The 404671-nt window shown below is 39.9% G+C and overlaps 4 protein-coding genes and 1 long non-coding RNA gene across 23 annotated transcripts; 4 read left to right on the top strand and 1 right to left on the bottom strand.

The window, feature by feature from the left end:
- Window positions 1–12504: 12504 nt before the first annotated feature.
- Window positions 12505–18445, top strand: HHEX (hematopoietically expressed homeobox). The gene is made up of 4 exons (XM_070609624.1): window positions 12505–13015; window positions 15071–15249; window positions 15466–15516; window positions 17345–18445. The coding sequence occupies exons 1-4, from the start codon at window positions 12658–12660 to the stop codon at window positions 17561–17563; spliced, it is 807 nt and encodes a 268-aa protein (XP_070465725.1). The 5' UTR covers window positions 12505–12657; the 3' UTR covers window positions 17564–18445.
- A 3127-nt stretch (window positions 18446–21572) lies between these two features.
- On the bottom strand, window positions 21573–68185 carry LOC139081890 (uncharacterized). Of its 2 annotated transcripts, XR_011537357.1 has the most exons (3): window positions 67975–68147; window positions 67707–67870; window positions 21573–22257 (listed from the first exon to the last, which is right to left on the bottom strand). It is a non-coding gene; the product is annotated as an uncharacterized lncRNA (long non-coding RNA). The 2 variants fall into 2 exon arrangements; XR_011537354.1 differs by lacking the exon at window positions 21573–22257 and having other exon boundaries at window positions 65041–67870; window positions 67975–68185.
- Window positions 68186–130458: 62273 nt separating this feature from the next.
- On the top strand, window positions 130459–337120 carry EXOC6 (exocyst complex component 6). Of its 18 annotated transcripts, none has more exons than XM_070609826.1 (23): window positions 130474–130778; window positions 183207–183378; window positions 184661–184708; window positions 184797–184887; window positions 188625–188670; window positions 201627–201831; window positions 211439–211594; window positions 214319–214387; window positions 216466–216549; window positions 221086–221132; window positions 221254–221374; window positions 222875–222946; window positions 227469–227566; window positions 232182–232287; window positions 236654–236763; window positions 242577–242688; window positions 243228–243362; window positions 271406–271585; window positions 293863–294004; window positions 306660–306733; window positions 334614–334726; window positions 335845–335957; window positions 336763–337120. In XM_070609826.1, exons 1-23 carry the CDS (start codon window positions 130657–130659, stop codon window positions 336885–336887), a joined length of 2541 nt encoding a protein of 846 aa, XP_070465927.1. In that variant the 5' UTR covers window positions 130474–130656; the 3' UTR covers window positions 336888–337120. The 18 variants fall into 18 exon arrangements, with proteins under 18 accessions (XP_070465964.1, XP_070465927.1, XP_070465910.1 ...); XM_070609809.1 differs by having other exon boundaries at window positions 130494–130778; window positions 236657–236763; XM_070609814.1 differs by lacking the exon at window positions 130474–130778 and adding an exon at window positions 142591–143147.
- Window positions 337121–338711: 1591 nt separating this feature from the next.
- Window positions 338712–346770, top strand: CYP26C1 (cytochrome P450 family 26 subfamily C member 1). Its single transcript, XM_070609954.1, has 6 exons — window positions 338712–339026; window positions 339533–339757; window positions 340242–340517; window positions 341928–342083; window positions 343974–344303; window positions 346281–346770. The coding sequence occupies exons 1-6, from the start codon at window positions 338823–338825 to the stop codon at window positions 346656–346658; spliced, it is 1569 nt and encodes a 522-aa protein (XP_070466055.1). The 5' UTR covers window positions 338712–338822; the 3' UTR covers window positions 346659–346770.
- Window positions 346771–350850: 4080 nt separating this feature from the next.
- Window positions 350851–355236, top strand: CYP26A1 (cytochrome P450 family 26 subfamily A member 1). The gene is made up of 7 exons (XM_008520667.2): window positions 350851–351576; window positions 351774–351998; window positions 352242–352532; window positions 352620–352778; window positions 353292–353426; window positions 353992–354144; window positions 354425–355236. Exons 1-7 carry the CDS (start codon window positions 351388–351390, stop codon window positions 354764–354766), a joined length of 1494 nt encoding a protein of 497 aa, XP_008518889.1. The 5' UTR covers window positions 350851–351387; the 3' UTR covers window positions 354767–355236.
- The last annotated feature ends 49435 nt before the right edge of the window (window positions 355237–404671 follow it).

Raw genomic sequence — 404671 nt, 5'->3', positions numbered from 1 at the left:
ATCTGACAATCTGTCTTTTAATTAGTTTATTTAGACCACTTACATTTAACGTGAATATTGGGCTTAAATATATAATCTTGCTAGTTGTTTTTTATTTGTTCCCTCTGTTCTTTCCCCTCTTTTTCTGCCTCCTTTAGAATTAACTGAATATTTTTATGAATCCATTTTATCTCCATTAAAAATTTTGTTTAGTTGTTGCACAAAGGCTTACAATATACATCTTGAATTAACCATAATCTACCTTCAAAAAAAATTATACTATAAAACTCCTAAAAGAAAATATAGGCAATACACTCCTTGACATCAGTCTTAGAAGGATCTTTTCGAATACAATGTCTACTCAGACAAGGGAAACAAAAGAAAAAATAAACAAGTGGGACTTCATCAGACAAAGGGCTTCTGCAAAGCAAAGGAAACCAGGAATAAAACGAAAAGACAATCCACCAACTGGGAGAAAATATTTGCAAATCATATATCCAACAAGGGGTTAATCTCCAAAATATATAAAGAACTCACACAACTCAACAACAAAAAAACAAACAACCCAATCAAATAATTGGCAGAGGATATGAAGAGACATGTTTCCAAAGAAGATATACAGATGGCCAATAGGCATATGAAAAGATGTTCAACATCACTAATCATCAGGGAAATGCAAATCAAAACTACACTAAGATATCACCTTACACCTGTTAGAATGGCTATAATCACCAAGACAAAAAATAACAAATGTTGGAGAGGATGTAGAGAAAAAGGAACCCTCATACACTTCTGGTGGGAATGCAAACTGGTGCAGCCACTATGGAAAACAGTATGCAGATTTGTCAAAAAATTAAAAATAGAACTACCATATGACCCAGCTATCCCACTACTGGGAATTTATCCAAAGAACTTGAAATCAACAATACAAAGAGGTTCACTGCAGCATTGTTCACAATAGCCAAGACGTGGAAGCAACCCAAGTGTCCATCAACTGATGATTGGATAAAGCAGATGTGGTGTATATATATACGATGGAATACTACTCAGCTATAAAAAAAGACAAAGTCGTCCCATTTGCAACAACATGGGTGGACCTTGAAGATATTATGTTAAGTGAAATAAGCCAGACAGAGAAAGACAGTGTGTAATTTCTCTCATATGTGGAAGATGAACTAACATACGGACAAAAAGAACAGTTTAGTGTTTTACCAGAGGGGAGAGGGGTTGGAGGGTGGGCACAATGAGGTGAAGGGGCACATTTATATGCTGACTGACAAAAAATAATGTACACCTGAAATTTCACAATGTTATAAACTATTATGACCTCAATAAAAAAAATTATATAGATTCACATACAGTTTCAGCACCTAACAACAGCACCCTTCTAATTCTTCTCTCTCATCTTTTCTGTGATTCTTTTCATATTACTTTTATATTTGAAATAAAACCATAATTCATCGCTACTATATTTATTTTTGAAAGTCAATTATCCTGTAGAGAGGCGAAAAATGAGAGAAAGAATGTTATTCTATTTATTTTCATTTTAACCATTTCCAAGATCTTCATTTATTTAATTTATTTTTTCCTTTTTATTTTATTTTATTATTATTATTATTTTTTTTTTGAGGAAGATTAGCCCTGAGCTAACATTTGCTGCCAATCCTCCTGTTTTTGCTGAGGAAGACTGGCCCTGAGCTAACATCTGTGCCCACCTTCCTCCACTTTATATGTGGGACGTCTGCCACAGCATGGCTTGCCAAGCGGTGCCACGTCCATACCCAGGATCCAAACCAGCAAACCCCGGGCTGCCCAAGTGGAACATGCAAACTTAACCACTGTGCCACCGGGCCGGCCCCTTCATTTATTTTGTATTCTCTGATATCATATTCCTCTTGCTTGGAGAACTTCAACATTTCTTATAGTACAGGACTGCTGGTACTGAATTCTGTCAGCTTTTGTTTTTTAAAAAATTATTTATTTTGTCTTCATTTTTGAAGGATATTTCTTTGGGTGCAGAGTTCTGGGATTAGAGTTTTCTTTCAGCACTTTAAAAGTGTCACTCCATTGTCTTCTGGTTTGCACAGTTTCCAACAAGAAGCCAGGTGTGTAATTCTTGTCTTTGTTCCTGTGCATTTAATGTCTTCTTTCTTTTGCTGCCTTTCAACATTTTCTGTGTAATTTTGGTTTTCAGTACTTGGATTAGTGTGGAGGCTAGGTTGGTGGAAGGCTTTTCTTAATGTTTCTGCTCCACTCCCAGCTTGCAGCCTTCCCTGCGTGCCTGAGCCCGAGGAAGGGTCTCTAAGCACAGTTTTGCCCTTCCGCCAGGTGAAACCTGCTGTTCCTGGATTCTTGGGGCTTGCTGGCCTACGAGTGGGGGCTGGTGAGGGTTTTCTGCTGTCTAGGTCCAGCCTTTGTCCTAAGCAGGCCCTGTGTCCTGGGTCACGGAGGAGCTGGGCTTTCTCAGTGATCCTGTCTCTCACTGAGTAGCCAAGCTCTGCCCGTATCTCTGGCAGGTTCTTTGCAGGAGAGAATTTCCTGCCTCTCCTCTAGGAGGAGAGTTTTGCTTTGGCTTTTTTACCTTTATCTCAGTCACGGTGGTCTTCACCTGTTCCCTGGGAGCCACAAGCTTTGCTGCCCTTCTCCGCACGGCTTTTGTCTATAAGGAAGAAAGGTGTGGGCAGAGCTTCATGCCTTCTGGCAGTGGTGGCCACTCCCTTTTCCAGGCCTGCCTCATGGATAGAGGTTTTGGTTTCCTGCCTGGCCTCCTGCCTTTCTCCAGCACCTGGGAAAGTCTGTGGAGAAGACCCTGCTAGTGGGTGCAAATTCCCATTGAGCCTGCAGCTCCTAGGGATCCTGTACTTTATGCTAGCTCATGTGAAGCCTTTGACAACTTGTTAAGAATTTTAGCTGAATTCATCGCACCCCCTTGCATGGCATCTGATGTCTCCCCTTCCAGCTCTGCCACAGGTCAGCTACTGCTCATCCCTGTCTCTGTTTGGGAAGGAAGGCCTGTCTTTCTTCCGAGGGCTTGGCTGCCCTGAGACCTTGGCTCTCTGAGAGGTTCAAGGAAAGTTAGGATTGTGTAGTTTATCCAGTTTTTTCTTGTTAGAGTGGAAACAATGTTCTTTGCAATTTGTTTATGTCCTAGGCGGACATGGAATCAGTATAGCCTCCCATTAACATTTTCTAACTTGTTAGAAAAACAGTGGGAATGATTTCAAGAGAGATTTTCTTTTCAACTGTGTGCCTATTTTGTTCCTATTTTACTCTTCTTCAACAGAATTGTTAATATGTTTACTTACCATTTCTTCTAGCCCCTTGCCAGTCAAAAGTCTTTCCCAGTCTTTATGGTCACCTTCCATGCCTTCAAAGACACTTCCCCAATGTGTATCTCAAAAGACCAAGAAAATAAGAATTCGATCTGACATCTTGTTGCGTTTAACTCAGCATCTTTATTCAAGAGCTTTCATCTTGAAGGACGCTTCAAACCTGGCTGCTCTGCCTTGGCTTGGCGAACGCTCTGACAAAGGGGGTGGCTTTCGTTCAGCAGGAGCATCAGTAGCAGATCTCACTGGGGACATTTTCCCCCAAAGAAGAAGAGAAAGAAGAGAAACTGGTAAAATCATTTCATAGATATCCGATTAAAAATATTATTTTAAATGGCTGTTGTTACTTTCTCACTGAATTACAGAACACTTTGTTGGTTGGATAATTCAAAATTAGGATAGTAAAAACAAAATCAAGCTACCCTCTTAGAATCACTCTGATTTTTTCTTTTTATCGATGAGAATAGACCGTGAACTGCTAAACTTAACAAGCTTTTCTTGAATGTTTTATAAAGGCAAATAATGGGCCTGTTTCTTATACTTTTGTATGAAAAGGTATCTATGACATTTAAAATAAAATATTGGATAATTAAAATACAATTGAAATATTTTTAATATATGGAGTTTGAAATAACAAGGCAATTATAAGAATTTTTCAAGTAAAAGGTGGTAGAAATCAAATTTATTTTAAACATGGTGCTAACTGGTTAGTAATTTTGCATACACTGTATCTACTTCTGTATGCACTTAATTGCCTGATCATAATAGACAATATATACTTGCGTATACATTGGATTTAATAAAATAACTTTGCTCTCTTATTTTTTTTTCTTCTGTGGAGACTTCCTGTTTTTCACTGTAATACCCCAGATCACCCAGGAATGGGTGCATTCCCAGGGATAAAGCAATAGGTTTGGGCTTCTTGATTAAAAATAGTACTTGCACACGTTACCATTGCTTAGCCAATAGCAAGGCTTTATGGAACCACAGAAAGTTCTTGCTTAAGAATCATATCTAAGATTAAATCCTCGCTTTGCTATTTATTAGCTCTGTGCCTTTGGACAAGTTGTTTAAATTCTCTGGGTCTATTGCTTTATCTATAAAATGAATTATTATCTATCTGCTGGACTATCAAAATATAGCAAAAATTTCTTAGGCTTCCACCCTTGGAGGCATAATAAGGTGGAAAATAATGAGCCTATAGTCATTTTGTGGCTGGTCTTGCATCAACTCTAAGGTTGGAACCCATGTGTGACATCCTTCGGCTCTACACCCACAGTCAGTGCTCCTCAAGACCACGAGAGAGAAGGGTCTCATAAACTCTAGCTCAGAGCCATGAGCCACCAGGTTTAGGAGATGCTGCTTTTCATCCTGACCCGTGTCATTTTCACAGCTGCTGCCGCCACAGCAACGCCACAGCAATCGCCACTATGATTGTTGCTCTTGTCTATATTCCTTGTCCTTGTTTCCTCTGAGAACTCTTAAATATTCTGATCCACACAGATGTTCACCTTATGACTCAGAAGAACAGAATGGGCTCTTTCTCCCTAGAAACCCAGAAAGCCCCTTGTACTCAGGGTTTTGCTTTTTAGCCTATATAATCCTGCTCTTTCTCCAGGCGGTGCTGGGGTGATACTCCGTGACCCATATTTGATGATGCTCACTTGCTGCCATGTATAGTGCTGGGTACTAGTGGGGAACAGGGACGACTAAGAGACAGCTCCTGCTCTTCAGAAACCACTAGCCCAGTGGTGTCCCCTCCAGTCTTGCGGACCATACCCTATTTCATTAAGTTCATTCCCCCAAATCAACCTGGGCACTCATCTTCTTCTCTTTTCCTCTTTTATGCTACTCCCACTTCAACCCTTCAATCCCTTTTCCCTCTGCTTCTCCCTTCCCCATCTCAAACATGGCTTTTCTCTTTTTAGCGACGGAGTGGCTGGAGGTACCAATAATCAAGATGGGGAACCCAGAAAGAGGAACAAATCAGAACCATCCTTCCTAAACCAGCAGAGATTTAGGAAATGTCCAGCCCTGCTCCTGTTATCCATTTTTTGTTTTCCTTCAACATAAGCCACTTGCAACAGTATTTTATATAATTTATGAAGTTAAAAAAAATCAGTCAATCAAGATTGTTTGCCCTTCAACTTGGGAGCCGGAAAGATGGGCTAAACTAAGTTCTTCATAGCTCATTGTTTGCCGCTGGGCAAAATTTATTCTCCTCTCAGTTAGAAGGAAGTTGAGAACCTGTTGGGTCAGGCATGCTCCTAAAAATTTTGAAGGCAGTGGCACATTTAATCCTCACAGCTGTATGATACAGGCATGATTATTAACCTGTTTTTTTTAGGCTAAAGTGAAAAACACAGGCTGAGAAAGAGTAAATGCTTTGCCAAGGTCCTAGGGTTAGGAAGCGTCAGAGAAAGTTCCATGCTTTTAACCAGTGGTTAACATGCTGCACATATTCATGAATGTATGCAAACAGCGTACAAAAAGCCCAGACGCTAAGCACAGAAAAGGCAAGATTTGAGTGATGTCCATGTGATAGCTGGCTCGTCACTACACCAATAACTGTCATAAGTGCAGAATCTTGAGTATTAGCTTCATTGAATTTTCCAGCTCTTGAATCTTCATGCTCTATGTGCATCTTAACTAAATTCCCTACAATAACAACAGCAGAAATCAGACAGTCTAGAGTTCATTCATTCACCAGTACGATTACAACAAAGCTCCTTGAGGCCAGGGACCTTGCCCTCTTCATCTTTATATTCCCTACAGTACAACAGACTTCAGGTAAGCTTCTAATTGAAAAACCTCCCTGTAATGAAAGATTCCCCAAATCCAGATGACGCGCATTTACTTCAAGCAATATTTACTAGAGCAATGCTCCATTATCGTAAAAAAATTAGGAGAGCACCTTGGTCTAATTCTCTTCCACCACTATTGTTGCAGTTGTATCATCATCATCGTCATATTACCATCATCATCATCATCACAGCAACTACCATTTATCAAGTGCTTACTGTATGCCAGTGATTTACATGCAACAACTCATTTAATCTTCACAGCAATACAATGAGAGAGGTTGGCCTGGTGGCGTAGTGGTTAAATTTGTATGCTCCTCTTTGGCAGCCAGGGGTTTGCTGGTTTGGATCCCAGGCATAGACCTACACACCGCTCATCAAGCCATGCTGTGGTGCATCCCACATACAAAATAGAGGAAGATAGGCAATAGATGTTAGCTGAGGGCCAATCTTCCTCACCAGAAAAAAAAGTAAAAGAAAAAAGACATTATTACAATCCCTACGCTACTTTTGAGGAAACTGGAGCTCAAAATGGTTAAGAAACTTATCAAAGCTCGCAATAAAAATGGTGGAGCTGGAATTCAAAATCACATTTGACTCCATTCATTCACCCTTTCAAAAGTATCTATTGAGCACCTATACATTCCAGACACTGTTTCAGGAACTGGGTTCAAAATTCAAAAAGTATGAAAGGGTATGCAGCATAAAGCCACTTCTCATCTCATTCTTCCCCCAGCCCACGATTGTACCACCATCCATTTCTCCTCTAAGCAATCAATGTTACCAGTTTCTTGGGACCCATAACTTCAGGTGGGAATTTCCCTTTTAGGTCAAACCTTGGCATGATCAATTTTTCCCACGCCTCCAATTATCCCAGGCTTCTTTGATGAGCTGATTTTAAATAATTCAGTATTTCAGACCCATTTCACAGCTCGGGAAAAAAAGTGCCCCTGGGAAGCCGGATTATGTTTATCCGAGATGAGGTCATTGCCAAGCAGGAGAGTGAGTTCTTCCTAGGTTGCTGCCTAAGAGTTTGGCTGCAAATCCACAAATTTGGATTATATGTCAAAATATCACTTCTGATATTATAACCCCTGTTAAAATTATTATAGGGTACATTACTGGCTTTCATCCTTTCGTCATTAAAGAAATTTACATAACAGCTTTATTGAGATATAATTCACACCACGTAATTCACCCATTTAAAGTTCTGAGTTTTTTTTTAGCATATTCATAAAGTTGGGTAACCATCACCACAATAACTTTTAGAACATTTTCATTACCTCAAAAAGAGACTCTGTACCCATCAGTGTCACCCTCCATTTACCCCCAACTTCCTTAGCCCTAGGCAACCACTAATCTACCTTCCGTCTCTACAGATTTGCCTATTCTGGACATTTTATATAAACAGCATCGTTTAATAGGCGGTCTTTTGTGTCTGGCTTCTTTCACTTAGCAAAATTTTTTCAAAGTTCATCCATCTTCTAGCATGTGTCAGTACTTTCCCTTTTATTCCTTTAAATTCCTTTTTATTACCAAATAATGTTCCATTGCTTGGATGTGCCACATTTGATTTATCCATTTATCAGTTGACGGACATTTGGGTTGTTTCCACTTTTTGGTTGTTACGAATAATTCTGCTAAGGACACTTGTGTACAAGTTTTTGTGTGGACAATGTTTTCATTTCTTGGGTATATACCCACGAGTGGAATTACTGGCTCATATGGTAACTTTATGTTTAACCTTTTCAGGAACTGCCAGGTTTTCCAAAGCAGCTGCTTCATTTTTCACTGCCACCAGCAATGTATGAGGGTTCTAAATTTCCATATCCTTACCAACATTTGTCTTCTTCTGTTTTGCTTTTTTTTTTTTTAAATTATTATAGCTATCTTAGTGGGTGTGATGTGGTATCTTATTGTGGTTTTGATTTGCATTTCCCTGATGACTAATGATGTTGAACATCTCTTCATGTACTTATTGGTCATTTGTACATCTTCTTTGGAGAAATGTCTATTCAGAGCTTTTGTCCATTTAAAAAATTGGGTTCTCTTGTGTTACTATTATTGAGTTCTCGTGACTTTTTTAATTGAGAAAATAGATATCATAAGTGAAACCTAAAGCTGCACGGTCAGTAAAAGTCACCCACATTACGGCGCTATGTAAAGTACACGGTAGCACGCAAAACGTGGACATCGCTGCAGCGACGTCACGGTGATGACTGCCCCTGTGTTCCAGAGCTCTGATCCCATTCATGACACGGACGAGACAATTCTATTTGATTGTATCAGCATTTTCCAAGTTAGTAAAGCCCTAAAACACTAATTAATTAGATTTTGTCAAATTTTAAAGAAAATTTTATTTGATATGTGATTTAATAACTGATATAGTCATTCCAGCAGTTGAAGAGAATAAAACTTTTAGTGTAAGTAAAAACAGAACCAAATCGTTATAATAAAATCCATTGATGCTTTCAAGCTATAGCTAACTTGAAGTTTTACCTCTATGTATATTTAGTTATTGAAAACAAGTTGCAAAAATTTTACCTAAGTTCCTACTAGATAAATTAGAGGTGAGAACCACCTTCTCTTCTTACAAAGTTTGGTCTCACGCACAATAGCAGTGACTAAAATAAATGGTGCCAAATTTTTGCAGACAGTCTTGTTTAATTCAGAATATAATTAAAATCTCATGTAGCTTTATTGGTTTTAGTATCCAGCAGAGAAAAAATATTGAAACTCCAAGAGATTTTGAATTAAATAGCTACAACAGTTTTGTTTTATTAGCTCTGACTGTGTGAAAAAAAATTATAAGGACAACTTTGGAAAAATCTAGTTCTTTTAGAGCCCCAAATGACTTTTAAAACAATAAAACAAACTATAAAACCTACACAAGTGATATTAAAAATTATGTAGTTCAATAAATGTGACATTCACAAATGTGGTTGTAATTTTTTTTTTAACTATAGCAAAATGAACACGGATCTGACGTTTGGATTTAGAAGAGGTAAGTGTTACACAGCTTAACAGAATTAAGTGCTTCAGTTTGCTGGGGAGGATTATGTAGCTGAGTTGAAATGTTACACATTGCAATGCTTTTAAGATCTCCATCCACCTCACAGGGTCTGTGGCTGAATCAAAGAGAAGGATGATGCTTCTTTTTCCTGTAGTAATGATTTTTTCTCTAGCATTCTAATATCTACTTTTGGAAAGTTGTACATTTAGATCTTTTTGGCTGGTGGCTGAGCCCTGCACAGCATAAACTATAAACCTACTCTTTTTGAAGATGGAGAATGAAGGCTGGCTAGTGATTTACTGTAAAGGCACTAAATGAATTGGAGTAAGCATCTCAATTTCTCATTAGGTGGAAGGGGTCGTAAAAAGTACAAAAACACAGATGAGAAGAAACATTTTGTGCAAAAATAATCATCACAGTTATCTGCTTAGTTCCCTGAGGTCCCAATCTTTGAAGACCCAAACATAACTTTTGAAGGCACGTTTGAGCTTCAGATAATAACTCTTTCTTTGTCCCCAAATCCTGCCCCTGTCCTTGGTATACAGAAGAGCACACTTTACTTTCATAGTCTCCCGGCCCCTGCCTGAATTCTCCGTCAGGCCACGTGATGAGGATTATGATCAGTGCAGAGGGCACAACATCGGACCAGACCACAGAGGGACCATCAATTTGCAACAGCCCTGCACGGATGGTGTCCAGGGGCAAGGCACTACCTGAACTCGTATGCAGACTTAATAATTAAAATAATTTTTACCTTAAAAAAATGAGACGGAGCTTTTATTTTCTAACATATAAAATCACACTTATTTTTTTAAGTTTTTACATTGAAAAACTTCAAACCTGTAGAGAAGGTGAAAGTAGTATGATGAATATCTGTATACTCTTCCCTTAAATTCACCAATGAATAAAATTCTAATTTGGTTCATCTCCCTCTTTATACAAACATGCGTGTGTGCCCATGTATATATATGTATGTATGTGTGTGTACTGAACTATTTAAAAGTAAGTTGCAGATATCATGACCCTTCACCCTTAAATACTTTAGCTTGCACCTCCCAAGAATAAGGATGTTTTACCCACAATATCAATATCACACCTAACACAATGAACATTAATTTAATAATGCCATCTAACATACAATTCATATTCAGTTTTTGCCCTATTCTCTCATAAAATGTCTTTTATAGTTTTATAGTTTGTTTTTTTTTTTAAAAATCCAGAATCCAATCAATTGGGGTGATACAATGGAACCTGCGAAAATCCACATCCCCAACCAAACTCAACAGTTTTGGTGTCCACTGATGGTTTTTTCTTGAATGAATTAGTACATTTTCTGATTCTATCAATCTTTCTACATTTGTTAGCTGGCATTCTTCCAGCTGTACCACCCACCATCCCTTTCTCTCTCTAAGTACCACTATGGACAGTAATACTACGCACTGTTATAATGCATAATGTGTTTTTGACGCTTAAATCACCCCAAATTTGGCTAGGGGAAGACCCTCCAAGGCAGTTCCTGTTTTCTTTCTGTGCTTTCTGGCACAAGATGCCTCCAGCTACTTTGTACTTTTCCCACCCCAGACCTAGAATCAGCCACTTCTTGAAGGATCTACTTATACTATGAATAGGTCACGCATCCAGAAGGTCCAGTTCTCCAAATACTCACAAAGTATACGGCACATTCTCCCTCCAGCTCCACCTCTCTCTTCACAGACGGCCAATGCTATTAATTTTTTCATGGATCCTTCCAGAGATAGCTTATATAACAGAGAAAGGCACAGCTAAATATTCCTACCCTCTCCCAATATTTTAAGTCAAAGGATAGCATATTACACTCGCTGTTTGTCTGTGCTTGTAGCTGCTGTCTGTCAGCAGATTCTGAAAGATGCCTATGACTCCAGCCCAAAAAGATTAGGAACCTTTAGGTTAAGTTCCAAATGTTTCAGATGAGAAAAGCTCAAGGAAGGTGATCTGACCAAAGCTGCACTGACAAAACTCACATGCCATTCGCTGGACTTGGCTATTTGCCCCTCTCTAGGCTTTTCGACAACTACTCATTTTTCAAACATCGCTTCTGTGTGGAGTCCTTTCCCTTCCTGAAAACCTCCCCTCCCCCAAGTAGGTGTTGTCCCCTCGTTATAAGGTTTCAGATCATGATGCACTTCTCCTTCCTAGCACATACATAAGTCACTGTATTAAAATTTGTTTCCTGTCTCCGTGAGGACAGGAACTACATCTGTCTCGTTCACTGCTGGTACACAGTAGTTGCTCAACAAAAATGTGCGGAGTGAAACTCGAACTCAGGCCGTCTGGCTTCCAGTCCACTCTTCTTCCTACTACGGTCTCACCGCGGTCGGAGAAATAGTTCCAAGACGTAAATAAAAAAATCTCCTCTGTAGAAAAAGCCGGGAAGTCTTTTCATTTCCACGATTAATGGAGGACCTTAGCAGAAACCGCTCACCGCGAGGTGTGACAACCGCAGGAGGGCGTCAATCAAGAAAGTGCCCCCTTGCCCCGCAGGCGAGTGGAGCTGCACAGAACCGAGGCCACACTGGGTAGCGTCAGGGCTTCAATAGAAAACACGTGCAAAACGGGAAAGCGGGGCTGCGCGCAGCTGCAACTCCCAGGACCCGGGACAGGGGACCTGGAGGAGTCCCCATCGGGTCTGAGATTACATGGCTTCTGCCTAGCGCCGTAGGATCCAGGTCTTCCCTTGATTCTTGCCCGAAGCGGCTTCTGCCAGCGTCCCCAGGGAAGTGGCCGAGTCTGGGGGCCCACAAATGAAATGGGCTGGAGCGGCCGGGAGTCTGGAGCACCTGAAGTCTAGTCGTCCTTACCCCACTGGGACGCAGCCCAGAGCCGTGGATCTCTCCCCTTGGAGCTGCCCCGGGAACCCAGGGCACCCTCTCTCGCTAGGAGCTCGGGGACGACCCGGGCAACAGCCAGTGCCACCGTTACTCCAGGGAGCTCGCCGGCCACGGAGGGTACTCTCAGGCCTGCGAAGGCGCGGCCCTGCAAGTGGCCTCCACGCCTGCCAGGTCCGATCCAGCTGCCCCTTGCCTGGGGCCGGCCGCCGCCCCCGGGCCCGGGCCTTGGACCAGCGCCCCGAGTGTCGGCAGAGACGCCTCCCCGCTGGGGCGAGGGCCGCTGGAGTCCGCCTCCCTGGCCGCTGCTTTCCTCGCGCCTCTTCCGACGGACGCGGCCCTGGGCTTCCTTCGAGGGCGTCCCGAGCCAGGGTGCCTGGAGCCCCGCGCGACGGCGGCGGCCCGGCCCCGGGGCGCGGGGTCCTCCGAGGCCTGGAGAGAACGCGTCCCAGGGGCGGGGAGCTCGGCCGGCGGGGGCGGGCCAAGGGTGGGGGCGGAGGCGGCTCCCGGGGCTCCGCGCCATTGGCCGCAGGGCCCGGCGGCAGGAAGGGGCCAGCGAGCGCGGCCCCACCCCGCGGCCGGCAGAGCCTATCGCCGGGAGCGCGGAGCGCGGATAAATGTAGCGCCGCGGCGCGGCCGGCAGCTCTCCGAGGGCCGGAGCGCGCGGAGCCATGCAGTACCCGCACCCCGGGCCGGCGGGCGCCGTGGGGGTGCCGCTGTACGCGCCCACGCCGCTGCTGCAGCCCGCGCACCCGACGCCCTTCTACATCGAGGACATCCTGGGCCGCGGGCCCGCCGCCCCCAGCCCCGCGCCCACGCTGCCGTCCCCCAACTCCTCCTTCACCAGCCTCGTGTCCTCCTACCGGACCCCGGTGTACGAGCCCACGCCGATCCACCCAGCCTTCTCGCACCACTCGGCCGCCGCGCTGGCCGCCGCCTACGGACCCGGCGGCTTCGGGGGCCCTCTCTACCCCTTCCCGCGGACGGTGAACGACTACACGCACGCCCTGCTCCGCCACGACCCCCTGGGTAAGGCGGCCGGGGTCATGGCGGGGCCGAGCCGGGGCGGCGGCGAGGAAGGCGCCACCCGGCAGGTGGCAGCGCCCAGGCGGCGGCGGGGGCGGAGGGGAGGCAATAGAAAGTTGCGGCAAAAGCGCTTGAAAAGCGGCTCTCGGGCGCGCGCGGGGCCAGGAGGCGCGGGCCCCGGCGGCGCGCGGCCGGCGCTGACCGCACGGTGACTCAGATTGGTTTCCCTACACCTTGCAGGCGTCGGGGCGCGCGGGCCCGGGCGAGACCTCGGGGCTGGCGGCCGAAGGCGGTCCTGGGGCGCGCGTGTCGCCCAGGGTGGGGCCTCCTTCGCTGGAGGGACGGGGAAGGGAGTGCCAAGGCGCCCGGGCCGGGCCCTGCGGGGCAGGGAGAGCTGCCGGCCCGGCGGGTTAAGGGGCTGGACCTGGTTCAACAAGCTTGTGCAGTGAAAGAGCCTGACCCTTTCCGTTCATACAGGAAATCTTGAGTTCTCGATAGGAGTAAATCTGGTTTCAGAAGCTGTTAAGTGTTTTCCTGGCTGCATGAAGCAGACCCTTCCCCCGGAGTAGTGCACGCTGCTGATTATTTTATCGACATCCTCAATACAGACAAATTCAGGAAACACTCGACTTCTGATAGCCGGGATCCGTTTTTCTGATATTGTTCATTTCCTCTGTGTGGGATGTGACTTTATGGCAGCTAAAATAACCGGTTGCTTCCTTTTTTTTTTTTTTTTTCTTTTGAGGCTGTTTTGCACCAGTCTGAAGCCTGACGTAAGCAAAATCTCGAAAAAAAAAAAACAATGCCAGCTTTCAAAGCGTTTAGGGGCAGGCCTGCAGACCCACTGAAGGACAGACGGACCGACGAGTCTTTGGAGTAGGAAGCGCAGCGCGGACTCGTTGGGCATATAGAATTTGCAGGACTTGTCCCCCTCAGTGTTGTCCCACTCAGTGCTTGGCCTAAGAAATAAGCCACCCATGATTGGCGCTCGGGGTGACCCTTGGCGCCCCCCCGCATCTGAAGCCCCCGGGTAAATAAGGAAATGGGGCTCCTGGCCTTGGACGACCAGGGTTTTAAATCGACTCCGTTATTTGTCTCTTCTGTAGGGACTCTGGAGACAAGTAACATTTTAATTAACATTTTAATGCCATCATTATTATGGTGCGGCCTCTAGGTCAGTCCTCCGCCCTCTTTCTCATCGTTAGAGAGACTTGGAGCGGATTATATTTTTGTTCTTTTTAAAACAGTTGTTGGATTGTAGTTTTGCTTCCAGCCTTCAGGGTTTGGTGGGCGGCCCGGCGTGGCACTGTCCTCCCGCTGCGGCCGGCGCGGGACCCTCCGCCGGGCCGGGCGCGGGGTGAGCGTTTTCACAGAGCGCGCCCTGGGTTTCCTTGGGTTACTGCTGGGACTGCGCAGGAGGAAGCAAAGGGTTTTTCGAGATAGACCAACAGGAAACACATTGACGGAAATGTTGCCATAGCCCACGGAGTGGCTTTAACTGGCGGCCCTCGCGGGCCGGGTGTGAAATCAGAGGAGGCCGCGGCGCCCTCGAGCCAGGATTGGAAGCTCCCCGCGCCGCCTAAGGCCGGCGCCCGGGCCCCGGGGCTCCGCGCGCAGCCAGGCTCCGCCGCCGGCCTGGATAGCGGAAAGTGCGGGTCACCAAGGGAGAGGTGGAAAAAGTTGTGTATAAATTCGAGAGCGATTTAGGTTAAAGAGGGCCCTGGTATTTTAAGCTCAGCCTATAGTGGATGTTCCTTTGGAGATCAAAAGATTTGTATGTTTGTGTCTAGCTATGGATATGATGGTTGGGGTGTGCGTGTGTGTACGCGAGTGTACAAGGGTAGTCTATGCGTATGCAGTGTAGGTGTGTGACGTCGGGTATTTCTGTGTCTCTGGGCCTGTGTGTGTATTGGTGGGAGCGTGTTGGGGTCATGTGTCGGTGGGTGTATGTGAACATGTCTGGTTGGATGTCCTCCTGCGTCCTCTCCCCCTCTTTGTTCACCCCCTGGGCCAGGGCGCTCCAGGACCTTCACTAATCCCTGCTCTTGCTGCCCGCAGGCAAACCCCTGCTCTGGAGCCCCTTCTTGCAGAGGCCTCTGCATAAAAGGAAAGGCGGCCAGGTGAGGTTCTCCAACGACCAGACCATCGAGCTGGAGAAGAAGTTCGAGACCCAGAAATACCTCTCCCCACCCGAGAGGAAGCGTCTGGCCAAGATGCTGCAGCTTAGCGAGAGACAGGTAAGCGCACCCGCGGGCCCGGAACAGGCTCCTGGGGAGGGGGTCGCGGGGCGGAAGAAAGTCGTGGAGCCACAGTGCGCCTTGGGCGCGTCGCGCCGCGCTGTCCAACACCTGGAGTGCTGGGCTGTGTGGCAGCCCGGGATCCGCTTCCCCCCTCCTCCCCAGGTCCCTGGGATTCTGGGCTTGTGGCAAGTTTTCTTTCTCTCTTTCCTGTAGGTCAAAACCTGGTTCCAGAATCGACGCGCTAAGTGGAGAAGACTAAAACAGGTATGGACATGGTTTTGTTTCTATGGAAATAAATATTTTTATCATGTTATCTCAATGCGAGGCCTGTTATAGGTTGTATGCAAAAGTCATTTGAGAGTCTATTTAACCTCTTCACCTTGATTAAAAAGGCAAATAGTCCTGCTGAAATTCAGGATGAGTTGCTCAGGCGGCAGTAATGCTAAAAGCACCTAATGCAGTTCCTATATCAATTATGCTTGGGTTTTCACACACTGGCTAGTAAAACTCCCGGCTAATTGTTTTATAAACCCCATATGTTGTTTATCTAATTAACGCAGGAAAGATAAAGTAATTGACAGTAAATGACTTAAGCAGTTATCTTTGGGAGAAAATTGTTTCTTTTATTTACACAGCCATAATAAAACCAGGCAGAGCTCAAGGGTAAATATAAGGAAATAAACACCTTTAGGTCTTGTTTGCACTGTTTTTAAAGAAGAATTAAATATCAAAGAGTTTAAAAATTATTTTTCCTCTAATGCCAGCTCATAAAATGAATATAAAAACATGTAAGAGAATATCCAAGCCTGTTTGGAAAGTAGCTTCAATTTTCTAACAGTCTTTCTTCCAATGACCTTGTTACGCAATAAGCGATAAAAAGTAAAGGGTAATTCAGTTTTTAAAGAAGCTGTATTGACTTAAAGCTAAAGATTTGTTTTTGATGTCCTAGTCTGGATATCTTCTCCAGAGTTATCTGACAATTGCTGAATTGTTCATTTGCCATTGTATATACAGTTTATAATAAATAAAATATTTTTGAAATAATAATACGAGTAGGGAAATTGGAAGCAGTGTGCGTTTCAAATTTAGTGATCATAACTTTTTCATTAAAAACAAGATGGTGTCACAGAGAACCTTTTGAAACAGAAAATAAAATTCCCATAATTTCATTATTCTAATATAATTTAAAAATTTTCAGATTCCCTTTCAGTCTGTGATCTTGCACATCTATTTGCTAAATACTTGCAAGCCTGGTGAATTTATTACTCTACTCTTACTTAAAAAAAAAACTTTAGCAGTATACCATAATATTTCTATATAGTGTTTATGTCCATTTTAGTCAGACATAGGATTAAAAGTTCACTAATGTACTTCATTCTCGGGCAAAGGCTTGACTGCAGTTTTCAAAGGACTTTTAAAATAGTGGTTCCTATGTAAGATGGGAATATTTTCTAGAGATTTCCCCCAGATTTTAAGTAAATTGTTGGTAATTTTCTCCCTTTTCAGTTGGCAACATTCTTCCAGTTCTGCATTTTTTTTCTTTTGCCGTGATTTTGTAACTTGGTACTCATATTTATGTGTATATGTTTATAAACTTACTCCAGAAAATCAATGAAAAAGCATTCGATCTAATCATTTTGAAACTTTATCCTTAATTCACTATTTAGCATTAATATTTTTTAAGTGTCTAGAAGACCCTGTTAATTGGCAAGGTTTAAATACTGAAGAATGAAGACTATATCTGTAGTGATCTGCTTTCTTTTTCCCCCTAAACTTTTAAGACTCTGGAGACCATGGGTCTGGGCTGGAGCTAAGTGTCCATTTGACATAATACATTTACAGTTATATTTGTGATTAGTTTTTCTTATCTGGCAAGAGTATAATTTTTCTCTGATAAGACAGGAACTTTACTTCTGCCAGAGTGAGAAAGAAGCACAAGTGTATATTTTCTGAATAAAAACATGATGGTTGAAAGCAACTAATAAACAAAAAGTTACAAAGATAGTAGAGGATGCAAAGACGTTTTAATTTGTCTCTCCCCTCTCCATATTTCCTGATCCTGCCAATCTCCATTTTCATCCTCTTCATCCAGGAGAACCCTCAAAGCAATAAAAAAGAAGAACTGGAAAGTTTGGACAATGCCTGCGACCAGAGGCAAGACTTGCCCAGTGAACAGAATGAAGGTGCTTTGGATAGCTCTCAATGCCCGCCCTCCCCTCGCTCCCAGGAAGACCTTGAATCAGAGATTTCAGAGGATTCCGATCAGGAAGTGGACATCGAGGGTGATAAAGGCTATTTTAATGCTGGATGATGACGGCCAACGTTGGCACGTTCAGAAAACTGGACTTGGGAATAACATTTGCTACAGAAAATCTCCATAGATGAACTGGAAAACCATATGAGAAAGGGAATCAATTTTCTGCTATTCTGGAAACCGAAAATATTTGGTGCACTGGCTAAATAACAAACTCACATTGAAAGCTGAATTTTGACTTAAAAAATAGTTTATGTACTGATTTTAGGTTGTATGATAAAGGGACGCCACTGATTAAATTCACCCCCCTTTTTAAAAAAGCAAATTGTTTTTCTATTTATAAAAAGTAATTGTGAACTTTCTTGTTAAAATTTTAAGTTATAACTTTAAAGATTTTAATAGAATCTTTTTGAATGACTTTTCTATAATCTGTATCTACATCCCACTTAGGGGAAAAGCAAAGGGGCACCCCAAATCCAGAGCTATGCCTTGGAACGGGGACCCACATTTCATGCAGCCTTGGAAAATTTTAAAAGGCAACATTCTTTTATATTACATTCTTATACTGCTGCCTTAAATCCAAACCCTTCTCGGAGCTCTTGTCTTGGGATGTGCGGGTTCTTTTTGTCCTGGAGATCAAGTTGATAATCTTACATGCTTGTTGTGCACTGTCACTTAGTACCTATTTGACCAAGGTGTTAAGTACAGTCCAATTCAAGCAGGGAAACTGACTCATCGGTGACTAAAATTAAGCACAGATGAACTAGAAGTAGCGGGTTAATTAAATGTAAGTAGATTGTAGATATTGTGTTTATCAAACAGTGTTTATAATGTGTATATATATATAATTGTTCACTGTAAAAAACATGGCCAAAATGTTTTTTTTTTTTTGAATGAGTAACTTGTCTATAAAATAAATCCGTCGGTGGGACGAACGACCTCGTCGGAACTCTCATTCTTTGATTAAAACAAACCCACAGCTTTGCTTCCAGCGCCTCGGGGCGCCTGGCGGGGTGTCTCGCTGGGGCTCCTGCAGCGGAGGCCCCGGGAGCGCGGTTCCGAGCGGCTGCCGGCGGGCTCGCACGTGGCTGGGGGATTCGGGCCTTTCCGGGCGTTTGCCGCGGGCCGGGCGTGTGCGCGTCGGGGCGGCGGGGATGGCTCCCGCCCGCGGACCCCGCGCCCGGTAGGTTCCAGCCCCGGGCGCGCCGGGCGGCGGGAAGAGCACCGTGGAGCGCGCGGCCGCCCGAGCGCCATCGATCCACCTCGGCTGGCCCGGGCCGCCGGCCTTGACCGGCGTGAGTCAACACTGCGTCAGCCCTGGGCGGCCGAGCCCGGGGCGGGGGGGCGGGGGGGTGGGGAGAGGGGGCTCGGTTTAGGGGGATGGGGGACCTGGCGGGGGGGGGGGTTGGGGGGGTTGGGGGGGTGGGTCTCACGCTTCAGCTAGTTTCAGACTAACCTGCAGAGCTTGTTGAAGCTCAATGCCGGGCCCATCCCCAGAATTTCTGATTTGGTCGGTTTGCGGTGGGAGAAGGAATCTGTACTCTAACAAGAGCTCAGGTGATGTCACAGCTGCTGGTGGGGTACCACGCTTTGAGAACCACTGTTCTAAGGTGCTCCTTGTGTGGAAGAAGCAGGTGGGGCCGGCATTCCTCTCTCACCTGCTTCCCTCCTCCTGGTGCCCAGGAGGCAGGGAGCACTGAGAGGGAGGAAGGGGGAAGAAGAGGGAAGCTGGGCCTATGAAGTGGAGGGAGCAAGACTTTGATGGTTGAGGGGAGGGAGCAGGGTCGAGGAAGAAGTATTGAGGGATGGAGGAGAATGAAGGTGCTGAGGTGTGGGTGAGTGTGGGGCTGAGGAAGGGTGGGCTGAGGTTTCTGACTGGCCCAGGTATTGCTGGCCTCATCCAGCTGCTTGCCTGGCTGAGCCATCAGCTCCCTGACATTCCAGGAAAATGATGAGAGAGACCTGTGAGGGGAGAGGTCCAGAAATCTCTCCCTCCAGCCTAGGCCTCCATGGAGGCCTCTCATTGTGGAGCTCACTGCCTCCTGGCTGAGGTCCCATGAAGGAATGTCTCTGCCTCTGTCCTGGCTGACCAGGGCTGTGGCTCCTGGAACACGGGCACTCACGCGAGGAGAGAGTGAAAAAGTCATTGCTCTTCGGGGGTTGTCACATCTTACCTGTTAGATTCCCAGAAGGCCCCTGGAATTGCCTGTGACTTTAGAGTTCTGGGAACATCAGTCCTGGGTCCTTAAGCAGAGAGGTGTGCACAGGCCTGCAAGTTTAGAGGTTTGAGGTGGAGTTTTAGTTCTCTTTAGTGGCCTCAGTTCTCTCCTCTGTAGAATGAAGGTGGTCTGGTTGATCTACATGACCCTCCCCAGCCCCCATATTCCCACCTCAGTTCAAACACTTTGTTTCCCGTATTCTCTGTGTCCCCAAGCTTGGGTCCCAAAGTAGACATCCAGTGGGAGGGTCTCCTTTCCCATCAACTTCGGGCTCCGAGCTCCCTGACCCTGCCAGACAGGTTCCATCAAGGTTTCAAAGGTCATAATCAGTCTCGTTTGGAAATGGGACTGTCTGCATAGAGCCTGGGAGAACAGAAGGCTTGTGGGCCTAATATTGAATTAGAGCAATCTTGAAATCGGTGCATGCATGTTTCATTCCTGGAGATAACCTCTGGTTAATGTTTATTCTTGAGAATAATTGTATCGTGACTATCAAGCAGAGAAACACAGGCTTTTGTATTGATTGACACTAGAAGAGTTGAGGGGTGAAATCTCGTTTTAAAGTAGACAATTCTTGAAACCAGGCTGTTTTCCAATTTAAAGCTATTCCTAACTGTCTTCAAGGGGCTTGGATTCTGAATCTAGACATGTCCTTCTGAATGGAGAGGGCGTTACATGGAGAAAGCACAGCATGCTCAGGACACAGGCTGGCAGTAACTGTTTTCTAAAGTGCCCCATTGCAGATTGCCAATGAATATTTACAAATTCTTCCTACAATCCAGGCATTTTTCATTTGTTTGCCTTTTGGCTATTTCATGTTGAAGCAGCATGTATGACCTTTACAGCACAACTCCTGTCTTGTTTTTAACTCTTTTTATCAGGAGATTCAACTCGAAAACGGTTATCATTTAGCAGAAAGACAAACAGAAAAGCACATTTTTGTAAGCAAAACGTTAATGATTGGAAGAATTGCCCTAATTTCACCATGACAGTGTGTGATTAATCCCTTGGGTCGTGTACTTATACTTTCAGTTATTCAGTTGGTTGGTCTTTGATATTCAGAACCCTTTCTAACTTAATAGGATATTGATTTTGCTGGATGATGTACTTTGACTCTTTAAACAATGTCACTTTTAGAGATGACTGGGCTGCTGTGTAGTATTTTATTTAGAGAACTATTGCATAAGGTTTCTTTTTCTTACTTTTTATAGTTTTCTCAGGGTGAAAGCTGATAAGACATCTTGTGGGAAAAGAGGAAACCATCTCCGATAGTGAAAGTACCTACTCTCTTTCAACATTTCTGACAAACTTTTTTTTTTGTGGTTTCATTGCTGTGAATATTCATTTTAGTTAACGGGGGCAGGGCAGGGATTCAAGAAAATATATTTGGGGGGGCCGGCCCCCGTGGCCGAGTGGTTAAGTTTGGGCACTCTGCTTCAGCGGCCCAGGGTTTCGCCGGTTCGAATCCTGGGCGTGGACACGGCACTGCTCATCAAGCTATGCTGAGGCAGCGTCCCACATGCCACAACTAGAAGGACCCACAACTAAAAATACACAACTATGTACCGGGGGGCTTTGGGAGAAAAAGGAAAAATAAAATCTTTAAAAAAATATATATATATATTCGGACTTGAAGGAAATGCACGTTGCTGGAGACAGGCGGCACCTACTAAAATTCCCGTTTCAGTTATACTGCCTCGTGGAACATGACAAACGCAGAAGCTCACCCTTCTGATTTTTCTTCAAAATCTAATCATCAATGATGCTTTAAATCTGTGTTTGGCAGTGATATTTATGTGACTACTGACGACAAGAGAAGGTGGAAAACTAAACAGTCACTCAGGATGCTTCTAAATGGTTAGAGTTTATCTTGCAGTAAAAATAATCAGATGTTGTACTGACATTTACTTTTCATCCCGTTTGGGTTTCATGAAATTCCAGCTGGACTCTGTATTTGTGTAATCTCATTTTGCCCCTGGATACATTTTTGGCTATTGTTGTTGAATGGAAATGAGAAGCACTTTGGGGATTTCTTCCACTCACCAAAGTATCTGAGATCCAAGGTCTGCAGAACAGCAGCTACCCCTTCAGATGTGGCTGAACCCTTTCTCAGGAATGACACCCTTGTGGATAAAAGCGGGGCTGGAAGTCAGGCAGGTGACTCCCCTACACCTCCCTTGCCGGTTGGGGGCCTTGGGAAACATGAATTCTCAGCCTCAGTTCCTAAAGAGGTGGGTGGTTCACCTGAGAGGAGGCATCAATACCTGGCACACAACAGGCGCCAAGGGTTAGCTAGAAAAGCTGGAAAGCCCCCACGGATTCCCTCCTTTTGAGGCAGCTCTTTGATTCGCAGTTGCAGGCGGGAAACCTCTTCAGTCGGATGTACACAAACCTCCCCAGACAATAGAGACGGCTGCGGGGAGGAGACCTTGGAGCTGGCGAAGGCATTTCCTGTCTGCGGAGGATCTTGACTTTGGAGCATCCGGCGGTCGCCGCGAGGTTTTCGAGGCCGCAGAAGACTTTCTCGTGTAGCTGCTTAAAAAAAAAAAAAAAAAAAAAAAAGTCGTTGCTAGTTTCAAGCGATTTTTAGATGCAAGCCAATGAGACAATTTCTCACTTAAATAAAGAAAAACTTTTAAAGCATATTTTCTAACCATTAGAATTTTTTCTAATTTGGATGGGGAGTTTGATATTATTCAAAATCTTAAATATTCGAAAATCTCGTCACTCTCCAAAGACTACCACAGGAAAGGATTAACTGTCACCCCATCTCCCCCCCCCCCGCCCCCCCCCCCCCTAGATACTTGCAGGAAGGGAAGTGCCTAATGAGTTAGTGTCTATTACACTTGTGTATGTTTTTCTTTTAGAATTTAATTATGCCCTTCATCCTTCCTTGCCTCTCCACTTCTTTTTATTCATTCCCTTTCTCCTTTCCCCCCTCCTTCTCAGGGTTCCTCTTCCTCGTTCAGTTTATTTCCCCTTTAAGAGTAGAAAATGACCAATCCTTATTCTTTAGATGTCACAATGCGGGCCAAGATTTTCTTCAAATATAGAGAAATTTTCAGCTTTCAGGTGGAAATCCTGTTTGAGGGAGATGTTGCTCCAGTCCTAATACACTGCGCCCATCCCTCCAAGGACGCTTCTTTAGTTCTGCTTTTTTTTTTTTGGACCAGGCTAAGCAATAATCGTGATAATGATAATAGAGGAGTAATAATACTTGTTTCCCCAGGGGGCACGCACTTGTTGCACTGGGGTGTAGTGGGGCTGACCAAGAGATGCTGCAAAGAGGATGCCATGGCAGAACTTTCCAGCGGCTCCCAATGCAGAGAAAAGGAAATGAAATGCTGTTCCAGGGAGAGAGATGATGGTGTTCACAGACCTGGGAGTGAAAGCGGGCAGGGACTACGGATGACTAGACTCTTCAGAGGTTTTTGGGTTCCAGCATTTTGGAGAAGGGATTATGGGCGATCCTCTCTCCCTCCAGTCATGCAGAGCTCTCTGCGTTGGTGTCTGCTGTTTCCTCTACCTGGCACTCTCGTCCCGTCCCCTTGGCTGGCTCCCTCACCTCCCGCAGGCTTGGCCTTCCCTAGCCATCCCACTTAAAATCCCAACCCTCTCTTCCCTATTCCCCTCCCACAATTTACTTTCTCTATTTCCCTTATAACCATGGGATGTAATATTTTTTGCTTATTTATTTATTATTTATCTCTCATTGAAATGTTAATGCCACGAGGGCAGGGATTTTTGTCTGTCTTGTGTATTGCTAAATATCTCCAGCCTGACACAATAATAGGGGCTCGATAAGTAGGTGTCGAATGAACATATACTGAGCACTTATGATGTACTAAACGTTATGTAAGTCCTTCACTACTTTCTATCATTTAATTCTCACAAAAATCCTGTAACGTGGATACTGTTATGGACCTCGTTTTCCAGATAAGGAAACATGGAGAAGGTTAGCCCAAGGCCTCAGGTACTATACCGGTCAATGTTGCAATGTGAACTTTCTCATTTACTGTTGTACCCTTCAGAAAGTGTCAAGCCAGGTCTCGCTCTAGCTGTCAGAAGAGAGCTGAGGGTTTTTGTTCATTTTATGTAATCTTTTTTGCCTTAATTCAAGTCTAGTAGTAAATCTGGAAGGGATTACAATACAATACGTATAGGGGATATGCAATTTCTGTATATGTAGCACATTATTCTATTACACAAAGAAACTAATAAACTGACTGGAGCACCATTTCCAGTTTTCTGAGGAAATGAGCATATAAAATACACTTTATATCTCTCAAAGTGTTAAAAAAAAAAAAGTCTGCTTCTGGTCCATGTGATTTGGTGTTCCCATTATATAATCTGTTTAGTATCGTTATATTTCTTCTTCATCTGACCCCTTGACGCATGTTCCACAAGGGCCTCTGAACATATAGCAGCGCAGTGGCTTACCCTGGAGTCCCCGGCATCTAGCACTGTGTTTGGCATGCAGCCAGCTTTTAATAAATACTGTACTGCAGAATGAAAGTGAAAACCATATGCCCTCCCCAGCAGAGAGGAGAGACATTTCCCTCCCTCTCCAGCCTTGCACTCTCATTAAAGTTCCTACTTCTTGGCCCCCAGAAACACAGCTTCCCTGGATGGCCTCAGGAGCCCAGCAGAAAGCACAGGAAGGGCAGCACATGCAGGAGAGAGAGAGTCTTGGCTGGGCTTGGGCATGGGTGGGGGGAGGACATGGTTAGGTCTGTTGAAGCCTGAGCAACCACTGAAAGAAGATGTTCTCCCCGCTCTCTTTACCCACATGAATTTTAAGAGGAAGTGCTTCTGTGGGTTTATATTGGCCATCTTTCCCTTCAGATTTGGTTGTTTCATTCAATTTCCAATTCACACTTCTCAATTTCGACTAAGAGTTTTGTTTAAAGTATACCTAGTTTACTGAAAAATGACGCTGTTGAGAGTAGCCTGTTATTACTGCTATTTGTATCAGCATCATCCGTTTAGCAAATGGAAGCAGGAAACCCAAATGTTTTTAAATGATTTCTTTAAGTATTTCACGAATTGCAAAGAAGTAAATGTAGAAGGAACATAAAATGTGTTTGTTTCACACCCTGGTTCAAAGTTTTAGCTCTCCTTAGCTGCTTATGGAATTTGCATTACTACAGACTTTCCATTAATTGTAAATTAGACCAGACTAATTTAATAAATGTTTAAAAAATGGCCCCTGAGTGCAGGTTCGGACGTCCAGAGGAAGTGGTTTCTTAGACACCTGCCTCCCATCTATTGACTCGATGGTATGTAGGGGGAAGGGAGCGAGATACTTATGATGATGTATGATGCTGTTGGTTAGCTAATTGAAGGTAAAGTTTTTAGCTTCACAATGCAATTACCTGATCTCATTAAGGTCTTTAAAATCACCCAAATACCATTTTGCCTGAAGCACCTGCCCTTGTTTAGGTGTTATTTCAGGCATTGAGAAAAACACAATGCTAATGGTAACCAGGGAATTTAAGCCTGCAATTTTTGGAATATATTGTTCTGAATCTTAGCCATTATTCTGTATTATCCGTCCTGTCTGAACATGGGATACTAAAATATATTTTCATTTGTATGGTGTTTTACTTTTCCAAAAGTTTTTTAAAGAATCATGTTTACAAAATGTGTTTTTTCACAGATGGCTTTTTTAAATAGATGTTGTTGATTTTACTTTTGTTTTGATTTTTAAGCAAACTTCTTATTGAACTTACCTACAAAAATGTTCACAAAATGAATGCAGTGTGTAACTGGAATCTGTATGCTGACACAGAGGTACTGGGTCCCAAGAAGCCCCCTTAATGCCCCCTCTGGGTCACTGTCCCCACTGCCGCCCCAAGGGATGCCGCTATCCTGATTCCAAACAGCATTGATTCCTATCCTGATTTTTGAACTTTATATAAATAGAATCATGCATATGTCCTGTTTTGTCGCTGACTTCTTTAGTTTACTTTTTTGTTGGTAAAATTCATCCATGTTGTTGTGTGACATGTGTTCATTCCAATTGCTGTGTAGTAGTTGATTGTATGAATTTTCCTGCTACTTTAAATAATCCACCTGAACGTAAAAACTCGGGCAGAAAGACCTGGGACATCGTTAAGAAACAAATGTGGCAACCCTTTGCCCATCAGGAGGGCTGGGAATATTAGTAACTATGCTACTATCTATTTTTTCCATTCAGGGGCGTTAAATTTTTTTAAAAAATTCTTCTAAAGGCAACTTTCAAAGATTAATTTGTGTTGTTACACATAGTTGTTCATGATAAGAAAGTTAAGTAAGGAGTCAAAGAGAGCAAAAAAGAACCTCAAATTTATTTTAATTCTGGACATAAGATCTCTCTGTAGTTATAGTAGTTTTATGCAATAATTTTAGGAATTTAGTTTGCATCCTCCTCCACTTTTACGTTCCTGATACTTTGCAGTTTATAATATGAAGGTGCTATGAAAAGATGGCCTGGTTTTGACCCCTGGATTTGCTAAGTAGCGGTGTGACTTTGAACATGTCACGTAACCTCTCTGAGTCTGTTTCTTCATCGTACAGTGAGGGCCTTGGCCCAGTGGTGTAGTGGGTAAGTTGGAGTGCTCTTCTTCAGTGGCCTGGGGTTCGCAGGTTCGGATCCCTGTCACAGGTTTGGATCCCTAGCACAGACCTACACACCGCTTGACAAGCCACGCTGTGGCAGGTGTCTCACATATAAAATAGAGGAAGGTGGGCACAGATGCTAGCTCAGGGCCAGTCTTCTTCTTCTTCAGAACAACGAGAGCCTTGGACTGGGTCATCTTTGGTGTTGCATTTAACACTAAGATGCTACATTTTTCTGATCTATATCTTTCTAAAGAACACATTAATGTCCTAAATTAGGGAAAGTGCCCAGAAATGCCTTGGAATCTTCATAGACCTTTTCTACCATCATCTAAGAGTAGTTTTTATTCAACTTCGTTTCCTGTTTTTATTGCTAGAGTTATGACAGTTTGTTTGCTACTATCTACCTTGTAGATAAGGGCTATTTCAGTTGCATAAGGATTAAATAGGCTTGAGTGGACTGCACCAGGACCTGATCTTTTTTATCTACCTAACTATCTATCTATCTATCATCTATCTATCATCTACCTATCTATCATCTATCTAAAATCATGTTAATTTTTCTTTGTTGTGAAAGCCATACATTCTCAATGTGAAATATTTGAAAAATAAAGAAAGTGTGTAGAAGAAAACAACAATCACCACTAATCCCACCATTTAAGGATTAAAGTCTATGGAAACTTTAGGACATTTTCTTCAGTTGTTTTCCCCACGTTTCTATGTATAATAATTTTAAATTTTGACATTTTTTATCTTAAAATTATTTTTGAATAGTTGAAAATGGTTAAAAATGTAAGTAGTACATGGTGTCGGTCCGGTGGCTCAGTGGTTAACTGCACATGTTCTGCTTCGGTGGCCCGGGGTTCGCTGGTTTGGATCCAGGGTGCTGACATAGCACGGCTTGTCAAGCCATGCTGTGGTAGGTGTCCCACGTATAAAGTAGAGGAAGATGGGCAAGGATGTTAGCTCAGGGCCAGTCTTCCTCAGCCAAAAGAGGAGGATTGGTGGCAGATGTTAGCTCAGGGCTAATCTTCGTCAAAAAAAAAAAACCCAAAACAATGTAAATAGTACAAAAGGTAATATAGTAAAAAGTAAGCGTCCCTCGTCTCCCTCTCTGCCTGCCCCTGGCCCTCTGGTTCACCATCAGAGGCAATCTCTTAGTGATGTCCTTGGTAGTCTTCCAGCTATGGTCTATAGACATACAGTAGTGTCCCTCTCTCATACGTGATTTCGCTTTTTGCCGTTTCAGTTACCTGCGGTCAATGGCAGTCTGAAAATATTAAGTGGAAAATTCCAGAAATAAACAATTCATGTCTTAAATTGTGCAGCATTGTGAGTAACATGATGAAATCTCGAGCTGTCCTGCTGCAACTCAGGGATGCCACGTCACAGTGCCGATGTCACTCACCTCACTTCCTCTCATCACGTAGGCGCTGTATCATCTCACATCGTCACAAGAAGAAGGGTGAGTAGCCTACAATAAGATATTTTGAGAGAGGCTACATTCACCTAACTTTTGTTACAATATATTGTTATAATTGTTCTACTTTGCTATTAGTTATTGTTGTTATTCTCTTACTGTGCCTAATTTATAAATTAAACCTTATCATAGGAATATATGTATAGGAAAAAAACATAGTATCTGTAGGGTTCGGTACTTCTTCAGTTCAGGCACCACTGGCGTTCTTGGACTGTGCCCCCTTGGAATGGAGACGATGGGCACTACTGTACTAGCACCTTTGCAAGTATCTCCTTCTCCTCTGCTCAGTACAAGTCATAATGTACTGTACATTCTTTTCTATATCTTGCTTTTTTCTCTTAGCAATAGACCTTAAAGATTGTCCCATATCAGTATAGATAGAGCTTTTCTTTCCCTTTTTCTTTTTGGCTGGCTGGATTGTATGCCATTTTATGCCTGAATTCTAACTGATTTGATGTACATTTAGGTTTTTTTCAGCCTTTTGCTATTGCAAGCAATGCTGCAATAAATATCTTGTATACATGTCATTTCTGCTCTCATGTATCTAGGACAAATTCCTAGAAGTGGAATTGCTAGGTCAAGTAGTATGTGCATTTTTTATCTAGGTAGGTATTGCCAGTTCACTTCCTATGTTTTATCGTAATTGAGGTTACATGGAATGTAAAATTTTATTTCCTATGTTTAAAATATTTTTAAAATATTTAAACATATTTTAAAAATTTTATATAGATATTTTGTTTTATAAATATCGTTTTGATGGTTGCATAATGTATTCTTATGTAATGATACCATAATTTTTTAATTCTCTTAGCGTTAGGTTGTATAACATTGTTTTGTTGTTATAAAATTTTCTAAAAGGAGCACAGTTTACCTCCATTTCAGTTTAATTCCTTCCAGAGTACATTTATGGAAAATGATTCATTGAGCCAAAGGGATGACTATTTGATAAATATTGTGAATTGTTTCCTGGGAAAGTTCTATTAATTTACATCAGGGGAGAACAAGGCTCATTTTACCATACCTTTACTGACAAGGAATGCTTTTTTTCTAATCTTTCTTAATTGTACAAGAGGAGAAGGATATATTATAATTTTGTGTTTAATTTTTCTTTTTGGGGGGTGGGAGAAGATTGGTCCTGAGCTAATATCTGTTGCCAATCTCCCTCTTTTTGCTTGAGGAAGATTGTCACTGAGCTAACATCTGTGCCAGCTTCCCTCTATATTGTTTGCATGTGGGACGCTGACACAGCATGGCTTGGTGAGTGGTGTGTAGGTCTGTGCCCAGGATGCGAACCCTGGGCTGCCAAAGTGGAGCATGTGAACTTAACCACTACACCACAGGGCTGGCTCCTATGTTTAATTTTTTTATTATTAAAAATCGAGTTATTTTATATGCTCTTTATTTCTTTTTCTTCTTTATCATATTGTCTTTCATGCCTTAATCCATTTCTTATTGATTTATTTGAAGTCTTTATGTTGGAGGATATGACTTTTTGTCTTATTTATACAGAAATATTTCTCGGTTTCTAAAAAATGTGCTCGTAATTTTGATGCAAAGAATTTTGTGTAGTTAAATGTAGCAATAGCTTCTTGATGATTTCTTTTCTTTCTCTTAAGCTTAGAAAGTCTTTCCTCAGGTCAGTCCTGTGGCCAAGTGGTTAAGATCTCGCACTCTGCTTCAGCGGAGGGTTTTGCTGGTTCGGATCCCGGGTGTGGCCCTGGCACTGCTCATCAAGCCATGCTGAGGCAGCATCCCACATGCCACAGACAGAAGGACCCACAACTGAAATATACAACTAAGTACTGGGGGGACTTGGGGAGAAGAAGGAAAAATAAAAAAAAATAAAATAAAATCTTAAAAAAAAGTCTTTCCTCACTCAGAGAGCAAATGTGCATCCACCTGCATTAAAAGATTTCTCTCTGGACTCTTCCTTTTCCCTCCCTCCCTCCCTCCTTGCCCCCTTTCTCTCTACATTTAACTCTTAATCCGCCTGGAGTTTATTTTGCCCCACGGTATGAAGTAAGGAACCAAATAAAAATTTCCCTCTGATATCTAACCAAGTGTCCCATTTATTCAATAATTTTTTGGGCTCTTTTCCAATATTAAGTGTCTAGAAACATGTTGGTTTCTGGACTAATTATAGTGTTCTTACAACGTGGTTTCTGGATTCCATATATCTGTGGCTGGGCTTAATGACAAGAGCTTGCTTTCTGCAGCAGCAGGATGAGAGCTCCTGCACATCCTTACATACATTTGGCTTTCTCCTTCTTCCATGGCACGGGCTGGCTTTTTGAAGAGATAACAGCTAGCATCAGATTCTACCCTATCCGGGTCTTCCTGTTCATTACTCTTGCACCACACGTGAAAGGACTGTCAGAATGTACAAAGCACCAAACTTAAAAAGCACAGAACTTAGGAAGTTTTATGTGACTCACTGTTGAATCATCTGACATGGAGGAGCAGGTGCCCTGCCTTCCAGTCCGTTCATATTTTAAATTATACTATTTCAGCATTGCATTAGGCAAAACCTTAGATTAAAAAAATAGCTAACACTTACTGGAGGCTTATATTTTCTCCATTTTTTCAAATCTTCATTAATGTTCTCAGTAAAATATTTTCTAGATCTAATTCATACTCAACAAATTTTTAATTTGAGGAAAAATTCACATAACATGAAGTTAACCATTTTAAAGTGAATAATTCAGTGGCATTTAGTACTTTCACAATGTTGTGCAATCATCACGTTTATTCTCTTCCAAAAACATTTCCATTACTCCAAAATAAGACCCTGTACCCATTAAGCAGTCACTTCCCATTTTCTCTTCCCCCCCAGCCCCTAGTAACTACCAATCTACGTTCTGTCTCTATGGGTTTGCCTATTCTGGATATTTCACATAAATAGAATAATACAATATGTGGTCTTTTTTGTCTAGCTTCTAAAACATTACAATAATGTTTTCCAGGTTTATCCGTGTTGTAGCATGTATCAATACTTCATTCCTTTTTGTGCCTGAATAATATTCTATTGTATGTATATACCACAATTTGTTTATCCATTTGTCAGTTGTTAGATATTTGAGTTGTTTCCACCCATTGGCTATTGTGAATGGTGCTGCTATGAACATGTGTGTACATGTATTTATTTGAGTACCTGTTTTCAATTCTTTTGGGTATATCCCTAGGAGTGGAATTGCTGGGTCGTGTGGTAATTCTATATTTAACTATTGGAGGGACTGCCAAACTGTTTTCTTTAGTGGCTGTACCATTTTACGTTCTCACTGGCAATGCATGAGGATTCCAATTGCTCCATCCTCCCCAACACTTGTTGTTTTCTTTTTTTTTTTTTTGATTATAGCCATCCTTGTGGGTGTGAAGTGGTTATCTCATTGTGGTTTTGATTTGCATTTCTCTAATGACTAATGATGTTGAGCATCTTTTAATGTGCTTATTTGCAACTTGAATATCTTCTTTGGACAAATGTCTATTCAAGTCCTTTGCCCATTCTTTTTTTTTTTTTCTCTTAAAGGTTTCATTTTTCCTTTTTCTCCCCAAAGCCCCCTGGTACACAGTTGTATATTTTTAGTTGTGGGTCCTTCTAGTTGTGGCATGTGGGATGCCGCCTCAGCATGGCTTGACAAGAGGTGCCATGTCCGTGCCCAGGATCCGAACTGGCAAAACCCTGGACCACTGAAGCGGGGCGAACGAACTTAACCACTCGACCATGGGGCCAGCCCCCCCCCCCTTTTTTTTTAAAAAAAGATTTTACCTTGGCCCATTCTTAAGTTTGCTTGTTTGTCTTTTTGTTGTTGAGTTGTAAGAGTTCTTTACATATTCTGGAAAACTAATTATACAATTCACTAGATCTTTATCAGATATATGAATTGCAGGTACTTTCTCCCATTCTGTAGGTTGTCTTTTTCACTTTCTTGATAACGTACTTGGACACACAAATTGGATGAAGTTCAACCTATCCATTTTTCTTTTGTTGCCTATGCTTTTGGTGTCATATCTGAAAATCTGTTGCCAAATCCAAGGTCATATAGATTTAGCCCTAAGTTTTCTTCTAAGAATTTTATGATTCGGGCTCTTACATCTGGGTCATTGCTACATTTTGAGTTCATTCTTGTAAATGGGGTGAGCTAGGAGTCAATTCATTCATTTGCAGGCAGATATCCGGTTGTCCCAGCACCACTTGTTGAGGAAATTATTCTTTCCCCATTGAATGGTCTTGGCACCCCTGTTGAAGATCAATTGGCCATAGATGCGTGGGTTTGTTTCTGGACTCTCAATTCTATTCCATTGGTCTATATGTCTATCTTTGTGCTAGTACCACACTGTTTTGATTACTGTAGCTTCGTGGTTAAGTTTTGAAATGGGAAATTGTGAGTCTTCCAACTTTGTTCTTCTTTTTCAGTATTGTTTTGGCTGAGGGTTTATTATATGCCGGATACTACTGTAAACCTTAGCACACACATTATGTTCTATAATTCATGTGACAACTCTGTAATGTAGATATTAATATCCACATTTTACAGATTAAGTGATTTGGCCAAGGTTACAGATGGGTTAGTAGATCTAGGATTAAAACTAAGATTATCTAACTCTAGAGCTTACTTTCTTAAGAATTACGTATACTAACTCCGTCAAAGATGATGGACCACTGGAGCTTCATAACATCGTTTTCTTTAGGTAAAAGGTTAGAAATCTATTTGTACTGGTGAACATTTCTCAATTGGTAACCTACAGTCTGGCTGACCTGGTAATAGATATACTGAAACCCGTTTTTCCTTTCACATTTAGTACTTAATTTTTCTAAGGTTTGTGACTGCTCAGACAGTTTTGCATCCTCCTCTGCCTTCCTCTTTTTGTGATCTTATTTTTTCAGATGGATGTTTTGAGGTTATTTTCTATTTTGAGAAAATTACACAAATCTGATTTATTAACACGACAGCTCCAAAGTGGTTCCTGTTGAAGCACTCCACCTTGTCAATCCTGGAGGCTCCAGCCAGTCTCCTTCAGTGGACAAGAAACTACTGAGTCTGGTTGATGCTCCATAATGGGTTTTGAACTAAACTGTTGTTGAATGAAACCTCAACCTTCTTAGATGTATCAAAGCAAATATACAAATGAAGATTTTACCATCATAAGCATGCATGACATTAAAAGCAAATACATGATATATATTATCTTGGCAAGCTGTTTCTATATCTTTGATGTAGTATTTATTGTTTATTTAATTTTTACGTGCAGTAAAATTCACTCTTTGCTGTTTGCTTCTGTGAGTTCTGATGAGTGCATAGAGCTGCATACCCACTCCCACACCCAGGATAGAGAGTAGTTCCTTCACCCCAAGAAATCTCTTCTCTTCTTGCTACCCCTTTGTAGTGAGCCCCTCTTCTTACCCCCAGTCCCTGGTAACCACTAATTTGCTCTCTGTTCCTATAGTTTTGCCTTTTCTAGAATGTCATGTAAATAGAATCATACAGTGTGTAGCCTTTTGAGTGTGGTTTTTTCCACTTAGCATCGTGCATTTGCGATTCATTCGTGTTCTTACATTTAGCAATCGTTAGTTCCTCTTACTGCTGAGTCGTCTTCCATAGTGTGGATGTGCCACAGTTTGTTTATCCGTGCACCACTTGAAGGGCATTTGGATGGTTTCCAGTTTTTGGTGATTACAAATAAAGCTGCTATCAACAGTTCACGTAAAGGTTTTTGTGTAAACGTAAGTTTTTATTTCTCTTGGGTAGATATCTAGGAATGAAATTCCTGAGTTACTTCATAAATGCAGGTTTAACTTAATGAGAAACTGCCAAACTGTTTTTCAGTTCCTTAGAGCTGCTGTAACAAATTACACAAACTTGACGGCTCAAAACAACAGACATCTATTTTGTCGCACTTCTGGAAGCTAGAAGTCCGAAATCAAGGTGATGGCAGGGCCCTGCTCCCTTTGAAAATTCTAAGGGAGAATCCTTCTTTGCCTCTTGCTAGCTTTGATGGCTCCTGGCAATCCTTGGGGTTCCTTGGCTCGCAGCTGCATCACTTCAATCTCTGTCTCAGCCTTCGCATGTTCTCTCATGTGTTTCTCTGTGTCCTCTCCTCTTCTTTTAATGATGCAAGTCACTGGATTTAGGGTCTACCCTAATCAGTGATGATTTCGTCTTAACTCAACTAATTATATTTGCAAAGATCCTACTTCCAAATAAGGTCACATTCTGAGGTTCGGAGTGGACATGAATTTTGGGAGGAAACTTACTCGATCCGTCACAGTAGCTGTACCATGGTTGCATTCCCACCTGCATTATACGACAGTCCCAGTTGCTCCCCAAGCCTCACCAGCACTTATTATTGTCAGGTTTTTTTTTTAAAAAAGAAAACCATTCTAATGGGTGTCTAGTAGTGTCTCATTGTGATTTGAATATGCATTGCTGTAATGATTAACAATGTTGAGCGTCTTTTCATGTACCCATTTGCTATTTGTATATCTTCTTTGGGGAAGTGTCAGTTCAGATCTTTTCCCATTTTTAAAATTTATTTCATTTTTATTGAGTTTTGAAGGTTCTTTATATATTCTTGGTATAAATCCTTTGTTAGAAATGTAATTTGCAAATATTTTTTCCTAATCTGTGGCTTGTCTTTTCATTCTCTTGACAGTGTTTTTCATAGAACAGAATTAAAAAATTTTGAGCAAGTCCAATTTGTCAATTTTTTCTTTTATGGCTCATGCTTTGGATGTTGTATTTAAGAACTCTATCTAATCCAAGGTCACAAGGATTTTCTCTTGATGTAGTTTTGAAACAATAAGGATTGAGTTTTGTCAAATAGCAAGTTGATTTGAGAGAAAATGCTTGGGTTCATTCAATATTATAAAGAAATTAATTCAGCTTAATTATTTGATAGTCCAGCATTCAAACAATGTCTCCAGGACTCCATCATGATCTCTCAGCTCTTCCTTTGAATACAGAGACTTCCATCTCAGGTAGGGTCTCTCTTCGTAGTTAGCAACTCCAGGTTTAGCAACTTCAGGAGATGGAAGAGTTTCTCTTCCCCAGTTGTTACATCAAAAGTCCCAAGACTTTCTCTCATAGGACTGCCTTGGTGAATATGCCTTTATCTCTGAACTGATCACTATGGCCTGGAGACGGAATATGATTGTCGGCCAGGCCTTGGTTATGTCCCCACGCCTACAAGTAGGGATGGAGAGGGGTCAGCCTCACCTGAATCACATGGTTGAGAGTGGGTAAGTGGATTCCTAGAAGAAAACCAGGCAGATGTTAAGGGAAGAAGGAGAACCAAATGATTGTCAGGTAAAAACAACTAATAGCTGCTACAACTGGGAAAGTGTCCTTTTAGCTATCGACTAAATTGTGTCCCCTCCTCTAATTCATATGTTGAAGCCCTAATCCCTAGTGTGATGGTGTCTGGGAGATGGGGCCTTTGGGAGACAATTAGGTTCAGATGAGGTCTGAGAGTAGGGCCCTCATGATGGGATTACTGTTCTTATAAGAAGAGACATCAAAGAGATTGCTCTCGCTCTCTCTGCCGTGTGAGGACAGAGTGTGAAGACAGCCGTCTGCAATCAGGAAGAGAGCTCTCACCAGAACCCAACTTTGCTGGCACCCTGATGTCAGACTTCCAGCCTCCAGAATTGTGAGAAAATAAATTTCTGGTGCTTAAGCCACCCAGTCTATGGTATTTTGTTATGGAAGCCCTAGCAGACTAATATTCAGCTGCTCTGTGTCAGTTTCCAACAACTGCTGTAATCAAACCAACAGCTATCCTTTATTGATTGCTTTGTGTGCGCCAGACACTGTGGCAAGTGTTTTACATGACTCCAGTTTTCCCAACAGTGCAACAACTCTCTTCCTTATTTTACATAAGGAAACTAAGGCTCAGTGATTTTGGATAACATGCCTAAGGTCACATAGCTATTGGGTGGTGGACCCTGGATTCCAAGGCAGGTCTGTCTGACTTCAGTGCCCATGCCAGGAACCACTATGGTATCCTGTTCTCTCTCCCCAAGTCTCCCAATCAGCCAGTCTACCCTCTTCTGTCTTGACTTGACCCCTTCAATGACATGGATAAATTCATGGAGGTGAATTTCAGCCCTTCCCCCAGTGACAGACAACCTCTGCCTCCTACTAAGTTCTGGATCCAGAGCACAGGCAGGTTTCCTGCTCTTTCTCCCGTAGCAACTGAAGTCTGCTTTGAGTTGGTGGAGGACCTTGGGCCCAACAGAGTTTCCTGTCCCTCACCCAGCAGCAGACCTCTGCTTTGTATCTGAGCTGAATTCTGGGCACAAGTGTGCCTCTTGCCCTACTCCCAGGTGCAGACAACTGTCACCTTGTCCTCATACAGGGCTTGGAGTATGAATGGGCTTCTCCAGGTACTCTTGCTCTACTGTCAAATCTTGGCAGGTGCTGCGGGACCGTCCCACCAAGAGAAAGGGTCTCTCAGGTCTGCTCTCCTGCTTCCAATCTTCCTCATGGGCACCAAGTGGAGCCCAATGGAAAGAGATGGCAAGCAGTTGGGAATCCTCTTGTGTCTGAAGTGCTTAAGGATTCTAAACTCTCATGCCAGCTCACATGTGCTAGCCTTAAAGAATTTTCCTTCTTTCCCAATTTTATGGTGATTACCTATTCTTTCCATTCTTTACCACAAGGGAAACAGTTGATGTGTCTTGTTTCTCCTCCAAAGGGCTTGTCATCCTTTAGAATTCAGTTCCCCTCGTTGCTTTGCAGCTCAGTTCTCTGATGGGCTCAAAAAAATGATAGTTTTGTAGATTTATCCATCTTTTTCTTGTTGTTAGTGTGGGAGCAACATTCCCTTGGGGCTTTTTACATCCTAGGTGGAAGTAGAACTTCCCAGTTCCAAGCTTAGAAAAATGGTTTCCAAAGAAATTGTTAGAAAAATACCAGCCTCACAGAGTGTGGGATATGGGGAAGAAAAGATTCTGGGGTCAAATAATCTTAGGAAATTGGCAGATCTTATTCTCTTTTGGATATTTACGTGGCACATTAACATCTTAAAGGCTCTGAGAAGTCCTCCAGAATATAGAAATAAACTTAACTTTGTTTAACAAAGTGTCCTTAAAATTTGTTTGCTTGTAGAACCCTTTGCTTGTGTAGCACCCATATTTCCCTTAGAATTGCTATTCTGTGAACAACAGCTTGGAAAATAGAGGCCTGGATATTGATGCTTTATTCTCTGGGAACCTGGAACCAAAAGAAAAGGAGGGATCAGAGATCCCTCAAGATAGTACCGGAATCTCTAAAACCATCCTGAAGATTATTGGGTAGGGGGGCTGGGTGGTACTGAGGCACTCAGCAATGGCCTCAGTCAGTAGTTAGTATCTAATCTTGTGTGCTATGACTTCAAAGAGGATATCTGAATGAATGAAACACAAAATCAAAATAAAATTTCTGGAAGTCTATAGATCATTCCACTGGCTCTCCTCTCTGACACACCCCACCTCACTCTCTAAAACCAATCATAAATCTCTTTCTGGATGCTGTATTTATACAACTTGCTCTGATGGCTGGTGGTCCCCATTCCTGCCGTGCTTGGGGCACACCCTGACTATGAGGCTACTATTGTATAGTAGGGCTGGATATGAACCTGTTCTATGGATCCTCATGCTAGTTTGAAATGAATCTTCAGTCTCAGCTTTAAACTCTTTAGCATCTGGGCCCTGCTCTCTCTGTCCCATGGGTTCAAGAGTGGGCCTTTGGTCCCTGCCCTCCACCCCTCAGTTACATGACAAGTCTTTGAAGTAGCCTAGACATCAGTTATTTCCATCTCCTTATATCCCTTTTGTTTCTCCTCTTGGGACATTGCCTCCTTCCCTTTGAAGAACTAACCCTCCTCCATCCCATATTCACAATGGTCTGCCAATCAGTAATTGCTGGCAAGGGCCGAGCTAGGATTTGAACCCAAGAAGTCTGATTCCAAAACCCACTTCCATAAAAATTACACTAGCCTCCTTTCTCGTTCTAAATTTCATCACTTTTCTTTTATAGCATTTACTTTTTCTTGCTCTAAGTAGTGAAATATCTTATGTTACAGAGTTTCTCCCTAGCCATTTGGATAACCACAGAGAAGACATACCTGAGTCAAGGTTTAAGATTATAAAAATAATAAATAAAAGTTCTCATCTCATAATGGGGAAAATTTTTATCTTGTTAGTTTTGGTGGTGGCACAAATTAGGTTCTGTTTGAAATACAGGTCTTTAGTTCTTTGTATTCCTTAGCTACTTCAGCTCCACTGTGCCCATGAATGATGATTAAGGAAGCTAACAGGTTTTACAGAAGGATACTAGCCTAATTACCCTGCAAATAGCAACTCTGAATCAAGAAGTATATCATGACTTAATTGTTCATTACACAAAAATTATATGATCCCCTATTCTTCATGTCCTCTCTCTCTCAGTCTGAAAAGGTATTTGACTAAGCAATCAGGGATATTAACTAGTCACAGCCTAGGCAGGTGAGAGCAAATAGCCCCGCAGGAACACGTGGGCAGCCTCAGAGATGGCTGCGTGTGAATAGGCACCCAGCCCTCAGTCTGCCCCTTCTTATGTGTTTGCTGATACATTTGCAATTTCATGCACAGTTTTAAATGTTAAGCATTAATCTGAAATGGGCACTGAAGCATCAATAAAGTCTACATTTTGCCCCTTTTAATGAAAATGCTAGATATAGATTTAATGCAAAACTAAACATTTGGCTCAATATGTTCTGCTCCAGTAAATTAGCCAGTGTTTGTCATCTTTTTAAAAAACCGAGAGTTGAATGCCTCATTTCACATGGTTTTGTTAGGGGCAGATAGAGAGCTGATAAACAATCCATTTGTTCTATGACAGTCGTGCCTAGCTGCCCCGCTGAAGTTCAGCGCTGTAAAGCTCAGTTTCCTTTACAGGCCCTGTTGTGAGTTGAAGTGGCCGGCTTTTGAATATTTGATTGAAGCCGAGCCTTGACGAGAATGTTTTCTCCGAGGAACGCAGGCCAGGCATTGTTCGACAGTGGCCCCGGAGCAAGGGGTTCCCAAATGACTCAGTGAACCCAAAAGGGAATAGTGAGCCCCTCCTGTGTGCTGTTCTAGATTTTCACATGCATTATCCCCACAACAATCACCACAGCCCTGAGTGGTCCACGTGACTACCTCCACTGGGCCAGATGAGGAAACCAGAACTCAGAGATGAAGCTGCACAGCTAGTGAATGATGGCACCTGGTTTTGAGCCCACTCACTATACCACCCTGCCTGGCAGTTAGGGACTGCCCTCTCCCATCTCTACCAGTAATGCATTATTCGTCATTCAAGGAGGTTACATATGCCACCTCCTCCGGGAAGTCATTGCTGATTGCCTGCTTGCTGACTATTCTTGTGTTTTTATTGCATTTTATCTGTGCCTCTAATGTAGCCTTTAGGACATTCTGCCTCTTATTATGTTAATTCAATATCCGACTCCCCAAGAAAGAAAGGGCTATCTCTTGGATCACCTTTGTAAACCATGTAAGACCTTCCCTATCGAAGGCACTCAACAAACATTCATTGAAATCTTGATAAAGTAGATTGTTCTCAATATCTCAAATTCTATTTCCAAATTATGAGGAACACTGTGGTGAAGGGAACAGGTCCTGCAGTAAGTCTGTCAAGATTTGAATCCCAGCTGTGTGACCTTAGGCAAGTCACAGAGCTTCTCTGAGCTTCAGATGCCTTACTGTATAAAGTAGGCATAGTAACAGTATCAGCCTCGAAAGGCTGTTGCAAAAGCTCCATAAGATGAGGCACATAGAGTGCTCCAAACAGTGCCTGGTGCACAGAGAATGCTCAATGACTGTTATTTTCCTGAAAACTGGAGAGGTGACAGCATAGGCGAGAAACTACGTGGCACTTGATTTGTCTATAATTTTAAAATCTATAAAAAAGGGGGATTGGATCGAGTATGAGTGGAACTGACAAAGCTGAAGAACCATTGAATAATGACCGATTGGGTAAGATTATGGAAAGAGCAATGATTAAGAAGGCTCAGGCTTTGGTAAGCCCTGGATTCGTCATGGGCTTGAACCCACCAGTGTACTCGTCTGTTCCAGTCCTGGACATGGGAATGAAATTTGTGCAAGGAAGAAGAGTTGGCAATGTGTGTAATGCTTTCTGAGAATGGCTTTCCAAATCATTGTGTAGCCACTGACACGGGTGTCATGTTTTCCAAACCTACCTAATCAATATGTACCAGAGAGACAGACAAAGAGAGAGATGTCCACATAGTTCGGAAAGCCGATTTGGTAAACCCAGGGGGGTATTTTGTCCCTTATTCTGATAGCTAAGTAATGAAGTAACTAACCTACTTGCCTATTTAACATTATTTGACTCAGGGTAAGCCTGTCCACGTCTCTTTGAGCCTGAATCTTCTCATAGATAAATATGGGCCAAAATACAGACCCCTCCCCTCTGTTTCCCTCTCTGGGCATCAGTTTCCCTGCTGTCAAATGACCTGGTGGCCTCTCAGTCCCTCCTCTGGCTAACTTTCCATGGCTCTACCTTCTCTGGGATGCTGTGAAGTCAGTTCAATAATCTTGACCAAGCCGCAGGGGCCTTCCTGAGCTGGGCTCTGCGGGAACCAGCTGACTAGAAGATTTGATGGACACACAGGGAAGAGCCACCTCTTTCCCGGCAGGAGGACAGCTGCCCGACAGGGGTTTCTCCTGAGTGACTCCTCACAAAGGAGAGGGTGGGGCAGCTGGCGATGGCTATGTGTTCCCGCCTCTTCTGGCCACCTGGCCTCTGCTTGCATGTAACAACTCTCCTTCTGGGTAGCAGACAAGTGGCAGGAGGGCCCAGATGTCTGGATTTTCTTGAACAGCAGGCACCTTACAGGACCCTTGCCCTGATACAGTACCCTCTCTCTCGTGAAACTACACGAGCAGCCCACCGTGGAGGGAAGAGGAGGGCAGGAGGTCTTGCAGCTTAGGCTCTTTGACTCAGCCAACTGGAAAAGTCAACAGCCTTGCACAGAGGTTCCCAAGCCGGGAGTGGACCAGCAGCACCTGGAGAGGTTGTTTTAAGGCAGATTCATGGGCTGTAGACTAGAACACTCTGATTCAGCAGGTGGATGGTGGGCCTGAGCGTCTTATTTTTAACAAACTCCCCAGGGGGTTCTCGTGCACAGCCAGGCTTGAGAATCCCATTGGTTTAGGTCAAGGCGGGGCAGATAGAATAGATTAGAGGAGACTAGTCGGCGAAAAGCACATCAGCTCCACCCATGCTGCAGTGGGGTCAGCAGTAAGAGGCGTCCCAGCTCTTTCTAGCTGGCCCATGAGTGAGTCCTAACATTGCAAAGCCTCAGTTATCTCATCATTAAAATGGGAATCACGGCAATGGCCCCAGAGTATAAATGTGAGAGTTAAATAGACGATGCCCACAGGGCACTTGACAGAGGGCTTGGCACAGAATGAGAAGTGAATAAATGTTAGTCGTTGTCATTCTTATTGTTATTGTTGTTAGGACTTCTAAAGAAGCGTGAAGGCCCTTTGACTAGTGTGTCAGGAAGTAGCCCTGTTCCAAAAAGTCTTTCTGAGAGGAAGCCAGTAAATCTTGCTCCGGCTAAAAAAAAAAAGAAACATAAATAATAATAAAAAAGAAAGAGTATCTAGGTTTGGGGTGGGGCCTGGGGATTCTGAAAAGGAGGAGGGAGGTGCAGGCAAAGAGCTGGAGAACTTGGGCGGCTGGTGGAGTGGAAGAGCCCTGAGCGGAAGACCGGAGACCTGAGGCCGGGCTTGGCTCCGGGCGTGTGCCAGGCCTTCGGTAAGTCACTTGACCACTCCCGGCCTTCTTTTTTCCAGTCATTTGTAGAGTGGGTTGCCCTGGATGCCATCTAAGGTCTTGTGCACTGGATGGTTTACCTCAGAGCCCCCAGAGGAATCACACTTCCAACACTTTTCACAAAAATGGCTCATGAAATTAGGCTAGAAGATGTTAATGTTTACTCAGTCTGGGTGATGAATACATAAATGGCTGTTAGAATGTTCTTTCAATTTCCTGTGCTTTTGAAATATTTAACAACAACAAACCAAGCTGTCATTTACAGATGCCAGCTGACTTGTTCCCATTAATCCCAGCTGGCATGACCCTGATCAAAATGGGGAAGCAGGCAAAATGGCCTTCGGTGGCACTCCAGCCGTGTGACGGCACCTCCTCTTCCCTTTGAGATCCCCCACACTCCCTCTCAAGTTCTTCAGCCATCTAAGGCCTCCCTTCCTCAAGGACCTGTTTTTCCAGGGCTTCCAATCTCATCGTGGGACTGGTTTGACCTGAGGTATGAACAGCTGATAGTGGCTTCATTTCAATTCCTGCTTCTCCTCATAAACCAATTAGCATGCGTGTCAGAGCCGTGCCTGTGAGTGGGGAGGCTGGAGAGGACATTTTGGTGGAGGGTCAAGTTCGCATGCTGCCCCTTGAGCTCCACCAGGTACAAAGCTGCTTCCTTGTTGCAGGGGAAACAGTCAGTCCTGTCTCTGCATTATGATGTTCTGTTCTGCACAAGGCAATTCAGACTGAGGCCCAAACAACTGTTCAGGTCAGGCATCTGGATGTGTGTGTGTGTTTTGCCTGCTAATTAGTTGGATAAAAAAAAAAAGTGATGAGTTGCCTTGATGTAAACGAAATAGTCAGCTAGTTGACAGGCATTTTTACTTTTCAACAAGTCCTTGTTGCATTGTATAGCCTTAGACAAAGAACACCTTTGCTAAATTGCTTTTCACAACATCACTCAGTCTAACAAATACAAATACAGGTCGGATTCTACCTTTGTTATCCTCCTCCCGTATGAATATCTAATCTGATCTCCAGTCTTTCTCTTCCTTCTTGGCGGTCCTCCTGATGGCTCCCTTGGTTTCCTCAGGGTCTTCGTTCTTTCCTAAGGAAGCACTTCTCTCTCTCTCTCAGATACCTGCAGTGTTCCCCAAACCTCAGTCAGTCCCAGACCACTCTCCCAGTTTTTGCCATATCCATGTATCACGCTTCCTATCATTTCACCAGTTTTCCTTACGCCCAATCACTTAGAAAATAAAAATCAGCTTTAAAGAGAACTTTAAATTGTTACCATAAGTGGGAAACCAGTATTACTTGCCATAAATAGAAGGTAACCCTAAAAATAAATACAATGGAAAACAAAACAACGTTCCTAAATTCTAGCTGAATTCCCTCTTAAGAATCTCAGTCTAAGACCTGTTTTCTCTTTGTTAAAAAAAAAAAAGGAAGTAACAACTTTAACAAACATGTTAGCACCAAACTCAGATTTTTCCCCCTTGATTTAAGTCCAAACAACTGATCTTGAGCTGAAAAGCTAATATCCTTTCCTTTAGGTGATTTACTGTGAATGCCGACAATAATCCCTTATACCACAAGTAGTTGCATCCCACATTTTGGAGTTCTGGAACCTTGCAGGTGATCTTCTAATCAGACTACCCAATTCTATCCTGACCTTAACTCAAATGCCCAACCTACCATCTCCTTTCCTTAGCTTTGTGTGCCTTACATTCTCCCTCAGGGCTCTTTTAAGAGTCTCTTGGGTGCTTGTACCTTGCCTCACCTGCCACTCATCCAAGTCTGCAAGGAGGCAAATTTTGCCCAGGGAGCAGTCTTCCTAACCCCTGCCTCCGAATACTTCTAAGGAAGGCTGACACTGTAGCCTCTCGGAGCCTCCATTCCTCATCTGCGAATCAAGGAAATATAATAATAATGGCCTCACAAACTGTTGCAAGGATGAAATGATCCAATCAAGAGAAAGCGCTTTGCACATGGCCAATAAATGCTCAATAAGCAGTAGCAACTGTTGTTAGCCATTAAGACATTGTCTGACCCTAGTGCCAGCTACTTTCAAACTCTGAGCTCTTCAGCCACCCCCTTACCTGTGGTTGCACGTATTCACTGGCTCTTACAAATGCCAACAAGTGATCGGTTTACTTAAATTCCTGGTCAGTGATGGTTGGTTGTCTGGAATGCCATTTGTGTTTGCATGGTACACCTCAGATCTGAATTAGCCACCGAAGTCAAGTAGCTCAGGAAAGGAGTGTGATTGCAGGGCATGTCCTGGTTTCCCAACTGAGAGGCTCACGGCTTCTTGGAGAGACCTTTGTTTTTCTCCCTTAGTGGACATGAGTAGGCAGCAGCTTCTAAGAAGGGATATGGCCTTTAGCCCTCAAGGGGCTTTGGAGTGGCTGTGTCCTCCTGAGTGTTGGGCAGTCTATTCATGGGAAGTTCAGTTTCTTTGTGGGAGCCTTTCTTTGCCTTACACACTTGAGTCTTGGAAGCCAGGCTCATCCTCTTATAAAAGGACGCCAAGCAGAGAGTCATACAGTAAAGGGAGGTAAACATTCTTTTAAACTAATTTATCAATTTAACACAGCGCAGTGGTGTTGGGTTACTGGGGTCAACAGCCAGCAGTCACATTCCTCAGTTGTTTGATTGGTGAAATGCATTAACAAACAGCCAGTAAAACTCTTTCTGATTAATCACGTTGATAAGTTTTTTTTGTGGTGTTCTCCAAGCTCTTCTAATTTAATCTGCTTGGACAGCAGCCCATTCTGGTGAAGTGTCTTGACTTATCTAAGGAAGCATTGATGAGCTGGCTACTGGGCCCGGAATTTTATTGTGATATCAAGTAATCATTAACGCATGTGGCTACTGCTTTCCTGCATTTTAATTCCTTTCTTGAAATGAAGGGAGTGTTTGTAGGGTGAGGGCATAAGGTAAGCTAGCATGATCCCCAGAAGCACGAAAGGAAAGGAAGGAGTTGTTATTAGTGGAACCTGAAAATGCTGTCTCATTGTTAGGTATAAAACTATTTGAAAATACTAATAGCAACTTCAGCGAACACTCATTTTTTAAAGGCAAAGGAAGGCAAGTATGCTTTTCTCACAAAAAGTGCAAATCTAAATCAGGGCTTCTCAGCCTTGGCACTATCGGCACATTGGATGGGAAATTCTTTGTTGTGGGGAGCTGTCCTGGATCTTGTGGGATGTTTAGCTTCTACTCAGTAGATGCCAGGAGCTGTTCTCCGCCCCTTTGTGGCAACCAAAAAGATCTTCAGACGTTGCCTAATGTCCCCTGGGGGAGAGAATTGCACTCAGATGAGAACCACTGGTCTGGAGGTACAGTTCTAAAACCTCAGATAACCTATTATGACTCTGCCGATCCCATTCCATCATAGTATTTAAGACAAAACTCAACATTCGATTCCTCCAGGGGCTCTTTCTCCCCTGGACTGCGCCTTCATCTGCTTTCTCTGCACTGAGACCCGCAGTCTGTAGTCTCTTCCTGCTCCTCCTCCTTCCTCCATGCACAGAACACTGTACAGAGCTTGCTAATTGACCAGGGAATTCTGTCTCCCTCAGGTTTGTGATGCCTCGGAGGCAGTCCAGACAAAATTCCCCCAATTATCCAGAGGTAAAATGAATATTCTTTAATTTAAAGTAGACACCTAAATGATAGCAACTTAAATGGGGTGAGAGGCAGCAGGAAGAAGTGGCAGAATTACTGAACTCAAAAATAGCTCACATCTATTAAACGCTTACTAGGCATCACACGCATTATCTCATCTAATTCAGATGTGATCTCCATTTTACAGATGAGGAAACAGAGGTTTAGTGAAGTGAATTTGTTCAAGTCCCCAGAGGTGAGCTGGCAGCATGCAGACTTGAACCCCGGCAGCCTGACGCTGGGGTGGGCGCTCAGCCCCTATTCACACAGCTGCGGTCCTCAAGAGGTGGAGGATCACTGAGTGAAGCTGGGGACCAAGAGATGGGGTGACTTTTCAGGACTTGTAAGAAAAACTTGGCTGAGTTCTAGAGGCCTCAGCTTTCAGTGTCGGGGCCTATGCAAATCTTTAAGTGAATGTGGTCCCATTTCTTTGTTTCCATCTGTCTTAGTGAAACTGCCTCTGCTTAGCGGTGTGGAGTATTGCTTTCCCAGTTTAGAAAGTTAATTTATAAAGGCAGCTGAAGTGAAGAATATGGTTCAAGAGGGTGCCCCAGCTAGCAGGTGTTAGAGGAATAGGGTGGGGGCGGGGAACATAGGGCTGGAGAATCGAGAAATAAGTTGAACCTTTGACGTTTGAAGAATGTGGGAGGAAAAAAGAAAGTATGGACACAGGCCCAAAGCTTTAGCAGTACCCATCCCTGGACCTGTCCTAAAAGCCCTATTTTTGCTCATTTTGTATTTCTGATACAAAAACACGAAGAGGTAGTTGTAGTTTCCAGTTTCTTGGTGGCAAAATTGTATGCAAACATTGAAAAAGATTTCCCCATGCCCTTCTTTACTGCAACAGTAAACATGTTTACTGGAGAAAAATCAGAAGCAAGCAAGAAAGAATAAAAATAGAACTGACAATCCCAGCACACAGCAAAATCCACTGTTTACATACTGTGAACTGTACTCTGGCAGGTCACAAAGAAAGTCTTCAGGCGAATTGTAATCAAATGATGGGTTGAAGGAGATGGGAAAGAGGGAGGAAAGGAGAGGCCATGGTGAAGGCTAGAATTAACGAAATCAACCTCCTTGTATCAGCTGCCATCTGACAAGCCCCATACATGTTGCATGGAGCAGAATGTCATTTCCTAAAGACAGGGCACCCATGAGGCCCCTCCTTCACCACTGACCATAAGCATCATCTCTGTCTCGCTCTAAATCCCCTCCCCAAGCCTAGAGAAGGCCTCTCAAGGGCCTTCAAAAACCCTGCATCCCCCCAGAGAACCCTCCTGGAGCCAGGCCTCCACGCATGCGTGCCCGCACATGTGCCCCTGGCACTCTCTCCTGGGGAGTGCTCCAAGAGCCAAGGCCTTAAAAGGCTCTCAAAACTCCAGGGTCTCTCTGGAAACCACCCACTCTGGGCTCGCTGGAAGGTGTAAGGAAGGATGAAGTCAAACAATTATTGGGAAAGCTTTGGTTTGGGCTGAAATCTGTTGTCAGCCTGTCTTCTCCTCTGTTCCTATGTAACTCAGTGTTGTGTGCATGCACACACACGTGCATGTGCCCATGATGTGTGATTTCAATGTTTTTTCCTTTTGGGGGGGATGTTTTTCTCTTAAATGATTGTTTGATTTGTTTTTGATAGAAAAATCCATTGCCAGTACAAAAGAGCATATACAGTGGAAATTGTCTCCCTTCAACCTCGCTGATCTAATTAGTCTCCCAGTTCCCTTCCCCAGAGGCAGCCCCTACTATTGATTTCTTGCGTATCTGTCTAGAGAGATTCCATGCAGAAACAAACATGGCCCCTTCAATCTGTTCCAAATGGCCAGAGTGAGTTCTTCTAAGGGACTGCTGAGTTGGTCATTCCCTTTCGAGTCTTCCCGAAACACAGAGGACCAAGTCCCAAAGCTCTAACAGGGCCTCCAGAGCCTGCCCAGCTCTCCAATCTCCTCTTGAGCCACCTTTTTCCTTGCATTGAACTCCAGCCACACTGGCCTTCCCACCCATTCCTACCTCGAGACCTCTGCCCCTGGTGGCCAGTCCAGCTGGGTGCTGTCTGTCCTTCCTCTGCCCAGCTAAGCTCCTTCAGGTCTTCATTTACATACCACTTCCTCAGAGGGGACTTCCTGACTTCCTTCTTAAACCTGGGTCCTTCATTATCCTCTCAGCACAGCCAGATCATTTCCTTTGGAGCATTTTCTTAACTCGTGGTTATATATTTATTTGTGTGACTATGTGTTTAATGTCTGTCTCCAAGTAGACTACATGCTCCCTGAGGGCAGGGACTCCAGCATCCCACACAGCGATGGCACACAGTGCTTAATTTATTGAGGGAATAAATAAAGTGTTGACTGAGTGTTTGATTGATTCGGAGGCAATTGTGTTTTTGTGCATTTTCTGCTTTTTCACTTAAAATTTTTTATGTAAAATTTCAAACATACATAAAAGTGGGAAGAACAACACATTGAACCCCTGTATAAATATCACCCACATTCACCAGTTGTCAAGATCTTGCCATATTTGCATACTTTTTTCCTCTTCTACTTTGTTTTCCCCTAGCCTTCTGAAGGCACAGAAAAATTACTGACTGCTGCCATTTATTGTTTACTCTGTGCCAGTAACTCTGTTAAATGTTTCTGACATAAATCATTATTTAATCCCCTCAACAACCCTTCTGGGTAGGCATTATTATCCACATTTTAGAGATGGGGAGACCGAGACAGTTTAAGTCAACCTGTGCAGTGTCCCAAGTTCAGTAGATGGAAAAGTTGGGATTGAAACCCAGGTCTCTCTGACTCCAAGGTCCAGGTCCTCAACTGCCAGACTACTTGATGCAGACTTCATCAGCGCGCCTCATCACCTGCCTTTCTTCTTCATACCCACAGACTTTGAAAATGTTTGAAGCATTTTTATAGTGTTTAAGCTGTGGAGGGAAATGCTTGCTTCCCTGTGAAAGGAGTGCAGCAATTGACTTTATTATTCCCCTATAAAAAAAACCCCACCAATTCAGCCAATAAATATTTATTGAACCCTTTTTTATTTACCAAGCACCATGTTAAAAGCTGGGGAAACAATAGTGAGAAAAAATAAATACTGTCCCTGCTCTCCTGGAGCAGAGTCGAGTCAGGTTCTCCAACATTAGATAATTTGCGGCTGAACCCATTCTATGTAAATACTCTCTTGGTTTTTCAGCTGAGGCTGTGGGTTCAGAATGAGAGAAGTAAGATGGAGCCGCTGACACTGGAGGTTCTAAAGACTCCACTCTACTATTTGGAGGCGTCTTCTCTGAGACCCTCTTCTACTTCTTTTCTTTCCCTCTGCTTCGTGAGCACCTGAAGCAATACTGCTTTCATCTCTGACTGGACAGAGGACGGGAAATGATCTATGGTTCAAAATTTCTCTGATGGCTCAACAGGGCTGCTCTGTAGTGTTGTGCAGTTAGTGTACTTGCAAAGACACCTGGTTAAGGAGGCCAGTTGGAGCTGAATCAAGCCTAAGGCTCACTTCCCAGGCCATGGCCTTGTCCTGGGTCGGCACAGCCCTGAGGAAGGGGTACCTTCTTCTTCCCTTAAGCTTCCCAGGGCAGACCCACAAAGGCAACACATAAGCTCCAGGTGGCCCTCTTGGCAGAGCTGGAAAAATAATGGAAAGGGCGATGGTTGAATTGCTGTGTCAGATTGAAGTTTTGTGAAATTTACCGTTTGTGTTTTCCATGTCTCCCACTGATGCAGTTGATGTAATTCAAAGTGCCTTCGTATTTCTTTCTTAATAGACTTTATTTTTTAGAGCAATTTTACATTCACAGCAACATTGAGCTGAAGGTACAGAGATTTCCTATAAACCCTCTGCCCCCCACACATGCATACCTTCCCGCATTATCAACATCCCCCACCAGAGTGGGGTATTTGTTACAATTGATGAACCCACAGTGACACATCGTTATCACCCAAAGTCCTTAGGTTTTGGTGTCAGTGAGAATGCAAGCGTTGGTTCAACAGAGGAAAAATGCACGCTGGTTAAAAGCATCAGCTTTATAGGGTACATACTGTGACTTGAGAATGTCCCTGCCAGTGTGTAACTGGAAATAATGGGAAGAACTGGTAATACTTTTCAGGTGGTTCATTTCTTAGACTTAACTTCTAGAGTTGAGCTCATCATCTCATCATAATGGTGAAGAAAATAATAACAATTGCATAGCCCTTTATGAATAAACCCAGGGGTTTTCCATTTGGAATACATTCACTGTGTTTTTCTTTCTTTTTTTTAATTGAGGTATAATTGAGGTGTAACATTGTGTAAGCTTAAGGTATACAACATGTTGATTTGGTACATTTATATATTGCAATATGATTACCATTGTAGCATTAGCTCACACCTCTCTCACATCACATAATTATCATTTCTTTTTTGTGGTGGGAGTAATTAAGATCTAGTCTCTTAGCAAGTTTGATGTTGATAATACAATAGTGTTGTGTCTAATCACTCTACCATGCATTAGATATCCAGGACTTATTTATGTACTAGTTGCAAATTTGTACCCTTAAACAACCTCTCTCCTATTCTTCTACCCCTCCCCCACCCACAGCCCCTGGTAACCACCATTCTACTCTCTGTTTTTATGAGTTTGGCTTGTTTAGATTCCACATGTAAGTGATATATAGTATTTGTCTTTCTCTGTCTGACTTAATCTCACTTAGCATAATGTCCTCAAGGTCCATCCATATTGTCACAAATGGCAGAATTTCCTTCTTTCTCATAACTGAATAATATTCATGTATATAATATATATATATATATATATATATATCTCACATCTTCTTTATCCATTCATCCACTGATGGACACATGGGGTGTTTACATATCCTGTCTATTAGGAATAATGCTGCAATAAATATAGGAGTGCAGATATCTCTCTGATATCCTGTTTTCATTTCCTTTGGCTACATACCCAGAAGCGGAATTGCTGGATCATATGGTAGTTCTATTTTTAATTTTTTGAAGAAATGCCATTCTGATTTCCGTAGTGGCTGGACCAGTTTACATTCTCACGAACAGTGCACAAGGGTTCCCTTTTCTCCACATCCTTGCCAGCATTTGTTATCTCTTGTCTTCTTGATGATAGCCATTCTAACAGGTCAGGTGAGGCGACATCTCATTGTAGTTTTGATTTGCATTTCTGTGATAATTAGTGATGTTGAGCATTTTTCATGTACCTATTGGCCATTTGGATGTCTTCTTTGGAGAAAGATCTATTTAATTCCTCTGCCCATTTTTTAATCAGATTTTTGTTGTTGTTATTGAGTTCAATGAGTTCTTTATATATTTTGGATATTAGCCCCTTATCTGTATTTATTATCGTGTATAATAGTATTAATAACTTTAATTTAGTGAGTACTGATATGTGCAGGGCATTATACCCAGACTTTGAAATACATTGCTTTATTTAATTCTCTTCATAGCTTTATAAGGTAGGTATTATTACCTTAGTTTTATACATGGGGACACTGACATTTGAGTTACCCGAGATCATATAACAAGGAGGCAGTAAGTACAAGTAGGACTTAAACCCTGTTCTATTTGACTCCAAAACCTGCACATATGACACCATCTCACGCTCCTCTGTTTTGAGAGAAGAGATCTGTTCAGTCAGCTTTGAGGTCTCTATCCTGACCTGAGCACCCGCTGCATAAATTCCAGACTTTCAGAAAATATTCCCAGTCTCCTCCAACTTTGAATCTTTCTCAGCTTTCCCTTCTTGAATATTTACCGCCCTCGTAATGCAAACTGACCACCAGGAACTCTTCTTGGTGCAGCCACCAGACGGCTCCCTCTTAGTTAACATAACCACAGTTCACACTTGCACCACCAGCCCCAAACCAGCCCGGCCCCTTATCTCTGCCAACCTCATTGCTCAGTGCAACCGGTGACATACAAATATACAAAATCTCATGAGGATTTTTCTCTTTGACAATCTCCTCGCAGCTGTCCATACGAGGGGACAATAATTTAAAAGGACTAAGACAAGAAAGTTGTGTGTAATGGGGTTTGGGGGGATCAAAGAGACTTGAGTTTCACAGGATGAAGAATGTAATTCTGTGGGAAGTTGGGGCAGGAGGTGGTGGCACTGGGCGATGGTTTTCATGGTCCTAAGATCACAACTATGATCAGGAGTTGACTGTAATTATTTTTTGCTTTGGGTCAAGTGAGATAATTGCTTTGCAATTCTTGGCCAGCTTGGTATTTTATTTCCCGTTTAATTTAAGGAGCCCGTGGCTTTTATAAGACAAACTCACCGGTAATAACTTACATTTGTTTTGCTCTTACCCTTGAGTGTTTTTGGCTCGTTATAGACTTTCTTTCATTCAATCCTCACAACCACCCCGTGAGGAAGGTACTACAAGTAACTGCATTTTACAGATGACAAGACAGAGGCCCAGGAAGGGTAAATAACTTGCTCAAGGTCACAGAGTTAGTAAGTGGCAGAGCATGGATTCAAAACCAGGCAGCTTGCTCCCAGGCTGAGCTCTTAACCACTATTCAGTGTACCCTCTAAATTCTTGTGGTGGTGGTGGGCGATTAAAGATACTCATGATAACCTTTGCATACAGAGCTCGTTAGGCAGCAAATGCTTAGAATGCTTCTTGCCTACTTTTTGTTTAGAAACCTAGGGGTTTTCCCAAAACACTCTTGGCCTCTGTCCCACCTTCATGTCTCCCCTGGGGAGATGGAGTCACTTACCTGAGTGGGAGAGTGAAAGGGGCTGCGTGGCCCATCTTCTTTATCGCGTTCCCTCCTTGGGGTGCAATCTGCCTCTCGAGACCACACCTTTTCATCTGCCCCTCCAGGGGCAGGTCTCCTCTGTGGAGTGGGCGTGGGGAGGACTTCGGGGATCCAGCGCTCCAGAGGAAGTCTGCCTGACTTTGGGGCTCGGTATGAGAAGGCCCCTTGCTTCATAGACGCCACAGTCTCCACATCAGCTTAATAAAGGGGATATTTGAACCCTATTTGATGATTCTTTGTCTTCTTTCTCAGGGGATCTAGAACTCAGATGGAGAAGAGAGGTGTTGTGTGTCCTTATCACATCTTCCCCCAGCAACTATTGAGGAAAATAAATAAAGAAGTATAGATGAGTAATAAGACATCACATCCACTAGAGACTCTTGATCCGACATCCGATGAATCCATCCGCTTCCAAGGTGACTAGTTCATCAGTTAAGCTCAAGAAGAGGAATGCAGCAGGTACTTTGCTTACGTGGTCTCATTTAACTCCTATAAGGAGACGGTATCTCATTCGGTCAATAAATATTGGGAGTGGCCCACAGGCCTGGCTTTGTTCCGGGAGGCTCAGAGAGGTAATGGGAATTGCTCAAGGTAGCTGGTCAGTGGAAGAGCTAGGATTTTTTGAACCCAGGTCTGACCAATGACACCGTTTAGGCATTCCTTGGAGAGAAAAGAGAGTGGGAACAAATAAAAAAGTACTAATAAACATGTTATTGAGCCCTGACTTGATATCATTGTGTAACTTTGTACCACTCAGTGCTTTGTGGTGCATTATCTCATTAAATCCTTGCATCACCCTTAGAAAGTAGGTATTGTTTTCCTCATTATACACACCAACAGCCTGAGCTTCAATGACGTTAAATAATTTTCTGAAGGCCACACAGTAAATGGCAGAGCTCCAGCTGTAATCCAGGATCTTCTCACTCCAGACCTTTGACTCCTGTGCAGCGCTGCCTTTGTTTTTCTGGAGCTTATAAAGGTAGTTGGGAGACTCAATCTCTGATATGATATCAGAGCATCTTGAAACCATTAATTAACAAGTGCAGATCAGCCTGGTGGGTATGCGTGGAGGTGCTGAAGGGAAGGGAGAGAAGCCAGAGGCAGAGGTCGGGGGAGGAAAGGCGGGCAGAGTAGAGTGATCAGCCCTGGGTAGGTTCACCCAGGCTTCGTGGAGAGGAATTTTCAGCTAGGTTTTGGCTGACATATTCTTGATGACAGTGAAGAAAAATAACGAGGCAAGTTTGAGAATCAGGGATAATTTTTGAATGACATCTTTTGTACCTGTAAGTCAGTTGTAAAAAAGAAACAACAGCAACAGCAAAACCCATCCCCTCTGAAAATGAGGAACCGCCCTGCAAGGACATGGCCTCCAGCCAGGTCTTGAGGATTTTGTTTGGGTGAGACTCTGAAGACCCTGGATCTTGCCATGGCTTTCTGTCAACTACATGGTCACAACGGGGGGGTCATTTAATTTTTCTGGGCCTTAATATCCTTATCTCTAAAATGGGGAAGTAGAATATGTGGCCTCCGGAGGTCTATCCAGCAATAATATTCTTCCTCCTCCTCTGCAGGGCAGGGAAGAGTACCAGCATTTCCCAGAATTTCTGACACGTAGATGATGGTCAGTAAATGTTGAATTGAACTAATTGAGGACAACGACACTAATTGAAAAAGAGATTCCCCTTCACAGTAGCCATGTCCTGCCATAGTCTTGTTGCCTGTGTTCCATACTTCATCTATCTTTGCCTCTGAGTTATCAAACTTGTCGTTTCCTTATGGAGGAAACCTCTCCCCACAAATCACTCAGCTTCCCTCATTCTATCCTCTGTCTAGAAAGGGCTCAACCACTCTATGAATCCCTTACGTTCTTAATTCTTCTTACGTAGTCTTCTGACTTCCAAGTTCTTAACTACAGCTGGCTTGGCTACACACTTATTCTACATTTTTCATTTAATTGGTGCGTGGAGAGTCTCATTTACTCCCTCCATAGCTGAGCAAACATCGGCATGCAGGGTGTGAATGAAGCCACGTGACTGAAGGAGCAACACCTAGTGGCAGCAGGCTTTAATTGCAGGCTCAAATTTGGCAGTGAATTAACTTCTTGAAAGTTGACTTTTAAAATTAAGTAGGGCCTGGCCCCACGGTCAAGTGGTTAAGTTCATGCACTCTGCTTCGGTGGCCCAGGGTTTCACAGCTTCAGATCCTGGGCGTGGACATGGCACTGCTCGTCAAGCCATGCTGAAGTGCTGTCCCACATGCCACAACTAGAAGGACCCGCAACTGAAAATATACAACTATGTACCGAGGGGGCTTTGGAGAGAAAAAGGAAAAATAAAATCTTTAAAATTAAGTATATACAGTGATAAGAATAGCATTTCAAGGAGGAAAGTTTCTTCCATATCATTTTTTGGTTTAAGCAGATATATTTGGTGTTATATAGATAAAATGACCATGTATTTGATGCCATTTTTCACTTGTCGTCCACATCACTTAGCACCATAGATGCAAAATCTGAATCACTCTGCTCAAATTTCCAGCCTGAAAAAGATCACTTCCATCTAGGCTTCTGAGACTGGAATCTGGTTGATCTGGTTGTTTGTGGCAGTAGTATGGCAGACACTCCAGGGTGGCCTCCCAATCCCCAAGCTCCCCTATTTTTCACTAACAGCCCTCCAGTTGTGTTTAGGGCAGCAGTGTGCCCATTTAAGAACATGCACCTTCCCAGACTCCTTTGATACTAGAGGGGCCACAACTTAGGTCTTGCCAAAGAGGTATAAGTAGAAGTTCCCTGCGTGGGGTTTCCAAGAAAGCCGTTGTTTTCCTGATAAAAAGAGATGAGTCCAATTGTCACATGCACTTTGCCCTTTACTCTTCTCCTTCTTTCTGCCTGGAGTATGGATACCATGTTGTAGGGGCAGCATCCCAGCTTTCAATTCTGAGGAAGAAAGTCAGGCACTAAGAGTAGCAGCAAAAGAAGCTATAAAGAGCTTGGGACCTTGTTGACTTCCTTAAACAGGTGTATCAGCCCTACTTCAAAACTTCTATTATTGAGAGAGAAATAAAGCCTCTATTTAGTAAAGCACTATGGTTAGTTCCTTTCAGCCACGTGAAATCCTGACTGATGGAAATATAGAAGAGAGGAAAATATGAAAATTTTAGGTTTCAAGAAAAACTTACATATCTTGAAGATATTGGCAATCAAATGCACCAGGCCATAAATATATTGTGCTGAGCTTTGGTTTATCCAGATTTTGTCAGTGATTGCCTGAATCTTTTCCTTCGTTTCTTCCTCCCATCCTTCCTTCCCTTTTGAAACAAAGTTTGTAGAGCAGCTCCTATACTATCTATGTGCTAGAGGTAAACTAGTGAGCAAAACAGGCATGATTTCTGCCCTCGAATAATTATGTAAATATATAATGAGAAAACAATCTAAATATAATGAAAGGTGCTAGAGGGAACAATGAGAACACGTAAATGAGGGGCCACATCTAGTCTGGGAAGGTTTCTCTGAGGAGCTGAGGTCTGAGCTGAGACCAGAAGGATGAACAGGAGTTTATTAGGCAAAGGTGGTAGATGAAATGAGAAGAGAAACATCATCATGTGTAAAGGCCCCAACGCTGCAGAGGGAGCAAAGCACTTTTGAGGAACTGAAAGTAGTGCCCTGTGACTGATATATTGAGAGTAAAGAAGAAACAGCACAAAATTAGGGTGGAGAAGTAAATGAGCCAGACGACTCAGGGCGCTCTGGTCAGTTCATATGAAGGATTTGCATCTTTGTCCTAAGACCAATGGAAAGTCATTGAAGATCATAAACCTCTAGGGATGACCTGGCCATATTTGAGTTTAAAAGCCCAAATGCTGGGGCCAGACTGGTGGTGCAGCTGTTAAGTTCGTGCACTCCACTTAGGCGGCCCAGGGTTCGCCGGTGGAATCCCAGGCGTAGACCTACGCACCACTTATCAAGCCATGCTGTGGCAGGCGTCCCTCCTATAAAATAGAGGAAGATGGGCACGGATGTTAGCTCAAGGCCAGTCTTCCTCAGCAAAAAGAGGAGGATTGGCAGCAGATGTTAGTTCTGGGCTAATCTTCCTCAAAAAAAAAAAAAAGAAAACCCAACCCAAATGCCATTCTATCCACATGGCCTAGACTGGATTGGAGATGTGAGGCTAGAGTTTATATGGGGAGCCTGGTTAGGATACCAGATGGGAGATGGTGGGCAAGGTGAGGATGATGACAGCTAGGATTCAGGAAGTGACAGTGGAGAAGGAGGAATGTTGTAGGATTTGAATACTATTTAGAAGGCAAAATCAGTAAGTCCTGCTGATGGATTAGACACAGAGGTTGACAGACAGGAGAGTTCAAGGACGACTCCTAGATTCTGGCTTGCAGAATTGGATGGCTGGTTGTTGGGGGGGTGGCCTTTACTAAGAAAGGAAACTTGGAGGAGGTCTGGGTCGGGTGGGAGGCATTATGATGAGTTTCCACTGAACATGATGAGTGTGAGGAACCTTAAGACACCTGTGTGGGTCTGTCACTTGGGCCTGTGAGAGCAGAGGTCTGGCATTCAGAGGAGAGGTCTGGGCTGCAGGCATCAGTGTGTAAATGGTGGACGAAGTTACAGATCATGAGATCACTTAAGGAGAGAGGATAGAGTGAATAGAGAAGGGCACTTAGGACCAAGTTGATGTAAAGATGAATAATCTTGTTCTCATCCTCAGGAAGCTTATAACTTGTGAGAGATGATGAGCTACATACATACGTGATTACAATATAGACAGAAAAGGACTTTTATCCTACCAATGCCATAACTGAGGCATTCAGAGGAGAGAAACCCTACACCATCTGAGAGGATCAGAGACCATTTCATGGAGAAGCATTTAAGAACATCTTTGGGGCCAGCCCCGTGGCCAAGTGGTTAAGTTCTCGCACTCCTCTTCGGCAGCCTGGAATTCACTGCTTCAGGTCCTGGGCATGGACCTACACACCACTCATCAAGCCATGCTGTGGCAGCATCCCACATAGAAGAACTAGAATGATTTACAACTAGGATATACAGCTATGTACTGGGGCTTTGGGGAGGAAAAAAAAAAAAAAGAGGAAGGTTGGCAACAGATGTTAACTCAGGGCCAATCTTCCTCACCAAAAAAAGCATTAAAAAAAAGAGAGCACATTTATTAAAAAAAAAAAAAAGAACATCTTTGTTGGATAGCTAGAATGAAGTGAGGTAGATGAGGAGAGGAATGGGCTTCCAGGTGGAGAGAGTGACTCAAAAAAAAGTTTGAAGTCTGAAAAGCAAGACACATTGGAGGTACTTCAGGGTTTTCCATTTATCTAGCAATGGGGTATAAGCAGGGGAGTCAGGAAAACGTGAGCTGGAGCGAGACTGAAGAGGGCGGTAAATGCCAGGCTGAGATACTTCACCTGTAGGAGTGCGAACTACCAAAGGTTTGTGTGTATGTGGAGGAGAAGGTGAGGTGATGAAGCAGTGATTACTTCATAAGAAGACCCCTCTGGTGTCCCACGTGGGGTGCACTGGAGAGGATGAATACTGGAGGTGGGGAGACCAGGTAGGAGGCTGGAGTGGAATATCTCAGAGATCGTCTGAAAGCAAAGACTGAACCCACTCAGCTAGTTAGCTTAAGTAAAAGGTAGATTTAGTGAAAAAAAAATTTTTACATATATGAATACCTCATGGAATGCAATCCTGGAAGTCCAGTTGGCTCACAGGAGACGGACAGCTGAGAGGCCCTCTCTGGGCCTCGGTCTCCCTGGAGACACACGGTCTCTTGCCTTTGCTTCTCTCTGCACTCCTGTAGTCTTTGAAGACCAGCTTCCTCTGTGAAGCTGTTGGCTTCTGCTCTTCCTTCCCCATGGTTTGTGCGGGGTTTGGGCTGCCATGACACTCACTCTGACCTGAATCCACTAGGTCTTACAGCTCCAGAGCCCACTATCATTTGCCACAGTCTCTTCGATGATCATGGCCTGACAAAAAGCTGTACCTCTGAGTGACAAAGTAGACTCCAAATCGATATCCCAGTCACGATCCACACAATAATATAACGCATCTCCTTCCCGCATTCCACGTTGGTGGGACAGCCTAGCATTCGTACAGGTTTGCTGGGCGGGATTCAACTCACAGTGCTGCCACATTTGTGCAATAATAGGTTATTATCCATCCCCAGAAGGAGGACAGGGACCATGTTTGTCTTGTCTACTGCTAGGTAACAAATGACCCCAGTACTTGATGGCTCCAAGCAACAACAGGTATTCATCCTCTCACAGTTTCTGGAGGTCAGGAATATGGGAGTAGCTTGACTGGGTGGTTGTGGCTTGGGGTCTTCATGGAAGTTGCAATCAAATGTCACTGGGGTCGCAGTCATCTGAAGGCTTGACCGAAGTTGGAGAATCCACTTCTAAGATGGCCCCCTCTCATGGCTGTTGGCAGGAGGCCTTGTTTCCTTACCACCTGGGCCTTTCCACAGGGCCCTTAAGTGTTCTCACCACATGGCAGCTGGTTTTCTCCAGAGTGAGTGATCCAAGAGAGACCAAGGAGGAAGCCGCATTTATGACCTAGTCTCAGAAGTCATATCGTCACTTTTGCCCCATTCTATTTACTAGAAGCAAGTCACTACTCAAGGGAAAGGGAGTTAAGCTCCATCATTTGAAGGGAGAATTGTAAAAGAATTTGGAGACATATTTCAAAACCACCACAACCACTATAATTCCAGCACTAAGGCACTAAGGCAGGGAGTTATTCTAAGGAACGGCCGTTTGCGCCTTCATTCAGCTTTAATGTCTTCTGCTACGGTGTCCCAACAGCAAGTGGTTGGGCCATTTTGAGAAGTTGCCTGGCCATTCACGCAACATATGAGCTGCTGGGATTCCTTATTGGGGAAAAACTGGAAGAAGAGCTATGAAGTCTCAGAGGTACCTGAGAGCTAAGTTTTTCTAATGAACTAGAATTATAAATGAATATTTATAATAGGGACCTCTATTATTATTATTATTGTTGTTGTTATTATTCTTGTTATTTGAGGAGCAGCTATTTTAAATCTCTTTGAAGACTTGGGATCACTGATGTGTGTAAGATCAAGTGGATTGAGATCAGAGTGGGTGCCCTGGGAACTCAAACCCCACACAAACCATGGTGGAGGAGAGCCGAACGGGGTTCTTTCGTTCAGTTTTTTAATCCCTGGTATTCCAAGAGAAAAGAAGGGAGTGGTAGGTGTGGCAGCAATGGATGAGTGCCACTAAGCTCTCCCTTCAAGAAAGAGCCTGACTCAGCTGGGAGGAGCGCGATTAGTGGCAGCACCTCTGGGAGCCACCACAGCTTGGAGCTGAGGCGGTGCTCTTCCCGGGCAGCCCCCAGCCAATGACAGAGCATGCTGAGGGCAGGTCTAGTTATTTCTGTCTGATGTGAGACTTCGCAGATGAGCAATCTTCGTGCTCCAAAACTCCGCATTGAGTGGCCGAGCCCTTGTCAGATGTGTATTGTGATCTGAGGCTCTCCCTGCCCAATCCTGCAGCCTCCTCCTTTCTCTCTCACACTGTCTCCCTCTCCCTAGTAAGCTCTTGCACTCCTAACTCCATCTTGGCATCCCGGAGGACATGAATGGGCTTGGTAGGGATGTATAGAGGGCGTGTGGTCATGGGAACCGTGGGGCTTGCTTAGGTGAAGGACAGTGGAATGCAGTGGTTAAGTGCTTTGGAGGCAAATAGCCTGGGTTTGAGCCTGGCTATGCTACCTACTAGCTTTGTGACATTGAGCAAGTTCCTTAAGCTCTTTGTCTCTCGGTTTCCACATTGGCAAGATGGAGATGATAATATAAACCTAGATTTTTCAGATTTTTGGGGAGGATCAAATGGTTCATTCTTATAAAGTGCTCAGCATCATTGAATCAGGCAAAGTTCTTAGTTGTGAACAACAGAAGCTGACTCAGGTTGATCGAAACAGAAAAAGAAGTGATCAGAAAGACAGCGGGCAGCTCCCAGAATCCCCAGAGAGGCTAGAGAAGCAGCTAAGAAAACAGAAACAAGGGCTGCAGTCAGGGCCATGGTCAAAATCATGCTACAAAATCAGCCTGGCGAGGACACTGCTGCTGCCACGCTGGAAGGTGGGATGCCTCCGTGTGTCCCATTGCCTCTGCCACTGCCATTCCCAGTTGTGGACCTCAGACCCTGCCCTTGGCCTTGCTGCCACTGCTGTCTGGAAATGTGATATGTCTGTCCCTAATCACACCAGCCCAGTCATCAGAATGGCTTCTCTGGGGTCCCCCAGATCTTTTCTCCTTCTCCCTTCCTCCCTTCTTCTTCTTCTTCTACTTCTCTTCCCCTCCCCCTTCTTCTCTGTCTCTCTCTCATCTCTATTTCCATGTCCATCATCTCTATCTCTATCTTTCCTTCCTCCCCCTTCTTCCTCCCCCTTTTCCTTCTCTATCCTCTTCATCTTCGTCTCCATCTTCTCTATCTCTACAGTAGTCCCCTCTTATCTACAAGGAATACGTTCCAAGACCCCCAGTGGATGCCTGAAACTGTGCATAGTGCTGAATCCTATATATACTACATTTTTTCCTATATATACATACCTATGATAAAATTTAGTTTATAAATTAGGCACAATGAGAGAATATCTGAATTGCCAGCCTCACAACTCTTGTGCTTTGGGGCCATTATTAAATAAAATAAGGATTACTTGAACACAAGCACTGTGATACTGCAACAGTCAATCTGATAACCGAGACGGCTACTAAGGGACTAATGGGCGAGTAGAGTATACGGTGTGGATACACTAGACGAAGGGAAGCTTCACGTCCCAGGCAGGATGGAGTGGGACTCCTCAAGATTTTATCACACTACTCAGAATGGCGTGCAATTTGAAACTTATGAGTTGTTTGTTTCTGGAATTTTCCATTTAATATTTTCAGACCACAGATGACTATGGGTAACTGAAACCACAGAAAGCAAAACCATGGATAAGGGGTGCCTAGTGTGTTTCTCCTTCAACCTTTCCCTCTCCACTGGCTCATTGTCCTTGTCAACTAGCTATACCAAATCTTTCCCATTGAAAAAATATGTGACCCAATGATCTCTCTTTAACTTCCTTTATCCTCTTCTTTCCTTCCTCAAACTTCTGAGAAGTCTATTTTTCTTCCTCGCTTCTTATTCACTCAACTACAATCTGGCTTCCCTCTCTTTTACTCCTCTGAAACTGCTCTTCCCAAGTTGCTAATGACCTCTCTGTTGCCTTGCCAGGAGTCACCTTTTCTGTCCCCCTGCTTGACCTCTTGGGAACATTTGATTTTGTTGACCATGACTTCCCTTTGAAATTCTTTCCTGTTCTTGGCTTGATGTTGCCATCCTTTTCTGGCTTTCCTCCTTTCTTGAACCTCACCATCTCGGTGTTCTTAGATTTTCATTCTTTGTTTACCTTCCTTATTTATTCTCTAGGGGTGTCATAACAAAGTACTATGAACTGGGTGGCTTAAATAACAGAAATTTATTGTCTCATGGTTCTGGGGGTTTGAAGTTGGAGATCAAGGTGTCAGCAAGGTTGGTTCCTCGGCTTGTAAAAGCATCACCCTGATCTCTTCCTTCATTGTCTTGCGGTGTTCTCCCTGTGTGCATGCCTCTGGGTCCAAATTCCCCCTTGATATAAGGATGCCAATCATATTGGATTAACCTTCCTTCCCCAATGCCTGCATCTTAACTGACTATGTCTATAATGTCCCTAGTTCCAAATAAGGTCACATTCTGAGTTGCTGGGGGTTAGGACTTCAGCATATGAATTTGGGGGGCAGGACACAGTTCAACCCATAACATCTCCTAAGCATTGTGTTCCCTGGGTCTTGTCCTTAGCTCTCCCTGAGAAACTTCATCCAAACCCATAGCTTTAACTCCCGCACCACCTCTACAGTGAGGATGGATGCCCAAAGGCATTTCTCTAGCCTTGTCCTCTCTCACTGAGTTCTGCAGGGATAGATCCAATTCCTCAGGGGACACGTTTGGAGATTCACAGGTCTCTTTAAATTTATAATGTCCCAAATTGAATTTACCTTTTTCTCACAGCTCCTCCTTCTCCTGAGTTTCCTGTCACAGACATCTGGCTCCTCCAGCCCACCCTGGAAATTACCCTGGAGGCTTGCTCTAGCTTACTGTCTCCTTTCGGTCACCAAGTCCTGTCAGTTCCACTTCTTCCATAGTTATTTCATGGCTCTCTCTCTCTCTTTTGTTTTTCTTGCTGTCACTTCCTTGGTTTAGTCTGCATCTCTTTTAACTTGAATTATTATGATTAATAATGACAATAACAAGCATTTATTGAGTGCTTACTGTGTGCCAGGCCCTTACATAACACGTCTTCTAGTCTTACCCCCTCTTCAATTCATCCTGATTCCAGAAAGACCTCTATAAACACAAATGGAGTAGGTATAAATGTTTAGTCCCCTAAATTCAGAGGATCAAAAAGAATAATTTTTTTTCTTATAATTCAACTTAATGATTGTTTTAAACTTTCATTCCATCTGTGGGCAGAAAACATAATCTCAGATAATTCTGAGCAAATAACTGATTCCTGCACTGTGCTTTTTCATCTACTATTTCTTAATATTATAGTTCTTAATACTACTAATAATATTGAGACTGCCATCATTTTTCTTAGCAGCATAGTATTCCAATATATGAACGTACCAAAACTTTTAGGCAGTTCCCTATTTATGAACCACTAGATCATTTACAGTCTTTTGCTATTACAAAGTCTTTGTGACACATCTTTGCATAAATGTTCCTGAAATGAGAATCCTGGATCACAGGGTATGTACATTTTAAATTTTGATTGCTCTTGCTAAATTGCCCTCCTAAGAACTTGTACCCATTTATACTGCTACAAATAGCATATGAAAATGCCTGTTTCCCCTCATTAGCATCAACAGTAGTTATTATGAAACTTTTAAATATTTGCCATACTTTGTCTTAATTGTATTTCTTTAATTATGAGTGAGGGTGAACATTTTTTCATTATACGTTGTCTTTTAACCTTTTTTCCCCCACTGAATTTAACGTGAACATCTTTTCATTTAAATATTTATCATTCCAGATGTACTTTTAGGAGTTTAGTTTCTAGTTACAAACCTATAAGACCACACTAGACAGAATCTTTTTTGAAATAAGAATAAGACGTTTGTGACTAAGAATTCTTAGGTGGCTTCTAAACCTTAGAATAAACAATCAACCAAGAGTTTAAGCCAGCAGTGCCCCAAAGAAATATAACATGAACCACAAATCCGAGTTATGTCTGTAATTTTAGATTTTCTTATAGCCACATTAAACAAGTGAAAAGAAACAGATGAATTTAATTCAATAATATGTTTTTAACCCAATATATTTAAAATAGTCTTGTTTCAATATATAATCAATCTAAAATTATTAAGGAGACATTTTGCATTCTTTTTTTTTGTTCTAAGTCTTCTAAATCCAGTGTGTATTTTACCCTTACAGAACATCTCAGTTTGACTGGCCACATTTAAAGTGCTTAGTAGCCACATGTGGCTAGTGGCTCCTGAATTGGATACCACAGAAAAGTAGTTGTAAAGAAACTTCCCAGGGCATAGAAACTACAACTAACACCCAAATAGCTTAAAATTGCGCATGACAACTTGCCTAGTTTTTTTGAGGCCAAGTTCTGTGCCTTTTAGAGAGGAGGTACTCAAAGTTTGTTTTTCTACTTGGGTTATTTTTACTTTTTCAATTGAATGTTCATACTTGTTTTATGTAGATATGGTCAAAATACCTCACTGTAGCCATGAATCATTTTGTTAGTCATGAAATAAAAAACAATTCATACATTTTACTTTGTTTCTCAGAAATGAGAGATGTTTTAAGAATGTGTTTTCATAAGATTTGCCAAAATTTTTCATGGAACAATAGCTTTTTTTTTTTTTCCCTCTTCCTTTTGGACAATTGTTGAGTCGATGAAGCTTTTAAGATAGGTAAGAACAGATGTGTTGACTCAGTTTGGGAAGGCAAAAACAATTTTACTTGAAGAGAAGCCCTCAGGGAAATGACAGCCTTCCAGAGGTGTTTGAAATCCAGTTTTAGGAAGTACTGAGGCCTCAGCGGATGTAGTAATTGGGTCAAGAGCCAGCGGAGTTTGGGCAAACTCTGACCGTCCTCCAAATAGCGCAGTAGCAGGACTGGACTCCCTCACTTGACATTTCTCAAGACGATTTACATTTTAATTATTTGCTCAAAATTTGCCCCCCAACTGGTCCTTTACGCAGATGTTAATCCCATTTACTTCCCTTTAATTTTATTGCTTCGAAATCTACCAATTTAGGGAAAGAAAGAGAAGTATTCTGTGAAGTTATATAAGTGCTTTATAATATGATGTGAGAAAGAAATTCTTTTCCTGAAAATGATATTAATGTTCAATTCAAACATGGAGGCACTAACACGTTAGAAATGGACTTGGAGAATACCAGCTGGAAAAGCCCCATGTGCACCTAACTCAATTCCATCCACTTGGCTTACAAACTAGACAACAGACTCAGAGGGCGGAGACACTTGCTTAAACCGCGTGGCTATACAGACGTCTGGATTTCAGGTTCTTTGATGCCTGGACCAGTAGTTCTTTTTAGTATGAATTACAGCATTTTATAACATTTTCTGAGCACTTGCTAAGTGCTGGGCCTTGGGCTAAGTGGTTTTCATAAATGTCAACCATTCACAAAATCCTTGCAATATAAAGTATTTCAAATTTAGAAGAAAAAAATGATCACTCTTCTCTAACAATTTTTTTCTTGAAACTTCATTTGCTATTTTAAACAGAGATTGTTGACGCACAAGCCATTCTCCACTTCCAGAGTCAAGGTCTGCAAAGGAGGCCTGGGTATACTGCCCTGGGCTGTGTTTTGATAGCTACATAAGCGAAAGCTTATTCACCGCTCAAGCCCACTGCAGAGAGGTTTGGAAAGCACATCTTTTTCCATCTTTTCCTTTCTTAGTTTGTTCACTAATGATTTCTTCCCTCTCTTACTTCCTTTTTTCCCTTCCCTCTTTCTCTCCCCTCCTCCCCCACTTTTCTCCTGCCCTCCTTCCTGCTTCCTTCCACCTCATTATAGAAAGTGAGGTGTTAAGGGCATTTTCTGTCAAGATTCCAAACTCTTCGGTTTATCTTGGACGTGTAGAATGCTGGAACTGCAGGGGCCTTGGGCATCATCTGAAGGGAAGTGGAGGCCTGGAGGAGTAAAGGACTTTATCTGAGGTCAACTAAATGAAATTCTGCGCGGGTCAGAAAGCTATCGCATAGCAGGAGTCCAATCAACCCCAAGTTGGAAAGCTGTCGGAATAGCAAAGACAGTGTCTGATTGGCTCTGAGGTGTCGTCCTTTTTTAGTAACTTAATTCAATCTCAAACCAGCAAGTTCTTCAGCTTCACTTGAAGGAGGCCAGGATCCTTTGCCAGGAGCCTTAGAGCCAAAAGCAGATGGCTAATCACACCCAGCGCTTCAAAATCCCTAGAGTTGAGGGCTAGGCAGCCAGTGGGGCTCACAGAGAGCAGGTTCTCAGAGACACAAGGGCTCAGGACTTGTAAATACACGAGAGAAGGAAACAAGGCTTTGATTAACCCGTGCCTTCAAGCTCTTTAAGTCACTCGATTGTGGAATAGAGCCAACATATTAAGAAGACTTGAAGACGGAAAACTTGAAACTGGTTTTGCACTTTGGAAGCCCAGGTTTCCAGACCCACCGTCCTCAGCGAGGTTCTCAACACTGGGGCACTGACTTTCCCTTCCCCATGACTGCAGCAAAGGGAGCTTCAGAGTCAGTTCCTGGGCCTTAATTTCTTCCCTTGTAAAACAAGAGAACTGGTCCGCCTGACTGCTAAGGTCCTATCTAGATGTAAGAGCTGTGTGACTCCATAATCACAGTAAAATAATAAAATGACATGTGACTCAATTGCTCCTTGACTTTTTATCATCCTGATTTTCTCCCATCCCAGTTTGTGGCTTGGCCGAACTGGCTGAACTTAGGGGAATACCTTTGAGGCTCCAACTTACTGGTAGGTATTTTCTCTCACAAATTTTCCCCAAGGATGTTAGGGCTGCTGCGTTCTCTTTGAGATCCTCGCCTAGAAAACATTCTAGATGCAGAACACTGGTAGAGGTCAGCGGTATTAGTGGAATGTTCCCCAGTGTGCTCAGGATACAGCCAAACTCCAGGTGGCCTACCAGGCCTCACCTGATCTGGCTTCTCTTCACTTCCCAGCCTCGTATCGCACCTTTGCTCTCCTGACTTAAATTATTCTGGACACGGAGGTCTTTCCTTAGTTCCTCAAAGGGACCGAGCTCTCTCCCATCTCAGAACCTTGAGATAGGCTGATTTCTCTGCTGGAGCTCTCTTCCCCGGCTCTTGGTCTGCTTGGATGACTTGGGCCTAAATATCACGTCCTCAGGGAGGTCTCCACTGACCAGCCCGTCTAAACCGAAATCAGGCCACCCTGTCCTTTTCTCTTCAGAGCACTCAATATAATCTGTGATTTACTTATATTTGTATATTTGCTTCACTATCTGCCTCCGTACCTAGACTGGGAAGTCCTTGAGGGCAGGGGCTGTCTCTTTTTTGTTCACTATTGTATTTCCTAGCACCTTGTAGGCACTCAGCAACTATTTGCAAAATTAGTGAATGAAGGAATGCATTCACAGAAAATTCCCAGCACAGTCAGCTCTTGCTGGTTGTTTACATACGACACAACCTATGAGAACGCTTAGGGAGATTGTCCCTTTGACCCTGTTCTGGCATTGCGGAAATAGCTTTTGGTCCTTCGGTAAACTGGCAACTATTCCAATGTGTGTTTATTCAGAGTGAATCGATCTCTTGAATGACTCGGTGGGAACACCATTGAGCCAGTTAATGCAACCTCAACTCTCTCAATCTGAGTTCTCAGTGAACTTCAGGGAAGATCTCCTGACCAAGAGGATACCGAGATTTCGAGCTTGAACTAAAGTATACTGAAGAGGGAAAAATCAAATGAATCTCCAGTGACTGATTTTATCCATGAATAAAAGTCAGAGTTAAGTCATAGGTGGAATTACTACATAGTCACCTGACTGCCATCAGATTTGCTTTGCTGTGGCTGGGACCACATGAAAAAGGGGTTATGTGTTAAGAACGGAATAGTTCCTTTTCAATTCTGTAGCAATCATGTCTCTTTTTTTTCCTTCCAGTCCATGGAAAGTGTTATCTCAGGCAGCGTTGTGCAGGAAGTTGGGTTTATCACTTCCTCACAGTTGCCGTTTGTCCAGGACTTAACTACATGCTATCAGATTATATCAAAATGTAGGCCTTTGTGTGCTTAACTCATCAAAGGAGTGGACCCTCAGGACTTGATATCACTTCACTGCATATGCAGCCATGTAGCAAAACAAAGCCTATCTCCACAGGACAGAACTATTTCTGTTGTGGGGCAGCTCCGCTAGCTCGAGCTTGCAGAAATGGTCGAGTTTCAGGTGTCTGCAGTGTTTCACTTCTTGTTTTTATATTTATCTCTTTTTAGAATTGCAGTCATTTGGTTGTGTGTAAGGAAGCAAGACCCAAAATTTTACCTCCAAGGGAGGAGACGAGATTGCTCCAATCCACAGTGGCCGTCAGAGGCAGCACTCACCTTTACCTCATCATCTTGATCTCCACTTGAGAACTCAGGTTGCTGCTGTGGTGATCTGGGCTCCGCAGCTGACCACGCAGGGGGTTCAAATCCCAGCTCCTCTGTTTCCTGGCTGTGAGTCCTCGGGCAAGTTATTTTACCTCTCTGAGCTTCAGTTTCTCCGTCTGAAAAATGGACAAAATAACAGCACCTGCTTCATAGCCTTATGATCTGAGATAAACGATATGGATTAAACAATACCTGAAAAGTGCTTATGGAACATGCTTACCATAGGACGCATATCAAGTATTGTAAAGCCCAAGGGGTGCCATACGCCATGCTCTGCAGAGTGGCAATGCGAGCTGGCAGAGCAGTCCCAGCCAGCTGAAGTTTCTCAGGCTGCACTTCCACCTTTGGGGCCTCGTTGCTATTTTCTTCTCCGTGGAGTTCCCTCTTCTCTGCGGTAGGCTGGCCGCCAGATGCTGCCTCTATTGGCAGCCACAGGAAGCCGATGCAACTGTGAAGTAATACTTCTGCTCCAGGGCTGGCTCCGCCCTGTTGACCAAGGTATTTTAGATCTGCTCAGCCAACTCCTTTTAATGCCTTGCCTAAAAAGGACTTCTCACCCAGCCTCGCTGCACTAGGAAATGGCTGACTGCCCCAGCGACTTCGGACAATGAGCTTTCGGGGGATAGAAATGGTGAAGGGAGCATCTTCCTCCCGGCTCAATGCTTCAGGGGTTTGGGGGTACCATCTGACAGCAACTCTCCAATATGAGGGTCATTTACCAAAATCAGATGTCAAAGGACCAGAGACGGGGCTTGATTCTATAAAATCTCTCTGAGCCGATGAAATATAATGAGACACTCAAAAAAAATTATTTGCATCAGAGCAGTATGCAAATTTTCACAGGCCTATGACCGGAAAGAAATTGTTACACCTAAAAAACTGTATACTTTAAGACGGTAAATGTTTTTTCTTTTTTAAAATCTGAAACCATTTTAATGGGAAATTGAAATAAGCCTGATTCTTTATTGCCTCTTTATACTCTGGTTATTCACTGATAGCTCCCTGTCTTCATAGCTTCCTCCCTTCAGGCCTCTGAGGTGGCAGATGCTCTGTGAGCCATACTTTGCCTCAGCTCTTCAGAACCACTAACCACCCTCCCTTCGGTGCCAGCTGGCTTTAGGTAGGTGTCAGAAGTTCCTATCCAGTGGATTTTACTTCTCTCTGGCCCCTTGGGGCAAGCCCTTTGGCCATCTCTTTAGCTTTTGCCCCTGGATGCTGTCTTTCAGAACTCCCCTTACTGACCATAGGGCCAGTCTCGCCTTACTTTCAGGTTCCCTGGCTGGATCCCAGGAGACAGGTTCCCAGGCTGGATCCAGAAGGTTGGGCTCCATAATATCTGGGGACAGAGTTGGGACATTGGCTACAACCCTCTTAGGATAGTTGTGAATGCTGAGGGAAGACCAGCCCTTTCTGTAAATTAATGAGATTGAAAAGCAATTTTTTTCTAATTGCAAAAGCAGTAAATGCACACATACACACACACACTCCTGAACACAGAAATGTATAAAGTTTAAAATTGAAGGCCCTCATATCATCCTCCTAGTGCTAATTCTTTGTTATATACTGCTCCAGATTTATTTCAGTGCATATAAAAGGATTTGACTTAAAGAAAAAAAGAGAATGGAATGCATACCTACCCTTCTGAAACTTGCACGTTTTTCTTAACAGTATATCTTGGATAGATTCAAATGTCAGGATACACAGATTTAGCCCATTATTTTGTACGATTGTGGCTATTCCACAGTAGAGCGGACTATAATTTATTTACTCATTTCTGTACTGATGGACTTTGAACTATTTTAGATTTTTTTTGGCTTAACAAACAGTGTAGTACTGAACATCCTTGTGCAAACTTCTTTGTGCTCATGCGTGAGTATTTCTGTAGAATTGTTGTGTTAAAGTGTGTGTACTTTAAAATTTTAATAAGTATTGCTAAATTGTACCAGCGTACCAATTTGCAATCTACCCAAAAATCTGGGAAGTCCTCTTTTCTCAAATGCTTATCAATTCTAGAATTACCAATTTTTATAAAGCTGGTGGGCAAAAAAATCTTGTTTGGTTGTGTTTCTTTTGTTAGTAGTGAAGTTGAACATGTGTTTCTTTTATTAGTAGTAAAGTTGAACATCTTTTAAGTTATTTCTTGGCTATCTCTATTCCTTTCACGTGAGTTTTCTATTTGTATCCTTTATTCAATTTTCTATTGAACTGTCTTTTTCTTATTGACCTGTGCATTAGTTAGGATGTTTTTCACTGTGATAAGTTAGAATGCTTACTAACAGGTGGCTTACATTTATTGTTGCTGTGTTCTATAACGTGGTGTCTGGAGGCAGGTTATTCCAGGGTTGGACAGTGGCTTAGCAATCTTGGGCACAGACTGTTTTTCTGCTATGTTATACTCCACTTGTCCTCCTGTGGTTTCAAGATGGCTGCCATAGTTCCAGTCATTATATTCTAGACAATTATCTCCAAAACCCCCAAAAAACTCCCCTACTCCAAACCCTCCAGCTTCTCTTTTGATCATGGAGGAAAACTCTTCCTAGCAGCTTGCCTGTAGACATCTCCCCCAACCCAGGTCCCATTGGCCAGGATAGGGTCACGTGTCCCTTTCCAGGCTGAGACACCCACACATCTATCATCTTAAATGAGATTTTTCCCTGTTAGTCTCCATGTTGTCTCCTGAATTAGTTGAAGAAGGCAAACTCAACTTATTATAATGCAACAATTTGAATTTAGAGGCCAACGCTATACCTGAAATATAAAATTGTCCTTGGTTTTGAATGATGTATCTTCAAAGGCTCAATGTATGACTTGAGCATGGGCAGTCCAGTCCCTTAGTCTCTGGCCACTGTCAGTAAGTCATAATGTCCTGCTTAGTCCTCTCAAAGCAGGATAACCCCATGGCTTTCTCTTCTGGGCAGCCAGAGGTAGTAGGACTGCACCTGGTCTGTAGAGCCACTATTAGGCCAGTTGGGATCTACTGGCAGAATTTCTGGACCTCCCCAGATGAGATGAGGGAGATTGGTTTCTTAGGGGCCCATAGATGTCTACAACAATACCTACTCTATTAAGTGGATGCTGAGGCCCGACTGGAACGATGAGAAGCTGTAAGTTTCCTTCCCCGTTTTGGGGTAGGGGTCTCCCCTTTTTCTCCCTACTGGACATAGAGAGAATGGGAGGTAGCAAGTACAGCTTATTTTTGTTTTACTTATTTCTCGTGAATCAGTGGTCTCAGTTAGAGGGAAGAGAAATCTGATCTTAGTTAGACCTTTGTAACTAGAAAATTATCTTTTAATCAGACTAAGTGCCCTCCTCAGGCTCACCTTCTCTACTCCCAGAGCGTCAGTGGCATCTTCTGGGGACCAAGGCTCTGAACTTTTATAAAACTAAAGTTATGGACATAGAAGGCTGAGTTTCAGAGTCATTTAGCTGGTGTTTATCCTTCTCCCTTGATCTATTCTAACTCTCTCTAACTCGAGAACCCAAAAATGAAAGCTCAAACAAATGTCAGCCTCCTTCTCCCCTTCTCCTGTTCTCTACCTCATCACTCACACAGTAGTTATAGTGATATCTATGCTGAGGGTTTATTAGGCTAACGGAAGTATTCACTTTCATTTTCAACCATAGGGAATCCTAGGCAACTATTATTTAAATTTATCCCTAATTGTTTTATGCTTTTAGATGCTAGTGTACATGGACTTAAAATTTTTATTTCCAATTTTTTGTTGCCAGTATGTGGAAGTACAGTTGATTTTTGTATGTCAACTTTGTATCCTGTGACCGTGCTGTTGGTTTTACAGGGTTTTTTGGTAGACTCTTTAGGCTTTTCTACATATATGGTCATGCTGTCAGTGAATAAAGATAGTTTTACTTCTTCCTTTCCAATCTGGATGGAAAGGCTCCGGGAGGATGTAACCCCACAGGCAGCCAGCTTGGTGAGCAGCTGCATGGCCTAGATTTCAGATCTGCTCACCCCCTGGCTGGGCTGTCTCAGCCAATGAAACACCTGTCCGATCACACGCGGTGGTCCTTCTGGCTCTTTGGTTCCGTACATGCTGTTTGCTCTTTCTATTCCCCCTATTCGAGGCTTTCCTTCCTTACTTGATGATTTTGATTTGAAAATTTGTTCACTTAGAGTTGTTAGGGCTACGCTATTTCTAAAGCATTTTTCTTCAGGCTGATTAACAAATCTTCCATTCTGGGGCGTTGACTGCCTTCCCTTTTCCATTTTTTTCTTTGGTTCCATATGAAGCTGCTGCCATTGTTCCCTCCAGATTCACTAGCCCGTTGGTCCACTGGCTGTTCCCTGACTTCAGCCAAGTGACTATTCACCAGCAAGTGGTCTGGTGTTCTTTCCAAATGAAGGTCTGGGACTTGCTTTTCTCCCACTTCTCAAAACTTTAAATTTCCTTTATCAGGCAACTTCTCATGTTGGGAACACCACAGCTGGTCTCTAGTGCTCCCTCGCAGTTTCAGCTTCTTCAGATTACTGGATTGTCACTTTGATTCTTTATCTAAACACCTGTAGATTTGCTTGTTTTAAATATTTTATCCTCCAAATAGCACTCATTCTTTCAACTGATTCTAATTATTTTTCTCTATCTCTCCTTTATCTATTTTGGAAGTTACTCATTTTTCTGTTGAGCTCCTTTCTTTGTTAAAATGAAAGAACAAAATAATATCCAATGCAATGGTTTTTAGACTTCCTTCATGGACGTATAGGTAGAAGATTCTTTCAACTCGGTGAAACTTTGTTTCTAGGGGGTTATGGTGAAAGAACACAGTTTGTCACACATAGCTGTACAGCAGGCATACCAGAGCATCAGAATGGAAACTGGCGCAGGGAGGCTCCACTGTCAAGCACAGGGGTCATCCTGGATTCTTATCGATCATTCCCTTTTCACTTTACTTTCCAGTTTGCTTTGCATTTCCCTGCCTCCAGCACCAGGGCATCTTCTTTGAGTCTTTCTTCTTTTTGGAAAAAAGCATGAGTAAGTGGAAGGAACATGGACTTTGGAGTATAAATAGACCTGCATTTCAACACCACTTCTGCTCGTCACTAGTTGTGGGTCCTTGGGCAAGTTACTTACCCTTTCTGTGCTTCACATTTTTCTTCTAAGGATTGCCTTTGAAAACATAAATAATATTCATAAGGCATCTAGCATAGTGTCTAACCCATGGCAGATACTCAAACATGTTACCTATGATTATTACCTTTATGCTTCTGACTTGCTTTCTCTTACGCTCTTTCTGTAATCACTTGCTGTTCGTTGTTGGGCTTGAATAAATCTATACCTTTGTGATCTTTGAAGGAGTGGCTTACCTCTTCTTTCCTCTTAGCATTAGGTCTACGGTGTGATGTATCTACCAAAAAAATAACTTGTGCAGTCTTAGCCTGAATTACAGAGGAATGAATACAAGTTGAGTATGTCCAGAATCACAGTGTTAGAGCCGGAATGGATTTTAAAGACCAGCTGCTCTGACTCTTTTTATTTGGCAGCTGAACTAACTGAGGTACCAAAGAGAAGCAATTTGTCCAAAGCTCACCGTAGAGTATATATGGAGACTGAGATTTCCTCACTTCAGGAAAAGATTTTTTTAAAAAATTGAGGCAAAAATGGTATAACATAAATTAACCACTTAAAAATGTACAATTCCCTGGCAGGTAGTACATTCACAATGTGCAACCATAACCTTTATCTAGTTCCAAAACATTTTCATCCCATATCCATTAAGCAGTCAGTCCCCACCTTCCCTCATACCAGCCCCTGGAAAACATTAATCTGCTTTCTGTCCCTGTGGATTTGTCTATTCTGGATATTTCATACAAATGGGACAATACACTATGTGACCTTTTGCGTTGATTTCTTTCACTTAGCGTACTGTTTTCAGTTTATGCCCATTGTTTAAAGATTAAAACATTATAGGAAAGTATAACGAAGAGCATAAAAAATATTCTGTCATTCCATCGCCATTGATGCAAACTGCTAACAGTATGGTGATAGTTGCTGTTCCTGCTCTCTCTTGCACAAACGGGTTTACATTATTTGCAGCTTTTACTTGAATTTGGTTTTTCACTTAACACTGTATATGAAAGAGCTTCCTGTGTCAATACATACAGATCTCTTCATTCTCTTTTATGGATTGTACGTTTTTTTATTATATAGTTTTAGTCTAGGTTGTTTACAAATCTGCTGATGGACATCCTTCTCTCCCACCCTCACCCCACCCAATTCTTTGCTAAGTAAAATAGTTTGCATCCTAACCTGCTGATTGTGAATTATTTTGAAATCCAATATTGGAGAAAATTAAACAGGAATAGCTTTTGCTTCTCTGGGGTCAGCTGAGATACACTGGGAAAGTCACTCATCAGTAAGAGCTAGATAAACTTTGAGACTGTTTCTAATTTCTAATTCTTTGATTCTTGGGATTAATACCAAAATCATGGTTGTCCTAGGGATACAGAGGCAAATGTCTAGGACTGGAGTTGGCAGGCCTGGGTGTAGCCTTCATTTGGCTCAAAACTAGCTCTGGACCTTTGGAAAGTTACTTACCTCTTCGGACTTCAGTTTCCTAATCTGTGAAATGAGGTGAATGGGCTACTTAGTCACTAATGTTGTAGACTTCAACCGAGACACTGCCGGTTTACAATGATTCCCTTTCTGCAGGAACAGCTCTACTTCATTAGGGTAGGTTCCCAGTAGCTGTGTTGCTTTATGAGACTGTCCTCTCAGCTATATCTGATTGTTCTAGTGGAAGCCATTTGTCACAAATCAATCCAATCAAAATCCTTCTTTAGGATTTTTGAATGTGAACCACAGAAATTATGGGCAGTTCCTCTCTTGTGGTGGGGGAATATGAGAAGTGAAACTTGGTAGCCATTGGTAACCGTATTATCAGTGTATGGAGGTTCTAATGTGGAGAGGGAAGGGGTGGGAGTCCTGTGCTATGTTAGTGGGGGAATAATTGTAGAAAAAGTGATTTACCTCTAAATGCAAGTGGTATCCTGGAATAGAAAAAGGACAGTATAAAAGCTGGTAATCCAAGTAAAGTCTGTAGTTTAGTTAATAGCATTGTAACAATGTTAAAGTTTTAGTTTTAATGAAGATGTCATGATTACGTAAGATGTTAACATGAGGGGAAGCTGGGTGAGAACCCTTTAAACTATCTTTGCAATATCAATGTCATATGCTTCCTGATATTAAGCAATGAGAAGGGCATAACATCACTTCTGTGGTGTTCTTTTAAAAAATGTGTACTTGAATTTAGCCATGAAGAAATAGCATTGAGAGACATTCTATAGATGACTAGATGATGTCCTTCAAAAATGTCGAAGTTATGAAAGACAAAGAAAGACAGAAACTCTCCTAGACTGAGGAAACTTAGGAGACATGAAAACTAAATGAAAAGTGTGATCCTGGATTCTATGTTGGACCTGAAAAAGATCATTAGTGAGGTAATTGGAAACATTTGAATAAGGTCTGTAGATTTCCTAACAGTATTGTATCAACACTAATTACCTCGTTTTGATAATTGTTCTGTAATCATAAAAAATGTTAACATTTGGGGAAGCTGTGGAAACCGTATATGGGAATTCTTTGTACTATTTTGCAACTCTTTTTGAAGTCTGAAATTATTTCAAAATTAAAAAGCTTACTAAAAAGTGATATTATCTCTCATTTGCAACAGCATGGATAGACCTTGAGGGTATTATGTTCAGCAAAATAAGTCAGACAGAGAAAGGCAATCACTGTGTGATTTCATTCATATGGGAAGACACACAAACACATGGAGAAAGAGCACTATTTGATGGTTACCAGGGGGAAGTGGCATTGGGGGAGGGCACAAAGGGTGAAGGGGCACACCTGCATGGTGACTGACAAATAATAATGTACAACTGAAATTTCACAATGTTGTAAACTATCAAAACCTCAATTAAAAAAAGAGTGATGTTATCAAAATGGTATAGGCAGTTCCAAACACCCATTCCTCCACAGAAACATAAAAAAAATTCAGAAACTGTCAAAACTAACTTTGTCAGAACTCTGGAAAATAGTAAAAAATTTAGAGTAACCAAGAAAATGCTGAATCAAGAAAAAGGTAACTTAAAAATGGTAGGAAATCTTTGTAGCATTTTTACATCTCTAGTGGGGTGACAGTCTTGAAGATAGCAGCTTTAGCTTCCAGTGTGGGACCTTGGCCCTGGTTCCAGAGGGAGCAGAGCAGACTGTATTCACAAATCATTGTGTTCATCTGTTCTAACCTTCTGGAGGCTACTGAAGCACTGACACAAAGCGTGTCTCTGTTTCACCTAACTCACAACTTACTCAGGGCAGAAAAGTGGTGGACATTGCTCAAAACATTGTAAGGTTAACAAAATCCTGCAGCTGCCTGGGGAAAAAGATTATGGTTGAGATATACAATAGACTGCCTGAAGCCTAGGAGGAAAAGCTAGGGAGAGACTATTTTTTTTTTATTGAAATTAGGACATTCAAAAAAGCCTATGTATACTGGGGAATTTAGAAAGCCACACACATGCCCAAGACAAGACACATCCTCAAAAAAGACCTGAGAAGCTCCTAAGCTTTCACTGTTGGATGATCTCCAGGCTCAATGCAAGCAGCAAGTGAGAAGCCTGGCTAAGTGTTAAAAGAGTGCTCCAACATAGTCAATCTACAAAGAATGGGAAAAGTGTTTATTTTTTATTCATTTGTTTGTTTAGCTCCTGGCATCAAGGACATCTCAGTCAAAACACTAGCTGAACAAAGCTAAAGGAACAGACTTCAGTGACCATACACAACAAGGAATACAGTCCCTACAAAAAAAGTTTAGAAGACTCACTAACAAATGGATAACTCTTGCCTTCAACAATCAAGAATAGCAATCTCTCAAGAAGGAGAATCTGATTTCTAGAGTTACCATATTACAGTATTCAACTGTACAATTTTCAACAAAAAAATCATAAATCATACAAAGATACAAGAAAATATGGCCTTTTTGAGGGGCAAAAATAAATTGGTAGAAACCATCCATGAAAAAGACCATTCGAGTTACAAGACAAAGACTTTCAATTGACAATCTTAAATATAGTCAAAGAGCTAAAGGAAATTCTGCAGCAAGAACTAAAAGAAATCGGGAAAATCATGTATGAACGTCATTTTAAAGAGACAGAACATCATTATAAAGAGATAGAAATCATAAGAAGGAGCCAAATAGAAATTCTGGAGCTGCAAAGTACAATAACTGAAATGAAAAATTCACTAGAGGAGTTCAACAACAGATTTGAACAGAGAAAAGAAAAAATCAGTAAACTTGAAGACGGGACAATTGAAATTATTCATACTGAGGAGCAGAAAGAAAAAAGGACAAGTGAGCAGAGCCTAAGGTACTTGTGGGTACCATCAACCTGATCAACATATGCATTTTGGAAGTCCTAGGAGGAGAAGAGAGAGAGAAAAGGGCAGAGAGATTACTTAAGGAAATAACAACCAAAAAGTTCCCAAATATGATGACTGTACATGTCCAAGAAGCTCAACAAACTCCAAGTATGATAAACTCAAAGAAATCCACACTGAGACACATTATAATCAAACTGTCAAAAGACGTAGACAGAGACTCTTGAAAGCAGTAGGAGAGAAGTGAATTATGTTAAGGGATTGTCAATAAGATTAACAGCCAATTTCTCAGGCAGAAGCAATGGGAGGACATATTTAAAGTGCTGGAAAAAAGAAACCCTGGTCACTCAAGAAGTCTACAAATGCTGCAAGAGTTCCAGCAAAACTATCCTTCAAGAATGAAAGAGAAATTAAGATATTCCAGATAAACAAAAGCTGAGGGAGTTTGTTCATCATAGACTTGCCCTACAAGAAAAGTTAAAGGGAGTCCTCAGGTCCAACTTGAAGCCATACAAAGAAATAAAGATCTCTGATAAAGATAACTACACAGGTAAATGTGAAAGGTAGTATTACTGTATTTTTTTATTTCTAACTCTACTTTTAATTTCCTATGTGATTTAAAAGACAAATAGAAAAACCATAAATTTATGTTGCTGGCACATGAAGTGAAAAATTCAAGGTATATAATGGTGTGATAAAAAACTATCACTTTTGTAAAAAAAAAAGTGTGTGTACATGTGTGTGTATACACACAGATCACACACATACTTATACACATACATGCCTATATGGGCAAAGAACATTTCTGAAAGAGTATGCAAGGAAACTGGTAAGTTATTTCCTTTATCATTTTGAGAGCTGGGGAACATGCTCTCAGCAGCTAATTCTTGTTCTTTGTCTCAAATATGCCACTTTTTTCATTTCTCCATTTCTGGGAAGGTACTACCACTTATCCAGTTGATCGTGTCAGAAAAGTGGGAATCAGGTTTGTTTCTTCTCTTTTCCTCACCCACCCCCCCAATTAAATCAGTCATTAAATCCTGCTAATTTTACCTCTAAAACTTATCTCAACTTTGTCTACTTCTATTGCAGAAGATGTTGACTGTCCCCTGATGTTTGTTGTTCCTTTCATCCTTGATCATAGAACTCTTGATTTTCAGCTGGACCTGTAGTCCCTAGAATAACCATTTTATTTCCCAAGATTCCTTGCAACCAGATGAGGCCATGTGACTAAGTTCTATCTAATATTTCCTTTTTTCCTCCCTTTCTCATTTATGTTGGCTGGAATAAAAACAATATGGCTGGAATTAGAGCAGCCATCTTGGACCAGGAGGTGGAAGTCACATGTTGAGAAACAAGATACAAGGAATCTGGTCCTTGGTAATTGTGGAGCCACCAATCTAATTTTAGGCTGACTATACACAGACTTCAATTACGTGTGATAGAAATAAACATCCCTCTGTCCAAGCCACTCTAATTTGGAGTTTTCTGTCACAGCTACTCCTAATCCCAAATGATAGATTGTCTCTCCATTTCAACCATCAACTCCTTGGTCCAAGCCCAACCCATCTCACCTGAACTACTCTTAATAGCATCCTGACTATTCCTGCCACATCCAATCTTGACCTCTCTCTCCATTCAATTCTACACACTCCAACCAGAGTATTCATGTAACTATACATATTAGACCAAATCACCCTCTTGTTGATAATCCTCTAATGAATTTCTATTAGTTTTAGAATAAGTTGAAAATTCTCAACACAACCTGTTCAATCTTTTATTATCTGGCCCCTGAAACTTCAGCCCTTCTCTTACTACTTTCCTCCCCTTACTATTTGCCCTTCAATCACATTGAAGCTTCAAATATCCCATGTCCTCTACCATTCCCATTCATCTTAAATCTTCTTTCTCCAATTCTTGTTTTTTTCTTTTTTTGAGGAAGATTAGCCCTGAGCTAACATCTGCTGCCAATCCTCCTCCTTTTTGTTGATGAAGACTGGCCTTGAGCTAACATCTGTGCCCATCTTCCTTCACTTTATGTGAAGGACGCCTACCACAGTATGGCCTGACAAGCAGTGTGTAGGTCCACACCCAGGATCCGAACCGGCAAACCCCAGGCCACCAAGGTGGAAGATGCAAACGTAACCACTGTGCCACCAGGCTGGCCCCTTCTTTCTCCAATTCTTACTGCCTAACTAACTCCTACTAATCTTTCAGGTCTCTGAGAAAATTCCTCAGGAATTGTAGTCAGGGGCCATTGCTAAACTTCCTCATGGCATTGTAGACTTTTTAAACAGTTTTTACTTCCACTGACATAATTATTTGTGCAATTATTCATTTAATGTTTCAAATGGTGTGTAACCCTAATGTGCCACACATATGACTGCCCTTGTCATAATTATTAATAGTCTTTTTCTTCCTTTGGTTTTATTTTCAATATAAGATACTATATGGAGATAAGAGTGGGGAAGTACCCACTTGTTGAATGTTTCAAAACAAATTTTGAACAAACAGCACAAGGTTCTGAACGTCAAAGCTAACTTTCACTCTCTTTTTTCGCTAATGGACTAAATAGAAAGTAAAATCATATGTTTATACTTTTGTAAGTTTCAGGAAGATTACAGAAAGATTTCGTCTCGGCCATTATATAATGGGATGGGAACTCTTTCTCTTTGCAATTTTTCTTATATCTAAAATTATCCCAAAATAAAAAGTTTATTTTAAAAAACTGGGGAGGGATGGGGTGCCTCCTTCTCTTGGATTTCCAAGCTCAGCTGTGGATGGTTTCAGCTCTATTTTGAACCAACTGACTCTTGCTTTCCTATTGTCTTTTCATCACACTCCTAACGCCATTACATCAACATTTAGCTAAAGCTTATCACAAGGCACCAGTTTTGGAGACTAGGTTCATATGAGGCCATTGTATATGGCTATGCAATTTGGGCACTGCACACAGGCACTGAGATGGGGGCCAGTGAGGGCTGAAACCCAGCCTGTGTTCTCTCCTAAGCTGCTGCACACCCTGGTGCAGGGCTCCCTCAGCCCAGAAGAAGGAGGTACCATATGTGCCAGCAGCAGACCTGTGCTCTTGGGGAGCAAGTGCTTTTCTTTGCCGCCCCTAGCCTTGATCCTTGCCACAGAGGAGAAAGTGTAAGAGAGAATGAAGCTAACAGCCAGAGAAAGCCAACACTAGTGATGGAGAGAGAGGGATTCTGATGGCATCCAGTCTTATGTTTCTTCCTGTCTTAATCAGGAGACTACACCCTTGGCTTCCCTAAGGTTTGGTAGTTCAACCCCTTTTTTTCTTTGTCTTTTTTTTTGAGGAAGATTGACCTTGAGATAACATTCGTGCCCATCTTCCTTTACTTTATATGTGGGATGCCTGCCACAGCATGGCTTGACAAGCAGTGCCTAGGTCGGTACCTGGGATCCAAACTGGCGAGCCCCTGGCCACTGAAGTGGAGTGCACAAACTTAACTGCTACGCCACCAGGCCAGCCCCAGTTCAACCCCTTTTTCAGTTAAATACCCCCCTTTTAGCCTTAGCTAGTTTGAATGAGTTTTCATTTCTTGCAGAATAGCTTAGATCTCTTCCAGTTCTGATATACAGTACCAAAACGTAGGATCAGCTGGGACGGATAGCTGCAGTGGCATTCTAGTAAATGTTTGACACCAGCTATGACGGGAAGCAAGGGGCTGACCTGTAGCATTTTCTGATTTCCACAGTGTAACTACGGCAACCGTGGCTGATTTCAAGCTACCAACATGATGTCATTGAATATGGAGTTGGGAAGAATGCACACAATTGGCTCTGGTAAGTGTGTATGAGCTGGTTCCAGAAAACTACTAGAAAGCTTCCATTAGGTCCAACTTTGTCCACTGATGAGGTTTGTGAACAGTGTTGGTCACCAAATGGTAAGCCCACAAGCTACATATGGCTTCAGATGTGCTCCTATAATCGTTTAAAGTATTTTGGGTTAGTTGCCAGTGTTTACATATTATACTATTTTACCTAAAAATACATATTCCCACCTTTTCATAAGAATCAGAATATATTGCAATATTGGGCCTGGTGCTCAGAAAGGTTCAACGAATTATTCAAGGTGACATGAAGCATAATTGTCTAAACCAGAACAAGAACTCAGGTCTTGTTATACCCAAACCAAAGCTTGTGCCACTTCTTCAAGTGGCCCTCTCGTTTCCTTGTCCATTAGCATCTTCACTACTATTTGCTTGCTTGGCATTTTCTCTGCAACTAGTCTTTTCCATTTACAAAGCACTGACCAAGGGTTGTTAAGGTCCTATCTATGGGCTCACAGTGGGGTGAGTCATGGCAAAATTCTGTGCATTGACTGATTCTCTTTCCTGTTCACTTTTACTTTTTTGTATACAGATTGCTGTTTTAGTAAAGATAATGCAGACTCACTTAAAGAAAAAGGAAGAATATAGCAGATTACAGGGGAAAAGTAAAAAAATCACCCTCAAACCTACCATTAACACTTGTTAGAAGACAACACTGCTTCAGACATCCTGTATACATACAGAGAAAAAGATTGCTAGTCAGAAATGGGATCATTCCAGATGAGCTATTTTTAAATAACAATGTTAAATTTAATGCTATTTGAATTTGACAGAAGAAAAAGAAACTAAAGGGAAGCTGTAACAAAAATGAAACTGAAGGAATTGCTGAATTTTAAATCATTTGTTTATCACAAGGAATATTACTTCTTTAAAGATATCCTTAGATTAAGAAAAAAAATTATAAGCATTAAGAGTTTTGAGCCATTATGGTTTTTTTTCCCACTTTCATGTTGCACTTTTAGAGAGCATCTCTGACGCACTCCTGGGAGAGCTGAGGACATTCATATACTAAAACCTCCGCTGTCTCCTCTTTCCGCGGCTGAGTTTAGTTGGGTCATTTCATTTTTATGTGGTTACAGTTTTTAATATTTACATTGTGTTTTGTAACCATAATTTCCACAGTTGGTTAATCTTTGTTCAATGTTTAAGTGAATTCAGTGCTCTGCACCAGTCTTTTATCATAACTTCTTCATTCTTGAGTTCTTTCCGTTAATCCCGCTTTGGTTTGTATGGATTTCATCATCAAGTATCCCCTTTTTGGCTACCCCATCCCCCACATCGAGAAGAGCTTAGGGTAGCTGTATTCCTTGAATACTTATAGTCTTGAGAATGTCTTTCGGTTATCTTGAAAAATAGCCTGCCTGGATATAAAATTCTTTTTTTTTTTAAGGATTTTATTTTTCCTTTTTCTCCCAAAGCCCCCCAGTACACAGTTGTGTATTTTTAGTTGTGAGTCCTTCTAGTTGTGGCATGTGGGACGCCGCCTCAGCATGGCTTGATGAGTGGTGCCATATCCGTGCCCAGGATTCGAACCAGCAAAACCCTGGGCCGCTGAAGTAGAGCATGCAAACTTAACCACACGGCCGTGGGGCCGGCCCCTGGATATAAAATTCTTGTCACACTTTTTCTCAGAACTTGGTGGCTGTTGTTCCTTTGTCTTTTGACACAAGATGCTGAACTTGGTCTTTTACCATGGCTTCTGTGTTTATCTCCTTTTTGTTTCAGTCATCATTGAATTTTTTTTTCCAAGAAGGGTTCACATGTATTATTATTTTCCCTCAGTTTGTTCGTTTGTTTTCCTATTTGAGATGTTTGCTGGTTACCTTTATAGATGAATGACAACTTATCTTTACAGGCATGTTGCAGTACTTCTGGCATGGAATAAGACCAGGGAGGGTTTGAAGACTGCTTGACTTACAAAAACAAAACAAAAACAAAAAATGAACAAACAAAAACCTTGTAAATGTCTTGTTTATCTTGCTTCTTTTCCTGAAGAATTGTTTATCCTTAAAGCTCAGTTACAACCAGGGTATATCTGAATGTTGCTTGTGCTGTATCATTTTTTCCTTTGCAACTTACGTGCTCCTTTAATATACAGATTCAATTCTTTCTTCGTGTCAGGAAAATGTTCTTCTTTTAGAACTTCAAACAGCATTTCTGCATGATTTATTAGGTTTGCTGCTTAGGGGACATCCGTTCCATCTTCATATTGAGCTGCTTTTTGTCTATCTTCCATTTCTGTTATCTTCTCTCTGCTTACCTTAATATCTTTGAACTTTTCCTTGCATTTGTTAAAAAGCGAAACTGAAGCCTATTTATTACATTAATAATTCAATTTTCAGAAAACGTCTATTATTGCCCCCTACGGTTTATATTTACTCCATAGTTCTTCAATAGTCTGACTTCAGCCCTTGATTTGGTTCCTTAACCTCTGTCTCCCTTTTCATCTCATTCTGTTGTTTTATCATCTTGTCATTGAGCTCTTTCCCTCTTTTCTTTGTTGTAGCATATTAGCATAGCTGCCACACTGCTTTTGAAAATCTTGCTCATGCTTAATATACAGAGCCATTTCCAGACCTTCCATTCAATTGGATATAGTTTGGTGAATTCTTCTTTCTGCTTTACCTATTTTTCTTTTCTTAAAATATCAACGTGAGGGGTAGGTTTTGTGTTCTATCTACTTTTAACTAGCTGAAGGGTGTGAGGGGACTGGAACGGACTGCTCGGCTGAGTTGTGCTCAGGGAAGAGCCATCTCTGGGAGAAAGTTCTAGATTTAGAGTCAGACAATCTCATCAGCAGTACCAGGCAAGGGTAACCACCGCAGCAAGTCCATCAGATGTCACAGGAGTCCCTCACAGGAATGGAGTAACTGTGTGGTAAACAACACTATTGAGCATTTTCTCTGTGCCAGGCATTGAAATTGAAAAAAAAAAAAGCTACCTTTCCTATGTATTTATGATGCCAGGCCTACACTAAGTGCATTTATATTATTTTATTTGCTCAATACAACAATATGGAATACCTTTATCAGCCCCCAATTTTTGAGGGGCCTGAGGCTTACAGAAGCTACATAATTTGCCAAAAGTCATGTAACTAATAATCACAGAATTGAGCTTTGAAACCACGTCTAAATCATAAATGCTTAGCTTGGAAAGATTCTTTTACTGGGAAATTTGATGCACTGTTGAGGAACAGTGTGGAACTTTACTCCACTGTGGTTTGCGTGTAATCTATTAAAAACTTAGCAATTTTTCTTTTCCAAAAATAATTCTGATTTATAGATAAAATATGATCTAGACTTGCTTCAAAATAACCTGAGGGGAAGGGGAAACTGGGTGAGGAATAGCTGGAACAAGATTGGCCATGGGTTGATAGTCGAAGCTGGGTGATATGAAGCACGGAGGCTCATTGTTCAGGCTTATAACAACTGCTCAATTTACGACTTTTCGCCACAGTGGCTCTTGAAAAGTTATACCGCTTTTTGGACAATGACTCCCTTTCTGTTGGTATAATGGCTTTTCATTCCAACAAACCCTAAATAAATACACCATAAAAAGTGCTATTTTAACATTATGGCTTTAGGCAAAGACACACTCACGGATTCACTCAATAATACTTTTTAGTCAGAGAGTATCACATGGAACAAATTTGAATTGCCTGCCATATTTGGATGAACCAAAACTGTTTCACTTTGCAAGCATACGTCTAGAGAGATGAAGAGATAGTGTCACTGATAACTCTTCAGTCTATTTCATGCATGTGCTTTTTCCACATTTAAATGTTTTTCTCAAAAGGTGGTTTTCTATGCCATAACTTTATTTATTTATTTATTTTTTTAAGATTTCCTTTTTCTCCCCAAAGCCCCCCGGTACATAGTTGTGTATTCTTCGTTGTGGGTTCTTCTAGTTGTGGCATGTGGGACACTGCCTCAGCGTGGTCTGATGAGCAGTGCCATGTCCGCGCCCAGGATTCGAACCAACGAAATACTGGGCCGCCTGCAGCGGAGCACGCGAACTTAACCACTCGGCCACGGGGCCAGCCCCCATAACTTTATTTTTAAGTGCAGCTTGAGTGTAAGATGATCCTAAAGATTGAAAATCAGTGAAGAAAATGGTGCAGAAAGAAGATCGTACCTCCTAAAGAAGACTGTGCCCCACCACCTCGCTCCTTCCCCCCTTTACCCCCATCAAATCTTTTCTTCTTTGGGTGAGTACAATATACTTTCATTATGTTACATTTTATGTGTGAATTGTGTTATTTACTTTCCAATTGTTTATTACTTATTGTTACAGGCTGAATTGTGTCACCTCAAAATTCATCTGCTGAAATCCTAACCCTCAGTACTTTGGAATGTGACTGTACTTGGAGATAGGGTCTATCAGAGGCAATGAAGTTAAAATGAGGTCATGGGGGTGGGGAGTGTCTTAATCCAATAAGACTGGTGTCCTTCTCAGAAGAGGAAAGTCTGGACACAGACACACACAAAGGGAAGACCAAGTGAGGACACAGCAAGAAGGTGGCCATCTGCAAACCAAGGAGAGAGGCCTCAGTAGAAAGCAACCCTGCTGACATCTTGATCTCAGAGCTCTAACCTTTAGAACTGTGAGAGGATAAATTTCCATTGTTTCAGCCACCCAGTCTGTGATACTTTGTTATGACAGTCTTAGCAAACTGATACACTTACCTAAACTTGTTGTTTTCCTTGTTCATTTAGAGGAAGCATTTTCAGGACTGGATTAAACTCATTAAGTGAAGGATAGGTGTACGTTTCTCTCTCCTTTTGAATATGCTTGAAATTTGCTATGATAAAAACTTTTAAAAAATCTTAAAAATATTTCTGGGCAGCATGTTTTCAAGTAGAATATTATTGATCTCCAAAGATCTGCTATGATATTATGTGAATAAAAGCTATTCACAGGAATGATATTTAAAAACAGCTGGTCAAAGGGCTGGCCCCATGGCCGAGTGGTTAAGTTTGCGCACTCCGCTGCAGGTGGCCTGGTGTTTCGTTGGTTCGAATGCTGGGCACGGACATGGCACTGCTCATCAAACCACGCTGAGGCAGTGTCCCATGTGCCACAACTAGAAGGACCCACAACAAAGAATATACAATTGTGTGCCGGGGGGCTTTGAGGAGAAAAAGGAAAAAAATAAAATCTAAAAAAACCCAAAAAACCAAAAACAGCTGGTCAAGGCTGGACCGGTGGCACAGCAGTTAAGGTCACACGTTCTGCTTCTTGGCAGCCCAGAGTTCGCCAGTTCGGATCCCAGGTGTGGACACGGCACCGCTTGGCAAAAGCCATGCTGTGGTAGGCATCCCACATATAAAGTAGAGGAAGATAGGCACGGATGTTAGCTCAGGGCCAGTCTTCCTCAGCAAAAAGAGGAGGATTGGCAGTAGTTAGCTCAGGGCTAATCTTCCTCAAAAACAAAAACAAAAACAGCTGGTCAGTGAGGAAAGTCTGTGCCTTTCCTGGGTGGGGGCCTGATACCAATGGTGTTGGATGCCTGTGAATGATAATCTGAGCTTTGGGCCTTGGGCATCTCTTGCACATGGATCTAGATTACCCCAAGATTAGATTTGGTTGATTCTGTACCTCATGACCCATCTGTACAGGTCTACTTCCTAGTCGGGTGCTTTGGCTTTTCAAGGCAACGTGGAAAAGTGGTTCAGAGCATTTTTCTAGGAGTCAGACAGACCTGAGTTTGAATTCTGGCTCAGCTACTTGCCATCTGGGTGATTAATCTTAGACAAATTGTCTTCTCTAAATCTCAGTTTCTTCATCTGTAAAATAGGAGTAATGACACCTGTCTTTTAGGATTGTTGGAAGGAGTAAATGAGGTCATGTATATAATATGCTTGGCACAGTGTCTGGTCATTATTATTACGTTGTCTTAAAGAGATGTGGCAATTCAGAATGACTAAATCTTTGGCTTATGTCCATTTGACATGACCTAGGCTGAACTGTCATTTGTGTCATTCTCGGTGTGTTTCCACTTCTTTGTAGGTGACTAAAGTCAGCAGGCATCCTTCCCTTTATTTCACAATTTTAAACCTCATGTGAACCTCAGGAAATGAACAGATTTCAACATGTGTAGGGAGATAGGAAGGCCCAAATAGGAAGAAAGTCTACCTATTATAGAAACCCAACAGAGGTAGAAGATTCATTCATTCATTCATTCAACAAACATTTATTGATTGCCCAAAATATACCAAGCACTGTTCTAGGTGCTGGGCGTATAGTGGTAGACAAAACTTACAAAAATCCAACCTGGGATTGAAAATTACACTCATGTGGAGGGTTGACACTTCCGTCTGGGAGGTGTTATCTATTGAGTGTACATTGTGATTAGGAAATGCATGGTAAGTTTCCTGCTGTTGATTCAGTGATCAAATTGCTCATGAGGATATAAAATAATACATGCTAGATGTACATGTGCTTTGCCCGTATGAAGTGTCCAATTAATGAGTCATGAGTAAATGAATATGAACAATTGAAAGGACAGTGAAACTCAGAAGACTGTAGTTTCTAGGTGTAAAGGTTCAGGTTACACTGGCTCATGAGCACACACTTTATACCATCTCTTTAACCATTGATATATATTATGCTTTAATAGAACTTTTTTGAAAAATCAATTATGGGAGGGGAAAAAAGCTCCAACCTTACAAGGTAGAAGTCATTATCCCGCATCTTTCACAGGAGGAAACTGAGACTCAGTTAACCATAATTTGCTCTAGGTCTCGTAGCTAATAAGTGACACAGATAGAATTTGAATACAGGCCCAAAGGTCATTCTCTTTTGATTGTTTTGGATCTAAGCCTCCCTGGAAGCCTGGTGTTAACATTTGGAAAGAAGAACTCGTTCACTCACATTCATCTTTAATTGGTAGAATGGGTATTTATCACCCTACCTGTTCTCAGTGAAGAAGGTCCAGTGTAAGGTGGATGTGGATTTTGTTACCAAGAGTCTTAACAAATAGTGTATTCAGAGAGTCACTTCTCTCAGGAGGCCCGCACTCTTCAGATATTGTCAACTTCTCTCCGAAGAATCAACCAGGCACTCTGAGGGAGCCAGTGACAGTCCATTGTATGGCCAATGTGATAAATGACCTAGCAGACTGGGTGAGGGTACAGAAACAACATGTCATTTCCCCAAGTTGCAATTGATGGGCACTAGTTTTTGATAAATTTGTAAATTTCACTGTAATATTTTATGCATTCTAAATCTTATTCATAATTGTGAAGCTTCAGTTACAATAGGCTCAAATTGCATAGTTTTTTTCTTTTCTTTTTTTTAAGGAGTTTATCACTCATATAAGTTGGATTTCAGCTGTACTCACATATGATAAATAAGAGAAAATTCCACTGAAAAAATGGAAATTAGGCTATGTAGGTAAGAAAGAGTATGACAAAGCAGACTTTTAAGCCTGGAATCAGAAGGTCAAACCAGGGGCCGGCCTGTGGCCGAGTGGTTAAGTTCACGTGCTCCGCTTCGGCGGCCCAGGGTTTCACCAGTTCGGAGCCTGGGTGTGGACATGTTATCGCTGGTCAGGCCACGCTGAGGCAGCGTCCCACATGCCACAACTAGAAGGACCTACAACTAAAATATATACAACTATGTACTGGGGTTATTTGGGGAGAAAAAAAAAGAAAAGATTGGCAACAGTTTTTAGCTCAGGTACCAATCTTTAAAAAAATAAAATAAAATGAATAATAAAAAAAAGAAGGTCAAACCTAGGAGAAAATGCGTCTTTTAAGATATATCAGAGTGAATAAAAACTCACTTTCTAGCTCTAGCTAGTGAAAAGGAGAATGAAAGAGAATGTTATCACCAATAAACAATTAAACTAATAAGGCAGTAAAGAGAAAGAGAGACCTTGAAGTATTTTTGTCCATTTTTAAAACTTCAGTTGTTCTGAAAAAATACTCTGTGCTCAGAAAATGAGAATAACCTGAAATGGAAAAGCAAGCCAACAACAAAGACAGGGAGACGGTGGTTTGGAAAGTAGCTTTAAACGGCTGGGGTCACGGTCTACTTTGAGAATGTAATGAAAGCTGGGTACCCTCTTCTCAGAAAAACGCACTTATACCCCCCAAATTTTGCACACAGTTTAAGGGATTCACAGACACCTTAAAGACCAATCCGTGGACACTCTCATCCCCAACAGAGGGATCCATGGATCCTAGATTAAGATCCCTCTTCTCTTTAAAGCATGTCAACCCTTGTTCTAAAATTCTTTTGGGCAAGAAAATGAAATGAGCCAGTTCGTAATATTCTGGTCAATAATAATAGCTATCATTTTTAAAACTTTTATAGTATGACAAGGCACTGGGCTTAATAGTCTTATATATATCATCTCATTGAATTCTTATAATTTTAGTAATAACTGCATAAAGTTGATGCCTTAGTTGGTCCTTGTTTTACAGACGGGGAAACTGAAGCTGACTTAAAGAGGTTAAGTAACTTCATAAAAGTCACATAGCAGGATGGGGATTCAAACCCGTGTTTGTCTGATGCCAAAACTCTCCATCCTCTCCTGTTTGTCATTTCCTGTCTCCCTACCTCAACTTTTTGTTTTCAGGTGGGTACCACAGTTTCACTTCTTCAGCGCAGTAATATTTAAGGATACCTACACTACCACAAGAAACATTTCATCACATTCCTGTTGGTGGCATTACTGAATCTATTTCCTTAAAAACCCTTTCAGTCAGGTCTCCGCCCAAACTTCAGCCCCTCAGAGAAGCCTTCCCTCGTCTAAAATAGCACCCCAGTACTTCATCGCTCTCTATTCCCTTACCTGTCTTACTTTTCTTCATAGCGCCTCTCATATCCTGACATGTTATTACATGTCTATTTGTTATATTATTGTCTGCCTCTCGCTCCATGAAAGCAAGGAATTTGTTTTATTTACTACTGCATCTCCAACACCTAGCACATGGGAGGCACTCTAAAATGTATATTGATGAGAGAAAGAGAGAATTAAATGAATATTCAGGGAAGCAAGAGGAGAAACACATATCCGGTCTTTGTTTCCATTCTACATGGTTCTTACTTCAACAAAGTCGAACACTCCAGCCAATGTTTCTGCAGCTGGGAAAGGGTCTCCCAAGAGAGGTTCTCAGGGAGCATGACAAGACCTTCCAAGGTGGGGTGCCTGTTAGGACAACCTTTTCCCTCTGACCTCTCCACAGCCTTGGCAGTGCCCTTCTTTCTTCCTGTAGTAAAGACTCCTCTCTCGCAGACCCTTTAAACACCACTGAACCAGGACTGACCTCTCAAGCTGGCCTCAGTTCCTTAACCTAGTGAGAATCTTTGCCTTTCCAACCAAGAACAATGTCACCAAACTCCTGCTTCCTGACCTTTTAGAAAACCCAAGGATGGGGAACAAGTCTCACTATAATTAGCCAGGTCGATTCTGCCCTGCTGCTGCTCTGAATAATCTGTCTTCTTAACCTGACCAGAGTTTTCTTAATAGAATCAGTACCGTGTTCTCTGTTCTCTTGTGGGGTTTGAAAATTGGTTGTACTAAGTTTTTGCCCCAGTATTTCCTTGGGCACTAAAGTTAAGATTAGCGGTCATTTTTGTTTCCCTTTTATGACGTGGTCACCAATGTGGATGTTTAAAAATCTTCAGTATGAATTTGAAAGCATTTTTGAAGACCAGGTGCTCTATAATAATTGACATTGGGGCCGGCCCCATGGGCGAGTAGTTAAGTTCATGCACTTCGCTTTGGCAGTCCAGGGTTTCTCTGGTTTGGATCCTGGGCACGGACATGGCACTGCTGGTCAGGCCACGTTGAGGTGGCATCCCACATGCCACAACTAGAAGGACCCACAAATAAAATATACAACTACGTACTGGGGGGATTTGGGGAGGAAAAGCAGAAAAAATAAAAAAGAAGATTGGCAATGGTTGCTAGCTCAGGTGCCAATCTTTAAAAAAAAATAAATAATTGACATTTTATTTACCTAATGTTATGATTTTTTGAAAAGTAGACTTTACAGCCAGTCCTGGTGGTCTAGCGGTTAAAGTTTGACACTCTCACTGCTTCAGTGGCCAGGATTCGTTTCCCTGTTACGGAACCACACCACCCGTCTGTCAGTTGCTGTGCTGTGGCAGCGGCTCACGTAGAAGACCTAGAAGGACTTACAACTAGGATGTACAAAGATGCACTGGGGCTTTGGGGAGAGGAAAAAAAAAGCCCAGGAAGATTGGCAACAGATGTTAGCTCAGGGAGAATCCTTCCCTGCAAAAAAAAAAAAAAAAGAGTAGATTTTATTTTTTAGAGCAATTTTAGGTTCACAGTAAAAGTGCATGGAAGGTATAGAGATTTCTCACAGACCCCCTTCCCCCACACAGACATGGCTTCCCCAATTGCTCATTTCTTTTTAGTGCTGAACATTATTTCATTATCTGCATGTATCACAGTTTACCCATTCGCCTAGTGAAGGAAATCTTGGTTGCTTCCAAGTTTTGGCAATTATAAACAAAGCTGCTATAAACATTTATGTGCAGGTTTTTGTGTGGACATGTTTTCAAATCATTTGGGTAAATACCAAGGAGCACAACTGCTGGATTATTTGGTAAGAATAGGTTTAGTTTTTTAAAAGAAACTGCCAAACTGTCCTGCAAAGTGGATGTACCACTTTGCACTCCCACAAGCAATGAATAAGAGTTCCGATTGGTCCACATCCTCTCCAGAATTTGATGGTGTTAGTGCTTTGGATTTTGACCATTTGAATAGGTGTGTAGTGATATCTCATCATTGTTTTAATTTGCAATTCCCTAGTAACATATAATATTGAGTATCTTTTCATATGCTTATTTGCCATCTTCTTTTTTTTTTTTAAAGATTTTATTTTTCCTTTTTCTCCCCAAAGCCCCCCCGTACATAGTTGTATATTTTTAGTTGTGGGTCCTTTTAGTTGTGGCATGTGGGAAGCCACCTCAGCATGGCTTGATGAGTGGTGCCGTGTCAATGCCTAGGATCCGAACTGGCGGAACCCTGGGCCACCGAAGCAGAGTGCACGAACCCAATGACTCGGCCACAGGGCCAGCCCCCTGCCATCTTCTTTAGTGAGGCATCCAGATCTTTTGCCCATTTTTTAACCAGAGTGTTCATTTTTTTATTGTTGAGTTTTAGGAATTCTTTGTATATTTTGGACAACAGTTCTTTATCACATATATATTTTGCAAATATTTTCTCCCAGTTTGTGGCTTGTCTTCTCATTCTCTTGATACTGTCTGTCACAGAGCAGAAGTTTTTAATTTTAATAAAGGCCAGATTATCAATTCTTTCTTTCATGGATTATGTCTTTGGTGTTCTATCTATAAAGTCATCACTATACCCAAGGTCGTCTAAGTTTTCTCATGTTATTTTCTAGGACTTTTACAGTTTTGTGTTTTACATTTATGTCTATGATCTATTTTGAGTTAATTTGAAGTGTGTCAAGTCTGTGTTTAGATTCATTATTTGCATGTGGATGTCTACTTGTTCCTGCACCATTCATTGCTCCATTGTATTGTCTTGGCTCCTATATTTATGTGGGTCTATTTCTGGGCTCTCTAGGCTGTTCCATTGATCCATTCTTTTGCCAATACCACACTGTCTTGATTACTGTAGATTTACAGCAAGACTTGGAGTCCTCCAACTTTGTTCTTCTCTTTCAATATTGTGTTGGCTATTCTGGATCTGTTGCCTCTCCATATAAACTTTAGTATTGGTTTGTCAAAATCCACAACATAACTAGCTGGGATTTTGATGAGAAATGCCTTGAATCTATAGATCGAGTTGAGAATAACTGACATCTTGACAATGTTGAGTCTTCCTATCCATGAATAAACATGGAGTATCTCTTCATTTATTTGGTTCTTTGGTTTCTTTCATCACAGTTTTGTAGTTTTCCTCGTATGGATCTTGTACATATTTTGTTACGTTTATATCTAAGTATTTCATTTTGGGAGTGATAATGTAAATGGCATTATGTTTTTAATTTCAAATCCCACTTGTTCATTGGTAGTATATAGGAAAGTGATTGACTTTTGTATATTAAACTTGAATCCTGAAAACTTGCTATAATCACTTATTCATTCTAGGAGTTTTTTCGTCAGTCCTTTCACGATTTCTACATAGACAATCATGTCATCTGTGAACAAAGACAGTTTTATTTCCTCCTTCCCAATCAGTATATCTTCCATTTCCTTTTCTTGTCTTGTTGCGTTATCTAGGACTTCCAGTATGATGTTGAAAAAAAGCTGTGTGAGGGGACATCCTTGCCTTGTTCCTGATTGGTGGGAGAGCTTCAAGTTTCTCACCATTAAGGATGATGTTGGTTGTAGGTTTTTTACAGATATGCTTTATCATGTTGAGGAAGTTCTCCTCCTCTTAGTTTGCTGAGAGTTTTTATCATGAATGGGTGTTGAATTTTGTCAAATGCTATTTTTTGCATCTATTGATATGGTCATATGATTCTTTCCTCTTTAGCCTGTTGATCTGATAGATTACATTAAATGATTTTTGAATGGTGAACTAGCTTGTATACCTGGAATAAATCCCACTTGGTCATGGTGTATAATTCCTTTTATACATTGTTGGATTCAATTTGCTAATATTTTTTTTTTGAAGATTTTTGTATCTATGTTCATGAGAGATATTTGTCTGTAGTTTTCTCTTCTTGTTTTATCTGGTTTTAGTATTAGGGTAATGCTGGCCTCATAGAATGAGTTTGGAAGTATTCTCTCTGCTTCTATCCTCTGAAAGAGGATAGAGAATTGGTATAATTTCTGCTTTAAATGTTTGGTAGGCAGCAAGCCCAGTGGTGCAGTGGTTAGGTTCGCACATTCTGCCTTGGCAGCCTGGGATTCACCAGATCAGATCCCAGGTGTGGACCTATGCACCACTTGTCAAGCCATGCTGTGGCAGGCATCCCACATATAAAGTAGAGGAAGATGGGCATGGATGTTAGCTCAGGGCCAGTCTTCCTCAGAAAAAAGAGGAGGATTGGCAGCAGATGTTAGCTCATGGCTAATCTTCCTCAAAAAAAAAAAGAAGAAAAAAGAAAAAAATGTTTGGTAGAATTCACCAGTGGACCCATCTGAGCCTGGTGCTTTCTGTTTTGGAAGATTATTAATTATTGATTCAATTTCTCTGATAGAAATAGGCCTATTCAGATGTCTATTTCTTCTTGTGTGAGTTTTGGCAGATTGTGTCTTTCAGGGAATTGATTCATTTCATCTAGGTTATCAACTTTATGGGCAGAGAGTTGTTCATAATATCCCTTTATTATCCTTTTAATGCCCATGGGATCTGTAGTGATGTCCTTTCTTACATTTCTGGTATTAGTAATTTTGTTCTTTTTTTCTTTGTTAGCATGGCTAAAGACTTATGGATTTTATCAGTCTTTTCAAAGAACCAGCTTTTGGGTTCATTGATTTTATCAATTGATTTCCTGTTTTCAGTTTCATTGATTTCTGCTCTAATTCTTATTATTTATTTTCTTCTGATTAATGTGGATTTAATTTGCTCTACTTTTTCTAGTTTCCTAAGGTGGTATCTTAGATTATTGATTTTAGATTCTTTTTTTGTTTTCTAATATGTGCATTCAATGCTGTAAATTTCCCACCGAGCATTGCTTTCACTGGATTCCGTGAATTTTGATGTTACATTTTCATTTTCATTCAGTTCAAAAAATTATTTTAATTTCTCTTGAGATGTCTTTGACCATGTGCTATTTAGAATTATGCTTTTTAATCTGCAAGTATTTTCCACCTATTTTTCTGTCATTGATTTCTAGTTTAATTCCCTTGAGGTCTGAGAGCAGGCATTGTATGATTTCTATTCTTTTAAATTTGTTAAAGTATGTTTTACAGCTCAGAATGTGGCGTATCTTGGTGAATGTTCCATGTGAGCTTGAGAAGAATGTGTATTCTGCTGTTGTTGGATGAAGTAGTGTATAGATGTCACTTACATCCAGTTGATTGATGGTGTTTTGGGTCCACAATGTTCTTATTGATTTTCTGCCTACTGGATCTATCCATTTCTAATAGAGGGGTGTTCAACTCTCCAACTATAATATAGTGGACTCATCTATTTCTCCTTGCAGTTCTACTAGTTTCTATTAGTTCTATTAGTTCTGCCTCATGTACATGGATGCTCTCTTGTTAGGTGCATATACAGTAAGGATTGCTACATCTTCTTGGAGAATTGTTCCCTTTATCATTATGTAATACCCTTCTTTGTCTCTGATAACATTCTTTGCTTTGAAGTCCACTCAGTCTGAAATTAATATAGCTACTTCTGCTTTCTCATGATTAGTGTCAGCATGGTATATGTTTCCTCTATCCATTTACTTAAATTGGACTCTATTTGTGCTTTTATATTTAAAGTGGGTTTCTGTAGACAACATATAGTTGAGTCCTGTTTTGTGCTCTACTCTGACAATGTCTTTTCATTGGTGTAGTTACACCATTGACATTTAAAGTGATTATTGATATAGTTAGATTATTTGTTACTGTTTTCTATTCATTGCCCTTGTTCTTGGTTTCTATTTTCATCTTCTACTATCTAATTCTAATGCTATTTTAAAATTTATAATAGCGTTTATAATTACAACTTATTGAGCACTTACTATGTGTAGGTGATGTACCAAGAGTTTTACATTCATTATCTCACTTAGTCTGCTTAACAACCTATGATATGAGCTGTAATAACTAGCACTTACTATATGCCTGTTAATTGTTAACCTTGTCACATATATTATTGTGTACATTATCTCATTTAATTCTCTCAACAACTCTGTGTTGAAGGTATTGTTATTATCCCCATGTTACAGATGAGAGATCTGACGCTTAGTGAGGGCATTTATGTATCAACCATGGTCCTGTCTTCCTATTAAATCTCCAAAATAATCCCCATTGTCTCCACCCTGCCTTTGACAAACATCTACCTTTAGCACCTAAGGCTGAGCCTTGTCATCACTTAGTTGTCTCAACAAATGATAACACATGTATCCTTTCTTTAAGTTTGCTATTTTTTTCCTAGACGGTGGAAGCTTCTGTTGCTCCTGCTAAAAAAAAAATTTTTTTTTAAATGTTTTGTGTGTCTCTGTGAGTAGCAGTTAGAATGAAAGCTGAGGTATAAAATATATAAAAAGCCTCTTCCTCAGTGTTGCTCTCTCTTGCCCACTTCCCTTCCCCACTACAGCAGAACCTTTTTGGTTGGTCCACAGTCTTGGCTTTGTAGCAGATGCACAGGTAGCCAAGTCCTCCCTCTGACCTCACCACACCTGCAGCTCCGCAGAGCTGGAGCCCTCTCTGGGAAAGGTCTGGACGTTTGCTCCTCGCACTTTCACATTCCTTATGATACAGCCTTAGGATAACTGTCTTTTCCTGTTTCAGCTCACGTGAAGCCTTCCTCCTGCTCACCTGCTCTCATTCCATGCCAGAGCAAGCCGAGCTGCCTTTTGCTGCGGGAAGCCACACACCTGCAGACCTGCCCCTGCAACCTGGCCTTTGCTTCTCCAAGTGTGGTCAGAATCCCTGGGAAGCTTGTTTAAATTCAAACTCCCTGGTCTCATTTTCAGGGATTTTGATTCATAGGAATAGGTGGAGCAAGGAATCTGTGTTTTAATAAGCTCCCCTCTCCCCTAGAGATGTTACTTTAAAGGTCAAGAACCATTCATTGGTCCAGGACCATCTGGTATAGGAGAGTGTGCGGGTAAAGCACTGAAAGCACGCCTTCACTCATGGTTGCCCTTAACTCCACCTTTGGGATTCTCACTTCTCTCTACCCCTGTTCCATGTGTCTTTGCATAGCAGGCTGCTACTACCATGCCTGGCCTTGGGGCTTCTCCAGCCCCTTGGCTTGCCTGTGGACAAATACGTACTCGCTTTATCCCAGCGCAGTTGTGATGCTTGCTGACTTTTTTCTAGCTCTTGCTCTGCTGCTAATAACTAGCTCACACCAAGTTCTGATCTCACTGATTGGGAAAGAGCTTAATAGAGCATGGTGGTTATGCTCTTGGCCACACAAGCTGGAGTTTAAATCTCAGCTCCACTTAGTAACGTGGCTATGTGCTTTAGGTCAGACACTGCATCTCTTTAGGCTTCCACTTTCTTTTCTGTGAAATAGAATGAGGATGTTTGCTATACCTGTGTCAGAGTTGACGAGTGGGAAGAATGGGCTAATGACGTGCAAATGCATCCTAAAGGTAAGGTTGTGACATCACTGTTGTGCTATAAAGGAAGATATTCAAAGTAGTTGGAATGGCTTTTAGAACACTCTTTTATGTTGAGAGAAACCCCTTAGGGGTCTATAAGTAGTGGGGAGCATGGAGAAGTTTGCCTTTATAGGAAACTTTTATAAAGTGTTGAAACTACAGCCCTCCAATGAAAGATACCCGCCTACCATGAAACCCAGATCAAAGCTGTTCTCTTTTAAATGGAAAAGGAAAAGTTAGCTTGCTATGTTTGTCTTTGCATGTGGGGTGCCTTCTCAGGCCTTGCTACTTCGAGAGTGTGAGTCTAGACAAATGCCTGAAGGTAAACCCATCTCCTCCCTTGTGAAATTGTAGGGTGCATCCCCCAAGTTATTTGTTAGTTCACACATGCTCATTGTCAGGGAGAAAACTGCTCTTGAGGGGCTGGAGGCCTTCACACCTGCCAGCTGAGGCACTTGAGGCTGCGCTGGCTGCTTCTCAGAAGGCCCTGTTTCTCATGCTTGAGCAACTTAGCATCTGGGCAGCTGGGAACCAGAGAGCCATGCCCAGCAGGGCAATGTCAGGCCCTGAATCCCCTCCTCCCAGATCGAACTGCTGAGGGTGCCCTCTGGAGGGTTACTCACTTTTGGTGTTGAAGTTTCTGGCCCTCTGCTTTTAACAGAGTAATAACTGTACACAGTCGGAGTCTATTGCACGTGGAGGGGTGCAAACCTGAGCCTGTAATTCCACGCTGTCATGGTACCACAGGATCGTGAAGCAGGCCTTTCCCAAACTGGTGGTGCGCATGGGAAATGCCTTGTAGATATCACACACAACAGGGAAACCCTCTCCTGTAGACTGAGATTGGGACAGAAAGCCTCAACAAAGGGCCAGGCTTTGAGGTATTTTAAAAGAGAGATTAACACTTATTGTAGAGGTGCTAATCACTGATTGAATTAATCAAGGGCCAAACTACAAGGTGTTAACAAGAAAGATTAGTGACTTTGGGTGTGAATATTCAAAACCAGGCATTGTGAAACCTGGGACCAGAGGTTTTCCTGGGTACACAACAGAAGAAAAGAACAAATAGAAAACAAGGCACTGAGCTACTACTTTTACCCAGCAATTTCCTCTTGAGCAGGCTGGCGAACCATTGTTAAAAATATTACATGTCAAGCACATGGAACAGTGCTTGGCTTATAATAAGGACTCAATAAATGCTAGCTATGGTTATTTCTTTTGTCTGTTAAGGTCCCCTGTTAGGAATGCCAACTGAGGACAAGAGAGAAACTTCTGTTTTCTTCAGAGAAAAGAAAAACATCTGGGTCAGTTATTTTTTTTAAAAAAGTTGAAGCTTAACTTGCCTGCAGGGAATTGAACAGATCTTGAATGCGCAGTTTAAGCTCAACTACTCTTATAATAAAGGCCTGGGGAAAATACTTCAATGCTACAATACATGCTAAAACTATTGTTACCTCTTTTCTGGAAAAAGTGATCTGTAATCTGAGAAGCAAGAAACCAAGGAAATAGAACTTGAAAGTGAAATTAGAATATATAAGGAAATGGTTGATTCAAATAAACAGCTATGTCCAAATCACTAAGCCTGGATAAAATGGTTTTCTAGGAAGTCTGTATTGGTAGTGAACACAATGGGAGGGCAAAGGGGAGGAGGTGGGCACGGGGGGAGGGTGCTTGGAGGATGAGGAGCTTGGAGAATGAGGCGTTAATTTTAGAATATGATGGAAAAGCTTGAACAAATCCAGAGGGGGAAAAAACCTGAAATAAATAATATAGTAAGTGGAATTAACTTGAAAAAAATAATTTAAAAAATCTGTGTGGAGCAATGGAAAGTTGAATGAGCGTCTTTTTAGTACTGAATTGAGGAAGGAGGAGGGCAATCACAATTATGGGGCCTTACAAGGGTCACTGAATGGCCAGGAGGAGTAAAAGGATAATTTGGTTTAGGCCTCCAGCCCAAACATGAATTCACGTTTAGACAGTTCCAGACTAAGGGCCTTAAATAGGTGATCCCTTTTAATCCCCACTGGATTCCTACAAGGCGGGTGACATTACAGGTGGAGAAACCTGAAACTCAGTATGAAGTCCCGGAGATATCGATTCAGTGTACTTTTTAAATGTAAACCAGCCAAAATGGATCTAAGTTTGTTGAAGCGTGCATCTAAACTTTCTTAGATAGAAAAAACTTCTTTCCTTTATAAACTGAGTATGACGATTCAGGTAATTGGCATGGTTAAACTTTTCATCACCTGGAGCAGCACTGTCCAATGGAAATGTAACATAAACCACATAATGGGATTTAAAATCTTCTAGGAGTCACATTTTAAAAAGGTAAAGAAACAAATGAAACTAATTTAAATAACATATTTTTTAATATATAATTTCAACATGTAATCAATATACAAAATTATTAATGAGCTCTTTTACTTTTTTTTCTTTTTCTGTACTAAGTCCTGGAATTCTGGTGTATATTTTTAGACTTACAGTCTATTTCAATTTGGTCTAGCCACATTTCAAACGCTCAGTAGCCACATAGAGTGACTGTATTGGACAACGCGACATAGACTATGTAAAGTACAAATACGTTGCTTCTGGCCTTCGGAGATGATGACCCGGTAGGCCAAGGCATGAGAGGCCCACCAGAATGTGAACGAGCAAACGATGAACGTCTTCCCTTCTGTTTTTCCAAAGGAAAGGCTATAATTTGATTTTTTTCTTTTGTCCCTAGCACTGATACAGATAAAGCAACTGTCACCTTTGATCTATTTCCCTCTGACTGGTCCTAATGTCCTGCCCAGGAGCAGGCTGCAGTGTGGTGCTTCTAGATCTATCGGTATGATCCTACATATAGGCAGACATGCAGAAATATATTGTTGACATGTGTGTTTTTTAAAAATTGGTGAAATAGCATACATATATTTTTTCCCAACTTGCTTTCTCATTTAACAATATGGCTTTGAGAACTCTTCATGTTGGTAGACTTATCAACCTCGTTCTTTTAACCTGTTGTGCCATAGTCTATCAGTCATTTAACCATTTCCCCATCAGTGGACAGGTTCTTTCTGATTTACTGCTGTTATTATTAGAACAACAATGAATGCAATGGCCTCTTTTTGATGGTGAAAATAGCATCATCTTCAGAGAAGAGGATGGCAAATCTGTCAGAGATTGAAAAATTAAATAAATTGTTCAAATTGCACGGCTGAGGGCCCCTGCCAATGCCTCTCTGACTTTCTTGAGCCCTCTCTTGGAGCTCCGCCATTTCCTGGCTGAGATGATCAAAATAAGTCATTGCAAGTGTTTCTTTGCTGGAGGAAACCTTAGCTTTTCAGGGGCTTGAAACTGGGGTGGAGGATGAATAGAAAGACAATAGTTTTCTTAAACACTAGAGAGAGAAAGCCACCAGCTGGAGCAATGGTGTGATCCCAGTCTGGAAAATTCACGGGGATTCTTCACACCCTCACCCTCATCCTCCAGGTTCTCGTAGCCTTCATGTTTCTGCTGGCTGCTCACTGATGTCTTGACCCAGGCTTTCCTTAGTAAACACTCTCTTCTCTGCTAGTGCCCCAAGCTCCAAAATTCTTCGTCACTTTAATTCCTCCCAAGGAATTAATTATTTTGATCCATATACATTGATGTCAATAACCAACATTTCTCTAGCCTTCGTAAGGAGATCTGTACTTTAAATGATGTGTTAAATTGATGATTCTCTCTTCTCTCCATCCTGCTATCCATTCGTTCAATAAACATTTAATGAATGTCTACCATGTGCCAGGCACTAGGTTAGGCCCTGGAGATGCAAAGATGAAATAAAGACTTTCAGGTGCTGTGCAGGGGGTGGGGACAATAATCTTTGGGGTGGTATGGGAGGAGTGTGTTATAAAAGGGAGCCATTTCAGATTTCCACCCAACACAATATTTCAAGACAGCCATGAGTAAAAACTTAGCAGAAAGGTAAAAGTCCATTTAAAGAAGTTCTGAAATGGACCATATACTCTCTTACTCCACATCCTTTCCCTAGGATTTTTTCCTCTCTCCTCCTCTTTGTCCCCATGTCCTGTCCTGGCTGTGGACATTGTTCCTTTGCGTCTTCTCTCTCCATAGCACGGCTGCCTCTCATTTCAGGCAAAGAGCAAATCTGGCACATCAGAGACAGACAGTCCAGGGCCCATGGTGTAAAGCATCATGTGAGGAAATATTAAACCTCATTTATGAGACAGATTTCCATGCAAAGAAGATATTAAGGATATGATTAGCAACTTCCCCACTGAAGCACTTAATAAAATCATTTACATAATGTGTTTAGTAATAAATTAAGCATTGTAGAATTATACTAACTTAACATATTTTTGCAATAGTTTTCTGCTTCTTCCCCTCCCCCATGTTGACCAGACAAGCCTGGCGTCTATCCAAAAAGGATTTTAAATTAGTGAGTCATTAGGCTGTGTAAAAAGAGCTAACCTTGTGTAAAGGTACTCTGTTCCACAAAACAAAAAGGCTTCGATGACCACAGCTCATTTAAAGTAAAGATAAAACATTTTAACCAGAACAGCACCCTAATTCAGCAAAATTTATTTATGTCCAAATGCAGTGCTATTGGCAATGAAGAGCAATTTGAGAAGTCATAACCCAAGACAATTATTGAGAGGGCCTTTAGAGTTCCCTATAAATTTCCCCTGGTGGCCTCAAAGCCAATGCTTGCCCACATAGTTAAATATTTGTATTAGGTGTTCCTGTGTTTAACACACTAATTAAAAAGATAGAATTCTTTGATTCTATCTCAAATCATTTTCCTTCTAATCTCTTTCTGGAAAAACCTGCTGGATAAATGGAACTAAGAGTATGTTTTCTAAAAAGAGGCTTTACCGTGTTGCAATAAATCCAAGGACTGGGGACATTAATGTACCTGAAGTGCTCTTAATGAGTCTATGGTGGGAATCACCCTTGGAGTCCTGTTTCAGGGACCTTTACCTTGAAGGTTATAAATCCTTTGAGAAATGACTATAATGGGGGAAAGCTTTACCAAAGAAAACGTAGCTAGTTCAAACATAGCTAAATGCACTGGCCAGAAAGGCAGGTTTAAGGACAGGTGAGGAAGCCATGACACTTTGAGGCATCAACTCAAAAAACTTGTCTTTGGTGAGGTCACATGACTGGCCCTGAAAGCTACTCAGAGGAAAGCAGAATACCATTGGGAAGTCTCTCCATTGACCCTGTAATAAGGTATTTCTTTTCCCTTCTTTCCCATTTACAATAAAGAGTAGAGCATGGGGGAGGCTATAGAGAGCTGCCATCCAAAGTGTGGTTTAAGGAGCACCTGCCTCAGAATCACCTGGAGGAACTGTGAAGGATGAGCACTCTTAGGCCCAACCTGGTTCCTACTGAACCAGAAACCTTCCCGGTGGTTGTGGGGTGAGTTGGGGAGGCTTGGATTCTGAATTTTTTTTTGTTTTAAAAATTTAAAAGTTTATTTAGTAATCTGTTTAAAAATAACAGTAATAAAGCCATTACACATTAACATATGTATCTTACGAAAAATAATTATATGTTCTAAAACAACAAATAATTTATTGGGGAAAGTGGCATCATATTATATTTTTGCAAGTCTCTTTAATATATGGCGTTAATTAGAGACAGACGGATTTTTTTTTCTGCTTCTGCACTGAATCTGTGGTGATATGTTGTGTTCGTTGAAGTCTGGTCTCATATAGATATGGAGTTGGAAAAAAGAAGGGTATTTTAATAGCATTCTCAGATAATTTTGAATTTGTTTTTTGCTATTTCGCCAAAACTGGACAAGTAAAGTGTCTTAAAGGGTAATTACAATGTGGAATCTGAAATCATATTGTTGAAGTTTTTATACTGTTACATTAAAATTTATTCATCTATCTGGAATCTGCCTTTTTTAACCAGCTGCTTAAAAACCATAGTTTTAGAACCATCAAGTCCAATTCAACACCTTTGTTACACAGAGGTAAACTGAAGCCCCATAATGCATCTTCTTGTCACAGGGCCCGAAGATCTTTCCTTTTGTGGTTCTTCTCAGTGACTAATAGAGTGCAGGAAACATAATGGGAGGCCTGTACAGTCCTCTAAATTCCTCTGTAAATTTCTGTGGGTCTAATAGGCCTGTTCCAAGGGGGGAAAATAGGGGAAATGGGGAGAAAGGCTGTTTATCTAGGTAGGCAACTTATTTAGGGCGGGATATTCAGGGAACTAAATAGAAAGCAGAAACCAAACCAGGAACCAGAAAGCCAATGCCTCCCCTTGTATAAAGAGGCAACCCTGGGTCTTCACAAGTGGGTAGTCACTTTAGTTTTCAGATTCTTGATATATTAGACCAGAGTGAGACATTTGCCTCTTGTCATCATATCATAACCCCCTCATGATGTGTGGAAACATTCATATTTATGCTAGTGTCTGTTCATGTAGTTTTCCTCTAGCAAAAACTTTTGAAATTGGCTCTCACCTGAAGTAAATGTCCATTAATCAGGAAGGGAAGGGAGAAGATTGCTGACGTTGCATCCCTCTGGGATGGAGACGGCTAGTTGACCCTCAGTATCCATTCTCACTTTCCACCATAACAGAATTTGCAGCTACGCACATGGCCACTAGAATTAAAACTACATTTTCCAGCATCCCTTAAAGCTAAGTGTTACTTAGTTCTGGCCAAGAAGATGTGAGGGGAAGTGCTGTAAGGCAGTTCTGGAAACCTTCCTTAGGAGCTAACTGGTTTGTGGCCTTTGCTCTTTCTTATTTCCCTCTTCCTGGAGAGAGATGGCTGGAGCTCTGTCGTGGGCCGTGAGGACAAGGCCTAAGTGTAGGGTCCTAGGAATGGTGCGTGGAAAGCTGGAAGGAGCCTGAGACCCTGAGGGCTTCATGGAGCAGAATCATCATCTCAGTCTGGGCTTACTTCTGGACTGTTATATGAGAAAGAAATACAATTCCAGCTCGTTCAAGACTCTGTTATTCTGGGTCTCTACTACTTGCAGCTGACCCTAATCTAACTGATACCTCCTTTTGTATGTGAGGGGGGAGAACCAGCTGACTGCCTGTAGGCTCTTCACTTGACTGCCAGTTGTCCTATGACATCACTGCTTACAAGAGCTTTCACAATGTGGAGCAGCAGTGAGACAGTGGTGCCTTCTTAGAGTCCCTGGGGCCTGATGTCCCCTAGCTGTGTTGGCACCCAGGGCACGGCATTGTGTTCACATCGAGGTGGAGGAAAGAAGCCCTCCTCTGCTCTTCTTCCCTTAACTCTGGCTTCACCCCCCCCAGGAAGCGGGGTGGGTGTGGCTTCATTCAACCAAAACATCATGTTAGGAACACACACTACTCGCCAATTTTCCCTTGTTGATGTGTGTTTAAATCTCACTGGAGATTTATTTTTAACACCTTATCTTTAAAAATATTTGTACTTTTGTGTTACAATGGGTTTTTCTCGTTCCGATTTCTATTTCTCTTAATTTTCACTAACTTTACCTATTTTAGCTTTGACATCATTTTATTCTCCTATGTCTGAGTTTTTGGTTTTTAACTTGATTTCTTCTTTGCTATTTTAATTTACTTGCACTCATTATTTTCAATTTTTATTCTCTTACCTTATCATCTTGTCTCCTTTTTTATTCCTTTAATCTTTTAATTATATTTTTAAAAATCTACTTCTGCTTTCTTTCTTTTTATTGTCTTAATGTTACAAACATTTTCTTATCATCCAATTTTAAGAGGTCTTTTGTTACTTTAGTTTGTCAATATTTAATCTTTTTTGTGTGTGTATGAGGAAGAGTGTCACTGAGCTAACATCTGTGCCAATCTTCCTCTATTTTTTATGTGGGATGCCACCACAGCATGGCTTGATGAGTGCTAGGTCTGTGCCCAGTATTTGAACCTGTGAACCCCAGGTCACCAAAGTGGAGCACGTGAACTTAACTACTATACCACCGGGCCAGCCCCAATATTGAATCTTTTTGATTCTTGTAGTTTTAGTTCATTTCATTTTTTAAAATTTAAGTTCATTTTTAAACTTTTTTATTTAACTTTTTCAATATTAACTTTTACCCTTTATATTAAATGTATCACAATTTTCTCCTTTGATTATTGGGCTTCTGGTTTTATTTCTTAACTTTAGTATTTCCATTTCTCTTGTGTCTATTTCTTGTGTCCTATCCATAACTTCTGAATTGATTTTTATTCGCTGTTCTTTATCTATTTGTTTTAATAGTAAATAGGAAGTATGGTTACAGAGGTGAGGTATCCTGGCCCGCATTCCCTAACTTGCTTCCCTGACTAGGGGTACCTTGACTGGAGGCTGGGAGGTGGGGAGAGGGGAGGAATCTCTAGTTTCTGTAGGAGTCAAAAGGTACTGGAACTAAAGGATAAACATAGTGCTTTTTTTTTGAAGGATCCATTTTTACTCACAGTTCTGGGAAGAAAAAAATTCTGGATCCTTGTAGCTCTTAAGAGAGAAACTATCAATACATGCACTTGAAATACTCTGTCAACTTAAAAAAATTCACCTTAAGTTTCAAACACTTGATAGACTCAATGTAGCAACATGTCAACTGTAAACCAGTGAGAAGCCTCCAGATGACATTTATACCAAATATGTAAAGCCAAAGTCTTCTGCCTTCTCTTTCCCCCTCTTTAATCTCCTGTTAAAATTAAAAAGCCCCTCCCTCATTCAGCCTGCCTTCAATATGCCCTTCCGTTTCTTCCTGATTCACTAATTCTCTATCTTCCATCACAATTGTCCCATGAAGCCCCAGTTTCTCCTGCTGAGCCCAACTCATAGACAAAAGGGGTCGCAGAGCAGTAAACTTTCCTTCCATTTTATGTCATGCTCAGTGCAGCAAGGAGTTGTGCTCCATCCATGAGTTTCTGAGAGGCGGAGCACAGAGCCTGGTGCACTATAGGTGTTCAATGAACGCTGAATGAGCAAATGAATGAATGAATGGATGGATGGATGGTTGGATGGATAGATGCTCAGTATTTAAGGTCACCATTGACTTCTTGACTGCCAAATGTAATGGACTATTCTCAATTCTCATTATTGTAAACCTTTCTGCCACATAACCTCAACTTTCTCCCCTCTACCTCTTAGCCTTTGCTCAAACGTATTTTCTCCATTGGCTTTCAAAATTAAATGGTATTCAGGTATAACCACAACCCCTCCAAATAGTTATTTCTATATCCTATACAACTTATTCTTCCTCCTGGCCGTAATTGTGGCCATCCCAAGCCTCAGGCACAGGACTCATTTCTTTATTTTCTTCCTGGTTCTCCCTGAGTAGTTGTCAAAGCTTCAACACTCACCGCCATGCTGATAACCCCAAAATCTATATCTGTAGCCCTGACCTCTCACCTGAGCTCCTGCCCCTTATCTCTGTCTGCCTACCACTGGAGACTCCTGCCTGGATTTCCCACTACTAAATATCCCAAACCGACCTCCTCAGATTTCTCTCTATGGGAGAAGTGTGTGTGTGTGTGTGTGTGTGTGGTGTGTGTGTGTATATTTTACTTGCTTTTGTTACCACTGCAAATAGTGGTGATAATAATAATAGCTACCACATTTTGATTACCTACTATACGTCAGGCACTTTATATTTATCATCTCATTTAATCCTCACAACAACCCTGCAAGCTAGGGATTATCTGCATTTTTACAGATGAGGAAACTGAGGCTCACAGACGTTAAACAATCTGCCCCGAATCACAAAGCTAGTATGTGGGATTCAAATTCAAGACTGTCTAGCTCCAAGCTCATAGACTTTCTGCTATGTCACACAACTGTCACATTTTAAAATTTATAGCTAAATTCCCTGAAAGATGGGGAACATCAATGATTTTTATGAGTCCTTGGAATTTGGCATGGTCTACACCCCGCCCCCCCCCACCATTGACAATGTTTGCCAAATAGTAGGTGGTAATTAAACAGTGGGGCTTTGGACTCAGGCAAACCTGGGTTCAATCTCAGTGCCATTATTTATGTGAAGGGGCAGGGTAGTTAACCTTTTTGAGGCTCAGTTTACTCATCTGTGAAATGAGGACACTAACATCTACCTCCCAGGAGTACTGAGAAGAATAAATGAAAGAATGTATGTCAAGAATCAGCCAAAACGCCCATCAACTGATGAGCGGATAAATAAAATGTCATATTGCCACACAATGGACTACTGTTTGGCAATAAAAAGCAATGAAGTTCTGATACACTCTACCACGAGTGAACCTTGAAATCATCATGCTAAGTGAAAGAAGTCAGTCATGAAAGACCACGTATGTATGATTCCATGTAGATGAAATGTCTAGAATAGGCAAATCTGTAGAACCAGAAAGTAGAGTAGTGGTTGCCAAGGGCTGGAGGTGGGGTGAACGGGTGATGCTGTGAAGGAAACAGGGAGTGACCGCCAATGGGTATAGCACTTCTTTTCAGGGTGATGAGAATATTCTAAAATGGATTGTGCTGTTGGTTGCACAACTCTGTAGATACACTAAAACCCACTGAATTGTACACTCTAAATGGGTAAATGATATAGTATGTAAATTATATCTCAATAGAGATGTATAAAAAAAGAGTGTATGTCAAATGCTTAGCACATAATTGATACTCAATAAATTCTCACTGTTCTGACTTTCTCTTCCTTGCCTGGTTTGTCTCTCTGGCAAGTGATTGTGAATATTTGCACCTACTTGCAATGCCCTAGCTTTTCATTAGCTTAATTCAGGCCTTTTTTTTGTTTGTTCCTTGTTAAATACTTGGCGCACTTACTTTGTCTCCTTTTGAGGTGCTTGAGGATTCAAAGGCAGTCTGCCTGCTGCTTCTTATTGCTGGACTTCTGTCTTGGCCTGGGCTGTTCTAAATGTGCCCTCCTTCACTGAGCCTGTCAAATCACCTTCCTGGTGTACCTTTCAGGCCTTCCTCCTTTCCACCATAATCAACAAACACTTGGTAGGTAACAACCCTAGGCAGAGGACCACTAGGCATTGTGGGTGATGCAAAGAGCTCTTTGATTGTGGTTGGGGAAATAGCACATGGATAGAAAAACACAACTAAGATGAGGACACAAGTGTGTTAAGTGTCAATTGTGTAATTCTCACTGAGGTGCTATCAGAGATTAAAGAAGTGGGAGATCATTGGTGAATGAAGTCTTCAAAAAGCAGTTGGTTTTTGACTGATGGGTAAGCTTCATATTGGAAGAGAGAATGGGGCAGGCATGTAAGCAAAGGCATAGATACATGTCTTCCTTCTTCCCTTCTTTCTCTCTGTCCTATACATTTATTAAGCACATACTATATGCTAGACCCTGGGGTTATAAGAAAAAAAGAGTAAGATTGAATCCTGCCCTCTAAGAGCTCGCAGATGTGGGGCAGCTGGGCACACAAAGAAATGACAAGAAATCCAGGAATATAGTGGAGCAAGTGAGATACTTGTCTGAGGGAGTTTGTAAAGACATCACAGAAGAGCCGACATTTGGACATTCAGAGTGAAGAGGGGAGGAAGCAGGTGACGTTTCAAGTCAGGAGGCGAGGTGCCAGGGTACAGCAAAAACAAAGGCCAGGGGCATGAAGGCTGGGATCAAAGGCTGGGAGCTGAGGCTGTTGAGGTGTGTTGGGGCTTCGTTGTGAAGTCTTTGTGTTTTGTGTTAAGCAATTTATATTTTATATTGAGGCAATCAAAGGTGGTGGTGGGACACCCTTCCTCCTCCTCTCAGGCAAAACTATCTAACCCCAGTCGTCTTTCTGCTTTCTTTTGAAAATTAGCCCCCTTCCAATGCTTCCTGTAGCAAGGCTCCTTCTTGCTTTCCTTAAACTCCGAATGCTGTCAATCAGCTTCTCTTGAAGTCTCGCCATATAGGTCCCCAGGGAAGGCGAGCTTCCCCTCTCCCATCTTTCACACATCTTACTGGAGGGTTGGGAGGGAAGCTTGAATAGCAACCCGCTAGCAGAGATCACCAAATTCAGAATCAGAATAATGTTGATCCCATGGATTTTTATCTGTGGTCTAATGCAACACGTCTATTACATGCCTTTCCAAATTTTATTTTGATTAAAACATCTTAAAATGCGGGCCCAAACCACCCAACAAATAAGTCTTTATGATGTTCCCAAACTAGATTAGTATAGTATCCATGGAATTTTTCTCTCTATGCTCTGAAAGATTTAAGACATCTTTCTAAAAGAATATAAATTCCCTTGTAAATCATTGAAGAATTAGCAGAAAGGTATATAACACATTCAACTGTACTTAGGAGGTATTTTTAAACAGAGCACTGTGCAGAAAATTATTTCTACAATCTATAAGCAAAATGAGATTATAGTTTCCAAACAAAATAAAAGGGCAAGTTTGTTGACTGAATTCATACTCATTTATCATACTCTCCTGTACTGTATTAATACCTTTAACTGGCCAGTCAATCATAAAAAAATTTAATCCTGAGTAAATCTTATCAGTACCACAAAAATAATGGGATTTCTGTTTACAAGGTGTCGATTGTGTTCAGAGTCTTTGATAATGACTGCAGACAGTCAATAAACACTGAGACATTTACATGGTCAGTAGGAGCCTAACTAAACTATCTAATCTTTCAAAAGACAGTCAACACAATGAACTCTAAACCTAATCCCCTCAAATACTGAAGAGACAGTTTAGTGCTTTAAATACTACTCAACCCAAAACCCCACACTAAAAAGAACCATTAAGGTTTTTTCTTAAACTCACAGAAGCGGGACATTCTGATTTCAGGTCCATTCTCTGATGGCAAATCTTTACTTATAATCTAAGTTCAACCCTTTCTAGGACCTGGGATTTGTGAAGGGTACAAATGTTGTTAAGTATTGTAGGACCTGACTAAAAAGTGAAAGAAGAGTAGTATTTGACATTTATTTTAAACTTTTTAAATGACCTTTTTTTTTTTAAATTTCAAGAAAGTGAAACTCATTACTTGCTGATTTTGTTTGTTATAATCAAGTGAACTCACATTTACTCAGAAATCCTGTTGGTGCTATATTTATTGCTGGGAAATTTTTAAAAAGAAGCTGAAAGAAAAAAAAAGACTATTAATTGACCATTTCCTCTCTTCCAGGCCTGTGTTACTCAGTGAAGATAAAGGTTTAAAAATTCTAAAATCCTTAGAAGAGACTTGTATAAAGGAAACTGAAAATGCCTGACTATGGAGTCACCAATTTAGAGACTAAAAGAAACTTTGGGTTTTCAGTGGCAAAGGGAGAAAGAGAAAGAAGGATTTCAGCACGCCTGGTATAAATCCCTTTTGATTCTATGATGTTTTCGTGATGTTAGTCACTAATGTGAAGATGCATAGCTGTGCATTTGTTAGATACTGGCTGGGAAAAGTGGGTCCTGGCACCCTACTCGGAAAGAATGGTTTCCTGAGATGTTGGATTTGGGCTATTTTTTTCTTTTTTTGTACATGTCCAAGGTGTTGAGTTCTTCACTGTTCTCATTTAAAGAGCCTGGCCAGAGAGCTTCAGATGGATCACTCCATTCCACAGCCCAGGCAAGAGTGGGACTCAAGAAAGAGCAGCCTTGCTGCTTGTGGAATAGCTTTAAGGAGCTCCTTTCCAAACAGATGTGGCCTTGCCTTGGAAACTGGTTAACACAATAGACTGCCTGGGGTCTGATGTTCAATTCTCTTCAGGCTATAGAAATGAGAGACTCTTTGGTTGACCTGGCATTCTGCCATGTCAAAGAGCCCACTGGAATCTCTACTTTGCCATTTGCAGGAAATGGCAGGAAGTGTAAGAAAATCTGGAATCCAGGAACATTTAATCACGCCACATTATGAGGTCACTCTCTCTGGATCAGGTCAGTGGTTGAGAGGGAAGAAGGCTGATTTATTCATTTTGGGGTGGGTAAATGGGGGAGCTCCTCCTGGCAAACCCCTAATTTCTGTCTTTGGACATCATTAAGGCTTAGATACGAGAATTTCAGGCTTTTTTGGTTAGTGGACACACAAACACTCTGTGAACGCCAACAATCCTTCAACTCCATTAGAACCTCAATACATCGATCACATGATATTTTTACTGCCCCTAACTCCTTTCATGGCCTCACTTCCCTCCTTACTCAGCTTAAATCTGTGGTCATTTTAATCACTTCCTTGAATATGCTTTCAACTCCCTTGTCCCTCTCTCACTTTGTTGAACTAACTTGGTTAAACTACAACCTTTGTTAAATTCAACTTTCCCCTACTCACACAGTTGAATGAAGCTGCAGAAAAACACACATCCAAGCAGACTGGTTTCATTTTAAATTCCTGATCACTCTTCTCTAGTGGACTCTTCAAGCTGCCCAGCAATCATACTATATTTTCCTAGGCCATTCATTCATTCACTCTACCAGAGGGTGTTATTTTATACCTTTTCTTCTCAAAACTTCAATCACTTATTCCCCATCCTCACTGTCATGATGACCTTGCTTCCTATACATTGAGAAAATGGAAGCTATCAGAAGAAAACTTCCACAAGCTCCCACAACCCTGTCTATCCGCCTACCAGTATCTGGGCTCATAAACTCTGCCTTCCTTCCTGTTCTTCTCAATGAAGTTTCCACACTCTTTACAAAGGCCAACATCTCTGCTTTCATACTAGGTCCCACGTCCCTTGCCTACTCAGTCAGGGACAGTGTTACAGGTAATCCTCCACTCTCTCCTGTATCATCAATTTCCCCCTCTTTTTCTCAGTACATATGAGCACTCTTTCATGATCAAAAAAACCCCTCTCTCTTTATCCCCCTTCTCCTTCCAGTTTACCCTTGTTCCATTTCTCTCCTTCCTGTTACAGCAAAATTCCTCAAAAAAGTTCTACCTAGTTGCTGTCTCCAATTCTTCTCTGGTTTCTTCTCCTCTTACCCCTGCTATCCACTGAAACTACTCCTATAAGGCAACCACGACAAAGGCAGTGGTGGATTTTCAGTCCTCATCTTACTTGACCATCAGCAGTAGGTGAAACAGTCTCTCCCTTTTCATATAAAATAATTCCTTCACATGGTTTCCACTACACTACCGGTTTTCCACCTACCTCATTGCTTCTCATTCTTCTTATCTTGTTCTTTTAGTTTCGTTGACCTCTCTATGTTAGAGTGCCCCAGGATTCAGTCCTAGGATCTCTTCTGTTTTCCATCTACACTCACTACCTTCGGGATCTCATCCCATCTCAGGGCTTTAAACACTATATATACTGATTACTTCTAAATTTATATCTCCAGTCCATACCACTTCCCTGCGCTCCAGACCATTTGTCCAACTTCCAACTTAACATCTCCACTTTGATGTCTACTAAATATTTAAGCATCTGATCTCCTTCCACCCTCATTCAGACCCTGCTCCTCCCGTAGTGTTTCGCTTCTCAGTAAGTGGCAACTCCATTCTTCCAGTTACTTAAACAAACAAAAAAATCTTGGCATCACCCTTGACTCCTCTTTCTCTAATACTTTACATTCTAATCCATTGACAAATTCTGTTGGCTCTACCTTTAAAATATATTCAGAATCTGACCGCTTCTCACTATCTCCATTACTAAACCCCTGGCCCAGATCACCTTCTAGCTGGTCCTGCTGTTTCTGCTCCATCTGGTAAGTAGCAGAGCTGCGATTCAAACTCAATTATTCTTCATTTTGAAAACTTTGATCTCTTGTCTGGGCTCTACTGTCCCTCTGCCTCTTCACCTTTGGTGGCTGCAACTGTAGGCACCTCCCTTATATCCATTTCCCTATTCATTCCATTCTTCCTTAGTAATAGAATCCTAACTACATTCAAAATGGCGTTGTGACCAAGGATCTTTCCATCTATCTTTCTCAGCTTCATGTGCAGATAGGTGTGACCATGTGACTAAGTCCTGACTAATGAGATAAAAGCTGAAGTTGCTGGGTGGAACTTCCAGGACAACTCCTAAGCAAGGGGGACACACAGCTAGTCGACATCCTTTTTGACCTTGCCCTATCCTCCTTCCTGCTGCCTGGATTAATGACTTGATGGCTGAAGCTCCAGCAGCGTTTTTGAACCCTGAGATGACCTTGAGTATGGAAGCCACTTGCTAAAGATAGGAAGCAGAAAGATAAAAGCAGTCTAGGTATCTAATGACTTTGCGGAGTTGCCACACCAGCCAAGACTATCCTAGTCTGTACTGGACTCTTTTACATGATAGAACAGAGGCCACCGTAGTCTTTTCTCTATGACTAGAAGCCTAATATAAGTCCTATCAATTCATATTGTCATGTATTTCTTCTGGATCTTTTACAGAACCTGGCATAGTGCTGAGGACAAAACTGGTCCTCAGTAAATGACAGTGATTGGTTGCTTGTGATAAAGCAAGTTTCCTCAATGTTTTGTCTGACACATTTGTTCCTACCACTGTCAGTAATGGAGTAACCAAAGTTTTGGAATTGAGTTTGTACACCTGGCATTTCTAAGGGAACTTCTTCTGTGTTGAACTAAATGTGATTGGTCAAAAATAAGTGGGTAAGGGGGCCAGCCCGGTGGTGCAGTGGGGCAGTGGTTAAGTCCACTTTGGCGGCCCAGAGTTCCCTAGTTCAGATTGTGGGTGTGGACCTACGCACCGCTTGTCAAGCCATGCTGTGGCAGGCGTCCCACATGTAAAGTAGGGGAAGATGGGCATGGATGTTAGCTCAGGGATAATCTTCTTCAAATAAATAAATAAATAAATTAAATAAAAACATTAAAAAAATAAGTGGGTAACGATAAATTTATGCTGAACAGTATAGGACTTTAATAATATAAAATGTATGAAATATAAGGTATGGATTATAAAGTAATGAGACTGAATCCATAGGTTTCCCCTACAGTAAGCTCCATTACTTTAAATCTTTAAAGATGAAAATACTGTTACCAATCTCAATTCCTTCCATTGAAACATCATTACAATACAAACTTCCACATAACACAAACTTTGAATCTTTATGAAGATTTCAACATTACAAAATCTACTATAAGAAAAAGAGAATAATAGGATTGTCCGTTGTGTCTGAATTTTACTGATGTGATGCTGATGACATATAAATGACTACCGAAGCAGAGAAAGATACAGTGAAATCTCACTGACAAGAGTGGAGAGTTAGTTGGGAGGTGATTTGTTCTGTGTTGAGTTCCTCCTGAGAGTCAGGCCATGGGATCTGGGCAACATCCATCTCTAAGATGAATTTTGAGAGGTAGAAAGGGCATGTTCTTTCAAATGCTCTCTCTCACTTACTAGTCTCTGGGCAAGTCTTTTAACTACTCAGTGTCTAAGTTTTTTAATCTATAGAATGGAAATAATGTCAAAAATAGCTATTCCGTAGGGCTGTTGAGATGATAAAATGTGTGAATAGATGTGAAAGGGCCTAGTTCATGGTAGTCACTCAATAAATATTTGTTCATTCGTCTTGATAATATATTACATTTTATAAATGCTTTAGAATTTTTGAAATGCTTTCACATACTGTACAAGTTATTGTCAAAATACCAAGCACCAATTAACACTTCCTCTAAGAGCTTTTGGATGTTGTATTTTAATTATTTTAGGATGTGACCAACTTTTGTGGAGTTGAGTCAGTTGGCTTCATTATTCCCCTGCAACATTTCCTTTGCACTCGTCGATTTCCATGGCTACATGATGATTACTTCCTGAGAAACAAAGGAACACATGTGTTTGGAAGTAAAAAGGAAGCATACAGATCACCTATTGAACCACAGCCCTGTAAAACCTGGTATAAATGGAAACTTTTCTTTTTATCATAGAGTGTTTGAAGTAAAGGAATTCACATTAATCATTCCCTCAGTTTTTACTGTACAATAGGTGTCCTTGTAAGGGGCCAGATTGTGTCAGGCCTTATAAACCAAATATATGCCAAAACATTTTTGTGAGATAGACTGTTTACAACATCAAAATTTTTGAGTGGTGACCAATCCAGAAAAGTGATAGTAGGTAATGGGAAATTTCAAGATAAAGAATGAGTGGAAGAAAAAAATAACTTTCCACTCTAAAATGCACCAATTCCTTTTTAATTCATTAATTAATTGATATTATAGTAACATACATTGACGACTTCTGTGTGTGAGGTCCTGCAGTAAGTGCTCTAAGAACTTCAAAGGTAAATAAGGCCTAGAGGTGGTCTTCAAAGAACTCATAGCTTAGTATTGGAAATAAACTATATGTGTCCCCTGCCCAAATTATGTCTTATGTGAAGTAAAATCTGGAACCTAGGGTGGCTTTGAGGAAGGAGCTGTCTGTGAGGAGTCTTGAAGAATAGAGAGACACTTGTTTACCAGGTAGGCAGATGGAAAGGCATTCTAGATAAAAGGAACAGCACCTACAAAGGCCCAGAGGTGACCAGGCTCAGAGCTAATAGATCAGAGATAGGAAGAGATTGATTTCGAGAGCAAGAGAAAGTTGGGAATATCTATGTTGAGCATATCATCGTTATTAGTAGGTGAGTGTTGGGTGTATGAAGATTGGCTTAAAGTGGGAAGAGAGTGCTATAGACTGAATGTTTGTGTCCGCCCAAAATTCATATGCTGAAACCTAATCTCCAATGTGTTGGTATTTGGAGGTGGGTCTTTGGCAGGTGATTAGGTCATGAGGGTGGAGCCCTCATGAATGGGACTAGTATCCTTATAAAAGAGACCCCAGAGAGCTCTGTTGCCCCTTCTGCCATATGAGGACACAGTGAGAAGACAGCCATAAAGAACCAGGAAGCAGGTTCTCATCAGACACTGAATCGGCCAGATCCTTGATCTTAGACTTTCCAGCCTTCCAGAACTGTGAGAAATAGATGTTTAAACCACCCAATCTGTGGTATTCTGTTTATAGCAGCCTAAATGGACTGAGACAGAGAGGAAAGTTACTGAGTTCAGTTTTGGACATGTTGCATGTCAAGTGCTAGTGGGACAGGATATTCTGGTGGAGATGGTTGTTGTTAGGTTGTTAGAAATGAAGCCTAGAGCTTAGGAGCGGAGCCCAATTGTAGATCCAGATTCGGGACTTGTCAACACACAAGTGGAAATAACTCACAAGAGGCTAGAGTAAGAAGAAAAGAGAGTTGAGGACAGATTCCTGGGAAACAACTACATTTAAGGGACAGACTGACGAAAAGAAACCTGGGAAGGAGGCTGAAAAGAAGCATCCAGGGAGATATTAAGAAAAATCACAAGAAAATGGCAGCTTTCCCCTTTCTCCACTGTAGAGTCCTTCTCAGTGATTGTCAGGGAATGTCAAAGCAGCAAAGAGCTAAATGTGCATTTAATCCTTTTTCTTTTGAGGTTTTTCCCTAGGATTTGGGGTTCTTTTTCTAATGTTGATTCTTCTTTTCACTCCTAAAAACAAACTTCAGGAGCTTTGAGTAGACCAAACAAACAGGTGGTTACCCATGGAGTTGCACATAGAATGGAAGATTCTAGGATTCAGGTACAAAGGATGGTTCTGGGTTGTGAAGTTCCAATGAGCCAGGGAGGCAGTATCCCATAGTGGATATGAGCCCTACAGTTAGACAGATCTGCATTCAAAGCCTGACCCTGAGGCCCAAAGGTGAATTCTCCCAGCAGGTGTGTGCCATCCTGGGTGTGGACTACAGGTGCTTCACTCCCAGACTCCCCCACTCTCAATCTGATTGGAATAAAGGAGAAATTTCTCCACTGACCTATGGACTGCTCAAGGACTTGGAACATAGTCGGTTCTTAAGTATACAGTTTTCTTTTTAAAGATGAAAGAGTAAATTAACAAAACAAAAAGATCAGTACACAGGAAATAGCTTTAAAATAAACGTATGAGCATTGTAGGCTCCTAACATTTTTATGGATCACAGGCATTTTCGAAACTCTGACCATTGAGCATCAGAGAAATATCTACGTGTATCAGTTTGAAAAGAAATAGAAGAACAATACTACTCGCCATAACAAAATTGTAAACCAGTTGATTTAAAAAAACCAAAAAATTATCCTCGATGGTTCGTAACATCGTTCCTTGTTAAGCAATGGCATAACATTACACTTCTATATAGTGCTTTTTACCTTCCTGGCACTGTTTTGAAGACTTTATTTGCATTAATTAATGTAATCTCCCCAAGAAATCTATGAGATAGGAGCTTGTCGATTATGTAGATATGTAAACTCCAGGAACAAAGATGTGCCCAACGTCACATAGTTAATAAGTAGCAGAAATAGGATTTGAACCCAGGCAGTTCACCTCCAGAGTCTGTGCATGTAACTGCTACACCACACAGAAGCCTACTTAATCCTGGTCCCTGCCTGCATAGCTGGACCCACTTTGCTTATCGCCTAGTACAGAAGGAAAGCTGCGTGGCGCATGGCAGTGAGGCTTCCTCACCAGGGCTTCTCTTGGGGCAGGGGGAGTCGGGGCAGATTTGGGAGATGTATTTGTGTTAAATCAGGACAACAAGTTGTGATAATTATTTATATTTATATAAATAATACAAATATATTATTTATATTTAAGAGGAATCATAATCACCCAATGATCTTATTTCACAGTTTACCTCCCCCAACCCCACAGGCAGGTGACTTCAGCCCCTTGTCACAAACCCTCATTCATAAGCTAAGAGAGAGAGATGCTCAGTGCTTGTGGATCTGGCTCCAAAGTGTGTACACTCAGGATTGTCCAGGAGCACACTGACCCTGTGTGTTCTCTACTGTTCCGCTGGAGAGTTTTCTGAAGGGCTGTTGTGTGAATGGTCTAATCTTTTAATTGGTCTCCAGGAGCCCACACTGATTGTCCCTTATCTGAGGGGTAACTGAGAGCAATCTCAGAAGGAGTTGAGCAGTAGAAGCTCCAAACCATCAAGGAGAAACATTGCTGCTGCCTTGAAGGGAATTTGAATCCAAAAAGATTATTTGAAATCACTCTGAGGAATGTATCCAACATGTGCTATAGCGCATATGTTAAAAAAAAAAGATCCAGAACAAAATATTTCTTCATATTATGCTCAGTAACGAAGACGTTTTACAGCTCTTAGTTAAATACATTTAATATCACAGAAGAAAAGAACTGAAAACACATAAAAATAAATCACATTAGGCTTTGTCTTTTGATTAATTCTTTTTCACCGAACAGGAAAATGCTCATTAACAAAAGTTCTGAGAACAATAAAGTAACTGGAGGTTATTAATATGAAAATATTGTCAATTGTTCCTCCTGTAGAAATCTCCCTGGACAACCCACTTCCTGAAAAATGACTCAGCAAAAGCTCCCAAGAAGAACTGCTCATGTTTAATACAATCGTTCGGGCCAGCGCTTATTTCTTATCTATAAAGTCCCCTTGTGATTGATGATTCATGTTTCTTTTCAATTATGGGCTTTGAATGCAAACTATTTCTTAATGTAAACAAATGGCTTCAGTATTTAAAGCAAAACATTTCCGTTTGTTTAGTACTATTTCCTATTTTATGCCTGAAACCATATTTTTGAGAGAATTGTTTGGTTTCAAAAGAGGGGAAAGAGAATGATTGTTTAGAAGAATGTGTGCGAAGGAGGGGTGCGTTCGTCAAGGGCAGCCTGCCAGATGAGTGGGGACTCATATGGGGCCCACGGTAGCCTGTCCTCTCAGAGCATGGCCCAAAGAAGTTAGTGTCCTGCATTCTGACTGTGAAGATCCCGGTTTTTCTGTGGGACAAAAGGTTATTTTTGGCAGCTTGATAATCGGCCTGTAGCATGTCTTTAAATTCTCAGTTCTGCTGAAGAATCTGAACTAGATGAACGGAGGATAAATGACATGTAGAATAGTTGCCAAAAATACTAGAAAAAGAGAGCGAGATATTTAGTGGTTTGTAATGACAGTTCACAATTGCCAATCTAAAAAATGAGATTAAAACTCATGTGAGCACAAGCCAGTTTCAATGAACTACGTGCCAAAAGTTGACCACTAGGTAGCGCCATAATCTAGCCCTATGACAATAGGGCAGAGACTTGATTCTATATTGGCCAGGGTGAAAATATACAAAATTTACACTTGGGAAAAGATCAACAAGGGCGTCCTAAGAAGTTTCAATCAAAACACCCTAACATAACAACAGAAGAGGTATAAGGCTCAAGTATTTACTTGGTGAAGCTATTTCTACTATAGCAATTACGTTTATTGAAAACTCAGAGAAACAGACAATGTAGGTGGTAGTATTTTACTTTGCTTCTCTTAATGAAACCCCAGATTTGTACGAAAATAAAGAAAAGAAATAATCACAGTTAATTAAAATAATTAGCCTAGAATTTTCTTGTCAAATTGGAAAGTGTCAATTTGACTAAACAGTAAACACTACTGATATTTGTTTTGGAGATTCATTATTGTTTTCATCAGAGCATGCTTAAGTCTTCCATTTGTTCAGCAATCATTCAGGACATGCCCAGTGCGTGCCTAGCGTCATGCTAGATGCTTTGATTCTAAAGAAGCTTAAGGCAGATTCATTGCCTTTGTGTAGCTTGTAGTCCAGTAAGGTAGATTAATACATAAAAAAATACTAAGGAATAAGAGCTTTGATAAAGACATGTTCAAAAGAGTTATGGGAGATAGCAACAAATCACTCTACATGAGCTAGCATTTGAATAGGCCTGGAAAGACAAGTACAGTCATGTTCCCCATAATGACGTTTCTGTCAACGACAGACCGCATGTACGATGCAGTCCCATAAGATTAGTACCATATAGCCAAGGTGTGTAGTAGGCTATCCCATCTGGGTTTGTGTAAGTACACTGAATGATGTTCGCACAGAAATGCAATTGCCTAACTATGCATTTCTCAAAACGTATCCCCGTCATTTAGTAACACATCACTGTAGTAATAACAACAGTTGACACTTACTGATGCTCATCATGTGCCCTCTCCACAGCGATCTACCTAATAAATGCTTAAAAGTCATGTAATTTTTACAACTGTATGAGGTAGGGCATACTATTATTATCTTCATGTTACACACAAAAAAATAAGTTTGGGGAAGGCATTTTAGAAAAAGGAAGCAGCACGTATAAAGGTTCAGAGATGTACAAAACCATGGCATGTTCCAGGGAATAAAAGTTCAAAAAAACTGTAGTGATATTATAATATTCACAGAAACACCATGTCCTCTATGATTTTATAAACAGAAAATGTGCTGAGTTATATCAGAAATTTAGAACAGAGTTTTAAAAACTATTTTATTAATTACTTAAAAATTTTATTCTTCAAAGAACTGTAGGAATATAGTTTATTGAGAAAACACAGATCCATTGAAAGACCAAAATGCTTTTTGTAATGAAATATTACATCCTGAATTTTGAAGGTGATAGAAGAAAATGTAGAATGGACTTACTAACTTTCATGTAACAAACCATATTGCTGTGAGTCTCCTGAAAATATAATTCTGTAGTTTTAAGATGTAACTGATTATGGGGCCAGCCCCATGGCCGAGTGGTTAGGTTTGCGCGCTCAGCTTCGGGGGCCCAGGGTTTTGCAGGTTCAGATCCTCGGTGCTGACATGGTACTGCTCATCAGGCCATGTTGAGGCAGCGTCCCACATGCCACAACTCGAAGGACCCACAACTAAGATATACAACTAGGTACTGAGGGGATTTGAGGAGAAAAAGCAGAAAAAAAAAAAAGATTGGCAACAGTTGTTAGCTCAGGTGCCAATCTTTAAAAAAAAAATTAAGTATCTTAAAAGATTTTCTAATGTTGAAATAATAACACTAATATAACTAAAACAACTTTTAACTACACATTTTACTTTAAATAGCCTTTGTAAGATAAACTCTGTGATACCATGATTAAATATTTATTGGTTGCCCATTACTTACAAAGCACTGTTCTGCTGTGTCAAGATTATTTACTGAACAAATATTTATTGAGCACCTATCTTGTGCCAGCCATCATGTTAGTTGCTGTGGGTATAGCCACAGTAGCAGCAAAACAACAATAAGGGCCCAATCTCTGTTACCTCTCCATCTCCACACTTGTCTCCAGCACAGAGCCCTCGTGTACCACTCCAGCCACACTCTCTGCATTTGGGGTCCCCATTCCAACTGCTTTGCATATGAATTGGCTATGAGTGCTTTTACTACCCCAGAATAGTACCCATTCTTCAATTCTCAGTCCCAGTTCCCCTCCTACATAGATATTTTATTCTTTTCTGAACCTTCCTGGTATTTTTTAAAACCCATCTTAACTATTTTTAGGGGTACAGTTCAGTAATGTTAAGTATATTCGCATTGTTGTGAAAAAAGACTCCAGAATTTTTTCATTGTGCAAAGTTGAAATTCTATATCCGTCGGAACAACTCCCCATTTCCCTCTACCCCATTCTTTTTTCCCCAACCATAATTCTACTTTCTGTTTCTATGCATTTGACTATTTTAGACACGTCATTTAGGTGGAATCATGCAGTATTTGTCTTTTTGTGACTGGCTCATTTCACTTAGTATAATGTCCCCAAGGGTCATCCATACTGGAGCATGTGACGGGATATCTTTCCTTTTTAAGGCTGAATAATATTCCACTTCACATTTGTACCACATTTTGTTTATCCATTCATCTTCCAATGGGCAGTTAGGTTGCCCTTCCTGACATTTTTATCCCTTCCTCTTTTCTAGCACTCATCTCTTGACTTCGTATATTGAAATTATTCATGTATTTATTTTTCTTCTTTCTCATTTGTATGTTTCTTCATTTATTCATTCATCCATCCAGCCAGCCAGCAAATATTTGAATGTTGCCAGTCACAGTTCTAGGCCCTGGAGAAACATCAGTGCACAAAACAGAAAAAATTCCCTGTCCTCATTAATCTTACATTCTAAGAGGAGAGAAAGATGCTGAACAAGATAGATAAGCGAAGTGTACAGGATGTTCAAAGGTGGTAAGTTACTAAAAGATAAAAACAAAGCAGAAGGGGTGGGATGGGGATAGGGAGTGCCAGATCAAAGTCAAGATGTTGGATTATGTTTCCAGTGAAGGCATCACTGAGGTGGTGACTTTTGAGTAAAGCCTTAAGGAAGTGAAGGAGTGAGCCAAGTGGATATCAGAACAAGAGCATTTCAGAAAGAGGGGCAAGCAAGAGCATAAGTCCTGAAGTGAAGCAGGCCTGGCATACTTTGAGGAACATTGAAAATTGAAGAGACCAGTGTAGCTGAAGTGGAATGAACAGGAGGTGAGTAGCAGGAGATGAGATCAGGGAAGTAATGGGGCGAGAGGAGAGGCAGAGCATGAGGTCTTGTAGATCATTCTTCTTCTTTTTTTTTTTTTTTGCTGAGGAAGATTTCCCTAAACTAACATCCACTGCCAATCTTCCTCTTCTTTGCTTGAGGAAGATTCACCCTGAGCTAACATCTGTGACAATCTTTCTATGTTTTGTATGTGGGATGCCTCCACAGCATGGCTGATGAGTGGAGTAGGTCCATGCCCCGGATCTGAACCCACAAACCTGGGCCACAGAAGCAGAGTGCGGGGAACTTTAACCACTTGGCCATGGGGCCGGCCCCTTGTAGATCATTCTTAAAAGCAGGGTGTGTGCCTAATTCATCTCTGTGTAACTCCCACAGTGCCTATCACAGTCTCGTTATGGTGGAGTTTCCATAAATATTATTTGAATGAACAAAAGTCTCCTCTGGATGCACTTTGTGTTAATCACATTTCTATTAAAAGGTGGTAACCAGCCCTAGTGGTCTGGTGGTTAAGATTCAGTGCTTTCACTGCCAGGGCCCGGGTTGGTTTCCCGGTCAGAGAACTACACCACCTGTTGATATGATGCTGAAAGCTATGCCCCCAGTATTTCAAATACCAGCAGGGTCATCCATGGTGGACAGTTTCAGTGGAGCTTCTAGGCTAGAAAAACTATGCAGAAGGACCTGGCCACACATTTCCAGAAAAATTGGCCATGAAAACCCTACGAATAGCAGCAGAACATTGTCTGATATAGCACTGGAAGATGAGAAGATGATGTAAAAAGACCGGGCAGGGTTCTACTGTGCTGTACACAGGGTCGCTAGGAGTGGGAATCCACTTGAAGACACTAACAACAAATTAAAAGGTGGTACTCAGAAAAAAACCCTCCAAGTTTGGTCTGATCAGCACAGAATACAATTGAATTATAGCTTCTTTGGCCTGAACGCTGTACTGTTATTAATGCAGCCTAAGATTGCACTAGACTTTTAGCAGCTGGATCACACAATTGACTTGTAAGTTTATGGTCAACAATCTTTGCTCCACATCTTTGTTCATGCTGTTCTCTCTGTCTGAGATATTCTTGCCTCTTTCCCTCCTTCACTTGGGAAATTTCTGCTTGCCTGCTAGTGTTGCTCTGACATCATATTCTTAAAGAAGCCTCCCACCCCTTCCCCAAGGCTGATTAGATGCTCTTCCTTTGTGCTCCCACAGCGGCAGCCTATGAATGTCTCTTTCATGGCACTTAAATATACTATATTAAAATGATCTCGTTCCCATATAGACTGCTGTCTCCTTGACAGAAGGAAATATCCCTATGTACATATATATGCATACACGCATCTATATAACTGTACTAAAGTAGGTGTTGAATATTGAATGAATTAAACTCCTCAGGCTTTAGCTCAAGCATAGGACTTGACATTTATCCCTTCTAAATGTTACTGAGTTAGAGTCTTCTTTCTTTGACACTCTGCATTACCAGTGTTACTCATATGTCTTAGAGGCACTTAAGGTAGTTGGTAAATACAGAGTTCTAGAACCAGCTCTGCCACTTATCAGCTGAGTGACCTAGGGCAAGTTATTTAATTTCTCTTTGCTTCAGTTTCTTTTTTCTTATGAAATAAAGATAATAATAATCTGCCTCCTAGGGTGTTATGTGGATTAAATATTTTTATATTTGTAAAATGCTTAGAAGGATGTCTGGCATATGTGAATTGCTGTGTAGATGTTTGTTAAAAAATATGTTTATTATTTCTGATTGAATTATAGTTCTTTGCTCACCAAAGGGGCTAGTCATCATGGGGTATAGTTATAGAGAAATAAAAATCAGCACAGCACAGTGGAAGAGCACTGGACTAAGTCAGGAGGTTTACATTCTAGTCTCTGTTCTGCTGCTAACATGAAAATCTTAGGCAATTAAAAAAATATCTCCTTGGCTCAATTTTAGGGCTCTGAAGATGATGCTTCCATTCCAAAAGGCTATGATTTTAGAGAAGGTGTATGTGTGTGCATGTGTAATAAAGTGACGATGCTGGCCTAGGAGAGCTTGTTGCTGGCCAGAGAATATACCCAGTAGGGCAAAAGAGGACCAGGTAAATGCAACTCACCATTTCTGGGGGATTAGAAGTTCACACATTGAGTTTTATGGGGTAGGAAGTGGAAAATTCCTATGCACACATATCATACCTGGGCAGTGTTCCTGTATTTCAAGTTATACCACTGGATTTGTATGATGAGGCAGCATGGCAGATGATATATGAAGAGCTGCTGCTACCTGTGGCATCACCCCAATCCTAAAAGCTAGAACATCCACTCACATATGAAACGAGTCCATAAAAGCAAAGGGCAAAAGCTAAAGGTCATTCTAGGTAATTGCTCAGGAGTTCCCACACCCTGGCTGCTCCTGGTTTTCTTGTGCTTTTGCTCATCTTACAGGCCCCTAACTCAATGCTGACCTCTGGTCCCACTGAGTTTGGTTACCCTTGTTCTACCTTTCTGAAATCTTGGGCCTTGTCATTCCTTAATGTTTCATGACTCAGTTAGCACTTTCAGCCATGGCCCAAAAGACTCCAAAATCCTAGTCAGGTACACATCAAATTCCTAGATATTTGGTGTGCTTTGATGCTATTGTATATGGTATTGATTGTGTATTTCATTTCTTAATTGCAACTGATATATAGACATATTTAACTTTTTAATCTAGAAACCTTGCTAAATTTACTCATGAATTCTGTTTGTTGATCCATTTATGTTTTCTATGTATACACATATATTCTGTAAATGTTAGTTTTTCTTCTTTCTTATCAATCTTTATATCTTTTATTTCTTTGTCTTGCCTTATTGCATTGGCTAGGACTTCCAGGTCAATTTTGAATAGAGGTGGTGATTGTTGTTTTCCTGAACAGTGGAGGCCAGTGTTTAACGTTTTGTCAAATATGATGTTAGTGTGGGGTTTTTTTTTTTCCACTTATTAAGATTATGATAATTTACAACCTTGTGAAATTTCAGTTGTACATTATTGTTTGTCATTCCTGTTGTAGGTGCACCCCTTCACCCTTTGTGCCCACCCCCCCATCCCCCTTTCCCCTGGTAACCACTAGTCTGTTCTCTTTGTCTACATGTTTAACTTCCACACATGAGTGCAGTCATACAGAGATTGTCTTTCTCTATCTGGCTTATTTCACCTAACATAATACCCTCAAGGTCCACCCATGTTGTTGTGAATGGGATGATTTTATCCTTTTTTATGGCCGAGTAGTATTCCATTGTATATATATACCATATCTTCTTTATCCAATCATCAGTTGATGGGTACTTAGATTGCTTCCACGTCTTGGCTATTGTAAATAATGCTGCAATGAACATAGAGGTGCATGGGGCTTTTGGAATTGCTGATTTCAAGTTCTTTGGATAGATAACCAGTAGTGGGATGGCTGGGTCATATGGTATTTCTATTTTTAATTTTTTGAGAAATCTCCATACTGTTTTCCATAGTGGCTGCACTAGTTTGCATTCCCACCAGTAGTGTATGAGGTTTCCTTTTTCTCCACAACCTTGCCAACATTTGTCACTTTTTGTTTTGGTTATTTTTGCCATGCTAATGGGTGTAAGGTGATAGCTTAGTGTAGTTTTGATTTGCATTTCCCTGATGATTAGTGATGATGAGCATCTTTTCATGTGTCTATTGGTCATCCATATGTCTTCTTTGGAGAAATGTCTGTTCATGTCCCCTGCTCACTTTTTGATCGGGTTGTTTGATTTTTTTGTTGTTGAGATGTGTGAGTTCTTTATATAGTATAGAGATCAACCCTTTGTTGGATATATGACACGCAAATATTTTTTCCCAATTGGTGGGTTGTTTTTTTGTTTCAATCCTGTTTTCCCATGCCTTGAAGAAGCTCTTTAGTCTGATGAAGTCTCATTTGTTTATTCTTTCTATTGTTTCCCTTGTCTGAGGAGACATGGTGTCCGAAAAGATTCTTCTGATACTGATGTCAAAGAGTGTACTGCCTATATTTTCTTCTAGAAGCCTTATAGTTTCAGGTCTAATCTTTAGGTCTTTGATCCATTTTGAGTTTATCTTTGTGAATGGTGAAAAAGAATGGTCAATTTTCATTCTTTTACATGTGGCTGTCGAGTTTTCAGTGTGGGTTTTTTTTTTGACAGACTTCTTTTGTTACATTAGGAAATTCTCTTCTGTTCCTAGGTTACTGAGATTTTTTTTTTAGTGGACCCATCAAAACATATAGAGGTGTGATAACTACCTACAAAGGTGAAAGAACTACTTCCACAGGAAGGTATGGGGTGAGGGTGGGAGGGTGGAATTCAGACTCCACCAAGGCTCTGAACAGAACTGGACACAAGGTGATAACTGTCAGGCTGGGCCACCTCCTTTTAGTACCCTTCTCCTACCCTCTGGCCACTCCTGCCTTGCCCCAGGCTCCCATATATGTTTCCTAGAGACTGCAAATTGCAGAAGGGGCACCTGTGCCAGTGAAACCCCTGAAAACAATGCTTTCCACTAGTGGTTCCAGTACAGAGTGAGGAGGCTGGGATTCTAGTCTTGGTGAGGGAAGAAGGCAAAAGTCTGAGGGAATTTTATTTAAATAATTAATTTACTTTAAAAAAAAGTTGGTTTCTAGTTCTAGAAGGACTAGGGTTCCTAGAAGATTAATAAGATAGAGACTCAGCTACAGAGACAAAAGAAAAAGGCCCAGGAAGGGGCCCCTGGAACAGGGTCATATCAACAGGACGCATAGCCTGATGATGTGTCCTAAAGATCAACTTAAGGCAGAAATTCTCAGCCTTGGCACTACTGGCATTTTGGGCTGGACAGTTTTTTGTTGTGGGAGACTGTGTTGTACATTTTAGGTCATTTAGCAGTATCTCTGGCCTCTACCCATTGGATGTCAGTAACACTCACGTCCAGTTATGACAATCAAAAATGTCTATAGGCATTGCCCTGGGGCCAGGGAGGGACAAGAGCCACTAGCCTATGGCTGCTTAAACATCTTCTGTCAATGGTCAGGCTTGATCTTCCGAAGCAGTCAAATAGTTTTAGCTGCAGCTGGGAGGAGAGGTTAAGGGTTGAGATGGAAACATTCCAGTCACACACGCACCATTCTCTTTTATGGGCATCTTGGAATATGGCTGTTTAAAAATTTTTCCATTTCCTCCTTTTCTTTCCCTTATTTGGTGAATTTGTTATCAGCACTATGGGATGGGGGAGGTTGTTTTTCTTAAATGCTGCTCTCGGGAGGAGATCGTCTCCTGTTCATTCAATCTGTGTGGACTTCCGGCAGGAAATGGCACTCAAGGAAAGTTTTGAATAAAAGGAAGATGCTGGTTAGCCAGTGGAAACAGGAAGTTGTTGCCTGTGTCTTACGCAGCTTAGAAGAAAGTAAGAAGCAGAGAGAAAATTCACTTAACAGAAGTGGGAGGAGCAGAAGAGAGAGGGATGGGAGTAGAGGAGGGGTGGGGAGAGCTGAGGAGTGGAGGAGGCAGCCAGGCCCATAGGTTGGAAGACCTTGAATCTCCCGGCAGGACTGGCTGTACCGGAACAGGATGACGGCGCTGTGCAATAGGAACAGTTATGTGATAACAAGTCAAAGCTACTGTGGTTTGTTAATTATACTACTTTGTAGTATAATGTTATACTATGCTAAAAATGCTCTGTTTAATACAGTTTTCTCACAATATATATTAAAAGCACATGCTTACATTATAAAATCCCCTTGAATAAACAAAGAGAGAGAGAAAGAAAAAGCAAACGTGGCAAAATGTTAACAATTAGTAAATCAGATGAAGGGTATATGGCCGTTGATTATATTCTTGTAACTCTTCTGTAAGTGTGAAAATTTTAAAAATAAAAATTTGAGGTTTGTGGGGAGAAGAATTAATTTTTTTTCTTTTTGAGGAAGATTAGCCCTGAGCTAACTGCTGCCAATCTTCCTCTTTTTGCTGAGGAAGACTTGCCCTGAGCTAACATCTGTGCCCATCTTCCTCTACTTCATATGTGGGACGCCTACCACAGCATGAGTTTTGCCAAGCGGTGCCATGTCCGCACCTGGGATCCGAACCGGTGAACCCCAGGCCTCTGAGAAGCAGAATGTGTGAACTTAACCGCTGTGCCACTGGGCTGGCCCCAGAATTAATTTTTTAACTATGTGATATTTCGTTATCACATGGGTCATCACAGCTATATGTTTATGGGTGTGTGGCATTACCTGTAAATTTGTTCTCTATAGTGTAGTAAAGTGATGACCACAGGTCTCATGACCAGAGTGATTTGTCATCATGTATTTATGCATTCTCAGATTCTGATAAATTCAATCCAGAATTGTCAGATTTTTACATAATTTGGACCACCATAATTTCTTCACAAGGCAACCATAACTCTTAGCTTGTAGCTTCTGCTGTCATTCATTCATTCAATAAGTATTTCTTGAGCACCTACTGTATACGGGCAACGTGTTAAGTGTTAAAGGGAATACAAATATAAATCAAATAGACATCTTGCTCTTGAATAATCTGATAATTTGGTATAAATTAAATACCTTGCACATAAATGACTTTAACACAAGATAGAAAATCACTGTTTTGTGTTGTCTCAGAGGAGGGCAGCATTACTTCTTCTTGGGAGAAATGGTGTTAGGCCTTTTCCTGTTGCATTTCTTTCATCCTGCCATGGAGGAAAACTAAGGCTAAGAGTTGAGCCTATTAATGGAATTGAAGTGAAGAAGGCTGCGTTGGTTTGCTATTCCTGAGTAACCCATCATTCAGTGGCTAAAAACAACACTCATTTATTATTGCTCCTGTGATGGGGGCATCTGGGCCATGGCTGACCTAATCCGGGCACCAGTGGCCAGCTCTGCTTCAGGCTGCTGCAGCGCGATGGGAATATATGCTGCTCTGTGCAGTTTTGCGTGTCAATGGGGATGACTCCACTTCCTGTATCTCTCATCTTCCAGGGACCAGCAAGCTAGCCGGCACATGCTCTTCTCAGGTGATGGCAGAGGTGCAAGAGGGCAAACAGAAATATGCGAGGCCTTACAAAGCCTAGGCTTGGAGCTCACGTACTGTCACTTCAGCTCGTAGATTACTGGCCAGTAGAAGTCACATGGCTAAGCTCAAAGTCACGGGGCACGGAGGAACACTGCTCCTGCAGTGAGGCACTGGCAAGGGTCTGGATACAGGGAGAAGTGAAAACTGATGCAATCAATGACATCTGCTTTGTGGTTAAATGAATACTACATTTTTAAGAGAAAGAACTTCAATTTTTTTCAGAGCAATATTAAAAATTCTGATAAAACCTTTTAAAAAATAGCTTCATATGGAAGAATGTCACTACTCGTCCCTTGACATACCCCCTTTCTAGTACTGGACAGGAAAACATGAGGGTAAACTGAGAGTTGAGGAAGAGCTAGTGCAAATGGAAATGGAAAATACATGCCCATTTAATTTTTGGGGCCTACTTGGGGCTGGCCGTAGGGCACATTTTCCCTTGATATTTTGGGCCTCTACTTCTCGCACTCTTTCTTCCTGTTAGTGGCAACCAGCCCCCTTAACATTCCGGCATCTTCATGCTTTCTTCCTCCCCATCAAAGTCTATTCTGTAGAAAGGATCTGGCAAACTCATTCATAATGAAGTATAAGTGACTGATAAGGATTAAAATTTAACTGCCTCCCTGAGCCTTTGTACTTGAACAGGGCACAAAAGAAGGCATGGCTCTATAATGGAGGCACTTCATACAGCAGTGAGCAGGGTGGAGAAGTGAAGGAGATGGGGACCAATGAACTAGCCCAGTGATCTCAAAATCATATCCTATAGGATGTTACATTTTTCCTGAACAAGCTACCTGCTTGGATTTGTGGGCAAAGGTAGAGTTGCAAGAATAACTAGGAACACAGCTTTAATTATGTATTTAGCATAAATAATACTCAAATATGTGCCCTAACAAGTCAATCGTACTTAATAACTTTTTATAGTGTAATGGTTCTAATCTTACTGAAGTTGCAATTACTTTGAGAAACAAGTAAATAAATATAGCAGGCATTAGGCAGGAACTTTCTGAACTGTGTCAAGGTTAATAATAAGTAAAATGTTATAAGTAGAGACAGGACAGCGACAGCTGTGCAACATTCTTGGAAGCAAGGATTTTGATAGCATGAAGTCAGACAGTGAGCTCGCTTTTTGCTGCGACTTTGGGTGAACAGAGAACCCTTATAATAATTATAAAGAAAACTACACTTCTTTTATAAACTACAATTGTTTTGCACTCAAAATCTGATGTCTGCTGCTGGAAAATCAGGGGCATATGGAGCAATGTTGGAAGAAGACCCAGATCAAACCTACGAGAATGTCCTGGCTGAGATTCAGTCTTTTGAGCTGCCCATTGAAGCTACATTAAGGTAGGGATCCTTTATATTTTATTGTTTCTTCTTTAGCGGCAATAAGGCAGGCTTATTCACCTCCTTTGATACTTTTTTCTATGACAGAATAAAAAGTAATTACAATAAATAAACAATCTACTTTTTTTTGCATCATATTTGTTTCCCGATTCATCATCACAAGGTTAAAAAACAGAAATTACTTCCAAGTGATCAAAAGGACCTCATATCATCTCCAACCAGATATTTCATCTCCATCTATATGAGGTTTCAATTGTTTTCTCTAAAATATCGCTTAGTGAAAAACATCAGGAACAATTAAACATATCAATGAAAACAATTTATATTTGGGTGTATATGAGTTGTAGAAAAAAACGTAGAACGTATATTTGTTTTATTACTGCTCTCTTGGATATAGGGTGACCTCTCAGATATGTATCTTTTTGTTTCCATATAAGAGTTAAAAATAGCTTCTTTGGTAATATAGAGAATTATTTGTACAGTTGAACAGGATTAAAATGAAAGACCATGTATCTTTGTATTATAAGGAGGGCTTTTAAAATTTAATTCTTTCTGTCTGCCTGTATCTGACACCTATCAGTGTGGGAATGGGATGGCAATCACTGAATGTGATAGTGACAGTCAATAAATATTTGTTGGCTAATATTTGTAGATTAAGTGAAAGGATTTTTTTCTTTTTTCTTTTTTTTGGTGTTGTCTCTTCATTCTCAGAAAGGTCCCAGGGCCAGGTGCTTTGAAACCCACTACAGTTTAAATCTGAATGAATTTCTCCCAAATATTTACATTTGATTTTATATTAAATATATTTCAGATCTCTTCAAAGGGCCTATGGTAGTGTTGCGGGCATGGGAAGCTATTGATATTTATTGGTTGATTCTTGGATTATCAATATGTAGGTGCAGTTGCAAAATAATTATAACTCCATTGTAACTATTCTTTATACTTACGTTTTATCCAAGTATCACGAACATCTTGTGAAGAAGGGCAGGTAATTTTTATACTATTCAACAGGCAGAAGAAACCAGAGCTTTTTTACTAATGGGAAACTCAATAATTTTTTCCATATGGAACATACTTTATTCTGTACCAGCACCTTCTAAAACTTATGCACTTGCCTGGTAGCTAGGTCAAAAGTCTAAAGGGAAACAAGAGAAAAGAGTGAAGGGAGCCTGGACAGGTTTCAGTTACTGTGGCTTCTGCTGCCATTGCTGCTTCAGAGACCCTGCCCTTCAACCTCTGACCCTTTCCACCTCTCTCCTGGCCTCACAGCCCTTGTCAACATCACAGACTTCACCCATCCTTGGAACTATCCTCTCAGCTTGTCTTGCTCTGCCATCGGACCTGACTTCTTGCTTTGATTCTCGGATCTTTTCTACCCTTTGTTCTTAGGGCAAATATCCCCAGTCCCAGTCTTGTGCCTGGTATTCCTAAAGAACAAAATCCATTTCTATCTGGCGGTCACAGCACTCTCGCAGCATCACCCTCAAGAGCGGAGACTGCACAGATATTTTCCCTGGTGCTGCCCTGTCACCAGTGGTGGATGTGGAATGCCCACTGTTAGCTTTGTGTTTGGGTTATTAAACAAGGAGTGAGAGCACTCTTTTCTAAAGGCTACCGTTAAAACACACCAATGTTCTTTTGGAGGACAGGCACAGAGCTTCTAACATGCCTTTATATGGGACAATATTAGGCCAAATCAGTTTTCCTAAACTGTTGCTCTAATCATTGATTAAATGAAGACTTTGAGAATGTAGGAAACATTCTCAGGGAAGGCATTCAATGCCTTCCTATACATACCTACGTATGTCATTGGTATTCCAACGGCACCCATTCTGTTCCACTGCTCTTGTGGAACACATCTGCTCATGAGGCCAAATATGAGAGTTGGAAAATAAAGGCAGGACTTGCATTTCAGCCAAACTAGAGTGTTTACTAGTTAACAGTATGTCCTGAGATTTTCTTCTTCCCAATGCTCATGATTCCTTTCCTTTGTTATTCTTCACTCTTACCTTGCCTGCCAACCCATCTTGTAAGTCACAGCTCAAATGCTCTTTCTTCTAGGAAGCCTTTCCTGATCCCCCAACCAGATGTGAACGCTCCATCCTTTGATGCCCCAAAGAATCCAGGGCGTTTATTCTGACTCACTTGGATCTCTGCGTGTTTCTGTGTGTGTGTGTATTTTATGTTATAACCATTCTTGGCTAAAGATTCCTAAGGGCAGGATCTTAGCAGCCTCTGCAGAAGCTTCTACCGTGCCTGGCACATGGTAGCTTGATAAATATTTGTTGAACTAATTTGTATGAGCTTCTGAGCTAATGGTGACCTTGTGAGGTAAAAGAAAGAAGGCAGTCCAGAGAGAAAGTCATCATTTCAGGAAGAAGAGGAGGTGGCAGAAGTATCTGAATGGTTACAAGCTTTAAAGGCGGAGAGGTTGGAAAGGAGTTTGGCTGGAGGCAGATGGGCCCACAGAGCTGTAAAGGCCCTGCTGTGAAGCCCTGGAACAGACAGTGAGTGAAGGGTTGGGACGCTGAGAGGATGGGGCTGGGAATACAGGAGAGAAACATTCTCAGAGAAGGCCCTGCACCTCGGAATCAAGGTAGGGAGAACATCCAAGAATTCTCCCATTTGTTTTTCCCCATCACAGAAGAAAGGCATTGCTTCAACAAACATTTTCTGTTATAAAATCCTCAACTCTGTTAGCTTCTTCTCCCTGCCCATCTTGTTTTTCAGGCAGGGAATCTGGTGCCCTTCTCAGGGTCAGTATTCAGACCAGGGCCAGGTGGGGTTTGCTTCTCTAACAACGTGAGCTCAGAGAGCTCGGTGACTCAGAACTCAGAGTGGTTTCCACCAAAGTCATTTAAGGATGCTCAACAGGCCTTCTTTCACAGAGTGTGCAAGCCTTCCTGGCACTCACCCCCACACTTCTGCTGGAGAATGGGTCTCCTCTACCTGAGGAGTCATGAAGAGATTGTCGAGGCCAGGACTCATGTTGTCCCGGATTGTCAATGGTCCACAGTCTCTTTCACGCTGCGCAGGCTGCATTCCTCCTGCCTCCTGACTTCACACTCAGCTGTTCCAAGAGCAAGCTTCTCCCAGATGGTCCAGCCTGTCTCCTGCCTGACTCCCCCAGTGGGCCCTTGGGTCAGCTCCTTTGGCCTTCTTTTTGTTTTGGTGGAAAAGTGGACAAGAATTAGACGATTCTGAGGTTCTGTGTTTTCATTCTATGTATGAAATGGGACCATTGCCCACAGTGTTACTTTAAAGGAGAGTTTCAGGGGAGAGCTGAGACGCTATGCTTTTTCCATGGTTTATTTGTGTTGCTAATGAAATATCCGTTGAAGACATTGCAGGCAGCTATAATAATTGAATTGGGGAATAAAATTCCAGGGTGGAAAAGTGGAATTTGATGTTAGCCATGCAGGTGGTGATTGAATTTAAGAGAAAACAGAAACGTAACGAAAGGCCTACTGGTATGCCTGTGTTGTGCTGGCATGGCTTTGCTCCGGGCATTAAAATCTCCTGGCTGGCAGATTGTTGGTAGGCTGAAACCCACCAGCAGGTGGGTCTGGAATTAGTTTCACTGCCCTAATTTCTTTTGCCCTAGGCATCACTGTTTTCATCATGTTACCACCATCTGCTGATTTCCACTGAATATTCTCATTCTGTTTAGGCTTCCTGATTTTCACTCCAGTCGCTCCATTTGGCCTAGATATGCCCAACTGCCTCCTCTAGGGCGCGTATCTGTCTCTTGTAGGTTTTAATGTCTGTTTGGAGCCATGCTAAAGGAAACTACAAGTACTGTACCAGCCTTATTCGGCACTTCCTTGAACAAGGACGGTTAATAGGTCTCAATTAGTATATCAATTCCAATGCATTGGTGGTGGTTGCCTGAATCTCATGTTGAGGATGATTCTGATAAATTAGTGATGGCAGCTATGGCCTTAGGATAGGGTAGTAGCAGTGTCCGTAACATTTACCATATTCACTAGAACTTCTGCTTCTAGGTGTTGCCCCTTAGACCTGCCCTCCATGGATCCTGACTCCTACCTGGATGTATCCTGGGCTCATTATGTTTTTTGGGATCCTACAGGTGTGTTGTTAGCCTCTTGGAACAGGTCCTGAAGTCATAGCACGTCCGAACTGATTTGGGTTCAGAAGTTACAGCCTGTCTTGTTGCTATAGCTGAGCCTGAGATAAGGAAATCATGGACACATTGAAGGACAGTGCACTGTTAGTGGGAGGGAGAGAAAGGGGACACATCCAAAGAAAGCCCTGCAAAGGGCTGGGAAAAATAGGAGGAAAAGGGAATTGTACAAGATGACGTACCAGAAGAAATTTTTGTAATTGTTTTGTGATAACATAATTGTTTTACACTTGTATTCACAGACTCTCTTGGGCTCTTTTCCAAAAGCTGACCACGAAGTTTTACCAGTTTAAGAGCAAACAGGATATTGTTATTTCTTTGACTTTAATGTTTTTAGGAATGAAGATAACATGCTTTTAGGAAAAGGCAGAAAACATTAAAACGCACAAACAAACAGAAAACAAGTGACAACTTAAAGTGTGTACATGGTAAAATCTTAGGATGACATACTGAAAAATGTAACTGGTTAAATTCAGCTGTAGACATTCTAGATTGCTCTTGCTGCTTATATCTTTGGAAATATAAGATTTCTATTCAATATTTTTCTGTTAAATATATTAAGATCAAATGTTTAGGTTTTATTAGTTGTTTGATTTTGGCCTTAGTTTCTGAAACTATAAAATGAGGATTATAATAAAATCTATCTCACATGGTTAAATATGAAGTGCTTAGCACAAGGCCTGCCTAGCATAGTGTAAATGCTCAATAAATATAAGCTGTTATTATTATATCTAATTTACATCTGGGATATATAGCCCAGTATAATTTAATAAATATATACCTTACGGTGTTAAAACAGACAAGCACTACAATGTCTTGAAATTCTGCGCAGGTAGGAAATATTGAGTAATGTAAATTTTGTATTTTGGTTGCATAATAGCCAGGGGAGAGAGGTATCGCTTTTTCAACAGCATATTTACTAATGTTTATACTTTACACCAATGTAATGTCAGGACCTCATTTAATCTCTAATTAGAGTGGTGTAGTATGCTCCACGTTGTGGATGTAAAATGGAGTCCAGAGAAACTGTTCAGAAATAAATGTGGGCCTAACCACGACTGAGGCCGGCCACGTCCGTAGCACCTCAGGAAAGCCTGGGGTCCCTGATGAGAGTGGGCTGTGTAGCTGCCAAATCTTTGCTGGACATTTAAATGATAGTATTAGCTATTTGATCTTCAGAGCAATACTAAAGAGAAGTTAAACAACATTTTTATGTTTGGGAACCAAGTATTCCAATCAAGGAGATCGTTTTGTTTATTTAGTGGTTAAGCAAATGGGCTCTGGTGCCAGAAGGACTTGGGTTCAAATTTTGCCTTTAGAACTCCTGATAGTGCTATTAAAAGGATTACATGAACTAAGTATTAAATGTATTTAATGTAATGTTTCATACATAGCAAATATTCATTCAGTAAATAAGTATCTATGGGGCATCAACAGTGTGGCAGGCGGGGCTCTAGGGTGGTGAAAAGTCTTGTTGAAAAACTAAGATCAAGACCTGGAAATTCCCTGCTCACAGGGGGCTTGTGTTTGAGGGAAGAGAGCTAGAAATAAACACATTAAAAAGTGGTAATAAGTGTTATAAAGAGTAACAAAACGGGACGAGGGATAGGGAGGTCCTGGGATGATATTTTGCAGAAAGTGGCCAGGGCGTAATTATTATCATTATTATCATTTTACTACATTACATTAGTTACATTTCTAAATTCATTTTGCTGAGGGAAAAAAAGGAAAAATAGGACAAGTGAGAGAAGAGGGAGAAGGGGCAAAAGGCAATAAAGGAAAGCTAAGTGGGGAAAGTGAGGACTAGAGAGTGTATTGAACAGGAAAAAGAATAAAAAAACTGACAAGGAGGAGAAGGAAGGAAAGAGGAGAGAGAAGAGAAAATGTTGTTCATAAGCTGGAGGAAGAACAGAGGAAGGAAAGAGGGAGAAACTCAAAGAAAACAATAACTCTCTTTAACGGTTCAATGGACTGTAAAATGTTTAGCTTTGGGATGAACGAGATAATGGTGCTTTCAGGACATTGTTCTGAGGGCAGGACTAGTGATACAATTTGCGGGACCCAATGCAAAATGAAAAGGCAGGCCCCCTTGTTCAAAAATTATTAAGAATTACAAGATGGTGATGGCAGAGCATTGAGCAAACCGCAACTGCATAGGTCACACACAGATGAGCCAGCACTGGGTGAGAGGTTAGCAGAGAGCCTGGCACCAGCAAGCATTCAATAAAAATAGTTGTCGAATGAAAAGAACCTGTGGCTAATTGCTTTTGAACTTCTCTGAAGACTGGCCTATATTTCAGAAAAACTGATTTTATTTGGCTTCAATTTCATATTTCCTTCTATTGTTCTCTACTGTGGGGTCCAGATCTTTATGGAACAACAGATTCCTGGACACCGTTTTGCAACAGAAATCCTCCCAGGCCTGGCTGGGCTTTGTTCACATGCCCTTGTACTTACAGAGGGTGGCCACGTGGGGTCACTGCACCAACAAGGCAGAAGCTGGAGGAGTGTAGCTATCTTGAAGTCCCCGAAGAGTGGCTAAAAGGCACCAGAAAGGGTTAGTTTTTTAGAGATGTAGAAAGACTGCTTGTACTTTTTTTTTTTTTGGTGAGGAAGTTGGCCCTGACCTAACATCTGTTGCCAATCTTCCTCTTTTTGCTTGAGGAAGATTGTCACTGAGCTAACATCTGTGCCAATCTTCCCCTATTTTGTATGGGGGATGCCGTCACAACACGGCTTGATGAGCGGTGTGTAGGTCTGCACCTGGGATCTGAACTCACGAACCACGGGCTGCAGAAGTGGTGTGCCCGAACTTAACCATTGTGCAACCAGGCTGGCCCCATGTACTTTACGTTTTGATAAAGTCCTGCAATCATATAATAAGGGCTCTTAAACTCTTTAAGAAACATCTGAATGTTTTTTAAATTAATTAATTAAAGTCATTAATGTTTCTTTAATTTCTTTAAGAAATATCTGAATGATATTAGCAAAGTCTTGAGAGGGTAAAGATCAGGAAGCCTGCTATAAGGTTCCCGGGAGTGGGGAGAGGAATCTTTTTGTAGAGATGTACCTTACCTCGTGAGACATGCTTCTGCGACATTAAGCTTAACATCAGAAGTCTTTGCACGTGGATCATTCATTTAACAACCGTTAACTGGGCTGGGTAGTAAACAATACAGACCATTGCCCCTGTGACTGGAAGTGGAGACAGACGTAGCAGTTTACTACCATGAGACGTGCCTTAAAGGATGAGCACTGCCTCCAAAGACGATGAAGAGGCACTTGAATTAGAAGCAGGATCCAGAGGGCTTGCTAAAGTGGATCAGGAACCACGAGTCCAACCCAAAGACATGGTCCTGCTTCCCCCTCCAAAACCAGAAACAAATCGCAGGCAGTTTTCACCCATCGAGCATCCAGAAAAAACGAGGTTCAGGATCAAAGAACCCTGATGCAAAATTAGGATATTTTGTTATTGATTAGAAAAAAGAACACTTAAGCATCTGGTTTTTATATTTATTATATCAAGAAGGAAGCTAAATTCTGGGCTTCTTGGTTTAATAACAAATGCCTGATAATCCTAGTCTCCAATGCTAAGGTTGACTGAGCTCTGGGCTAAACATTATATATATATATATATATATATATATATACACATATATAATCTCCTTTAATCCTCACACAACTTGGTTAGCTAGGGACTATTATTGTCCCTAATTCACACTTGAAGAAACTGAAGCTTAGACAAGTTAAGTAACTCTCCCGAGGCCCAACATCTAGTGAGAGATGAGCTGGAATTGGAACCCAAACAGTTAAGTGCCAGACCAGGGCAGCTGCATTCTACCGCCTCCTTCTGAGGGAGGGGCTTTCCCAGATTGGTTATTAGCCCGTAGACAAGTGGCTCAAAGTACAGTCATTAGTGACTAGGAGTTTATTTACAGGTTAAATCCTTACTTTGCTGGTTAGTTTCATACTGGACACAGAATGCAGCTCCTGCCCTGCCGGTCTTCCTTTTCCCTCCTGGGAGTGCTGAAGATAGATTTTAGGTAGATGTCTCGAAGTCAATATCCACTGCCTGAAAAATAGCTCAAAATGCCAGTGCAATCTGCCTGTGTGTGCCCTACTACCCTCATCTCCTCAGACTAGACTGACTCAATCATTATCGCTGGGGTAAAACAACACATTCTTCTTGGCTGACTTTCTTATTAACAAGAAAGACAGGAACTCGTTAATAGCTCCATCTTCTCCAACTCACTAGTTGCATACACTTGGACAAGTGATTTAATCTCTGTAAGACTCAATTTCTTCAAATTAAATTGGAGATAGTAAAACTACCCCACAGAATTAAATTATATTTTAGTAAAATTAACACTAATTTAATTACCAGTTAAATTACTAATTAAATTTGTAAAGATTAAATTAGATGATATAAACGGCTTAGCAAATAGTGCTCAATAAATAACTATTATGGTTATTTATTGTGAACTATTATGAAATTATTTTAGAGCCTTTTAGAAATGTATCACTTTAGAATAGACTATTTTTTTTTGCATATTTATGTATTTGTTATGTCCGTAATCAAATTTACATAGTTATTTAGGACATTTGGCTTTAAATTCTTAGCAAAAGGTTTCGATACTAACAGAACTGTCAGAAGTCCCCAAGGGAAGCAGCAAAAGCTGTTTCAGAAGGAGAAGTGGTGTACGGACTTCCTTCCATCTTGACTTGAATCGAGGGGAAGGACTGCTGCCTCTGATGAGGCACACTTTACGGGCAGGTGTTCAAACAGGCCTGGAGGGAAGAACACCGAAGCAGGGCTGGCTGCCCAGAGCTGGGGCATTTGGAGCTGCGACTGGATAGATGGTGTCAGGATTGGTGAAGAGAAGGGGGAGAGGTCTGGACAGTGAATGCTCAAGAAAGGAATGCCCCACCAGGGGACGGCTGCCAAATAAGCAGCTGGCTGTGCCACATGAACTGTGGCCCCGTGCTTCAGAACCCTTCAGATCAATGAATTATGGCCATGCGCACTGACTGGGCAAAGAGAGTCTACCATTTCCTGCAGAGAGAACTGGCTTTCTATTCTCGTTGTAAGAAGATATAAAATTTGTCCTGATTTCTTATGTTTGGATTTCAGGTTCAATTTTCCAAAAGGTTTATTTTTTCCTCTCAAGAGCTAAACCTGCAATTCAGATGTGCTAACACCAGGGGGTGGTGCCTCTGTAATTGGACAGGCAGTCAGCTAAGAAAAAATTCAGTTTTTTGCTACATAATAAAAAACAACTGCGTGAAGGGCCAAAACACTGGGGTGTTGGTCCAGCGATTTGGCTTGATCCAAGGATAACATTTTAAGTAACCAGAGGAGTGGATGAAGTATCTATCTTTGGACAAAGGTCCACAAATATTGTTTCTTGCAGTGGAGCTCTTGACAAAAGTGGGCATCAGGGAATTCAAGGTAACATTTTTTGTTATTGCTACACATTTCTGTTAAGGCAACTGAATACATCCACATTATAGGGTTTTATATTTAATGTCAATATATAAAGAGCAAGTTTGAAGAAACTAACTTTTTTACAATTTGATATTGTTCTAATTCCTAAGTGTTACCAATCACGGATTAATCAAACTCCTACTTTATGCTTAGACCTGTTTGGAATGCTCCTTTCCAACTCATCCTGAACTCTTTCCAACGGCTTCAGAGCTTCAGCATTGTCTTGTTTCAAAACTCCCCAGTGTTCTCTCAGCCTTGTGCAGAACTCTATGAGGAACCATAGGAAATTGCAAAATTAAAAAAAAAAAGTCATTTCTGAACTCAAGGACCTTAACGTGGTCTGACAGTCCTGGTGGACTTGGGAAGATTTTTTGTTTCTGCATATTCTTGAAGCACAAGGAAGGGGATTTCTCAGAGGAGATCTAGATTCTCCTGTACCATCACGGCAGTGGAAACAGGCTTGTGGGGTGTCTTGGTAGAATGGGCAGTTGGATGTAGCAGAGATTCCTTGGTCTTCCAAGCCAGCATGCACTGAAGTCAGCCACATTTCACTTCCCTAGGGGCCAAGTGTACAAAAACAAACAAAACTCACAAATGTATCAAAAGTGCAAACAAGTGCAAACTACTAAAACAGTTGTTGGTGGAGTGGATAAATGTGCTAAATTGAATCTAGTCAGCGGAGAAGGTTGTGATTAGTTAAGGTAATCTTTATGAAGGAGATAAATTTGAGTAGAACTTTCCAAGGAGGACAGAAATTTCATATTAATAGGAAGGAGGACATTTATATATGTTATTAATATTTGTTGGGCCCTTACTAAGTGTGGCAGGCAGAATAACGGCCCCCCACCAAAGATGTCCTAAAGCCTGGGACCTGTAAATATGTTACCTTACATGTCAAAGGGATGTTGCAGATGTGATTAAGGTTAAGACCTTGAGATGGAAGATTATCCAGAGTTATATGGTTGGGTCCAACCTAATCACATGGGTCCTTAAAAGCAGAGAATCTTTTCCGGCCTAGGGCAGAGTCAGAGGCAGATGAGACTACAGAAGAATGGTCAGAGAGATGCAATGTTGCCAGCTTTAAAGATGGAGAAAGGGGGCCATGAGCCAAGGAATGTGGGGTGCCTCTTGAAACTGGAAATGAATTCTCATCTAGAGAATGGAACATCTAGAGAATGGAACCTCTGGAAAGGAACACTCGTGAGGACACTTTGATTTTAACTCAGTGAGACCTATGTTGAACTTATAAGCTACAGAACTGTAAGATAATAAATCTGAGTTGTTTTAAGCTACTAAGTTTGTGATAATTTGTTACAGCAGCAATAGAAAAATAATACACTATAGGATAGCAATGTGAAGTAGATACTAGTATTACGGGCATTTACAGGTGGGGAAACTGAAATACAAAGGAAGTAGGTTCTTGCCCAATGTCACTCAGCTGTGAAGTGAAGGAGCCAGGAATTAAATCGAGCACACCTGTCTTCAAAGCTCACACTCTTAACTATTATGCAACATCACCTCCCAGGGCTTTTGTGGGGAAGAGAATGGAGGGATGCTTCTAGTAAAAGCTCACCCAAGGGGATCAGTTACACAGCTAGATAGTAAAGAGCTTGGTTGACTCAAAGGGAAGTTGAGCCTCGGATTAATGGAGACCAGAAAAATAAGCGTCCCTCAGGGTTAGGTTTGCACTCTCTTCCTGATTAATATTCTTCAGTCGCTGCTTTGATCATGACAAACTGGTTTGCTCAGCGTCCCACAAACATGTCATTAAATAGGACTCTTCTACACTAGTACCCTTGCCCAAGCCACCCACCTCTCCTTCCCATCTCTCTGACGGCCACTCCTCTCAAGAGCTTCCATCCCTCGTTATCCCAGCTACGGCAATTTGGCGGGGGCACCAGGGTTCAAGGACTTTGGCATGAAATCATACACTGCCCTGGGTCTCTCTTGTATCTTTGCCATAAAGCGCCATGCTTTTTCGTCATTTAAATTTTCTGGCTTGTAATTTATTTCCAAGTTGATCGGCCTCTGAACTCTGTGGGCAGGGACATGAATCCACCCAGAGTGGTCGTCATGGTCGTCAGCTGGGATTTTCTTGGTTCCTTCCTAAAATAAATCTTACTCCCACTCACACTTTTGCTTTTTCCCGAGAACGTTTCCCTTTCTTTGACTCTCCACCACCCAGAGCACATCAGGCCTCCTTGTTCAAAGTTCCCGTTGCTTTTATTCCAGGTTGAGGGTGATGATTTGATCGTCGACCCCTCTCGTGACTAAGGTATCCCCAGCGCACAGCAGAGGGTCTGGCACACAGAATACAAGAATACATGTTAAAGCCAGGCTAGGCTCCAGTCAGCAACGAGGGGCAAGTAGCGGAGGAGAGCTGAAGGCGACGCGGCTCTACTTCTCGCCGCCGCGGACGACACCTTAGTCCCTGGCAGGTGCGAGGACCGGAACCTGGTACCGGGTCGCGCGCCCCGCGCTCCCTGGGCGCCCGCCCCGCCCCTTCCCCCGCCCCTTCCCCCGCCCCCTCTGCACCCGCCCCGCCCCTTCCCCCGCCCCCTCGCGCTCGCGCCGCGTGCCGCTCGCCCCCGCCGTCCGCGCGGCGCCGCGCCTCGCCGGCCCCTCAGCTTCCAGCCAAGATGGCGGAGAGCGGTGAGGGTCTGGGCACCGTCCCGGAGCACGAGCGGATCCTGCAGGAGATCGAGAGCACCGACACCGCCTGCGTGGGGCCTACCCTCCGGTAAAGCTCTCATCCCCCCGGGACCTCGGGCTGCCCTCGCCGGCCGCTCGTCAGGAGCCGGGCGGGGCGTCCGCCGTCGGCCGCGCGCGGAGCCGCCCGACAGGTGGTGCGCGCGGAGGCGGGCGGGGGCGCTCCGGCGCGGCGGGCCGGGCCGGGCCCCGGGCCGGGGGCGGGGCGAGGCGGAGCGGGACAGGCCGCTGCACCTGTCGGCGCGGCCCGCCTCAGCCGCGGGAGCTGTCACCGCGCAGCCGGTGGGTGTGGCTGCGGCGGCGCCGCCCCGCATTGGCCGCCGGTCCCCGGCCTGGGGACGCGCCTCGGGCCTGCCGGGCCCCCGGTCGCGGCTGGGTTGAGGACGTCTTGGCTGCGGGCGTGCCGGGAGCGAAGGTTCAGTGCCGGCAGCCGGCGGATGCGGTGTCCAGGCGCGCGCAGGTGGCACCCCTGGCGCGCGGGGCTGCGGCGGGCGGGGGAGAACTGAAATTGAGCGAGAGACACGGGTGCCTCTACCGCCGCCCCCGCGGTCGCAGGGGCTGAGAAGCGAGCGTGGCTGGCGGGGAGGAGCTGATGCTCAGGAACGCGCTGGGGTGACCGTGCGCTCCCCGGGCACGCCTCTCTGGAGGCAGGGAAGCTTTTACTTATATACGAGCGTTTCGTTAATTTTGCATTACTTTCCCCGTTTATTTTAAAACGGATCTCCGCCGTTTAAAGATAGTACCAGGTAATGAATAGTCCAGACTGAATACCTGCTGCCCTAATAGAATATTAGCCGGACACTGTACTGATCCATGAGATTAGGTTAGGCCCTCTCTTCAAGAATGAGTGCCTTTTAAATATAAAGCTTCATCTTTCACAGTGGTGATAATGAAATTATGATTCACTTAGGGAAGTTAGGACTGATTGTGCTTTATCATTATCATTTTCTTCGGGATACACATCCTAGAAATGGAGCGCTGTGTGTTTTGTGGACCTGTGGATGTAGCATAAAGTGAAGCCAGTTCAAGTTATAATGTAAATCCACCTTGCCCTGAGAGTTTGGAGACCTGGGTTCTTGTTTTGCCATAGTCCTACCACTGATGAAGTGTGGTAGGTCATGGGCAAAAATCATTTAACCTCTCTGGACTTGGATTTCCTTATTCGTGGAATGAGAAGGGGTGGTGTTTAGATGCCTAGAAAGACCAGGACATTAGGGGCTGTTCCTCTTTGTTCACTGCTATGTCCCTAACACCAAGCATGTAGTAGGCACCTGATAAATTTTTGTCACATGGAGTTCCTGCTATGATATGATAAGCATAATTAGTGCTTTTCCTTAATTTTTCAACAGAATTATTTCTTTTCATAAAACACTGTACTTTTGGTAGTGCAAGTAGAAATCATAGATGGAAAGGAAGCTTTGTTTTCCTCACTGCCTGGTGAAACTGAAACAGTACGGTATGCTGTATAGTTATCAGAACAGTCCATTTTGAAACAGTATTGGTTATGGCGGAGTTGTTTCATCTTGGGAAAATGTGCTAGGCAGATCCTTGAAAAAAGATGGAATTAACTTAGAAGAAAAATTTGGAATATGTTGAGAGATTTGGTGACGCAAACAGAATATATGTGTTCATGATATTGTTCTTATTCTGTCCTCTTTTGCCAGGCAATTGTGTCACCTGCTCACTTTGTTGAAACCCACGCTCTTTCTTTAGCAAATTGCAGTGACTCATGCGTATCCTATATATACACTTGTCATCTCTCATTTACAAGGAGACTTTGTCCACACACACAAAAGGCACTGCTAACAGTCCTTTCTCTTAAACAGTGTTTAAGCTGCTACTTCTTTTTTTCCCTAGGTTTCACTGAGTGAAGTGCTAATATTAAAATTTTAAAAACTTTTTATTATGGGAAAATTTAAATGTTTTATAAAGTAAAATAATGTAGTGAACTACCGTCAACCTGTCATCTAGCTTCAATTCAACCCCTGGCCAATCTCGTTTGATCTTTTCCCCTATCCACCCTTCATCACCTTATTTTTTTGTTTTGTTTTGTTTTAAAGATTGGCACCTGAGCTAAAATCTGTTGCCAATCTTCTTTTTTTTCCCCCCTCCATCTTCCCAAAGCCCCCCAGTACATAGTTGCATATTCTGGTTGTAGGTCCTTCTGGCTCTGCTGTGTGGGACACTACCTCACAGGGCTTGATGAGTGGTGCTAGTTCCGCGCCCCAGATCTGAACTGGTGAAACTCTAGGCCACCGAAGCGGAGCACAGGCACCCACAGGGCAGCCCCCTACCCTGGATTATTTTGAAACAAATCTCAGACATCAATTCATCCATAAATATTTCAGTGTTAAGATTAATCGTTTTCGTTATTTCTCAGTTATCTTTTAGCTGGCCTGTAGATTTATGTTGTTGTTATTATTTTTCTTTTTTCAGCCTGACCTTTTCCTGATTCACTTTTTATCAGATCTGGCCTTATGGAGGAAGATAGATGATTAAATGAGAAGCATGTTATACACTTTTTACAGGGCCTGACGTAATACGGTTCTTTGACCATGATGGAATTAAATTAGCAATCAATAATAGAAAACTCTGGAAAATTCCCAAATATTTGAATACTGAATAACACACATCTGAATAACACATAGATGAAAGAGGAAATCAAAAGAGAAATTAGAAAGTATTTTGAACTGAATAAAATGAATACATAATATATCAGAATTTGTGGGATACAGCTAAAGCAGTATTTAGAAATTTATATAGCACTAAACACCTCTACTGTGAAAGAACAATTTCAAATAAATGGCCTCAGCTTCTGACTTAAGAAACTAGAAGAAGAGCAAATTGAGGTCCAAAAGAGCTAAAGAAAGGAGATGATAAAGATCAGAGTGGAAATTAATGAAATGGAAAATAGGAAAACAATTGAGAAAATCAGTGAAACCAAGCCTGGTTCTTTGAGATCAGTAAAATTGATAAACCTCTAGGAAAAAAAGAGAGCTGATACCAATTATCAGGAATCACCAATTCCTGATACCAGTATAAGGAACGAGGGAGGTAACATCACTACAGAATCTACAGATATTAAAAAAGATACAGGAATATTATGAACAACTTCATGCCAGTACATTTGACAACTTGGAAGAAATAGACACATTTCTTGAAAGATACAAGTGATCAAATCTCATTTAAGAAACAGATAACTGAATAATCCTATATTGATTAAAGAAATTGAATTTGCTGTTAGAAACCTCCCCGAAAAGGAAACTCATGGCCCAGATGGCTTTGCTGGTGAATTTTATAAAGTTTAAGGAAGAATTAATACCAATTCTACAAAAACTCTTCCAGAAAATTGAAAAAGAAGGAATATTTCTCAACTCATTTTGAGGTCAGAATTAACCTGATAACAAAACTAAACAAAGACATTTCTAAAAAAGGAAACTATAGACCAATATTACTCATAAACACAGATGAAAACACTTTAAACAAAATTTAGCCAATTAAACCTATAGTGTATAAAGATAATACAGCATGATCAAATGAAGTTTATTTCAAGAAAGCATGCTGACTTAACATTTGAAAAATCAGTCAGTATAATTTGCCATATTAAACTAAAAAAGAAAAATTGTCTGGTCATCTTAATAGATGCCGAGAAAGCATGGACAAATCTGTGCATTCATTCCTGATAAAAACCTTCAGAAACTAGGATTGGAAATTCTTCAGCCTGAGAAAGGGCATCTATGAATAAACCTATAGCTAACATTAAATTTAATGGTGAAAGACTGAATTCTTTCCTCCTAAGATCAGGAATAAAGCAAGGATGTTCATTCTCACAACTTTTATTCAACACTGTACTGGAGGTCTTAGCCAGTATAATAAGTTAAGAAAAAAGTATCTAGATTGGAAAAACCACCTTTATTTTGCAGACAATGTGATCATCCATAGGGAAAATCCTATGGAATCTATAGAAGAGCTGCTAGAACTGATAAGTAAGTTTAGCAAGGACATAGCATACCAGATCAATATGCAAAACCCAACTGTGTTTCTATATGCTAGCAAGAACAATCAGAAATGGAAATTTAAAAGTTGATAGCATCAAAAAATATGAAATACTTAAGGATAAATCTGACAAAAGTTGTGAAAGGCTTGTATGTGAAAACTGTAAAACATTGCTGATAGAAATTAAAGAAGACCCATGTGGGCTAGCCCCATGGCCGAGTGGTTAAGTTCGCACACTCTGCTTCAGCGGGCCAGGGTTTTGCCAGTTCAAATCCTGGGTGTGGACATGGCACCACTCATCAAGCCGTGCTGAGGTGGCATCCCACATGCCATAACTAGAAGGACCCACAACTAAAAATACACAACTTTGTATAGGGGAGCTTTGAGAGGAAAAGGAAAAATGAAATATTTAAAAAAAGAAAGAAAAGAAAGAAAGTAAAGAAGGCCCAAATAAATGCACACATATGTTGTATTCGTGGATCAGAAGACTCACTATTACTAAGATGTCAGTTTTCCCAAATTGGTCTTTAGGCGTAAGGCAATCCCAATGAAAATCCCAGCAGAGTTTTTTTATTTGTAGAAATTGACAAGCTGATTTTAAAGTTCATATGGAAAAGGAAAGGACCTAGAATAGCCAAACTAACTTCGAAAAAGATGAACAGAGTTGGCAGACTTAAACTACCTAGTTTTAAGATTCATTATAAAGTTACAGTAAGTTTAGACAGTGTAGTACTAGCATCAAGATAGATCAGTGAAGCTAAATAGAGACTCCATAAATAGATTCATACATATGGTCAATGAATTTTTGGTAAAGATGCAAAGGCAATTTATTAGAAAAGGATAGTCTTTTTAAATAATGGTGGTAGAACAATTGGCTATTTATATGCAAAATAATGAACTTTGATCCGTTCTTTGTACTGTGTTTAAAAATTAACTCACAATGGATTGTAAATCTAAATGTGAAATACAAACTATAAAACTCCTAGAAACCAGAGGAGAAAATCTTTGTGACTTTGGGTTAGGCAAAGATTTCTTAGATACTATTCCAAAAGCATAATACATAAAAGAAAAATTTGATAAATTGGACTTCTTCAAAATTGAGAACATCTGGTCTTCAAAGACACTGTTAAAGAACTTAAGAAACAAGCCACCGACCGGGAGAAAATATTTGAAAATCACATATCTGATTAAAAAAATTACATCCAGAATGTATGAAATAAGTCTTTAAGACTGATAAGAAACCAAACAACCCAATTAAAAAATGAGTAAATGATTTGAACAGATAATTCACAAAAGAAGGTACACAGAGGGCAAATAAGCACATGAAAAGATGTTTAACATCATTAGTCATTAGAAAAATTCAAATCAAATTATACTTTGTATGATTCCAGTCCTTTTAAATTTATTGAAGCTTGTTTTATGGTCTAACGTATGGTCTATCTTGGAGAATGTTCGATGTACACTTGAGAAGAATGTGTATCCTGCTGTGGTTGGGTGGAATATCCTGTGGGTGTCTCTTAGGTCTCATTAAATTATAGTTGTTCAAGTCTTCTATTTCCTTTTTGATCTTTTGGTTGCTTAGTTGTCCTCTCACTTATTGGATAATGCATAGTTTTGGCTTCATGTAGTTTTGGGCTCTGTTGTTAGGTGTATATATGTGCATACTTGTTATATATTCATGATTGATTGACTCTTTTACCACCATTTTATGGTATTTTATATCCCTCTTTATGCCTAGACTTGTTTTAAAGTCTATTTTGTCTGATGTTAGTATAGCTACACTAGCTTTCTTATGGTTGCTCTTTGCATGTGTCTTTTTCTGTCTTTTAACTTTCAACTTGTTTTTATCTTTGAATCTAAAGTGTGTCTCCTATAGATTGCAAATTGTTGGATCTTGTTTTTTAATCCAGTTTAACAATTTCTGCTATTTTGTTGGATTATTTAATCCGTTCATATTTAGTGTTATTTATATGGTTGGATTTACGCCTGCCATTTTACTCTTTGTTTTCTATATGTCTCATTTTCTTTTTCTTCTTCTGTTCCTTTTTCGCTACTCTTTTTCCTTATGTGAATATTTTCTAATGTAACATTTTAATTAATGATCATTTTAATTACTTTAGTGATTTTTTTAGTATTTTTAAAAAAGTTATTTCTTAGTGTTTGCTCTCAGAATCAACTTCAGATTTGTTATAACTTAATTCCAGTGAAATAAAGAAATTTAACTCCTATATAGCCCTATTACCTCTTTCCCCTTTTAGTTATTAATGTTTTACATCTTACATCTATTTATGTTACAAACCCAACAAAACATTGTTATAATTCTTACTTTATATAACTTTTTGTCTCTTAAAGAAGCTGAGAGAAGAAAGGAGAGCAAGTATATGTTTATAGAGTTCTAACCTTATTTACTATTTCTGATTTCTTTATTTGTTGCTGGGTTTTTGTGCCATTTTTTTACTCTAGGACAGCTTTGCTCTCACACACCTCCTTTGTGCTGCTCATGTCAAATACATTTCTATGTGTTGTACCCACCAATAGAATTATGTACATGTTGTTTTATGCGGTTGTTTTTTAAATCAGTTAAGAAAGATGCACTTATATTGTCTTTTATAATTACTTAGCTACCTTTACTGGTGCTCTTTTGTGTGTCTGTGTGTGTGTCTTCATACTGCCATCTGGTTTCACTGTTTTGATGGTGAAAACTTCCATTAGTATTTCTTTTAAGGCTGGTCTTTTAGTAACTAATTCTCTTGGTTTTTGTTTATCTGGGAATATGTTTATTTCACCTTCACTTTTGAAAGATGGTTTTCCTGGCTATAACACTCTAAGTTGACCATTTTTTCTTTTAGCCCTTTGAGTATGTTGCCCACTGCCTTTTGGCCTCCACTGTTTCTGATGAGAAGTCAACTGTTAACCTTAATGGGATTCCCTTGTATATGATAAGCGATTTTTCTCTTGCTGCTTTCAAGATTTTTCCTTTGTCTTTTATTATTTTTACTATGATGTGCTTGATTATGAATCTCTTTGTGTTTATCCTTCTTAGAATTCATTGATCATCTTAGATGTATAGATTAATGTTTCATCAAATTTGGGAAATTTTGGTCACTATTTCTTCAGATATTCTTTCTGCTCTTTTCTCTTCCTTACTTTGGTGCTCCCATCATGGGTATGTTGATCCACATTTCTCTGAGGCTCTCTTCATTTTCTTCATTCTTTTTTCTCTCTGTTCTTAGGATTGCATAATCTCTATTAGTTTATCTTCAAATAATCTGTCTTCTGCCAGTTCACATCTACTGTTGAGATCCTTTAATGACTTTTTCATTTCTCTTATTGACTTCTCAACTCCAGAATTTCCATTTGGTTCTTTTTTATAATTCCTGTTTCTTTATTGATATTCTTTATTTTATTAGACATTGCCATCATACCTTCCTTTACTTTTTAAATCAGGATTTTCTTCAGTATTATGAACATAGTACTTTGAAGTCTTTGTTAAATGCAACATCTAGGTCCTCTCACAGGGCTTGTTTCTTTTCCTGCATATGAGTCACAGTCTCCTGTTTCTTTGCTTATCTCATAATTTGTTGTTGTTGTTGAAAACTAGAAAGTTTGGATAATAGATTATGGCAACTCTTGATATTGATTCCTACCACCCTCTGGGGCTTGTTGTTGTTTATGTTTGTTTGTTTAGTGCCTTGGCTGAACTATTTCAGTCAAGTGTATTTCTCTCATAGTGTGAAGCCTCTGCTTTTGTTCCTCAGAGGGTGCAATCTTGGCATATACACAGTCACTCTGAAATGACTAATTTTAGCAGAGTTCTCTTTGTCTCTTTCTCTCAGCTGTCTGCCTCTGTTGGTATCACACTCAGCTGTTAGACTCCAGTAATTGCTGGTTGACTGATCTGTTGTTTTCAGCAATATTCTGGGCATATGGTGTTTCACAGTCTGACCCAGTTAAAGTTGGCCCTCTTTGCAGTAGTAACTTTTTTTTGGTTTTTGTTATGCAGGTGATCTGTTGAGAGAATACTTTCAGATGAAACCTGTAGAAGTGAGGGAAATGGGATAGGGAAGAGGAGATCAGCAAAACTGTGGGTTCAGCTGTTGTCTAGCCTCTGCCTGATCTCATGGGGAGCTCCGGACGTTGAATGACATCACAGAGTTGTTCCACCATTAGGCAAAGAGGCTTTGCTTTTACCCACACCTCAAATAATCTCTCATTGGGAGCAGGCTGCCCCCAGAAAGTGTGTGTGTTGGGGGGCATAATCTCCCATGCATCACTGGGTGAAGTGCCTCCTCCTTGCAGATCTCTAGAGAAGAGAAGTGCAAGTCTCCAGAGAAGTGCAGCTGTGAGTCCTTAGCAGCTGGGAGATGAATGTGCCACCAGCAGCTGGAACACATCCAACCAGATTGTGCTCAATAATGTCGAAGGAATAAATGACATAACTTTTTCATTTACCTTTGTATTTCACATTTTTTCCTGGCTTAATGATTTTTCTAGTGGATTAAATCCCCTAATCTTCCCAATCTTGATTTTTTAATCTTATTTATGTAAAATTGTGGTAAAATACACATAACAGAAAATTTACCATTTTAGCAATTTTTAGATATACAGTTCTGTCATTAAGTACATGCATTGTGTTGTAGCTACCACCACTATCCATCTCCAGAACTTTTTCATCTTTCCAAACTGAAACTGTGTTAAACAGTAACTACTTCTCACCAGTCCCTGTCAACTACGTTTCTATTTCTGTCTCTATGCATTTGACTACTATAGATACCTCATATAAGTGGAATCATATAATCTTTGTTGTTTTGTGACTGGCTTTTTCACTTAGCATAATGTCCTCAAGTTCATCCATGTTGTAGCATGTGTCAGAATTTCCTTCCTTTTTAAGGCTGAATAATATTCTATTGTGTGTATATACCACGTTTTGTTTATCCATCATTCGTTGATGGACACTTGGATTGCTTCCGTCTTTTGGCTGTTGTGAATAATGCTGCTATGAACATAGTGTCTAGATACGTGTTGGAGTGCAGTGGTGGTTTTTCAGGCCAATCTCTGATGTGTTTTGTTTTTTCTTCTTAAAGATTGGTACCTGAGCTGACATCTGTTGCAATCTTCTTTTTTTTTTTTTCCTTCTTCTCCCTGAAGCCCCCCAGTCCATAGTTGTATATTCTAGTTTTATATCCTTCTGGCTCTCCTATGTGGGACACTGCCTCAGCATGGCCTGACGAGTGGTGCAAGGTCCGTGCCCCGGATCTGAACCGTCGAAACTCTGCTGAAGTGGAGTGTGTCAATTTAGCCAGTCAGCCACAGGGCTGGCCCCTGATGTTTGTTTTGACTGCAGGACGGCTCTTCTTCATCTTTTCTTTCCCATGTTCTCTTTGGTAAACTGTGATTTAGCTTATTACTCTCATGGAGCTACCAGCCTCTTCTCAATTGCTTGCCACCAAAATCTGCTTTGTTTTTGAGAATGCCCTTGTTTGAACTTCCACACACTCTGTCCTAAATAAAGTCAGCTTCTTTGGAGAGAGCTTTGCAGCTCTCTGTAGTTATCTCCTGCCTCTCCTCTTGGGTATAATCTCTGAGCCACTGCTCCAGAGTGGAGGCAGGAACTGTGGCCTGCTCCTTAGAGTAACACCTTTGCTTTAAAAGCAGGACTCTGGGTGGGGCAGTAATCTCCAGTCTTCTTGGCTTGCCACTCAGTGTGGAGCCTCTGTTTTATGAGAGAGCAAGGTGGGGCTGTTGAGACCCCCGTATTCTTGGTTGTTGTATCTGTGGTAGAGCCTTTGTCCTGTGACACCCTTCATGGGGCTAGGTAGAGGAAGAAGGGCTGGGTGGAAGAAGGGAGCCCCTACCCTTTTGGCCACAGTCACCTGGATTTTAGTTTCTGCAACACAGAGGGATGGGGATGAGAAGTGCTGGGTGCCTGCCCTTTCTTTGACCTTGACTGAAACCTGGGGGAAGAGGAAGCCCTGTCTTCTTAGCCCCACACCCACCCAGGATGGAGCTTCTCTCATGCTGAGCTGGGGGTTAGGGAGGAAGGGTGTGGGTTGTGGTTTAAGGGCCACAAACTCTTACTGTTGTTACCAAGTATTTAGTAGGTATTCTTGATTAAATGTTTCTTCATTTGCTGTATGCTCTTAGGACAATTTTCAGAGACTTCAAACGGTTTTTTTTTTTCTTCAGTAGTTTTCACTAGTTATGATTGTTTCATTAGGAAGCAGATTCATGAGTGCTGGAAGCTTCTTTTTCTTTTAAATAGAGGTAGAATTCACAAAACATAAAAGGTGCCATTTTAAAGGTACAATCAATGACATTTGTACATTCACAATGTTGTACAACCATCACCTCTATCTAGTTCCAAAACATTTTCATTGTTACAAAAGGAAACTCTATACCCATTAAACAGTCATTTCTCATTCCCCCTCTTCTCCTGGCCTTTTCTACTAGCCTGATAATCTGCTTTCTGTCTCTATGGGTTTATCTATTCTGGATATTTCATTTAGATGGAAGCATATAATATGTGACTTCTTGTGTCTGACTTCTTTGACTTTAGCATAATTTTTTTGAGATTCATCTATGCTGTAGCCTGTATCAGTACTTCTTTCTTTTCTTTTCTTTTTTTGAAGACGATTAGCTCTGAACTAATATCTGCCACCAATCCTTCTCTTTTTGCTGAGGCAGACTGGCCCTGAGCTAACATCCATGCCCATCTCCTCTAGTTTATATATGGGACGCCTGCCACAGCAAATGGCGTGTAGGTCTGCAACCGGGATCTGAACTGGCAAACCCTGGGCCACTGAAGTGGAACATGCGAACTCAACCGCTGTGCCACCAGGCCAGCCTCACTTCTTACTTTTTTATGGCTGAATATACTCCATTGAATGGCTATTCCATATTTTGTTTATCTGTTAATAAGTTGATGAACATTTGGGTTTTTTCTGCCTTTTGGCTGTTGTGAATATGCTACTATGAACGTTCATGTACAAATTTTTGTTTGAATGCCTGTTTTCAATTTTTGGGGGTATATCCCTAAAGTGTGGAATTGTTGGGTCCTATGGTTATTCTATGTTTAAGTTTTAAAAAAGTCTATTTTGTGAAGTGTCAATAGTTTGAAGTACCACAAGCCTCTGAAACTATTCTTCATTGTTGAAGACACAAATTCTGACTTTATAGCAGAGCTTTCAGGCAAGCGTCGGAGTAAAACAGAGACTATCTGTAGATGACAGAGTGCTTGATGGCTATGGTTTGCTTATTACTCTAACTAATACTATCAGAATGGTGGAGAGTCAAATTTTCTATCAGTACATTACTACTTAAAAGCTTTGATTAATGAAAACATAATTATGGTTAGCAAGGAACTTCTAATAAATTGACAAATCTTCAGGGACTTCTCATGAAGAATACAATTTCAGAAGTGTTTGTATTACGTTGTTTTTTACTGTGCAGATTTAACCTAGGAAGGCTGAGCATCTCTCTAATTTGACACCTCTTCCCGTGCAACTTTTACTACAGTAACACATCAAACCTAATTATTTCTAGCATTTTTTCTTTTATAAGCTGAAAGAATAAACAACTGTGCTCTTCCAGGGTTCCTCTGGGAAATCTCAAAGATAGTTTTTTGGTGTAAAAGATACCTTGAAAGTTTTATTTTATTTTATTTTGTTATATTTAGGATGCAAATTTGGGAAGACCAAATCAAAACAGTTGTCAGAAGTGGCCTGACAAGCAATACTTAGTTACCTATTTAATCAAAGTGAAAGTGAAACATTTAAAAAACATAGATAACTTGATTGTGAAGAACCACACTTCTTTTTATAAGTAAGAGGAAACCTTCTTTTTTATTTGAGGAAGATTAGCCCTGAGCTAACTGCTGCCAATCCTCCTCTTTGCGCTGAGGAAGACTGGCCCTGAGCTAACATCCATGCCCATCTTCCTCTACTTTATATGTGGGACACCTACCACAGCGTGGCTTTTGCCAAGTGGTGTCATGTCCCCACCCGGGATCCGAACCGGCGACCCCAGGCCTCCAAAGTGGAACGTGCACACGTAACCGCTGTGCCACCAGGCCAGCCCCAAACCTTCCTTTTTTTGTTTGTTTATTAAATAAGACTATAATGAAGTCCACATGAAGCACAGGAAATTGTTCTGGCAAAACAGACTCACTGTTGTCTAGGCAGATTACACAGAGAGTAAAGAATCACCTTTTATGTTATAGGCAGGTCGTTAATCAGTAAATCAAGGAAGCGAACACAACAAAATTGAGCAAGTGTTGTGAAATTTTAAACGTATTTCTTAGCTTATTTTAAGACTCCGATATTGTAAACCAAGGCAGATAAAATTGATTTTCCATGTCTGTCCATCATTGGGCTCTTTCATGTTCTTTTTAAAAATTTTTAAAATTTCAATTTATTTTTATTGCAGTAACATTATTTTATAACGTTATATAAATTTCAGGTGTACATCATTATATTTCACTTTTTGTGTAGATTACATCATGTTCACCACCCAAAGACGAATTACAATCCATCCCCACATACATGTGCCTAGTCACCCCTTTTGCCCTCCACCCTCCCCCCTTCCCCTGTGGTAACCACAAATCCAGACTGTGTCTCGATGTGATTGTTTGTTGTTGTTGTTATCTACTTATGAGTGAAATCATGTGGTATTTGAGTGTCTCTCTCTGAGTTATTTCACTTAGGATAATAGGCTAAGGTCCATCCATGTTGTCACAAATGGCCAGATGTCATTGTTTCTTATGGCTGATTAGTATGCCATTGTGTATATAAACCACGTCTTCTTTATCCATTTGGCCGTTGATGTGCGCCTAGGTTGCTTCCAAGTCTTGGCTATTGTGAATAATGCTGCAATGAACATAGGGGTGCATGTATCTTTATGCATTTGTATTTTCATGGTCTTTGCTTAAATATCCAGCAGTGGAATAGCTGGATAATATAGTAGTTCTATTCTTAATTTTTTGAGGAATCTCCATAATGTTTTCCATAGTGCCTGCACCAGTTTGCACTCTCACCTGCAGTGTATGAGAGTTCCCTTCTCTTCACATCCTGTCCAAAACTTGTTTCCTGTCTTGTTAATTATATCCATTCTGACGGGAGTGAGTTGATATCTCATTGTAGTTTTGATTTGCATTTCCCTGACAGTTACTGATGTTGAAGCTCTTTTCATGTGCCTGTTGGCCATTTATATCTCCATGGATATCTGTATCTTCTTTGGAGAACTGTCCGTTCAGATCTTCTTGCCTATTGTTAAATTGGTTTTTTTTGTTGTTGTTGTTGAGATGTATGAGTTCTTTATATGTTTTGGATATTAACCCCTTATCTGATATTTGGTTTGCAAGTATCTTCTCCCAGTTGTTAGTTTGTCTTTTTGTTTTGTTGATGGTTTCCTTTGCTGTGCAGAAGCCTTTTAGTTTGATGTAGTCCGATTTGTTTGTTATTTCTATTGTTTCCCTTGCCTCGTCAGACATGGTACTTGAAAATATGCTGCTAAGGGGCTGACCCTGTGGCCGAGTGGTTAAGTTCGTGCGCTCCATTGCAGGCGGCCCAGTGTTTCGTTGGTTCGAATCCTGGGCGTGGACATGGCACTGCTCATCAAACCACACTGAGGCAGCGTCCCACATGCCACAACTAGAAGGCCCCACAACGAAGAATATACAGCTATGTACCGGGGAGCTTTGGGGAGAAAAAGGAAAAAAATAAAATCTTTAAAAAAAAAAAAAAAAGAAAATATGCTGCTAAGACCGGTGTTGAAGAGTGTACTGCCTGTGTTTTCTTCTAGGAGTTTCATAGTTTCAGGTCTTACATTCAAGTCTTTAATCCATTTTGAGTTAATTTTTGTGTATGATGTAAGATAATAGTCTACTTTCATTCTTTTGCACATGACTGTACAGTTTTCCCATTTATTGAAGAGACTTTCCTTTCTCCATTGTATGTTCTTGGTTCCCTTGTTGAAAATTAGCTGTCCATAGATATGTAGATTTATTTCTGGGCTTTTGATTCTGTCCCATTGATCTGTGTGTCTGTTTTTGTGCCAGTACTGTGCTGTTTTGTTTACTATAGCTTTGTAGTATATTTTGAAATCAGGGAGTGTGGTACCTCCAGCATTGTTCGTTTTTCGCAGGGTTCATTTAGCTATTTAGGGTCTTTTGTAGTTCCATATAAATTTTAGGATTCCTTGCTCTATTTCTGTGAAAAATGTTGTTGGAACTTTGATAGGGATTGCATTGAATCTGTAGATTGCTTTGGGAAGTATGGACATTTTAACTATGTTAATTCTTCCAATCCAAGAGCACAGAGTATCTTTCCATATCTTTGTGTCTTTTTCAATTTCCCCTGCAATGTTTTATAGTTTTCAGTGTACAGATCTTTCACCTATTTAGTTAAATTTATTCTGAGATATTTATTCTTTTTATTGCAGTTGTAAATGGGATTGTATTCTTAATTTATCTTTCTGCTACTTCATTGTTAGTGTATAGAAACACAACTGACTTTTATATGTTGATTTTGTATCCTCCAACTTTACTGTATTCATTTATTATTTCTAAAAGTTTTGTGGTGGATTCCTTAGGATTTTCTGTGTATAAAATCATGGCATCTGCAAATAGTAACAGTTTCACTTATTTCTTTCCAATTTGGATCCCTTTTATTTCTTTTTCTTGCCTGCCTGCTCTGGCTAGGACTTCCAATGCTGTGTTAGGTAAGTGTGGTGAAAGTGGGCATCCTTGTTTGGTTCTTGTTCTTATAGGGATAGCTTTCAGTTTTTCTCTGTGGAGAATGATGTTAGCTGTGGGTTTGTCATATAAGGCCTTTATTATGTAGAGGTACTTTCCTTCCATACCCATTTTATTCACGGTTTTTTTTTTTTTTATCATATATGGATGCTGCATCTTGTCAAATGCTTTCTCTGCATCTATTGAGATGATAATGTGACTTTTATTCTTCATTTTGTTAATGTGGTGTATCATGTTGATTGATTCGAAGATGTTGAACTATCCCTGCATCCCTGGAATAAATCCCTCTTGATCATGGTGTATGATCTTTTTAATGTATTGTTGCATTCTATTTGCTAGTATTTTTTTGAGAATTTTTGCATTGATGTTCATCAGTGATAGTGGCCTATAATTTTCTTTTTTGTGTGTTGTCCTTGTCTGTTTCTGGTGTTAGGGTAATGTTGGCTTAGTAGATTGAGTTAGGAAGCTTCCCCTCTTATTCAACTTTTTGAAAGAGTTTGAGAAGAATAGGTGTTAAGTCTTCTGTGAATATTTGGTAGAATTCACCAGGGAAGCTGTCTGGTCCTAGACTTTTATTTTTTGGGAAGTTGTTGATTACTGCTTTGATCTCCTTACTGGTGATTGGTATATTTGAATTCTCTGTTTCTTCTTGATTCAGTTTTTGAAGGTTGTATAATTCTAAGAATTTATCCATTTCTTCCAGATTATCCAATTTGTTGGTGTATAGCTTTTCATAGTATTCCCTTATAATCTTTTGTATTTCTGAGGTGTCTGTTATAATTTCTCCTCTTTCATTTCTGATTTTATTTATTTGAGCCTTCTCTCTTTTTTTCTTGGTGTGTCTAGCTAAAGGTTTGTCAATTTTTTCTATCTTTTCAAAGAACCAGCTCTTGGTTTCATTGATTTTTTTTCTATTTTTCTTTTAGTCTGTAATTCATTTATTTCTGCTCTGATTTTTATTATTTCCTTCCTTCTACTGATTTGGGGCTTTGTTTGTTATGTTCCAGTTCCTTTAGCTGCACTGTTAGATTGTTTATTTGAGATTTTTCTTGTTCATTGAGGTAGGCTTGTATTGCTAAAAACTTCCCTCTTAGAACTGCTTTTACTGTATCCTAGAAAATTTGGCATGTTGTATGTTCATTTTCATTTGTCTCCAGGTATATTTTGATTTCTCCTTTGGTTTCTTCATTGACCCAGTCATTGTTCAGTAGCATTTTGTTTTATCTCCACATATTTGTGGCTTTTCCGATTTTCTTCCTGTAGTTGATTTCTAGTTTTCATACCGTTGTGGTCAGAAAAGATGCTTGGTATTATTTCAGTCTTTCTAGATATATTGAGACTTATTTTATGGCCTAATATGTGACCAGTCTTGGAGAGTGTTCCATGTGCATTTGAAAAGAATGTGTAGTCTGCGGTTTTTGGGTGGAATGTTCTATATTTATCTACTAAGTCCATCTGGTCTAATGTGTTATTTAAAGCCAATGTTTCCTTATTGATCTTCTGTTTGGATGATCTATGCATTGGTGTAAGTAGAGTGTTAAAGTCATCTACTATTATTGTGTTACTGTCTATTTCTCCTTTTATGTCTGTTAATAATTGCTTTATATATTTAGGCGCTCCTATGTTGGGTGTATAGATATTTACAAGTGTTATATCCTCTTGTTGGATTGTTCCCTTTACCATTATGTAGTGCCCTTCTTTGTCTCTTGTTATAGTTTTTGTTTTAAAGTCTATTTTGTCTGATATAGGTATTGCTACCCCAGCTTTCTTTTCATTTCTGTTTGCATGGAGTATCTTTTTCCAACCCTTCACTTTCATTTTGTGAGTATCTTTAGGTCTGAAGTGTGTCTCTTGTATGCAGCATATATACAGGTCTTGTTTTTTGGCCAGTCGGCCACCCTGTGCCTTTGGATTGGAGCATTTAGTCTGTTGACATTTAAAGTAGCTATTGATAAGCATGTACTTATTGCCATTTTGTTACTTTTTTTGGGTGTTTTAGTAGTAGTTCTCTATTCCTTTCTTCTTCTCTTGCTCTCTTCCCTTGTGGTTTCATGGCTTTCTTTAGTATTATATTTGGGTTCCTTTCTCTTAGTTTTTTGTGTAGTTATAGGTTTCTGGTTTGTGATTACCATGAGGTTCATATATAATAACCTGCATGTATAACAGTCTATATTAAGTTGATGGTTTCTTTAGTTTGACCTCTTTCTTTTTTCTTTTCTTTTTTTTTTTTGAGGAAGAGTAGCCCTGAGCTAACATCTGCCGCCAATCCTCCTCTTTTTGCTGAGGAAGACTGGCCCTGAGCTAACATTTGTGCCCATCTTCCTCTACTTTATATGTGGGACGCCCACCACAGCATGGCTTGCCAAACTGTGCCACATCCGCACCTGGGATCTGAACCAGCAAACCCTGGACCACCGAATTGGGACACGTGAACTTAACTGCTGTGCCACTGGGCTGGCCCATAGTTTAACCTCTTTCTAAAAGCTCTACTCTCTTACTCCCTTCCTCCCACATTTTATGTTTTTGATATCATATCTAACTTCTTTTTGTGTGTGTATCTGTTACCCTCTTATCATTGAAATAGGTAACTTTAGTAGTTTTGTCTTTTGACCTTCATATTATCTTCATAGGTGGTTGATCTGCTACCTTTACTGTATTTTTGCCTTTACCAGTGATTTTATTGCCTTCTTTTTGGTGATAATTTTCTTATTCCTATCTGTGGTGTTCTCTTTCCTACTTAAATAAGTCCTTTTAGCATTACTTGTAAAACTGGTTTCTTAGTGATGAACTCTTTTAATTTTTGCTTGTTTAGGAAACTCTTTCTCTCTCCTTCCATTCTGAATGATAACCTTACCGGGTAGAGTATTCTTGGCTGTAGGTTTTTTCCTTTCGGCACTTTAAATATATCGTGCCACTCCCTTCTAGCCTGTAAGCTTGCTGCTGAGCAGTCAGCTGATAACCTTATGGGGTTTCCTTTGTATGTAACTTGTTGCCTTTCTCTTGTGGCTTTTAGGAGTCTCTCTTTATCTTTAATTTTTGACATTTTAATTATAATGTGTCCTGGTGTGGACCTCTTTGTGTTTATCTTGTTTGGTGCTTTTTGTGCTTCCTGTACCTACATGTCTGTTTCTTTCCTTAGGTTAGGAAAGTTTTCAGCTATTATTTCTTCAAATAGATTCTCTGCCCCTTTGTCTCCCTCTTCTCCTTCTAGGCCACCTATAATATGAATGTTAGTGTGCTTGATGTTGTTCCAGAGGTTCCTTAAACTTTTCTCATTCTTTTAATTCATTTTTTCTTTTATCTGTTTAGCTTGGGTGATTTCCTCTAGTCTTTTGTTCAGCTCATTGATCCGTTCTTCTGTATCATCTACTCTGCTCTTGAGTCCCTCTAGTGGATTTTTCATTTCCAGTATTCTTCATTTCCAGTTGGTTCTTTTTTATATTTTCCAATTCTTTGTTGATGCTCTCAATGAGTTCATCCGTTCTCCCAAGATCAGTGAACATCCTTATGACTTTTTGTTTGAACTCTTTGCCAGGTAGATTGTTTATTTCTGTTTCATTTAGTCCTTTTTCTGGGGTTTTGTCCTGTTTCCTTACTTAGAACGTATTCCTTTGCCCCCTCATTTTGCTTCTTTCTCTTTGCTTATATCTCTGTATTAGGTGGCTCAGCTATGTCTTCAGATCTCAGAGAGGTGGCCTTATGTAAGAGATGCCTTATGAGGCCAGCAGTGTGCTTCCCTCTCGTCACCAGTTCCAAATGTTCCAGGAATGACCACTGTGTGGGCTACCTGTGTCCCTCTGTTGTGGCAGGGTTGTTCGTGCTGCAGGTACCTGGGGAGGCTAGGCTGTCCCCCTGGCTGGCTAATTGTAATTCTCAGCTGGATGTGGCTTCTGTGGACCCTTCAGTCATTTTATTGGGTGTGGGGAGCCCTAGCACAGTTAGCTGCAAGGTCTGATAGCATACTCTTGTTACAGTTTTTCTGTTAGGTGAGTAGGCCCCCAGTGTGGCTGGTTGCTAGGCTCAGGGGCTTACACTTGGCTCTTGTCAGCTCTCTTAAGATTGCAGCAGAGTGGGGCTGGCCCCAGGCATGGGAGCACCCAGTTGTTTCAATCTTTGGAAGGTGGGGCTGATCCCTTATGTGGCTGTTTGAGAAGCACACATCTTCTGCAGCTGACAAGTCCCACTACCCACAGGGCCACACACACCATCAACATAGTCCTGCCCTGTGCATGCATCCTGAGCCCCTGAAGTGGACCCAGTCGCCTCACTGCAGAGGCCCCACACACTCCACCAATGCCCCCACATTCCACCCGCTCCTAGTGCATGTCATGTCCTGCCCTGCAGAGGTGAACCCACTCACCCGGCTGCAGGGGATCCAGGCACCCAGCCTATGCAGGCCCAGAAGTTGCCCGAGGGCTTGCTGTTGGGTAGGGACAGGCCCTAGGGCAGGCTGCCTGCCCTGGCTAAGCTAGATTAAATTGGTCCTCTAGTGGCTGTGGCTCTAGTGGCTTACAGGCCAGGGGAAGAACTCCAGTGGCATCTGCCAGCATCTGTGTCAGCACTCCTGTACTAGGTCACAGTAATCACTGCCACCAATATCTCAGTCCCTGGAGAGGTCTCACCTCTCACCAAGATGCACCCAGAGCCTATCAGGTGAGTCTCTTTTCCCCCAAGGACCTTTCTTTCTCTCTGGTGATTTTAGGTTGCTTTCTGAAATGAGTGAATTTGTGCGTGGGCCCTTTAAGTGCCGTCTTTTTTCCTCTCATGTCCGATGGCTTTTCTGGGGGTATTCCCTGTTGTTGTTAGTAGCCAGCAAAGCCAGATATTAGGAGACTCGTCTCTGTTGTGATGAGTCCAAAGGATTCTTATAGCGACAACAGTCCCCTGCTCAGGTCCCCTACTCCTCCAGGGAAGGTTGCATACCTTATGGTTGCTTCCAGCGGACTGTGAAGCACCACGGCTTGTGAAGGGGGCTATTTTTCTCTCCAGAAAGGAATTTCTGCCTCTTCCACCTCAGTCAGGACTGTCCCTTGTAGGAGTTCTTTTTATCCAGTTTTCAGTTCTCTCTCAGGGGTAGTTGTTCCCAGAGTAGTTGTAAATTGATTGTGTCCGTGGGAGGAAGTGAGTTCAGAGTCTGCCTATGCCACCATCTTGACACCTCTCCTCTTTCATGTTCTAAAACAGTTTGCTTGAGAGCACTGATTCTTTCTTGGGGATATGTGAGGTCAAAACTATTTTCAGGGGCCAGCCCGGTGGCGTAGCCGGTGGCCCAGGCTAATCTTCCTCAAAAACAAAACAACAAAAAAACCCTATTTTCAAATAATCCTAAGGGGTTATTTATGTTAACATGCAATGCATTCATTCTTGTTATTTTCAAGTGAATCAATCAATATTTTTTTAAATTCTCAGTTTTAATTTTAAGCGTAAATATTGATAGTTACAATCCATAAGAACAAAGCTTTTTGGAGTTTTCAGTAAGTTTTGAGAGTGTGAAAGAGACCAAAAAATTTGAGAACTGCTGCTTTAGGACAAAACTGTTCTTTTCCCTTGAAAAACAAAAGCACATACACGTATTTCTCTGTCACTATTGTTCCTAGAGTAATGTTAACCGCTGGTATTGATTTAAACTTTTTAACCAAATAACTAATTTACATTTTACGTTGAAACACTGAAGTGGAATATTGAGAACTGTCTGTTGTAGACAGTCATTTTATCAGACTGTGAAAGCTTATGAGCACGCATAATACAACTTCCTACAGATACAAACATCCCTTTTACACCTTTTTTTTTGCTGAGGAAGCTTAGCCCTGAGCTAACATCTGCCACGAATCCTCCTCTTTTTGTTGAGAAAGATTGGGCCTGAGCTAACATCTGTGCCCATCTTCCTCTACTTTATATGTGGGACGCCTGCCATAGCATGGCTTGACAAGCGATGTGTAGGTCCACACCTGGGATCTGAACTGGTGAACCTCGGGCCACTGAAGTGGAATGTGCAAACACAGTGGTTACACTGTGTCACTGGGCCGGCCCCAGTCTTCCTTTTTTTTTTTTTTTTTTTTGCTTGAGGAGGAGTGGCCCAGAGCTAACATCTGTGCTGATCTTCCTCCATTTTATATGTGGGTTATTGCCACAGCATGGCTGATGAGTGGTGTAGGTCTGTGCGTGGGATCTGAACGTGCAAACCCAGGCCGCTGAAGCACAGTGCAGCAAATGTAACCATTAGACCATGGGGCTGGCCCCTACACTTTCATTAACATGTTCCCAAACTGTAGCTTTTCTATAGCATATAAAAATAAGCAAAACTATATAAACTTAATTATGCTTAGTAATCAGTCTTCTAAGATTCTGTTGTTCTTAATAATTAACTAGATATCCAACGATTATCTATCAATTAACTTAATGTCAAGGTTTTAAGTTACCTAAAGGTATTGGAAATTATCTTCAATACGAGTTAAAGTAAAAAGTTGTCAGAATAATGATTCAAGTTAGTTGAGCACAAATTTACTTTTTTAATCATCTTAAATAGTTATGTAGGATAATGTTAGCTTATATGATCAGTAAACCTATATACATTTAGGACAGACAAACCCAAATAGACTAAAATTATCAATCAGAGAGAATAAATAGCTGTTTTTATAAACCAAAATTATCCAACTAGGCTTGTTTGCCAAAGTTGTACTTTATGTGAACTTGGATTTTATAAATGTTTCTGAATTAATTCTTGTAAGAAGAATATTTTTAAAAAGTCTAGCATGTTTAAAGTATTAGAAGTTCAACTTTCTTGTTTTCTGGGAATTTTACAAATATTCCAATTGCATAAGTACTTTTTTTTTTAAATCAATAAAACCAGTTAGAACAGAGTTCTTTTAACTTAAGAAACTTTAAAATCTAAATTATTAATGCCCTCTGGAGATGAAGGGTTTGATTTATCATACACAATGAGAGGTAAAAGCCTTATGAATTACGGATGCAGAGCTCTGTATCTTTGTTTTTATAATTTCACTCACATGTCATGAGTTGTAGAGAGAAAAAAAACTCACTGGTCCAGATATCAAAGATCTGCTCTTGGTGGGCATGAAATTCTTAACCACTTTGATTTCAAAATAGACAAATAGGGGCTGACCCCGTGGCTGAGTGGTTAAGTTTGTGTGCTCTGCTTCAGTGGCCCAGGGGTCACTGGTTCGGATCCTGGGTGCGGACGTGGGGCCGCTCATCAGGCCACACTGAGGTGGCATCCCACATGCCACAACTGAAAGGACCCAGAACTAAAACATGCAACTATGTACTGGGGGGATTTGGGGAGAAAAAGCAGAAAAAAAAAGATTGGCAACAGTTGTTAGTTCAGGTGCGCATCTTAAAGAAAAGAGACAAATAGACAAAGATTCACAAACGAGAGTGTCTTTTTTCTTTTACCCAAGAGATCTCTGTTGTCCATGTAGAGGGATAATCAAATAAATGGACAAACCGTAAAACCAAATTCTCAGTCGTTGCTACCACTTGGGGTAATAACTCATTAGCCATGCAGTAACTAGAAACCAAACCAAAACATACAATCTGTAGAGAAGGAAAAAAACACCAGAGAAAGAGAGTAAACAAAGTTAAATGAATATTGCCACCTGGGTTTTACTTCTGGGAGCCAAAAAAAGACATGCCTAAGCTTCAGCAGCCCATGAAGTGCACTCTTTTGGCAATGCAGTTTCCTGAATCTGTCAGGTGAATCTGCTGAGTAGCTTGGTGAAACCTCCAAAACTATTAAAAGATAATTTTCAAAAAAGATAAAATCCTGACCCTCATACAAATATAAAATGAATCCATGTCGGTGATTTTGTTTAACTTATTAATGAGGGAACCAGTAAGATGTTACAGCAGTTTCGAAGGCAGTGGCAAAAAGCAATATAGGCATTTGGAAATGCTGAAACAGATTTATAAATAGGCACGTAACCGGTCGGTATCGGCAGGGCAGTAATCAGTTGCATTTCACAGGCCCAAATGTTTTGCATTTCTATGAACAAGAAGAATTTGCATTACTATCAGTTTTCTGCAATTTATAGAGTTGTAAAATAGCCCAAAGACAGTAAAAGGCATAAATAAGAAGGATGTGCTATATGGGACATTCAGTAGTCATTCTTGTCTATTTCAAAATCTTACACAATTTTTCTTGCCATTAGTAGGAAACACTTTTTTTCATTTTATCTTTTACTATGCTTACCCTTTTTTTGACTATTCAAAAGTTTTTAATTTTTATGAAAATGAAATTCACCAATCTGTCTCTTTTTCTTTCTGGATTTTGAGTCATAGGAAACTTTTCCATACTACTAGGTTAAAGGGGAATCTACCCATGTTTTCTTTTGGAACTTGTGTGGTTTGATTTTTTTTACTTTTACATTTCTGTTCCCTTTTGAATTTTCCTAGGGTATGGTGTGATGAATGGCTCCAGTTTATCTTTTCTCATATGGCAATCCAGCTAGCCTAACACTTCTTTTTTTTTATGCTTTTTTGGTGAGGAAGATTGGTCCTGAGCTAACATCTGTTGCCAGTCTTCCCTTTTTTTTACTCCCCAAAGCCCCAGTGCATGGTTATCCTAGTTGTAAGTCCTTCTAGTTCTTCTGTGTGGATGCTGTCACAGCATGGCTTGATGAGCAGTGTAGGTTCATGCCCAGGATCTGAACTGGGGAACCCTGGGCCACTGAAGCGGGATGCACAAACCTAACCACTATGCCACCAGACTGGTCCCTATCCTAACACTTTTTATTAAAAATAGATCTTTTTCCCGTTGATTTGAGATGTTTCCATTATCATTTACTGAATTTTCATATGCAGTGGATCTGTCTCTGGTTTTTCTATTCTGTTCATTATCTATTTGTCTATTCATGTACTATATACCAACGCTTTTAATTATAGAGGCTTTATTGTTATATAGTAGTCCCCCTTTGTCTGTGGTTTCGCTTTCCGCGGTTTCAGTTACCTGCAGTCAACCACTGTTTGAAAGTATTAAATGAGAAATCCTAGAAATAAACATGTTTTTAATTGAGTGCTGTTCTGAGTAGCATGATGAAATCTTATGCTGTCCTGCTCTGTCCACATCTTCCCTTTGTCCGTGCTGTATACGTCTCCTACCTGTTAGTCGCCTAGAAGTTGTCTAGGTTATCAGATCGACTGTTGCGGTATCGCAGTGCTTGTGTTCAAGTAACCCTTATTTTACCTAATAGCAGCGCCAAAGTGCAAGAGTAATGATGCTGGCAATTTGGATATGCTAAAGCAAAGTCATAAAGAGCTTCCTTTAAGTGAAAAGGTGAAAATTCTTGACTTAATAAGGAAAGGAAAAAGTTGTGTGTTGAGGTTGCTAACGTCTATAGTAACTTTTCTTACAGTAGGTTTTTATAATTGTTATATTTTATTAGTTATTGTTGTTAATCTCTTACTATACCTAATATATAAATTAAACTTTATTGTAGGTATGTATGTATAGGGAAAAACATAGTATTTGTAGGGTTTGGTACTATCCAAGGTTTCAGGAATCCACCGGGGGTCTTGGACCGGATCCCCCTCAGATAAGGGGGGACTGCTGTAATATCTGGTAGCTACCCTCACCTCATTGCTTATCTTTTTTAGCGGTTTCTTGGTGACTCTTCCTGGTTTATTCTCCCGAATGAACTTAATAATAAACTTTTCTCAGTCTAGGAAAATCCTCAAAGTAGTTTATTGATATTGAGTTAAATTTATAAATTAATTAGGGAGGACAGACATCTTGATGATGTTGAATCTTCATATCTAAGAACATGTTATATCTTTCAGGAAAGTTAAAGTTTTCCACAAATAAATTAATCCACAAATAAATTTAGAATTCCTTAAAATTTTGTGTATTTTTTTGTTATTATTTTAATTGTGTGTTTTCTTACGTTAAGTCTTCTAACTAGTTTTTGCTTATATATAGGAATGCTGGTGATCTTTTAATTTTTAACCTTTTTCTTTATTAAATTTTCTTATTGTTTCTATTAATTTTTTTCCCATTGATTCCTATGGGTTTTCTAGGAATGTAATTGTATAATCTGTATTTAGAAAGAATTTTACTTCTTTTTCTTCACTTCTTATATTGCTTTGCCTAGCCCAACTTCATAGCCTAATAGTTGTAACATAATAGTTCAGACAGTGGGCATCTTTATTTTTTTCCAGACTTTAGCAAGAATGCCTTTAGTGTTTCCTCATTAAGGAGAACTCTTGCTTTTGGGCTAGGGTATTCTGTATTTTATTATGCTGAGGAAGTATTTGTTAATACTCATTTTACTTAGTGTTTTTTACATGAAAGACTACTGAATTTTATTTTGTCAGATGTCTTCTTTTTTTTTTTTTTAAGATTGGCACCAGAGCTAACAACTTTTGCCAATCTTCTTTTTTTCCCCCTGCTTTTTTCTCCCCAAATCCCCCCAGCACATAGTTGTGTAATTTTAGTTGTAGATCCTTCTAGTTGTGGCACATGGGACGCTGCCTCAGTGTGGCCTGACAAGTGGTGCCATGTCAGTGCCCAGGATCCGAACCAGTGAAACCCTGGGCCACGAGAAGCGGAGCGCGAGAACTGAACCACTCGGCCATGGGGCTGGCCCCTATCAGATGTCTTTGTGACATCTGTGGACATAGTCTTGGATTTTTCTCCTTTGCTCCATTAATATGACTGAATTTATTAATATATTTCCTATTATTGAAACATTCCTGTCTTTGTAGAATAAATCCCACTTGGCCATGATGAATTGCTCTTTTAGTGTACTGTAGGATTCTGTTTGTTCGTATGTGTTTAAAGAATTTTTTTTAATTGATATTTATAAGTGAGATTGTTCTGTAGTTTTCTTTTTTGATGGAGTCTTTTTCAGGTCTTTGAATCAAGGTAATGCTCATTTCGTTAAACAAAATTGGAAGTTTTCTTTCTTTTCTACACTTTGGAATAATATAATTAGCATTGATATTATCTGATCTTTAAAGGTTTGTTAGAATTACCCTGTGAAATCAACTGGGCCTGATGCTTTTTTTCTGTAGGAGAGTCTTTTAACTCTTTTCTCTATTTCTTCTGTGATAATTGGTCTGTTTTAGACTTTCTGTCCCTAGAGGGTCAGTAAGTTGTATTCTTTTGAAAAATTATCAATTTCTTCAAATTTATTTGAGTACAGTTGTACAAATGTAGTCTTATAACTTCTTCTGTTTTGATGGTTCTCTCCCTCTTGTCAGTTCTAATTTTGGGTATTTGTGATTTCACTCATTTTTCTCCTTGTTGCCTTAGCTGGCAGTTTGTCTGTTTTGTTGATTCTGAAAAATCTGTTTTCGAATTTATTCCCATAATTTTCTGTTTTCTAAGTCATTACTTTTTGCTTTTATTGTTAGGGATTCATTTTTTCTGATTTATTGTATTCTTTTTCTAGGTTTTTGTATTTTGTACTTGATTCACTTTATTTTATTGAAGTAATTATTTAATGCTATAATTTTTCTCTGTTGATTGCTCTAGCTGTAGCTCACATATTCTGATTTGTTTTTCTTATTGATATTTTAAAGGAATTCTGCTATTTTCTTTTTGTATTTTCCCTTTGATTCAACAGTTTTTTAACAGTTTTTTTAAAAATTCCAGTTGTGGAGGGTCTTTTTTATTTTTAAAATGTTGCTATTTTTCATTTTATTACATTATGGTTAGATAAATCTGTATTATTTCTGTTCTTTGAAATTCGTTGAAGTTTAATTTGTGGCTTAATATATGGTTAGTTTTCATGAGTGTTCCATGTGCTCTTGAAAAAACATATTTTTTATTAGGACTCAATTTCATACACACACACACAAACACACTATCCTTATTAATTAAGTGGGTTATATCTTCTAAGGCCTCATATTGTTTTTCATCTGATCTTTCTTGGATTGAGAGAGGTGTGTTAAAGTCCCCATTTATTAATTTGTTTCTGTCTTTTCTTATGTCTTTTATAGTTTCTGTTTTGTGAAAGTTTGTTGCTAAAGTAATGGGTATATAAATATTAATGTTACATCTTTATTTTGAACTATAATCTTTACCATAGAGTGAACCAATCATATGTATAAAGCTCAATTAATATTCTGTTTTCGTTTCCATGGTGAATAGTGTGTTCTTTTGGTTGTTTTGCTTAAGAAAGTCAATCCTTAAGAGATCTCTCCTTAATTGTAGATTAATATTCCTGTAAAGGACTTTAGTGGGGTATATAGATCATCTCTTAAACTGTGAGGCAGACTGCACATTAGATCTGCTCCAGACAGTTTAATATTTTTGTTTAATTTTCTAAATAATTCTAAATAATTCTAGTCTACATCAGCATTCATTAATCTGTTTAATTATTTAAGCTTTTTGAATTAAATTTTATTTAGCAATTCAATTTGTTATCCTAGAGGACAAATAAAATTTATATATATTTGGTGTTTCCACTTCTCATCTTTTGCATTTTAACAAGTAGTTCAAAAGTAAACAGGAAGAGACATCTCCTTGGTCAGGATTGTAAAAACAGGAAGGAGGAAGTCTATTGCAAATCTGTTTTAGCTGATTATCAATTCAGGTTTCACCATAGAGGATGTCCATTAATGATCATCATTGTCCTATGTTATTATCCAGAATTACAGTGAGTGTTAGTGTCAGTATTACAGAATGTCAACCCTAGTTATAGGAAGTAATGTTAACTAACAAACTGCACTAGGCTCTTTCCTATGCATGGAAACAGGATACTATTAGTGAGAACAAGTCACAGAAATTGCACATAGAAGAAAACAGGCAAGTAAAATTCAACCTCACAAATATAGGGAAAATTATTTTTTTTTGTCTTCGCTTCATTTTGACACTTTGACAGATTGTATGATCCTTTAAGATAGGATTGTACCCTTCTAAAAAAAATTAGAGTGTATAAACTCTGTCATTTAAAAAATTGTTTGACAGAATGTCCTCAATTGAATTAGAGGAAGCACCTGGGCGTTATTTTATAAAGCATTCTAAGCGCATGTGGCAAACTAGATAAAATATTTCATGGGAAAACACACAGAAGGTGAATATTTTATAAACAAGAAATCTTTTTCAGTATTTTGTGATGAAAGAAATTGGATTCTCTGTTTATGCGTTTTTTTCCTCCTGGAGTTGCTAGATGCTGTCAGTTCCTTTGCAGCTACAGGTTACCCCTACTTGGTTGAGATAGCCAACAGTGGCAATTTAGGACCTTATTACCTTATCCTGAGTTCTTTACTTAGCTGGACAATCTTGTGGATGTTTTGAAAAAATTAAAAGTGTTGTGCAAAAGCTAGATGGCATTATATTATTTCTTCTTCTAGAGACATATTTGACATGCTCTTTTCCTCAGGAGTCTGTTAACTTAAACTTTGCCTTTAGACCTTTATTTCTGGATTATTTTGTGGTAGTGCTGCCTGCCATGTTTTGTTTTGGCACAAACAGAAAGTTAGATTGAGGGCTGAGATGATCATTATTGTGGTATTCTTGTAACCTGTTCAGTTGAGAAGCCGTGCTTTAATGGATTGGTCAGATGAGGGGGTTTGTAAACCCCTTTTAATTGTAAGAAATATGGCTTTGGGTGTGTATGTGTGTCTTAGTCAAGAATTTTTTTTTGGTTTTAATTGTTGGTATTGCTCCAACTTGAGTTAGTTGAAGGAAAAATGAAAAAGAAATAGTAAAGGTTACTGAAGTATCTCATAAAATTCTTAGGGCAGTCCTACTTCTCAAAGACTGGAACAAAGAAGCAGAAGACCATGTTTCCTTCTATTTTTCTTTCGTGCTTCCCCCTGTTTTCTTCATTCTTCTCTGAAATCTGGCCTTCTCTGCTTCTCTCCGCATTTGGTGGAGGATGACCGCCCATAGTTTCCATATGTCCGTCAGGCACATATACAGCTGGCTATCTCTGAATTTCAGTTCAGAGTTCCTGAAAGAATATATCTGAGCCAGCCTGGATCAATTGTACACCTCTAGTGCAACGTACTGTGATTGGAAGTGGCTGTACTGCTCGTCCAGCCTTGTGGGTGGTCAGCAGTTCTCAGAGAGAAAGTATATGTTACAGTTGTGTTTGTGTGCTTTTCTGGGAAGAAGATCCATAACTTTTATTAAAACCATAGAGGAGGGTCTTACCATTCACCAGACCACTGCCTAAATAAAGATTGAGTGACTGCTGAAAGAGTTATAATAGAATTCCCACTACTTAAAACAGATGACCATATCAGTTAAACTGTCTTTTTCACCATGCCGTGTACTTTCCTGCCTGTGTTTACCCATGATTGAATACCTCCCTCCTTATTTTCCACCTACTTAAAAATTACCTATCATTGAATGAATTCTCATCTCAGGTTCTGTTTCCTGGATGAAATCTTTGCGTCTTAGAACATTGCATTCTACGTGGATACACACACACACACACACACACACACACACACACACACACATTTGTCCTGTGTGTGAATTCTTATAGCATTGATTTTTTAAAATGCTACACAGTATTATTTAGTTGGATTATTTTTTAAACATTAACTTTACTTGACATATTTCTCCCCATAAAAATGCTAGTGTTATATAGTTTCAAGGTAGTTTAAAAAACTCATAAATCTGTTAGAAGTTTTAAATTATTTTTTATTCACTAATTTCAGCGTTATCCTCATATATGACACCTAACATAAGTGAATCATAAAAATCATCTATTTGTAGACCTTCCAATGATGATGGGGAAGATAAGTGAAATACATTTTTGTTTGTATTTGACTGATACTCAGTTTCTTTAGATCTCAGACTAATGAGTCAGTGCTAATTTCCAATCAGTTTTCAGTGTAATATATGAACCCTTTTATATATTTATTATAAATTCAAATACTAACTTTAAGATATTCTTTAGTAAAATTATTTTTATCTGTGTTTTTTCAATATCTGAGTGCCTACAATATGTCAGGCACTACGTAATATATAAGTTTATCCTATGCTAGATTGTCTGTACTTACCCATAGGAGCCTGGAATTGTCAGAGGATTTTTATGATTATGGTTCTCTTCTGCTGTTTTTAACCATTATACTAAAGAAATAGGTAACAGGATAAAGAAGCTTCAGAAAAGAGGGAAATCTTATTTTGATTTTGATTTTTTAGTTCTTAGTTGTTAATTAGATTGAGTATAAGCTTCACACCATATTTTGATGCAATAGTAAAAGAAAATATTGGGATTTCTAGAGGTTACTTTTTGGTGAAGGGTGCCCTCTAGTGAATCTGTTCTTTTTATTAAGATTTGTGATTCTTTTGCAATTGCAATTTGCAATTCTCACAGCATTTGTGAATTAATATAGAAGACACTTTCAGTTCTCAAGGAGTTTAGAAGATAAAACATACACTAAATAATTGCAGAATAAGTTTGATGTGTTATACAAATAAATAAAAGATAGTGTAGTAGAGACTTGACATAAAAGAGATGGGAAAATTCCAGAAAATTTCCAGGTAATGAGAAAGTTATTATCCATTATGGTTATTCATAAAATTATCCTGAAGGAACTTTCATGAGCTGAATTTTGAAGGAAGTTTAAGATTGCAATTGAGGCATATTGTGGGGGAAGGGCATCTTGGGGGTGGAAAAAGAAGTTAAGGGCAGTACCCAAAAGGATTAATGCCAAAAGAAAAAAAAAGTAGCAAAAAAAGGAATTATTCTGGAAAAGATTTAAATTTAATTATATTTTAAATATTTTATGCAAATGTCCAAATAATTTGTATTGTACTTGGAAACCTTTTTTCAGGGATTCAGGAAGGATTCAGCTGGGCAGCTGTGGCTTAGCGTCTTTCATGCAGTTACGGTCAGATATTGGTTGCTGCTTGGGCTGAAATCACCTGAAGGTTCAGCTGGACTAGACAGCTCAGATGGCTCACTTGCATTGCTGGCAGTTGATGCGGCTGTTATTTGAAAGTGCCCACATGTTGCCTCTCCAGCATGTCATTTTTAGGATTGTCAGATTTCTTACACGGTGGATGACTTTCCCCAGAATGAGTGTCTTAAGAAGTCTAGGTGGAAGTTGCGTGGCTTTTTCTAGCTTCTGAAGTCACATATTATTTTGTCATATTCCATTGGTCAAATAGGGACAAACTTGCCCAGATTCAAAGGAAGGGAATATAGACCCCATCTCTGAATGAAAGGTGTGTCAAAGAAATTTGGACCTATGTTATAAAACTACTTCATTTACTTTCCTGCCTCCTTGAAGAATTAGGCTCAGTGCAGATAAACTTTAGTGATTTCGGGACCAATTTTTCTCTGTATGAAAGTTGCCTGTGCAAATGCCTATTTTCTGCACTTGATTTCCAGTTTCTGTTGTACATGGTTGGTACTTAATGAATATTGTTGGAAAGAGTTTTTCTTTTTCTTTATCTGGAGGTTACTACCTTGGAGCTATTTCATTTCTTGTTTGCTCCTGGAAAGAGTATCAGGGAAAGTTATGGGAAGGTTATTATTCATGTTTGATATATTTGATAAAATGGTTGAAAAAATATTGAGTACTGGGTATATGATACTTTTATATTGACCGTTTTCTTTCTTGCTCTTCTATATGGTTAAGTGACTATAGTAGAAATATTTTTTTCCAAGATTGAGTGGTACTTTGAGCAAGCCTTTTGTTATTTAAGATAGGGAAAATGGTATCTTTGCTATTCGTTGTTTAAAAAAAAAAGAATTCCAAATCATGTGACTTTATGGAAAAATGGGCCCCTCTCCCAAATAATAACTCATTTGCTATCTTTGAATAATATTTTAGCCCGTTGTTTCTCATATGGATGTTACTGAAATTTTGGGTACCTTAATTGTACCTAAAGGCTACTGAAGAGAGTTGCTCTGTTTCAAGTCCCACTTCTAACTCTAGCTGTAGGCTTTCAAGTGGATTGTAAACTGGTGTTGAAGATACTGCTCCTCTGAAAGATTAGATTAAATTTCCAATTTACATAGCGAGGGATACAGAAACCAAGTAGTCACTCAGGTAGGAACAGATAGAGTATCTCAGTGTAGCTTCCTCTGGTTTCCAGGATCCATGCAGGGGCACAGAGAACTGCTGAAGACTTTATCTGGGCAAAGTAGGATCTCAGAAGCTTCGTTTTTGCTATGTATCTGCCCTTTCGTGGTTGGGGCTTATGTAGATCACATTCTGAAAGAGCTTAAACTAATGATTCATGTGCTTTTATTTAAGGAAATCTTTTCAAATTGTGCCTTTAAATTAATTACCAAATGACTAATTGTTGCTTGACCAATTTGCTGAATTTGCCAAATTTAATAATATACCAAAAACCTATTTTTATAACTGTTTTAGAGGTTGATAGCAAGCAGTTTGTAGCAGGATGGTTTTAGTAGCTTTTGAAAATTTCTTATCAGTTTTTTTGTGATTACTTTTAACACTGTCTTCATAGCAGTATTTTTTGGGATGTTTAATTTGTCAAAAGCTGATAATCATAGGGTGGTTAATTATCTTATAAATGTATTTAATCTTCAAAAAAGTATATTTTATAGTTAGTGACCAAAATTTCGCTACTAATCAGTAAGATGGGTACCTAGAATCTGAAAAGCATTCAGTATAAATATGAAATTGCTGAGGAAGTATCATAAGAAATCTCGTTAATATGAAATACCAAATCTTAATTACTAATTACTAGAAATATAAATTTGTTTGATATGCCAGAAATTAAGCTTGGTATGCCATTTGAAGAATAGTAAAAATGCCAATGGATTAGAAAAATAAAGAGTGCTCAAGAGGATGCAAAAGCAATTTCCTAATACTAGAAATACAGAATTAAGGCTAATTGTCATTTGAGGAACTGGCAAAAAAAATGTGGTGATGTTTGAAAAAGTAGAAAATGATGTCCAAAAGCATCCAATTGGAAGTCAGAAGTAGCTGATACAATTTTGTCAGAGATAAAAGAGTGAAATTTTGTTTTCTGATGAACTTTTTATTTTTTTTTTTGAGGAAGATTAGCCCTGAGCTAACTGCTGCCAAGTCCTCCTCTTTTTGCTGAGGAAGACTGGCCCTGAGCTAACATCCATGCCCATCTTCCTCTACTTTATATATGGGACGCCTACCACAGCGTGGCTTTTGCCAAGCGGTGCCATGTCCGCACCCGGGATCCGAACTAGCCAACCCCGGGCCGCCGAGAATCGGAATGTGCCAACTTAACCACTATGCCACTGGGCTGGCCCCCTGATAAATGTTTGTGGAAAGGATTGACACCAGGAGGTTAAAGCACTGTCAGTGCCTAGGGATTCCAGAACAGTATTTCTGCCTTTAGTTTTCTAGTATTTTGAAAGTCCATTTCCTTGCTAGAGTCATTGTGTTTTCTTAAAAGCATTTGATTGACATTTAATAGAATTCATAGGAAAGTCTGCCAGTGGCTGGCATTTTAATGGCAGTCACTCTAGGTATCTTCTCACGTTATTCTGTGTAGGCCTTAGCTATGCCCTTTTGTGGTTATGCAACTAGTGTACCATTCTATTGGAGGACAAAGGATTCTGAGATAGAGAAAGGTCATTTTAATTTTTTTCTAGAAAAGGAACTATAGTACTCCAGTAAATATAGGTAATTAAGAAGTTGGGATTGGGTACTTGGAGTTATACCAATTTTTCTCAAAGTGTAAACTTATTTTAGTAAAAGAAAGTTAAAAAATCTTTTCTCGGGAAACTAATACATTTTATTTTCTTCATAGTTATTGTGATGGAATTTTTTTTTTTAAACAATGAAGATACAGTGATAGAAAAAGACAATGAAAATAGTATAAGGATATTGGCTTTTTGGCAAAAAAATAGCCTAATATGTTACCAGTAATAAGAAGAGGGTTCTTTTTCGCATAATATCTTGTGAATGTTGCTTGTTTTCCATCAGAAAGAGATGTTTTCCTTAAAAAAAAAGACCCAAAACTATGGAATATGATTGATAAATAATTTATCTTAACAGAATATTGTACCTGTCCAAAAAGTTGAAGTAGCTTGAGTTCCTCTGTTAAGACATTTGATTTGATGATAAAAGCATTAATTTTCAGTGAACCAATTTTAACAGCATCTTAGTTTTCTTATAGTTATATTTATTTTAGTACCACCAGGTGGAGCCCTATACATACAATTCAAGAAGGCTGTCTGAAAGATCATTTACTTCTTTAAATTCTATAAGCCTGACATATCAGATGATCAAATACTGTGTGATAACTCATATTTCAACACTTTGCTTTGGTGTGGAAGTTTAGATATAATGAAGACAGAAAATGTGTTTGTACTTAAAAATTTTTTTAGTTATGCTTTTAAGACGTACACTTTGATTTTATGCATTCCTAGTTGCTAAAACTACAATATGTAAATAAAATCTTTGGTGCAGCATTACCCATCTTTGTTCTCTATTCATATGAAGTTTTTAAGTCATCTCTTCTTTCAAAATTGATTTTGCGTCTGCGTTTTTTGTCTGATTAGCATTACATTTTGCCAGAGGTGAGATTTTATTGTGTTAAGCTTTTGGAAGGGATGACTAAACTCTCTTATATTGAAATCATTATCTGTATATGGAGCACTAAAGTACAACCTGAATGGAAGTTGGATAGTGGAAAATTTACCAACTTTCTAATGTCTACTCTTTCTGGTTCTGTCATATATCTGTGCATATTTATTTATAGAAACTTGATTAGGCTTGCTAATGAACATTATAAAATTCTGGGAGAACATTCTGAAAGAAGAAAAAATTATTTTCATTAAAATTGTATGTTGGTTAAAACATTTAGAACAGTAATATATTAATTATATGGATACAACTGATAACCAACTTAGAGATCAAAAAATAAGTAGTGCTGAATAATATTTTCTTTCTTGCTCTGTAAATAAAAATTTCAAAGAATAATGATTATCATTCAAAGACAAAAAAAAAAGAAATATGGATTTTTCAGAGTTCCTTTAAGTGACGTCAGACGAGTACAGGGCCCTCAGTTTTCTCTACTTGATATTTTGCTCCTCCTTATTTTGTTGAGTTTGTAATTTAATGCTGCCTAACAATTAGCTATGCCTCAGTTCTCATCCCCTTTTTCTGCCCATTGGATGATTTCACCTGATGGGTGCAACAGTGCACATCAGGGATTCCCTATTGAGTCATTCTCAATTGTTGATCTTCAAAGGTGATCTGGTTAGTTGCTATGCTGGTAACTTCTCTGCATTCCATGCTGCTTATCACCATTTCTGATTGGAAAGTCTATGTAACATAATGGTTAAGAGCACTGGCTTTGGAGTCAGGTAGACCTGGGGTTAAATCTTGGTCCTACTACTGTGTGACTTTGGATTTAAAGACTTGATCTTCCCAAACTACAGTTGGGATGCTAACAGAATCTACACCATAAAGCCGTAGTGAATATTAATGAGCTAATACATGTAAAGCACTTAATAGTAAGTACTTGGTTGTGTGGTACTGGTTTTTTAATCTTCGCCCCATTAAGCCAGAAGCAGCAGATAAGACTCCTGTTTAGTCAGTTATGTCACTGGGGAATTGTTGACAGGGAATACACATCTCTGCTGCTCTCTGTATCCTTCTCTCCCAACTCTCTCTCCAGATTGTCTCTATCATTAAACCTAGATCCATTCAGAGAAAAGATTGATAATTCCTGCTATGCATATGGTGCCAAGAGATTCTTGGGATAAGAGTTGCTTTTGCTTTCTTCCCTTTTCCAGTGTTCTTATGCATATCCACCCTTTCTCCCTTCCTGCCTCTCTCTGTTCAGTCAGCTATTTATTAGTGGCTTTATTAGCAAATTTTTAGCCTAGTTATTTTTAATGTTACTTTTCATCAGAGTGGTTAGAGGGTTAAATCAACTACATGTAGTGATTAATTACATTTTGAGTTCTGTATGCTGGATTTTAGATTTGTGCTGCATCTATTAAATTGAGAAAGTCAGAACTAGGAACTTTCTAGGTTTGTTTCCAGGGCCAACATTCTATCTTGATGAATTTTCGATTCTAGCACTTGCCTGATCCTTCAGTACTTTCTTTAAATGTAATTTATTCCTATGGTTTGAACGTTTCTTCATCTTGGCTTCTTTTTTCCCGGTTACTCTGCTCAGAATGATCTCATTGATATAATTGTGGGTGACAAGTGGTTGTATCAGCTTGGTGCAGCTTGTACTCATGTCTGGAACAGCAAATGGTTATCAAAGGTCAGGAGAGACTAAGACTTAGTAATAGATCAAGACTGACTCTTCTTTTTCATTCACAGTACTAATTCCTTAGCATTATTTTTATTTCCTTTGTTGTGACTTGTAGTTCTATTTTAACAGCAGAAAGCATGGAATATAAATAGTTTACCCATTTCAGGCTTTGGTTTCCTATTAATGGAGGGTGGATATTGCATATATTCTGATACTGTATTTCTCCATACTAATAACATGAATAGAAAAAGAGGCATTCACCTGTGATAGATCCACTGGCAGTCTCCTGGATTACTAGTATAAAACAGGAGTGGTTGTGGTTTTAAAACTCTGGAGAATAAATTGGAAAGACACACTAAAGGATGGACTTTAAGAACTTTCTAAAATAAAATAGACTTGTGGGAAATAACTGTTGTTTCGTCTTCTTGTTATTTATGTTATATTTTTAAAAGAGATTACCGTATTGCCTTTGCACTCGCAGATGGAGTCAGACCCTCCTTTGGAGCAGCACTCTAGTAGGGCAGTCCTGAAATATCTTTTGCTGCAGTGTTACACCTGCAATAGAAAAAAAATAGCCAATTCTTTGGTATGTTCTGTTTACTACCTGATATTTTAAAAGCCAGATAAATATCAAGCTGTTTTATTAAAATATGTGACAAAAAATCTTAGAAGTGCATATATGTATTACGTGAAGAATGTAATGCTTGCTTACCATTATGAAATAAAAATTTGTGTATAGATCAGCAAGGTTGATTAGATAAACTTCCTCTTGAACATGGATTTTCCTTCAGAATAATATTATTTGTTTAATTAAGAGTTCTTGTTTTATGTATTAATTGTAGGAAAAGCAGGAGGTGAGATTTTTATTACTGCTCAGTCACTCACTAACTAGGCTATATGGAGCAAGTCATTTACCATTTCTATGCCTGTTTCCTCATTTGTAAAAAGGAGGCAGTGGTGTTTTCTCTGGTGTGGTATAAGAAATAAATGAAACATTAGATGTAAAAAATGCAAGAGGCCCCATATAAATGTCAGGGAGTAGTGGTAGTTAGCTCCTTTAGCATGGGTAGTTGAATGTTAGCCATATTTGATATTTGCAGCCAGTACTCAATTATTCAGCTGCTGGTTCCCTCATTTAACAAGGATTTGGTTGTCTTTTGTGTGCGTGCTATGCTAGTAGCCAGTGTATATTGAGCACTTACCCTGTGTCAGTTATTGTGCTATTTTTCACGTTTACCAATTTAATCCTCATTACACTCTGATGTAGATATTATTTTTTATCCCAGGTTTTTTTGAAAGGATTGAGATTTAGAGAAGTCAGGTAGCTTACCTGAGGTTGAACAGTAAGTGTCCTTTCTGATTCTGTCCATCCATCCATTTATTTATTGACCATCTGCTATATGATAGGCACTATTCTAGGGCCGAACATACAATGGGAACAAAACAGACAAAAACTTTCTGCCCTTTTGCCACTTGCATTCCAGTCGGGGAAGACAGAAAATAAATAAAAGTGTGAAATAGAGGGGCTGCCCCGTGGCTGAGTGGTTAAGTTTGCGTGCTCCGTTTCAGCTGCCCAGGGTTTCTCCGGTTTGGGTCCTGGGCACGGACATGGCGTCGCTCATCAAGCCATGCTGAGGCGGCATCCCACATGCCACAACGAGAAGGACCCACAAGTTAAAATATACAACTATTGTACTGGGGGGCTTTGGGGAGAAAAAGGAAAAATAAAATCTTTAAAAAAGAAAGTGAAATAGAGAGTATATTCTGCAGTGGTAAGAGTGATGCAGTGGCAAGTACACTCTTTTATTTTAGAAAATAAAAAAAGGAAAAAAATAAATCACAGAAGAGAATTGTGTGTGTATGTTTATAATATAGATTTTATAGCTAGAAGGGACTTCATCAAGAAGGGGATAAAAGACCTGAAGGAGGTGAGGGGAGACAGCCACATGTGAGAAATGTGATCCAGGTAGAGTTGAAACAGCATGTGCAAAGCATAGGACAGGAATATGCCTGGTGTGTTTCAGGAACCACAAAGAAGCCAGTGCTACTAGCATGGAATAAGTAAAGTGGAAAGTAAGTAGTAGGAAGAAGGTCAATGAGATAACATGGGGCAAAATTATATAGGACTTTATGGGCTGTTGTAAGAGAAATAGAGTTTTGAGCAAAAGAGAGACAAGGGATCTGATTTGTGTTTTAATGGGATCATTCTTTCTACTGTGTTGAAAACAGACTTAAGGGGAGCAAGGGTGGAATCGAGGAGATTGATTCGGAAGCAGTTGGCAGTAATCTAGGCAAGATACATTGATGGCTTAGTTCAGGGTGGTACTAGTGGAAGTAGTAAGGATATGGTTGGATTCTCTGAATTGTTTTTGTTGGGAGGGTGAGAGAGAGAACAGTCAGGGAGGAATTTAAGGTTTTTTACCCAAGCAACTAGAAGAAGGGAGTTTACTGAGATGAGGGAAGACCGAGAGAAGCAGGTTTGAAGAAGATAGGAGTTTATTTTGGACACATTTGAGATACTTATTAGCTATCCACTTGGGGAAATATAAGAGTTTGAAGTTCAGAGGAGAGATCAGGGCTGGGAATATGCATTTGGGAGGTATCAGTGTGTTTATGGAGTTTAAAGCTCTAAGTCTGGATGAGATTGAGAGAGCAGTATAGGTAGAAAAAAGATGTCCAAGATCAGAGCCTAGCTCTATCTCAGCTCTTAAAGGTCCAAGTTCTTAATAATCATCATCCTATATTGTTTCTAGTATGATAATAGGTACTTTTTAAAAACCTAAGACATAGAAGCTGCCCTCAAGAAGCATATGGTCTATATGGAGAAACAAAATTAAAATTACAATACAAGGTAATGTATCATTATGTGCCAGAATGACTGGAGAGGACTATAAGTTTACCTGTCCTGCAGATGGAAAGATTACTTGGTTTGGAAATGATTGACAAAGGCCTGTTGGAGGAAATGGGACTTGAACTGAACCTCAAATCTGGGCAACAGATGGGAAGATCCACTTTTGGAAGGTCCCCAAGACTACCCTCAGGTTCAGTGATTTACTAGGACTCACAGAATTTAGCAAAGCCGTTATATTCACACTTACTGTTTGTTACAGCAAAAGGATACAGATTAAAATCAACAACAGGAAAAGGCACATAAGGCAAGGTCTAGGAGAGTTCCAGACAGGAGCTTCTAGTTGTCTTTTCCAATAGTCATGTGGACCAGCTTACTTATCTCAGCAATGATGTGTGACAGTACTCATGGAGTATTGCCAACTAGGGAAGCTCACCCATGTTACCCTGGTTGGTCACATAGATGTGGCTGATGGTTGCTGACCTTAGTCTCCAGCCCCTCCAGAGCGATACTGTGTGGCCCAAGGCCTCTACCCACTGTAAATTACATTGTTAGTGTAGACCATTTGGCATTGCCCAAGGCCGCCAAGTAAACAAAGACATCTATTAGGCAGGACATTCCAAAGACTTACCTCCCAGGAGCTGGGGACAAGGGCCAAACCTTTTTTTGGACAAGGTTAATCTTTTCCTGCATAGCAGGTGGAGGGTGCCCTCTATGTGGAGACAGCGTGAACTGAGATACAGGAGGAATGTGTATGCCCTGTCTAGAGAACATTGTGGTGACTGCAGTATCGCCTTATACTTGAGAATATGAACTCCAGAGTCAGACTACCAGGATTCATATCCCAGCTGTCACTTGCTAGTTGTAGAATTTATGGCAATTACATAATCTGTAACTTATCTGTAAAGCAAAGGTAATAACAATACCTACTCTGTAGGCTTGTTGTGAGGATTAAATAGTTAATATACAGGCATTTAGAATAAGTCCTGATACATAGTAAATGCTGTAGAAATCAGGAGTTTGTTCATTCATTCACTCACTGATTCTTTTTTGAGTATTAGTATGTTAAAGACTCACCTCCTGAGCCCAAGACCTTTATTTCCAGATACCTACTGATATATCTAGAAGGCTTGTGGCTCTATTTAATATTAACATGTTTAAGAAGAAAGTAAATATTTTTTTTAACCCAAATTATTTCTACTAGTGGCAGCACTATCAACTCAGTTTATCTGTTCAGGGATTTTATTTCAAGATATCAGCTGTTGCAAGGATCGAGCTTAATAAAGAATAAATTTTGGTGACCTGGGAAATTAATGTTAGCTTTCTGTTTATATACTTACAGGTCTGTGTATGATGACCAACCAAATGCGCACAAGAAGTTTATGGAAAAGTTAGATGCTTGTATCCGTAATCATGACAAGGAAATTGAAAAGATGTGTAATTTTCATCATCAAGGTTTTGTAGATGCTATTACAGAACTCCTTAAAGTAAGGGCTGATGCAGAAAAACTGAAGGTAAGAAATGGTAAAAATTCTGTTTCCCTTTACCCTCATTAAGTTACTCAAGTATTAGTTTGTGGTGCATATGTACAAGTCATTATTAAGTGTACTACTTTCAAGAAGTGAATTAGTCTATATATTTGGGAATGCTCTTTATGCTCTGTTAACACAGTTGTCATGCTAATGACAGAAGTAATCTCTTTTTTTGTAAGGCAAGTAATGCATTGACTTAACAGGATTTCTTTCCATTCAAGGAAATGAACTAAAAAAATTCAGACAGTGAAAGGCCTCATTTGCAGTTTTAGAATTTTTAAAATGTCAATTAGTACATAGAGGATAGTGATAAAAAGCTATCCTCTAAAAACCTTTAAAAATTTACTATAAATGATTGTGTTGTCAAAATGATTTAATAATATTGACACTGCTTTTTTTTCAGTTTAATAGCAATGCATAATTTTATTAAAGAAAGTTAGTCTACATTTTCTGCCACAGAGCAAAACCATTATTTATTAAATAAGTCCTGGATTTGTTCAGTCAGAATACAAAATATTTAATTATAAAAACTGTCCTATTTATCTTTCTTTACATTTGGAGAGCTTAGCAGACAGAATGACTCTAGTTCACCAAAGGTTATGATTAGAAAATCATTATATAAAGGATATTCAGATAACAAGAGACCAAATACAGCATCAATGAGGTCACTGAGCATCTTTGTTTAGAAATTAATGAGATTTTTAATAAACCAGAATGTGCTTCCTTACTATGATGACCTAATGAGTCACTTAGTATGTGGGAAAATTTGAGGTTGAGCTTTGCCTGCACCTGCAGCATTAAAATGTTGCTATGGATTGAGATTTCCGTGTTTGATGTTAATCAACCACCCAGTGTTTGCATTCAGCAAAGTATGAATGTTTAATTACCATAAAATGCAATCACCATTTCCTACAGACAATGAATGGCACATAGACCTCATTGAAGTTATCAAAAAGGGACCAGTGGTCAATTGGGTCAGTGATTTGAATTGTTTGACAGACTTAGAGAAGCAAGTAAAGTTCAAAAATCTAGAGTAAATTTGAGAAGTTTGCCACAGAATCTGTTAAAAAGAACTGTCATAAGTAATTGAAGTTAACAAAAGCCCTTTTCAATCAAAAGTTCAAGTTCAAGCTGTAGAGTTAATTTGAATTTGCATTTCTTTGTTCTAAGTTTCTCATGAAGCATGATCTGATTACAAGGGTGAGCAGTTACATCAGGGCAGTTTTATGCATATTTGTCTAACTAAGGTGAAATTATTTTTAAGGTGCAAGTTACTGATACCAACCGAAGATTTCAAGATGCTGGAAAGGAGGTGAGAAAATGATACATTTGTGTGTACTCAATATGTGGATGAGATTTAACTGTTCGTTTAAAAATATGAACATTTCTTCTTTTCTAAGGTGATAGTCCAAACAGAAGATATTATTCGATGTAGAATTCAGCAGAGGAATATTACAACTGTAGTGGAAAAATTACAGTTATGCCTTCCAGGTGAGTTAAACTTGTCTATAAGGTAACATTCGGCTTGTACATTATAATTTAATGATAGAGTATAGTCATTATTCATTATGAGAATTACAGATTATTTGGTGATTGCCCCCCAAAAGCCTATGGTTATCTGTCTTATCCCCTTTATTTCCTGAATTTTCATGGTTTTCCTATATAAGAAAGCCCTCGTTTGATGATCTGTCACATCAGTCTCCTGGAACAACCTCTGCCTTTCCATTTCCTTTCTGCCTAGTTTGTCCTTTGTCTCTCAACCCCCTCCTCCACTTTTTTTGTTTTTCCTCAGAATGCTTTCCCATGGGGAGAGTGTCTTTTGATTACATTTTCTTACTTTTTCCTAATTTGCCTAATTTTTTGCCTCCTGTTTTCTATTGTTTTCTGTTTGTTGCTTAAGCAGGTTGGTTTTGCTTTGCTCAGTCTCCTTTTGCTGATAAGGTAAGAAAACATCCAAAAGTGCTAGGTCTTCTCCCTTCTTCAGTCTTGCCTTTCCTCCTATATTTTGGAAAGACTGACCTTTTAGGTTTCTGAGTTTGTGGTCTGTCTATTAGGGCTCACATATTACTGTGACATCAAATAAATTCTGAAGAAACTAACCAGTATTTTCTTTACCCGGATATATCCTATTCAAACAAAAGGAAGCAGGTATATGTCATCTTTTTCTTCGTGTAGTAAGCTAAATCCATCTCAGTGTCCTATTCTTTAACTTATTTTTTTTTTTAGGAAGGAACCTGAACCTCCATATCCAGGGGAATAGAATGAGACACTTTGTATAAAAATCGTATGATGTAAATTTACCTTAGAATACAAATTATATGTTAAAACTGTCAGCACATTTTATTAGCTAAAAAAATTGTTTTTTGACTTGTGAGAATAGCTTTTGTTTTTTTTAGGATCATTGAAATTCTACTCAGTTTAACTTCTGGTGGACCTGGGAGTCCACCAGAACTTTGCACATGAACTTTGAGTAAAGAAAATGTCTGCTTATTATGTTAGGTTTCAGGGTTAAGAAACCTTCCTTATAGTAATGTTTAAGAATACCTCTTTGCCACCATCAGATACACTGAAATAGCCATGAAGACAGTCTCTAAGTTTGAAGGCTTTGTTGCTGAATGGTATGTAAGTGTAAAAAATTGGGTACTGATGGAATGAGAAAGAACTAAATTCAGCTTATTCACCTAGTGGGCTATTTGAGATAGAGAAATAAAGGGAAGTAGAGGTTAGATTTAGTTGCTGCTACTGTCTTTGCTTTCAAGGCTGGAGATGAAATCTGAGTTCATGTAAACATTGTGTTCCTAATAGCCACATTCCCAACAACCTCCTTTCCTCCGTCTATCCTTCTTTCTAATTATCCACTCATAAGTAACTTTTTTTGTGTCAGGAAGCATTATGGTAGATTATTGGAAATATAAAGTTCAAAATGATACAGTTCCTGCTCTGAAGGTTCCTACAGTCTAATGTGAATAAAGACAAGTAAGTCATCAATTACTGTACAATTGCTTAACTCCTCCTTAGAGTAGAAGGAGTAAGGGAGGATCTAAGAAGTCACAGGATGGGGGCTGGCCCTGTGGCCGAGTGGTCAAGTTCACATGCTCCACTTGGATAGCGCGGGGTTTCACCGGTTTGGATCCTGGGTGCGGACATGGCACCACTCATCAAGCCATGCTGGGACAGCGTTCCACACAGCACAACCAGAAGGACCTACAACTAGAATATACAATTATGTTCTGGGGGGCTTTGGGGAGAAGAAGAAGGAAAAAAAAAAGGTTGGCAACAGATGTTAGCTCAGGGCTAGTCTTTAAAAAAAAAGTCGTCACAGGGTGAAGAATGCATTTTCTTGGTACATTAGTTTTACTTGATTATTTTTGAGGAAAGCATTATTTTTATATGGAAATAATGTAAGATAGATGTGAAATTTACATGAATTATTGAGATAAAACAGGAGACTTTAAAGAAAGTTTATACTTGTAGCAGCAGTTTTAGGCTCTTTCCCAGGTTGTGTGTTCACCCTAATGTTTTGGTTGCAAAATGTGAGAAATATTGCATTACATTATAGGGGCTGTGATAGAGATGTACATAGGGTCCACACAGTTAGGGCTGGTTTACTATAGCCACCATCGCAGTTTTTATGGTTTTCAGACGAGTGAACAGTATCTTTCGTAAACTTGAAGGCCCCTGGGGTGTAGCCATAAAATGTAGAAAATCTGGAAAAAAAATGTTGCCTATTTCTCTAGTCTAGGAATATGTGAGCTGACTTGATGGGCCAATAATAATTTACTGACTCACTTTATACTTTGAAATTCTACTAAGGATGAATACTAATCTATGTAGTTGCATTAAAGCCTTTTTGGTGGCAGTATATCATCTTGCTGAAGCTTATAACAATTTTATTGAATAATTGCATTTCTGAGCCTTTGATAGAAATGATAATACCACTAAAGATGCTTTATTATGTTTATACCTTTATTATAATTCACTCTCTGCTGTAAGCTTTTGAGGTTTTTCTTTCTTTGTGTATTTGGTGTAAAATTTTGTTTAGTGAACTATAATACAGTTGTGTTATTTTACAGAAGTGCATCGCTTAATGACTGGGATGTGTTCTGAGAAATGTGTCAGTCAGGCGATTTTGTTGTTGTGTTAACATCGTGGAATGTACTGAAGGGGAACAAAATTTGATACCCCAAAATGTATCTCTTTAACATGAGGATTATTTTAGGCTGATTATTTCTTAAGAAACAAAAGACTCAGAAAGTTTTTCTTGTTTACCTGAAAGAATTCAGATAAAAAAGCTGTCTCAGGATGGGAGTTATCACCTTAGCTTAACATGAACTAGGTGGTAGACAGGGAGGAACCTAGAAAAGCCTGTTCGTTGGGCTCCCTTCAGTGTTCTTCTGTTTCTGTGTAGCCAAACACGTTTTCCAAATGTTTTCACCTTTTCATCTACCTCTGAATTACTTTCCTTCTCTTTGGAGTCCCTGACTCTCCCCACCCAGCATATTCTTTTGTCTTTAGCTGAAGATGATATTTAAGGTAATGGACTTTGGTCATTTTTGAAAGTCACTTGATTTTCCTGGGTTTCTCCCATGTATATATGTTATTAAACTTTCATTTGTTTTTCTCTTGTTGATCTTTCTCGTGTCAATTTAATTCTTAGACCAGCCAGAAGAACCTAGAAGAGTGGGGGAATATTTCTTCCTCCCCTATAGTACTTACACAAACCTGATGGTGTAGCCTACTACACACCTAGTCTATATGATACTAATCTTGTGGGACCACTGTTGTATATTCTGTCTGGCATTGATCAAAACCTTGTTGTGTGGCACATGACTGTATTTGGTATATTGAATCAAAATCAGTCAGTCTCACTGTTGCTCAACTCTCTTTCTCAAATAACTAAAGTCTGAACTTCCAGTTTGCCTGCAAGGAAGAGATATTAGTGAGTTTCTGGATAGGATAATTGTTGGTAGATTAACATCTCAATTATAGGTGTCAGCACATGCAAGTGTTTGAAGTTTGATATAATGTATTTATATATAATGTTCAATAGATGAAGAAATTAAAATTTTTTTATTTACTTGAAGTATAAAATTTTATTTGAAGTTATAGGCCTAAAACAAAGTATAAAAAAATTAATGAATTTATAATAGGCTCTTCCCAGCTTTATTTTCATCTCTCAAAAATTTTTTCATTTTGAAAGCTAAAATTAATTATATTTTTTAATGCAGTGCTGGAAATGTACAGTAAACTAAAAGAACAGATGAGTGCAAAAAGGTGAGTTGGTTTCTTTCATTATTATTTTTAATAAAAATTTTTTTTCTGTTACTGAACGCATAGATAAACTTACTGTAAATTATAGTGAATCGTGAAATTTTGCATTCTACCCTTAATCTTTCTTCATGCAATTTGCCCATCAGGGTCATCTAATAAAGCAATTCCTAGCCATTTATTTGTGGATCCTTGCCCTTTTAAGTGATATTAAAGATTGATAATATTGGTGAAGGACAAATAGACAACTGAACAGGAATGAAAAAATATTGATTAGCTTACCAAAGTGTTAATATTGCATACAATCAAAGGCTTAGTGTGTATTGTGAGTCCACAAGTGAAAAGTGTGGGTACTTATATTTTGACAATGTGGGCTAATATAGTTCATGTTCTATTTTGTAACACAAATGAATACATGATAAACGAAAAATAAAGTGATTTTTAAAAATTTATTATTATTATTGTTATTTTTTTTTTAAGATTTTATTCTTTTCCTTTTTCTCCCCAAAGCCCCCAGTACATAATTGTATATTCTTCATTGTGGGTCCTTCTAGTTGTGGCATGTGGGACGCTGCCTCAGTGTGGTTTGATGAGCAGTGTCATGTCCACGCCCAGGATTCGAACCAATGAAACACTGGGCCGCCTGCAGCAGAGCGCGGGAACTTAACCACTCCGCCATGGGGCCAGCCCCTAAAATTTATTTTTTATTGCAGTAACATTGGTCTATCACATTACATAAATATCAGATGTACATCATTATGTTTTGATTTCTGTGTAATTACATCATATTTACCACCCAAAGAGTAATTACAATCCATCACCCAACATGTGCCTAATCATTCCTTTTGCCCTCCCCCATCCCGCATTCCCCTCTGGTAACGACCACTCCAATCTCTGTCTCTATGTGAATGTTTGTTGTTTTTATCTTCTGCTTATGAGTGAGATGGGTATTTGACTTTTCCCTGTGACTTATTTTGCTTAGCATAATACCCTCAGGGTCCATCCATGTTGTCACAAATGGCCAGATGTCATTGTTTCTTATGACTGAGTCGTATTTCATTGTGTATATGTACGACATCTTCTTTATCCATTTGTCCCTTGATGGGTACCTGGGTTGCTTCCAAGTCTTGGCTATTGTGAATAATGCTGCGGTGAACATAGGGGTGCATATATCTTTATGCATTCATGTTTTCATGTTCTTTGGATAAATATCCAGCATTGGAATAGCTGGATAATATGGTGAGTCTATTCTTAATTTTTTGAGGAATCTCCATGCTGTTTTCCATAGTGGCTGTACCAGTTTGCACTCCCACCAGCACTGTATGAGAGTTTCCTTTTTTCCACATCCTCTCCAACACTTTTTGTTTCCTGTCTTGTTAATTATAGCCATTCTGACAGACATGAAGTGATATCTCATTGTAGTTTTGGTTTGCATTTCCATGATTATTGGTGATGTTGAACATCTTTTCATGTGCCTGTTGGCCATCTGTGTATCTTTTTTGGAGAAATATCTGTTCATATCTTTTGCCCATTTTTTAATTGGGTTGTTAGTTTTTTTGTTGTTGAGATGAGTTCTTTATATGTTTTGCATATTAACCCCTTATCAGGTGTATGTTTTGCAAATATCTTCTCCCAATTGTTAGTTTGTTTTTTCGTTTTGTTGATGGTTTCCTTTGCTGTGCAGAAGCTTTTCAGTTTGATGTAGTCCCATTTGTTTATTTTTTTCTATTGTTTCCCGTGCCTGGTCAGACATCGTACTTGAAAATATGCTGCTAAGACCGAAGTCAAAGAGCATACTGCCTATGTTTTCTTCTAGAAGATTCATGGTTTCAGTTCTTACATTCAAGTCTATAATCCATTTTGAGTTAGTTTTTGTGTATGATGTAAGATAATGGTTTACTTTCATTCTTTTGCATGTGGCTGTCCAGTTTTCCCAATACCATTTATTGAAGAGACTTTCCTTTCTCCATTGTATGTTCTTGACTCCCTTGTTGAAAATTAGCTGTCCATAGATGTGTTTATTTCTGGGCTCTTGATTCTGTTCCATTGATCTTTGTGTCTGTTTTTATGCCAGACCATGCTATTTTGGTTACTATAGCTTTGTAGTATATTTTGAAATCAGGGAGTGTGGTACCTGCAGCTTTGTTCTTTTTTCTTAGGATTCCTTTGGTTTTTCGGGGTCTTTTGTTGTTCCATATAATTTTTAGGATTCTTGGTACTATTTCTCTGAAAAATGTTGGAACTTTTATAGAGATTGTTTTATAATAACTAAAATTTCTGATATCTTGTCTTTAACTCCCACTTCCATAAGTAGTGGGATTCCTGTCAGTTTCTGAGCTTTGTGAAGATTCTATAGAATAAATTAGCTTATTCTTAGCTTGTCAACTATAAACTTAGAACAGTTTTCTCAAGTCTGCTGAGTTCTTTTTACCACTTATTCTTTATTTTTCCATGTTCTAAAATTTTATTGTTCTCACTTCTCCTTTTTTCTGCATCTGTGTGGGTTTATGCTTTTTAAAAATCCCTTGATCATCATTTTATTGGTGTTTCAAGAAAGAGTGAAAGTGAAAGCGTGTATTCAGTCAGCCATCTCACTAGTATTTAAGATCCCACTTCTCTTTCCTTGGGCTTATTGTGCCTTGCCATATTTTTGAAAGGGTAAGTGTCCATATGGAGTAATGGGCATGGGCAGATGTTATTCCTGCTGATCAACCGGAGGTTGCCAATTAGTGACCTACAGAATGAAACTAGCCCCAAACTAGGTATATTTTTTTGACTTGCAAAATATTTAAAAAAATATTTTTTTATTCAGTTACTGTCACTTCACATTTGTTAAAAAAAAATTTGGATTGATATTCAGATGATGCTCAAATTTGAATCTTGACTCTTGAGCTCAAGTTTGACATCTCTGATTCTTGTTGAATCTTTTCATTTGGATGTTTGTGGAATAATATTGCAGTGTATGGGTGTACCACAGTTTGTTTATCCATTCACCTTTTGAAGGACATTTTGGTTGCTTCCAATTTCTGACAATTACGAATAAAGCTGCTGTAAACATTTGTGTGCAGGTTTTCGGGTAGACATAACTTTCATTTCATTTAAATAATTACCTAGGGGTACAATTGCTAGATCATATGATAAGACTATGTTTAGCTTTGTAGGAGACTGCCAAACTGTCTTCCAAAATGGCTTTACTATTTTTCATTTCTACCAGTAATGAATGAGAGTTCCTGTTGCTGTTGCTCCACCTCCTCACCAGGATTTGGTATTATCAGTGTTTTGGATTTTAACCATTCTATTAGGTATATGGTGGTATCTCATTGTTGTTTTAATTTGTAATTCTCTAATGGTATATGATGTTGAGCATTTTTTCATATGTTTATTTGCTATTTATATATCTTCTTTGGTGAGGTGCCTGTTCAGATCTTTTACCCACTTTTAAATTTGATTGTTTTCTTATTGTTGAATTTTAAGTGTTCTTTGTATATTGTCGATACTAGTGCTTTATCAGATATGCATTTTGAAAATATTTTCCTCAAGTCTTTTCATTCTCTTAACAGTGTCTTTCTAGAGCAGAAGCTTTTAATTTTAATGAAGTCCAACTTACCATTTTTTTCTCCACGCATCATGCTTTGGTGTTATTTCTGAAAACTCGCTGCCAAACTCAAGATCACCTAGATTTTTCTCTTATGTTATTTTTTAGAGTTTTATAGTTTTGTGTTTTATATTTAGGCCTATTTTCCATTTTGAGTTAATTTTTCTGAAATGTGAAGGTCAGTGTTTAGATTAATTTTTTTTTAATGTGGATGTCCAGTTGTTCCATGTGGATATTCATTTGTTGAAAAGACTGCTCTTTCTCCATTGAATTGCCTTTGTTCATTTGTCAAAGATCAGTTGACTCTATTCCTGTGGGTTGACTTCTGTGCTTTCTGTTCGCTCCCATTCATCTATCTGTCAGTCCTTTTGTGAGTACCACACTCTCTTGTTTACTGTGGCTTTATAGTAAGTCTTGAAGTTGGGTAGTGTCAGTCCTTCAACTTGTTCTTCTTTAATATTGTGTTGGCTGTTCTAGGTCTTTTACTTTTTTGTATAAATTTTAGAATCAGTTTGTTGAAGTCCACCAAATAACTTGCTGGGATTTTGATTGAGATTGTGTTGAATCTATAGATCAATTTTGGAAAAACTGACATTTTGGCAATATTGAGTCTCCTGTCCATGAACCTGAAACATCTCTTCATTTGTTTAGATTATCTTTGATTTCTTTCATTAGAGTTTTGTGATTTTTCTTGTATAGATGTTGTACATATTTGGTTAGATTTATATGTAAGTATTTCATTTTTTTTTTGGTGCTAATGTAAATAGTATTATATTTTTAATTTCAAGTTCCTGTTGTTCCTTGTTGGTTTATGGGAAGACAGTTGACTTTTATATGTTCACCTTGTATTCTGTGGCCTTACTATAATCACTTATTAGTTCTGAAAATTGTTTTGTCAGTTCTTTGGGATTTTCTACATAGACAATCACAGACAGAGACTTTTAGTTGTTTCCTCCCAATATGAATACTTTTTATTTCCTTTTCTTGTCTTATTGCATTAGCTATGACTTCCAGTATAGTGTTGAATAGGAGTGGTGAGGGGGAGATCTTTGCCTTGTTTCTAATCTCTTGGGGAAAAGTATCTTGTTTCTCACCATTAGGTATGTTAGCTTTGTATGATCTCTAGTCTTTTAAATTTGTTAAGGTGTTTTTTATGGTCCAGAATATGGTCTATATTAGTAAATGTATGTGAGCTTGAGTAGAATATGTATTCTGCTTTTGTCGTAGTCTATAAATGTCAAATAGATCCAGTTGATTGATGGTGCTGTTTAGTTCAACTGTATCCTTGCTGAATTTCTGCCTGCTATTTTTGTCAATTACTGTTAAAGGGGTGTTAAAGTCTCCAACAATAATAGTGAATTTGTCTGTTTTGCCTTACAGTGCTATCAGCTTTTGCCTCACATATTTTGATGCTCTGTTACTAGGCACATGCACATTAAGGATTGTTATGTCTTCTTAGGGCTTGACCATTTTATCATTATATAATGCTCCTCTTTATCCCTCATAATTTTCTTTGATCTGTAGTCTGCTTTATCTGAAATTAATATAGCTACTCCAGCTTTCTTTTGATTAATGTTAGCCTGGTATATCTTTCTTTGTCCTCTACTTTTGATCTTTCTCTGTCTTTATATTTAAAGTATCTTCTTTTAGACAACATATAGTTGAGTCTTGTTTGTTTGTTTGTTTTGGTGAGGAAGATTGGCCCTGAGCATCTGATGCCAATCTCCCTCTTTTTGCTTGAGGAAGGTTGTTGCTGAGCTAACATCTGTGCCAATCTTCCTCTGTTCTATGTGGGATGCCGCCGTGGCATGGCTTGATGAGCAGTGCTAGATCTGCATCCAGGATCTGAACCTGTGAACCCCTGGCTGCTGAAGCAGAGCATTCCAGCTTAACCACTGTACCACCAGGCTGGCCCTTAGTCATGTTTCTTTTTTTTTTTTTTTAATCCACTTAGAATCATAGAACTTCTAGAAAAGAATGTAGGATGGTATTTTCACAACCCTGGGGTAAGCAAAGATAATTTTTAGAAGAGTCACAAAAAGCTACTATAAAAATTAATAAACTGGAGTTTATTTTTTTTTTGTAAAGAACTCTTTTTTTTGTTTTTTTTGCAGGGAAAGATTCACCCTGAGCTAACATCTGTTGCCAATCTTTCTCTCTTTTTTTTCCTCCCCAAAGCCCCAGTACATAGTTATATATCTTAGTTGTAAATCATTCTAGTTCTTCTATGTGAGCTGCCACTACAGCATGGCAACTGACAGATGAGTGGTGTGGTTCCACAATTGGGAAGTGAACCCAGGCTGCTGAAGCAGTGAGTGCTGAACTTTAACCACTTGGCCATCAGGGCTGGCTCCAAATTGGACTTCAGATTAAAAATTTCTGGTCATCCAAAGACACTTTTAACAAAATTGATAGACAAGCCACAGACTAGGAAAAACATCTGCAATATGTTTTCTGACAAGACACATAACCACAATATTTAAAGACCTTCTACAAATTAAATGAGAAAGGAAAAAAATTAAAAATAAGGAATTTCTGTTTTCTGGTTTGACATGTAAAGAGCTTTGAAGTCATCACTTCTGCCCTCACAAAAAGATAAAAGCTAAACAAACTGAAAGTTAAAAATCTTTTTTAAGTCCATCAGAGAAATGAGATCACGTGGCAAACTGCTGCCCCCAAAACTGGAGAGGCAGGCAATACAGACTATCACAGTTTACTGAGAGTAGAAACCACTGCTGGAGCGTGGTAGGAACACTTAAGGTGATTGAGTCTGTACCAGCTTGAGAGAGAAAAATTCCTGGGGGCTCAGCCTTAGGAGGACCCCCACATTTTTGAGAGTTTTACCTTCAGGAACCCTCCCATATTCTCAGGGCGAAGATCACAGGGAAATACCAGTAGAGGGAGAAAAAAAGTAACTAGTTTGAAATGTGCTCAGAGTGCTTGCTTCTCCTTGACAAAGGCAGGCTGGGTAAATTTTGATATGCATTCCATTACCTGAATAGATGTTGACTTTTTATTTCTTGTTATTTTTCATAATCTGGTTTTTCTTCAAGGACTTGAACCACTTTATGTAAGTTGTTGGATTTGTTGGCATAAAGTTATTCATAATATTGTCCTATTATTCTTTTAACGTCTGTAGGATCTGTAATAATACTTGTCTTTCTCATTCCTGATATTAGCAATTTGTGTCTTCACTTTTTTTATGGATATTTTCAAAAATATCTAACATTTATTTTCTCTCTTTTTTAAAATTTGATTTCTACTTTTATTCTTATTATTTCCCTTCTTGTGCGTGGGGTTTAATTTGTTCTTCTTTTTCTATCTTTATAAGGTGGAAATTTAGAAAAGTGATTTTAGGCCTTTCTTCTTTTTCTATTGTAAACGTTTAAAATTATGCATTTCCTGGGTCCGGCCCATGGCTGAGTGGTTAAGTTCGTGTGCTCTGCTTTGTGTTGGCCCAGGGTTTCACCCATTCAAATCCTGGGGGCAGACATGGCCCCACTTGTCAGGCCATGTTGAGGCGGTGTCCTACGTGCCCCAACTAGAAGGACCCACAACTAAAATATGCAACTATGTACTAGGGATTTGGGGAGAAAAATCAGAAAAAAAATTATGCGTTTCCTTCTGAGTGCTGCTTTAGTTGCGTCCCACAATTTTTGAAATATTATGTTTTCATTATCTTTTAGTTTGAAATATTTTCTAATATTCCTTGTTATTTTTTTTAAACGCTTGGTTATTTTACAAGTGTGTTAATTTCCAAATATTTGGGGGATTCTTTCAATATATTTTAATCTTCATTATTAATTTTTAGTTTAATACTGTTGGACCAGTGAATATACTCTTTATGATTTCCATTCTTTGACATTTACTGAGACTTGTTTGGTGGCCTATCATATTATCTATCTTGGTGAATACTTCTTGTGTACTTGTAGAGGCTGTATATTCTGAAGCTGTAATTAGCTTTAGTGTTCTAGAAATCTCAGGTCAAGTTAGTTGTTAGTGCAGTTTAAATTTTCTAAATCCTTAATTTTTTTTTGTTGGTGAATTCTACCAGTGATAGGTTGTTTTCAACTTTTGTGGGTTTATCTGTCTTCTCTTTTGTTCTTTAAATTTTGCTTTATATGTTTCAAAGCTCTATTATTAGATGCATACACATTTATGATTATTTTATGTTCTTAGTAATTAACCCTTCATCATTATGAAATGTCCTTCTTTATCCTTGATAATATTCTATGTCCTGAATTCTACTTTGCCTGATATTCGCATAGTCATTATAGTTATTCTGGCATGCTTATACTTCATGTTTTCATCTTGTATCTTTGATACCCTTTTACTTTTAACGTCAGTTTTTATATTCAAAGTATATTTCTTGTTAACATCATATAACTGGTTCTGCTTTTTTTCTCCAATGGACAGTCTCTACTTTGTTCTTGGAGTTTTTAGACCATTTACATTGAATGTATTATTATTGTGATTGATTTTATTTATTTTTTAGTTTTAATTTTTTTTATTGTGGTAACATTGGTTTATAACGTGGTTGATTTTAAATTCATCATCTTGCTCTTTGTTTCTTTTTGTCTCATCTATTTTTGGTTCTTACTGTCTTTCTTCTTTTATGACTGAGTTTTTAAAATATATCTTCTTTATCTCCTCTATTCATTTATTAGGTATATTCTTTGTTTAACTTTTTAGTGGTTACTCTAGAGATTACAATATGCATGTTTAACTTATCACACAGCCCACTCTCAAATAATATTATTATATTTCATCAACAGTATAAGAAACTTATAATAGTACAATTACATTTATCTCCATCTTGCCTGTTGTGCTCTTGTTTTCATATATTTTACTTGTAACATATGTTAGAAACTATATATATACAAATAGTAATTAAAACAGATTATTTTATACTTACCAATTTCTCCTTTCTGTTACTCTTTTTTTCTGTTTTGAAGATCCAGGCTTCTATCGGGTGTAATTGCCTTATGCATGCTAAACTTTGTTTAGTATTTATTGTAATACACACCTATCAACTAGAGAAAATTATTTTTGCTTTTGTCTATCTGGAAATGAGTTTACTTTACTTCCATTTTTCAACAATGGTTTTATTGGATATGGAGTTCTAGGCTGTCAGGGGTTCCCTCTCTGGCACTGCAAATATTATATTTCACTGTTTTCTGCTCTCCATTGTTTCTGTTGAGAAGTTCTATCATTCTTATCAGTGTTAGAAATTTGTAAGAGGTCTTTTTTCTTATGGTGACTTTTAAATTTTTTCTCTATATCTTTTGTTTCTATAAGTTTGACAAATGGTGTACTTAAGTGTGGTTGTCTTTGTAGTCATATTGTTTAGGATTTGTTTAGCTCAGTGGATCTGTGGGTTGATACTTATCATCAATTTTGGCAATTTTTTGGCAATTATCTCTTCAAATATCTCTTTTGCACCATTATTTTTCTCTAGAACTCCTATTATATGTATATTAGATCATTTAATGTTGTCCCATAACTTCCAGGAACTCATTTCCTCTTTTTCACTCTTTTTTCTTTTTGTACTTTAAGTTGGCTAATTTTTTAGACCTGTTTCCATTCACTGAGCCTGTTTCTGCTGATCTCAGACACTACTCCTTTTTCTCAGGCTTTGTATGTATGTGTTTTAGTTTGCAAAATTTCTGTTTGGTTGTCTTTACATTCATGGATCATTTTTTCTCCTGTGTCTAGTCTGCTGTTAAGCCCATTGAATGAATGCATTCATTCTGGTATTTTTTTATTTTAAACATTTTCATTTGATTTTTTGTTAGAATTTCTGTTTCTTCACTAAAATTTCCTGTGTCTTCATGCATATTGACTATTTTTTCTACTAGATTCTGTAACATTTATAATAGTTATTTTAAAATTTTTGTCTTTTAATTCCAAGATCTAGGCCTCTTATAAGTATGTTTCCATTGACTTTTTCCTTTTAGTTATGGGTTACATTTTCTGCTTATTCATGCATCTTGTACTTTTTGTTATATACAACGCAGTGTATTTAAAAAGAATAGTAGAGACTGAAGTAACCACTTCTATGATAGGACAAACTCTGGTAAATTGGAAATGCTCAAGAGAAGGCAAATGAAGTAAGAATAGTGGCATAATTTGTACCTTGTGGGCCTCAGAATCATTAGAGTACTCACGTTTTCCATTTATTGATGACAAATCTTCTTTTGAAATGTCTCATATTTATAAAAACAGACAACTTGACAGAGGTTTAACATAGGGGGAAATTTACTGTGGTAGTGTTTCCAAAAAATAAAAAATCAGAGATTTAAAAATCCCAACAATTAGAACATCGTTACATTTATTATAATAGATTTATAAATAGGGCAATAATCTGTTTCTAAATAATTTCAGTTAGAGATAAATTCCATAATATATTGTTAAATAGGATATGAGCATATGGAACTGGAGGTGTTGTAGATGTATGATTGGATGCTGCATGGCAGCATCAGATCATGGCTGCCTCTGATTTTCTGTTTATGGTTTTTATATTTTTCCAGTGGTTATGGATTACTGTTATTTTTTAAAAACAGCATCATGTATACCAAAAGAGAAATGGTAATCTATTATGCAAAGTTTGCTTGCATTTAGAAATAGATAAAGCTTAGGAGATTTGTGGCTAAATTTTAGAAAGGATCCAACGTCTGATCTTTGGCTTCTGCTGTCTGCCTAAGATTATACATCTTCTGTGTGCCTTAGCCTGGGTCTCGCAGAAGCAAGGAGGTATGCCCTTATATTTTACTACTTTTTTAGGGAGTATAATTCTAGAGAAATTGAGCAAAAGAGAAATGAGGTAGGGAACTTGGGAGGGCAGATATGAGGTTGAGTTATTGAGTTAGGTAATGCTTAACATTGATTAACTTCAAAGAATTTTTGGAAGTTTATATAAAGTATTGTAAATCAGAACATTTCATCCAGGAAGGGGAAAGGAGAATTAATCTTTTGGTTTCCTTTTCTCATTAGTTAAGGATTCAACCCACTGGCATTAACTGCTCACATTTCTGGGTTGTATGTGTGGGTGCTAGGAAGGTCTTGTGATGTCTCATGGCTCAGTGACACAGGGAAGCCAGGGTGGGAGGTGAGAGATGGGTAGCATGAAGGAAGGCACAGTTATGATCTCAGTTGATTGTGTCTGTGGTATGTTGCAGAAGCTACCGCTAATACATTTCATTTAGCATCTGTCACTTATGATTTCAAATATGTTATAGGCATTACCATGAATTTTCAGAAAGCGTACCTGTGTAGAGAGAATACTTTTGAGGTATACCTAATTTAAATCAAATCAGGAAATAGGCCAGGATCAAATAGTGCCTATTGACTATTAACTAATGTGTTGTGTCTGAAATGTTATTTTACTCAGAAAAGATATTATTCATGATTTCACATCATCTAAATCTGTAACGTGTTAGGTATAATCAAAATCATTGTAATGACATCACTCCACGTAACTTCTCTCCATAACATCACCTAAATATGTTAATTTCTGATCACATGTATAGTTTATTTATAACAATTCTAATGATTTTAAATAACCAAGATAAAACTTAGGTGTCTAATTTTTAAATTAGTGGTAAGATTTTGTGACAGTTTGCAAAATATACTCTGTCTTTGAGAATATGGGCTAGAAAACCAATAAATACCTTTAAATAGCTTTTCAACTTACTGTCTTTTCAATTTACTTAACTAGTACCTTTTTTTGTTGTTTAGATAATGCCTTTTCTCATTTTAATATCCAATTCAATGGGAAGGTATAGAATATTATTTGGTTAATTAAAAAAATTACACCTACTCTGAAATGGATTTTGGTGGTGAATATTGTAGGATACTGACAATTTTGTAAAGTCTCAGTCTTTCTACAAATTAATTGTAGTATCTTGGGCAAGTTACAGTAGTCCCCCCTTATCTGTGGTTTTGCTTTCTGTGGGTTCAGTTACCCTTGGTCAACCAAAGTCCAAAAATATTAAATGGAAAGTTTCAGAAATAAACAATTCATAAGTTTTAAATTGCACTCCATTCTGAGTAGCATGATGAAATCTTGTGCCATCCCTTCCAGGACGTGAATCATCCCTTCCTCCAGCATATCCATGCTGTATATGCCACCTGCCTGTTAGTCACTTAGTAGCTGTCTCGGTTATCAGATTGATTGTTGTGGTATTGCAGTGCTTGTGTTCCAGTAAACCTTATTTTACTTGATAATGGCTCCAAAGCCTAGGAGTAGTGATACTGGCAATTCGGATGTGCCAAAGAGAAGCTGTAAAGTGCTTCCTTTAAGTGAAAAGGTGAAAGTCCCTGACTTAATAAGGAAAGAAAATAATGGTATGCTGAGGTTGCTAAGGTCTATAATTTTTATTACAGTACATTATAATTGTTCTATTTTATTGTTAATTACTGTTGTTAACCTGTTTCTGTGCCTCATTTATAAATTAAACTTTATCAAAGGTATGTATATATAGGAAAAAACATAGTGTATATATAGGGTTTGGTACTATCTGTGGTTTCGGGCATCCACTGGGGATCTTGGAACATATCTCCTGCAGGTAAGGGGGGACTACTGTATAAGGGGGGACTATTGTATATACTCTTTCTCTGTGTTTCAGTTTTCTCATCTGTAGATTAACAGTAATATCTGCCATAGACATCTACCTCGTAGAGATCTAGAGAAAATTAAAGTATGTATATGAAAGTATATGTCAGTTTCTGTAGGGCACAGGCTATCCTTTACTAATTGCTACATACCCACCATGTACCCATTGCCATATAAGTAATAACCAGCAGTTCTTCTTCTAGGCATTCACTAAATATTTTGTTGAATTGAAAAAATTCACTCTATCAGTGGTGTTTTACTTGGTTTTTGTGACACTTATATTATACTAATTGCCTTAAATTGTGTAAATTTTTTTAAAAAGTTCCTTAAAATATATTTTACTTTAAATTTGAGTTAAATACATGCTATATACTTTTTTGATGGTGATGGTTTGTGAATAGGAGAGATATTGTGAAATCACATATCAAATGGCTAAATATTCTAATTAAAGATTGGAATTATTATACATATACATTGTATTATGTGGTGACATGATAATGCTTGTAACGTTATAGATTTAGATGAAGTGAAATAGGGAAATCGTATGTCAGTGTAAGTCATGAATTTTCAGCCTGCAGCTTGTTCATATAATTTATAGTTTGTGCTTGGTAAATAGAAGTAAATGTTAATTTTACGTATTTTACCTATAACTATGTCCTTTTTGGTGGGAATGTTGGACTGATTAATTATTTGGACTTGTAAAATTAATGTAATTAGAACTTTTTATAGAGTTTTCTTTTTAACTTCTCACAGGTATTATTCTGCTCTTAAAACTATGGAACAATTAGAGAATGTGTATTTTCCCCGGGTTAGTCAATACCGGTTTTGCCAGCTAATGGTAGAAAATCTTCCTAAACTCCGTGAGGATATTAAAGAAATCTCCATGTCTGATCTCAAAGACTTTTTGGAAAGCATTCGAAAACATTCTGACAAAATAGGTGAAACAGCAATGAAACAGGTGAGATTTAAAAAGGAGAATTTTAATTTAATGTTATTTAATAATCCAGGTTATAGAATATCTCTAATGTTTACTTTTTTTACTTATATAAAATGCTTACTTTTGTTTCATTTTTACCCTTTTCTTGTCTTTCCTGATTCTTGGTTAGAGTGGATTTCATCAGCATTATCTTTTGGTTTGCAGTTTATTCCTTAAGTAAAATGAGTCTAACAGCTCATCAGCTGATCCGTCAGCAATCATTCCCCACATGTGGTATTACATTAACTTTTGCCAGCAGTCCAATTTGGTATAGAATTAGCTGAAAGTAGCAGCCACAGAGGCATATAGTAGCCCTTTTATGCTAAGGTTCTAAGTTGCTCCCTTTTTAAAACAGAGTATTATCTTTGAATTAACGACTACAGGGCAATAATAAAAAGACAAACAATGGGGAAAGATTTGGCAGTTATAAGTTAATGTACCTACTTTTTGAGTCAGCGGTTCCTCTCCTAGGTATTTACCAATGTGAAAGGAAAACGTCTTCATGATATTCTTAGCAGCTTTGTTCACAGTTGGCTAAAAACTGGAAACAACCCAAATGGACATCAAAAGGACAATGGATACACAAATTGTACTATACTCATAAAATGGAATGTTTCTTAGCAATAAAAGGAGTGAACTGCTGATTGTACAACGTATGTGAATCGTCCAGACGTTATGATGGGCTATAGAATCTGGATACAAAACACACACTGTGTGTAATTTCATTTATATGCAGTTCTAAAGCAGGCAAAACTAATTTAAGGTGAAAAAAAAATCAGAGCAGTGGTTGCCTCTTGGTGGGGAGATTGCCTGGGAAGGGACATAAGGGGACTTTCTGAGGAGATGGAAATGTTCAATACCATGATAAAAGTATATCCACTTGTCAAAAATTGTACCGTTAAGATCTGTACATTTCAGTGTATATAAATCTTCCTCAAAGGGAATTGTAAAAACTATCTGGGGTGTGGAGTGAGTTAAAGGTGTAGATGAAATAAGAATGTATAAATATTACTTGTTGAAGATAAGTGATGAGTACTTGAGAGTTCATTATATTATTCTTTTTACTTGTTTATATTTGAAATTTTCATTAATAAAAAGTTTTAAAATGATTATAATTAATTAAAATTTCTAAGAGTTAACTGTTAAAACTCCCACTAATCACAATGTTATAGACATAAAGCAAAGCTCAACATGCTTTCTAACTCGTGAGTTTTTTTCTCAAGTATTACAGATTATTTTAGAGAAGCTTTTATTTTATTTTTCTAATTAGAGAAATATGTCTATATCAGACTCTTGTCACATCAGAAGAAATAAAAATGAAAATTCAATATATGAACTTTCTCCCTATTTTAGCTTTTTAAAGGACTTTATAAATCGGATAATCTCTGTTATATTTCTGTTAGTTGTTTCAGCTTTTCACAATACTATATTCTATGTTAATTTGTTTAATAGATTATTTTGAGGATATATTGATTTTGAAAATTCTTTACCAGGATCAATTTACTTTAATAAAATGAAAAATGTTTACAATAGTGTAGGAGTTGTGATGTACAATACTGTTTTTTTAAAGTTGCTTTTTAAAAAAACTTTGCAGTTAACTGTTGCTTATCTGTACGTGGACTAAGGCAGATTTGATTTTCAATTTATTTTTTATAGTATTTCTTCTTCTGATTAATTAAGTGCCTGGTTGACAAAAATATCTTTATTTGCTGTAAATAAACAGAGACTACAAAATAGAACTTAAGTCAAACTTATTACCTCTCTTTTCTATAGAAGCTAGGCCTGAAGCCATTTTCCTTACCATTGGGATGATAGGAAAATGGTTCGTTGTAGGGAGTAGTTTAGGAACAGAAATGGTTGGAGTATAGGCCAATGGAATAGAGTTGAAACACCAGATTAGTAGCCTGGAAAAGATAAAGACTGAGAAAGTATGAAAGAAGAAGATTTGAAGCCAAAGATCAGGAAAAGAATCCATAGATTCTGAATCTAGAGACTATAATTATCCCAGAGAACTGTGTAGGTTAGGAAAGCCTCAGGAATGGAGAGCTAAGTAGAACCAAAGGATTGGTTGTTACCTCACTGTTAAGCTAACCTGTGGGATTTCATAGTTTTCCTCTGAAATGATCACTTTTCTCCTCCACTGTTCACACTTCAAGATACTAATAGGATTGGTACATTTTTTTATGACATGAGAATCAGGGGAGCCACTGATCCTTCCTGTAGCACCTCCCATTTCTTCTCAGGATCCTAAATTCTCATGACTGGCTGGCTCTGCTCAGTTGAGCGGTCTTCTCCATTGGAGCGCTCTCCAACATTATATTCTTGCCTTCAGGACCACGGTGTTTTCAGTACTTTTTCTCCTATGTCTGGCAAGGAATTCTGTGTATGCCATGGGGATAAAAAACGCAATCCTTGATAAGGTTTTTATAGTATGAGGATGTGAATAGTAGTTTAAAGTTCATGTCCCATTATATGCTTTAATTAAGAGTGTTATTATTAGACTTATCTTCTCTGACCTGTTTTTCATAGACCAGTTTAGGGCTCTCTTCTTAAGCAGTCCACCAAATTACGGGCCCTAGGATTTGAGGTTGATGAGAATGTCCTGCTAGGAGGGAATAGACTCTTCCTAGTTTTTTGTTAGTGCTGTTGAGTCGATTCTGACTCCTAGTGACCTTGTGTCCAGCAGAGCTGAACCCTGCCTGGTCTTTTTCTGCCATCCCCTCACCTTCTGGTGCTCTATCAGACAATGTTCCACTGCTATTCATAGAATTTCCATGGCCAGTTCTTTCAGAAGTGGGTGGCCAGGTCCTTCTTCCTAGTGTGTTGTAGTCTAGAAGCTCTGCTGAAACCTGTCCACTATGGGTGACCCTGCTGGTGTTTGAAATACTGATGGTACAGCTTTCAACATCACAGCAACACATAGTCGCCACAGTATGACAACCGACAGGCCAGTGGTGTGGTTCCCTGACTGGGAATTGAACCCCGGCCCCTGTGGTGAGAACACTGAATCTTAACCACTAGACCACCACTTCCTGGTTTACCACCATGTTTTTCTTGTAGGGAGAATCAAGCTCACTCCCTCTGCAACTTAAACACAGACCTTTCATACAGAAAGACCTTTCCTAATCATCTGTCTATAGGGATTTTTTTCTTTATGATTTCTCCTTTAGAAAAGTGTCTCCCATGGAATTGAGAGGTTACAGAGTTTTCTTATGGTGTGAGCTAAAGTCCTTATGATCTGATAAGAAAAGTTGTATTTTGTTCTGTTTTGGTATCCCTTCTGGTTTGCTTTTAGTTTCTGGTGTTTTTTGAGCATTGGAAGTCTTCTGGAGTCTCTCATAAACTGTGGTCACTTTGGCAAAATCACAATTTGGTCCTGGAATCCCCTCAGGCAGCAAAAGTGGAAACCTCACACTTTGCAAAGTAGCTCCCTACCTTGGGTACTCTCTGTATCCTGTGCTTTATTCCAGGATCTCATGTCTTATTTATGGATTTAGTTGTTACATATTCACTTGAATGTCCTATTGGCACCTCAAACCTAGCATTTTTAAAAGTAAACTCATCTCCTCACTAAATCTAATTTTCCTATATTTCCTATCTCAGTAGTATATCCTATTTTCACAAGTCAGAAACCAGGAAGTATTTTAGACTTTTCAGGGGTATTTATACTCTATTTAATTTGTTATTGAGTCTCACTTAGAAACTATTAATTCTACTTTTAAATATCTGTAGATTCTGTATCTTCTTCTTATATATCTGGCCTGTTGTTATATCAGATTAATTGTTCTCCTTATCTCTAGTCTTTTCTCCTTTTGCTTACTGTCCTAAAATGCAAGTATGACCATATCACTTCCTCTGTAGTGATTCCCAGTTACCCTTGGCTTAAGTTCACAGTCCTCGGCATGAAACAAAAGCCTCATCTCTTGATACCTCCTCACCCTCCTGTACTATGGCAGTATCAAGTCTCATAAATTTTTGAATTCACACATTGTTTCCTCTATCTAAAATGCCTTCCATTCTTCCAAATTTCTTAGTCCAATCAGTTCTTGTTTTTTTCTGCCAAAAGCTGGCTTAAGCATCACCTTCTCTGTGAAGTCTGCCTTCCTCATCTCACTACTTCCAGCAAGAGATGGTCACTTCCTCCCCAGTGCATATATCTGTTGTACTTTTCTGTTATGCTTTTCACACTACATTATAATTGCATATTTGAGTTTTTAACTAGACGGTGAATTTTTTAAGATAGGAATTATATCATATTTATTTTTGCCTTCTTAGGATCTAGCACTGTGCCAAATGTGAGTGGCACAAAAAGTTATTTTTTTTTTTAAGGAGTTTAAAGCTGAATTTTAGCAATTCTAGGGAGAACTTTTAAAAGTAAAAGACGGCCTTGCACTTGTAGTGGTTTTTTTCCCTCATTTGAATGTGAGAGATGACTCCACTATGAGTAGTCTAATGTCTAATTAGCAGTTAAATACCTAAAATTCATAGTCTCAATTAACATTTTCCATATTATATTCCCTGGCACACATTTTAATAATGTTCTTTAGGGGAAAACAACGGACTAAATGGTCAAGTAAGTTTTAGAAATCTGGGTTAAATAAAGCTAAGCAGGTTTCTTTACTTGTGAATTGTAAATACTCTAGAAGGGAGATACAGTATGTAATATTTATGTAACTTATTTGAGCACAGAACCCCTTTTTCAAGGAATACCTATTGAGACTGTGTGAAACATTAGTTTTGTACATAACACAGTTTGGAAGCAATACTCTAAATAAATGATTTTATACTCTAAAAGCAGAAAATCATTGACAAAGTTTGTTTGGGCACAGAGGGAGAAAGGGAATTCTGTTTCTTTTTTTTCAGTGGGTAGATTGATGTTGTAATGGAGGAAGTGAGATAGTGATTTTCTCAAGTTCAAGCCTGTGGAGGGCAGCCAGCATCAGGGTCTAGGTGAGGGGAGAGCTAGATTTCTGCAGTTTGTGTGATCGGATTATCTGGGAGTGGAGAGGTCTGATTAGCAGTCATGTATCCCTTAGAGAGAATTCATTCTGAAAGAGGCAGTGGGTAAACTTCCTACATGCTAAGAGAAGAGAGTGGCTACAATCTGACCCATCCAACAGTGGGAATGTTCCACTAATATGCATTATATAAGGAAATTACAATCCTGGAATTAAGCCCGTATTTTTTTTCAATCTCTGATGGTAAAGTTCTGATACTGAAGTATCACTAAAATGCATAAAGCAAAATATAAGGGTTTTCAACTTCTTAATCTGTATAAATGTTTATTTTTGTCAATAATTAAGTCAATTGTGGGGTAACAGCTTCTTTGTTCTTAGTCTTCACAAACTGTGGGCATTTTCAGTGGAAATAAAATACGCTTGTAGCTTGATACTATAGTTCCTTCCATGAGATTAGTGGACATTTTGAGGAGTTGGGATTTTGGCCAAAGAGTGAACCAGTCCATCTCACCAACACACATACATGCCAATTCAGGAAGTAAATGGTCCCACATAATTTCAGGGCTTCAGGAAATTAAAAATATTTTTCCCTTACAGTGTATTTAAGGAGTTAAGGCCAGTGTATTTTATGTATGTTCATGAATGTATCATTTCTTTTTAATTTTTCTGGTGTTTTCAAATTTATGTGTCTGGTTTTCCCCTTAAAAAAGAATTAGTGGTAATTCTTTTGTGAAATTTTGACCGTTCTCCAAACCAAAAGTTATTAAAATAATTGAATCATTGTTTGACTTGAATCATTCAAAGGAAGAGGAGTATACTCTTTGGTATAAAGGTAACTCTAGGATGGGAAAAAAAATCTAAGCAATGGAGCTATTAGACATGGACTTTAAAATAAGCATATTCAAGGAATTATAAGACAAGATTGGGAATTTTGGTAGATCTTTGGAAACCATAAAGCAAACCATCTGGAAATTCTAAAACTGAGAATACATTAACAAATTAAGAACTCAATGTAAAAGTGGCAGAACAGACTAGGCACAGCTGAAGAGAGAATTAATGAACCAGAGGATACAGCAGAGGAAAATAGCCAAATTGAAGCTCAGAGAGACAAAAGAATGGAAAGTACAGGAAAGAATTTAAAGACATTTGAGATAAGGTGAAAATGTTTAATATATGTGTAACCGTAGTCCCAGGAGGAGAAAAGAGAGAGAATAGGGTATAAATAACATGGACAGACCTTGAAGCTATGGATTCAAAAACGTCTGTGAATTCTAAGCAGGAGAAATAAAAAAAAACCATAGTTAGGCGTATAATAGTGAAATGCTGAAAACTAAAGAAAAGAAGAAAATCTTAAAAGCAGCCAGAGGAAAAAAATCTATTACCCTCAAAAGAGCAATAATAACAACCAATCAATAGCTAAATTCTCAGCAGAATCAATGGAAGCCAAAAAACACTGACATAATATATCTGAAGTGCTGATAAACCTTATCTGTTAACCTGGAATTCCATACCCAGCAAAAATATCTTTCAGAAATGGAGTTGAAATTACGATATTTTTTCAGATAAACAGAAACCTAGAGAGTTTATTTCCAGCAGACCTGGACTAAAGGAAATGTTAATGTTTTCAGAGAGAAAGAAAATGATCTTAGTTAGAAACCCAGAGATTCAGGAAATAAATAGAAAGGGCAACTATTTGGGGTAAAATTACATATCTTTCAATGTATAAAACAAAAGCATCCTACAGAGTTTACATATATTCATACATACTTCATTTTATTCCTATTCACTTTATTGCACTTTGCAGATACTGCGTTTTTTACAAAATCCTCCACTAGCAAAAAGATTATGACTCACTGAAGGCTCAGATGATGGTTAGCATTTTTAAGCAATAAACTATTTTTAAATCAAGGTATGTACATTGTGTTTTTAGACATAATGTCTAAATACATAATGTCTTGTACACTTAATACACTTAGTAGATGACAGTATAGTGTAAACGTATCTTTTATATGCACTGGGAAACCAAAAAATTCATGTGACTTGCTTTATTGTGATATTTGCTTTGTTGCAGTGGTCTGGAACTGAACCCGCAATATCTTCTAGGTATGCCTGTATAGAATTAACAGTGCAAAACAACAACCACAACTGGGAAGGGAATTGATATGAGTTTAAAAAACTCTATTAAATTATAGTGCTTACAGGACATATACCTTACATATAAACATATAGAAAGATTGAAAGCAAAAGGATGGAAAAATATATCATGCAAACATTAACCAAAAGAAGGCAGATGTTTGTATATTAATATCAAAGTAGGCTTTAAGATGAAAGTGTTAGTAGAGAGAGAAAGAGAAACATTTCACAGTGATAAAAGGTTTGATTTATTAGGAAAATAAACAATTCTAAATTTGTTTCCATCTTATAACATAGAATCAAAATATATATAGCAAAAATTGTCAGAATTAAAAGGAGAAACAGACAACTTGAAAATCATAGTGGGAGATTTTAATGCACTCCTCTTAGTAACTACTAGAGCCAGTAGACAAAACAAAACTATATTTTTAAATTTAATTTTTATTTTTTTGGTAAGGAAGATTCACTCTGAGCTAACATCCATAGCCAACCTTGCTCTTTTTTTGCTTGAGGAAGATTAGCCCTGGGCTAACATCTGTGCCAGTCTTCCTCTGTTTTATACATGGGATCCCTCCACAGCATGGCTGATCAGTGGAGTAGGTCTATGCCCAGGATCTGAACCCACAAATCCAGGCTGCCCAAGTGGAGTGTGCAGAACTTTAACCAATTGGCCACGGGGCTGTCCCCTATGGTCCTTTTAAATAATACAATTAACGGCTCTGCCCTAATTGACATATGTAACACTGTATCCCATGATTTCAGACTATCCATTTTTTAAGAACATTTACCAAAATTGATTATATTCTGGTTCTTAGAGAAAATGTCAGGAGATTTCAAAGGATTGAAATAATACAGAGTATGTTCTCTGACCACATTGGAATTATTCCAGAAATCAGTAATAAATGGATAAGTAGAACTCCCTTATGTTTGGAAATTAAGAAATAAAATTCTAAATAACCCATGGGTCAAAGAAGAAACTCCGTTGAAACTAGAAAATATTTTGAATTGAATTATAATGAATATATGACATAGCAAAACTTGTAGGATGCAACAGAAGTCATATTTAAGGGAAATTTATAGCCTTACAATTATAAATTAGGAAAGAGACTGAAATCAATGATCTAAGTATCCATCTCAAGAATTTAGAGAAACAAAAGCAAACTAAACTCAAAGAAAGTAGAAGGATATGACATGAAAAGTACAGGCGACAAAATCAAAACCAAGTGGGATTACATCAAGCTAAAAAAGCTTCTGCACAGCAAAGGAAATAATCAACAGAGTGAAAAGGCAACCTATGAAATGGGGGAAAATATTTGCAAAACTGTATGTCTGATTAGGAGTTAATCTCCAAAACACTTAAGGAACTCTTAAATTCAGTAGGAAAAAAACTAATCACTTGATTAAAAAATGGTCTAAGGACTTATATAGACATTTCTCCAGAGAAGACATTCAAATGGCCAACGGGTTTATGAGAAAATGCTTGGCATCACTAACCATCAGGGAAATACAAAGCAAAATCACAGTGGGATATCACCTCACACCTCTCAGGGTGGCTGTTGTCAAAAAAAACAAGTGTTGACAAGGACTTGCAGAAATTGGAATACTTGCATACTGTTGGTGGGAATGCAAAATAGTATAACCGCTATGTGTAACAGTATAGAGGTTCCTCAAAAATCTGAAAATAGAACTATCATATGATTCAGCAATCCACTTCTAGGTATTTATCCAAAAGAATTGAAATCAGAATTTTAAAGCAATATTAGCACTCCCATGGTCATTGCAGCATTATTCACAATATCCAAGACATGGAAACAACCTAAACATTCCTTGACAGATGAATGGATTAAGAAAATGTGGTATGTACATACAGTGGAATACTATTCAACCTGTAAAAAGGAAATTATGAGGTATCTAAAATAATCAAATTCATAGAGTCAAAGAGTGGGATAGTGGTTGCCAGGGGCTGGCGGGAGGGGGAAATGAGTTACTAATCAACAGGCATAAAGTTTCAGTTAGGCAAGATGAATAAGCTCTAGAGGTCTGCTGTCCAACATTGTACCTGTAGTTAACAATGTATTAATATATTCATATAATGCTGATATTAATAGATATTAATAATGTAATGTATGTACACTTAAAAATGTGTTAAAAGCATAGATCTAATTTTAAGTGTGCTTACCACAATAAAGTACAATTTAAAAAAAAAAATGGAAGGAAGTCGTCAAGATAGGAATAGAAACCAATATAACAGAAAACAAAATATAATGGAGAGGATCAACAAAGCCAAAAGTTGGTTCTTAGTCTTTCTAATAAAATTGATAAATCTCTGCAATACTGTTCAAAAAAGAAGAGAAAGGACACAAAGCATAAATTAAAAATGAGACATCACTCCAGATCCTACACCTACGGATATTAAAAGAAAATATGACCAAATTCTTGAACCAATTTTGACAATAATGAATTTTGAAATAATCTGATTTTTTCTTTTTCCAAAATAGGCACAACAGCAGAAAACCTTCAGTGTTACTCTGCAGATAAAGCAAAATAATGTAAAATTTGGGAAGAATATGTATATAAATGATAGAATTCCAGAAGAAAGCAGTGAAATTGTCTTGAAACATACATTTGAGGAAGAGGAGGAGAATGAAGAGGAGGTGATGGCAGTTCCTTTCTCTCTCTCTCATTCATTCATTCATTCTTTGGGGGAATTTTTTCTTTTGAGTTGTATGTCTGTGTGACTCAGTCTTCTCATGTGCAAAATGAATTATGTGCATCAGTTTGTAATGAGCTATTAGGACAATAGAGCCATGTGAAATATTAGACTGCATAATTGACAGATAACAGGAAATATTGTAGATTATATTTGTAAGCATAAATAGTTGGACCTAGGTTTTCTACATAATTAGCAGTAAAATGTAAATATAGTGATACCTTTTTTGTAGTGATGACATATTTTAATTATCTGTGGAAAACATTTAATTTCCTAATGGCTTGACTTTGCCATTTAGACTAATTCTGTATAGCCTACTTTTTTTTTTATTGGTGCTGAGATACTACAAAATAATTCCAATATGGTTAAAGTTAAATTTTTTATTTCTTAAAAAAGGCTTATTAAGTTTAGAAACCTTGAAGTTATCCTTAAATATTTATTTTCTTTCATCTTCTATATCCAAATTCATTCCTAGTCCTATTGCTTCTTTTGCTCTCTCCATGAAGTTTTCTGTTAAGCTTACCTTGTTTTTTATTTTTATTTTTTGAGGAAGAGTAGCCCTGAGCTAACATCTGCTACCAATCCTCCTCTTTTTTTTTTCTTTTTTTGCTGAAGAAGACTGCCCTGAGCTAACGTCTGTGCCCATCTCCCTCTACTTTATGTGTGAGACGCCTGCCACAGCATGGCTTTACAAGCGGTGCTTAGGTCCACACCCAGGATCCGAACCGGCAAACTTAACTGCTGTGCCACTGGGCTGGCCCCCTGTTAAGCTTACTTTTTATCTTTTCCTTTGAATTCCTTTTGAATTTAGTTACTACCATAAGGAGCCTAGTTATTTCTAAATGCTTTGCCTTGTAAATGAGATTTTAAACTTTTTCATTCTTTTTTTTTTGTTTTGAGGAAGATTAGCCCTGTGCTAACATCCACTGCCAATCCTCCTCTTTTTGCTGAGGAAGATTGGCCCTGAGCTAACATCGGTGCCCATCTTCCTTTACTTTATATGTGGGATACCACTACAGTGTGCCTCGATAAGTGGTGTGTAGGTCTGCCCCTGGGATCTGAACCAGTGCACTCTGGGCTGCCAAAGTGGAGCACATGAACTTAACCGCTATGCCACTGGGCTGGCTCCTAAATTCTTTTTCTAGGGACCTACTAAGAGCTTTTAATTGATTGCTAAAAGGAACCATATGAATATGTGTCCATGGTCTTTTCTGTGGTTTGGAAAATAACTGAGTGTTCGCTATGTACATACCTGCTATATGCCTGAGGATGAGTGAGACTATATGTATTTATTGGTGCATGTGTGTATATGTGTGTATGTGTATGTATATATGTGTATATGTGTGTGTATATATGTAGGTGTATATGTGTATGCATATCCAATGGATGTCTGATATTGTCCTGAATACAGACAAATGAACAGCTTTAGACAGTTTAATGTCTTTGTAATGTGGAGTTAGTGTTTCCCGATTAGTCCATTGAAATTAAATAAATACTTTGAAATCTACTTTTTTGTTCTTTCTTAATCAGTATTCAGAGAATCTCTGTATTCTCTTCTCCCTTAAATTTGGAATGGTGAAAATGGACCATCTAATCTTCTTAACTCAATTTTCCCTAGTCTGTTTTGCATATCTTTAACTGCTGGGAGCATTACCATAATGTCCCAGCCAAAATCCGTACTCTAAGAAAAACTTGTCTTTTTCCCCTGTTCTTTCAGATCTGTTTTAGTATTACTGTTTCTATCATTTTCCATAATAAGTAACACTATAATAAAAATAATTTGTCTACTCTGGGGATTCCTAAGAATAGAAATGTGTTCCTTTAAAAAGAGTTTATTTCTCAAGTTTGAGAAACTTTGTACCACTCTGTTTCATCAATTCTAAGGTGCATTTTAAAAAATGTTATAACATCTCAGAATCAGGATACATCTTAAAATTGATGATATCATAGTTTCAAGTGGTAGTTGTTTTTTTCTTTTTTAGTGTTGCGTAAAATAATAGTGATGATGTCTTCAATTTGATGAAATAATAATAAATCATATGACTTAGCTGTCTCAGAGAAGGTACTTTGTCTATAGCTAAACCATAAATCCATACATCATCTTTACCAAAAGCAATAATGATGTATCTAGTTACACAGAGCAATTTTCTGGTAATCTACCAAGCATGTTAAAGATATACAATCTCTCCCTTTTATTACCTTATAATCTAAAATAGTCAACAATGATGATAAATATATAAAGGATGAACTGAACAAATGCCAAAACAAAATAAAAGGGGCATTGTGTTTATATTGTATGCTTTTTATAGTTGATAAATGTTGTAATATCAAGTCCATAAATCTTCTTGTCTTTCTTTAACTTACATTATCCAACAATGGACTAGTAGTTTGACCTTAATTTTTTTTTTTTAAAGATTTTATTTTTTTTTTTCCTTTTTCTCCCCAAAGCCCCCCAGTACATAGTTGTATATTCTTCGTTGTGGGTCCTTTCTAGTTGTGGCATGTGGGACGCTGCCTCAGCGTGGTTTGATGAGCAGTGCCATGTCCGCGCCCAGGATTCGAACCAACGAAACACTGGGCTGCCTGCAGCAGAGCGCACGAACTTAACCACTCCGCCACAGGGCCAGCCCCTTGACCTTAATTTTTAAAAAATGGTTTTGTTTTTCAGGTCTTAACTGTTCAGGATCTTGTTGATTTTTCCCCTGTTTACCGATGTTTGCATATTTATTCTGTTTTGGTAAGTATCTTTTGTATATTTTTATGTGTGTGTATTATGTGTGTGTGTATATGTATATTTGTATTATTAAAAAGACATGTATACATTTTAGGCCTACTTTTCTAAAGGCTGAGCATAAGCTCAGTGAGCTGTAAATCTTCATGCAATAAATATTTGTGAAATATCCACTATGTGTAAGGGCACTTAGTTTTTCTTTAACTTATTTTTTTACATTCACGCTGTACATTTTATTTTAATTTCAAATGTAAATCTGTTTATTCCCCATTTTATAAAATTATTTTATTGAGGTCATTTTGACTTACAACATTGTGTAAATTTCAGGTGTATGTTATTATATTTCAGTTTCTATATAGACTGCATTGTGTTCACCACCAATAGTCTAGGTTTTTTTGTTTTTTTGGTGAGGAAGATTGGCCCTGAGCTAACATCTGAGCCAATCTTCCTCTATTTTTCATGTGGGATGCCTCCACAGCACGTGTGTATGTCCACCCCTGGGATCCAAACCCACGAACCTTGGGGCTGCCGAAGCAGAGTGCACAAACCTAACCACTACACCACTGGGCCAGCCCCTCATTTCTTTTTTAATCCAGTTTGCCAATCTCTGTCTTTTGATTGGAGTATTAGTTCATTTACGTATAATGTAATTACTGATAAGGTAGGATTTACATGTACCATTTGTTTTAATATGTCTTATTCTTTTGTTCCTCTGTTCCTCCATTAGTATCTTCTTTTCATTAAATAGATATTTTCTTGTGTACCACTTCAATTCTTTTGTCATTTATTTATTTGTTTTAGTATTTTCTTACTGTTTGCCCTGGAGATTCAATTAACATCTTACCTTAAAACAATCTAGTTCACATTAAACCCCCTCCTTTGTGTTATTGTTATCATACTAATTACATCTTCATACGTTGGAAGCCATTGACATGGTTTTACAATTATTGCTGTCTGCAGTTGTTTTTTCGGTCAGAAGTAAGGAGTTACAAATAAAAATACATTTATGCTGTCTTTATATTTACCTGTGTATTTACCTTCATTGGTGTTCTTTATTTCTTCACGTGAATTAGAGTTACTGTCTAGTGCCCTTTCATTGCTGCCTGAGGGACTCCCTTTAGTATGTCTTTTAGGAAAGGTCTGTTAGCATCAGATTCTCTCAATTTTTGTTTATTGGGAATGTCTTAATTGGAAGTTACAGCACAGTATGGTAAGTGCAATGATATGGATGTACAAGTTGATATGGGATAACATGAATAGTAACAAGCCTCAGAAAGTTGAGGAAGGCTTTCTAAAGGAAGGGACATTCATGGTGAACCCTGAAGGGAGAATAAAAGTCATACAGGGAAAAGGAACTTGGAAGCATATTTCAGGAACAGCTTGTACAAAAGCCTGGAAGTGAAAAGAAAATGGTATCTTGACTATGCTGAGATGAGGAAGGAGATGGAGGAAGCTGCTGGATCACATAGGGCCTTGTACAAGTTGAGAAGTTTAGGCTTGGCAGCTAATTTCTTTTTCTTTTTTTGAGGAAGATTAGCCCTGAGCTAACATCTGCTGCCACTCCTCCTCTTTTTGCTGAGGAAGACTGGCCCTGAGCTAACATCCATGCCCATCTTCCTCTACTTTTTTATATGTGGGACGCCTACCACAGCATGGCTTGCCAAGCAGTGCCATGTCTGCATCCAGGATCCAAACCGGAGAACCCCGGGCTGCCTAAGCGGAACGTGCAAACTTAACTGCTGCGCCACTGGGCTGGCCCCGCTAATTTCTTTATTTAGTTTCCCTCATGACAGCCATATTTTCTTCAGTCAGTCAAAAATCTATAAAGCCTAAACAGTAAGATGGGCAACTGTCCACTTGTTTGAACTTACCTTTAGTCTTCCTAATTGTCTTGATGCCAAACAAGGTTGCTATCTTTTAACTCTAATGCCAAAAACTTGTTCTTGACATTCAGTATGAAATACTGTTCAGCATTTATATTCCAGTTTTTAGAAAATTTGCAGTGACCCTTAAGGGGTAAAGAAGTTACCTCCTTAGCAATGTGTGGGTATGTGTTTTTCATTATTCTGCTGATTTTATTTTAGGGTGATGAGGAGGCATTTGAAAATTATTACCGAAAACAAAGAAAGAAACAAGCAAGACTGGTATTGCAACCCCAGTCAAATATGGTAAGTATGTGAAGATTTTGAATTGGTTATGCTGTTACTTTTGATCCCCTTGCCCTGCTTTAATTTCTTCAGAGCATTCATCACTATTCATTGAACTACAAATATTTATTGAACACTGTTCTGTATGTTGATTATGGTGATAGTTGCATGACTAGAAGTGTTTGTGAAGACTCATAGAAACAGTACATGAAAAAGAATGAATTTTATTGTGTGTAACCTATACCTCAGTGCATCTGACTATAAAACAAACAAAACAGGAAACCTCAATGAAGGCAGAAATCCAGATAGGTTTAATGAAGCACTGGATGTAGCTTTTATCCTTGGGGGCATCTGCTGAATGGGAAAGCCTGAATTTTGAGTACATGGGAATACAGAGGGCTAAGCCCAGAGCAACTCAAAGTAGGTGATAAGAGAGTGTTTCCCTTGTAAAGCTGAGGCTCCAAAGAATTGTAGCCCCCTTGTTAGGATGACCTAGAGATAAAAACCATCTAACAAAACCTCTCTGCTCCTTCTGCCAAATACTGTAAGGAAATTGCCTATCTCAAATCTTGGTGCTGAGTGAACAGAGAAAAAAAAGCTCTAAGAATTTACAACCAGCAGTTCCTCATATGTGTTTGGTACCCAAATTTATTCTCCTTGGATAGTCAAAAAAACCTCAAGTTGAAAATTTTGTTTAAAGTGGTTCCAGGCTGATATTGCCTCCAGGTGCCTAGTAGAAGCAAGTGTAGATCTCTGAACCTTCATACCAGAGTTAAAGAATATCCAGAGTTAAAGTTTCAAGGAAAATTAGCAGTTCACAGTCAAAAGTAATATCAAGCAAGTGAGAATCATTAGAAATATTGACAACAGAAATAAATCCTTAAAGACTTTCCATATTTGAATTATTAGCCATAGAATATAAAATAACACTATTTAATATATTTAAAGAAATAAAAGGCAAGCTTGATATAAATAGGGAACAAGAAACTATAGAGAATGACCACAATATGTGAAGAAAAATAGAATACCTAGAAATTAAAGATGTATTAACCAAAATTATAATTTTATGAACAGATTTAACAGTTGATGAATTCTCTTAGTTGATCTGAAGAAATTGTCTAGAAAGCATCACAGACAAAAGCATAAAAATAGAAGAGAGACGGGAATACAGAGAGAAGGTCTAATATATCTAGTTGGAGTTTCAGAAAGAGGATAGAGCAAATGGGACAGAGGAGTGTTTGAGGACATAATGGCTGAGAATTTTCCAGGACAGATGAGAAATGGAACCCTACAGAGTAAAGCCCAAGGAATCCCAAGTAGGTTAAATAAAAAGAAATACAGTCTTAGAGGCCTTACAGTGAAACTGCAGAACACCAAAAGATAAAGAGAAAATAGAAGACCTGAAAAACATTATCAGCTAACTTGATCTAATTAACGTTTGTTGAATACTCCACCCAAAACAGCAGAATGCACATGCCTTTGAAGTACACATGGAAGGTTCACAAAGATAGATCATATTCTGGCTATAAAATAATTTTCAACAAATATAAAAGATGTGAAATCATACAAAGTATGTCTTCTGACCACAGGAGAATTAAATTATTCATATGAATGAATATTGACTTTTACCTCATTCACCAATTTAAGAAATGGATCATAGACCTAAATTTAAGAGCTAAAACTATAAAATTTTTAGAAAAAACAAAGGTTAAAATCTTTGTGACCTTGAGTTAGGCAACATTTTCTTAGGTGAGATACATAAAGCATGAACCATAAAAGAAAGAAATTGATAAACTGAACATCAAAATGAAAAACTTCTATTCTTCAAAAGGCATTCTTAAGAAAATCAAAAGACAAGACACAGATGGAGAGAAAATATTTGCAAAACTCACATCTAACAAAGGGCTTATATCCAGAATATATAAAGAACTTGTATAACTAAGTAGTTAAAGACAAACGAATGGACAAAAGATCCATATAGACATTTTACCAAAGATATACAGATGACAAGTAAGCACATGAAAAGATGTCAATATCATTTTTCATCAGGAAAATGCAAGTTAAAACCACAATGAGATACCACTACATACTTACTAGAATAATTAAAATCAAAAAGGTTGATAATAGCAAGTGCTGGTGAGGATGTGGAGCAACTAGGGCTCTCATACACTTCTAGTGGGTATAAAAATTATACTGCCACCTTGGAAAAATAATTTGACACTTTGTTGTAATGTTAAGCTTATGCTTACCTTATGACCCAGCAGTCCTTCTCCTAGATTTTTACTCATGAAAAATGAAAATCTGTCTTCAAACAGTGGCTCATATGTGAATGTTTACAGTAGCTCTATTCATAAATGCCTAAAACTGGAAACGTCCCAAATGTCTACGAAGTAATGAATAAATTGTCACAATAGAAAAAGAACTGATAAATGCAGTGACATGGACGAATCTCAAAAGCATTTTTCTAAGTGAAAAAATTCAGATACCACAAAGTTATGTATAGTATGATTTATGTTATATGACATTTTTGAAAAGGCAAACCTATGGGACAGAATGGGATTGATGGCCAAGGAGTGGGGTTGCACAGAGTGAGTCACTACAAGGGGCATGAGGGAACTTTCTTATGAGATGGAAATGTTCTATATCTCAGTTTTGGCAGTGGTTACATAAATGTCTACCTTTGTCAAAACTCATTGGACTCTATGTGTAAAAAGGTTTAATTTTACTGTATGTAAATTATACCACAATAAACTTGACCTTAAAAACAAAGATAAAGAGAAGACCTTAAAAATACCCAGAGAGAAGAAATTATTTTCACCTAAACAAGTCAATGGAATTGACTTTTCAATGCTGAAGGAAAATAACTGTCAACCTGGGATTCTATATCCAGTGAAACAAGGGCAAAGATAGACACTTTCAGACAAAGAAGAGGATAGCTTGCTACTGAGACACCCTTACTAAGCAAATTCTAAAGGATCTACTTTAGACAAAAGGAAAGCAATGCCAAATGGAAGATATGCGATGCTAAAAGGAATGAATAGCAAAGAAACTAAATATATGGATAAATCTGTGTTTCCTATAGAAAATAATATTAATAGAATATTATGGACCTTAAAACAAAATAAAATTAAAATACACAACAAAAATAGCATAAATATCAAAATGAGATAGAAGTTAACGAAATGAAACTATTCTACAGTTTCTGAATTGTCCAGAAGATGAGTAAAAATATTGATTAATTGTAGTTTGATTACTTAAGAATGCATTATGTAATTTCTGGAGTAGAAACAGAGTATATACCTTCATATAATACAAAAAAGCTAGAATGATAAATAAAATATTCATCTCTTGGAGTTGATTAAAAAAATGGTAATTTTAAACCTATAAGCACTTGATAACATTGACTCAAAATATTTAAAGCAAAATTGCCACATCTAAAAGCATAATTAGAAAAATCCATAGGCATAGTGGATTTTTGAAGGTCTCAGTATGTTATAAACCAAATAGAATGTCTTTAAAAATACGAAACATGCTTAATAGGCTTGATCTAAAGAACTACGTAGAATCTTGTTTCAACAATTGTAGAAACATATTCTTTTCAAGCACACACGGAACAATATAAAATGTGACTTTATACTATGTTATAAAGCAAGTATCAAGAAGTATCAAACATCTGGTGTCATGTAGACTACATTCACTGATCATAGTATTTTTAAACTAACAGTAATAACATTCCTCCCCCCACCTGAAAAAAACTCAGATATTTGAAAACTTTGATCATATTTAAATATACAAAATATAACATTTGAACTTAATTGAAGTAATGAAGTATTTCATGTAATAAACGTTTATGAATGAAATTCAAATGATCAAATATTTTCCTGTATGCCTTTTGTTAAAATTATAAACAATAGGCAATTGTAGACCATTGTTAAGAAGTTTGACTTTGTTATAAATCAGATGAAAAGTCATTGGAAGGTTTTTAGCAGAAGATACAATGATCTGATTACTGTTTGGAAAGTATCATCTCACAGCTCTCTGGAGAATAGACTATAGGGAGCAACCCTGGAAGCTGGGGAGACTAGAGAAGAAAAGGATGTAATAGCCTAAGTGAGAGATGATGGTGGTTTGAATTAGCCTGCTGAGAAGAGGGTTCTGAAATCGTATTTACTTTTTAACTGGTTTATTGTCCATCTTTTTTCAAATGCAAGTTCCATGAGGGTAAGGACGTTTTATTATTTACCAGTTTATCCCTGGTGCCTTAGAAATGTATCTGGTTTGGATCCTGGGTGTGGACATGGCACTGCTCATCAGGCCATGCTGAGGCGGCATCCTGCATGCCACAACTAGGAGGACCCACAACTAAAAATACACAACAATGTACCGGGGGACTTTGGGGAGAAAAAGGAAAAATAAAATCTTAAAAAAAACCTGTATGCAGCATATAGTAGACTCTCAATAAATATTTGTTAATAAATGTTATAGTGACTTGGAACTTACTTTCCAAATGTTACTGATATTTATTGGTTTAAATTGATTTTTATTTTTCATTTAAAGCATGAAACAGTTGATGGCTATAGAAGATATTTCACTCAAATTGTAGGGTATGTATCTAATATGGAAATAAGTATTGTTTTTATATTATGTTAAATGTCAGAAGTAATTATTTTCTATTTGGGTTTTAATTTGTTTTTAACACGTTATGTTGGTAATTACTGTTTTTAGGTTCTTTGTCGTGGAAGATCACATTTTACATGTGACCCAGGGATTAGTAACCAGGGCATACACTGATGAACTTTGGAACATGGCCCTCTCAAAGATAATTGCTGTCCTTAGAGCTCATTCAGTAAGTCAGACAATTTATATTACCAGATTTTTAATTCAGTTACTTCAAGAACTTCTGAAATGCATAATGTCGGAAGAAAATTGTACCTCCATCGTTCTGCATTTTTTGTAATTGCTCAGATTTGGAAGTAGTAATGTAAGGCTTTTGTTTGTCTGGTAATATCGGGCTGTGATTTCGCAACTGACTGGTACTTCCCAAGACACTTTTAGTTCAGCATTATAGAAAATGAAGAATTAAGCTGGTCTCATTAGTCTCAACTGACCTCTTCATTAGATCACTGAAAAGCACCGTGAAGAAAGGGTTTTTAATTATCATTCCAAATTCTTTGTTTCCAAAATAAACTCCACCATCAAAACTCAATAGAACTTGCTCTTCAATGTTTATAATTTGTTTGCAATAATATAATTACAAATTTCTTAAAAATATGCAATTGTCAAAATTTGAACTCATTTGAAATAATGAACCTTTTATGTAATGAGAGTTTTTTTGTGAATGAGAGTAAAATAAATTATTTGCATAATATTCCTTTTGTGAAAATAATAAATATGTTAGTGTTATAAAGACTATTAAAATTAATAATTGCTCAGTTTACACTTTTTCTTACAGCCTTTTTAGTAGTTAACCTTTAGTGAAATCTTCCCATGCTTAAAATTTTGTAATCTGTTATTTATAATTTTATTACTGAGAATAGAGATTGAAAATATTTTGGAGGATTAATAGCTAATGTGATATTTAGATTATAAATACACTACTTTTTTATCAGGAATGTAGATTCTTGATACACTATTTGTCCAATGAACTACAACTTTTTCTAACATTAATAAAAAACAATATGTTTTATCAAGGTTTATATTCAGACCTGCTCTGAATATGTAAAATTATAGTATGCTTCCTATTAATCCCATGATATCAAATATGAAGTCATAGTATATTAAATGCAACATATCATACTTCGCATCTTATTAAATGCTGTTAAGGGGACAGTGAATTTTATTATCTCTGTGAAATTAATTATTTTGTTTTGATGAATTACTGAGAAAATAAATTGTCATTCTTCTATTGGAAGAAGTAATATATTGTGTCTCTTTTTACAAGAGAATAAGTAAATAATTGAAAAGTAAAAATACGTGGTCTATGTATAAATCATTTTTTCAGTTTAAAATAATGAATTCCTTAAAATCTAAAGACTTTTAGAAAATAAGCATCATCACTTTGTCTGAAGTTTAGTGTGTGCAAATTTCAGGAAAATTTGTTTTCGTATAGTACAGATACTTTAGGTATGTCATGTGATGATTTTTCCATAAGACTTTTTACTGAATAGAGGAAGCCAGCCTTCCTCTTACTAATAACCAAGGATCTTACTAATAACCAAGATTTTAAATTTATTGTAAGACTGGCAGATTAAAGAAAAAGTTTTCAGGTTTTGTTTCTTAGTTTTTAACCAAATGACTCTGGTTTTTGTTTGTTTGTGTTTCCATCCCTCCCCCCACATTTTCCTAGTCTTACTGCACTGATCCTGATCTTGTTCTGGAGCTGAAGAATCTCATTGTAATATTTGCAGATACTTTGCAGGTGGGTAATAATCTGACATTCAATTAATGGCTATTTTGAGCACTTTTAAAGATATGACAAAATATAGAGTACACTCACTTACTTTATTGCTTATTAATGTTAGTAAATTAGTAGTAACCAAATGTTTACTTATATATTGAGATTACCCAGCACTTTTCATACCACGTCCTTCCTGATCATGAAGTTTGGACAGACCTCAGGGAATATTACAATGTTTTTAAATATTGGTCATTCAGTTAGAAAAGATAAAGTATTTCTGTAGTTGAAAAAATAAAAGTCCATGGTGTATTGAAAAGAATCCTGAACTAGAATTAGAAGATCTACCTTGAGACAATAAGCATGGGCTCTGAGAGTCACACTGACCCTGAGTTTATGTCCCACCTCTGCTGTTGGGTAATTGTCTGTCTGCACGTTTTCTAAACTTTAGATCTCCATTTGTGAAAGTGGGTTTATTACTAGTTTTCAGAATTGTTTTGAGTTTTAAATGTGGTAATAAATATGAAAACATATGGCTTGAAAGCTGTATCCACTCATCTCCTTAATTTCAAGTGTGCTATGACTGAGAAAATCACTTTACTTCTTTGAGTCTTGGTTTTTTTCTTTTTAAAAGTAAGCTTAAAACTGAATTATCTCAAAATTCAATGTCTTTGTGATTTTCAATATCGAAGTTTTAAGCTTGTCTCTCCTCTTTCCTTGATCAAAGATAAGAAAGAATTCATTGCATTTTATTTTCATGCTTAAATTTATGGGATTTTTACGGTTGGAATGACATTTCATGAAATACAGACTAGCGTTTTTCAAAGTGTGATAATAGATGTTACTTAAAAAAGAGTTCTGTGGTCAAAAACGTTTGGGAAATGCTAAGTGAGGTAAAACAGATTTCTCCACTAAAAGCCTTTCTCAGAGCAAATTTATACCATATGTTTCCAAAAGGAAGATGATTATGCGGCATTTTCCAAATATATTTGACCTTTGAATCTTTTTTCCCCCTCATAATGTCTCTTAGATCTAGAGCTTCTTATAGTGTGGAACTAATAATTTAAACTGTTTGCATCATCACGAGTGTCCCATCCTAGAATAATAGTTGTCTACTTTATTCTCAAACCTAAGAAGAAGGTTCTACAAGTTTCTTTAGTAAATTATTTTATTGCTTCATACCTTTATTAATTTGTATGCCTTATATACTGTAACACCAGAATAATGTAGGGTTTTTTGTTTTCATAAATTTTGTGACAGATGTATCTGTAATACTGATCTCTCTGCAAGAAAACTTTTGGTAAGTTTTATTGGAGACTGCCTTAAGTTTTTAGGCCTATCTGTGGGTAACTTGAGGGAGTTTTGCTATCCTTAATGACTTAAAGCATTGCTGCTCAAAAGTATGGTCCGCTGGTCTGCAGACTCTTACTAGTCTGTAAATTGTTTGTTATGGATTCATAACAAAAAGGAGCTTCCATCAGAATGTAAATCAGCAACATCAAGAGTACAAAGTTTAGCTTAATTGGCATTTTTTTTTGTAGCAAGACTTTCTCGATGTAGGTACAGCATTGATTTGTATTCTGGTATAAGCTCCTTATTTCTTTGTAAACCATAGCAAACTGTTCTTGGACTGGCACTTTGAGTATAAATGAATCTAAAGTATTTGGTGTAGTTCCAAGGAACTCTCCAGAGACTCAAAGAAGAGCAATAGATAATATGCAGGTAATAGAGGCATTAGAAAAGTAACAGTGGTGGGTGCATAAACCTTTGTAAGTATACCTTTCTAATCTTACTGCTTTGAAATAAGATTGAGGAAGTCAAATCAGTCCTTCTTATTTATTCAGAAATCCTGCAGTATTTTCATTTCACTGAAAATTGACAGGTTGAGTGTTAGGTAGATCTTATAGAGAATTAATAAATGCTGACTTTTAAAGTTATACCCATTAATTGAAGAATTGAGGAAGGTCTTTTCATAAAAACTAATTAAAGAATATTGCATAATATTTAGTTTTAAAAACTGGCACTTTGCCACCCTAGGGAAATTTATTTTTAAATGTCACTATTTCATCATTTAGAACAAAGCTGACTAAACAACAAAGTAAAAAAAAGTAACACTAGCCTATTTATAGTTCTGTTTACTACCTATTAAGCAAATCTAAAATAAACATTAATTGATTCATTCACTAATAGTTTTTGAGCACACACTATGTGCTAGCAACTTGATGATGTATAAAATGATAGAGATATAAAAATCAGTAAGACACTACGGACATAAAAATCCTTGGCTTCAAGAAATGCACAGTTTAGCTATAAACAAATAGTATGTCTAATAAGACCTACTAATATAGTGATATATTCAGGAGCTTTGGGCTCCCAAGAAGATGGAATGACTAACTTTGACTCCAGGAGTTGGGAAAGGTTATACAGAAAGTTGAAACGTGAGCTGGCTTTTGAAGGATGAGTTCAGCAAGTAAATATGAAGGAAGGGATATTAATGGCAGAGAAAATAGCACGTGTAAATTATAGATAGAGGTATGGTATGGTGAGCATGAGACTGATTGAGGAGCTTAATGGTGTCAGAAACTGTAGTAGTTTATGGGTGTGAGCAAAGAAGGGCAAAGAATGGTAATGAAACTGATAAGGTCATTTGACCCAGATTGTAGTAGGTTTTGTGGGACTTTAGTAAGCCTTCTATAGTTTTTAACCAGAGAAATGGCATGATTAGATTTGCACTTTGTTTCTTTTAAAGATTTTATTTTTTTCTTTTTCTCCCCAAAGCCCCTCGGTACATAGTTGTATATTTTTAGTTGTGGGTCCTTCTAGTTGTAGCATGTGGGACGCCGCCTCAGTGTGGCTTGATGAGCGGTGCCATGTCCGTACCCAGGATTCGAACTGGTGAAACCTTGGGCTGCTGAAGTGGAGCGCGCGAACTTAACCACTCGGCCATGGGGCTGTCCCCTAGATTTGCACTTTTAAATGATGTTTTTGAGAGTCTGGGCAATAGATTGAGTCGAAAGAGACAATTGGTTGAAATTTCAGTTTAGGAAGCTCTTAACAATGGTCTGGGCAAGAGACATTTAAGAACATGAAATAAAGCAGTGGCACTGGGAATATATCTGGAAGAAAGAAAGGTAGTAAATGATAGAAAAGAATGATAGATTTGAAAGAGATTTGTAAAGGTGGTAAAATCAAAAGAATTTGCTGACTGATGTGTTTGTGTATGGGGGGGCATTTAGATGATTTTCAAATTTCTTTCTGACAAACTGGATTGATGATAGAAATACTATTGACAGAGATAGGAAATAGGAAAAACACTTCGGTTAGTTGGAAAGGGAGGGGATAAATTAACTTTAATGTGCTTCCTGGCAGACTGACTGGAGATGTCTAACAGGCGTTGGAATTAAATATTTGGAATTTACAGAGGTCTAGCTAAGGATATAGACTAAGAATAATCAGAGAAAGCAGTCTTTGAAGTCAGTAGACTTGAGATTGCCCTAGAGAGCTAGAAGAAAATATTATGGCATAGAGATAGAAGAAAAAAGGAAACTAGAAGGATTGTTCATAGATAAAAGGAGAACAAGGAGAGAGTGGTGTTAGAGAATTCAAAGCAGAAGAGTTTCAGGAAAGAAAGGTAAGGGAGAGTAGGAGATCACTGACTTTTATATTTAGGAGATAATCTTTGACATTGTTGAGAGCAGTTTCAAAAAAGGAATAGGAGTGGAAGTTAGATTGTAGTAGGTTTGGCTATGAAAGTAGTGACAAAGGGAAGAGAGGCAGCTCACAGGGCACAGAAAATTGAGGGATGGCTTTTTTGTTTTCTTTTGTTCTTGGTTTCAAAAGGGAGGAAGTTTAGCATGTTTGTTTAGCCAAGAGAAAGGAGTTAGTAGAAATTAAAGACACAGTAGTGATTTAGATAATCCACGTAGAGATTCCTATGGGAAGAGATAGGATCAAGGACATACATGAAGAGGTAAGTCTTGAAGGGGTAGAAGGACAACTCTGTGAAGTGAGCGAAATGTTTGGTCCTGATGTGGATAAGATTTCATTGAATTTGGAGTTGGAGAGGAATAAAGTTTTGAAGAGTATACATTTGATGAAAAGATGCAAATTTTCCCTATACAATAATGTCAATCTTAAATTGAAGGTGCAAAAGGAAGCCAGCGTGTTTCAGACAAAATATATTCCCTTTTCTTCTTGATCCTATTTAGAAATCACATTCCAGGACAGAGTTATGGAGATCACTAATTTTGAGCTTTTCCTCCAGTTCTGACTGCTAATACTTTTTAAGGCTAACAATATAATCCAGAGTGAAAAGAAAGAGAAGAAATGTAAAAATTATTCCAGCTTCATAAAGCTCTTCCTAGACTCTCCCTTACCTAATGCAACCTCGTAGAAAGTCAAAAGGATATCTTTTTTCATAAGTTGGAAGGGCATACAGTGTGATACAGTGAGCACTTTCAAACAATTCTCCAGTATTCCCAACATTTTTTAAATGAACATCTTTATTTATTTGACTTATCTGCTTTTTTTTGTGTGTGTGTTTTAGGGTTATGGTTTTCCAGTGAACCGACTTTTTGACCTTTTATTTGAAATAAGAGATCAATACAATGAAACACTGCTTAAGAAATGGGCTGGAGTTTTCAGGTTAGTCTAAGCCATGGTGCCTTAGTGTAATGAAGAAGTTTGTCAAATGCTAAAGTAACTGATTTTGCATTTAGCAGTAAAAATGCTTATTTTTTTTATTGTGGTAAACTACATGAGAAAAATTTACCATTTTAACCGTTTTAAAATGTACAGTTCAGTGGCATTAAGTACAGTCACATTGTTGCAACCATCACCACCATCTTTTTCTAGAACTTTTTTATCTTCCCAAACTGAAACTCCGTAACAGTAAAACAACTCCTTATTCCCTTCTTCTTCCAGCTTCTGGCAATCACCATTCTACTTGGTCTTTATGAATTGGGCTACTCTAGGTACTTCATATAAGTGGAATCATACAATATTTGTCTGTTCTTTTGCCTGGATATTTCATGTAGCATAATGTCTTCAAGGTTCGTCCATGTTGTAGCATGTGTCCGAATTTCGTTTCTTTCTTTTCTTTTCTTTTCTTTTTTTTGAGGAAGATTAGCCCTGGGCTAACATCTGCTACCAATCCTCCTCTTTTTGCTGGGGAAGACTGGCCCTAAGCTAACATCTGTGCCCATCTTCCTCTAGTTTATATGTGGGATGCCTGTCACAGCATAGCTTGACAAGCGGTGCATAGGTCCACACCCGGGATCAGAACTGTCGAACCCCAGGCTGCCAAAGCGAACGTGTGAACTTAACTGCTGCACCACTGGACTGGCCCCTAAATTTCGTTTCTTTTTAAGGCTGAATAATATCTCATTGTGTATATATACTCCCTTTTTATTTATCCATTCATCCATCTATGGATGTTTGGGTTATTTCTACCTTTTGGCTACTATGAAATAATGCTGCTATGAACATTGATATACGAGTATCTGAGTCCCTGTTTTGAATTCTTTTGGGTGTATACCCAGAAGTAGAATTGTTGGATTAGATAGTAAATATAAGTTTCATATTTTGAGGAATCACCATACTGTTTTCCACAGTGGCTGCACCACTTATAATCAATTTTTAATTGTACTACTTTGAGTTCTAATCGCTGTAGTTTTTTTTCCTGGTAGATCTTTGAGGTTTAAGGCTGTGAATATTCAAAGGTATTTAGTATTAGAGACAGAAATTTATAGTTTTTAAATTATATCTCGGGAAAGTTCTGTTTTTACAAACATTACTAGATTAAAAATCTTAAAGCACCTAATGAGGTGCTTTAACTGCTTCCCTGCAGGGGATGGACAAAGTATTTTAATATCTGTATAATTTTGTATTGCCGTGACAAGAGAAATCTGCTCCCTCCTTTTTAAATTCTAAAACCTTTTCTCCCTCCTTTCTTCTCTCCCTCCCCACTTCCTTCCTTCCTTCCTTTATTTCATTCTTTCAAAAACAAAAAGTCAATATTGAGATCTTACATCTAGGTCACCCAAAATATGATAGAAGTAATGTAGCAATAATATTTGATGAGATTAAAATAGAAAATATGTTAAATGACTTAACACGTGCTTGGCATTTACCTCATCAATTTTTAAAACTGTGGATGGCTGACCTTCTGAACACTGTGATAGAGATCTTTTTAAAATACCTAAGTGGTTCACAAGGTGATACACTTTCTCTTAAAATCAACTAAATAAATTTTTATTTGAGGTTTTTGTATTAATGTTCCTTAGGAGTGATTTTGTCGGGATGTTGTCTCAAATGGATTATTGACAGTCTTGATGAGTCATGTATAAGTATCAACAATTTTTGATATTTAGTATTTTAGAAATAGAGGTAGTGCTTATTGATAGGGGTGGTAATCTATAATGTATATACTATGATATAATGTGATATATCTTTATATATAGTCTTTATAAAATTTTTATTTATATATATATTTATATATATGAAATCTTTACTTATAGAGTTGATGTTGTTATTAACTTGCCCTCTTCAGAAATGTTTAAGTTTTTACAGTTGTTGATAGATTTATATTGATCCAGCTATTCTCTCTTTCTCTATCTTAAGGCTTCTAGTAGTGAGATGGCTCCCCAAGATTGGGGAATCCATGAGGTGTTGTTTTCTCTAGGAAGCTAATGGGTTCATTCAGATAGAGATAGGATTAATGTTATCCTCCATTGTAATTATGGAGAAGAACACATGATACCATGTCGATTGTTAATACGTAAATCACAAATATATTTTGACTTCTACTTGCAATACTCTTCTAGATCATGCTTTTTGCTTAGATTTTTAAGAAGTAGCAGAATTTAAGCTCTTATTATCCCTGACCTGTATTTTACAACTATTAGTGAATTGACAACCTAACTATTAAATGGGGGAAAAGTAAAAGTTATCATCAGTACTAAATAATTAAAACTTGGCTACTTTCATGATAGAATTTATGATCTGACTACTGTCATAGTTTATCTCTGTGTGGTTCTCTTCAACTATATTGTGATTGCCAAGTGTTTTATTTTTATTTATATTCTTCATTGCCCAGCCCAAAGTGTAGTGCCTTGCACAGAGTAGGAACTGAGTAAACATTTATAGAATTAGGTTCCGTAAACAGATCACTTTTAAGACTACATTAACATTTTCAGAATATGAATGTACCATTCATTAAATTATCTCTCTTTGCATATTAACTGATTCCCTGGCATTTGTATAAAGTGAGTAGTTTATGGTGTTCTAGTAGTTTTTTGCCCTGTACCTTGCCCTTTAACCCTTTATTTTTAAGCACTATTTAGAAGGAAATAGAATTAGTTGAAGCCTCTCACGATATTTTAGGTAAACAGAGCCTTATTTTAACTATCTTGTGTACCACCATGATTTACAAACCTGTGCCTTTATTTCCAGCCTCTCATCAAGACCCCAAACCCATTTATCAATTAGATATCAATCATCCACTGCTGAAACCATATCTTTCTCTTGTATTCCTGACCTCAGCAAATGTCACTGATGAAGTCGATCCTACATCATTTGTCCATTTGCCATGTCTAGAAACACAGATTCCTCAGGATTACACTTTCCCTCATAATCCTCTTTTAGTTTTTAAATCCTGTATATTCTACTTCTTAAAAGCTCGTGTTTCTGCCACTTCCTTTCTGCCCCCACCAGGATAGCTTTAATTGATATTTTCCTCACCTTTTATTTGGATTATGCTTCAGTCTTTCTAACTGTCCTCTCTATGTTTATTATTGTCCTTTTCCCAGTTTATCCTCCACATAGTGGAAGATATTCACTATATGACATTCCTCTGCCTAAAACCTATTAATGGTATTCCATTGCCTACAGGATAAAATCTGAGTGCCTTAGTTTGTCCACCTGCCCAGCCTGATTTTATACCTGTCCCTTCTCTACTTTACACTCCAGTAATTCTGCACTACCTTTGGTTTTACTCCCACCTGCCACACTCACGCTTTTCACCCCTTATGCTTTTGCATGTTATGTTCCATCTTTCTGAAATGGTATTCTCCTATAATCTCACTGGAAGTGTGTCTTTAGCCCATAGCTTCTCTGTAAAGCTTCCCATGAGATGTCCCCTACCTACTCTGATAAATTTAATTACTTCTTTCTTTGTCCTATTTCTAAACCTTTCACTTCTTTTATTGTGTGTATAACACATCATTATAAACATTATAACTTGTTTGAATATCTATCTGTCCTGTTAGGTTTGAGAACAAAGATCTTGCTTTTATCTTCATGAGTTATGGAGTTTTCATCACAGTTAGCCCAGAACCCAGCACATCATAGGTGCTCAATAAATATTCGTCAAACTGAATTTTGATTAAAAGGAAGCTGATGGTTGGACAGCAGGTATAATGGGACAGGTTGGGTTATGCTACAGTAACAAAAATGCCCAAAGTCTCAGTGGACGAACATGGACATTTTATTTCTCACTTACACAAGCACCCATAGTGGGTCTATTAGTCCAAGATCTAGGCTGTTTGCATTTGTGATTCTACCTTCTCAACATGTGGTCTCCCCTTTGACCATGGGAAGAAGGGTCACACAGTTAGCTCTTTAATGCTTTAGACTTGAAGCAACACGTATCACTTGCATTCACAGCCCAATGGCCAAAATTAGTTATATGGCTGTCTGGTTGCAAGGGGGCTGTGTAGGATAGCACATGGATATTTGGTGAGTAGTAAGTGTCTCTGCCTTACTAATTAGAAAAGGTCCCTTTCTAGTTACAACATGATGAGAGACTAAACAAATATAAGACATTTTTTCATTTTCAGGGAGCTTATGATCTAGTTGGGAAGAGAGAAGATAGAAGACATACAACCTGGAAATTGTCCCTATCAAGAAATATGACTGGAATACTCTTCATCTCATGCCTTTGTTTTTGGGTGGTTATAGATAATGACTTTGTTCTGACTATATCATCTTGAGAATTGTTCTAGACTAGAAAACTAAAACTAAAATGCCGAGAAGATGTAAAACAAGTGGAAAGAAAAGATTGCACGTGAACTTTCAGGGACAAGGCTTATTTGGGATTGAATTTTAGAATTCTGGATGATTAGGCAGTGTTTTCCTATTTGGACCTTTAACTGGCAAATGAAAAAGGCTTTTGTATTAGGTGTTTTTTTTTTTAGGTATTATGCTGTAGCACTCTAATGATACATTTTGTAATACTAAAATTACAATTCTTTCTTAACAGGGACATTTTTGAAGAAGATAATTATAGCCCCATCCCTATTGTTAATGAAGAAGAATATAAAATAGTCATCAGTAAATTTCCCTTTCAAGATCCAGACCTTGAAAAGGTACAAGCTAATTTTTAATTCAAGAATTTTCTTAAAATAAATTTATGATTTTTTTGCTACATAATAGTAACCTGATAAAAATGGCTTCTTTTGAGGTAATATTTTGTTATGTTATTTGAGAAAATTAATTATGTTTTGTTAACTTTAAAGATTATGTTACTACTACTACTATCACTGTTTTGGTGAAGGGAAGAAGGGACTTTCCTGGGGATACCAGGAGCAGTTGTCCCAAATGTTAGGTGGATTCCCAGGGCAGGTGTTACTAACGTTGGGTGGATTCCGAATTAGGTATGCTAACTGGTGAATGGATTATAGGAATAAGAGTAATATTCTGGGAAAAGAGAGGAGAACTTCTTTCAAATGCCTGTCACTCTTATGTGTGGCTTTTTTTCTAGAAATATGCTTCTAAAAAAAGTTTATCTTAGTTATATAAGAGGTGTATGAAGGCAATAGCCATCTGTAGATTTTTTCCTGAAGTAGGAATTATGTATTTTTGGGAGTCAAGTTGTCTGGACAAAAGACAGAAAAGAGAAAGGAAATAGACCAGTATGTAGAGTATTCTGGGAATATACATGATTGCACATGTGCGCCCATACACACACACAAAGGCACACTCACTTGTACCTATCCAGTGTCTCTGGGCAGAAGCAGATCTCTTGGGAAAAGGATATTATATTTCCTGTTGTCACCTTTTTTATTCTCTTTATTTTTGTTTTTTCTCCTTACTCTTCATTATTGTTCCAACTCTTTATAAGTTAGTCCTTTTCTACATTTTTGTCCCTTCTCAATGAACAAGAATGAATTCTGAGTGAATTGTGTGGATTGTGACTGTAAATTTTTATGTTATATTTTTGTATACATAAACTGAGCATATTATTTGTCAGTCACTAAATATAGGGCCAAGTAATTAAATGCATAGCCTTTAGATTATAGCTAATGCTACCATTGCATATACCTAATAGTTGTATTCTAATATACACAAAAGAACAGAATAATTATCCTAATTCTATATTTTTGAAATCCCAGTCATAGGGGCTGGCCCAGTGGCCAAGTTCGCATGCTCCTCTTCGGTGGCCCAGGGTTTCGCCGGTTTGGATCCTGGGTGTGGACCTAGCACCACTCATCAAGCCATACTGAGGCGGCATCCCACATGCCACAACTAAAAGGACCCCCAACTAGAATATACAACTATGTCCTGGGGGGCTTTGGGGAGAAGAAGGAACAAATAAAAACAGTAATGAAATCCCAGTCATAGTTGTCCCTGTCAAGAAATATTACCAGAATATTCTCCATCTCATAGCTTGGTTTTGTCTTGTTTTAGTTACTGGTAATAAGTTTGTTCAGGCTATAGCATCTGTATAAAGAACATTGGAGGGGCCGGCTCGGTGGCGCAGTGGTTAAGTTTGCACGTTCTGCTTCAGCGGCCCAGGGTTTGCAGATTCGGATCCTGGGTGTGGACATGGCTTGGCTTGTCAAGCCATGCTGTGGTAGGCGTCCCACATATAAAGTAGAGGAAGATGGGCACAGGGATGTTAGCTCAGGGCCAGTCTTCCTCAGCAAAAAGAGAAGGATTGGCAGCAGATGTTAGCTCAGGGCTAATCTTCCTCAAAAGAAAAAAAAAAAACATTGGATTTGGTCTGGGTTCACATGCCAGCTCTGCCTATGGCTTGTTATATAGGCAAGTGACTAACCCTATTTGGGCATTTGTGCCTCATCTGTTAAATGAGGACGTTGAACTAAATAATTTCTAGTGTCCCTTTTAATTACTCGAAACTATTCTAAATAGGTTCATGGTTAAAAGGAAGTTTGGCTTTGCTTGTCAAGTGCTCCCATAAGCAGTACCTCTTAGGATTAAGCTCGTTAGGAGTTGTATTCATTGGTCCATATATTACTTATCATTAAAAAGCAGAATTCTTAAGGTAAAAGCCATGTGGAAAATTTAAATGTTACAACTTAAAAAGAAATCACATAAATTATTTGATAACAGTCTCTTGGTTGTATGTGTATATATATTTATATTTTTTCCTAATTTAAGTATAATTTTCAATTAAAACTATTAGAAAAGATGTAAAACTGTCTCTCAAATAACCTGAGCTATTATTTTCAATGAGTGAGAAAGGAGTAAGACTGAATATATATATATATATATATATATATATATATATATATATATATATATATACAAATCTTTTTGCAGATAGCTGTGCTAATTTGATTAGAGCCATTTGGCTAAAATAAGAACATGTCCGTATTCCATCCTTAATGTCATTGAAATAAATTCTTAAAACTGAAGTATCTTTCAAATAGTTAGTATACAGTTCATTATTCTGCAAAGCATAAAGTTGGAGGTGAATTAGCACTTACATTATTATCAGGTGATTTTACAGAATAGCAACTCTTTAGTTGATTTTTGTAGTACTTCTGATTGAGTAGCTAAATTTGGAAAAGTTGAACCTACCTTTAGAGCGAGACTGCTCTCTACAGATGTTTTCACTACCAGCTATTGTAAGTTTCCTTCTGCTGGAGGTACCTAGGAATACATTTGTTCGTTCAGATTTTTATCATTCACCTGCTATATGGTAGAGACTATGCTATTTGCTAATTTTTCAGTTTCTGCTGTCCAGGAGCTTATAGTCAAGTGAAGGATAGATAAACAGGAAATTATAACACTCAGAAGTTGGTACTGCTCAAGATAGAGGAAGCAGCATGCAGAGAGGTTATAGTTCTGTAGTATAAAGGTTGATAAAGCACAAGAGATGAAGATCAAGAATTGAAGAAGAAGAAGAAGGGGCCAGACTATAAAAGCCCTTGTAAACAGTGTTAGCAAGTTTAGTCTTTATCCTGAGAGCTATGAGAAGTCACTAGAGGGTTTTAAGCAGTAAAAACATAATCATATTTGTTCTTTAGAAAGATCTCTGGCTAATGTGGAGAATGGATTGGAGAAGAGTAAAACTGGTGGCTGGGAGACCAGCTAGGGGGTTGTTGCAGTTATCTTGAAAAGAGAGATTGGTGACCTGAGTGGGAGTTATGGCTGTGGAATTTGATTTAAGAGATGTTTAGGAGGAAGGAACAACAGGAATTGGTGATTATTTGCATGTGAGGGTTGATGAAGATAGAGGGGTCAAGTATGATAGCCAAGTTTCTGCCTTGGACAGTGGTAGCATTCACTAAAATAGGAAACACAAGAGGGGCGGATTTGGAAGGAACCAGATGATAATTTCACTTTGGGATCTATTGAGTATGTGTCAGATGATACAGCCAAATGGAGGTGTTCAAATGGTAGTTGGATATATGGATTTGGACTTCAGGAGAATGATTTGGCCTGGAGTTGTGGATTTGGGAGATACTGGCACTTGCATGGTGGTTGAAGTCATGAGAATAGACAAGATCATCCAAGGACAATATGTGAAGTAAGAAGAGAAGATATGTAGGATAGAACCCTAAGGCATAGCAATAATTAACGGATGGCTAGGGGAGGAGATAAAGAGAAGGTAGAGAAATAAGAGGAAAATCAGTGTGGGGCATGGATACCAGGGAAGGAGAAATCATTTAAGAAGCAGGAGGGGGCCGACTGTGTCAGATAACTTCATTTAAATCAGCTAACAAGAGAGGTGGAAAAGTCCATGAGATTTAACATCTCTGACTGTTGAGGGTACTTTCACTGATGTAACTAGGTTGCTATGAATGTGAAGATAAAAGTCTAGATTAGACTTCATGATGTGTAAATAAGGGGCTTCTGGTAAAAACCTTGGAGAGAGTTTACCTTTTGGAGATTGAGAATTTGCTAGTGGACGTTGGCTGATAAAGTAGTTTATCCAAGAAGCACACTGCAAACCACTAGCTGCATGCCACTGTTTCATGGTGGACTGGTCAGAAAGCTGCTGTACGGTATTCTAGAAGTTAGAGAATGAAAGGGATACCTTCTTGAATTGACATTGTCTTCACTGAAAGTGAGTTGAAGGGAATCTTAGAATTATTTGATGACACTGAGCCAGGAAGCTGGCCCATAACTTTCATGGCCAACCTGACTCTTGTATTTTAGATGCAGAAAAGCAGAGAGCTAAGCACCTTCTGCAGGGTACTTATCATCAGAATATACAGAGGTATTGATAGTTGCTTTCTCTGCTTGTTGGAAGTCTGAAAATATGATTTAAGAAACAGGTAAATTGCCGCATTATTTTCTTCAGAAATATTTTGGTTTTCTTAAAATCTCAAAAATAATGTAGAAATCTAATAGTGGACTTTGAGATGCAAGTATTTACTATTGATTCAGATGTGAAATCCATTTAATTTTTACATTTTTAGGTGATTAGAATATTTTTCTAAAATTTCAAAAACAATATTGACTTTGTTTTTCTTTCTACAGCAGTCTTTCCCAAAGAAATTCCCCATGTCTCAGTCAGTGCCTCATATTTACATTCAAGTTAAAGAATTTATTTATGCCAGCCTTAAATTTTCAGAGTCACTACACCGGAGGTAAGTTTACTAATAAGAAATGTATCTTTGGAGGCTAGCCCGGTGGCGTAATAGTTAAGTTTGTGCACTCCACTTCAGTGGCCTGGGGTTCAAGGGTTTGGATCCTGAGTGTGGACCTACACACTGCTTATCAAGCCATGCTGTGGAGGTGTCCAACATAGAGGAAGATTAGCATGATATTAGCTCAGCAACAATCTTCCTCAAGCAAAAAGAGGAGGATTGGCGACAGATGTTAGCTCAGGACCAAAAGAAATGTGTCTTTTTTTTTTTTTTTTTTAAAGATTTTATTTTTTTCCTTTTTCTCCCCAAAGCCCCCCGGTACATAGTTGTATATTCTCCGTTGTGGGTCCTTCTAGTTATGGCCTGTGGGACGCTGCCTCAGCGTGGTTTGTTGAGCAGTGCCATGTCCATGCCCAGGATTCGAACCAACGAAACACTGGGCCGCTTGCAGCGGAGCGCGCGAACTTAACCACTCGGCCACGGGGCCAGCCCCAGAAATGTATCTTTATCATAGCTAATTTCATGAAACATTAACACTTGATTTTCAGGCCATGACTCTTGGATGGATTATATCTCATTGGAAAGGCTTACATATTTTAGTGACATTGGGGGTTAAGTTCTATAATTCTGATATCACATATTGTTTTTACTATTTATTATGCAAGTCTTCAAATATACATTAAAAGTAGAGATAATATGATAGGGAATTCCTATGTTCTTAGCATCTAGATTTAACAATAATATACTTTTTGCCATACTTTTTTAATCTATTTATTTGCTGAAGTATTTTAAAGCAAATTTCAGAAATAATGACATTTTACCCCTAAGTACTTCAGTATGTGTTTCTAAAAACAAGAAGGACATTTCATTATTTAACCACACTTCACAAAATTACCGCTGTTCTATAATATCATCAATACCCTAGGCCATATCAATATTTTCTTGACTGTCCCCAAAATGTCTTTTTGCAGTCGGTATGTTTGAATCAGGGTCCAAATAAGGTTTACACCTTGCATTTGTTGTTAAATCTGTTTTAGCAATATCATTTCTTTTTTTTTTCTTTAGATGTTTAGATCTTTATTTATTTTAGTTTTTCTGTTGCTCAGGTTACCAGTAGCTAAACAATATCTCTTCTTTCTCTATGTCATTGACTGATCAAAAAGCTGATATTGTTAATAGTTTTGTTTTTTCTCAAATAGGCCTAAAGTAAGGATTCAGACAAAGCCAATAGAATTAATAGAGAATGCTGTAGCAAGTTGGTATCATACTCAGTAATGGAGAGCAGCACAGCAACTGTTGGTAGCTATAGCCAGCTTCATTTTATAGGCAAGAGAATACCATTTATCTGGTATGATGAAAGTAATACCCTACATTCATAGAGATAGGAAATGTGGTACTACCCCTATTTTGCTGTTAAGGAAACTGAGGCTCGGAGAGGCTACATTGTTTATCCAGAACCACCCAGCTACTCAGTTTGAGAGCTGGGATGAAGGAGCAGTTCTTCTGACTCTCACATCAGTGAAAGTGTCTGGCATGTAAGGAACAAACAGTTTATGTTAGAGGAACGTTAATCATTATCTTGTTCCAACTACCTAGACGGACCCTGTCTTACAGTCACGTGATAGATTTCTAATTGTAAATACTCTGGAGAAGAGAGTGGTAATGGCTGGCTTTCACAACGTCTCCCTTGCTTAAATCCATTCGTCTAAATTTGTATACTGAATAGCAGGAAATATCCCTCAGTGTGAAACTCTTCTAAATTTTAAGTCATAAAAAGGCATGAAGGCAGTCAGTCGATTATTTTTCAAGCTGAAACAGTGAGAACAATGACAGGTTTTTTTAAATTGTATTTTATCTCTTTCTCATTGTAAGCTACCACTATTTTGGATTTAAATGATGTATAAATAAATAGGGGAAAAATGTGAGTTCTGCTAGGGTAAAGAGTTATCTGATTATAGGTCTTACACTGCTTTTTCCTTGTGAGTAGGGATTCTTTAAAAGATGTCTTAATTTTTATTCTTGAATAATATGAGTTGGTGAGGAAAGGGAAAGAAAGGAAGACAAATATCTAATGCATAGCATTGCTGTGCTACGTGTTTCTCACAAGCCAGTGATTCTCCAAGTGTAGTCCCCAGAGCAGCAGTATTGGCATCACGTGGGAAATTGTTAGCAGGGCAGCCTCAGGACTACTGAATTAGAAACTCTGAGCGTGAGGCCTTTGGTTTTGATCAAGTTCTCTGGGTGATTCTGATGCACTCTAAAGTTTAAGAACTACTGCTTCATCATACTGTACCAGCCTCTTATATCAGTCTCTGAAGATGTATTTTAAAGACATTAGCTTTTAACCTCAATCATAAAACTCACTAGAGGTAATATACTCTCTGTACTGCACACCATGACACACACAATATAATCCAGCACTTGAAAAACAATGAATACAAATGAGTATTAATTGAAAAGGAATAAGAGACTATTACAGTGGTGGTTTTCAGTAGTGGAGCTTGAATGGTCTGAGAGCCACGAATAATTTATGCCTGTCTTGTTTTTTGTTTCTAAAGTTCTGATCTAAGAGCGAGGCAGTATAATGCAGCCTTAAGAACATAAGCTTCAGACTTAGACCTTAGTTTGAGTCTTGATGCTGACACTCACTAGCTATAGTAGGATCTTGGGCAAGTCACCTACTCTGTTTAAATTGCAGTTTCCTCATCTGTAAAATGAGAGAAATAATTCATAGATTGGTTGTAAGAATGAAATGAGGTAATGCATGTGTATAATAAAGCACTCAGTATAGAACCTGGCACATGGTGGTCACATATGACCTGGGAGATGAGGGGATACTACAATTTTAAATGTGCTGCTGGAACTTGGAGTGTTTGTATTTTCTTTTGTAAGCATTGGGGAACTGTTGAAAGAGTTTTTAACTGAGGAATGGCATGACTAGAGTTAGATTTTAGAACGTTTACTCTGGCCTTAATGTGGATGATAGGTTGGAGGGGGGATAAGAAAAATAGTCATGTTAATTGGTGAAGGCGGTGTTTCAAGAAAGAGATGAAGAAAATTGAAGTAGTCAGGATCTGTGGTGAGGAAGAGGAAGGAACACATACAAGAAGTGTTTAGGAGCCTGAAATTAGAGTACTTGTAAATACTTAGATGAAGAAGTTAAGGGATAGAAAACAATTTGCCTTACATTTGGGTAGACTTGAATTTGTTTGTATACTCTCAAATAGATTCTGGTTATAGTTAGTCATCTTTGAAAACAATGATGCATGTATTCATCCATTATGTGAGGTAAACATTTGCAAATGAAAGGGAGAAACAAGAAGTCTCTCTTTAACAGTCATCCTACAACTTGGCTCAAGTTTTATGTTTGAGAATTATTCTTGAAGCTGCAATCCTGAATCTATAACATTGGACCCTCTCATTTTTTCCTAAAGCCTCCCTAATGGCTGACTAGAACTAGACTTGCCACCTCAATCTGACTCTTTTTGTATATGAACTCTTAGCATTTTAAAAGATAAATGTTGTGTACCAGTGCTACAGAAGAAGAGATTGTCAGTTTTTTCCTTCTATCTTTGATGAAAATATTTGTCACGTTTGCTAGTTCAGTATCCAGTCATTCTAATTAACTGTCTATGATCATAAGTTATTCATTCAACAAGGCTTTTATGCTTATGTTTTTAAAAAAGTTATGCTTTACTAAATGCATTGACTATTTTCATTTTGTTGATGAGAGTAATACACAATTCAGAATACAGAGAGCATAGTTAATTAAAAAATAAGTAAATCTAAATTTATTCTGGGTTATCAGCTTTCTGACATATATTTTTATTTTAAAAATTTACATCTGTTACCTAAATTGACCTATTAGAATTGCTTTGTTTTTTTATTTGGCATTAAAGAATTGTGGAAAAATCACTTTCTGTGGCTAAAGCTCTTTTGTTATGTTTAAATGTATTTTCGAGTTAGATTTTTAGAACTGGAAGATGCTTCAGAGCTTTTATAGTACAGATGTTTGGGTTTCTTTTTATATATGAATAAAAGCAGGGCTAGAGAATAAAGTGACTTCATGAAGAGACTCCAAAGTCTCAGTTATTTAGTTGCAGAAGAAACATCTGGACCTAATATAATCTTAAAGAAATTTTCAGTTTGCGTAAGAGGTTAAGCTGTAAAATATTTTAGGAGATTTATTGTATATTAAGATTTAATTACTGTGAAATGTTCTTTAAAAATTAGGGAGAGTACAAGTTATAGGCTTAAAGGGCAAGGAGTTAAGGAAAAAAACATGTTCAATTAGGATAAAAACTTCATGGGGGAAATATTTGTCATGGTCAGGTAAATCTTCCCAGCACAAATAGGACATAGGTGCTGATAGGTTTCTTTCTCTGCTTTTACTTATGGAAGAAAAAGTATGCATTGACTCAGCATTCAAGAAAGTTCGGAAAATTAAACAAAAGACATTAGCTATCATGGGTAACTTTTCATCTGAGAAGGAAGCTGTACAGGGTGTCTTTAAGCTTAATTTGAATGTGTCAGAAAAGAAACCAAAGGAGTTGGTGAGCACTTCTTTTTTATCAGGGTGATACATTGCCTCTTCTGGGGACACTATTGGTAGATGAGAAAGAGTTTTCTGTCTGAGAGTTTGATGCCAAGTAACCCTGAAGCCCTACTGGTGGAGTGCACATTCCCTGGGAAGTCTTGATTTTAGATATAAAGATCAGAGAGAAATATTCTCCTCGGGTCTGCCTGAATTAGGATTAGCAGAAATTGAAGAGTGCTTCTATTAAAATGGAGAACACTAGAGTAGTAATGAAAAGTATCTATATTTTGTCAAATCTAGCTCTATTTGCTTTTTTTAAAACAAATAATAAGCTAGTAAATATTTGTGCTTCATGTATTTTTGAGTAATATTTAAGAAAAAAAGGCAAAAGTCTAAAATTTTAGCCGACGGGTAAGGCAGCGGTTCTCAACTGGGGTAATTTTGCCCCGCATGGTACGTTTGGGAATGTCTGGATACATTTTGAGTTGTCAGAACTGTGGGGAGAGGTGCTACTTGCTTCTAGTGGGTAGAGGACAGGGATGCTGTTGAACATCCATCAATGCACAGGACAGCCCCTCAACGAATTATGTAGCCTAAAATATCAGTAGTGCTGACTGCTTGGTCTAAGGACAGCTTAACTGTTTTGATAATAAAGCTATATAACAAGAAATCATTATTTACTTAAATCGAAGGCCTAGTGGTTAGGAGAAAATAATAAGCTTTTTAGTGCTAGCCTAGCAATCTTTAGGATGTTAAGAAACATCGTAGGGGTTTTTCTCTTTTTTTTTTTTTGCACCAAATTAAAACTAGTGTAAGGTAATTATTTTTTGAGTCTCTTTTAAAAATCTCAATGGAGATGGATAGCTTGGTTATATTAAACTTAAATCTGGTAATTAATTATACCTAGAAAGAGCACACATCAGTTTGCATTTTAAAAATAATTAGGTGTGTATGAAGTGTCTTTGAAAGTGACCCACAATGGAGTCATAATTTAAGAGTAGTTTGATTTCATTATACTAAGTTCCCCATGGTTTTACTGGTTAATTGAATACATTTAAATTATATCCTAAATGAACATTCTACTTTATTGAAAATGTCCCTTTTGTGAAATTGAATTGATATTTGTAAATTAATAAATATGGGTGATTGTAATTTATTTAAAGATCTAAAGGAAAGAGGCAGAGCAAATTATTTTAGTAAATTGTGTTAAATTATTTAGGAAGCTAACTAACTGTAACCTTATGGAAAGCTTAATATTATCACACTTTGTTTTTAGCTCAACAGAAATAGATGATATGCTTAGAAAATCTACAAATCTGCTGCTGACCAGAACTTTGTGCAGCTGTTTACTGAACCTTATTAGGAAACCTCATATAGGTTTGACAGAGGTAGGTTAAAAAGATACTTAAAGTTAAATGTTTCATAATATGAAACAATTATTATAAATTAAGTTATTGCTGAACATCATCCTGTAAAACTAGCTTTCTATTTTAAATTTATTAATGAAATGGATTTGTTTTAAAATAAAAGTATCAGTGTAAATTTATGCGACATGAGGGAAAAGAGTATATATTGGAATAGTAGATAATCAAAGATGTTAGAACATATATGTAGATTTACGAGTGCATAACTTTACATGAAAAGTGAAAATGCTCATTTCTTTTACTTGGCGAACGTATAAAATTTGAAAGACTACTTTGAAAAGTTATTTTAATTGGCAGTTAGACTCTTGCTTATTTTTTTAAAATGATAGCATTCATAAGCAGTATTTACAGCAGGCATTTGAAATCAGATAATCAGTTGTATCCTGCATTGCTGTAATTATGCAGAAATACAGTTGCTGGAAGTAGTAATCCTATGTTAAAATATCAAATGTCTTTCTGTACATGTAACCTGCATGTTACCAGATATATTTTGTATTTTCTAGCTAGTACAAATCATCATAAACACAACACACCTGGAACAAGCTTGCAAATACCTTGAGGACTTTATAACTAACATTACGAATATTTCTCAAGAAACTGTTCATACCACAAGACTTTATGGACTTTCTACTTTTAAGGTACGTAAAAATCTGACCAAAAGTTTTTATTTCAATCACTGTAAGCAAACTCCTAAAAATTAAAGACAATTTTTATTATATACAGGATTCCATTATATTAACAATTGAAAATTAGTGGTAATCATTGTCAACAATTACCAGATAAATATCAGTTCCTTTTTGGCAGTTTAAACATTTTGTTAAAATGGAGAAAAGTATATTGATTTTTGTACAGCTATATTACATTTTGTTCACGTTTGGAAGACTTAGAGTAGTTGTAAATTGGTCTAACTGAATTTCCATTAATGTCTTACGGTTCAGTAATTAATTTTATATGTAATGGGTGAACGTGTGTGTGTGTTCGGAAATAAAAAATGTAGGACACATTAGATAAGTATAAGATTTGCATTGCATCCTTTATTGACTCTGATCTGAATAAAAATAAATATTAACATTATTACATGTTATTGGAGTCCTGCTTTTTTCGGAATGGAAAGATGTCTGTTCGTATAATACCATGGGATATACTGAAAGATTAATTAATGGTTGTTTTAAGCAGAATGAAAGATTAAATAATTTCATGTTTGTTTTATAAACTATTATTTTATTGATTTAGGGTCTTATAGATGAGACATTGGCATAGTTAGTAAAATAAATCCCTTTGCATTGAATATTTTGTTAAACCAATGTAAACCACTTACTGATCCCTTATCCGTAAAATAGTCTTGCTAGTTTAACCTTATAACCCTTTCTAAGTTTTCCCTTAAAGAGAATTCTCATCTTACTACTCTTGCTATATTATAAATTACCCAATTTATCTCCTAAAATTATAGTATAATCATTTACATTTAAAAAATTCAGTGTACTTTTATTTAGAAATAACTACTTTAATGTTAATAGCAACCAGACTTTGAAAGGGTGAAGTCCAGAAATGACCCTTCGTTCCTAAAATTATCTGCCTAGCCCCCAAGTCTTATCTTCTCTGGTGATTCTTGAGCTCATGTAGTCATCCTGACACACAAGGCACAAATGCAGATGATATCTCAGTGAGCAGATTGATAAAATTAGTTACTAAAACTGAGATGGAAGGGCATTCATTTATTCAGATAGTATAGTACAGTAATTAAGGGCATATACTCTGGAATTAGATTGCTATGTAACTTTAGGCATATTCTTTAGTTTTAATAATTCCTGGTTTTGTTATCTATAAAGTTAGAATAGCAATATATTACCTATCTCATGCAATTATTAAGAGGATTAATGGGGATACTTCACACAATGCCATTTGTTGTAGATCATCTATGCTTTGAGCACTCAGGTATTGAGACTATAAAGATGTATCCCTCCCCTCAAGAAGCTCATAGGAGAAAAACTATAGAAAGACACTTGATAATATGGTGTGATAAATAACATAATATAGGGAGAAACTCCACAAGTTTTTGGACATTTGTTTATCCAAGGACAGATTGATTCTTTGCTTTTATATTAGATTTCAGACAATCTTTCTTCGTTTTCTTTTTTGCTCTCTCCTTATATCCATGTGTTACTCATATGCTGTCAAGAAGGGATTTACTAACGACTAGAGTTGTAAGCATAAACTGTTAACATGAAATTTAATAGGCTTTCTCTGTACTCTGATTAAACCATGAATTGCCTTGACATCTGGTGTATCTAGGGATCTTCACACAATTTTTCTTATCAGTTATACATCAAAGAACCAAAGATCCTAGAACATGATTCTCTTAGATTAAGGATCTTGGAACTTTACTTCTCAAAATCTCCCTGTTGGGAGGGAATGTTTAGAAATGTTAGCTCTGTGGTCCATCATTCCAGTGATTCTTAAGTTGCACATAGTTAGTTGAAACTACAATTCCCATAGAATATCCCTTGAGTTTTCTTGGAAATCAGGTAATCAAGTTCAGCCAGTACAAATAGTAGAGAATCCTGGTTTGTTGTTGTTTTTTGTTTTGTTTTTATACAGAACTCCAGAAGCCCTTTCTGTTTTATGGTATAAGAACAAGAGCTATTTCAAGCTCAATATATGAAGGTCAAGTGTTGTTCACTTCTGCCTTTGGTCTATTTCAAGAGGAATTTGTCTTAAATTGTGATATGAGAAAGCAATTCAACAGCGAGAATTGTCGAATTGATATTAAAGTGAATTACTGAGGGAGATTGGGGGGATTTCCATTCATGGTAAATAGTCTGTCACCTCTTTCACAGAAGTGATTAAAGTACAGTTTTGCCTACAGACATTAGCATGGTTTGCTTAGTTAACTTCTTAGCCTAATTCTTTTCAGTCCAGTGAATCTAATGAACATACTCCTATTTAGTTGCTTAATGATTCTGGAAATAAGCACTTACAGGATTCTTTTACCCACACCTCCATCTGCTTCCCATCCAAAAAAGTACATATGTACACACAATGTGCTTGATTTTATATTTGCTTATTTTGTGAAATATTATATACACTATCTTGTTAGCTTGCTTTGCATTTTGCTAAATCTGTGAGTGATAGAAACAAGGTAGAGTAAGTAGTTCCTACCCTCGAGCAGGACCTCAGCTTCTTGAATGAGCCTGAACTCACTCTGAGAGCTACTTGAAGTTGATATTAAGACTTCTAACTGAAAAGATTTTCATCAGGATAGAGGCGAAAAAATGGGAATACCCTTCCCTTTTTAATCTGTGTAGTAGAGAAATGGCCCAGTTCTTTTCCTTTGGCCTCAAAACTCTTTAACTTTGCTCCATGGAGCTTTTCCAACCTGCCACTCTGAAGAGTCCTTTCCTTTTGAGTCCTGGCAGTGACTGCAACTGTAAGTACCTAGAAGGAATCTGCTTCTTATTCTTCTCTAATTTGCCTTTTTAAAAATCTGTTGATGACGGTGTAGCAAATTCTTTTTAGGATTATGGCCAAAGTGACAGTGGTAAGTTGTCTTTGATTAGGAGCTTGAAATTCTCTTCCTGTGGAGCAAGGACATGGTACATTGACTTTTAAAAAGTCTTTTTACTGAAGTATATCATGTATATGTAAACATGTACAATTTATAAATTAGACACAGCTGAGGAAAGAATCACTGAGCTTGGGGATATGTCAGTAGAAACTTCCAAAACAGAAAAAAAACTGAACAGAATGTCTAAGAACTGTGGGACAACTACAAAAGGTGTAACATACATGCAGTGGGACTATTAGGAGGACAAAAAAGAGAGAAAGGAACAGAAGCAATATTTGATACCATAATGACTAAGAAGTTACTCAAATTAATGTGAGACACCAAACTATGGATCTCAGAAAGCTTAGAGAACATCAAGCAGGATAAATGCCAAAATAATTATACCTAGGCATATCATATTCAAACTGTATAAAATTAAAGAAAAAATCCTGAAGGAAGCTGGAGGAAAGAACACTTTACTTAGAGTAACAAGGATAAGAATTACATCTGACTTCTTTTCATAAACCATGCAAGCAAGAAGAGAACAGAGTGAGATAAGGTGTTGAGAGGAAAACACCCACCAACCTCTAGAATTTTATGTGCTGTGCAATTATCCTTCAGAAGTGAAGGAGAAATAAACTTTCTCAGATAAACAAAAATTGAGGAAATTTATTGCCAGTAGACTTTCCTTGCAAGAAATGTTAAGAGAACTTCAGTGATAAAATGATATAGGTCAGAAACTTGGAGCTACATAAAGAAAGGAAGAGCGTTGGAGAAAGTATAAGTGAAAGTAAAATAAAAACTTTATTTTTATTATTCTTAATTTAATAACAGTTTGTTCAAATAATGATAGCAATAATGTATTCAAATAAGTATGCTTTTATATATATATATGCTTATGTATATGTATAAGAGAAATGAATAGCAGCAATAATACAAGGGTTGGGAGGGAGGAATTAGGATTATTTTGTTATTATAAGATGTACTACCCATGAAGTGGTATAGTGTTATTTAGAAAGTGGTATAGTGTTATTAAAAGTGGACTTGGAATAATTGTACTACATGTATATTGGAAACTCTAGGGCAATCATTAAAAAAAATTATAATTGATATGCTAAGAAAGGAGAGAAAATGAAATCATACAAATGCTCAACTAATATCATAAAAAGCAGAAAAAGTGGAACACAAAAGTAGAAACAAAGAACAAGTGCAATGAATGGAAAACAGTAACAAATATGGTAGATATTAATCCAGCTACATGAATAATCACTTTACACATCAGTGTCCTAAAAACACTGATTGAAAGGAAGAGATTGTCAGAGTGGATCAATAAAACAAGGCCTAACTATATGTTGTTTACAAAACCCTCTTTAAATATAAAGACACATATACATTAAAAGTAAGCAGAGAAAGATCAAAAAAAGTGGTAGTGTCTATATTAATTTCAGACAGAGCAGACTTCAGAGCAGAGAAATTTATCAGGGATAAAGAGGGGCATTACATAATGATAAAGGGGTCAATTCTCCAAAAAGACTTAACAGTCCTTAATGTGCATCTGCCTGACAACAGAGGGTCAAAATATGTGAAGCAAAAACTGATAGAGTTTCAAGGAGAAATGGATGAATCCACTGTTATAGTTGGAGACTTCAGCACCTCTCTATCAGAAATGGACAGACCCAGCAGACAGAAAATCAGTAGGGACATAGCTGAACTCAACAACACCATCAATCAACTGGATATAATTGACAACTATAGACTACTTCATCCAAGGACAGCAGAATATACATTCTTCTCAAGTTCATATGGAACATTCATCAAGATAGACCACATTCTGGGCCATGAAACACCTTAACAAATTGAAAAGATTAGAAATCATACAATGGCTGCTCTCAGACCACAATGGAATTAAACAGGAAATCAGTAACAGAAAGATAGCTGGGAAATCCCAAAATACTCAGAGTTTAAACAACAGACTTCTAAATAACATATGGGTCAAGGAAGAAAAGGATAATAAAAGAATATTATTAATAACTCTGTGCACACAAATTTGATAACCAAGATGAAACAAACCAATTCCTTGAAAGACACAACCTGTCAAAACTTACACAAGAAGAAACAGACAACCTGAATAGGCCTACATCTCTTAAAGAAATTGAATCAATGATTAATAACCTTCCAAAACAGAAAGCTTCAGGCCCAGGTGGGTTCTCTGGTCAATTCTACCAAACAGTTAAGGAAGAAATTATACAATTCTCTACAATATCTTTCAGATAGAAGCAGAAGGAATACTTCTAATTCATTCTATGAGAGCAGCGTTACCCTATTACCAAAACCAGACAAAGACATTATAAGAAAATAAAACTATACAATATCTGTAGTGAACGTAGATGCAAAAATCCTCAACAAAATATTATCAAATTGAATCCAACAATTTATAAAAGGAATTCTACATCATGACTAAGTGGGATTTCTCCCAGGTATGCAAGGCTGGTTCATCATTCAAAAATTAGTTAATATAATCCGTCACAAGAAGAAGCTAAAGAAGAAAAATCACATGATCATTTCAATAGATGCAGAAAAAACATTTGACAAAATTCAACACCCATTCTTGATGAAAACTCTCAGTAAGCTATGAATAGAGGGGAACGTCCTCAACTTGATAAAGGATGTCTACAAAAAACCTACAGCTAACATCATACTTAATGGTGAGAACCTTGAAGCTTTCTCAGTAAGATCAAGAACAAGGCAAGGATGTCCCCTCTCACCATTCCTTTTCAACATCATACTGGAAGTCATAGCTAATGCAATAAGACAAGAAAAGGAAATAAAAGATATACTGATTAGGAAGAGAGAAATAAAACCATCCTTGTTTGCAGATGACGTGATTGTCTATGTAGAAAATTCAAAAGAATAAAAAAAACCCCCAAACTCCTGGAACTGATTAACCACTGTAGCAAGGTTTCAAGATACATGGTTACTGTACAAAAGTCAACAGCTTTCCTATTTACCAGTGCGTTAATCAACTTGGGCTGCCATAAAAAGATACCATATACTGAGTGGCTTCAACAACAAAAATTTGTTTTCTCACAGTACTTGAACCTGGAAGTCTGAGATCAGGGTACCAGCATGGTAGGGTTCTGGTGAGGACTCTCTTCCTGGCTCACAGATGGTTACTTTCTCACTGTGTCCTCATATGGCAAAGGGAGAGAGCTCTGGTGTCTCTTTCTCTTCTTATAAGGTCACTAATCCCATCATGAGGGTTCCTACCCTTATAACCTCATCTAAACCTAATTATCTTCCCAAGTCCCCATCTCCAGATACCATCACATTGGGAGTTAGGGCTTCAACATGAATTTTTGGAGGGACACAATTCAGTTCATAACATTCTGCCCTGGCCCCCAAAATTCGTGTCCTTACATTCAAAATACACTCATTTCATCCCAAGAGCCCCCAAAGTCTTAATTTGTTTCAGCATTAACTCTAAGCTTTTACATCCCAACACACTTTCTCATTTTTCGCAACATGGACAAATTGAGGATTTTCTGAATTTTTAAGTTCTGATTCCTTTTTGCTTAACAATTCCTTATCCAGTTCATTTCTCTCTTCTCTCATTTTACGATAAGCAGTCAGTAGGAACTAAGCTGCTCCTTCAACACTTTGCCTAGAAATCTCCTCAGCTAAGTATCCAATTTCATTGCTCGCAGGTTCTATCTGGCACAAAACACTAGAGCATGAACATAACTCAGGCAGGTTCTTTGCCACTTTGTAACAAGGATCTCTTTTCCTCCAGGTTCCAACAACATGTTCTTCATTTCCGTCTGAGATTTCACCAGAATTGCCCTTAATACATCCATATTTCTGGCATTCACCTGAAAACTCCTCCAGCCTCTACCCATTATTCAGGTCCAGAGCTGCTTCCACACTTTTAGGTATTTGTTACGGCAGCACCTCACTCTCAATACCAGTATCTGTATGAGTCAGCTTGGGCTTCCATAACAAAATACCACAGATTGAGTGGCTTGAACAAGAGAAATTAATTTTATCTATTAATATCTGTTAATATTTCTCTATCAGTTATAGAGGCTGGAAATCCAAGATCAGGGTGCCAGCATGATTGGGTTCTGGTGAGGACTTTCTTCCTGGCTTGCAGATGACTGCCTTCTCACTATGTCCATAGCAACTGCAGCAAAGTGGAATTTGAAATTAAAAACACAATACCATTTACATTAGTGCCATCAAAATTAAAATCCTTAAGTATAAACCTAAGCAAATATGTATGTGATCTATATGAGGAAGACTACAAAACTTTGATCAAAAAATTGAAGAACTAAATAAATGGAAGATTTTTCATATTCATGGATAGGAAGACCCAATATTGTCAAGATGTCAGTTCTTCCCAACTTGTTCTTTAGATTCAAGGCCTTCCTCATCAAAATCTCAGCAAATTATTTTGTGGATATCGACAAACTGACTCTAAAGTTTATATGAAGAGACAAAAGTGCCAGAATAGCCAACACAATATTGAAGGAGAAGAACAAAGGAGGAGAACTAACGCTACCCAACTTTAAGACTTATTATAAAGGCAGTGTGGTTTTGGTCAAAAAATAGACACATAGATTGATGGAACAGAATAGAAAGCCCAGAAATAGACCCACATAAATATATTCAACTGATCTTTGAAAACGAGCAAAGGTAGTACAATGGAGCAAAGAAAGTCTTTTCTTTTTCTTTTTTCTTTGAGGAAGATTAGCCCTGAGCTAATTACTGCCAGTCCTCCTCTTTTTTTGCTGAGGAAGCCTGGCCCTGAGCTAACATCTGTGCCCATCTTCCTGTACTCTATATGTGGGACACCTACCACACATGGTGTGCCAAGCCGTGCCATGTCCGCACCTGGGATCTGAACCGGCGAACCCTGGGCTGCTGAGAAGCGGAATCTGTGAACTTAACTGCTGCGCCACCAGGCCGGCCCTAAAGAAAGTCTTTCCAACAAGTGGTGCTAGAACAACTGGACATCTGCATACAAAGAGATGAATACAGATAAAGACCTTATACCGTTCACAAAAATTAACTTGAAACGGATCATGGACCTAAGTGTAAAATGCAAAACTATAAAACTCCTAGAAGTTAACATTGGAGAAAATGTTGGCAGGTGTTAATTTTTGAGATACAACACTAAAGGCACAATCCATAAAAGAAATAACTGATCAACTGGACTTTATTAAAATTAGAAACTTATGTTGTGTGAAAGACATCCTTAAGAGAATGAGAAGACAAGCTACAGACTGGGAGGAAATATTTGCAAAAGACATATCAGATAAAGCACTGTTATTCAAAATATACCCACAAAGAACTCTTAAAATCCAGCAGTAAGAAAGTGAACAACTCAGTTAGAAAATGAACAAAAGAACCTGAACAGACACCACACGAAAGAAGATATACAAATGGCAAATATACATGTGAAAAGATGCTTCACATCATACCTATTAGGATGGCCCAAAACCAAAACACTAACACCACTAAATGCTGGTGAGAATGTGGAGCAACAGGAGCTCTCATCCTTTGCTAGTGGGAATGTGAAATGGTACAGCCACTTTGGAAGACAGTTTGACAATTTCTTATAAAACTGACCATACTCTTACCATGCAATCTAGCAGTTACACTCCTTGTTATTTACCCAAATGAGTTGAAGACTTATGTCCACACAAAAACTCACATACAAATGTTTATGCTAGCTGTGTTCCTAATTGCCAAAACTTGGAAGCAATCAAGATGTCCTTCAGTAGGTTAATGGATAAATAAACTGTGATACATCCAGACAATGGAAGATTATTCAGCACTAAAAACCAATGTGCCATCAAGCGGTGAAAAGACATAGAGGAACTTTAAATGCTGTATTACTAAGTGAAAGAAGCCAATCTGAAATGGCTATGTATTGTGTGATTCCAACTATGTGATATCCTGGAAAAGGCAAAAGTATGGAGATAGTAAAAAGATCAGTGGTTGCCACAGGTTGGAGGAGATAGGAAGGATGAGTAGACAGAGCACAGAGGATTTTTAGGGCAATGAAACTACTCTGTATGATAGTATAAGGTGGATACATGTCTTTATACATTTGTCCAAACCCATAGAATGTACAACACCAGGAGTGACCCCTAATGCAAACTATGGACTTTGGATGATAATGATGCATCAATATAGGTTCATCCATTATAGCAAATGTACCACTCTGATGGAGCATTTTGTGAATGAGAGAGACTGCATGAATGTGGGGGAGGGAGTATATGGGATATCTCTATACCTTTCCCTCATTTTTGCTGTGAAGCTAAAACTGTTCTAAAAAATAAATTATGTTTAAATTGGAAAAAAAATGAACTCACTCATGTAATTACAAGGTCAAGAAATAAAGCATTAGTGGCATTGTAAGAAGCTTCACTTATCCTTCCTCCCAGTCCTTATCTCTCCTCCCTCTCAATATGTACTGATTTTAACAGCACTGGTTAGTTTTATCTGTTTTTGAGCTCAATTTATAAGAAATCATACTGAGTGCATCTTTTTGTGTATCTAACTTCTTTCACTCAACATGATTTGTGATATTTCATCTGTGTTCTTTCATGTAGGAATAGTTGTTTATTTTCAATTCAGTATAGTATTTCTTTATAGAATTTACTACAGCTTATTTATTGGTGCTCTCTTTTGGCTGCTCCGAGACTTTTTTGCTTCATTTCTGGTTATTGACTACATATGTGACCTCTGAATAACTGAGGTGTTTACTGTATAAGTAAAATAAAATTTATTTAATTTTTAGTAGTAAAGATATAAATTCATAAACTAGTATAATCATATATTTAAAACCAGTAAGATATTAGTAAGTTTTTAAATTTCTCTTTTAAATTATAATTGTTTTATTACATATATAAATTTCCTTTCTTATTGCTTTGCCAGAACACTTGGAATATTACTTTGTGACTGATTAATTGCATTTCAGCTTCTGATTACCTATATGCTTTGTGTATAATCTTTTGTATTATTATTATTATTATTATTATTATTTTAAGATTGGCACCTGAGCTGACAACTGTTGCCAATCTTCTTTTTTTTTCCTGCTGTTTTTTTTTCCTCCCAAAATCCCCCCCGGAACATAATTGTGTATTTTTAGTTGTGGGTCCTTCTAGTTGTGGCATGTGAGATGCCACCTCAATGTGGCCTGATGAGCAGTGCCACCTCCTTGCTGAGGATTCAAACCAGCGAAACCCTGGGCAGCTGAAGCAGAGTATGCGAACTTAACCACTTGGCCATGGGGCCAGTCCCCTAGTCTTTTGTATTATTGGTACAGTGTTCCTTTGTACAATTTGTTTTGTTTGTGCAACTTGTCTTTTTTTTGCTGAGGAAGATTAGCCCTGAGCTAACATCTGTTGCCAGTCTTTCTATTTCTTTTTGCTTGAGGAAGATTAGCTCTGAGCTAACATCTGTGCCAGTGTTCCTCTACTTTATATGTGGGTCGCCGCCACAGCATGGCTGATGAGTGGTGTAGGTCCGTGCCCAGGATCCAAACCTACGAATCCGGGCTGCTGAAGTGGAGCGTGCCAAACTTAATCACTATGCCATGGGGCCGGCCCCTTGTTGTCCTTTTTTAAAGGCAATAGATGTAAGATTTCTTTTGTCACTCATTACCACCAGCTTCTCCTCTTCTTACCTTCCTCCATTAGAGAAGGCTACATAAAGCAGTTTTATGTTTGCAGCTGATTTAATACAATTGAATGACATAAAATCCTGAAAGGTGGATCAGAAAAAAGCAAAAAGCAAAAGCTTAAATATTTATTGAATAGAATAAATGTCAATTATATAGAAAAATAATAATGGGGATGCTACTTTGCCAAAAACGCAAAAGCTAACAAAAAACAGAAGTATTTTTCAGTTCTATAAGCAAAAGAGGAAGTTCAACAAAATTTATAAACTACCTGAACCCCATTAGTACATTAAAGTGCTTGGCTTTCTGCTTTTTTGTAATTTCTCATCAGTAATCAGATAATTATAGCAAGTGCCTCTTATAAAGGTGGTGGAAAGCAGAAATAGGATAGGGAAGGAAATGGAGTACTTTAAAAAGCTATTTATATCAGATGATTTGCAAACCTGGTGACAAACAACCTGGACTAAGAAGGGGCAGATGCTACTACAAAGCCCCAAGCCATTCTTTAACACTTTCAAGGTACAAAAGCCCCTGAAAACTGGAAAGGTAAAAATGTAGTGCCCACCTTTTAAAAAAGTAAAAGGAGGTAATTTGAGAATTAGAAAATTATTCAATTTATGATGACCTAGAACAATCCCAGATAATCCAGAAGCTGGATTTTGAGTCATTCTAGACTCTGATTCCAGCTCAGAACCTATATTGCCCTTTCTTGCGTATCGCTAGAAGTTGGGTAGCTAGCAAATGGCTCTATGATGGATTTAGATTTTTCTAGGACAGGCTACTTTGATAAGGAGCAAGAAATGAAATATTTTGTCCTATCTAAGGCTTTGATTGTGTCCCAAAAGACGTTCCTGTGAACAAAGCAATAATTGCTTGAAAGTTTTCATCTAAACTGATAGTTTGGGCCTGGAGGATATGTTAAATGATGTTTATTGAGCAAAAATATATCTCTATTGTGCTGTGCTAGTTGCTGAGGAGAAGATGTGGAATGGTTCTTAACTGCTAGAATCTTTTAATCTAAAAGGGCAGGTAACTACAAACAAATAACTATAGTTAATAAATAGATAAATTTGATCCTCTAGACATGTTTGATTTGGTTTTGTAGCTTTTTGCATTTGAATTCCTTTAGAAGAGACTCATGCTCTGTAATCATCCTGCCTGCCATACTCATTCATGTTACCTGCCTGGACCCTGAAGGCATTTGGGTATTTGCACCCATTTGGAGCATGGGTAGGATTGCAATTGGCAGAGATGAGGAAAGGGAGGAACTAGTATAAACCCATTCACAGAAGCTAGAAAGCTCCAGATCAGAAAGTTCAGAGATCCTGAACCTCAAATGCAAAGACCCAGAAGAAGGAAGATAAAATCATATTTATTCATTCTGTATTAATAAGTATGTATATTTTGTTTAAAAATCGTATGGTTTACATGTGTTTTGAATGTTTATTCTGGGAAAAAATATAATTCTTTGTAAAAGCAGTTGGTGTCAAGTTCCTTACATTTCTGTCTTCAGCTTCTTTCTCTCTCATCTAGGCCCTAGCTTTCTGTGTGGTACTTCAGCTTGCATTATCTAACTCTAGTTAGACGAAGAAGTGCTTTGAATTTGCCCCATGAAAATTGTTTTGCTATAGTTAAGTATGACTCCTACAGTAACCTGTATCTCTAAGGGAACATTTAGTATACTGTTTGTGACATGCTGGCTTCAGAACTATGAGATTATGCATCCCTGATTTATACTCCGTCTTGACTGTGTTCTTTATAAAGAAAAATCCTTTAATGAGATTTGTAGAACTTTATAAAAACTTCAGGTCTTCTAATTAATATAAGCTTTCCTTGGCTTTTTACATTTGACTTCTTAGTACATTGTGGAGCAGATCTTGAGCTTTGTTTAATCCAGAGTGTTACTGATGAAGTGGTAAAATATGATTTGCACGTGTATAAGATACAATACAAATCCTAAAACCTACGACTTTTTTTTAAAAATCACAGTAATATGGTATAATGAAAAAACCTGTTGAAAAGTAGCCATTCCACTAAATTAATTTGAAGCATCAGCAAGCAAGTCATTTTTTAATTTTTTGATTGATTTTAGCTACCAAATAGAACAGAACAACTTCCCTTGATTGTTACACTGACAGCTAAAATATCTAAATTAAAAACCCATAATTTCTTTAATTGGCTCTTCTCTCTGTGTATGTAATTTTTTATGATGGTACCATCATTTTTCTTTCCTCCTTTCCTGGAAAATCTAGAGTTATCTTAGATATATTTCTGTTTTCTTTTTGGTGAGGAAGATTGGCCCTGAGCTAAGATCCATTGCCAGCTTTCCTCTTTTTGCTTGAGGAAGATTGTTGCTCAGCTAACGTCTGTGCTCGTCTTCCTCTATTTTGTATGTGGGATACTGCCACAGCATGGCTCGATGAGCAGTGTGCAGGTCCATGCCCAGGATCTGAACTTGTGAGCCCAGGACTACTGAAGTGGACTGTGTGAACTTAACCACTTCACCACGGGGCTGGCCCTGGTATATTTCTTTTTAACTGCTCCTATCACACCCCTTCCCCCATCATAACTAATTATAGTTTTCAAAGTTTGGTCTTATCTACTTTTTTCCCCTCTGTCTGTAGTGTCATTAGGGACATTGGCTAATGAGTTGGATGCTATATGCTACCAACATTTAGAAATTTCCAGATCAGGATCATAGATTATTGGAGCATCATTTCTTGAATTAGAGCAGGAAGCAATTAGCCAGGGAGGATAACATTGTTTTTACAGTTCCAACTTCATCTCCTGCTTAGATTTTTAAGGCTCAGAAAAATGTCATAGAAGTGTTCCCCTTGCTCCAAGTGAGTAATATTAAATGTAACCTTTTTTTCTCCTAGAATGTTCAGTAAAATGTTTCAAATAAGGTACTTACATTAACCAGGTCTATTAACACAATTGACAGAAAACCCAACTCAAACTGTCTTAAATAGTAAAGGGAAACTATTAACCAGTATGACTGTGAAGTCCAAAAATAGGGCAGTTTTCATGTGAGGCTGAAGCCAGCTGCTCAGGAGATGTCACCAAAGACCCAGATTCCTTCCATCTTTCAACTCTGCTTTGTGCAGTTTTGGCTTAATCTTCAGACTGCACATAGATAGCCCAGCAGCTGTAGACTCTCTCCTTCCGGAGCAAAATGGCTGCCAGGTCGCAGTTCCAAACTTCATATCCTCGTGCCCCATCATCTAAAGGAAGAGAGAGCGTATCCCTTCACTGACTGCTGTGGAACTCTGTGGGTAAGAGCGGTGTAATTACTACTTGACTTAAACTCATCAGAATCCATCCTTACAGCTAGGTATACTTTCAGTCCCATCCAGACCAAATAGAGCTGTGAATTGGGGCAGAGTGATTTTCCATAATATATTTGGGCACTGTTCCAAGAAGGCGGAATGGATGATAGTAAATCATAGATGTTTACTAAAATTTTTAGCTATTATTACTTAACTTTTATTTGAAGCACACATGCTTATGGTGCAGGAGGTCTAGGGTGGAGTTTGTGCCTGTGTATGTTTAGAAAAAGTTCCTCTGTTGCACACCTGTGCTTGCAAACCACTGATAGTATGCTATCATTTAATGCTTATTTATTGAAATAAGAAATAGTTCTCAAATATGCTAGATACATTTCTGCCTCCAGAGGGCACTGTTTCTTCAACAAGCAAAGGAATTATAGCTTTGTTTATAAGCTGAATCTTTTAAAATTTAATTTAGAGGTTAGTTGATATGTCCCTGACTTTCTGGTGAGGTCATAGGATTGAGAGTATTTTGGTTTCAACTGCAGTAGTAGAACTCTCCAGAAGGCCACACTAATTTTCTTAACAGTCTCTAAATTACAATCGGTAACCTTTTTAAAAAAAAGTCTTACCAAATAATTCAGTGTATCCTTGTGTATAATTACAGGGTAAGTTACAATGAAAAATTTTTGTATCTTTCTTTCCTTGCTCCTATTTTTAAAAAAATAAACTGTAGTGAGTCAGTTCGGGCCGTCCTGCATCTGTTTTCTCATGATTATGTTACTGTGGATTATAGAATAAGCAGGCTCCTTAGTCATTAGCCAAATCCTTTAGATTATTGACTTTGTTCCTGCCTAGAACTGCTGTCTGAAGTTTTTCTTTCACACAGCACAGCCACCGACTTCCTTAAAAGTCTTTGTTTGCTATTATAGCCTGTGGAAAACATTAATAAACTTTAAAAAATATAAAATACCCTCTCCTCAAAATTTCACTTTAACATGTTGAGAAAAGCTCTCTTAACCTGGATGGCTTATAGGAAAAGTGGAACCTGTTCTTGGTATCACCTCAGAAAAGTAGATTAATTAGCAAAGTTCTCGATAGTAACAAAAAAAGTAATAAATTTTTGTTTTTTCCTTTATTTTTGCTTAATTCTTTTTCAGAAAATTAGTGGTTTTTGAATCACTTTATCCAGAAAGCATATAATTATAATGACTTCATTTGACTATAATGTGAATGATTTTATCATCGTCATTTTTATTATTTTTCTCTCCTTAGATAAATACAGTGTTTGTTTTCACTCATGACTTCAAAATTTCTAGATATTTGGTCCCTCTCCCCATTGCAACTTTTGGTTAATGTTTTAAGTGTTCCATAGTGCTTTAAAAAAATCCAGGAAAATGTGAAATAACATCTTTATTTTATTTTAATAAAATTCTATATAGTAAAAAGAATTAAATGTAATGTTGATTTTAAAGGTGAATTTATATTAGGATCTTAAAAGAATAGCCATTTTTTAACAAATCTAAAATTTCACCAAGTACTTTAGCACTGTGAGTTTGGAAGAGAGGAGTCTTTTGATACTGGTTTTTAAAATTTTGTTAGGCATCTCTTTCCCTTCCTGCCTACACTAGAGGCAGCTCAGAAAAGCAAGAGAAATCATATAGAGCAGTCTGAGTGCAGATAAGAAATGTAATAGAGGATAGGAGCAGTCAGACTCCGAATTGTCTTTGCCTGGTGATAGAAAGGAAGTGGGTTGAGTATTATGGGATCATTATACAGTTCTGAGCTTTAGGCTTCCCTTATCCAGCTTCCTTCTGGAATTGCAGTCCAGCTTCAATTCTGTAGTAATCCATATTAATTTCCTTAGATTCAGTAAAGGTGGTGAGACATGAAATAGAGGGGTCTGATGATGAACACTAGGGCAAAATGCAATGTGGTAAATAAACATTTTTATATTGCTTTGAGAAATTGGTATATAAGTGATATTAGTAGGCTGTGTTATGGTGTAGTTCTGTAGGCCATAAGCATTTACCAGCTTGGGTACCTGCCCCTAATGCTGTTAGGAAGGTTAAAGAGAGATATATATTACTGTTATGACTAATGCACATTAAACATGACCCCCTTTTCCATTTCAGTACTGTTTCATCTTGAAAAAAATCATTCTGTGAATGTTTAATACCCAATGTTTTTCTCCCTCACGTGCAAATAACTACAGTAAGTTAAGCCAGCTTGGGCAATTTGGATGGCTTGGGATTCTAATATACTAATTGTCCTCATACAATTCACTTAATAAACATTTATTGAGCATTGTTAGGTACCCCACACTAGTAGGTTTAAGGAAGCTAACATTTTTTGAGCACCTAACTGGGTGCCAGGTACTGTTAGATACTTTAATTACAGAAGCATATCTAATGTTCTAAATAGCCCTCTGAGATAGTGATGATGATTCTGTTTTCATAAATGAGAAAACTAGGATTTACAAAAGTTAAGTAATTTGCTCAGGATATAAAGATAAGTAAAATAGTGGAAATCAAACCCCTTCCCATTTTCTCAACCCTGGGCACTTATTCTTTTTTTTTTTTTTTTTATTAATGTTATGATAGATTACAAGCTTGTGAGACTTCAGTTGTACATTTTTGTTAGTCATGTTGTGGGTACACCACTTCCCCCTTCGTACCCTCCCCCCACCCCCCCTTTTCCCTGGTAACCACCGATCAGATCTCCTTCTCAATATACTAATTTCCACCTATGAGTGGAGTCATATAGAGATCGTCTTTCTCTGACTGACTTATTTCGCTTAACATAATGCCCTCGAGGTCCATGCACGTTGTTGTGAATGGGCCAATTTCGTCTTTTTTTATGGCTGAGTAGTATTCCATTGTGTATATATACCACATCTTCTTTATCCAGTCATCAGTTTCTGGGCATGTAGGCTGGTTCCACGTCTTGGCTATTGTAAATAATGCTGCGATGAACATAGGGGTGCAACGGACTCTTGAGATATCTGTTATCAGGTTCTTAGGATAGATACCCAGTAATGGGATGGCTGGGTCATAGGGTATTTCTATTTTTAACTTTTTGAGAAATCTCCATACTGTTTTCCATAGTGGCTGTACCAGTTTGCATTCCCACCAACAGTGTATGAGGGTTCCTCTTTCTCCACAACCTCTCCAACATTTGTCGTTCTTGGTTTTGGATGTTTTTGCCAATCTAACGGGGGTAAGGTGATATCTTAGTGTAGTTTTGATTTGCATTTCCCTGATGATTAGCGATGATGAACATCTTTTCATGTGTCTATTGGCCATATTCATATCTTCTTTTGAGAAATGTCTGTTCATGTCCTCTGCCCATTTTTTGATCGGGTTGTTTGTTTTTTTGTTGTTAAGCAGTGTGAGTTCTTTGTATATTATGGAGATTAACCCTTTGTCGGATAAGTGGCTTGTAAATATTTTTTCCCAATTAGTGAGCTGTTTTTTTGTTTCAATTCTGTTTTCCCTTACCTTGAAGAAGCTCTTTAGTCTGATGAAGTCCCATTTGTTTATTCTTTCTATTGTTTCCCTCAACTGAGGAGTTACAGTGTCCGAAAAGATTCTTTTGAAACTGATGTCAAAGAGTGTACTGCCTATATTCTCTTCCAAAAGACTTATTGTCTCAGGCCTAATCTTTAGGTCTTTGATCCATTTTGAGTTTATTTTGGTGTGTGGTGAAAAAGAATGGTCAATTTTCAATCTTTTGCATGTGGCTGTCCAGTTTTCCCAGCACCATTTGTTGAAGAGACTTTCTTTTCTCCATTGTAGGCCCTCTGCTCCTTTGTCGAAGATTAGCTGTCCATAGATGTGTGGTTTTATCTCTGGGCTTTCAATTCTGTTCCATTGATCTGTGGACCTGTTTTTGTACCAGTACCATGCTGTTTTGATCACTGTAGCTTTGTAGTATGTTTTGAAATCGGGGATTGTGATTCTGCCGGCTTTGTTTTTCTTGCTCAGGATTGCTTTAGCAATTCGCCGTCTTTTGTTCCCCCATATGAATTTTAGGATTGTTTGTTCAATTTCTGTGAAGAATGTTCTTGGGATTCTGATTGGGATAGCATTGAATCTGTATATTGCTTTAGGTAGTATGGACATTTTAACTATGTTTATTCTTCCAATCCATGTACAAGGAATGTTTTTCCATCTCTTTATGTCATCGCCTATTTCTTTCAAGAAAGTCTTGTAGTTTTCATTGTATAGATCCTTCACTTCCTTGGTTAAGTTTATCCCAAGGTATTTTATTCTTTTCGTTGCGATTGTGAATGGGATAGAGTTCTTGAGTTCTTTTTCTGTTAGTTTATTGTTAGTGTATAGAAATGCTACTGATTTATGCACGTTAATTTTATACCCTGCTACTTTGCTGTAGTTGTTGATTATTTCTAGTTTTTCTGTGGATTCTTTGGGGTTTTCTATGTATAAGATCATGTCGTCTGCAAACAACGAGAGTTTTACTTCTTCGTTACCTATTTGGATTCCTTTTATTTCTTTTTCCTGCCGAATTGCTCTGGCCAGCACCTCCAGTACTATGTTGAATAGGAGTGGTGAAAGTGGGCACCCTTGTCTTGTTCCTGTCCTCAGAGGGATGGCTTTCAGCTTTTGTCCATTGAGTATGATGTTGGCTGTGGGTCTATCATATATGGCCTTTATTATGTTGAGGTACTTTCCTTCTATGCCCATTTTACTGAGGGTTTTTATCATAAATGGGTGTTGGATCTTGTCGAATGCTTTCTCTGCATCTATTGAGATGATCATGTGGTTTTTGTTTTTCATTTTGTTGATGTAGTGTATCACGTTGATTGACTTGCGGATGTTGAACCATCCCTGTGTCCCTGGTATAAATCCCACTTGATCATGGTGTATAATCTTTTTGATGTATTGCTGTAATTGGTTTGCCAAAATTTTGTTGAGGATTTTTGCATCTATGTTCATCAGTGATATCGGCCTGTAGTTCTCCTTCTTTGTGTTGTCCTTGTCAGGTTTGGGGATCAGAGTGATGTTGGCTTCATAGAATGTGTTAGGGAGTTCTCCATCTTTCTCAATTTTCTGGAACAGTTTGAGGAGAATAGGTACTAAGTCTTCTTTGAATGTTTGGTAGAATTCTCCAGAGAAGCCGTCTGGTCCTGGACTCTTGTTTTTGGGAGGTTTTTGATTACCGTTTCTATTTCCTTACTTGTGATTGGTCTATTCAGATTCTCCATTTCTTCCTGATTCAGTTTGGGGAGATTGTAGGAGTCTAGGAATTTGTCCATTTCTTCCAGGTTGTTCAATTTGTTGGCATATAGTTTTTCATAGTATTCTCTTATGATTTCTTGTATTTCATTGGTATCTGTTGTGATTTCTCCTCTGTCATTCCTGATTTTATTAATTTGCGATTTCTCTCTTCTTTTCTTGGTGAGTCTGGCTAGGGGTTTGTCAATTTTGTTAATTCTTTCGAAGAACCAACTCTTTGTTTCATTGATCCTTTCTATTGTCTTTTTTGTTTCAATATCGTTTATTTCTGCTCTTATTTTTATTATTTCCCTCCTTCTACTGACTCTGGGCTTTGTTTGTTCTTCTTTTTCTAGTTCTGTTAGGTGTCGTTTGAGGTTGCTTACGTGAGCTTTTTCTTGTTTAGTGAGGTGAGCCTGTATTGCGATGAATTTCCCTCTTAGGACTGCTTTTGCTGCATCCCAAATGATTTGGTATGTCGTGTTCTCATTTTCATTTGTCTCTAGATAATATTTGATTTCTTCTTTAATTTCCTCAATGATCCATTGTTTGTTGAGAAGCGTGTTGTTTAGTCTCCACATTTTTGCACCTTTCTCTGCTTTTTTCTTGTAGTTGATTTCTAGTTTAATAGCGTTATGATCAGAAAAGATGCTTGATATTATTTCAACTCTCTTGTATTTATTGATGTTTGCTTTGGTTCCCAAAATATGGTCAATCCTTGAGAATGTTCCATGTGCACTTGAGAAGAATGTGTAACCTGCTGTTTTTGGATGAAGTGTTCTATATATATCTATTAAGTCCATCTGGTCTAATTTTTCATTTAATTCTATTATTTCCTTGTTGATTTTCTGTCTGGATGTTCTTTCCATTGGTGTTAATGGTGTGTTGAGGTCCCCTACTATTATTGTATTGTTGTTGATGTCTTCTTTTAGTTCTATTAAGAGTTGCTTTACAAATTTTGGTGCTCCTGTGTTGGGTGCGTATATATTTATAAGTGTTATGTCTTCTTGGTGGAGAGTCCCTTTTATCATTATATACTGTCCCTCTTTATCTTTCTTTATCTGTTTTGTTTTGAAATCTACCTTGTCTGATATTAGTATAGCGACACCTGCTTTCTTTTGTTCATTATTAGCTTGGAGTATTGTTCTCCATCCCTTCACTCTGAGTCTGTGTTTGTCTTTGGGGCTGAGGTGTGTTTCCTGGAGGCAGCATATTGTTGGATCTTGTTCTTTGATCCATCCTGCCACTCTGTGTCTTTTGATTGGGGAGTTCAATCCATTTACATTTAGAGTGATTATTGAGACGTGGGGGCCTACCACTACCATTTTGTGTCTTGTTTTCCGGTTTTCTTCAGTTTCCTTTGTTTCTCGTCCCATGGTTTAATCTGTTCTGATGTAGAGCTGCTACTCTCTGTTGTTGTCCTTCTACTTATCTCCTCTGCTCTTGGTTTTGTAGCCCCTTTCCTTTTTTGGATTTTTCAGGAATGAGGGTTTTCCTGAGGATTTCCTGAAGAGGAGGTTTTGTGGCAATGAACTCCCTTAATTTTTGTTTATCTGGGAAAGTTTTTATTTCTCCATCGTATTTGAAGGATATTTTCGCTGGGTAGAGAATTCTCGGCTGTAGATTTTTGTCCTTCAGATTTTTGAATATATCATTCCACTCTCTTCTAGCCTGTAAAGTTTCTGCTGAGAAATCTGCTGATAGCCTGATGGGGGTTCCTTTGTAGGTTAGTTTCTTTAGCCTGGCTGTCCTTAATATTTTCTCCTTGTCGTTGACTTTTGCTAGCTTCACTACTATATGCCGTGGAGTTGGTCTTCTTGCATTGATAAAGTTTGGAGATCTATTGGCTTCTGTCACCTGAAGATCCATCTCCCTCACCAGATTTGGGAAGTTCTCAGCCATTATTTCTTTGAATAGGTTTTCTGCCCCTTTCTCCTTCTCTTCTCCCTCTGGTATACCTATAATCCTTACGTTGCATCTCCTAATTGTGTCTGATAATTCTCGGAGAGTTTCTTCATTTCTTTTAAGTCTTGCTTCTCTCTCCTCCTCTGCCTGCAACAATTCTATATTGCCATCTTCCAAATTGCTAATTCTTTCCTCCATATTATCGGCCCTACTGTTCATAGCATCTAGATTTTTCTTAATCTCCTCTATTGTGTTCTTCATTTCCAATATTTCTGTTTGGTTCTTCTTTATCGTATCAAACTCTTTTGTGACATAGCTCCTGAACTCGTTGAGTTGTCGGTCAGAATTCTCTCTTAACTCATTGAGAATCCTAATGATGGCTGTTTTGAAGTCATCATCATTTAGGTTATATATCTCATTTTCTTTGGGATTGTTTTCTGTGTATTTGTTACTTTCTTTCTGTTCTGGAGATTTAATGTATTTTTTCATATTGCTTGATGATGTTGATTTGTGCCTCCGCATGGAGATAGAGTTTAGTTGCTCCTTTCACTTGTTTCAGCTGCTGCGGTGGGGGGAGCAGCTGTTTATACTTCACCAACCAGGAACCCTGTCCGTAGTTGCTAACTGGGCCTGGGCCCCTCTTCGTAGCCACAGTGGCCCTTTGGATTCCCTCCTCTGCCGTGGGGGCCGTCACAGGGGGGCTTCAGGCTGCAGGTGCCTACTGTTGTTGCCCACCTAGATGCGCTCTCTCCTTGGGGTCTGCAACGGTGTTATGGGCTTTTCCAGCGGCCAGGGGTGGGATCACTTATATTTGTCGCTCCGTTGCTGTCGGCACCCACCAAATCTCACTTGTCCTCTATGGGTCGCAGGAGAGCTATTGGCATCTTCTACAGTCTGTGGTTAGTACACCTAGCTATGCTGCTTTTGCCCTGGGGTCTTCCAGCCTTGTGGCTGGCGGCTGGGTGCCTTCTACTGGTGCTGTGCAGAGGCTTTCTCTAAGGCTCACAGCAGCCTTAGGGTTTCCCCCTAGGCTACTAAGCTGGGTCTCTGGAACTCTCTCCAGCCCCAGCCCTCTCCGAGATCTCCGGCAATCCCTAGCCTCACGGGGTGGGCAACGGCAGCTGGGGGTCGCCCCGCCCTCTGGGATTCTCTCCGGGCCTCTCCCGGAGCCGTGACTGCTCAGCGTGGCCCCTCTGCTAACGGCACACAGAGAGTTTTGTCTGCTACCCGGGCGGAGCTCCAACGCTTCCCCTCCGGGTCGCCGAACCGGCCTTTGAAAGTTCCCCCAGCCCCGGTCCTCTCCGAGATCTCCGGCAATCCCTAGTCCCACGGGGCGGGCAACGGCAGCTGGGGGTCGCCCCGCCCTCTGGGCTTCTGTCCGGGCCTCTGCCGGGAGCCCTGAATGCTGGGCGTGGCCCCTCTGCTAATGGCAGACAGAGAGTTTTGTCTGCTGCCCGGGCGGAGCTCCAGCGCTTCCCCTCCGGGTCGCCGAACCGGCCTTTGAAAGTTCCCGCGCCCCGGTCCTCTCCGAGATCTCTGGCAATCCCTAGCCCCACGGGGCGGGCAACGGCAGCTGGGGGTCGCCCCGCCCTCTGGGATTCTCTCCGGGCCTCTCCCGGAGCCGTGAATGCTCAGCGTGGCCCCTCTGCTAATGGCAGACAGAGAGTTTTGTCTGCTGCCCGGGCGGAGCTCCGGTGCTTCCCCTCCGGGTCACCGAACCGGCCTTTGAAAGTTCCCCCAGCCCCGGTCCTCTCCGAGATCTCCGGCAATCCCTAGTCCCATGGGGCGGGCAACGGCAGCTGGGAGACCTCCGTGCCCTCCGTGTTTCTCTCTGGGACCCTCCGGGCGCCCCGAGCACCAGGCTGGGTCTCCCCGCCAATGGCGGGGAGAGACTCTCCCCGTGGGCTCAGGTGTGCAACTCCAAAGTTTCCCTCTGCGTTTAGGAGTAATTGCGGGGGGTTTAGGTAGGGTTCTGGTCACCTGTTTCCACCGTCGCTCCTCTGTTGTGTTCTCGCTCCTGCCCTAGATGTGCGTGGATCCTCTGGGGTCGCCCGTTGGAAGAAAGCCGCTTGCGGGTACTAGGCTGCCCGTCGGGGTCGGAGAGTTTTCACCTATTTCCACATCCTCCCGGAGGAAAATCCATCCGCCTTCCGATGTATAGTCGCGTGGGTGTCTCAGACGTCCTGAGATGCTGTCTGGATATCCTTTGTCAAGCGATAAGTGTCCAAATAATTGTAGACTCGAAGGGTGAGAGACAAAGAGGACTACTCACGGCGCCATCTTGGCTCTCTCCTCCCTGGGCACTTATTCTTTATAGGCCATTTCTCCATTATTTATTATTAGCAGGATTGTGGGATTGTTAAAATGGCCACAGATTTTTTGACACCTCTCTCATTGAGAAATGGGGCTCTGGGTCCCCTCCCCTTGAATCTGGGCAGGCTTGTGACTGCTTTAACCAGAAGAGTACAGTGAAAATAATGTTGTGAGACTTTGGAGGCTGGGACATAAAAGGCACTGTTGTTTCCAGCTTATTCCGAGCATGAAACACGTGTTTGGATGCCTGAACTGCCGTGTAAGACGTCCAGGTACTCTGTAGCCACCATGCTATGAGGAAGCCAAGCCGCATGGAGAGGCTGCCCATCCCAGATGCCACACAAGTGAGGGAAGAAACCTGTAGGTTATTCTGATCTCCGCTGTTGAGTCTCATGCCCAGCCTTCAAGTCGTCCCAGCGGAGGTCCCAAATATAGTGAGCAAAGGCATCCCCGTTGCTCCCTGTGTGCATTCCTAACCCAGAGAACCTGTGAGCGTGAGAAAATGCTTGTTATTTTAAGCCACTAAGATTTTGGGAGTAATTCCTTTACAACAGCAAGTGACAGCAAGTGACAACCCCTCTTTCAAACCCAACACGATCTCTACTTTTTCACTACACTTTTACTGTACATGTAGTCAATATTAATTATTATTAATATATGCTAATTACTAATATGTACTAATTATTATTATTTGTTAATATTTATTCATTCTGTGATTATTGTATTTGTCGTACTTTTCTGTCCCAACTAGATTATAAACTTCAAGACAGGAGTGATGTTTCTAATTTTTTTAACAAGTACTCATCTACTGCCTACTCTGTTGCGAGCACTGTTCTATGCTGGGGATACATTAGTGAACAAAAACAGACACAAAACTGTCTTAATGGGGCTTACAGTTTAGAGGATGTTTTGTACCTACGTTACTCAGAGTGCCAAATTTATAGTGGTTGATATAGTGTTATTAATAAATACTGTTAAGCTTCTCAATCTTAAGATTTTTCTGTGGAGATTTGCATTGCATTAGAAATTTTAATAGAGTGACACTAATAGCTCAAGTTGCTATAAGGAACTTTATTTTGAGTCAGAATTCATTTTGCTACTGCCGTATTTCATGCTTCATTAAAATTTCAGTGATAACATTACCTTATCTTAAATTCCTGTGTTATCTAAAGTAGTGTTTACTTTGTTCTGTAGTTGAGGAGAGAGACCGTTGAAAGTTTTTATTGTCTGCGTCAAATTTGTGTTAGACCTCTGAGTGTGGAGAGAAGAAAAATATTTCTTGGAATTCCTGTTCCAATCCTACTGTGAAGGCAGGCATGCAAATGGAAAGGTGTTTGCCAGTAGTTGGTTTTCTTCAGCCCATTGTGGCAGGGAGTAGTTTGACGTTGTGAAAATTGAAGAGGGAGCCAAAGAATCATTGAAATGTGAAAATGATACATTTTGATTGTTCATGTTTATTTTTTCTTACATTGTTCTTCTTTTGAAAATTTCTTAAGACACACAAACTAAAATACCAAAGTAAGTGTTCCTGATTATATTTTTTAAAGTTACAACTCAAATGACATCCCTCTACAAAGCTTTTTACCAAAAAAATGTACAGTGGTTTATTCTTATCCGAGGGGGATACATTCCAAGACCCTGAGTGAATGCCTAAAACCTTGAATGGTATGGAACCCTATTCCAAACCTGATACCAAGACAGTTGATCTGATAGCCAAGATGGCTACTAGGTGACTAACGGGAAGGTGGCCTATACAGTGTGGGTGTGCTGGACAAAAGGATGATTCATATCTTGAGCAGGATGGTGTGAGATTTCATCATGCCACTCAGAATGGTGTGCAATTTAAAACTTATGAATTTTTTCTGGAATTTTCCATTTAATGTTTTCAGACTGTGGTTGACCATGAGTAACTGAAACAGTGGAAGGTGAAACTATGGATTGGGGGGGGAACACTGTAGTAATTGTTTCCTCCTTTGTTTACTGAAGATGCTTTGTTAAACCTCTAATATAGCACTAGTCATGTTTTGTAATATTGTATCTCTTCCTGGATTGTGAGATCCTTGAGGGTGGGAGCTGTCTTACTCATCTCAGTGTCTTTATAGTGATTTTATTCATAGGCATGATACAAGTGATATGTTAGGTTAACTTGTATTCAGATATAATATGTGACTAATAATGGTAAGTGATACTTAGGTCTCTTCTTAATCAGTGGTGTGTGGCAAGTTTATGTGATCCTTTAAAAGAAAAGCATAGGTGTGGAGATCTTTTGCCTTGGTTCCAAAGGCCACAATGCTGAGTGTTCAGTCCCCCAACATTTCTCATGCCCTTCTTTTAGAGTGCTGCTGTCTGAGAGAGTGAGAACCCACAACTATCATTTCTTCTTTTTTTAGTTTCTTAAGGTGGAAGTTTAGGTTATTGGTTTGAGATCTTCCCTCTTTTATAATATAGGCATGTATAGCTGTAAATTTCTCTCTAAGCACTGCTCTCATTGCAAATTTTGGTATTGTGGGGCTTTCTTCTTCACTTATCTCAAAGTATTTGCTGATTTCGATCTTGATTTCCTCTTTGACTCACTGGTTACTTATTTGAGTCTCTTGTTTAATTTCTACATATTTGTGTATTTTTCAAATGTCCTTCTGTTCTTAATTTCTGATTTCATTCCATTGTGGTGAGAGAACATACTTTGTATGATTTCAGTCCTTTTAAGGCTTATTATATGGCCTAACATATGTTCTATTCTGGATAGCATTCCATGATCACTTGAGAATAATGCATAGATTGCTGTTGTTGAGTTGGGTGTTCTATAGATGTCTCTTAGATCTAGTTGGTTTATATTGTTGATCAGATCTTCTGTGTCTTCTGCCTGCTCAAATCCCTGTAGTTTTTTTTGTTGATCCCCTGTAGTGATTTTTTCATTTCATTTATTGTACTTTCCAACTGCAGAATTTCTATTTGCTTCTTCTTTTTTTTTTTTAAAAAAATTCTGTCTCTTTATATTTTCTATTTTGTGAGGCATTGTTCTCATATTTTCCTTTAGTTCATTAGACATGGTTTACTTTAGTTCCTTGGACATATTTTAAATAGCTTATTTAAAGTCTTTGTCTTGTAAGTCCAATGTCGGGACTTCCTTGGGGACAATTTCTCTTGAGTGCTTTTTTTCCCTATGTATGGGTCCTACTTTCTTATTTCTTTGTGCAACTTGTAAATTTTTTTGAAAACTGGATATTTAAAATAATATAATCTGGCAACTCTGGAAATCAGATTCTCATCTCTCACCAAGGTTTGTTGTTTTTTCCTGGTGGTTGGCTGGTTGGTTGTTTTGTAACTTTTCTGAATTAATTCTCTAAAGTCTGTGTTCTTTGTTATGTGTGGCTACTAAAGTCTCTGCTTAGTTAGTTTAGTGGCCAGCTAATGATTAGACACAGATTTCCTTAAAAGCCTGGAACCAATAAATCCCCCGTCTTTGCTGAGAGACTCTCTGTGTGTGTATTGGGGCAGGCTATCAACACTCAGGCATGTGACAGCTGTGCTTTAACCTTCATTTCCTGCTTGTACAGAGCTTGAAGGTCAGTCATAAGCGAGAGCTTAGAGCCTTCTCAGGTCCTTCCTGAGGATGTACACAGCCCTGCACATGTGTATAGCCTTCTAGATTTCCAGGAATATGTCAAAGCTTTTCAAAGCAATTTATGGACATCTCATTCCACAGTTTTTCCTTTTAAGCTTTTTGGTTAGCCTATTGTGTGCCCTATTATCTGCCACCTAAGGCATCTGTGATGTTAAACAGTTGCCTCTAATTGTTTTCAACCAGGGAAAAGGCTTTTTGCACTGGACAAACCCTAATTTAGGTCATATAAATACGTCCCTGCAAATGAGGTCATCCAGGGAACCAGCAGATAGGTCAAATAATGATCATTCTCTGGGAATGTGGCTTTGAAGGAGCTCCAACCCCATTCTGCCCCCTTTGATGGCTGATAGGCCTCCAGTTTTCACCACAGTTGTGGGATGTTGATTTTGAAGGTTGCTGTGGAGCAGAAGGAGGGGGGAGAATGGAAATAGAGCACATTAAAATGCCACAAAGCTTGTTTTCTTACCAAGATTCAACTGTTTTTCATGACTAAATGCCTCTGGATTGCTGTAAGTTTTCACTTAATTTACGGAGTTCTGGAAAAGTTGATTTTTGACAATTTTTGCTAATTTTTCTTGTTGCTTTTATGGAGGAGAGAGTTTTGGAGATTCTTACTCCACTGTTGTTGCATTACTTCCTTCATTTCTTTTCTTCTCTTCTGAGAAGTTAACTTTTTTTTTTGCTTCTTCAACTCAAAACTGCAGCAACTGTTCCATTTCTTCTGTGGTAGTCCAGTTTAATTTCCCTCAGTGAGTCGGTAGATGGGGGTGGTCTTCTGAGTTCTTGACAATTTCTCTTTCCACTTCTGTTTCTCCTAAGGGTTTTCTTAGAGCTGTGAGAACAATTCAGAGTTAATAACTCGTAAATTATCCTCCCATGTAGAGATAAAAAAGGTGATAGTGAGGTTGGAAAGAACAAAAGTGATGTCCAGTCATAGAGTACTGCCAGCCAAAAACCCAACAGTTTTCTTGGACTTTAAATAAATGGCTAAAATATTAGACCAAAGAAAAATTAAAACAAAATTTAGAATTTTTAGAAAATTTGTTTTATCTGCTTCTGTATTTGTTTCTTATTTTTTGTTGTTATTTTGTCCCCTGTCAGGATGCACGACATGCAGCAGAAGGAGAAATCTATACCAAACTTAATCAAAAAATTGATGAATTTGTCCAGCTTGCTGATTATGACTGGACAATGTCTGAGCCAGATGGAAGAGCTAGTGGTTACTTAATGGATCTTATTAATTTTTTGAGAAGCATCTTTCAAGTGTTTACTCATTTGCCTGTAAGTATAAAAAATTTCAAAAAATTGTATTATAGTTTTGCTTACTAAAGTATCTTTTAAAATTCCATTTTGGTTTGAGGTTTACTTGTTTAAACCAACTTCCCAGCTTCAATTTTTTTCCCATTGTTATAAATCAATTTTTGAAGAATCTTAACTTAGCCAGTTGTTTGAAGTTTTCGTTTATTTTACTTTTTAACCAAAATAACTACAACTCTCTTCCCACCAAAACCAGAACAAAACTCTGAAATTGACACTGTAGACCTGAATAGAAACAAACTCTAATAGGAGTAGTTTTCATAAAAGTCAGTATAATCGATGGCTTTTCCAGTTATAAAAGGCCAAGAAATTATTAAATATTTTTAGGCCAGAGATTAAAAGTAAAAAGGGGCATTGTTCTATTCTGATATATAGTCATATACATCTTATCTATTGATGAGATATTAAGGGAAAGAAAAGATATGGCAGGGACATTTGGGTGTGAATAGGCTGAAACATTGGATTCTTCAAATGAGGAATGCAAAGACCAAAGAGATTATGGGGGGATGAACATGCTCTCATTAGATATATTCAGAAACAATAGAACTGCTGTTAAAATGTGAATGGAGTCATTTTTGAACAAATAGGAAGAAATTTTATTGACCTTTTTATCTCAAGATAAAGCTGAACACAAAATATAATGTATTTAATTGGAGCCTTCCCAGCTGCCCCCAGTTGTCTCCCTTGTTTAAAAAAAAAACCAAAACAGTGTCCTTCTCTTTACTCTTTCCCCATGAAGGAGCCAGTTAGAATAGTTGAAGGAAGGTGTTACTAAAAAATGAATAGCAGAATTTCTTAAGGAGATTTTAATAGTGAATCTGTGCCAGAGAACTTCTGGAAGCTTAGCTAGGGTTGATATTATATTCCTAACTGCTGTCCTTGAGTTCAAAAGAGAACCTGAATATAGATTTAATTTTATATCAACTAATTTCTTAAAAAGTGCTCCTCATATAGTATGCATTAAATAATTGTTTAATTAATTTGAATTTACCTTGTCAGTATAAATCTCCATGCTTCCAGCCAGAAGCAATCCTCAGGGATAAACACATGTCCATGCATGCACATGCACACAAATACACACACATTATGTTTTTATTTTGCAATATCTGCTTCATGGGTTGGCACAAGATGATGGTAGGAATTTTGTGCATAACTTGGGTAGGATTAAAAGAGGTAATATGTTAGAAATGTTTAGGGGAAATGCCTCACCTCTGGAGACCAACACCTGGAGGGAAATCCTGCTTTCTTATAGGACATACTCTGGTGTCATTGGGAGTGACAGACTCCTGGCCTAACTAGATCACTCAGGTGATCTATCATGATGATTTTATATAGTTTTAGATGAGTCTTCATGTGCTATTTTGGATTTTTTGTCATCTAACGTGGTTTTTCTACAAAGGAAATAAATTTTTATGCAATGCAAACAAACAAATTCAGCAATAAATATAGGGTATGACCAAATAAAGAAAATTATATTTCACAACTAAGAAAGAGAAAATGGTCCTAACCACAGTATATTCTTATTCAAGGGATGAACTAAAAGCATAATTCCCAAGCAAAAGTATTAAATTATTGACTTTGGTTAACTTTAGTTAGAGTTGATGATTATATTATGGTTTAGTGTCTTAATTCTCTGAAACCTTGAAATTGTATAAAATATTCACCTAGATTGTTTTCTTTCAAAATAACAGAGGCAATGTTATTAAATGTATTGTTTTTCTAAGCAGCATATGACATTGTATAAGCTACCATTTTTATTTAAATGTTTTAAACTGAAAAGGAGTCCTTAGTTTCAGGTTACCCTTGGACCCAAATAGAGAGAGAGGCCAGTTCTGGACTCCTTCAGCCCTCAAAGAAGCTTCAGAAGATATTTATCACATTCAGTCCCAAGTCAGTCAGCTTAAGCAGAACTAGCTATCCCACTTATAGACACGAGGAGTTATGTAGTGGGGCTATTTTTGGCCCTGTTCTGTATCCTTGGTTTTGGCAGTGTTCAGGAACAGTGCTGAGTTCTAGTCAATGGGAGCTGGGAAAGCAAGGGCCACTCTTTCAAACAGTGCAAGTATTGGCAAGTAGTGTAGATTATTGGACGCAGAAGTAGATTCTCTGGGATATAGGTAACTCTCTCACCCCACAACCCTAAAAAGTACCTAAGAGAGAACTCTTTTAGTTTAAAAGCTTCACTCTTAGCTTTATTGCATAGTTTTCGTGAGTCCCTACCATTGCTGCAAAAGAATATTTTCTCAATCAAAGATAGTCATCATGTACAGTTGCTGACCACATTGTCCAGTAAAAGTTCCATTGGTTCCAGAAAAGTTATAATCCACCCAATAGAATTTTGTTCTCTGCTCAAAGGGTATGAGAACAATAGCAGTTGATGGATAATCATGATTTTGAGGGAGCCCAGGGAAAGAGCATTGCCATTTTCACTTTTCTACTACACTGTGGTAGCAGGAGAAAGCTGTAGGTTTTGGAGGACCACCAGTAATGTCAACTTTAAATACCTCTTATCTCTAGGGTTGGATGAGTGAGAGAATTGGTATATTACTTCCTTCACCTGATTCTCTTAAGAGTCAGCCAGTGCAAGCCTGTGCAGGGGATGGAAAAATAAGGAGCTCCCTTTTTTCCATATTAAATTTCCTATCATCTGCATTTCCCTGTGCTCTAGCAGAGAAGTCAGGCTCTCTACTGGCCATAGGAATTAACATTAAGTTACGTAGGCAGTATTTGTAATAATGACAGATATTTCCCCATCACCCAAAATGTTAAGCTGCCCTGCTAAATGTAGTATTTGCCTCAAGGGAACTTGCACTTTTATGACTCAATTAGAGCTAAACCCTTTTATCTTTTATTGTTCTTGAGGGCCATGGTGCTGAAGTGAGGAGACTACAGGATGGATTCTAGAGTTGGAAAGACTTACATTTAGAAGCTCAGATTAGTAATTTACTGGCTGTGGAATCCTGACAAGTTGCTTAATGTCACTGAGCCTCTTACTTTCTGAAAAATGGGCATAATCCATTTTTCCCATAGGACTGTCGTAGGATAAATTAAAATAGTGTGTAAAAAAGTTGCCTAGCAGGGTGCTTGGCATAAGGTAGTTACTATTAATAAATGTTAGTTTCGTCTTTTCTCCTCCTTTTTCCTCTGTTATTGTTTTAAGGCCCTTTATAGTATTAGTTTCATTTTACTGTCTTTTAACTTTTTTCTTGTTGTATTTATACCTACATTTTTAGCTCACTATTATTTAGCTTTGAGTTCTATACTTTTGCATTATACAACTATTAAAAGTTTTCTTTATTAATTGTGAAAGATATTCACTCTAAAGCATATTTATTCGAATAATTATTATAACTTGAGTGCTTGCTTATAATGGCTAATGGTCAGATGCTAGTTAATGCAAGTGAAGTCTGATGAGTATGTGAAATAAATATTCTTTTATTCCCAAATTAGTATTCTTGGAATCAGCAATTTTTGGTATTTCAAATGTATAAGTGACCTATTTTGTTTCTAATAATTTTTTTTACAATTAGAAAATATAGCTAAGTATAGAAGGAAATAAAAATTACCTGTTATCTTGTCAAAGGAGAACCACTGTTAACATTTTGGCTTGTATACTACAAATCATCTTTTTCTCTGCATTTATGACACTTAAGCAACCTTTCTGTTTCTTTTAATAAAATTTTATATTAGCTAGAAAATTTAAAACCAGAAGAATTTTAAAAAGCATTAAACATTCACCATTACATGTATATAATTAGAATAAATTATTGAGCAACTTGAACATAGTTAGTTATCCTTCATGACTACCAAATGAAAGTCAGTAACGTTTACTGTGAATGTACCACCTGAAGACTCAGCACTGGTCTGATTCTGGAAGGAACAGTTAACATTTCCTTCCTTCATAAATGCTAATCATGTGTTTGTTTCAATAAAGATATTTTATTGATTTACAACCGCTATGGGATATATGTAATGATAACGAGTTTTTAATTTCTTCATGTGTTTATTTGTAAAAGGTACCCAATTTATCCAAATGTTTATGCTAACTAATGGTCATCTTTTACAGTAGAAGTAAACAGAAGATCTTGAGTGATGAGTTTGCTCATGTTTCTTCCTTTCTAGGAGTTCTCTATTGTTTTATCTTTAACTGTAACGTAATCTTCTTTGCTTAGGTTTGCTACTGCTCTAGAGGTGTTAAATAGACTACTCTGGTTTCCTCTGAATTGTAAATATCAAAACTGTTTTCTTCCCAGAAAGATATATTTTCCTTTTGCTTTCAAATATGCGTAACTTTTGATTTTCTGTATTAATAGAAGTGGTGTGACGAGCAGTAAATAGACCTGATTTTTAGGAATAATGAGTTAATCTTTGGCATATGGTTCTCTAATTTCATGTTAATACGACTGGGTATTTTTTAGAAAATCATTATTTGGTTATAAGTATATGTCACTTTATAGAATAGATGCCTGAAAAGCTGTTCATAAAGAGAACATTTAATAATAGAATCATTCCTTCCAACATTTTTTACTCTAACATTAGAGATGCCTTCCTACTGAGAAAAAAATGGCTTCAAACTCATATTGTGGAATCTGTATTGTGAGAGCCTGTTGTGCACATCTCTACCCACCTGTACATTCAGTGACATCACATTGGTAGCCCTAGGAGTCGTTAGACCATGGAAATCATCAATAAATCTTACAAATCAAAGCTTTTTTCCCAGAGAATTGTTGTTAAGCATTTACCAGCACAGCACTAAATATACCATAGCTTTTAAAATCATGTTGTTGAGGAAAAATTGTTTACTTTTTATTAACTCAAGAAATAAATGAGTATATGTTAAATAATAAAGTTAAAAATATTATAGTAGAAACTACTTTCAAGACAGAGACGTGTCCTAAATATTATTTGATCTTTAAATTCCGTGTCTGCTTCCCCTTCTACTTAGTTCCCTTTTAAGGTATTTCTTTTTAGGTTGTTTCCTTTAAACAGTTTTTCCCTTGGCTTAATTGTTAGCTTGGGGCTGTAGTGTTTTATTGATGTGGTAACTTAGTATGCTTTGTGGATTCTTTATGCTTAGGGCCATAGTCTCTTTCCCTATTAAATACTGGTGCCACTAATATTTTTAATATGCATTTTATATTTCTATAAATAATTTAAAGCATATTATGCTTTCTTTAAGTGAGAAACAAATATATATCCAATAATAAATGAAGATACATGATTTGGACAGAAATTGATAATATCTAACTTAAAATAATTATCTCCTTAAGAATTTTTTTCTGAAGATGCAGCACTATATTGAAAAATTTGAGATTTAGAGTCTAGGCTTGATTCATCCAATTAACCAGCATTGTGAAAGAAGACACATCATTCAAACTCTGGATTAATTTGCTAGTGTTTATTTCATAGAGCTGAAAATAAAAGTTTTGTTTTAATTTACTTTTACTCCAGTTGATATGTCTACATGGTAATAAGTCAAGTAGTCCAGAAGAGGAAAATAGCCTCTCTCCTTGCCCTTTCCCCACCCCTAATCCCACTCTCCCAGGCTACCATTTTTACCATATGTTTTTATTTCTTCTGTTGGTTATCTTAATAAAAAAGTAGAGACTACTTTTGCCTGTGGTTGGTGCAATAAACCAATCACTGAGACAGGTGCTTGGAGGTGGAGAAAGGTTTATTCCAATTGGCCAAAACCAGCAGGCGGGAGGGTAGGTTTTCTCAAATCTGACTTAACAAGAGAAGAAAGCAGAGGGTTTTTTTTTTTTTACAGAATTAAGGGGCTTAGGAGGTAGAGTTCCAGAGAAACAAAGGGGAAGTCTGTGTTCCTTTCACTCCTGATAAGCCCTTGGGCAACCAGACTTCAGTGGCAGCTGGGGCCTTGTTATCTGTTGGTGTCACTTCCTTAAAGGCATTCTTGTTCTTCTGCAAAACCTCATAAATCCTTGCGACCCTTGAGTCAGCCCTCAGGTTAAATAAGAAAATAGCAAATTAACTAGATTAAATTCTTTTCCTCTGTGTCTGTGTTGGGAACAAAGTTGAAGGGTAACCATGTTCTTAATGAATATTTACAGTAACCCTCAGGTGCTGGCTTCACATTCCCCTTTTTTCTTCCATTGGTTGTTACATTGTGTTTTATTTCTTCTGTCTATTGTTTCTTTATATAAGATAGTTCCTTTTATATAAGATTTGTTCCTTCTACTTTAGTCTGTATCTTAATTCTCTTCTATGTAAGATAAAGGTATTAGCTTCCTTGCCCTTTGCTCTATTAGTTCTTTATCTGTCTTCTGACAGCTAGAGGCCTTTGTCTCTAATTCATACCAGTTGCTCTCCAGAAATGCTAGAATTGCTGCACAACTGTTAACCTGGGACTTTTCCTTCTCTGCTCTCTAGGATTGGAAACTGTTTCCTGGATTCTGCACATTTTTATTGCTTCACTGGTTAGTTTTGCTAAACTGCCTCAAAAACTCCCTCCTATTTAAGTCCTTGCATATCTTAAAACATCTTTTTCTGTCCTCATGTTTGATTGATAGTTTATATATCAATGGTTATATAATTCTAGGTTGAATAACTTTTTCTCTGATAATTTGCATTGCATTCCTCTGTTATCTTCTGGCATCCAGGTTTTAGGATCTATTTTTTAATCCTTAATATTCTGAAATGTCACAGGAATGTGTGGAGATATAAGCTGTTTCATTCACTTAGCTCTTTACTCAGTGGCCCCTTTCTTTCAGAAAATTTGTGTCTTTATTCAGTGCAGGGAAATTCTCTTCTATTATTTTTTAGGTAGTTTTGTTCTCTCCATTTTTCTGTTCTCTCTTTCCTAGACTCTCGTTAGTTAAATGTTAGAGATCCCAGATTGTCACTCTATGTCTTTTATCCTTTTCTTCATTTCCTGTGTCTTTCTCTTTTTTTGTTCTATGTTTTGGGAGATTTTCTCAATTTTATTTTTCCTTTCTTTCATAGAATATTTTATTAATTATCTTCTTAAGGAATGACATCTCTTTTTCTGTTCCTTTCTCATAGAATATGGTTCTCTCTCTTTTTTTAATGGATATATTTATTATCTTTCAAATCTCTCTGAGTACTAGAGGGTTTTTTTAAAAAGGTATTTCCTGTTTCTTGAATTATCTCTGTTACCCTTGAATAGAATTTTTTGTTTGTTTATTTTGCTCCTTCTCTTTTAACAAAGAAGGCCTGGAGAGCTGATACAGGTTTAATCTGCTACTGTATAAATACCATATTTTTTTGATAGACTTTTCCCGCTGAATAGGAATCTGACTGGGAGTTTTTTTAGATTTGGAGGGCATTTTGCCTAGGGTTCTTCACGTTAGAGTGAGCAGGTATGGAGCTAGCCATGAGATTGTGGTTTCTTCTCTTCAGGTCCAACTTCATGCATGTGCGACCTGTCCCATTCTACAGGATCTCAGATTTAGAAGTGTCCTGTGTCTGGTTTGGTGCTGCACTGTGGTCTTAAAATTCTTAATAATTTTTGAACAAGGACCCCACATTTTCATTTTGCGCTGAGCTTCGCAAATTATATGGCCTTCTCTGCCTCTCTTTCCATTGTTACCACATCATACCAGAATGAGGAGGGCTTTTCCCCCCCTCCTTTCCTTTCTCCCTCCTTTGCTTCTCTCTCTCTTTCCACCCACACCAGGAGCCTCAGCTCTCCCTGAAAGGTTCTTTCATTATGGAAATTGCCTGTACTCTGTAGATAAGGCGTTGTTGGCACAGTTCCAGAAATCTTAAATTCTTTTCCCTGTTTTCCATTCTATTTCTCATTTCTGTCCTCTCTCATAGCTGCCAACTCTGGTCCTCTAATGCACAGCTGGCTCCCAGCTCCACTGTAGTTCCCTGGTACCATATAATGGGCAGTAGCTTTCCCTTCCCTGTTTCATCTGCTTTTTTGTCTTCCAGAAAGTATCCCCTGGTGAATTCTCCTATACACCTTTACTTTCTCTGCTGTTAAACATTTTATTCCGTTTTTGCAATTCTGTGCTTTGTATTTCACTTGTGTCTCGGAATGGACGAGAAGCAAACACTTAACTTTAGTCTGCTGTTTTGATTTTTAACACCCTGTTTCCTTCTCTTTGAAGTAAAGTGATTGGATTAGGTCATCTCTAAGGTCCCTATATATAATACGATGTTTCTAAGTATCATTATTTCATACAGATGCAAAGTTCCTACCTAAGTATAGATTTATTCATTCTGGCACCTTATTTTGTCTTTTAGTCCCGCCTTTTTATGTTCTTTATTCTTTGGTTCACACTTTTTTCTGAGTTAAGTATATGGGTTTATGTGTCCTTTTACTTGACTGAAAACTGTGAAGGAGAACTTTAATAGTCGACAGTACAATCACAGACTTTAATTGCCCTTTTATGTGACACCAGAAAGAATTGTATTAAAAATTCAAGGATTGTCTTTTTAAGTTGTGGCATAGGCAACTTTGAATACTATTTTAATGCTTTCCTTATATAATGAAGGCATAACCATATATTATATATATAGGCCTACAAATTGGTTTTTCTTATTAGGATATTAATTTTTTAAATATATAATGGTAATGAATAATGTTGATCTGATTTATTGACTGTAACTCATATATAAATGATAGGATGCGAACTATGGTGAAAACATCACAGGTCCTATGACTTACATGGTGTTCATGTGTTAAGTGTTGTTGACTAACTTTTGTGATCTAGCTTACTAAATTTTAGCTAAATTTCATCTTGACTTTATGGCCTTTATATATCTCACAAAATACCTTTACATATACTTTGAAAGATTTTGGAAAAATAGTTCAATAAAATAACTATGTTGGTGGGATAGTTATATTAATCCAAACAAAATTTATTGGAAGTTAAATCTGGAGAGGACTTAGAGATTATTTAGAGACTAGTCCAGTCCTCCAGAAGAATGAATTGTCTGGCTTACGCAGCTGCCGGCCCAGTGCTTCCTAGGACTAATTAGGACGATCGGCCTGGCTGGTTGAGTATCTCCTCCCTCCATTTCTCCCTGTGGTTTCTGCTTTATGCATTGTGTGTTGTGAAGAGGACAGCTTCCCACATGGAGGGGCACCTTCATTGTGGACTATACCAGATGTTCGACTGCCACTAATAAATAGATTTTGAGTTTCATTGACCTAATATAATAAGAGTAAATCCATGTTTCTGGGTAAATATCTTTTTCTAAAAAAAAAAAAAAAAATTAGTGCTTAAATATTATATAGTTTATTACTGGAATTTGAAAAGTAAATTAGATAATTGAAACACTAAACAGTATTTTAAGACTATTTTAATGTAATTTTATTAATCCTCATTTTAAGGAAATAATTCAATTATTAATATTTTAAAGGAATAAACCAGTACTATATATTTAGTACAGAACTTCAGCAGGGGCTTATATGTATTTAAATTGAGACCAATGATTTGGTTTTTACTTTGACTTGTTATTCATTTCTTAGGGGAGAAAACATATTTAGATAATTAATTGTGAGATAATTTAGTATGCAATCTTTCTTTGAGTAATTTATTTTAAGCTCTATTAGCAAATTATGTGGAAACATGGCGATTTGTCCTTTCTAAGCATCTTCAAAAGAATCACATATTCAGTACAATTTTCTTTTTGTGAAGAAATAGACATTTTATTTCTTTTTGTATTAAAATCACTTGCGGAAAGAGATCCTTGTTAAAAACTCAGATTCCAGTGCTTGGCTCTAGACCTAAATGAACTAAAACTTCTGGAGCTTAGAAATCTGCATTTTTTGCTTAAAATTTGAGAACAGCTGTTCTATAGCAAAGAACTGTGTCAAAGAGCTGGTGTTTTCTAAATTTGCCCGTTCAGCAGACATTTGGTAACTGCTAAAGTTCTCAGTATTTTAATGCTGCCCAAACAACTTGATTAGGCAGATGAAAGTTTGGAGGAGGATTTATCTGATTAGTGTGGATGTAGGAACTCACACATAAATCTGCAAAATAAAATGGTAGTCATATTTATGTGATAAATTAATGCCTTTAAATTATAGCAACACACACAGAGCCAGCTTGCTTGTTTTATAGTGTATTTTGTTTTGCTACTTTAAACATTGCTTCTGCTGTTAATACGTTTTCCTTTTTTATTTGGTTACCTGGCTGACTTCCTTCTCAGACTAACAGCAGTGATCATGCAGCCGTGTTGCTAAGCAGATGCAAACTAAAGCTAGCATATGAATTAGAAAATAATGAACTGCCTGCAGGTCTTTTTTTCTGCTTAGGTATTTATAGTAAATTCTAATTATTTTGACAATGTTCTTGATATATTTGTAGTTTTATGGAAACCTAAGTTTGAAAATATTAATTGTTTTGGTGAAGCAGTGAAGATTCTCTGGGATTTGATTGTGAAAGTCAACATTATGGTGCGTCTGTGGTGAGTGAGTGCAGTGATCTGGGAAACCTCTCTGTGGTCGCCCCATGCATGACAGGGCACACTTTGCAGATGTTGTCCTCATCTGTACAATGAGGTCAGTAAGAATATATACCCTACAGATTTTTGTGAGAGTTAAATGAGATGATATACATAAAATGTTTAGAAAAGTGCCTGGCATGTAATAAACACTCAAAAAATATTAATTTTTATTATTACTTGCTTGTAAGACTATTTGTGGTTTGCCTGAATGCTTTTTCTCTACAACCATTATCCTAAACTCCATATGTAGAATTCTAACTCAGTTCATAACTCAATGTGATTCATGACCCAGTGCAAATGTTTTTTTTTTTTCACTCCAAGCCCAATGTTGCTCTCCTGAATTGCCTTAGCTTTTAGCTTTTCTTATGGCTTCATCATATTTTGCTTTTTACTGTATTTGTTCATCTTTCCGTCTCCAATTGTGAGCTCTTCACAGCCAGAATAAGAACTCAAATATTTTCTGAATGTATAGATACTAAAAAGTTTCTTATCTTAAATTAAAAATGGTCTCATCTAACATTTAAAATTTAAATGTTCCTAAACTATGTCCTCTTCTTTCTGTTCTTATTCCTATTATTGAAGTTCAAATTTTGATTATTGTAGTTGTCTTCTAATTAGTCTCTGCCAGTAGTCTCTCCTTTCTTCAGTCCATCCTACAAACCAGTGCCAGATTGTTCTTTCTAAAGCACAGTCTAATCTTATTTCCATATTTGGAAACTTCAGGGTCCCTTCCTTGTCTACTGAATTAAATAAAAATTCTACAGGCTAACAAAGAAATGATCTCAGCCTCTTTCCAGATACGTTTCTGACCATTACTCAACATGGGCATCCAAAGTAGAAAATTCATTTCGTCCTGGATCTATCTTCAGTTTTCCACCATGGCTTTATTTATACCTGTAAAGATCCTGGGATCTCTTCCAAAAGCCATCTTTAATGCTACCTCTTTCACAAAGCTTTTGCTAATTCCGCTTAACCATATGTGGATACTTTGTCCCACTTTTACAGTACCATTTATATTTTGTTTTGTACATAGCTGTTTGTAGACTTGCCTTCTTTCCACTATTAGAATTTAATCTCCTTATGTCAGGGACTCTATCTACTCAATCATTGTATCTTCCTGTAGTGCACCTAAACAATGTCTTACACAGATTAAGTGTTTGGTAAGTATTTTTTAAGTTAATATGAGAGAAATAGTGAAGAAATATGAAAGTGATTTTCTTGTATGTATAGAGAATATAGAAGGTGTACGGTAAAAATCAGAATTTATGAGTCAAGAAATCTATTTGCCAAATATAAAATACTTTGTAGTTTTGAAGACAAAGTTTGTGGTCTGTTATTTGTGAACAGAAATTTGGAAAATGTCTATATGAAAGTTATTTAGTAAAGTTGATATCAGTAATGATTAGAAATATTTGTATATTTACTCTTTCCTTGGACACCTCCATGAAAGAAAAATATAGTAATTCAAACCACAACTCTCTAGACACAGCTATAAAATAACTGTTGCAGATTCTCAGCACTAAGGACAAATACTTTGTCCCATTGAAGAGACAGACCCTCAGGCTTTTACTTGACCTTTTTATTCATTTACTATATAATTGCTAAGTACTTTTTTTTTTTTGAGGAAGATTAGCCCTGAGCTAACATCTGCTGCCAATCCTCCTCTTTTTGCTGAGGAAGACTGGCCCTGAGCTAATATCTGTGCCCATCTTCCTCTACTTTATGTGGGATGCCTACCAGAGCATGGCTTGCTGGGATCCGAACCAGTGAACCCCAGGCTGCCAAAGTGGAATGTGCACACTTCGTTGCACTACCAGGTCAGCCCCGCTAAGTACTTATGAAGCTTGCTGACAGGTTTCCTGCAGATGAACTGTAAACATACTCAAAATACAGAAGTAATGCTAACCCTGCTATCCAAAAAAGCTCAAATTGTTTCTTGTCCTCTATTTAAGAAGACAGGGGTAAATTTTGGGATTGGCTGTAGATAAATTTGCATGAGAAGTTTAAAAAGGTTTTGCACTTGAACGTCCAGTGTTTTGGAAAAGTTAATTACATAAGATAGTTTTTTGTATGGTGGTAAATGATGTACTTCTATGACATGTTGGGGTTTTTTTGGTGAGGAAGGTTGGCCCTAAGCCTCTTTTTGCTTGAGGAAGATTGTCACTGAGCTAACATCTGTGCCAGTCTTCCTCTATTTTGTATGTGGGATGCTGCCACAGCGTGGCTTGATGAGTGGTGTGTAGGTCCACACTCAGGATCCAAACCCGTGAACCCTAGGCTGCCGAAGTGGAGCACATAAACTTAACCACTATGCCACGAGGCTGGCCCCTCTGTGACATGTTTTGATATCCACTTCCATACTTTTATAATAATAGTTCCAAGTACACAGAAATCAACAACAAAAACCATTGACAGTATATGAAAGCCTTGGAGAAATTTAAAGAACTTTGAGAGAGAACTTAAATGACAAAGTTGAAAACAAAGTCCACTATTACAAATAGAATTTATGTTTTTTCTTAAGATAGATAAATATAAATATAAATATCTAAATATAAAGAGAATTTATATTTTTTCATAATGTGACAAAACAGGTAAGTGATTTTCACTGCTAGAAGTTAACTGCCAAAAAAAAAAAGAATCTTGCTGTTTAGTTGAAAATGAACATACTTGAATTTTATAACTTTAATCCTCTAGGTATTTATTAAGTTGATGTCTCTGTTAGCTAAATGCTGACTAATCTTGGTGAGAAATTTAACCTCATAAGTTGTACGCCTTATGTGTGTATATAGCATAACATACTTAAATATTTCCCTGCTGTCAAAGGTTGTAGAAGACAGTGTTTTGAATTGCTCTTAATCAGGGTGTAGTTGCAAGAAGTAGTGGGAATAATAGAGGGCTTTTAGAAGGAAACAGCACGAGAGGTTTAGTAGGAAGCCAGTAGATTAGGAGAGACCTGATCTGTTACGTAACAGATCAGGGAGCTATAAATGGAAATAGTTAAAACGTATTCTTTTCAGCCTATAGACTAAATGTATGTGTATGTACAGTATTAGTATACATATATACATTGCACACTTACAAATATCCTATAACTTTACTCTTTAACAGCTATAGATGAAATAGACTAGTTCATTGGTGCAGGATTTATGGGCAAAGTACCATCTTGAACAGGAAGATTCAGTACTAAAAACAAATGAAAACGCACCATCTGGCAGTTTTACTACCAGATGGCAACAGAGAATTCATGTTTAGAAAGTTCCTTGAGTGTTTACAGATAGGAGCAGTAAAGTACTAGGAATGCAAATGATATCCTCCCCTTTAGCCTATATTCCACAACAGAAAGAAAAAGGTAGAAGATAATTTTTACCCCCCTGAGTTAAATGGGCAAATGTTGACATGGAGGAAGAAGAAAAGTGACTGAAATATATGGGGAAGAGATTGTTTGAGTTGGAATTACATTTTATTATGAGCAGATGAAGACAGCAAAAAGGAGGTCAGATCCCCTGAAGAGAAAGAAAGGAGATGGTAGGAAAAGATGTTGGAGTCAGAAGTTTCCTGTGCAATCCACAATCTGGTGATGCTAAACAGGCTCTATTTTCCTTCCTGTATGGAGTGAACAAGAATGGAAAAGGGTGAGCTGATGGGAGAAGTGGAACAGCCTTGGTGCATTCATATTTACAGGATGTTTGCAGGTCAGGTAGAGATGAACAGAAAATGCAGTGCGGGCTGGCCCCGTGGCTGAGTGGTTAAGTTTGTGCACTCTGCTGCAGGCGGTCCAGTGTTTCGTTGGTTTGAATCCTGGGCGCGGACATGGCACTGCTCATCAAACCATGCTGAGGCAGCGTCCCACATGCCACAACTAGAACGACCCACAACGAAGAATATACAACTATGTACCAGGGGGCTTTGGGGAGAAAAAGGAAAAAATAAAAAATAAAAATCTTTAAAAGAAAAAAAAATGCAGTGGGCCAAGATGCTGATAAATACCTGTAAAATACTTCTGCAAGGTGCAATAATACAAAAAGTAAAGAGATTGGACTTTGCAGAGTAAAGTTCCACCAAAGGAGCATGTTCAGATGAATATTACATACAGGGGAGGAATTCAGAAGATGAGCAGCAACATTTTAATCACTTCTTTTTGTGTCATTTAGGAAACTTTAGGCATTTTGGGAAAGCTATCATGTTGTTTTAAATCTTTCTTCTCTCTCTCCCTCTCTCTCTCTCTCTTTTGTTTTTTGGTGAGGAAGATTGGCCCTGAGCTAACATCTGTGCCAGTCTTCCTCTATTTTGTATGTGGGGTGCTGCCACAGCATGGCTTGATGAACACTGTGTAGGTCTGCACCCTGGGATCTGAACCTGCAAACCCTGGGCCAATGAAGCAGAGCGTGCAGTCTTAACCACTGCACCACCAGGCCAGCCCCTCTTTCTACCTTTTATGGAAATCAATGTGGTAGATGGTAGTGTTGAGATTAAAAGCCTCTGTCAATTCTTTGGAAGCAGGGGTGGGAGCAGTTGGCAAAGGCCTACTGTAGATATCTGTAAGGACACTCTTCACTCTCAGAGTATTGTTGAATGTCATTTACAAGATTGTGTCTAGAAAACAATGGTAAGTAGATAACTTTGATCACTCCCTCCAACTTTGTTATGGATTTGGTTTTGTTTTAATATGTGTTCTCCCTTCACTTGATATATTTCTATTACTCTTTTAAAATCCCAACCCAGGTACACCCTCAAGTGGAAGTGACTCTAACAGTATCTACTCCAACCTCATTCCCACAATCTAGGACTTAGGCCAGTGAAATGACCTGGTCAGCAAGCCCTTGACATTCTGGATGAGTATACCCCAAAACTTCGAGAATTCTCAAGTTTAGGAATACTTCTGTGTCATGTAGTTTCTTTCAGAAAATGCTATAAAATATAATTGAAAACTGTAGACCCTAATGACAGTTACTTCATCCATGTCAGTTACCAAAAACAGCAAAGCTACGCTGAGTTGGGGAAGTCGGGACTTTGACTGCATTCAGTCTCTGAGTGATTTCCCCCTCTCATACCCATTTCACAGAGCATGCTATTCAAATGTGTGCCTCAGTAAGTGAAGCCCTACTCTACTGGACTCTCAGAGCCATTCTTAAAAGGTTGAAACCTAAATATAAATCTTTGAATGACAAAGGCCTACTCTGTGCTGTGATTATATATGTATATTTATATGGCTGTGTTTATGATACATCAGCCACCTAACTACATGTATTAATAAGAGAGAGTCAGTCAGCTTGAGTGACATTTGTCCATTTTAGTAATCATTATGTGGAAACCACCTATGTTGTCTAACCTGTTAGTGATTCTGGCAACTTCTTTGCAAAGTTTAAGTCATACTGGGGTTGTGCAATAGTACATTTTAATGATTATATAGCCCTGATATTCTGAGCTGGATGCTGATGTAAAGAAATGAGAATATAACTCTGCTATCACAGAGCTGTTGCTTTAATGACAATTCCTGGGATGCTTCAGTGTTTTTGTCTTAATTCTGTGGCTTGGCCATAGTACTCAGTCACCACAGGGGAAATTACAGCTCATCTTTAACTTCCCTTGCTTTTCTTACCAAGGGGGAAGAGTTATAGGACCTTCATATTTTATCACTTCCCTGTTTAAACATATGCCTAATTGCCAAATTTGCTGTTATCAAGTAAAATTAAGAGTTAGCAATAATCCCTCTCAGCTCCCACAAACTAATACAAACTAGCTTCCTCTTGCTACTCTAGGCAAAAGTGCACACAGCTTTCCTCATTTTTTTTTTTTAAGGAAGATTAGCCCTGAGCTAACATCTGCAGCCAATTTTCCTCTTTTTGCTGAGGAAGACTGGCCCTGAGCTAACATCTGTGTCCATCTTCTTCTGTTTTATGTGGGACACCTACCACAGCATGGCCTGACAAGTGGTGCATATGTCTGCATCCGGGATCCGAATTGGTGAACCCCGGGCTGCCGAAGTGGAATGTGCAAACTTAGCACTGTGCCACTGGGCTGGTCGCCAGCTTTCCTCATTTTTTCTAGATTTTTGATATAATCAGTGGCTTGGAAGCAGAGGCATTTCTTCAAAACCTTGAGCTCTGCTAGACTTTTACTGCTCTGCTTATCCTTGCATTCTCTTTCTGCCTATTAAAGTTAGAATAAATTTGACGATATCATGAGAGTGCTGTGACAGCAACAATGATACTTGCAGAAAGCTAAAAATCTGGGTATTATGTGTCATCTAAGACCATGTTCAAAAGATTGTTAAAAAAAAAAAAAGAAAAAGACCACCAGAGTTTGATGAGCCCTATGGTTGGGATAAGGATGTTTTGAGTGAAATAGAAATATGCCATATATTACAAATATCCTGAAGTTTTCCAAGTTTGGGGAAATTTTTTTTCCAACTTTAAGATAATTGTGTTCTATTTAATCTGTGTGTGTGTGTGTGTGTGTGTGTGTGTGTGTGTTCCAAGAGCAAGCATTTATGTTACTGTCTCGTATCCTTCTGATAGGGAATTGTTAGGAGGAGAAAAGCGTGAGAGAGGAGAATGGGAATTCATAATTGACTATGGGGATTGTGGTTAACTGATGTGGTAACCAATTCTTTCGGGGCTAGACCTACTTAGATGGGGACAGAAAGAGAGTGTGAGAGGAATATAGAAGTCTAAAAGAGGTATTTTGCAGAATGTTGGGGGTGTTAGAGTGAGTATATTTTGACAGACCTATGAATTTTTTTTTGGCGTAATCTCAAAAATCTGTCTTCAAGATAGTGTTAAAGTTATTATTAAAACTCACTAAAAGAATTCATCTTGATATTTAAGCCTTTATAACTCATCCATTCTGTATTACTGGGAACCTGAGACACTTGTGAGATACACATTTCAGTGTTACACTGAGTGAGCGTTCAGCCAGGAAATAGATTAATACCTCTCTTACTAGATAGAGGATCTTTGTGCATTTGTGAAGTCATCTTGGAGAAATTTTCCTGCTTTATACTAATGTTTTAGGTATTTTTTTTCTGATTTAATAACATTCCTTACATTTGAGCAAGGTGTAGTTTCATATAGTAAAACTTTAGTGGTTCCAATAGAAAATAGAAAAATAGTAGATTTCTTAAATTAAAATACTTTCAATAAAATACTTTCTTTTTTCATACTTCAAACAGAATTTACTTCTAATTTTAGTGTTAACGCCACATTTGATGAAAGACCTCACTCTTTTGGCCTGTGCGTTTTAAAAGCCTATAAATTGTGGCTCTTTAGGAGCTAACGAATTCATCAAAATACTTCCCTTCCTCTTTTGCCTTCCTTCTGAAAGACTATTTCACATTCTCATAACGGAAATTTATGTAGCAAACTGAGAGGCAGTGAGTTTGAATAATATAGTAATGTTTTAGTGCTTTAATTTAAATAACTTTTAAAAATTAATGTTTAAAAAGCCATACAGAATCAGAATTAAGTTCACTTAGCAATGTTAGATTTAATATTCAAATTGACCATGATTTTATTTCAGTTTTCCAGTTTTTCCTGACACTAGTTATGTAACCTTTTAAAACAAAATCTGTTATCAATTTAAAATATAATAAATACAGCACAGAAAATTTCTGAGTCTATATATTTCTTTTTACTTAAATAAAAAAGTAGCTTATTGTGCAAAGTTGACCTTTTATGGGGATATAAATAAAAGAAAATGATCTCTCATGGGATCGTTAAGGAAAGTAGACCAATACAGAAAGGATGGTTGTGATTTTAAGAGCAGATTTTTATGTTGAATGTACTTGAGAGAATGAAGGCAGCATTGAAAAATGCTTTCAAATAATTACTGTTGAAATCAAACCTTTTTTTATTAGATCTTTGAAATAAGAGAATGGTGAAACAGAAATGAAAACTTCAAATGAAAATTTAAATGTGTCAAATTAGTTTTTAAGTATTCTACATTTCTCCTAGTATTATATTGGAGTAGATCTATCAAAACATTACTTTGAAACCAAAGCAGTTGTGAGCCATAATCTAATAAAATGTGTTGCATTTTTGTTACCATCTCATTATATGATGTTTCAAAGGAAACAGAGTATCTTTAGTGTAATCTATAATAGTAAATTATTTTGGAAATTTGGCTTGACGTACAAACAGATGTGTTTTCTTGATTCCTTTTAAACTGAGAGTTGGTGGTTTGTGGTTTATTGTTCCTGTGATTGGCGTTAAAAGCCTTATTTCACAGCTTGCAGTGAGGGACTATTGGGTAAAGAGTGGCTGTGTTCCACAAACTAAATTCAAAAAGTGTCAATCAAGGTCTCACATAGGTTACTTAGAGAATGAGTTTTCTTACTGATTTCACCAAATGTCGCCTCATGCTGTCTTTGATTGGCACAGCCTGGCAGGGAGGATGGATGAATCTGTCACCGACTGGTTAATTGTGTTGCTGGTCTCAGTCTGACACCAGGTCTTTGACTCTTAAGTGGCTCAATACAAAACAAATTAGCAGATTGTAGTCATATTTCTCATTCTATATGCTTTGACTTTGTTGAATGCAGTCCATAAATCATATTGACTGACACATAAGTAAATGATGAAAGCTGCTTTTGAGACATGGATCTAGAAAGCAGCGCTGTGAAGGTGCCATGGAAGGATGCATATGGTTGACCCTTTGGGAATTTCCTAGGAGCCAAATGTCTCCTTACCACAATTGTTCTTAGAAGAAAAGCTTTTGGGTAATGCAAAAAGGATCTAATATGTCAGCAGATTCTCTTTTACAAGTTCCTTTGAAATATAAGAAGTTTGTCTAAGGGTTTTTCTCTCTTTGCAAGTTGTTTTTCAGCAAAATGTTAGAACGGGGTAAAAAAGTAGTTATCTTTAAAAGTTTGGCAGGTGTTTTTACTTATTTATTGAACTTTGTGTTGTTAAAGAGAAAGAAAATGTTAAAAATAGTTGCAATTAATATTTCAGATAAGGGCAGCAGAAATTTCTATGTGCTTGAAATTTATTAAATGTGCTATATTTTCTGTCACTTCACTTATTTTGGCTTTGTTATAACATTGAAAACTAGATGAAAAAGCTTGTTTTTAAAGATAATTGTAAAAGCACTTAGGTTATTTTTGTTCTAGAAAATGATTTACTATTAAAAGTATCAACAATAACAGCAATAATCGTGTTCAGAAAGGGGTGTTTTGGTTATACCAAAGTGTACCAAGGGCTATAGACATCAGAAATGAATTGCCAAAGATGTTTTTTGGGTGTGCAAATTTCTGGAATATTAAAAATTTTCTATCTAAAAATAAGTAGTAATGAAATTTAGGAATATTTGTGCACATTTTTTATTAGGAAGTAGATATTTTAAAAAATAATGCATAATCTTATAGAATATAACTTTAAAAATTGAAAGAATTGAAACCTTTGGTATTTACTTTTGAGCTGTGTAAAAAGGAAGAATCTATCTCATTTGAAGATTTATAAAATATTTTACAAGTATTTTAAATTTTTATCTTTGAGAACAATAAGCCTGTAGTTAACATGAATAATCAAAAGAGGTGTAATATTAGGGTTTTATTATTACATGTGTTACTTAAACAAAAAGCTAAATTCGTGTGTGTGTGTGTGTTCACTACGTATCTCCACCAAGTTTATGGAATAGCCTGTATTTCTGTACTCTTACCGTCATTTCAGCTCCAGTACTATTGCTATATAGTCATTTGTAGCACCATCTAAAACCATGTTAAATGTTAAAGATTAGCTTAGAATAATATCACGTGCAGTTTGTTTGCATATGAAATGAACATAATGGTATTTGGGGGGGCAATTTATTAATCTGCTTTTGCAGTTAGTACATGATAGCGGCAACATAAATAGGACATGCAGCTGATGGAGAGGCACGTTAAACTAAAATGCACTCGTTCCATTAGGTCAAAATGACATTTCCATTAAGTATTCTCAAGCCTATTACATTGTAATTAAATTATGTGCCATTGATTTCTCCTTTTTCTGCTTTTTCCCCCCTCCCATTCATATTGATACTATTCTGCTTGGGGAGTGGAGCTGCATGTCTCCTAGGTTTGGAAGCATGCTGGGTTTGCATTGTTTGTTACATTCCTTTTTGGCAGTTCATCAGTATCTGTCAAATATATTGTTTGCATCGGCTTTTATCTCTAAAGTTTTTGATTGGGAAATTGACATTCCATTTCAGATACGCAGTTTTTCACTGTGCACAGTGTCTAAGACTCATTCATAAATGTTGCTAGTTTCTAGTCTCACTTTAAATGTGTAATTTAATGAACAAATGTTGTTGTAGTAAACATCTTGAAAATATAGTTATGTTCTTTCTTACTTTTCCAACAGGTCAACTCTATGTAAACATTTTTGTACCAATAAATATATTGTAGCATTTGTGTTTGGGAGATTTTTCATGATTTCACTTCATTGGCCTTTGTGATAAGTAGGAAAAAAACATAATTATTAAATATTATTGGGTAAATATTTGTTAATGCAAATGAGGCAAAATATGGCACAACTTCCAAAAGTCACTATTTCTAATTATATTCATAGATCTTTGAATTGTATCATGGGAGTCAATCCATCACCAAATCACCTAATTGTGGGTGAAAATAGCCATACTAGGGGCAGTATTACACTGGAAAACTTTACCTAAAAAGAGTCTTTATAATATTTTATCTTAAACTTCTAGTTTAAGTACAAAGCCTGTGTAAAGAAACAATTTATGCTAAAAGTGATAGCATATTATAATCCAGCTATGTAATCTAGAGGCTAAACATTTTAAATTATCGTTTTTATGATTTTTTAGAAAATACAGCCTTAATTAAGCCTATCAGTTAAAATTCATGTAGAGTTTTAGGAGCTTATTGTAGTAGAAAATGTTTTATAATGATATATGTGGTGAAAGAAGACCACAAATATTTGTAGTTTACTTAACTCCATATTTCTAAATTATCAGATGGTTTTAAAACTAAGTGTAGATCTGTGGGTGATTTTGAAATCATATTGGTAGACAAGCCTCCTCTCCTACCCCCAGTTGAAACTATACTACAAACTAATGTTCTGTTTAGAAGGACTTATGACTCAAAACGTATTTTGAGGGCTGGCCCGGTGGCGTAGTGGTTAAGTTCACGCACTCCGCTTCAGCAGCCCGGGTTCGCCGGTTGGGATCCTGGACATGGACCTGCACACACTCATCAAGCCATGCTGAGGCAGTCCCCCACAAAGAAGAACTACAAGGGTCTACATCTAGGATGTAGAACTGTATACTGGGGCCTTGGGGGAAAAAAAAGTTAAAATATATATTTTGAATTTTAGGTACAGTTTAAATAATAGTTTAAATAATAATAAATTACACTGTTTATTAACTTCCTTTATTCTTGCTTGGTTAATTATATAAAGGGGAGCTTACAAGAGCATTATATGAATAAAATGTTCTGTCAATATGACAGTTATGTCATAAATGTCATATTTTAATGTGGATTTTTAAAAATACTTGAGACATTTCAAGAGACCTGAAATAATAATTAATGGGTTTTTTAGTTATGTTTTAATATTCCTGTGTGCAATTAGTGCTTTGATGATACTTATATCCTGAGAAGGACAAGTGAACAAGAATATTAATTTTAATTCATATGCTAAAAGGCATAGCCACTCAGAATACAGAAGCAGAAAATCACTATTGTACCAAAAATAAAAGCAACAAAAAGAATGCCAGGCATATAATTTTTCTGATACTTTATGATGTATTTCTATGTTTGTTTTATTCATTGTTTATTTTTTGGTTTGAATATTTGTTTTAAACAGGGGAAAGTTGCCCAGACTGCTTGCATGTCAGCCTGCCAACATCTGTCAACATCCTTAATGCAGATGCTACTGGACAGTGAGTTAAAACAGATAAGCATGGGAGCCGTCCAGCAATTTAACTTAGATGTCATACAATGTGAATGTAAGTACCTTATTCGTTAAATCTCATGCATTTCTAGGAATCTGTGTTTAAATTATATGAAAAAAAAAAGGTATATAGTAGGATAGTTCAGAATGGACGGAAGAGGCTTGATTCCATTAAACTTCTGGCAGCTTTAGAAGCAACGTCCTTCTAGGAAGAGAAAAATATCTCAGCTTCACATTAAGGGCCTGTAGAGAGAAGCACTGAAGTGGCAATTTAGACTGGGATAATTAAAAAGATGACTCACTCTTCCCTTTATTTCTTCTTCTGGTCATTCTTGCCAGGACTCTCATAATGTTTGTCATAAATGAATGAAATCATTCTAAGTTTGTCGTTCTTACTTTCCTTGTAAATAACTTTTTAGATACTTGCTAGATGGATAATCTTAGGACCCTGCATTCCAAATAAAGCTGCTTTTATATTCTGAATTTTTGATCCTCTTTCCAAAGAGTTTCTCAAGCCTTTACCTTTGTCGTTGTTTTCACATTATTCTCTTTGGGTCACGAGGTTAGCAGATTCCATAATCTAAGGTTGCCATTGGCCAGCCAGCTTCAGAATTGCATGTTCTGTTTGGATGGTAGCCTTGTTGTATGTGCTTCAGGGTGTGGGTTTTATCACCCTTACATTATATCTCTTTAAATCAGGACATGAGTATGTGGAGCGATTTTGAAGCAGTACTTTGAAATGAATAGTACACCGATTAAATGACGAAAATCCCTGGTTGACGGTTCAGTCTGGCACCACTGTTAATAAATTGAAAATCGGAGGGGCACAAGAAGGATTATAAAATATTTTTCTGAGGCAAAATTTGCAATAATATATTCTGTGTGAAAGACATAAAAAAATTAAATGTTAGCAGCTTGCAACTGACACAGAAGTTATAGATTTTTTTTCCAACAAATATCAAATACTTGTCTGCCTGCTGTGTCTAAGGCATTCTGCTAGGGAAAACATATTAAAAATAATAATTTTGTAGGCTCTTTGATCAGGATTACTTGTTTATTACACACAAAGATAAATCCAAAATTTTTAAAAACCTGCCCATTTCCTTCAAAAAAAGAGAAATGCTTATCTACAAAGCCAAAAAAAGATGGTTTTTCCCTAGGGAAGAGAAGGATTTATTTTCTTTTCCTGGAAAGCATTTCTAATTTTCTCTGATTAGAAACTCTTTATTATATTTTTTTCTCAAAACTATCGTTTACAAAATGATATTTATTTCATATTTACAAAAATATTTACCAAAAAACTCTTTTTTACAAGTTTCTAAGCTCAAATTAATTGTTATTCCATTCTACAAATACTTTGAAACTGATTTCTTAAAATTTTTTTAAAAGTCGTCTTATGAGATTGTTCCTTCTGACATTGCTTATATAAACATCTTACATAAATACTGCTCAGGCCATTTTGTATTGTTACATGTTTAATGTGGATTCAAAATAATTGGGTGGTTGAACCCTTTATTGGCTTTTGATTGTGTCTTCTCAGTGAGATTTTTTGTTCAGAAACGGAAATTACAGTTTGGTTAGGTGGCTTCAGGTATCTGGATCTTCTCTCTGTTCTCTTACCTCTTCATGAAGCACTAGCCTCACTATAATTAGCGAAAAGCACATAAAACCCCAAATCTTTGCCTCTCTGTCCTGCCATAGGACAGTTTCTACCTTTAGTTTACTTCTTTGGGTGGAGTTACTAAAGCCTCCTTTTAAAATGCTGATGTTTTCTTAAAGGACCAGTCTTCTGGAAGAGACCAAGAAAAGTCATAAGTATGAAATGTAACTCAGTTAAGGAAGTCTGGGGTCAAGTGCAAGAGGGGTAAACCCTAGCCTGATGGGGGCCAAGGTTCTGGAACATAGATATGGAAAGGGAGAGACCAGGACTCAAAGACAAACCACAGAAGATAACTCAGCTTCCTTTAAGATTATGCCTCTGGTTGGTTCTGCTCCTTAATACTTATCATGTATTACTTAATACAGTATCATGCATTCAGTACTCACTGAACAAATATAAATTGACATGACATTTTTCATGTTTACGCCACCTCTTTCTGGTGCAAAAGAATTATCTACCCCCCAACTCAAGACTTTTAATGATTGATACATAAATAACTTAAAGATGAAACTTAGTTTTCTCTAATGAATGTGTTAAGAGAATTTTAAGTTTTCATCCTAAGTAGTGTTTTTGTTTTTTTAAATCTGGAAGAAAGCAGTTTTTAAAATATAAAGTTTATTGTCAATATTAATGCAGTATGTTTTATTCTACATAGTGGGACAGTGAAAGGAGAAGAAAGGAAAACAGGAAGAGGAATTTGGCTAGGTAGGAGGAAGGCTAGAATGCCTAATAAATTTGTGAAGAGAAAGGATCTGGATACCACAGGAAACAACTGGGATATGGAGAAGATGGGCAGGTAGTTCAGATGTAGAGTCTTAGAAGCTAAAAGATCATTGAGTTTCACCACCCACTTGGTAATACACACACACACGCACACACTCTTCTACTTTGAAATCATCTCTAAGATAACCCTGCTAGGTGGTTGTCCAGCTATTCCTTGAACATCCAATTTGGGGGATTAACCACTCTTCAGAAAAAGCATTTCAATACAATACATCATTCTGTCAGCTTTTTACATTGAGCTGAAATCACTCTCTCTAAACTTCTCTTAATAGACCTAGTTCTACCTTAGGGCTAGTGTCACCACTAAACCATATTGTGCCTTTGTGCAGATTAGAAAAGGTATCTCCACTAAAAGGAAGAGGCCTCCAGAGTTGTCCCCTTTATAATAATTAGAAAAAGGTTACTGTTTTTCTAGCTGGACATAGCTCCCGCCAAGGCATGTGGCTTATCAAGTGAAATATGAGTTGAATTTCAGCCCTCTCCCCCTCTCCTCTCCTAGCTGGGCACCCATATGGAGTAAGCAGTCTGACAGCTGTATATGGCAGTTCTGCTTAGGATCATACAGAAGAAAACAAATCCTCATCCACAAGCCAATTATATGAAAACTGTTCTTAGATCCATATGGATTTTCCAAAGGCCAGACATCAACAGTTCCCTTGCTGTTCTCATGTGATAGGATTTTAGATCCAAAGCTCTTCTTTGAACAAACTGGTTTGACTACCTTCTGTTTAATGTCTAACACCCAAAGCTGAATACAGAGATACTGAGGTGTGGGAGAACCAGTATAATATGTAATTGGACTATCAAATACCTTGTTCCATATTCTGTACTTTATACTAAAGCCCAAACTGTTAGTATCTCTTTTTGTTGCCAGAGTATACTCTTAGATAATTGGAGCTGTAGTGTTCTAAAATCCATATCCTTCTCTCTTTTTTTGTGATTGTTAAGGTCTGTTTTTCTTAACCTATACTTCTATGATTAGTTCTTGTTTTAGGTTTTTAAGATTATCCCTATTAAATTTTAAGATTTGTCCCACAATTAGCCTAGTGAGATCTTTTTATATCAAAATTTAATATCATCTGCATATTTGTGATCATGCGTTTTACATATTTAACAAAGTTATTAGCAAAATGTTGACCGAAACCTATCTGTATCCTGAGATTTAGTACATCACTCGTCCTTAAAATGTGGTCCCCAGATGAGCAGCAACAGTTATCACCTGGGAACTTGTTAGAAATGTGAAATATTGGGCTCCACCTGCTGAATTAGGAACATGGGCATGGAACCCAGCAATTTCTCTTTGAATAGGGCTTCCAGGTGATTCTGATGCACAAATAAAGTTTGAGAACCACAACATTACATAGACCTATCTCTTCATATTGAGTTAGATCCATTATTCAGAATCTTCTGGGTGTCTTATGACATTTTCCAGGCAATTACTAATTCCCTAATTGAATCTAACTCAGAGTTTTGCTCAATATTATGAGCAACTGTGTCTGATGCCTTGCTGGCATATAAGAATAATAATGGCCGTTGAGGGGCTGTCCCCGTGGCCGAGTGGTTAAGTTCGCGCGCTCCGCTGCAGGCGGCCCAGTGTTTTGTTGGTTCGAATCCTGGGCGCGGACATGGCACTGCTCATCAAACCACGCTGAGGCAGCGTCCCACATGCCACAACTAGAAGGACCCACAACGAAGACTACACAACTATGTACTGGGGGGCTTTGGGGAGAAAAAGGAAAAAAATAAAATCTTAAAAAAAAAAAAAGAAGAAGAATGGCCGTTGAATTTTCCTTATCTACCAGTCTAATTACCCTTCCAAAGAAGAAAACGATACTACTCTGATTCTTCGTAAACCTGTATTGACTTATAGTAATTACTTTCTCTTCAAGAGGCTCAGAAACCATTACTTAAAAGTCTATGACTGTTCTTAGGATTAACATCAAAATTCTCCTAGTCTGTTTTGCGCTAGCAAGAGATCCAGAGTCTAAGGAAGTCAGGTAGCAAGGATCAGGAACTGGATACCATGAACCACCAAAGATCCTGGGAAACCCAAGAAAGGCTTAAGTCGAAGAATTTAAACAATAGGAAGTGAGCGTGAAATACAAGCATCCAGAATAGCCTTTATTCTGAGTTAGATTTTGCTTTTATTTGGTTTGATCAAAAAGCAGAATGTTTCTTTTCCATCCTCATTACTTTGTAAAAACATTATACATGTATTTGTAGGCCTCAGAATGTCAGTCCGTAGGTAGAAACAAATTGCACATCTTGCTGAGGTTGGGGAGATGGAAGGTTAGAAATAATTCAGCTCCTCACATCATTCAGCCATGTGTTTTTAGTTTTCTTTTGTCTTGTTTTATTTTTCTGGTGGTGAAAGAATTAGCAGTGATCCATCTATGTGCTCACTTGTTTTTTCAAACAATGTGTCGGTGCCCTTTTTTTCCCTGGTGTTCCTTGTGACACACATAACTGGTGAATTAAACTGGCTTGAGCTAAAATTTCAGTCTGTAACTGAATATTTTCCTTGTAAAGTCAAATGATTTGTAGGAAGATTCATTTATTCAAATATTTAATGGGAAGCTATTATCTGTTATACACTGAGAAATCAGAGATGAATCAGACTTCAAAGATCTCACAGACTGGTTGGGAGGAGATAGACATGTAAATAACTATAATAGAACATAAATTATTTATAGAAGTATATATTGTAGAGAGGGAGGAATTAATTCTACATGGGGTTGAGAAGACTGACTATAATAGAAGTGAAATTTGAGCTGGGTCTTAAAGGAGGAGTTAGATATCCTCAAAAGCAAGGAAGGGCATTCTGAGCAGAAGGAATGGCATAAGCAAAAGCACTGTGATGAGAATGCTTAGGAAGTCTTCAAACAGTCTTGTGTGGCTATACTACAAGATGTAAGATGAAAATATTGACAGATATGGCTGAAAAAAAGTTAGACTCCTGAATGTTTGGACTTTATTTAATAAGGTTTTAGTCAGGACCATGACATGATGAAATGTATGTTATAGAAAGTTAACTCTGTGTCATATGGAAATTGAACTGGGAAATGAGGGAGATACTGCAAGTAGGAAAACCTGTTGAAAGACTATTGAACTTTTCATGCGAAGCATAAAAAGAGCTTGACTCTTGGCACTGAGAATGGAGAGAAGAGGATGGATTCCAGACATTTTGGAGGAAGGAATACATAAAATTAGTGAATGAGTAAATTTGATAAGATTAAGGCGATTAGAATCAGAGATTCACACAGTGGAAGAGACCTGAGAATGCATCCCATGGTTGGGGGCAGGGGAGGGTATGTGAGGTGGTGTGAAGAGGGAGAAAAGGAGAGAGGAAGGGGCAGGGAAGAGAGAGAAGAGGTTTAACTATCCAGGATAAATAGTTAAATTAAGTTCAACATAGAATTTATAATTGTAGGCACCCTGCAGAATGCTGTGCTCATAGCATATTTGTTGAATAAATGAACAAATTAACAAATTAGGAAGTCTCTATAATCTACGTTTGTCTCTTCCAGAGTTCTACCTTTGTTGTCAAAAAGTTAAGGCCAACCAATACTGCTGTATTTTAACTCCAGACCATTTAACTTCTTAATATAAACACAACTGATCATTTATAAAAATTCTTCACATATATGATGACTGTATTTAAATGACCCTTTAATTTTATCTGTTCTGAGCTAAACAGTCGTAGTTTGTTTTTTAATGTTTTCTTAGGGGATGATTTTCCCTTGCCTTTTGGTCATTTTTTGGGATCTTTTTCTGTTGTTCTTTTTTAATCCATACTAGGTCTTGATAAAATGTCTGAGTTCAGGAATGTAGAATCTATGAACTTATATGGGACATTTTTTTAAAGTACTTTCAAATCAATCTTAAGGTGGTCTGAGCACAGGACAGGAAGTTGAGACCATGGTTCCAGTCCTGAGCTCTGCCTGTATTTTGTGCAAGTGGCTTTGGACAAGCCATTCAGCAATAGAGAGGCCTCAATTTTACTGTAAAATATGAGATTTGGAATTGAAAGTATCCAAGATACATCCTGGTTCCAAGATTCAGAGGCACTAAAATTTAAGGCAAAGAAGAGTGTGGGGCTTTGGAGTCATACATTAATTAATTTCTTCATGTCTACTATGTGCTTGGCATTGAGGGGACACAGTGATGGACAAAACAGAAAAGGTTCTATCCCTGTTGAGGTTTAAGCCCAGTGGGGAGGCAATCAGTAAATAACTGCAGTAATAAATATGATTGTAAGTTGTTAAATTCTGTAAAAGAAAAGTATATGGTACTGTGAGAAAGTGTAAGAAGCAGACCCAATTTAGAAAAAAAGTTGCATAGATTGAGAATATTAGGTAGGGTCTATGTATGAATGAAGTGGATACTTTTGGTTAACTTTGCCATAACCGTAATACTACTATAACTACGTGATTGGAGCAATCAGAAAGGTATCCATTTGGAATTGCAAATGTAGCCTGTCAGAAAGCTGCATTGAACCTTTGATCCTGTTACAGATTTTGTATAAGTTCAAGAGAAATCTCTTGTTACTTGGAGGAGTGTTTGCCCAGCTTGGCATGAAGCTGATGTTCTAAATCTGTGTATGTGCTTTTGTTTTATATTTTATATGTGTTAAACACCTGTAATGTATTGGGCCCCAGTATAAATACCTTACAAATGCAGCTATATAGAGGAAAAGATCAAAATGTCCTAGAGGCTTGCATCCCACTGCTGCCAACCACATGTAACAGAATACAAGTCTAAGAGCGAAGAATTCTAACTCAAAGACCCCTGACTCCCAGGCATGACTTCTTCACTACCAGAAAAACCACTAGATGGTGCTCTTAGTCATTCCTTGTAATCACACATCTAGTCCACATAGGATACTTTGTTGAGTTCTAATTAGCTACTTTTAATCTTCAGATCTAGTAAGAAAAGGAATTAGAAGAATTCTATTTAATATGCCGACTATTGGTAAATGTATTCAGTCATCTATTTAGGTACAAAATTATTCCATTTTATATGCCCTTGCCTTGTCATCCACAAGTAGTCTTGAGACTTTAGCCTAACCTCCTCACCTTCCCTTTCAATTGTTTGTCAGTCTTTTGGTCTATTTGCTCTTATGACTCCATGGACACTCTTTCTTTCCCTTCCCCTTACCCCTTGACAATTCTTCCTACCCTGTGTAGACGTTTTCCAAATAATTCATATTCTCTACCTTAAGGTAAAGACAACTGTCTGCCTAGGACAAGGTTGTTCAAGGACGTATTCCCTCGGAATTTAATTTCAGGGAACGTTTTATATTTTCATGCTAGGATAAATACTTACAGTCTGACTTCTTAGTGATCTTCTTTCCCTGGCATACCAAACCCTGTACATTTGTGTATAGATCTGAGGGCAGGAGGGGCCTATTTTCCTACTTACAGGAGAGTTTTGTTATATATACAATTAGCTTGTGTTTTTGCTTACAGATATTCTTTATTCTCTTAAAACTTGATAGATTGCCAATTTGAAAGCTTTTTTTGGTCATTTTACTGATATAGCACAGTTTTACCTTCCCAGTAAGATCAGACACCTCCTTCTCTAATCTTTCTTTAGAGTACTTTAAAATTTGGAATAATTTATTATTATTAAATTCCATATTCCAGTAGAAAATTAGAGGTAATGAATTTATCATGAAGTAATTTTGTTTTTAAAAAGGAAATGGTCAAATTGGAGGCATTAATAGAAAAAAACCCAAAGTTCTGACTTGCTTTCTTTAAAAAAAGAAACTTAGAAAGCTTGAAAACTATTTTTAAATCTTATTGGAAGACCAGGATCAATGTGTGTTTTTCAAAAATGCCCTTTATGGCATGGCTCAGTGACAAAGATATCATAATGGGGAAGTAGGTGTTATTAAATAAAAATAATAAAAAGATGACGAAAGGAAGAGAACAAAGAAACCCCAAAATATGACAAATCATATACAAAGTGAGAAATTTGGATGAGCCAAGAAGGAATCTGAAGACAATATTTAAAGGAATTCCAAAAATTAGTCCTCAGTTCTTTAAACACTTCAAAAGCTGAAATCTACCTCCAGAATTATTGGGACCATTAGACAATATTAGTAGAAATGAATTATTTGTATTACTATTCGCTCATTCAGCACATTTATTGAATGTTTCCTGTATACAGGAAAGGCATGGGATATATAAAGTTAAAAGAAATTCTCTCTACTTCCTACGAGTTTCTTGTTTTGTGGAAGAACTCACAATTTAGTTTTAGTTGAAGAAAACATTAGGGATATTCTCACCCACCCTCAATTATTTTGAAATAAATTCACTAAATATTCACAGAATGTTATGGGATTTATACTGCCCAACAGCCATATGTGGCTATTAAATTTAAATTAAATAAAATTAAAGATTTAGTTCAGTGCAGATATAGAACATTTCCACTATTGCAGAAAGTTCTGCTGGACAGCATCGTTCTGATCTAATCAACAAGCTAGATAATCAATTACCGGGACTGGATGGCATCCCCTTAGAATTTATTTATTCGTTTGTTCAGTTTTCCTCATTCATTTAAGAAACTTTCATGACTACTCATTATGTATCAGGCGTTATGCTAGGTGATAGGGATGTACACATGGAAGTATATTGCCTTCCCTGAGAGGGTGTATGGTCTGGTGGGAAGACCCAGTCAGATAAACAATTATGAGATAGCAAAAGGATGGTATAGTTAGGCTGTGCACAGGAAGTTGCAGTGAGAGCACAGAGGAGGCACCTAACCCAGCCCGAAGGGTAATGGAAGTCTTCCACAAAAGGTGATGATTGAGTGGAAGGATAAGTAAGAGTTATCCCATGGAAAGTAAGAGGAAAGATGCTCCAGGCAGACAGATCAAAGGTACTGTGGAAAGGGACTGTGGCATATGCAAGGAAGTGTGGGTGGTTTGGTATGGGAAGAGTTTAAGTTGTCTCTAGGAAAGTGGTAAGAGATGAGACGAGAGAGAGAGACATAGGCCAGATTATAAAGGACTTTATTTGTTCTGCTTTGTTGTGAAGGTGAAGGGGAACCGGAAATATGTTAAACTATGAAGTAGCACAAATCACACTTACATCTTACATAAATCGCACTCGGAGAAGTGGATGCACAGGTGACACACAAGAAACAGGGAGACCGGAGGGTGTTTCAGTAATTCAAGCGAGAAATGGTAGCTTGAACTAAGGTAGAGACGACAGGATTGACTGCATTTGAGTTTTAAAGAAGTAAAGGAAAAAAATGTGAAGCCTCCTATCCCTAAAAAAAATTTGGTAAAAAGCCCTGAAAGCTCTGAACTAATGCGTTTCATTTCCATATTGGTTAGGTTCTTGTGAGAGATGGAATAAAAGATGAGAGGCTGAATACTTAATCAGATTCTGGATCAATGGATTCAGTGTCAGGAGATCTGAATTAGCTATGTGATCCTGGGGAAGTCACTTCACTTTTAATTTTTCTATCCTATAAAAGGAAGAACTGAGTGAGTTTTAAACTGAGCCTTCAGAGGACTGTTGGAGGTATTTCAAAGGGGGTTTCTCTTCTAGCTACAAAGTTTTATGATCCATCGTCTGCATGCCCTGTTTACTAAGATAAGTTATTGTGATGATCAAAGCAGATGGTGTGTGAGAAAGTGCTTTGTAAACTATAAAGTGCTATATAAATTTATAATACTATTATAATTTAGACACTAAGCTCTTTGGTTTAATTCCAAGCAGTGAGGCTTAAACTATAGCATCTTAAACAGGAACTGAGGGAGAAGAAAAATGACATTATTTTCAGTGGAGAAAAATTCTGGGAGATTAAGTAGCTATTAATCACAATATAATTAAAATTGAGCTGATTTTTATGCTTGATATATAAAGTAGTCTCTCTGCATTATAGGAAGTCTTTATTTATGTGTGTGTGTGTATGTGTATGTGGTGATGGTGGAAGCTGAGCTAATATTTACAGCTTTGGTTGGAGACCACTAGGGATTCACCGTTAACTGTTACTTAGAAACAATAACCTGAGACCATGGCCAAAAAAGCCAACAGTATGCTGGAGGGGCTTAAGAAAAGTATTTTTTAAATTAAAAAGAAAAAACTTTTAATAGCTATTACAATTGTGCTTATTATTTTTCAGTTAAGAGCTGATGGTACTAGAGAAAGGCAACTCAGTTATCTAGGATATGGTAGAAGGTGATGAGGTTGCCACAGTCTAGAAGAATGCCACTTTTTATTGTATGAAAAGACAGTGATGTGAGTAAACCATACTAAATAATGAGAAGTGTGGCTAGATTTGCTCAATAAATCTTAGTTTTCTGGAAATAGGGGGCCTGAGAAAGTTGAGTGCAGTCACCTATCTAATGACCATGACTACATAGCACCTAGTAGAGAACAAAGAAATAAGGGGAAAAAATGGTGTAACTCTGAGTAACCAAAAGATTACTCATACTCAAAAGGTACATATACTCAAAGGCATATATAAAACCCATTCACCTTACTTGTGGGAGAGGCCCTTGCTCAGGCTGTATTTGCTGTTACTTTAAACACAATTCTAGTAATTGATTAACTGACTTACCAGCTCCCCAAAATTAAAGATAATGTAATAAGAGATGAGTGAGAGAGCAGGGAGTAGAATTTATGTTAAAACTGCAAGAGAGGAGCAGAAAAGTTGTGAAAGCCAGACACAAGAACTCCGAGCTATTGAATGGTACAGAAAATAGCTCTTAATACCATAGCAGCCCTGGGAATTTATTGTATTGTATAGAACAAAAAGTGTTCTTAGTGGTGATCCAGAGAATTAAGAAAAGTTTAATAATATTTAGTATACTCAAAAAAATAAAAGATTATGTCACCCAGCTAGCTCAGTCGGTAGAGCATGAGACTCTTAAAAGATAAGGGAGGTATTATTACACAGTTTAAAATTCCATCCAAAAATGCTTAAGAAAAAAATGTTTTGATGCTTAAAGCAAAAATTATCATTATCTTTAAAACAACAGCGATGAGAAAAACTTAATTTGAACTCTTCGTTTGCCAAAAATGCCAGACAAATTAAGCTGTAGGCTTTTGTATATTTATTGTCTTTAATTGTTGATTTGAGCCTTTCTAAACTTTATTGCACTTAGAGTCCACTGAACTTAAGATTTATTTTTGTTTTCCCAGGAACTATATAGGCTGAAAATTTAAATGGTCTCTAATATACTGGCTCAGATAAAATCACAAATGGGAAATGTATAATGTTCCCTAAGAAAACGCAGATATTAATGGGGAGAGAGAATGATTGCAGGCATTCTTATTCTTACCAGGGAGGCTTGCATGTAAAATGATGATGTCTTTTTTATGAGCCAGAAGTCTTTTGTTTTCAAAATAACTGATATTGGGATTGTCTTCAATTTACTAACAAGCTACATTACTAGTACAGTCATGCGTCCTATAAAGACAGGGATGCATTCTGAGAAATGTATTGTTAGGCATTTCGTCATTGTGCGAACATCATAGAGTGCACTTACACAAAGCTAGATAGTATAGTCTACTACACACCTAGGCTATATAGTACTAATTTTATGGGACCACCATCATATATGCAATCCATTATTGACTGAAACATCCTTATGCAGCACATGACTGTATTAAAATTTTTAAAGTACAAAAAAATTGTTGCAAATAATCTTTCAAAATATTTTTTTCAATCTTGTCATATCTTTTAGATTCTTTTATGGAAAATAGTTATTAAAAGGCAAACAACATTCCTGCATCATGTTCCTTATTCTACTTAGAACATTTTACCTATTGTCTGCTTGTAAAGCTAACTTCTTACGTGCCTGCCTATTACTGCTGTTAGCTAGAAGGATTTTTTATAGAGCATATTCTGTAGCAAAGCAGATATTTTGAAATATGTTGACAGCCATGGAATTGGTGTAGTTTCAAAATGCTTCTATAATCATTCACCTAAGGCTAAAAAGAGTCAGAAAACTTTTCTTGATTGAAGTATATTACTACTCTTGAACTTTATGGAGGATAACCATTCTAAATTTATTGTAATTAAGGATTACAGTGATTAAATGGCAGATTAGAAGTTTAAAATTATTAAAATATTTGTGGTAATGGGTGTGGAGAACATTCTCAGTAGTGGAAATTGAAGGTTATAAAGAGTCTTCATTTGAAATGGTTACTTGTAAATATTATAATACATTTGTAATGCCTAGAAATTAATTTAGTGGTTAAACCCTTGTATATTTTTCAATCTTGTTTTTATTCTTTTTTTTTAATAGTGTTTGCCAGCTCTGAGCCTGTGCCAGGATTTCAGGGGGATACCCTGCAGCTAGCATTCATTGACCTCAGACAAGTAAGATGTAATAATGTACTTCTCATTTATTGCCTTCTACCTCTTGCCCTTTTTTTTTTAATGCTACAGGAATGCTTGTTTGCCTTGAAACAACCTTTCTTTAAAAAAGTGCTTCTTTTGTAACTATGTATTTAATCCTTCTCTCTGAACCTGTATCCATGCAGTGTCTCAACTTCATGGAGAATTCTCATTGTTGAATATTTAACTTAGTCATTACCTGCTAAGCACATAACTAAATAATAACTTGATACTTTGGTTTAATGACACTTGAAGTTTAAGTTATTTCTTAATGATTTCATGGTTGTAAATGAAAATTTGTGGTATAACATTAGTGTCAGGACCCAAGTTAAATGTGAATTATTACAACCAGAAAGGAACCCCTTGCTTAAAATTTTGTCAGTGGTAAAGAATGCTATTTTTATAAATTTTCTGTATGCCTCCAGAAAAAAGGATAAAACTAATTTTAAGAAGGTAATTATGCAAGTATGTACATTCTTTTCTGATCACATGACTCTAAGTGTAGTAACAAATTTAATAATTTTTAAGTCTCTTCTCTTCATTTTACTGCTCTTTAACATCTCTATTATAATTTTCTTTATTTTCTTCCTATTATCTCTTTTCCACCTGCCCAATATTTTTTCTTCTTATTCCTTTCTTCCTCTTTCCCCCTCCTCTTTTTCTTTTTCTTTTTCTTTCTTAATCCTAGGATTAAGGAGCTTAATAAAGCTGGGAGGCACAAGAGTGTGGAGGAGGGGTGGGTCCAAGTTAGAGGGCTCAGGAGTGCTAGAATTGACAATAGGAGTGACTGCTGCCCTTGGGAAAAAGAACCAAATGGAGATGGAATTAAACAAAGCCACTATAATATTGGTCTATTAATGGTCCCATCCCCTTTGAGGGATGGAGATGAGTGGAGACAGGACTCCACTGTTGGTAGGAGTAGACTCTGTCACGGTGATGTTTGGAGCAGGACCAAATGGAGCAGTTAAGGAGCTCTGATGTCAGTAAATGTTTGAGATTTGAGCTGTTTTTGCTCTGATTCCAAACCAGGGTTCAATAAGTATTTATGAACTACTATGTACTGATTATTTGGGGGGGCGGAGGGTGGTTCAACTTTTGTGTAGACACAAAAGTAATATAAGTGATAGTTTCATACTTATGAAACTTGAAAATCCTTTGGAGAAGCAAAGCACCCATGAACTGGTTAGCAGTACTAATAAGATATTGAGTCATGTGGAAATAAGTGGTGTATCTTCAAGTCAAGTTTAGAAGGAAACTAAAAAAGCCATTCCTGGGGCCCGCCCCATGGCTGAGTGGTTAAGTTTGTGAGCTCCGCTGCAGAGGCCCAGGGTTTCACTGGTTCGGATCCTGGGCACAGACATGGCACCACTCATCAAGCCACGCTGAGGCAGCATCCCACATGTCACAACTAGAAAGACCCACAACTAACAATATATACAACTGTGTACCGGGGGTTTTGGGGAGAAAAAAGAAAAATAAAATCTTTAAAAAACAAAAAAGCCATTCCTGTCTCCCAAGTATGTCTGTAAAGCACTGAACATATAAAATATATTCATATTTATTTCTGTTTGCAAACGATACTCGTGTATCATGCCAAACAAGGAACACTATTATGAATGACCTAGATCTATAGATGATTAGCCTTACTAAGTTAGGGAAGATAATAGAAATGAAGAAGTTTTGTTCTACTTTACCAGAAGATATTTTTCCATTCCAGTTTACCAGAAGATGTTCTTTCTGTTAAAGGTAGATCTGTTTTCTTTGGAAGGAGTTCTCTCTGTTGCAGTCCTGTTGCCCTGAACAAGATGATCTGATACAGAAAACTGAGTCCTTTAGCAAGTTGGAAATAGGTTTGGTTGTATATTCATTACTCAATTAGGTTATGGCCACTTACTGGGGTAAGTTTCCCTGTTGCAAGGACATATATATGTTCTCCAGTTCAAAGTGTATGTGATTTGAGGATAGCTCTCATGTATGAATAATCTGTTCACAGAAAATTTGAAATTTAGTAAGTGATATTTTCTCAGTTTTGTATGAATTTGTATGGTATTAACTAGTTTGTTATCTCATTATAGAATTGTGAATAGGACCACATAATTTACAAAGCTCTCGGTAAAGATTCTGTTCCTTGGTTTGTCCAGCTGGGTGGTCAGTTCAATGCAGATTAAAACTCTGATTCCTGGGCCAGCCCAGTGGCGTAGTGGTTAAGTTTGAGTGCTCTGCTTCAGCAGCCCAGGGTTTACAGGTTCGTATCCAGGGCATGGACCTGTACATCACTCATCAGGCCATGCTGTGGAGGCATCCCACATACAAAATAGAGGGAGATCAGCAGGGATGTTAGCTCAGGGACAATCTTCCTCTCAAGCCAAAGAAGGAAGATTGGAAATAGATGTTAGCTCAGGGCCAAATCTTCCTCTCCAAAAAAATAACAATAGCTCTGATCCCAGGTACTTTCTTCCTTCAAAGACAATCATCATTTGACAGCAAAGAAAGCCTTTTTACAGCATTTGGCTTACTAGGGAATTGTTACTAAGGGATGCTTATTGATAAACATCTCCAGTCTTTTTGGTTGAATTTACCTTTCAAATATGTGCACTTAAGGCAAAATGAACATAAATGAGCTGTCATCACAATAGCTCCATCCTAAGGCAAATTTAGCTTATTACAGAGTACTCTGTATCTCCAGCTACTTCTCTGGACTTTGTGCATGCAGAATATGCGTTGTTCGGATCACCAAATACGTGCACTTAGAGGCATTAAGTCCTCGTTGACTTTTCCTCATCAATGTAATTTCTTTAAGAGACTTAAGTGAATAAAAAAATCTATTGTGAAAGGTTTAGAGTTCTGAATCTATTATGACACATGTAGCACTGTTGACATAAAACATTTATGTAGAAATGACTAATATAAAACAATTTTAAAGTATGGTAGTTAACATGCAGTGGAAGTGACTAGTGGACAGAAAATTTTGATAAGCTACTTTTTTATGTGTTAATTTTTCTAATTTTAAAGGGGATTTAAAATCATTTTCCCTGATTATTAATGTTAAAATTTAATCATACTCTATTCTTGTACTTTTACATTCTAAAGCAAGAAGATGCAACTAATTCTTGTCTTTAGCTGCTGGACCACTGTGACTAAACTTGAATTTTATGTTTTCAGAGGCCTTGATTTAATAACTTGGTAAGGATAGTTATTTTTCACCTGTATTTGTTTTTCAGATTAATTTACAAACAGTTAAGTGGTGAAATGCTAAGTATCGCAAGTGGCCAAAAATAGTTAGCCTTGAAAACTAAAGTCTCATATGAGGTGATACAAGTTTTTTGTGTCAGATATCAGTGATTATTTAAATACGGATGCCTAAAAGTTTCAATAGTATTTTTGTGTTCCTGACTTCGTAAAGATATTTCATAGCATATTATTTTAACACTTTTATATGAAGTAGTATATCACCAAACATAAAGAGGGTGCTAACACTTTTATTTATATTTCAGTGGGTTTCTGCACTTTTTCTTTTTTTCCTAGTCTGTGATCCGTTTCTCTCTTAATAGGGTGGCTGACAGTTCTTTTCAAGTATACTTAGAAAGGCAAAAGAGCCCTTTTCATAGTACTTATAAGGGGTCATGCTTCTGTTTTTTAGTTTGAATTTGATACTGCTTCATGAATTGCTGGGTCTGAAAGATTAGGAAGTAGGTCCAGTGGTCACGTTTTACCTGCCCACCCGGACTTTGCCCTGAGGTCAAACTCCTGATATTTGCTGTTCTGAATAGAGGAGTTGATGACAAGTATGAGCTGATACAAGAGGAAAGTAAGAACCATATCAAAGCTGAAGGCAAGAGAATTGGGACTAAATGAGAGACTGTAGCTAAAAGATGGATCATCAGAATTGCCCCCTTCTAAAGAAAAGGAAATAACTGACCTGTGAGTGAAAAGACTCTATCATCCTGCCAATCACATGCTTGCTAATGGAAGCCAGTTATCTCAACAACATCTGAAGGCCTCCTGCCCCGATAGACAGTGTGGAGCAGTCGTGGTGCTGCGTTATGTGAATGTACTGCCTCAGTCAATTTTAAATGTGTTGTTTGAACATTATTTGTATGTGTAAACTTTCTTACAAATAAAGCCTGTTATTCTCCTAACCCCAGTTCTGAAATTAAGTCACAAAATGAAAGACTTTAATATACTTATGTGTGTCTGTTTTCTTTTGCAGAGACCATCCATTTTGTTAAATATAATCTTTCAAATGGATTTCAGATGAATATGTAAAATTCTTTTTGACAATGTATGAAAACCTTAAAAATTTTAAACTTCTTATTATAATACTCTATATAATATACAGTATTCAGTGATAATTTTTTTATAACTCATTCTTAATACATAGAAATAGTTTACTAAATATCACTGGAAAATGAAGTGTCCCATGTAACTGAATTTTCCATGTAACTAAAGATTAATTTTTAATCACCAAAACTTTTAAAATGTAGCCAATTTAATAGGAAACTTTAAAAATGTCTCTCTCACCTTCATTAGCTTCTTATTGAGCATAGTTCTCATAGTAGATTGAGCATCCATGGCTCACTGAATCTAAATCACCTAATACTAAATCCTCTTTACTTGATCTTATTTCACTTTGTGATAAGTTAGACTGGTAACATTGTCAATAGCATTGCTGCATTTGACAATATCTTGATTATCTTTTAGACAATATGGAGAAGTTTAGGTAGGTTGGATGATCATGCAGTTAGGTAGGTTTGAAACTAATAAAACAATCTCTTACCCAAAGAATGTTCGCTAATGTATAACACCCTAGAGCAGTGTTTCCCAAAGTGTCTTTCCAGTAACAGTGATTTCTCAAGATGAGAAAAGATTTAAGAGAAAAAATAAAAGGTTCCAAGTCAGCTAACTTTGGGAAACACTTTATACACTAATTCCTTCTTAGAGACTTACTACGTGCATTAGAATTCCAAGGACTGAGAAATTCTGCAGTAACCCAGCATTTCCCAAACTCATCATAGAACACCTTCCTATTTGGGATTATGTTACATGAAACATACTTTGGGAAATGCTGCTTTAAGTCAAGACTCTGGCAGCACCCTCTAGATGTCTGTCTTTGACAGTTTGAGATCAACGTATTTTTAAAATAATGACTTGGATAAATATGTAGAAGAAATGCAAATCATCTGTATAGAATACAGAAAGCTAGGAGAGTTACCTAAGACGATCTTTGTTTTCTAAGACACAATTACAGCGCCAACAGTAGGGTTGAATGATAAGCCAAAGTCAACAAAGTTAAATTTAGCAAGGAAACTATTAAGTGCTGTGCTTAACTTTTTTTAAAGTTAAATTTTTAAAAATATAGGGTGTAGGAAATCTGATTTATAATGTGAAAAAGGTCTGGTGGTTTTAGTTAACTTCCAAATGAACCAACAGTGTGCCAGGAATTCTTAGACTGCATTAATTGAAAGTGTGATATTTGGGTGAGACCACTGTGCTTTTGAGCTGTTAAGACTGCCTCAAGTACTGCATTATGGTATGCACATTCACAAACTGAAGAGCACGCAGGAGAAGGCTAGTGAGGGATCAGATATGTTGTCATATAAAGAGCCTGTTAGAAATCTGGGAATATTTCATCGAAAGCCTTAGAGAGGTATACCTTTGTAGAGAAAATCAAATATGTGGTTCTTACTAGCTTAGATTATGAGTCAGGTCTACCATTTTCTTCTTCCTATTACAATCCTATGCCCTAAAAATTATTTTATAATTTTCCTTTCCCCATCCTGGATTAGATCCTGTTTTTAAGTATTTTATTTTGGGCAAACTAGGAAAAAGAGGAATGGTCATTCCTCTGAACCATGTGTAGAGAATTTGAGAGAATTTGACTTGTGCAAAATATATTTGGATCTCATGGCACTTTTCAAATAAATGTTTTATTAAAGTATAACATAGATTCGGGCAAATCATAAGTATACTATTGCTGATTTTTCACAAAGAGAATATATCTCTGTAACAAGATCAAGAAAGAGAACTTGACCAGTAAGTACCTCTAAAGAGATGCCCACCCCTCACCTCACTTCTTTTCAGTCATTACCCTCTCCCTCCCGAAGGATGATGACTATCATGACTTCTAACACCACAGATAAATTTAGCCTGGTTGTTGAACCTTGTATACATGAAATCACGCAGTATTAACTTTCTGGTTCTGCCTTCTTTTGCTCAATATTATGTTTGTGAAATTTATTCATGTTGTTACATGTAGTTCTGGTTCATTCATTCCCTCTGCTGTGTAGTGTGACATTATACAAACTTACCATAATTTATACAGTCTACTATTGATGGATGTATGAATTGACTCCGTTTTTACTGCTACAAATTGTGCTAACATGACATTCTTTTGCATGTCTTTTGGTGAACATATGCACACATTTCTGTTGCGATATTTACCTAGGAATGGAACTGCTAAGTCAGGGGGTATGTATATACCCAGTTTTAATAGATCCTGGCAAGCAGTTTTCCAAAGCAAGAGTCCTAGTTTATATTTCAGCCAGCGGTGTAGAAGAATTCTTGTTGCTCTACATCCTTGTCATCGCTTGATATTATCTCTCTCTTCCTTTTTAGTCATCCAAGTGGATAGACGGTAGTTTCACATTGTGATTTTTAATCTGCATTTCCTTGATGACTTATAAAATTGAACTCTTTTTCATATGTTTATTACTCATTTAAATATCCTCTTGTGTGAATAACTTGTTCCGGTTTTCTGCCATTTTTTTGTCTGGGATTGTCTCCTTCTTACTGATTTGTAGAAGTTCTTTGTATATTCTGAATGTGAGTCCTTTGTCAAATATATATATTGCAAGTATCTTCTGCCCTGTGGCTTGTCTTTTCACTCTTAGTGATGTCTTTTGATGAAGTTCGTAATTTTAATGAAATCCAATTTATCATTTTTTCCCTTTATGGTTAGTTCTTTTTAATGTTCTGTTTAAGAAGTCTTTGCCTACCCCTGAAATTATGAAGATATTTTCCTGTGTTTTCTTCTAAAAGTTTTATTGTTTTGTCATTCACATTTAGGTTTACAATCCATCTAGAATTGATTTTTGTGTATGGTGTAGGGTGTAAGGTTAAAGATTAATTTTCTTGCATATGGTTATCTAACTGACCCAGTACCATTGACTGAAAAGAATTGGATCTCATAGTGTTTTAATGTAAAATAATTGTAAGACACAAGACTGTAAGACATAAATGATATGTGCTTCTAATATGCAAGGAAAATGTTTCCAGTTAACTGTATGCTTGTATTTTATGGTTCATTCCATCCCTCAATAGCAAATTAGTTGCAGGGTTGAGGTTTTTTAATACCAGCCAAACTATACTGTCACCACATCAAAGGTATTTTTAAAAATAAAGTAATTCTGGATAGGTATCCATAACAATATAGGCCAATATAAAAGAAAAAAGCTAAACTACAAGCCCATGAGGACAAGAATCATGCCCTTTTTTTGTTCACTGCTGTACATCCATTGCTTAGCACTATTTCTGGCACATGGTAAACAATCAATAAATGTTGAATAAGTGAATGCAGATTTTTTAGCTGTACTCCAAAGCATTTTTTGGTATACAGAAACACCTTATTAGGAATTGAGATATTTTACACAAGTTAATATTCCAAATAAACAAACATTCTTTAAAAGCAGTAAATTTTTTTCCTATTTCAATTAATTTTGACGAGAGTATTTCTAAAAATGCATGACACATTTCTCTGCCTTTTCATGTAAAAGTGTAACAAACATAAACATTTCTTGATTTATCTTGGTCATCATTAGGGATACTAAGATAGTAATATACTTCTAAGAAATGTTGTCATTTCTCCAAAGCCAACTGCTTATTCTGTTATGGATAAAGAAATATTTTGGACAGGAGTATTATAGGAATTTAGACAAAGGCAGCATACACCTTAATTAAGTGATAGCAATCTTTGAATTTAAAGCAGAACTTAAAGCTCATTTCCTAAACTACTGTTGTTTGAAACAGTGAGTCATGAAGAAAGTAAATTTTGGTCAAATAATTTTAGGAAATCCTGCATGTTATGTCCCTCTCTTGTAAATTCACAATTTCATTAGTACATTAAAGGCTTTGAGAAGTCCTAAAGGCCTATCTCTTTTTGCCTCCCTAAACCTTTTTGAGGACTGAATGCTTTTTTCCACAAATGAAAATCTCTTACTGTCCTGCAAAGCAGTGTTGTGTGGCGCACAGTTTGAAAACACTGAATTACCTGGACCAGTATTGCATTATATTAATCTATGGATTCCTAGAACGATGTTCAGGTTAAAACAGAGGGCTATGATGGCATATAGATAAGCCTTTCAGTAGATAGATGAAACTTAAATTTTAAGGGGTGAGTAATGCAATAATGGTGAAAAATAGTAGTAAGTTTTCAAAAATAATTTGTTGAACTTTCTTTTTTTTAAAACATTCAGATGATTTTATGAAGTATGATAATTACTGGAGGATTAGTGTTGCTTAGATGCAGTAAACCAGCCAGTCAATCATACAGAATAACTTGTTTTTAAGAAGCATGAAACAATAACACAGGATTGCTTGTGAAGAATGAAAAGATTTAAGTGGGAAATTAAAATACCAGCTCACGTGGAGCTCACATCCTAACAGTTGTCAGATTCCTCAGTGAATTATCAAGGCTATTGTTATTGAGCCACAGTATGCGTGCTTGGAGAGAAATAAAGAATATATCTGCTGCTTTTTTCCCCCTTACTAATACACATAAATGAGATGGGAAAAATTTGAAGGAGAGATGTTTTGATAAAATGATCAAGGTAAGTTCCATATTTTCTGTTTGTTGTAAAGAACCTCTCCTAGTATTAAAAAGGAAATACAATTGAAGTGACTTTTTTCAAGATAATTGCACCTTTCCTTAAGACAGAAAATCTAATACTTGCCAAAGTAAGAACCTTAAAACAAAGCCATAACTTCCACAAAGAAAATAGTATTACTGTTTAGTGGTACTAAAAATGTGATGAAAAAAGTTCTAAGTCCTTTAGAACTTACAGAAATTTTTGCCCAGGTGGTTTACTTTACACATCAACTTAGCTGTAAGCACCTACAGATGCAAAAAGAGAAAGGGTAGAGGAACAAAAGCTGCTTTGTTCAGTTGGTCTCTTTTACCTGACACCAAGTCCTTCCCAGCAAAGGAGGAGTTTTACACCTAAATATATTCTTTTTTTTTTTTTTTTAAAGATTTTATTTTTTTCCTTTTTCTCCCCAAAGCCCCCCAGTACATAGTTGTATATTCTTCATTGTGGGTCCTTCTGGTTGTGGCATGTGGGACGCTGCCTCAGCGTGGTTTGATGAGCAGTGCCATGTCCGCGCCCAGGATTTGAACCAACGAAACACTGGGCCGCCTGCAGTGGAGCGCGCGAACTTAACCACTCGGCCATGGGGCCAGCCCCCTAAATATATTCTTTTTCCTGCTGTCACTTCTTTGATCTGACACAATTTAAGGAATACATTTTTTAAAGTCATTTTGTGAGCCTACACTTTCATCTTTTTATTAATGGTACCAAGGGAAGATTCTTTGCCTCCAGAAGAGTTCCTGGACCACTCTGAACATTAAGCCAATCTTTTCTAGTTTTTTTTTTTTTAAACTTTATCAATTCCTGGAACTTGTTCTATCCACATCCTGATCCAGTATGAGCTCATTTAGTTGGAACCAGTGTATAGTCTATGTCGTTCTTTTAAAGAGACAACCCGTAAAACTACTCCTCCCTTCGTGGATCTGTTTTCTTACTCTGTGTGTCATCAACATATATGCCATTTTCTTTCATGATAAATTCTAAATCTGGGCTTCTCAAAATAGGATGCTACTTGAGGGGACTAAGCAGCCATTAGCCGTGGCTATTACTCATTTGACTACTCTTATATTCTATCACTTTGTAGAGAAATCCGTTAGAAATGATTTGCAGCTTTTTATTGATTTTGTTTTTCCTTCAGCCTTCAACTCCATGGACAGGAATTGGTTATAACATAAATTGCATTGCATTAAGGCCCTTGCATGCCCTTAGATCAGGGATTCTTACCTGGGACCTATGGGTTGGTTTTAGGAGGTTCATGCAAAATTTTGTTGGTATGTGCATTTTTCTGAGAAGAGGGTCCAGTGTTTTCAGCACATCCTCAAAGGCAGCATATATGACCTAACAACAGCTACCTACCCACGGCTGCTCTAGCAAAACTGAAAGCTGTCCAGATTAAGCTAGATCACCAACAACTGTCCGTTTCAGGTATTTCTTCATTTAGTCAAATATTTGAGCACCTGCTCTCGGCACTGTTTGAAGTGCTGGGGATGTGGTGGTGAACAAGGTAGACAAGATCCCTGTCCTCATAATCTCATTTTGTTGGGGAGAAATCCACAACAGTGGTTATTTCAAATTAGCTTTAGATAGAATTTCAAATAGATTTAGATCTTGTGAGAAAAAGGAAAACAGATTAATGTGTTAGTGACGGGGGGTGAGTGGACCACTTCAGATTGGGTATCGGGAAAAACCTCTTTAAGGAGGTGACATTCAAGTAGATACCCGAATGGAATTGGGAGATAGGGTGAAGTAACATTCCTGGCAGAGGAAAGACCAAGTGCAAAGTCCTAGGGTGCTGTCAAGGAAGGGAAAGGATGTGTATGGCTGTGATGTAGTGAGCAAGGGAAAAGAGGTGCAAATGAAATGGGGAAGATTATCAGAGCCAAATTGTGTAGGGCCTTAAGAGCCTTGTTAAGGAGTTTGGGATATTAAGTATGATGGGAAAACCTTTCAAGGGTTTTAAGCAGGTTAGTATTATGCTCTGAATTACTTTTTTTATTTGTCTTGCTGAGGAGGATCAGCGCTGAGCTAGCATCTGTGCCAGTCTTCCTCTATTTTGCATGTAGGTCACCACCATAGCATGGCTGTCAAGTGGTGTGTAAGTCTGTGCCTGGGAGCCGAACCTAGGCTGCGAAAGTAGAGCACATGGAACTTAACCACTACACCACGGGGTCAGCTCCCATATTACATTTTTAAATGATTATTCTAGCTGCTCTAAGAATAGATTAAAAAGGGACAAAATTAGATTCAGGAAGAACAGACAATTATTTTGGTAGTCTAGGCTACAGATGACTGATTACTATTAATTACTGATGGTGTGGTTCACTGTATTTCACAGTGGCTTCTTCATGTGGACTCAGAAGTTTCTGTTTTCAATATTAGAAATAGTTGAGTTTATCCTGAGCAACTAGTTTGTTTTTATCTCAAGAATACTACCCACAACTAAAATATACAACTATGTACTGGGGGGATTTGGGGAGGAAAAAAAGCGGAAAAAGAAAAAGAACACTGTGAGTTATCTAACTAATTATATTTTCTTTATTTTGGAGCTAGAAAACTCAGCTGTATAGAATAGCATCACATGCATTTTGTATACTAACCTCATCTCTCCTATCTTCACTTTCTCTTGGCCCTGGCTTTTCTTGGTTACTAGGTTGTATTTATCTTGTATATATTTTTGTAAGTTGCCTTAAAACCCCTTTGGAACAAGGCAGTGTGTAAATAAATTAAACATTTGTTAGGGGAATCCTAAAACTATCTGCAGCAATAAGCATTATGTATATATGGATTTTCATTTGTTTCTTCATTTACTCATTTGTTTATTCAACAAATGTTTGAGTGCCTACTGTAGCCAGCCACTGAGGAAACATAATTGAACAGTAGGTGATAAAATAAGAGCTAGACAATTTGAGAGATGAGTTAGTTGGTATCAGTGAAGATAAAGTTGAAGAGAAAGACTGTTAGATTCGGAAAGATATCTTGGCTGAAGGATAGAAATTAAGGAGTGTAAAAAGAAAGCCACTGAAGTATCTGAATGGTGTGTTGACAAGGACCCTACTGTGTAGTAGGAAACAGGGTGGAGTCGTGCTTCTCTTCATAACTACTGTATGACTTTTGGAAACTGTTTCCTGAACTATTTCAACTATATATTTTAATGGTTTAATGAAATCTGTGAGGAAAAGTGTTGTACAGTTTACTTCTAAGAGAGATTTTCATGGCATGCTTTAGTCTTCATTGCTAAAATTGGTGACTTATGTGACACTTGCATTGCACAGAAGGCATTAATTGACTGAGCCAGCAGTTACCATCTCTCTGTACTTATGCTGCTTCATCAGAGTGACGGCAAGGCTGGTGTGCCAGGTCTGCATCATGGTAAAGTACGAGGAGTACAGTTCCTCCCAAGAGTATTGCTTGATAAAGGAACTACCCTGGGTGCCCATCTCCTTGTTCTCATTACTCCCCTCACCTACTTACTTCCACCCTTTTCTACATAGTCTGATAATCCCTCTTGCCATATCCCCAAATGGTTATAGAGTTTAGGAAAGAAGTTCGGATGTACTTCACCATAGAAAGATAGGAGAACCTTGATAAACGCACGCTTGTGTTTGACTCAAAATGAACAACTTTGGATCCTACCTAAAGGGACATGAACAAGACTTGGAAGTTATGAAGGAATTGTTTGGCCATAATTCTTCCCGGAGAGACTGGGCGTCTGCCAAGACTTTACTTTGAAATTTCTGTCTTCTGTTTCTAATCTTAAGGCATCATAACATACAATTCTTTTACCACTAGTCCAGTTTATTCTTTTATGATGAGGAAGAAGGCACTTTTAAATAACAATTATTTCCACTATAATTAAGCAAATCTTCTTTTGTTTGCATTATATTTGTTACTATATTGTATACACACTCTACTTGCTTAAACTTGCCCCAGTGACTACTTCACAGGAACTTTCTTTAGAAGTTTTAAAGTCTTTGACTTCTTAAAGTATTAATGGGATTTGCCAAAGTTGTAGTATCCGAATGCTTGACTAGATATGGTAGCAGGACAACAAGCTTGTTCACACAGCTCCTCCAGCAAGCATTTTTTCCTTAGACAATCCTAAATTCATTTGAAGTGCCAAAGAATTAAAGGAAGATGTATTTGGGTTTACTCCTGAAAATAACAAGACCAGACATCTCACAAAGTTTACCTTAAGGTCCAGATATTAGAAAAGTATGCTGCCCTTTGGGAGAGCTTAGATTATAAAGGATTAGTCTGAACCTAAATGACTTTTGCCTTTTTGTCCTTTTTTGTTCCACTGTCATAATTCTGGAAGTTTACAGTTTATATGCTTAACTACAAATTTGATTTGTGTTCATACCTTCAATTATATAAATTTTGAACTCATAGATTTTTGTGATTATTTTAAGAGTAAAAATTAGAGCTGTTTTGTAGTTTGGAAAATTACCCTCTAAAGTGGTTTTTTGAAAACTACAAAAAGAAATAAGCAAACAAACACCATAATAATTACAAAAATAATACATGCTGACTTTTTTTTAAATTTTCATTTTTAAATAATTATAGACTCATAAGAAGTTGCAAACTATAGTTCAGAGAGGTCCCATGTACACTTCACTCAGCTCTCACCCATGGTAACTATTCAGCTGTCTACAATTATCAAAATCAGGAAATTGATATTGCATGCTCACTGTTTAAAACAACAAGAAAAAAATCAAACATGTAGAAGTGTTTAAAGAGAAAGCTCTCATTTTTTTCCTCCTCTTCCATCTCTCAGAGTTATCACTGTGTTTTCTTGCAGACCTTTCATAATGTACATTTAAACATGTACACATGCACTCTCTTGTGTGTACACATGTAGAGTGCCTTGCTTTGGGGGAAGAAATGGATCATTTGTGCTATAATTATGTTTTTCATGCAATACCACATGATTTTATATTGGTAAATATGGATGCTTCATTCTTTTACATTTCTTCATAATGTTCTATAGTGTAAATGTACCATAATTTATTGAACAAGTCCTCTTTTGTTGGACATTATAGAGTCTCCAGTTTTTCTACCTATAAATAATGTTGCAGTTAATAATATCCTTATATATTGAACACTTGTGCAAGTATTTCTAAAGGCCTTTAGAAATGGAATTACTGGATACTGCCAAAATAACACTCAAGAAAAGTATAGCAATCAGAATTATTTTTAAGAGAAGTGCTTAACTTAGCAATATGACAATAAACAAAATTAACAAATTTATGGGAAAAAATTATTCATGTAAGTGTATATTTGGGCAAATATGGAATATTCCTTATTGATAATAGAAGCATTATCATACTGTGATTAATTTTGAGGTAAATCTTCAATGTGTTTACACAAGGCATACGTCTGTCCCCATAGACTGGGAATTATAAGCCAGTGCATAATGTAAAGAGAGGCAGTCCCAAATTTAAATGTTTTTAATCATCAATATCCCTTGCTGTTTTTTTCACTGAAAGGAATAGGTTAAAATTTTTCAACTAGTCTGTCAGCAATAAAGGATAGTGATATCTGGGCTTTGTAAATATTATACATCCGTTAAACTTCTTATTAGATATAAAATCAGTATTGGCTCTATTCAACAGGAAACTTTATCCTTTCTCTCAACATTAATTCACATTTTTGCCAAACTTCCTATTACTCATTTATAAGAAATATTTTTCTCTAATAATTGTTTTCTTTTATTGAATGGAAATGTTTCTCTTTTTTTCCTATTGTAGATATCTTTGAGTTGAGAGGATAGTTTATGAGAAGTTTAAATGCTTTGTCAGAAAAACAGCAATAATGCACTGTTTCACATACTCATGAGAATTATAACCAGAACCACCATATTCCCTAAGATCTTTTTGCTATATAAAACAAAATTCCCTAGACTGCCTATACTATATTTGCCATATCTTCTCTAGTCTCAGTCTACCTATTTCCAATCTCTTTTCTTTCTCCTTTGCATCCAGATTCCTTAAAAGAATGATTTGTAATTGATCATATCCTTATTTCTGCAGCTCTCATTCATTCCTCAGTCCACTACTCTCTGCTTTGCCACACTGCTCAAACAGTATTCACGTAGGTCACCAGGGAAGGCCAGTAGACATTTTTAGCCCTTCTGCTGCATTTGATAATGTTGATGACGGCCTCCTTAGAATTCTCTCTTCCTCAAAGGCTGTACTCTCTTATTGTTCTTTTTCTGTCTCTTTTGTGGCTTCCTTTTCCAACCCCCCTAACTGCTCATTTCCCTGAGCTTTTTGTCCTTAGACCACTGCTGTCTATACACTTTATCTGGATGAACTTATCCACTCTCATCATATCTCTGGCACAAATGCTGTATGTCTTACATACATATCCAGTTGCTAGGTAGACATTTCCACTGGGATGTGTCCCCCATATCGTATGTGGCTAAAACTATCAACATATTTTCTTCCCTCACTCTCAAATCAGATCTTCTTTCATGTTCTCTCTTTTGGTTGATGGCACCACTCTGCCATTTCCCACGTCCAGTCAATCATCATGTCTTAGGGATTTTCCCTTCTAAATATTTCTCAAACTCATCCTGTTCTTACCATCCTAACTACCTATCCATCCTCTTCTCTCTGTCCCAACTACCTCCTTGTCTGTCCCAGTGTATTTCAAGGTTATCTCCACAGTCTCCTAATTATGTTTCCTGCCTTTAGTTTTTTTCTCCTCAAATCCATTCTTCACAGAGCTGTTGGAGGTACCTATCTATCTAAGTGATGAATCTGACCAGGTGAGCTCCTTGGAGTAAAACTTTCCCGATGTTCCTAAACAAGGCATACATGTTCCTTTTTGGTCCAGCCCCCTCCCCTTCTCCAGGCTATCTTGTCCTACTCCCTTACTTATATTTCAGTTTAGCAATGCTAAAGTGCGTGACACTCCCCATAAGCACAACCGTTTCTCGGGTGTACTTCTCACCCCCCCCAAATCAAGACTGAATACCTTAATAATCATAACCTATGCATAACTCTGTTGGTATCGTTAGCATGTTAGTTCATAATTATGTTTGTATGAATATCTCTTCAATTACGTTTATGAACTCCTTGAATCCAAAGACTGAGTCATCGTCATCTTTTCATTGCTAGTGTCCGAGTGCTTGTCACATGCAAACTTGATCCCTTCATTTTACAGAAGAGGAAGTTGAGACCTAGAGTTTACAGCTTCCTTAAGTGATTAATTCAAAATGAAAGTAGCTTGATTTTTTTAAAAAACTGAGTTGGGAGGGAATTGAATAGGGCATAAACATAAATACACTATTGGTGTCATAAGAAACAGCATTTTTTTTTTAAAGATTGGCCCTGAACTAGCATCTGTTGGCAATCTTCCTCTTTTTCTCCCCAAAGCCCCCCAGTACATAGTTGTATATTCTAGTTGTAGGTCCTTCTAGTTGTTGCATATGGGACGCCACCTCAGGATGGCTTGATGAGCAGTGCCATGTCTGCGTCCAGGATCCCAGCCAGCGAAACCCTGGGCCCTGAAGCAGAGTGCGTGAACTTTAACCAGTCGGCCATGGAGCTGGCCTGAAACAGCACTTTTTATCTAAGTAAAATATAATCAAATAAGCAAATAATATCCGTAAAATATTTTTTAGGTAAGATATTAGAGGACCTTGATGTTTCCCAACCAAATGGTGCCAATTTCTAACGTTCTGAAGCACTGTAACCAAATATTAGATATTTAAAAATTATTCTGGAAAAAAATGTAAGTTGTGGTGTTTGTTGAGTATTTCCTTAAAATCATTGAATACTCTCTCAATTACCCCAGATTCTTACTAAGAATCAAATTCCTTTTAAAAAGTATTTAATTTATTTTCAACTAATCTGTAAATACTCAAAAAATGCTTCCAACTTTCTTACCTGTTTGTTATCCCTCTCCCCTTCTTTGGCATAATTATCAACAAACTTTACCTCCTCAACTGTGTTGAGGGCACTGAGCCAGCCGCTCTCTTATGTGTTACAAAGAAGAGACGCTATGGCTTGAGTTTTTTCTGGTGGCCTAATGCAAGATGTTTATGCAAAGTGTCAATGGAAACAATTATCTTAACAGGATGACACAGCCTGTTTTGCTTAGAAATGTCCTAATTTCCTGTTTAGGTTATCCAGAGGTCAGGTAGGGATTTCTTTTTGCACCCTGATAGTACAGATTCTCATCATGCAAGCATTGTAGAACTCAGACCACAATCCCTTTAATTCCACTGGCTGCATTTATCTTCCCAAGAAAATAAGTCCTTCCTCTGCTGTTTTTATTTACTTTCTCTTTTTGTAGTATATTGCTTTAACCTGTAGTGAAAGTGTGATGCCAGTAGCTCATTACCAGTAACTGTTTCTTAACTAAGCTGCATCTTAAAGTTTGTCTGTTGCCCATTTTGAAGTTCATCTGGAAACCTACATTAGTCAGAATGTCACAATGTTGTCACTGGTACCCTGTCCCAGAAATCTTTTACTAACTAAGTAGTCAGGCAAGCCTCAGGCCCCAAAGTAAGCCATGTCTACATGCTGTGTACTCCTACCTTAGTGAATCAGCTTCAGTGTAGTTTGATAACTGCCCCTTTTTTTCATATTTAACTATGCCTTGAGGCTGTGGAAAAAACAAATTTATCTGTTGAAACAGACTAAGAAGCAAGTGTTCTGACATGTTTATTGAGCAAATTATTATACCTGACAAAAGGTAATTACATATACAATCAGGTCTGGAAGTAACTGGATAATTAGGGGTTAATAAAGTGTCTAGCATAAGAGAATTGCCTTTTAGATTCTAGAAAAGTAAACTAAATACGTATCTTTTTAAGTTGTTTGAGTAAAGATGATAAAATCTATTATAAGATTTGTAAGAAAGAAATGAGTAAGGATGTCAGCCCTCTTAAGTACAAATACCAAGATATTGTAATATTCTTTGTCTTTAATAGAAATCACAAAGATCCTTGTTTTCTTTATTTCATCGGCTAAGTATGGTGATCTAGCTAACTCTGCATTCCTTTGGGAATCCAAGGCAAATGGTGAAGAGTCTGTATTTATATTCTAAGACATAAAACTGAGACCTTATCTCTAGAAAGCCAGACAAATGAGATATGCATCTGAAATTCGGTTCCCCACTCCACTAGAGATTTCTTACAAGAACTAGAGGTTCTGAGGTCTCTTTTTTTGTCACTGTCTGCTAAGGTATTACCATAGAAACTATCCCCTTTTCCTCCTAAGGCAGTTAGAATTTAATGGTCTTGGTTTGTTTCGTGTATCTCAATGGCCTGAGTTCCATTTTAAAGAAAAGAATGATAAGATGCCTCTCGGGGCTGAAATATTTAGTTTTAATTTTAGTTTAGCTTTGTTTTTTCAAAAGCCAAGAGTCAGTGTTTATAACTAATGGCAAATTATAAATATTATATATTGCCTACTAAAATTTTAGAGTAAAACATATGACTAATTTTATTGACTACTAAATTAATCCAGCTATTAGATTCTCCAAGTTTTCATTTGCCGTATTTTAAATTACAGCTTTGAGGAGGAGGGGAGAGGAATACTTACTTAGATTCTTACAAATTTTTAAAAAGTGGTTATCCCCTCCCCTTTTTGTCTTCTTAACAATTGCATTATAAATGAAGAAACCTCAGTCTCATCTAGCTTCCTTCATTCAGGCAACTAATATATCATGGAGTACAAACACATAGGCATACAATTTTTCATTGGCTAATCCATATTGTCTTCTTTTGTTGTTTAAGTTCCTCCAAAGTCAATTTGTACAAGCAGATCTTATTTCTTCATAGCTTCGATGAAGCAAAATGACTCATCAGAGAGAACTGAAAGTCTAGAGAACACCTCTCATCATGAGTTTCAAAGTTTGATTTCCTTAGTATTGGAAGTCTGAGCTTCATTGGTGAAGTCATTACATAACTACCTGTTATATAAGTGTGGCAGGTGATGTAATGAATCTGGACAGAAAATTAAATGTATGACCTAGGAATGTTTATTTAACATGTTTGATGGTGGCATCACCAGTTTACAAAAGGTAATCTCAGTAGCAGAACTTTGGCTGTGAAACATTTTAGTGCATTCTATACACAAATTAAATCAGTCAATAAATAGACTAGTCTGGCTTTCAGAGTAATTATAAGCCGTTACTAAAAATTCAGAGATGTCTTAATTATTAATAGTTTGCATGTAAAGTAAATGATAACATGGCCATCTTATTAGTATATAAGATGTGGGTTCAGTGTAAACTTATAAAATTCTGTGTCAAAAGAAACACATTCAGTTCATCTCAACATACATTAGCTTGGTGTGTAATATATACCAGGTACTGGGCCGAATGTGGAGATAGAAATATAAGCAAAACAAGTCACCAGGTTTGAGACACTTACAAAGTACATTATTAGGAGGAAGTAAAGGCACTTGAACTATTGGGATATTGGAAAAAGACAGGGCTGAGATAGCCATGAATCACCCAAACTACAAAAGGAATTATTGATATTTGATTCTTTAGTGGATAGACACGTTAACCCATCATATCAGTATACTGTGGAAAATACTGTGGTAGAGATATGTGGAGGGTGCCGCGAGGATGCGAAAGAGGAACAGCTAACCAGAGAGAGGTAAATTGAGACTTAAATTTTGTGGAATAAGTAAGAGTTCTGGGTGAAGAAGGAGAGGAAGGGGACTCCACACAGAGGAGAAGACAATGAGCAGTGTCCTGGGGGTCATCATGGTTTATGAGGCAACTTAGGAGTTCCTCGTTTAGGAGCTTAAATGACAAGGCAGGAGAGGAAGCCAAAAGGTTGACTGGATCAGGTGCAAGATAGTTTTGCATGTCATGTTAAGGAACTTGAACTTTTATCTTGTAGGAGTTGGGAAGACTTTGACAGTTTTAAGCAAGTGAATGGTGTGATCACATTTGTATTTTAGCTGGATGTGGCAGCAGTGTGGAGGTTGGTGTATCTAGGGGATTAAAAGGCAGAGGCGGAGGGGATAGCAAGACCAAAGGCTCCAGGGTAGAGATTATGATATCTACACTAGGACAGTAGTAGTAGTAGTATGGATGGAAAGTAGGAAGCAAGTGGATTCCAAAAATATTGAGGAGATTAAATTGACACACTTTGGCAATAAGTTAGCTGCGGGAGTTGTGTAAGAGAGGAGTCAAAGCAGACTGAATCCAGATTTCTGGTTTGGGTAATTAGATAAGTGCCTACCACTCAGTGTGTGACCCGCCTTACAGTATCAGGAAGCTGAACTAGATACTCTCGTGACTAAAGGAAAACAAGCCACGTGTGTATGTAAAGGTATTATAAAAGCCAAAATCGTACTCAACTTTTTAAGGTAAATCTGTTTGAGGAAACTATCACAAATGTTCTTTCCTGTTTTGGATAATTATAGGGTTTTTTGTTTTTCAGAAATAGAGGATAAAAAAACTTGCTAATTACTAATATCTTTCTGCATTCATAAAGAACTTTTAGGAAGCTTTAGTTAAATATCTACTGTTATTTGGACTTAAATACATAATATAAATATTTTAAACCCCAATTGCCAAAAGAATTATTTTAAAACTCAACTATTTAAGGTGCTAATATTATTATTTTTTTTTGCTGAAGAAGATTAGCCCTGAGCTGTCATCTGTTGTAAATCTTCCTCTTTTATTGCTTGCTGAAGATTAGCCCTGAGCTAACATCTGTGCCAATCTTCCTACACTTTATATGTGGGTCACCACCACCTCATAGCTAATGAGTGGTATATGTCTGCACCCAGCATCCAAACTTATGAACGTGGGCTGCCAAAGTGGAATATGCCCACCTTAACCACTACACCACAGGGCCAGCCCTGCCAATATTCTTATATTACTAAATGGAGAGTCAAAAACTCCTCTTAAAAGTTATGTAACAAATTCTACTCCCAGGTATACACCTAAGAGAAATAAAAAATACGTCCACATGACTATTCATAGCAGTATGATAGCCAAAAAATGGAAATAACCCAATTATCCATTAACTGATGAATAAACAAATGGGGTGTATTTCATACAATGGAATATTATTTGGCATCAAAAAGGAATGAAGTACTGATATGTGCTGCACTATGGATGAACCTTGAAATCATGCTAAGTGAAAGCAGCCAGTCACAAAAGACCACATATTTTGTGACTTCTATTTGGAGAGTGACTGCTGATGGGTACGGGGATTCTTTTAGATGATAAAAATGTTCTAAAATTGATTGAGATATTTGTACAACTCTGTGAATATACTCAAAACCATTGATTTGCACACTTTAAATGGATGAATTGTATGTGAAATGTATCTCAAAACTATTTTAAAAAATTTTTAAGGTGATATAACAAGAAACAGAATTTTAATTATATTAAAGTTATAAAAGCAAAAATAGGGATAAATTGTGATAGCTACCAAAAATAGGAAGGCAGTATAAGTAAGGTAAACCCTCCTATGTGATAGCCATAAGATGATAAATCGAAAATTAGAAAAATAAGCATATTTAGAGACATTGAGGTAATCACCATAATTAAAAACAGGAGTTAAATGTGTTTGCTTCTGAGAATGGGAAGGATAGGCAGTAGACTGTTGGTTTTCATGAACTGCCCCATTTGATTATTAACCATGCATTACTTGATAAAATTAACTTTAATGAAGAAATAAACCACATAAAATCATACATATGTGTGTATCTGTATGCCCTTCAAGCCATCGTAGTGACCAAAAATATGAAAGATAAAGTAAATACGGATGTGTATAAATCTGATTATGTAAATTCCACTTTTTCCCTCTTTTTCCAAATTCCAAACCCACCTAGTACTTATCTAGGACTACTGCATAGCTTACCATCAAAAATACTTTAAGAACAGGGCCAGCCCAGTGGCACAGCAGTTAAGTTTGTGCATTCTGCTTTGGTGGCCCGGGGTTCGCTGGTTCAGATCCCAGGTACAGACCTATGCATCGCTTGGCAAGCCATGCTGTGGGAGGTGTCCCACATGTAAAGTAGAGGAAGATGGGCACAGATGTTAGCTCGGGGCCAATCTTCTTTAGCAAAAAGAGGAAAATTGGCAGCAGATGTTAGCTCAGGGCTAATCTTCCTCAAGAAAAACAAACCTTTAAGAACAGTCTACAGTCTACTCCTGCTGTATGCAGTTCACCTGAGGGAAGTGCCTTGAAGGGACCAGTGCCTTTAAACAACCTCTGCAGCACAATGTACTCAGAGCTCTTTCCTGGTCCTGCGTAGGTGGGAGTGGGAAGGCTGGCTGAGGGCAGGTGTGGGTTGGGAGTCGGTGCATCAGGAGAGCACAAGGCAGCATGAGGGCAATTAACACCTGAGGGCAAAAGTGAGGCGGATGGAGGCACAATCCTATTATTTTAGTTTTTGCCCAAGCTCTTTCTAGCTGCTACTTAAAATTCTCTTCTGTGCTGCCATATGGAGTTTTCCAAATGTAGTGTTTTCAGATAGCTGGAAAGGGGGTAAAACCAAGAGCTTTAAAAATCATATGGAGCTCATCATTTGATTTCAACATCTATTTAGAAAAAAAGACTTATATTTTCCCCCATTGTGGCTAATTTAGTCAGACCCATTTTTCTTGAACCCCCAGTAATTACTCATATTTCTTCCTTAAAGCTGTATTATGGTTTAGGATTTTTGTTGTTTAAATCTTTGAAGTACTGGGAACCCTTGCCTTGGCTTTGTTTTTTGGAGGCGAAGGAAAAATGATCTCCTGGTTTACTTTTGGAATCTGCAAAGCAACTCTGAGGTCCCAGGTGGATTTGGTATTTGGAAAAGGGAACTTGGGGGACTGAGGTTGACCCTGAGCCCCCAGGTCACTGTTCACATTTACAAAAGCAAAAGCAAACCTGGTATCCCCAATTGCTTTTCTCTTGAGGTTGGCTTAACTTTATTTATCTTCTGTCTTGGGTCACTGCCCCTGAGGTGCTTCAAAAGCCAAACCCAAAAGACCCAAAACAAAGAAAGCTAAACCAGATTCGAGGAAGAAATGACCTGGCACTCTGGGTTCACTTTTACAAAGGCAAAAAGTCACTTCAAGAGTTCCACAGAATGGTTTTAAGTCAGCCTAGATTCATTGTGTCATTTGCACAAAGTGATCTCAACAGGTCTGAGACCCCGAGTTTCTTGGGTGTAGATCCTGAGTGAGACTTAGGATGGGAAACTGTCAGCAAGCTAAATTCGATGACACAAGCGAGTTCTTCAGTGATTCTGAAGTAATTCAACTATTTTGAGCATATAAATGGGACCACCCATGGAATGATTTCTTTCCTTAAGCTGAATCTTTTTGTTGCTGGACACACATGGGGAACACTGAGGAAGTGAAACTTATAACTCACTTATAAATATTGGCATAAATCCACTCTATGTTATCAGATTAGTTATGAAGGGTATTTTTGAATCCTTGGTGAAAAAAATAGTTAGGATACTAATTTTAGGTAATCTTATAAATCATGATGAGATAGAACTGAGGCACATTATTTTGCTATTCATTTTTATATGATCCATACTTTGCTTACTTCCCAAAAGGATTTAAGGTGGAATTACTTTACTTGACTATTGGAAGAAACCATTTATAGAACTTAATACCAATTTTCATTATAATATGCCTGACTTTATCCTTTAATAAGTAATTGTAAAATTGCTTTTGGATAATCTAGGGGAGATTTTTGTTTTTGTTCATGTTTGATCTGCATCTTTGCATTTCAGGTATATGTGTTAACTAATAAATTCTCCTGTTGAGACCATGTCTTACTGTTTATTTACAAGACTGAGAGAGATTTTGTGTGATTAATAACAAATGCATTTTTTTGTGTACTGCCACCTGAAGAAAGCAAAACTTGAGATAGAGAAGTGAGGTTTTCCATATTTTAGGTTTTAACATGAAGGACATAGTGTCTCCTGTGAAATTTGACCAAATGTGAGAGGCAGACCTCAAGGCACTGACACTTTGTGTGGAGTGAAGGTGTCAGTGGTTGTACCTGGAGCACTCCAGTTTCCTCATCCCTTCCTGTCACACTCTGCCTCCAGAGCAGTCATGTTCTTTTTAAACCATCCCAAAGACCAGGGATTGTGCTGCTTGGTCAAAACAGGCATGGATAGCAGCCTAGAGAAGTGAGCTCAGTCCATTAATCTGGCCTGGCGTTGTGTTAGGTAGGACCCAGGAATAACATCCTAGTTTTTTGTTATATCTTCACTTCAAAAGAACTGTACTTTAAAAAGTGAGGGAGGACCTTATAATTGTTATGGATGAGGGACATTGGTAGACCATTCAGAAATATTAGTGCTTCTTTCTCTAGGAAGATCATTTAACTCAATTAACAGTAGACCCAATGCTTTTTCATGAGGGAATCTATCCTCTTTACCAGTGCCCCAGTGAAAGCCTGGGAGAGGTGGAGGGAAGTCAGTTGACTGCATTCGCTTGCCCTAGTTTGCCTGCAGGCCAACATTGGCCTTTTTCAGAGAGCTGTCATCATAAGCCGAAGTGGTCTGTCGGGTGCTCATGTTTTGTACTCATGTAGCCTAAGAAGGAAGCTCCTGAGGAAACTTGGAATAATGGTCTGGCATCATCAGCCGGTTATTTCTTGAATATCTACTGAGTTGTTACACTTTGCTGGACACACTTTATGTGTTTGCCTGCCTAGCTCTGTGAAGTTTGTTTCTATTTACTTATTAAATACAGTATTATGCATTTGAAAACCTTTACACACACGGAAATGAGAAATCAGAATATGAGAACAGTATGCTTGCTGGCCCCATCTTTCTTCTCCACCCACATCCGTGTGTCCTTTGGGGCATAGGCTCTGAAATGGTGCTCAAGTCTACAGCCTCTGGATTCATAGTCTGAGACTAATGAGCAAGCAGTCACTAGCTCCTTCTTAAGTCAGTAGTTTCTATCTTAATCTTAAATTGAGAGTAGCTTCCTCATGTATTATTGTAGTTCACATTACTGGGAGGCCGGCCCCATGTCTGAGGGTTAAGTTCACACGCTGTGCTTCGGCAGCCCAGGGTTTCTCCAGTTTGGATCCTGGGCGCAGACATGGCACCACTCACCAAGCCATGCTGAGGCGGCGCCCCACATGCCACAACCAGAGGCACTCACAATTAGAATGTACAACTATGTACTGGGGGGCTTTGGGGAGAAGAAGAAAGAAAAAAGAAGATTGGCAACAGATGTTAGCTCAGATGCCAATCTTTAAATTACTAGGATTTTGTGTGAATAGTATTTTTTCTTTATAATTTCTTCACATCAAAATGTTACTTGTTTCCTTGTTAACTGTCTGCCTCCCCACTTTCCCCACTTAAAATGTAAACTCCTTGAGGACAGGGATTTTGTCTCGTCAGTACTGTGTCTGGTGCCCAGCCCAGGAGCTAGTGCGTTATAGGTAGGCAGTCAATATTTGTGGAATGAATAAGTGAGGATCTAGATCCGTGGCCTTTTATCTACATCGGCAGTGCATTCCTTAACCATGAATGTGCAAATTTATGCAGATTCCCATAGAGATCGACAAATTAACTATGCACAGTATGTATTTCTATAAAATATCAGTGTAAATTCGAAAACATGTACCTTAGATTTGTGTACATGTGAGTAGGTAGGTTAAATTTTCTGATTCCTATCATTTGTAGTGATAAGAGATTTGCATATATGAGGGTCTCACCATATGTGAAAATTGTAAGCATGATATTTCTTTATCAAGGAAAGTCTGTTTTTGTGCTGTAGAAGAACCAGTTCTGTATTCACAGTTGGAGTTGGTGTAGGTTTTAAATTCATTAAGTGGGCTCCTCCTTTCCCACTTGGGGGTAAGTCAGTCCAAGAGAAAAAGAGATTTATTTTAAGGCCTCTTCCTCTTCCAAATCCCAAAGGTCACGTTGCTAATGCCTTTGGAAAGGAAGGAGATTACAGCCAGTGTATTAAGTGGTTACTTTCTGCTGACTGTGCGCATGCCCACACGTGCTTGTGCAAGTACACACACTTACCTGAAAGGGGAATCTTTCAAAATGAGGCTTTTGTTAACAATTGCGTGAAAAGTATTCATTATTGAAACTTATTTTAATATATAAATATGTAAACCTTATTGCCAACTCTAGAGTTAATACATGTCTATTGTGGAATATTATTGAAAATAAGACAATAAGAGTTACCCATGATCCCACCCCACAAATAACAACCATTCTTAACATTTTTCTCAAGTTTTCTTCCAGTCTTTCTTGATGGGTTTTTATCTAATTTTAGTAGCAACATTTATCATAAGCATCTTCCCAACCTGTTTGAAATCCTGTGTAAACATCAATTTTAATAAGCACGTGATATTCGTCTTGTAGACAGATATACTTCACTACTTAACCATTCTCTTAATATTGAGATTTAGGCTGTTTTCAGCTGTGTTTTTTCCTTCAGTTTTTTGATAACACAAATAACATTTTTGAGATTAATATCTTTGTTCATAAATTTTTGTCTACCTTTGTTATTGTTTCCGGAAGTTAGATTCCTAGAAGAAGGATTACTGAGTCAAGGGCCATTTTTATAAGGTTCTTAAACACATATCACAAGATCACATTCCAGAGAAGTTATACCAATTTACACTTTCACCATCAGAGTGCATGACAGTAACTTTTCCTCCTTGTGAAAGAAGGGGAAAAGTACTTGTTTCCATGCAACAGTCAAAAATTATGCAGAACTTTAAATTCCCTTTCTTTTTCAGACAGTATATTCTTTTAATATCGTCTCAGTGTAGTTTCTGTACTACTGTTTTAAGTTTTGGTATGGCCTAGAATGTTGTCTGAAAGAAAATAGAGTGACTTTATTAATTTGGTAATTAATATTTTCATTATAGAATTTGCCTCCTTTTACAAGGAAGTCTCTATTAATAGCTATATATTGGATGGGAAATGAGTCAAACGAGTCCAGTACCTTGCTAAGGAAGAGCTAGTTTCTTGTAACCTTTCTTTAGGTTTTAATCACCCCAGAAGTTTATCCGTCTCAGACTCAGTGGGTTGGCTCACACATCCTGTGAGTAAATACAAATGCTTCCTTCATTTGAAAGCAAACCCAATACACTCCTTACTTACAAAGTGAACTAAAACAGAAAGAAAGAATAATATAAAAACTGAAGGAAGGTAGCAAGTAAAGCATTTAGCTTTCTGAAACAATTCAGATGGGGATAGGAAGTTGGGTTTAAATGGCTTAAAGGGGATTAGGGTTTTAAAGTTGGATAAGGAGTTTGGTGCTTTGGTTTAGGCATGGCATTGCTTTTAAAAGATTACTTCCATATTTGACAACACTTCTAACTGGAGATTATAAAGCAAATAGTCAATTTTAAAACGCTACGGAAAATAAGAGGGTTTCTTTTTTGTTGTGTTTGTTTATACAAAATGATCGCCTAGAGTTAACAGGCTGAGTCCTGAAGCCCTCATTTCATAAAACTATCGAGGATCCATCACCAGGGAGAATCCAGCAGGGGCTGTTGAATGCACTTAATTGAGATTATCTGAGCTTTTGTTTTAGATGACTTTGGGAAAAGTCTAGGTGCAAACGGCTTCTGTCAAAGGTAAACATACTTAACCTCTAAGAAAAAAAAACCTTAAATTTAAGTTCTTGAAAATTCTTCAATTAGTATCACCAATGCTTATTAATTAAGTTTGAGTAGGAACTGAATAAGTGTAAAGATTAAGTCTCTATCCATCAGTGCCGTGTTAATATGTTAACAGTGTTTTCATTATTTTACAATTATTTGAAAATGCAGTTGAGTACTTTATTGGAAAAGCAACCCCTGACAATTTTAGTAATTTCAAAAGTAAAAAGATAGTGTATTCTATATTGGTTATAAAGTATAGTTAATGAGGTTTTAAAAAATGAATTTCCTTATTCTGTTCCATCTAAGAAGCAGGTCATATTAAAATGGATCAAGAATGGCATATGCTTGATGTATTAGCTGTGGGCAAGTAGTCAAAAGTTGGTTTAACATTTTTCCCCATCTTCCTCAGCTCCTTGACCTGTTTATGGTTTGGGATTGGTCTACTTATCTAGCTGATTATGGACAGCCAGCTTCTAAGTACCTTCGGGTGAATCCAAACACAGCCCTTACTCTTTTGGAGAAGTGAGTATCTTCTGAAAACTTTTTTGAGTAACATTTTAGCATTTTGTGATTCAGTGATGATTGAAGAACTAGAAATCTTCATCAAAAGAGAAGTGTCTAGAAAGAACTTAACTCAGTCCATTTTAATGGCCAAAGCACAAGCCTCTTTCTTTCTTGCCTTTCAATGTTAGTATAGTTTTATAGCAGATTGCTGTTTATGTTGACAGGAACAAAACAGTTTTCCTATTATATCCTCAATAGCGGGCTTAATTGGCGTTAGAAATAACACTTATTGGAGATAAGTGAGAATCAGAACTATTTTTTTAAAATACTATAATAACGGGAAGGAAGGTATCTTGTAAAAGGTCGCTATGAATTGGAATGTTTGCTACCAGTGCCATCTAAATCCTCCCATTATGGACTTGGATTCTTTGCAAGTAGAGAAATATGTAATTTGTAAAAATAATATAATAAAAACTGAAGTAACATGACATTTACAGGTGCATCTTGTCCAATTAAAAATAACACAAGTTTAGGTGTTACTTTCCCCTCTTATGTGGCAGATTTTCTTTTCACTCAATCATGTTTCATTTTAAGTATCACTATTAAAATTTTCAATTTTTTAATTAAAAGTGTATGTTATTTTCCCACATTTCAAAATATCTGTGGTGTATTTGATTTGAGAGGACAAAAAGAACTGTTTAAAGTAAATGTAAGTTTATTTTCCAATGCCATGAAACACCACTGAGGCAAAAATGTTGGTGCTTTAAATTTTCTAATGTTATTTTCCTTTCACCTTGTCTCGCTATGAATGTGATTTGCAGAATCCATAGAGGGTATGTATTTTAGCATACTTTATGGAATGATGTTGGAAAATAGTATGATATTAGAAAATTTAACATACTTTAGATTTACATACTAATGCAAAAACACCACTTCATATAGAATGCGAAATAAACTGCAAATTTTTTGTGTGGTTGCTATCTCTGTAATTTTATTAGTACCTATTTTCTTTGAAGTATATTTTTCAATCATAGGATTAGTGTGAGATAATTCAGAGCATGCCAAGATATTTTACTTGTGACAGCATAGCTTTTAATTTCCTTTGACTAAGCTTCTCCATTCACATGTATTCCTAGGATGAAAGACACTAGCAAAAAGAACAATATATTTGCTCAGTTCAGGAAGAACGATCGAGACAAACAGAAGTTGATAGAGACAGTCGTGAAGCAGCTGAGAAGTTTGGTGAATGGTATGTCCCAGCACACATAGACTTCCTGTCACTTGCACTCGGTGACACGAAATCCATGACAACACTGATCTCTGACAGGCACTGGTCATACAGTAATTTGTTTGCAGAATTCAAAAATACAGTAGAGAAAAGACACTGATGAGAGCTTAAACAAAAAACAATAATAAATATCATTTGTATGGGTTTTTAAATAATTGAATATACTATTTTATATATGGAAAATGTGACATTAATTTTTTTCACTTTTAGAGAAAAAAGGCAAAACTGTAATACGTAAATCGGGTCAAAAATTGTATGTGAAACTGATTCTAAATACATTAGAAAAACTTATACCTCTACATTGAGTATGTTTTTTCTCTTCAGACTCGAGTGATTTTTCTGTGTTTTCATCAGTATCTGGTTTTAGAATGCAATCATGTTTGATATAGGAGTATTTCACTATCATTTTCCAGCTTTTAAATTTATTTTCACCTAAATATGATTTAAGTAGACTAAATTTTCTAATTCTGCTGATTCTGAGGGGGAAATAGACAAATCTTTAAAGGTCCCTGAAATCAAACTTGATTTAACTCAGTGAGAATATGAATTATTTCTTCTACTCTGGCAGTTTAATTCAATCATTCTGAAGATGAAGAAAAGGTGTTTGGATTCTCTAAAGATGCACTGTCATTTCCATTCCGCAGGGTTGATATTTCTAACTGTATTGTTTGTAGCTGACCACATTCTAGGATTTATTTGGTTTGGTTTGGTTTGGTTTGGTTCAAGTTAAAGAGAGGACAGGACTAAGTGGGGCTCACCACTTCAGGTGCAGCTTGTGCTCGGGGAGAGATGTTCCTACCCACAGAAGCTACCACGGGGGTCCAGTTACTTCCTTCAAGTGGAAGATCTCAGTACCGCATCCTCACTGTGGAAACAAGACAAACCAGATGAACTGGGGAAAACCTAAAACAAATGTACATTTTCCCTTGTGTAAATTACTGTGGTCCAGTAATTTCAATCTGATCCTTACTTTGTCTTCATTGTGCTTATGCTGAATACTCCTTTTGCATTTTCAAGATTTATGCCTGTAAGAAACTTAGACTTTGTAAAATGTGTAAAGAATTATATGTACATTTCTTGATTTTGTGATGAGATATTAAAAAGGTTGAGCAAGTTGTTGAAAACGCGTTGCTATTACATCTGTTCAGAGCCTCCTGATTTAAAACAACTGCTTCCTTCAGAAATGCGCTATTCCCTAGTTATCCGAGTGGGAATGTCACCAAAACAAAGAAAATAAGCATTTATTCTCTTGACCATCTCTTATCCTAAAGTATTTCACATTTTTAAAAATATTACATGGAAACTAATTCTTCAGGCACAGTAAAATCTGGAAGTTAGGAGAGGGAGCGTGAACAGCTAGCTCTCTGAAGACTGGAAGGTCCCTCGCGTCCTTACCCAGCGCTCCAGGGCGCTCGAGATGTCTCCCCGGCTTTGGCTGAGGCGGCCCCGGATTCAGAGAGACGCCGCCTTTGCCCTGCTTGGAGCAGAAACCACTGTAGGTCCTCCTGTGAGGGTCTTGAGGAGTTCACTCTACTCTTCTCAATAATACGAGCACCCTGCACTCATCCCCACCCCTGGAGTTGCGCTGTAGGGACAGGGACGCGCGAGTCCTGTGGCATTTGGAGCCCTCGGACGGGACACATAAAGCCCGAGAAGCAACCATGTAGACTGACTGGGGCGGAGGGGCAAGGGGCCTCCGGAGGGGAAGGATCGGTGGATTCGGCCCTTCAACCTGAAAGGCACCCGGGGATATCTGCTCCTCCTGGGCTTAAGGTGTCTCTGAAGCTCCGGCCAGGAATGAGACTACCATGTTTTGAAGGATTTCTGAAGTGGTAAATCAGAGATTGGGGAGGAGTGTGGGATGTCGGAGAAACTCGACCCTTGCCATCCCTTGTAGGCGCCTGCGATGCCAAGGCAGGCATCGAAGACGGCAATTTCCCCGAAAGAGAAACAGAGCGAAGGGGAGAAACCCCAGCGCTTTAACCTCGGAGTGCCGCGAGGGGCAAGGGCCCCCAGAAGCTCGCGGGTGGGAATCCCAGAGCCCGCGGTAGCTCCATGCGCTCAGTTCGCCCACCCGCCAAGCTGCGGCTAGGGCCGGGAAGTTCTGGCGCGAAACCGCAGGCCCCGCCCGAGGATCTGCGCGGGGCGCGGCCCCCGGGCGCAGCGGCTGCCACTCCCAGCTCTTCGCCCCGCGGGGAGCGCGCCGCTGCCCACCGCCTCCAATCATGACTCTGCGTGGAGCGCTTTAAATATGCATAGGCGCGTCACGTTGTGCGAGTCGGGATCCGTCCGTAGGGAGGGAGCCAATATCTCTATAAATGTGTCCAGAGTGGGCCGAGAAGGGTTAAAAGACTGCAGGAGAGAGAGAGGTGGGGCGGGGGTCTACAGCCCCGGTGATCGGAGCCCTGGTTGGCAACACCGGTGAGTTGCTCCTCTCTTTGCCCTCCCTCGCTGTTTCTATCAAAGGAGTGCTGACCCGGGGAGGAGGTGGGAGGTGCCCGCGGATGCCCGGTGTGAGCGGTCCTGAGGTTGCCAGGACCCCCCGCAAGGGACTGGCATTTTGGCCTGGAAGCCGTCGGACTCCGGGGAAAGTCCTGAGTGCGCCGGCCTAGAGGAAGGCACGTTCCCTAAGGGTGCGTGGTCACTGCCGCCTTCCACCGCCAATCTGCTTTTAGAGCGAAGTCCTTGTCCGAGGTTATAAATCTCGGTTTTGGCCTCCAAGCCCCAGGCCTTTCCTGCCCAGAACAGGTGACTCTGCCCGCTGCTGGCGCCCCAAATCTCGCGCCTCCTGCGCTCCGAGGGACCTGACCCCCCCGCAGCCTCGCCATGTTGCCCTGGGGACTGAGCTGCCTGTCGGTCCTGGGGGCGGCGGGCACCGCTCTCCTGTGCGCCGGCCTGCTGCTCAGCCTGGCCCAGCACCTCTGGACCCTCCGCTGGACGCTGAGCCGGGACCGGGCCTCCGCCCTGCCCCTGCCCAAGGGCTCCATGGGCTGGCCCTTCTTCGGTGAAACGCTGCACTGGTTAGTTCAGGTGAGCAGTCCGTCCGTCCCCGCGCCCCAATGTGGCCCCTTCTTCCCTGGCTCCCACTGACCTCTTCTCGCTCTCAGTGCTCCCAGGGTTACTAGCCAGTCTCTTCCTGGAGCATCCCCTGGCCTTTGCCCAGCAGCTGCCTGGAACGGACTGTATGTCACTGTAGTTCTCCCCAGTGTAACTTAAACATGTCCCGACACAACGCGGGGGTGAACAGAGGGGTTCTAGGAAGGGGTCTGAGGAGCACGTCACCCTAGTCCTACTAGCATAGAATCAGGACTCGGGGCGCGTCTCAGCGATCAGTCCTTGGGCGCTCCGTCCCCATTCAAATCCTCGGTTTCCTCATCTCCCCAATGGGAACAGGAGCATCTATAATCCCATAGGGTAGTCGCGAGGCCCATTTGAGACTCAAGAGTAACGCGCCAGCTGGAGCAGGGAGTTGTTATCTAGCGGCACTTGGGACGTCCAGCGGCCCCAGCCCTCTGCTCCGCCCCGCTCGCCCGCAGGGCTCGCGCTTCCACAGCTCCCGCCGGGAGCGCTACGGGACAGTGTTCAAGACGCACCTGCTGGGCAGGCCGGTGATCCGCGTGAGCGGCGCCGAGAACGTGCGCACGATCCTGCTGGGCGAGCACCGCCTCGTGCGCAGCCAGTGGCCGCAGAGCGCGCACATCCTCCTGGGCTCTCACACACTGCTTGGCGCGGTCGGCGAGCCGCACCGGCAGCGGCGCAAGGTGAGCCAAAACCAAAGAAGCGGCCGTGGGACCCGCGGTTCTCAGGCTTCTGCTGCGGGCCAGGCCGGGGCTAGGTGTTAGGGGTACACAGTGGTCCTGGCCCGGACCCCTGGCTAATGAGTAGGTGGCCTTGGAACAGTCCCTGGCGTTCTCCGGCTTCGGTTTATAAGGCCAGGGCTGGGACTGAAAGGCCCTTTCATCTTCGATCTTCTGTGACTCTGATACCAGAAGCGCCAGAAACTCAAACTTGGAGAGGTGTCAGGTACAACTTCCTGGCGGAGGTGGCAGCTGGAGCCTGGATGGATAGGAAGGAGTGTGTACATCAGAGAAGTAAAGGGAATGGCTCGAGCCAAAACCAACACGTTTAGGTCCAGGCCGCCTAGAAGTGAAGGAAGGGACCGAAATTGGCCCTCCGGTTCCTCTGGAATCGCCAGGCAGAGGAGGCCGGACCGCGGCCAGAGCTGACCCCGCGCGCTCCCCGCAGGTCCTGGCGCGAGTGTTTAGCCGCGCGGCGCTGGAGCGCTACGTGCCCCGCCTGCAGGGTGCGCTGCGGCGCGAGGTGCGCTCCTGGTGCGCGGCCCGCGGGCCGGTCGCCGTCTACGAGGCCGCGAAAGCCCTCACCTTTCGCATGGCCGCGCGCATCCTGCTGGGGCTACGGCTGGACGAGGCGCAGTGCGCGCAGCTGGCCCAGACCTTCGAGCAGTTCGTGGAGAACCTCTTCTCGCTGCCCCTGGACGTGCCTTTCAGCGGCTTGCGCAAGGTACTACCGCCCCAGGCCCAGACCTTCCCCATGGGGGCTCCCCAGCGTGGGCGGGCCTCCCAGACGAGGACTAGGCTCCCTCGGCGCGCCTCACGCGTCAAACATGCTGCGGGACCAAGGCACTACCCAGGGTGGGGAGGCGGCGTGGTACGGCGTGGGCGCCGGGCTAGCTTCTGTCCTGACTCGCTGTGTGATCTGGGGCGGGTCACACACCCTCTCTGGGCTGCTCCTGACGGGACGTGCTGCGGCCGCAGTAGCTGCCGGCTTCCCGACTTTGGGTCTCCGTGGCAGGCGGCCGGCCAGTCAGCCCAGCCCCTCCCCAGAGCGGCGCCTCCTGGCCGGGCCTCCATCGCCTCTTTGGAAGCCCGGATGGCTGCAGAAGGGATGGGAGCTCTGGGGCCACACACATGCCCCAGGCCCAGCCCGGCGCCAGCCCGTGTTGGAGAGGGGTGGGTGCCAGAGCCCCGCCAGCGGCCTGGGGCCTGCTGGTTTCCGGATCGGAGAACCGCGGCGTCTTCAGACTGCAGAGCGACGGGCTGGCCCAGAGAGCGACTAGGAGGCTTCATCCGCCTTTCCTATCTCCCTGCTCTGGGGCTTCTCACTGTGCCAGTGCGCTGGGTTCCAGTCCCCTGAATAAAAATAATAGTTATGTCTAAAGGGGCATGCTATGGGCTGATCGCCTTGCATACATTTTCTGATTTAATCCTCTCAGCCTGTAAAGTTATTACAGTATTCTCAATGCTGAAGAAACTGAAGCTCAGAGAGGTTAAATGACTTACCCAAGATCACACAGCTAGTAGGGGCAGAGGCAGGATTTGAACCCCATCTCCTCTGACTACAAAACCCATGTGCTCAGATGCTTTTGCTGTGCCTGCTCCCTGAACTCTGGAGCAGCACCCCACGCTCTTGCCTACCCCCTTACAGAGGCCGATGCCTAGAACATCCAACAGTGTCCTCTTAAGCCAGAGCTTTTCTGGGTGCATCAAAGTGTCCCTTCCTCTATGCACTGTTGCCCACTGCCCCTGCCTGAGCCTCGTGCAGGGAAAGGGCAATGGGCTGACTCCACCCTGACTGGGCTCTGTGCCAGGCATGGGCCCTGACAGCTGGGTGGCTCCCGGCAATGTCTTGACCCCCTCTGAGCCTCAGCATCCTCCCCTCAGGACAACAGTAACTGTTTGCCTTGCCCGAAAGGGGGCTTGTGATAAGAAAGAATGATGTGTAGGAATGGTGGACACATTCCTGACCATTTATTGAGCCCCTACTGCGTGCCAGGGGTGGAGCCAAGCTGGGAAAGGTTAATGCCAGGATCTTGGCAGAACCAGAGCAGCCCTGGAAGATTCTGGGGTAGGTGCCCAGGCCTGGCCCCCTCAGCCCTCCTGCCCCACCTCTCCTCTCTCCCCGTGCATCTAGGGCATCCGGGCGCGGGACCAGCTGCATCGGCACCTGGAGGAGGCCATTGCAGAGAAGCTTCATGAAGACAGGGCTGCAGAGCCAGGCGACGCCCTGGAAGTGATTATCCACAGCACTAGGGAGCTGGGCCGGGAGCTCTCAGTGCAGGAGCTGAAGGTCGGTGGGGGGAGGATGCTCCTTCTCCCTCCTTTGCCTTCCTAGCAGGTGTCTACACTCGTGCTGCGTCCTGTGTGGCCCCACTTTGAGCCACTGGCACTCCTCAGGAGGAGGGGAAAGAGGAGCCTGGGTTTCAGTCATGGCTCAGTCGCACCTGCTAGCCTGTGGCCTTAGGCCAGTCGCCATCCCTCTCAGTAGGAGTGCTGAAGGCGGGCATCCTAGGCCCGTCCTTCCAGGTTCTGGCCACAAACAGCTCTGCTCCCTCCTCCCCCTTCTCTGTCACTCTTGGCCTTTGCCTCTGCTGTCCCCCTGCCTAGGAAGCCCTCTTCACTGGACTCAGGGTCAAACTCCGTGTCCTCCCCTCTTCCTCTCTTCCCATAACCCATGTCGTCGGCACCTCTGCCTGTCCGTTTTGCCACTGCAGGGTCTCCCACAGAATCGGAACTCCTCCCCATGTACGCACAGAGCACACGCAGCAGAGTGAGCAGGGAAGCTTCAGAATGGCCCCCAGGACCTGCTGGAGAACCCAAAAGGGAGTGGAGAGGGCGTGGGGCAGGGGAAATTTAGAGATGGGACACCTCAGCCCTCCTGAAAGCAGCTCCCCTCCTTTCTCTGGCCCTCCATTTCCCACTTTCCGCCAGCCATGAAGCGTGGGGCTTGGCCTTAGTGTCTTCTCTGAGAATGGGGCTAAGAATTTCTGTCCTGACTCCTGGGTGGCTGTGAAGTCAGGAAGAGTCAAAGGGGTTAGAAGTAGATGAATGGTGGGCTCATGAGTCCTGGGGGAGCCCGTGGATAGGAGCAGCTCTGGGCTGTGAAGGGGAGCGGTGTGGAAAGGGGTGGACGGTCCCTTTGCTTTGACAGGGCCGGGGAGGGGGTGACAACGCCCTCCAGGTTCTCAGGAAGAGACCCACTGGCCAGCAGTCTTCAGCTCTGCTCTGGGCATCAGGGGCTGTTGGGGCTCCAAGGGCTCTGTCTTAGTTCCCCATCATGTCCAGAGCAGGCAGTTCGCCTGGGATCACATCATTTAGTCCACAAATATTATGTACTTATTTGGTGTCAGGCTCCGTCCTGGGACTGGGGATGTAAGGTGAGCAAAACACAACCCCTGCCTTCGAGGTGCGGGAGGGGAGGGGTGCACACGGATTCTGTGACCACACAAATCTGTATAAACCCAAACTGTGGGTGCTGCCAGGAAGGAAGACACTGGGAGCTGGGAGGGCAGAGGCAAGCAGTGAGGGCTGGGGCCTGGAGGGTGAAGCCACCAGGCCGCTCCCCTGTCCTCCCTGGGCTGCGCAGGCAGGGAAGAAGCTGAGTCACTCACGGGGACCGAGACTCCACTAGCGGGCGAAGGAAGCCCTGATGGCTGCTGTGGGGCCAGGTTGGGGCTGCCGCCGCAGGTGCCTTCCTCAGCTCCTCCTGAGTCCTCGTCAGGATGCCCGGCTCAGGTGGCAGACAGCACCAGCAGCTGAAGAGCCCCCGGGCCTCCCAAGTCCGACCGCTGGGATTACCAGCTCTAGGGACCCTGCGCACCTGTCGGAGCCTCGGTTTCCAGCCCTGGCAAATGAGCGCAGTAACTGCCTCACAGGGTTGGGGTGAGACTCAGATGCGTTATTACACGTAAAGCACTCAGAGCACACAGAATCCGTTCCTAGCACTATCTCTGGGACCCCTCCCGAGGAAAGTGGAGAGACGCCGGGTTTGCCCGTTGCTATAAGTGGCTTTCCCAAGGGGCAGGCTTGGGCCGCGCGCGGAGCCGCCACAGCAGCACGTCCCGGCTGGCTCTCTGGCCTACGCGCCATGGTGACCATGGGCCCTTCGCGCCTCGGCCGTGGGGCCACGATGCCAAGGCCCCGCCGCCGGAGACTCAGCGCCGCCCGGGCTGTCTTGCAGGAGTCGGCCGTGGAGCTCCTCTTCGCCGCCTTCTTCACCACGGCCAGCGCCAGCACGTCCCTCGTCCTGCTGCTGCTGCAGCACCCGGCGGCCATCGCCAGGATCCGGCAGGAGCTGGCGGCGCAGGGGCTGGGGCGCGCGTGTGGCTGTGCGCCGGGGGCGGCGGGGGGCGGCGCGGGGCCCCGGCCCGACTGCGGCTGCCAGCCCGACCTCAGCCTCGCGGCGCTGGGCCGTCTGCGCTACGTCGACTGCGTGGTCAAAGAGGTGCTGCGCCTCCTGCCGCCCGTGTCCGGGGGCTACCGCACCGCGCTGCGCACCTTTGAGCTCGACGTAAGTGCGCCGCGCCTACCCCGCCGCCCGCCGCCTCCCCGGTGCCCCGGTTCGCGCGGAGGCCCGGGGATTAGGACGCCGAGGTCTCTTCTTCCCCTCTCAGAGCCTCCGCTTTCCCGACTGCAAAATGGGCTGAGCCCTGTTTCCTTTCCCGGATCCACGGGAGGGGCGCAAAGCCTGGGGAGCCGACCAGGTTAGGGGCCCCGCGCGCTCCAGCTTTTGGCAGCAGTGCGGGTCGGTCAACTCGAATAGAGCCGAGTTTTAGAGTAAAACCATACTTTTCTTCGTGCAGTACCCTCTTCTTAGCCAGTGAGTCTCGGTGGGGTACAAGAGAGCCCCCCACTGTCCCATACCCCACCCTTCTGGCTCCCTCACAAGATCAAGGAACCGATCGATCGTTGTTAGCTTTCTAGGGACCTCGCTAAAGCCGGATTCCAGGGAAACGGGACAATGAAAACGCGGGTTAGAATCTCTTGGGGGTCAGATCAGGCTGGGCAAGAAGGTCAAGGCTTAGGCCTGGCCTCATCTCTGTGAGACCTTGGGCACTTGCCGCCTCCCGCTGGGCCAGTTTACTCTCTGGATGGAAGCTGTCTTGGTCCCTTCCAGCTCTGACACTCCAGATGGGGTCAGGGCTGTGTGGCACAGTGATGGCACCGGAGAGTGGAGCCCCAGCATTGCCAGACTGAGGGTGTTTGCCTGAATGGCTGTTGCTGCAGCCCCCTCTGCCTCCAGCTCAGTCGCTGGGAGACTCCAGGCAGAGAGGGGTACCTCCTTCGCTGACCCTTACTTTAAACAGGAAACGTGGTGGCGCACTGCAAACCAGGGTTCCGGGGCATGGTAGGGACTGGGATTCTGCCCTGGGGGAGCTCCTCATGGAGAGAAAGGGGACCAGGGCCAACAGCTTCATCCTAAACTGTGGCATGAGGAAGAGTGCCGAATGACACCAAAACATTTTAGGGGCTGGCATCTCAGCTGCAGGAGTGAAGGGTTAGGATGAGGACAACACACCACAGAGAGGGGACAAAAGTGAGTAGATTAGTGAGGGGTTTAGAAATGTCTTGGATGCTGCATCTTGGAATTCAGACTCCATTCTGCAGGCACTGGGGTGCCCTACAAGCCCTTAGGGAAACAGAGGGAGAGGAGCACAGGTCTGCCATGGTGAGCAGAGGGCAGGCGTCTTAGCCATCCTGCGGTTTACAAATGGGAAGACCAGCGTCTAGAGGGGAGAGAGCTCCTCTGTGGTTCTAAGACCTGTCCACCTGTTAAGAGCCTCTGGAGCCTGTCCAGGCGAGGGAAGCAGCTGATAGGGGGTTGGGAGACACATCAAGAAGAAGAATAGTTGAAATAGAGGTAGGCAGAGGGAACATGAAAGCCGCGTTCCAACGACTTAAGGATGCCCCAGTTTAATTCTCAGGTGCCCCTTCTTAAACGGGGGCTACCAGACCTGAAATGATGGTACAGCTGATGGATGGAGAGGACAGAGAGGCAGTCTGCACTTCAGTGCCAAGAAGAGCTTCATAATGAGCTGACCATAGAGGAATGGGGGTCCCTGTCTTTTGCGTTGTACCTGCCCAGGCAGCTGGTAGGTGCAGGACTAGAATTTAGGTCTCTTGATCTAATGTCACAAGGAAAAAGAAAGACAAATACAAAACATCAAAACATAAATGACAATAGATCAAATTTACTGACCACTAATATATAGACCAGATCCGTTATTCTATCCTCACGACAACGAAATGGGCATTTTTGTTCTCAGTTAAGAAAGTGAGGCTCAGAGAGGTTATCTAGCCCAAAGACACACAGCTCACCAGAGAAGGAGCTGAGATAGGAACTCAGAGCCGCCTCCCAGCTTCCCGGTTAGACGCGCGTTCCTGCCGGTTTTCGGAAGCCTAGTGGATGCATCCGGGGTGGAGGGGTCGGCTCAGGCCCCGTTTCCAGGTGCCTAGCAGTCAGGCGGGTCTCCTCACCTCCCCGCAGGGCTACCAGATCCCCAAGGGCTGGAGCGTGATGTATAGCATCCGAGACACGCACGAGACGGCCGCGGTGTACCGCAGCCCGCCTGAGGGCTTCGACCCGGAGCGCTTTGGTGCGGCGGGCGAGGATGCGAGGGGCGCCTCCGGCCGCTTCCATTACATCCCGTTCGGAGGCGGTGCGCGCAGCTGCCTCGGCCGGGAGCTGGCGCAGGCAGTGCTCCAACTGCTCGCCGTGGAGCTGGTGCGCACGGCGCGCTGGGAACTGGCCACGCCTGCCTTCCCCGCCATGCAGACCGTGCCCATCGTGCACCCGGTGGACGGGCTGCGGCTGTTTTTCCACCCGCTCGTACCTTCGGCAGCGCAAGATGGGCTATGCCTCTGACCGGCTGCGCGGCGGGACAGGACTTGGCCAGTGGCAGCGGCGCGTTCGCAGCGCCGCCCATCTGCGCTTCCCCTGTGCCAGATCCGGCGCTCTCTCACTCGTTCAACAAACGGTCACCGAATGAGGCTCTGTGCCAGACTCCGAGGGAGGGGGAGCACGAGCCACTGCCATGGCCAGAGAAGCTCCGCCGGGCCGGTGAAAAGATGCCTCCTGCCCGCTCCGCGCCCTGGGGAAGGAAGGTCACGGGCCAAGCCTCTTAAGCCCTTCCCAGGATCTCGAAGCAGGAATGGAGGGAACAGATCGCCACTAGGAGCTAAGGGGCCTCGCCTTCCCGCGCCAAACTCGGCAGGATGCATGGGACGTGGGGCTCCGGGGAGGACTGCGCCTCATGGACCGTGCCAGAGACTCAGCGCACTCGGCCTGCAACCCGTGCGAGGAAACAGGGACGCCCGGAGCGCATCCCTGGCCTGGCTCTGGGCCATAGGAAGACACACTGAGAAGGTGCCCAGCGGAAGGCCCTCAGGCTGCTGGCGTCCGCTTGGTGCGCTGTGGCCACTCTGCCGGTCTTGGCTGAAACTGTGGGCGCTTCCAGGGCTCTAGATGGCTCAACATCACCGGATTCTGCTGGAGACTTCTTAAAAGAAAAATTCATACTTCAGGAACGCGTTTAATCTTCCCATTTATACAGGGGAGAATAGGCACACCGAGATGTCTCTAAGGCTGGCTTATTTCCATGGGAGGTTGAGACATAATCAGAGAGGTCTGAGATATTTGTACCCCAAACAAGAAGGCCAAGAAATAAAGTTTCCCGGCAGCAGTTGAGCCAGGAGACTAAGGCTTAGCTGGGCAGCTGCTCCCTGGCAGGAAGTCATGGGGTGGAGTGTGGGGGAGACCTGAGAAAGACTCCCCCCCAAGGACCCATCCAAGTATACCCAGAGAGTGGCTGGGCACTGGGGCAGCTGGAGGTCCAGGCTGCTGAAACTTCCTTCCTGAGTTATCTTTGTGATAGCTGGTTGCAGAGACGCTCCAGTTTACCTCTTCAGTCTCCTCTATTAGAGGAGAAACTGAGGGGAAACTCACCTGAGGAGCCAGCAATGGGCTCCTGGGCTGCAGTGTTCTCCGCCCCATCACTTACCCTCCTGCTCCAGCCTCTCGGACTATGGCCACCACCTAGGACTCAGCCCTTTCGTCCTTTCATAGTGACCCCTAGGTTGGCCTTAAGGACTGTCTCTGGACCTTTCCAACACAGAGATTCCCACCAGTGTTTAAATCAAAGCCAAGAGTCTCCACTGTCATCATTCCCAAAAGACCACTTCAACCTGCCACCCATCTTCAGACATGCGGGGGCAGCTGGACATGACGGGTGAGCCAGGGAAGTTGCCGCCCAGGCCCAAGCTGACCCCTTAGTGAACCAGAAGGAAGCTGGTGCCCTCCTGACCTTATGCTTAAGGTGGATCCCGGGGCCAGAAGGAAAGGGGGAAGTGGCAGGCACAGGCAGGGTCAGGAGCTCAAGAGCACTGCGGGCCCTTCCTAACTAGGCTGACACCGCCATAACCCTCATCTAAGGCAATTCATCACCGGCTGCTGACCGCAGGCCTGGCGCCCGCCAGGCCATGGCCCCCAGAGACACCAGAGCAGGCAGAAGTGGCAGAGCTGGGACCTGCCCTCAGGGCGCTCCTGAGGCTGCAGAGACAACAGCCCCGCCTGAGAAGCTCCACCAGGATGAGGCGGCTTGGGATTGATTCTGATTTGGGGAGAGAAGAGAAATATGGGGAGGGGGCTTGCAGAAGTCCCAACGGTATAGCTGGTTCCGGGAGACCTGGTTTACCTGCTGTGGGATCTGGACCAACTATGAGCCCCAGGAGGAGGGGCAGCTCCAGCTATACTCTAATTTCCCATCCATCCATCATTTTCAGTAATTTCATGGACTATCTGAGCTCCTGTTTTAGTAGCTCCAGATTCTCTGAGGAAGGAGCAGACGTGGTTCTTGCCCTCCTGGACTCGATATGCTCAGGAAGGAGGTAGACAATGAATAAACCAGCAGACAAAGGAGCAAGAACACAGTCCGATGGTGATAAGTGCTGTAGAGAAAATAAAACAGGCCTGTAGTACAGAGTGCCTGAGGGCTGAACTCAGCAGGGTGGGCGGGTGGGGAGACCTCCCTGAGGAGGTGACAGTTGACTTCGGAAGGAACCAGCCAGTGAGGACCTGGCAGAGGGGTGCCCCAAGCAGAGGAACAGCAGGTATAGAACCCTGGGAGGGGAATGAGGGCTCAAGAGATGGGAAGGAGGGGTTGAAGGGAGAACTGGGAGGAGAGGTGCCTAGCTCACATGACTCCAGTTTGCCTCTGCGTCCTCACTCCCCTCCCCCAGAAAAAAACTACTCCCTCCCCCTCAATTCTTAGGAAAAGTGAGGCTGTTTTGTAAACATCTCGGAAACATTTTGTTTTCCAATGAACCAACCCCCCCCCCCCCGCCCCACCCACCACTACCCAAAAAAGCTTGGCAAGGTTTTCAGGTCAAAGTTCTTATTGGGCTGGTAATTTATTGACCCCTCCCCCCTTCAAGATATTCTTTAATGATCTTCCCTCTCCCAGTTAATCCTTTCCTGCCGGACGCCCCTGCGGGGCTAGATGGGCAGATAGGCTAAAACATTTTCCCCCCTGTGGCAATTTCCAAAGCGCAGGCAGGCCCCGCTCATCTTGTGACCCAGCGCGCGCTGAACTTGGCGAGGTGGCCCTGCAGAGTTCACTCGGATGTCACGGTCCGGCCTGCAGGGGTCACAGGCGGGTCAGGCCCGAGGACTGGGAACGGGCCCCAGGTCACGCCCCCGCTCAGCAGCTTTGCTCACCGGCCCCAGGCACTGTCCAGAAAGGGGCGGGCCCGAGATTTCTGAGAATTACCTCCAGCGCGTCTCCTCCCGGTTCCTGCTGGTGTCCAGGTGTTGGCTGGCACCGTTCACAGTCGCCAGATCCTTAGAAGAAATGACAGTGGGAGAGACCCTTCCCTGGAGCCTCTGAGACGCCAAGTAGGGTTATGGGAAACGCTGGCTTTCCGAAACACGCCCTGTGGCGACCTGGGCTAGGAACGTTGCCCGGCCTGTGCGATCCCTACGACTCTGCAGACATTTCCCGATCCTGGGGGCTTTGGGGACCACTGCAGGAGAGCCACGTAATTAACTCTCAAGATCAAAGAGTTTTCTATCTCCAAGGGACGCTTTCCAAGGTGTGCGGCGAGCTCCTGCGAGAGCCCGTGTTCAGTTTTAAACAAACGTCCATCATTCTGTTTTCGTTTTCGGCGCCTTTGGTGCGTTCCGCACTCCAACCCAGGGAGCCCTGACTGGTTCGAGGCGGCGTGGCTCGGGTGCGCTTCCCGCGGTATTTGAGCTCCAGGCATTGGCTGCAGTAGCAGCTGATGTCGTTGGGCAAAGGCCAGAAGTCCCGCTTCCCAGTATGGATTCCCTCAACACTCCCATTAGCGGCCGGCAGAGGCCTGGATTTAGGATGGAGCATCCCTTTCACCTGGGTGGGAGCTGAGAGAGCGGAGGGAGGCTCCAGTGCCCCGAGTCCAGGTCACCCTGGTAACGTAGCCTAGCGTGCCTGGAACTGGGAAGAGTATTTGCAACCAGAAGCCCCTTTTGGAAACTCACAACTACCCCGAGGTGTACACAGGTGGTGAATGATCGCCTCCATATTAAGCGGTGGAAGCAGGCGCAAGGATGTATGATGCCTTGACCCAGGTCATACAAGCAGAGATGGTGCTGGGACTTGGAGCCCACATTCCCAGGCTTTCCTTCCTCTCTCTCTGTCTCCTTATCCTGCCGGGGCTAAGGACCCTCTTCCCCTCTGCCTAGCTGAGGCTGCAAGCCCCAGGGCCCTTGGAATCCCGCCGGCTGTGGCCTGATCGCAGAGCCCTGGTTGCCGAGCCGCGGATGAATTGCCCCTGCGGTCCCCTACTGGGGCGTCAGACTTGTGCAGGGTTGCACCGGAGTCCTGAGGGACCTGGAGGCCCTCTTGCACCCTTAAGTAGGTGCTTCCAAGACTTCATGAGTGCTGGCCTCCTTGAGGGGGTTGGAGAGCTGGGAGCCCGCAGATCATGCTTAACTCCCCGCGGCTGTCCCTTGGGTCCTGGCCCTACGCTTTTCTGCGGGCTCTTCGAAAAAGTCGGGAAGCCTACGCTTTGCTCTGCGTCCTGGATCTATTTCCCGACCTGTGGGACGAAGCAGCTGGACGATCCCTGAACACACTTCCCTCTGCTTCCCCAGCAGGTGGAAGGGAGCCCATGCGGCGCCTGTAAATGGAAAGTCAGCGAACGCAGCTCTGGGCTGGGACCGCCCGTCGGACCCGGCGGAAGGGATTCCAAAGAGACCGCCAGGAAGCCCAGAGCTTGGAGTTCGCGCTCCCTGGAGCCGGGCTCGGCCCCTGGCGCCACCTCGGAGCTCCGCACACCTTGTAGGGGGGAGGCAGGCTGCTCCAAGCCCCGCACCCCAGGAGGCGCGCTCCGAGGGAAGCCGCCACCGCGCCGCCTCTGCCTCGGCGCGGAACAAACGGTTAAAGATTTTGGGCAGCGCCTCGCGGGGGGAGGAGCCAGGGGCCCAATCCGCAATTAAAGATGAACTTTGGGTGAACTAATTTGTCTGACCAAGTTAACGTGGGCAGCAACCTGGGCCGCCTATAAAGCGGGCGCTCGGCGGGGTTCGAAGCGCTGGCGGCGGCGGCAGGTGGCGCGCCATGGGGCTCCTGGCACTGCTGGCCAGCGCGCTCTGCACCTTCGTGCTACCGCTGCTGCTCTTCCTGGCCGCGATCAAGCTCTGGGACCTGTACTGCGTGAGCAGCCGCGACCGCAGCTGCGCCCTCCCTTTGCCCCCCGGAACTATGGGCTTCCCCTTCTTTGGGGAAACGTTACAGATGGTGCTACAGGTAAGGGAGCTTGGGGCGGGACAAGACTATTCTCCCGAGCCCGGCTCGGCTCCGGGCTTCCACTGAAGCCAGGGTAGGCACCCCCGGGAGGGAGGTGGGGAGGGAGGTGACTACGGCTAGGATCGGAGCTAGCTGGAGTCGCAGCGCTCCCCGGCGCCCCCTCACGCCCGCCTCTCTCCTCCGCTTTCCTCTCGCAGCGAAGGAAATTCCTGCAGATGAAGCGCAGGAAATACGGCTTCATCTACAAGACACATTTGTTCGGGCGGCCCACAGTGCGGGTGATGGGCGCCGACAACGTGCGGCGCATCTTGCTCGGGGAGCACCGGCTGGTGTCGGTCCACTGGCCTGCGTCGGTGCGCACCATCCTGGGCTCCGGCTGCCTTTCTAACCTGCACGACTCCTCGCACAAGCAGCGCAAGAAGGTGAGGGCGGGGGTGCAGGCGCCTGGACAGGGAGGGGGACTCCATTTGCTGGAGGGGTTCAGGCAGATAGATGCTGGGCGAGTTCTAGCTGCATGAGGCGTCGGCTAGGACCCTCTCAAGCCCAGTTTAGCTTTCCTAGCCTGGAAGTGCCTTGGGTCTGGTGGGATTGAGGGTGCCTGGACCCTGGAAGGAAGAGGGACGGATGGGACCCGGTTTTAACCCTATCCCCTCCTCGGGGCTCAGGTGATTATGCGGGCCTTCAGCCGAGAGGCGCTCCAGTGCTACGTGCCGGTGATCGCCGAGGAAGTGGGCAACAGCCTGGAGCAGTGGCTGAGCTGCGGCGAGCGCGGCCTCCTGGTCTACCCCCAGGTGAAGCGCCTCATGTTCCGCATCGCCATGCGCATCTTGCTGGGCTGCGAGCCCCGGCTGGCGAACGGCGGGGACGCGGAGCAGCAACTGGTGGAGGCCTTCGAGGAAATGACCCGCAATCTTTTCTCGTTGCCCATCGACGTGCCCTTTAGTGGGCTGTACCGGGTAAGGGCGGCATGCAGGGTGCGGAGCTAGGTGACCGGGGCACCAGTACCCGGCGTCTGCTTACCGCCTTGCGCTCTCTGCGCTCAGGGCATGAAGGCGCGGAACCTCATCCACGCGCGCATCGAGGAGAACATTCGCGCCAAGATCTGCCGGCTGCGGGCGGCGGAGGCGGGCGAGGGCTGCAAAGATGCCCTGCAGCTTTTGATCGAGCACTCGTGGGAGAGGGGAGAGAGGCTGGACATGCAGGTGAGTGGCAGCTTCAGGAGAGGCACTGTGGAGTTTGTATCCCCTGGCTTTGCAAGCGCGGTTCCTGGGGTCCCCAAAGCGCCCTTCTCGGGCGCAGCTTCCCAGAGTGGGTAGCTCGCCCAGACCCCAGCGATGGGACCCCGAAGTTGAAATACCAGATCCGGAGAGCTGTGGAAGAGGCTGCGGCGGAGCAGGGAGAGTCCCCAGCCCTTCTAGGTTTTAAAGGGAAAGGTGGAATTTGCACAATGTAAATAAAGAATCTTGGGCGATTTAAGTACAACCAAGGCTTTAACTCAAAGAATTCCTGGTAGAGAGGGATCTTACTGGCCTTCCTGCTCTAGCTGAACTCAAGAGACCTTGCATTTTGTTTAAAAATGTTGCTTTCCTTGACTTTCTGTCAGCAAACTTTTAGCCCTTCTCGTCTTCCCTCCAGAACTCTCAGTTCGGTTCTGAGTAACCACCCTGGAAAACTGCATGCAGATTTGTAAAATCATCCTCTTATTCCACTCTCAGGCACTAAAGCAATCTTCAACTGAACTCCTTTTCGGAGGACACGAAACCACAGCCAGTGCAGCCACTTCTCTGATCACTTACCTGGGGCTCTACCCGCATGTTCTCCAGAAAGTTCGAGAAGAACTGAAGAGTAAGGTAGGAGGGCTCTGAAGGTTTCTTGGTAGCTTAAGAAACTCATCTGCTCCCTGGCTAACTTCCAAATGAGTAAGTGTGCTGCCTTTGCTGAATAGTTTGAAAGTGTAGAACCAAGGGGTGGGTGTGCCAGTGGAGAAAAAGAATTAGCCTGGTGAATAAAAAGGAGGGAATCTTGAGCTGTCATCCCACTCCACAGGGTTTGACCTTGTACTCCTACCCCTTCTCCAGTTTTTGATGAACCATGGAGATTTTCAGATAGGTTCCACTCTCTTGGATTTGTGCATTGGAGGGCATGAATGGGGACTCTTAGGTGGTGGTGGTGATGGGAAGGAGGAGATTGGGGGTTCTAAGGGGTGAGCAGCATTCACTTAGAATTGTAAATAGACAGTGGATTTGCGCCAAGGGGTGGAGGCAAATGGTCACTAGCTACTCCCTGTTCCCCCCTCACACTCTCCCATCACGGGGCCTTTGGGTTTAGCCGCCACTTAAGCCCTGTTTATGTCTGCTGGGCTGATTTTATTGGAGCACAAAATGACCGTTCACCTCTGTGTGACTGTTTTGATAGGGTTTACTTTGCAAGAGCAATCAAGACAACAAGTTGGACATGGAAATTTTGGAACAGCTTAAATACACTGGGTGTGTTATTAAAGAGACCCTTCGACTGAATCCCCCAGTTCCAGGAGGGTTTCGAGTTGCCCTGAAGACTTTTGAATTAAATGTAAGTTAAAATTCTCCCCTCCCCTTCTGTTGTGGTTTTGAATCTCCTCTCGCTTCCCTGTGCGTTGGCTTAAATTTCTTATGCTTTGATGATATTGTCCTGCCCCATGTGCACACGTTTCACAACCTGAATGTCTGTCTGTCTGTCTCTTTCCACAACCCCCCCCCACCCCCCACTTTCTTTCAACTCATAACTCCTTCAGGGATATCGGTGATAGCTTTTTGTTGTCAAAAGTTACATTCCAGTCTGTCAGCCCTCGGGACTTCACAATCTTTCGCAGGGGTACCAGATTCCCAAGGGCTGGAATGTTATCTACAGTATCTGTGATACTCACGATGTGGCAGATGTCTTCACCAACAAGGAGGAGTTTAATCCTGACCGATTTATGCTGCCTCACCCGGAGGATGCTTCCAGGTTCAGCTTCATTCCATTTGGAGGAGGCCTTAGGAGCTGTGTAGGGAAAGAGTTCGCAAAAATTCTTCTCAAAATATTTACAGTGGAGCTAGCCAGGCATTGTGACTGGCGGCTTCTAAATGGACCTCCTACCATGAAAACGAGTCCCACCGTGTACCCTGTGGACGATCTCCCAGCCAGGTTCACGCGTTTCCAGGGAGAAATCTGATGGGCGGGAGTGCCCAGACCTCAGACTTATTTGAAGTGTACACATGAGTTTTTACATAGTGTCGTGTTGATTTTATTATATTTAATTGCAAAAATGTATATTATAATATTTATGTGTCTGCTACAGGACCACAATCTTTAAATATTAAAATAATGAATTTGGACAGTTGCCAAATAAAGTAAAATTTGAAGGTGCTTCTCTTGCATTTAAGATTCCTGTGGGGGAAAACTCATCGGTTTTGTATTTGTATATTTAACCAGATTTCTAAATGTCTACATGCATGGTTTTGTCATCAGTGCATATCTATTTCCTGTGAGGACAAAACTTGAGCTGTTTTTTCTCTTAACACTTATTAGAAAATATGCATTATATGTGTATGTGTGTGTGAGTTACTCCAAAGGTAACTTTGTAAATTTTTCTATGGTGATTTAGATTCCCTATTTGGAAAAAATCTATCCAAGTTAATTTTAGATCTTTTTGGTTTTGTTTGCTTTACTTTAGAGAAAGATGAATTTGAAAAGGTGACACTTTGAGAACTATCGTATTCTAATATAACACCTTTAGTCCTACACTTATTATGTTTAATAAACATAATAAATTCATGTTGTTACATAGTGCCAGAACTGTTTTCTGAAGTTAAAGCATTAGGTAATTCACAGCCACTCTCTCTGATTATGAACAATTATTGACTAGAATGAGACCAAAAGCCCCTCGTCGGTTTCCTTTACTCAGAAGTTGCAGATGAAAACAGTGTTGGAAAAGGCCAGTCTCTGGTTTAGATAAGCTAGTCCAGGTTTTCTTTATTGAAAATAAGGCGGGAGGAGTAGATTTAGCAAACTGACAGATAAAGTTTTTATCTATGCCAGGCAATAGGGTGTGAGCCTGACATGACTGATAAAATGGCCCAGTCATGACCCTGTGAACCTTGGCTAACCTCCGGGAGAACGCGGTTTTGTCACATTTCTGACCCTGGCATAGCCATGTTCTGAACTGAAGGCCAGACTCTCAATCCAGAAAGGTTAGCCCTGGTGATGTGCTTATGCAAGCACATTTTCAGTTTTGAAATGGCACAATCTGCTTACTGAACCTCATGGCTTGTAGGTTTTGGACTTTAAAATTTTCATTACAATTTTAGAATTTGGCACTGCTGCAGCAACTAGGTGGCCTAAATAGGTGTCTGAAAAGGGTTCTGTCTACAATTAGAGTTGCATGTTCTACCTGACTTTAGTTTTTTAGGGGGAACTTGGATTATACGTATTGTTGGAATCCTTTGATTTTTAAGGGGTGTTTACGTAATAACATATAATGCCTTATAATAACCTTATAATGCCTTTTTTAAAAAACGAGAACTCACAGGCTTATTTAGTTTTAGTCAAAGCTTTAGTGTACTGTGGTATGCAAAGATGACCCCTCCACCCATAACTTTCTCCCCGGATCATTCCTGCTAGGAGCACATTAGCCTGGGGACATCATTTCAGATAATTTATACAAGGCCATTTCTTAAGGGTTTCAATACTCTTCATTTTGCCAGAGGACAGTTAGCGTTTCAAAACACTGTCTTTGGCGACTCCGTGACCTCGTGTCTCTGTGAGCATAGGGCAGAAAGAAATTTGAACCATTTTAGCAAACAATTCAATTTTTAAGATACACCTTTATTTTTTATCTGGAGAGCAGTGCTTCTGGCTTGCATTTCCTGGGGCTATATTTAGCCCAATTATACTCATTGATTACAGAGTAGCGCAGAATTTACCTTGAAAAATACTTTCGTTAAAGACGCAAGCTCTGATAACGCACTTAGTGCTGAGTGAAGGCAGTTCAGAAGCTGAGGCAGAATCATGTCTGCTGGCTGCTGTTCAATGGGCCTGGGTCACGACTACCTGGGCAAGATGTTTTTGCTTGGGCATCTCTGGGTCTGTCCATGCATCACCCAGTGGAGAAGTGTTTCGGGAGGCCACTGTTCTAGTTTTAGACTCGGCTGGAGTTGAGGAAGGAGGGGAGCCCGCTGGGAGAAATGACTCTCTGGGGCTTCTAGGGGCACGGCACAGTGATAGAAGGGCGCTGTGCTCTCCAGGGCCTTGGGTGGACCTGCCACGCTGGCCAAGTTGGTGTCCTCTGCTTCCCCTTCCACACATGCCCTTGGCCCTGGCCACCTCCCATCCCATCTTCTCTTCAGTCAGGGGTGGGGTGCCACCGGGGACAGACTATTGTCAGGACTGGCGTGCAAGAGCTTCCAGCTGGGTCTAGAATGCGTGAGCATTCAGAGGGATTGTAGCCTTCACCCAGCTCAGCCCTGAGAGGCCCAGAGATGGCCTGTGATTTGCCTGGGGCCACCCAGGGAGTGGCAGAACCAGGGAAGGGCCCTGCTGCTGTTTTTTCCTTTTCTCTCTCTCTCTTTTTTTTTATCAGCTAATAACACCTGCCTGATTTCTCTCCAAATTTTCACTGCCAGACAACTAGATCCAGGGTTCTCTACCTCCTAACTTCCCTTTATATCCCCTGCCACCACTCCCCTGCCCTGTGACAATCCTGATCAATTCTCTTGCAGGCCACCAGAGGCAACTGGTGAAATGGGAGCAGTGGCAGGAAGTGGCTGCTCCCCCAAGCTCCTCCTCTCCCACGTTTCAGGGTGCTTTTCGCACCATGCCACCCCCCAGAGGTCCACAAGGGGGCGGGCTTCTCCCTTCTATGCCAAGCTCAGGGCTCAGGGGTTTTCCCCACCAGTGTTGGTGAAATCCAGTGTCCACAGGCTCTGACCCGGGGTCTGCTTTTACCCCAGACAATGGGAGGCTCTGGACCACCCAGGGCGTAGCAAGTACTCAACCTCAGGCCTCGTCACGGCTGGCTGCCTGGCCCCTCTGGAAGGGTCACCCTAGGCTGGGTTGATCTGGATCATCATTCAGTTCCTAAAGTAGCCAACATCCCGCTGTGGCCCTAGAGGTCAGCTGGCTTGCGTTTCCAGCACTGGCCACATACTGCCCACGATCTGACCTAGGTTGCTCTCCCAGTCCCTGGAAGATGGCTGTCAGTTTTGGGGTACGGAAGGAGCATGTTTTTTGAAGGGCATGAGCATACTAGTCAGTGTTCAAATGACCTTAACCAGGTCCAGGAGCCAGCTGACAAGAGCACTGTAGCAGTGCTCGAGGAAACAGGGATGTTTGAAGAGGTCGTGGTGGCCCCGCCTTCACATAGCTAAAGGGCCATTGCAGAAAATGCAGGTTCAGACCTGTTCTGAAGGACAGAGCACGCTTTTAGGAGGGTAAGTGAAAAGGAAGGAGATATTAGCCCCATATAAGGGAAACAGTTGAGACAACTAGAGCCCTCTGGTGATGACACAGTCTACCTTGTGAGAGAGCAAGCTCCCCGTCAATGGAGGCATCCAAACGGGAGCTGGATAACTAAGCTGCTGTAAGGGTTCTGACATGGAGATGGAAGTTGGGTTAAATGACCCCCAAGTTCCCTTGCAAAATTAAGGAGTCGTTATTCTCTGCGATTTGATGCTGTCTTAATTCAGCTCCTCAGATACCTGCTTTACTCTGAGATGCAGATTATCTCTGATCCAGGGAGACAGGACATCCCCACAGCCTCTTCCAGAAGCATTCAGCAGTCCTTGGTGATCATTCTGCCAAATCTCCGAGACAGACGTGGAAGTGGGAGCCCAGGAGGCCTGACATGTGACCTCCCAGAGATAAATGAGTCCCCTGTGGATTGCTGGGAACCTCTCTCCTGCCCTGTGACCTGGTGCTGCCAGCTCCAGTTCCTGTGTGGGCTCCAGCACCCCCTAGGCCTCTCCCAGCTGTGCCATGCTGACAGTCCACTTGACTTGGCTTCTGGGGTAAGACCCTGCCACTTTCTCTAGTGTCCCCTGGCCTCCACGATGGCATGCATTGACCTTGAACTCTGCCCAACTGTCCTTTCTCTCTGCCTCCTGAAAAGCTACTAGAAGGCAGGAAAGCTACTAGAAGGTGTCTCATCATTCAAATCTTGTAAATTTAGCCCTTTCTCACACACCTCCCTGCCCTCCCCAGAACACACGCACACATAGTAGGTGTTCTCTGGGAGAGAAGGCTTCTTGGAGCCAATTGACGCCGTTCACCTTATGTCTCTCCAGCTTCACAGTACCATTGTTTATCTTTGAAAAGTGAAACTTTCATCCTTGGAAAATCTCAGCAGCCGCAAGCTTACACGGCTGTGGTTTAACAGCATGTCACATTCCTGAAACCGATGCTCCATGCGTATTTGGCCAAACAAGCTTTCCTTCGTTTGAAGTAGAGTCCACTTGAGTTAGAACCCTAGGCCAGGATGGAAACTTAGCCCTGGATTACATGGTGGGTTTTCTGGGTGAGAGTTATCATGTTGCAACAGTCCTAACCGTGTATCCGCTGCACAGAAGCCTACCCACACTGTGCAACTTCTCACCACTGCCAAACCTCTCCCCGGTCCATCGAGGGGTTGGAAATCGACTCACTCACTTCTCCCCAGAGATGCTTCAAGATTTTTATCTGAAGCCACTAATGGGTTCACTTCACTCAAATACATTGTGAAAAGAGGACCACGTGCTTTGCTTATAATAGATATTTGACAAAACGCATTGATTGGTTCATTAAGTACGGTCATACCGTCCAAGGTAACAGTGATTTACTTAATGATGGAGGAGGGGACTTGGTATTCTGAAACGGAAAGTCCAGTTCCTTTAATGTCAATTAGTCACTGATTTTTAGAGCGGGACACATCATCCAAGGCTCTCAGTTTATAGCTGAGAAATCGGAGGCTCAAAGAAATTTAAGGTTACAACAGAGAATTAGGACTGGCAGTCCAGTGTCCAATACATTGTAAGACTAGCCCTCAATTAAAAAAAACAATGTTGTTTATTTATAGACGTGTCAGGAAAAAGGGGCAGGTGAGTGGATAATTTGAAACCAAACTGCTTCCAGGTTCTTGCTCCTCCCTGTGCCTCAAGAGCGCCTGGGCTCTCAGACGGGCCGTGCACTTGGAGTTATGTGGCCACTAAGGGTTTTGACAGGAAGCCTGGCAGAAGGTACAGACTGCTGGCGTCTCTGGTGGGGCTGGGGGCTGGGTCTGCCCATTGGTAGAGCTGGACCCTCAGACGTTTTGAGCCCCTACTGCTGAACAGCAGAAAATGGTTTCCATTATGTTACATTGTGTTCCACCGCCCTCCCCAAATATATTGAAGTCCTAACCCTCAGTACATCAGAATGTGGCCTTATTTGGGAATAGGGTCTTTACAGAAGTCATCAGGTTAAAATGAGGTCCTAGGGTAGGCCCTAATCCAATGTGACTGGAATCCTTGTGAAAAGAGGGCATTTGGACACAGAGGCAGACACGCACAGAGGGAAGATGATGTGTAGGCTCACGTGGAAAACACTGTGTGAAGACGGAGCCTGAGGTCATGTATCCACAAGCCAAGCAATGCTGAAGGTTGCCAGCAAACCGCCAGGACCTGGGAAGAGTCAAGGAAGGGTTCCCCTACAGGTCTCAGGGGGAACCGATTTCAGACCGCCAGCCCCCAGAACCGTGAGACAATCAAGTTCCATTGTTCTAGGCTGCCCAGCTCGTGGTACTTTTTTACGGCAGCTCTGGGAAACTAGTACAGTTCTCAAAGGCAAGAAACTGTATCTGTGGGCAACAGTGGTCCCCAAACTTTAGCACGCATCAGAATCCCCTGGAGGGCCTGTTGAAATACAGATGACTGGGCTCCATCCCAGAGCTTCTGGCTCCGACCCAAGAATTTGCATTTCTAGCAACTTCCCAGATGATGCTGACGCTGCTGGTCCTGGGACCACACTTGGAGGACCACCCGTGAAAAAGTTTCTGATCTCTAAGGCAAGGATCACAGACTCAGGAGGCCAGTAGGTAATGTTAACAAGGGACGTGTGCCAGGGAGAGAGACAGCTGAGACGGGGGTGTGCTGATGCAGGGCGTACCATCCTTTCTCGAGGGGCAGGTCCTGCTCAGCCCCAGCCGATCCTTCACCTGTGGGAATGAAGCGCTTCCAATTTTTCAGAAGGTACTGGAAAACCAGATTTTCATGGGAATATTCTGTTTTTAGATGTTGATAACTAATTCACATTTTTAAAAAAATTGTGCAGGCAAAAGAAAACTTGTTTGGGGCCCTGGCGGCTGCCAGTTTGCAACTTCTTGGGTCTTTGATCATTGGGGAGTTTTCAGAGGGCTTGATCGAGATGGCTTAGCTGAGTTGTTCCATAGCAGAGTCTCTCATAAGGTTGCAGTTAAGATGGTGGCTGGGGCTGTGTCATCTGAAGGCTCAACTGAAGCTGGAGGACACACTTCCAAGATGGCTCCCTCCTTTGGCTGTTGGCAGGAGGCCTCAGTACCTTGCTATATGAATCTCTCCGTAAGACTCTTTGGGTGTTCTCACAACATGGCAACTGCCTTCCCCCAGAGCAAGTGATAAAAAAAAAAGCAGTAAGACAGAAACCTCAATATCTTTTATCACCTGGCCTTAGAAGTCACACTCCATCATTTCCACCATATCCTATTGATTATACAGGTTAGCCCTATCTATTGTAGGAGAGAGCCACATGAGGATGTGAACACCAGGAGGTGAGAATCATTGGTGGCCATCTTGGAGGCTCAGTTTTTGAGTGGGTGAGTCGACTCTTTTCCTGCCTTCTCTTTAAAGCATTTTTTGTCTCTTTTCTGGGCAGTTCTTGATTTCTAACATTTTCGTTGTGACCCATCACCTATGGACACTTAACAGCTGCCATCAGAAAAAGTCTATTACAGAATTTCTCAACTGATGGACGGAGTCTAAGGGGTCCTCTGGGCCAAGGTTGCAAGTTGGAGACTCTTGAGTGGAGCCTGAGAGAGTGGGCGTTTCAGCTCTTCTGTTTGCCAGAGTCTCCAACCAGCCCACTTCATCCATACGTATTATTTTGCAGACTTCTGAGTTATCTGACCCTGATCTAAGCCAACTGGCCTGGTTTCCCGGGTCTCAGAACTCAGTGCAAAAACGGAGAGAGTCCTGGGAAAACTCAGATGGTGGTCATCCTAATCAAGCACATTATTTGACAAATGAGGAAAATTCAGTTCAGATAGCAGATGTGAATTGATTAGATTCTCCCAACTCAAAGTGTGGTCCATGGACCAGCAGCAGCTGCATCACCTGGTAGCTTGTAGAGATGCAACAGCTCAGGCCCACCCAGACCCGTTGAATCAATCTGCAGTTTAACAGGAGTCCTAGGTGAATCTTAGGCACACTGTGGTTTGAGACTCTCTGCATAGGAGCAAAACCTGAACTTGGGACCCCTGAGGATTCAGATTTGCTACCCACGTGGGTAAAATAGACCTAACAATGACCCACTTCTGCTGTGGTAATCTGACCTTGACGTACACATCTTATTTTTCTTTCCTGCCTCACCCAACTCCTGAAAATGAAAGGCATCTAAAATTTCATTGTTGGAAGGAACCTAAACGTCCCAGCTCTCACCTGAGTTTGAGTAGTGGTTTTCATAAAACGCTTCTCACATTTGAAATTTCTGCGCCCCCCCCCCCGCCACCCGCCCCCAAACAAAATGCCATAAACACAGATCAGGGAACACTGCTGGGCATTTAGGTTATTTCCAGTTTCTGATACTGCAACCAACGTGCAGTCCGTATGCTTGTATGTGCAGCCTTATGTACAAACTAGTGCTTTATTTCTGTAGGATTGATTCCTGAAAGTCAGGTCGCTGGGTCAATGAGAATATGCATTTAAAATTGTAATGGATATCCAAAAAAGTGCCTGTCCAACGAGGAGTGTTAGAAAAAATAGCAGTGTATTTATGTTACGGAAAACTATGGAGCCATAATACAGTGAGTGCCATAGACATCCATTGACCTGGAGGGATGGCTATGACATGCTGTTCAGTAGGAAGAACAAGTTGCAGAGGGACTTAGATTCTTGGCAAGGAGAATTGAGGAGGATATGTGCAAAGAAATTTCTGAATATATTTAGGGATACTCCTTCTGGTTGTAAAGAACATGTGTTGATTTTGTAATTACAAATTTTAGAAGAGGGAAAAAGTGGAGGTGCCACCCTTGCCACCTCCATCCTTTCCTCTCTCTGCTTTCAGAAACGATGTCCCAGTTGCCATTTGTGAGCATCTGACTGGCTGAGCCCAGCAGTGGCTGCCGATTGTGGGAAGAGGGAATGTCTGACCTCCTTTTGTCTAAGGGACCTTGCCACCCACCTATCTGGGGATGTCCCCCAAATAGGAGATGTATTGTAAACAACTTGGCCCCTAATCAACTAAAGTGGAAAATTTTACAGCTCTACCTTTTTGAAAACCTCCGTGTGGTTGGGGAAGCAGTCCTGAGTTAATTAACCTTATTTTTGTAGCGTGCAAGGGAAAATAACAGCCAAAATTCACTGAGCATTTACTACATGTGCTAAGTGTTTTACGTCATCTCATTTCATTCTCACAACATTTCCATGATGTGGGAACCGTTTTTAATGCCCCTTTTACAAATGGAACCACTGAGGCAGAGAATGGTTACTTAACTTGCCCAGAGTCACACAGCTAGTAAGAAGTGGAGTCGGGATTTGAACCCAGACTGGCTGAGTAAAAGGTTCTGGTCATTACATTATGCTGCCTTCAGGTTTATAGTCCTTGGAACTGGCACTGAATTTATCTGGCATAAGGATTCCTGTTGTCACTGAGCTCTTAGTATATGACAGCACTGTCCTAATTGCTTTTCATGAGTTAATTTAATCGTCACAACCACCCCAGATGAGACAACAGAAACTCAGAGGGATCAGCAACCCCTCCAGGGTCCCTCAGCTGGAAAGAGGCTCAGTCAGGGTTCCAGCCCAGGGGGTCTGTCCCCAGAGCCCCCACACTCAACTTGACCCTCCAGAGTCATCTGTGCCTTTTACTTATCAACATGCCAACGTGCTTTTTCTTCCATATTGATCTGAAATCAGTTCTGTTGGGGGATATAGAAATTTGGGCAATTGTCAGGATAATTCAGCTGAAGTTGCGGGTTTTATTTCAATTTTCCATTTCATTTTGACACAGAGGATCTCACCCTAAGCTGATGTCAGCTAAAATAATTTAAATTAAATCTGAACTCTGTCATTGGTGGGGATTTATTGGGAAGAAGTCTGAAGAGACAAAGGAGGTGTGTGTGTGTATGACTATGCAGTTCTCAATTTCCATCATTAACGAGATGGGAAAGAACAAAAAAGGGAGAGAGATCGATAGCATTTTCTTGTTAAATCGCTGCACATATAAAGATATGGCTCTTTTGCGGGGATTTATTCAAAGGAGGATTTTATTGCTAGAGGGAATGTGTTTTTCTAAGTGAAAATACAGTTTATCCTCAATTTGAATTGCAAATCCTTCCAAAAGCAGAGTGGGAAGGAAGGATAATGCCTAACGGGAATGAGTTCTTTCTACTTTGTTTTATAAAAACTTCCTGAGACAAGCTTTAAAAAATCGTAATTATTTTTAAAAATTCAGGTATCCTCCTGATCTGAATATTTTAAATAAATCAAAATAACCCGATAATTTTATACAATATCAACTTAGTTTAAGATGGAAAAAAAAGACACTCAATACTCTTGCAGCTGGACGATTGGAAGGAGAAAATTGAAGGGCATATTTGGCAAACCATGACTCTAGAAGCCAGATTTTTTCTAGAGGACAAACCACATGCTGGAGAACAGGGCTGAAGAAGTGGGGGCAGGGGAGATGAATTGACATTTGTTTGGCCCACGCTGAGCACTGTGCTAGGTGACATATTTATTCATGTTACCACAATTCATCCTCACCACTGCCCTTCGCAGTGAGCGTCATTGTACCCATTTTGCAGAGAGAATAACTGAAGCTCAAGGCAGTAAAGTGGCTTGTCCCAAGTTCTCCAGCTGGTAATTAGTTGTGAGGTTATTGGAAAGGTTCTGAGGGGAGGATGTGAGGTCATGATAGAGTGTGTCAAGGAGAGGACTGAAGCTGAAGATGTGTGGGAGGTAGATGTCCTGGGGCTTGGTGACGCTCTCCATCACGGAGTGACGGGCAGGAGGAGCCCAAGCTTGAGAGCCATGGTGACCAGGCACAGGTGAGGTACTTGAGAGGGATGGGAAGCAGGAGTGGATGCTGATTTGAGAAGGGATGGTTGGGTCTGTGGAGTGGAGACCCATGGGACACCAGGTGCAGGTGTCCCCAGGCAGGGACCAGGTCTGCTTCTCAGGAGGAGCTTGGCTTGTGGAGACAGCTATGGAGGGAGAGAGTGATGTCAGCTGGGTACGGCTTGTGGAAAGGGAGAGGATGCTGAGGAGTTGGGAGGAGGGAGTGCACCAGAGACGGACTGGCCGTAGAGGAGGGAGAGAGTCAGGGAGCCAGATCCCCAAAGCCAAGGGGAGAGGGAGAGAGGCTTTTCATGGCTTTGGTTTTTTAAGGCTCTTCAGGAGGTAATTCCAAAAGGCACAGAGCATAATTTAGGACTGAGAGACAGAGCACTCAAAAGGGAGCTTAGACGTTTAAAAAAAAGACGAAAATTGGATTTCAAGGAATTAAGCTTTCATTATCAAAACGAATACACAAGGCCAAGATGTGCTTTGTTATCTCTGTCTTCCATCTTAACGGACGTGGTGGACTTCTTGTGAGAATGAAAACACAGTGGGTGTGAGCTTCAGGGGAGGCAATGGGTCCACAGAGACGAAGGAAGTGAGGGGAGGGGAGCCTGTGTGTAAATTCGGGGTGATTGCAGCCTGGTTGGAGGAGGGCCTGGGGTCAGCTAATCCCCAACACTCCATGGGGGCCTGTCTGGCGCTTTTCCACACTTCCCAGCAGGAAAGCTGGGGTGACAAGGCAGGCGAGGGCTCAGCTCTCCTTGGCCAGTCGGTCCCGGACTGTGCCTCCGGAATCCACGTCTGCCCACCTGTCAACGGGGCTTCCTTTGCCCACCGAGAAAGCAGTGGGAACGCCCCAGAGGAGGCTGGATGGACGCCCAGAGGGACTGGCATGCCTTGTCAGCTCCTGGATCCTGGTGCTGGGGTGGCCGAGTGCTGAGGGCAGGATGGGTTTTGAGGCTTGCTGAAGAACATTTCTTCCCATGCCTCTTGGGAAGCTGGTGGCTGCTGTCCTTGGAAGCGGGCTGTGTGTGCTGAGGGGGCTTTCCAGAGGTGATGCTGGGCAACCATCCTCATATGAGACCCCTCTGCCTAATTTTGAGGAAGAGGTGATGCCTTAGTCAACTTGGGCTGCCTTAAAATACCACGGAGTGGGTGACAACAACAGAACTTTATTTTCTCATAGTCCTGGAGGCTGGGAAGCCCAAGATCAAGGTGCCGCCGACAGATTCAATTCCTGGTGTCTCTTCCTCTTCTTATAAGGATGCCAATCCTATAGGATTTGGGCCCTACCCTTATGCTCTCATTTAACCTTTACCACCTGCTCACAGGCCCTGTCTGCACAGACAGTCACATTGGGGTTTAGGGCTTCAACATACGGATTGGGGCGGGGGACGGGAACACACACATTCAGTCCATAACAGGTGGAAAATTTAAATTTGCCTCCCGACTTCCAATCAGACACCTTTTGTCTTCAGGAGCCACAGGCTGTAGAGCTGGAAAGGCACATCGATTGTTTTCAAGATGGGGAAACTGAGGCCCAAGGGAAAAGTGCTTATCTAAGTCCTCCCAGGCTTATTGGCACAGCCCGTCCAAGGTGGCACTAAGGGTTTGTTAGCTCATCGGTCTCCTCAGCTGCATGGGACTCCTGGAAGACGGGGCCCACGTGTACTGTCAGATTATCCTTGCTCCCCTGATGTAGCCGCAGAGAGAGCTGATACGTGTTTGTGGGATTGTCGGCTTTCTCACGGCCCCAAGCATGTGGCGGGACGCGGCTCCTCAGGAGCTGCTCAGTAGATCGCTCCTTCTCCCCTCCTTCCATCCACTGGCTGAGACTGATAAGCTTTGTCTCAGTTGAAATCCAAATTCCCGGGTGAGAGTCTCATTGGTCCAGCTGGGGTCCGGTGTCCCCTATGGGGGTGATAGGAGTAGGGCTTCCAGGATTTCTAGAGAAGAGATGAGAGGAGGTGAATCAGAAATACGCTGCTGGTTAAGAGAGGATTTGATTTTTCTTGTTTGCAAATGCTGTCTGCCTGTTTGTAGTATCAAGGAGAGTTCAAACACTTTTTTCTATTATTTTTGGGAGAAATGGGATATTTCCCTTGGTGGAATATCATAAATTCAATTATATGTTTTTCACAACAGCTGTAATAGAACTGGTGTATTATATGATTTTTAAAAAATGTATAGCAGGGGCTGGCCCCGTGGCTGAGTAGTTAAGTTCGCGTGCTCCACTTCAGTGGCCCAGGGTTTTTATTTTTTATCACATTTTCAGGTAGTAACCTGTTAAAATGCTTGGACCATTTAACCCTGGTCATTGGTGCCCTTTGAAGTCCTGAGTGAGTCCAGGAACCGCTGGTGCTGACAGCTTTTTCCTGTGATCTCTCCAGGAAGTGAGCGTCCCTGGAGCTCAGGATCTGCCTGCAGCTGCCGCCCCAGCCGCCTGGCAGCTGCAGTCCTCTTCCTCCTGCACAGCCCTTCACAGTCCTGGACCACCTGCGCAGGAAGTCCCAAGGCCCCTGCTTAACTTTCCAACCCATGGAGTTTTCCCTTTGGTTCTTAGACCCACTGTGGATTTCCCTTCCCCAGGGCCTTTGCACATGCTGTCTCCTCTGCCTGGAATACTCTTCTCCTCCCACTCTTTGGGTGGCTGGGTCTTTGCTCAGGTTCACCTGAATTATCCTTAGGAGACCTTCCCAGTTATTCTATATCAACACTGTATCCTTCACAGCACTTGCTACAACCCATAATTATTTAATTTCTTATTTCTATGATTGCTTGATCATTTTCCCCAGTAAGCAGCAGGCTCTTGATTGTCCTGTTTACTGCTGTGTGTGTGAGGTGGTCGCCACATGGTAGGAGCTCAATAAGTATTTGGTGAGAAGAAAAAGACAGGGGCTTGGGGAGAGGGCAGAGGCGGTGTGCCCGCAGGACAGGCTCCTGAAGGGGGCTCTATTGTCCGGTTGGCCAACCAGATTACCAATCTACCTGCTTCTTCCTTCTCCCTGGCTGATCTGGTAGCCACAATCCCAGCTTCCTGAGGCCCTGGTAACCATGTACCCTGGTCTCCTTCCTGCCTTATGCTTTTCACAGACCCTCAGCTGGCCTTAGACCCAGACATTCAATTCACTCGCTCATGAAATGTTTAAGGGCTAATCTTTCATCATCCGAGTCCCCTTGGGCCTGACCTGATGTTTCTGGCCCAGTGAGGCAGCCCCCCCAGAACCACCCCCCCAAGTTCCTTCTCCATGCAGCAGCCAGAAGATCCCTTAAATATGCAAGCAAGTCATGGCACTCCTTTCCTCAAAACCCTGCAAGGGCTCCCCATTTCACGCCGAGGAAAAACCAAAGAAAGGTGTGACCATGGCTGAGGAGGCCCCGTGATCCAAAGCCCCTGCCCGCCTCGCCTCTCTGTCCCCATCTCCTGTTTCTTTCCCCTTGCTCCATCTGCATCTCGCCCCGTAGTGGTTTGCAAACACGCCAGCCCCACTCCTGCCTGAGGGCTTCTGCACTTTCAACTGCTCAAATATCCAGCTGCCCCGCTCCTTTGTCCCCTTTAAGTCCTAGCTTGGCTCCCATGTCAGCTTCTCAGGGAGGCCTTCTCGCCTACCCTATTGAAAATTGCTTCCTTCCCTCCTTGGTCTTCCCTCTCCTCTTTCGCGACTTTGTTTTCTTCCAGAGCACTTTATCATCTAATAAGTCATATAATTTACCTATTTGCCTTGTTTACAGTCTATCTTCCTCACTGAATATAAGATCCTTGAGGACAAGGGTTTTTTTTTACATCCCTGTGCCCCTGGCACTTAGAACAAAGAGGTCATCAAAAAACATTGCTGAATGAATGAGTACACATTTCAGCCAAAAGGCAGCTCAGAAAGAGTGCAAGGGGGAAGTTTGAAAAGTGCTCAGGTTGAGTGAGGTGGAGTTTTCACCAGCTGCAGGCCGGGATGGCCACCCCTTCCTCCCCCAGATAAGGAGAATGTCCTGAGTTATACACAGGGGGACCTGAAATGGCCACCACCAGCCCCGTGGAGGACTAAGGGTTCATCGATTCAGGCTGAAAGGCAACCGACTGTGGAGATTGTCTTAGCCTCGCGCCCCGGGCATATTCTTGATGGTGGCTCAGCTCCTGTCCAACTCTCCAGGCCCATGTGATACTCAGGAGTAATGTGGTCAGGGATTAGGGTGACTTTAGGGGCTAGAAAGAGTAGAACCAGCGTAAATAGGGCTGAGGTACATGCCTTTCCTCATGGACCAGCTCCGTGGGACAGCGTGGTGGCAGATCCCTGGATGGTGCCTTTAATGGCTGGGGTGAATGTGTGTGGCTTTCCCAGGTCAGATTCTCCAAGCAGCAGAGTGGGGCTCTGGGCAAGGACATTCCTCAGAGGGGACGGTGTAAACACCCACGAGGTGGGAGAAGGGAAGTGAAGGGGGAAATGGAGTTTAGAATGAAAGTTTGTCATCCTGTAAAGACAGTATGGCCTTTCCATCTTCATTGCTGCCTGGATTATTATTGCTTATCTTCGCTTTAAGCTTCAGAGAACAGATCACACATTGGACGTCTATGTGAGCTTACTCTCTGTTACACTGAGAAGAAAGGGTGGCTTTTATGGTCGCTGCTCCTTGAAGAGTGAAGTGAGCCTGGGACTGGTCAGACAGATGTCTAGGGTATATTCCAAAGTTAGTACACATTTAGGCATTCTCCTCCCTTCCATCTGCACAGGTGAGCACTTCATTCATTTATGCATCTATTCATATTTGCATTCTTTCATCCATCATTTATTCTCTCATTCACACAGTCGCTGTTGTCGACAGAATTCTAAGACGGCCCCCAAGATTCCCACCCCTGGTGTACACTTCTTATATAGTCCCCTCCCCTTGAATGTGAGAGGGATTTGTGACTATGATGGGCTCTCATTCTTGTGATTAGGTCGCATTATATGACAGAAGAGATTTTGCGTATATCATCAAGGTCCCTAAGCAGTTGCCTTTGAGTTAATCAAAAGGGACATTATCCTGGGTGTGTCTGGACCATTCAGATGAGTCCTTAAAAGGGACCAGCCCCTTCTTGAAGGAAGAGATTTGAAAGGTGAGAGTGTGGGAGGGCAAATGGAGGGGGCCATGTGGCAAGGCCTTGAGGATAGCCTTTAAGAGCCTTTAAGGGTGTCTGGTTGAGAGTAAGAAAATGAGAATCTCAGTCATACTACAGCAAGGATCTGAATTCTGTCAAGAATCTGAGTGATCCCGGACGAGGAGCCCAAGCTTCAGAGGAACACACAGTCCAGCTGTCACCTTGATTTCAGCCTTGTGAGATGCTGAGCAGAGACCCCAATGACACTGTGCCTGGACTTCTGACCTACACAACTGTGAGGTAGCACACGGGTGCTGTTTCGGGTCACTAAGTTTTTGGTAATTTGTTGTACAGAATAGACAACTAATACAGTCACCAATCTTTACTGCCTACTGTGGCATTGAGCTGGAGCTGGGGGCAGAGTGAGGAACAGTACAGACATGGCTCTGCTCTTCAGGAGCTGGTTCTCTGATCATGGAAGAGTGCCCATAGCCCAGTGTGGGACGTGCAGGTCTTCCAGAAGTGAGTCAGATTGTCCTGGGTTCAAATTCTGGCTCTGCCTTTTGCCCCCAGTCCAACCGTGGGCAGATCACTTGAGCTTCCTGTGCCTTGGTTTTCTCATCCATCAAACAATGGCAAAAGCAGTACTACAAAGTAGATAACAGAGATTTGGGGGGATTGAACGGGATAATGTAAGCCGAGTGCTTTGTTAGTGCCTGGTATCTAGTAGGAGCACAATAACTGTTGGTTGGTATTCCATAATGTCCTCTTCTAGGACACAGGGGATTGGAGCAGGGGGGAGCTTCAGGCCGTTGTTCCATCCCCAGCATCAGCAGGGGAAGGAAATGAGGCTTAGCCCACCTTGCTCATGCTCACAAGCAATGCCAGGGCTGGGATGAGAACCCATGAGTTCTGACTCCCAGCTCTCTGTCCTCTCCCTGCTCCAAGCTGCTGCCAGCTGGACTCGGCAGCCAAGGAACTCGGGGGCATTCCACACGCTGTTCTCTGTCTTGGTCATTGACAGTGACTGCTCAGTGACAATAGTTGAAACAAGGCATTTCTGAGAAATTTGGAATGACGGAGCGGATTCAGTCAAGCGGAAGCTGGCCTCGTGCTCTCTGCCCCAGACTCCTTTCTGCCCCATGTCTGGCTCTGGCTCTTTTGCTGTGGGGGGATGGGATTTCCACTGGAAAAGGTTGAGCTGCCCCGAGCCCCTAATTAGTCTAAATTTTATTACTCATGTGGCAGAATTGGAGCTGCCTCTAATCACTTGGATGGAGAATGCTTCGTAGTCTGGTGTGGATGAAGATGTAAAAAGTATAATTTGGTCCATGATTTTTGGAGGGTGCTCCTGGCAACATGTATCAAAAGCCTTAAAATTATACATATGCTTTGACCCAAGGATTTTAATTTTAGTTTTTGAGCAAATGTTTAGCTGTAAGAATGCTCGCTGGAGAATGTATTATAGAAAGCATTGAAAACAACCTAATGTCCACTGATGGGAGTTGAGGAAATTATGGTACATCTGAACAATAGATTACTATGTAGTCATTAAAAATGACAACGACAGCTAAGGACTCGGAAAGATATTTACAGGATATTTAGTCAATTTCAAAGCACTAAGATGGAGCGAGCTGGTTCCGGAATCTGGTGTCCTGGACAGGAGTCTCATCCTCACCATTTCATCGCTGGATGACATTGGACAAGCTACTTCACTTCTTTAAGCCCAAATTATTTCATACATGAGCTAATAATTACACCATCACTCAGAGTTACTGTGAAAATTAAATGAAATAAATAATCCATGTGAAGTGCTTAGCGTAGCCTAGTACATAGAAAGCACTTGCTCAATAAACATTACTGTTATTATTGTGACCCCACTTTTGCTTTTAAAAACATATACATTAAACAGGTAAGGAAGAGATGAAAGTAGGATGCAAATAGTTATCTCTGGGTGATGGGAGCACATGTGGTTTAGTTTTCTTCTGTGTTCTCTTTATTTTCAGAATGCTGTACAATATATGAGAACTATTCTTATAAAAAGGCAAAAGGTCACTAAGGACAAAGGAGGGAGAAGAGAGTTGTCTCAAATTGGCCCTCAGATAAGTTCCTTGGGAGCACATAAGGTTGAGCACTGCAGGGACGATGAGCAGGAGTCGGGCCCTACCTGCCCTCCAGACCCACCCACTGACCACCTTGCAGTGCCCACGTAGCCTTCCCTGCCTGCCCCAGCCTAGGAGGGCCCCAGAAGCACACAGGCCTGGGTGCTTAGCGCTCAGGGAGGAGATCCAACCGAAGTCCAGGAGACAGGAGAGGCCCCAGTCGTCTGTTTGCCTGCATCTTATCAGCCCAGCAGCCGGAAGAATTCATTAGAGGCCATCCCCACCCCTTCTGCCCTTGCATCAGCTCTGTCAGCCTGGCTGTTCATTAGCATGTGTGACAAACTCCTTAATGCAAACAGAAGCTTTAAGCAGATCTAAACTGTTTCAATCTCCTTGGAGGGACAGCGGGGGACTTCCCCAGAAGTGACTGACAGAGGGGGCTGGGATGGGGCTTCGAGGATCAGTGAGGGCCCTGAAGGTGCTGTCCTCAGCCTAGGAAGGTGAGAGAAGAGCCTGGAGCAAGAGAAGGGGGTCCCCACTACAGACACTGCAGCTGTTGTTTGGGGACAACTGATAAGCTGGGGAGAGCTGTTGGAGCCACACACGGAAAAGGGCAGGCAAAGGGAGGGGCTGGGGCTGCTCTTGCTTTCCAGTGAATCTGCTGGCAGGCTGTGGGGGAGGAACCAGAAAGGCACTGGTATCTTGCCGACCACGGCCACTCTCGGGGCCCCTACCCCAGTCTCTATTCGACAGGGAGGGGAAATGACCAGGAAAACAGCTGCTGCGAGAAGTTCTGAAAGAAATGCTGATTCTGGGCAAATTTGAAAAATTTATCGTCTACATACTTATTATTCTGACAGCTTTATTGAAGAATAATTCACATACAATAAAGTTATGTGAAGTATACACTTTCATCAATTTTGACATTTGTGTGCACTCATGAAACCATGACCACAACCAAGAGAGGGAACATATCTATCACCCACAAAAGTTTCCTTGTACCCCTTTGCTGTCTCTCTCTCCTCCCTGCTCCTCTAGACCCCAAGAAGTCACCAGTCTGTTATTGTAGAGTAGTTTGCATTTTCTAGAATTTTCTATAACTGGAATCATAGAGTATACTCTTTTTTAGTTGGCTTCTTTCACTCATTACGACTACTTTGAGATCATTTATGTTATTATGTGTATAATAACTTGTTCCTTTTTATTGTGGAGTTTTACTCCACTGTATGGATATACCATTATTTGTTTACCTATTCACCCATTGATGGACATTTAGATTCCACTTTTGGACCATTACAAATAAAGGTGCCATGAAGATTCATGTACAAGTGTTTATATGGACATATGCTTTCATTTATCTTGGGTAAAAACCTGGGAGTGGAATGGCTAGGTCACATAGTGGGCATATGTTTAACTTCTTTAAAAACTTCCAAACTGTTTTACAAAGTGGGGTACCATTCTGCATTGCCACCAGCAGTCTGTGAGAGTTTCACTTGCTCCACATGCTCCCCAGTACTTGGTATGGTCACTCTTTTTGATTTTAGACATTCTAATAGATGTGCAGTGGTCTCTCTTTGTGGTTTTAATTTGCTTTTCCCTAATGATGAATGATATTGAGTATCTTTACATCTTTTCCGTTTATATATCTTCTTTAGTGAATGCCTGTTTGAATCTTTTACCTGTTTTTTTTGGCAAGGGGAGGAGTTGTTTGTTTTCTTTTTTGTTGAGCTTTGAAAGTTCTTTATATATTCTGGATACAAATCACTTATGTGATGGGCAAATATTTTCTCCCATTATGTGGCTTGTCTTTTCGTTCTCTTAACAGTGTCTTTCAAAGAGAAGTTTTTAATTTTGCTGACATCCAGTTTACAAGTTTTTTCTGTGATGGATCATGCTTTTGGCGTCATATCTGTGCTTAACCCAAAGTTGCAAGGTGTTCCCCTATGTTGTCTTTTAAAATTTTACAGTTTTAGGTTCTACATTTAATTAATGTCTGTGTGTGGTGTGAGGTATGGATCAAATTTCTTTTTTTTTTTTTGCATACGGATATGCAATTGCTCCAGAACAAGTTTTGAAAAGACTATATTTTCTCCACTGAATTGCCTTTGCACCTTCGTAAAAAATCTGTTATCCATATATGTGGTGTTTATTTCTGGACTCTATTCTGCTCCATTGATCCCTTTCTCTACTTTTCCAGCAATACCACACTGTCTCAATAGGTGTAGTTTTATAGGAAGTCTTGAAATCAGGTAGTGTATTCCTCCAACATTGTTTTTATTTCTAAAGTTGCTTTGGTTTTTTTAGGTCATTTGCATTTCTATATGCCTTTTACAATTAGCTTTCAATTTCTAAGAAAGCCTGCTGGGAATTTGATCGGGATTGTGATCAATCTGAGGAGAAGTGAGATCTTAAGATGTCTTAAGACATCTTAGATAGTATTCCTGTCAAAGAACGTGGCATATCCCTTCATTTTAGTTTCTCTTAGGAATATTTTGTAATTTTCAGCATATGGGTCTTGCATATCTTTTGTCAGGTTTATCCCTAAGTATTTCATGTTTTTGGTGCTATTGTAAATAGTATTGTTTTAATTTCAATTTCTAGTCATTCATCGCAAGCATATAGCAATAAAATCCATTTTTTATATATTGATCTTGTATCCTGCAACATAGATGATTATGCCATCTGTGAATAAAGATGGTTTTACTTCCTCCCTTCCAATCAAGATACCTTTTGTTTCTTTTTCTGGGCTTGTTAAACCTCCAGTACAATGTTGATTAGAATTATCTTAGTAGGAAAGAATTATCTTAGCAGGAAAGCATTGAGTGTTTCACTATTGAAGATTTTATATAAATGCCCTTTATCAAATTGAGGAAGTACCTTTCTATTCCTCGTTTGCTGAGAGTAAGTATTATTTTTTTAAAATCAAGAATGAATGTTGGTTTTTATCAAATGACTTTTCTGTATCTATTGAGATATTCATATGATTTATCTTTTTTAGTCTGTTACTATGGTGAATTACATTGATGTTAAACTAACTTTGCATTCCTGGGATAATACTTACTTGGTCTTGACCTTTTAATATATTTTTAGATTTGAGTTGATGAAAGTTTGTCAAGAATTTTTTTTTTTTTTTGAGGAAAATTAGCCCTGAGCTAACATCTGCTGCCAGTCCTCCTGTTTTTGCTGAGGAAGACTGGCCCTGAGCTAACATCTGTGCCCATCTTCCTCTACTTTCTATGTGGTACGCCTGCCATGGCATGGCTTGCCAAGTGGTGCCGTGTCTGCACCCGGGATCCGAACTCTGGGCCACTGAACTGTAACATGTGAACTTAACCACTGCGCCACTGGGCCGGCCCCTGTTAAGAATGTTTGTGTGTATTTTCTTGAAGAATGTTGGTTTGTAGTCTTATTTTCTTATAATGTCTTTGTATAGTTTTGGTACCAAGGTAATCTTGACACAGAATCAGTTGGGCAGTATTCCTTCCTTGTCACTTTTCTGGGAGTGTTTGTGTTGAAGTGGTATTATTTCATCCTTTAAAGTTTGACGGGATTCACCTGGGAAGCCATCTGGGTCCGGAAATTTATTTGCGGGAAGGGTTTTAAACCATCAATTCAATTCCTTTCATAGTTATAGATGTACTCAGGTTATATTCCTTTTTGAGTGAGCTTTGGTAGTTTTTGTCTTTCAAGGAATGTGGTCATGTAAGTTTTCAAATTTCTTGCCATAAAGTTGTTCATAATAATTCCTTATTGTCCTTTAAAAATCTTTAGAATTGGGAGTGATGTTAACTGTCTTATTTATGATAATGGCAATTTGTGTCTTTTTTTAAAAAAATTTCTGATCAACCTGGGTAGAGGTTTATCGATTTTATTGATTTTCTCAAAGAACTAGTTTTTGCTTTGATTTATTTTCTCAATTTTCTGCTTTTTTATTGATTTCTGATCTGATATTTATTTTCTTTCTACTCTGGATTTCATTTACTCTTCTTTTTCTTGATTCTAAAAGAGGAAAATGAGGTCATTAATTTGAGAATTTTCCATTTTCTATGTAGGTGTTTTAGTGATGTAAATTTCCCTCTAATACTGTTTTAACTATTTCCTCACAAAATTTGATATGTTGTTTTTTCAGTTTTATTTACCTCAAAATACTTTCTGACTTCCCTTTTGATTTCTTCTTTGATCCATAGGTTATATAGGGGTGTATGATTTAGTTTCAAATACTTGGGGATTTTTCAGATACATTTCTGTTACTGATTATAAAACTTAATTCTGTTGTCATCAGAGAACATAATTTATTTGACTTGAATCCTTCCAAACTTATTGATAGTTGTTTTATGGCTCAGTATATATTCTATCTTACTAAATGTTCCATGTGTACTTGAAGAAAATGTGTATTTTTCTATTTTTGGGTGGAATGTTCTATAAATATGAATTAGATCAAGTTGGTTGATAGTGTTGTTCAATTCATCTATATCCTTACTGACTTTCTGACTTGTTCTAGCAATTAGTAAAAAGGGAATATTAAAATCTTCAACAATAATTGTGAATTTGCCTATTTTTCCTTTTAATTCTATCAGTTTTTGCTTCATGTATTTTGAAGCTGTGTTAATAAATGAAGAAACATTTGAGATTAATTATGTCTTCTTGATGTATTGACTCTTTTATAATTATGAAATAAGCTTCTTTATGTCTGGTAAAATTTTTTACTCTGAAATCTACTTTTCTACTTTGATATTAAGACAGCCACTCCAGCTTTCTATTGATTAGTGTTAGCATGGTACATATTTTTCCATCCTTATACTTCTAACCTTATTGGTTCCTTACATTGGAAGTGGATTTCTTCTAGGCAGCATATAGTTGGACTTTGCTTTTTTATTCAATCTAGCTATCTATGCCTTTTAATCTGGATATTTTTACACCATTTACGTTTAATGTGATTATTGATATAGTTGGATGTAAATCTACCATCTTGCTATTTATTTCTTTTTGTACCACCTGGTTTTCCCCGCCTTTTTTTACTTTTTCTGCCTTCTTTTGGATTGAGTGTTTTTTCTTAGTCCTTTTCATTTCTTTAGTTCGCTTATTAGCTCTAATGCTTTGTTTTGTTATCTTTAACTTACTACAGTCTATCTTCAAGTGATATTTTACCACTGCATTCATGTATAGCACAAGAACCTTAAAACAATATACCTCTACTTCCGATTCTTTCCTCTATGCCTTTGTACCATTGTTGATATATAAACATAAGTTACGAACCTCTCAATATGTTGGTTTTTTTTGCAGAAACTATCAATTATTTAAAATATATATTCACATAATAAGAACAAATCTTATGTATTTGCCAACGTAGTTAACATTTTTGGTGTTCTTTGTTCCTTTCTGTAGATACATAGTTCTATCTGGTGTCGTTTACCTTCTGCCTGATGGACTTCCTTTAACTTTTCACGTAGTGTGTGTCTGCTGTGATTAATTCTTTCAGCTTTTGTATGTCTGATAAAGTCTTTATTTTTGATAGACATTTCCACCAAGTAGAGAATTTTAGATTAGTAGCTTTTTGCTTTTGGTTCTCCAAGGTATTGGTTCACTGTCTTGTCACTTCACTATTTCTGACAAGAAATCTATGGTTATCCTTACTTCTGTTCTTCTGTACTTAACGTGACATTTTTTCTCATAATGCTTTTAAGACTTTCTCTTTATCACTGATAGTCAGCAATTTGATTATGATGTACCTTGAAGTAGTTTTCTCCAAATTTCTTGTGCTTGGAGTTTGTTGAGCTTCTTGTATTTGTGGGTTTACACTTTTCATTAAATTAAAAAAAAAATCTCAGCCATTATTTCTTCAAATATATTTTCCTTTCTTTTCTCTCTTTCCCCTCCTTTGGGGACTGCTTGAAGTGGTTTCATGACTGACTGATGCCTTTCTCATTTTTAAAATTCTCTTTTCTTTCTTTATTTCATTTTGGATAGTTTCTATTGTTATTTATTCAAATTCACTATTTTCTTCTGTGAAGTTTCATCTACTGTCAATCCCATTCAGGACATTTTTTCATCTCAGATGCTGTAGTGTGCATCTGTAGAAGTTCAATTTTGGTCCCCTCCTCACTTTTTTGGGTAACTTCTTTGTCTCTACTTATCTTTTTGAACACATGGACTATAGTTATAATAACTGTTTTAATGTCTATCTTTGCTAATTCTGACATCTGCATCAGTTCTGAGTTGGTTTGGACTCGTCATTTTTCTCTCGGATCATATTTTTCAGCTTCTTTACATATCTGGCAATTTTTTATTGGATGCCAAACATTTTAAATTACATCTTGTTTGTTGTCAGATATTTGTGTATTCCTGTAGATATTTTGTTTATCCATTCATCTGTTGATGGACATCTGGGCTGTTTCCACTTTTTGGCTCTTGTGAATAGCACGGTTATGAACATGCCTCTGTATGTGCTTGTTTTAATATCTGTTTCCAATTCTTTTGGGTATACACCTAGGAGTGGGATTACTGGGTCGTATGGTCACTCTATATTTAGCTTTTTGGGGAACCGCCAAACTGTTTTCCACAGGGGCTGGACAATTTTACATTCTCAGACTTTTTTTTAATAGTCAACCTGTTTGAGGTATGACTTACATACCTTAAATTGCATACATTTTAAAGTGTATAGGTCAATTAGCTTTATCTATACATTTTATGTATACATTTGTGTAATCACCGTCACCATCAAGAAATAAAACATTTCCATCACCTTCAAAAGTTTCCTGGGGCCGGCTCCGTGGCCGAGTGGTTAAGTACGCGTGCTCTGCTGCGGTGGCCCAGGGTTCGGATCCTGGGCATGGACAGGGCACTGCTTGTCAGGCCACGTTGAGGCGGCGTCCCACATCCCACAACTAGAAGGACGTGCAACTAAGATATACAACTGAGTACAGGGGGGGTTTGGGGAGATAAAAGCAGAAAAAAAAAAAGATTGGCAGCAGTTGTTAGCCCAGGTGCCAATCTTTGGGGGGGGGGGGGAAGAAAGATTGGCAACAGTTGTTAGCCCAGGTGCCAATCTTTAAAAAAGAAAAAAAAAAAGGTTTCCTCCTGTCTGTTGAAATCAACCCATCCTCCAGTCAGCCACTAATAGGTTTTCTGCCACTGCAGATTAGTTTTGCTTGTTCTAGAACTTCATATAAATGGAGTCATGCAGTATGTACTCTTGGATTTGACTACTTTTACTCAGCATAGTGTTTTTTAAGATTCATCCATGTTGATGTGCGCTTTGCAGTTTGTCCCTCTTTATTGCTGAGTAAATGCTAGTTCATTGATATACTACAATTTGATGTACTTTGGGGTTGTTTCCAGTTTGAGGCTGAATAAAGCAGCTATAAATATTTGTGAGCAATTCTTTTTGTGGTCATACATTTTCATTGACCTTGAGTAAATACCTAGGAGTGGAATTGCTGGATCAAAGGGAAGGCGTATATTTAACTTTATAAAAACTTCCAAAATGTTTTTAAATTGCTTCTCAAGTGGTTGATGATGTAGCTCCTATCTTCTGTGTCCTTAATGACTTTTTTGCCTATTTGTTCTATCAAATTTTGAGAGAGGGTGTTAAAATATCTAACTATGATTATGGGTTTGTCTATTTCCCCCTTCATTTCTCTTAGTTTTGCTTCATGATTTTTGAAACTATCATTAGGTGCATACTCATTTAGGTTTGTTGTGCCTTCTTGAAGAATGGCCCTTTTTATCATTATGAAACATCTCTCTTGTAGTACTCTTTGTCTTGAAATGTACTTTGTGTGGTATTGACATAGTCTCTCCAGACTTCTTATACTGTTTGCATGGTATATCTTTAAACATCTTTTTAGTTTTCCATGTATTTGTGTCTTCATAATAAACATTTATCTCTTGTAGACAGCATGTACTTGAGTCTTACTTTTCTTTTTTTTTTTTTTTGAGGAAGATTAGCCCTGAGCTAACTACTGCCAGTCCTCCTCTTTTTTTTGCTGAGGAAGCCTGGCCCTGAGCTAACATCCGTGCCCATCTTCCTCTACTTTATATGTGGGACACCTACCACAGCATGGCGTGCCAAGCAGTGCCATGTCCGCACCCGGGATCCGAACTGACTAACCCTGGGCCGCCAAGAAGCAGAACGTGCAAACTTAACCACTGCGCCACTGGGCCTGCCCCTCTTTTCTTTCTTTTTTTTAAAAGATTGGCCCTGAGCTAACATCTGTTGGCAATCTTCCTCTTTTTTTTTTTTCTTTTCCCCAAAGCCTTCCAGTACACAGTTGTGCATTCTAATTGTGGCATGTGGGACACCACCTCAGCATGGCTTGATGAGTGGTGCTAGGTCTGTGCCCAGGATCCAAACTGGTGAAACCCTGGGCCGCCAAAGTGGAGTTCGCAAACTTAACCACTTGGCCATGGGTCCGGCCCCTGAATCTTACTTTCATCTAGTCAGACAATCTCCGCATTTTGATTGGGGTTTCTACATTTAAAGTAATGACTGATATCCTGTGTTTTAATATGTTGGCTTGCTACTTGTTTTCCATTTATTTATTCAGCTTTTTTTTCTTTATTGCTCCTTGTCTGATTTCTTTTGGGTTGATCAAATATTCTTTGATATCGCATTTTATTTGCTCTATTTGTTTCTTAGTTCTACATTTAAAAATTTTTTAAATCGTTTCTCTAGGGCTTACTGTATGCATCTTTAACTGACTGACGTCTGTTTAGAGTCAGTTTTACCACTTTAGGCTTCATATATCACACTTCATACCGACACTTCCTACTTCTGATGTCCTGTTTCACAAATGCGATAACCTTACAAAATATAATTCTATTTACCCACCCCCATTTACAAGAGGCCTCTTATTTCACCGAATAAACATGATTAAGACATATTGCCTTCTCTCAATGAGCCCAGTACAGAGGAAAAGATGGATGTGCAAAGGAAGAATTGTATCACAGGGAGGCAAAGAAAGAGGGAACCCTCAAAAGGAGGCAGAAATGGCCTCAAGGAGAGATTTATCAAATCTGATCAAAGAGGTTGGAAATCCAGGAAGGCTTCACAGAGGAGGTGCTAGAAATAGAGTTGTGAACATAGGTATAACTTAGTAGGTGCAAAAAGAAAAATGGTGCCAGAAGGAACTAGGAAGCACATGTAGTTCAGTGTGGCTGGAGCAGGCAGCAGGCAGCGTGGGGAGAGTGAATAGATGAGGCTGAAGTTTAGGGCATTATCTCTAGCTCATGGAGCACCATGTGTGTCCTGCCAAAGTTCAACTCCAGTGCATGGGTAAGAGGGAGCCTCTCAACAGAGAGCTCTAATACATGCAGATTTGTTTCAGGCAATGGAGGCTGGCCTGGAGGGGGCAAGGCATGAGGGCAGAGAAAAGAGTTTGTGGGTGAATTTGGTTGTCCCTGTGAGAAACAATGGCTGTTCCAAAGGGTCTGGAGAGAAGGGCTGCGGAGGCAGGCACTACCAGGGAGCTGAGCCACAGGACGTGCTCAACTGGATGTGAGGAGCGAGAGTGAAGGAGGTGTCTGGGATGACTAGAGGTGGAAGTAACTCCCTAGGATAGAGAAAGCAGACCATGGTCATTGTCAAGAGAAGGGGGAAGATGAAGAGTTCAAGATGGGACGTGTAGAGTGTGGGGTGTCTGTGGGAAGTTGGAGATGTCCCAGAGACAGCTGCAAATACCTGGTGTCCAGGGCAGAAAAGAATAGAATTGGGATTGGTCAATGGGTGGTGGCAGGGAGGTGCCTGGCAGCTGTGGTTATGGATGAAACTGACCAGGCTGAACATGTGGAGTCAGAATAACAGGCAAGAAGGGAGGCCTGGAGGGGAACTGGAGGGAAACCATCCAAGAAGAGAGGGGCTGCCAAGATTCCATGCTTTGAGGGAGCATTACTGGTTTTATTCACTTGTTAAATATTCCATTCGTCTTTTTGCTTAACCTAAGAGGACATTTCACGTTAATTGAGCATGTAGGGTTTTCACTCCTTATTAATGTACCAGTCTCTGCTTCTCAGAGCCAGGAGGATGGGTCATGTGACCCAGCCCAATGGATCACAACCCTTCTGACTGTGCATGGCATGGAAGGATGAGGCACCCATGGCTGCCTTTCTCTCCCCACTGAGTCTCATCTTGGTGGGCGTAGCCTCAATGAAGGTGAAAGAAGCCAGTCTTTACTGAAGACCTACTATGTGCTATGCACTGTATAGGCCATTTACTGACATTATTTGTCCTTCAAACCTCAACAGGGAAGTGAGAGAGCTATTGGCTCGTTCTATTGATAAAAAACCCCAAATGCTCAGAATTCTGGAATGTGCTTGTGGCCGGAATTCTTTGCCATATTAACCTTTTTTTTCCTTTTCTAGTATTTCCGCCCTCCTTTTTCTCCCATTTGGACAGAAAGTCTGTCCCTGTGCTCCTGAGCTCTAGGTAGAGTTGAGACAGAGTTTCCTGGTTTTTTGTTTCCAAAAGCTTAAAAACTTTAAGAATAGTATTTGTGGAGGGGAGGATTTTATTCACACTGAAAAGAAAACCCAGTGCTCCTCGGGGCTGGAGGCAGGAGGTAAGGAGAATGGAGAGTCCTTTTCCCCAACCAGTACTGCAACGGAGGGCTTCCTGGTGAGTCTCAAGTGAGGGATAAAGGACAGCCTCACAGAGCGTCCCTGCTCCAAAGGTGGCACAGAACGGGGAAGGGAGAGGCGTTCTGCAGATACCTTGCAGACAAGAACAAGGATTATCCTGAAGGGATCTGAGTGGAGCAATGACTCAAGACTGATGGGCCTGCCTCCATTACTGAATTTGCCCTCAACCCTCTTCCTGTCCCAACCTCCATGCAGGCCCTGGGGAGGGAAGGGAACAGTGGCGTCTGGCGAGCTGGCTCTCAAAAAAAAAGATAGAAGCTCTGATTTGTAGCACTTGCTGATGCTGTGGTGTAACTAGCCCCACCACGGCTGATTTCTAGGTACCAACGCGAGGTCACTGAATGCAGAGTCGGGAAGAGCTGTGCGCAATCTGCTCTGGTGAGCTGGTGCGAGCCGGCTCTGGAGCATCGTGAAACTCTCCTGGTAACCCCCTGGAAAAGACTAGTATTATCATCCCTTATCAGCAAAATAGAAATGAAGTTGTGCTTTAAAAAACATACTAATTTATTTTTCTTGCCCACCTGATTTATGGACAGAGGTAGTATCTGCTACTTAATCTAAACCCCAAGAAAGTGGCTGACCTGGGATTTGAACCCAGGGCTACCTGACCCCAAAGCCTTGCCAGCCTTCCAATGGACTCTATTCTCTAAGCTGAGGCGCTGTGGTGGTGCTTGGCCTGTGCTGCTGTTCGAGATTCTGCCCCCATTCCCCACTCTTGCCCTTCCATGGTCCCATGAGAAGAACATCCTTGGCTGGGAGTAGGGCAGTAGTCAGGGGCATCCTTTTAAACCATCCTTCTCATTGCTCTAGTGAACACTTCCCTGGAAATCACTGGGCGAGGGGGCTAAAGTTTACTGTCAGATTCTGGACACAACAGTCTAATTGTGAACATTAAGTCAGTGATTGCTGGCTAGCAGGGGGAAGGGAAGGGTTCTGTGGGTCATGATCTTGACACTGCGGCTCACTTTGCTTCTGTCCATGCTCTTGGAGATTGAGAAGCAGCCCTCACTTCTCATGTTCACTGTGCAGGTAATTTAGTCCCCAAGGAAAGGACAAGTATGTGGCATTCACGCCACCATTTCTCCTTTCTAGGCTTATGGCTGAATCACCAATTTATCACAAGATTTTTTCCCGCTGAGCCTGACTAGGCCTCATGAGCCTCAGTACTGCACTCCAGGAACTATTACCAAACTGACAGAAGGAGGCTGAGCCAGGTCATCAGCCCAGATAGATGCCTCTCACCTCCCACCTCACCCTTCTGTACCTGCTTTGTGATGCTGGGGCTGGGACTCTGCCCACCAGGGGGAGCTAGAGGGAAGTAGCCAGGCTGGAGGAGAGGAAGGAACCTGCTCCTTCCTGGCTGATTGGGGTCCTCTGCAAGTCATCACCCAGGAAATGCTCCTTCACTCCAGCACGGACGTTTCTTCCTGTAGCAGAAGCTGAATTTAGTTTTGTAGTTTTCCCAGCACTTGTAAACCCAGCCTCCTGTGCCTGCTTAGAGACACCAGCACCAGCCTGCCAGCCCCTTCCTCAGGGGGCTGAGTCTTGTCTCTGTGGGCCCCTCCTTGGAGCTTCTATGGTTTCACAATTCCCTTTGGGCCCTGGCTGTAGGGGTGGCAGCTGCTTCCTGCAGTTGCTACCTTCATAATACCCTAGAGTTCTCTTTTTACTCTTGTGGTTACCTAGTTAACAATTCTTTGTATAAACGCTGTCTATTAAGATGACTGGTGTGGTTTCTGTCCCCTGACTGGACCCTGACTGATATAAGACAAACAAAATAACACCTGTTTGCCATCCCTGGCCTGGGCCATTAAGGCCATGTCAGTGGCAGGAGCTTCTGCTACATAAAACTTAGGGCTCGTCTTCCACTCCCATAGCATGCAAATCTAGCTCAACAAGCACAGTGAGGCAAGGTGAAGTATGAAGGGCCCTGAGTAACTTAGCTCTCTTGTGCTGGGGTGTTCAAGAGGTAGGCTCCCCTCCCAGTGCACCAACTAAAACTCTAACTTCAGAGCCGGGTGGAGGGAACCTGAGAAATAAGCCTCTTCGTCTTGGAAGATGAATTTAGGGCTCAGAAAGGGGAAGGCAGTTTGCTAAGGTCACACAGCAGGTGAATGATAAGGTGGGAGTGGATCCCAGGTCTCCTGAGCCACTGGGCCTCCTTGGATCACCAGCTGGTTCATAACTGTCTCCACTTAATAAATATCCCGGCTTAACATGGAGGTTGTGCCAACTTATTTCTCTACTACATTCTATTAAATAAAGTGAAAGACATTTCTTTTCAAAAAATGCATAAAAATAGTTAAAACAGTTGTTTTTGTGCTTAAAATGACCTGATCACTAAGTGTAAATGCACCGTCTCCAACTCTAAATTTTTAAATATAAGTTAAATGTGGCAATGTAATATAAAGGAGCATGCGCACACCTGGGTGCAGCTAGTTGTGAGGCTGTGGGTGAGTTTGTTGACTCTGGTTTCCTGTAAAACAGCAGTTCTACTCATCTTCACCTCTCAGTGTAAATATTGGGGCAAAGCGTCCCCTTAATAGATGGGAACTCTCGTTGATGGCTGACTTTAACACTTGCTTCAACTGCAGGATATCTGCTTCTTTTTCCTATTGGTCTCTTTGATTCTGAAACCATTATTTTTTTCAGAAGCACTATTCCTGGCGTAAAGCCTGAGCTTAACAAATGTTGGAGATTATTAAGTTGTTGCTATCAGCTGTGGTGTTTTCCTGAGAGCCCTGGGAAGTACAGTTCCCATCCAAAGGGACAGTCGAGACCATTTTCTTTCAGGAAATTGAGGACTCTTCTCCTGCGTCACCTCTTCCTAACCCTGGAAGAGGTTCCTTCTGGTGACTGAGCAGGCCACTTGGTCTCACATTCCTTGTGACCAATCAATGAGGTCACTGAGTGTGGGGCCTGCTGGGCTTGGCCTCCGGGAGAAAGGGCCTCTAAGGCCGTCACCCGGCCCAACTGGTTCACACCCTGTGATTTACTGTGCACCAGGGCCACTGACACCTTTTATGCCCCCTGCTCCAGGCCAAAGGGACACTGCGAGGGGAGTGGTGGCCGGGAACCCATCCCTGGGTCACCTCCACACAACTCTCTCATCATTGATGATGTCCCTTTGCCCTGGAAAACAAAAACCTAGGCCCCTTGACTTTGGGTTACCAACACTTTGGCATCACCTTTGAAACCATGATCTGAATTTACGACACAAGCGTGAAAGACTATTTCAGGCTCCGCCCTCTTTCCCGGCTGCTGAACTTCATGTGGTCCAGAGTAAATCACCCTCGGTCCGCGGGGCTGGCATTGTTGTGGGATGTTTTATATCCGCACTGGCAGTTATCAGGGTGGCCAAGTTGAATTGCTAAGTGTCGAGTTACAGTTGTTGCCTTTCCTCGCCTTGTGCATAATTATGAAGAGACTAACCACCAAAGGTAGGCTCAGCACGGGACCTCTCAGCAAGGAGGTTTGTAAAGGGGAGGGGAGAGAACAAGGCAACCTATCTTCCAGCCCATGGAGGGAGCTCCTTTCTCCAACACTGTGGACAAAGAAGCCGCTTTCTCCTTGGAGACGAGGTGGCACAGAGCACCAAGTGGTCCCTAGACTCACTGCCCTGAGGAAAGAAATGACTGTGTGTTCCGGGCCTTCAGGTGGCCAGGAATGGGGGCTGCCTGGCTTTAGGTCCTCAGCGTGCACAGGTGGGGACAGGGAGACACTAGTGTCCCAGAGACACAAGCCAATGAAGCTGCGGTCAGGAAAGAAAGTCCTTAATCTCTTCTCCACTCATATTTGTGCCTGGTGCACATTTTTATTATGAGTTGATTGCATTGCATGTGGGTAGCTGTTTACACATCTGCAGCTCTGTAAGGCCCATAAAGGTACATGAGGCCGTCTCCACTGACAGAGCCCTGGCCACACAGCTGCTGGAATAGCTAGGCCCCAGTACACATTAGTTATGGGAGTGCAAGCTTTCTCTCCTGCCCTGTAGCACAATATCTGTAACCCTTGGGTCAGGTAGATTCAGTGGATGCTCCCAGTTCTTTCTGGTTCTATTTTTTGCTGGTGTCAGAGCGTGAGGATGTCTCTGCTTTTCCATCCGGTGATGGAGGATGCAGAAGAGCGGGGAGGATGGGGAAGGAGATGGTTCTGAAAAGTACCCCAGCAGCTCTTCCGCATCTGGGTCCCTGTCACGTGCTCCCTGAGGGCCCTGACCTATAGGGCCTTCTTAAGGCTTTCTGCCCTTGAGTAACTACTTTATTATCACAATGTAACTGAAAAACTAATACATTCCGCTAGTAAAAACTCAGCAAAGGGCATTTAGTGAAAAGAAGTCTGTTTCCCTCCTCAGACCCAGGCTCCCTCTCCTCACTCCCCAGAGGAAGCCATGGTTACTGGTTTCCTGTTTTGAGATGTTCGTGTTTTATATTTACTTTTACTTGTATGAAAATGTTGGGGATGCAGGGGAGGGAGGAATTGTGATTTGCTGCAGGCCCTTGTCAAAGGTCAAGGATGAGGCTGACCAAATTGACAGTCGGCGCCATGTCTAAAAGCAGAAGGGCTGTTGGTGTGAAGGCCTTGGGAGGTTGGGTGGGTCTTCCAGGAAGGAGAGGGAGAGGTAACTCGTGTAACCAGTGCATTATTATGTCAGAACTCTGGGCTCTGGGGATCCAGAGTTGAAACGTAGGGCTTGCCCTCAGTCAAGTCTAGTAGGAGGGACATGCAGAGAACTCGAATACAGTGCAATGATGACACACAGGGACAACGATCTCACAGCACAGAGGGAGCAGAGGAAAGGGCAGAGTAACTTAGTTGGGGTAGGTTGGTGGGGAAAGGCTTCCGGAAAGTGATAGCATAAGAGCCAGGCTTTGAAGGATCAATAGGAGTTGACTGGGCTGATAGGAAGACTGTAAGGGAAACCACATGTGTCGAAGTTTGATACCTGGGGAACTATGATCTGGTTGGCACTGTTGAGCCTAAAGTGTGTGTGCACATGTGTGTGGTGTGTGTGTGCATGCACACACATGAGTGCGTGGCGGTATGTGAGTATAGGGATGAGGTTGGAGATGAAGCTTGAGAGGTACACAGGAGTTGGATTATGAAGGGAACTCCTCTGACTGATGGTTGGGGACAAAATGTGTTTCCTTCACTCATTCTTCATTCCACAAATATTTATTGAGCACCAGCCTGTGCCAGGTAAGGTGCTAGATGTCTAGGAGATGATGGAAAATAAGGCATCAGGGTCCTTGTCCTCAGGGACTGACATTTAAAGTGTGTGTGTGAGGGAGAAGTGGGTGGACAAGGAACCAGTAAATGCATGCCAATTGTCAGCGCTGGGAGAAAGAGAACTGGGCGGTCCTCAGGGGATCCTCTTGGAGGAGATGATGTTGAAGCAGAGACCTGAAGGATGAGAAAGACTTATGCATGGGAAGACATGTCCAGGCAGGGGGACAGCGGGCAGGTCAGCCGTTTGAATGAGAAATGAAGGTTGAGCTACGACGTCCCCAGATGAGTAGAGGTGACCAAGCCAATGATTAAGAATCCTGTTAGGTTTGGGGGATCAGAGGGGACCAGTTTAGGATGGTATTTGGAGAAGCAGAATCTGGCTGCCAAGTGGAGGGCATGGGGGAGCAGTGGAGGCTGCAAATGGGAAGACAGGCTTAGAGGCACGGTAGGGTCCAGGTGCCCGAGGTCAGGGCCTGGGGGAGGGTAATGGCTCCCCTGCCCCTCTCTCCAGTCCATGTCCACGTCTGGCTCACTGTTCCTCCTAAATATCTGACAAATCCATCCATTCCTTTCCATCCCCAATTCCCACTGACATCCTGGATCAGGCCACCATCCTACCTGGATCTGGAGCCTTCTAGCTGGTCTCCGTGGCTCCATTCTTAACCCCTTGCAATCCGGTCGGCATGCAGAAGCCAGAGTGAGCTTTTAAAATGGGAATATGATCACATCACTACCTTGCTCAAAATCTTTCAAGTATTTCCTGTTGCCCTCAAGCTCCTTAAGATGATCTGGCCTTACTAGGTTCAACATCATCATCTCACAGAACTCCTTGTCCCTCTCCCACCTTCCCCAACTTCTCCAGTCATAAGAAGCTCTTTTTACTGCCCTGAATTGGTCTTGCTTTCTCTCTTGTTTCCAAGCCTTTCTGTGATCTCTTCCTTCTTCCTGCAATTCTCTTCTTCACCTTTTGTGTCTTGTGCCCCCTCAGCTGTCTCATTTCTGTTCATCTTCTGGGCCTTTTTGTTCAAGAGCACTTTTCTGGCTCACCAAGTCTGGTCAGCTGCCCCCCACGGCAGCGCACACCTACCTGCACCCTAGCTCTTATCATGCAGAGCTGTAACGGTCTGTTTCCTGTACTAGATGCCAAGAGAATCAAACTTGTGTCCTTAGCCCTTAGCACAGTGGCTGGTGCTTGATAGGTCTTTATTGTTGAATGACTGACATCTGAGAAGTGAGAAGGAAGAATCTGTAAGGCTGAGGAAGGAGGAGTTGGAGGTGATGCCATCAGGAAGGGCTGATGGCTGTGGGACAACACTAATAATAATGATAGCGAACATTCATTGGTTCTTGCTGTGTGCGAGGCACTATTCTAAGTGCTTTACATGTATTAGCTCATTAAGCCTCCGGAACACAACACGAGGAAGATGCCATTAGTGTCTTTGTTTTACAGATGAGGAAACTGAGGCACAGTAAGTTTCAGTAACTTACCCAGAGTCATACCAACTGGTAAGTGAGAGGGCTGGGATTCAAGCCAGGTACTTTGGTTCCTACACTCTCTGTACACTGTGAAGATAGATTTAATTTGGGCACTTCAAACTTTAAATGACAATAAACCAATTCTCTCAACAGCTTGCACTAGCCTCATGGGGTTGTGAACAGCTCAGCTGGTCCAAATTGGACAAGCTAAAATATCCTATTAGAAGTGGAATCCCAGAGGTGACTCCTAGGCCAATATGAGAGTTCTAATCTGGCCCTGAACTCCAGTCCGGTGACACAGTCTGGTGGAACAGCAGTAAAGCTATCACTTCATGCTGGAGACACTCCTCCAAGTGACTTTCTAAACCAGGCAGCTTGTGAATAACTGGATTTTGTTGACAAAATAGACAATGCCAGTCAAGAACTCCATCCTGCTTGGTGATATAGTAACTGGCTATATTGTAAGTCACTATTAAAAATTTACATGTTTATGGACCTCAAAACAAGTCTTGTAAACGTGGGGGGCAGGTGTGGTATAGGAAGTTCTTTGAAAGACAAAGACAAATCATTAAGTCATTCAACAATGTTTATTGAGCACCTGCTCTGGGCGGGCAGGGGGCCAGGGTCTGGGCTTACAGTGATGAATAAGATGAGATGGTCCCTTGCAGAGCCTGAAATATCATAGGGGAGACAGATGAGAAACAAGGGAACAAAAGTGACATTTGTGATTAGCGTTACGAAGGCAACACATGAGGGGCTGAGTCAGCTGACATTGGGGTGGTGATAGTGGGTGTCCGAGCGTTGTGCACGCAGGCTTCTTTTAGTGCTGGTGCCCTTGGGCTTTCACTAAAAAGATGGTGGAGGAATTGAGGGTAGTGTCAAGCCATAGGAGGTGTTTGAAGCATGACGCCTCTTTAATACATCTGAGCTTCTCTTGGAAAATGCACGCAGCAGGAAGCAGCGTCGATCCCTCTCCAACGCTCCTGTAAGTAGCCCTCAACCTCTGCTCAGACACCAAAGGGGCTGTTTCTCTAGGACCCTGAGACTAAAAGTGGACTTTAGGTCCTTCAGACATTGCTGATGGGATTGTAAAGTGGAACAAGCTTTCTGCAAAAAGTTTGCAATATCTACCAAGAGTCTTAAGAAGGACATTCCTTTCAGACCCCAGCACTCTCCCTCCAGAAATTAACCCTGGGGAAATACTCAGAATTGAGGCCAAAAGATTTCTGATAACAATGTTGACTTCAGGGTAATTTAAATTGTATAAAATTTGGAAACAATGAATAATATATAAATAATGGTATAATTGATTATGGTGCAGTCATTTTTTATGAATATTTATGGGAAATGTTCACTGTATAAGTTAAGTGACAAAAGCAAGACGTAAAAATATAACAAAAACATTAAAAAATGGTAGGAGTCTATTTTTAACAAGCATAGAGATACATGCATTTGGAAAAGATTGCAAATGTTATTGGTTATCTCTGGGGAGATAAATGCTATTCGTGAAAAATCTGTGGGGAGTTCAGGTGATTTTCATCTTCTTTGAACCCTTCTGTGTTTTCCCAAATTATCCTCAATAATCAGGTCTCGTTTATAAACAGAAGAAAGACATTTAAAAGTATACCTTTACTTTAGGTAAAAATAAAAGTGTGTTCAAAGGTTAAACTCTTCTGCTATTTCCCTGCCTGGAGGATTTATCGAGACATGAAGAGGGGAAAGAGAAGCGGATCTCCCTCGAGGAAAGTCCAGCGGCTCCTAGACCCCTGAAGCCGTGTTCCCCCTCCTCTGCTGCTTGAGCACGTCTTCCCGCAGCAGTGAGAATGAAGAGCCAGCAAGTATTCCCCGGGTTTGCTGGCAAGCCCGTGCTGGCACAGGAGAAAGACAAAGGAACTGAAAAAGCAAGGGCCAGCGTTTATTGAGTACTTACTCTGTGCCAGCCACAGTGCCAAGAACGGCACATGCTCACGCTCACTGTCTTCTGAATTTGTTCATGCATTTAATCCTCATAGTGATCTTATGGTGTTGGGACTGTCATTACTCCTATTTTAAAGCTAGGAACACAGAACCTCAGAGGGATGGCATACCCCACATCACACACCTGGTGAGTGGTACTGCCAGAATTTGAACCCAGGTCTGATGGTGCTAAGATGGGGAGTAGGAAAAGCAAGGAACAGGGAGGAGAGGAAGGAGAGAAAGACAAAAGAGGGAAGAAACCCAACGTAGGTTTCAGCAAGAGGCCACGAGTGCAGGTCCTCTCCACTCTGGAGAGCACGTCTGAATAGGGTGCCAAGAAGCAGTTTGGAGTGAGCAAGACTGCTGCCTTCACGTACGTGGTCCTTAACGATTCCAGCACCAGCTCTCACCCCTTTGCCTGGCTTTCTTTCCTCCAAGGGCAGCAATAAAAAGATTTTTAAAAAATCACTTGTGACTGATCATGAATACTAGTAATTGAGAGAATTTTTGCAAACGGTTGAGAAAAAGGCACATGTTTCTGGAGCGAACGCCTGGGCGCCCTCAAGGACTTCCCAGGTTGACAGCAACGCTTTTTCTTCCAATTTCATTTTTGAACAGATGGCTTTTCTGTTCTGTGCTACAGATAGGAGCACCCCTAGGGCATCCCTTCTGCTCATTGGCATAGGGTATGAAGGTTGGTTTGGTTTCAAGATGGAACACAGATGGAGAACGTGGCGGGGTAAGTAAGAAAAAGTGTTTTCAGAGGTTTCTGAGCGAACGAAGGAAAAGAGTTAGAGATTTCATGTGAAAGACAATGCCTATTGCTGGTAATAGAAAGGGAAACGGTGACAGAAAAAAAGGGAGAGTGCATTGTGGGCATGAGGCGCTTGAGGGGAAAGAAGAGGGGAGGATCAATTCTTCATACCTGTCACCAGGTGGCAGCACTGGCACAATACAGCTTGGTTGTGTTTAATTTTCTCGCATGGAAGTCTTGTGTGACTGCGGGGTGGGGGAAGAATGGGAAGCAACAGTTTGGGGGCTGGGAGAGACCGATAATGGCAGCATGCATCTGAGTGATACAAGAATGTCAACACTCATAGCTTGTATTGCCCTATAGTGTTCTTCATTGGGCCCATTTGTCAGCAATAGAAAAGGTGAAGGAAATTAACGGTTACTCCACACTTCCTATAAATCATCTACTGTGCTGAGTTCTCTCATTTACTTATCTAGTTCTATAACAGTCTTGTGGTCGATGTTATAACCATTGTACACACAAGGAAAAAGAAGCTTAGAAATGTTCAAGAGCTTGTCCAAGGGCTTAGAGCCAAGATTCAACCCAACATGTGCCTGCTGCCAAAGCTCGTTTCAATTTACTTTCCCTGTGGACTCCAGAGATCAGCTGGAGGCATTGTGCTCATTGCTGAACCATCCTCACTCTCAAAGTCCAAACTTGACTGAGTCAGTGTTTTTAAACTTATGTGAACATAAGGATTCCCAGGATGCTGGTTAAAATATATCAATTCCCGGGCTCTACTCCTAGACTTACTGATTAGAATCTCCATGAGAGGAACCTGGCAGCCTATTTTTAACATGCTCCAAATGTGATTTCGATGTGCTCAGGCAAGTTTGGTCAATGCTGGTATAGGCAGATTTTCATATTTACGGATACAAACTCAGTTGGCTGTAAACTGTTTATCTCTGCAAGGTTTTATGTGGTTCAGGAAGTAAAATCCCTCATGTTATATATATACGTTTTCCCCTAATCTGTCAAATACTGCTCAGGTTTTTTAATTGTGACATTATTTAAAATAATCCACCGAAATTATGTTTAGATTTGGCAGTAAGGCTAAAACACAGCAATATTTCACCCCCTATGATGTTATTCCCCATTTTACTTTGTGTGTTAGAGCTGAAATATTTTTTTGCTTGAATTCAATTGAAAGGAATTCTCTGGTTAAGCGGCAGGAGTCTGAATTAAAACACTGAGCGATAAAAGGCCAGGGTACATCTTTAACTTCTTAGTCTTGCCTTTGGTGACTCTGATACTCTTTCCAGTTTTGTCCATCTGAATGAGATTCAGAGGAAGTCGTTCGATCTACATCCATACAATCAAAGAGAAATAGAGGTTTGGGGAAATTGTCTAGATAATTAGGCCAAAAACATTTTGGTCTGAAATCCTCAAATGTCAATTCTAATAATGCTTTTCAAGAGTACTGGGCTATAAACGATTTACATGAAACTTTCACAGTATAGGAGGTCATCTGAGATCCAGTATTCTAGACCCAAGAATTGGCAGGTTGCAGAGGGAAGCAGAATTCTCTGATAACTAACGATTTTAAAATTAATACTCCCTTTGAATACCTCTCTACTCCTCCGCCCAACCTAACATCAGCATCTATCCAAGCTAACAACACATTGAAAAAAACTTGCAATGCAGTATTTCACGAAGCACTCTGAAGGGTGAGGTTGGAGAATTCCTATGGTTTCAGACAAAGCTGTTGACAAACGTGCATCTGGTAGAATTAGCTCGCTTAACAACTGAAGGCATGAAAATTGACAGGATGCTTTGAAAGAGAATGATTTGAATATGAGATATTAAGAAAGCCTTCAGAAAACGAATGAAGTCCTCTAATATTTTTGTGAGAATTACTATTTTTATGATTGTGCTACAAAATAAAATGTGAAGGATATTACTGTTGGGCTATCATGTAATGTCATCAGAAAAACTGCACCAAAAAACCCTAGAACATTCATTTGTTGTTTGTTCTAAGAATTAGAACACATTTACTATTATTTTCCAAACATGGTTTAATCTAAGAAAAACTAAACTCATTTTTACTTAGTTTCATTTTTATTTATTTATTTTTTCAATTATTTTATTGAGATCATATGGTTTATAACACTGTATAATTCTGGTGTACATTATTATTTATCACTTTCTGTATAGACTTCATTGTGCTTATCACCATCATTTTTGAAGGTAAATTTCCAATAGTTTTTGTCACTATTTATTATGTCACTATTTACATAATTTTAAAGTATTTTTCCTTTTAAAAATTTACATAAAATTTTAAAAATATTTAATTTTAAATAATTGTTTAAAGAGGATTCACTTTAAGTATGAGGATTAAATGAGTTTTTACATGTAAATCATCTAGAACAGGGCGAGGTACGTAGTAAGTACTCTGTAATTTTAGTTATTATTGTCGTTAAAATGTAAATTTTTTTAAAAACAGCAATTATACTTGGATAACGAGGGCAGCATGTTTTCCATTTGGTCTTAATGACTGTTACCATTTAATATACGCTCTTTATTAGACACTTTACATATACGATTTCATTTGATGCTAGGAGACAGGTGCTACTTTTAGTCCCATCACAGTTGGAAACTGATGACAAAAAACCTTAAGCCTCACAGCTGGTAAGTGGAAGAGCCAAGATTAGAATCCAAGTTTGACTGCGAAGACTAGGCCCTTCCTCCCTTTTCTGTCTCTCCCTCTTTTCCTTCCTTTTGGATGTTTATTATAGAAAATCTCAAACATACAAAAACAGGAAAATACTGCCAAGAACTTCTAGATGGGCTTTCCCCAGCTTCAACAATGATCAAATTGAGGCCAACCTTCTTTCACCTCTACCCAACCACCGCCCTGACATCCAAATTTTATTTGCACAAAGTTCCTGACATCGTATAATCTCAGCTATAAATATTTCAGTGTATATTTCTGCAAGATAGGGACTCATGCAAACACAACCACAGTATCATTATTACACCTAAAAGAAAACAACAAGAATATTAACCAACATTCATACAGTCTTTGAAATTTTCATGATTATCTCAGAAATTTCACCTTTGGTTGGTTTGAATCGGATCTGCACGTCACATCTGGTTTACATATTCCTCAGCTCGCTCTTGTAGATTCTTTCTCCATTGTTTTCTTTTTCCTTGAGATTTATTTGTTGAGGAAACTGTTGTTTATCCTGTAGAATTTTTTGCAATCTACATTTTGATTGTTTCATCCCCATACTGCTGTTTAGCATCTGTAAATTGGTTATTTACTTTTGTTTTTTTTAACAAATTTTTGTTGAGCTCCTACTGTGTTTCAGGTTCTGGGTTCCCATCCACCTAGTTTCCTCCCAAATGAGGCTTGGGGCCTAGCCAGGGACACAGACATCAAGCAAGCAAACAGAGAGGAAATTCTATTTATATTATATTTATATAATATATAAGTACGTATTACTTATGATGTAAATATAACTCTATTTGGTCTTCAAGACACTGTGAAGTAAAATGTTTTTTATTATACTTAAGAAGTCATTGTGACGTCAAAGAGAACCAGACAGGGTTCAGGTCTTCCCTGTCATATCAAGGATGTGTGACCGTGTAGCAGGGGGTGGAGTGGGAGGGTGGCGGTGGGGTTGTGGGGAGGTGTACTATGTCTGGATTCTGGTGTCTTCACCTTTAAAGGTTTGATAGGTTTTGCTCAAATAAGAGCTTTTCCAATCTTCGTAGAGCAATGGAATCCTTTTTCTCCCCTACCTGAACTCTCCTGCTGTGGTAACGGTGGAGCTGTTCTGGGTGAGGGAGAGGATGGCATTGAGCCTGGCCCCATCTCACTCTCTATCCCTTCCTTTCATGCCTGCCCCCCCATCCCCTAGGACAGCCACTGAGACACATCCTTAGAACTCAGGTCTCCATGGAGTGGTCAGAAAACCATTGGATTAGGTAATGTTCGATGTTCTAAGCATTACCAAACCATGAAAGACCTGGGTGAGTAATGCCTCAGTATCTCAATGGGTTTGGAGCTCTATGTATGTTATTCTGTGTATGTGTGTATGTGCGTGTGTGTGAATTTAATTTATCAATGGAAGTATGAAGTGCCAGAGCTGAAATGCTCTAATCCAGCCACTCCTTTTTAGTCAGCCTTCCTTCAATTGCAAGTGACAGAACCCAAGTCAAACTAACTTGTGCAGAACAGGGAAATTATTGGCACATTTGACTAGGAAGTGCCTGCATGTCTCTGGCTTCAGGCCTGGGGTTCAGCTAGTACCGTCAGGATGCTGGTTCTCTCCACTTCTCAGTTCTTCTATGGTCCGCACTGCTTCCTTCTCTGGCAGGTGTTCTTCATTTTTGGCCGCCAACAACTCTAGGCTTACGTCCTACCTGACCAGCAACCTCCCTGGAAAGAGAGGGTCTTCCTTGATAGTTTCTACAAAAGTCCTGTGTATCCACCTTCTTTGGCCAGGTGTGGGCCACATGCTCAGCTCAACCAATTGCCATGGCTGGGGTAATTCAGAATGATATTTGGCCATCTTGGGCCACTTAAACCATATGAAGCAGAAGGATTCCTCAAGAAACATTCACATGCTGCTACCATAAGAATGGAGAATATCCTCAAAAGATGAACACCGTATTTAAAGTGACCGTATAACTTATCATCCAGACTGGAATGCTTCAGAGAGTCGAAGGCTGCACCTTTAATGGTTACAATGGGACAATAGATGTAGCGTCTAGTAGGGGAGATACTCCTGAAAAATAGGACCTCTGATGAAATAGGCCAAGTGAGGTGTCGTTTGTAGTGTCATGTCAGTGACCATCTGCAACAGCTTTCCATCTCTGATGTGTTCAGATATCCTGCATTAAATCGTTTAGGGGCACAGACATATATACTGTAGAATGATACTGTATAGTCAGTGGTTAAAGTTTGTGGGTCTAGAATCAGGTGGGTTTGATCCCAGCTCTACCACTAACTAGCTGTGTGACTTTGGACAAATTACATAACTTTTGTGAGTCTGTTTCCTTATTGCTAAAAAGAGACTAACAACGGCACCTACCTTGAAGTTTACTGTGAGGAGAAACAAGACATTGTTTATCAAGTGCAGCACTGGAACATGGTCAATGGTCAAGGAGCGCGTTATTTCTATTAATTCTGTTATTGGCATGCCTGTAGAGACTTGTGTAGTCCCTGGCTTGGCCTCGCACTAACCATTGTTAAAGTTTGGACTTTGGATGCTCTTTGGCCGTATGTGTCGGAGGATCGCTGAACTAAGTGACCAGTGTAATGATCTGCTCTCTCTCCAGCCACACACCTGCCCAGGTGTTTCTCCTCTGTGGCCAGCCCTTTTGTGACCTGACCAGGCAGTCACAGCCCTAGCCCCAAATCCAATCAACTGGCGAGTGATCAGTGTGTGTGTGTGGCATCAACGCGACATTGAAAAGCGTTGGTAAGTAAACTGCAGGGATGTTATAGCATCTCTGGGGAGTGTTACACTGCAGGCAGGAAAAACTGTGTAAAGGACAGTCAAAAATGTAATCAAAAATCAACTTGAGCCATCCCTAAGCCTCCCAGTTCACAGTGCTAAATTCCAAGCCAAAAAGAAAAATACGAGCCAAATATTTTAGCGAATGTCCTTAGCCTCAGACACCTGGTTTGGAAACACAGCACCACCTGTGCCGCATTAAACCTGTGAAAAACCCAGGAAGGAAATACAGTGCATGGGGCCAGAAAAGGGCGGGCTCCTGGATCCCTTAGGTCAAACAGCAGGCTGTAAATGAGTCTTTTCAAAACAGACATATTACTTGCCAAGATTGCTGCCTGCCACAAAGAAGGTACACACAGCGGTTGTTCCCAGCAAGGGTTATACTATATGGCTATTAGGGGGAATAGAAGCAGCTTGATTCTCGCCAATGACAGGAAATAAGGTCAAGTAAAGATAACAAGTCTTTGAATTAAAGAGGCTTTAAACGCACATCCTGGCCTCATGGCTTTAGCAGCGAATAGGAATTATGGAATGAAGCCTCGGGTTTTCTTCCTCCCTTTAAGCTGGACTCCTGAAACACACCCTTTTCCTGATTGACACGAAGGAGGTCTGCATGGGGAGGACGCCAGCTTCCTGGGACCTCTGGCTTGTTTCTGCCCTTTCTAGATAGACCCCACTCCCACGTTGCTAGTGAGATACAGACTGGGATCGTTTCACGAGTTAAAATCTCACCAGCAGTGCAGCCTTGGTAGTAAACATCTTTAGCTTTAGAGGTCAAGACTGCGTTATTTTTGTCTAGGTAATCGGGGAGGGAGCTCGCAGACCCCAGGAGGAGTGGGCCAGCCTGTTTCTCTGTTGCCATATTTTTCAAGGACAAGATGTCCAAAGAGGCTTGACTTTATTCAACAAGTTGGAGTATCAGTTCAGGGAGAAAAAACAACAACAAAAGGGAACATCATAACGTTGTCGTCAGTCAGAGAAACACCCGCCCCGCTGTGCAGACTGGATTGATTATATGTGTATCTTGATTTTCTTCTTCCTGAGTCGGGGGCAGGGTGCCCAGTGGGAGCACGGAGTAGAAGGGGGGAACTTAAGTCAAGCAACAAATTCTAACATTAAAAAAAGCAATCTGGTTAAGTCAGTTAGCCAACGGGCTAGTCTGCAAATAACCAGCGGGTTGCCTGACTCAAGCTTTTGTGGATGCTTGCTGGCGTTGGTTCTGGCGCCCATGACTCTACGCCTGGGTCAGCTTCTCTCCCCTCTACCTACCGAACGAAGTACACAGATTCTTTGTGCTTTTCAAGTTTTCCTTTTCTGTTAATTAAAATAGAAAAAAGACCTTAATTGTGGCAGTTAAGCCAGGACTCTGTCCTAATATGGCAGAAAGACATTATTTGTTGGAGACGTCCAGAAGGTGTGGCACTTAGAAAAGTCATATATGCATATATGCAGGGTCAGGGGTCAGGGTTGTCTGTTTGCTAGTGGTGATGGGTCCTTTGGGAAGTCACTTTAAATCTCTAAGCTTCCATTTTCTCACCTGAAACTGGGAATAATGATAATATCTACTTCATACGGTTGTTAAAAGATGAAATGAGATGATTCCGTGCTTAGCCTGATGCCTGGCACAGAGTAATGGAAAATTCCAGAGATGTTAACTATTCATTGTGTTATCATTGTGATCTTTGTAGCTCACACACACCCTCATTGCTTCATGGAGAGTCTAGAAATCTATAAGTTTCAAAAATATTATTTCTGTTATGTAGAGAATGATTCGAACCTCTGCCGAGTTTCCCTGTGTGGTTTGATTTTAAATAGATTTTTGGTTCCTTGGCTTTTACCTGAATTAAAAGCTCAATTCTAGGTTTTGGAGTGTTTAAAAATTTTTAATATGCATAGAATAACTTTTTTACAAACGTGATTCATGTTCATTGTTTAAAAAAATATAAATGAGTATTAGCAAAAAGAAGAAAACAATTGGTAATTCTACCCCTCAGAGATTACAACTATCCACATTTTGGTGAATTATTATTGTGCATGTTCTGCAGCTTTTCACCTAATTATATATTAATGTCTTTCACATCCTTAGCTAGTCTTCAATGTCGTGTTTAATAGCAACAGAGAATTTCATCCATGAGGCAACTCATTTATTTAAGCAATCCTACTTAACTATTCAGACATTCAGATCCTTTCCAATTTTTCCACTTACAAATAACATCATTGTTAAACTCCACCAAATTTCAAGATGTGGTTCTCAGATTTGGGGCTTCATGCCACCTCTGCTGAAACCTACAGATTTTTCTGAAATCCACTACAACCAAAACTAGCACCAAGGATACCCCTTCAAAAGGTAGGGATGTTAAATTCCTCTGTGAGAAGAGGCAAAATTGGGGTCATTTTCATGACAGCTTTTACTGCACGAGGTGCTCCAAAGAGGCATTCCCCTCCTTTTTCGTTTTCTCCTAATCGTAGGCAATTTCCTCAGTGCAGCAGCAACCCCACCTTTCATGGGGGTGTCAAAATGCGTCCTCCAAATAGATGGTCCCTAAGACAAGGGGAGAGTTCACACGCATGTGTTCTGTGCAATGCTTTAGCGCCTTTAGACAATGGCCTGCCTTCTATTCGGGGGCAGAATTGACTGCGTAAGGCCTTTTCCTGTCTGACTGAGATTTGGACTCATTTGAAGGATATATACGTGACTTCATTTGCAGTTGAAGACAGGTCGTTTAATCTAGGAGTGGGGATTTCAAAGGGATTTGATGTATGAGATGAAGTGCTCAGTAAGGAGAAGTGGCCCAGGAGAGCGCAGGAGGGTTCCGTGGGAAATTCCTGGTGGCTTCCCAGCTCTGGTTAAGCCCAAGGCTACTGATAAGCAAAAGTGTCAAGTAAGTGAGGGTTGTCCTCTGGGCTGCATCTTGCCTTTCACTGCCCCCAAGCACTTAAGAGTGTCATGGACTTCATGGGGACCTCTGGCTCCTGCTGAGCCAGCTGCTTAGGCCACCTTGAGGGAAGCCGTCATTGCAGGCTAGAAGAGGCCCAACCCTCGTCCTAGATGAAGAGAATACTTGTCTTTCTGCTGGGACACCAAGGTTACTGTAAGGATAAACCACCTTCCCATGAGTAAGGCTGGTGTCGGGGATGCTTAGTGTGTAGAGGGATCGCTCAGAGAGTGGCCAATGAAACACAGGACACTCAGTTACATCTGCATTTCAATTAAACAACAAACAATTTTTCGGTATAAGTGTGCACCCTGAGTACACAGTCTCTAATATTTATGATTTCCCCCTATTTTTTGTAGTTGTTTTTATCGTACCTAATTTTAAAGCTTTTTTTCTCTCGAGGAATCTTTCCAACGCATTGAAATGAGATTCAAAGAAGCAGTAACTCTCTCTTATCACTCTTACTTCTTTGCTGTATGTGACAGTTCATTAAAGCACGCACATTATAACAAGTACAATGGGCATAAGCTGGCATGGGGACAAGCACACCCTACTTTTGAAGAGCATAGCACTCACTCCTGGGAACAGGAGGCAGGAGTCTACTGGAGACAGGTCAACTGGACTGGGTGGTCAGCACGCTGTGGGTAGGATGTTTTCTAGCAGGATGATCAGCGGTCAGTAGGTGAGTTGGTTAACTGGAGGCAAGCGAGAGAGTGACTGTTGTGCCAAGTTCTCAGTGCCAGGCACACTGTAAGTGTTCAATGAACGTTACTGTTATTACTATTAACTAATCTATTGTTAGAGGCTCAACTTGTCTACAGTTTATTGATTTTATAAATAACAATGTGATACATACTCTTGTAGTTTCATCTTTGCACAAATCCTTGGTTGTTTCCTTAGGATAATTCCTAAAATTTTATTGATGAGAAAAATGAGATCTAGAGTGGCAGTCTTGTGCTGGAGCTGGCTTGTGAGGGTGGACTGTTAATTTTTCAGAAATTCTATAATCTGGTTGCTAAACACAGCCATTATTAAAAATAAAATTATATAAACCTAACTAAATTAAATTAAATTAATTATATATTAATTAAGTAAACAACGGTCATAAATACTCAAAACTCATCACTTCCTAAATATTTTACTATTCTTGGAACCCTTGAGGTTATTTGTGTCTGCGGTATGTGTATGGTGGAAATACTAGAAAACGATGAGCTACTGCGTGCTTCTTACCAGCTCTGTGTTCAAAGCGATGTCAATGGCAGAGGGATGTCATGTTACCTAGCAGTCAGCCCTGGTGGGAGTATTTACACCATGGAAATTGGTAAGCGATACAAATTAGGGCCGTGTTTTACGTTGCTAAATATTTACACCCCTGCCTTTATACCACTGCAGAGAAGTGAAACAGCTACGTAGCTAACAACAGAACTGGAAGGAGAATCCATTTCTCCTGGAAGTGAGATCCATTTCTCCTGACTCCACCAGTGCTTTTGGACCATGTTTTGGTGAGTTTTTTTTTTTCATTCCTTTCATTACTGACATACTCTAATACCTATTAAACATCTCTAAACATCTAAACAATCTTCATCCAAAAGCATGCAAGTTTTTACAGGCTATTGAGAAAGTCATAGACCTTCGTTCAGTGAGTGTTCACTGAGTGCCTGCTGTGCGCTAAATTCAAGGAAGACAAAGACGAGTAAGACATATCGTGTTCTCAAATAGTGGTGCCCAGACTGTGGGTCACAGAGTGAACGAAAGTCCTTAAGTCATTGCCTTCTATTAAATTAAATAATATAAATCAAATAACATATACACGTGTAATATAATAGAAATAATTTACGTTATTAACATATTATGTAAAATATACGTGTGATATAAATTAAATATATACATACACACAGTTGCTTTACTATCATGTGATGGTCTACCCTTAAAAAAAAATGTAAATACGGTCCTAGAATAGAGCTAAGGAAGGCCAAAAAGTGTAGTGATTGAGGGCATGAGCTTTGAAGTCAGACTAACTTGAGTTCAAGTCCTGACTTGCTCTTCTGCTAGCCCCGTGACCTTGGGCAAATTACTTAACTTCTCCAAGCTCTGGTTTCCTTGTGAGAATAAAAATAGTAATCCCCTCAGAAGATTTATTTGAGGATTAAACAATAATCTGTGTAAAGTGCTCTATGACTGGTATAGGTTCAGCACACAGTAAATACAAATTTAAAACAAACTTTGAAAGAATAAATCTTAAAAGGATATTAATTCTTTGGAATTACAAACAGTTCATGTATTCCTGAAGTTTGAATTTCTAAGTAAATCCCGTTTACTCTGGGGGTTTACCTCCAGATTTAGAGTGCTGGCTTAGACCAGCTCTTTGCAGACACACAAGGTGCCCTTAGACCTCGGTGCCTGTCCTTGTGGCCCTTGTCCTTGGCTCCTGGTGAACTGACCCCACATCTCACGTCCCGCTCATTACTTACCTCTCCCTCGCTTCTTACTGCAGCCTCCCTTCCAGCCTCAGCAATCCACTGGAAGTGCTCTTACAAGGTCACCAAAAAGATTTCTGGCTGATCTTTTTATGGCATTTGATGATGATGACTCCTTCCATGTTTAGGTACGATTGGGTCAATTTAGCTTTTAACTTTACATACCCAAAGGTATGGTGGTGGTCAGTTAATGGAGACAGCAAAGACAGGGAGGCTTGAGGAAAGAAGTAGAGATGGGTAAAAATATTTGTTAAAGCTGTGTTTTCACTTTGGTTTCTTTTTTTTTTAAAGAATGGTACCTGAGCTAACATCTGTTACCAATCTTCTTCTTCTTTTTTTTTTCTTCTTCTCCCCAAAGCCTCCCAGTACATAATTGTAGGTCCTTCTGGCTGTGCTATGTGGGACACCGCCTCAGCATGGCTTGATGAGTTGGTGCCATGTCCGCATCCAGGATCCAAAATGGCGAAACCCTGGGCTGCCAAAGTGGCACGTGAACTTAACCACTCAGCCATAGGCCAGCCCCCACTTTGGTTTCTTGTAAGAATGAGTATTAGTCAGAGAAATTTTAGAGTGGAGCATTGCTGTGTTTTTTAAAAAGTGGTCCTGGGGCTGGCCCCGTGGCCGAGTGGTTAAGTTCGTGTGCTCCGCTGCAGGCAGCCCAGTGTTTCGTTGGTTCGAATCCTGGGCGCAGACATGGCACTGCTCATTAAACCATCTGAGGTGGCTTCCCACATGCCACAACTAGAAGGACCCACAAAGAAGAATATGCAACTATATACCAGGGGGCTTTGGGGAGAAAAAGGAAAAAAAAAAATCTTAAAAAAAAAAAGTGGTCCTTCTTGTTGACATTATTAGTGGTGATTATACAGTCAGAATTATTTAGTTACTCACATGTGTACCATATGCTTCCTCCCCCTTCTTACAGCTCAGATATTCTTCGGAGATTGTTTTCCTTTTCGAGGTATATCTTTAAGAAGCACTTTTGGTGAGGGTCTGTTGGTAAATGTTCTCAATTTTTGTTTATCTAAAATATCTTTACTTTTAGTCTTAAAAGATAGTTTCTCTAAGTACATAATTTTAGGTTGAAAGTTATTTTCTCTCAGCACTTTGAAGACTTTATTCAACTGTCTACTGACTTCTGTCATCGTTGTTGAGAAGTCTTCTGTCAGTTTAATTTTCATTCCTTTGAAGGATTTGTCTTTGCTTTCTGGCTACTTTTAACATCTTTTCTTTGTCTAGAATTTGTCCTGCTTCACATTCATTGGGATTCCTGAATAAAGGATTGGAATCATACCAATTTGGGAAAATTCTCAGCGTTCTCTTTCACCTTCTGGAATATCAATTAGATGTCTATGGGACCTTCTTACTATCCTCTTGCTTATGTACCCTCTCTTTCATATTTTTTGGTCTTCTTTCTGTGTTGCCTTCCGTTTAATTTCTTCAGATCTATTTGGTTTCTTTAGTTGTGATTTTTTTCTCCCCTGTGGTTTATAAGGATTTTTCCTCCTGGAAGTGAATTTTAAATTTAAATTTAAATTTTTATCTTTTAATTTCTAGAAGTTATAGTTGGTTCATTTTCAGGTCTGTTTTTATTTTGTTTTTTATTCTATCATTTCTTAAGAATGTATTAAACACTCCTATTTTGTCCAGCAATTCTGATGTCTGAAGTCTTTAT

This window comes from Equus przewalskii, chromosome 1 (genome assembly GCF_037783145.1).
Source record: "Equus przewalskii isolate Varuska chromosome 1, EquPr2, whole genome shotgun sequence".
Classification (NCBI taxonomy): Eukaryota; Metazoa; Chordata; class Mammalia; order Perissodactyla; family Equidae; genus Equus; species Equus przewalskii.
The sequence above is the reverse complement of the archived record's forward strand: the minus strand, read 5'-3'. Positions and strand labels throughout refer to the sequence as shown.

Coding starts and splice junctions, on each gene's coding strand:
- EXOC6 (XM_070609826.1), top strand. CDS start 130,657: ATGTCTGCTGCTGGAAAATCAGGGGCATATGGAGCAATGTTGGAAGAA. Junction 130,779..183,206: donor CCCATTGAAGCTACATTAAG/GTAGGGATCCTT, acceptor ATATACTTACAG/GTCTGTGTATGATGACCAAC. Junction 243,363..271,405: donor ATGGACTTTCTACTTTTAAG/GTACGTAAAAAT, acceptor GTCCCCTGTCAG/GATGCACGACATGCAGCAGA.
- HHEX (XM_070609624.1), top strand. CDS start 12,658: ATGCAGTACCCGCACCCCGGGCCGGCGGGCGCCGTGGGGGTGCCGCTG. Junction 13,016..15,070: donor GCTCCGCCACGACCCCCTGG/GTAAGGCGGCCG, acceptor TGCTGCCCGCAG/GCAAACCCCTGCTCTGGAGC. Junction 15,250..15,465: donor TGCAGCTTAGCGAGAGACAG/GTAAGCGCACCC, acceptor TCTTTCCTGTAG/GTCAAAACCTGGTTCCAGAA.
- CYP26C1 (XM_070609954.1), top strand. CDS start 338,823: ATGTTGCCCTGGGGACTGAGCTGCCTGTCGGTCCTGGGGGCGGCGGGC. Junction 340,518..341,927: donor CTTTCAGCGGCTTGCGCAAG/GTACTACCGCCC, acceptor CCGTGCATCTAG/GGCATCCGGGCGCGGGACCA. Junction 342,084..343,973: donor TCTCAGTGCAGGAGCTGAAG/GTCGGTGGGGGG, acceptor GCTGTCTTGCAG/GAGTCGGCCGTGGAGCTCCT.
- CYP26A1 (XM_008520667.2), top strand. CDS start 351,388: ATGGGGCTCCTGGCACTGCTGGCCAGCGCGCTCTGCACCTTCGTGCTA. Junction 351,577..351,773: donor CGTTACAGATGGTGCTACAG/GTAAGGGAGCTT, acceptor TTCCTCTCGCAG/CGAAGGAAATTCCTGCAGAT. Junction 353,427..353,991: donor GAGAAGAACTGAAGAGTAAG/GTAGGAGGGCTC, acceptor CTGTTTTGATAG/GGTTTACTTTGCAAGAGCAA.